Source organism: Oncorhynchus mykiss, chromosome 12 (genome assembly GCF_057628025.1).
Source record: "Oncorhynchus mykiss isolate SJ-2025 chromosome 12, ASM5762802v1, whole genome shotgun sequence".
NCBI lineage: Eukaryota > Metazoa > Chordata > Actinopteri > Salmoniformes > Salmonidae > Oncorhynchus > Oncorhynchus mykiss.
The window spans coordinates 64,175,588-64,752,303 of record NC_143033.1 but is presented as its reverse complement, the minus strand read 5'-3'; the positions used below and the strand labels follow the sequence as shown (position 1 = coordinate 64,752,303).

The window sequence follows — 576,716 nt, the reverse complement described above, 5'->3', positions numbered from 1 at the left end:
AAATAACAGATCTTAGGAACATTACAAAGGAAGACTTTACTTGAGAGAGGAGTATCCCATAGCCAGACAGCATTAGCTATAAATTATCGTTCAGTTTGGTCTCCTAAACAAAGTTCTTATCCACTTCTTGGTACCACTTAGACCAAAACATTACCTCATCCAATGGCATATGTCAATTCGAGATACTCCCATCTCAAATACACCCCCACCTGGACAAGATCAGAAAAGACAGTGAGCCTCCTAGGCTTTACACTAAATCAAGATAAGGACAACCTCAGAGGGGACATGTAATAGTTACTGACACATTCCCATAAGAAGACAAGCCTGACCTCTCCCCTCTCTGGGGCACAAGTAACTTTCCCCACATAAGCATACTTAGGAAAATTGATAAAACATATTTATTAATGTTATCTAAAGAATTTGGATTCTGACACAACAGGTGGAAGTTGTGTTGGAGGTTGATGTGGCAGGGGTAGAGGTCATGGTGGGTGTGACGCCTACAGCTCGAGCCAGACTGGTTGCTTGTGGGATATACGGATGGATAATCCTGGGTGCTGCTTCATAAAACTGTTAAAACCAGTCTATGCCTGCCAACTGCCTTTCCTTATTCAATGTGTTTTGGATTCCCATCCTCTCCGCCAGGTCAACTGACCCGTAACCTAATTCCTATTCTGAACCTAGCCTAACCGTAAACCCTATTCATATGCCATTTAGCATATGCTTTTATCCTAACCCCAAACCTTATTCTAATCCTAACCCTGGCTCCTATTCTACTTCCGACCCCTAATCCTGATAACTGGGGGATTATCTGACTATGATAACAGACATATTATGCTAACTAGCTGGCACGCATTTAATTCACCTCAGACTTTCTGCTAGTTAGGTTGCTAGCTAGCTAACTTGGCTAGTCAGTGCCTAAATTACAGCTAGATACAAATGATCAACAATAAAGAGAGATATCTTGCCGCATTGGTGTGGCAGACGGATTCCTGCCCTCAACATACTAACCTAACATATTACCACTTTACTAATAAAATCTAAATGTTTCCCTCTAAACAAATGGATGATTTATCTTAAGGCTTCCTTACATGTATATATCAAAAAACAAAATGTATCTAACTTCATTGGATTATATATACAACTTTTTCTAAATGATAAATAATTAAATACATTTAACTCAAAATTGTTTGATGGCATGACTTCAAAAATTTTGAAATAGAGGGCATTTGTTGTTGTTGTGAGAATTTCAGGGGGGAGGGCACGTCTTACCCCAGGGTGCGTCTCGCCCCCATAGTACCCTATATCCCAGTTGATTTGATGGTAAATTTACAACACTTCTAAGAGATGAATAAGAAATGGGAAAGTTCCAATTCCAAACAAGCTTAAGTCTCTTTCTGTACCTGTTCAAATACTCTGGAAATGCAGTATTGCTTTCTTCCTTCCATGAGATCACTAGCTATTCCATTACTTTTCCAGTGATTTTTTGTTTAAAAAAATGTACATTTAGAAAGTTGGCATAAAAAAATACTCCCGACAATTGAATTACCTGCTATTGATGCGCTTTCATTTCTTGTCTCCTATATCTCGTCACATCAACAACAACAAAAATTGCTAAAACCCAGTGTCAAATATAAATTAAGTGGTTGAAGTGTTTTTATTACCCATTTAGGAAAAATGTTAATTAATACATTTGAGACAGGTGGCAGTGCATACAGGCTATCTGTTTCATATCTCAGGTAGCCCTCGAAAGCCAGCATGGACAGAATGCAATAATTGTCTCATGCCATATTATAATTGCACTCCTCTAGATCTGAAATAATTGAATGTTGAAGCTTGCATCCACCCAGTCAACCATAAAAGCAAGCCAAAGCAATTCAGGCATTCTTGAAAGTCTGGACAATCCTTGTCCTGCAAATATTTTTTTTTTGTTTAGAAAATAAACGATTTTGCAAGCAGTAGGCATTTATAATTAAATGCAGTGGAACTTTATAGTTAGACCTACTGGATGATGTTCTACCTTCAAAATTATTTGGCAATCATCATTTATTAGAAAAAACACAGTTTCCATCATGCAAGAAAGTTTGACCAAATAAAAATCGCCCCATGTCAAATGGATAAAAAATGTGTCAATCTTCAGAAAATGTCTCCTATATCTGCCATTTCTACACTTGTAGCAATTATATTTTTTGCAACATTGCTTTTGTCGAATAAGCCTGGGTCAATGGAAACCTGCCTGCTGATCTGATAAGACAGATATGACTGTGTTTAAACAGGCAGCCCAATTCTGGTATTTTCCCACTCATTGGTCTTTTGCTCAATCAGATCAGATTTTGGGCAAAAGATCAGAATTGGGATGTTTGTGTAAACGCAGCCATAGAAACCACATTCAGTTTTATTGGCACAAGATTAAGGGTGTGTTCCTCTGTCCGGGCTTTGTTGAGGCATGCCAGATCTTACAACAAAATATCAGCTAACCACATATGTTATAGCAATCTGGTTCCTGACACACTCATTGGTTGATGCATGTACTGTCTGAGCAAGGGATCGCAACCTAATGCTGTGTTCAGTAACCAAGTGGTAATTCACCATATATGACTGGGAAAATTCCACTTGAATGGCCCTCCAACTGGTAATTTCTAGTGGGAAACTTGTCTATCATCCTGAGCTCCCACATGCTGACCTCTGATGTCATCTACTACGAAAATTACCTCAATAATTGCATTTTTTCAGTTAAATGCAACAACAAAACATTATTTATAAAAAAGCAATCTATTAATATGGTTTTTGAACACTATAGTTTGTTTACAAGCATGATAGCAGTACTTTTAGTTTATTGTTCATGCAGCTTGGCGTTTCTCAACGAGTTCAAAGCACAGGAATGCATCCAACTAGTTACGACTTCACAACTGGTAAATTCAAATCTCCCACTTGGTTACAAATGCAGCATAAGTATCTGATAATTAATTGCAAGCCTGGAATGAGTTCATACTAATGATTTCCAGATCAGTGATTGATTTCCTGTGTAACAGGTATAAAATGTACTTGATGTATCTCACCAAAAATCCCTCTTATTTATTTTAATGTATTATTCAAATGTTATTTTAAGATGTATTACATTACTTTCAAGAGTGAATTATTTTTATTGTATTTAATTTCTAAATTGTGTTAATGCTGTGATGTCATCAACGGGAGCCATGCTCTTACTCCTCAGTTTGCTCTGAGCGTGATGAGGAGAGGCAAATATACTTGTATGGAGTCCAGACTGCAGCAGTAACTTTTGCCTTGTATTTGTATCCATTCCATGCAGTCATTAAAAGAGAGACAACTGGCTGAATTGTGTCCAAAGCCTTATCTTCCACCTACACCTTACCAGAACCCAACGCAGAAAGGTACCGGTGCAGAACCGGTTACATTGGTGCCGTGGCCCGGATCAACATGGATCATTGTGAATCGCCGTTGATCAACACCAGCTTGGTCACCAGGTGGCCAGTCCTGACTTTGGAAATCTTATCACATAACTAGCCCATCAGATAGGACAGTCTATATCATCTCAAATTAGGAAGGAAGGTGAGAAGAAGGAGGACATGCTCAGAGCTCCAGTGCAGGCCAGACATTCACTGACACACCCTCCCTTAATTTATCCGGTATGAACTTGGTCATGCAGTCTGACGTGAGAGAGCCTCCATGTTTCAGAGGGGATGGGTCTGACAAGTACTCAGTACATGAATGGGAGGAACTCATGGACGTTTCCCTGAGAAAGAGGGGCTTGCTGGTCATAGAACAGTCACAGGAGATCATGCCCAAGCTTATGGGGAGCGCTAGAGACATCATAAAGATAACACTCAGCAGCAATACATCTCTGAAACCTCACGAGAACCCCAAAGTGATAATAGATATACTGAAACAACATTTCAGTGAGTTGACATATTCATCCATGCCTCTTGACGATTTGTATAACACTTTGCCAGTACTAGGAGAAAATGCCATGGAGTACTGGATCCGGATGAACAAGGCAGTAGATGTGGCCGACGAGTGTTTGAGGAGGCAGGGTCGGAGCACCGAGGACTTCAGCCGAGAGGTAATGATGATGTTTGCGAAACACTGCCCAGATCCTTCTCTTTCTGCGGTTTTAAAGTTCAAAAAAGCTGATAGGTGGACAGCAGCTGAGATACAAGAACGTCTAGACGAGTATCAGTCTGAAATGAAAGCCCAAATGTTGACCAGGTCAAAGCACCCTGCTGCTGTGAGACAGGTGGTCACATGTCCAGATGCCTGTACTTGAAGATGAAGTGACATCTTGTCCAGTGTCTCCTAACCAGAGTGAGGTAATTGTCACACCCTCTAATCAAACTGAAGGAAACTGCATGCAAACCTTGATAAGCTTACTTGATCGTGTGCAAACACAGAACACTCAGACAACAGTAAGACCGCAGCACCCACCTAACCAAGGGTACTCTTACAGGAAATATTGCAAGGTGTGTAACGGTTCAAGCCACTCTACACTTGCACACTGTAGAAGGGAGGGTCTGTGTTGGTCATTCTTTGAGTCGGGTCACTGGAAGAAAAACTGTCCGAAGTCTGGGCCTAGATACAGTGCAGAGGACACACGAGCAACCAATGGAGCGGAGCCGTTAAACTAGCGGGCCCGCATTTGGAGGGGGGATATGCGGGTGAAGAGAAACAAACCCTCGAGTGTGATGAAGATTTAGAACGACGATATGTGAACGCATGTAGTACAGCACCAGAAGGGGTTCGGGTCATAGCGCAGAATATACAAAGAGTAGCGCCATTTGATGAACTGTTTTATGCCCCAGTCACTGTAAATGACCAGTTCCAATTGAAAGGGATGCTTGACACTGGCTCCATGGCCTGTACTTTAAGCGAAGCAGCAGAACAAAGAATGCTGGCGGAAAATATTAGTCTAGAGAAGAAGCCACTATCAGAGCCAGTCATTCTCGTTGGTGTAGGGGGGAAAACAAAATGCATGTATGAAGTTGACCTTAATGTGTATGGAATTAGTTGTTTAGTCCCTGTGCTCATAGTCCCAGGTCAGTATGATGATCTCATTCTCGGTACAAACTTGATAAAACACCTTATGCATCAAATGAAGGGTACTGACGAGTACTTGAGACTCATATCAGAATGTTCTTCTGTTACTGTAATTTAATTATGCCAATGTGCTTTCATCAATTGAAAGCCCTTAATCTATTTTATGAGAATTTCTAAGATTTCTTGTTTGCATAAAATAGACGCAGACCAGTCTTTCAATAATAGGTAATAGAATTTATTCTCGGAGCGCGCTCCCACTTAATTACGAGCAGCAGTTTATATACAGATCATGACGTCATTTCATTGCTTTAACAGAATCCCCTCCTCTCGACCGGGACAAAGTGAGGTGAAAAGTTCATTCTAACTTACTAACACACTCCCAGATAACTTTTGACCCCTCAACATCATCGATCACCACTGAACTGACAGTTCTAATTAACAGAAAACTTAGGAATGCACTCACTGTCTTATCTAAAAGAGCTAAGAGCTAAGTTTCTGTAGGGTCAACCATAGGCTAACGACCTTATTTGTTTTCACAGTCCACAACCCATTCGTTTTATTCCTAGTTGGAATGGTGTTCATTAACTTTTATTACTCCTTGTCCGTGTATCACAATCCCACCTTATGAACTCATATAGTTAATCAGATATAATAAAACAGAGTATAAGTTTACTTAGTTACAGTTCCATTTAAAATGATTTGTTCAGTCATTTTAATCATAATTTCCCAACAATCCACCCTCAAAATGACTTAACAACTCATACCATCATTAAACACTACATGGAAATATCAATGATATACTAGAAGAAGACAACCAATACATGCATGTACATAATCAACTTCAATGACTGTTCTAACCTACATCAGAATCTTAATTCTACTGATCAGGATTTTCTGTTAATCTTCATGAAAAAACAGTCTAGACATTGAAACAAGAAAACATCTAAATTTCCTAAACATCAAATATGGTCTCCTCGCGAGTGAAAGGATCCAGATTCTTCTATTACGTCCAAGCCATGTATTTTGTATTCCACTGGTCAGAGTTTAGGATTGGTCCATATATCACCATCTGAAGTGTCATCGATTTCTCCAGAGTCCTGGAAATGATAACTTTCATACACGCAATCAACCACATCCGAACAAAACTAACACAGTCACACAGGTGAAGGTAGCCCATAACACAGTAATCATAACATTTTTCCATCTTCCAAACTCACTGTCAATCCAATTAGTCAGAGAAGTATCCACCCCTGAGTTTATTTCCAACTCGTGAACTAGGGTGTGTAAACCAGACAAGGCCTTGGTCACTGATCCATCCTAACTGTATATCCCCGGAGTCAAATTACCTCCATACACTCCCACCCTCTTCAGCCAGCAAACATCCAAGACTATTCTATTCTGCCAAGTCATTCATTACATCTCCAATATAATTGGTGAAGCGCTGTGGATTTTTAATAGATATAATTGATCCAATCCACATTCTCATTGAGAGTGGACCACCAAAAAATACTTGACTCTAATCCTGCCAGGATCTAATTTATAGCTTTGATGTCATCTGCCACCCTTGGAACCACAATGTTATTAATACAAACCCTATCATCAAAAGACCCAGTCGGAGTACTTCTTTTCTCCCGTTTAGTCAACATCATGTCATGGTGTTGAATGAGTGTGAAGGGCATTCTCAAATGTACCAGTACACATACCTCTGTTCAATTAGTCAGTAATACTCGGCCATCATGTCATTCTCCCACACAACCAACAGATGTGAGCCCTGGGCCTCCTTATCTTACTGAAATCCCCAGATCTCAACCAGCCTGCCTAATCACTCATTGGTCGCATCAGAAGTAACATTATCTGTCCTATTGCAATACTGATTTTGCCCCACATATTTCCCAGGAGTACTATACTGAATCAAACAGTAAACAGTCTCCCGTTGCCTCTGTGAAAGGAGGAAGCTCAGATTTCAGAGGAACATGTGGATATAAATAGTGCAAATCCATACAACTTATTATCTGGCTTTCCTGCTTCCATGAATAGCTTTACCATACAGGCCGTTCCCTTAGGTGAATAATTCAATTTCTGAACTATCCACACCGGCTCTTGGCTCTGGACAACTCCACAGTCAGTATCTGCTTTGTCAGGGACTCTGCTTGTATTCTACTGACTATAGCGCAATCAGCTGCTCATCTCCTTCCATGCTGGGTATGTAGATTTATGTAGCCTTCTCACATGATGTGAGCTATAACATGTTTCCATGAACTACACAGAGACTTGCATAGATGTCTTCCATAATAGCTACTCTTAGTCCTGAACAGCCAAGGAGTCAGAGACACCACTTGGTCTACATAGAACTCCACTGAGACATCCCTCCCTATCCTACTCTCACTTCCTGTTTATCCAGATCAAGTGATCTCTTATGCTTGGTTAATACTAATTTCTCCTTGTTTAACTATGTCAATATTACCCTCTGGCTTTCTCGGGTTCATGGTGTAGTAATAAAGTCTACCAACCATACAGCTTAGGATGGACAGCTCACCTATAAAGCCCCACCCTCTTCCAGAAAACACATCATTAGCAATAGTCAGACACATTTTAACTTCTATGAACAAGAACAGTAAGGTAAGGTAACAGGTAAGGTATTCTTCATTCGAGAGATGGCCCCCAGAATTCTGTTAATTCCAGTTCTCCTCTCGAACTCTGTTATTGTTCGACAGTGTCAATGTGTCCTACCCTCCTGCAGTGTGATATGAATCCGGGTAGTTCTTTCAGCTAGCTGTCACCAGGAGTCCTTGGTATGGACTCCAACAGGCCTCAGGGACTGGATTGAGTGACTTCACCTGTAATTCACCTGTAGTGCATACAATCTTGGACATACAGGTTTGGTTAACAAACAGTTTCTCATTTGTTCTATCTGATTATATCTTTAACTTCTATACCTACTTGTTAGCTATTTATTTTTTTATCAGTTAATTATCCCGTAGGTCACATCCTATCCTAGAACACAATTTACCCATCCCCCCTTTGTTACCTGGCTCTGCCCAGGTAACAAACTTGCCTACTCTAAACAATGACTTAGGTAAGATTAGTAAATTATCCTTATGTCTGACATCATCATGTAGGAGCCCCTTTAATTTTCCACATGTCCAATTCTCCCTTGGGCGTCCATTCATGTCAATCCTGTACCAATTCTCTGTCAAGTTTCTTATCTACTTTAAGAAGTATCTGTGCTACTTATACATTTTCTTAAATATATATATTTACCGATTTAAACCGTAACCCTTTTCTCTCATATCTCTCAAATACCACTAAGCTTCTAACTGTTTGACACCTAAACATCAATTTTCCCAGAAGAACACAACACGCCTAACTAGCATTCACTATGCTACTTCGATTCAGAAACTCAAAAGTGAACTATAAACTAAACCTAATGATAATTCCCCTTTAACTCAAATCATTAATCATAAGTTTTAAACAACGTCAATGTATATGTTTACTTAAATGAACATGCTACCCTTAGATACAATTAACCTGATAACATTATTATCCAATTTATTACTTTTTCCCTCTGCCGCAAATGTCGTACATTTCTCAGTGTAAGAAATCCGTAATTTAATCCCAGATATTTAATAAAAATGTAAACGTATTTTCCCTTGGCTCCTTCAACTCACATATTTTAGATAACTTCCATCCGTCCCGGTATAAAGAATCCTACTTAAACATACCAGAACAAATGCTTAATTAAGTTAAATCAACTCCCAGAATAAACAATCATCAGTAACCAAATAAACAAACCACTTTTATAAGCAAAAAACAAACTATACAAAAACTCACTACTATAATGCTTCAGATGACAAAATTACTCAGAGACTCACGTTTACATCTCAATAAAACAAAACACCATCTGCATGTTTCTCAAGAAAAAACAACTTGCCCCTGTTACAGATGTCTACGTATCAGGGGAAAAGCTCAAATAACCAAATTCAACCTAGCTAGGTTCCCGAAACATATGCAATTATGTTTTACTATAGAGGTTTCTTTTCAACATTAATACCCTAACATTGTTCCACATAATGGAAACAGTGCTCAAATTCACTGGTGTTACATAAACAATCAAACCAGGAATCAATAACCATCAGAATCCATTATCACGATGTTTTACGATTCAGACATTCAATCTCCCTTTCTCATAGCCTAATACAGTCCAAATAAACGCCACAAATCAATGATGCCCACCTAGCGAATCAGCTGCTAGATTTTAGCATCTTTCCTGACGACTTACATACTCCTTTTAAAAATGTATTTGGACATTTTTATCAACTTCTGAAAAGTGACTCAAAACAATAATGCACGCATTTTCCTTTTAAAAGACACAAACAATTTTGTCCGTTACCCCCAGTCACGACATAATTTCCGTGGTGACAAAAGTGCCTTGCGAGTGATGTCATCAACAAGCGCTCAACCTCGACCCTATCCGCAACGACTTTCAATGAATTGTAAATAATTGTTGGCTGTCTGCAGCAACAGTAGTTCGGGTTCGATAAACCAAACCTGATTTATCACATCTGTTGAATCCTGAATTAGAGTTTACAACATCAATCAACATCTCTCATCTCCCAATTCGCTAAATTTCTAAGAACATTTCGATGGGCACAAATCTATCGTAATTGTTTCCCTGTTATTATTCAGAATTCATTGGATTTAAGTTACTGTCTCATCTTTGATTTAGCATTTTAATTACGACTCTATTCCCAATACATTATTCAAACAGATCATTTAGTGAACGGACATCGTCTTGCATCAAAATTAGCTTCGTCCTGATTTTAAGTTGAATGAATTAGTCTTTCAATTTGAACCAAACAAACTATTTAAAACGTTCAGTTTATATCTTATACCAATACTAGTGACTATAACTTTCTCTGCAAAACAATTAGTTTAATTACAACCAAAAACTCAGATATATATTTTTTTTAGTTAATGCCTCGGCTGGGAACCGAACCCTGCAGTTTGTAAGACTGCTACGCTCACCACTATACCACCAACACTATGGAACTGACTGAGATTCTCTGCAAATAGACCCATTTTACAGTTGTCTATATTTCTAGCTCCGGCATCTAGATAACAAAAATAGCCCTAATTTAACAACCCAAAGTTTTCCCTCAGTTAGGATTCTCATTAATCTCGCTCTCTTTGTATCTGACCCTTCTTTTTTTTTACCCGATTGTCGCCTCTGACCTTCCCCTCAGTTAAATTACAATATTGATGGTGACGTTTGCAGGGAGTGTTACACTCCTGGGCGAAATGTCCAATTTCGTTGCAATTAAAACATTTTATATTTTTCTTTTGACTCACCTTATCCACTTTTCTCGACTTTATAACTCTCGTCTCCCGTTAGTTCCGGCACCTCCTTTGAGGAATTTATACCCATCTTTAATCCTTACCGTTACTAGTAGCTATGGTATTTAATCACTTATCTATGCCTTTCTATATTTAATTTTCTATGTGCGTGTATTTCTATGAATCTGCTATTTACCGTTACTTAGTTACTTTAGTTGCTTTTCTGTCTGACTATGTGTGTGTCTCTTTAATGATAATCAGTATGTATTTCTCCTTTCTGGAAACCTCAACTATAGATGACTTTTGATTGGACATTACATTTCACCCGTATACAATTATAAGCTCATTATAAACTATTGTTCCTTGGGACTTTCAACGTTAATATCTCATATCTCACTACTCTACAATAGGCTTCCCTCTCCTCCCCTTAGATATTCATCTATTTCAGTATTGAATGGATTCAGTTATTATGTTCGACTAGAATTGCCCTGCCTTCTCACCAAGCCTAATTTATCCTCACCTGTTTCAATATATCTGCTACTTTTCTTAGTCAGACTACTTCCCATATACAGATAATGTAATTAGTAAAATCAGTCACACTACGAAATGCTAAATAACCACAATTCATTCATAATACTGTGAATATCTAGTTCCACGGACATATTGTTGCATTTTTTCTGATTTATGTAAAATCGTTAAGAATAATATAAAACCAGTCTGCACACCACCAAGGTTTAGTCTTGACTCTTGGTTGACAGTGTTGGGGCGGATGGATAATGTAGTCTTGACTCTTGGTTGACAGTGTTGGGGGGATGGATAATGTATTGATGCTCGAGTGCCAAATCAACACAAATTTGTTTCTATTTGTCTTTGTTACTTCTTTTGGATATTTATTGGTCTTATTTTTTGTATATATATTTTTATATTTATATAGTTTTAAATGTTATGATCATTTATTTGTGTTGTTCCAAATGTCTGAATACAAATTACAGTTAGTGCAGAAAGGTGATGGGGGTGGGGCTGAAGGGGGGGTTCGCCCAGAAAGCCATACAAGCTAGAACCTCCACTGCCTATGATAGAAACGGAAGATCAATTAAGAATGAAAAGTGACTCCAAAACATAAATGCTGCGTACACATTATAAGAATTTAGCAAAACTAACCGCTTTCTCGGCAACCATTCATTGCCAACATGGTTGGTTGTATGCTCTGTTGGTTGTATGCTCTGCTCTGCAAAAACACATTCACGTTTTTAGTACACAATTATGATTATAATTTTTTATTTGACTTTTATTTAATTATAGATTTTATTACACAGTATGACTACACATTAATAGGCAATATACATTTTTTTTTAAAGAAAATGCACTGAAACCAAAATACAATTAGTTTGGTGATCCTCTAAGCTCCGGCTCATTTTGAAGTCCTCTGGTGGGTATGGTCCTTACCCTGGAACAGGTAGCGCCATAGAAAGAAGCTGGCTTGATGTTCTCTTTGGTCGCAATGAAATTTTTTTTTTTAGATAAACAGCTCGTTTTTGAATGGTAACTGTGGTAAGGGTGGAGTTTGGGGCTGGGAGATGAGTACTGGAAAGGTGTGACTTTCACCTGACAATAGGCCATAAGTATACAGCAGATCGCCGGTTTTTCACACTTTCATTATGGTGTAACAACTAACTGTAGCACCATGACCAGGATCTCTATTCATTTAAGTGAGCAGATTAGGGATTTCAGGAGGAACATATTTTTTTCTTCAATTAGTATATTTGAGTTTAACCACAATGTTTGTTGTATTATTTGTTCTGTCTTTTCTGGTGGATTAAACTGAAATTGCAAACAACTTTCTATGGCTTGTTTAAAAAATTGAGCGAGAAAAAGGCAATTCTTGAACATGGGGTGAGACATTGTTACTAATTTGTAAATAAAGTCAGTTTGTTATTAACACTTTTTTTAGAGGGAGAGAAACCGAAAACCTGCCGTCGCCTCATGGGTCTCCTGGTCACAACCGGCCCGGGTTTTGAACCAGCATCTGTAGCAATGCAGTTTGTACTGCGATGCAGTGTCTTAGACTACTGTGCCACTCAGTCACGTATACAACGTGGCTGGTCGGGAGTAGACTACAGTACTACAGTAAGAGTGGAATAATCCATTTCCACACCCTAATTGTAGTCTAAGTTTCTTAGTGTAATAACAGTTTTAGTAAGTAATACTGATGAGTAGTAACAAACAAAATAAGTGTATTTTTCTGGGTCTGCAGGACAGAGGAATAGTAATTCTTACACTATTGTTCTAAATTCAATCACCTTCTTCATCCTCATCATTCAGTTAAATGAAATTACATTTTGAAGTCGTGCACAATTATCCGTTTCTATTTGGTTTATGTCGCCCATTCATTGTCAGTTAGAGACACAGTAGCGCCTTGGGACCCAAAAGCATAATCAGTGCTCTAACTCCCCCCTTGCGCTGGTCTGGAGCAATGAAGTAGTGACGCTGGGTACCATACTAAACCACAAATTATCTCTAAATCACGCAGCATAATCGCAAAACTTTTGGTTGAGCAACCACTGTACCTTCAGATTGTCCTTCCGCCATTCCTGGTACACGTCAAGGGACGCCCATGGCAGTCCTGTTGGAGTCACCATGCATCTACACATTCACATTATACATAATGTATGGAGCCAAGAGTGTGCAAAGCTGTCATCAAGGCAAAGGGTGGCTATTTGAAGAATCACAAATATAAATTATAATTTGATTTGTTTAACACTTCTTTGGTTACTACATGATTCCATATGTATTATTTCATAGTTCTGATGTCTTCACTATTACTCTACAATGTAGAAAATAGTTATAAAAAAACTTGAATGAGTAGGTGTTCTACACTTTTGACCGGTACTGTACATTAAATGTAAATACCTGGGAGGCCTAGAAAATGGCTCCATAAAGGGACGGCTCCGTAAAATAACAACAACAACAAAAAAAAACATCAAATATATGCCCATACATATTTGTTTGTCACATATACACATTGCATATGCTTGGGTGCCACCTTGACATCTCCTTGCCTCAATAAATTAATGCTAGAACATTGGTAGCCAGGATTAGATATTTGTATCTAGTCTCCTAATAATTGCATAACGGTGCAAGTTAGACAGTGTTATCTTTTGTTTGGATGTGAGCATGTCTTCTTTGTTGGTCCTGTCAATGTTGAGTGATCACACATGCCTCAGCACACATAGAATGTTAATTTGCCAGCTTGCAAATGTGTGCTAGAAGTGGGGATGTTTCATAGTATTTCTGACTATCTTAAGGACAACAAAGTCAAGGTATTGGAGTGGCCATCAGAAAGCCCTGACCTCAAAATCCCATAGAACATTTGTGGGCAGAACTGAAAAAGTGTATGCGAGTAAGGAGGCCAAAAAACCTGACTCAGTTACACCAGATCTGTCAGGAGGAATGGGCCAAAATTCACCCAATTTATTATGGGAAGCTTGTGGAAGGCTACCCGAAACGTTTGACCCAAGTTAAACAATTTAAAGACTAATTGAGTGTATGTGTAACAGTATCATTTTTTAGACCGTCCCCTCGCCCATACCCGGGCGCGAACTAGGGACCTTCTGCACACATCAACAGTCACCCTCGAAGCATCGTTACCCATCGCTCAGTTTACATATGTAAACTTCGCTCATCCATCTATTTATATGTACATATTCTTATTCCATCCCTTTACATTTGTGTGTATTAGGTAGTTGTGAAATTGTGAGATTACTTGTTAGATATTACTGCACTGTCAGAACTAGATGCAACCATGTCGCTACACTCGCAATAACATCTGCTAACCATGTGTATGTGACCAATACAATATGGATTTGACTATGACTAGGTATATGTATGTGTTTCGTGGGTAGCTACTAAGTCTTAGTGGCTAGCTATCTAGCCCTATTGACTATGGATTTATCCATTCACTGAATCATATTCCCGGTGGGACAATTGCAATAGAGACGAAACAAGATATACACATGCCACATTTTATTCCGAAATCGGAAATTATTTTCCATCGATTCAAGCAGAAATAATGGCCGCCATTGATTTCAATACATTTTTATAATATTTCTTTGTGTACTTATGTGCAAACGGAGTACGCATTTGTGAAGCGCCCTCCGTGCTCCGTTTCGCATACTTTGATTTGGAATCATAATATGACCCTCCCAGGTAGCCGTCTGTTTCTATGGCAACTTCAACGGCAACTTCAACAGCAACGTTTGTAACCGTGTGAAGCTAGCTAGATAGTTGGCTATGAAAAGCTAACGTAATGTAGTAAACGAATAATGGTTTTTAGAATGTGTTTTAAGAAAGCACACAGGCTAAATGTTAAGAAATGAAATTCTTCATTTAACATACCGGTAGAAGTTATGTATTCATATATTGTGGGATGAGGCTAAGTTGTCTAGCTAACGCGAACGTTAGTAACGCGTCGCTAGCTAGGCACGTCCGTTTACAAACGTGTATAGCCAGCTGTTCGACTTTGATAGCTAGCTAGTTACTAAAATTATACGATGTGTGAAATCGCTTAGGTTACGTTACTAGCTTGGGTTCCTTTCTTTGCAAGCTAGCTAGCTAAAGTTAACAAGATTGTATCCCAGCCAAGGCCAATCCTGACTTAACTAACGCGTTAGCTAACTAAGTTAGCTAGTTAGCTTGGTACTGTTAACGTTGCTTCTTTGCTGTTTTCATCCACCAAACAGACGACAGAAATGGGAGCACCTTAAACGCACCAGGAGCAAGAAGGAGTGGAAATGATGATGGTATGCCCACTCTATGTTTTACAGACTACTCTCGTTTTAGCTAATCACCATATTATGGAACGCCGTTTGGGTTTTTGCTTTGCGTGGTTGAAATACACATCTCACATAACACTATTTGACGCATAAAATAACCCTATTTGACACGTCAAATAAGCTTGTTGACCAATCAGGACCTGAATATGCCTGCACATCACATAATAATCATTTAACACGTTCGTAACATGTTTACGTAGTTATTACACATTGATTACACTCACTAGTATTTCCTATGTTGGACTCCCATGTGGCGCAGTGGTCTAAGGCACTGCATCTCAGTGCAGGAGGCGTTACTACAGTCCCTGATTCGAATCCAGGCTGAATCACACCTGGCCGTGATTGGGAGTCCCATAGGGCGGCACACAATCGGCCCAGCGTTGTCCGGGTTTGGCCAGGGTAGGCCGTCATTGTAAATAAGAATGTGTTAACTGATTTGCCTAGTTAAAATAAAATAAAATGCGGCATGAAGCAGACATACTTCCCCAAGCTCTGAGACAGTGTTGGTCAGAAAAAAAGCTATCTAAGTTAACTGTTGCATGCAAACATGTTGTATCCCTCAAAAACGACACAGTTTCAGTAGCTATAGTTAGATAGGTTTTATCATCTATATTTGGTTTGGTTTGGCCTTACGAGCCACGCTTATAGCGCTTATAGCGTTAGCTTGGGGCAACAGGGCTGGGTAACAGTAGCAGGCTTGCTTGTTTAGTTCGTTATCTAGCTAACGTTATCTAGTTATTTTCATGAACTGAAGGTCGATTTCAATAGGAGAACAACAAGTGTCTGCCTAGCTAATACTTAGTCAGATGGATTCCCAAATCATTGCTAAGAATATTGTAAATGATTGCAGATACTGGTCATTGTTTTCAGGCTGGTTGCATTGGTGCTAGCTAAGTACGAAGCTAAAGCTAGTTAACCCAGAAGTACCAGTCAAAAGTTTGGACACACCTATTGTTTTGCTTTATTTGTACTATTTTCTACATTGTAGAATAATAGTGAAGACTCAAACTATGAAATAGCACATATGGAATCATGTAGTGGCCAAAAAAGTGTTAAGCAAATCCAAATATATTTTAGATTCATCAAAGTAGCCACCCTTTGCCTTGATGACAGCTTTGCACATGCTTGGCATTTCCTCAACCAGCTTCACTTGGAACACATTTCCAACAGTCTTGGAAGGAGTTCCCACATATGCTGAGCACTTGTTGGCTGCTTTTCCTTCACTCTGCGGTCCTTCACAAGCATTTCGCTACACCCGCAGTAACATCTGCTAAACACGTGTATGTGACCAATAAAATTTATTTTGTGTTTTGGGTCAATGTCCTGTTGAAAAACAAATGATAGTTCCACTAAGCACAAACCAGATGGGATGGTGTGTTGCTGCAGAATGCTGTGGTAGCCATGCTGGTTAAGTGTGCCTTGAATTCTAAATAAATCACAGACAGTGTCACCAGCAAAGCACCATCACACCTCCTCCTCCATGCTTCAAGGTGAGAACCACACATGTGGAGATCATCTGTTCACCTACTCTGCGTCTCACAAAGACACAGCAGTTGGAACCAAAAATCTCAAATTTGGACTCATCAGACCATAGGACAGATTTCCACCGGTCTAATGTCCATTGCTCATGTTTCTTGGCCCAAGCAAGTCTCTTCTTACTATTGGTGTCCTTTTGGGACGCTAGCGCCCCACCGTGACAACACCTGGTGAAATTGCAGAGCGAGAAATTCAAAATACCAAAATCATAATATTAAACATTCATGAAAATACAAGTGTCTTACATCGTTTAAAAACTTATTGTTAATCCAGCCGCTTTGTCAGATTTCAAAAAGGCTTTACGGTGAAAGCATACCATGTGATTATCTGAGGATAGCGCCCCGCATACACCAGCATTAAAAACATTGTCCAAACCAGCAGAGGTGTCACAAAAATCAGAAATAGCAATAAAATAAATCACTTACCTTTGAAGATCTTCCTCTGTTTGCAATCCCAAAGGTCCCAGCTACACAACAAATGGTTGTTTTGCTCAATAAAGTTATTCTTTATATCCCAAAAAAGTCAGTTTAGTTGGCGCGTTTGATTCAGTAATCCACCCGTTCCAGTCGTTCAACATGCAGACAAAGCAATCCCAAAAGTAACCGCTAAACTTCGTCCAAACAAGTCAAACAATTTGTGACGGCCCTGGATTTGTCTGAACCGTCTCAGTGCTTCTCCATCCAATAGGGCGCTTCCCCTTTAATTCCCTAATTAAATTGCCAGCATCAGCTGCGCAAAAGTGGGGTTGTGATGGAGACGCGAATGAGGATGTGTTCAACCCTCAGTTCCGAAGCTTCTCTATTCCGTTTGTTTTGTTGTATTTAAAAGTGTGCTTTGTAGCCTAATCGGAAGTTTACCCAGAATAGGATCCACTCATTGCTGCCGTTGGATTACACATCTCCAATGTTCTTCGTGGCCTTTCTCTGCTGGAGATCTGCTGGCGGATTGAATTGTCTGACTACAACCTTTTTGTATACGTTATTTCATTTGTTTTGGTGTGATGTATACCGTGATGATTTATGTGGTTAGTTGTAGTTGAAGACTTATTGAGATTTGATATGCTTTATGGTTGTGTGTTAAAATAGTTGATATTTTGATTGTATGATTGAGACTGGGTTTACGCTACACTTGTATGAACGGACAAATATTGCGTGACTAAGGTCACTTGAGTTCCCTGAACTCCTTTACCGGGCTGGACTCTTTTAGGCCCGAGATACAGAACTTTTCTGGAGGAACCAGAGCTCATTATTTGTTTTTATTATTATGTGTGTTTGATCATATATGTTGGTAATACAACCCACGCAAAATAATACAGTTTTAAGTTTTAAGGGTTTATGAAAAGTGTATGTCCATCCTGACTTTTACATGAGTCCTTTGTATTGGTGTAGATTTGACGGACCAGATGGGACTCATTCCCTCCCAAACCAAAAAAAGATACCAATATTTTCTCAGGTAGGCACAACCTACCTGGCACCCCTATAAACAATAACCTCAAGTCGAAACCATTACAAATGTTTCTAATCAATCCTCAGGTACCCTACTATGTAAATAAACAATACAATTTAAGACGGAATGTAGTATGTTCAATACCAGAGATAAATAACGAAGTGCGTGCCCGAAGACTACAGTCAAAATGAGAGCTACCTTGAAAAACTACAACTACTAATTCATTTTTCAAAAAACAAGCCTGAAACCCTTTCTAAAGACTGTTGACATCTAGTGGGAGCAATAGGAACTGCAATATGGGAGGAATTCCTTTGAATATTCCATAGACAAGCATTTGAATGGCCTGTGACCAAAAAAATAATAATTCCGGATGGATTCTCCTCGTGTTTTTGCCTGCCATATCAGTTCTGTTATACTCACAGACATTATTTTAACCGTTTTGGAAACCTCAGATTGTTTTCTATCCATATGCATATCTTAGCTTCTGGGCCTGAGTAACAGCCAGTTTACTTTGGGCACGTCAGTCATCCGAACTTCCGAATACTTACCCTAGCCTTATTAAGAAAATGCCAAGAGTGTGCAGAGCTGTCATCAAGGCAAAGGGTGGCTACTTTGAAGAATCTAACATTTTATTAACACTTTTTTTAGTTACTACATGATTCCATATGTTTTATATCATAGTTTTGATGTCTTCACTGTTATTCTACGATGAAGAAAATTGAATGAGTAGGTGTGTCCAAACTTTTGACTGGTACTGTATGTCAGAGGTATTTGTGAGTAGCTGTCATATTGCAAACCGAAGTCAACCTATTGGGGAGACAGCCTACCTCCAGTTTACAAACTGTCATCAATGTTGACAAAATGCTTGATTATTTTTCTTTATTTTGACTAGGACACAGATAGAACAATACAAATATCTGGCTAGGATGAATCAGGTGCAACTGCTTGGGTTACGGCAGGCTGGCATGCAGCAGCCGCAGGATCAGGATCACCATACTTTCTCCCCTGCCTCTGTGATGGTTGCATGTAGGGGAGAATGTTGGACTACCGAGCTATCATTTTTTTTTTATCCTGATCTTATTTCAAATGCTCACACAGACGTTTTTCCATTCGGTTGAACAAGATGTGTTGGTTGTTCAACAACAAAAATGAAGTGGGTGCAACCATGGGGCAAAACAGATGAGGTTGGCTTAGATTGTGGACAACATGTAAGCTATATTTCGTCATCAATGTTTATTGAAAACATAAATGTGCACAATGACCATTTGTTGTCTCTTAAATACATTGTTAAAGTGGTTAGCTGGGTAGTGAATTTTTTGCCATATTAGCATTGACAGTAAATCAGTCAAAACACCTCAAAACAAGACACGAGCTGTGTTCGAATACCCATACTAACATACGGTATATTACATGCTTAATGAGTATGTACTATATACTATTAGTTAATTTTAGTATACTTTAAACGAACGGTATCCTTCCAGTTAAGCGTACTAGTGCTTTCTACTGGAAGTTGAATTTGTTGCTATGGAACCCCTTGCTAGTATAACAAATTACTAGCTAGACATCATATGATTTCAGGTGTGTTCGTGAATTCAATCTGGAGTGCTAGAGTGCGTTCTGGGCGTTCGTATGCCAGATTGTCCATTTGTAAATTAATAGCGTTTCGCTCTCGGAGCGTTCAGGAGTAGGCTTGATCCGAGCGTTGCGTTCTGACCTAACAGCAGTCAAGCACCCAACCTAACTGGCTAACATTGGCAAGCTTGCTAGCTACTTCCAGACACATAAGAACACTCTGACCATTTTACTCGCCCTAGATAGCTGGTTAGGCTGTATTTATGTTATCCAGAGCATTGTTGACTGTAACTGTGCTGCTGGCAACAATTGAATCAATTTTTTTGTGTGCCACCGTTTACTGACAACGGTTATTTTCAGCAGGTGTTGGGCGTTCGTAAGTAATCAGTTATTCTGTGCTCTGGAACACTCAGAGGAGAGTGCTCTGAAATCGGAGTAGATAGCCAGAGCGAATTAACAATGGCCATTGAGAACGCACAACGACTATACCTCAGCTAAGCTAAGAATGAAGTGAATAATCAATGCAATAAACATTGGGTAGTTAGATAGCATTTAGTTAATATAACATTACTGGAAAGTCCGATGTATTAGTAGCCAACTAACATTACGTTAAGTAACTAGCTAACATACTGCTGTAATGATATGCTATGGGGTTCGTAAGGATAACGTAGCTAACAAATTGTCAGCCAACATAACGTAACTTATTTGAAAAGTCATTACTTTATTACATTGCTCAACATTTTCTTAACATTTGTCATAATTAATTAAAGCAATGAATTTGTATCCACTCTCGTCGGGACTTTGGCTGCATATTTTCCACCATTTACTTCAAATCTGGAAAAGTAGTGAAGCCACGCCCATTTTTGAAGAATTGCATTATGGACTCTAAAAGCTTGTAAATAGTGTCCACTGCTTGTATTTTCGTATTTTGGTGAATTTAGTACGACATCCAGGAACTTTTGGCATACTAACTATATCCATACTATGACCAATAAGCATACTACATAATCAATTTACGTCACAAATAGTATGGTTAGTGCAATTAATATGAGTATTCTAACACAGCTATGGTATCAATAACAAGCTGAAAGGAGCCACACGATTCCCAACATGGCAGTTTCTTGTCATTCTTCTGCCCTATGGATGTGCGCACATAATTTTTGTGATGTTGTCAGCCAACCCATCTTTTACTAACGCAGCATTGTAAACGCATCGTGTCCGGTGTGTGTGCTTGTTTGCAGATGTAAAATATATATTTTTACATTATTTGCTAGGCATAGCTATCTAGCTAACGTTATAACAAATTAAAGTGTGCATTGTATTTATATTAGTATAATCTTGAACATGCCATCTCCTGCACACAGTAAACTTGTTTCTATTCTTCTTCAGGTGTTGCCTGTGTGGGGCCTCACACTCCCTCTTCCCGCTGTACTGATGATTGTTGTTGGTCTTTACATGATTTTCCTTGCAATGGCATTATGGTTCCGCCAATGCCTCAAGGTACAGCATTTACTTCCCTATCCTATCCCTTCCCTATATGCTGTTGTGCACAGATACCTTGCAAATGTAGCTTAAAAAGAGTGCAGTTCAACAAAGCCAGGAAGATGAACCTTGAATCAAATATTTTTTTTTTAATACTTCAAGTGAGAGGCACCGATGCTGCAGATAGGGTCGGCTGACGTTGCCTTTTTTTAACGTGGGCCTCAAACCCTACTTGACCATAGCAAACTGTCTTCACCATAAGCTCCAGCAGCAAATAGAGATATGGTTTGACTGGTGAGAGGGATGTAAATTCATTCATGGCCTCTTGCCCTACAGGAACAGTGTTCTCCTGAGTGTGGTGACTGCTGTCCAAATATCGCCCCATTCGATTACTGTTTAGCATGTGCAGAGTCGTGCAACTGTCGCATGCCATCACTGCGCTCGTGCCTTGACCAGACCTGCCCCTCTACCTGCCCCTCTCTTCCTAATGTGAGTAAAACCCCTGAGTGTGCGACCGATCAGGGTTTGAACCACTTGTTCTTACCCCATGCTTTGTTTCCCCACAGTGTAACATGTGGGACTGTGCTTGCACCTGCCAACCCCCAGCATGTGAGTCCTTCAACTGCCTCTGCTTCGAGATCAAGTTCAGATAGAGGGAGAAACGGAGGAGTGGTAGGATGAATGATGAATCCTAACTCAAGACGCACAGCATGTTTGCATATTCACACATTGATGTTAATGGACAATTTGTGCAAGAGGAAGGAGTTATCCATTCATCCCTAGAGAAATGGAAAGGGAGTGTTTATGTATCAATATGAAAATACAATCTGAATCCTTCTAACACACAGCCTTAAAGTGAAAGTCTACAACCAGTTTATGGATAGTTGTGCCATATGTGTCCAAGGGAGACCAACGTTATCAGAGTGCTATTACAATATAGGGCATCTACTTTCATTACAGCACAAGTACAATTCTGTGCCTCTGCAGCAATCCAATACACTCATTGTACAAAACATTAAGCTCACCTGCCTAATATCGAGTTGCACCCCCCCCCCCCCCCCCCCCCCCCCATCCTCTCCCCTTTTGCCCTCAGAGAAAACCCTAAATTCGTCAGGGCATGGTCTCTATATGGTGTCAAAATCGTTCCACAGGGATGCTGGCCCCATGTTGACTCCAATGCTTCCCACAGATTGTGTCAAGTTGGCTGGATGTCCTTTGGGTGGTGGACCATTCTTGATGCACACTGGAAACTGTTGAGCGTGAAAAACCCAGCATTGTTAGAGTTCTTGACACAAACTGGTGCGCCTGGCATCTACTACCATACCCCGTTCAAAGGTAGTTCAATCTTTTGTCTTGCCCATTTACCCTCTGAATGGCACACACAATTAACGTCTCAATTGTCTCGAAGCTTAAACATCCTTCTTCAACCTTCCTCCTCCCCTTGATCTACACTGATTTGAAGTGGATTTAACAAGTGACATCAATAAGTGATCATAGCTTTCACCTGGCTTCACCTGGTCAGTGTATGTCATGGAAAGAGCAGGTGTCCTTAATGTTTTGTACACTTGTAGCTGATGTAATACTTCCATGATGGTTTTAACTGTTCCTTAGTTCATAAATCAGTTATTTTTATCACATTTACACTCAAGTTGTTACACATTACATATATATATACTGTAGCTTTGACGCTGTGGACTTGTACTTTTTAAGTTATTGACCAATGTCAATTAAAGATTACTATTTTTAAACGTGTCAATGGCCTGTATATCTCATGTTTGGGGATTTGACAAATGTGTGCTTTAGAAAAGTAAATCCACGGAAAGGAATAAACCTTTTTTTCCTGATGAAATATATTGTGCGGTTCTCAAAATATGCGCAATATTGTGACATTTCCTCAGTACGGTCCTCTCCCAGCCTCAAGCAACATAATACTGTCAGTCCCATCATTGTTTCTCTAATAACAACTGTCACATGAGCCCTGTCACTTGACAATGACCACTGTCCCAATTCAACGGTCAATACATTCCAAAGTACCAACACAGGAAAGAAAATGTGTTGCAGTCAGCTGACTTGCCTGAACCTACACTCTAGATTGTATCTTTTGGCTCAGTTACAGCAGAAAGTTAATTTGAGGCAAGAATTACTACAATAGGTTTACCACCAGTCCCACTTATGTTGCCTGTAAGTCAAGTGACATAGCTTTGGTTTGTGGAGAAAGGCAACCAAATGCCATTGACTGGGTTGTTCCAGGTGACATGAGTGTAGCAGGTGGAGGATAGTACAGGGGAACAGATGTTGAATTCTTCTTTCAGCAGTAGAGCTGGGTTTACCCATCCTCTAAGGTCACCAGGTTTAGGTTTAGTTTGTCGAAGGGTAGAGTGACTGGATTGAGACTTCTTTCTAGGGCATGTTATTGTCATTCCCTTTGCAGAACTTTTCTATGTAGTCTAAGTGATGTGCGTTTGACACACCATCTCTCTTTCTGTTTCTCTCGGACTCTGTATCTATAACCTTTCCCTCCTTTTCAACGCCGCCTCTCATGCATTCTCTTTGTTCTGTGTTTGTGAAGGCCTTCTCTAGTTGCTGTGTGTGTTTCCATCGCCTACTAAGATTAGCTATGCTGGCCAAATGTCAAAGGTCATGAACAGAGAATAAATACTAGCCATGTGGGCCTAGAGGGGCATTGCAGACGTTCTCCAGATCGTCTGCTTTCCCTCTCTCACAAGTCTTCTTATTCTTCCACCTCAGAAAATGTAGGAGGCATTGACCATAGCCCTCTCTGTGTAGTTTGTGTCACTCTGCAGACTATACAGAATGTGAATGGTATTGTAGTCTCGTCCCATGCATACTACTCTTCTATAGCCAATCATGTAGTCTTTTGATGTATAGTTACGCTGACGTTACAGCACATGCAGTGGGACCGGGCTAGAAGCTGTATTGTGTTACTGAGGCTTTGCCATCTTTTGAGCTCATGTATGCCATGTTTAATGCTGCCATGTTTATAAACAACAGTGATTTATATATGTGTTGAAAAGTTGAGAGCCTGCCAACCAAATGACAACATGATCCAACACTATCAAATGTATTTTGGATGGTGCATGCAATCCATGCAAGCTAAGACATGTTGGTTATCCGGATGTTGTTTCCCAATATTTTGCTAAATGACATTTGACATTTTGCATTTAATTGTGACAAAAACATGTACTTTGGTAGCATTAAGGAACTAACTTTGAATTGTTACATGTAATTAAGATATTTCTCCCAAAGGGGTTAAAATCCCATGTTCTATGTAGTATTTGGGGCAACTTCAAGTAATTTGGGACAACTCCATTTAATAGGTATGAGATTAAGTTCCTGCTTTTACTGAGTCAACCTGAAACAGGAAAACTGTTTAGTCAGGCTTATGGTGTCCATATTCCTTAGACCAAGCGGATGTTTGACAAACCACCTGACCTTCCATTGGAACAGTAGTGTACATTTTGGGTTCTACATAGTACATTCTATGAGGAACAGTGATACTTCCAAGGATTCCCATTATGCTACTACTAAATCTGCTATAGTCTGGCCTCTGGTGTTTGACACGGTGTCCGAAGGATGCGAGAAAAGGGGCAGCCTTGTAAACTGGATGCCGTGACCATTGTAGACAGACATGCGGTGAATCCATCTCATCCTGAAGAGGTGAAGGTTAGCAATGAGTAACAGTACTATTCACACAGACTTATCACTGCAGTGCCAACTCCCCACAATTACACACACACACACACACACACACACACACACACAGGATTGATACACACTCCACCTTTCGGCCTCAGTGGAAACAGGAAACACTCTTCACAGCACCTTGATTTCAAAGTTACTTTTTTGTATCAGGTTAGGAGAACTTACACAGCAGGTTGGGAGAATTAACATAGAAGGTTAGGAGACAGGTTAAAATAAGGAAAGGGGTCAGGGTTATCGAAAATGCTCTCCTAACCTGCTACTAAATTAACTTTGTATCGAAATGCCTTGAAAAGAGTGTCCCCCTGTGGAAAGAGCATTGGTCAGTCTGTGGTCCCCTGGGTAGCACAGCGAGCCAGGGTGTATTATGACTGCGCCAGAGGAAGGTCATATCACACAAAGACTGAAATCAATACTACCAAGGCAGAGTTTCTGAAATGTTTAGGAAATGTTGTTACAATGTGTGATGATGGGGCTGAATGTGAACCCTTGCTGTGTTCCAAGTCGTACCAATGGAGGCTAAGGCTGAACATCAACATGGCCAAACTAAACCAGCACATCATGTTTCACACCAGTAACATGGAGGGAGGGATGGGTGACGTGGATGGAGGTATGGGTAAAGGAAGCGAAGGAGAGCAGAATTAGAAACCAAATTTGAAAGAGGGAGACAATGAAGTAATGAATGGTGATGATGATGATGCACATTGAACATGACAATGCTATAGTTTAGCGCTGCCTACAGTGTCTATAATATAATGTATTTTGAATAGCTTTGCTGCCAGTAGTGTTCTGTACATCTTGTATTGTATTGTATTTATAATATATAGTAGGTCTAGTAATTGAATTCATTATTATGACCAAGGTGTATTCTTATTCCATGTAAACTATGATTATGAATAGTCTCGAGCCAAATCTGCAGCAACATAACATCCCTGAGGTTTCAATTGAAAAGGCTTATTCATTCATAGTAGGTCTAGATTGAGGATAGTGCCGCTTCTGTGGTGCAGTCTGGCTTCAATGCGGCACCACCACAAAGTAGTGCCTTTCTGCAGTGGCAGTATATCACAGGCACGTATAGAGAATGCATTATGCACGTGAGATCTGTCACGTACATGATCGCAAATTTTTCCACCCCTTTATTCCTAAAACACGCCTTCTTTCTCTTCCGTCATTCAAAAGAACGGCACTTGGATGCAAGTGAGCCAACCACTGTCACAGAAAAAACGTTTTCTCCAGACAATGGATGGAATGATATGTCAATCTTTCATCGTGAGTTTTGATTGGACAGTCTCCTTCCGTGGCCTGGGGCAAGGCCCTCTTTTTCGTCACTGGCCTTCCCTTCCCTGGTCACCCTGGTCACATTTAACAGTACTAGACATCCTTCTTCATTGCCTGATATTGCTACAGAACGCATCGCTTCCCTCTTAAAACCGTAAAGTTACAGCTTTTGCTCTATTATCTTTTGCGCAGATAAACTGGTAAGTTTTTTTCATCAACCAATCATTTGTTATGTAAAATGATGTCGTTTCCATCAGACATTACTGTATTGATGTATGTATAAGCCTCAAGCTAAATATGTAATATATATGATGTCGTATTTCATGTCTGTAGTTGAAATATGACTTCTTACGTGTGACTCTTCCTATCCGGCAACTCCCAATGTATTACAAGGTCATACGGATGCAATGGCAAGGACAGACGCGGAAGTATTTTAATTGTATTTATTTAACTAGGCAAGTCAGTTAAGAACAAATTCATATTTACAATAACAGTGGGTTAACTGTCTTGTTCAGAGACAGAACGACAAGAGTTTTACCTTGTCGGCTCGGGGATTCGATCTGGCAACCTTTCGGTTATTGGCCCAATGCTCTAACCACTAGGCTACCTGCCTGTAATACTTGCCGGGACCTAGTATGAAATAACGCGCATATTATGTAAACTGTTCATAGCGGGCAAATAAATCCAGAAATATCACACAAGCACTCCCCAAAAGACAATCAGAACATCGTGTACACGCTACATCAACGGATGCCAAAAGCGAATCCCTCACGTACGCACGGTATGTGAAATCTCCACGCACCGGCTATAAGGGAAGATTTGTATGTATAATGCGATTTGACGCTAGCGTCATGTTGTTTTTCACTGTTGAAATTCTCACCAGAATTTGTGAGATGCTTTTGTTTGAGAAATCGGACGGACTCCTCTGATGGCGCACATAGGCAGACCAAGGTTATATTGGGAGTCTCAGCATGATAACTAGCCTGTGCAGCTGCTAGTGGCGTATATCTATCTACTGTATCGTCTGGGCTTGATGTACACAGACGGTAGGTAATATACACTCGTGTCCCCCGGCAACAGGTTCGTAGTGCGTATATTTCGCCCATTTTTGCCGTCTCGCCATTAAATCTACTTAAGGAGGAAATTGAAGTCATTGCAGCTTGCATGGAGAATGTTTAATGTACGAACCCGGTCGCCATTGGAGTGTATTACAGCCGTATGATGCTGCTATGACAGTTGATTGCGTCAGTGGGGATTAACCATCCTTGCTACAAACACTGAATCTATAATCCTTTCAACATAAAGATTCCTGACAATGATTTCTCTCCATGTCTCCCTCATTCATCTCCCTCACCCCTCCCCTCTCTCCCTCACTCCCACCTCCCCTCTCCCTCTCCCTCTTGCTTTTGCTCTCTCTCTCTCTCTCTCTCTCTCTCTCTCTCTCTCTCTCTCTCTCTCTCTCTCTCTCTCAGAGACACGATGCCTCACTCATTCCCATTCCTCTCTACGGAGCAGAAGAAGGAGCTCAGTGATATTGCTCAGAAGATCGTTGCTCCCGGCAAGGGAATCCTTGCTGCCGATGAGTCTACTGGTAGGGGACTGCTGATGAGTCCACACACACGGATCAGATCACCCACTAAACACACTCATTCATGGCATATCACAGATGGTGTACGGTGGCCTATAATGGGGCTATAACTGACACTGCCAGATGGGCAGAGCAAAAGAGCGAGAGAGAGAGAGAGAGACAGAGAGATTGCACTATTACATAACTCAACCTACCCTACATAACAAGGCCTACATGTAAAAACAGTTTATTATCTGAGAGAGAAGGGTATAAGAATGTATTAAACACAATTTGAACGCTTACCATCACATTTCACAATGTCTGCAAGCAAAACCACATCTTCAGCTGTAACCTACCACTGAGAGAGTCTTGCCCAAGTGGCACTGTAGGCTAGGCTACTTACATAACACATAGAAAAATGTGCCAATCCCTGAAAGGGAGAATGACAACATCCAAGTTCACACTGCTGTTACTATGGTGACGGTCTTCCATCCTTCCCGAGAGCCTCGGAAATACAAGGCTTGGCAAACTGTTCTTCATGTTGGCACTAAACCTCCCATTCAAATTACAATACAGATGTCTTGGAGAATTTGGTGCCATCAAGGCCAGTTTTCCAAATGTAGTATTTATTAAGTGGTGATTTTGTGGGATTTGTCTGTACATGGTATTGCACTTCAAACAAGAACCTTCTTGTCACAAGGCCAGCCTGTTAACGGAAGTAGAGATTTGGAATTGCTATAACACTAGTATATACTGCATATCTATGAATGTATTGAAATGGAACTAATAGCATTTTACCAACATGAAATCTTATTTAAAATCTGCTCTTATTCACCCCAGGAAGAATATTCCACTTTTATTTATTTATTCTGACAAGCGAGCACTTAAATATGGTAATTTTGACATTTTCATAAATTCTTACAATGTTTGGGAATTACATATAGTAAGGCTCCCGAGTGGCACAGAGGTCTAAGGCACTGCATCTCAGTGCTAGAGGCGTCACTACAGACCCTGGTTGGATTCCAGGCTGTATCACAACTGGCCATGATTGGGAGTCTCATAGGGCAACTCACAATTGGACCAGCGTCGTCCAGGTTAGAGTTTGGCCGGGGCAGTCCGTCATTGTAAATATGAATTTATTCTTAACTGACTTGCCTAGTTAAATAAAGGTTAAATAAAAATAAAAGGCATTTGTGATAATTCTATAGCAATATAGAGTAGGAAAGCGGCTGTGCATTTGGACAATTAATAGACACTGCAGTAAATAAAACCTCATTTAAAACATCTGTCTTGTTCAGGACCAGGGTCTACATAGACAAGTGTGCCATAGCTAATCATAGCTACTGTAGATCTTTATGCAAACAAGCCATTTGTCACACGGGCCTGCCATCATTCACTTTGAACTGGACTGTGTGTTTACAGGCAGTTGCAACAGCTTGACTTTAGATCATTAGAACGCATTCGGCAAAAGCCACAAAATACACCTGAATGGATTTCTCCACTTTTTTGTTACGTCACAGCCTTATTCTAAAATTGATTAAATTACATTTTTTTCCCTCATCAATCTCCACACATAATGAGAAAGCGAAAACAGGTTTTTGCAAATTTATTACAAATAAAAAAAACTGAAATACCTTATTTACATAAGTAATTCAGAACCTTTGCTATGAGACTCAAAATTGAGTGCATCCTGTTTCCATTGCTCATCCTTGAGATCTTTCTACAACTTGATTGGAGTCCACCTGTGGTAAATTCAATTGATAGGACATGATTTGGAAAGGCACACACCTGTCTATATAAGGTCCCACAATTGACAGTGCATGTCTGAGCAAAAGCCAGGTCAAAGGAATTGTCAGTAGCTCCGAGACAGGATTGTGTCGAGTCACAGATCTGGGGAAGGTTACCAAAAAATGTCTGCAGCAATAAAGGTCCTCGATAACACAGTGGCCTCCATTATTCTTCAATCAAAGAAGTTTGGAACCACCAAGACTCTTCCGAGAGCTGAACACCCGGCCAAACTGAGCAATCGGGGAGGTGGAGATGACCAATAACCCAATGGTCACTCTGACAGATCTCCAGAGTTCCTCTGTCGAGATTGGAGAATCTTCCAGAAGGACAACCATCTCTGCAGCACTCCACCAATCAGGCCTTTATGGTAGAGTGGCCAGACGGAAACCACTCCTCAGTATTAGGCACATGACAGCCCGCTTAGAGTTTGCCAAAATGCACTTGAAGGACTCTCAAACGATGAGAAACAAGATGATCTGGTATGATGAAACCAAGATTGAACTCTTTGGCCAGAATGCCACGTCTGGAGGAAACCAGGCACTGCTCATCGCCTGGCCAATACCATCCCTACGGGGAAGCATTGTGGTGGCAGCATCATGCTGGGGGGATGTTTTCAGCAGCAGGGACTGGGAGAATTTTCAGGATCGAGAGATAGATGAACGGAGAAAAGTACAGAGAAATCCTTGATGAAAACCTTCTCCAGAGCTCTCAGGACCTCAGACTGGGTGAAGGTTCACCTTCCAACAGGACAATGACACTAAGCACACAGCCAAGACAACGCAGGAGTGGCTTCGGGACAAGTCTCTGAATGTCCTTAAGTGGCCCAGCCAGAGCCCAGACTTGAACCTGATCGAACATCTCTGGAGAGACCTGAAAATAGCTGTACAGCGATGCTCCCCATCCAACCTGACAGAGCTTGAGAGGATCTGCAGAGAAGAATGGGAGAAACTCCCCAAATACAGGTGTGCCAAGCTTGTAGCGTCATACCTAAGAAGACTCAAGGCTGTAATCGCTGCCAAATGTGCTTCAACAAAGTACTGAGTAAATGGTCTGAATACTTAAAAAATATATATATTTATACACTACCGTTCTCTCTGTACTTTGCTCCATTCACCTTTCTCTCAATCCTGATTAGTCTCCCAGTCCCTGCCGTTGAAAAACATGCCTACATCATGATGCAGCCACTACCATGCTTCACCATAAGGATGGTGCCAGGTTTCCTCCAGATGTGACGCTTGGCATTCAGGCCAAACAGTTAAATCTTGGTTTTATCAGATCAGAGAATCTTGTTTCTCATAGACTGAAAGTCCTTTAGGTGCATTTTTGCAAACTCTAAGCGGGCTGTCATGTGCCTTTTACTGAGGAGTGACTTCCATCTGGCCACTCTACCATAAAGGCCTGATTGATGGAGTGCTGCAGAGATGGTTGTCCTTCTGGAAGGTTCTCCCATCTCCAAAGAGGAACTCTGGAGCGCTGTCAGAGTGACCATCGGGTTCTTGGTCACCTCCCTGACCAAGACCCCTCTCCCCTGATTGCTCAGTTTGGCTGGGTGTCCAGCTCTAGGAAGAGTCTTGATGGTTCCAAATTTTGTCCATTTAAGACTGATGGAGGCCGCTGTGTTCTTAGGGACCTTCAATGCGGCAGACATTTTTTGGTACCCTTCCCCAGATCTGTGCCTTGACACAATCCTGTCACGGAGCTCTACGGACAATTCCTTCGACCTCATGGCTTGGTTTTTGCTCTGACATTCACTGTCAGCTGTGGGTCCTTTTATATAGACAGATGTGTTCCTTTCCAAGTAATGTCCAATCAATTGAATCACCGCTGGACTTCAATCAAGTTGTAGAAACATCTCAAGAATGATCCATGGAAACAGGATGCACCTGAGCTCAATTTCGAGTCTCATAGCATAGGGTCTAAATACTTATGTAAATAAGGTATTTAAAAAAAAAAAAACTGTTTTCGCTTTGTCATTATGGTGTATTGTGTGTAGATTGATGGGTATTTTTATTTTGTTTAATACATTTTAGAAGAAGGCTGTAACGTAACAACATTTGGACAAAGGAAAGGGGTCTGAAAACTTTCTGAATGCACTGTATATATTTTATATTTATCGTATTCATTTTTAACCTCATTCCAACAGGCAGCGTCGCCAAGCGTTTCCAAAGCATCAACGCTGAGAACACTGAGGAGAACCGCCGTCTTTACCGCCAGCTCCTCTTCACGGCCGACCGCGTAGAGCCATGCATCGGCGGGGTCATCTTCTTCCATGAGACCCTGTACCAGAAGACAGACGACGGCAAGCTGTTCCCCCAGCTCATCAAGGAGAGGGACATGGTGGTGGGCATCAAGGTGGACAAAGGTGTCGTCCCCCTGGCCGGGACCAACGGAGAGACCACCACTCAGGGTGAGCGACAACGGCAGGCCGGGTCTAGGTGACCTTTCACCTCTAGAATTGAGCTCAACTTTGCTACATATGCAGATTGTATTCAGGGGATGGTTTGAAGAGTGAAACTGGAACAAAGTGTCAAGTCATGTTTATTTCATAATGTTACACATATCCACCTCCCCCTCTCTGTCTGTCTGTCTGTATGTCTGTCTGTCTATCTCTCTCCCTCGCTGTCTGTCTGTCTCTCGCTCTCTCTGTATGTCTCTCTGTCTCTCTCCCTCAGGTCTGGATGGTCTGTACGAGCGGTGTGCCCAGTACAAAAAGGACGGAGCTGACTTTGCTAAGTGGCGTTGTGTGCTGAAGATCACTGACACCACCCCCTCAGAGCTGGCCATCAAGGAGAACGCCAACGTCCTGGCGCGCTACGCCAGCATCTGCCAGATGGTGAGACACACAGAAACACGCATTGAACATGTGTGAACATATTGGCACACATATAATGAGTTGGCACACACTTGGCCCCTACAGTTCACGATTACGTTACATCATTACCCACTCTTCATCAATCTCCACAAAACAATATATATTTATTGTAAATGTTTCACATCTGGGCTTCGAAAAAAAATATGACCACTATAATTACTTATCAAGGAGTTGTAGTTATTTTAGCCTGCTCTGTAGAGTTAACCACCAAGTTAATCAAATTAGCTCGGGTGCCAAGTTGCGAACTCCGGTGCCATTGAAAAGTTGTATTGTCTGTTCTGTAGTCATGACGCTGGTTGCCATGCTCCTTTGCCCTTCCCTAGCATGGCATCGTGCCCATCGTGGAGCCTGAGATCCTGCCAGACGGAGACCATGACCTGAAGCGCTGCCAGTATGTCACAGAGAAGGTGTGGGATCGCTCCGACTAACATAAAAATAGTGGCTACCTTCCAATAGCCATTCTAGCTTGCCACTTAAAATGCATGTCAGCTTCATTCTAGTTGGCTGCATTTAGACAGGCAGCATAATTCTGACCAAGTTGATTTTTTGACATTGGATCCTGTTCAGATCTGATCTGATTGGTAAAAAGAGTGAAAAACTAGTGAAAAAAAGATCAGAATTGGTCTGATGTGTAAATGCAACCTTAGTGTGGGTATTGGAATAGAGCGTGCTAAGTCTGGGTAGGATAGGAACACTCATTAGATCAATCAGTCATTCAATCAATTTCAACACCTCTAACTATTTCTGTCGGTCTCATCCCTATTTCTTCTGTCCCCTTGTCTTTCTCTCTCCCGCTCTCTGTCCCCTGTCTTTTTCCGGTCGCTCTCTCTTTCTCTCTCCCCCTCCTCCCCCCAGGTTCTGGCTGCAGTGTATAAGGCTCTCTCTGACCACCATGTGTACCTGGAGGGCACCCTGCTGAAGCCCAACATGGTCACCCCTGGACACTCCTGCTCCCAAAAGTTTAGCAACCAGGAGATAGCCATGGCAACTGTCACCGCCCTGCGCCGCACCGTGCCCCCAGCCGTGCCTGGTGAGAAGGAGAGACATACACAGGAACAGTCGAAACGTTTGGACACACCTACTCGCTTGGACACACCTACCTCAATATTATAAAAAAGTCATATTGCACTTTTGCACATTACATACCTGAATTAATAGGGTCAAATGACGAGACAGAGAAACGTTAGGTTTCAGAACTAGTCATTTTCCAAGAATGAAGAAGAAATCTCGAAGATCTCACTAACGCACTCCATTGACGTTATATACAGCACATACACTACCGGTCAAAGTTTTAGAACACCTACTCATTCAAGGGTTTTTCTTAATTTGGACTATTTTCTACATTGTAGAATAATAGTGAAGACATCAAAACTATGAAATATCACATGGAATGATGTAGTAACATAAAAAAGTGTTAAACAAATCTAGATATATTTTATATTTGAGATTCTTCAAAGTAATCACCCTTTGCCTTGATAACAGCTTTGCACACTTGGTATTCTCTCAACCAGCTTCACCTGGAATGCTTTTCCAACAGTCTTGAAGGAGTTCCCACATATGCTGAGCACTTGTTGGCTGCTTTTCCTTCACTCTGCGGTCCAACACATCCCAAACCATTTCAATTGGGTTGAGGTCGGGTGATTGTGGAGGCCAGGTCATCTGATGCAACACTCCATCACTCTCCTTCTTGGTCAAATAGCCCTTACACAGCCTGGAGGTGTGTTGGATCATTGTCCTGTTGTAAAACAAATAATAGTCCCAGTAAGCACAAACCAGATGGGACGGCGTATCGCTGCAAAATGCTGTGGATGCCATGCTGGTTAAGTGTGCCTTGATTTCTAAATAAATCACTGACAGTGTCACCAGCAAAGCACCATCACATCTCCTCCATGCTTCACGAAGATCACATGCGGAGATCATCCGTTCACCTACTCTGCATCTCACAAAGACACGGCGGTTGGAACCAGAAATCTCAAATGTGGACTCATCAGACCAAAGGACAGATTTCTACCGGTCTAATGTCCATTGCTCGTGTTTCTTGGCCCAAGCAAGTCTTTTTTTCTTATTGGTGTCCTTTAGTATTGTTTTCTTTGCAGCAATTCGACCATGAAGGCCTGATTCACGCAGTCTCCTCTGAACAGTTGATGTTGAGATGTGTCTGTTACTTGAACTTTGATGCTTTGATTGAACTCTAATGGACTTATCCTCTGCAGCAGAGATAACTTTGGATCTTCCTGTGGCGGTCCTCATGAGAGCCAGGTTCATCATAGCGCTCGATGGTTTTTGTGACTGCACCTGAAGAAAGTTTAAAAGTTCTTGACATTTTCCCTATTGACTGACCTTCATGTCTTGAAGTAATGATGGACTGTTGTTTCTCTTTGCTTATTTGAGCTATTCTTGCCATAATATGGACTTGGTCTTTTACCAAATAGGGCTATCTTCTGTATACCTCCCCTACCTTATAACAACACAACTGATTGGCTGAAATGCATTCAGATGGAAAGACATTCCACAAATTAACTTTTAAGAAGGCACACCTGTTAGTTGAAATGTTTTACCTCATGAGAGAATACCAAGAGTGTGCAAAGCTGTCATCAAGGCAACGGGTGGCTACTTTGAAGAATCTCAAATATAAAATATTTTTTTAACACTTTTTTGGTTACTACCTGATTCCATATGTGTTATTTCACAGTTTTGATGTCTTCACTATTATTCTACAATGTAGAAAATAGTAAAAAAAAAAAAAAAATACATATACTATACATATATAAATATGGAGATACACACACACACACACATACACACGTGCATGCATGCACGTGTAGCACATGGCGATGTGTGAAACTTACTCCTCAGTCTTAAGTGTCCACGCTTTTGCCGCTCAAGAGCTAGCTTTTGAGTGGCGCAACCCGCAGAGATGCTTGAGGGAGAAAGGTCATGTGTGTTTGTGAAGCAGAGGTCCCGGTTTCGAGCCAGGTATGTTCCGAATTGGGAGGAAGTGGTACTCACTAAGCAAGCAACATGACATCCTTTACACGCACACACACTCACTCTACTTTCCACACACACACAAACCCTTCTCCCCCACACACATCTCCTCTTATCTTACCCTTCCTCTCCCTGTCTCCCTCCCTCCGTCCTTCCCCAGGCATCACCTTCCTGTCTGGCGGCCAGTCTGAGGAAGAAGCCTCCATCAACCTGAATGCCATGAACCAGTGTCCCCTTCACCGGCCCTGGGCCATCACGTTCTCCTATGGCCGCGCCCTGCAGGCCTCCGCCCTCAAGGCCTGGGGAGGCAAGCCAGAGAACGGCAAGGCCTGCCAGGAGGAGTTCATCAAGAGAGCCCTGGTAGGACCCACACAGAGAGAAGAACATGAGGAAGGGAGATACGAAGGGTGGCATTCAAATAGTAGTATTTGTTTTCTTTCTAACGTTTCATTGAGCCTGCCTACCTTGAGTGTTAGATGGGTGGGCTTTGCACTTTCGGAATTATTCAATTTGTTCCCTTGCACGGGGCAAGTAAAGTATTCCGAGATGAACTTTTAACTATAATAACTTCCCAAAGATATTACTAATTTATCAAGTGACCCTAATGCAGCACAGCTGTCAACATTCTCAGAGTCAGGTTAAGGCATTTATATAGTAAGCGTGATGGTACTTTGTGCATAGTTCAACAGTTCAACAAAAGCAGTGAATACATGGGCATTACATCACAAGGTTCTTAGAATTATTGTGACCCTCTGTGATGACAAACTACAGCAGGGCTATTCAACTAGCTGCCAGTTTATACATTTATAATGTGCTTTTGATACATTTAAAAATAGAAATAAAACATTTTTTTGGGGGGGGGGGGGTTAGAGACGGTGAGAGAAAGACTGGAAAGATTGGAGAGAAGTTTGTGCCAGAAGGGCGTGGGCTGGATTTGGATCCACGTCAACACAGTAAATATGTGGCCCTAACTGCTAGACCATCTCAGTCCACCCCCTGGATAAATTCTGAACATTAAGTTTTAAAAATCTGACAAAAATATATGTTTTGTGCCAAAATGAGCCCTCAATATTCTAGTCAATATTCTCCAGTAGGCGAATCTGTTTTCCTGTAGTCCTGCCCATGAAGTGCTGTCAATTAATATCCTTCAACATACAGCCAATCAGAGCTGCTAACATCAGCCAATCGCAGCTGCAAACATCTGGCGGCGCCACCGCATGAACATCACTTGTTTCATAGTCATCATGATCTACTTTTACATAATGATGTTAGGTGGCTAAGCAAGGGTAATGCTCTCAAGCATGTATGTCAGCTTAGGAAGGAGAGAGTTTCTTTTTTCTGTGATTACCGCCACAAGAAAGCCAACACAAATCAAGCAAAAATGCTTGATAGGGAGTTCGTAGCAGAGGTTTGTTTTTCAGTTCAATCACTTGAATTGACTTAATGTGGTATTATAGGGGAGGGATGAAACCGTTAATGACATGATTGAAAAAAATACTGCTTTTCAAAAGAAATGTGTTATTTTCTCCTGATTTTTAGCCCAAACAAAATGCTAAATTTTCCTACACTCGGCTCGAATTGAGCAGAATGTCGTCTGTCGGGCACCGAAAGCGTGCAGCTCAAATAACTGGTTGTCCCATGGAGCAGCGTACAGATGAACGACAGCGGTAGAGTAGTTAAATGAAACAAGTTTTTCATAATTCATAAAAAGAATGCATCGCGGATTCGTATTTCCTGTAACTCTCTGAAGAAGTAACGCTTGTTTGTGTGCGCCCATGTGTTGTGTAGCCAGTTACAATGCCAAAACAAGTATTTTCTCAAAAACCTTTCCAATTAAATATTGACTCCAAAGTAGGCCTACTTGACAGAATGATATCATGATGGTTTGGAGCCTATAAATGTGTTGGCCATTTGTTTTTTCAAAATCTGCCATCACATGTACACTACTGTATATTGTACAGAAGGCGTGTTGGATAGCCCTGGACTACAGTCTCTAGGATAAGGTCCTAGACAGTCCTAGACACACCGTATAAACCTAATAAAGGAAGGCCATTGGGTGCATACCTAATGTTCCTACAGCAATGAGATTGCAAGAGGAAGTGGGGAGACAGAGGGTCTGTACTAATTGTTGTCTTTTATCTTTCTTCTACTTTCTCTCTCTCTCCGGCTTACATTCTTCTCTCTTTCCCAAACCCTCTCTCACTCTTTCTTTCTCTCTCTCCCTCTCTATCTCTCTCATTTACAGAACAACAGCAAGGCCTGTCAGGGCAAGTATGTTTCCTCTGGAGACAAGGGCGCCGCCGGTGGAGAATCCCTCTATGTGGCCAACCATGCCTATTAAGTATGGACCCACCCCTTTCAATATCAAACCACACCCACATTTCCCCACACTATCCACTCAGCTGTTACCCTTCTTTTCTTTTTTGCAAAACTCTTTCCCTCTTCCATTTTTTTAAAAATTTTTCTTTGGGCTTGTGATGTCACTGTTATGTTATTGTCTAGTGCAGGAAAGTTAAGTGTGTCTCGTCAGTTATTTTAACATTTTAGCACTCAAACGCCCCTCTGTGATCCTTTGCCCCTAGTCACTCCCCGTTCGCTGCTGAGCTTGAGAGCTCCAGCTCTTTGCCCCCACCCCCCCCTCTGCTTACAATATCCTCCCCTGTGACTATCCCTCGTGATTCAGTGTTGTCTTCTTGATGATTCCTAAGTACATGTGCCTTCTTCTCTTGACTGAAAAAAACCCTGGAGGAAGACCTTGTAGAGTATATTATTAATGTATGAGATTCTATACACTGGAAATAGAAAATAAAGAATCATATTCACTAAATGCACTTTTGTGCTATCATGTTTTGGGTTTGGGCAGACTGCCTGCTCTAATGAGACTGCTAGATGGGGGTGTAACTACCATTATCAGTGACAACAGGGTCAGAAAATGCTTGGGGATTCACAGCATGTCATGCTGTAGCTGTAAAAACATGAAAAAGGAAGATACACATTCGTGTAAGGAGTACAGTATTGTAGATGCCAACTGACCGGCAATGAGTAACACATTTGAACAGTCACAATATCAATCTCTGATAGCAGTTAAAACAACAGACTCACACACAGGTTGACTAGCTAATTATTGCAGTATGAATTGTCACAGTCAAGAATCGACGAGTAGATCACTCACAATCAATAGCAATATGCAGCCTTAAAAGGACGTCAATGCATTATTTAAAGGGATAGTTCACCTTAATTACAAAATGACATATTGGTTTCCTTACCCTTTAAGGAAACCAATATGTATGACAGCGATCATGCTTTGGTTTTGTTTACCTGGCCACTGTTTCTACATTTCTGGCACACATTCAATCCAAGTCAATAGTCCCAATATCATTCATCAGTAACTTCTTTGAGCTACACAAGGTAAACAAAAAAAAAGCATGGCTTGCTGTCATACCTTGTCCATAGACTGCGTACTATCCCTTTAAACAAAAGTCACAAGCCAGAGATTTTGGTTAATCTGAGATAAAGAAGAATATAAAAAGAGGGATGGACTACTGTCTCATAAACAGTCAGGATGACCTAGGCCTCAGCAGAAGCCTGGTGTCGGAGTTAATAATCTCCTGGATGAAAACCATGTAGCGGGCCACCTGGGTGTAGACTCCAGGGATGCCTTCTCTACTGCAGCCTTTCCCGAAACCCGTGATTCCTACCTGGACAAACTGACCAGTAGAGAGACATACCAACGGCCCACCAGAGTCCCCCTGACAAGTGGACAAGATAAACCACAAGTAAGACTGTGTTTTCCTTCAAGTGATGCAGTACCTGACAGGTGTCCTTGCCACCCTCCCAGAACCCAGCACACATCTCGAAGGTGAGAACAGGATACGCTTCCAGGCAAGCACACTACTTAATGAGGGGCACTCTCAGCTGCTGCAGGATCTTATCGGCAGACAACGGTCCTGGAGAACATGAGAGAGAGCGCAAGAGAGGGGGACAAACATTGAGTTAAAATATATAGTATGGGATCTAGAGTTCAAGAAATAAAGAAGGGAGAGTGGGAGGAGAATACGAATAGGGGGATGAAGGCAAGCTAAAAGAACCTGGGCACAACATCTACTGGTTATCCAGTAGATTAGTAAGAATGGCTCACCCCTTGCCTTTTCCCTTTCTCCAGATTACAACCTTTCACTTTCAGTTAATTGAAAATGGGACCATTTTCATTTGACGAACAAAATGTTGACAGCGGTGCCATACAGGTTATAAAATAGTATTTTCGATGTGCCGATTCCATGGCACATGGTTTATGAACTGATACCCAAAACAATGCTTGATTCAAACTTGGTGTTTCAATTTAAATGATTAATTCTTGCCACCAACAGAATGTTACAGTGCCTTGAAAAAGTATTCATCCCATAGTATCCATTGTATTTATGTTTTCAATTAACATTTGGCGATGAAATATAGTTAACATTTTGGCAACCCCATCTGTTTTGCTCCATAGTTGCACATGCATCGGTCTTGTTGCTAAACAACCAACCCGTCGTCTACACCAGACCCTAATTGTGACTGTGGGGACACAAAACAATTACCAATAATATACACTAGATGGAGACAAAGTTTGATATATTGTACACAATTGTCCATAATGGTGCAAAAATGATGCAGAAAAATATGTATGTGTGAGAGGGGATGCTGGTTTATTCTGAGGCCCCCAGCAGTTAGATGCTATCTAGGACTCCAATTAATGTTCAACATAGTCGTTCAGCAACCAAGACTCTGGGCTACCGAAAAAACAATTTGTCAATGTCCATGGAGGCTGCAAGTTAGTGATCCCCAGATTTGCATTCTCTCTGATCTGGTCCTCCATGAGGGTGACCAACTGCGAGAAACTAGGTTATCGATATGTCTAATTTTCTTGACTACTAGTGGAGCTAGCTGGTAAATCAAGCTCTCTCTTGCCAACCAAGTCGGAAGAGGAGTGAAAACATCTTCTCTCCCAAGAAAAGCCTTGAATGCTGTTCTTTCAATTAAGTTATGCCTTCCAGTTCTGATATAACTGCTGCTATAGCATAACCAACACCAACCTCCTCAAGAGAAATCATTGTTATTAGGATTTTCGACTTTGCCCCCAGTACAGGCGCCTCTTGTTGTCATCATCAACTAAACCACCCTCACAGATTATCAGAGGACGCTGATTGGTCCAGCCGTACGGTGGAGGGAAGGGAAGAACTCAGAGGCTGTCAATTGTGCATCTGTAAAAGATTCTGAGGGTCTTAGGGGCCAAGCCAAATTTCTTCAGCCTCCTGAGGTTGAAGAGGTGAAGTTGCGCCTTCTTCACCACACTGTGTGGGTGGACCATTTCAGATTGTAAGTGTTGTGTACGCCGAGGAACTTGAAGCTTTCCACCTTCTCCACTGCAGTCCCGTCAATGTGGATAGGGACTTGATCCTTCTGCTGTTTCCTGAAGTCCACGATTGGCTCCTTAGTTTTGTTGATGTTGAAGAAGAGGTTATTTTCCTGACACCACTCCACCAGAGCCCTCACCTCCTCCCTGTAGGCTGTCTCGTCATTGTTGGTAATCAAGCCTTCTACTATTGTGTCGTCTGCAAACTTGATGATTGAGTTGGAACCGTGCGTAGCCACGCAGTCATGGGTGAACAGGGAATACAAGAGGGGGCTGTGCACACACTTAGCCTACTGGTCTGACTTGGTGGCGCACCTGTTTTAGAGAAATGTCATCATTGAACATTGTTAGAGGTTTCATTGTCTGATTACAGTGCATTCGGAAAGTATTCAGACCCCTTGACTTTTCCACATTTTGTTACATTACAGCCTTATTCTTGAATGTATTTTTAAAAATCCTTCTCATCAATCTAGACACAATACCCCATAACGACAAAGCAAAAACAGGTAAATAAAATGTTTTTGCAAATACGGAAATATCACATTTACATAAGTATTCAGACTCGTTACTCAGTACTTTGTTGAAGCACTTTTGGCAGCGATTTCAGCCTTGAGTCTTCTTGAGTATGACGCTACAAGCTTGGGACACCTGTATTTGGGGAGTTTCTCCCATTCTTCTCTGCAGATCCTCTCAGGTTCTGTCAGGTTGGATCGGGAGCGTCGCTGCACAGCTATTTTCAGCTCTCTCCAGAGATGTTTAATCAGATTCAGAACGGGCTCTGGCCACGTAAGTACATTCAGAGACTTGCCCCGAAGCCAATCCTGCATTGTCTTGGCTGTGTGCTTAGGGTCGTTGTCCTGTTGGAAGGTGAACCTTTGCCCCAGACAGTTTGGCTGGGCGGCCAGCTCTAGGAAGAGTCTTGGTGGTTCCAAACGTCTTCCATTTAAGAATAACGAAGGCCACTGTGTTCTTGGGGACCTTCAATGCTGCAGATATTTTTTGGTACCCTTCCCAGATCTGTGCCTCGACACAATCCTGTCTCGGAGCTACAGACAATTCCTTCAACCTCATTTGTTGGTTTTTGCTCTGACCTGCACTGTCAACTGTGGGACCTTATATAGACGGGTGTGTGCCTTTCAAATCATGTCCAATCAATTGAATTTACCACAGGTGCTCCAATCAAGTTGTAGAAAAATCTCAAGGATGATCAATGGAAACAGGATGCACTCAATTTCGAGTTTCATTGCAACGTGTCTGAATACTTATGTGCTGCCATCCTGTTAGAAGGTAACAGATTATTTTATTACAAGGGTTCAATTGGATTTTCATTGTGTGCAATGGTGTTATTTGCCCCCTAGTGGATGTTTCTGGTACTTAGAAAGACAACGCAAACAGGAAGTAGAGAATTTGTTCTGCACGCATAGAAGCAGCTACAAACAACGCTACGGTGCAGGTCTTTCAATGTAGTTATTTCTTGTCACGCTTCAGCCTTGGAAAATATTTGTTTGTAAGTTCAATTCAAGCATTTAGCTAATGATTATAATCTTGTTATTGATAGAGTTGCTTACATGTCAATGTTGGTTGCATTTACTCACAAATTGCAATGCTTTTCATGTATGTCGTTAGCAGTATTACTTTGCTCGTGCGTCATGCAAACTAATTGTAATATATACAATACTGTAGTTTGTTACTGTTCCTAGTGTAATATGCTTTGTTATTCTACATAAATGGTTGTACACTATTAGAGTAATGAAAGGAGCCAATTACCATATGAGTAACAATTAGCTATATGGTTTGGCATCATGCCAGATGCATGGTACCTTAGCACGTGCTTTGTATTTATGCAACTTCAAATGTATAATGTACAGCTACTGTCGGTGTGAATTGAATACTAAAGTATATTCTTTTCTGTATTTTGCAGTTTCACAACATAAACGTTTTCAATATATTCATTCAAGAAAAGTCACGCCTTGGGAGTTTTATTGAAGACTTAGTTGTTAGCTATCTGTCTAGTTTTGCATGGGAACGCAACTCAAAGGGCAGAATAGTGAAAAAACATCATCACAGCGGGCTCAAGCACAAGAATAACTGCACACGGTGGTTATGTTTCTACGTTCATCAGCCAACAAAGCCTCTTATCCTAGGGAAGACCAGCAGTCTACGATGCAACAACCAGAGTCAGGTGTTCAACAGAGAGAGATGGAAGAGCCTCTTCAGCACATTGGGACCAAGTCTCAATCTACAAGATCAAGGTCATCAAAACAGTCAAGCAGATCCTCAACGGTGAGTTTTGCAGCCGTCAAAGCACGCGCCAAGGCGCACGCAGCACGCGCACAAGTCTCTTATGCTGAGAAGGAAGCTTCTGTGATGAAACAAAGGGCAGAAATAGAGGCCAGCTTGTTGAAGCAAAAAGCTGACCTCGAGGCAAGTTTATCTGTTCTCCAAGTTGAGAGAGCAGCTGCTGCTGCGTTGGCTGAAGCTGCAGCCTTTGAAGAAGTTGTAGGATCAGAACGCAGAGAGCTTCGCAAAGAACTAGACACAGGGACACAGCCCTTAAGTCCAGTCCAACGTACATGTGAGTATGTGCAACAACATGCTAGGCCCTACTTTGCTGAACTTCCATTTGAAGTGGAGAAACAAGAGCTTAGTGTTGACCCAGCTACATGCCACAATCTAGAAAGTAGCAAACAACGGAGCATAAGCAGAGACTCTCCGTTCAAAAGGAATGAACAGCAGCATGGTGGAAATGGAAAACAAGCCCACTTCCAGTCACACACACAAAACTTCCCTGAGTCACAAGTGGCACCAGACCTCCTACGCCGTGAAATGGTGAGTTCCGGACTCCTGAAGTTTGATGATCGTCCTGAAAATTATTGGGCATGGAAAGCATCCTTTCTCAATGCGACCAGAGACTTGAATTTATCAGCCAGGGAAGAGTTAGATCTAATTACCAAGTGGCTAGGGGCAGAGTGTCATGTATTGTCATGTTGTGTCTCTGTCCTTTCCTTTCACCCTGTCTCCCTCTGCTGGTCGTATTAGGTTACCTTTTCTCCCCCGCTTTCCCCCAGCTGTTCCTTGTCTCCTCCTGACTACCTCGTCACCCCGTTTCCCACCTGTTCCCTTTTTCCCTCTGATTAGTCCCCTATATCTCTCTCTGTTTTTGTTCCTGTCCTTGTCGGATTCTTGTTTGTTGTGTTTCATGCCTGAGCCAGACTATCGTCATGTTTGCTGTAACCTTGTCCTGTCCTGTCGGAATCTGCCGGTCTATCTGAGCCTACCTATGTTTGGTTATTAAAGAAGCTCTGTTTAAGTTAGTTCGCTTTTGGGTCCTCATTCACTCACCGTAACAGAAGAATCCGACCAAGAATGGACCCAGCGACTTCGGATCCTCTCCACTCAGCCGTCGAGATCCAGGGAGCGATGCTAGGCAGACACGAGCAGGAATTGTCTGCTGCTCGACATGCCGTTGAGACCCTGGCCACCCAAGTCTCCAACCTCACAGAACAGGTTCACCATCTCCGCCTCGATCCACCGGCCACTTCCAGGGCTTTCGAATCTCCGGAGCCCAGAATCAATAACCCGCCGTGTTACTCTGGGGAGCCCACTGAATGCCGCTCGTTCCTCACCCAGTGTGATATTGTGTTTTCTCTCCAGCCCAACACTTACGCCAGGAGCACTGCTCGTGTCGCCTACGTCATATCTCTCCTTACTGGACGGGCTCGTGAGTGGGGCACGGCAATCTGGGAGGCAAGGGCTGAGTGTACTAACCAGTATCAGGACTTTAAGGAGGAGATGATACGGGTTTTTGATCGATCTGTTTTTGGGGAGGAGGCTTCCAGGGCCCTGTCTTCCCTATGTCAAGGCAATCGATCCATAACAGACTACTCTATTGAGTTTCGCACTCTTGCTGCCTCCAGTGGCTGGAACGAGCCGGCTTTGCTCGCTCGTCTTCTGGAGGGTCTCCGCGCAGAGGTAAAGGATGAGATTCTCTCCCGGGAGGTCCCTTCCAACGTGGATTCCTTGATTGAACTCGCTATTCGCATTGAGCGACGGGTTGATCTTCGTCACCGAGCTCGTGGAAAGGAGCTCGCGTTCTCCGTTGCCCCCCTCTCCGCATCACTACCATCTTCCTCTGCCGGCTCGGGAGCTGAGCCTATGCAGCTGGGAGGTATCCGCATCTCGACTAAGGAGAGGGAACGGAGAATCACCAACCGCCTCTGTCTCTATTGCGGTTCTGCTGGTCATTTTGTCACTTCATGTCCAGTAAAAGCCAGAGCTCATCAGTAAGCGGAGGGCTACTGGTGAGCGCTACTACTCCTGTCTCTCCTTCAAGATCCTGCACTACCTTGTCGGTCCATCTACGCTGGACCGGTTCGTCAGCTTCCTGCAGTGCCTTAATAGACTCTGGGGCGGAGGGCTGTTTTATGGACGAGACCTGGGCTCGGGAACATGACATTCCTCTCAGACAGTTAAGGGAGTCCACGGCCTTGTTCGCCCTGGATGGTAGTCCTCTCCCCAGGATTCAGCGTGAGACGCTACCTTTAACCCTCACTGTTTCTGGTAATCATAGCGAAACCATTTCTTTTTTGATTTTTCGTTCACCTTTTACACCTGTTGTTTTGGGCCATCCCTGGCTAGTTTGTCATAATCCTTCCATTAATTGGTCTAGTAATTCTATCCTCTCCTGGAACGTCTCTTGTCATGTGAAATGTTTAATGTCTGCTATCCCTCCTGTTTCCTCTGTCTCTTCTTCACAGGAGGAGCCTGGTGATTTGACAGGGGTGCCGGAGGAATATCACGATCTGCGCACGGTGTTCAGTCGGTCCAGGGCCACCTCTCTTCCTCCACACCGGTCGTATGATTGTAGTATTGATCTCCTTCCGGGAACCACTCCCCCCCGGGGTAGACTATACTCTCTGTCGGCTCCCGAACGTAAGGCTCTCGAGGATTATTTGTCTGTAGCTCTTGACGCCGGTACCATAGTCCCCTCCTCCTCTCCCGCCGGAGCGGGGTTTTTTTTTGTCAAGAAGAAGGACGGGTCTCTGCGCCCCTGCATAGATTATCGAGGGCTGAATGACATAACAGTTAAGAATCGTTATCCGCTTCCTCTTATGTCTTCAGCCTTCGAGATCCTGCAGGGAGCCAGGTTTTTCACTAAGTTGGACCTTCGTAACGCTTACCATCTCGTGCGCATCAGGGAGGGGGACGAGTGGAAGACGGCGTTTAACACTCCGTTAGGGCACTTTGAATACCGGGTTCTTCCTTTCGGCCTCGCTAACGCTCCAGCTGTCTTTCAGGCATTAGTCAATGATGTCCTGAGAGACATGCTGAACATCTTTGTTTTCGTTTACCTTGACGATATCCTGATTTTTTCACCGTCACTCCAGATTCATCTTCAGCACGTTCGACGTGTCCTCCAGCGCCTTTTAGAGAATTGTCTTTTTGTGAAGGCTGAGAAGTGCACTTTTCATGCCTCCTCCGTCACATTTCTCGGTTCTGTTATTTCCGCTGAAGGCATTAAGATGGATCCCGCTAAGGTCCAAGCTGTCATTGATTGGCCCGCCCCTAAGTCACGCGTCGAGCTGCAGCGCTTTCTCGGCTTCGCGAACTTCTATCGTCGTTTCATCCGTAATTTCGGTCAGGTGGCAGCTCCTCTCACAGCCCTTACTTCTGTCAAGACGTGCTTTAAGTGGTCCGTTTCCGCCCAGGGAGCTTTTGATCTCCTCAAGAATCGTTTTACATCCGCTCCTATCCTTGTTACACCTGACGTCTCTAGACAGTTCGTTGTCGAGGTTGACGCGTCAGAGGTGGGCGTGGGAGCCATTCTTTCTCAGCGCTCCCTCTCTGACGACAAGGTCCACCCATGCGCGTATTTTTCTCATCGCCTGTCCCCGTCGGAACGTAACTATGATGTGGGAAACCGCGAACTGCTCGCCATCCGGTTAGCCCTAGGCGAATGGCGACAGTGGTTGGAGGGGGCGACCGTTCCTTTTGTCGTTTGGACTGACCATAGGAACCTTGAGTACATCCGTTCTGCCAAACGACTTAATGCGCGTCAGGCGCGTTGGGCGCTGTTTTTCGCTCGTTTCGAGTTCGTGATTTCTTATCGTCCGGGCTCTAAGAACACCAAGCCTGATGCCTTATCTCGTCTCTTCAGTTCTTCAGTAGCCTCCACTGACCCCGAGGGGATTCTCCCTGAGGGGCGTGTTGTCGGGTTGACTGTCTGGGGAATTGAGAGGCAGGTAAAGCAAGCGCTCACTCACACTCCGTCGCCGCGCGCTTGTCCTAGGAACCTTCTTTTCGTTCCCGTTCCTACTCGTCTGGCCGTTCTTCAGTGGGCTCACTCTGCCAAGTTAGCCGGCCACCCTGGCGTTCGGGGTACGCTTGCTTCCATTCGCCAGCGTTTTTGGTGGCCCACCCGGGAGCATGACACGCGTCGTTTCGTGGCTGCTTGTTCGGTCTGCGCGCAGACTAAGTCCGGTAACTCCCCTCCTGCCGGCCGTCTCAGGCCGCTGCCCATTCCCTCTCGACCGTGGTCTCACATCGCCTTAGATTTTGTCACCGGACTGCCTTCGTCAGCGGGGAAGACTGTTATTCTTACGGTTGTCGATAGGTTCTCTAAGGCGGCTCATTTCATTCCCCTTGCTAAGCTTCCTTCTGCTAAAGAGACGGCACAAATCATCATCGAGAATGTTTTCAGAATTCATGGCCTTCCGTCAGACGTCGTTTCGGACAGAGGTCCGCAATTCACGTCTCAATTTTGGAGGGAGTTTTGCCGTTTGATTGGGGCTTCCGTCAGTCTCTCTTCCGGCTTTCACCCCCAGTCTAACGGTCAAGCAGAACGGGCCAATCAGACTATTGGTCGCATCTTACGCAGTCTTTCTTTTCGCAACCCTGCGTCTTGGTCAGAACAGCTCCCCTGGGCAGAATACGCCCACAACTCGCTTCCTTCGTCTGCGACCGGGCTATCTCCTTTTCAGAGTAGCCTCGGGTACCAGCCTCCGCTGTTCTCATCTCAGTTCGCCGAGTCCAGCGTCCCCTCCGCTCAGGCTTTTGTCCAACGTTGCGAGCGCACCTGGAAGAGGGTCAGGTCTGCACTTTGCCGTTATAGGACGCAGACTGTGAGGGCTGCTAATAAGCGTAGAACTAAGAGTCCTAGATATTGTCGCGGTCAGAGAGTTTGGCTCTCCACTCAGAACCTTCCCCTTAAGACGGCTTCTCGCAAGTTGACCCCGCGGTTCATTGGTCCGTTCCGTATTTCTCGGGTCATTAATCCTGTCGCAGTTCGACTTCTTCTTCCGCGATACCTTCGTCGCGTCCACCCGGTCTTCCATGTCTCCTGTATTAAGCCCGTTCTTCGCGCCCCCGCTCGTCTTCCCCCCCCCCCCCCCATCCTTGTCGAGGGCGCACCCATCTACAGGGTCCGCAGGATTTTGGACATGCGTCCTCGGGGCCGTGGTCACCAGTACCTCGTTGATTGGGAGGGGTACGGTCCTGAGGAGAGGAGTTGGGTTCCCTCTCGGGACGTGCTGGACCGTGCGCTGATCGAGGATTTCCTCCGTTGCCGCCAGGTTTCCTCCTCGAGTGCGCCAGGAGGCGCTCGGTGAGTGGGGGGGTACTGTCATGTATTGTCATGTTGTGTCTCTGTCCTTTCCTTTCACCCTGTCTCCCTCTGCTGGTCGTATTAGGTTACCTTTTCTCCCCCGCTTTCCCCCAGCTGTTCCTTGTCTCCTCCTGACTACCTCGTCACCCCGTTTCCCACCTGTTCCCTTTTTCCCTCTGATTAGTCCCCTATATCTCTCTCTGTTTTTGTTCCTGTCCTTGTCGGATTCTTGTTTGTTGTGTTTCATGCCTGAGCCAGACTATCGTCATGTTTGCTGTAACCTTGTCCTGTCCTGTCGGAATCTGCCGGTCTATCTGAGCCTACCTATGTTTGGTTATTAAAGAAGCTCTGTTTAAGTTAGTTCGCTTTTGGGTCCTCATTCACTCACCGTAACACAGAGTCGTCTGAGCAAGCAAACAGAATTAGATCTGTCCATATTTTCAACGCAACAGCAGGACTTAACATGGTCTGGCAACGACTAGAAGAGTGCTATGGTACACCCGAAGTGATCGAGAATGCACTGTTGAAGAAAATTGAGGATTTTCCAAAACTGGCTAACAAAGACAATCACAAACTAAGAGAACTAGGTGACATTCTTCTCGAACTGGAGTGTGCTAAAGTAGAAGGGTACCTTCCAGGCCTCGCTTATCTGGACACATCTCGGGGGGTAAACCCTATTGTAGAGAAACTTCCATTCAGTTTACAAGAAAAATGGATAGCACAGGGATCCAAATATAAGGAGGACTATCGGGTAGCATTCCCACCATTCTCGTTCTTCTCGAGATTCATCAGGAATCAGGCGAAAATTAGAAATGACCCCAGCTTCACCCTCTACACCTCAACTAACCAGGTGCCCATGAAAAGTGAGAAACCTGCCAGGTACAGCAGCAAGACACCTGTGACTGTATACAAGACAGATGTGTCATCTGAGGCCTCAGACCACCAAACCAAACCCAGTAAGACAAAGGTTGAAAACCCTGACCATCACTGTCCAATACATAACAAGCCTCATCCTCTTAAAAAGTGTTGTGGGTTTAGATACAAAACTCTAGATGAGCGCAAATCATATCTCAAAGACAATGGCATTTGTTTCCGATGTTGTGGGTCAACTCAGCACAGAGCTAAAGACTGTAAGGTTTCAATCAAGTGCTCTGAGTGCGACAGCGACAGGCATCTTGCTGCTCTGCATCCAGGCCCAGCCCCTTCAAATACAGACACCGCTACAGCAGAGACGGAGCATGGCGGGGAGCAAGGTGACGATGCTCTTTTATCTGTCACCTCAAAGTGTACAGAGATCTGTGGTGAGGCAGTCAATCCAAGATCATGTTCAAAAATATGCCTAGTCAAAGCTTATCCGGCTGGGAAAAGAGAGAAAGCTGTCAAAATGTATGTAGTGCTTGATGAACAGAGTAACAAATCTCTGGCCAAGACAGAGTTTTTCAGTCTCTTCAACATCAATGACAACTCTGCTCCATACACAATGAAGACGTGTTCTGGGGTAACAGAGACTTCGGGCAGGAGAGCCGTCAACTTCATGGTGGAGTCTATAGATGGACACATGCAGCTCACTCTCCCTACTCTGATAGAGTGTGATATGATGCCAGACGATAGGATGGAGATTCCCTCCCCCGACATTGCGTATCATCATCCCCATCTGCAACCAGTTATGGACAAAATTCCAGCAGTGGACCCAGACGCTCCCATCCTCCTGCTCTTAGGACGAGACATCTTAAGGGTACACAAGGTACGAGAGCAAATCAATGGGCCCCACGACACTCCTTATGCACAGCGACTCGACCTCGGGTGGGTCATCGTGGGTGAGGTCTGTCTGGGAACGGCTCACCGACCAGCCAATGTTAACGTGTTCAGGACAAACATACTTCAAAATGGTCGCACATCCTATCTGAGCCCTTGCCCTGACATCATCCAGGTAAAAGAGAACTACAACAGCGTAGCTCAGAAACACATCTCTCCCTCTACAGTGCACTCGAGAGATCCAATCACAACTGTGAACACAGACAGCCTGGGATGTTCCGTGTTCGACAAAACACAAGACGATGATAAACCAGCACCATCAGTGGAGGACAAAGCCTTCTTGGACATTATGGACAAACAGGTTTTCCAGGATGATGGAAACAACTGGGTGGCTCCACTACCCTTTCGCCCCACTAGACGTCGCCTCCCTAATAACAGGGAGCAGGCCATGAACCGTCTCACATCACTTCGCAGGACTTTAGACAAAAAACCTGACATGAAGCGTCATTTTATTGACTTCATGCAAAAGATGCTGGATAACGACCAAGCCGAACCTTCACAGCCACTAGAGGGAGACAAAGAACGTTGGTATCTGCCCATATTTGGTGTTTACCATCCACAAAAGCCTGAACAAATAAGAGTAGTATTTGACTCCAGTGCTAAGTGTCAAGGCGTGTCACTTAACGATGTTCTGCTCAGTGGTCCAGACTTAAACAACACACTCTTGGGTGTCCTAATGCGTTTCCGCAAGGATTGCATTGCACTAACAGCAGATGTGCAACAAATGTTTTACTGTTTTGGTGTACGTGAGGATCACAGAGATTACTTAAGGTTTCTCTGGTATGAAGACAACAACCCAGATAGAAACATAACCGAGTACAGGATGAAAGTCCATGTATTTGGGAACAGCCCTTCACCAGCCGTAGCCATCTACTGCATGAGGCGAGCAGCGCTACAGGGTGAGAAGGAACACGGGTCAGAACCCAAGCAATATGTAGTGAGGAACTTCTACGTCGATGATGGTCTGACATCAGTAGCTACTACAGAAGAAGCTATCAACATTCTAAGAAAAACACAAGCAATGTTGGCGGAGTCCAACATGAAACTACACAAGATTGCATCCAATAGCAAAACAGTTATGGAAGCCTTCCCTATGGAGGACCGTGCAAAAGACTTAAAAGATCTGGACCTAGGAGTGGATCCTCTTCCCTTTCAACGGAGTCTGGGACTTTCCTGGAACCTGGAAACAGACAGCTTCTCATTCCAGGTGTCCCACAATGAGAAGCCTTTTACCCGGAGAGGCATCCTGTCCACAGTGAATAGTCTTTATGACCCCCTTGGGTTCGTGGCTCCAATAACAATGCAAGGTAAAGCCTTAATCAGAGAACTCTCTTCTGATCAGAGTGAGTGGGATGCCCCTCTTCCCACAGAAAAAGAAGAGGAATGGAAAATGTGGAAGGAATCTTTGATGGAGTTGGAACATATGAATATTCAGCGGACCTACATCCCAGTCTCCTTGTCTACCACTCAAAGAAGAGAGCTACACATCTTCTCGGATGCCTCTACAGTAGCCATAGGAGCAGTAGCCTACCTGAGAGTTATTGACTCGGAAGGTCAATGCCATGTTGGATTTGTCATGGGGAAATCAAAATTGGCCCCTCGTCCGGCCCACACTATCCCACGCCTAGAACTGTGTGCGGCTTTGCTAGCTGTTGAGATGTATGAACTGATCAAAGACGAAATGGACATTGATGTACATGCAGCCAAGTTCTACACAGACAGTAAGATAGTTCTCGGTTACATCCACAATGTCACCAAAAGATTCTACGTTTATGTTGCCAATAGGGTAACTCGCATCAGGAAGTCTACCCATCCAGATCAGTGGTGCTATGTAAACACTGACAGCAATCCAGCAGACCATGCAACCAGGCCCATACTTGCTGCGCTCTTAAAACACACTAGTTGGTTCTCAGGTCCACCGTTCCTGACCCAAACAAACTCGAGTAAGACTGAGAACATCAATTTTGACCTTGTAGAGCCTCACAAAGATGCAGAGATTCGACCAGACGTCACTGTCTTTGCCTCTAAAGTTTCTGGAGCTCAACTCGGCTCTCATCGCTTTGAGAGGTTCTCAAGCTGGAAAGCTCTCAATCGAGCCACAGCACGACTCATTCATGTTGCCAGATCCTTCCATGAAGGTGCAGACAACAACAGCTGCAGAGGCTGGCATGACTGTAATAAACCATGCAGTACAAGTGAGTTGTTACAAGCCAAAACAGCAATCATTCACTGTGTGCAACATGAAGCCTTCAGAGAGGAATTCAAATGCATTGAAAAAGGAAAAGAGTTCCCAAAGCAAAGTACACTCAAAAAGCTGAACCCAGTGATTGATGAGGATGGGTTGCTGAGGGTGGGAGGCCGCTTATCCTCCGCCGAAATGTTACAAGACGAAAAACATCCTCTCATCATCCCACGGACACATCATGTTGCCACTCTGCTGGTAAGACATTATCACGAGCAAGTGGCTCACCAAGGCCGTCATTTTTCAGATGGAGCTATTCGAGCAGCAGGCTTCTGGATTATTGGGAGCAAACGTCTGGTCTCTGGTATCATTCACAAGTGTGTCACCTGCCGCAAGGTTAGAGGGAGGTTAGTTGACCAAAAAATGGCTGACTTGCCTGCAGACAGACTCACATCTGAACCACCATTCACCAGCGTTGGACTTGATGTGTTTGGACCATGGAATGTCATAACTCGTCGCACTAGAGGTGGTAGTGCAGACTCCAAGCGCTGGGCGGTGCTCTTTACATGTATGTCTACTAGAGCAGTCCATATCGAGCTTATCGAATCCATGTCCACATCCAGCTTCATCAACGCGCTGAGGCGTTTTTTCTCTATCCGTGGTCCAGCAAAAGTGCTACGCTCTGATCGAGGTACAAACTTTATAGGTGCCTGCAGGGAACTGGGTATCGACACAAATGACTCAGAACTGACTAAATACCTCTCAGATAAGGGATGTACTTGGATATTTAATCCTCCACACTCGTCTCATATGGGTGGTTCTTGGGAGAGACTCATTGGGGTTGCCAGACGTATTCTTGATGCTATGCTGTTTCAGACGGGCTCCATTCGTCTCACACATGAGGTCTTGAGCACTCTTATGTCTGAAGTTATGGCAATAATCAATGCGAGACCCTTAGTGTCAGTATCAACTGACCCTGACATGCCTACCATTCTCACACCCTCAATGTTACTTAAACAAAAGACCAGCGCTACCTCAGCCCCTTCTGGATACTTCAGCATGAACGACCTTCATGGAAAACAGTGGAAGCAAGTCCAGTGTCTCGCTGACACCTTTTGGAAAAGGTGGAGACAGGAGTACCTGACAACGCTGCAGAGACGCAGAAAATGGACAGCAGAAAAGCCAAATGTAAAAGTGGGAGATGTTGTCTTATTGAAAGACAGTCAGGCACACAGAAATGACTGGCCAGTCGGGCTTGTGGTAAAAACCTTTCCCAGTACTGACAAAAAGGTTAGGAAAGTAGAACTAAAAATTGTCAAGCAAGGAGCTGCTAAGGTGTTTCTGAGACCAATCTCAGAGATTGTTGTTCTTCTTTCTGAAGCATCCTAGAGAAAAGATAAAAATAGAAAGGGCATTATTTGTTTCTTGATATGTTTTATTTCATAGTGGCACAATTTCATTATACCAGGCGGGGAGTGTGCTGCCATCCTGTTAGAAGGTGTCATGTATTGTCATGTTGTGTCTCTGTCCTTTCCTTTCACCCTGTCTCCCTCTGCTGGTCGTATTAGGTTACCTTTTCTCCCCCGCTTTCCCCCAGCTGTTCCTTGTCTCCTCCTGACTACCTCGTCACCCCGTTTCCCACCTGTTCCCTTTTTCCCTCTGATTAGTCCCCTATATCTCTCTCTGTTTTTGTTCCTGTCCTTGTCGGATTCTTGTTTGTTGTGTTTCATGCCTGAGCCAGACTATCGTCATGTTTGCTGTAACCTTGTCCTGTCCTGTCGGAATCTGCCGGTCTATCTGAGCCTACCTATGTTTGGTTATTAACCTTTCTGATCTCCCCATCCCGGATCCGGGTTCGTGAATACAGACTCAAGCTCATTACCATAACGCAACGTTAACTATTCATGAAAATCGCAAATGAAATGAAATAAATATGCTAGCTCTCAAGCTTAGCCTTTTGTTAACAACACTGTCATCTCAGATTTTCAAAATATGCTTCTCAACCATTGCAAAACAAGCATTTGTGTAACAGTATTGATGGCTAACGTAGCATTTAGCATTAGCATTCAGCTGGCAACATTTACACAAAAAAACAGAAAAGCATTCAAAAAAATCATTTACCTTTGAAGAACTTCAGATGTTTTCAATGAGGAGACTCTCAGATAGCAAATGTTCAGTTTTTCCTGAAAGATTATTTGTTTAGGACAAATCGCTCCGTTTTCTGCGTCACGTTTAGCTATGAAAAAACCCCTGTATCCAGGATTGTGTAAATCTATCAGCAAGCTCATTAGCATAACACAACGTTAACTATTTATGAAAATCGCAAATGAAATGAAATAAATATGCCATCTCTCAAGCTTAGCCTTTTGTAAACAACACTGTCATCTCAGATTTTCAAAATATGCTTCTCAACCATAGGAAAACAATCATTTGTGTAAAAGTAGCTAGCTAGAGTTAGCATTTCGCGTTAGCATTTAGCGTTAGCATTAGCGTTAGCATCCAGCACGCAACATTAACAAAAACATAAAAGCCTTCAAATAAAATCATTTACCTTTGAAGAACTTCTGATGTTTTCAATGAGGATACTCTCAGTTAGATAGCAGATGCTCAGTTTTTCCAAAAAGATTCCTTGTGTATTAGAAATAGCTCCGTTTTATACATCACATTTGGCTACCAAAAAAAATCCATAAATTCAGTCCTCAAAACGCAAACTTTTTTCCAAATTAACTCCATAATATCGACTGAAAACATGGCAAACGTTGTTTAGAATCAATCCTCAAGGTGTTTTTCACATATCTCTTCATTGATACATCGTTCTTGGAAAAATGCTTTCTCTCCTGAATCCCAGGAGAAAATGCCCGCACCTGAAGATTACGCACAAATTTAGACAAAGGACACCGGGCGGACCTCTGGAAAATGTAGTCTCTTATGGCCAATCTTCCAATGATATGCCTACAAATACGTCACAATGCTGCTAAGACCTTGGGCGAACGACAGAAAGTGTAGGCTCATTCGTTGCGCAATCACAGCCATATAAGGAGAGAATGGAAAACAGAGCTTCAGAAATTCTGCTAATTCCTGGGTGATGCATCATCTTGGTTTCGCCTGTAGAATGAGTTCTGGGGCACTTACAGACAAAATCTTTGCAGATTCTGAAACTTCAGAGTGTTTTCTTTCCAAAACTGTCAAGAATATGCATAGTCGAGCATCTTTTCGTGACAAAATATCGCGCTTAAAACGGGAACGTTTTTTATCCAAAAATGAAATAGCGCCCCTAGAGCTCTAAGAGGTTAAAGAAGCTCTGTTTAAGTTAGTTCGCTTTTGGGTCCTCATTCACTCACCGTAACAGAAGAATCCGACCAAGAATGGACCCAGCGACTTCGGATCCTCTCCACTCAGCCGTCGAGATCCAGGGAGCGATGCTAGGCAGACACGAGCAGGAATTGTCTGCTGCTCGACATGCCGTTGAGACCCTGGCCACCCAAGTCTCCAACCTCACAGAACAGGTTCACCATCTCCGCCTCGATCCACCGGCCACTTCCAGGGCTTTCGAATCTCCGGAGCCCAGAATCAATAACCCGCCGTGTTACTCTGGGGAGCCCACTGAATGCCGCTCGTTCCTCACCCAGTGTGATATTGTGTTTTCTCTCCAGCCCAACACTTACGCCAGGAGCACTGCTCGTGTCGCCTACGTCATATCTCTCCTTACTGGACGGGCTCGTGAGTGGGGCACGGCAATCTGGGAGGCAAGGGCTGAGTGTACTAACCAGTATCAGGACTTTAAGGAGGAGATGATACGGGTTTTTGATCGATCTGTTTTTGGGGAGGAGGCTTCCAGGGCCCTGTCTTCCCTATGTCAAGGCAATCGATCCATAACAGACTACTCTATTGAGTTTCGCACTCTTGCTGCCTCCAGTGGCTGGAACGAGCCGGCTTTGCTCGCTCGTCTTCTGGAGGGTCTCCGCGCAGAGGTAAAGGATGAGATTCTCTCCCGGGAGGTCCCTTCCAGCGTGGATTCCTTGATTGAACTCGCTATTCGCATTGAGCGACGGGTTGATCTTCGTCACCGAGCTCGTGGAAAGGAGCTCGCGTTCTCCGTTGCCCCCCTCTCCGCATCACTACCATCTTCCTCTGCCGGCTCGGGAGCTGAGCCTATGCAGCTGGGAGGTATCCGCATCTCGACTAAGGAGAGGGAACGGAGAATCACCAACCGCCTCTGTCTCTATTGCGGTTCTGCTGGTCATTTTGTCACTTCATGTCCAGTAAAAGCCAGAGCTCATCAGTAAGCGGAGGGCTACTGGTGAGCGCTACTACTCCTGTCTCTCCTTCAAGATCCTGCACTACCTTGTCGGTCCATCTACGCTGGACCGGTTCGTCAGCGTCCTGCAGTGCCTTAATAGACTCTGGGGCGGAGGGCTGTTTTATGGACGAGACCTGGGCTCGGGAACATGACATTCCTCTCAGACAGTTAAGGGAGTCCACGGCCTTGTTCGCCCTGGATGGTAGTCCTCTCCCCAGGATTCAGCGTGAGACGCTACCTTTAACCCTCACTGTTTCTGGTAATCATAGCGAAACCATTTCTTTTTTGATTTTTCGTTCACCTTTTACACCTGTTGTTTTGGGCCATCCCTGGCTAGTTTGTCATAATCCTTCCATTAATTGGTCTAGTAATTCTATCCTCTCCTGGAACGTCTCTTGTCATGTGAAATGTTTAATGTCTGCTATCCCTCCTGTTTCCTCTGTCTCTTCTTCACAGGAGGAGCCTGGTGATTTGACAGGGGTGCCGGAGGAATATCACGATCTGCGCACGGTGTTCAGTCGGTCCAGGGCCACCTCTCTTCCTCCACACCGGTCGTATGATTGTAGTATTGATCTCCTTCCGGGAACCACTCCCCCCCGGGGTAGACTATACTCTCTGTCGGCTCCCGAACGTAAGGCTCTCGAGGATTATTTGTCTGTAGCTCTTGACGCCGGTACCATAGTCCCCTCCTCCTCTCCCGCCGGAGCGGGGTTTTTTTTTGTCAAGAAGAAGGACGGGTCTCTGCGCCCCTGCATAGATTATCGAGGGCTGAATGACATAACAGTTAAGAATCGTTATCCGCTTCCTCTTATGTCTTCAGCCTTCGAGATCCTGCAGGGAGCCAGGTTTTTCACTAAGTTGGACCTTCGTAACGCTTACCATCTCGTGCGCATCAGGGAGGGGGACGAGTGGAAGACGGCGTTTAACACTCCGTTAGGGCACTTTGAATACCGGGTTCTTCCTTTCGGCCTCGCTAACGCTCCAGCTGTCTTTCAGGCATTAGTCAATGATGTCCTGAGAGACATGCTGAACATCTTTGTTTTCGTTTACCTTGACGATATCCTGATTTTTTCACCGTCACTCCAGATTCATCTTCAGGACGTTCGACGTGTCCTCCAGCGCCTTTTAGAGAATTGTCTTTTTGTGAAGGCTGAGAAGTGCACTTTTCATGCCTCCTCCGTCACATTTCTCGGTTCTGTTATTTCCGCTGAAGGCATTAAGATGGATCCCGCTAAGGTCCAAGCTGTCATTGATTGGCCCGCCCCTAAGTCACGCGTCGAGCTGCAGCGCTTTCTCGGCTTCGCGAACTTCTATCGTCGTTTCATCCGTAATTTCGGTCAGGTGGCAGCTCCTCTCACAGCCCTTACTTCTGTCAAGACGTGCTTTAAGTGGTCCGTTTCCGCCCAGGGAGCTTTTGATCTCCTCAAGAATCGTTTTACATCCGCTCCTATCCTTGTTACACCTGACGTCTCTAGACAGTTCGTTGTCGAGGTTGACGCGTCAGAGGTGGGCGTGGGAGCCATTCTTTCTCAGCGCTCCCTCTCTGACGACAAAGTCCACCCATGCGCGTATTTTTCTCATCGCCTGTCCCCGTCGGAACGTAACTATGATGTGGGAAACCGCGAACTGCTCGCCATCCGGTTAGCCCTAGGCGAATGGCGACAGTGGTTGGAGGGGGCGACCGTTCCTTTTGTCGTTTGGACTGACCATAGGAACCTTGAGTACATCCGTTCTGCCAAACGACTTAATGCGCGTCAGGCGCGTTGGGCGCTGTTTTTCGCTCGTTTCGAGTTCGTGATTTCTTATCGTCCGGGCTCTAAGAACACCAAGCCTGATGCTTTATCTCGTCTCTTCAGTTCTTCAGTAGCCTCCACTGACCCCGAGGGGATTCTCCCTGAGGGGCGTGTTGTCGGGTTGACTGTCTGGGGAATTGAGAGGCAGGTAAAGCAAGCGCTCACTCACACTCCGTCGCCGCGCGCTTGTCCTAGGAACCTTCTTTTCGTTCCCGTTCCTACTCGTCTGGCCGTTCTTCAGTGGGCTCACTCTGCCAAGTTAGCCGGCCACCCTGGCGTTCGGGGTACGCTTGCTTCCATTCGCCAGCGTTTTTGGTGGCCCACCCGGGAGCATGACACGCGTCGTTTCGTGGCTGCTTGTTCGGTCTGCGCGCAGACTAAGTCCGGTAACTCCCCTCCTGCCGGCCGTCTCAGGCCGCTGCCCATTCCCTCTCGACCGTGGTCTCACATCGCCTTAGATTTTGTCACCGGACTGCCTTCGTCAGCGGGGAAGACTGTTATTCTTACGGTTGTCGATAGGTTCTCTAAGGCGGCTCATTTCATTCCCCTTGCTAAGCTTCCTTCTGCTAAAGAGACGGCACAAATCATCATCGAGAATGTTTTCAGAATTCATGGCCTTCCGTCAGACGTCGTTTCGGACAGAGGTCCGCAATTCACGTCTCAATTTTGGAGGGAGTTTTTCCGTTTGATTGGGGCTTCCGTCAGTCTCTCTTCCGGCTTTCACCCCCAGTCTAACGGTCAAGCAGAACGGGCCAATCAGACTATTGGTCGCATCTTACGCAGTCTTTCTTTTCGCAACCCTGCGTCTTGGTCAGAACAGCTCCCCTGGGCAGAATACGCCCACAACTCGCTTCCTTCGTCTGCGACCGGGCTATCTCCTTTTCAGAGTAGCCTCGGGTACCAGCCTCCGCTGTTCTCATCTCAGTTCGCCGAGTCCAGCGTCCCCTCCGCTCAGGCTTTTGTCCAACGTTGCGAGCGCACCTGGAAGAGGGTCAGGTCTGCACTTTGCCGTTATAGGACGCAGACTGTGAGGGCTGCTAATAAGCGTAGAACTAAGAGTCCTAGATATTGTCGCGGTCAGAGAGTTTGGCTCTCCACTCAGAACCTTCCCCTTAAGACGGCTTCTCGCAAGTTGACCCCGCGGTTCATTGGTCCGTTCCGTATTTCTCGGGTCATTAATCCTGTCGCAGTTCGACTTCTTCTTCCGCGATACCTTCGTCGCGTCCACCCGGTCTTCCATGTCTCCTGTATTAAGCCCGTTCTTCGCGCCCCCGCTCGTCTTCCCCCCCCCCCCCCCATCCTTGTCGAGGGCGCACCCATCTACAGGGTCCGCAGGATTTTGGACATGCGTCCTCGGGGCCGTGGTCACCAGTACCTCGTTGATTGGGAGGGGTACGGTCCTGAGGAGAGGAGTTGGGTTCCCTCTCGGGACGTGCTGGACCGTGCGCTGATCGAGGATTTCCTCCGTTGCCGCCAGGTTTCCTCCTCGAGTGCGCCAGGAGGCGCTCGGTGAGTGGGGGGGTACTGTCATGTATTGTCATGTTGTGTCTCTGTCCTTTCCTTTCACCCTGTCTCCCTCTGCTGGTCGTATTAGGTTACCTTTTCTCCCCCGCTTTCCCCCAGCTGTTCCTTGTCTCCTCCTGACTACCTCGTCACCCCGTTTCCCACCTGTTCCCTTTTTCCCTCTGATTAGTCCCCTATATCTCTCTCTGTTTTTGTTCCTGTCCTTGTCGGATTCTTGTTTGTTGTGTTTCATGCCTGAGCCAGACTATCGTCATGTTTGCTGTAACCTTGTCCTGTCCTGTCGGAATCTGCCGGTCTATCTGAGCCTACCTATGTTTGGTTATTAAAGAAGCTCTGTTTAAGTTAGTTCGCTTTTGGGTCCTCATTCACTCACCGTAACAGAAGGTAACAGATTATTTTATTACAAGGGTTCAATTGGATTTTCATTGTGTGCAATGGTGTTATTTGCCCCCTAGTGGATGTTTCTGGTACTTAGAAAGACAACGCAAACAGGAAGTAGAGAATTTGTTCTGCACGCATAGAAGCAGCTACAAACAACGCTACGGTGCAGGTCTTTCAATGTAGTTATTTCTTGTCACGCTTCAGCCTTGGAAAATATTTGTTTGTAAGTTCAATTCAAGCATTTAGCTAATGATTATAATCTTGTTATTGATAGAGTTGCTTACATGTCAATGTTGGTTGCATTTACTCACAAATTGCAATGCTTTTCATGTATGTCGTTAGCAGTATTACTTTGCTCGTGCGTCATGCAAACTAATTGTAATATATACAATACTGTAGTTTGTTACTGTTCCTAGTGTAATATGCTTTGTTATTCTACATAAATGGTTGTACACTATTAGAGTAATGAAAGGAGCCAATTACCATATGAGTAACAATTAGCTATATGGTTTGGCATCATGCCAGATGCATGGTACCTTAGCACGTGCTTTGTATTTATGCAACTTCAAATGTATAATGTACAGCTACTGTCGGTGTGAATTGAATACTAAAGTATATTCTTTTCTGTATTTTGCAGTTTCACAACATAAACGTTTTCAATATATTCATTCAAGAAAAGTCACGCCTTGGGAGTTTTATTGAAGACTTAGTTGTTAGCTATCTGTCTAGTTTTGCATGGGAACGCAACTCAAAGGGCAGAATAACTTATGTAAATAAGGTATTTCTGTTTTTTATTTTTAACATATTTGCAAACATTTCTACAAACCTGTTTTCGCTTTGTTGTTATATGTGGATACAGATGAGGAAAAACATAGATTTAATCAATTTTAGATTAAGGCTGTAACTAAACACCATTCAGGTGCGTTTTATGGCTTATGCTGAATGCGCTCTTATGATCTAAAGCCACGCTGTTGCAACTGCCTGTAAACACACAGTCCAGTTCAAAGTGAATGATGACAGGCCTGTGTGTCAAATGGCTTATTTGCATAAAGGCCTACCATAGATGTGATTGGCTATGGCACACTTGTCTGTGTAGACCCTGGTCCTGGACAAGACAGATGATTTTATTAGGATTTATTTACTGCAGTGTCTATTAATTGTCCAAATGCACAGCCACTTTCCTACTCTATATTGATATATAATTTTCACAAATGCCTTACAAAATGTGAAAATTACCATATCTAAGTGCTCGCTTGTCAGGGAAAAAAAGTGAAATATTCTTCCTGGGGTGAATAAGAGCAGATTTTAAATGTAAAGATTTCATGTTGCTAAAATGCTATTAGTTCAATTTTAATACATTCATAAATATACAGTATATACTAGTGTTATGACAATTCCAAATCTCTACTTTGGTTAGCGGGCTGGCCTTGGGACAAGAAGGTTCTGGTTTGAAGTGCAATGCCATGCACAGACAAACCCCACAAAATCACCATTTAAATAATACATTTGGAAAACTGGCCTTGATGGCACCAAATTCTCCAAGACACTTCCCCTGTTCTGTGCCTTGACACAATCCTGTCTCGAGCTCTACTGGCAATTCCTTCGACCGCATGGCTTGATCAATGGAAACAGTGTGAACCTGAGATCAATTTAAAGTCTAATAGCAAAGGCGCTGTATTAAAGTAAATTAAGTATTTTTGTATATATTTTTTAATGAAATTCGCAAAATAAATTCTAAAAAGCTGTTTTCGCTTTGTTATGGGATATTGTGTGATTTTGTTGTTGATTTTACCCATTTTAGAATAAGGCTGTAACGTACTGCAACAAAATGTTTTAGAAGTCAAGGGGTCTGAATACTTTCCGAATGCACTGTATATGTCCCCTTTATTTATCATACCGATCTGAATTGGGAAAAGACTGTAAGAACGGCCTTTGTTCGGAATTCTGTCACTGTACATTTCAAAAGTGCTAAACAAATAGTTACAGTGGCTTGCGAAAGTATTCACCCCCCTTGGCATTTTTCCTATTTTGTTGCCTTACAACCTGGAATTAAAATAGATTTTGGGGGAGTTTGTATCATTTGATTTACACAACACGCCTACCACTTTGAAGATGCAAAATGTTTTTTATTGTAAAAAGAAATAAGACGAAAAAAAACAGACAACTTGAGCGTGCGTAACTATTCACCCCCCCCCCTGCAAGTCTCTTGGGGTATGTCTCTATAAGCTTGGCACATCTAGCCACTGGGATTTTTTGCCCATTCTTCAAGGCGTAACTGCTCCAGCTCCTTCAAGTTGGATGGGTTCCGCTGGTGTACAGCAATCTTTAAGTCATACCACAGATTCTCAATTCAATTGTGGTCTGGGCTTTGACATAGGCCATTCCAAGACATTTAAATGTTTCCCCTTAAACCACTCGAGTGTTGCTTTAGCAGTATGCTTAGAGTCGTTGTCCTGCTGGAAGGTGAACCTCCTTCCCATTCTCAAATCTCTGGAAGACTGAAACAGGTTTCCCATAAGAATTTCCCTGTATTTAGTGCCATCCATCATTCCTTCAATTCTGACCAGTTTCCCAGTCCCTGCCGATGAAAAACATATTAGTGTTAGTGTTCTCTGGGGGATGAGAGGTGTTGGGTTTGAGCCCAGACAAATTGTTTTCCTTGATGGCCAAAAAGCTACATTTTAGTCTCATTTGACCAGAGTACCTTCTTCCATATGTTTGGGGAGTCTCCCACATGCCTTTTGGCGAACACAAAATGTGTTTGCTTATTTTTTTCTTTTAGCAATGGCTTTTTTTCTGGACACAGTAAAGCCCAGCTCTCTGGATTGTACGGCTTAAAGTGGTCCTATGGACAGATACTCCAATCACCGCTGTGGAGCTCTGCAGCTCCTTCAGGGTTATCTTTGGTCTCTTTGTCGCCTCTCTGATTAATGCCCTCCTTGCCTGGTCCTTGAGTTTTGGTGGGCGGCCCTCTCTTGGCAGGTTTGTTATGCTGCTATATTCTTAAAGAATTTTAATAATGGATTTAACGGTACTCCGTGGGATTTTCAAAGTTTCAGATATTTTTTTGTAACCCAACCCTGATCTGTACTTCTCCACAATTTTGTCCCTGACCTGTTTGGAGAGCTCCTTGGTCTTCGTGGTGCCGCTTTCTTAGTGGTGTTGCAGATTCTGGGTCCTTTCGGAACAGGTGTATATATATGCTGAGATAATGTGACAAATCATGTGACACTTAAATAAAGTCAACCTGTGTGCAATCTAACTAATTATGAGACATCTAAAGGTAATTGTTTGAACCAGATTTAATTTAGGGGCATCATAACAAAGGGGGTGAATACACATGCATGCACCACTTTTCCGTTTTCTTTTGTTGTTGAATTTTTTCACTTCACCAATTTGGACTATTCTGTAATGCAACAAAATAGGTCAAATGCCAAGGGGGATGAATAGTTTTCTAAGGCACTGTATATTGACTACGTTCGTCCTGGCTCGCTCATTAATGTCTTAATTTAAATTACGCATGGTCTCTTATCCGCCCTTATGCCATACTTTGTACATCTCAATAGAAACCACATTTGTTTAAGCAAGTCAACCATATCAGTTATGTTTTTTAAAAGGCTGTAGATGAGGCTGAATGAGCTGTTTCCTGCCAGACAAGGGTTGGCTGATAGCCAGGTGTAACAGTGGTAATGTCACGTTTCAGGTATGACCCAGATACAGACAGTGTCAAAGAATACAGGGGTCAATAATCTAGAGAGGGTGCAAAGGGGCCAGAACGGCAGGCAGTCTCAGGGTCAGGGCAGGCAGAACGGTCAAAACCGGGAAGGACTAGAAAACAGGAGCAAGAATCAGGCAGGAGCAGGGGAACAAACGCTGGTAGGTTTCACGAACAAAACGAACTGGCAACAGACAAACAGAGAACACAGGTACAAATACACAGGGGATAATGGGGAAGATGGGCAACACCTGGAGGGGGTGGAGACAAGCACAATGACAGGTGAAACAGATCAGGGTGTGACATGTAAGGTGTTGGGTCTCTACTGTTAAAATAAAAGGTAAAACAATGAATACATTTACATCTCACCTTAATAAAACCACAATGAGAGCAATTAATGAACTACAAACATCTTTGGATAATCAGGAACAAGAACAAAAAAACTGATGACAAAAAGAAGAGGATAGATGTAGACAAGTTAGAACTTCATTCTTTGCTCAGACACAAGGCAGAATTCTTAATTCGTCAAACCAGCTGAACCTAGTTATCTTTTCACATTGAGACCCAGAAACAGTGACAAATGCTTAATATTAGCTATTTAAGCACATGAAAGATTGTCAACACAAAGCATTATATTTGGAGCAAATCCAACAACAAATAACTGAGTACCACTCTTCAAATTTTCAAGCATAGTGTGTTACGGTGCGTGAATGAGGACCCAAAAGCGAATTAACTTAAACAGAGCTTCTTTAATTACCAAACATAAGTAGGCTCAGACGGACCGGCAGATTCCGACAGGACAAGACAAGGTTACAGCAAACATGACGACAGTCTGGTTCAGGCATGAAACACAACAAACAAGAATCCGACAAGGACAGGAGCAGAAACAGAGAGAGATATAGGGACCTAATCAGAGGGAAAAAGGGAACAGGTGGGAAAAGGGGTGACGAGGTGGTTAGGAGGAGACAAGGCACAGCTGGGGGAAAGAGGGGGAGAAAAGGTAACCTAACAACGACCAGCAGAGGGAGACAGGGTGAAGGGAAAGGACAGAGACAAGACACAACATGACAGTACATGACAGTACCCCCCCACTCACCGAGCGCCTCCTGGCGCACTCGAGGAGGAAACCTGGCGGCAACGGAGGAAATCCTCGATCAGCGCACGGTCCAGCACGTCCCGGGAGGGAACCCAACTCCTCTCCTCAGGACCGTACCCCTCCCAATCTACGAGGTACTGGTGACCACGGCCCCGAGGACGCATGTCCAAAATTCTACGGACCCTGTAGATGGGTGCGCCCTCGACAAGGATGGGGGGGGGGGGGGGGAAGACGAGCGGGGGCGCGAAGGACGGGCTTGATGCAGGAGACATGGAAGACCGGGTGGACGCGACGAAGGTATCGCGGAAGAAGAAGTCGAACTGCGACAGGATTAATGACCCGAGAAATACGGAACGGACCAATGAACCGCGGGGTCAACTTGCGAGAAGCCGTCTTAAGGGGAAGGTTCTGAGTGGAGAGCCAAACTCTCTGACCGCGACAATATCTAGGACTCTTAGTTCTACGCTTATTAGCAGCCCTCACAGTCTGCGTCCTATAACGGCAAAGTGCAGACCTGACCCTCTTCCAGGTGCGCTCGCAACGTTGGACAAAAGCCTGAGCGGAGGGGACGCTGGACTCGGCGAACTGAGATGAGAACAGCGGAGGCTGGTACCCGAGGCTACTCTGAAAAGGAGATAGCCCGGTCGCAGACGAAGGAAGCGAGTTGTGGGCGTATTCTGCCCAGGGGAGCTGTTCTGACCAAGACGCAGGGTTGCGAAAAGAAAGACTGCGTAAGATGCGACCAATAGTCTGATTGGCCCGTTCTGCTTGACCGTTAGACTGGGGGTGAAAGCCGGAAGAGAGACTGACGGAAGCCCCAATCAAACGGCAAAACTCCCTCCAAAATTGAGACGTGAATTGCGGACCTCTGTCCGAAACGACGTCTGACGGAAGGCCATGAATTCTGAAAACATTCTCGATGATGATTTGTGCCGTCTCTTTAGCAGAAGGAAGCTTAGCAAGGGGAATGAAATGAGCCGCCTTAGAGAACCTATCGACAACCGTAAGAATAACAGTCTTCCCCGCTGACGAAGGCAGTCCGGTGACAAAATCTAAGGCGATGTGATACCACGGTCGAGAGGGAATAGGAAGCGGCCTGAGACGGCCGGCAGGAGGAGAGTTACCGGACTTAGTCTGCGCGCAGACCGAACAAGCAGCCACGAAACGACGCGTGTCATGCTCCCGGGTGGGCCACCAAAAACGCTGGCGAATGGAAGCAAGCGTACCCCGAACGCCAGGGTGGCCGGCTAACTTGGCAGAGTGAGCCCACTGAAGAACGGCCAGACGAGTAGGAACGGGAACGAAAAGAAGGTTCCTAGGACAAGCGCGCGGCGACGGAGTGTGAGTGAGCGCTTGCTTTACCTGCCTCTCAATTCCCCAGACAGTCAACCCGACAACACGCCCCTCAGGGAGAATCCCCTCGGGGTCAGTGGAGGCTACTGAAGAACTGAAGAGACGAGACAAAGCATCAGGCTTGGTGTTCTTAGAGCCCGGACGATAAGAAATCACGAACTCGAAACGAGCGAAAAACAGCGCCCAACGCGCCTGACGCGCATTAAGTCGTTTGGCAGAACGGATGTACTCAAGGTTCCTATGGTCAGTCCAAACGACAAAAGGAACGGTCGCCCCCTCCAACCACTGTCGCCATTCGCCTAGGGCTAACCGGATGGCGAGCAGTTCGCGGTTACCCACATCATAGTTACGTTCCGACGGCGACAGGCGATGAGAAAAATACGCGCATGGGTGGACCTTGTCGTCAGAGAGGGAGCGCTGAGAAAGAATGGCTCCCACGCCCACCTCTGACGCGTCAACCTCGACAACGAACTGTCTAGAGACGTCAGGTGTAACAAGGATAGGAGCGGATGTAAAACGATTCTTGAGGAGATCAAAAGCTCCCTGGGCGGAAACGGACCACTTAAAGCACGTCTTGACAGAAGTAAGGGCTGTGAGAGGAGCTGCCACCTGACCGAAATTACGGATGAAACGACGATAGAAGTTCGCGAAGCCGAGAAAGCGCTGCAGCTCGACGCGTGACTTAGGGACGGGCCAATCAATGACAGCTTGGACCTTAGCGGGATCCATCTTAATGCCTTCAGCGGAAATAACAGAACCGAGAAATGTGACGGAGGAGGCATGAAAAGTGCACTTCTCAGCCTTCACAAAAAGACAATTCTCTAAAAGGCGCTGGAGGACACGTCGAACGTGCTGAACATGAATCTGGAGTGACGGTGAAAAAATCAGGATATCGTCAAGGTAAACGAAAACAAAGATGTTCAGCATGTCTCTCAGGACATCATTGACTAATGCCTGAAAGACAGCTGGAGCGTTAGCGAGGCCGAAAGGAAGAACCCGGTATTCAAAGTGCCCTAACGGAGTGTTAAACGCCGTCTTCCACTCGTCCCCCTCCCTGATGCGCACGAGATGGTAAGCGTTACGAAGGTCCAACTTAGTGAAAAACCTGGCTCCCTGCAGGATCTCGAAGGCTGAAGACATAAGAGGAAGCGGATAACGATTCTTCACTGTTATGTCATTCAGCCCTCGATAATCTATGCAGGGGCGCAGAGACCCGTCCTTCTTCTTGACAAAAAAAAACCCCGCTCCGGCGGGAGAGGAGGAGGGGACTATGGTACCGGCGTCAAGAGCTACAGACAAATAATCTTCGAGAGCCTTACGTTCGGGAGCCGACAGAGAGTATAGTCTACCCCGGGGGGGGGGGTGGTTCCCGGAAGGAGATCAATACTACAATCATACGACCGGTGTGGAGGAAGAGAGGTGGCCCTGGACCGACTGAACACCGTGCGCAGATCGTGATATTCCTCCGGCACCCCTGTCAAATCACCAGGCTCCTCCTGTGAAGAAGAGACAGAGGAAACAGGAGGGATAGCAGACATTAAACATTTCACATGACAAGAGACGTTCCAGGAGAGGATAGAATTACTAGACCAATTAATGGAAGGATTATGACAAACTAGCCAGGGATGGCCCAAAACAACAGGTGTAAAAGGTGAACGAAAAATTAAAAAAGAAATGGTTTCACTATGATTACCAGAAACAGTGAGGGTTAAAGGTAGCGTCTCACGCTGAATCCTGGGGAGAGGACTACCATCCAGGGCGAACAAGGCCGTGGGCTCCTTTAACTGTCTGAGAGGAATGTCATGTTCCCGAGCCCAGGTCTCGTCCATAAAACAGCCCTCCGCCCCAGAGTCTATTAAGGCACTGCAGGAAGCTGACGAACCGGTCCAGCGTAGATGGACCGACAAGGTAGTGCAGGATCTTGAAGGAGAGACAGGAGTAGTAGCGCTCACCAGTAGCCCTCCGCTTACTGATGAGCTCTGGCCTTTTACTGGACATGAAGTGACAAAATGACCAGCGGAACCGCAATAGAGACAGAGGCGGTTGGTGATTCTCCGTTCCCTCTCCTTAGTCGAGATGCGGATACCTCCCAGCTGCATGGGCTCAGCACCCGAGCCGGCAGAGGAAGATGGTAGTGATGCGGAGAGGGGGGCAACGGAGAACGCGAGCTCCTTTCCACGAGCTCGGTGACGAAGATCAACCCGTCGCTCAATGCGAATAGCGAGTTCAATCAAGGAATCCACGCTGGAAGGAACCTCCCGGGAGAGAATCTCATCCTTTACCTCTGCGCGGAGACCCTCCAGAAAACGAGCGAGCAAAGCCGGCTCGTTCCAGCCACTGGAGGCAGCAAGAGTGCGAAACTCAATAGAGTAGTCTGTTATGGATCGATTACCTTGACATAGGGAAGACAGGGCCCTGGAAGCCTCCTCCCCAAAAACAGATCGATCAAAAACCCGTATCATCTCCTCCTTAAAGTCCTGATACTGGTTAGTACACTCAGCCCTTGCCTCCCAGATTGCCGTGCCCCACTCACGAGCCCGTCCAATAAGGAGAGATATGACGTAGGCGACACGAGCAGTGCTCCTGGAGAAAGTGTAGGGCTGGAGAGAAAACACAATATCACACTGGGTGAGGAACGAGCGGCATTCAGTGGGCTCCCCAGAGTAACACGGCGGGTTATTGATTCTGGGCTCCGGAGATTCGAAAGCCCTGGAAGTGGCCGGTGGATCGAGGCGGAGATGGTGAACCTGTTCTGTGAGGTTGGAGACTTGGGTGGCCAGGGTCTCAACGGCATGTCGAGCAGCAGACAATTCCTGATCGTGTCTGCCTAGCATCGCTCCCTGGATCCCGACGGCTGAGTGGAGAGGATCCGAAGTCGCTGGGTCCATTCTTGGTCGGATTCTTCTGTTACGGTGCGTGAATGAGGACCCAAAAGCGAATTAACTTAAACAGAGCTTCTTTAATTACCAAACATAAGTAGGCTCAGACGGACCGGCAGATTCCGACAGGACAAGACAAGGTTACAGCAAACATGACGACAGTCTGGTTCAGGCATGAAACACAACAAACAAGAATCCGACAAGGACAGGAGCAGAAACAGAGAGAGATATAGGGACCTAATCAGAGGGAAAAAGGGAACAGGTGGGAAAAGGGGTGACGAGGTGGTTAGGAGGAGACAAGGCACAGCTGGGGGAAAGAGGGGGAGAAAAGGTAACCTAACAACGACCAGCAGAGGGAGACAGGGTGAAGGGAAAGGACAGAGACAAGACACAACATGACAGTACATGACATAGTGGTGGCTACATCCCTGTCATCGGCAAGGATGTTTATGATGAAAATAAACCGAATAGCGCTAGGCACAGGCAAAATCTTAGAGTGAAACCTGGTTCAGTCTGCTTTACAGACACTGGGAGATATTCAACTTTTAGCAGGGCAATAACCTAAAACACAAGGCCAAATATACACTGGAGTTGCTTACCAAGACGACATTGAATGTTCCAGAGCACCCTACTTAGTTTTCACTTAAATTGGCTTGAAATTCTATGGCAAGACTTAAATGGCTTTGTAGCAATGATCAACAACCAACTTGACAGAGCATGAAGACGGACATGCAATCCTGGTGTTAAAAGCATTTAAAGACTGACCCAGAAAGACTCTCAGCTGTAATCGCTGCCAAAGGTGATTTAAACATGTATTGACTCAGGAGGTTGAATACTTACGTAATCAATCAATCCATCTATCTATACATTTTGAAGACCTTTTTTATACAAATGTTAGAATTGGAAATATCATTTTACATAAGGTGTTCTGTGTGGGTCCATTATTGTAATGAACTTGAAAAACCAAATCATACAGTGAAATGGGCATTAAACACAGCCACAAGACTCCTTGTCTACATTTAAATCTACACCAAGAAGTCACTTGTAGTAAAAGGATTGTCTTGTTGAATTTGCCAATGAACAAAAGCACAGCATAATCCCGACGCCGAAGCTTTCGGTAGACCCTTGGTGTGCCCTGCGAGTGTGGAGACAGAACAGACAAGGCACAGACCAATTGAAGAGAAATAGGCAGAAAACCAGATTTGTGACTCTCGAGTTTTCCTTCTGGAGCAAAGTAAGAAGCATGTGATACATAAGAACCCATTCCAGTACTGCATCTCAATAGTTCAACATGTCCTTCTCTCCTTCCCATCATGTGTACTGATCTTTAAGAACTCAACAAGAAAATTGGAAACAACAGCTTTCATCTATCCAGTGCCATAAAATATGTGCATATGAAGGAAAAGACACAACCAGAAGACACTTAGCTACTATTAGGACTCAATCCTGGAATGTGCTCCAAAAGTCTCAGATAGCTCCCTTCAATAACACCTACAAGTCCAGGAGGACTTGAATGTGTACAATTTAACAGGTTTTATCTTGTCCTTTCAAATGGTCAATATGGAAATCAAACAACTAAACAAGACTTATTGGATTGGTACTCACACCAAAATCTCAAAAGTCCTTCCTCCAGTCTTCTCCCCACCCTCTCAAAACATGAAGGAGGGAGCACGTAATGCCGCGGAGCTGAGCAGACGTTGGCAAACCGAGCTCTTCAAAGTGATTCTATTTTTACCTAAATAACAACGTTGAAACAATATTCTAACATCGGCTGATAAATTCTCAAGTACTTACCTTCCCAAAGAGCCATGGACCTCCGACCGAGAGGCAAGAAGGATGACCAAAACGTTGTTGATTCCCAAGATAACGATAACGCTACAGCTAGCAAGATTAGCATTAGCCCTCATAACTCAGACGACAGTTCCAGACTGTTGCTCTCAGCAGCCTCTTGCGAGCCTGCCGACAACTGGCTACTCTCCTCCGGGAAATTCAGGATGGTAACAGAGGTCTTTCTATGAAAATTTATAAGAAATCGTCTGAACTCCATTCTTCCAGTGACGACCTGAAATCCTCCATGAATGATCTCCTTTTGAGAACGACTGAGGCAGAGTTGCGCATTAGCACAGTTGAAGATACCATCGCTAGACATGACCAGGTCTTGATACAACTGCAAAAGGACAATGCATACCTCAAAAACAAGGTAGATCAGATGGAGAACCAGAGTAGACGTAGTAATATCCGTGTGGTGGGATTGAAAGAGGACAGCGAGGGCTGTGACCCGGTCCGTTTCTTCACTCAATGGATCCCGGAGGTCCTAGGCATAATCCACTTCACCAAGCCGCTGGAAATCGAACGTGCCCACAGAACATCAGCGCCGAAAACCCCGACCAGATGAGCCCCCACGAGCCGTCCTGATCAGGTTCCTCCGTTTCCAAGACAGAGAGAAGATACTGCAACTCGCAAGAGCCAAAGGGGACATCACCATCAATGGAAAGAGGGTCAGCCTTTTCCCAGATATGAGCGCGGATCTCGCCAGACGTCGCAAGCAGTTCAGACCTGCCGCCAAAGCAATGAAGGAGAAGAACATCACCGGCTACCTCATCCACCCTGCGCGGATGAAAGTTCAGTACAAAGGCCGAAGCCATCTCTTCAACACACCGGGAGAAGTGCACACTTTTCTCAAAGAACTGAGCAACGTCTGAGCCAGGACGGTCTCTCTGGGGGATAAAATGCAGTTTGTTTGTTTTCTCTTAACTGAACTGCTGGTATCTCCCGGTCACTATAATTGATTTGTACATTTTCAACTCACCGTATCTTTCCGGGGTGAGTTCTATTACATTTACAGGAGAGTATATTTTGGTTTAGTCCATATCCACTGGGCGAAGCAATAAGTGGGCTTAGGCCCACTGCTTTCCCCCTCATTTATGTTAATCTTTCGAAAAGAGACTCAAGCAGCCCTTACCGTGGGCAGTAAATATTCAGCCGTAAATATCTATTCACAACGTTTATTTTCAACATAGAGAGCTCGCAGGTTTTAGTTTACGCCAAGGTTTAGCTAGTAAGAGCAAGATGGAAAGCGAGCAGCAACGTATCTCTACAAGTGTATTCATGTTTGATTGTTGGGATTGTTGTTTTAGTCTGACAATCGGGGTGGGTGGGATTTTTTATTTTTTTTTCCTTTTTTCTATGTTTATTGTTTCCTTCCTAAAGAGACACACAGGTCACTTTTGTGCTCAAACCAAAGTTGAAACATTTCCTAATTATCTGCATATGATAGATTTCTATTCAATTACATATTTGAAACCCAACCTATGCTTAATCCACTAAAATATGTCACATTCAACGTAAAAGGTCTTAACAGCCCGATTAAAAGGAAAATAGTCTATACATACCTTAAGAAATTAAAGGCTGCCATTGTGTTTTTACAAGCCAGTGAACACAAGAAATTGAAGAGGGAATGGGTAGGACAAGTTTTTGCATCCTCTTTTAACTCCAAAGCAAGAGGAAGTGCAATTTTGATAAGTAGACACATCCCCTTCTGCGTCAACAACACCATCTCTGATCCCTCTGGCAGATTTGTTTTGGTGCAGGGGCATATGTTTTCAGAGTCTTGGACCCTATTGAATATTTATGCTCCTAACTTCGATGACCATATGTTTATTCAGAATGTCTTCCTTCAGGTCGCTCAAGCACCACCAGGATGGCTACTGGTTGGAGGAGATTTACATTTTTCTTAGATACAATTCTTGATAGGTCTTCTGATAAACCCTCACTTCTTACCAAAGCCGGCAAGCTCACCATGTCATTCATGAAAGATCTCAATTTACTAGACATCTGGAGACAGATGCACCCACAGGATAGGGACTACTCTTTTTATTCACACCCACACAAGACACACACACGCATAGATAACTTTTTACATTCGACACAACTGTTTCATAGAGTGTTAGATGTCGAGTATCTCCACAGATTGCTTAGTGACCATTGTCCTCTGGTATTATCAATCTCCATTCCTACCAAGGTAAATGGAGCATATAGATGGAGACTAAATTCTACACTCCTAAAGCAACCTGAATTTTGTGCATTCATCAAAGAGCAGATCAATATTTTTACTTTGACAAACAAACCCTCTGTTCCTGACAGCTTCATTCTTTGGGACACATTGAAGGCCTATCTGAGGGGACAGATTATTTCCTATACTAAAGGGCTGAAGAGAAAACACGGTGCGGAACTGAGTGCCCTTGAATTTGAAATCTCAGAGCTAGAGAAAACCTACCAAAGAGGCCCGACTAAAGATCTATACAGGCTTTTGGTAAATAGAAAACTTAAATATAATATTCTGAACACATATCAAGCTGAGAGGGCCATCACTAAATCAAAACAGCGTTATTACGAGCTTGGAGAGAAAGCTCACAAAGTATTGGTATGGCAACTGAAAGCAGAGGAAAGTAAGATGACAATTAATGCCATAGAAACTCTTACTAATGAGATATCTTTCGACCCTACTGAAATTAATAATACTTTTAAGAAATACTATGAAGATCTCTACACTTCAATCAAGCGACAATCTATCAGAGATCGACTCCTTTCTCTCCTCTCTCAACCTCCCATGCCTGTCAGGGGAAGACAGCGAGCGCCTGAGTGAACACTTCTCAGTTCCTGAATTGTTGGAGGCCATTAAATCCTTACCTTCTAATAGATCTCCTGGGGAGGATGGCTTCCCTCCAGAGCTCTATAAAGAATTTAGGGAGCTGTTGGTCCCCTACCTTATGGAGGTACTTAAAAAAGCCAGAGAAGACAACTGCTTTCCAGAGTCCTTCTCTCAAACAGTGATTATTGTAATCCACAAGAAAGGAAAAAACCCGCTAAAGTGCGCCTCCTATAGACCAATCTCTCTCCTTAACACAGATTGTAAACTGGTCACCAAGATGCTATCTAAGAGACTGGAGTCATGTCTTCCCCTGTTGGTCAACCCAGATCAGACTGGCTTCATAATTAATAGATTGTCCTCCAATAATCTCAGAAGGTTCTTTGATATAATTCACCTTGCTAACAAAAACAAAATACCTAGTGTCGCAGTCTCCCTCGACGCTGAAAAGGCCTTTGATAGGGTTGAATGGCCATACCTCTTTCGCGTCTTGGAAAAGTTCGGTTTAGGTACCGTGTTTGTAAATTTGATAAAATCACTCTACAAATCTCCTAAAGCCAGGATTGCTACCAATGGGATTACTTCCTCCTCTTTCCCTCTTTATAGGGGGAACAGACAAGGTTGCCCAATTAGCCCCCACCTCTTTGCCCTCGCCATCGAACCGTTGGCTGGGGCTATTAGAACGTGCCCTGACATACATGGCTTTGAGGTGGGCCCTCATACCCATAAATTATCACTCTTTGTGGATGACCTTATCTTATTTCTAACAAACCCAGAACACTCCCTCTCTCACTTGCAGATCCTACTACAGTGTTATAGTTATTTCTCTGGATATAAGGTCAATTTTGATAAAAGCGAAATCTTACCGTTGTCTGTCTTTGACCATCATACCATACAAGTTTCCTTTTAGATGGATGCCTATGGGCATAATGGTGGATGGTAATCTGAACAACCTCTATGAACTCAATCTGGCCAGTTTGTTGCAAAAGGTGGAGGTTGACCTTTGTAAATGGATGGACTTACCGCTCACTCTACTGGGTAGAATCAATGTAATTAAAATGAATGTCCTGCCCAGATTTCTACATCTTTTTCAATCTCTCCCTATCCCTGTTCCCGCAGCATTTGTTTTCCTCTCTCGACATGCTGACCAGACGGTTTATCTGGCACGGCAAAACCCCTAGGGTCATTGTGTTTACTTGATAGCTACCTATGTTTTAGATGTGGCTCAGATGAAGGAACATTCCTCCATTCCACTTGGCAGTGTTCAAAACTACATGGTTTCTGGCAGGGGGTTTGCGATACCATATCCTCAATTCACGGGTTTGCATTGCCTTTAGACCCGGAGGTCTGTCTACTGGGTAACTTTACTAACACCAATCTTAGGCAAAGCCATACTATAAAGCTAACAGAAATATTGCTAGCGATTGCCAAGAAATGAATTGCCTTGAAATGGAAATTGGATTCCTCTCTGCCAGTTGCAAATCGGAAGTTAATAGTTGTATCCCTTTGGAGAAAATCAGTTACTTCTTGAGGAATAAGTTAAAGACATTTTACAGAATTTGGCAACCTTTTATTGACTATATGGAGAATCTCCCCCCACATCTCATTGATTGAATCTATGTATAATCCTCACATAATTTTTCACACGTAATGTATAATATGTAGCCGATCCAATGTCTCGTTATTATTTTTTTCTTATTGTATGTTTGTATATATAATTAGATTGTTTTATTTTTATTTTACGCTCGTCTGTTACTGTCACTTTGTCCTATCGTTGTCTAATATCTTTTCACTTTTGCTTTGAATGTTCTTAATTGGAAAATGCAAAAATAAAATATAAAAAAAAACAAACATGAAGGAGCACATTGTAGAAGAATAACTTTTGAGAGTTTTGTGACAAAAAGGTGGTTTTAGAAGGGTCAAGGGGCACACCCAGGGTGAGTCCTCATCTTCCTCCTCAATCGGTTGTAAAACTGAGACGACATCCACACCAAGCCCCACTTGAGGTTGGTCAACATTAACTTGAGCGCCTTGGTCCACTGCTCCTCTGCTCCTACTCCTCTTGATGGAGTAGGAGTCGCCGCTGCCTCCCGTTGTAAGGATTTAGGATTAATGCATTGTAAACCCGCTACCATATTACTTAAGATTGAATTGTTTGAACAACAGCTGCTTTGTCTTTATCTGTGTGTGTGTGTGTGTGTGTGTGTGTGTGTGTGTGTGTGTGTGTGTGTGTGTGTGTGTGTGTGTGTGTGTGTGTGACAAGAACTGAGTAACATGGTGTGACTTGCATGTTGCAAAGCGGTGTACTGTTTGCTACATTTGCCTTGCCTGTCTGTGTGTGTGACAATATTGAGCACATGATGTGACTTGCTGCATGTTACAAAGTTGTGGTTAATCAGGTACAGGAAGGGGTGGTCATCACGAGGTTTAACTGAGATGGAAAAATACTGAACAACACAATAGCAGGAACTGAGCAACTGTTACAACTAGGGTGTGAAACCAGAACAGTGAGAATCTATACATTGACAGAGGGTGGACTCCAAGAAGCGCCAAGAGGCTAGGACTAGTCTGAGCGCCTGCGATAGGCTGAGCAAGTCTAAACCACGCTTAGCCTCTACTGCGATAGGCCAACAGACGGGTTGGAACTATGTCTATCACAGTATAAGAACAGCTGTTTACGTACATCCTGTCAGTTCTCTGCTTGCCCTGCGTGGTGTTACAGTGAACCCGTATATACGAAAATTGCATTTACCATTTATTGCTTGAATTTAATTAAAGATAATTAACAACATATTCTGACTTTTATACTTCCTGATACCGGATTCGAAAGACGCGACCTCTAACACCATGTCCTCAATCTTACCCTTCTGGACATCCATCCTGACCCATAACAGAAAAAGGTGAGCTAAAACTAAAACCCCCAGGGGGTATGAAAGAAACTGGTGCAACATCTACAGCTGCTAACACCCACATTTGATTAAAATCTAAGGCCAGTACAAAATAATCTGCAGATTTCTCATGCTAGTGAGTAGTTGGAGGCAAATGATCATGCAGAGACAAAGGAGTAAGCTGTCAAAAGCTGACCAACTCCAGTTATTTGTGTAAGTACAATAGAGTACCACAGTATGAGTCATAATAGCCATAAAACATAGCGGTCAAATAAGGAAATGGTTCCAACCGTATTTCCACCATTCATTTCTTCCCATAGGGAATTTTAGAAACACTTAAAATAAGGATTATTTTAATTATGATGTCACAACTGATCAATAAATTCCAAATGTTCTGTTTGAACATTCTGGTGTCTGGTTGCTGAAAATAGAACACCAGTATCTAAGACAATCTAGCAGATTCCTCCTGAGATATAGTTAACACAGTAGATCACCATAAAATATAGAAAGTGCTACTAGACGAAAACTTAGTTGCAGAACTAGGTTAGAAGAATGCCACTGTCAATCTCCTTGATGATGAGGAGATTCTTGCGGCCGCTACAGGAAGATAATGCTTTAACAGGGAACCTTGGAGCTGCCAGTAGCAACTCCGTTCAGCCTGCCCTGCCATCTCAACCCAAGGCCACTGAGAAGCTTCCAGCGCTCAAACAAAACAGTTTAAACACCTCCAGAATCCCAGTACTGGGGTTGACTGAAGAAAGAAAGGGTGCTCTGCAGCAACTTGCCAGTTTGAAGGCTGTGGAAAAGAAACCACATTCTCCCTCCAGAATCCCAGTACTGCAGAAAAAGAGGTCCATCTGCAATGGGAGGAGTCAAGGACTGCATGTAGCTCCAACATCTCAGCAGTCAGGGAAGGCTACTGTTCCTCCCATCCAGATTCCACTGCAACCCATCCGTACCAAGAGGGATCAAACCTGCGTGGTGAAAGACATCTACCCCCATAGTGCCAAGCCATTGAAGGCAGTCCATGGAGCCAATATGGTCACCAAGATGCCACTGCCTCCCATTAGAGCCAGAGTCACTGTGCCAAACAATGATGCCAAGAAGAAGCCATTCCAGCCAGTCAGACCAGAGGGCAGCCCTCGTCCTGCTGCTTCAAAGTACAGAAGGCAGGTTGTGTAGAAACACGTTCAGTTCAATCCTCAGACCCTAACTGTACAGGATCTACCGCCATGCCACGATGAGATGGTATGGGACGTCTTTAACTCAGAGGCTGAGCAGGTGATGGCATATATGAAGGCCAAGCTGATCAGTGTCACCCAAGAATTGAAACTGATTAAGAGTGGGGCCAAGTTGGATGCTCAGGCTTTAGAGGAGAAAAACGCAAAAGAGCGGTTGAGAAAAAAGGTGGAGAAGTTCATCCAGGAGATTTGCCTAATGAAGGTGGATTCTGACCTATGGGAGATGATAAGAGATAACGAAGAAGAGGAAGAAAGGAGTAAAGAGTTGAGGAGAAATGAAGAACAAAGCAGTGTGGCAAGTAAGCCAAACAGCCATGAGATATACTGTGATCAAGCCAAAGGAAGTCAAGAAGGGTTTGAACATGGAAGAGAAAAAGGAGGACAGACAGGTAAAGTAGCTTGACATTCCAAAGCCATGCTAACTGCTGATCTAGTATAGTGTTGGTGATCACGTGCATTTGTATCAGATGAGGCTGATGGGACGAGTTATAGGAGGATAGGATTGTTGTAATGGCTGGAATTAAATGAATTGTTCAAAACAAACGTGGTTTCCATGTGATTGATGTGTGTGATACCGTTCCTTTAATTCTATTCCAGCCATTACAATGAGCTCCTCCCACCAGCCTCATCTGGTTTGTACATATTGTATATCTTGTCTCTGTTGCCCAGCTGCCCATTATTTGGCCCATCTGATAACATCCATTCATTCAGGTGGTGTTGAAACGTTAATTTGGGATGAGTGCAGCCAACTCCAAGCTGAAGCAGTGTGAGCACTGCGGCCGGTGCTTTGATCCTAGTCGCCTGGAGAAACACAGTGAGATCTGTGCCAGGCTCTCCTCCAAGAGCTCTAGACGCGGGGTCTATGACTCCACCAAGCACCGGCTCAAAGGCACTGTACTGGCTGGCTACGTGAAGTGATCAGTGGTGTGATGCACCAAGGGACCTGAGAGTCGGTCACTCTTTTGTATTTTGTATTGAACAGACAGACATACAGCGACTGGTAAACCACCTGCTGCCCAAATTAGGACTTTTACCTTGGAATCTGTGAGGGTTCCAATAAGAGGCAGTACTACTAGGAGGCAGTATTGTATCCAGAAACGTCTAAACCAACAGTGTTCAGCAGTTCCTCAAATCTCCAGAAACACCTGTATAAAACACATCAATAAAATCAAATCCAAATACTCATCTAAATCATTCTGTCAGATGTGTTACTAGTGCAGGAAAGTAGAATAAATGAAATATTAAAAAACAAGGGTACGTATTTGTCAAATCTGAATATGAAAAGGAGTGATTTTTGAATTGGAATAATGAAGAAAGATAAACTAATTCATTTAGTTGTTTAACTTACCAAATTTACACAAATAACTGAAGATGGTCAGCTTTTGACAGCTTAATCCTTGGTCTCTCGGCATAATCCATAGATGATTACATTTATAAAACATGTGTGTTCATGCACTGTGCCTTGTAGTTAGTTACCTCACTTGTTGGCAACAACCATCACATCTCTTCATCCATGCTTCACGGTGGGAACCACACATGCAGAGATCATCAGTTCTGTCATGTACTGTCATGTTGTGTCTTGTCTCTGTCCTTTCCCTTCACCCTGTCTCCCTCTGCTGGTCGTTGTTAGGTTACCTTTTCTCCCCCTCTTTCCCCCAGCTGTGCCTTGTCTCCTCCTAACCACCTCGTCACCCCTTTTCCCACCTGTTCCCTTTTTCCCTCTGATTAGGTCCCTATATCTCTCTCTGTTTCTGCTCCTGTCCTTGTCGGATTCTTGTTTGTTGTGTTTCATGCCTGAACCAGACTGTCGTCATGTTTGCTGTAACCTTGTCTTGTCCTGTCGGAATCTGCCGGTCCGTCTGAGCCTACCTATGTTTGGTAATTAAAGAAGCTCTGTTTAAGTTAATTCGCTTTTGGGTCCTCATTCACGCACCGTAACAGAAGAATCCGACCAAGAATGGACCCAGCGACTTCGGATCCTCTCCACTCAGCCGTCGGGATCCAGGGAGCGATGCTAGGCAGACACGAGCAGGAATTGTCTGCTGCTCGACATGCCGTTGAGACCCTGGCCACCCAAGTCTCCAACCTCACAGAACAGGTTCACCATCTCCGCCTCGATCCACCGGCCACTTCCAGGGCTTTCGAATCTCCGGAGCCCAGAATCAATAACCCGCCGTGTTACTCTGGGGAGCCCACTGAATGCCGCTCGTTCCTCACCCAGTGTGATATTGTGTTTTCTCTCCAGCCCTACACTTTCTCCAGGAGCACTGCTCGTGTCGCCTACGTCATATCTCTCCTTATTGGACGGGCTCGTGAGTGGGGCACGGCAATCTGGGAGGCAAGGGCTGAGTGTACTAACCAGTATCAGGACTTTAAGGAGGAGATGATACGGGTTTTTGATCGATCTGTTTTTGGGGAGGAGGCTTCCAGGGCCCTGTCTTCCCTATGTCAAGGTAATCGATCCATAACAGACTACTCTATTGAGTTTCGCACTCTTGCTGCCTCCAGTGGCTGGAACGAGCCGGCTTTGCTCGCTCGTTTTCTGGAGGGTCTCCGCGCAGAGGTAAAGGATGAGATTCTCTCCCGGGAGGTTCCTTCCAGCGTGGATTCCTTGATTGAACTCGCTATTCGCATTGAGCGACGGGTTGATCTTCGTCACCGAGCTCGTGGAAAGGAGCTCGCGTTCTCCGTTGCCCCCCTCTCCGCATCACTACCATCTTCCTCTGCCGGCTCGGGTGCCGAGCCCATGCAGCTGGGAGGTATCCGCATCTCGACTAAGGAGAGGGAACGGAGAATCACCAACCGCCTCTGTCTCTATTACGGTTCCGCTGGTCATTTTGTCACTTCATGTCCAGTAAAAGGCCAGAGCTCATCAGTAAGCGGAGGGCTACTGGTGAGCGCTACTACTCCTGTCTCTCCTTCAAGATCCTGCACTACCTTGTCGGTCCATCTACGCTGGACCGGTTCGTCAGCTTCCTGCAGTGCCTTAATAGACTCTGGGGCGGAGGGCTGTTTTATGGACGAGACCTGGGCTCGGGAACATGACATTCCTCTCAGACAGTTAAAGGAGCCCACGGCCTTGTTCGCCCTGGATGGTAGTCCTCTCCCCAGGATTCAGCGTGAGACGCTACCTTTAACCCTCACTGTCTCTGGTAATCATAGTGAAACCATTTCTTTTTTAATTTTTCGTTCACCTTTTACACCTGTTGTTTTGGGCCATCCCTGGCTAGTTTGTCATAATCCTTCCATTAATTGGTCTAGTAATTCTATCCTCTCCTGGAACGTCTCTTGTCATGTGAAATGTTTAATGTCTGCTATCCCTCCTGTTTCCTCTGTCTCTTCTTCACAGGAGGAGCCTGGTGATTTGACAGGGGTGCCGGAGGAATATCACGATCTGCGCACGGTGTTCAGTCGGTCCAGGGCCACCTTTCTTCCTCCACACCGGTCGTATGATTGTAGTATTGATCTCCTTCCGGGAACCACCCCCCCCCGGGGTAGACTATACTCTCTGTCGGCTCCCGAACGTAAGGCTCTCGAAGATTATTTGTCTGTAGCTCTTGACGCCGGTACCATAGTCCCCTCCTCCTCTCCCGCCGGAGCGGGGTTTTTTTTTGTCAAGAAGAAGGACGGGTCTCTGCGCCCCTGCATAGATTATCGAGGGCTGAATGACATAACAGTGAAGAATCGTTATCCGCTTCCTCTTATGTCTTCAGCCTTCGAGATCCTGCAGGGAGCCAGGTTTTTCACTAAGTTGGACCTTCGTAACGCTTACCATCTCGTGCGCATCAGGGAGGGGGACGAGTGGAAGACGGCGTTTAACACTCCGTTAGGGCACTTTGAATACCGGGTTCTTCCTTTCGGCCTCGCTAACGCTCCAGCTGTCTTTCAGGCATTAGTCAATGATGTCCTGAGAGACATGCTGAACATCTTTGTTTTCGTTTACCTTGACGATATCCTGATTTTTTCACCGTCACTCCAGATTCATGTTCAGCACGTTCGACGTGTCCTCCAGCGCCTTTTAGAGAATTGTCTTTTTGTGAAGGCTGAGAAGTGCACTTTTCATGCCTCCTCCGTCACATTTCTCGGTTCTGTTATTTCCGCTGAAGGCATTAAGATGGATCCCGCTAAGGTCCAAGCTGTCATTGATTGGCCCGTCCCTAAGTCACGCGTCGAGCTGCAGCGCTTTCTCGGCTTCGCGAACTTCTATCGTCGTTTCATCCGTAATTTCGGTCAGGTGGCAGCTCCTCTCACAGCCCTTACTTCTGTCAAGACGTGCTTTAAGTGGTCCGTTTCCGCCCAGGGAGCTTTTGATCTCCTCAAGAATCGTTTTACATCCGCTCCTATCCTTGTTACACCTGACGTCTCTAGACAGTTCGTTGTCGAGGTTGACGCGTCAGAGGTGGGCGTGGGAGCCATTCTTTCTCAGCGCTCCCTCTCTGACGACAAGGTCCACCCATGCGCGTATTTTTCTCATCGCCTGTCGCCGTCGGAACGTAACTATGATGTGGGTAACCGCGAACTGCTCGCCATCCGGTTAGCCCTAGGCGAATGGCGACAGTGGTTGGAGGGGGCGACCGTTCCTTTTGTCGTTTGGACTGACCATAGGAACCTTGAGTACATCCGTTCTGCCAAACGACTTAATGCGCGTCAGGTGCGTTGGGCGCTGTTTTTCGCTCGTTTCGAGTTCGTGATTTCTTATCGTCCGGGCTCTAAGAACACCAAGCCTGATGCTTTGTCTCGTCTCTTCAGTTCTTCAGTAGCCTCCACTGACCCCGAGGGGATTCTCCCTGAGGGGCGTGTTGTCGGGTTGACTGTCTGGGGAATTGAGAGGCAGGTAAAGCAAGCGCTCACTCACACTCCGTCGCCGCGCGCTTGTCCTAGGAACCTTCTTTTCGTTCCCGTTCCTACTCGTCTGGCCGTTCTTCAGTGGGCTCACTCTGCCAAGTTAGCCGGCCACCCTGGCGTTCGGGGTACGCTTGCTTCCATTCGCCAGCGTTTTTGGTGGCCCACCCGGGAGCATGACACGCGTCGTTTCGTGGCTGCTTGTTCGGTCTGCGCGCAGACTAAGTCCGGTAACTCTCCTCCTGCCGGCCGTCTCAGGCCGCTTCCTATTCCCTCTCGACCGTGGTCTCACATCGCCTTAGATTTTGTCACCGGACTGCCTTCGTCAGCGGGGAAGACTGTTATTCTTACGGTTGTCGATAGGTTCTCTAAGGCGGCTCATTTCATTCCCCTTGCTAAGCTTCCTTCTGCTAAAGAGACGGCACAAATCATCATCGAGAATGTCTTTCAGAATTCATGGCCTTCCGTCAGACGTCGTTTCGGACAGAGGTCCGCAATTCACGTCTCAATTTTGGAGGGAGTTTTGCCGTTTGATTGGGGCTTCCGTCAGTCTCTCTTCCGGCTTTCACCCCCAGTCTAACGGTCAAGCAGAACGGGCCAATCAGACTATTGGTCGCATCTTACGCAGTCTTTCTTTTCGCAACCCTGCGTCTTGGTCAGAACAGCTCCCCTGGGCAGAATACGCCCACAACTCGCTTCCTTCGTCTGCGACCGGGCTATCTCCTTTTCAGAGTAGCCTCGGGTACCAGCCTCCGCTGTTCTCATCTCAGTTCGCCGAGTCCAGCGTCCCCTCCGCTCAGGCTTTTGTCCAACGTTGCGAGCGCACCTGGAAGAGGGTCAGGTCTGCACTTTGCCGTTATAGGACGCAGACTGTGAGGGCTGCTAATAAGCGTAGAACTAAGAGTCCTAGATATTGTCGCGGTCAGAGAGTTTGGCTCTCCACTCAGAACCTTCCCCTTAAGACGGCTTCTCGCAAGTTGACCCCGCGGTTCATTGGTCCGTTCCGTATTTCTCGGGTCATTAATCCTGTCGCAGTTCGACTTCTTCTTCCGCGATACCTTCGTCGCGTCCACCCGGTCTTCCATGTCTCCTGCATCAAGCCCGTCCTTCGCGCCCCCGCTCGTCTTCCCCCCCCCCCCCCCCCCCATCCTTGTCGAGGGCGCACCCATCTACAGGGTCCGTAGAATTTTGGACATGCGTCCTCGGGGCCGTGGTCACCAGTACCTCGTAGATTGGGAGGGGTACGGTCCTGAGGAGAGGAGTTGGGTTCCCTCTCGGGACGTGCTGGACCGTGCGCTGATCGAGGATTTCCTCCGTTGCCGCCAGGTTTCCTCCTCGAGTGCGCCAGGAGGCGCTCGGTGAGTGGGGGGGTACTGTCATGTACTGTCATGTTGTGTCTTGTCTCTGTCCTTTCCCTTCACCCTGTCTCCCTCTGCTGGTCGTTGTTAGGTTACCTTTTCTCCCCCTCTTTCCCCCAGCTGTGCCTTGTCTCCTCCTAACCACCTCGTCACCCCTTTTCCCACCTGTTCCCTTTTTCCCTCTGATTAGGTCCCTATATCTCTCTCTGTTTCTGCTCCTGTCCTTGTCGGATTCTTGTTTGTTGTGTTTCATGCCTGAACCAGACTGTCGTCATGTTTGCTGTAACCTTGTCTTGTCCTGTCGGAATCTGCCGGTCCGTCTGAGCCTACCTATGTTTGGTAATTAAAGAAGCTCTGTTTAAGTTAATTCGCTTTTGGGTCCTCATTCACGCACCGTAACAAGTTCACCTACTCTGCGTCTCACAAAGACACAGCGGTTGGAACCAAATATCAAATTTGGACTCATCAGACCCAAGGACAGATTTCCACCGGTCTAATGTCCATTGCTCGTGTTTCTTGGCATAAGCATGTCTCTTCTTCTTATTGGTGTCCTTTAGTAGTGGTTTCTTTGCAGCAATTCTACCATTAAGGCCTGATTCACACATTCTCCTCTGAACAGTTGCTTTTAAGACGTATCTGTTACTTGAACTCTGTGAAGACATTTTTTGGGCCTGCAATCTGAGGTGCAGATTAACTCTAATGAACTTATCCTGTGCAGCAGAAGTAAGTCTTCTTTTCCTGTGAGGATCCTCATGAGAGCCAGTTTCATCATAGCACTTGATGGTTTTTGCGACTGCACTTGAAGAAACTTTGAATGTTCCGTAATGACTGACTTTCTTGTCTAAAAGTAATGATGGACTGCCGTTTCTCTATCCTTCTTTGAACTGTTCTCGCCATAAAATGTTTTAACCTTAATTTAGCAAGGCAAGTCAGTTAAGGACAAATTGTTATTTACAATGACAGCCTACTGGGGAACAGTGAGTTAACTGCCTTATTCAGCAGCAGAAAAATAAATGTTTATCTTGTCAGCTCAGGGATTCGATCCAGCAATCTTTCGATTACTAGCCCAACGCTCTAACCTCTATAAGGCTATCTTCTGTATACCACCCCTACCTTGTCACAACACAACTTATTGGCTCAAACACATTAAGAAGGAACGAAATACCAAAATGAACTATTAACAAGGCACACCTGTTAACTAATCCTTTGGAAATCAATGCGGCTTGGTTCTTTTTACTCTATATTATATACATCTGATTTTACTTTGGATAATTATGCCTCAGCTGAATTTTTTCAGAACCTAGATCTCCCTTACGTTTCCAATGAAGAATCACATAATATGTTTACACAATATAATTCGGACTTCTGTTGAATGTTTTCATAATGTTAACTGGTCACTGGTCCTGGTCACCTTTGTCGTTGTTGTGCTCTGAGGTTAAATTGTATGCTAAAGTTCTTTCAGCCCATTAAGAATCCTACATGACTACACTAGTGCATCACGACCAGACAGGGTTTATTAACCCTTGTGTGGTGTTCATGTTTTTGTTATTCACCCAATGTTCGCTGGTCTGATGGACCCATGACATTATTGGGTTTTTTAAACAATACAGCCATAACAATTTACGTAAAAATACTCAAAACTTAGATGTTGACTTATATCAATTACAAGCAATGTAGACAGCATACATGGTTAATAATTGCCATTTACCTCTGCTATATCACGTTCATCAATAAAAGGGCTATTCGGTTTTTTTTAAATAAAATGTGTTTTTGTAGATTTTTTTTATTATAATGAAGATATAGGTGGAATAAATCATGTTTATCTTTAACAAATCACAATCGCTGCAGAAGTTGGGGTCCTTGTGATATGTTGCCTCGTCTGGATTTGAGGTCTTACCAATACCTTGCATAGCTCCTCGAGAAAGAGCAGTCTACTCTGGAGAATCCCTCTATTCCAATCTTGAGGGTTTAGACAGTATATACTGCCTGAAGGGGCAGCGGCCCATAAATTGTATAAGCTGCTCATCAACAGTAACATTGGGCCCAGGGTTGTAAAACAGGGGAAGGAGGTCAAGCCACTTGTCCCACACAGACCTGATTGCAGCAACTTGTCTCTTTGCTGCAGAGCTGGTCTGGTGTCTCGGTTATCAAAGCGGATGATCCTGGAAAGAATGGGGAAGTTTTCCAGAGACATTGTTGCACAGAAAAGTTATCTGACAGTTTCTGCATCACACAGGGATTCTGTGGATTCCCCATTGGATCTGAAAACCCCAGTAAGGATAAGAACCTCAAAGTATGCATGTAAATGAGTTTCGACCATCTCCTTCCATCTCCGGGGCCTCCAGAACGGTCCCCAATCCGGGGTCTCCAACGACGGTCCCTTGTCCGGGGTCTCCAGTGACGGTCCCCAGTCCGGGGTCTCCAGCTATGATCCACGGCCCAGTTCCTCTGGCAACGATTCATGGTCCGGAGTCTCCGGCAATGATACACCCCTATAGGTTCAGGTTTGCGGCCGGGAGTCCGCACCTTTGGGGGGAGGGTACTGTTGTTACGGTGAGTGAATGAGGACCCAAAAGCGAACTAACTTAAACAGAGCTTCTTTAATAACCAAACATAGGTAGGCTCAGATAGACCGGCAGATTCCGACAGGACAGGACAAGGTTACAGCAAACATGACGATAGTCTGGCTCAGGCATGAAACACAACAAACAAGAATCCGACAAGGACAGGAACAAAAACAGAGAGAGATATAGGGGACTAATCAGAGGGAAAAAGGGAACAGGTGGGAAACGGGGTGACGAGGTAGTCAGGAGGAGACAAGGAACAGCTGGGGGAAAGCGGGGGAGAAAAGGTAACCTAATACGACCAGCAGAGGGAGACAGGGTGAAAGGAAAGGACAGAAAGACACAACATGACAATACATGACAGTACCCCCCCACTCACCGAGCGCCTCCTGGCGCACTCGAGGAGGAAACCTGGCGGCAACGGAGGAAATCCTCGATCAGCGCACGGTCCAGCACGTCCCGGGAGGGAACCCAACTCCTCTCCTCAGGACCGTACCCCTCCCAATCAACGAGGTACTGGTGACCACGGCCCCGAGGACGCATGTCCAAAATCCTGCGGACCCTGTAGATGGGTGCGCCCTCGACAAGGATGGGGGGGGGGGGGGGAAGACGAGCGGGGGCGCGAAGAACGGGCTTAATACAGGAGACATGGAAGACCGGGTGGACGCGACGAAGGTATCGCGGAAGAAGAAGTCGAACTGCGACAGGATTAATGACCCGAGAAATACGGAACGGACCAATGAACCGCGGGGTCAACTTGCGAGAAGCCGTCTTAAGGGGAAGGTTCTGAGTGGAGAGCCAAACTCTCTGACCGCGACAATATCTAGGACTCTTAGTTCTACGCTTATTAGCAGCCCTCACAGTCTGCGTCCTATAACGGCAAAGTGCAGACCTGACCCTCTTCCAGGTGCGCTCGCAACGTTGGACAAAAGCCTGAGCGGAGGGGACGCTGGACTCGGCGAACTGAGATGAGAACAGCGGAGGCTGGTACCCGAGGCTACTCTGAAAAGGAGATAGCCCGGTCGCAGACGAAGGAAGCGAGTTGTGGGCGTATTCTGCCCAGGGGAGCTGCTCTGACCAAGACGCAGGGTTGCGAAAAGAAAGACTGCGTAAGATGCGACCAATAGTCTGATTGGCCCGTTCTGCTTGACCGTTAGACTGGGGGTGAAAGCCGGAAGAGAGACTGACGGAAGCCCCAATCAAACGGCAAAACTCCCTCCAAAATTGAGACGTGAATTGCGGACCTCTGTCCGAAACGACGTCTGACGGAAGGCCATGAATTCTGAAAACATTCTCGATGATGATTTGTGCCGTCTCTTTAGCAGAAGGAAGCTTAGCAAGGGGAATGAAATGAGCCGCCTTAGAGAACCTATCGACAACCGTAAGAATAACAGTCTTCCCCGCTGACGAAGGCAGTCCGGTGACAAAATCTAAGGCGATGTGAGACCACGGTCGAGAGGGAATGGGAAGCGGCCTGAGACGGCCGGCAGGAGGGGAGTTACCGGACTTAGTCTGCGCGCAGACCGAACAAGCAGCCACGAAACGACGCGTGTCATGCTCCCGGGTGGGCCACCAAAAACGCTGGCGAATGGAAGCAAGCGTACCCCGAACGCCAGGGTGGCCGGCTAACTTGGCAGAGTGAGCCCACTGAAGAACGGCCAGACGAGTAGGAACGGGAACGAAAAGAAGGTTCCTAGGACAAGCGCGCGGCGACGGAGTGTGAGTGAGCGCTTGCTTTACCTGCCTCTCAATTCCCCAGACAGTCAACCCGACAACACGCCCCTCAGGGAGAATCCCCTCGGGGTCAGTGGAGGCTACTGAAGAACTGAAGAGACGAGATAAAGCATCAGGCTTGGTGTTCTTAGAGCCCGGACGATAAGAAATCACGAACTCGAAACGAGCGAAAAACAGCGCCCAACGCGCCTGACGCGCATTAAGTCGTTTGGCAGAACGGATGTACTCAAGGTTCCTATGGTCAGTCCAAACGACAAAAGGAACGGTCGCCCCCTCCAACCACTGTCGCCATTCGCCTAGGGCTAACCGGATGGCGAGCAGTTCGCGGTTTCCCACATCATAGTTACGTTCCGACGGGGACAGGCGATGAGAAAAATACGCGCATGGGTGGACCTTGTCGTCAGAGAGGGAGCGCTGAGAAAGAATGGCTCCCACGCCCACCTCTGACGCGTCAACCTCGACAACGAACTGTCTAGAGACGTCAGGTGTAACAAGGATAGGAGCGGATGTAAAACGATTCTTGAGGAGATCAAAAGCTCCCTGGGCGGAAACGGACCACTTAAAGCACGTCTTGACAGAAGTAAGGGCTGTGAGAGGAGCTGCCACCTGACCGAAATTACGGATGAAACGACGATAGAAGTTCGCGAAGCCGAGAAAGCGCTGCAGCTCGACGCGTGACTTAGGGGCGGGCCAATCAATGACAGCTTGGACCTTAGCGGGATCCATCTTAATGCCTTCAGCGGAAATAACAGAACCGAGAAATGTGACGGAGGAGGCATGAAAAGTGCACTTCTCAGCCTTCACAAAAAGACAATTCTCTAAAAGGCGCTGGAGGACACGTCGAACGTGCTGAAGATGAATCTGGAGTGACGGTGAAAAAATCAGGATATCGTCAAGGTAAACGAAAACAAAGATGTTCAGCATGTCTCTCAGGACATCATTGACTAATGCCTGAAAGACAGCTGGAGCGTTAGCGAGGCCGAAAGGAAGAACCCGGTATTCAAAGTGCCCTAACGGAGTGTTAAACGCCGTCTTCCACTCGTCCCCCTCCCTGATGCGCACGAGATGGTAAGCGTTACGAAGGTCCAACTTAGTGAAAAACCTGGCTCCCTGCAGGATCTCGAAGGCTGAAGACATAAGAGGAAGCGGATAACGATTCTTAACTGTTATGTCATTCAGCCCTCGATAATCTATGCAGGGGCGCAGAGACCCGTCCTTCTTCTTGACAAAAAAAAACCCCGCTCCGGCGGGAGAGGAGGAGGGGACTATGGTACCGGCGTCAAGAGCTACAGACAAATAATCCTCGAGAGCCTTACGTTCGGGAGCCGACAGAGAGTATAGTCTACCCCGGGGGGGAGTGGTTCCCGGAAGGAGATCAATACTACAATCATACGACCGGTGTGGAGGAAGAGAGGTGGCCCTGGACCGACTGAACACCGTGCGCAGATCGTGATATTCCTCCGGCACCCCTGTCAAATCACCAGGCTCCTCCTGTGAAGAAGAGACAGAGGAAACAGGAGGGATAGCAGACATTAAACATTTCACATGACAAGAGACGTTCCAGGAGAGGATAGAATTACTAGACCAATTAATGGAAGGATTATGACAAACTAGCCAGGGATGGCCCAAAACAACAGGTGTAAAAGGTGAACGAAAAATCAAAAAAGAAATGGTTTCGCTATGATTACCAGAAACAGTGAGGGTTAAAGGTAGCGTCTCACGCTGAATCCTGGGGAGAGGACTACCATCCAGGGCGAACAAGGCCGTGGACTCCCTTAACTGTCTGAGAGGAATGTCATGTTCCCGAGCCCAGGTCTCGTCCATAAAACAGCCCTCCGCCCCAGAGTCTATTAAGGCACTGCAGGAAGCTGACGAACCGGTCCAGCGTAGATGGACCGACAAGGTAGTGCAGGATCTTGAAGGAGAGACAGGAGTAGTAGCGCTCACCAGTAGCCCTCCGCTTACTGATGAGCTCTGGCTTTTACTGGACATGAAGTGACAAAATGACCAGCAGAACCGCAATAGAGACAGAGGCGGTTGGTGATTCTCCGTTCCCTCTCCTTAGTCGAGATGCGGATACCTCCCAGCTGCATAGGCTCAGCTCCCGAGCCGGCAGAGGAAGATGGTAGTGATGCGGAGAGGGGGGCAACGGAGAACGCGAGCTCCTTTCCACGAGCTCGGTGACGAAGATCAACCCGTCGCTCAATGCGAATAGCGAGTTCAATCAAGGAATCCACGCTGGAAGGAACCTCCCGGGAGAGAATCTCATCCTTTACCTCTGCGCGGAGACCCTCCAGAAGACGAGCGAGCAAAGCCGGCTCGTTCCAGCCACTGGAGGCAGCAAGAGTGCGAAACTCAATAGAGTAGTCTGTTATGGATCGATTGCCTTGACATAGGGAAGACAGGGCCCTGGAAGCCTCCTCCCCAAAAACAGATCGATCAAAAACCCGTATCATCTCCTCCTTAAAGTCCTGATACTGGTTAGTACACTCAGCCCTTGCCTCCCAGATTGCCGTGCCCCACTCACGAGCCCGTCCAGTAAGGAGAGATATGACGTAGGCGACACGAGCAGTGCTCCTGGCGTAAGTGTTGGGCTGGAGAGAAAACACAATATCACACTGGGTGAGGAACGAGCGGCATTCAGTGGGCTCCCCAGAGTAACACGGCGGGTTATTGATTCTGGGCTCCGGAGATTCGAAAGCCCTGGACGTGGCCGGTGGATCGAGGCGGAGATGGTGAACCTGTTCTGTGAGGTTGGAGACTTGGGTGGCCAGGGTCTCAACGGCATGTCGAGCAGCAGACAATTCCTGCTCGTGTCTGCCTAGCATCGCTCCCTGGATCTCGACGGCTGAGTGGAGAGGATCCGAAGTCGCTGGGTCCATTCTTGGTCGGATTCTTCTGTTACGGTGAGTGAATGAGGACCCAAAAGCGAACTAACTTAAACAGAGCTTCTTTAATAACCAAACATAGGTAGGCTCAGATAGACCGGCAGATTCCGACAGGACAGGACAAGGTTACAGCAAACATGACGATAGTCTGGCTCAGGCATGAAACACAACAAACAAGAATCCGACAAGGACAGGAACAAAAACAGAGAGAGATATAGGGGACTAATCAGAGGGAAAAAGGGAACAGGTGGGAAACGGGGTGACGAGGTAGTCAGGAGGAGACAAGGAACAGCTGGGGGAAAGCGGGGGAGAAAAGGTAACCTAATACGACCAGCAGAGGGAGACAGGGTGAAAGGAAAGGACAGAAAGACACAACATGACAATACATGACAACTGTCACGCCCTGACCGTAGAGAGATGTTTTTCTCTATTTGGTTAGGTCAGGGTGTGATTTGGGGTGGGCATTTTATGTTGTCTATTTCTTTGTTTATGGCCGAGTGTGGTGCCCAATCAGAGGCAGCTGTCTATCGTTGTCTCTGATTGGGAATCATACTTCATGTCACTTTCTGACCTTAGTTCTTTTGTTATGTCTTTGTTTAGTATGGTCAGGGTGTGAGTTGGGTGGGTTGTCTATGTTCCTTTTTCTATGATTTGGGATTTCTGTGTTTGGCCTGGTATGGTTCTCAATCAGAGGCAGCTGTCAATCGTTGTCCCTGATTGAGAACCATACTTAGGTAGCCTGGTTTCACTTTTGAGTTGTGGGTGATTATTTCCTGTGTCTGTACCATATGGGACTGTTTCGATTTTCGTTTGTTCATTCACGTTGTTATTTTGTATTTTTGTAGTGTTCAGTTTTATATATTAAAATGGACACTTACCACACTGCACATAGGTCCGACCTCTCTTACTCCTCGTCAGAAGAAGAGGACAATCGTTACAGAATCACCCACCACCAAAGGACCAAGCAGCGTGGTAACAGGCAGCAGCAGCGATCTCAGGACCCCTGGACATGGGAGGAGATTCTGGACGGCAAGGGACCCTGGGCACAGGCTGGAGAGTATCGCCGCCCCAAGGCAGAGCTGGAGGCAGCGAAAGCCGAGAGGCGGTGGTATGAGGAGGCAGCACGGCAGCGCGGTTGGAAGCCCGAGAGGCAGCCCCAAAAATGATTTGGGGGTGGCACACAGGGAGTGTGGCTAAGTCAGGTAGGAGACCTGAGCCAACTCCCCATGCTTACCGTGGAGAGAGGGGGACCGGGCAGGCACCGTGTTATGCCGTGAGGCGCACGGTGTCCCCGGTGCGCAGGCATAGCCCGGTGCGGTACATAGCAGCGCCTCGTATCGGCCGGGCTAGAGTGGGCATCAAGCCAGGTGCCATGAAGCCGGCTCAGCGCATCTGGTCTCCAGTGCATCTCCTCGGGCCGGGGCACATGGCACCATCCCTAGGCATGGTGTCCCCGGTTCGCCAGCACAGCCCAACCTTACCTGGCTGAATGCTCCCCGTAGCCAGGCCAGTGCGGAGAGGTGGAATAGCCCACACTGGCCTGGCTACGGTGAGCATTCAGCCAGGTAGGGTTGGGCAGGCTCGTTGCTCGAGACCTCCAATGTGCCTTCACGGTCTGATCTATCCGGTGCCACCTCCACGCACCAGCCCTCCGGTGGTAGCCCCCCGCAACAGGCTGTCTCTCCGTCTCCTCCCAACAGGTGCTCCCGTCTGTCCTGAGCTGCCAGAGTCTCCCGTCTGTCCTGAGCTGCCAGAGTCTCCCGTCTGTCCTGAGCTGCCAGAGTCTCCCGTCTGTCCTGAGCTGCCAGAGTCTCCCGTCTGTCCTGAGCTGCCAGAGTCTCCCGTCTGTCCTGAGCTGCCAGAGTCTCCCGTCTGTCCTGAGCTGCCAGAGTCTCCCGTCTGTCCTGAGCTGCCAGAGTCCCTCGTCTGTCCTGAGCTGCCAGAGTCCCCCGTCTGTCCTGAGCTGCCAGAGTCCCCCGTCTGTCCTGAGCTGCCAGAGTCCCCCGTCTGTCCTGAGCTGCCAGAGTCCCCCGTCTGTCCTGAGCTGCCAGAGTCCCCCGTCTGTCCTGAGCTGCCAGAGTCCCCCGTCTGTCCTGAGCTGCCAGAGTCCCCCGTCTGTCCTGAGCTGCCAGAGTCCCCCGTCTGTCCTGAGCTGCCAGAGTCCCCCGTCTGTCCTGAGCTGCCAGAGTCCCCCGTCTGTCCTGAGCTCCCAGAGTCCCCCGTCTGTCCTGAGCTCCCAGAGTCCCCCGTCTGTCCTGAGCTGCCAGAGTCGCCCGTCTGTCCTGAGCTGCCAGAGACGCCCGTCTGTCCTGAGCTGCCAGAGTCGCCCATCTGTCCTGTCCTGAGCTGCCAGAGTCGCCCATCTGTCCTGTCCTGAGCTGCCAGAGCCGCCCGTCTGTCCTGAGCTGCCAGAGTCGCCCGTCTGTCCTGAGCTGCCAGAGTCGCCCGTCTGTCCTGAGCTGCCAGAGTCGCCCGTCTGTCCTGAGCTGCCAGAGTCGCCCGTCTGTCCTGAGCTGCCAGAGTCGCCCGTCTGTCCTGAGCTGCCAGAGTCGCCCGTCTGTCCTGAGCTGCCAGAGTCGCCCGTCTGTCCTGAGCTGCCAGAGTCGCCCGTCTGTCCTGAGCTGCCAGAGTCGCCCGTCTGTCCTGAGCTGCCAGAGTCGCCCGTCTGTCCTGAGCTGCCAGAGTCGCCCGTCTGTCCTGAGCTGCCAGAGTCGCCCGTCTGTCCTGAGCTGCCAGAGTCGCCCGTCTGTCCTGAGCTGCCAGAGTCCCCCGTCTGTCCTGAGCTGCCAGAGTCGCCCGTCTGTCTTGAGCTGCCAGAGACGCCCGTCTGTCCTGAGCTGAGCTGCCAGAGTCGCCCGTCTGTCCTGTCCTGAGCTGCCAGAGCCGCCCGTCTGTCCTGAGCTGCCAGAGCCACCCGTCTGTCCTGAGCTGCCAGAGCCGCCAGTCAGCCAGGAGCTGCCAGAATTGCCCTTCACTCTGGAGCTGCCGGAGCCTCCCGCCTGTCCGGCGCTGCCGGAGCCTCCCGCCTGTCCGGCGCTGCCGGAATCTCCCGTCCGTCCGGCGCTGCCGGAATCTCCCGTCCATTCGGGACCCGGACTCCACAGTCCAAGGTCGGCGGCAAGGTTCGCCGCTCTGAAGAGGCCACGGAGGTGGTTGAAGAGGCGGAGAAGGACTATGGTGCAGTGGGGTCCACGTCATGCGCCAGAGCCGCCACCGCGGACAGACACCCACCCAGACCCTCGCCTATAGGTTTAGGTTTTGCGGCCGGAGTCCGCACCTTTGGGTGGGGGGGGGGGGGGGGGTACTGTGACGTTCTGACCTTAGTTCTGTTATTATATCTTTGTTTTAGTATGTTCAGGACGTGAGTTGGGTGGGTTGTCTATGTTCATTTTTCTATAATTTGGGATTTCTGTGTTCGGCCTAGTATGGTTCTCAATCAGAGGCAGCAGTCAATCGTTGTCCCTGATTGAGAATCATACTTAGGTAGCCTGGTTTCACTTTTGAGTTGTGGGTGTTTATTTTCCGTGTCAGTGTTTGTGCCACACGGGACTGTTTCGTTTGTGTCGTTTAGTCACGATTATTGTTTTTGTATTTCAGTGTTCATTTTTTATTAAACATTATGGACACTTACCACGCTGCGCATTGGTCCTCCGATCCTTATCGCTACTCCAATGCAGTTAAAGCAGAGTCAGTATAGTTAATGAACCTCTGTTGATTATAGTAAATATAATGAATCCACTCTAAATTCTTGTTAGGTGTTATCCACAAGAATATAGATTCAAATCCTGATCTAATCTCATCTCTGGCCATAAACTCATTAGGTACTCCTCCAGGTTGTCCAATTGCATCAAGGTATACTTTAGGATCTGATTCATAAGCCCTTCTAACTCTAGTTTTAACATAGTCATCCTGTTGTGATTTAATAATGGTAACCTGTTGAATTGCTCTGACTAAAGCACAAAGACCAGTCCAACCTTCCGGTAAAACATTCAAGACTCTGTTTTTCCCACACATGCAAATCTATCAGCAATACGTCTGTCCTGATTTTTCAACATAGTGAGAGATGTGAGTTGTGAGCTGTGAGTTATGTGCCCACACAAACCTTTCCTATTCTCTTACAAACCTTTCTCATCAAATTTACGAACTCCTGCAGATTCTAACACCCAAATAGTAGCACACTTGACAGTAGTGTTTCCTACATCAATTCCATCATGTGCAAAACTGATAGAGACATACCCCAAGCGACTTACAGCTGTAATCGCAGCAAAAGGTGGCGCTACAAAGTATTAACTTAAGGGGGCTGAATAATTTTGCACGCCCACTTTTTCAGTTTTTGATTTGTTAAAAAAGTTTGAAATATCCAATAAATGTCGTTCCACTTCATGATTGTGTCCCACTTGTTGTTGATTCTTCACAAAAAAATACAGTTTTATATCTTCATGTTTGAAGCCTGAAATGTGGCAAACGGTCGCAAAGTTCAAGGGGGCCGAATACTTTCGCAAGGCACTGTATACCAGTCATTCTTCACTATTTCTTCCAACGAATTGTCCTTGAGTGTTTCTGATTCTAAGACGTTAGTTACAGATACAGTGTTCTTGTCTCAAGGTAGATTGTTAGTTTGTCAGAAAGTTCCAAATGTCAGTAAAGAACCCCCCTGAATCTGATGCTTCAGGTTTCTTTGTAGTTGCAGTGGACTGCTTGGTAAGAGCAGTAGATGGTAACCTAGTGGTAACAGCTGTGGTGTTCAAGGCAGCTGTTACTTTTGTTGTCTTTCCTGTTGTCACATCCTTTCCTGGCCTGGTGCCAGAGTGGGGCCAATTCGGATGATAGTTACACTATTCCCTTCAGTCATTTCTTCTATATATTCTTCACCTTCCTCTTGGTCATGTTTGTCCATGGTGATCGGCCAAGTGTCTTCTCCTTTAGTTATTGTCAAGTTGCATCCTTTCGAGTCCCAAACGACTGTAGAGGGCTTCCGTCAGGGAGATCTGCCACAATAGGTACAGTGAGGCAAAAAAGTATTTAGTCAGCCACCAATTGTGCAAGTTCTCCCACTTAAAAAGATGAGAGAGGCCTGTAATTTTTTTCATAGGTACACTTCAACTATGACAGACAAAATTAGAAAAAAAAATCCAGAAAATCACATTGTAGGATTTTTCATTAATTTTAATGAATGGTGGAAAATACATATTTGGTCAATAACAAAAGTTTATCTCAATACTTTGTTATATACCCTTTGTTGACAATGACAGAGGTCAAACGTGTAAGTCTTCACAAGGTTTTCACACACTGTTGCTGGTATTATCTTTATTTATTCACTTATATTCTATCCTACTGTAACTTCTTGTTTTTTATTCCTATTTGATCTTATCTTTTCTCTGCACTACTTCCTATTTTACTGAATTTACTCAAAACCCACTCTCTCTTCTAGTTTCTGTAACCTTACATGTCTGTCCTCTCCTTAGGCTAGATTCCTTAAAGGTTCTGCTGCTACAGAGTACTTAATTACCCACTGTTTCCTCCTACCGTCCTTCACGGTGCTATAGTATCTCTAGTAGGTACTATAAACTATGCCACGGTACTGTTCTTTATGTATTCGTTATTACTATTTATTTTAACCATATAGTATAGCTTATGCTCATCTGTATGCTTTATCTTTTCACTTCATACAATGTCATGTACTATATAAGCCTTGTTTAATACTTTAACACGTTCTGTGTATGACAAAATAGTCACTTAACACACTATTATGTCAATGTCCTATCTTTACACAGTTCCTTTTATCCAACATCTATTGATTTTATTCCCTCTTCCCAGTGAGAGCTAGACGCACTCCTCTCAACTTAATTCAATTAACTGTCACAGAGAGGCTGCGTAATCCTTCTCTGGACCAACGACACTTAGTCCTCACAAATGCACATACAAAATGATGTTTAACAACCCCCAAAGCTTAAGCATGCAGTTTACTGAATTCAAAAGCTCTAAGCATTACTAGGTTTTTAAGAAATGTAAGGAGAGACCTACATGACACCGTTCCCGCTGAGACAGAATCCCTGAAGCAATTTACACAAACATTCAACTATGTAAGAACAAGCTTATCTGATATAGCTGGGTGGCCACACATTTGTGAGATTGCCCAGAAAAACCGTCGCCAGCCAAAAACGCCACTGTCCTATGGTCCCTTCAACTCCTGGCAAGCTCGCCAAAATATGGTGTGGAATATTGCCTCATAATATAACATTTTTACTTAGAACTTGTGAATTCAAAATGGACTTTCTTACAAAGTAGCAAAGCCGTGCTGATCCGCGGAACAACCAACCTCTCTGAGCACAGAGCTTTGCCTTTATAGCTTTTCATCCTTACATACAACATATGGTACATCACATATGTAAATGAAATCACTCCCCTCGTCCTCTCGCCACCATTATCTTTGAGTCCAAGTTCTTTGCTTGTTCACGCCCAATAATGCCCACATCTGCTTCGGGTTAGATTATAATGGTGGCGGGACCCCTTATGTCATACAAAATAATAATACATGTATTGCACACTTATGTTTCAGAGGTTGGTCATTTTGCTACCATCCTCTCTCCACGTACTCCTGACATTAGTATGTCCAGGTGTAACAAATGTAATTTTGTCCTTGGCGAATGTACTCATGTACATTAGCTTAATGTAATCTTTAGCATGTTATCCTACGGTAAATGCACTAGGTGTCACCATTTCTCCATCTGGCCAATGAAATTATTGTCCTTACTACTTCCTGTTAATTTAATTATTGTTATTATGTTTCCTCAGCATGGCAGCTGCACCTAGTTACATTCCATTAACTCCCACACAGCCTGGATTCAAACCAGGGACTGTAATGACTCCTCTTGCATTGAGATGCAGTGCCTTAGACCGCTGCGTCCATGTGTGTGTTAACTATTTAACTGTACTAGAATGCTTAAAAGGCCGCAACAAATCTTTATATCGCTTACCAGTGTAGTTTGGTATCGCCAGAAATGTCATATCGGTGCATCACTAGTTTCCACCACGATCCCATTAAACTTTGCTGCATGTAGCATGGCCAGACACAGACCTTTGGGGATGCAGGTTCTCAAAATGAAAAATGCAGCCAGAAAATTCACAACTCAAAATTCATCATTTGCAAACTGTTTCTGTATCAAATTGTTATTTGTTTTGTTGCAATGACCTATTTATCTAATGCAACAACACACTCATGCCAGTGACTCCTAGTAGGGTAATAACTAGAGACGTCCCACTGGGCACAGACGTCAATTCAACGTCTATTCCACATTAGTTCAAAATAATTTCATTCAAATTACGTGTAAACAATGTTATTTGAACCACTGTGTGCCCAGTGGGATAAAGAGTGACATTGGGGAAAGAGGCTATCAGCTGATCATAGCGAATTATGATGTAAATCTGCTAGTTAGCTAGCTAGTTAGCTATGCTGTCAAACCAAACAATGTTTTACTTGATTTGAGTTTGCATCTGCCGCTTACTAACAAACAAGTGAATTGCCCCCTTCTCTGTCCATAACAGTACAAGACATACATGACAGGTCCAACTCAAAGGTAGCCTACCAGTATTCAAACTCACCACCGGATAGCCAATTACTGTACATCGCACTACATGCAGAAGTCAGGCAAGTGCACTCTTGAGGTGGGAGTGTGGGGGAGGAGATATTTTTCAAGATTCACAAATATTAAATGCGATAGTTTGTGCAATTTGTTACATTTAAAATCTATATTTTTAAAGAGACTATAAAGTAATTAATCAACTAAAAAAAATTCACGAGCTGATAGGAGGGCAAAAGGGCCCTTACTCATAGTATGGGCAAAAGGCTTGAGCACTGGTGGAGCCCTATCTGTGCACATGCCTGGCATGTAGAGATCATGGATGTCAGACAAGGATGTCCCCTGTCTCTCCTGCTGTATACTTTGATATCGAAATCCCTGGCCCAGATGATAAGAGAGGACCTTAGCTCTGGTCGCTGCTTCACAACGCTCAACCTAGATTCTAGAACCAGTCACTTTCTATTTTGTGACACTCACACAAAAAAAACTGAAACGGAAGGGTTGATGCTTGCAGTTTACTAAGGAGCTACTATTGAAAAGGACATAGCCAGTAAGTCATTGAACATTTTTTTTTTTACAACAGACCTGGGTTCAAATACATGTTTATTAAAGTATTTATATTTTAAAGATGCTTTTTCTGTATATTTTCTTATATTTTTCTATACATTATATTTTAAACTATTTTCAATTACTTATTTCCAAATCATTTCCAAATACCCCTGTTTTCAAACAGACCTGGTTTCAAATGCATAGAGTACTTAAATATTTCAAATACAGATTCAACATCTTGTATTTTCAAGGAAGAGTTGACTAAATACTTCGAAATATATTGGAAAATAATTTAAAGGTCTGGTAAAGAATAAAACCACAAAGTAATTCACAATCAATACCAATATCTTGTCATTTTAAATCACTTCCAGCTGCATCTCAAGTAAGGACTTTGGCTCAATAGGGAACTGAAGAGAAAGGGAAGACAGAGCGAGAGGGGGATATGGACTGTAAACAGACAGTGTTTCATGGTGACCTAGGCCTCAGCAGAAGCCTGTCTGTCTGAGGTTATAGTCTCGCTGATGAAGTCCATGTAGCGTTTCACACGGGTGTAGACTTCAGGGAAGCCTTCCGAAGCACAGCCATTGATATTCCCAAAACTCACGATTCCCACCTGGACAATCTCACCAGATGAGCGACAAACCAACGGCCCACCAGAGTCCCCCTGTAGAACAAAGAAAAACAACACAAACATACATTTACAACATTCAAGTAAGTGTGTGTGTGTACGTGAGAGAGAACGATAGAGAGAAAGAGGGTGTGTGTGTGTGTCAGTGATGTGGGTCAGCTGTTTGTTCACCTGCACCCACCCACAATTGCTAATAACCCATCCACAACCAGCTGATTATGTGATAAAGCAAAAAATCTAAGACCCTTACCCAAAAATATAGAGAATGCTCTGTACAGTTCCTTTTTTTCCCTCTTGAACATTTGTTGAATAATTAACAATATTTCATGACCCTAAACCCGCCCGCCTCACGGGGACTGGCGCATCACTAGTGTGTGTGCCCACGTGTGTGTGTGTGTGTGTGTGTGTGTGTGTGTGTGTGTGTGTGTGTGTGTGTGAGAGAGGGAGGGTCTGTGTTTGTATAAAACATGTATATGTACCAATCAGGAGACCAGGAAAGAAGACTCACCTGACAGGAGCCTTTCCCTTTTATGGAGCCAGCACACAGCATGTTGACAGTGAGGCCCGGAAACTTTTTCTTACAGGTGCTCTGTTTCACGATGGGCAACTTCAGCTCCTGGAGGGTCATATTACCAGACAATTCCACTGGAGGGAGGGAAAAAGAAGAAGAGTAAAATGTAGGATAGAAACTGGTGGGGGAGGAAGTGAACGGGCAGGGAGAATTTAAGGGAGAAATACTCACTAACTACAAACAGAAGCTGGATGAAAACAAAATACATTGTGTAAAGTGCACAAAATACAGTATATCTTATTATAATCTGGCATTCTGATTTAATTTTGAAATCTTTCTTTAACAATGTGCAAATGTTTCAATTGCTTATTATAACTTTATTATAACTTGTTTTTATATTTTTTTGTTGTTGTATTGATTGTGTTTTTTGGGGGTCCTCAGGGCACCATTGTAAATGAGAAACGGGTCTCAATTGTGTTCCTCTGAGTAAATAAAAGTTTATAAATCACACTGCCAGATTATAATTAAGCAATAAAGCACGAAGGGGTGTGATATATGGCCAATATACCCCGGCCATGCACAACGTGGAGTGCTGGGATACAGCCATTAGCTGTGGTATATTAGCCATATACCTCAAACCCCAGAGGTGCCTTATTGCTATTATAAACTGGTTACCAACATAATTAGAAAGGTAAAACATTTTGGGGGGTCATGACCAATCAGCATTTCAGCCAGTCAGCATTCAATGCTGGAACCATCAGCTTTATAATGAGGTTTGTGGTAAATCATTTTACACTACTAAAATGTCGCCCACAGAATTGAATGCTGACATTCAATCAAAACCAAACCAACCAAAGATATGCTTTAGAACCTGGCACTGTGAGTGTTTGTATATCGGTGTTGCTGTGTGTTTGCTCACCATTGTTCCCGACATCGCCCCAGCCAGCGATGAAGCACTTCGACCTTGGGCCAAAGGCATCACTCGGTTTGGGCAGGTACATGGGCTTCACCAGGGAGGAAAAGGACACCTTTTTACTCATCTTCACCAAAGCGATGTCGTGCAGCAGGGCCAAACGCTGTTTCTGGTACTGTGGGTGACTGACGATGCGTGAGATGGATCGATAAAACACTGATGGCTCATTCAGGCTGTGTGTCCCCAGACGAATGGAGGAACGGTCTGGAATAGGGTTGTCATTCCTAATACACATGCAGACAGGTAAAACAGCCTGGTCTCATAGACTAGGTGTAACATAGTACATTTAAATCCAGGACACTGAAATTAGAATATGTTACATTTGATATGGTTACATAAGATATGTTACTTAAGGCAAAAAACGAAAGTAGGATGGTTGTAATGTGAATGTCTATTAACCCAAAGGTTGCGTGTTTGAATCTTATCACGGACAACTTTAGCATTTTATCTTATTAGCAACTTTGCAACTAGTTACTACTTTTTTAGCTACCTTGCAACTAAACATTTAGAAAATTCATAACATATTGTAGGACTTGCAATTCGTAACATATATGAATTGTCATTTGTAACATATCATACGAAATGGATGATGGACATCCACAAATGAATAGATACCATACATAGTAACATCATACTAATCGGCATGGTTCAGATTTACTCGGTTTACTCTGTTATGTCTACCCCTGAGTCCAGGTTGGATAGAAACATTACACAGACATTGATATATTTCATACAGATCTTTCGGTTCTATTCCAGCAAGCAAATTTGGCCTTTGAAATTATAATGATGTCATTCTAGTTGGTAAACTGGTTTTCTGCTTGCAGACACGTTAAGAAAATTACATCCATGGAAAAAAAGTCATTTTGGTTGCAGACACGATAATGAGTTCAACATGCAAACCTCCTTCACACACAAACACACTTACGGGTCAACACAGTGTGCAGCGGTGAGCACCCATTCCTCAGTAAGGAGGGATCCGCCACAGCTAAAGGAGCCTGTATTATCCGTGATTAAAAGGTAGACTATCCACGGCCAGCTGCCCTTTTGAGCATCCTTTCCCCCCACGATAGAGCTCCGAGCCTGGGGCACAAACGACTCTAGAGAGGGAGGTGTTGGAGGGTGGAAAGAATGCCAGACTGTGACACTGTTTCCTGTACAAACACTCTGCATTTGATTACTTTGCTCCTGTCAGAACTCTGAAATTAGTGCCACCGCACCAGAACATCTGAGCAGTTGAAATAATAACAGTAACAATAAGTGATCCTCCCCACCCCTGTCTCGGTAAAAAGTGGAGGGATTGGGCTGGAGGATTGTAACCACTTTCAAATTCACAGACAGAGCTCTGGATGCAAGGACTGACCATCCATGATATCACAATTACAGTTTTAACCATGTTTTGAGGCTATATAATGTTTGTTTATGTTTACTTTGCAAAACATTGGAGTAAAATAAGCTTTGGGTTCTGATGGGTTACAAACTCAAGAATCCGCTTAATTTATAAGTCCTAATTGGATGTAGCAACTGCAGATTTCCCCTTTAAGAGGATTTAGTGGTGATATTCGTAGCTCTGAAGAGCTGCACAAAAGTGCAATACATTTTAAGGCAATGTTCCCGCGTTAGCAGAAGCTGCATTCATGCCACGGTAAATGCTACATATGTCGTCTCAGTTGGAAATTACATTTAAATCTGAGCTATAAATATGGTTTGAATAGAGCCCTTAGTGGTCACTAATGCCAAAACAGAGAGATATGCTTGAAGTTCTTTGTTCTAGTGGATGGCAAAACAATTATGTACATGCCCAAATATGTAGGCTAATGATGCTCAAATTAAAACACCAGTAAAATAAATGTCGTCACTATCTGATGAATGTAATAGTTACTGTGGACCAAGCAAGCTAAAAACGAGTTGATGCTCTTTTAATTAATACATTTCTGTTGACCTCACCTGCAGCATCTTGGACCAGCAAAATTACAGACAGTAGGCCCCAAAAACCCATAGCTTTTCCTGTCAGTATCCAACCAACCAGACGGCTGTTTGATGGATAGACACTGACTGACTGAAGTCCAGCTTTATAGACGTCCATGCTTAGATTACATCAATGTTACACATGTGCAATCTGATTAACAGTTCCAATGATAGCAGGCTGCTCATCTGGGTTGCTGATAAAATCATGTTTTCTTTTATTTTCAGAATGCAAATTCTCAAAAAGAGAGATGAGGTGATATTTCTATCTCAAGCTATTCAATTAAAGAAACAGTGTCCACTGACATTTCTAGTTTTCAACCAGAGTTTGTGTTTACTATAGAGAGGAACCAGGCAAGGCTGAAATTACCTTTAAATGGCTCAGCGCTCCATGGACTGAATCCCGGCCTAAGAACAATTAACCTGCATTATTATATGTACATTTTCAGTCAAAAGTTTGGACACACCTACTCATTCCAGGGTTTTTCTTTATTTTTACTATTTACTACAATAGTGAAGACATCAAAACTGTGATATAACACATATGGAATCATGTAGTAACAAAAAAAAGTGTTAAACAAATCCAAATATATTTTATTGTTGTAGATTCTTCAAAGTAGCCACCCTTTACATTGATGACAGCTTTGCAAACTCTTGGCATTCTCTCAACCAGCTTCATGAGGTTGTCACCTGGAATGCATATCCATTAACAGGTGTGCCTTGTTAAAAGTTAATTTGTGGAATTTCTTTCCTTCTTAATGCATTTGAGCCAATCAGTTGTGTTGTGACAAGGTAGGGGTGGTATACAGAAGATAGCCCTATTTGGTAAAAGACCAAGTCCATGGCAAGAACAGCTCAAATAAGCAAAGGGAAACGACAGTCCATCATTACTTGAAGACATGAAGGTCAGTCAGTCTGGACAATTTCAAGAACTTTGAAAGTTTCTTCAAGTGCTATGATGAAACTGGCTCTCATGAAGACCGCCACAGGAAAGGAAGACCCAGAGTTACCTCTACGGCAGAGGATAAGTTCATTAGAGTTACCAGCCGCAGAATTTGCAGCCCAAATAAATGCTTCACAGAGTCAAGTAACAGACACCTGTCAACATCAGCTGTTCAGAGGACACTGTGAATCAGGGCTTCATGGTCAAATGTAACCTTTATTTTAACTAGGCAAGTCAGTTGAGAACAAATTCTTATTTACAATGATGGCCCACACTAGCCATACCCGGACGACACTGGGCCAATTGTGCGCATCCCAATGGGACTCCCAATCACGGCTAGTTGTGACACAGCCTGGATTCGAACCTGGGTGTCTGTAGTGACACCTCTTGGACTGAGATGCAGTGCCTTAGACCGCTGCACCACTTGGGAGCCTTATTTGCTGAAAAGAAACCACTACTAAACGAAGCCAATAAGAAGAAGAGACTTGCTTGGGCCAAGAATGGACATTAGACCAGTGCAAATCTGTCCTTTGGTCTGATGAGTCCAAATTTGACATTTTTGGTTCCAACCCGCCGTGTCTTTGTGAGACGCAGAGTAGGTGAATGGATGATCTCCGCATGTGTAGTTCCCACCGTGAAGCATGGAGGAGGAGGTGTTATGGTGTGGGGGTGCTTTGCTGGTGACACTGTCTGTGATGTATTTAGAGTTCAAGGCACACTTAACCAGCATGGCTACCACAACAGTCTGCAGCTATACGCCATCCCATCTGGTTGAAAAACAAATGATAGGACAATGAACCAACACACCTCTAGGCTGTGTAAGGGCTATTTGACCAAGAAGGGGAGAGATGGAGTGCTGTATCAGATGACCTGGCCTCCACAATCACCTGACCTCAACCAAATTGAGATCGTTTGGGATGAGTTGGACCGCAGAGTGGAGGAAAAGCAACCAACAAGTGCTCAGCATATGTGGGAAATCCTTCAATACAGTTGGAAAAGCCTTCCAGGTGAAGCTGGCTGAGAGAATGCAAAGAGTGTGCAAAGGTGTCGTCAAGGCAAAGGGTGGCTACTTTGAAGAATCTCAAATATTGTCAGGCTTCGAAGAGTGATGGGTGTGGAGTCAGGCGCAGAGAGCAGAGGATTCAGAAAAAACATTTATTCCGGAACAATCACAGCAAACAAAAGAGGGTAACGTCGAACACAGGCGTAAAACACACCAAAATGTACAACACCGGTACATACGCTGTACAGAGGAAAATCAATGACAGGACACTCCTGAACCAAAAACAGCAAACAAGCCCGCACGAACACAGGCGGGCTAACTGAACTTAAATAACCCCAACCCAAAACCCCAAACAAGGAACAGGTGAAACCAATTAGACCAAACAAAACGAAAAGGGGACAAGGGATTTGATTTGTATAACACGTTTTAGGTTACTACATTATTCCATGTGTTATATCATAGTTTTGATGTCTTCACTATTATCCTACAATGTAGAAAATAGTACAAATAAAGAAAAACCTTTGAATGAGTAGGTGTGTCCGAACTTTTGACTGGTACTGTAAGTCAAAATAATGATGTATTATCTTTTGATAAATAGAAGCAGCAGAACTACAGACAGTAGTCACCAACAACCCATAGCTCTTCCAGTTACCATCCAATCAAATGACAGACACAATGACTTGTGTGCAGCTTACAATTTGCACACACACACACACTATTCTTTTCCCTTCCATTTTGTATGTTAATGGTTGCTTTAGGTGGAGGCCAGGGGGTAATAATCGCTAGATGGGCAAATTAGAAAGGACCAAATCAAAATGTGACTACCGTCAGACTTCACTCAATTCAATACTGTACATTTGAACTGCATTTCCTAAAGCAATTCTCACATGTATTTAACAATGTAATTTATTTAATTTAGTCCTAGAAAGTGGGCTGTTGTTGTGTTTTGTGTCGATTTTGATTGATGAAGGAATGTAACTTTGAGCCGGATGGAGGAAGTTGACATGGTGGAATCAGAAGTGTTATTTGAAGCTGAAAGCACGTCGACTACAGTTAGTGAGAAAGATGAGTGAACAGTGAAGTCCAAGAATGAAACAAAAAGTGCTAAAATTGAAGTTCCTTTGGGAAACCCTTTTGAAGTCACGAGGTAAAGAAGGCGCTGGGAGAAGTGGATGCAGTCAAAGTAACCAGGAGCGGTTTGATGTTAATATAGCAAAAGGAGCGCGCATTATGGCTCACAAAATTATCAACGCATGAATTGAACAGCTGTGATTTTCGGAGCAAAATATATTTCTGGAATCCCGTTGGACATTGAAAATCAATATCTTAGGCAAACAAATTCCAGGGGTAGTTAATGCACATCGCTTTACCTGTGTGGAGAATGAGAAGAAGTAGCTCTTTTATTGATGTTTGATGTAGAGTATCTACCAACCTATGTAAAGTTGGATATACAGTGCATTCGGAAAGTATTCAGACCGCTATAGTGACAAAGAAAAAACAGGTTTTTAGAAATCTTTGCTTAAAAATAAATAGAAATGGAAATCTCATTTAGAATAGTATTCAGACCCTATACTCAGCACTTTGTTGAAGCACCTTTGGCAGCGATTACAGCCTTGAGTCTTCTTGGGTATGACGCTACAAGCTTGGCACACCTGTATTTGGGGAGTTTCTCCCGTTCTTCTCTGCAGATCCTCTCAAGCTCTGTCAGGTTGGAAGAGGAGCATTGCAGCACAGCTATTTTCAGGTTTCCCAAGAGATGTTCAATCAATCGGGTTCAAGTTAGGGCTCTGGCTGGGCCAATCAAGGACATTCAAAGACTTGACCCAAAGCCACTGCTTTGTCTTGGCTGTGTGCTTAGGGTCGTTGTCCTATTGCAGGTTTTCATCAAGGAACTCTCTGTACTTTGCCCCGTTCATATTCCCCTTGATCCAGACTAGTCTCCCAGTTCCTTCCACTGAAAAACATCTACACAGGATGATGCTGCTACCACCATGCTTCACCGTAGGGATGGTGCCAGGTTTCCTCCAGATGTGACGGTTGGCATTCAGGCTAAAGAGTTCAATCTTGGTTTCATCAGACCAGAGAATCGTATTTATGATAGTCTGAGGGTCGTTTAGATGCCTTTTGGCAAACTCCAAGCGGACTGTCATGTGTATTTTACTAAGGAGTGTTTTCCGTCTGTGGCTACTCTACCATAAAGGCCTAATTGGTGGAGTGCTGCAGAAATGGTTGTCCTTCCTGTCTTGGTGGTTCCAAACTTCTTCCATTTAAGAATGATTAAGGCCACTGTGTTCTTGGGGACCTTCAATGCTGCAGAACTGTTTTGGGTACCCTTCCCCAGACCTGTGCCTCGACAAAATCCTGCCTCAGAGCTCTATGGACAATTCCTTCGACCTCATAGCTTGGTTTTTGCTCTGATATTGAGATAAGATGGTTCCGAGAGGGCTGCCTCGCTTCTAGTTCTTAGGAAACTTTGCAGTATTTTGTGAATTTATGTATTATTTCTTACATTGTTAGCCAAGAAAATGTTATGTGTTATTATATACAGCTGGGAAGAATTTTGGGATATAAAAGCAGCGGTAACTCACCAGCACTACCAGTATTACGATTAGGAATACGATTTTCCCGAAGCTGATCCTTTGTTCCCACCACCCAGGGCAATTGAACTGATTCCAGGGGCTGACCAAAACAACGCCGGTGAAAAAGAGGGACTCGAATAGGTCTTCTAGTCTGACTTAGGAGGCACGCACACCACCCACTGCTTCCGAGTATATTAATCGCTAATGTTCAGTCCCTGGATAACAAAGTTGAGAAGATCAGGGCAGGGTTTCTTTCCAGAGAGACATCAGGGATTGTAACATACTCTGTTTCACGGAAACATGGCTCTCTCTGGAAATACTGTCGGAGTCGGTCCAGCCATCTGGATACACAGTTCATCCCGCCGACAGGTATGATTGTAATAACATATAGGACCTCAAGTTCTTTTGTTCACCCAACCTAGAATACCTCACAATCAAATGCCGACCATATTATCTCCCAATAGAATTCTCTTTGGTTATTGTCACAGCAACGTATATCCCCCCTCAAGCCGATACCACAACGGCCCTCACGGAACTTCACTGGACTTTATGCAAACTGGAAACCATATATCCTGAGGCTGCATTTACTGTAGTTGGGGATATTAACAAAGCAAATTTGAGGAAAAGGCCACCTAAATTCTTTCAGCATATCGACTGTAGTACTAACGCTGGAAAAACTCAACCATTGTTATTCCAACTTCTGGGATTCATACAATGCCCTCCCCCACCCTCCTTTTGTCAAATCTGACCACCACTCCATTTTACTCCTCCCTTCCTATTTGCAGAAACTCAAACAGGAAGTACCCGTGCTAAGGACAATTCAACACTGGTCTGACCAATCGGAATCCACGCTTCAAGATTGTTTTGATCACTCGGACTGGGATATGTTCCGGGTAGCTTCAGAGAATAATATTGAAGTGTACACTGAGACGGTTGGGAGATGTAGGAGATGTTGTACCCAGTGTGACCATTAAAACCTACCCTAACTAAAAACCGTGGATAGATGGCAGCATTCACGCAAAACTGAAAGCGCGAACCACCGCATTTAACCATGACAAGGTGACTGGGAATATGGCAGAATACAAACAGACTAATAATTTCCTCTGCAAGGCAATCAAACTAGCAAAACATCAGTATAAAGACAAAGTGGAGTTGCAATTCAATGGCTCAGACACAAGCCGTATGTGGCAGGGTCTACAGACAATCACGGACCACAATAAAAATCAGCCACGTCGCAGACACCAACGTCTTGCTTTTCGACAAGCTAAACACGTTATTTGCCCGCTTTGAGGATATCACAGTGCCACCTACGCGGCCAGCTACCAAGGACTGTGTGCTCTCCTGCTCCGTGGCCGACATGAGTAAGACGTTTAAACGTGTTAACTCTCACTAGGCTGCCGCCCCGTGTCGGCATCCCTAGCCGCGTCCTCAGAGCAAGCGCAGACCAGCTGGCTGCTGTGTTAAGAACGTATTCAATCTCTCCCTATCCCAGTCTGCTGTCCCCACATGGTTCAAGATGGCCACTACTGTTCGTGTACCCAAGAATGCAAAGGTAACTAAACTAAATGACTATCATAGCACTCACTTCTGTCATCATGAAGTGCTTTGAGAGACTAGTCAAGGATCATATCACCTCTACTTTACCTGTCATCCTAGACCCACTTCAATTTGCTTACCACCCCAATAGGTCCACAGACGATGCAATCGCCATCACACTGCACACTGCTCTATCCCATCTGGACAAGAGGAATACCTATGTAAGAATGCTGTTCATTGACTATAGCTCAGCATTCAACACCATAGTACCCTCCAAGCTCATCATTAACCTCTCTGGGAAATGTGGGACGGTAGCGTCCCACCCTGCCAACAGCCAGTGAAAGTGCAGGGCGCCTAATTCAAGACAACAAAAATCTCATAATTAAAATTCCTCAAGCATACAAGTATTTTACACCATTTTAAAGATAAAATTCTCATTAATCCAGCCACAAAAAGGCTTTACAGTGAAACCCCAACAAACGATTATGTTAGGTAAGCACCTAGTCACAGAAAAACACAGCCATTTTTCCAGCCAAAGAGAGGAGTAAACAAAAGCAGAAATATAGATAAAATTAACCACAAACGTTTGATGATCTTCATCAGATGACACTCATAGGACTCCATGTTACACAATACATGTATGTTTTGTTCGATAAAGTGCATATTTATATCCCAAAATGTAATTTTACATTGGCGTGTTATGTTCAGTAGTTCCAAAACATGCTGTGATTTTGCAGAGAGCCACATCAATTTACAGAAATACTCATAATAAACATTGATTAAAGATACAACTATTATACATGGAACTTTAGATAAACTTCTCCTTAGTGCAACTGCTGTGTCAGATTTCAAAAAAACTTTACAAAGCACACCATGCAATAATCTGAGTACAGCGCTCAGAGCCCAAACAAGCCATTAAGATATCCGCCATGTTGTGGAGTCAACATTAGTCAGAAATATCATTATAAATATTTACTTACCTTTGATGATCTTCATCAGAATGCTCTCCCAGGAATCCCAGTTCCACAATTTTTTTTGATTTGTTCGATAAAGTTCATAATTTATGTCCAAATACCTCCTTTTGTTAGCGCGTTCAGTTCACAAATGAATCCTACAGACGAAGAACCATATATGTGACAATTTTTCCATTTTAAGATAATCAGTTATTTTTATATTATTAATTGCGTGTACCACATTAGGTGTTTTATGGTTGACAAATAATTTACCATACCCATATCTTCCAACAACAATTTATATTTTTTTGTCATTTCAAAAAATACTTTTTTTATTGCCGTTTTAATTTTAAGAATGTGGAAGAACAGTATATCTCCAGTGATGATTTCAGTTTGTGGAAGAACAGTATATGTGACATTTTGCATGACTCTTGTAAGATGTCCTTTTTTAACACCTGATATGATGTTTTAAGTACTTTCAAGTACAGATGCCCTTCATGTAAATAACTTAAATGCAATATGTAGTTAATTCATTTGTATGGAGGTTCATTTAAAGGTGGTCTATCAACTTTAGCACTGATGACTTTTCTTAAAAGTTGAGTCATGAAATCTTAGTCTCATTTAAAATGAAGCCCTCAATGTGAACATACCATGGAACTACAAAACACTCCCAATCTATACACAGAATGAGTTTGTATTGCACCATTGTGTAACACAGCACTTTTAGAGTTAACGTTAATGTACGTATCATTACTGTCAAAGTTAAACTATGCAAGTGTTCAATATAGCTATTATAATAATAGGCGTTTTGTCTTATTTCTAACCTGTTCTAAGCCGGAGAGAATCAACGCTTGTTGTTTTTCGTATGGGACAGTGTAGAAACTGTTGAACAGATGCAGCTTGCGCTCATCAGTCACTTTCCACACTCCTTTCTGCACGTCGTGGAACACGCTATTCCCTGCAGGACACAGTGTAACTAGCTAGCTACTGTAGCCATGTCGAATCACCCAGTGGATGGAGAAAAAGTAGCTAGCTATGTTTCTTCTATAATCTAGCAATAGCATTTGTAACGATAATGTATGAGTTATTAGCCAACGAACTTTAGCTAATATGTTTTCTCTATAGTTACAAATTAGACAACTCACAACATACATGTTAGTTACTGTACTCTATAGCTAGCTAGCTTGATTGTTTGATATACGGTTCTTCCACATACCTCATTTGGACAGATTTACCCAGTTTTTTCTTGACCCTTACTATTTGTATAGGGTTTTCACGCATCCCGTAAGATCTTCCTTTGCCTGTCTTTCCATTATTTTAGTTTTGTTTTACGTTTTTTTCCCACATTTCTGCGATTTTCATCAGCAACAGAAAGGTTGTGCGCTTGTCCGTCCATTCTGAGTGGTGCACATAAACGGTTATTCCACGAGAGCCTATCTTTAAATTTAAGATGATTGTTAATTAGCGCGTGGAAAGCTTGTGAAACCGGTTCACTATAGAAAAAGGGTGTCCAATAATGATTGTTCATGTATATCTCATTTTTTTTTGTAAATGTCACATATATGGATCTTCGTCTGTAGGATTCAAATCCAAACTCACGAAATGCGGGCAGGTCCAGCCGAAAGGTCGGACGAAAAGTCTAAAAAGTTATATTACACGTCGTAGAAACATGTCAAACGAAGTATAGAATCAATCTTTTGTAACGGCTGTCTTGGGAAGAAGGTGAGGGCCAATCCGCAGCGTGGTACGTGTTCATCTTTTTAATAAAGTAAACTGAACACTGAATAACAAAGAAACAACCGGAACAGTTCTGTCTGGTGTGTCTGTGCCTCGACCTGGGTTGGGCAAAACTAAACATGGCGGTGTTCGCCTTAGCAATCTCACTAGGATAAAGACCACCTCCATTCCTGTCATTATTGAAAGAGATCATGATACCTCACATCTCAAAATAGGGCTACTTAATGTTAGATCCCTTACTTCAAAGGCAATTATAGTCAATGAACTAATCACTGATCATAATCTTGATGTGATTGGCCTGACTGAAACATGGCTTAAGCCTGATGAATTTACTGTGTTAAATGAGGCCTCACCTCCTGGCTACACTAGTGACCATATCCCCCGTGCATCCCGCAAAGGCGGAGGTGTTGCTAACATTTACGATAGCAAATTTAAATTTACAAAAAAAAAAATGACGTTTTCGTCTTTTGAGCTTCTAGTCATGAAATCTATGCAGCCTACTCAATCACTTTTTATAGCTACTGTTTACAGGCCTCCTGGGCCATATACAGCGTTCCTCACTGAGTTCCCTGAATTCCTATCGGACCTTGTAGTCATAGCGGATAATATTCTAATCTTTGGTGACTTTAATATTCACATGGAAAAGTCCACAGACCCACTCCAAAAGGCTTTCGGAGCCATCATCGACTCAGTGGGTTTTGTCCAACATGTCTCTGGACCCACTCACTGTCACAGTCATACGCTGGACCTAGTTTTGTCCCATGGAATAAATGTTGTGGATCTTAATGTTTTTCCTCATAATCCTGGACTATCGGACCACCATTTTATTACGTTTGCAATTGCAACAAATAATCTGCTCAGACCCCAACCAAGGATCATCAAAAGTCGTGCTAAAAATTCACAGACAACACAAAGATTCCTTGATGTCCTTCCAGATTCCCTCTGTCTACCCAAGGACGCCAGAGGACAAAAATCAGTTAACCACTTAACTGAGGAACTCAACTTAACCTTGCGCAATACCCTAGATGCAGTTGCACCCCTAAAAACTAAAAACATTTCTCATAAGAAACTAGCTCCCTGGTACACAGAAAATACCCGAGCTCTGAAGCAAGCTTCCAGAAAATTGGAACGGAAATGGCGCCACACCAAACTGGAAGTCTTCCGACTAGCTTGGAAAGACAGTACTGTGCAGTACCGAAGAGCCCTTACTGCTGCTCGATCATCCTATTTTTCTAACTTAATTGAGGAAAATAAGAACAATCCGAAATTCCTTTTTGATACTGTCGCAAAGCTAACTAAAAAGCAGCATTCCCCAAGAGAGGATGACTTTCACTTTAGCAGTGATAAATTCATGAACTTCTTTGAGGAAAAGATTATGATTATTAGAAAGCAAATTACGGACTCCTCCTTAAATCTGCGTATTCCTTCAAAGCTCAGTTGTCCTGAGTCTGCACAACTCTGCCAGGACCTAGGATCAAGAGAGACGCTCAAGTGTTTTAGTACTATATCTCTTGACACAATGATGAAAATAATCATGGCCTCTAAACCTTCAAGCTGCATACTGGACCCTATTCCAACTAAACTACTGAAAGAGCTGCTTCCTGTGCTTGGCCCTCCTATGTTGAACATAATAAACGGCTCTCTATCCACCGGATGTGTACCAAACTCACTAAAAGTGGCAGTAATAAAGCCTCTCTTGAAAAAGCCAAACCTTGACCCAGAAAATATAAAAAACTATCGGCCTATATCGAATCTTCCATTCCTCTCAAAAATTTTAGAAAAGGCTGTTGCGCAACAACTCACTGCCTTCCTGAAGACAAACAATGTATACGAAATGCTTCAGTCTGGTTTTAGACCCCATCATAGCACTGAGACGGCACTTGTGAAGGTGGTAAATGACATTTTAATGGCATCGGACCGAGGCTCTGCATCTGTCCTCGTGCTCCCAGACCTTAGTGCTGCTTTTGATACCATCGATCACCACATTCTTTTGGAGAGATTGGAAACCCAAATTGGTCTACACGGACAAGTTCTGGCCTGGTTTAGATCTTATCTGTCGGAAAGATATCAGTTTGTCTCTGTGAATGGTTTGTCCTCTGACAAATCAACTGTAAATTTCGGTGTTCCTCAAGGTTCCGTTTTAGGACCACTATTGTTTTCACTATATATTTTACCTCTTGGGGATGTCATTCGAAAACATAATGTTAACTTTCACTGCTATGCGGATGACACACAGCTGTACATTTCAATTAAACATGGTGAAGCCCCAAAATTGCCCTTGCTAGAAGAATGTGTTTCAGATATAAGGAAGTGGATGGCTGCAAACTTTCTACTTTTAAACTCGGACAAAACAGAGATGCTTGTTCTAGGTCCCAAGAAACAAAGAGATCTTCTGTTGAATCTGACAATTAATCTTAATGGTTGTACAGTCGTCTCAAATAAAACTGTGAAGGACCTCGGCGTTACTCTGGACCCTGATCTCTCTTTTGAAGAACATATCAAGACCATTTCAAGGACAGTAACATTGCAAAAATCAGAAACTTTCTGTCCAAAAATGATGCAGAAAAATTAATCCATGCTTTTGTCACTTCCAGGTTAGACTACTGCAATGCTCTACTTTCCGGCTACCCGGATAAAGCACTAAATAAACTTCAGTTAGTGCTAAATACGGCTGCTAGAATCCTGACTAGAACCAAAAAATTTGATCATATTACTCCAATGCTAGCCTCTCTACACTGGCTTCCTGTCAAAGCAAGGGCTGATTTCAAGGTTTTACTGCTAACCTACAAAGCATTACATGGGCTTGCTCCTACCTATCTCTCTGATTTGGTCCTGCCGTACATACCTACACGTACGCTACGGTCACAAGACGCAGGCCTCCTAATTGCCCCTAGAATTTTTAAGCAAACAGCTGGAGGCAGGGCTTTCTCCTATAGAGCTCCATTTTTATGGAACGGTCTGCCTACCCATGTCAGAGACGCAAACTCGGTCTCAACCTTTAAGTCTCTACTGAAGACTCATCTCTTCAGTGGGTCATATGATTGAGTGTAGTCTGGCCCAGGAGTGGGAGGGTGAACGGAAAGGCTCTGGAGCAACGAACCGCCCTTGCTGTCTCTGCCTGGCCGGTTCCCCTCTTTCCACTGGGATTCTCTGCCTCTAACCCTATTCAGGGGCTGAGTCACTGGCTTTACTGGGGCTCTCTCATGCCGTCCCTGGAGGGGGTGCGTCACCTGAGTGGGCTGAGTCACTGATGTGGTCATCCTGTCTGGGTTGGCGCCCCCCCCCCCCCCCCTTGGGTTGTGCCGTGGCGGAGGTCTTTGTGGGCTATACTCAGCCTTGTCTCAGGATGGTAAGTTGGTGGTTGAAGATATCCCTCTAGTGTTGTGGGGGCTGTGCTTTGGCAAAGTGGGTGGGGTTATATCCTTCCTGTTTGGCCCTGTCCGGGGGTGTCCTCGGATGGGGCCACAGTGTCTCCTGACCCCTCCTGTCTCAGCCTCCAGTATTTATGCTGCAGTAGTTTATGTGTCGGGGGGCTAGGGTCAGTTTGTTATATCTGGAGTACTTCTCCTGTCCTATTCGGTGTCCTGTGTGAATCTAAGTGTGCGTTCTCTAATTCTCTCCTTCTCTCTTTCTCTCTCTCGGAGGACCTGAGCCCTAGGACCATGCCCCAGGACTACCTGACATGATGACTCCTTGCTGTCCCCAGTCCACCTGGCTGTGCTGCTGCTCCAGTTTCAACTGTTCTGCCTTATTATTATTCGACCATGCTGGTCATTTATGAACATTTGAACATCTTGGCCATGTTCTGTTATAATCTCCACCCGGCACAGCCAGAAGAGGACTGGCCACCCCACATAGCCTGGTTCCTCTCTAGGTTTCTTCCTAGGTTTTGGCCTTTCTAGGGAGTTTTTCCTAGCCACCGTGCTTCTACACCTGCATTGCTTGCTGTTTGGGGTTTTAGGCTGGGTTTATGTACAGCACTTTGAGATATCAGCTGATGTACGAAGGGCTATATAAAAAATAAAACATTTTTGATTTGATTTGATTTGGTGTAGACACACAAAGACTGAAAACAACCACCCACAAAACACAATCGAAAACAGGCTACCTAAGTATGGTTCTCAATCAGGGACAACGATTGAAAGCTGCCTGTGATTGAGAACCATACCAGGCCAAACACAGAAATAGGAAGTCATAGAAAAACTAACATAGACAACCCACCCAACTCACGCCCTGACCATACTAAAACAAAGGAACTAAGGTCAGAACGTGACATCTTTAGGATGCTTTTATCATAAAGCTTCAATAATGTTCCAACTGGAAAATTCCTTTGACTGTAGAAAAGCAATGGAACGCGAGGTAACTCTCACATGAACGCACGTCACAAGCCCATGGCACTCTGCCAGACACCTGGCTCATTCCCCTCTCTTTCAGCCCCCCTTCACAGTAAAAGCATCAAACAAGGTTCTAAAGACTGTTAGCATCTAGTGGAAGCATTAGGAAGTGCAAAATGACCCCACAGACACCACAAGGTTGCGTGCTCAGCACCCTCCTGTACTCCCTGTTGTTAAAGGAATTGTATTCCTATATGTTAACCAATTCAATTAAAACACTCTGTCCGTTTCTAAGAATGTGTAAGATACTTATTTGCATAAAATGGACAGAGATCAGTCTCAAAATCAATTAATAGCGTTTATTCTCGAGAGTACTGAACGTAATCACAAAGTACATCAGTTTTATATATCCCACATTACATCATGTCTTACGAAAATGTCTATCCTCTTCCTGGACCATGACAAAGCTGTTTTTCAAATCCGTTCCAACACATACCTTCTGCTACCATATGTTACACAATCTACTGCACACCCAATGGTTTCTCCCCACCCTGGTTGGGGACCAGACATATTTCCTGTTGTTAGTTTCACTGTGGTCACGAGTTGTCTGTTGACCCTTCCTCTTTGCCTATGTACCAACATATTCCTTAACAGACAACATATAACTCTGTGAGTTATAACTCTATGCCTAATGTATACATTATTTAGTCAATATTGACAAAATTCCTTCAACACCTGTTCACCCATGACTGCGTGGCCATGCATGCCTCCAAATCAATCATCAAGTTTGCAGACGACACAACAGCAGTAGGCTTGATTACCAACAACGACGAGATAGCCTACAGGAAGGAGGTGAGTGCTCTGGGAGTGTGGTGTCAGGAAAATAACCTCTCACTCAACATCAACAAAACAAAGGAAATTATCGTGGACTTCAAAAAACAGCAATGGAAGCACCCCCCTATCCACATCGATGGGACAGTAGTGGAGAAGTTGGAAAGTTTTAAGTTCCTCTGTGTATATATCACTGAGAAACTGAAATGGTCCACCCACACCGACAGTGTAGTGAAGAAAGCGCAACAGCGCCTCTTCAACCTCAGGAGGCTGAAGAAATTTGGCTTGTAGGCTAAAACCCTCACAAACATTTACAGATGCACAATTGAGAGCATCCTGTTGGGCTGTTTCACTGGCTGGTACGGCAACTGCTCCGCCCTCAACCGTAAGGCTCTCTAGAGGGTAGTGAGGTCTGCACAACGCATCACCGGGGGCAAACTACCTGCCCTCCAGGACACCTACACCACCCGATGTCACAGGAAGGCCATAAAGATCATCAAGGACATCAACCACCCGAGCCACTGCCTGTTCACCCCGCTATCATCCAGAAGGCGAGGTCAGTACAGGTGCATCAAAGCTGGGACCGAGAGACTGAAAAACAGCTTCTATCTCAAGGCCATGAGACTGTTAAACAGCCACCACTAACATTGAGTGGCTGCTGCCAACACACTGACACTGACTCAACTCCAGCCACTTTAATAATGGGAATTGATGGGAAATGATGTAAATATATCACTAGCCACTTTAAACAATGCTACCTTATATAATGTTACTTACCCTACATTATTCATCTCATATGCATACGTATATACTGTACTCTATCATCGACTGTATCCTTATGTAATACATGTATCACTAGCCACTTTAACTATGCCACTTTGTTTACATACTCATCTCATATGTATATACTGTACTCGATACCATCTACTGTATCTTGCCTATGCTGCTCTGTACCATCACTCATTCATATATCCTTGTGTACATATTCTTATCCCCTTACACTGTGTACAAGACAGTAGTTTTGGAATTGTTAGTTAGATTACTTGTTGGTTATTACTGCATTGTCGGAACTAGAAGCACAAGCATTTCGCTGCACTCGCATTAACATCTGCTATCCATGTGTATGTGACAAATAAAATTTGATTTGATTTGAACATTACACAAACACACCCCTTTTCTGCTAAGAGCCAGTTGAAAGCTTGTCTATTCTGCCATGTCATCTTACTGGTAGCCTGTACCTCTTCTCCCAATGCAGTTAAAGCAGAGTCAGTATAGTTAATGAACCTCTGTTGATTATACTAAATATAATGAATCCACTCTAAATTCTTGTTAGGTGTTATCCACAAGAATATAGATTCAAATCCTGATCTAATCTCATCTCTGGCCATAAACTCATTAGGTACTCCTCTAGGTTGTCCAATTGCATCAAGGATAGGATCTGATTCATAAGCCCTTCTAACTCTAGTTTTAACATAGTCATCCTGTTGTGATTTAATAATGGTAGCCTGTTGAATTGCTCTGACTAAAGCACAAAGACCAGTCCAACCTTCAGGTAAAACATTCAAGACTCTGTTTTTCCCACACATCCAAAAACTATCAGCGATACCTCTGTGTCCTGATTTTTCAACATAGTGAGAGATGGTGCAACCTGAGTTATGTGCCCACACAAACCTTTCCTATTCTCAAACAAACCTTTCTCATCAAATGTGCGAACTCCTGCAGATTCTAACACCCAAATAGTGGCACACTTGACAGTAGTGTTTCCTACATCAATTCCATCAGTACCATAGCTATAGAAACATTCATATTTTCCTTTAACAATAGTACTTTTGTCCAGTTGAGATCCAGACAAAATGAGAAACAAAATCCAGAAAATCACATTGTAGGATTGTTAATGAATTTATTTGCAAATTATGGTGGAAAATAAGTATTTGGTCACCTACAAACAAGCAAGATTTCTGGCTCTCACAGACCTGTAACTTATTCTTTAAGAGGCTCCTCTGTCCTCTACTCGTTACCTGTATTAATGGCAACTGTTTGAACTTGTTATTAGTATAAAAGACACCTGTCCACAACCTCAAACAGTCACACTCCAAACTCCACTATGGCCAAGACCAAAGAGCTGTCAAAGGTCACCAGAAACAAAATTGTAGACCTGCACCAGGCTGGGAAGACTGAATCTGCAATAAGTAAGCAGCTTGGTTTGAAGAAATCAACTCTGGGAAAAATTATTAGGAAATGGAAGACATACAAGACCACTGATAATCTCCCTCGATCTGGGGCAAGATCTCACCCCGTGGGGTCAAAATGATCACAAGAACGGTGAGCAAAACCCCAGAACCACACGGGGGGACCTAGTGAATGACCTGCAGAGAGCTGGGACCAAAGTAACAAAGCCTACCATCAGTAACACACTACGCCGCCAGGGACTCAAATCCTGCAGTGCCAGACGTGTCCCCCTGCTTAAGCCAGTACATGTCCAGGCCCGTCTGAAGTTTGCTGGAGAGCATTTGGATGATCCAGAAGAAGATTGGGAGAATGTCATATGGTCAGATGAAATCAAAATATAACTTTTTGGTAAAAACTCAACTCGTCGTGTTTGGAGGACAAAGAACACTATACCTACTGTGAAGCATGGGGGTGGAAACATCATGCTTTGGGGCTGTTTTTCTGCAAAGGGACCAGGACGACTGATCCGTGTAAAGGAAAGAATGAATGGGGCCATGTATCGTGAGATTTTGAGTGAAAACCTTCTTCCATCAGAAAGGGCATTGAAGATGAAACGTGGCTGGGTCTTTCAGCATGACAATGATCCCAAACACACCGCCCGGGCAACGAAGGAGTGGCTTCGTAAGAAGCATTTCAAGGTCCTGTAGTGGCCTAGCCAGTCTCCAAATCTGTTGAAAGTTTGTGTTGCCCAGCAGCAGCACCAAAACATCACTGCTCTAGAGGAGATCTGCATGAAGGAATGGGCCAAAATGCCAGCAACAGTGTGTGAAAACCTTGTGAAGACTGGTGGAAAACGTTTGACCTCTGTCATTGCCAACAAAGGGTATATAACTTCTTGATCCTACCCATCCCGCATGCGGGAGCGTAATCATAGCCTCAAACTAATTAGCATAACGCAGCTGACATAAATCTTCCGAGAACATTTTCCTATTCATGAAAATCACAAATGAAATATATTGAGACACACCTTAGCCTTTTGTTAATCACACTGTCATCTCAGATTTTTAAATTTGCTTTACAGCCAACGCTAGACAAGCATTTGTGTAAGTTTATCATGGCATAATGCTATGGCTAGGCTCTGCTAGCATCAGGCAACATTTTCATGAAAATAAGAAAAGCAATCAAATTAAATAATTTACCTTTGAAGAACTTCAGATGTTTTCACTCAGGAGACTCCCAGTTAGATAGCAAATGTTCCTTTTTTTGAAAAATGTTATTTTTGTAGGCAAAATAGCTCCATTTGTTCTTCACGTTTTGCTGAGAAATCGACCGGAATTTTTTTTCCAAATTAGTTCCATAATATCGATAGAAACATGGCAAACGTTGTTTAGAATCAATCCTCAAGGTGTTTTTCACATATATATTCGATAATATATCCGTCGGGACAATTGGTTTCTCATAAGAAGCGATTGGAAAGATGGCTACTTGTGTACTTTACACAAGATTTTCTGCCGGGGGCCATCAAGTGACCACTTGCTAAATGTGGTCCCTTACGGCTATTCTTCAACATAAATGCGTAAAAGACTTCACAATGCTATAGACACCTCTGGGAATATGTAGAAAATGTAAGCTCATTCGTAGCTCATTCACAGCCATATAAGGAGTCATTGGCATGAGGCGGTTTTAAAAAATGCGGCACTTCCTGATTGGATTTTTATCTGGGTTTCGCAGGTAACATCAGTTCTGTTGCACTCACAGACAATATCTTTGCAGTTTTGCATAATCGAGCATCTTGTCGTGACAAAATATCCCGTTTAAAACGGAAAGGTTTTTTATCCAAAAATGAAAATACTGCCCCCTAGTTATAAAAGGATAACAAAGTATTGAGATAAACTTTTGTTATTGACCAAATACTTATTTCCCACCATAATTTGTAAATAAATTCATAAAAACCCTACAATGTGATTTTCTGAAAAAAAATCTCATTTTGTCTGTCATAGTTGAAGTGTACCTATGATGAAAATTACAGGCCTCTCTCATCTTTTTAAGTGGGAGAACTTGCACAATTGGTGGCTGACTAAATACTTTTTTGTCCCCCCCCCCAACTCTGGACTCTCTGGCCCTTCAGGAGAGAATATCCGTTGTTTGCGGCATTGTCTCGCTTTCGTCCTCCTCTTGGTGCATTAGGCGGTGCATCAGTCGTATCCTGGCTTCCACCTGGTCTGCTGACTCCTCCCCAGCGTCTCAATTTCCTCCGCTGTTCCTGGTCTTTCCGGGCTCCCGCCTGGTGAATCAGCATCCTCTGTGTCCTCATCCCTAGGTGGTTGTCTACGACGAGACTCTGAGTCTGTTCCAACATATGCTAAGGAGTCCACTTTGTTTTCGTTTGGCACACACATGCATTCCTCTCTTCCCCCCCCCCCCCCCCCCCCTCCAACCTAGTTGGAGATATGTTTTTTTTTTTAATTACTCCTTGTTCATGCTACATCAACTCTAATCCCTAATGGTTAAGTTTCTTGGTAGAATTATTTAATCATTTATCTTAAACCTTGATAAAATATCTTAACAGGTTTTTATCACTCTTCAGCATTTTTCTTGCTGTATTCATGCTTTTCAACAGACCAACTCCTTCTTCCTTGAACATTCTTAGTAATTCATTATCTCTCTCTCGCTTATATTTCCTTTTCTGTTTCTTGTCATTTGGTTTGTGATTCTTTATCAGAGTCTCCATTTCCTCACACACAGGGACATCCAATGTCCCTGCCGCTGGCCATTTAGTGTTCAATTTCTTTGTGCGTTTTTCCCATTTTATAGAAGTCTTTATTATTTCTTCTTTGCTTAGGGGTGTCTAGCCTCTAAGATCTCTACTGGTGTTCTGTTCATTGTATCAGTTGACTTATTTTATTATCTTAACTTTATTCAGTGTTATATTCTATTTAATACCTTTCTATTTTTATTTCAGCTGTTTATAATGTTTGTACTTTATTTATTCACTTATTATATTATATCCTACTGTTACTTATTGTTTTTTATTCCTATTTGATATTTTCTCTGCACTACTTCCTATTTTACTGATTTTTCTCAAAACCCACTCTCTCTTCTAGTTTCTGTAACCTTACACGTCTGTCCTCTCCTTAGGCTAGATTCCCTAAAGGTTCTGCTGCAACAGAGTACTTAATTACCCACTGTTTCCTCCTATCGTCCTTCACGGAGCTATAGTATCTCTAGTAGGTACTATAAACTATGCCACGGTACTGTTCTTTATGTGTTCGTTATTACTATTTATTTTAACCATATAGTATAGCTTATGCTCATCTGTATGTTTTATCTTTCCACTTCATACAATGTCATGTACTATATATGCCTTGTTTAATACTTTATTTAACACATTCTATGTATGACAAAATAGTCACTTAACACACTATTATGTCAATGTCCTATCTTTACACAGTTCCTTTTATCCAACATCTATTGATTTTATTCCCTCTTCCCAGTGAGAGCTAGACGCACTCCTCTCAACTTAATTCAATTAACTGTCACAGAGAGGCTGCGTAATCCTTTCTCTGGACCAACGACACTTAGTCCTCACAAATGCACATACAAAATGATGTTTAACAACCCCCAAAGCTTAAGCATGCAGTTTACTGAATTCAAAAGCTCTAAGCATTACTAGGTTTTTTAGAAATGTAAGGAGAGACCTACATGACACCGTTCCCGCTGAGACAGAATCCCTGAAGCAATTTACACAAACATTCAACTATGTAAGAACAAGCTTATCTGATATAGCTGGGTGGCCACACATTTGTGAGATTGCCCAGAAAAACCGTTGCCAGCCAAAAACGCCACTGTCCTATGGTCCCTTCAACTCCTGGCACAATATGGTGTGGAATATTGCCTCAGAATATAACACTCTTACTTAGAACTCAAAATTGACTTTCTTACAAAGTAGCAAAGCTGTGCTGATCCGTGGAACAACCAACCTCTCTGAGCACAGAGCTTTGCCTTTATAGCTTTTCATCCTTACATCCTTACATCCTGGTACATCCCATATGTAAATGAAATCCCTCCCCTCGTCCTCTCGCCACCATTATCTTTGAGTCCAAGTTCTTTGCTTGTTCACGCCCAATAATGCCCACATCTGCTTCGGGTTAGATTATAATGGTGGCGGGACCCCTTATGTCATACAAAATAATAATACATGTATTGCACACTTATGTTTCAGATGTTGGTCATTTTGCTACCATCCTCTCTCCACGTACTCCTGACATTAGTATGTCCAGGTGTAACAAATGCACTCATGTACATTAGCTTAATGTAATCTTTGGCATGTTATCCTACGGTAAATGCACTAGGTGTCACCATTTCTCCATCTGGCCAATGTAATTATTGTCCTTACTACTTCCTGTTAATTTAATTATTGTTAATATGTTTCCTCAGCATGGCAGCTGCACCTAGTTACATTCCATTAACTCCCACACAGCCTGGATTCAAACCAGGGACTGTAATGACTCCTCTTGCATTGAGATGCAGTGCCTTAGACCGCTGCGTCCATGTGTATGTTAACTATTTAACTGTACTAGAATGCTTAAAAGTCCGCAACAAATCTTTATATCGCTTACCAGTGTAGTTTGGTATCGGCCAGAAATGTCATATCGGTGCATCACTAGTTTCCACCACGATCCCATTAAACTTTGCTGCATGTAGCATGGCCAGACACAGACCTTTGGGGATGCAGGTTCTCAAAATGAAAAATGCAGCCAGAAAATTCACAACTCAAAATTCATAATTTACAAACTGTTTCTGTATCAAATTGTTTTTTGTTTTGTTGCAATGACCTATTTATCTAATGCAACAACACACTCATGCCAGTGACTCCTAGTAGGGTAATAACTAGAGACGTCCCACTGGGCACAGACGTCAATTCAACGTCTATTCCACATTAGTTCAAAATAATTTCATTCAAATGACGTGTAAACAATGTTATTTGAACCACTGTGTGCCCAGTGGGATAAAGAGTGACATTGGGAAAAGAGGCTATCAGCTGATCATTATGATGTAAATCTGCTAGTTAGCTAGCTAGTTAGCTATGCTGTCAAACCAAACAATGTTTTACTTGATTTGAGTTTGCATCTGCCGCTTACTAACAAACAAGTGAATTGCCCCCTTCTCTGTCCATAACAGTACAAGACATACATGACAGGGCCAACTCAAAGGTAGCCTACCAATATTCAAACTCACCACCGGATAGCCAATTACTGTACATCGCACTACATGCAGAAGTCAGGCAAGTGCACACTTGAGGTGGGAGTGTGGGGGAGGAGATATTTTTCAAGATTCACAAATATTAAATGCGATAGTTTGTGCAATTCGTTACATATCAAGTCTATATTTTTAAAGACACTATAAAGTAATTAATCAACTAAAAAAAAATTACGAGCTGATAGAAGGGCAAAAGGGCCCTTACTCATAGTATGGGCAAAAGGCTTGAGCACTGGTGGAGCCCTATCTGTGCACATGCCTGGCATGTAGAGATCATGGATGTCAGACAAGGATGTCCCCTGTCTCTCCTGCTGTATACTTTGATATCGAAATCCCTGGCCCAGATGATAAGAGAGGACCTTAGCTCTGGTCGCTGCTTCATACCGCTCAACCTAGATTCTAGAACAAGTCACTTTCTATTTTGTGACACTCTCACACAAAAAAAACTGAAACGGAAGGGTTGATGCTTGCAGTTTACTAAGGAGCTACTATTGAAAAGGACATAGCCAGTAAGTCATTGAACATTTTTTTTTTTTACAACAGACCTGGGTTCAAATACATGTTTATTAAAGTATTTATATTTTAAATATGTATTTTCTGTATATTTTCTAATCATTTTCTATACATTATATTTTAAACTATTTTCAATTACTTGTTTCCAAATCATTTACAAATACCCCTGTGTTCAAACAGACCTGGTTTCAAATGCATAGAGTACTTAAATATTTCAAATAAATATTTCAAATACAGATTCAACATCTTGTATTTTCAAGGAAGAGTTGACTAAATACTTTGAAATATATTGGAAAATAATTTAAAGGTCTGGTAAAGAATAAAACCACAAAGTAATTCACAATCAATACCAATATCTTGTCATTTTAAATCACTTCCAGCTGCATCTCAAGTAAGGACTTTGGCTCAATAGGGAACTGAAGAGAAAGGGAAGACAGAGCGAGAGGGGGATATGGACTGTAAAACAGACAGTGTTTCATGGTGACCTAGGCCTCAGCAGAAGCCTGTCTGTCTGAGGTTATAGTCTCGCTGATGAAGTCCATGTAGCGTTTCACACGGGTGTAGACTCCAGGGAAGCCTTTCAAAGCACAGCCATTGATATCCCCAAAACTCACGATTCCCACCTGGACCAACACACCAGATGAGGGACAAACCAACGGCCCACCAGAGTCCCCCTGTAGAACCAAGAAAACAACACAAACATACATTTACAACATTCAAATAAGTGTGCGTGTGTATGTGAGAGAGAACGATAGAGAGAGAGAAAGAGCGTGTGTGTGTGTGTCAGTGATGTGGGTCAGCTGTTTGTTCACCTGCACCTACCCACAATTGCTTATAACCCATCCACAACCAGCTGATAATGTGATAAAGTGAAAAATCTAAGAACCTTACCCAAAAATATAGAGAATGCTCTGTACAGTTCCTTTTTTTCCCTCTTGAACATTTGTTGAATAATTAACAATATTTCATGACCCTAAACCCGCCCGCCTCACGGGGACTGGCGCATCACTAGTGTGTGTGCCCACGTGTGTGTGTGTGTGTGTGTGAGAGAGAGAGGGTGTCACGTTCTGACCATCGTTCGTGTGTTTTCCTTGTTTTAGTGTTGGTCAGGACGTGAGCTGGGTGGGCATTCTATGTTGTGTGTCTGGTTTGTCTATTTCTATGTTTGGCCTGATATGGTTCTCAATCAGAGGCTGGTGTTAGTCATTGTCTCTGATTGGGAACCATATTTAGGTAGCCTGTTTTGTGTTGGGTTTTGTGGGTGATTGTTCCTGTCTTTGTGTTACCAGATAGGCTCAGTCACTTTGGTTTTTTCTTTTTTCCTTGTTTTGGAAGAGAAGAGAACGAGCGCCACTCTCCTTGCGGAGATGGTGCAAAATACACGGTCGGTCCCTGGGATTTGGCTGGCCAACACGATTCGGTTTGCTTGGAAGGAAAAGGAGTTGGAGCCTTTAGGACGGGAAACTTTTGGAAGGATAATATTGATGGGGATTCTAAAGCTGACGGTGAAGGACGTGTTTTGTTTCCAAGGCAACTCGTTGGATGGAGCATACGACGTGGCACTATATACAGAGGAGAAACACGATGATATCCTGAGAAGGGCAAGAGCAGTGGGAGGTGAGAGGCCGATGAGCCACTATGAAATAACAAGCCTGGCGAGGAACAACTTTAGGGTTGTAACTGTCAACATATACAACCCATACGTTAAGGACGAAGAGGTGAGGGCCTTTCTGGGGAGATACATGGATAACGTCTCCTCAGCAAGGCACCTCAAAGACTCCCTTGGGTTTTGGAATGGGAGGAGAGGCTTCCAGGCCCTCCTCAGGGAGGACCCAAAGGGACATGGTGGCTACCTCCATCCTCCTGCTATGTTCTCCCTGGGGGCTGACAGGGGGACATTGTTTTATGCACGTCAGCCTCCATTTCGCAGGCGCTGTATGGCCTATGGCCACATTTTCGCCTCGTGCAGCGCAAGAAAATGCAGATTTTGTGGATCTGGGGAGCACGAGGCGAAGGATTGTGACGAGCCTAAGGCGTGCCACGGGTGTGGCTCGTTAGCACACCTGTGGCGGGGGTGTCCGGCTCGTCAGAGGTCATACGCGTCTGTGGCTGGGGGGGAGCAGGAGCGGGGGATGGGGGAAGAAGAGGAGGGGAAGGAAGAATGCCTCATGACCAGAGTACAGGTCCAGAGGGGAGGGTCGCAAGGAAGGAGGAGGAGCAAGAAGTGGCGGATGGAAGAGAGAAGGAAACGGAAGACACGGGAGTAGGAGAACCAGGAAAAGCGGCGAAGGCAAGCGAGTGGAGGAGCATGAGAGAGAAGAAAGCGAGGGAGGAGTGGTGGAGAAGGAGATGGTGGAAGAGCAAGTGGAGTGGGGGGAAAGTGCCCTGGTGGAAGAGATGAGGGGTATGGTGGAGGAACTGGCGGGGGGGGGGGGGGGGTGGTATCTCTCCACTGCCGCCATCACCAAAGAAGAGAATGAAGAGGAGGGTGCATTTGGCCGACAGTGAGAGGGAGGGGATGGTCAAGAGAGTGATGGGGGTGGGAGAAACCTCTGGGTTGCTGCTGGTTTCCCCAGGCCCTCAACTTTTGTTGTGTGGGGACACACCTAACAAGTCTCAGGACTGGGTGCAGGAGGAGGTGGGGAGTTTTTTGTTTGGGGACTCAGCCTCCCCTATTTTTTTCCAAAACAGCTGCAGCGCTGGGGAGGGGGAGGAGTGTGGGGGTAGACCCAGGGTGCAGGGCACCCCGGAGCCAAACACTATTCCTGCATCCTGGGTTGGTGAGATGGAGGAAGAGGGGGGGACGTCGGGAGTACGGATGGTGTTATCACCGGTAGATATGAAGCAGGGGAGCATCGGGTGAGTCTCCTGGTTTTTTTTTTTCTGTCTGAGTTTAGTATTTGAGTGTATTACATGTTTCTATTTTATTCTTTCATGGGGTCTAATTTTACTTTTGTTAGTTTAAATGTAAGGGGTTTAAGGGATTATGTTAAGAGGAGGGCGGTTTTTAGTTATTTGGAGGATGTGGGGTTTGATTTTTGTTTTTTACAGGAGGTTCACCTGAGGGATGGAGGGGATGTTAGTAGGTTTAAGAAGGAGTGGGACAAAGGGGAGTCGGTTTGGGGTATTGGGGGGGTGCACTCATCGGGGGTAGGGATTTTGTGTGGGCACAGGGAGGTAAAAGTGGAGGGTTCTTTTGTGGTGATGCAGGTTAGGGTTATAGGGGTGGATGTCACGACAAGGGATTGTAAATTTAGATTAGTGGTGGGTATGGGCCACAGGTGGTGGCAGACAGGAGGGAGATGGTGGACTGTCTGGCGCCCCTGTGTGTCACAAATAGGAAATTAGTGATAGGGGGGGGATTTTAATACAGATTTAGGAATAGGGGGGGATAGCAGTGCAGGCGCCATCACCGGGCTAATGGCTTGCCATGGTCTGGTTGATGGTGGCCTGCACACTACTCCGAAAATGGCCGGTCCTACATGGCGCAACTCCAGGGGGGTTGCGCGGAGGCTCGACTATATTTTTGTACCCAGGTCTTTGGGTAAGTTGTCTGGGCGGCTGTTGCCTGTTTTCTTTTCGGATCACGACGGGGTGCTTCTGCAGGTGGGGTCGCCAGTCTGCCTCTTTGGTAGGGAGTACTGGAAGTTAGATTGGGATGTGCTGGAGGAGCAGGCTTTTGTTGACGGGTTTTTTGGTTTCTTTTGGAGGCTTGAAGGCCTCCGGTCCATGTGCGAGGGGGTGTTAGAGTGGTGGGAATTAGTTAAGGTGAGGATTAGGGCTTTTATAATAGGGTATTGCAAGAGGAAAAAAAGGGAGGAGAGGAGGGAGGTGGATCGTATCCAAAGGTTAATTGAACTCGAGTACGAGGCAGGCAACCTCTGCGGGTCGTTTGACTGGGAGAGATCCGCAACCCTAAAGGCGCAGCTCAGGGAGTTGCAAGAGCAGAAGGCTCGAGCTTTCCTGGAGCGTGCGCATAGTGGCTTTCTAGAACACAATGAGACTTGTTCTGCTATGTTCTTTAAGTCGGTTAGGGCCAGACAGAGTAGGAAGGTAATGCATGGCGTTAGGGAAGAAAATGGTAGTATAGTTAGAGAACCAGAGGATATGGTCAGGGTGACAACTGATCATTTCCAATGTTTATTTAAGGAAAGGGAAATAGATGTAGAGCAGGGAAATGTGTTTTTAGAACACTTGTCCAGGCGGTTGCCGGAGGACATTAGAGAAGTGATGGAGGCCCAGATTTCACTAGAAGAGGTTGAGAGCGCTCTTAGGAGGATGGGAAAAGGGAAGGTGCCTGGGATGGATGGGCTGCCGGCTGAGTTTTATCTCAAGTTTTGGGGTATACTTGGACCAGTGGTCCTCGAAGTCTTGAAGGCCATCCTTGAGACGGGGGTCCCGGGGGGATCAATGGCTGTTGGTGTGCTGTCACTTTTATATAAGAATAGGGAAGTAACAGACCTTGGCAACTGGTGGCCGTTGACCATGCTGTGTGTAGATTACAAGCTACTTGCAAAGGTTTTAGCAGACCGGTTGCGCACAGCCCTTCCCTACGTCGTCCATGAGGATCAGACGTGCGGAGTAGAGGGCCGCTCTATTAGATGGAACCTACAGTTAATCAGGGACTCCATCGCTTGGGTTGAAGATAGAGGACTGCCTTTAATGGTAGCAGCGCTAGATCAGGCGAAAGCCTTTGATCGCGTGAATAGATCATTTTTATTCAGAGTGTTAGGTCGATTAGGATTTGGGGAGAAGTTCATAGGATGGATTCGTACATTATATGTTGGAGCGGGGTGCCGAGTTAGTGTAAATAGTCACTTGGGTGACGTTTTTGACCTCTCGTCTGGGGTCAGGCAGGGGTGCCCACTCTAAGCTCTCCTCTCCTCTTCGTTCTGTACATGGAGCCTCTGGGGGCTGCCATTAGGGCAGACACAGGGGTGGAAGGCTTGTTGATCCCTGGAAGTGGTGGGCTGCGTGTTAAGATGACGCAGTACGCCGACGACACTTCCTTGCTGCTGTGCAAGGACTCGTGCCTGACAAGGTCCCTTGCCATCTTTGGGGATTTCACCCGAGCGTCGGGAGCAGTTCTGAACCATGCAAAGTCTTCCGTCAAGTTTTTCGGAAGATGGCGTGGTAGAACGGATGTGCCCGGGGGGTTATCTCTCTGTGAGGGGGCCCTGAGGATTCTCGGGGTCCATTTTGAGACCTCCAGCTCAGCGACGCTAAACTGGAACATGCGTATCGCAGTGGTACAGAGGAAGCTAGCAATGTGGAAGGCTAGGTATTTGTCTTTTATGGGCAAAGTCCTGGTCCTAAAGGTGGATGTGTTGCCGTCTCATTTGTATTTGGCGTACATCTACCCATTGCCGGCTAGTCTGAGGAGGCCTCTAGTGAGGCTTGTGTTTCAGTTCATGTGGAGTGGCAGGTGCGAGTGGGTCGCCAGGGCACGCATGCTCTGTCCCATCGGGGAGGGAGGTAGGGGGGTACCACATTTCCCCCTCAAGCTGGACGCAATTTTTGTTTCTTTCTTGTTAACGGAGCTTGCTCATCCAGTGATACACCCGTCCGGTTACCTCCTGCGGGTGTTCTTCTCGTATCAGGCGAGAAGCGTAATGGTGTGGTCTAACACGGGTCCTCGGGCGGAACAGCTGCCATGGCACTTTGGTCATGCGGCCAAGTGGCTGCGTGCGCACCCTGAGGTTGAAGTTGCCCGAGTAGGTTTAGATCACAGGCACCTGTACGAGGAGGTCAGAAAGGCAGGGAGTCCGGCGCCTGTAGTGGGCATCTCGGAAGTGGTCTGGGAGGGAGTGCAGGCGCGGGGTCTGGACAACAGGCTCAAGGACCTGAATTGGTTGAGCCTCCATAAGTGCTTGCCGGTACGTTCCATCATGTACCGGTATAGTTTGGTGCAATCCCCCACCTGTCCAAGATCCTCTTGTGGCAGGGAGGAGTCTTTTGGGACTGTGCCTTTGCCGGAGTAGTATGGGCTAGGGGACGGGTGTTGTTAGGTTTGGTAAGGGGGGATTTTGTATTGACGTGGGCCAGGTTAGAGAGAGGTGTAGGGAGAGCGAGAGGGACGGATAGGGACAGGTTTCTGCTCTGGCTTCTCATGAGTCTCTTTAAACGGGGGCTGTGGGAAGCCAGGCAGAACATGGTGAAGACAGGGAGAGATTGGGGGGTGGAAGGGATAGTGAGGAGGGTGGAAGGAGATTTGAAGGGGAGGATGAAGAGGGAGGAGAGGAAGTGGGGGCAGCATGCTGCCCGGGAGAGGTGGAAGGGGGGTTTAGGGCTGGGTGTCATTTAGATTTGTAAGAGGATAGATTAGGGACGGGGAGATAGGGAAAGGTAGTTTGTAGGATGACGGGGAGGGAAGATGCTCCCCTGAGGTTTTGTTTGGGGTTTCTTGTTTAGTTACATTAAAATACCATTATTGAAGTATGAATGAAAATTATGAGTTGTAAAGAATGAATGGTATTGAATGTAATAAATTATTTTTTCAAAAAAAAAAAAAAGATTTTTTTTTTGTAGATTGTTGTACTTTCATCTTTATTAAAGATGTACAAAACTAACCACGCTGCATTTTGGTCCGCCTCTCTTTCCCCAGAAGAAAACCATTGCAGAGGGAGGGTCTGTGTTTGTATAAAACATGTATATGTACCAATCAGGAGACCAGGAAAGAAGACTCACCAGACAGGAGTCTTTCCCTTTTATGGAGCCAGCACACAGCATGTTGACAGTGAGGCCCGGAAACTTTTTCTTACAGGTGCTCTGTTTCACGATGGGCAACTTAAGCTCCTGGAGGGTCCTATTACCAGACAATTCCACTGGAGGGAGGGAAAAGAAGAAACTGGTCTCAATTGGGTTCCTCTGAGTAAATAAAAGTTTATAAATCACACTGCCAGATTATAATTAAGCAATAAAGCACGAAGGGGTGTGATATATGGCCAATATACCCCGGCCATGCACAACGTGGAGTGCTGGGATACAGCCATTAGCTGTGGTATATTAGCCATATACCTCAAACCCCAGAGGTGCCTTATTGCTATTATAAACTGGTTACCAACATAATTAGAAAGGTAAAACATTTTGGGGGGTCATATCCAATCAGCATTTCAGCCAGTCAGCATTCAATGCTGGAACCACCAGCTTTATAATGAGGTTTGTGGTAAATCATTTTACACTACTAAAATGTCGCCCACAGAATTTAATGCTGACATTCAATCAAGACCAAACCAACCAAAGCTATGCTTTAGAACCTGGCACTGTGAGTGTTTGTATATCGGTGTTGCTGTGTGTTTGCTCACCATTGTTCCCGACATCGCCCCAGCCAGCGACGAAGCACTTCGACCCTGGGCCAAAGTTATCACTCGGTTTGGGCAGGGACATGGGCTTCACCAGGGAGGAAAAGGACACCTTTTCTCTCATCTTCACCAAAGCGATGTCATGCAGCAGGTCAAAAGGCTGGTACTGTGGGTGACTGACGATGCGTGAGATGGTTCGATAAAACACTGATGGCTCATTCAGGCTGTGTGTCCCCAGACGAATGAAGGAATTGTCTGGAATAGGGTTGTCATTCCTAATACACATGCAGACAGGTAAAACAGCCTGGTCTCATAGACTAGGTGTAACATAGTACATTTAAATCCAGGACACTGAAATTAGAATATGTTACATTTGATATGGTTACATAAGATATGTTACTTAAGGCAAAAAACGAAAGTAGGATGGTTGTAATGTGAATTAACCCAAAGGTGTGTTTGAATCTTATCACGGATCTTATCACAGACAACGGTAGCATTTTATTTTATTAGCAACTTTGCAACTAGTTACTACTTTTTTAGCTACCTTGCTACTAAACATTTAGAAAATTCATAACATATTGTAAGACTTGCAATTCGTAACATATTGTACGAATTGCAATTCCTAACATGTCATATGAATTGTCATTTGTAACATATCATACAAAATGGATGATGGACATCCACAAATGAATAGATACCATACGAAACGTAACATCATACTAATCGGCATGGTTCAGATTTACGTTTACTCTGTTATGTCTACCCCTGAGTCCAGGTTGGATTGAAACATTACACAGACATTGATATATTTCATACAAATCTTTCGGTTCTATTCCAGCAAGCAAATTTGGCCTTTGAAATTATAATGATGTCATTCTAGTTGGTAAACTGGTTTTCTGCTTGTAGACACGTTAAGAAAATTACAACCATGGAAAAAACGTCATTTTGGCTGCAGACACGATAATGAGTTCAACATGCAAACCTCCTTCACACACAAACACACTTACGGGTCAACACAGTGTGCAGCGGTGAGCACCCATTCCTCAGTAAGGAGGGATCCGCCACAGCTAAAGAAGCCTGTATCATCAGTGATTAAAAGGTAGACTATCCACGGCCAGCTGCCCTTTTGAGCATCCTTTCCCCCCACGATAGAGCTCCGAGCCTGGGGCACAAACGATTCTAGAGAGGGAGGAGATGGAGGGTGGAAAGAATGCCAGACTGTGACACAGTTTCATGTACAAACACTCTGCATTTGATACTTTGCTCCTGTCAGACCTCTGAAATTAGTGCCACCGCACTAGAACATCTGAGCAGTTGAAATAATAACAAAGTGATCCTCCCCACCCCTGTCTCGGTAAAAAGTGGAGGGATTGGGCTGGAGGATTGTAACCACTTTCAAATTCACAGACAGAGCTCTGGATGCAAGGACTGACCATCTATGATATCACAATTACAGTTTTAAACATGATTTGAGGCTATATAATGTTTGTTTACATTTACTTTGCAAAACATTGGAGTAAAATAAGCTTTGGGTTCTGATGGGTCCCAAACTCACCTCATGAGGCATTTATTAAGTGATATTCTTCAAGAATCAGCTTAATTTATACGTCCTAATTGGATGTAGCAACTGCAGATTTCCCCTTTAAGAGGATTTAGTGGTGATATTCGTAGCTCTGAAGAGCTGCACAAAAGTGCAATACATTTTAAGGCAATGTTCCCGCGTTAGCAGAAGCTGCATTCATGCCACGGTAAATGCCGTCTCAGTTGGAAATTACATTTAAATCTGAGCTATAAATATGGTTTGAATAGAGCCCTTAGTGGTCACTAATGCCAAAACAGAGAGATATGCTTGAGGTTCTTTGTTCTAGTGGATGGCAAAACAATTATGTACATGACCAAATATGTAGGCTAATGATGCTCAAATTAAAACACCAGTAAAAAAAATGCTGTCACTATCTGATGAATGTAATAGTTACTGTGGACCAAGCAAGCTAAAAACGAGTTGATGCTCTTTTAATTAATAAATTTCTGTTGACCTCACCTGCAGCATCTTGGACCAGCAAAATTACAGACAGTAGGCCCCAAAAACCCATAGCTTTTCCTGTCAGTATCCAACCAACCAGACGGCTGTTTGATGGATAGACACTGACTGACTGAAGTCCAGCTTTATAGACGTCCATGCTTAGATTACATCAATGTTACACATGTGCAATCTGATTAACAGTTCCAATGATAGCAGGCTGCTCATCTGGGTTGCTGATAAAATCATGTTCTATTTTATTTTCAGAATGCAAATTCTCAAAAAGAGAGATGAGGTGATATTTCTATCTCAAGCTATTCAATTAAAGAAATAGTGTCCACTGACATTTCTAGTTTTCAACCAGAGTTTGTGTTTACTATAGAGAGGAACCAGGCAAGGCCTGGTTACCTTTAAATGGCTCAGCGCTCCATGGACTGAATCCCGGCCTAAGAACAATTAACCTGCATGATTACAATATGTACATTATCAGTCAAAAGTTTGGACACACCTACTCATTACAGGGTTTTTCTTTATTTTGACTATTTACTATAATAGTGAAGACATCAAAACTGTGATATAACACATATGGAATCAAGTAGTAACAAAACAAAGTGTTAAACAAATCCAAATATATTTTTTTGTTGTAGATTCTTCAAAGTAGCCACCCTTTACATTGATGACAGCTTTGCAAACTCGTGGCATTCTCTCAACCAGCTTCATGAGGTTGTCACCTGGAATGCATATCCATTAACAGGTGTGCCTTGTTAAAAGTTAATTTGTGGAATTTCTTTCCTTCTTAATGCATTTGAGCCAATCAGTTGTGTTGTGACAAGGTAGGGGTGGTATACAGAAGATAGCCCTATTTGGTAAAAGACCAAGTCCATGGCAAGAACAGCTCAAATAAGCAAAGGGAAACGACAGTCCATCATTACTTGAAGACATGAAGGTCAGTCAGTCTGGACAATTTCAAGAACTTTGAAAGTTTCTTCAAGTGCTATGATGAAGCTGGCTCTCATGAGGACCGCCACAGGAAAGGAAGACCCAGAGTTACCTCTATGGCAGAGGATAAGTTCATTAGAGTTACCAGCCGCAGAATTTGCAGCCCAAATAAATGCTTCACAGAGTCAAGTAACATACACATCTCAACATCAGCTGTTCAGAGGACACTGTGAATCAGGGCTTCATGGTCAAATGTAACCTTTATTTTAACTAGGCAAGTCAGTTGAGAACAAATTCTTATTTACAATGACGGCCCACACTAGCAATACCCGGACGACACTGGGCCAATTGTGCGCCTCCCTATGGGACTCCCAATCACGGCTAGTTGTGACACAGCCTGGATTCGAACCTGGGTGTCTGTAGTGACACCTCTTGGACTGAGATGCAGTGCCTTCGACCGCTGCACCACTTGGGAGCCTTATTTGCTGAAAAGAAACCACTACTAAACAAAGCCAATAAGAAGAAGAGACTTGCTTGGGCCAAGAAACACAAGCAATGGACATTAGACCAGTGGAAATCTGTCCTTTGGTCTGATGAGTCCAAATTTGAGATTTTTGGTTCCAACCGCCGTGTCTTTGTGAGACGCAGAGTAGGTGAATGGATGATCTCCGCATGTGTAGTTCCCACCGTGAAGCATGGAGGAGGAGGTGTTATGGTGTGGGGGTGCTTTGCTGGTGACACTGTGATGTATTTAGAGTTCAAGGCACACTTAACCAGCATGGCTACCACAACAGTCTGCAGCTATACGCCCTCCCATCTGGTTGAAAAACAAATGATAGGACAATGAACCAACACACCTCCAGGTTGTGTAAGGGCTATTTGACCAAGAAGGGGAGAGATGGAGTGCTGTATCAGATGACCTGGCCTCCACAATCACCTGACCTCAACCAAATTGAGATCATTTGGGATTAGTTGGACCGCAGAGTGAAGGAAAAGCAACCAACAAGTGCTCAGCATATGTGGGAAATCCTTCAATGCAGTTGGAAAAACCTTCCAGGTGAAGCTGGTTGAGAAAATGCCAAGAGTGTGCAAAGCTGTCGTCAAGGCAAAGGGTGGCTACTTTGAAGAATCTCAAATATTGTCAGGCTTCGAAGAGTGATGGGTGTGGAGTCAGGCGCAGAGAGCAGAGGATTCGGGAAAAACATTTATTCCGGAACAATCACAGCGAACAAAAGAGGGTAACGCCGAACACAGGCGTAAAACACACTAAAATGTACAACACCGGTACATACGCTGTACAGCAGAAAATCAATGACAGGACACTCCTGAACCAAAAACAGCAAACAAGCCCGCACGAACACAGGCGGGCTAACTGAACTTAAATAACCCCAACCCAAAACCCCAAACAAGGAACATGTGAAACCAATTAGACCAAACAAAACGAAAAGGGGACAAGGGATCGGTAGCAGCTAGGAGACCGGTGACGACGACCGCCCGAGTGCCACCCGAACGGGAAGGGGAGCCACCTTCGGTGAAAGTCCTGACAAATAGAACATATATTTTGATTTGTATAGCACGTTTTAGGTTACTACATTATTCCATGTGTTATATCATAGTTTTGATGTCTTCACTATTATCCTACAATGTAGAAAATAGTACAAATAAAGAAAAACCTTTGAATGAGTAGGTGTGTCCGAACTTTTGACTGGTACTGTAAGTCAAAATAATGATTTATTATCTTTTGATAAATAATGTTCTGACCTCACCTGCAGCATCACGGACCAGCAGAATTACAGACAGTAGTCACCAACAACCCATAGCCCTTCCAGTTACCATCCAACCAAATTAGAAAGGACCAAATCCAAATGTGACTACCGTCAGACTTCACTCAATTCAATACTGTACATTTTAACTGCATTTCCTAAAGCAATTCTCACATGTATTTAACAATGTAATTTAGTCCTAGAAAGTGGGCTTGTTGTGTTGTCGATTTTGATTGATGAAGGAATGTAACTTTGAGCCGGATGGAGGAAGTTGACATGGTGGAATCAGAAGTGTTATTTGAAGCTGAAAGTAGGTCGACTACAGTTAGTGAGAAAGATGAGTGAACAGTGAAGTCCAAGAATGAAACAAAAAGTGCTAAAATTGAAGTTCCTTTGGGAAACCCTTTTGAAGTCACTAGGTAAAGAAGGCGCTGGGAGAAGTGGATGCAGTCAAAGTAACCAGGAGCGGTTTGGTGTTAATATAGCAAAAGGAGCGTGCATTATGGCTCACAAAATTATCAACGCATGAATTGAACAGCTGTGATTTTCGGAGCAAAATATATTTCTGGAATCCCGTTGGACATTGAAAATCAATATCTTAGGCAAAAAATTCCAGGGGTAGTTAATGCACATCGCTTGACCTGTGTGGAGAATGAGAAAAAGTAGCTCTATTATTAATGTTTGATGTAGAGTATCTACCAACCTATGTAAAGTTGGATAAACAGTGCATTCGGAAAGTATTCAGACCACTAATAGTGACAAAGAAAAAACAGGTTTAGAAATCTTTGCTAAAAAATAAATAATAGAAATGGAAATCTCATTTAGAATAGTATTCAGACCCTACCCACTTTGTTGAAGCACCTTTGGCAGCGATTACAGCCTTGAGTCTTCTTGGGTATGACGCTACAAGCTTGGCACACCTGTATTTGGGGAGTTTCTCCCGTTCTTCTCTGCAGATCCTCTCAAGCTCTGTCAGGTTGGAAGAGGAGCATCGCAGCACAGCTATTTTCAGGTCTCCCAAGAGATGTTCAATCGGGTTCAAGTTAGGGCTCTGGCTGGGCCAATCAAGGACATTCAAAGACTTGACCCAAAGCCACTGCTTTGTCTTGGCTGTGTGCTTAGGGTCGTTGTCATATTGCAGTACAGAACTCTCTGTACTTTGCCCCGTTCATATTCCCCTTGATCCAGACTAGTCTCCCAGTTCCTTCCACTGAAAAAACATCTCCTCAGGATGCTACCACCACCATGCTTCACCATAGGGATGGTGCCAGGTTTCCTCCAGACGTGACGGTTGGCATTCAGGCCAAAGAGTTCAATCTTGGTTTCATCAGACTGCACACTGCTCTATCCCATCTGGACAAGAGGAATACCTATGTAAGAATGCTGTTCATTGACTATAGCTCAGCATTCAACACCATAGTACCCTCCAAGCTCATCATTAACCTCTCTGGGAAATGTGGGATGGTAGCGTCCCACCCCGCCAACAGCCAGTGAAAGTGCAGGGCGCCAAATTCAAGACAACAAAATTCCTCAAGCATACAAGTATTTTACACCATTTTAAAGATACAATTCTCATTAATCCAGCCACAGTGTCTGATTTCAAAAAGGATTTACAGTGAAACCCCAACAAACGATTATGTTAGGTAAGCACCTAGTCACAGAAAAACACAGCCATTTTTCCAGCCAAAGAGAAGAGTCAACAAAAGCAGAAATATAGATAAAATTAATCACAAACCTTTGATGATCTTCATCAGATGACACTCATAGGACTCCATGTTACACAATACATGTATGTTTTGTTCGATAAAGTGCATATTTATATCCAACAATCTCATTTTACATCGGCGTGTTATGTTCAGTAGTTCCAAAACATGCAGTGATTTTGCAGAGAGCCACATCAATTTATAGCAATACTCATAATAAACATTGATTAAAGATACAACTATTATACATGGAACTTTAGATAAACTTCTCCTTAGTGCAACCGCTGTGTCAGATTTCAAAAGAACTTTACGGAAAAAGCACACCATGCAATAATATGAGTACAGCGCTCAGAGCCCAAACAAGCCATTTAGATATCCGCCATGTTGTGGAGTCAACATTAGTCAGAAATATCATTATAAATATTCACTTACCTTTGATGATCTTCATCAGAATGCTCTCCCAGGAATCCCAGTTCCACAATTTTTTTTGATTTGTTTGATAGAGTTCATCATTTATGTCCAAATACCTCCTTTTGTTAGCGCGTTCAGTTCACAAATCCAAACTCACGAAACGCGGGCAGGTGCAGCCGAAAGGTCGGACGAAAAGTCCAAAAAGTTATATTACACGTCGTAGAAACATGTCAAATGAAGTATACAATCAATCTTTTGTAGTGGCTGTCTTGGGAAGAAGGCGAGGACCAATGCGCAGCGTGGTACGTGTTCATCTTTTTAATAAAGTAAACTGAACACTGAATAACAAAACAACAAAGAAACATCGGAACAGTTCTGTCTGGTGTACACACACAAAGACTGAAAACAACCACCTACAAAACACAATCGAAAACAGGCTACCTAAATATGGTTCTCAATCAGGGACAGCTGCCTGTGATTGAGAACCATACCAGGCCAAACACAGAAATAGAAAATCATAGAAAAACTAACACAGACAACCCACCCAACTCACGCCCTGACCATACTAAAACAAAGACAAAACAAAGGAATTAAGGTCAGAACGTGACATCTTTAGGATGCTTTTATCATAAATCTTCAATAATGTTCCAACTGGAAAATTCCTTTGTCTGTAGAAAAGCAATGGAACGCTCTCACATGAACGCACGTCACAAGCCCATGGCACTCTGCCAGACACCTGGCTCATTCCCCTCTCTTTCAGCCCCCCTTCACAGTAAAAGCCTCAAGCAAGGTTCTAAAGACTGTTGACATCTAGTGGAAGCCTTAGGAAGTGTAAAAGGACCCCACAGACACCACAAGGTTGCGTGCTCAGCACCCTCCTGTACTCCCTGTTGTTAAAGGAATTTTATTCCTATATGTTAATCAATTCAATTAAAACACTCTAAAAACTTTAAAACACGTTTCTAAGAATGTGTAAGATACTTATTTGCATAAAATGGACAGAGACCAGTCTCAAAATCAATTAATAGCGTTTATTCTCAAGAGTACTGAACATAATCACAAAGTACCGTTTTATATATCCCACATTGCGTCATGTCTTACGAAAATGTCTCTCCTCCTCCTGGACCATGACAAAGCTGTTTTTCAATTCCGTTCCAACACATACATTGCTTATCTTCTGCTACCATATGTTACACAATCTACTGCACACCCAACGGTTTCTCCCCACCCTGGTTGGGGACCAGACATATTTCCTGTTGTTAGTTTCACTGTGGTCACGAGTTGTCTGTTGACCCTTCCTCTTTGCCTATGTACCAACATATTCCTTAACAGACAACATATAACTCTGTGAGTTATAACTCTATGCCTAATATATACATTATTTAGTCAATATTGACAAAATTCCTTCAACACCTGTTCACCCATGACTGCGTGGGCATGCATGCCTCCAACTCAATCATCAAGTTTGCAGATGACACAACAGCAGTAGGCTTGATTACCAACAACGACGAGATAGCCTACAGGAAGGAAGTGAGTTTCTGGGAGTGTGGTGTCAGGAAAATAACCTCTCATTCAACATCAACAAAACAAAGGAAATGATCGTGGACTTCAAAAAACAGCAATGGAAGCACCCCCCTATCCACATCGATGGGACAGTAGTGGAGAAGGTGGAACATTTTAAGTTCCTCTGTGTATATATCACTGAGAAACTGAAATGGTCCACCCACACTGACAGTGTAGTGAAGAAAGCGCAACAGCGCCTCTTCAACCTCAGGAGGCTGAAGAAATTTGGCTTGTAAGCTAAAACCCTAACAAACATTTACAGATGCACAATTGAGAGCATCCTGTTGGGCTGTTTCACTGGCTGGTATGGCAACTGCACTGCCCACAACCGCAAAGCTCTCCATAGGGTGGTGCGGTCTGCACAACGCATCACCAGGGGGAAACTACCTGCCCTCCAGGACACCTACAGCACCCGATGTCACAGGAAGGGAAAACATATCAAGGACAACAACCATCAGAGCCACTGCCTGTTCACCCCGATATCATCCAGAAGGCGAGGTCAGTACAGGTGCATCAAAGCTGGGACCGAGAGACTGAAAAAAAAACGTATATCTCAAGGCCTTCAGACTGTTAGCCATCACTAGCACAGAGAGGCTGCTGCCTACATACGCAGACTTGATATCATTGGCCACTTTAATAATGTTTACATGTCTTGTATTACTCATCTCGTATGTATATACTGTATTCTATACTATCTACTGTATCTTAGTCTATGGCGCTCTGACGTTACTCATCCATATATTTATTGTTAATTCCATTCCTTTACTTAGATTTGTGTGAATTTGGTATTTGTTGGGAAATTGTTAGCTATTACTTGTTAGATATTGTTGCACTGTCAGAACTAGAAGCACAAGCATTTTGCTACACCCGCATTAACATCTGCTAAACACGTGTATGTGACCAATAAAATGTTATTTTATTTTATTTGATATGCACTGTCAACTGTGGAACCTTATATAAACAGCTGTGTGCCTTTCCAAATCATGTCCATTCAATTGAATTTACCACAGGTAAATCAAACCAATCAAGTTGAAGAGACCGCTTAAGGATGATCATTGGAAACAGGATGCACCTGAGCTCAATTTCAATTCTCATAGGGAAAGGTGTCACGTTCTGACCTTTATTTCCGTTGTTTTTGTATTTATTTAGTATGGTCAGGGCGTGAGTTGGGTGGGCAGTCTATGTTTGTTTTTCTATGTTTTGGGGCATTTCTATGTTTTCGGCCTAGTATGGTTCTCAATCAGAGGCAGGTGTCATTAGTTGTCTCTGATTGAGAATCATACTTAGGTAGCCTGGGTTGCACTGTTTGTTTGTGGGTGATTGTCTATGTTAGTGGCTTGTGTCAGCACAGGTCTCATTTTGTAGCTTCACGGTCGTATTTGGTTTATTGTTTTCGTTACTTTTTTGCATAGTGTTCAGTCTTTCTTTATTAAAGATTCACCATGGACACTTACCACGCCGCATATTGGTCCTCTGATCCTTCTCGCCTCTCCTCTTCAGACGAAGAGGAGGACGATCGTGACAGAATCACCCACCAACCAAGGACCAAGCGGCGTGGTAGAAAACAGCGACGACAGCAGCAGCAGCAGCGGCAGCAACAACAACAGCGGCCGGCTTCACAGGACTACACAACTTGGGAGGAGATAGACAGATGGGCCATCGACCCAGGGAGAGTGCCGGAGCCCGCCTGGGATTCGATGGAGCAGTGCAAGGAAGGTTACAGGAGAATGAGGTTGGCGAAGGCAGCACGGCAGTGCGACAGGTACGAGAGACAGCCCCAAATTTTTTTGGGGGGGGGGCACACGAGGGGTGGAGCTAAGCCAGGTAGCAGACCTGCGCTCACCCCTCGTGCTTATTATAAGCAGCGCGATACTGGGCAGGCACCGTGTTATGCGGTTAAGCGCACGGTGTCGCCAGTACGTGTCCATAGCCCGGTGCGCTATAGGACAGCCCCCCGAGAGTGTCATGCGAGTGCGGGCATCGAGCCAGGGCGTATGGTGCCTGCTCAGCGGGTCTGGTCGCCGGTACGCAGTTTTGGTCCAGGGTATCCTGCGCCGGCTCTGCGTGCTGTGTCTCCGGGGCGCTGGGAGGGTGCAGTGCGTCCTCTGCCTGCGCTCCGCTCGTGCCGGGCGAATGTGGGAATGGAGCCGAAGGGAGAGGTGCGTGTAGTAAGCACTAGATCTCCCGTGCTTACCCACAGCCCGGTTCAACCTGTGCCTGCACTCCGGACGGTCCGGGCTAGAGTGGTTATCCAGCCTGGGGAGGTGGTGCCAAGGTTGCGCACCAGAGCTCCAGTGCTCCCCCACAGCCCGGTCCTTCAGGTGCCTCCTCTTAACCCCAAGCCTCCTGAAGGTCTTCCCAGCCTGGTGGTTCCTGTGGCAGCCCCACGCACCAGGCTGTCTCTCTGTCTCCTCCCTGCAGGTGGTCCTGTCTGTCCGGCGCCGCTGCCGGAGTCTCCCGCCTGTCCGGCGCCGCTGCCGGAGTCTCCCGCCTGTCCGGCGCCGCTGCCGGAGTCTCCCGCCTGTCCGGCGCCGCTGCCGGAGTCTCCCGCCTGTCCGGCGCCTCTGCCGGAGTCTCCCGCCTGTCCGGCGCCTCTGCCGGAGTCTCCCGCCTGTCCGGCGCCTCTGCCGGAGTCTCCCGCCTGTCCGGCGCCTCTGCCGGAGTCTCCCGCCTGTCCGGCGCCTCTGCCGGAGTCTCCCGCCTGTCCGGCGCCTCTGCCGGAGTCTCCCGCCTATCCGGCGCCTCTGCCGGAGCCTCCCGCCTGTCCGGCGCCTCTGCCGGAGCCTCCCGCCTGTCCGGCGCCTCTGCCGGAGCCTCCCGCCTGTCCGGCGCCTCTGCCGGAGCCTCCCGCCTGTCCGGCGCCTCTGCCGGAGCCTCCCGCCTGTCCGGCGCCTCTGCCGGAGCCTCCCGCCTGTCCGGCGCCTCTGCCGGAGCCTCCCGCCTGTCCGGCGCCTCTGCCGGAGCCTCCCGCCTGTCCGGCGCCTCTGCCGGAGCCTCCCGTCTGTCCGGCGCCGCTGCCGGAGCCTCCCGCCTGTCCGGCGCCGCTGCCGGAGCCCCTCTGCCCAGAGCAGCTGTCTCTCTGTCCCGAGCAGCTGTCTCTCTGTCCCGAGCAGCTGTCTCTCTGTCCCGAGCAGCTGTCTCTCTGTCCCGAGCAGCTGTCTCTGTCCCGAGCAGCTGTCTCTCTGTCCCGAGCAGCTGTCCCTCTGTCCCGAGCAGCTGTCCCTCTGTCCCGAGCTGCCCCTCTGTCCAGTGGGGTCATTGAGAGGGGTGGTCATGCTGAGAAAGCCACGGAGGCGGACAATAAGGCGGACTAAGACAATGATGAGGTGGGGTCCGCGTCCCGCGCCAGAGCCGCCACCGCGGACAGACGCCCACCCAGACCCTCCCCTATAGGTCAAGGTTTTGCGGCCGGAGTCCGCACCTTTGGGGGGGGGTACTGTCACGTTCTGACCTTTATTTCCGTTGTTTTTGTATTTATTTAGTATGGTCAGGGCGTGAGTTGGGTGGGCAGTCTATGTTTGTTTTTCTATGTTTTGGGGCATTTCTATGTTTTCGGCCTAGTATGGTTCTCAATCAGAGGCAGGTGTCATTAGTTGTCTCTGATTGAGAATCATACTTAGGTAGCCTGGGTTGCACTGTTTGTTTGTGGGTGATTGTCTATGTTAGTGGCTTGTGTCAGCACAGGTCTCATTTTGTAGCTTCACGGTCGTATTTGGTTTATTGTTTTCGTTACTTTTTTGCATAGTGTTCAGTCTTTCTTTATTAAAGATTCACCATGGACACTTACCACGCCGCATATTGGTCCTCTGATCCTTCTCGCCTCTCCTCTTCAGACGAAGAGGAGGACGATCGTGACAAAAGATCTGAATTCTTATGTAAATAAGGTATTTCTGTTTTTTATTTGTATTTTTTTATACATGTTAGAATAAGGCTGCAATGTAATAAAATGTGGAAAAAGTCAAGGAGTCTGAATACTGTTCTGAATGCACTGTAAAAGATACTTTGTGAGAGTGTTTGTGCAAAACCCGATGCAATGCAAGAAGTGTAAAACGTTTGGCCACGTGTCAAGTGTTTGCAGACATTATAGAATGTTGCAACTGTGGTGGGGATTATATTCCTGAATTCCCTCAGTGCCCTGTTATGGTGAAAGAGGTTGAGGTGTCAAGGATCAGGGCTGTACAGCAAATCTCGTATGTGGAGATTTTGAAAAGAGTTGATGGGGCAAGAGGCCACAGTGTTGGAGAAGATGTGGCGTTGGATGCACCTCAATCAGTTGCAAATGTTATACGTCAATCAACTGATCTAGATACACTTATTGTGAAGAAGGTGGATTTTGTAGCATTTACAGTTGAAGTCAGAAATTTACATACACATAGGTTGGATTCATTAAAACTCGTTTTTCAACCACTCCACAAATTTCTTGTTAACAAACTATAGTTTTGGCAAGTCGGTTAGGAAATCTACTTTGTGCATGACACAAGTCATTTTTCCAACAATTGTTTACAGACAGATTATTTCACTTATCGGTCACTATCACAATTCCAGGTGGTCAGACGTTTACATACACTAAGTTGACTGTGCCTTTAAACAGCTTGGAACATTCCAGATAATGATGTCATGGATTTAGATGCTTCTGATAGGCTAATTGACATCATTCGAGTCAATTGTAGGTGTATCTGTGGATGTATTTCAAGGCCTACCTTCAAATGCAGTGCCTCTTTTCTTGATATCACGGGAAAATCAAGAGAAATCAGCCAAGACCTCCGAAAAATAATTGTAGACCTCTACCAGTCTGGTTCATCCTTGGGACTAATTTCCAAATGCCTGAAGGTACCACGTTCATCTGTACAAACAATGGTACGCAAGTATAAACACCATGGGACCATGCAGCCATCATACCGCTCAGGAAGGAGACTCATTCTGTCTCCTAGAAATGAACGTACTTTGTTGCGAAAAGTGCAAATCATTCCCAGAACAACAGCAAAGCACCTTGTGGAGATGCTGGAGGAAACGGGTACAAAAGTATCTACTTCCATAGTTAAACGAGTCCTATATCGACATAAACCTGAAAGGCCGCTCAGCAAGGAAGAAACCACTGCTCCAAAACCGCCATAAAAAAGCCAGACTACGGTTTGCAACTGCACATGGGGATCGTACTTTTTGGAGAAATGTCCTCTGGTCTGATGAAACAAAAATAGTATTGTTTGGCCATGATGACCATCGTTATGTTTGGAGGAAAAAGGAGGTAGGCTTGTAAGCCGTAGAACACCTTCCAAACAGTGAAGCACGGGGGTGGCAGCATCATGTTGTGGGGGTGCTTTGCTGCAGGAGGGACTGGTGCACTTCACAAAATAGATGGCATCATGTGGTAGGAAAATGATGTGGATACATTGAAGCAACATCTCAAGACATCAGTCAGGAAGTTAAAGCTTCGTCACAAATGGGTCTTCCAAATGGACGATGATCCCAAGCATACTTCCAAAGCAAAATGGCTTAAGGACAACAAAGTTGAGGTATTGGAGTGGCCATCACAAAGCCCTGACCTCAATCCTGTAGAAGATTTGTGGGCAGAACTGAAAAAGCGTGTGTGAGCAAGGAGGCCTACAAACCTGACTCAGATACACCAGCTCTGTCAGGAGGAATGGGCCAAAATTCACCCAACTGTGAAGGTTGTGGAAGTTTACCTGAAATGTTTGACCCAAGTTAAACAATTTAAAGGCAATGCTACCAAATACTAATTGCGTGTATGTAAACTTCTGACGAACTGGGAATGTGATGAATGAAATAAAAGCTGAAATAAATAATTCTCTCTACTATTTCACATTCTTAAAATAAAGTTGTCATGTCACGGTGTTCAGTCGGTCCAGGGCCACCTCTCTTCCTCCACACCGGTCGTATGATTGTAGTATTGATCTCCTTCCGGGAACCACTCCCCCCCGGGGTAGACTATACTCTCTGTCGGCTCCCGAACGTAAGGCTCTCGAAGATTATTTGTCTGTAGCTCTTGACGCCGGTACCATAGTCCCCTCCTCCTCTCCCGCCGGAGCGGGGTTTTTTTTTGTCAAGAAGAAGGACGGGTCTCTGCGCCCCTGCATAGATTATCGAGGGCTGAATGACATAACAGTGAAGAATCGTTATCCGCTTCCTCTTATGTCTTCAGCCTTCGAGATCCTGCAGGGAGCCAGGTTTTTCACTAAGTTGGACCTTCGTAACGCTTACCATCTCGTGCGCATCAGGGAGGGGGACGAGTGGAAGACGGCGTTTAACACTCCGTTAGGGCACTTTGAATACCGGGTTCTTCCTTTCGGCCTCGCTAACGCTCCAGCTGTCTTTCAGGCATTAGTCAATGATGTCCTGAGAGACATGCTGAACATCTTTGTTTTCGTTTACCTTGACGATATCCTGATTTTTTCACCGTCACTCCAGATTCATGTTCAGCACGTTCGACGTGTCCTCCAGCGCCTTTTAGAGAATTGTCTTTTTGTGAAGGCTGAGAAGTGCACTTTTCATGCCTCCTCCGTCACATTTCTCGGTTCTGTTATTTCCGCTGAAGGCATTAAGATGGATCCCGCTAAGGTCCAAGCTGTCATTGATTGGCCCGTCCCTAAGTCACGCGTCGAGCTGCAGCGCTTTCTCGGCTTCGCGAACTTCTATCGTCGTTTCATCCGTAATTTCGGTCAGGTGGCAGCTCCTCTCACAGCCCTTACTTCTGTCAAGACGTGCTTTAAGTGGTCCAGCCTCCACTGGCGTGTTGTCGGGTTGACTGTCTGGGGAATTGAGAGGCAGGTAAAGCAAGCGCTCACTCACACTCCGTCGCCGCGCGCTTGTCCTAGGAACCTTCTTTTCGTTCCCGTTCCTACTCGTCTGGCCGTTCTTCAGTGGGCTCACTCTGCCAAGTTAGCCGGCCACCCTGGCGTTCGGGGTACGCTTGCTTCCATTCGCCAGCGTTTTTGGTGGCATGACACGCGTCGTTTCGTGGCTGCTTGTTCGGTCTGCGTGCAGACTAAGTCCGGTAACTCCCCTCCTGCCGGCCGTCTCAGGCCGCTTCCCATTCCCTCTCGACCGTGGTCTCACATCGCCTTAGATTTTGTCACCGGACTGCCTTCGTCAGCAGGGAAGACTGTTATTCTTACGGTTGTCGATAGGTTCTCTAAGGCGGCTCATTTCATTCCCCTTGCTAAGCTTCCTTCTGCTAAAGAGACGGCACAAATCATCATCGAGAATGTTTTCAGAATTCATGGCCTTCCGTCAGACGTCGTTTCGGACAGAGGTCCGCAATTCACGTCTCAATTTTGGAGGGAGTTTTGCCGTTTGATTGGGGCTTCCGTCAGTCTCTCTTCCGGCTTTCACCCCCAGTCTAACGGTCAAGCAGAACGGGCCAATCAGACTATTGGTCGCATCTTACGCAGTCTTTCTTTTCGCAACCCTGCGTCTTGGTCAGAACAGCTCCCCTGGGCAGAATACGCCCACAACTCGCTTCCTTCGTCTGCGACCGGGCTATCTCCTTTTCAGAGTAGCCTCGGGTACCAGCCTCCGCTGTTCTCATCTCAGTTCGCCGAGTCCAGCGTCCCCTCCGCTCAGGCTTTTGTCCAACGTTGCGAGCGCACCTGGAAGAGGGTCAGGTCTGCACTTTGCCGTTATAGGACGCAGACTGTGAGGGCTGCTAATAAGCGTAGAACTAAGAGTCCTAGATATTGTCGCGGTCAGAGAGTTTGGCTCTCCACTCAGAACCTTCCCCTTAAGACGGCTTCTCGCAAGTTGACCCCGCGGTTCATTGGTCCGTTCCGTATTTCTCGGGTCATTAATCCTGTCGCAGTTCGACTTCTTCTTCCGCGATACCTTCGTCGCGTCCACCCGGTCTTCCATGTCTCCTGTATCAAGCCCGTTCTTCGCGCCCCCGCTCGTCTTCCCCCCCCCCCCCCCATCCTTGTCGAGGGCGCACCCATCTACAGGGTCCGTAGGATTTTGGACATGCGTCCTCGGGGCCGTGGTCACCAGTACCTCGTAGATTGGGAGGGGTACGGTCCTGAGGAGAGGAGTTGGGTTCCCTCTCGGGACGTGCTGGACCGTGCGCTGATCGAGGATTTCCTCCATTGCCGCCAGGTTTCCTCCTCGAGTGCGCCAGGAGGCGCTCGGTGAGTGGGGGGGTACTGTCATGTATTGTCATGTTGTGTCTTGTTTCTGTCCTTTCCTTTCACCCTGTCTCCCTCTGCTGGTCGTACTAGGTTACCGTTTCTGTCCCTCTTTCCCCCAGCTGTTCCTTGTCTTCTCTGACTACCTCATTCACCCCTTTTCCCACCTGTTCCCTTTTTCCCTCTGATTAGGTCCCTATATCTCTCTCTGTTTCTGCTCCTGTCTTTGTCGGATTCTTGTTTGTGTGTCTCATGCCTGAACCAGACTATCATCGTGTTTGCTGCAACCTTGTCCTGTCCTGTCGGAATCTACCTGTCCATCTGAGCCCACGTGTGTTCATCATTAAAGAAACTCTGTTTGTTAATTCGCTTTTGGGTCCTCATTCACGCACCTGACAAAAGTGGTGGTCCTAACTGACCTAAGACAGTTTTTCACAATTCCTGACATTTAATCCTAGTAAAAATTCCCTGAGTTAAATTGTATTTGGCTGAGGTGTATGTGAACTACAGTCAGTTATTAATTATATTGCACAAGTGTCCAAGAAGCTGGACATCATTACATCTGCAGCTGAGAAGTTTTTTGTAAAAAATAAATGTAACCTTGGCCTAGAGAGATACGCATGGTTATCAAAACGTCATGTCAGGGTAAGTCTACACAAAATATAGCCCTTATTTTAAGTGTTTTAAAATTCCCTATGGAAAAATGAATTGTCGAAAAACGATTGGAACCATTTCCTTGTTTGACCTCTAGGTTTTATGAGTATTATGACTCATACTGTGGTACTCCACTTGTAATATGTGGAACCAGCAGTGCGCTGTAGTATTTTCAAGGGGGGGATATTTCGCTGCTACACGCGATGTTTGTTGTTTTCCTTGAATCAGTCCGAAGTTGCAATGTCGTAAACACCTATGAACTGTTGGTGTTTACATACAGGAGAGGGAATGCAAAACAACGACGCTGGACAGAGTGCAATCAGGTGTATCAAAAAGGCAGTTTATTGAGTCAAATATATCTTGTCCTGCCGTTTATCGTGCACGGACCTAAGCAATATGACTCTGTGAGGAGTCAGAAAAATTAGGCTCCTTCGCCAGAGTTTACAACAGAATGTATACACAGAATAATGTAGGTGGAGTCTCGTCGTGTTGGTCTTCTGACTGGTCCTGAAGAGTTGGAGGCGGGCCTGCTCTAGCCAGAGTAGGAGCCCCATTGGTGCACAGCAAAGTCCTTTGCTCACGTCACCCGACCAGTAGGGGAGGGGTGGAGTGTGAGTGTGCGTTGCTCATGAGATGTATGTGTGTCAAGGAAGCGTGGATTTAGGGACTGGTAATGTCTGCTTTAGGCTCAGGTGTTTCCTGTTTATGCAGGAGTGCATGTAGGGTTCAATGTCAGTGAGATAGTTTGGCACTCTAAGCTCGTTAGTGTTGCAGGCTGTTCTTTGTAGTTACAGGGGAGTATATTTGCGTGATGGCAGCTGTGTGTCCTTCGGATAATCATGTTATTGCACGTAGGCTCTAAACTTGACTGAGGACACTGGGCCCAGAGTTATCTGAGGGCATCCGGTTTAACCAGAGCTTTGGTCTGCTAGTAATGCTTGATATTAGATTATTTATATAACAGAACCAAAATTTAAGCGATAAGAAAAACGTTTTATACTAGTCAGTTATAACATACAACAGCTATAACATTTTTCTGTCTGCCCGAAGTTCTGTAAAACATGCTGTCAAATCTGTGATGTATGGAAATTTGCGGAACACCACAAGATAACTTTGAGGAAGTAGCGCTAGCTACTAGATTGCTAGCTAATCGGACAGCTGTGTAAGAATAACGTTAGATAGCTGTTTATGTAGCTGCTGTTTAATAATCGATTTAATTCGTTTTTAATCATGGACCAAGCAGTCAGCGTCAATGCAGACCCAGATATGCCATCTGACAGTGAAGGTAAATCGTGTGTCACACTTATGATTTGTTTCACCGATCAGACAGATCACACTGCTGTGTGGATGGCTAGCTAGTAGGCTATTTCACTATTTATATTTAATTTGGTTATTTTATTAACACCATGTCTCTCTACTGTCTGTAGGTCGTAGCTCGCGCTGGAGAAATTGGACTGGTTTTTGGTGAGTTTAGTTTTGGGATTATGTTCTACTGTGGTGAATGTGATGTGAAATCAGAAACGAGCCTAGCTACCAGTGTTTCATTTCTTTAAATGTAACGTTATTTGAATCAAACCTATTTAGCTAGCTACAGTAAACACGGTTACAAGCACACAATCTTGCGATTACTGTGGATCGTCAGGTTAATACAATAGTTTGTTTAAAATGTGTTTACATGCTTCGGACACGTGAAATCAGGCTGCTGATGGGACTTTTGATAACTGAAGAAAGTCGCCAATCAAGAAACATTCTACCACAGTGACCATGTTGTTTTTGCGTAGACTATTTGATTCGGATTTTGGACACACTGTATGAAGTTTGTATGTAAAAACAATTTATAAGATGCATATATATGTTTTTCCTAACTCACTTCACTCGCGCAAATGCACCAGTGTATCGCCGATTAAACTGTTAATATGTGCTAATAATTCGAAAGATTGCTCATAAAACCAAGTGTTTTAATCGGCGTATGTTTACGTCGATTATGACCTTACGTCGATATAGATAAACAGAGTAAGGTGTTTACATGACGACTTCCATACTCACCGGCCTTACGCCATAATCAGTTGAATATTGAATAATTGGTGCGCATGTTAAGTACTCGATGGAATAGGGCAGGCAAGCTGCAGGGCCTTCAGAAAGTATTCACACCCCTTGACTTTTTCCCCATTTTGTTCTTACAGCCTGAATTTAAAAGGGATTCATTTGAGATTTGTTGTCACTGGCGTACACACAACACCCCATAATTGTATTTTATTTAACCTTTATTTAACTAGGCAAGTCAGTTAATTAAGAACAAATTCTTATTTACAATGCCGGCCAAACCCTTCCCTAATCCGGACGACACTGGGCCAATTGTGCGCCGCCCTATGGGACTCCCGATCACGGCCGGTTGTGGTACAGCCTGGGATCGAACCAGGGTCGGTCGTGACACCTCTGCGCCACTCATGAGCACCTCCAAAAAATATATATATATTTTTTTTACCAATGTAATTAAAAATGAAAAGCTGAATTGTATTGAGTCAATACGTATTCAACCTCTTTGGTATGGCAAGCCTAAATCATTTCAGGAGTAAAAATTTGCTTAACAAGTCGCATAATAAGTTGCATGGACTCATTGTGTGCAATAGTGTTTAACATTTTTTATGACTACCTCATCTCTGTACCTGACACATACAGATAATTGTAAGATCCCTCAGTTGAGCAGTGAATTTCAAACACAGATTCAACTACGAAGACCAGGGAGGTTTTCCAATGCCTTTCAAGGAAGGGCACCTATTCTTAGATGGGTAAAAAAAAAGGCATCCATTCAATATGTTGAAGTTATTAATTACACTTTGGATGGTGGATCAATACATCCAGTCATTACAACGATACAGGCATCCTTCCTAACTCATTTGCCGGAGAGGAAGGAACCCGCTCAGGGGTTTCACCATGAGGCCAATGGTAACTTAAAAGCAGTTAGTTTAATGGCTGTGATTGGAGACAATTGAGGATGGATGAACAACATTGTAGTTACTCCACAATACTAACCTAATTGACAGAGTAAAAATAAGGAAGCCTGTAAAGAATACAAATGTTCCAAATCATGCATTCTGTTTGCAACAAGGCACTAAAGTAATACTGCAAAAAATGTGGCAAAGCAATTCACTTTTTGTTAATAAAACAAAGTGTTATGTTTGGGGCAAATCCAATACATATTTTTCAAGCATATATTGTTGACAAAAAGGACAATTAAATGTTATGGGTATGCTTGTAATCATTAAGGACTGGGCAGTTTTTCAGGAAAATCTATGGCAAGACCTGAAAATGGTTGTCTAACAACGATCAACAACCAATATGACAGAGCTTGAAGAATTTTGGAAAACAAAATGGGCAAATGTTGCACAATCCAGATTTGGAAAGCTCTTAGACTTAACCGGAAATAAAAAAAAGTATTTTGACACTCCTTCAAATGAGTGGATTTGGCTATTTCAGCCACAGCCGTTGCTGACAGATTTATCAAATAGAACACACATGCAATCTCCATAGACAAACATTTGCAGTATAATGGTTTTACTGAAGAGCTCAGTGACTTTCAACATGGCACCGTCATAGGATTCCACCTTTCCAACAAGTCAGTTTGTCAAATTTCTGTCTTGCTAGAGCTGCCCCGGTCAACTGTAAGTGCTGTTATTGTGAATTGGAAACATCTAGGAGCAATAACGGTTAAGCTGCGAAGTGGTTGGCCACAAGCTCACAGAACGGAACCGCCAAGTGCGAGTTCCAACCTGCCTCTGGAAGCTACATCAGCACAATAACCGTTCGTCGGGAGCTTCATGAAATAGGTTTCCATGGCCAGCCTAAGATCACCTTGCGCAATGCCAAGCGTCAGCTGGAGTGGTGTAAAGCTCACCGCCATTGGACTCTGGAGTGATGAATCACACTTGACCATCTGGCAGTCCGACGGACAACTCTGGGTTTGGCGGATGCCTAGAGAACGCTACCTGCCCCATTGCATAGTGCAAACTGTAAAGTTTGGTGGAGGAGGAATAATGATTTTAGGGCTATTTTTAAAGGTTCGGACTAGGCCCCTTAGTTCCAATGGAGGGAAATCTTATCACAGCATACGTTCTACGCTTCCAACTTTGTGACAACAGTTTCAGCATGACAATGCCGCCATGTGCAAAGTGAGGTCCCATAGGGAAATGGTTTGTCGATCGGTGCGGAAGATCTTGTCTGGCCTGCACAGTCTTGACTCCAACCCCATCGAATACCTTTGGGATGAATTGGAACGCCGACTGCGAGCCAGGCCTATTCACCCAACATCAGTGCCCGACCTCACTAATGCTCTTGTGGATGAATGGATTCAAGTGCCCGCAGCTCCATATTAATGCCCATGATTTTGGAATGAGATGGACGACGAGCAGGTGTCCATATACTTTTGGTTAAGTCGTTTATATCAGTGTCCCCCCCGCTTTGACATGACAGAATACTTTGTGTTTATTGTTGACAAAAAGGACAATTAAATACATTTTAATCCCACTTTGTAACACAACAAAATGTGGAAAAAGTCCAGGGTGTGAATACTTTCTGAAGGCACTATATGTTGTAAAGACTGACTAAACCCCTCCTTGTAGATTCTGTCTGGCCCCAGCTATAAATATGTATGTAGCCACAGCAGCCATTATGGAATTCTAAAATGGCTGCTGTGGCTTCTGCTAGCTAGCATGAGGACAAAAACGGCAGTTTACTTAAAAACTAACAGCCGTTCCTTCTACTTGGTGAAGCAGTTGGGACAATTCGTAGTACAACGCAATTGTCATACCTAGATTGAGGTACGTTTTCCAAGCCATATCTTGCACTGGCTTCGTGGTGTCTTAATCTACATAGGAAGGCTGGCTACATCTTATCCTCAGTTTGCCCTACAACATCATTGCGTAGCCTCAGTGAACTTGCTATCATTCATTGGCCCACTGATACTTATCTCTGCATGCCCCCCCCCCTTGCACTGAATGTTCTGAAATGCAGGTAATAGAAATTAATGATTTGAAATTCAACATTGTGTCTCCCACCTTTCCTCCTGACCCTTGTCTTCAGGTTGCTGGGGTTGTGCAATAACTTTGCGTACGTGGTGATGCTGAGTGCAGCCCATGACATTTTAAAACAACAAGGGTCTCACAACTCCACATCGCCTGTAAGAATGGGTTGTAGAATGCTGTATCACCATAGCATTTGTATCTGTTGTTAGTATCAAAGTACTATATTGGCAATATTCTTTCATTCTCTCTCCATGTCCTTCTTCTTCAGACCCCATCCACAGTTGCCTTGGACGTTGAAGGTGGAAAAATAAGTCGTTACGACTGCAGCCCTGTTTCTACCGCGGTAAATAGAGATGCACTGCAGCTGTGAAAGTGTGTGTGATCAAATGTTATTTTATTCAGCAGATGTTATTGCGGGTGTAGCGAAATTCTCGTGTTCCTAGCTCCAATAGTGCAGAAATATTTTACGATTCACAACAATACACACAAATCTAAAGTAAAATAATGGAGTTAAGAAATATATAAATATTAGGACGAGCAATGTCGGAGTGGCATTGACTAAAATCCAGTGTATATACATATGAAATGAGTAAAGCAGTATGTAAACATGTATTAAAGTGACCAGCCTGATTCTGCCTGGTTAACATGTGTGTGACCTCTCTGTCCACCTCTCCAAAGCTGTTTTGCTGGCTGATATTCTTCCCACTCTCATGATCAAGTTTTCTGCTCCATTCTTCATCCACAGTCTCCCTTATGGGTAAGAGAAGGACAGATGGTGCTTTCCCAGTTGTCTTTGAATACTTTTTCTTACAGTAAAGGAACATTGTAATAAGATGTTGTCAATGGCCGTATCTTAGCTTTTGCTAATCATAACATAATACAGAAACAATATTATCCTACATTACCAGTTTGTTTGAGTTTGCGAAGGTTTGCCAATTTGAGTGCACATGTCAATTTGGAGGTTGTGTTTTTGTCCACAGTTTCCGAGTGTTGGTATGCGTTGCAACAGCGATTGCAAGCTTCCTTGTGGTGTCCTTATCTTCTACCATGTGGATAAGCGTTTTGGGTAATGTGTGTGTGTGTGTGTGTGTGTGTGTAGGCCTATGTTTGTGAATGGGGATGGAAACATTTGAGATATGATCATTGATCACTATTTTAATTCCTAGAACATTGCAGCTCTGACATTTCCCCTGAAACCAGACACTATCTCGCTGATATGGTAACCATGGGGACGCATCTATCAGCCAGTCAGCAGTTATGTTAATAGCTGATTTAGCTGATTAATTAATCATTTTTATTTAACATTTATTTAACTTGGCAAGTCAGTTAAGAACAAATTCTTATTTACAATGACAGCCTAAATCAAATACAATTTTATTGGTCACATACACATGGTTAGCAGATGTTAATGCGAGTGTAGAGAAATGCTTGTGCTTCTAGTTCTGACCATGCAGTAGAATCTAACAAGTAATCTAACAATTTCACAACAACTACACACAAGTGTAAAGTAATTAATAAGAATATGTACATATAAATATATGGATGAGCGATGGCCGAACAGCATAGGCAAGATGCAGTAGATGGTATAGAGTACAGTATATACATATGAGCTGAGTAATTCAGGGTATGAACACATTGTTTAAAGTGACTAGTGATACATTTATTACATCTAATTTTTGTATTATTTAAGTGGCTATAGATTTGAGTCAGTAGCCACTCATTGTTAGTGATGGCTGTTTAACATTCTGATGGCCTTGTGATAGAAGCTGTTTTTCAGTCTCTCGGTCCCCGCTTTGATGCACCTGTACTGACCTCGCCTTCTGGATGATAGCGGGGTGAACAGGCAGTGGCTCGGGTGGTTGTTGTCCTTGATGATCTTGTTCGCCTTCCTGTGACATCGGGTGGTGTAGGTGTCTTGGAGGGCAGGTAGTTTGCTCCCGGTGATGCGTTGTGCAGACCTCACTACCCTCTGGAGAGCCTTGCGGTTGTGGGCGGAGCAGTTGCCGTACCAGGCAGTGATACAGTCCGACAGGATGCTCTCGATTGTGAGTCTGTAAAAGTTTGAGTGTTTTTGGTGACCAAGCCAAATTTCTTCAGCCTCCTGAGATTGAAGAGGCGCTGTTGCGCCTTCTTCACTACGCTGTCTGTGTGGGAGTACCATTTCAGTTTGTCCATGATGTGTTCCCCCTGTAACTTAAAACTTTCCACTTTCTCCGCTACTGTCCCGTCAATGTTGGTAGGGGGGTGATCCCTCTGCTGTTTCCTGAAGTCCACGATCATCTCCTTTGTTTTGTTGAGTGTGAGGTTATTTTCCTGACACCACACTCCGAGGGCCCTCACCTCCTCCCCGTAGGCAGTTGTGTCATGGTTGGTAATCAAGACTACCACTATAGTGTCGTCTGCAAACTTGATGATTGAGTTAGAGAGGTGCATGGCCACGCAATCATGGGTGAACAGGGAGTATAGGAGAGGGCTGAAAACGCACCCTTGTTGGGCCCCAGTGTTGAGGATCAGCGGGGTGGAGATGTTGTTTCCTACCCTCACCACCTAGGAGCGGCCCGTCAAAGTCCAGGACCCAGTTGCACAGGGCGGGGTCGAGACCCAGGGTCTCGAGCTTAATGATGAGTTTGGAGGGTACTATGGTGTTAAATGCTGAGCTGTAGTCGATGAACAGCATTCTTACATAGGTATTCCTCTTGTCCAAATGGGTTTGGGCAGTGTGATTACGATTGCGTCGTCTGTGGACCTATTGGGGCGGTAAGCAAATTGGAGTGGGTCGAGGGTGTCAGGTAGGGTGGAGGTGATATGATTCTTGACCAGTCTCTCAAAACACCTCATGATGACAGAAGTGAGTGCTACGGGGCGATAGTCTTTTAGCTCAGTTACCTTAGCTTTCTTGGGAACAGGAACAATGGTGGTCCTCTTGAAGCATGTGGGAACAGCATACTGGGATAGGGAGATATTGAATATGTCCGTAAACCCACCAGCCAGCTGGTCTGCGCATGCTCTGAGGACGTGCCTAGGGATGCCGTCTTGGCCGGCAGCCTTGTGAGTGTTAACACGTTTAAATGTTTTACTCACATTGGCTGCGGTGAAAGAGAGTCCGCAGGTTTTTTGTAGTGGGCCGTGTCAGTGGCACTGTATTGTCCTCAAAGCGAGCAAATAAGTTGTTTAGTTTGTCTGGGAGCAAGACATTGGGGTCTGTGACGGGGCTGGTTTTCTTTTTGTAGTCCGTGATTGACTGTAGACCCTGCCACATTCCTCTCGTGTCTGAGCCGTTGAATTGCGACTCTACTTTGCCTCTACTGACGCTTAGCTTGTTTGATTGCCTTGCGGAGGGAATAGCTACACTGTTTGTATTCGGTCATGTTTCCAGTCACCTTGCCCTGATTAAAAGCAGTGGTTCCTGGGAACAGTGGGTTAACTGCCTTGTTCAGTGGCAGAACGACACATTTTTTCCTTGTCAGCTCAGGGTTTCAATCCAGCAACCTTTCAGTCATGTGTATATTAACCTCTCTGCGCACGGAAACCACTAGCAGGCTGAAATTCCACAACATACGGTGATCGCTACAGAAATAGTCATATTAAACATTCATGAAAATACAAGTGTCTCACATGTATTGAAAGCCTAGAAACTTGCTAATCCAACTGCGTTGTCAGATTTAAAAAATGATTTACTGCGAAATAATACGATGCAATTATCTGAGCATAGAGCCCCATAATTTTTTTTTTTTTTACCTTTGACGATCTTTGTCTGTTTGCAATTCCAATGCTCATTGTTACACAATGAATGATCTTTTGTTTGATAAAATCCGTTTTTATAGCCTAACACGAAACATTTTGTGAACCACTTGTGTCGTGAATTCCGTCTCATTCCATTTTCGACGACACATTCCAGGTAAATATCCCACACAGAACGTGACTTTTCCAGTCATGTTTGGTTTCACTGCAATCAACTGGTTTGTTTGTAACACAATCAAACGTGATGGGACATTTTTTGCGGGACGTATTGACTGAAAGAAACCGATTTGAAGACAAGTCATGACATCATTGTGCACCAATGATTTGCCTGCTGTTTCGTTGATTGACTGTCTTTTAACCCAATGACCACTGATCGTCTTGAAATCTAGCTGGGTAGATAGCCAATGAGCTGAGCTAAACAGCAATACGCCATGTTTATGTGTTTGCAAGACCAACCCAAGTAGTATGCTCCAGCTTAACGAGAGTCATTCTGTATTGAAGTTTCATAGCGGAAGGAGCTAAGCATATTACGCACTGCATTGTTTGGTAAACGCGCAGATTCAGCTGTTTATATATCAATCATTATGGCGACTAAGTCAGGGAAAGCTAAATCTAAGTCTAGATATACAGATGTACACACAATTTTAGAATAAATTGATTGGGAAAGTGAGACAGAGATTGTTGTAGGACGCTTCATTTAGCGATTGTGGAGGAACATTTTTTGAACGGGAGAGGGCATCGTTTTGGACTGGTAAGTTCTTATCATGCTAATGCCCTTGTTTGAAATTAATAATATAAAATAGTATTTGTGATTGTTTTAAAATTTTAGAAGCAATATATAAACATGTAATGTCATGAAATGTGAGATGCGTGTGTCTGCCGCCCCACCCCAACCCACATGAAATAGCCTATTTGAGGCTGTTGAGGAGAGGGCAGGACCACATCAATGGCAAAAGTGAAATGGAGACAGTAGATACAGCTGGTCTGTTGTAATATAATAAATACAGTAGATCTAGATGGTCTGTCATAATATAATAGAGACAGTAGATATAGCTGAAATGTCATAATATAAAAGAGATATTAGATCAGCAGGTAATAATAATATAATAATATATTCAACCTTCAACCTTCTATATATATCTGTTTATTATACCTGTTGATACAGGGCTCATACAGGGGGGCAAAATAGTATTTAGTCAGCCACCAATTGTGCAAGTTCTCCCACTTAAAAAGATGAGAGGCCTGTAATTTTCCTCATAGGTACACTTCAACTATGACAGATGAAATGAGAAAAAAAAATCCAGAAAATCACATTGTAGGATTTTAAATGAGTTATTTTGCAAATTATGTTGGAAAATAAGTATTTTTTGCCTTTCTAGGGAGTTTTTCCTAGCCACTGTGCTTCTACACCTGCATTGCTTGCTGTTTGGGGTTTTAGGCTAGGGCTATATAAATAGATTTGATTTGATAGAGGACTGAGGGTCTTCCAAATATTGAAAGTGTGTAAATAGTTACCCATGTTATTTTGTAAATGGATATATATATATTTTTAAATATTTTTTAATCAATGCGCTATAGGACAGCCCCCCGAGAGTGTCATGCGAGTGCGGGCATCGAGCCAGGGCGTATGGTGCCTGCTCAGCGGGTCTGGTCGCCGGTACGCAGTTTTGGTCCAGGGTATCCTGCGCCGGCTCTGCGTGCTGTGTCTCCGGGGCGCTGGCAGGGTGCAGTGCGTCCTCTGCCTGCGCTCCGCTCGTGCCGGGCGAATGTGGGAATGGAGCCGAAGGGAGAGGTGCGTGTAGTAAGCACTAGATCTCCCGTGCTTACCCACAGCCCGGTTCAACCTGTGCCTGCACTCCGGACGGTCCGGGCTAGAGTGGTTATCCAGCCTGGGGAGGTGGTGCCAAGGTTGCGCACCAGAGCTCCAGTGCTCCCCCACAGCCCGGTCCTTCAGGTGCCTCCTCTTAACCCCAAGCCTCCTGAAGGTCTTCCCAGCCTGGTGGTTCCTGTGGCAGCCCCACGCACCAGGCTGTCTCTCTGTCTCCTCCCTGCAGGTGGTCCTGTCTGTCCGGCGCCGCTGCCGGAGTCTCCCGCCTGTCCGGCGCCGCTGCCGGAGTCTCCCGCCTGTCCGGCGCCGCTGCCGGAGTCTCCCGCCTGTCCGGCGCCTCTGCCGGAGTCTCCCGCCTGTCCGGCGCCTCTGCCGGAGTCTCCCGCCTGTCCGGCGCCTCTGCCGGAGTCTCCCGCCTGTCCGGCGCCTCTGCCGGAGTCTCCCGCCTGTCCGGCGCCTCTGCCGGAGTCTCCCGCCTGTCCGGCGCCTCTGCCGGAGCCTCCCGCCTGTCCGGCGCCTCTGCCGGAGCCTCCCGCCTGTCCGGCGCCTCTGCCGGAGCCTCCCGCCTGTCCGGCGCCTCTGCCGGAGCCTCCCGCCTGTCCGGCGCCTCTGCCGGAGTCTCCCGCCTGTCCGGCGCCTCTGCCGGAGCCTCCCGCCTGTCCGGCGCCTCTGCCGGAGCCTCCCGCCTGTCCGGCGCCTCTGCCGGAGCCTCCCGCCTGTCCTGCGCCTCTGCCGGAGCCTCCCGCCTGTCCGGCGCCTCCCGCCTGTCCGGCGCCTCCCGTCTGTCCGGCGCCGCTGCCGGAGCCTCCCGCCTGTCCGGCGCCGCTGCCGGAGCCCCTCTGCCCAGAGCAGCTGTCTCTCTGTCCCGAGCAGCTGTCTCTCTGTCCCGAGCAGCTGTCTCTGTCCCGAGCAGCTGTCTCTCTGTCCCGAGCAGCTGTCCCTCTGTCCCGAGCAGCTGTCCCTCTGTCCCGAGCTGCCCCTCTGTCCAGTGGGGTCATTGAGAGGGGTGGTCATGCTGAGAAAGCCACGGAGGCGGACAATAAGGCGGACTAAGACAATGATGAGGTGGGGTCCGCGTCCCGCGCCAGAGCCGCCACCGCGGACAGACGCCCACCCAGACCCTCCCCTATAGGTCAAGGTTTTGCGTCCGGAGTCCGCACCTTTGGGGGGGGGTACTGTCACGTTCTGACCTTTATTTCCGTTGTTTTTGTATTTATTTAGTATGGTCAGGGCGTGAGTTGGGTGGGCAGTCTATGTTTGTTTTTCTATGTTTTGGGGCATTTCTATGTTTTCGGCCTAGTATGGTTCTCAATCAGAGGCAGGTGTCATTAGTTGTCTCTGATTGAGAATCATACTTAGGTAGCCTGGGTTGCACTGTTTGTTTGTGGGTGATTGTCTATGTTAGTGGCTTGTGTCAGCACAGGTCTCATTTTGTAGCTTCACGGTCGTATTTGGTTTATTGTTTTCGTTACTTTTTTGCATAGTGTTCAGTCTTTCTTTATTAAAGATTCACCATGGACACTTACCACGCCGCATATTGGTCCTCTGATCCTTCTCGCCTCTCCTCTTCAGACGAAGAGGAGGACGATCGTGACAAAAGGTCTGAATTCTTATGTAAATAAGGTATTTCTGTTTTTTATTTGTATTTTTTTATACATGTTAGAATAAGGCTGCAATGTAATAAAATGTGGAAAAAGTCAAGGAGTCTGAATACTGTTCTGAATGCACTGTAAAAGATACTTTGTGAGAGTGTTTGTGCAAAACCCGATGCAATGCAAGAAGTGTAAAACGTTTGGCCACGTGTCAAGTGTTTGCAGACATTATAGAATGTTGCAACTGTGGTGGGGATTATATTCCTGAATTCCCTCAGTGCCCTGTTATGGTGAAAGAGGTTGAGGTGTCAAGGATCAGGGCTGTACAGCAAATCTCGTATGTGGAGATTTTGAAAAGAGTTGATGGGGCAAGAGGCCACAGTGTTGGAGAAGATGTGGCGTTGGATGCACCTCAATCAGTTGCAAATGTTATACGTCAATCAACTGATCTAGATACACTTATTGTGAAGAAGGTGGATTTTGTAGCATTTACAGTTGAAGTCAGAAATTTACATACACATAGGTTGGATTCATTAAAACTCGTTTTTCAACTTTCTTGTTAACAAACTATAGTTTTGGCAAGTCGGTTAGGAAATCTACTTTGTGCATGACACAAGTAATTTTTCCAACAATTGTTTTCAGACAGATTATTTCACTTATCGGTCACTATCACAATTCCAGTGGGTCAGAAGTTTACCTACACTAAGTTGATTGTGCCTTTAAACAGCTTGGAACATTCCAGATAATGATGTCATGGATTTAGATGCTTCTGATAGGCTAATTGACATCATTCGAGTCAATTGTAGGTGTATCTGTGGATGTATTTCAAGGCCTACCTTCAAATGCAGTGCCTCTTTTCTTGATATCACGGGAAAATCAAGAGAAATCAGCCAAGACCTCCGAAAAATAATTGTAGACCTCTACCAGTCTGGTTCATCCTTGGGACTAATTTCCAAATGCCTGAAGGTACCACGTTCATCTGTACAAACAATGGTACGCAAGTATAAACACCATGGGACCATGCAGCCATCATACCGCTCAGGAAGGAGACTCATTCTGTCTCCTAGAAATGAACGTACTTTGTTGCGAAAAGTGCAAATCATTCCCAGAACAACAGCAAAGCACCTTGTGGAGATGCTGGAGGAAACGGGTACAAAAGTATCTACTTCCATAGTTAAACGAGTCCTATATCGACATAAACCTGAAAGGCCGCTCAGCAAGGAAGAAACCACTGCTCCAAAACCGCCATAAAAAAGCCAGACTACGGTTTGCAACTGCACATGGGGATCGTACTTTTTGGAGAAATGTCCTCTGGTCTGATGAAACAAAAATAGTATTGTTTGGCCATGATGACCATCGTTATGTTTGGAGGAAAAAGGAGGTAGGCTTGTAAGCCGTAGAACACCTTCCAAACAGTGAAGCACGGGGGTGGCAGCATCATGTTGTGGGGGTGCTTTGCTGCAGGAGGGACTGGTGCACTTCACAAAATAGATGGCATCATGTGGTAGGAAAATGATGTGGATACATTGAAGCAACATCTCAAGACATCAGTCAGGAAGTTAAAGCTTCGTCACAAATGGGTCTTCCAAATGGACGATGATCCCAAGCATACTTCCAAAGCAAAATGGCTTAAGGACAACAAAGTTGAGGTATTGGAGTGGCCATCACAAAGCCCTGACCTCAATCCTGTAGAAGATTTGTGGGCAGAACTGAAAAAGCGTGTGTGAGCAAGGAGGCCTACAAACCTGACTCAGATACACCAGCTCTGTCAGGAGGAATGGGCCAAAATTCACCCAACTGTGAAGGTTGTGGAAGTTTACCTGAAATGTTTGACCCAAGTTAAACAATTTAAAGGCAATGCTACCAAATACTAATTGCGTGTATGTAAACTTCTGACGAACTGGGAATGTGATGAATGAAATAAAAGCTGAAATAAATAATTCTCTCTACTATTTCACATTCTTAAAATAAAGTTGTCATGTCACGGTGTTCAGTCGGTCCAGGGCCACCTCTCTTCCTCCACACCGGTCGTATGATTGTAGTATTGATCTCCTTCCGGGAACCACTCCCCCCCGGGGTAGACTATACTCTCTGTCGGCTCCCGAACGTAAGGCTCTCGAAGATTATTTGTCTGTAGCTCTTGACGCCGGTACCATAGTCCCCTCCTCCTCTCCCGCCGGAGCGGGGTTTTTTTTTGTCAAGAAGAAGGACGGGTCTCTGCGCCCCTGCATAGATTATCGAGGGCTGAATGACATAACAGTGAAGAATCGTTATCCGCTTCCTCTTATGTCTTCAGCCTTCGAGATCCTGCAGGGAGCCAGGTTTTTCACTAAGTTGGACCTTCGTAACGCTTACCATCTCGTGCGCATCAGGGAGGGGGACGAGTGGAAGACGGCGTTTAACACTCCGTTAGGGCACTTTGAATACCGGGTTCTTCCTTTCGGCCTCGCTAACGCTCCAGCTGTCTTTCAGGCATTAGTCAATGATGTCCTGAGAGACATGCTGAACATCTTTGTTTTCGTTTACCTTGACGATATCCTGATTTTTTCACCGTCACTCCAGATTCATGTTCAGCACGTTCGACGTGTCCTCCAGCGCCTTTTAGAGAATTGTCTTTTTGTGAAGGCTGAGAAGTGCACTTTTCATGCCTCCTCCGTCACATTTCTCGGTTCTGTTATTTCCGCTGAAGGCATTAAGATGGATCCCGCTAAGGTCCAAGCTGTCATTGATTGGCCCGTCCCTAAGTCACGCGTCGAGCTGCAGCGCTTTCTCGGCTTCGCAAACTTCTATCGTCGTTTCATCCGTAATTTCGGTCAGGTGGCAGCTCCTCTCACAGCCCTTACTTCTGTCAAGACGTGCTTTAAGTGGTCCGTTTCCGCCCAGGGAGCTTTTGATCTCCTCAAGAATCGTTTTACATCCGCTCCTATCCTTGTTACACCTGACGTCTCTAGACAGTTCGTTGTCGAGGTTGACGCGTCAGAGGTGGGCGTGGGAGCCATTCTTTCTCAGCGCTCCCTCTCTGACGACAAGGTCCACCCATGCGCGTATTTTTCTCATCGCCTGTCGCCGTCGGAACGTAACTATGATGTGGGAAACCGCGAACTGCTCGCCATCCGGTTAGCCCTAGGCGAATGGCGACAGTGGTTGGAGGGGGCGACCGTTCCTTTTGTCGTTTGGACTGACCATAGGAACCTTGAGTACATCCGTTCTGCCAAACGACTTAATGCGCGTCAGGCGCGTTGGGCGCTGTTTTTCGCTCGTTTCGAGTTCGTGATTTCTTATCGTCCGGGCTCTAAGAACACCAAGCCTGATGCTTTATCTCGTCTCTTCAGTTCTTCAGTAGCCTCCACTGGCGTGTTGTCGGGTTGACTGTCTGGGGAATTGAGAGGCAGGTAAAGCAAGCGCTCACTCACACTCCGTCGCCGCGCGCTTGTCCTAGGAACCTTCTTTTCATTCCCGTTCCTACTCGTCTGGCCGTTCTTCAGTGGGCTCACTCTGCCAAGTTAGCCGGCCACCCTGGCGTTCGGGGTACGCTTGCTTCCATTCGCCAGCGTTTTTGGTGGCCCACCCGGGAGCATGACACGCGTCGTTTCGTGGCTGCTTGTTCGGTCTGCGTGCAGACTAAGTCCGGTAACTCCCCTCCTGCCGGCCGTCTCAGGCCGCTTCCCATTCCCTCTCGACCGTGGTCTCACATCGCCTTAGATTTTGTCACCGGACTGCCTTCGTCAGCAGGGAAGACTGTTATTCTTACGGTTGTCGATAGGTTCTCTAAGGCGGCTCATTTCATTCCCCTTGCTAAGCTTCCTTCTGCTAAAGAGACGGCACAAATCATCATCGAGAATGTTTTCAGAATTCATGGCCTTCCGTCAGACGTCGTTTCGGACAGAGGTCCGCAATTCACGTCTCAATTTTGGAGGGAGTTTTGCCGTTTGATTGGGGCTTCCGTCAGTCTCTCTTCCGGCTTTCACCCCCAGTCTAACGGTCAAGCAGAACGGGCCAATCAGACTATTGGTTGCATCTTACGCAGTCTTTCTTTTCGCAACCCTGCGTCTTGGTCAGAACAGCTCCCCTGGGCAGAATACGCCCACAACTCGCTTCCTTCGTCTGCGACCGGGCTATCTCCTTTTCAGAGTAGCCTCGGGTACCAGCCTCCGCTGTTCTCATCTCAGTTCGCCGAGTCCAGCGTCCCCTCCGCTCAGGCTTTTGTCCAACGTTGCGAGCGCACCTGGAAGAGGGTCAGGTCTGCACTTTGCCGTTATAGGACGCAGACTGTGAGGGCTGCTAATAAGCGTAGAACTAAGAGTCCTAGATATTGTCGCGGTCAGAGAGTTTGGCTCTCCACTCAGAACCTTCCCCTTAAGACGGCTTCTCGCAAGTTGACCCCGCGGTTCATTGGTCCGTTCCGTATTTCTCGGGTCATTAATCCTGTCGCAGTTCGACTTCTTCTTCCGCGATACCTTCGTCGCGTCCACCCGGTCTTCCATGTCTCCTGTATCAAGCCCGTTCTTCGCGCCCCCGCTCGTCTTCCCCCCCCCCCCCCATCCTTGTCGAGGGCGCACCCATCTACAGGGTCCGTAGGATTTTGGACATGCGTCCTCGGGGCCGTGGTCACCAGTACCTCGTAGATTGGGAGGGGTACGGTCCTGAGGAGAGGAGTTGGGTTCCCTCTCGGGACGTGCTGGACCGTGCGCTGATCGAGGATTTCCTCCATTGCCGCCAGGTTTCCTCCTCGAGTGCGCCAGGAGGCGCTCGGTGAGTGGGGGGGTACTGTCATGTATTGTCATGTTGTGTCTTGTTTCTGTCCTTTCCTTTCACCCTGTCTCCCTCTGCTGGTCGTACTAGGTTACCGTTTCTGTCCCTCTTTCCCCCAGCTGTTCCTTGTCTTCTCTGACTACCTCATTCACCCCTTTTCCCACCTGTTCCCTTTTTCCCTCTGATTAGGTCCCTATATCTCTCTCTGTTTCTGCTCCTGTCTTTGTCGGATTCTTGTTTGTGTGTCTCATGCCTGAACCAGACTATCATCGTGTTTGCTGCAACCTTGTCCTGTCCTGTCGGAATCTACCTGTCCATCTGAGCCCACGTGTGTTCATCATTAAAGAAACTCTGTTTGTTAATTCGCTTTTGGGTCCTCATTCACGCACCTGACAAAAGTGGTGGTCCTAACTGACCTAAGACAGTTTTTCACAATTCCTGACATTTAATCCTAGTAAAAATTCCCTGAGTTAAATTGTATTTGGCTGAGGTGTATGTGAACTACAGTCAGTTATTAATTATATTGCACAAGTGTCCAAGAAGCTGGACATCATTACATCTGCAGCTGAGAAGTTTTTTGTAAAAAATAAATGTAACCTTGGCCTAGAGAGATACGCATGGTTATCAAAACGTCATGTCAGGGTAAGTCTACACAAAATATAGCCCTTATTTTAAGTGTTTTAAAATTCCCTATGGAAAAATGAATTGTCGAAAAACGATTGGAACCATTTCCTTGTTTGACCTCTAGGTTTTATGAGTATTATGACTCATACTGTGGTACTCCACTTGTAATATGTGGAACCAGCAGTGCGCTGTAGTATTTTCAAGGGGGGGATATTTCGCTGCTACACGCGATGTTTGTTGTTTTCCTTGAATCAGTCCGAAGTTGCAATGTCGTAAACACCTATGAACTGTTGGTGTTTACATACAGGAGAGGGAATGCAAAACAACGACGCTGGACAGAGTGCAATCAGGTGTATCAAAAAGGCAGTTTATTGAGTCAAATATATCTTGTCCTGCCGTTTATCGTGCACGGACCTAAGCAATATGACTCTGTGAGGAGTCAGAAAAATTAGGCTCCTTCGCCAGAGTTTACAACAGAATGTATACACAGAATAATGTAGGTGGAGTCTCGTCGTGTTGGTCTTCTGACTGGTCCTGAAGAGTTGGAGGCGGGCCTGCTCTAGCCAGAGTAGGAGCCCCATTGGTGCACAGCAAAGTCCTTTGCTCACGTCACCCGACCAGTAGGGGAGGGGTGGAGTGTGAGTGTGCGTTGCTCATGAGATGTATGTGTGTCAAGGAAGCGTGGATTTAGGGACTGGTAATGTCTGCTTTAGGCTCAGGTGTTTCCTGTTTATGCAGGAGTGCATGTAGGGTTCAATGTCAGTGAGATAGTTTGGCACTCTAAGCTCGTTAGTGTTGCAGGCTGTTCTTTGTAGTTACAGGGGAGTATATTTGCGTGATGGCAGCTGTGTGTCCTTCGGATAATCATGTTATTGCACGTAGGCTCTAAACTTGACTGAGGACACTGGGCCCAGAGTTATCTGAGGGCATCCGGTTTAACCAGAGCTTTGGTCTGCTAGTAATGCTTGATATTAGATTATTTATATAACAGAACCAAAATTTAAGCGATAAGAAAAACGTTTTATACTAGTCAGTTATAACATACAACAGCTATAACATTTTTCTGTCTGCCCGAAGTTCTGTAAAACATGCTGTCAAATCTGTGATGTATGGAAATTTGCGGAACACCACAAGATAACTTTGAGGAAGTAGCGCTAGCTACTAGATTGCTAGCTAATCGGACAGCTGTGTAAGAATAACTTTAGATAGCTGTTTATGTAGCTGCTGTTTATGCCATCTGACAGTGAAGGTAAATCGTGTGTCACACTTATGATTTGTTTCACCGATCAGACAGATCACACTGCTGTGTGGATGGCTAGCTAGTAGGCTATTTCACTATTTATATTTAATTTGGTTATTTTATTAACACCATGTCTCTCTACTGTCTGTAGGTCGTAGCTCGCGCTGGAGAAATTGGACTGGTTTTTGGTGAGTTTAGTTTTGGGATTATGTTCTACTGTGGTGAATGTGATGTGAAATCAGAAACGAGCCTAGCTACCAGTGTTTCATTTCTTTAAATGTAACGTTATTTGAATCAAACCTATTTAGCTAGCTACAGTAAACACGGTTACAAGCACACAATCTTGCGATTACTGTGGATCGTCAGGTTAATACAATAGTTTGTTTAAAATGTGTTTACATGCTTCGGACACGTGAAATCAGGCTGCTGATGGGACTTTTGATAACTGAAGAAAGTCGCCAATCAAGAAACATTCTACCACAGTGACCATGTTGTTTTTGCGTAGACTATTTGATTCGGATTTTGGACACACTGTATGAAGTTTGTATGTAAAAACAATTTATAAGATGCATATATATGTTTTTCCTAACTCACTTCACTCGCGCAAATGCACCAGTGTATCGCCGATTAAACTGTTAATATGTGCTAATAATTCGAAAGATTGCTCATAAAACCAAGTGTTTTAATCGGCGTATGTTTACGTCGATTATGACCTTACGTCGATATAGATAAACAGAGTAAGGTGTTTACATGACGACTTCCATACTCACCGGCCTTACGCCATAATCAGTTGAATATTGAATAATTGGTGCGCATGTTAAGTACTCGATGGAATAGGGCAGGCAAGCTGCAGGGCCTTCAGAAAGTATTCACACCCCTTGACTTTTTCCCCATTTTGTTCTTACAGCCTGAATTTAAAAGGGATTCATTTGAGATTTGTTGTCACTGGCGTACACACAACACCCCATAATTGTATTTTATTTAACCTTTATTTAACTAGGCAAGTCAGTTAATTAAGAACAAATTCTTATTTACAATGCCGGCCAAACCCTTCCCTAATCCGGACGACACTGGGCCAATTGTGCGCCGCCCTATGGGACTCCCGATCACGGCCGGTTGTGGTACAGCCTGGGATCGAACCAGGGTCGGTCGTGACACCTCTGCGCCACTCATGAGCACCTCCAAAAAATATATATATATTTTTTTTACCAATGTAATTAAAAATGAAAAGCTGAATTGTATTGAGTCAATACGTATTCAACCTCTTTGGTATGGCAAGCCTAAATCATTTCAGGAGTAAAAATTTGCTTAACAAGTCGCATAATAAGTTGCATGGACTCATTGTGTGCAATAGTGTTTAACATTTTTTATGACTACCTCATCTCTGTACCTGACACATACAGATAATTGTAAGATCCCTCAGTTGAGCAGTGAATTTCAAACACAGATTCAACTACGAAGACCAGGGAGGTTTTCCAATGCCTTTCAAGGAAGGGCACCTATTCTTAGATGGGTAAAAAAAAAGGCATCCATTCAATATGTTGAAGTTATTAATTACACTTTGGATGGTGGATCAATACATCCAGTCATTACAACGATACAGGCATCCTTCCTAACTCATTTGCCGGAGAGGAAGGAACCCGCTCAGGGGTTTCACCATGAGGCCAATGGTAACTTAAAAGCAGTTAGTTTAATGGCTGTGATTGGAGACAATTGAGGATGGATGAACAACATTGTAGTTACTCCACAATACTAACCTAATTGACAGAGTAAAAATAAGGAAGCCTGTAAAGAATACAAATGTTCCAAATCATGCATCCTGTTTGCAACAAGGCACTAAAGTAATACTGCAAAAAATGTGGCAAAGCAATTCACTTTTTGTTAATAAAACAAAGTGTTATGTTTGGGGCAAATCCAATACATATTTTTCAAGCATATATTGTTGACAAAAAGGACAATTAAATGTTATGGGTATGCTTGTAATCATTAAGGACTGGGCAGTTTTTCAGGAAAATCTATGGCAAGACCTGAAAATGGTTGTCTAACAACGATCAACAACCAATATGACAGAGCTTGAAGAATTTTGGAAAACAAAATGGGCAAATGTTGCACAATCCAGATTTGGAAAGCTCTTAGACTTAACCGGAAATAAAAAAAAGTATTTTGACACTCCTTCAAATGAGTGGATTTGGCTATTTCAGCCACAGCCGTTGCTGACAGATTTATCAAATAGAACACACATGCAATCTCCATAGACAAACATTTGCAGTATAATGGTTTTACTGAAGAGCTCAGTGACTTTCAACATGGCACCGTCATAGGATTCCACCTTTCCAACAAGTCAGTTTGTCAAATTTCTGTCTTGCTAGAGCTGCCCCGGTCAACTGTAAGTGCTGTTATTGTGAATTGGAAACATCTAGGAGCAATAACGGTTAAGCTGCGAAGTGGTTGGCCACAAGCTCACAGAACGGAACCGCCAAGTGCGAGTTCCAACCTGCCTCTGGAAGCTACATCAGCACAATAACCGTTCGTCGGGAGCTTCATGAAATAGGTTTCCATGGCCAGCCTAAGATCACCTTGCGCAATGCCAAGCGTCAGCTGGAGTGGTGTAAAGCTCACCGCCATTGGACTCTGGAGTGATGAATCACACTTGACCATCTGGCAGTCCGACGGACAACTCTGGGTTTGGCGGATGCCTAGAGAACGCTACCTGCCCCATTGCATAGTGCAAACTGTAAAGTTTGGTGGAGGAGGAATAATGATTTTAGGGCTATTTTTAAAGGTTCGGACTAGGCCCCTTAGTTCCAATGGAGGGAAATCTTATCACAGCATACGTTCTACGCTTCCAACTTTGTGACAACAGTTTCAGCATGACAATGCCGCCATGTGCAAAGTGAGGTCCCATAGGGAAATGGTTTGTCGATCGGTGCGGAAGATCTTGTCTGGCCTGCACAGTCTTGACTCCAACCCCATCGAATACCTTTGGGATGAATTGGAACGCCGACTGCGAGCCAGGCCTATTCACCCAACATCAGTGCCCGACCTCACTAATGCTCTTGTGGATGAATGGATTCAAGTGCCCGCAGCTCCATATTAATGCCCATGATTTTGGAATGAGATGGACGACGAGCAGGTGTCCATATACTTTTGGTTAAGTCGTTTATATCAGTGTCCCCCCCGCTTTGACATGACAGAATACTTTGTGTATATTGTTGACAAAAAGGACAATTAAATACATTTTAATCCCACTTTGTAACACAACAAAATGTGGAAAAAGTCCAGGGTGTGAATACTTTCTGAAGGCACTATATGTTGTAAAGACTGACTAAACCCCTCCTTGTAGATTCTGTCTGGCCCCAGCTATAAATATGTATGTAGCCACAGCAGCCATTATGGAATTCTAAAATGGCTGCTGTGGCTTCTGCTAGCTAGCATGAGGACAAAAACGGCAGTTTACTTAAAAACTAACAGCCGTTCCTTCTACTTGGTGAAGCAGTTGGGACAATTCGTAGTACAACGCAATTGTCATACCTAGATTGAGGTACGTTTTCCAAGCCATATCTTGCACTGGCTTCGTGGTGTCTTAATCTACATAGGAAGGCTGGCTACATCTTATCCTCAGTTTGCCCTACAACATCATTGCGTAGCCTCAGTGAACTTGCTATCATTCATTGGCCCACTGATACTTATCTCTGCATGCCCCCCCCCCTTGCACTGAATGTTCTGAAATGCAGGTAATAGAAATTAATGATTTGAAATTCAACATTGTGTCTCCCACCTTTCCTCCTGACCCTTGTCTTCAGGTTGCTGGGGTTGTGCAATAACTTTGCGTACGTGGTGATGCTGAGTGCAGCCCATGACATTTTAAAACAACAAGGGTCTCACAACTCCACATCGCCTGTAAGAATGGGTTGTAGAATGCTGTATCACCATAGCATTTGTATCTGTTGTTAGTATCAAAGTACTATATTGGCAATATTCTTTCATTCTCTCTCCATGTCCTTCTTCTTCAGACCCCATCCACAGTTGCCTTGGACGTTGAAGGTGGAAAAATAAGTCGTTACGACTGCAGCCCTGTTTCTACCGCGGTAAATAGAGATGCACTGCAGCTGTGAAAGTGTGTGTGATCAAATGTTATTTTATTCAGCAGATGTTATTGCGGGTGTAGCGAAATTCTCGTGTTCCTAGCTCCAATAGTGCAGAAATATTTTACGATTCACAACAATACACACAAATCTAAAGTAAAATAATGGAGTTAAGAAATATATAAATATTAGGACGAGCAATGTCGGAGTGGCATTGACTAAAATCCAGTGTATATACATATGAAATGAGTAAAGCAGTATGTAAACATGTATTAAAGTGACCAGCCTGATTCTGCCTGGTTAACATGTGTGTGACCTCTCTGTCCACCTCTCCAAAGCTGTTTTGCTGGCTGATATTCTTCCCACTCTCATGATCAAGTTTTCTGCTCCATTCTTCATCCACAGTCTCCCTTATGGGTAAGAGAAGGACAGATGGTGCTTTCCCAGTTGTCTTTGAATACTTTTTCTTACAGTAAAGGAACATTGTAATAAGATGTTGTCAATGGCCGTATCTTAGCTTTTGCTAATCATAACATAATACAGAAACAATATTATCCTACATTACCAGTTTGTTTGAGTTTGCGAAGGTTTGCCAATTTGAGTGCACATGTCAATTTGGAGGTTGTGTTTTTGTCCACAGTTTCCGAGTGTTGGTATGCGTTGCAACAGCGATTGCAAGCTTCCTTGTGGTGTCCTTATCTTCTACCATGTGGATAAGCGTTTTGGGTAATGTGTGTGTGTGTGTGTGTGTGTGTGTAGGCCTATGTTTGTGAATGGGGATGGAAACATTTGAGATATGATCATTGATCACTATTTTAATTCCTAGAACATTGCAGCTCTGACATTTCCCCTGAAACCAGACACTATCTCGCTGATATGGTAACCATGGGGACGCATCTATCAGCCAGTCAGCAGTTATGTTAATAGCTGATTTAGCTGATTAATTAATCATTTTTATTTAACATTTATTTAACTTGGCAAGTCAGTTAAGAACAAATTCTTATTTACAATGACAGCCTAAATCAAATACAATTTTATTGGTCACATACACATGGTTAGCAGATGTTAATGCGAGTGTAGAGAAATGCTTGTGCTTCTAGTTCTGACCATGCAGTAGAATCTAACAAGTAATCTAACAATTTCACAACAACTACACACAAGTGTAAAGTAATTAATAAGAATATGTACATATAAATATATGGATGAGCGATGGCCGAACAGCATAGGCAAGATGCAGTAGATGGTATAGAGTACAGTATATACATATGAGCTGAGTAATTCAGGGTATGAACACATTGTTTAAAGTGACTAGTGATACATTTATTACATCTAATTTTTGTATTATTTAAGTGGCTATAGATTTGAGTCAGTAGCCACTCATTGTTAGTGATGGCTGTTTAACATTCTGATGGCCTTGTGATAGAAGCTGTTTTTCAGTCTCTCGGTCCCCGCTTTGATGCACCTGTACTGACCTCGCCTTCTGGATGATAGCGGGGTGAACAGGCAGTGGCTCGGGTGGTTGTTGTCCTTGATGATCTTGTTCGCCTTCCTGTGACATCGGGTGGTGTAGGTGTCTTGGAGGGCAGGTAGTTTGCTCCCGGTGATGCGTTGTGCAGACCTCACTACCCTCTGGAGAGCCTTGCGGTTGTGGGCGGAGCAGTTGCCGTACCAGGCAGTGATACAGTCCGACAGGATGCTCTCGATTGTGAGTCTGTAAAAGTTTGAGTGTTTTTGGTGACCAAGCCAAATTTCTTCAGCCTCCTGAGATTGAAGAGGCGCTGTTGCGCCTTCTTCACTACGCTGTCTGTGTGGGAGTACCATTTCAGTTTGTCCATGATGTGTTCCCCCTGTAACTTAAAACTTTCCACTTTCTCCGCTACTGTCCCGTCAATGTTGGTAGGGGGGTGATCCCTCTGCTGTTTCCTGAAGTCCACGATCATCTCCTTTGTTTTGTTGAGTGTGAGGTTATTTTCCTGACACCACACTCCGAGGGCCCTCACCTCCTCCCCGTAGGCAGTTGTGTCATGGTTGGTAATCAAGACTACCACTATAGTGTCGTCTGCAAACTTGATGATTGAGTTAGAGAGGTGCATGGCCACGCAATCATGGGTGAACAGGGAGTATAGGAGAGGGCTGAAAACGCACCCTTGTTGGGCCCCAGTGTTGAGGATCAGCGGGGTGGAGATGTTGTTTCCTACCCTCACCACCTAGGAGCGGCCCGTCAAAGTCCAGGACCCAGTTGCACAGGGCGGGGTCGAGACCCAGGGTCTCGAGCTTAATGATGAGTTTGGAGGGTACTATGGTGTTAAATGCTGAGCTGTAGTCGATGAACAGCATTCTTACATAGGTATTCCTCTTGTCCAAATGGATTTGGGCAGTGTGATTACGATTGCGTCGTCTGTGGACCTATTGGGGCGGTAAGCAAATTGGAGTGGGTCGAGGGTGTCAGGTAGGGTGGAGGTGATATGATTCTTGACCAGTCTCTCAAAACACCTCATGATGACAGAAGTGAGTGCTACGGGGCGATAGTCTTTTAGCTCAGTTACCTTAGCTTTCTTGGGAACAGGAACAATGGTGGTCCTCTTGAAGCATGTGGGAACAGCATACTGGGATAGGGAGATATTGAATATGTCCGTAAACCCACCAGCCAGCTGGTCTGCGCATGCTCTGAGGACGTGCCTAGGGATGCCGTCTTGGCCGGCAGCCTTGTGAGTGTTAACACGTTTAAATGTTTTACTCACATTGGCTGCGGTGAAAGAGAGTCCGCAGGTTTTTTGTAGTGGGCCGTGTCAGTGGCACTGTATTGTCCTCAAAGCGAGCAAATAAGTTGTTTAGTTTGTCTGGGAGCAAGACATTGGGGTCTGTGACGGGGCTGGTTTTCTTTTTGTAGTCCGTGATTGACTGTAGACCCTGCCACATTCCTCTCGTGTCTGAGCCGTTGAATTGCGACTCTACTTTGCCTCTACTGACGCTTAGCTTGTTTGATTGCCTTGCGGAGGGAATAGCTACACTGTTTGTATTCGGTCATGTTTCCAGTCACCTTGCCCTGATTAAAAGCAGTGGTTCCTGGGAACAGTGGGTTAACTGCCTTGTTCAGTGGCAGAACGACACATTTTTTCCTTGTCAGCTCAGGGTTTCAATCCAGCAACCTTTCAGTCATGTGTATATTAACCTCTCTGCGCACGGAAACCACTAGCAGGCTGAAATTCCACAACATACGGTGATCGCTACAGAAATAGTCATATTAAACATTCATGAAAATACAAGTGTCTCACATGTATTGAAAGCCTAGAAACTTGCTAATCCAACTGCGTTGTCAGATTTAAAAAATGATTTACTGCGAAATAATACGATGCAATTATCTGAGCATAGAGCCCCATAATTTTTTTTTTTTTTACCTTTGACGATCTTTGTCTGTTTGCAATTCCAATGCTCATTGTTACACAATGAATGATCTTTTGTTTGATAAAATCCGTTTTTATAGCCTAACACGAAACATTTTGTGAACCACTTGTGTCGTGAATTCCGTCTCATTCCATTTTCGACGACACATTCCAGGTAAATATCCCACACAGAACGTGACTTTTCCAGTCATGTTTGGTTTCACTGCAATCAACTGGTTTGTTTGTAACACAATCAAACGTGATGGGACATTTTTTGCGGGACGTATTGACTGAAAGAAACCGATTTGAAGACAAGTCATGACATCATTGTGCACCAATGATTTGCCTGCTGTTTCGTTGATTGACTGTCTTTTAACCCAATGACCACTGATCGTCTTGAAATCTAGCTGGGTAGATAGCCAATGAGCTGAGCTAAACAGCAATACGCCATGTTTATGTGTTTGCAAGACCAACCCAAGTAGTATGCTCCAGCTTAACGAGAGTCATTCTGTATTGAAGTTTCATAGCGGAAGGAGCTAAGCATATTACGCACTGCATTGTTTGGTAAACGCGCAGATTCAGCTGTTTATATATCAATCATTATGGCGACTAAGTCAGGGAAAGCTAAATCTAAGTCTAGATATACAGATGTACACACAATTTTAGAATAAATTGATTGGGAAAGTGAGACAGAGATTGTTGTAGGACGCTTCATTTAGCGATTGTGGAGGAACATTTTTTGAACGGGAGAGGGCATCGTTTATCATGCTTTTATAATGTTTATCATTATCATGCTAATGCCCTTGTTTGAAATTAATAATATAAAATAGTATTTGTGATTGTTTTAAAATTTTAGAAGCAATATATAAACATGTAATGTCATGAAATGTGAGATGCGTGTGTCTGCCGCCCCACCCCAACCCACATGAAATAGCCTATTTGAGGCTGTTGAGGAGAGGGCAGGACCACATCAATGGCAAAAGTGAAATGGAGACAGTAGATACAGCTGGTCTGTTGTAATATAATAAATACAGTAGATCTAGATGGTCTGTCATAATATAATAGAGACAGTAGATATAGCTGAAATGTCATAATATAAAAGAGATATTAGATCAGCAGGTAATAATAATATAATATATTCAACCTTCAACCTTCTATATATATCTGTTTATTATACCTGTTGATACAGGGCTCATACAGGGGGGCAAAATAGTATTTAGTCAGCCACCAATTGTGCAAGTTCTCCCACTTAAAAAGATGAGAGGCCTGTAATTTTCCTCATAGGTACACTTCAACTATGACAGATGAAATGAGAAAAAAAAATCCAGAAAATCACATTGTAGGATTTTAAATGAGTTATTTTGCAAATTATGTTGGAAAATAAGTATTTTTTGCCTTTCTAGGGAGTTTTTCCTAGCCACTGTGCTTCTACACCTGCATTGCTTGCTGTTTGGGGTTTTAGGCTAGGGCTATATAAATAGATTTGATTTGATAGAGGACTGAGGGTCTTCCAAATATTGAAAGTTAAATATTTTTTAATCAATAAAAAAATTAATCCATATTTTGTTGTCATTTTTTTTCTCCATTTTTTTGGGGGGGGGGGTGTGTTAGAATACCATTTTGGTATTTTGTATATAGTTATTAATTTCAAAATGTATACCTTCACCAATTTGGCCACTTGGGTACATTTGGGCTACTTGTGTGGGACACCTGGGTAACTTCATGATAAATGTCATGTAGCACACTCATTTGGAAGTTATCATTCTGAAACTTTGCACAAGTACTGTTGCCCTCTTATATTTTTCACTGAAATTGTCCCCATCATCCTATGTGGGGAGAAATGTAAATGTTAATTCATAGACAGTTGTGAGTCCATGAGATCAAAATGATACATTGTCGTCAGAATGTATCCATACACCTTAGCTGTGTTCGAAAACCCGTACTAACATACTGTATACTACATACTTAATGAGTATATACCATTTACTATTAGTTCATTTTATTTTACTGTAAACAAACAGTATCGTAGCTTGTTAGCGTAACAAATTACTAGCTAAACATTTTGCGATTTCAGGTGTGTTCGTAAATTCAATCTGCAGTGCCAGAGTGCGCACTGGGCGTTTGTAAATCCAGAGCATTGTCAGATTGCAAATTCAGAGCGTTTCGCTCTCAGAGCGTTCAGAGCACACGCTGGACGCTCTGGCCGAGGAGTTGGGTTGATCCAAGTGTTCAACTGCAGTCAAGAACCCAAGCTAACTGGCTAATATTGGCTAGCTACTTCCAGACACAAATGAGAGAACACCTCACTCTGACCATTTTATTCGCCATAGCAGAGCTGGTTATCCAGAGTGTTGGTGACTGTAACTGTGCTGCTGGCAACAATTTATTATGTTTTTTTTTGCCAATGTTTACTGAGAGTGAGAGTGCTCTGAAATCGTAGTAGTTAGCCAAAATTAAAAATGTTCATGGAATCGCACAACGACTATACCACTTAGCTAAGAATGATGTGAATAATCAAGTCTATAAACGTTGGTTAGTTAGTTAATATACTGCCTGACAAGTTCGATGTATTAGTATCCAACAAACGTTAGGTAACTAGCTAACATACCGGTACATACTGCTGTAATGCTATGCGTAACTTATTTGTCAAGTCATTACTTTATTACATTGCTCAACATTTTCTTAACATTTGTCATTAATTAGTTCAATGAATTTGTATTGGCTCTCGTCGGTCTTCGGCTTCATATTTTCCGCCATTTGCTTCAAATTTGAAAATGTTGTGAAGCCACACCCATTTTCTGAAGAATTGCATTTTGGGCCCTAAAAGTACAGAAATAGTGTCCTCTGTGTGTATACTTCGTATTTTGGAGAATTTAGTCCAACATCCGGGAACCTTTTGGCTTACAAACTATATCCATACTATGACCAATAAGCATACTATATATAGTCAATTCACATCACAAATAGTGCGGTCAGTATGAGTATTCGAACACAGCTCTGGACTTTTTCCACATTTTGTTGTGGATTCACATCTTTCCATTTTGAATAAAAAATGGATTAAATATAATATTTTCTCACCCATCTAATGACAAAGTGAAAACATGTTTTAAGAATTTATTGAAAATGAAATGCAGAAATGTATTTTACATAAATAATTCACACCCCTGAGTCAATACTTTTACATTTATTTGTGGGGGTAGATCAGCTTTAATATTGCAGATTGTGGCTTGCATCAATATAATTGTCAGCATAATTTCCAATCCCCATATATATATATATATATATATATATATATATATATATATATATATATATATATATATATATATATATATGTATATATAAATATTTATACATACACAGTACCAGTGAAAAGTTTAGACACACCTACTCATTCAAGGGTTTTTATTTTTCTTATTTTCTACATTTTATAATAATAGTGAAGAGATCAAAACTATGAAATAACACATGAAATCAAGTAGTAACTTAAAACGTGTTATACAAATCAAAATATTTCATATTTGAGATTCTTCAAAGTAGCCACCCTTTGCCTTGATGACAGCTTTGCACACTCTTGGCATTCTCTCAACCAGCTTCACCTGGAATGCTTTTCCAACAGTCTTGAAGCATTTCCCATATATGCTGAGCACTTGTTGGTTGCTTGCAGTCCAACTCATCCCAACCCATGTCAATTGGGTTGAGGTCGGGTGATTGTGGAGGCCAGGTCACCTGATGCAGCACTCCATCACTCTCCTTGGTCAAATAGCCCTTACATAGACTGGAGATGTGTTTTGGGTCATTGTCCTGTTGAAAAACAAATGATAGTCACATTAAGTGGAAACCAGATGGGATAGTGTATCGCTGCTAAATGCTGTGGTAGCCATGCTGGTTAGTTGTGCCTTGAATTCGAAATTAATCACAGACAGTGTCAATAGCAAAGGACCCCACACCCTCATACCTCCTCCGTGCTTCACGGTGGGAACCACACATGCGGAGTTCATCCGTTCACCTACTTTGCGTCTGAAAAAAGACACGGCGGTTGGAACAAAAAATCTCACATTTGGACTCATCAGACCAAAGGACAGATTTCCACCAGTCTAATGTTGATTGCTCGTGTTTCTTGCCCCAAGCAAGTCTCTTCTTATTGGTGACTTTTAGTAGTAGTTTCTCTGCAGCAATTTGACCATGAAGGCCTGATTCAGAGGTAGCTCTGTCTTCCTTTTCCTGTGACGGTCCTCATGAGGGCCAGTTTCATCATAGCGCTTGATAGTTTTTGCGACTGCACTTGAAAAAACGTTCAAAGTTCTTGATATTTTCCACGTTGACTGACCTTCGTGTCTTAAAGTAATGGACTGTCATTTCTCTTTGCTTATTTCAGCGGTTCTTGCCATAATATGGACGTGGTCTTTTACCAAATAGGGCTATCTTCTGTATACCACCCCTACCTTGTCACAACACAACTGATTGGCTCAAACGCATTAAGAAGGAAATAAATTCCACAAATGAACTTTTAACAAGTCACACCTGCTAATGGAAATGTATTCCAGGTGACTATCTCATGAAGCTGGTTGAGAGAATGCCAAGTGTGTGCAAAACTGTCAAGGCAAAGGGTGGGTACTTAAAAAAATTTAAAGATTAGATTTTTTTTTAAACACTTGTGGTTACTAAGTGATTCCATATGTGTGTTATTTCATAGTGTTGATGTCTTCACTATTATTCTACAATGTAGAAAATAGTTCAAATAAAAACCCTGGAATGAGTAGGTGTGTCAACTTTTGACTGGTAGTGTGTGTGTGTGTGTGTGGTGCCTTCGGTAAGTATTCAGACCCCTTGACTTTTTCCACATTTTGTTACGTTACAGACTTATTCTAAAATGTATTAAATACATTTTTTTTTAAATCCTCAGCAATCTACAGACAACACCCCATAATGACAAAGCGAAAACAGGTTTTTAGACATTTTAGCACATTTATTTCAACTTAAAAACGGATACCTTATCTACATAAGTATTCAGACCCTTTGCTATGAGACAAGAAATTGAGTTCAAGTGCATCCTGTTTCTGTTGATCATCTTTGATATATTTCTAGGATTTGATTGGAGTCCACCTGTGGTAAATTCAATTGATTGGACATGATTTGGAAAGGCGCACACACCTCTCTATATAAGGTTCCACAGTTGACAGTGTATGTCAGAGCAAAAACCCAGCCTTGAGGTTAAAGGAATTGTTCGTAGAGCGCAGAAACAGTATTGTGTCAAGGAAAAGATCTGGGGAATTGTACCATAAAATGTCTGCAGCATTGAAGGTCCCCAAGAACAGTGTCTTCCATCATTCAAAAATGGACGAAGTTTAGAACCACCAAGAATCTTCCTAGCGCTGTCCGCCCGGCCAAACTGAGTAATCTGGAGAGAAGGGCCTTGGTCAGGGAGGTGACCAAGAACCCGATGGTCACTCAGACAGAGAGCTAGAGTTCGTCTGTGGAGATGGGAGAACCTTCCAGAAGGACAACCATCTCTGCAGCACTCCCAATCTGGTGTTAATGGTGGAGTGGCCAGACGGATGCCACTCCTTTAGTAAAAGGCACATGGCTACCCGCTTGGAGTTTTCCAAAAAGCATCTAAAGACTATGAGAAACAAGATTCTCGGGTCTGATGAAACCAAAATTGAACCCTCTGGCCTGAATGCCAAGCATCACGTCTGGATGAAACCTTGCAACATCCCTACGTTGAAGCGTGATAGTGGCAGAATCATGCTGTGGGGATGTTGTTCAGCGGCAGGAGTTGGGAGTCTTGTCAGGATTGAGGGTAAGATTAACTGAAAAGAAATACAGAGAGATCCTTGATGAAAACCTGTTCCAGAGCTCTCAGGACCTCAGACTGGGGTGAAGGTTCACCTTCCAACAGGAGAACAACCCTAAGCACAGGAGTGGCCTCAGGACAAGTTTCTGAATGTCTTTGATTGACCCAGCCAGAGCCCGGACTTAAACCTGAGGGGATCTGCAGAGAAAAATGGGTGAAACTCCCCAGATACAGGTGTTCCAAGCTTTTAGCAGTTCGTTTTATTTTTTATAATATATTACACTTGATCTTCCTTGAATAAGTTCCTCTATTTGTTTTTGTTTTCCACATATTCTGTGCCTCTATGGTACATTTTTTATTGCTATCTATCTGTACTGTTGTCCTGCTAAATCCTTTGTTAATATGAACTCTTGACCTGAATTGCTATTTTTTTAAAGATGAGTGTTGAATTGCATGTCCTCTAAAGGAACATTTTAAAAGTGTCCCATACAATAAGGGGATCTGCAGTACCTATGTTATGTTGGAAAAAGTCAGTTCTTTCTTGGTTAAAAACAAGTTGTCATCCAATTTCAAATATCCTTTTCTCAAGACATGTTGCTTTGCATTCAGTCCAAAGAGTACATTCTTTGTCTCATCAGACCACAGAATCCTTTACTTTATGATCTGAGTCTTTCATGTCTTTTTGCAAACTCCAGGTGTGCTGTCGTGCCTTTTTCTAAGTAGTGGCTTCTGTCTGGCCACTCTCTTATAAAGCCCAGATTGGTGAAGTGCTCTAGAGACCGTTGTCCTTCTGGCAGGTTCTCCTATTTATGACAAGGAACTCTGTAGTTCTGTCAGAGTGGTCATTTGGGTTCTTGGTCACCTCCCTGACCAAGGTCCTTCTTGCCTGGTTGCTCAGTTTGGTCAGACGGCCACCTCTAGGCAGAGTGGGTGGTTCCATATTTTTTCAATTTCGCAATGATGGAGACCACTGTGCTCTTGGAAACTTTCAACACTCTAGAAATAGTTGTATACCCTTCCCCAGATGTATGCCTCATCACGAATCTCGACGATCTATGGACAGTTCCTTGGACTTCATGGTATAGTTCCTGCTCTGACATGAGCTGTCAACTGTGGGACCTTTTTATATCGTTTTTTTATTTTGTAAATCATGTCCAAACAACTGAGTTGGCCACTGGTGGACTCCAATCAAGTTGTTGTGACATATCAAGGATGTTCAAGTGAAATTGGATGCACCAGAGCTCAATTTGGAGTGTCATAGCAAAGGGGTGTGAATACTTATGTAAATTAGATGCATCTGTATTTCATTTTCAATATATTTGCAAAAATGTCAAAACATATTTTCACTTTAGCATTATGAGGTAGATGGGTGAGAAACATTTTGAATGCAGGCTGTAACACAAATGTGGTATAAGTCGAGGGGTTTGAATACTTTCTGAAGGCGCTGTAGTTTTAACCATGTTTTGAATCTTAACCTTATTTGTTTACAATGATATTGTTTACCAATAATGGAGTAAAACAGACTTACATTTGGGGTTTTGATGGGTTAGGACAGTTGAACTAAGCTCATGAAGCATTTATAAGTATTCTTCAAGAATCCATGGCTATATACTGTATATAGTTTAAAAATAATGTACCAATCCCAGATAGACCCTTTCAACTCACAAGAAAGGCAGAACTTACAGTGACTTCAGAAAGTATTCACACCCCTTTTCCATTTTGTTGTATTACAGCCTGAATTTAAAATGTATTGAATTGAGAATTTGTCACTGGCCTACAAACAATACCCTAAAATGTCAAAGTGGAATTATGTTCATTACAAATTAGAAGCTGAAATGTCATGTGTCATGAGTCAATAACTATTCAACCCATTTGTTATGGCAAGTTCAGGAGTAAACATTTGCTTAACAAGTTACATGGGCTCACTCTGTGTGCAATAATAGTGTTAACATTATTTTTTAATGACTACCTCGTCTCTGTACCCCACACATACAGATAATTGTAAGATCCCTCAGTCAAGCAGTGAATTACAACCACAAAGACCAGGGAGGTTTTCCAATGCCTCGCAAAGAAGGGGACCTATTGGTAGATAGGTACAAAAAGAAGCAGACATTGAATATCCCTTTGAGCATGGTGATGTTATTCATTACACTTTGGATGGTGTATCAATACACCCAGTCACTACTAAAAACATGTTTTCAGTTTGTCATTATGGGGTATTACTTATTTTATTTAATCCATTTTGAATTCAGGCTGTAACAACAGAATGTGGAATAATTCAAGGGAAATTAATACTTTCATAAGGCACTGTATTACAATTGTTTCACCCTTACTCGATATACTGTGAGACGGTATTTTAACCATTCATTTTTGAAACCCTATTATTATGTGTATCGTATTAGAGTACATATTTGCATCCATATTAAAGTACTGTGTATCTTTTAGGTGTGATCTTTGCCAGTGTGAGCGCTGGACTGGGAGAGCTCTCCTTCCTCTCTCTCACTGTCTTCTTTAGCAGGTAGACTATCTCCCTGATTTACTAACAGTTCTGTAAGTTGTTTACTTTGCAGCTCTTTTTTTTACATAAAAGGTATTCTCACTCAAAACCCTCTCAATAGTTTTTTTCCGACACTCTCACCCCGTGTCTCTTTCTATCCGCCTTCTTAGAGATGTGTTGGGGGGCTGGGGCTCGGGCACCGGTGGAGCAGGTGTGGCCGGGGCTCTGCTGTACTCTGGTCTCACGCAGGCTGGCCTCTCACCCAGGAACACGCTGCTCATCATGCTGGTCGTCCCTGTAGCCATGGTGACCAGGTCAGTCCCAGAGGTGAAAGTAAGGTAGTTGGGTACGGCGTACTGGCAAAATAAATAGTGGGGGTACGCTGTACCAGAAACATGAGCCTATCACAATAATTCAAGCAAATGTAAATGAAACTTTAGGCTTTTATGCCATTATTTATCATTACCGTACGTCAGAGGCATGAAACATTTGCTCAAAACTGCGATGTGGTTCCACGAGAACACTAACATTTTGCCAAGGCAGAGATGAGTGGCTGAGACGCGCGAGGACAGCAGTGGGTGCATCAATTCTCAAATCGCCAAATGTCATTATTTTTTTGCCGTTTTGTGTAACCGATGTCTCTTTCCATTCACCAGTTTGGAGGCTGGAAATATGTTGTGAGTGGATGAGCGTGTGTCGGTAGTCTAGTAAAGGAGCCCTTTTAAGTGATAGTTTGACAAGCGCATGCACACACAGGAGGTCCCATACCGGGAAGAAATGAGTTCTATACTGAACAAAAATATAAACGCAACATGTAAAGTGTTGGTCCTATGTTTCATGGGCTGAAAGTAATAGATCCCAGACATTTTCCATACGCACAAAAAGCGTATTTCTCTAAAAGGTTGTGCACAATTTGGAAGTATGTCCAACCAGCCTCACAACCGCCGACAATGTGTAACCATGCCAGCCATTGCCCAGGACCTCCACATCCGGCTTTTTCACCTGCGGGATCTTCTGAGACTAGCCATCCGGGCAGCTGATGAAACTGAGGAGTATTTATGTCTGTAATAAAGCCATTGTGTGGGGAGAAACACATTCTGATTGGGTGGGCCTTGCTTCCATGTGGGTGGCCCTCCCAAGCCCACCTATGGCTTCACCCCTGCCCAGTCATGTGAAATCCATAGATTAGGGCCTTATGAATTTATTTCAATTGACTGATTTCCTTATATGAACAATAACTCAGTAAAATCGTTGAAATTGCATGTTGCGTTTATATTTTTGTTCGGTATGCTTTCATCCCTGGTCAGTCCCATGTGATAAGTTAATGTGTTGTTAGGTGAGTGGGAAAGGATCAATCCTTTTCTGTCAGTTTATCTGAACCGTTCACCCCCTTTTTGTCTCTTCCTTTTCCCCCACTTTCCCCTCAGCTATTTTTTTCCTGCTAGTCTTCCCCTCTTCCTTCCCACAGTGGAAGTGCAGGGAGGTGGAGTCTGTGAGGGGCAGAGACTCACAGAGCAGGCAGCCCCTATTGGATGACACTGATGAAGAGGAGGAGCGGGAGAAAGGTGCTGAAGGTGTGTTTATCATGTCAGCATGTGGTAAGGTAAAGAATTTTGAGGAAAGTGATTTGTGGTAATATGGATGTTTAACACAATATATTTTAAGTAATGAAATATTACATTTTAATTGTAAAATATTTTGTAGGACATTGATTAACCAAACAGCCCATCTTCACTTCCTTCCTTCTGAATATAACAGAAGACAAGGTCACTGGACCACTGACATGTATTGAGAAACTACACATCATTAAAGTGAGTTTGAAGTCACTTTAGAAAAGTGGACTTGGTCTGTACCATTTTCAGATTAAAAAGTTATATTCTCTCAAAGTTGGCCCAGACCAGGGTAAGCCAGGCCAAAATCTCATAAATATCATTTTTTCCCAGTCGATACAAACTCAATTCCCCAATGCGATAGACACAGAACAGTTTTACTTAAATTTCATTTTCACATGTGCTAAATAATCAGTTTAACCCTGGCCTAGTAAGTTTTACTCAGTCTTGATTTGCTCCAGTACTATATGTGTTATTGCCAATCTGCTAATATCAATTCTACCGCCTCCCCTCAGGGTCTGTTGAGGTTTGTGGTTCCGTGAGGAGTTGTCTACTTCGCGGAGTACTTCATCAACCAGGGCCTGGTGAGTAGGCCTCTGTCGCCCCTTGGCAGTTTATAGTGTCACTGCAATTAGTTGATATTCTCACCATCACTTCTATTCTCATTGTATAGTATGGATGACCCCCAAACTTCTTGTTACAGTTGAACTCATTTCCTAATTTTTCAAATTTCTTTACAGTTGGAACTCCTATATTTCCCAAACTTCTATCTCTCCCATGCAGAGCAGTATCGCTGCTAAGTACCATTCAGAATATATACAGTTGAAGTTGGAAGTTTACATGCGCTTAGGTTGGAGTCATTAAAACTCATTTTTCAACCACTCCACAAATTTCTTGTTAACAAACTATAGTTTTGGCAAGTCGGTTAGGACATCTACTTTGTGCATGACACAAGTAATTTTTCCAACAATTGTTTACAGACAGATTATTTCACTTAGTCACTGTATCACAATTCCAGTGGGTCAGAAGTTTACATACACTAAGTTGACTGTGCCTTTTAAACAGCTTGGAAAATTCCAGAAAATGTCATGGCTTTAGAAGCTTCTGATAGGATAATTGACATAATTTGAGTCAATTGGAGGTGTACATGTGGATGTATTTCAAGGCCTACCTTCAAACTCAGTGCCTCTTTGCTTGACATCATGGGAAAATCAAAAGAAATCAGCCAAGACCTCAGAAAAGAATTGTAGACTTCCACAAGTCTGGTTCATCCTTGGAAGCAATTTCCAAACGCCTGAAGGTAACACGTTCGTCCGAACAAGTAATAGTACGCAAGTATAAACACCATGGGACCACACAGCCGTCATACCGCTCAGGAAGGAGACGCGTTCTGTCTCCTAGAGATGAACGTACTTTGGTGCGAAAAGTGCAAATCAATCCCAGAACAACAGCAAAGGACCTTGCTAAGATGCTGGAGGAAACGGGTACAAAAGTATCTATATCCACAGTAAAACGAGTCCTATATCGACATAACCTGAAAGGCCACTCAGCAAGGAATAAAAAAGCCAGACTACGGTTTGCAACTGCACATGGGGACGAAGATTGTACTTTTTGGGGAAATGTCCTCTGGTCTGATGAAACAAAAATATAACTGTTTAGCCATAATGACCATCGATATGTTTGGAGGAGAAAGGGGGAGGCTTGCAAGCAAAAGAACACCATCCCAACCGTGAAGCACGGGGGTGGCAGCATCATGTTGTGGGGGTGCTTTGCTGCTGGAGGGACTGGTGCACTTCACAAAATAATTTTCCTCCCTCATGATGATATCTATCTGGATATATCGAAGCAACATTTCAAGACATCAGTCAGGAAGTTAAAGCTTGGATGGAAATGGATCTTCCAAATGGACAATGACCCCAAGCATACTTCCAAAGTTGTGGCAAAATGGCTTAACCTTTCTGATCTCCCCATCCCGGATCCGGGTTCGTGAATACAGACTCAAGCTCATTACCATAACGCAACGTTAACTATTCATGAAAATCGCAAATCAAATGAAATAAATATGCTAGCTCTCAAGCTTAGCCTTTTGTTAACAACACTGTCATCTCAGATTTTCAAAATATGCTTCTCAACCATTGCAAAACAATCATTTGTGTAACAGTATTGATGGCTAACGTAGCATTTAGCATTAGCATTCAGCTGGCAACATTTACACAAAAAAACAGAAAAGCATTCAAAAAAATCATTTACCTTTGAAGAACTTCAGATGTTTTCATTGAGGAGACTCTCAGATAGCAAATGTTCAGTTTTTCCTGAAAGATTATTTGTTTAGGACAAATCGCTCCGTTTTCTGCGTCACGTTTAGCTATGAAAAAACCCCTGTATCCAGGATTGTGTAAATCTATCAGCAAGCTCATTAGCATAACACAACGTTAACTATTTATGAAATGAAATAAATATGCCATCTCTCAAGCTTAGCCTTTTGTAAACAACACTGTCATCTCAGATTTTCAAAATATGCTTCTCAACCATAGGAAAACAATCATTTGTGTAAAAGTAGCTAGCTAGAGTTAGCATTTCGCGTTAGCATTTCGCGTTAGCATTAGCGTTAGCATCCAGCACGCAACATTAACAAAAACATAAAAGCCTTCAAATAAAATCATTTACCTTTTGAAGAACTTCTGATGTTTTCAATGAGGATACTCTCAGTTAGATAGCAGATGCTCAGTTTTTCCAAAAAGATTCCTTGTGTATTAGAAATAGCTCCGTTTTATACATCACATTTGGCTACCAAAAAAAATCCATAAATTCAGTCCTCAAAACGCAAACTTTTTTCCAAATTAACTCCATAATATCGACTGAAAACATGGCAGACGTTGTTTAGAATCAATCCTCAAGGTGTTTTTCACATATCTCTTCATTGATACATCGTTCTTGGAAACATGCTTTCTCTCCTGAATCCCAGGAGAAAATGCCTGCACCTGAAGATTACGCACAAATTTAGACAAAGGACACCGGGCGGACCTCTGGAAAATGTAGTCTCTTATGGCCAATCTTCCAATGATATGCCTACAAATACGTCACAATGCTGCTAAGACCTTGGGCGAACGACAGAAAGTGTAGGCTCATTCGTTGCGCAATCACAGCCATATAAGGAGAGAATGGAAAACAGAGCTTCAGAAATTCTGCTAATTCCTGGGTGATGCATCATCTTGGTTTCGCCTGTAGAATGAGTTTTGGGGCACTTACAGACAAAATCTTTGCAGATTCTGAAACTTCAGAGTGTTTTCTTTCCAAAACTGTCAAGAATATGCATAGTCGAGCATCTTTTCGTGACAAAATATCGCGCTTAAAACGGGAACGTTTTTTATCCAAAAATGAAATAGCGCCCCTAGAGCTCTAAGAGGTTAACCAAATACATTTTAACCCAGTTTCACAATTCCTGACATTTAATCCTTGTAAAAAATCCCTGTCTTAGGTCAGTTAGGATCACCACTTTATTTTAAGAATGTGAAATGTCAGAATAATAGTAGAGAATGATTTATTTCAGCTTTTATTTCTTTCATCTCATTCCCAGTGGGTCAGAAGTTTACATACACTCAATTAGTATTTGTCATTATTGCCTTTAAATTGTTTAACTTGGGTCAAATGTTTTGGGTAGCCTTTCACAAGCTTCTCACAATAAATTGGGTGAATTTTGGCCCATTCCTCCTGACAGAGCTGGTGTAACTGAGTCAGGTTTGTAGGGCTCCTTGCTCACACACGCTTTTTCAGTTCTGCCCACACATTTTGTTTAGGATTGAGGCCAGGGCTTTGTGATGGCCACTCCAATACCTCGACTTTGTTGTCCTTAACATTTTTGGGATAGGGGGCAGCATTTTCACTTTTGGATGAATAGCGTGCCCAGAGTGAACTGCCTCCTACTCTGTCCCAGATGTTAATATATGCATATTATGATTAGTATTGGATAGAAAACACTTTGAAGTTTCTAAAACTGTTTGAGTATAACATAACTCCTATCGCAGGCAAAACCCTGAGAAAAATCCAACCAGGAAGTGGGAAATCTGAGGTTTGTAGTTTTAACTCATTGCCATTCCAATATAGTGTCTGTGGGGTCATTTTGCACTTCTTAAGGCTTCCACTAGATGTCAACAGTCTTTAGAACCTTGTTTGAGGCTTCTACTGTGAAGTGGGGCTGAATGAGCGAGGTGTGTGGCAGAGTGCCATGGGCTTGTGACTTCGCGTTCATGTGAGAGGTACCTCGCGTTCCATTGCTTTTCTACGTTAATAAAGATTTATGTTAAACATCCTAAAGATTGATTCTATACTTCGTTTGTCATGTTTCATACGACCTGTAACCTTTCAAGTTTTTGTCTGGACGTGGTGCTCGTGCCTCATGAAGATGGATTACTGGGCTGAACATGCTAACAACAAGTGGCTATTTGGACATAAATAATGGACTTCATGGAACAAATCAGTCATTTCTTGTCGAACTGGGATTCATGGGAGTGCCTTCTGATGAAGATCATCAAAGGTAAGTGAATATTTATAATGTTATTTCTAACTTCTGATGACTCCAACATGGCGGATATTTCTTTGGCTGGATTGGGCTCTGAGCACCGTACTCAGATTATGCTTTTTCCATGAAGTAAAAAAAAATATCTGACACAGCGGTTGCATTAAGGTGTATGCAAACTTCTGACTTCAACTGTATAATTAATTTAAAAGTCAAAATGGATGTAGCAACTAAGGATTCTAGCTTTATTTTTATGCAATGTATCATATTTAATAACAAAGTAGGCCTACAGAACAATAAACCACACATTTGATTCAAAATCTTTTTTTTTTAAATCAATTGTAGAATCTCAGGTCATTTTTTGAACATTGATCATACAAGCCCACCACATGTAAACACTGTTAGTAGAGCTAAGTTAGAGCATTCACAATTTTATAACAGTAACTCAACAATAGCAGCAAAGAAAAAGTTAGTGGTTACATTTAAAACAAATATTAGCAGGATACTAGACATTGGAATGTAGTGAAAAGATAAATATATTAAAACATACAATCCTGATATTTATCAAAGGCACATTGACAAATGTCCTTGGTGATGGCAGAAATATTAAAGTTACAGTTGGCTAGTGACCACACACCCAGCAAGGTTGCTAAGGTGCAGGAAGATGCCTGAACAGACCTCTAATTTAAGCATAACAATAATTATCAGCAATTTCCATCCACCCCAGCTGCAGAGAGTCTCTTCTTCAGACCTCCAAGGAAATATCAAGCACTTCAAAACATGATACTACCTCTTTTGCACTTCCCACCAGTCTTTCTCCCTCTACTATCTCTCATAGTGAGCAGAAGTATCTGTGGACTGGGAAAGCTATGAGGCCGGAGATGGCGATGCCCAGACTGTCTCCTACACTGGCGGCCACCATGGCAAACTCCCTCTGTCTGTCTCCAGTCTGCAGGGAGAGAGGGGAAAGGTAAGGGGTGTGGCACGCAAACACACACAAACATGTCCGATGGCTGACCCTCCAGCTAATGTTATATATTGACATAAACACAACCTTATATGCAGGCTGACAAACAAACAAACACACACACACACACACACACACACACACACACACACCCATGTGACTGACCTCCTTGCTGATGAAGTAGAATGTGTTGACGTATGCAGATCTCCCCAGCAACCCCTCGTAGAGGACTATCACAAACACCAGCCATGCACTGGGCAGGAACTGGTAGTACACTGACAATAACAGCAACACCGCGTTCACACACTGAGGGAGACAGAGCAACACCGCGTTCACACACTGAGGGACCAGGGCCCGTATTCACAAAGCATCTTAGAGTAGGAGTGCTGATCTAGGACGATAAAATGACATGGACAGGGGGGACCCGATCCTAGATCAACACGCCTACACTGAGACGCTTTATGAACAAGGGTACAAAAGGTAGTGGTGGGGATGGTGGGGGAGATAGAGGGGAGGAAGAAGAAAATATAAAGCCAGGTGGAGAGAGAGAAAGATCAGAGAAAGTTATAGCTCCACCACTAGGTCTGTTACGCTGACCGTATTACCACCACACCTGCAATCACGAGTCATGACCGCAGTCAAATTCCACATGACAGTTGAGTCACGGTAACTATGCTTCTCCAAAACTGCACTCTGATGTTGCCGATGGTCATTAGTAGCCTACCAAACTTGCTAACAGCCAGTCGCTAATGACCTGGTACTCAGCGCTCTATTGTCCCTCTATTTCAATGCAAATGCATTCCAAACATCTAATCAAACACTTAATTTTTTATTTCACCTTTATTTAACCAGGTAGGCAAGTTGAGAACAAGTTCTCATTTACAATTGCGACCTGGCCAAGATAAAGCAGTTCGACACATACAACGACAAAGTTACACATGGAGTAAAACAAACATACAGTCAATAATACAGTATAAACAAGTCTATATACGATGTGAGCAAATGAGGTGAGATAAGGGAGGTAAAGGCAAAAAAAGGCCATGGTGGCAAAGTAAATACAATATAGCAAGTAAAACACTGGAATGGTAGATTTGCAGTGGAAGAATGTGCAAAGTAGAAATAAAAATAATGGAGTGCAAAGGAGCTAAATAAATTAATTAATTAATTAAATACAGTTGGGAAAGAGGTAGTTGTTTGGGCTAAATTATAGGTGGGCTAAGTACAGGTGCAGTAGTCTGTGAGCTGCTCTGACAGTGAGATGAGACTGACTAATATCTCAGTAGCTTTAAATGGCATATCTGTCCAAATGAATATATTTCCATGGCTGAGTTCAATGCTTCCCCTTCTGGCTATTTGGATAAAATCATAATGCAGTTTCTAAATATATATGGCAGGATAAGCGAGCCCGGATCAAATGAAAAAAACTAAGAGGGAAAGACGTAGGAGGACTATCCGTACCGAACTTTAAATTGTATTTCCAGGCACTAGCATTTCGTTCCATCCTAAATTGGTTTAGACATGAATCTTCTGCCCCGTTGCGGAGTATAGAGTGAAATATGGTGTCTCCTATTGCCCTGGAAGAGGTGGTCTTCACTGATATAACCCTTAAACAAATGTAAACTACGCTTTGGTCCTTTATTGATCACACAATTTCTATATGGTGTCAAATTGAAAATCGATATAACTGGGATTCAAAATGACATGCCTATACTCCAATATTTTACAATAATGCCTTGTGATCTGGAGGGTGGCCTTTTGCATCCCTCCCAATGGTCCAAATGTGAAATCCATACCCTTGCTGATGTCATGGATAGTAATGGTTCGTGAACATTCCAAGAATTGAAAGACAGACCAGGCAAATCTTTTTTCTATATTTACAATTTAGTTCAGCTTTGCTGGCCTATGGAGTCCCCTGGGAAACCCAACTACCGAACCATCCAATGCTGGGATTTATAAATACATTATCTGGGCTCCTGAAAAGGACTGATCTCTATAATATAGAAAACTTTTGGAAAGCTCATTCTGAGCAGAACATTGAAAAACATGACTTTGGCATCCCGTAATCTGAACCATCAATTTATACATTGTCTGTTCACACACTGTATTTAACACCGAGGAATCGTTTTACGATTAAATTGACCCCAACTCCTAAAATCAGGTAAGCACACTCCGCCATATGTGGGTGTACCCTGCAGTTAAATGCTTCTTGGCAAAGATACAAAATTAATTCAGAAGTGCATGAATGTAAATTCAATGCTTTTCATCTGTTACTTAATAACGATGATAGCTCCTTGAATCTCTCAATCAGAGATGATTAATGCTGACAGGCAACACTGCCGCAAAATATTATGTTGGATCTTACACGGCAATCACCTCTCTCTCCCAATTTGCCAGTGGATACAGTTACTTTTAGAAGTTAGAACATAATTTGTATTTATTATGGATCCCCATTAGCTGCTGCCTTGGCATTGGAAAACCTTTGTGGTTAAATCTGTTTGAAATTCACTGCTTGACTGAGGGATCTTACAATTGTCTGTATGTGTGGGGTACAGAGATGAGGTAGTCGTTAAACACTTATTGTACACAGAGTGAGTCCATGCAACTTGTGTGACTTGTTCAGCAAATGTTTACTTCTGAACTTATCTATGCTTACAAATGGGTTGAATACTTAACTCAAGACATTTCAGCTTTTGATTTTTAATTAATTTGTAAAAATTTCTAAACATAATTCAATTTTTACATTATGGGGTATTGTGTGTAGGCCAGTGACAATCTCAATTTAATCCATTTTAAATTCAGGCTGTAACACAATAAAAACGTAGAAAAATCTAAGGGGTGTGAATACTTTTTCAAGGCATAGTACCAAATAAAAATGGCCTGAAAGGCCAGCATCCCGGAGTCGCCTTTTCACTGTTGATGTTGAGACTGGTGTTTTGCGGGTACTATTTAATGAAGCTGCCAGTTCAGGACTTGTGAGGCTTCTTTCTCAAACTAGACACTAAATGTACTTGTCCTCTTGATCAGTTGGGCACCGGGGCCTCCCACTCTTTCTATTCTGGTTAGAGCCAGTTGCCACATGTCTCAAATTTTTAGGGAGAATGCAATTGGCATGATGACTGCAGGAATGTTCACCAGAGCGGTTGTCAAATAATTAAAATGTTAATTTCCGTACCATAAGCCACCGCCATTGTTTTAGAGAATTTGGCAATACGTCCAACCGACCTCACAACCGCAGTCCATGTGTATGGCGTCGTGTGGGCGAGCGGTTTACTGATATCAACGTTGTGAACAGAGTGCCCCATGGTGGGGTTATGGTATGGGGAGGCATAAGCTACGGACAACAAACACAAGTGCATTTTATCGATGGCAATTTGAATGCAGAGATACCGTGACGAGATCCTGAGGCCCATTGTCGTGCACGGCTCCATGCCGCAAGGATCTGTACACAATTACTGTAAGCTGAAAATATCCCAGTTCTTCCGTGGCCTGCATAGTCAGACATGTTACCTGTTGAGCATGTTTGGGATGCTCTGGATCGACGTGTACAATAGCGTGTTCCAGTCCCCGCCAATATCAAACAACTTTGCACTGCCATTGAAGAGGAGTTGGACATCATTCCACAGGCCACAATCAACAGCCTGATTGACTCTATGCAAAGTAGATGTGTCACGCTGCATGAGGCAAATGGTGGTCACACCAGATACTGACTGGTTTTCTGATCCAGCCTCTTTTTTTTAAAGGTATCTGTGACCAACAGATGCATATCTGTATTCTCAGTCATGTGAACTCATTTCAATTGACTGATTTCCTTACATGAACTGTAACTCAGTAAAATCTTTGAAATTGTTGCATTTTGTGTTTATTTTCGTTCAGTATATTATTTAGTATGTAAAGACAACATTAAATTGAGAATAGTCTAATGGGTGAGAATATTATCACTTGTGAATGATGCCCAGTGTGTGCAGTCTAAAGAAAAACAGCGCATGCATTATTTTAAAACTTTTTCAGCTCATAAGCCTATACGTTTTGATAAGGTTTGTATCACAGTTTGTATCATGGCCAAATTACTCAAAGCGTAGCCTATAAGCCTAGGACCCCTGGAACAGGGTTGGAGAGCCCATAGCCAACAGAACTTGGTGAACCGTGTTCTTATAAGCCCAGTCATTGCGCCATGGCGTGTGAACAGAGTTTTGTCTGGCCACCATTTAAAAGAGGATCCCAGCTTTCTTGTGATGCTATTTTTATTGCTCAATTCTTAAAATAATCCTCTTTATGACCCGTGTAGCCTACCTGGCATATAAAAAATGTAATCGCACGTAACGTTCTTTCTATTTGAGTGCAGGCTACGGATTTTTTTTGTGTGGGCCATTCTAAAAATTTAAAAAATGCACATATGTAAACACCAGATTACATTGAGAATAGTCAGATGGGTGAGAATATTATCAAGTACTTGTCAAATTGTGAATGACAGACTGATGAAGTGTGTGCAACCTGAGCAAGAAACAGCAGAGCGCATGCCTTTCATCCAACTCTTTTCAAATCATCATTAGTCGCACAACTAAAGTTGCATACATAACTACATATTCAGCATATAGAAGGACCTGTTTCAAATGATCACTTTGTTAACCACAACACAGAATAGCCATTTGTGGGCACACCCTCTGAAGTCAATATCCTTTCTATTATATTCTTCTTCCTATCAAATAATGCCACGGAATTCTAAGAAAATCCTGTAAAAATAATTAGTGTAGCCCACAGCCATATGGCAGAGCCAGATCAGGGCCTAACATGAGGACAACTCAAAATATGCTGTTCTGTTCTTCGGTATAGGTTACATTTTCTTCATATAATGGTTCTTTAGATCTACTTAAAATAATACATTTATTGTGATGGTGTAGGCTATATTAAATGGATTTATTATACTTTTTAAAATGCAGATGTTCCGAAGATCTGCATCAGAGTTGCTTGTAGGCTATGCGTGGAAGCCCAAAGATGCTAAACGTTTTGATATTTAAAAGGGTATTACCGTGAGACAGGCAGTTATTTGCATAACAGTTACCGGCTGATAAAATGTCATGACCGACAATTTCATCACCGCTTGCTGGTGACACTGATTTATTTAGAATTCAAGGCACACGTAACCAGCATGGCTACCACAGCATTCTGCAGCGATACGCCATTCCATCTGGTTTGGGACTGTCATTTTTCAAGGGCTATTTGACCAAGAAGGAGAGTGATGGAGTGCTGCATCAGATGATCTGGCCTCCACAATCACCCGACCTCAACCCAATTGAGATGGTTTGGGATGAGTTGGACCTCAGAGTGAAGGAAAATCAGCCAACAAGTGCTTAGTATATGTGGGAACTACTTCAAGACTGTTGGAAAATCATTCCAGGTGAAGCTAGTTCAGAGAATGCTAAGAGTGTGCAAAGCTGTCATCAAGGTGGCTACTTAGAAGATTATCAAATATAAAACATATATTTGTATAACACTTTTGTTTACTACATGATTCCATGTGTTATTTCATAGTTTTGAACTCTTCACTATAATTCTACAATGTAGAAAATAGTAAAAAGAAAAGAAAAACCCTGGAATGAGTAGGTGTCCAAACTTCTGACAGGTACTGTATCTCATCTATTGTTCACTCACCTGAAGCAGAGAGAGAGCCCAGATTCTCCTGAACTTCACACAGCAGAGAGGATCGCAAGACCAACACCCCCACCTGGTACAGTGTCTGGTACCTGAACACACACACACACACACACACACACACACACACACACACACACACACAAAGAATGTGAGTTAATAGCTTTACACCACTTAATCAGAGAAGTTTACATTCACCTTAGCCAAATACATTTTAACTCAGATTTTCATAATTCCTGACATTTAATCATAGTAAAAATTCCCTGTTTTAGGTCAGTTAGGATCACCACTTTATTTTAAGAATGTGAAATGTCAGAATAATAGTACAGTGATTTATTTAAACTTGTATTTCTTTCATCACATTCCCAGTGAGTCAGAAGTTTATATACACTCAATTAGTATTTGGTAGCATTGCCTTTAAATTGTTTAACTTGGGTCAAACGTTTTGGGTAGCCTTCCACAAGCTTCCCACAATAAGTTGGGTGAATTGTGGCCCATTCCTCCTGACAGAGCTGGTGTAACTGAGTCAGGTTTGTAGGTCTCCTTGCTCGCACACGGTTCTTCAGTTCTGCCCACAAATTTTCTATAGGGTTTTGAGGTCAGGGATTTGTGATGGCCACTCCAATACCTCGACTTTGTTGTCCTTAACATTTTTGGGATAGGGGGCAGCATTTTTGGATGAATAGCGTGCCCAGAGTGAACTGCCTCCTACTCTGTCCCAGATGTTAATATATGCATATTATTATTAGTATTGGATAGAAAACACTCTGAAGTTTCTAAAACTGTTTGAGTGATGTCTGAGTATAACAGTACTCCTATGGCAGGCAAAAATCTGAGAAAAATCCAACCAGGAAGTGGGAAATCTGAGGTTTGTAGTTTTTCCAATATACAGTGTCTGTGGAGTCATTTTGCACTTCTTAAGGCTTCCACTAGATGTCAACAGTCTTTAGAACCTTGTTTGAGGCTTCTACTGTGAAGGGGGGCTGAATGAGCGAGGTGTGTGGCAGAGTGCCATGGGCTTGTGACTTCGCGTTCATGTGAGAGTTACCTCGCGTTCCATTGCTTTTCTACAGACAAAGGAATTCTCCAGTTGGAACATTAATAAAGATTTATGTTAAAAACATCCTAAAGATTGATTCTATACTTCGTTTGACATGTTTCATACGACCTGTAACGTAACCTTTAGAGTTTTTGTCTGGACGTGGTGCTCGTGCCTCATGAAGATGGATTACTGGGCTGAACATGCTAACAACAATTGGCTATTTGGACATAAATAATGGACTTCATGGAACAAATCAGTCATTGATTGTCGAACTGGAATTCCTGGGAGTGCCTTCTGATGAAGATCAAAGGTAAGTGAATATTTATAATGTTATTTCTAACTTCTGTTGACTCCAACATGGCGGATATTTCTTTGGCTGGATTGGGCTCTGAGCGCCGTACTCAGATTATGCTTTTTCCATAAACATTTTTGAAATCTGACACAGCGGTTGCATTAAGGATAAGTCTATCTTTAATTCTGTGAGTAACACGTATCTTTTATCAATGTTTATTGAGTATTTCTGCAAAATCACCGGATGTTTTGGAATCAAAACATTACTTCACGTAACGCGCCAATGTAAACTGAGATTTTTGGATATAAATATGCACATTATCGAACAAAACATACATGTATTGTGTAACATGATGTCCTATGATGTAGATCAAAGGTTAGTGATTCATTTTATCTATATTTCTGCTTTTTGTGACTCCTATCTTTGGCTGGAAAAATTGCTGTTTTTTTTTACTTGGCTATGCCCTAACAATCATATGTTGTGCTTTCGCTGTAAAGCCTTTTTGAAATCGGACACGATGGGTAGATTAACAAGAAGCTTCTTTCATTTGCTGTAATGGACTTGTTAATGTGTGAAAGTTACATATTTCCCTCAAAAATATAGAATTTTGCCCGCTGCCTTTTCAGCGCTAGCGGAACGCCTGCCCTAGAAAGGTTAAGCCATTTTGCCATAACTTTGGAAGTATGCTTGGGGTCATTGTCCATTTGGAAGATCCACTTGCATCCAAGCTTTAACTTCCTGAATGAAGTCTTCAAATGTTGCTTCGATATATCCAGATAATTTTCCTCCCTCATGATGACATCTATTTTGTGAAGTGCACCAGTCCCTCCAGCAGCAAAGCACCCCCACAACATGATGCTGCCACCCCCGTGCTTCACGGTTGGGATGGTGTTCTTTTGCTTGCAAGCCTCCCCCTTTCTCCTCCAAACATATCGATGGTCATTATGGCCAAACAGTTATATTTTTGTTTCATCAGACCATAGGACATTTCCCCAAAAAGTACAATCTTCGTCCCCATGTGCAGTTGCAAACCGTAGTCTGGCTTTTTTATTCCTTGCTGAGTGGCCTTTCAGGTTATGTCGATATAGGACTCGTTTTACTGTGGATATAGATACTTTTGTACCCGTTTCCTCCAGCATCTTAACAAGGTCCTTTGCTGTTGTTCTGATATTGATTTGCACTTTTCGCACCAAAGTACGTTCATCTCTAGGAGACAGAACGCGTCTCCTTCCTGAGCGGTATGACGGCTGTGTGGTCCCATGGTGTTTATACTTGCGTACTATTACTTGTTCGGACGAACATGTTACCTTCAGGCATTTGGAAATTGCTTCCAAGGATGAACCAGACTTGTGGAAGTCTACAATTCTTTTCTGAGGTCTTGGCTGATTTCTTTTGATTTTCCCATGATGTCAAGCAAAGAGGCACTGAGTTTGAAGGTAGGCCTTGAAATACATCCACATGTACACCTCCAATTTTCTAAGCTGTTTAAAGGCACAGTCAACTTAGTGTATGTAAACTTCTGACCCACTGGAATTGTGATACAGTGACTAAGTGAAATAATCTGTCTGTAAACAATTGTTGGAAAAATTACTTGTGTCATGCACAAAGTAGATGTCCTAACCGACTTGCCAAAACTATAGTTTGTTAACAAGAAATTTGTGGAGTGGTTGAAAAATGAGTTTTAATGACTCCAACCTAAGCGCATGTAAACTTCCAACTTCAACTGTATATATTCTGAATGGTACTGACCAGCGATACTGCTCTGCATGGGAGAGATAGAAGTTTGGGAAATATAGGAGTTCCAACTGTAAAGAAAGTTGAAAAATTAGGAAATTAGTTCTACTGTAACAAGAAGTTTGGGGGTCATCCATACTATACAATGAGAATGGAAGTGATGTGAGAATATCAACTAATTGCAGTGACACTATAAACTGCCAAGGGGCGACAGAGGCCTACTCACCAGGCCCTGGTTGATGAAGTACTCCGAAGTAGACAACTCCTAACGGAACCACAAACCTCAGCAGACCCTGAGGAGGCGGTAGAATTGATATTAGCAGATTGGCAATAACACATATAGTACTGGAGCACATCAAGACTGAGTAAAACTTACTAGGCCAGGGTTAAACTGATTATTTAGCACATGTGAAAATGAAATTAAAGTAAAACTGTTCTGTGTCTATCACATTGGGGAATTGAGTTTGTATCGACTGGGAAAAAATGATATTTATGAGATTTTGGCCTGGCTTACCCTGGTCTGGGCCAACTTTGAGAGAATATAACTTTTTAATCTGAAAATGGTACAGACCAAGTCCACTTTTCTAAAGTGACTTCAAACTCACTTTAATGATGTGTAGTTTCTCAATACATGTCAGTGGTCCAGTGACCTTGTCTTCTGTTATATTCAGAAGGAAGTAAGTGAAGATGGGCTGTTTGGTTAATCAATGTCCTACAAAATATTTTACAATTAAAATGTAATATTTCATTACTTAAAATATATTGTGTTAAACATCCATATTACCACACATCACTTTCCTCAAAATTCTTTACCTTACCACATGCTGACATGATAAACACACCTTCAGCACCTTTCTCCCGCTCCTCCTCTTCATCAGTGTCATCCAATAGGGGCTGCCTGCTCTGTGAGTCTCTGCCCCACAGACTCCCTTCCCACAGTGGAAGTGCAGGGAGGTTATGGGGGGAAGTCTAGTGGGGGAAAAGGAAGAGACAAAAAGGGGGTGAGGGTTTCAGATAAACTGACAGAAAAGGAGTGATCCTTTCCCACTCACCTAACAACAACACATTAACTTATCACTTCAACATTGTTTATGGGACCGACCAGGGGTGAAAGTGAACAGAACACAAATATAAACGCAACATGCAATTTCAGCGATTTGGCAATTTGAGAATTGATGCATCCACTGCTGTCCTCTCGCATCTCAGCCACTCATCTCGGCCTTGGCAAAATGTTAGTGTTCTCGTGGAACCACGTCGCAGTTTTGAGCGTAGGTTATACCACCATTCGCACATTTTTCATGCCTCTGACGTACGGTAATGATAAATAATGGCATAAAATCCTAAAGTTTAATTTACATTTGCTTGAATTATTGTGATAGGCTCATGTTTCTGGTACAGCGTACCCCCACTATTTATTTTGCCAGTACGCCGTACCCAACTACCTTACATTCACCCCTGGACTGACCTGATCACCATGGCTACAGGGACGACCAGCATGATGAGCAGTGTGTTCCTGGGTGAGAGGCCAGCCTGCGTGAGACCAGAGTACAGCAGAGCCCCGGCCACACCTGCTCCACCGGTGCCCGAGCCCCAGCCCCCCAACACATCTCTAAGAAGGCGGACAGAAAGAGACACGGGGTGAGAGTGTCGGAAAAAAACTATTGAGAGGGGTTTGAGTGAGAATACCTTTTATGTAAAAAAAAGAGCTGCAAAGTAAACAACTTACAGAACTGTTAGTAAATCAGGGAGATAGTCTACCTGCTAAAGAAGACAGTGAGAGAGAGGAAGGAGAGCTCTCCCAGTCCAGCGCTCACACTGGCAAAGATCACACCTAAAAGATACACAGTACTTTAATATGGATGCAAATATGTACTCTAATACGATACACATAATAATAGGGTTTCAAAAATGAATGGTTAAAATACCGTCTCACAGTATATCGAGTAAGGGTGAAACAATTGTAATACAGTGCCTTATGAAAGTATTAATTTCCCTTGAATTATTCCACATTCTGTTGTTACAGCCTGAATTCAAAATGGATTAAATAAAATAAGTAATACCCCATAATGACAAACTGAAAACATGTTTTTAGTAGTGACTGGGTGTATTGATACACCATCCAAAGTGTAATGAATAACATCACCATGCTCAAAGGGATATTCATATTTTGTTAATTTATTGAAAATGAAATACAGTGTTACGGTGCGTGAATGAGGACCCAAAAGCGAATTAACGTAAACAGAGCTTCTTTAATGACAAAACATAGGTAGGCTCAGATGGACCGGCAGATTCCGACAGGACAGGACAAGGTTGCAGCAAACATGACGATAGTCTGGTTCAGGCATGAATAACACAAACAAGAATCCGACAAAGACAGAAACAAAAACAGAGAGAGATATAGAGGACTAATCAGAGGGAAAAAGGGAACAGGTGGGAAAAGGGGTGACGAGGTAGTTAGGAGGAGACAAGGAACAGCTGGGGGAAAGAGGGGGAGAAAAGGTAACCTAATAACGACCAGCAGAGGGAGACAGGGTGAAGGGAAAGGACAGAAACAAGACACAACATGACAATACATGACAGTACCCCCCCACTCACCGAGCGCCTCCTGGCGCACTCGAGGAGGAAACCTGCGGCAACGGAGGAAATCATCGATCAGCGCACGGTCCAGCACGTCCCGAGAGGGAACCCAACTCCTCTCCTCAGGACCGTACCCCTCCCAATCTACTAGGTACTGATGACCACGGCCCCGAGGACGCATGTCCAAAATCCTACGGACCCTGTAGATGGGTGCGCCCTCGACAAGGATGGGGGGGGGGGGGGGGGAGACGAGCGGGGGCGCGAAGAACGGGCTTGACACAGGAGACATGGAAGACCGGGTGGACGCGACGAAGATATCGCGGAAGAAGAAGTCGAACAGCGACAGGATTAATGATCTGGGAAATACGGAACGGACCAATGAACCGCGGGGTCAACTTGCGAGAAGCGGTCTTAAGGGGAAGGTTCTGAGTGGAGAGCCAAACTCTCTGACCGCGACAATATCTAGGACTCTTAGTTCTACGCTTATTAGCAGCCCTCACAGTCTGCGCCCTATAACGGCAAAGTGCAGACCTGACCCTCTTCCAGGTGCGCTCGCAACGTTGGACAAAAGCCTGAGCGGAGGGGACGCTGGACTCGGCGAACTGAGATGAGAACAGCGGAGGCTGGTACCCGAGGCTACTCTGAAAAGGAGATAGCCCGGTCGCAGACGAAGGAAGCGAGTTGTGGGCGTATTCTGCCCAGGGGAGCTGTTCTGACCAAGACGCAGGGTTGCGAAAAGAAAGACTGCGTAAGATGCGACCAATAGTCTGATTGGCCCGTTCTGCTTGACCGTTAGACTGGGGGTGAAAGCCGGAAGAGAGACTGACGGAAGCCCCAATCAAACGGCAAAACTCCCTCCAAAATTGAGACGTGAATTGCGGACCTCTGTCGGAAACGACGTCTGACGGAAGGCCATGAATTCTGAAAACATTCTCGATGATGATTTGTGCCGTCTCTTTAGCAGAAGGAAGCTTAGCAAGGGGAATAAAATGAGCCGCCTTAGAGAACCTGTCGACAACCGTAAGAATAACAGTCTTCCCCGCTGACGAAGGCAGTCCGGTGACAAAATCTAAGGCGATGTGAGACCACGGTCGAGAGGGAATGGGAAGCGGCCTGAGACGGCCGGCAGGAGGGGAGTTACCGGACTTAGTCTGCGCGCAGACCGAACAAGCAGCCACGAAGCGACGCGTGTCATGCTCCCGGGTGGGCCACCAAAAACGCTGGCGAATGGAAGCAAGCGTACCCCGAACGCCAGGGTGGCCGGCTAACTTGGCAGAGTGAGCCCACTGAAGAACGGCCAGACGAGTAGGAACGGGAACGAAAAGAAGGTTCCTGGGACAAGCGCGCGGCGACGGAGTTTGAGTGAGTGCTTGCTTTACCTGCCTCTCAATTCCCCAGACAGTCAACCCGACAACACGCCCCTCAGGGAGAATCCCCTCGGGGTCAGTGGAGGCTACTGAAGAACTGAAGAGACGAGATAAAGCATCAGGCTTGGTGTTCTTAGAGCCCGGACGATAAGAAATCACGAACTCGAAACGAGCGAAAAACAGCGCCCAGCGCGCCTGACGCGCATTAAGTCGTTTGGCAGAACGGATGTACTCAAGGTTCCTATGGTCAGTCCAAACGACAAAAGGAACGGTCGCCCCCTCCAACCACTGTCGCCATTCGCCTAGGGCTAAGCGGATGGCGAGCAGTTCGCGGTTTCCCACATCATAGTTACGTTCCGACGGCGACAGGCGATGAGAAAAATACGCGCAAGGGTGGACCTTGTCGTCAGAGAGGGAGCGCTGAGAAAGAATGGCTCCCACGCCCACCTCTGACGCGTCAACCTCGACCACGAACTGTCTAGAGACGTCAGGTGTAACAAGGATAGGAGCGGATGTAAAACGATTCTTGAGGAGATCAAAAGCTCCCTGGGCGGAAACGGACCACTTAAAGCACGTCTTGACAGAAGTAAGGGCTGTGAGAGGAGCTGCCACCTGACCGAAATTACGGATGAAACGACGATAGAAGTTCGCGAAGCCGAGAAAGCGCTGCAGCTTGACGCGTGACTTAGGGACGGGCCAATCAATGACAGCCTGGACCTTAGCGGGATCCATCTTAATGCCTTCAGCGGAAATAACAGAACCGAGAAATGTGACGGAGGAGGCATGAAAAGTGCACTTCTCAGCCTTCACAAAAAGACAATTCTCTAAAAGGCGCTGGAGGACACGTCGAACGTGCTGAACATGAATCTGGAGTGACGGTGAAAAAATCAGGATATCGTCAAGGTAAACGAAAACAAAGATGTTCAGCATGTCTCTCAGGACATCATTGACTAATGCCTGAAAGACAGCTGGAGCGTTAGCGAGGCCGAAAGGAAGAACCCGGTATTCAAAGTGCCCTAACGGAGTGTTAAACGCCGTCTTCCACTCGTCCCCCTCCCTGATGCGCACGAGATGGTAAGCGTTACGAAGGTCCAACTTAGTGAAAAACCTGGCTCCCTGCAGGATCTCGAAGGCTGAAGACATAAGTGGAAGCGGATAACGATTCTTCACTGTTATGTCATTCAGCCCTCGATAATCTATGCAGGGGCGCAGGGACCCGTCCTTCTTCTTAACAAAAAAAAACCCCGCTCCGGCGGGAGAGGAGGAGGGGACTATGGTACCGGCGGCAAGAGCTACAGACAAATCATCTTCGAGAGCCTTACGTTCGGGAGCCGACAGAGAGTATAGTCTACCCCGGGGGGGAGTGGTTCCCGGAAGGAGATCAATACTACAATCATACGACCGGTGTGGAGGAAGAGAGGTGGCCCTGGACCGACTGAACACCGTGCGCAGATCGTGATATTCCTCCGGCACCCCTGTCAAATCACCAGGCTCCTCCTGTGAAGAAGAGACAGAGGAAACAGGAGGGATAGCAGACATTAAACATTTCACATGACAAGAGACGTTCCAGGAGAGGATAGAATTACTAGACCAATTAATAGAAGGATTATGACAAACTAGCCAGGGATGGCCCAAAACAACAGGTGTAAAAGGTGAACGAAAAATTAAAAAAGAAATGGTTTCGCTATGATTACCAGAGACAGTGAGGGTTAAAGGTAGCGTCTCACGCTGAATCCTGGGGAGAGGACTACCATCCAAGGCGAACAAGGCCGTGGGCTCCCTTAACTGTCTGAGAGGAATGTCATGTTCCCGAGCCCAGGTCTCGTCCATAAAACAGCCCTCCGCCCCAGAGTCTATTAAGGCACTGCAGGAAGCTGACGAACCGGTCCAGCGTAGATGGACCGACAAGGTAGTGCAGGATCTTGAAGGAGAGACAGGAGTAGTAGCGCTCACCAGTAGCCCTCCGCTTACTGATGAGCTCTGGCTTTTACTGGACATGAAGTGACAAAATGACCAGCGGAACCGCAATAGAGACAGAGGCGGTTGGTGATTCTCCGTTCCCTCTCTTTAGTCGAGATGCGGATACCTCCCAGCTGCATAGGCTCAGCACCCGAGCCGGCAGAGGAAGATGGTAGTGATGCGGAGAGGGGGGCAACGGAGAACGCGAGCTCCTTTCCACGAGCTCGGTGACGAAGATCAACCCGTCGCTCAATGCGAATAGCGAGTTCAATCAAGGAATCCACGCTGGAAGGAACCTCCCGGGAGAGAATCTCATCCTTTACCTCTGCGCGGAGACCCTCCAGAAAACGAGCGAGCAAAGCCGGCTCGTTCCAGCCACTGGAGGCAGCAAGAGTGCGAAACTCAATAGAGTAGTCTGTTATGGATCGATTACCTTGACATAGGGAAGACAGGGCCCTGGAAGCCTCCTCCCCAAAAACAGATCGATCAAAAACCCGTATCATCTCCTCCTTAAAGTCCTGATACTGGTTAGTACACTCAGCCCTTGCCTCCCAGATTGCCGTGCCCCACTCACGAGCCCGTCCAGTAAGGAGAGATATGACGTAGGCGATACGAGCAGTGCTCCTGGAGTAAGTGTTGGGCTGGAGAGAAAACACAATATCACACTGGGTGAGGAACGAGCGGCATTCAGTGGGCTCCCCAGAGTAACACTGCGGGTTATTGATTCTGGGCTCCGGAGATTCGAAAGCCCTGGAAGTGGCCGGTGGATCGAGGCGGAGATGGTGAACCTGTTCTGTGAGGTTGGAGACTTGGGTGGCCAGGGTCTCAACGGCATGTCGAGCAGCAGACAATTCCTGCTCGTGTCTGCCTAGCATCGCTCCCTGGATCTCGACGGCTGAGTGGAGAGGATCCGAAGTCGCTGGGTCCATTCTTGGTCGGATTCTTCTGTTACGGTGCGTGAATGAGGACCCAAAAGCGAATTAACGTAAACAGAGCTTCTTTAATGACAAAACATAGGTAGGCTCAGATGGACCGGCAGATTCCGACAGGACAGGACAAGGTTGCAGCAAACATGACGATAGTCTGGTTCAGGCATGAATAACACAAACAAGAATCCGACAAAGACAGAAACAAAAACAGAGAGAGATATAGAGGACTAATCAGAGGGAAAAAGGGAACAGGTGGGAAAAGGGGTGACGAGGTAGTTAGGAGGAGACAAGGAACAGCTGGGGGAAAGAGGGGGAAAAAAGGTAACCTAATAACGACCAGCAGAGGGAGACAGGGTGAAGGGAAAGGACAGAAACAAGACACAACATGACAATACATGACATACAGAAATCTCATTTCCTTTTCCTCTAGGATTTTGTCTGTGCTTAGTTCCATCCCGTTTATTTTTTATCCTAAAGTACTCCCCAGTCCTTAACGATTACATGTCTACCCATTACATGATGCAGCCAACACTATTCTCAAAAATATAGAATGAGGTACTCAGAACTGTGTTGTATTGGATTTGTCCAAAACACAATACATTGTATTAAGGACAAAAAAGTAATTGCATTGTCATTTTGTTTGTTGCAGTATTACTTTAGTGCCTTGTTGTAAACAGGATGCATGTTTTGTAATATTTGTATTCTGTACAGGCTTCCTTCTTTTCACTCTGTCAATTAGGTTAGTATTGTGGAGTAACTACAATGTTGTTGATCCATCCTCGGTTTTCCACTATGTCAGCCATTAAACGCTTTAACTGTTTAAAAAAAGTCACAATTGGCCTAATGGTGAAATCCCTGAGCTGTTTCCTTCTTCTCTGGCAACGGAGATAGACATTCTTCCTATGTTTGTAGTGACTGGATGTATTGGTACACCATCCAAAGTGTAATGAATAACATCACCATGCTCAAAGGGATATTCAATGTCTGCTTCTTTTTTTTACCATCTACCAATAGGTCCCCTTCTTTGCGAGGCATTGGAAAACCTCCCTGGTCTTTGTGGTTGTAATTCACTGCTTGACTGAGGGATCTTACAATTATCTGTATGTGTGGGGTACAGAGATGAGGTAGTCATTAAAAAAATCATGTTAAACACTATTATTGCACACAGTGAGCCCATGTAACTTGTGACTTGTTAAGCAAATGTTTACTTCTGAACTTGCCATAACAAATGGGTTGAATACTTATTGACTCATGACATTTCGGCTTCTAATTTGTAATGAACATAATTCCACTTTGACATTATAGGGTATTGTTTGTAGGCCAGTGACAAATTCTCAATTCAATACATTTTAAATTCAGGCTGTAATGCAACAACATGGAAAAGGGGTGTGAATACTTTCTGAAGTCACTGTAAGTTCTGCCTTTCTTGTGAGTTGAAAGGGTCTATCTGGGATTGGTACATTATTTTTAAACTATATACAGTATATAGCCATGGATTCTTGAAGAATACTTATAAATGCTTCATGAGCTTAGTTCAACTGTCCTAACCCATCAAAACCCCAAATGTAAGTCTGTTTTACTCCATTGTTGGTAAACAATATCATTGTAAATAAATAAGGTTAAGATTCAAAACATGGTTAAAACTATAGCGCCTTCAGAAAGTATTCAAACCCCTCGTCTTATAGCACATTTTTGTTGTGTTACAGCCTGCATTCAAAATGTTTCTCACCCATCTACCTCATAATGCCAAAGTGAAAATATGTTTTGAAATTTTTGCAAATATATTGAAAATGAAATACAGATACATCTAATTTACATAAGTATTCACACCCCTTTGCTATGACACTCCAAATTGAGCTCTGGTGCATCCAATTTCACTTGAACATCCTTGATATGTCACAACAACTTGATTGGAGTCCACCAGTGGCCAACTCAGTTGTTTGGACATGATTTACAAAATAAAAAAACTATATAAAAAGGTCCCACAGTTGACAGCTCATGTCAGAGCAGGAACTATACCATGAAGTCCAAGGAACTGTCCATAGATCGTCGAGATTCGTGATGAGGCATACATCTGGGGAAGGGTATACAACTATTTCTAGAGTGTTGAAAGTTTCCAAGAGCACAGTGGTCTCCATCATTGCGAAATTGGAAAAATATGGAACCACCCACTCTGCCTAGAGGTGGCTGTCTGACCAAACTGAGCAACCAGGCAAGAAGGACCTTGGTCAGGGAGGTGACCAAGAACCCAAATGACCACTCTGACAGAACTACAGAGTTCCTTGTCATAAATAGGAGAACCTGCCAGAAGGACAACGGTCTCTAGAGCACTTCACCAATCTGGGCTTTATAAGAGAGTGGCCAGACAGAAGCCACTACTTAGAAAAAAGCACGACAGCACACCTGGAGTTTGCAAAAAGACATGAAAGACTCAGATCATAAAGTAAAGGATTCTGTGGTCTGATGAGACAAAGAATGTACTCTTTGGCCTGAATGCAAAGCACCATGTCTTGAGAAAAGGATATTTGAAATTGGATGACAACTTGTTCTTAACCAAGAAAGAATCATTTATAACTGACTTTTTCCAACATAACATAGGTTATGCAGATCCCCTTATTGTATGGGACGCTTTTAAAATGTTCCTTTAGAGGACATGCAATTCAACACTCATCTTTAAAAAAAATATCAATTTAGGTCAGGAGTTCATATTAACAAAGGAAATAGCAGGACTAACAGTACAGATAGATAGCAATAAAAACTGTACCATAGAGGCACAGAATATGTGGAAAATAAAAACAAATAGAGGAACTTATTCAAGGAAGATCAAGTGTAATATATTATAAAAAAATAAAGCGAACTGCTAAAAGCTTGGAACACCTGTATTTGGGGAGTTTCACCCATTTTTCTCTGCAGATCCCCTCAGGTTTAAGTCCGGGCTCTGGCTGGGCCAATCAAAGACATTCAGAAACTTGTCCTGAGGCCACTCCTGTGTTGTCTTAGCTGTGTGCTTAGGGTTGTTCTCCTGTTGGAAGGTGAACCTTCGCCCCAGTCTGAGGTCCTGAGAGCTCTGGAACAGGTTTTCATCAAGGATCGCTCTGTACTTTATTCCGTTAATCTTACCCTCAAACCTGACAAGACTCCCAACCCCTGCTGCTGAAAAACATCCCCACAGCATGATTCCTGCCACTATCACGCTTCAACGTAGGGATGGTGCCAGGTTTCATCTAGGTCACCTCCTTGACCAAGGCCCTTCTGTCCCGATTACTCAGTTTGGCTGGGCCGACAGCGCTAGGAAGATTCTTGGTGGATCTAAACTTCGTCCATTTTTTAATGATGGAAGACACTGTGTTCTTGGGGACCTTCAATGCTGCAGACATTTTATGGTACCCTTCCCCAGATCTTTTCCTTGACACAATACTGTTTCAGCGCTCTACGAACAATTCCTTTAACCTCAAGGCTTGGTTTTTGCTCTGACATACACTGTCAACTGTGGGACCTTATATAGAGTGTTGTGTGCGCCTTTCCAAATCATGTCCAAACAATTGTATTTACCACAGGTGGACTCCAATCAAATTCTAGAAATATATCAACGATGATCAACAGAAACAGGATGCACCTGAGCTCAATTTCTTGTCTCATAGCAAAGGGTCTGAATACTTATGTAGATAAGTTATCCGTTTTTAAGTTGAAATAAATGTGCTAAAATGTCTAAAAACCTGTTTTCGCTTTGTCAATATGGGGTGTTGTCTGTAGATTGCTGAGGATTTTAAAAAATGTATTTAATCAATTTTAGAATAAGGCTGTAACGTAACAAAATGTGGAAAAAGTCAAGGGGTCTGAATACCTACCGAAAACACACACACACACAGACACACACACACACACACACACTACCAGTCAAAAGTTGACACACCTACTCATTCCAGGGTTTTTATTTGAACTATTTTCTACATTGTAGAATAATAGTGAAGACATCAACACTATGAAATAACACACACATGGAATCACTTAGTAACCACAAGTGTTTAAAAAAAATTGAATCTTTAAAAATCTTTAAGTACCCACCCTTTGCCTTGACAGTTTTGCACACACTTGGCATTCTCTCAACCAGCTTCATGAGATAGTCACCTGGAATAAATTTCCATTAGCAGGTGTGCCTTGTTAAAAGTTCATTTGTGGAATTTATTTCCTTCTTAATGCGTTTGAGCCAATCAGTTGTGTTGTGACAAGGTAGGGGTGGTATACAGAAGATAGCCCTATTTGGTAAAAGACCACGTTCATATTATGGCAAGAACCGCTGAAATAAGCAAAGAGAAATGACAGTCCATTACTTTAAGACATGAAGGTCAGTCAACGTGGAAAATTTCAAGAACTTTGAAAGTTTCTTCAAGTGCCGCCACAGGAAAAGGAAGAAAGAGTTACCTCTGAATCAGGCCTTCATGGTCAAATTGCTGCAGAGAAACTACTACTAAAAGTCACCAATAAGAAGAGACTTGCTTGGGGCAAGAAACATGAGCAATCAACATTAGACTGGTGGAAATCTGTCCTTTGGTCTGATGAGTCCAAATGTGACATTTTTTGTTCCAACCGCCGTGTCTTTTTTCAGATGCAAAGTAGGTGAACGGATGAACTCCGCATGTGTGGTTCCCACCGTGAAGCACGGAGGAGGAGGTATGAGGGTGTGGGGTCCTTTGCTATTGACACTGTCTGTAATTAATTTCGAATTCAAGGCAGAACTAACCAGCATGGCTACCACAGCATTTAGCAGCGATACGCCATCCCATCTGGTTTGCACTTAATGGGACTATCATTTGTTTTTCAACAGGACAATGACCCAAAACACACCTCCAGTCTATGTAAGGGCTATTTGACCAAGGAGAGTGATGGAGTGCTGCATCAGATGACCTGGCCTCCACAATCACCCGACCTCAACCCAATTGACATGGGTTGGGATGAGTTGGACTGCAAGCAACCAACAAGTGCTCAGCATATATGGGAAATGCTTCAAGACTGTTGGAAAAGCATTCCAGGTGAAGCTGGTTGAGAGAATGCCAAGAGTGTGCAAAGCTGTCATCAAGGCAAAGGGTGGCTACTTTGAAGAATCTCAAATATAAAATATTTTGATTTGTATAACACGTTTTAAGTTACTACTTGATTTCATGTGTTATTTCATAGTTTTGATCTCTTCACTATTATTCTACAATGTAGAAAATAGGAAAAATAAAAACCCTTGAATGAGTAGGTGTGTCAAAACTTTTCACTGGTACTGTGTATGTATAAATGGGCTAGTTACAGTGGGGCAAAAAAGTATTTAGTCAGCCACCAATTGTGCAAGTTCTCCCACTTAAAAAGATGAGAGAGGCCTGTAATTTTCATCATAGGTACACTTCAACTATGACAGACAAAATGAGAAGAAAAAAATACAGAAAATCACATTGTAGGATTTTTAATACATTTATTTGCAAATTATGGTGGAAAATAAGTATTTGGTCACCTACAAACAAGCAAGATTTCTGGCTCTCACAGACCTGTAACTTCTTCTTTAAGAGGCTCCTCTGTCCTCCACTCGTTAACTGTATTAATGGCATCTGTTTGAACTTGTTATCAGTATAAAAGACACCTGTCCACAACCTCAAACAGTCACACTCCAAACTCCACTATGACCAAGACCAAAGAGCTGTCAAAGGACACCAGAAACAAAATTGTAGACCTGCACCAGGCGCTGCAGGATTTGAGTCCCTGGCGTCGTAGTGTGTTACTGATGGTAGGCTTTGTTACTTTGGTCCCAGCTCTCTGCAGGTCATTCACTAGGTCCCCCCGTGTGGTTCTGGGATTTTTGCTCACCGTTCTTGTGATCATTTTGACCCCACGGGGTGAGATCTTGCGTGGAGCCCCAGATCGAGGGAGATTATCAGTGGTCTTGTATGTCTTCCATTTCCTAATAATTGCTCCCACAGTTGATTTCTTCAAACCAAGCTGCTTACCTATTGCAGATGCAGTCTTCCCAGCCTGATGCAGGTCTACAATTTTGTTTCTGGTGTCCTTTGACAGCTCTTTGGTCTTGGCCATAGTGGAGTTTAGCGTGTGACTGTTTGAGGTTGTGGACAGGTTTAGATTTAGCTTTCCCTGACTTAGTCGCCATAATGATTGATATATATACAGCTAAATCTGCGCGTTTACCAAACAATGCAGTGCGTAATATGTGGTCTTGCAACACATAAACATGGCATATTGCTGTTTAGCTCAGCTCATTGGCTATCTACCCAGCTAGATTTCAAGACGATCAGTGGTCATTGGGTTAAAATACAGTCAATCAACGAAACAGCAGGCAAATCATTGGTGCACAATGATGTAATGACTTGTTGTCTTCAAATCAGTTTCTTTCAGTCAATACGTCCCGTGAAATGGCCCATCACGTTTGATTGTGTTACAAACAAACCAGTTGATTGCAGTGAAACCAAACATGACTGTAAAAGTCACGTTTTGTGTGGGTTATTTACCTGGAATGTGTCGTCGAAAATGGAATGAGACGGAATTCACGACACGGTTCACAAAATTTTATCAAACAAAAGATCATTCATTGTGTAACAATGAGCATTGGAATTGCAAACAGACGAAGATCGTCAAAGGTAAACAATTTATTTTAATGCAGTTTGTGATTATGTTACGCCTGTGCTGGTTAAAATGTTTTTTTTTTTATGGGGCTCTATGCTCAGATAATCGCATCGTATTCTTTCACAGTAAATCCTTTTTTAAATCTGACAACGCAGTTTGGATTAGCAAGATTCTAGGCTTTCGATACATGTGAGACACTTGTATTTTCATGAATGTTTAATATGACTATTTATCTACCGATCACCCTATGTTGTGGAATTTCAGCCTAGAGAGGTTAATATACACATGACTGAAAGGTTGCTGGATTGAAACCCTGAGCTGACAAGGAAAAACATGTGTCGTTCTGAACCACAAGGCAGTTAACCCACTGTTCCCAGGAACCACTGCTTTTAATCAGGGCAAGGTGACTGGAAACAGTGTAGCTATTCCCTCCGCAAGGCAATCAAACAAGCTAAGCGTCAGTAGAGACAAAGTAGAGTCGCAATTCAACGGCTCAGACACGAGAGGAATGTGGCAGGGTCTACAGTCAATCACGGACTACAAAAAGAAAACCAGCCCCGTCACATACCCCAATGTCTTGCTCCCAGACAAACTAAACAACTTCTTTGCTTGCTTTGAGGACAATACAGTGCCACCGACAGTGCCAATACAGTGCCACGCTACCAAAACCTGTGGACTCTCCTTCACCGCAGCCAATGTGAGTAAAACATTTAAACGTGTTAACACTCGCAAGGCTGCCGGCCAAGACGGCATCCCTAGGCACGTCCTCAAAGCATGCGCAGATCAGCTGGCTGGTGTGTTTACGGACATATTCAATCTCTCCCTATCCCAGTATGCTGTTCCCACATGCTTCAAGAGGGCCACCATTGTTCCTGTTCCCAAGAAAGCTAAGGTAACTGAGCTAAAAGACTATCGCCCCGTAGCACTCACTTCTGTCATCATTGAGAGACTGGTCAAGGATCATATCACCTCCACCCTACCTGACGCCATAGACCCACGCCAATTTGCTTACCGCCCCAATAGGTCCACAGACGACGCAATCGTAATCACACTGCCCAAACCCATTTGGACAAGAGGAATACCTATGTAAGAATGCTGTTCATCGACTACAGCTCAGCATTTCACACCATAGTACCCTCCAAACTCATCATTAAGCTCGAGACCCTGGGTCTCGACTCCGCCCTGTGCAACTGGATCCTGGACTTTGACGTGCCGCTCCTAGGTGTTGAGGGTAGGAAACAACATCTCCACCCCGCTGATCCTCAACACTGGGGCCCAACAAGGGTGCGTTTTCAGCCCTCTCCTGTACTCCCTGTTCACCCATGACTGCATGGCCATGCACGCCTCCAACTTAATCATCAAGTTTGCAGACGACACTACAGTGGTAGTCTTGATTACCAACCATGACACGACTGCCTACAGGGAGGAGGTGAGGGCCCTTGGAGTGTGGTGTCAGGAAAATAACCTCACACTCAACAAAACAAAGGAGATGATCGTGGACTTCAGGAAACAGCAGAGGGATCACCCCCCTACCAACATTGACGGGACAGTAGCGGAGAAAGTGGAAAGTTTTAAGTTACAGGGGGGAACACATCATGGACAAACTGAAATGGTACACCCACACAGACAGTGTAGTGAAGAAGGCGCAACAGCGCCTCTTCAATCTCAGGAGGCTGAAGAAATTTGGCCTGGTCACCAAAAACACTCAAACTTTTACAGACGCACAATCGAGAGCATCCTGTCGGCCTGTATCACTGCCTGGTACGGCAACTGCTCCGCCCACAACCGCAAGGCTCTCCAGAGGGTAGTGAGGTCTGCACAACGCATCACCGGGAGCAAACTACCTGCCCTCCAAGACACCTACACCACCCGATGTCACAGGAAGGCGAACAAGATCATCAAGGACAACAACCACCCGAGCCACTGCCTGTTCACCCCGCTATCATCCAGAAGGCGAGGTCAGTACAGGTGCATCAAAGCGGGGACCGAGAGACTGAAAAACAGCTTCTATCACAAGGCCATCAGAATGTTAAACAGCCATCACTAACAATGAGTGGCTACTGACTTAAATCTCTAGCCACTTAAATAATACAAAAAATTAGATGTAATAAATGTATCACTAGTCACTTTAAACAATGTTTTCATACCCTGAATTACTCAGCTCATATGTATATACTGTACTCTATACCATCTACTGCATCTTGCCTATGCTGTTCAGCCATCGCTCATCCATATATTTATATGTACATATTCTTATTAATTACTTTACACTTGTGTGTATAAGGTAGTTGTTGTGAAATTGTTAGATTACTTGTTAGATTCTACTGCATGGTCAGAACTAGAAGCACAAGCATTTCTCTACACTCGCATTAACATCTGCTAACCGTGTGTATGTGACCACAAAATTGTATTTGATTTAGGCTGTCATTGTAAATAAGAATTTGTTCTTAACTGACTTGCCTAGTTAAATAGACGTTAAATAAAAATGATTAATTAATCAGCTAAATCAGCTATTAACAGAACTGCTGACTGGCTGATAGATGCGTCCCCATGGTTACCATATCAGCGAGATAGTGTCTGGTTTCAGGGGAAATGTCAGAGCTGCAATGTTCTAGGAATTAAAATAGTGATCAATGATCATATCTCAAACGTTTCCATCCCCATTCACAAACATAGGCCTAAACACACACACATTACCCAAAACGCTTATCCACATGGTAGAAGAGAAGGACACCACAAGGAAGCTTGCAATCGCTGTTGCAACGCATACCAACACTCGGAAACTGTGGACAAAAACACAACCTCCAAATTGACATGTGCACTCAAATTGGCAAACATTTGCAAACTCAAACAAACTGGTAATGCAGGATAATATTGTTTCTGTATTATGTTATGATTAGCAAAAGCTAAGATACGGCCATTGACAACATTCTTACATTTACTGTAAGAAAAAGTATTCAAAGACAACTGGGAAAGCACCATCTGTCCTTCTCTTACCCATAAGGGAGATTGTGGACGAAGAATGGAAAAGAAAACTTGATCATGAGAGTGGGAAGAATATCAGCCAACAAAACAGCCTTGGAGAGGGGGACAGAGAAGTCACACACATGTTAACCAGGCAGGATCAGGCTGGTCACATACATTTTTACATACTGCTTTACTCATTTCATATGTATATACACTGGATTATAGTCAATGCCACTCCGACATTGCTCGTCCTAATATTTACAGTGCCTTGCGAAAGTATTTGGCCCCCTTGAACTTCGCGACCTTTTGCCACATTTCAGGCTTCAAACATAAAGATATAAAACTGTATTTTTTTTGTGAAGAATCAACAACAAGTGGGACACAATCATGAAGTGGAGACTATCACATCTATCTGAGACTATCACAGTGCAGGTGCATTTATACGGAGACTTGATTACACACAGGTGGATTGTATTTATCATCATTAGTAATTTAGGTCAACATTGGATCATTCAGAGATCCTCACTGAACTTCTGGAGAGAGTTTGCTGCACTGAAAGTAAAGGGGCTGAATAATTTTGCACGCCCAATTTTTCAGTTTTTGATTTGTTAAAAAAGTTTGAAATATCCAATAAATGTCGTTCCACTTCATGATTGTGTCCCACTTGTTGTTGATTCTTCACAAAAAAATACAGTTTTATATCTTTATGTTTGAAGCCTGAAATGTGGCAAAAGGTCGCAAAGTTCAAGGGGGCCGAATACTTTCGCAAGGCACTGTATATATTTCTTAACTCCATTATTTTCCTTTAGATTTGTGTGTATTGTTGTAAATCGTAAAATATTTCTGCACTATTGGAGCTAGGAACACGAGAATTTCGCTACACCCGCAATAACATCTGCTGAATAAAATAACATTTGATCACACACACTTTCACAGCTGCAGTGCATCTCTATTTACCGCGGTAGAAACAGGGCTGCAGTCGTAACGACTTCTTTTTCCACCTTCAACGTCCAATGCAACTGTGGATGGGTTCTGAAGAAGGAGGACAAGGAGAGAGAATGAAAGAATATTGCCAATATAGTACTTTGATACTAACAACAGATACAAATGCTATGGTGATACAGCATTCTACAACCCATTCTTACTGGCGATGTGGAGTTGTGAGACCCTTGTTGTTTTAAGATGTCATGGGCTGCACTCAGCATCACCACGTACGCAAAGTTATTGCACAACCCCAGCAACCTGAAGACAAGGGTCAGGAGGAAAGGTGGGAGACACAATGTTGAATTTCAAATCATTCATTTCTATTGCCTGCATTTCAGAACATTCAGTGCAGGGGGGGGGTGGGGCATGCAGAGATGATGATAAGTATCAGTGGGCCAATAAATGATCGCAAGTTCACTGAGGCTACGCAATGGTGTTGTAAGGCAAACTGAGGATAAGATGTAGCCAGCCTTCCTATGTAGATTAAGACACCGTGAAGCCATTGCAAGACATGGCTTGGAAAACGTACCTCAATCTAGGTATGACAATTGCGTTGTACTTCGAATTGTCCCAACTGCTACACCGAGTAGAAGGAACAACTGCTAGTTTTTGTCCTCATGCTAGCTAGCAGAAGCCACAGCAGCCATTTTAGAATTCCATAATGGCTGCTGTGGCTACATACATACTTATTGCTGGGGCCAGACAGAATCTACAAGGATTAGTTTAGTCAGTCTTTACAACATATAGTGCCTTCAGAAAGTATTCACACCCCTGGACTTTTTCCACATTTTGTTGTGTTACAAAGTGGGATTAAAATGTATTTAATTGTCCTTTTTGTCAACAATATAGACAAAGTATTATGTAATGTCAAAGTGGGGGACACACAGACTAATGTGGCGGCAGGGTAGCCTAGTGGTTAGCGCATTGGACTAGTAACCGGAAGGTTGCAAGTTCAAGCCCCATAGCTGACAAGGTACAAATCTGTCGTACTGCCCCTGAACAGGCAGTTAACCCACTGTTCCTAGGCCGTCATTGAAATTAAGAATTTGTTCTTAACTGACTTGCCTGGTTAAATTTTTTTTTTTTTTAAACACTCATATAAACTACCCTACCAAAAGTATATGGACACCTGCTCGTCGAACATCTCATTCCAAAATCATGGGCATTAATATGGAGCTGCGGGGACTTGCTTCCATTCATCTGTGACGACCCTCCCACTCTGTCTGCCGTATTCTCTCTTTGCGCTCGTTTTCCTTATTAGGATGCCGGTGGGCGGATTTGGGAGGTTCATCAGCTACATGGGAAACACCTGGGCCCGGTGTGTCCCAGGATAAATACACCACTTCCCCATTCATGAAGGAGACTCTCTCCATGCAGACACCTTTCTAGATTTTGTTGTGTTTCTTGGTGGCCTTTTGGTTGTTTGCTTTAGCACCTTTCAACACCCTGCATTATCACATTCATGCATGTAAAACACTCACTTACACTACTGATTACACACACCATTGTATATTGTACCTAGTTACTTATTTAATAAATATATGTTTTGTCACTCCTTATCTCCACGTTGTCTCCCTTTTGTTACGGGCTTTGAGCCGGTTCGTGACACAGTCACAAGAGCATTAGTGAGGTCGGGTACTGATGTTGGGTGAATAGGCCTGGCTCGCAGTCGGCGTTCCAATTCATCCCAAAGGTATTCGATGGGGTTGAAGTCAAGACTGTGCAGGCCAGACAAGATCTTCCGCACCGATCGACAAACCATTTCCCTATGGGACCTCACTTTGCACATGGGGGCATTGTCATGCTGAAACTGTTATCACAAAGTTGGAAGCGTAGAACGTATGCTGTGATAAGATTTCCCTCCATTGGAACTAAGGGGCCTAGACCGAACCTTTAAAAATAGCCATAAAACCATTATTCCTCCTCCACCAAACTTTACAGTTTGCACTATGCAATGGGGCAGGTAGCGTTCTCTAGGCATCCGCCAAACCCAGAGTTGTCCGTCGGACTGCCAGATGGTCAAGTGTGATTCATCACTCCAGAGTCCAATGGCGGTGAGCTTTACACCACTCCAGCTGACGCTTGGCATTGCGCAAGGTGATCTTAGGCTGGCCATGGAAACCTATTTCATGAAGCTCCCGACGAACTGATGTAGCTTCCAGAGGCAGGTTGGAACTCGCACTTGGCGGTTCCGTTCTGTGAGCTTGTGGCCTACCACTTCGCAGCTTAGCCGTTGTTGCTCCTAGATGTTTGCAATTCACAATAACAGCACTTACAGTTGACCGGGGCAGCTCTAGCAAGACAGAAATTTGACAAACTGACTTGTTGGAAAGGTGGAATCCTATGACGGTGCCATGTTGAAAGTCACTGAGCTCTTCAGTAAAACCATTATACTGCAAATCTTTGTCTATGGAGATTGCATAGTAGTGTGTTTTATTTTATACATCTGTCAGCAACGGGTGTGGCTGAAATAGCCAAATCCACTAATTTGAAGGAGTGTCAAAATACTTTTTTTTATTTCCGGTTAAGTCTAAGAGCTTTCCAAATCTGGATTGTGCAACATTTGCCCATTTTGTTTTCCAAAATTCTTCAAGCTCTGTCAAATTGGTTGTTGATCATTGTTAGACATCCATTTTCAGGTCTTGCCATAGATTTTCCTGAAACTGCCCAGTCCTTAATGATTACAAGCATACCCATAACATGATGCAGCCACTATGCTTGAAAAATATGTATTGGATTTGCCCCAAACATAACACTTTGTTTTATCAACAAAAAGTGAATTGCTTTGCCACATTTTTTGCAGTATTACTTTAGTGCCTTGTTGCAAACAGAATGCATGATTTGGAACATTTGTATTCTTTACAGGCTTCCTTATTTTTACTCTGTCAATTAGGTTAGTTGTGGATTAACTACAATGTTGTTGATCCATCCTCAGTTGTCTCCAATCACAGCCATTAAACTAACTGCTTTTAAGTTACCATTGGCCTCATGGTGAAACCCCTGAGCGGGTTCCTTCCTCTCCGGCAAATGAGTTAGGAAGGATGCCTGTATCGTTGTAATGACTGGATGTATTGATCCACCATCCAAAGTGTAATTAATAACTTCAACATATTGAATGGATGCTTTTTTTTTACCCATCTAAGAATAGGTGCCCTTCCTTGAAAGGCATTGGAAAACCTCCCTGGTCTTCGTAGTTGAATCTGTGTTTGAAATTCACTGCTCAACTGAGGGATCTTACAATTATCTGTATGTGTCAGGTACAGAGATGAGGTAGTCATAAAAAATGTTAAACACTATTGCACACAATGAGTCCATGCAACTTATTATGCGACTTGTTAAGCAAATTTTTACTCCTGAAATGATTTAGGCTTGCCATAACAAAGAGGTTGAATACGTATTGACTCAACACAATTCAGCTTTTCATTTTTAATTACATTTGTTCAATTTTTTTTTGAAAACATAGCACTTTGGAGGTGCTCATGAGTGGCGCAGAGGTGTCACGACCGACCCTGGTTCGATCCCAGGCTGTACCACAACCGGCCGTGATCGGGAGTCCCATAGGGCGGCGCACAATTGGCCCAGCGTCGTCCGGGTTAGGGGAGGGTTTGGCCGGCATTGTAAATAAGAATTTGTTCTTAACTGACTTGCCTAGTTAAATAAAGGTTAAATACAATTATGGGGTGTTGTGTGTAGGCCAGTGACAACAAATCCCAAATGAATCCCTTTTAAATTCAGTCTGTAAGAACAAAATGGGGAAAAAGCCAAGGGGTGTGAATACTTTCTGAAGGCCCTGCAGCTTGCCTGCCCTATTCCATCGAGTACTTAACATGCGCACCAATTATTCAATATTCAACTGATTATGGCGTAAGGCCGGCGAGTATGGAAGTCGTCATGTAAACACCTTACTCTGTTTATCTATATCGGCGTAAGGTCATAATCGACGTAAACATACGCTGATTAAAACACTTGGTTTTATGAGCAATCTTTCGAATTATTAGCACATATTAACAGTTTAATCGGCGATACACTGGTGCATTTGCGCGAGTGAAGTGAGTTAGGAAAAACATATATATGCATCTTATAAATAGTTTTTACATACAAACTTCATACAGTGTGTCCGAAATCCGAATCAAATAGTCTAAGCAAAAACAACATGGTCACTGTGGTAGAATGTTTCTTGATTGGCGACTTTCTGCATTTATCAAAAGTCCCATCAGCAGCCTGATTTCACGTGTCGAAGCATGTAAACACATTTTAAACAAACTATTGTATTAACCTGACTATCCACAGTAATCGCAAGATTGTGAGCATGTAACCGTGTTCACTGTAGCTAGCTAAATAGGTTTGATTCAAATAACGTTACATTTAAAGAAATGAAACACTGGTAGCTAGGTTCGTTTCTGATTTCACATCACATTCACCACAGTAGAACATAATCCCAAAACTAAATTTACCAAAAACCAGTCCAATTTCTCCAGCGCGAGCTACGACCTACAGACAGTAGAGAGACATGGTGTTAACAAAATAACCAAATTAAATATAAATAGTGAAATAGCCTACTAGCTAGCCATCCACACAGCAGTGTGATCTGTCTGATCGGTGAGACAAATCATAAGTGTGACACACGATTTACCTTCACTGTCAGATGGCATATCTGGGTCTGCATTGACACTGACTGCTTGGTCAATGATTAAAAACAAATTAAATCGATTATTAAACAGCAGCTACATAAACAGCTATCTAACGTTATTCTTACACAGCTGTCCGTTTAGCTAGCAATCTAGCTAGCTACTTCCTCAATGTTATCTTGTGGTGTTCCGCAAATTTCCATACGTCACAGATTTGACAGCATGTTTTACAGAACTTCGGGCAGACATGAAAATGTTATAGCTAACTGACTAGTATAAAACATTTTTCTTATCGCTTTAATTTTGGTTCATAGGTGTTTGCGACATTGCAACTTCGGACCGATTCAAGCAAACAACAAACATCGCGTGTAGCAGCAAAATATCCCCCCCTTGAATTTTTTAAATTTTTTAAAATAATTTATTACCTTCAATACCATTCATTCTTTACAACTCATAATTTTCATACATACTCCAATAATGGTATTTTAATTTAACTAAACAAAACAAAGCAAAAACCCCAAACAAAACATCAGGGGAGCATCTTCCCTCCCCGTCATCCTACAAACTACCTTTCCCTATCTCCCCGTCCCTAATCTATCCCCTTACAAATCTAAATGACACCCAGCCCTAAATCCCCCTTCCACCTCTCCCGAGCAGCATGCTGCCCCCACTTCCTCTCCTCCCTCTTCATCCTCCCCCTCAAATCTCCTTCCACTCTCCTCACTATCCCTTCCACCCCCCAATCTCTCCCTGTCTTCACCATGTTCTGCCTGGCTTCCCACAGAAGCCAGAGCAGAAACCTGTCCCTATCCGTCCCTCTCGCTCTCCCTACACCTCTCTCTAACCTGGCCCACGTCAATACAAAATCCCCCCTTACCAAACGTAACAACACCCGTGCCCTAGCCCATACTACTCCGGCAAAGGCACAGTCCCAAAAGACATGGCGCACAGTCTCCTCCCTGCCACAAGAGGATCTTGGACAGGTGGGGGATTGCACCAAACTATGCTGGTACATGATGGAACGTACCAACCAATTCAGGTCCTTGAGCCTGTTGTCCAGACTACTGCCGAGATGCCCACTACAGGCGCCGGACTCCCTGCCTGTCTGACCTCCTCGTACAGGTGCCTGTGATCTAAACCTACTCGGGCAACTTCAACCTCAGGGTGCGCACGCAGCCACTTGGCCGCATGACCAAAGTGCCATGGCAGCTGTTCCGCCCGAGGACCCGTGTTAGACCACACCATTACGCTTCTCGCCTGATACGAGAAGAACACACGCAGGAGGTAACCGGATGGGTGTATCACTGGATGAGCAAGCTCCGTTAACAAGAAAGAAACAAAAATTGCGTCCAGCTTGAGGGGGAGATGTGGTACCCCCCTACCTCCCTCCCCGATGGGACAGAACATGCGTGCCCTGGCGACCCACTCGTACCTGCCACTCCACATGAACTGAAACACAAGCCTCACTAGAGGCCTCCTTAGACAAGCCGGCAATGGGTAGATGTACGCCAAATACAAAAGAGACGGCAACACATTCACCTTTAGGACCAGGACTTTGCCTATAAAAGACAAATACCTAGCCTTCCACATTGCTAGCTTCCTCTGTACCACTGCGATACGCATGTTCCAGTTTAGCGTCGCTGAGCCGGAGGTTTCAAAATGGACCCCGAGAATCCTCAGGGCCCCCTCACAGAGAGATAACCCCCCTGGGCACATCCGTTCTACCACGCCATCTTCCGAAAAACTTGACGGAAGACTTTGCGTGGTTCAGAACCGCTCCCGACGCTTGGGTGAAATCCCCAAAGATGGCAAGGGACCTTGTCAGGCACGAGTCCTTGCACAGCAGCAAGGAAGTGTCGTCGGCGTACTGCGTCATCTTAACACGCAGCCCACCACTTCCAGGGATCAACAAGCCTTCCACCCCTGTGTCTGCCCTAATGGCAGCCCCCAGAGTTTCCATGTACAGAACGAAGAGGAGAGCCGAGAGTGGGCACCCCTGCCTGACCCCAGACGAGAGGTCAAAAACGTCATCCAAGTGACTATTTACACTAACTCGGCACCCCGCTCCGACATATAATGTACGGATCCATCCTATGAACTTCTCCCCAAATCCTAATCGACTTAACACTCTGAATAAAAAGGATCTATTCACGCAATCAAAGGCTTTCTGATCTAGCGCTGCTACCATTAAAGGCAGTCCTCTATCTTCAACCCAAGCGATGGAGTCCCTGATTAACTGTAGGTTCCATCTAATAGAGCGGCCCTCTACCCCGCATGTCTGATCCTCATGGACGACGTAGGGAAGGGCTGTGCGCAACCGGTCTGCTAAAGTAGTTTGCAAGTAGCTGGTAATCTACACACAGCATGGTCAATGGCCGCCAGTTACCAAGTTCTGTTACTTCCCCCTTCTTATATAAAAGTGACAGCACACCAACAGCCATTGATCCCCCCGGGACCCCCGTCTCAAGGATGGCCTTCAAGACTTCGAGGACCACTGGTCCAAGTATACCCCAAAACTTTAGAAAAAACTCAGCCGGCAGCCCATTAATTCCAGGCACCTTCCCTTTTCCCATCCTCCAAAGAGCGCTCTCAACCTCTTCTAGTGAGATCTGGGCCTCCATCACTTCTCTAATGTCCTCCGGCAACCGCCTGGACAAGTGTTCTAAAAACACATTTCCCTGCTCTACATCTATTTCCCTTTCCTTAAATAAACCTTGGAAATGATCAGTTGTCACCCTGACCATTTCCTCTGGTTTTCTAACTATACTACCATTTTCTTCCCTAACGCCATGCATTACCTTCCTACTCTGTCTGGCCCTAACCGACTTAAAGAACATAGCAGAACAAGTCTCATTGTGTTCTAGAAAGCCACTATGCGCACGCTCCAGGAAAGCTCGAGCCTTTCGCTCCTGCAACTCCCTGAGCTGCGCCTTTAGGGTTGCGGATCTCTGCCAGTCAAACGACCCACCGAGGTTGCCTGCCTCGGACTCGAGTTCAATTAACCTTTGGATACGATCCACCTCCCTCCTCTCCTCCCTTTTTTTCCTCTTGCAATACCCTATTATAAAAGCCCTAATCCTCACCTTAACAAATTCCCACCACTCTAACACCCCCTCGCACATGGACCTGAGGCCTTCAAGCCTCCAAAAGAAACCAAAAAAAACGTCAACAAAAGCCTGCTCCTCCAGCACATTTTCGGAGTAGTGTGCAGGCCACCATCAACTAGATCATGGCAAGCCATTAACCCAGTGATGGCACCTGCACTGCTATCCCCCCTATTCCTAAATCTGTATTAAAATCTCCCCCTATCACTAATTTCCTATTTGTGACACACAGGGGCGCCAGACAGTCCACTATCTCCCTCCTGCCTGCCACCACCTGTGGCCCATACACCACCACTAATCTAAATTTACAATCCCTTATCGTGACATCCACCCCCATAACCCTCCCCTGCATCACCACAAAAGAACCCTCCACTTTTACCTCCCTGTGCCCACACAAAATCCCTACCCCCGATGAGTGCACCCCCCCAACACCCCAAACCGACTCCCCCTTGTCCCACTCCCTCTTAAACCTACTAACATCCCCTCCATCCCTCAGGTGAACCTCCTGTAAAAAACACAAATCAAACCCCACACCCTCCAAATAACTAAATACCTTAAACCCCTTACATTTAAACTAACAAAAGTAAAATTAGACCCCATGAAAGAATAAAATAAAAACATGTAATACACTCAAATACTAAACCCAAACAGAAAAAAAAACAAAAACAGGAGACTCACCCGATGCTCCCCTGCTCCATATCTGCCTGTGATAACACCATCCGTACTCCCAACGTCCCCCCCTCTTCCTCCATCTCACCAACCCAGGATGCAGGAATAGTGTTTGGCTCCAGGGTGCCCTGCACCCTGGGTCTACCCCCACACTCCTCCCCCTCCCCAGCGCTGCAGCTGGTTTGGAAAAAAATAGGGGAGTCCCCAAACAAAAAACTCCCCACCTCCTCCTGCACCCAGTCCTGAGTCTTGTTAGGTTTGTCCCCACCCAACAGAAGTTGAGGGCCTGGGGAAACCAGCAGCAACCCAGAGGTTTCTCCCACCCCCATCACTCTCTTGGCCATCCCCTCCCTCTCACTGTCGGCCAATCGCACCCTCCTCTTCATTCTCTTCTTTGGTGATGGCGGCAGTGGAGAGATACCACCCTCCCCCCCACCAGCTCCTCCACCATACCCCTCATCTCTTCCACCAGGGCACTTTCCCCCCACTCCACTTGCTCTTCCACCGTCTCCTTCTCCACCACCCCTCCCTCGCTTTCTTCTCTCTCATGCTCCTCCACTTGCTTGCCTTCTTCCGCCGCTTTCTTCCGCCGCTTTCACACCCGTGGCACGCCTTAGGCTCGTCACAATCTTTCGCCTCGTGCTCCCCAGATCCACAAAATCTGCATTTTCTTGCGCTGCACGAGGCGAAGATGTGGCCATAGGCCATACAGCGCCTGCAAAATGGAGACTGACGTGCATAAAACAACGTCCCCCTGTCAGCCCCCAGGGAGAACATAGCAGGAGGATGGAGGTAGCCACCATGTCCCTTTGGGTCCTCCCTGAGGAGGGCCTGGAAGCCTCTCCTCCCATTCCAAAACCCAAGGGAGTTTTTGAGGTGCCTTGCTGAGGAGACGTTATCCATGTATCTCCCCAGAAAGGCCCTCACCTCTTCGTCCTTAACGTATGGGTTGTAAATGTTGACAGTTACAACCCTAAAGTTGTTCCTCGCCAGGCTTGTTATTTCATAGTGGCTCATCGGCCTCTCACCTCCCACTGCTCTTGCCCTTCTCAGGATATCATCGTGTTTCTCCTCTGTATGCAAAACACGTCCTTCACCGTCAGCTTTAGAATCGCCATTAAAATTGTCTTTACAAAAGTTTCCCGTCCTAAAGGCTCAACCTCTTTTCCTTCCAAGCAAACCGAATCGTGTTAGCCAGCCCAATCCCAGGGACCGACCGTGTTGATGGATTTTGCACCATCTCCACAAGGGGAATGGCGCACCCGGCTCACATTCTCTTCCAAAACAAGGAAAAAAGAAAATCCAAAGTGACCGAGAAACTGAAGCTAAATATATAGTGCAGACACAGGCAACTAACACATAGACAATAACCCACCAACAAACATCGTGTGTAGCAGCGAAATATCCCCCCCTTGAAAATACTACAGCGCACTGCTGGTTCCACATATTGCAAGTGGAGTACCACAGTATGATTCATAATACTCATAAAACCTAGAGGTCAAACAAGGAAATGGTTCCAATCGTTTTTCCACAATTAATTTTTCCATAGGGAATTTTAAAACACTTAAAATAAGGGCTACATTTTGTATAGACTTACCCTGACATGACGTTTTGATAACCATGCATATCTCTCTAGGCCAAGGTTACTTTTTTTGACAAAAAACTTCTCAGCTGCAGATGTAATGATGTCCAGCTTCTTGGACACTTGTGCAATATAATTAATAACTGTGGCTATACAGTTGAAGACAGAAGTTCACATACACCTTAGCCAAATACATTTAAACTCAGAGAATTTTTACTAGGATTAAATGTCAGGAATTGTGAAAAACTGTCTTAGGTCAGTTAGGACCACCACTGTATTTTAAGAATGTGAAATGTCAGAATAATAGTAGAGAGAATGATGTATTTCAGCTTTTATTTAGTTCATCACATTCCCAGTTCGTCAGAGGTTTACATACACTCAATTAGTATTTGGTAGCATTGCCTTTAAATTGTTTAACTTGGGTCAAACGTTTCGGGTAGCCTTCCACAACCTTCACAGTTGGGTGAATTTTGGCCCATTCCTCCTGACAGAGCTGGTGTATCTGAGTCAGGTTTGTAGGCCTCCTTGCTCGCACACGCTTTTTCATTTCTGCTCACAAATCTTCTATAGGATTGAGGTCAGGGCTTTGTGATGGCCACTCCAATACCTCAACTTTGTTGTCCTTAAGCCATTTTGCTTTCGAAGTATGCTTGGGGTCATCGTCCATTTGGAAGACCCATTTGCGACCAAGCTTTAACTTCCTGACTGATGTCTTGAGATGTTGCTTCAATATATCCACATCATTTTCCTACCGCATGATGCCATCTATTTTGTGAAGTGCACCAGTCCCTCCTGCAACATAGCACCCCCACAACATGATGCTGCCACCCCCGTGCTTCACGGTTTGGAAGATTTGGATGGTGTTCTACGGCTTACAAGCCTACCTCCTTTTTCCTCCAAACATAACGATGGTCATTATGGCCAAACAATACTATTTTTGTTTCATCAGACCAGAGGACATTTCTCCTAAAAGTACGATCCCCATGTGCAGTTGCAAACCGTAGTCTGGCTTTTTTATGGCGGTTTTGGAGCAGTGGTTTCTTCCTTGCTGAGCGGCCTTTAAGGTTATGTCGATATAGGACTCGTTTAACTATGGATGTAGATACTTTTGAACCCGTTTCCTCCAGCATCTCCACAAGGTACTTTGCTGTTGTTCTGGGAATGATTTGCACTTTTCACAACAAAGTACTTTCATCTCTAGGAGACAGAACGAGTCTCCTTCCTGAGCGGTATGACGGCTGCATGGTCCCATGGTGTTTATACTTGTGTACCATTGTTTGTACAGATGAACGTGGTACCTTCAGGCATTTGGAAATTGGTCGCAAGGATGAACCAGACTGGTAGAGGTCTACAATAATTTTTCTGAGGTCTTGGCTGATTTCTCTTGATTTTCCAGTGATGTCAAGAAAAGAGGCACTGCGTTTGAAGGTAGGCCTTGAAATACATCCACAGATACACCTACAATTGACTCGAATGATGTCAATTAGCCTATCAGAAGCATCTAAATCCATGACATCATTATCTGGAATGTTCCAAGCTGTTTAAAGGCACAATCAACTTAGTGTAGGTAAACTTCTGACCCACTGGAATTGTGATAGTGACCGATAAGTGAAATAATCTGTCTGAAAACAATTGTTGGAAAAATTACTTGTGTCATGCACAAAGTAGATTTCCTAACCGACTTGCCAAAACTATAGTTTGTTAACAAGAAATTTGTGGAGTGGTTGAAAAACGAGTTTTAACCAGTTGCATCTCTAGGGGCGCTATTTCATTTTTGGATAAAAAACGTTCCCGTTTTAAGCGCGATATTTTGTCACGAAAAGATGCTCGACTATGCATTTCTCTGAAACACTCTGAAGTTTCAGAATCTGCAAAGATTTTGTCTGTAAGTGCCCCAGAACTCATTCTACAGGCGAAACCAAGATGATACATCAAACAGGAAATTAGCAGAATTTCTGAAGCTCTGTTTTCTAATGTCTCCTTATATGGCTGTGAATGCGACAGGAATAAGCTTAGACCTTCTGCCGTTTCCCCAAGATTTCGGCAGCATTGTGACGTATTTGTAGGCATATCATTGGAAGATTGGCCATAAGAGACTACATTTTCCAGGGGTCCGCCCGGTGTCCTTTGTCTAAATTTGTGCGTAATCTTCAGGTGCGGGCATTTTCTCCTGGGATTCAGGAGAGAAAGCACACTTCCATGAACGATATATCATCGAAGAGATATGTGAAAAACACCTTGAGGATTGATTCTAAACAACGTTTGCCATGTTTTCAGTCGATATTATGGAGTTAATTTGGAAAAAAGTTCGCGTTTTGAGGACTGAATTTTCGGGTTTTTTTGGTAGCCAAATGTGATGTACAAAACGGAGCTATTTCTAATACACAAAGAATATTTTTGGAAAAACTGAGCATCTGCTATCTAACTGAGTCTCCTCATTGAAAACATCTGAAGTTCTTCAAAGGTAAATTATTGTATTTGAAGGCTTTTATGTTTTTGTTGAAATGTTGCGTGCTGGATGCTAACGCTAAATGCTAACGCTAAATGCTAACGCTAAATGCTAACGCTAAATGCTAACGCTAAATGCTAACGCTAGCTAGCTACTTTTACACAAATGATTGTTTTCCTATGGTTGAGAAGCATATTTTGAAAATCTGAGATGACAGTGTTGTTTACAAAAGGCTAAGCTTGAGAGATGGCATATTTATTTCATTTCATTTGCGATTTTCATGAATAGTTAACGTTGTGTTATGCTAATGAGCTTGCTGATAGATTTACACAATCCTAGATACAGGGGTTTTTTCATAGCTAAACGTGACGCAGAAAACGGAGCGATTTGTCCTAAACAAATAATCTTTCAGGAAAAACTGAACATTTGCTATCTGAGAGTCTCCTCATTGAAAACATCTGAAGTTCTTCAAAGGTAAATGATTTCATTTGAATGCTTTTCTGTTTTTTTGTGTAAATGTTGCCAGCTGAATGCTAATGCTAAATGCTACGCTAAATGCTACGTTAGCCATCAATACTGTTACACAAATGCTTGTTTTGCAATGGTTGAGAAGCATATTTTGAAAATCTGAGATGACAGTGTTGTTAACAAAAGGCTAAGCTTGAGAGCTAGCATATTTATTTCATTTCATTTGCGATTTTCATGAATAGTTAACGTTGCGTTATGGTAATGAGCTTGAGTCTGTATTCACGATCCCGGATCCGGGATGGGGAGATCAGAAAGGTTAATGAATCCAACCTATGTGTATGTACATTTCTGACTTCAACTGTAAATGCTACAAAATCCACCTTCTTCACAATAAGTGTATCTAGATCAGTTGATTGACGTATACCATTTGCAACTGATTGAGGTGCATCCAACGCCACATCTTCTCCAACACTGTGGCCTCTTGCCCCTTGACACCTCAACCTCTTTCACCATAACAGGGCACTGAGGGAATTCAGGAATATAATCCCCACCACAGTTGCAACATTCAATAATGTCTGCATACACTTGACACGTGGCCAAACGTTTTACACTTCTTGCATTGCATCGGGTTTTGCACAAACACTCTCACAAAGTATCTTTTACAGTGCATTCGGAAAAGTATTCAGACTCCTTGACTTTTTCCACATTTTATTACATTGCAGCCTTAATCTAACATGTATAAAAAAATATTCCCTCATCAATCTACACACAATACCCCATAATGACAAAGTGAAAACATGTTTTTAGAAATTGTAGCAAATTTATTACAAATAAAAAACAGAAATACCTTATTTACATAAGAATTCAGACCTTTCCCTATGAGAATTGAAATTGAGCTCAGGTGCATCCTGTTTCCAATGATCATCCTTAAGCGGTCTCTTCAACTTGATTGGAGTCCACCTGTGGTAAATTCAATTGAATGGACATGATTTGGAAAGGCACACACCTGTTTATATAAGTTTCCACAGTTGACAGTGCATATCAAATCAAATGTTATTGGTCACATACACGTGTTTAGCAGATGTTAATGCAGGTGTAGCAAAATGCTTGTGCTTCTAGTTCTGACAGTGCAACAATATCTAACAAATAATAGCTAACAATTTCCCAACAAATACCAAATTCACACAAATCTAAGTAAAGGAATGGAATTAACAATATATAAATATATGGATGAGTAATGTCAGAGCGGCATAGACTAAGATACAGTAGATAGTATAGAATACAGTATATACATACGAGATGAGTAATACAAGACATGTAAACATTATTAAAGTGGCCAATGATATCAAGTCTGTGTATGTAGGCAGCAGCCTCTCTGTGCTAGTGATGGCTAACAGTCTGAATGCCTTGAGATATATGTTTTTTTTCAGTCTCTCGGTCCCAGCTTTGATGCACCTGTACTGACCTCGCCTTCTGGATGATATTGGGGTGAACAGGCAGTGGCTCTGGTGGTTATTGTCCTTGATTATCTTTTTTCCCTTCCTGTGACATCGGGTGCTGTAGGTGTCCTGGAGGGCAGGTAGTTTGTCCCCGGTGATGCGTTGTGCAGACCGCACCACCCTATGGAGAGCTTTGCGGTTGTGGGCAGTGCAGTTGCCGTACCAGCCAGTGAAACAGCCCAACAGGATGCTCTCAATTGTGCATCTGTAAATGTTTGTAAGGGTTTTAGCCTACAAGCCAAATTTCTTCAGCCTCCTGAGGTTGAAGAGGCGCTATTGCGCTTTCTTCACTACACTGTCCGTGTGGGTGGACCATTTCAGTTTCTCAGTGATATATACACAGAGGAACTTAAAACTTTCCACCTTCTCCACTACTGTCCCATCGATGTGGATAGGGGGGTGCTTCCATTACAATTTTCTGAAGTCCACGATTATTTCCTTTGTTTTGTTGATGTTGAGTGAGAGGTTATTTTCCTGACACCACACTCCCAGAACACTCACCTCCTTCCTGTAGGCTATCTCGTCGTTGTTGGTTATCAAGCCTACTGCTGTTGTGTCGTCTGCAAACTTGATGATTGAGTTGGATGCATGCATGGCCACGCAGTCATGGGTGAACAGGGGTTGAAGGAATTTTGTCAATATTGGTCAGACCAGTGTTGAATAGTCCTTAGCACGGGTACTTCCTGTTTGAGTTTCTGCATATAGGAAGGGAGGAGTGAAATGGAGTGGTGGTCAGATTTGACGAAAGGAGGGTGGGGGAGGGCAATGTATGAATCCCGGAAGTTGGAATAACAATGGTTGAGTTTTTCCAGCGTGAGTACTACAGTCGATATGCTGATAGAATTTAGGTGTCCTTTTCCTCAAATTTGCTTTGTTATTATCCCCAACTACAGTAAATGCATCCTCAGGATATATGGTTTCCAGTTTGCATAAAGTCCAGTGAAGTTCCTTGAGGACAGTTGTGGTATCAGCTTGAGGGGGGATATACGCTGCTGTGACAATAACCAAAGATAATTTTATTGGGAGATAATATGGTCGGCATTTGATTGTGAGGTATTCTAGGTTGGGTGAACAAAAGGACTTGAGGTCCTATATGTTATTACAATCATACCTGTCGGCGGGATGAACTTTGTATCCAGATGGCTGGACCGACTCCGACAGTATTTCCCGAGAGAGCCATGTTTCCGTGAAACAGAGTATGTTACAATCCCTGATGTCGCTCTGGAAAGAAACCCTGCCCTGATCTTCTCAACTTTGTTATCCAGGGACTGAACATTAGCGATTAATATACTCGGAAGCAGTGGGTGGTGTGCGCGCCTCCTAAGTCAGACTAGAAGACCTATTCGAGTCCCTCTTTTTCACCGGCGTTGTTTTGGTCAGTCCCTGGAATCAGTTCAATTGCCCTGGGTGGTGGGAACAAAGGATCAGCTTCGGGAAAGTCGTATTCCTGATCGTAATACTGGTAGTGCTGGTGAGTTACCGCTGCTTTTATATCCCAAAATTCTTCCCAGCTGTATAATAACACATAACATTTTCTTGGCTAACAATGTAAGAAATAATACATAAATTTACAAAATACTGCAAAGTTTCCTAAGAACTAGAAGCGAGGCAGCCCTCTCGGAACCATCTTATCTCAATATCAGAGCAAAAACCAAGCCATGAAGTCAAAGGAATTGTCCGTAGAGCTCCGAGGAAGGATTTTGTCGAGGCACAGGTCTGGGGAAGGGTACCCAAAACAGTTCTGCAGCATTGAAGGTCCCCAAGAACACAGTGGCCTTTATCGTTCTTAAATGGAAGAAGTTTAGAACCACCAAGGCAGGAAGGACAACCATTTCTGCAGCACTCCACCAATTAGGCCTTTATGGTAGAGTAGCTACAGACGGAAGCCACTCCTCAGTAAAATACACATGACAGTCCGCTTGGAGTTTGCCAAAGGGCACCTAAACGACTCTCAGACTATCATAAATACGATCTGGTCTGATGAAACCAAGATTGAACTCTTTGGCCTGAATGCCAACCGTCACGTCTGGAGGAAACCTGGCACCATCCCTACGGTGAAGCATGGTGGTGGCAGCATCATCCTGTGGAGATGTTTTTTCAGTGGAAGGAACTGGGAGACTAGTCTGGATCAAGTGGAATATGAACGGGGCAAAGTACGGAGAGTTCCTTGATGAAAACCTGCAATAGGACAACGACCCTAAGCACACAGCCAAGACAAAGCAGTGGCTTTGGGTCAAGTCTTTGAATGTCCTTGATTGGCCCAGCCAGAGCCCTAACTTGAACCCGATTGAACATCTCTTGGGAGACCTGAAAATAGCTGTGCTGCTCCTCTTCCAACCTGACAGAGCTTGAGAGGATCTGCAGAGAAGAACGGGAGAAACTCCCCAAATACAGGTGTGCCAACCTTGTAGCGTCATACCCAAGAAGACTCAAGGCTGTAATCGCTGCCAAAGGTGCTTCAACAAAGTGCTGAGTATATGGTCTGAATACTATTCTAAATGAGATTTCCATTTCTATTATTTATTTTTTAGCAAAGATTTCTAAAAACCTGTTTTTTCTTTGTCACTATAGTGGTCTGAATACTTTCCGAATGCACTGTATATCCAACTTTACATAGGTTGGTAGATACTCTACATCAAACATCAATAATAGAGCTAATTTTTCTCATTCTCCACACAGGTCAAGCGATGTGCATTAACTACCCCTGGAATTTTTTGCCTAAGATATTGATTTTCAATGTCCAACGGGATTCCAGAAATATATTTTGCTCCGAAAATCACAGCTGTTCAATTCATGCGTTGCTAATTTTGTGAGCCATAATGCACGCTCCTTTTGCTATATTAACACCAAACCGCTCCTGGTTACTGCATCCACTTCTCCCAGCGCCTTCTTTACCTAGTGACTTCAAAAGGGTTTCCCAAAGGAACTTCAATTGTTGTGGCACTTTTTGTTTCATTCTTGGACTTCACTGTTCACTCATCTTTCTCACTAACTGTAGTCGACGTGCTTTCAGCTTCAAATAACACTTCTGATTCCACCATGTCAACTTCCTCCATCCGGCTCAAAGTTACATTCCTTCATCAATCAAAATCGACAAAAAACACAACAACAGCCCAATTTCTAGGACTAAATTAAATAAATTACATTGTTAAATACATGTGAGAATTGCTTTAGGAAATGCAGTTCAAATGTACAGTATTGAATTGAGTGAAGTCTGACGGTAGTCACATTTGGATTTGGTCCTTTCTAATTTGCCCATCTAGCGATTATTACCCCCTGGCCTCCACATAAAGCAACCATTAACATACAAAATGGAGGTGAAAAGAATAGTGTGTGTGTGTGCAAATTGTAAGCTACACACAAGTCATTGTGTCTGTCATTTGGTTGGATGGTAACTGGAAGGGCTATGGGTTGTTGGTGACTACTGTCTGTAGTTCTGCTCGTCCGTGATGCTGCAGGTGAGGTCAGAACATTATTTATCAAAAGATAATAAATCAATAAATAACTAATTCAAAGGTTTTTCTTTATTTGTACTATTTTCTACATTGTAGGATAATAGTGAAGACATCAAAACTATGATATAACACATGGAATAATGTAGTAACCTAAAACGTGTTATACAAATCAAAATACATGTTCTATTTGTCACGACTATCACCGAAGGTGGCTCCCCTTCCCGTTCGGGTGGCATTGGGCGGTCGTCGTCACCGGTCTCCTAGCTGCTACCGATCCCTTGTCCCCTTTTCGTTTTGTTTGGTCTAATTGGTTTCACCTGTTCCTTGTTTGGGGTTTTGGGTTGGGGTTATTTAAGTTCAGTTAGCCCGCCTGTGTTCGTGCGGGCTTGTTTGCTGTTTTTGGTTCAGGAGTGTCCTGTCATTGATTTTCCGCTGTACAGCATATGTACCGGTGTTGTACATTTTGGAGTGTTTTACGCCTGTGTTCGGCGTTACCCTCTTTTGTTCGCTGTGATTGTTCCGGAATAAATGTTTTTTTCCGAATCCTCTGCTCTCTGCGCCTGACTCCACATCCATCACTCTTCAAAGCCTGACAATATTTGAGATTCCACCCTTTGCCTTGACGACAGCTTTGCACACTCTTGGCATTCTCTCAACCAGCTTCACCTGGAAGGCTTTTCCAACTGTATTGAAGGATTTCCCACATATGCTGAGCACTTGTTGGTTGCTTTTCCTTCACTCTGCGGTCCAACTCATCCCAAACGATCTCAATTTGGTTGAGGTCAGGTGATTGTGGAGGCCAGGTCATCTGATACAGCACTCCATCTCTCCCCTTCTTGGTCAAATAGCCCTTACACAGCCTAGAGGTGTGTTCGTTCATTGTCCTATCATTTGTTTTTCGACCAGATGGGATGGCGTATAGCTGCAGACTGTTGTGGTAGCCATGCTGGTTAAGTGTGCCTTGAACTCTAAATACATCACAGACAGTGTCACCAGCAAAGCACCCCCACACCATAACACCTCCTCCTCCATGCTTCACGGAGGGAACTACACATGCAGAGATCATCCATTCACCTACTCTGCGTCTCACAAAGACACGGCGGTTGGAATCAAAAATCTCAAATTTGGACTCATCAGACCAAAGGACAGATTTCCACTGGTCTAATGTCCATTGCTCGTGTTTCTTGGCCCAAGCAAGTCTCTTCTTCTTATTGGCTTCGTTTAGTAGTGGTTTCTTTTCAGCAAATAAGGCTCCCAAGTGGTGCAGCGGTCTAAGGCACTGCATCTCAGTCCAAGAGGTGTCACTACAGACACCCAGGTTCGAATCCAGGCTGTGTCACAACTAGCCGTGATTGGGAGTCCCATAGGGCGGCGCACAATTGGCTTAGTGTCGTCCGGGTATGGCTAGTGTGGGCCGTCATTGTAAATAAGAATTTGTTCTCAATTGACTTGCCTAGTTAAAATAAAGGTTACATTTGACCATGAAGCCCTGATTCACAGTGTCCTCTGAACATCTGATGTTGACATGTGTCTGTTACTTGACTCTGTGAAGCATTTATTTATTTGGGCTGCAAATTATTTGGGCTGCAAATTCTGCGGCTGGCAAACTCTAATGAACTTATCCTCTGCCGTAGAGGTAACTCTGGGCCTTCCTTTCCTGTGGCGGTCCTCATGAGAGCCAGTTTCATCATAGCACTTGAAGAAACTTTCAAAGTTCTTGAAATTTTCCAGACTGACTGACCTTCATGTCTTCAAGTAATGATGGACTGTCGTTTCCCTTTGCTTATTTGAGCTGTTCTTGCTATCTTCTGTATACCACCCCTACCTTGTCACAACACAACTGATTGGCTCAAATGCATTAAGAAGGAAAGAAATCACACAAATTAACTTTTAACAAGGCACACCTGTTAATGGATATGTATTCCAGGTGACAAACTCGTGAAGCTGGTTGAGAGAATGCCAAGATTTTGCAAAGCTGTCATCAATGCAAACGGTGGCTACTTTGAAGAATCTACAACAATAAAATATATTTGGATTTGTTTAACACTTTTTTGGTTACTACATGATTCCATATGTGTTATATCACAGTTTTCATGTCTTCACTATTATAGTAAATAGTAAAAATAAAGAAAAACCCTGGAATGAGTAGGTGTGTCCAATCTTTTGACTGATAATGTACATATAATAATGCGGGTTAATTGTTCTTAGGCCGGGATTCAGTCCATGGAGCGCTGAGCCATTTAAAGGTAATTTTAGCCTTGCATGGTTCCTCCATATAGTAAACACAAACTCTGGTTGAAAACTAGAAATGTCAGTGGACACTGTTTCTTTAATTGAATAGCTTGAGATAGAAATATCACCTCATCTCTCTTTTTGAGAATTTGCATTCTGAAAATAAAAGAAAACATGATTTTATCAGCAACCCAGATGAGCAGCCTGCTATCATTGGAACTGTTAATCAGATTGCACATGTGTAACATTGATGTAATCTAAGCATGGACGTCTATAAAGCTGGACATCAGTCAGTCAGTGTCTATCCATCAAACAGCCGTCTGGTTGGTTGGATACTGACAGGAAAAGCTATGGGTTTTTGGGGACTACTGTCTGTAATTTTGCTGGTCCAAGATGCTGCAGGTGAGGTCAACAGAAATGTATTAATTAAAAGAGCATCAACTCGTTTTTAGCTTGCTTGGTCCACAGTAACTATTACATTCATCAGATAGTGACAGCATTTTTTTTACTGGTGTTTTAATTTGAGCATCATTAGCCTACATATTTGGGCATGTACATAATTGTTTTGCCATCCACTAGAACAAAGAACTTCAAGCATATCTCTCTGTTTTGGCATTAGTGACCACTAAGGGCTTGATTCAAACCATATGCATAGCTCAGATTTAAATGTAATTTCCAACTGAGACGACATATGTAGCATTTACCGTGGCATGAATGCAGCTTCTGCTAACGCGGGAACATTGCCTTAAAATGTATTGCACTTTTGTGCAGCTCTTCAGCGCTACGAATATCACCACTACATATAAATACATATCACCACTAAATCCTCTTAAAGGGGAAATCTGCAGTTGCTACATCCAATTAGGACTTATAAATTAAGCGGATTCTTGAGTTTGTAACCCATCAGAACCCAAAGCTTATTTTACTCCAATGTTTTGCAAAGTAAATGTAAACAAACATTATATAGCCTCAAAACATGTTTAAAACTGTAATTGTGATATCATGTATGGTCAGTCCTTGCATCCAGAGCTCTGTCTGTGAATTTGAAAGTGGTTACAATCCTCCTGCCCAATCCCTCCACTTTTTACCGAGACAGGGGTGGGGAGGATCACTTTGTTATTACTTCAACTGCTCAGATGTTCTGGTGCGGTGGCACTAATTTCAGAGTTCTGACAGGAGCAAAGTAATCAAATGCAGAGTGTTTGTACATGAAACAGTGTCACAGTCTGGCATTCTTTCCACCCTCCAACACCTCCCTCTCTAGAGTCGTTTGTGCCCCAGGCTCGGAGCTCTATCGCGGGGGGAAAGGATGCTCAAAAGGGCAGCTGGCCGTGGATAGTCTACCTTTCAATCACGGATGATACAGGCTCCTTTAGCTGTGGCGGATCCCTCCTTACTGAGGAATGGGTGCTCACCGCTGCACACTGTGTTGACCCGTAAGTGTGTTTGTGTGTGAAGGAGGTTTGCATGTTGAACTCATTATCGTGTCTGCAACCAAAATGACGTTTTTTCCATGGTTGTAATTTTCTTAACGTGTCTGCAAGCAGAAAACCAGTTTACCAACTAGAATGACATCATTATAATTTCAAAGGCCAAATTTGCTTGCTGGAATAGAACCGAAAGATCTGTATGAAATATATCAATGTCTGTGTAATGTTTCTATCCAACCTGGACTCAGGGGTAGACATAACAGAGTAAACGTAAATCTGAACCATGCCGATTAGTATGATGTTACGTTTCGTATGGTATCTATTCATTTGTGGATGTCCATCATCCATTTTGTATGATATGTTACAAATGACAATTCATATGATATGTTAGGAATTGCAATTCGTACAATATGTTACGAATTGCAAGTCCTACAATATGTTATGAATTTTCTAAATGTTTAGTAGCAAGGTAGCTAAAAAAGTAGTAACTAGTTGCAAAGTTGCTAATAAGATAAAATGCTAAAGTTGTCCGTGATAAGATTAAAACACGCAACCTTTGGGTTAATAGACATTCACATTACAACCATCCTACTTTCGTTTTTTGCCTTAAGTAACCTATCTTATGTAACCATATCAAATGTAACATATTCTAATTTCAGTGTCCTGGATTTAAATGTACTATGTTACACCTAGTCTATGAGACCAGGCTGTTTTACCTGTCTGCATGTGTATTAGGAATGACAACCCTATTCCAGACCGTTTCTCCATTAGTCTGGGGACACACAACCTGAATGAGCCATCAGTGTTTTATCGATCCATCTCACGCATCGTCAGTCACCCACAGTACCAGCGTTTTGACCTGCTGCACGACATCGCTTTGGTGAAGATGAGAGAAAAGGTGTCCTTTTCCCCCCTGGTGAAAAACATATCCCTGCCCAAACCGAGTGATAACTTTGGCTCAGGGTCGAAGTGCTTCGTCGCTGGCTGGTGCAATGTCGGGAACAATGGTGAGCAAACACACAGCAACACCGATATACAAACACTCACAGTGCCAGGTTCTAAAGCATAGCTTTGGTTGGTTTGGTCTTGACTGAATGACAGCATTCAATTCTGGGGGCGACATTTTAGTAGTGTAAAATGATTTACCACAAACCTCATTATAAAGCTGGTGGTTCCAGCATTGAATGCTGACTGGTTGAAATGCTGATTGGATATGACCCTCCAAAATGTTTTACCTTTCTAATTATGTTGGTAACCAGTAGCAATAGCAATAAGGCACCTCTGGGGTTTGAGGTATATGGCTAATATACCACATCTAATGGCTGTATCCCAGCACTCCACGTTGTGCATGGCCGGGGTATATTGGCCATATTTCACACTCCCTCGTGCTTTATTGCTTAATTATAATCTGGCAGTGTGATTTATAACCTTTTATTTACTCAGGGGAACACAATTGAGACCAGTTTCTCATTTACCATGGTGCCCTGAGGACCCCCAAAAAACACAATCAATACAACAACAAAAAAGATAAAAACAAGTTATAATAAAGTTATAATAAGCAATTGAAACATTTGCACATTGTTAAAGAAAGATTTCAAAATTAAATCAGAATGCCAGATTATAATAAGATATACTGTATTTTGTGCACTTTACACAATGTATTTTGTTTTCATCCAGCTTCTGTTTGTAGTTAGTGAGTATTTCTCCCATAAATTCTCCCTCTCCCTGCCCGTTCACTTCCTCCCCACCAGTTTCTATCCTACATTTTACTCTTCTTCTTTTTCCCTCCCTCCAGGGAAATTGTCTGGTAATTGGACCCTCCAGGAGCTGAAGGTAACCATCGAGAAACGGAGAACCTGTAAGAAATTTTTTTCGCCCTTCACTGACAACATGCTGTGTGTTAGCTCCATGGAAGGAAGGAAAGGCTCCTGTCAGGTGAGTCTTCTTTCCTGGTCTCCTGATTGGTACGTATACATGTTTTATACAAACACGGACCCTCCCTCTCACACACTAGTGATGCGCCAGTCCCCGTGGGGCGGGTGGGTTTAGGTCATGAAATATTGTTAATTGTTCAATAAATGTTCAAGAGGGGAAAAAAAGAAACTGTACAGAGCATTTTCTATATTTTTGGGTAAGACTCAGGTAAGGGTCTTAGATTTTCGCTTTATCACATAATCAGCTGGTTGTGGATGGGTGCAGGTGAACAAACAGCTGACCCACACACACTCTCTTTCTCTCTATCGTTCTCTCTCACGTACACACACACTTACTTGAATGTTGTAAATGTATGTTTGTGTTGTTTTTCTTTGTTCTACAGGGGTACTCTGGTGGGCCGTTGGTTTGTCCCTCATGTGGTGAGATTGTCCAGGTGGGAATCGTGAGTTTTGGGGATATCAATGGCTGTGCTTTGAAAGGCTTCCCTGAAGTCTACACCCGTGTGGAACGCTACATGGACTTCATCAGCGAGACTATAACCTCAGACAGACAGGCTTCTGCTGAGGCCTAGGTCACCATGAAACACTGTCTGTTTACAGTCCATATCCCCCTCTCGCTCTGTCTTCCCTTTCTCTTCAGTTCCCTATTGAGCCAAAGTCCTTACTTGAGATGCAGCTGGAAGTGATTTAAAATGACAAGATATTGGTATTGATTGTGAATTACTTTGTGGTTTTATTCTTTACCAGACCTTTAAATTATTTTCCAATATATTTCGAAGTATTTAGTCAACTCTTCCTTGAAAATACAAGATGTTGAATCTGTATTTGAAATATTTAAGTACTCTATGCATTTGAAACCAGGTCTGTTTGAAAACAGGGGTATTTGGAAATGATTTGGAAACAAGTATTTGAAAATAGTTTAAAATATAATGTATAGAAAATGATTAGAAAATATACAGAAAATACATCTTTAAAATATAAATACTTTAATAAACATGTATTTGAACCCAGGTCTGTTGTAAAAAAAAAAAATGTTCAATGACTTACTGGCTATGTCCTTTTCAATAGTAGCTCCTTAGTAAACTGCAAGCATCAACCCTTCCGTTTCAGTTTTTTTTGTGTGAGAGTGTCACAAAATAAAAAGTGACTGGTTCTAGAATCTAGGTTGAGCGGTGTGAAGCAGCGACCAGAGCTAAGGTCCTCTCTTATCATCTGGGCCAGGGATTTCGATATCAAAGTATACAGCAGGAGAGACAGGGGACATCCTTGTCTGACATCCATGATCTCTACATGCCAGGCATGTGCACAGATAGGGCTCCACCAGTGCTCAAGCCTTTTGCCCATACTATGAGTAAGGGCCCTTTTGCCCTTCTATCAGCTCGTAATTTTTTGTTTGTTGATTAATTACTTTATAGTGTCTTTAAAAATATAGATTTGATATGTAACGAATTGCACAAACTATCGCATTTAATATTTGTGAATCTTGAAAAATATCTCCTCCCCCACACTCCCACCTCAAGTGTGCACTTGCCTGACTTCTGCATGTAGTGCGATGTACAGTAATTGGCTACCCGGTGGTGAGTTTGAATACTGGTAGGCTACTTTTGAGTTGGCCCTGTCATGTATGTCTTGTACTGTTATGGACAGAGAAGGGGGCAATTCACTTGTTTGTTAGTAAGCGGCAGATGCAAACTCAAATCAAGTAAAACATTGTTTGGTTTGACAGCATAGCTAACTAGCTAGCTAACTAGCAGATTTACATCATAATGATCAGCTGATAGCCTCTTTTCCCAATGTCACTCTTTATCCCACTGGGCACACAGTGGTTCAAATAACATTGTTTACACGTCATTTGAATGAAATTATTTTGAACTAATGTGGAATAGACGTTGAATTGACGTCTGTGCCCAGTGGGACGTCTCTAGTTATTACCCTACTAGGAGTCACTGGCATGAGTGTGTTGTTGCATTAGATAAATAGGTCATTGCAACAAAACAAAAAACAATTTGATACAGAAACAGTTTGTAAATTATGAATTTTGAGTTGTGAATTTTCTGGCTGCATTTTTCATTTTGAGAACCTGCATCCCCAAAGGTCTGTGTCTGGCCATGCTACATGCAGCAAAGTTTAATGGGATCGTGGTGGAAACTAGTGATGCACCGATATGACATTTCTGGCCGATACCAAACTACACTGGTAAGCGATATAAAGATTTGTTGCGGCCTTTTAAGCATTCTAGTACAGTTAAATAGTTAACATACACATGGACGCAGCGGTCTAAGGCACTGCATCTCAATGCAAGAGGAGTCATTACAGTCCCTGGTTTGAATCCAGGCTGTGTGGGAGTTAATGGAATGTAACTAGGTGCAGCTGCCATGCTGAGGAAACATATTAACAATAATTAAATTAACAGGAAGTAGTAAGGACAATAATTACATTGGCCAGATGGAGAAATGGTGACACCTAGTGCATTTACCGTAGGTTAACATGCCAAAGATTACATTAAGCTAATGTACATGAGTGCATTTGTTACACCTGGACATACTAATGTCAGGAGTACGTGGAGAGAGGATGGTAGCAAAATGACCAACATCTGAAACATAAGTGTGCAATACATGTATTATTATTTTGTATGACATAAGGGGTCCCGCCACCATTATAATCTAACCCGAAGCAGATGTGGGCATTATTGGGCGTGAACAAGCAAAGAACTTGGACTCAAAGATAATGGTGGCGAGAGGACGAGGGGAGTGATTTCATTTACATATGGGATGTACCAGGATGTAAGGATGTAAGGATGAAAAGCTATAAAGGCAAAGCTCTGTGCTCAGAGAGGTTGGTTGTTCCACGGATCAGCACAGCTTTGCTACTTTGTAAGAAAGTCAATTTTGAGTTCTAAGTAAGAGTGTTATATTCTGAGGCAATATTCCACACCATATTGTGCCAGGAGTTGAAGGGACCATAGGACAGTGGCATTTTTGGCTGGCGACGGTTTTTCTGGGCAATCTCACAAATGTGTGGCCACCCAGCTATATCAGATAAGCTTGTTCTTACATAGTTGAATGTTTGTGTAAATTGCTTCAGGGATTCTGTCTCAGCGGGAACGGTGTCATGTAGGTCTCTCCTTACATTTCTTAAAAACCTAGTAATGCTTAAAGCTTTTGAATTCAGTAAACTGCATGCTTAAGCTTTGGGGGTTGTTAAACATCATTTTGTATGTGCATTTGTGAGGACTAAGTGTCGTTGGTCCAGAGAAGGATTACACAGCCTCTCTGTGACAGTTAATTGAATTAAGTTGAGAGGAGTGCGTCTAGCTCTCACTGGGAAGAGGGAATAAAATCAATAGATGTTGGATAAAAGGAACTGTGTAAAGATAGGACATTGACATAATAGTGTGTTAAGTGACTATTTTGTCTTACATAGAACGTGTTAAAGTATTAAACAAGGCTTATATAGTACATGACATTGTATGAAGTGGAAAGATAAAGCATACGGATGAGCATAAGCTATACTATATGGTTAAAATAAATAGTAATAACGAATACATAAAGAACAGTACCGTGGCATAGTTTATAGTACCTACTAGAGATACTATAGCACCGTGAAGGACGGTAGGAGGAAACAGTGGGTAATTAAGTACTCTGTAGCAGCAGAACCTTTAGGGAATCTAGCCTAAGGAGAGGACAGACGTGTAAGGTTACAGAAACTAGAAGAGAGAGTGGGTTTTGAGTAAATTCAGTAAAATAGGAAGTAGTGCAGAGAAAAGATCAAATAGGAATAAAAAAACAATAAGTAACAGTAGGATAGAATAAAATAAGTGAATAAATAAAGATAAGAAAGTACAAACATTATAAACAGCTGAAATAAAAATAGAAAGGTATTAAATAGGATATAACACTGAATAAAGTTAAGATAATAAAATAAGTCAACTGATGAAGACAGCAAGAAAAATGCTGAAGAGTGATGAAAAACATGCAAAGGAAAGACAGAGTGGGTGACTGTTAAGATATTTTATCAAGGTTTAAGATAAATGATTAAATAATTCTACCAAGAAACTTAACCATTAGGGATTAGAGTTGATGTAGCATGAACAAGGAGTAATTTAAAAAAATAAACATAGCTCCAACTAGGTTGGAGGGGGGAAGAGAGGAATGCATGTGTGTGCCTAACGAAAACAAAGAGGATCCTTAACCTATGTTGGAACCGACCCAGCTATAACTCTGGAGAGATAAGATAGGACAGGGAGAGCCCCTGAGCTTTGTTACAATTGAATTGGTTAATGAACATATTATAATTAAATTCCTCTAACAGTGACTAACCATCCACCTTATTCCAATGGACAGTATCCAATGATAACTGGACGTATGGAAATAACGGGGCTGTCACACCCGGTGCATCATGTGCACCCGCTCACTCAACAGACAATGGCAAGAAAAGGACTGTGAAACACACAAGAACGAAAGAAGCGGTTTCAATTGCTATGGGGGCCTGAGAAAAGCCCTGACAGCAATGGAAACAGAAATGGAAGAAGGGGAGCCATCAGAGCCATATACAAGGAAAAACAAAAGACAAAAGGAAAGAAAGCTTTAGGAAAGGCCTAGAACTACTAGCAGGACAACAAGCAGAATAGTCTCAGTGAATCAGAAGGGGAAGAGGAAGATAATAACAGATACTTTAGGGATAAACTAGAAAGAGAAAGTCAATTATTGAACCATGAGATAGAAAAGTTGGAATGGGTAAACTCAAAGCTAGAAGAAAGCCAGAGAAGACAAGAAAAGCTAGAAGAAAGCCAGCGAAGACCAGAAAGACAAGATGAGGCTTTGGCCCGCAACATGCATGAAAACATGAGGAACGAGCCTGTAGGAAAGCAGACAAGGGCTCGTAGAGAAGGGTCAAGGAAAAAATCTGGCTATTATGTGGGCCAGTGCCCAATCCTGATAAAAAGAGATCAAGGACACTATGAACCGTGGGCTGCACAGGACCTGGAGGGGTTGGTTGCCCGCTTGCCAGATCCCCGTGAGGGTGCTGGAAAGTGAATCAGAACCTTTGAAGAATACACAATGGGGAAATTGCTGGCAGTTGGTGATATAAGGGCATTGTTAGCAAGGGTAACGATCGTGCCCAAAATGGGAGAGTTTATGCAGGACGGTGGCATTAATGGCACAGAAGGGGAAGTGATGATGGATGGACTGATGCTCAACAGATATTGACCTACTGTCTGGCGTGCATTAAGGACAGCATACCCAACGAAAGTTGACCCCAAGGCTCTGAGAGGTGAAGCTATTGGGGCCACAGAAAACCCAGCCACATACCTACATGGACAATTGAAAAGATGGAGGATGGAAACAGAACAAGATCCAGAGGGAAACAAACTAATAACAACTATGTTCCGGAATTCAGTGATGGAAGCCATGCCCCAGCCAGTGAGGAGCCGTCTGGAGGATGTGGTGGGACTTACTTTAAAACCTTACAAGGAATTCTGTGACTATATGATTCATACTGTGATGATTGGTGATCCTAGGGAGATAGAGGTTAGTGCAGGCCAACAGGTATTGTTAGGTGAGGGAATAGGACAGATCAGTGAACTCAGAGTTGAAATGGAGAAAATCATACCGTCCGAGGTGTCGTAACAACATGATACAGATGTTGGGTTGGTAAAGTCAGCAAGTCCTGTTAACATCAAAGTAAAACCTGATGCTAAACCTCCTTGGAAAGCTCAATATCATATGAAGCCTGAAGCTGAAGAAGGGATAAGTTCAACAATTAAAGGTTTGCTCAGGGCAGGTGAATTGATAGAGATGCCCAGCCTTTGCAATACACCTTTACAACCTGTTCTTAAAGCCGATGGTAAAATGGAGACTGGTACATGATTTTTAGAGCTGTCAATGACATTGCACAGGATTGCCTTGCAGAAGTCCCAAATCCTCACACACAGCTGACTAATGTTCCCCCTGATGCCAAGTACTTTACAGTGATTGAATTGTGTGGAGCGTTTTTTACTGTACCCCGGGCGGAATAATGTAGGCGTTTGTTTGCATTTAGATATAGAGGAAGACAACTCTGTCTTACACCAAACTTCCCCAGGGATTTCGTCACAGCCCTCATTTATTCAATCAAATACTGGCAGCTGATTTGGAAGAACTAATGCTTGATGGCACTCTGATCCAATATGTGGATGACCTGTTAATCTGTGCCTCAACAGTGGAACAGTGCCACGCTGATTCATTAAAGGTACTGCAGCGATTAGCAGAAGGAGGACATAAAGTCTCTAAGACAAAACTTCAGTACTGTCAACCTCAGGTTGAGTACTTAGGAAGAACAATAGCTCATGGGACTAAAGCGATAGCTCCAGGACAGCTAGAGGGTATTAGCAAAGCACCGTTGCCACAAACGGTAGCTCAAATGATGACCTTATTAGGAATGACAAGATTTAGCTCAGACTGGATATAAGAGTATGTAGTCAAGACAGCTCCTTTACGAGAAATAATGAAGGAAGCAGGACAGCTCAATCTGAGGGCACAACTAGATTGGAACACTGATGCTCTGATTGCATTTGAAACACTTAAAAAATAAATGCAAACAGTACCAGCTTTAGCAGCCCCAGACTACGCTAAACCATTTTTGTTATACGTAGCAAATAGGTGTGATAATTATGCAGCAGCTGTCCTTATGCAGGAAACATGTAGTGGTAGGAAGAAACAACCTATCGCTTACTATAGTTCTAAACTGGATCCAGTAGCTCAGGGTTACCCACCATGTTATAAAGGGTTGGCCGCATAACATTTTGCTTACGACAAGGCGTCAACCATAACCATGGGATATCCTGTGATTATAAGCACCCATCATAAAATAGTGGAGCTGATAGAACAGGGTAAATTTGTGTTAACTAATGCTAGAACTTGACTGGACTATATGACTTTACGTACTTATCCTGACGTCTTCATTAAAATATATAACACTGTCAATCCAGCTGAAAGACTTCCATTTCATTTTGAAGGTGAAGCTCATGATTGTGTTGAAGAAGCCTTGACATTTTCCAAATTGCGTCCAGATCTTGAATCCATTCCATTGATAAATAGAGAGGGATGTAACATAGAGAACTACTTTGTAGATGGTTATTGTTGCAAGGACTACACAGGTAATCATGCAGGGTTTGCAGTAGCTAAACAACAGGGAAGGCTTTCACTGAGGAAATATTAAAACATTGTCCTCAACCTTGTTCAGCCCAGCTGGCTGAACTACAAGCACTGACTGCAGCATGTGTGCTAGGGAAGGGAAAGACAGTCAACATCTATACTGATTCAGCTTACGGACATGGTGTATGTCATTTGTTTGGCGCAGTTTGGAAACAGAGAGGATTTAAAAAGAGTGATGGTACATCCAGCATCACGTGCAAATTGTCAAATTAATGACAGCTTTAATGTATCCTCGGAAGTTAGCAATCATCAAATGTCAAGCACACAAAAAAGGTAACGACTTTGTTGTTAGGGGTAATAATGCAGGTGATGAAGCTACCAAAAAGGCCTCTAGATGTGGTGTCCCAATTCTAACCGCACCTTTGATGGATATTGTTGGCGTTGTGGCAATTCCAACTCCTGCTGAGCTAGTCCAAATTCAGTCTTGTGCTGGAATTTATGAACAAAATACTTGGCTGCAGAGTGGAGCCTCTGTGGACAGACATGGAGTATGGAGAACACATGACAGTGCCATACTTGCTACCACTACCTTATTGACTTCACTTATAAATGATGCACATGATCTAGATCATTGTGCAAGGGGGAGGTAATAAGAAAAATCACCTTATTTACAGGCAACCTAGATGAAATCTTGTCAAAATGTTAAATATGTGGGGAAAACAACATACATAAATGTATAACTACGCCCATAGGTCACACACCAGTTCCAGAAGGTCCATTTCGACACATTGTGATGGACTACGTAGACATGATAAAACCTATACGTGGTAAAAGTTACATGTTAGTCATCATAGACAGATTTAGCAGATGGATAGAAGCAATACCATCAGCTGATCAGGGATCACGTACAGTGCTAAAATTCCTGACAAAAGAAGTAATACCGAGGTTTGGTATTACGTCCAAAATAAGTTCAGACAATGGCTCAGCGTTTATACAAAAAGTTGTAAAAACAATAATACAGCAGTTGAGCATGAAACAGAGATTGGGATGTGTTTATCATCCCCAATCGCGAGGTTTAGTTGAGAGAGCCAACGGTACCATAAATGGTAAAATAATAATGAGTTGTCGCATGGAAAATAACAGAAGCACGTATTTATCACTGCATTAAATGCTTACGGGTCAACCCATGCCTATACCAATGTTAGGAGGATTCTATAAAGGTCCCTCCTTAGATATATTGCATAATGAGTTAAAAGCACATGTATAGCAACTAACTAAGATACACAAAGCTATATTTTCACAGGAGAAAAAAGAAGGTGCCTGAGCCAGGACCGGAGGGGCCTTGCCCGGTGATACCAGGGGATCTGGTCTACATCTGAGTGTTCCGGAGGAAGTGGAATCAGCCGAGGAGAGAAAGACCCTACTAGGTGGCCAATGAAACGCCAACTGCCATCCAGATGAAAGAAAGCAAAACGTGGTACCATCTAAACCACTGCACCAGAGTCCCGTCGGAGACAACCGCCTAGGGATGAGGATACAGAGGATGCTGATGCACCAAGCGGGAGCCCGGGAGGAGTCAAGAAGTCAGCAGATCAGGTAGAAGCCAGGATACAACTGATGCACCGCCTAATGCACCAAGAGGAGGACGAAAGAGAGACAATGCTGCAAACAACGGATATTCTCTCCTGAAGGGCCAGAGAGTCATGCCTGCTACTCCTAATGACATACCTATTGTGGCAGATCTCCCTGATGGAAACCTTCTACAGTGGGACCCCGGAATATCACCTACAGAATGGGAGCGACTCTTCCCTGAAATTGATGCCTTTCCAGATGGAAGCCCAGTCTGGTCAGAGGAGGGAACTACACAGGAAGGAGAAGTCCCACAGGAAAGAGGAGAGGGAGAAACCTCACAGGGAGGAGGAGAGGGAGAAGTTCCACAGGCTGAGGGGGAGAAGGATTTCCCCACAATTGACTTTTCAGCCCTTGGTTGGTCCCCTTAACAGACAATTGAAGTTAGAACAACAGAAGAACAATGACATTGACATGACAAGAGCAACAGTGAACATTGGTAAAGGAACAGCAAGCTCACGTACAATCAAGCAGTATGTTGAAAGCAGAAAGAGAAGAGAGGAACCTACTGAACAACCCGAGGACAATGATAAGGTTAGCATTTCTGTTCCACCTCAAATCATAACAGAAGCAGAAATTCAGAGGTCCCTCTCAATCAGGAGAATCAGACCTCCACCAGAAATAGCACTCTGTGGATGGACACCTCATCAGACATTGGGAGAGAGTCGTTTGGGGCACAAAAGGATGCAACTTGACAATATCTAAAGGAGAAGACACTTGGCTGATCACCATGGACAAACATGACCAAGAGGAAGGTGAAGAATATATAGTAGAAATAGTGAGTACTAAATGGACTCAAGGGAATAGAGTAACTATCATCTGAATTGACCCCACACTGGCACCAGGCCAGGAAAGGACCGTGACAACAGGAAAGACAACAAAAGTAACAGCTGCCTTGAACACCACAGCTGTTACCACTAGGTTACCTACCATCTAATGCTCTTATCAGGCAGTCAGTCCACTGCAACTACAAAGAAACCTGAAGCATCAGATTCAGGAGGGTTCTTTACTGACATTTGGAACTTTCTGACAAACTCTAACAATCTACCTCGAGACAAGAACACTGTATCTGTAACTAACGTCTTAGAATCAGAAACACTCAAGGACAATTTGTTGGAAGAAAGAGTGAAGAATGACTGGTATAAATGGGCTAGTTACAGTGGGACAAAAAAGTATTTAGTCAGCCACCAATTGTGCAAGTTCTCCCACTTAAAAAGATAAGAGAGGCCTGTAATTTTCATCATAGGTACACTTCAACTATGACAGACAAAATGAGGAAAAAAAATCCAGACAATCACATTGTAGGATTATTAATGAATTTATTTGCAAATTATGGTGGAAAATAAGTATTTGGTCAATAACAAAAGTTATCTCAATACTTTGTTATATACCCTTTCTTGGCAATGACAGAGTCATACGTTTTCTGTAAGTCTTCACAAGGTTTTCACACACTGTTGCTGGTATTTTGGCCCATTCCTTCATGCAGATCTCCTCTAGAGCAGTGATGTTTTGGGGCTGTTGCTGGGCAACACGGACTTTCAACTCCCTCCAAAAATGTTCTATGGGGTTGAGATCTGGAGACTGGCTAGGCCACTCTATGACCTTGAAATGCTTCTTACGAAGCCACTCCTTCATTGCCCGGGCGGTGTGTTTGGGATCATTGTCATGCTGAAAGACCCAGCCACGTTTCATCTTCAATGCCCTTGCTGATGGAAGGAGGTTTTCACTCAAAATCTCACGATACATGGCCCCATTCATTCTTTCCATTACACGGATCAGTCGTCCTGGTCCCTTTGCAGAAAAACAGCCCCAAAGCATGATGTTTCCACCCCCATGCTTCACAGTAGGTATGGTGTTCTTTGGATGCAACTCAGCATTCTTTGTCCTCCAAACACGACGAGTTGAGTTTTTACCAAAAAGTTATATTTTGATTTCATCTGACCATATGACATTCTCCCAATCTTCTTCTGGATCATCCAAATGCTCTCCAGCAAACTTCAGACGGGCCTGGAAATGTACTGGCTTAAGCAGGGGGACACGTCTGGCACTGCAGGATTTGAGTCCCTGGCGGCGTAGTGTGTTACTGAGGCTTTGTTACTTTGGTCCCAGCTCTCTGCAGGTCATTCACTAGGTCCCCCCGTGTGGTTCTGGGATTTTTGCTCACCGTTCTTGTAATCATTTTGACCCCACGGGGTGAGATCTTGCGTGGAGCCCCAGATCGAGGGAGATTATCAGTGGTCTTGTATGTCTTCCATTTCCTAATAATTTTTCCCAGAGTTGATTTCTTCAAACCAAGCTGCTTACCTATTGCAGATTTAGTCTTCCCAGCCTGGTGCAGGTCTACAATTTTGTTTCTGGTGTCCTTTGACAGCTCTTTGGTCTTGGCCATAGTGGAGTTTGGAGTGTGACTGTTTGAGGTTGTGGACATGTGTCTTTTATACTAATAACAAGTTCAAACAGTTGCCATTAATACAGGTAACGAGTAGAGGACAGAGGAACCTCTTAAAGAATAAGTTACAGGTCTGTGAGAGCCAGAAATCTTGCTTGTTTGTAGGTGACCAAATACTTATTTTCCACCATAATTTGCAAATAAATTCATTAACAATCCTACAATGTGATTTTCTGGATTTTGTTTCTCATTTTGTCTGGATCTCAACTGGACAAAAGTACTATTGTTAAAGGAAAATATGAATGTTTCTATAGCTATGGTACTGATGGAATTGATGTAGGAAACACTACTGTCAAGTGTGCCACTATTTGGGTGTTAGAATCTGCAGGAGTTCGCACATTTGATGAGAAAGGTTTGTTTGAGAATAGGAAAGGTTTGTGTGGGCACATAACTCAGGTTGCACCATCTCTCACTATGTTGAAAAATCAGGACACAGAGGTATCGCTGATAGTTTTTGGATGTGTGGGAAAAACAGAGTCTTGAATGTTTTACCTGAAGGTTGGACTGGTCTTTGTGCTTTAGTCAGAGCAATTCAACAGGTTACCATTATTAAATCACAACAGGATGACTATGTTAAAACTAAAGTTAGAAGGGCTTATGAATCAGATCCTAGAGTATACCTTGATGCAATTGGACAACCTAGAGGAGTACCTAATGAGTTTATGGCCAGAGATGAGATTAGATCAGGATTTGAATCTATATTCTTGTGGATAACACCTAACAAGAATTTAGAGTGGATTCATTATATTTACTATAATCAACAGAGGTTCATTAACTATACTGACTCTGCTTTAACTGCATTGGGAGAAGAGGTACAGGCTACCAGTAAGATGACATGGCAGAATAGACAAGCTTTCAACTGGCTCTTAGCAGAAAAGGGGTGTGTTTGTGTAATGTTCAAATCAAATCAAATTTTATTTGTCACATACACATGGTTAGCAGATGTTAATGCGAGTGTAGCGAAATGCTTGTGCTTCTAGTTCCGACAATGCAGTAATAACCAACAAGTAATCTAACTAACAATTCCAAAACTACTGTCTTGTACACAGTGTAAGGGGATAAGAATATGTACACAAGGATATATGAATGAGTGATGGTACAGAGCAGCATAGGCAAGATACAGTAGATGGTATCGAGTACAGTATATACATATGAGATGAGTATGTAAACAAAGTGGCATAGTTAAAGTGGCTAGTGATACATGTATTACATAAGGATACAGTCGATGATAGAGTACAGTATATACGTATGCATATGAGATGAATAATGTAGGGTAAGTAACATTATATAAGGTAGCATTGTTTAAAGTGGCTAGTGATATATTTACATCATTTCCCATCAATTCCCATTATTAAAGTGGCTGGAGTTGAGTCAGTGTCAGTGTGTTGGCAGCAGCCACTCAATGTTAGTGGTGGCTGTTTAACAGTCTGATGGCCTTGAGATAGAAGCTGTTTTTCAGTCTCTCGGTCCCAGCTTTGATGCACCTGTACTGACCTCGCCTTCTGGATGATAGCGGGGTGAACAGGCAGTGGCTCGGGTGGTTGATGTCCTTGATGATCTTTATGGCCTTCCTGTGACATCGGGTGGTGTAGGTGTCCTGGAGGGCAGGTAGTTTGCCCCCGGTGATGCGTTGTGCAGACCCCACTACCCTCTAGAGAGCCTTACGGTTGAGGGCGGAGCAGTTGCCGTACCAGGCGGTGATACAGCCCGCCAGGATGCTCTCGATTGTGCATCTGTAGAAGTTTGTGAGTGCTTTTGGTGACAAGCCGAATTTCTTCAGCCTCCTGAGGTTGAAGAGGCGCTGCTGCGCCTTCTTCACAATGCTGTCTGTGTGAGTGGACCAATTCAGTTTGTCTGTGATGTGTATGCCGAGGAACTTAAAACTTGCTACCGTCTCCACTACTGTTCCATCGATGTGGATAGGGGGGTGTTCCCTCTGCTGTTTCCTGAAGTCCACAATCATCTCCTTAGTTTTGTTGACGTTGAGTGTGAGGTTATTTTCCTGACACCACACTCCGAGGGCCCTCACCTCCTCCCTGTAGGCCGTCTCGTCGTTGTTGGTAATCAAGCCTACCACTGTTGTGTCGTCCGCAAACTTGATGATTGAGTTGGAGGCGTGCGTGGCCACGCAGTCGTGGGTGAACAGGGAGTACAGGAGAGGGCTCAGAACGCACCCTTGTGGGGCCCCAGTGTTGAGGATCAGCGGGGAGGAGATGTTGTTGCCTACCCTCACCACCTGGGGGCGGCCCGTCAGGAAGTCCAGTACCCAGTTGCACAGGGCGGGATCGAGACCCAGGGTCTCGAGCTTGATGACGAGCTTGGAGGGTATTATGGTGTTGAATGCCGAGCTGTAGTCAATGAACAGCATTCTCACATAGGTATTCCTCTTGTCCAGATGGGTTAGGGCAGTGTGCAGTGTGGTTGAGATTGCATCGTCTGTGGACCTATTTGGGCGGTAAGCAAATTGGAGTGGGTCTAGGGTGTCAGGTAGGGTGGAGGTGATATGGTCCTTGACTAGTCTCTCAAAGCACTTCATGATGACGGAAGTGAGTGCTACGGGGGCGGTAGTCGTTTAGCTCAGTTACCTTAGCTTTCTTGGGAACAGGAACAATGGTGGCCCTCTTGAAGCATGTGGGAACAGCAGACTGGTATAGGGATTGATTGAATATGTCCGTAAACACACCGGCCAGCTGGTCTGCGCATGCTCTGAGGGCGCGGCTGGGGATGCCGTCTGGGCCTGCAGCCTTGCGAGGGTTAACACGTTTAAATGTCTTACTCACCTCGGCTGCAGTGAAGGAGAGACCGCATGTTTTCGTTGCAGGCCGTGTCAGTGGCACTGTATTGTCCTCAAAGCGGGCAAAAAAGTTATTTAGTCTGCCTGGGAGCAGGACATCCTGGTCCGTGACTGGGCTGGATTTCTTCCTGTAGTCCGTGATTGACTGTAGACCCTGCCACATGCCTCTTGTGTCTGAGCCGTTGAATTGAGATTCTATTTTGTCTCTGTACTGACGCTTAGCTTGTTTGATAGCCTTGCGGAGGGAATAGCTGCACTGTTTGTATTCGGTCATGTTACCAGACACCTTGCCCTGATTAAAAGCAGTGGTTCGCGCTTTCAGTTTCACGCGAATGCTGCCATCAATCCACGGTTTCTGGTTAGGGAATGTTTTAATTAATCGTTGCTATGGGAACGACATCTTCAACGCACGTTCTAATGAACTCGCACACCGAATCAGCGTATTTGTCAATGTTGTTGCCTGACGCAATACGAAACATGTCCCAGTCCACGTGATGGAAGCAGTCTTGGAGTGTGGAGTCAGCTTGGTCGGACCAGCGTTGGACAGACCTCAGCGTGGGAGCCTCTTGTTTTAGTTTCTGTCTGTAGGCAGGGATCAACAAAATGGAGTCGTGGTCAGCTTTTCCGAAAGGGGGGCGGGGCAGGGCTTTATATGCGTCGCGGAAGTTAGAGTAACAATGATCCAAGGTCTTTCCACCCCTGGTTGCGCAATCGATATGCTGATCAAATTTAGGGAGTCTTGTTTTCAGATTAGCCTTGTTAAAATCCCCAGCTACAATGAATGCAGCCTCCGGATAAATTGTTTCCAGTTTGCAAAGAGTCAAATAAAGTTCATTCAGAGCCATCGATGTGTCTGCTTGGGTGGGGATATATACGGCTGTGATTATAATCGAAGAGAATTCTCTTGGTAGATAATGCGGTCTACATTTGATTGTGAGGAATTCTAAATCAGGTGAACAGAAGGATTTGAGTTCCTGTATGTTTCTTTCATCACACCATGTCACGTTAGCCATAAGGCATACGCCCCCGCCCCTCTTCTTACCAGAAAGATGTTTGTTTCTGTCTGCGCGATGCGTGGAGAAACCCGTTGTCTGCACCGCCTCGGATAGCGTCTCTCCAGTGAGCCACGTTTCCGTGAAGCAAAGAACGTTACAGTCTCTGATGTCCCTCTGGAATGCTACCCTTGCTCGGATTTCATCAACCTTGTTGTCAAGAGACTGGACATTGGCAAGAAGAATGCTAGGGAGTGGTGCACGGTGTGCCCGTCTGCGGAGTCTGACCAGAAGACCGCCTCGTTTCCCTCTTTTTCGGAGTCGTTTTTTTGGGTCGCTGCATGGGATCCACTCCGTTGTCCTGTTTGTAAGGCAGAACACAGGATCCGCGTCGCGAAAAACATATTCTTGGTCGTACTGATGGTGAGTTGACGCTAATCTTATATTCAGTAGTTCTTCTCGACTGTATGTAATGAAACCTAAGATGACCTGGGGTACTAATGTAAGAAATAACACGTAAAAAAACAAAAAACTGCATAGTTTCCTAGGAACGCGAAGCGAGGCGGCCATCTCTGTCGGCGCCAGCAGGAATGAATGTTTGGAGATGAATGTTGCACTTTCGTTCCCAATACACTGCACCTAATGGATCTTTCTCTATTGCTATGGCCAAACTTAAAGGATTAAGAGCAGACGTTAAGGCTAATGCTGGGTTTGATACTCATGCTTGGGATTGGTTGGACCTAGCTTTGGGAAAGTGGGGTGCTATGTTTTCTAGAATGGCTATTATGCTGGGTGGGGTTCTATTGGCGCTGGGTATTGTGTTTTGTTGTGTTTTACCCTTGGTGAAATCTCTTGTGGTTCATACAACAGTTAAGCAGATGTCGTTACGTAGAGCTAAACCAAGGGATTTGAGTGGTTTGAGGGGTTATGTGTTACGGTGAGTGAATGAGGACCCAAAAGCGAACTAACTTAAACAGAGCTTCTTTAATAACCAAACTGTGGTAGGCTCAGATAGACCGGCAGATTCCGACAGGACAGGACAAGGTTACAGCAAACATGACGATAGTCTGGCTCAGGCATGAAACACAACAAACAAGAATCCGACAAGGACAGGAACAAAAACAGAGAGAGATATAGGGACCTAATCAGAGGGAAAAAGGGAACAGGTGGGAAACGGGGTGAATGGGTAGTTAGGAGGAGACAAGGAACAGCTGGGGGAAAGCGGGGGAGAAAAGGTAACCTAATAACGACCAGCAGAGGGAGACAGGGTGAAGGGAAAGGACAGAGACAAGACACAACATGACAGTACATGACAGTACCCCCCCACTCACCGAGCGCCTCCTGGCGCACTCGAGGAGGAAACCTGGCGGCAACGGAGGAAATCCTCGATCAGCGCACGGTCCAGCACGTCCCGAGAGGGAACCCAACTCCTCTCCTCAGGACCGTACCCCTCCCAATCTACGAGGTACTGGTGACCACGGCCCCGAATGGGTCCGTGGTCCAAAATTCTACGGACCCTGTAGATGGGTGCGCCCTCGACAAGGATGGGGGGGGGGGGGGGGAAGACGAGCGGGGGCGCGAAGGACGGGCTTGATGCAGGAGACATGGAAGACCGGGTGGACGCGATGAAGGTATCGCGGAAGAAGAAGTCGAACTGCGACAGGATTAATGACCCGAGAAATACGGAACGGACCAATGAACCGCGGGGTCAACTTGCGAGAAGCCGTCTTAAGGGGAAGGTTCTGAGTGGAGAGCCAAACTCTCTGACCGCGACAATATCTAGGACTCTTAGTTCTACGCTTATTAGCAGCCCTCACAGTCTGCGTCCTATAACGGCAAAGTGCAGACCTGACCCTCTTCCAGGTGCGCTCGCAACGTTGGACAAAAGCCTGAGCGGAGGGGACGCTGGACTCGGCGAACTGAGATGAGAACAGCGGAGGCTGGTACCCGAGGCTACTCTGAAAAGGAGATAGCCCGGTCGCAGACGAAGGAAGCGAGTTGTGGGCGTATTCTGCCCAGGGGAGCTGTTCTGACCAAGACGCAGGGTTACGAAAAGAAAGACTGCGTAAGATGCGACCAATAGTCTGATTGGCCCGTTCTGCTTGACCGTTAGACTGGGGGTGAAAGCCGGAAGAGAGACTGACGGAAGCCCCAATCAAACGGCAAAACTCCCTCCAAAATTGAGACGTGAATTGCGGACCTCTGTCCGAAACGACGTCCGACGGAAGGCCATGAATTCTGAAAACATTCTCGATGATGATTTGTGCCGTCTCTTTAGCAGAAGGAAGCTTAGCAAGGGGAATGAAATGAGCCGCCTTAGAGAACCTATCGACAACCGTAAGAATAACAGTCTTCCCCGCTGACGAAGGCAGTCCGGTGACAAAATCTAAGGCGATGTGAGACCACGGTCGAGAGGGAATAGGAAGCGGCCTGAGACGGCCGGCAGGAGGAGAGTTACCGGACTTAGTCTGCGCGCAGACCGAACAAGCAGCCACGAAACGACGCGTGTCATGCTCCCGGGTGGGCCACCAAAAACGCTGGCGAATGGAAGCAAGCGTACCCCGAACGCCAGGGTGGCCGGCTAACTTGGCAGAGTGAGCCCACTGAAGAACGGCCAGACGAGTAGGAACGGGAACGAAAAGAAGGTTCCTAGGACAAGCGCGCGGCGACGGAGTGTGAGTGAGCGCTTGTTTTACCTGCCTCTCAATTCCCCAGACAGTCAACCCGACAACACGCCCCTCAGGGAGAATCCCCTCGGGGTCAGTGGAGGCTACTGAAGAACTGAAGAGACGAGACAAAGCATCAGGCTTGGTGTTCTTAGAGCCCGGACGATAAGAAATCACGAACTCGAAACGAGCGAAAAACAGCGCCCAACGCGCCTGACGCGCATTAAGTCGTTTGGCAGAACGGATGTACTCAAGGTTCCTATGGTCAGTCCAAATGACAAAAGGAACGGTCGCCCCCTCCAACCACTGTCGCCATTCGCCTAGGGCTAACCGGATGGCGAGCAGTTCGCGGTTACCCACATCATAGTTACGTTCCGACGGCGACAGGCGATGAGAAAAATACGCGCATGGGTGGACCTTGTCGTCAGAGAGGGAGCGCTGAGAAAGAATGGCTCCCACGCCCACCTCTGACGCGTCAACCTCGACAACGAACTGTCTAGAGACGTCAGGTGTAACAAGGATAGGAGCGGATGTAAAACGATTCTTGAGGAGATCAAAAGCTCCCTGGGCGGAAACGGACCACTTAAAGCACGTCTTGACAGAAGTAAGGGCTGTGAGAGGAGCTGCCACCTGACCGAAATTACGGATGAAACGACGATAGAAGTTCGCGAAGCCGAGAAAGCGCTGCAGCTCGACGCGTGACTTAGGGACGGGCCAATCAATGACAGCTTGGACCTTAGCGGGATCCATCTTAATGCCTTCAGCGGAAATAACAGAACCGAGAAATGTGACGGAGGAGGCATGAAAAGTGCACTTCTCAGCCTTCACAAAAAGACAATTCTCTAAAAGGCGCTGGAGGACACGTCGAACGTGCTGAACATGAATCTGGAGTGACCGTGAAAAAATCAGGATATCGTCAAGGTAAACGAAAACAAAGATGTTCAGCATGTCTCTCAGGACATCATTGACTAATGCCTGAAAGACAGCTGGAGCGTTAGCGAGGCCGAAAGGAAGAACCCGGTATTCAAAGTGCCCTAACGGAGTGTTAAACGCCGTCTTCCACTCGTCCCCCTCCCTGATGCGCACGAGATGGTAAGCGTTACGAAGGTCCAACTTAGTGAAAAACCTGGCTCCCTGCAGGATCTCGAAGGCTGAAGACATAAGAGGAAGCGGATAACGATTCTTCACTGTTATGTCATTCAGCCCTCGATAATCTATGCAGGGGCGCAGAGACCCGTCCTTCTTCTTGACAAAAAAAAACCCCGCTCCGGCGGGAGAGGAGGAGGGGACTATGGTACCGGCGTCAAGAGCTACAGACAAATAATCTTCGAGAGCCTTACGTTCGGGAGCCGACAGAGAGTATAGTCTACCCCGGGGGGGGGGGGGGTGGTTCCCGGAAGGAGATCAATACTACAATCATACGACCGGTGTGGAGGAAGAGAGGTGGCCCTGGACCGACTGAACACCGTGCGCAGATCGTGATATTCCTCCGGCACCCCTGTCAAATCACCAGGCTCCTCCTGTGAAGAAGAGACAGAGGAAACAGGAGGGATAGCAGACATTAAACATTTCACATGACAAGAGACGTTCCAGGAGAGGATAGAATTACTAGACCAATTAATGGAAGGATTATGACAAACTAGCCAGGGATGGCCCAAAACAACAGGTGTAAAAGGTGAACGAAAAATTAAAAAAGAAATGGTTTCACTATGATTACCAGAAACAGTGAGGGTTAAAGGTAGCGTCTCACGCTGAATCCTGGGGAGAGGACTACCATCCAGGGCGAACAAGGCCGTGGGCTCCTTTAACTGTCTGAGAGGAATGTCATGTTCCCGAGCCCAGGTCTCGTCCATAAAACAGCCCTCCGCCCCAGAGTCTATTAAGGCACTGCAGGAAGCTGACGAACCGGTCCAGCGTAGATGGACCGACAAGGTAGTGCAGGATCTTGAAGGAGAGACAGGAGTAGTAGCGCTCACCAGTAGCCCTCCGCTTACTGACGAGCTCTGGCCTTTTACTGGACATGAAGTGACAAAATGACCAGCGGAACCGCAATAGAGACAGAGGCGGTTGGTGATTCTCCGTTCCCTCTCCTTAGTCGAGATGCGGATACCTCCCAGCTGCATGGGCTCAGCACCCGAGCCGGCAGAGGAAGATGGTAGTGATGCGGAGAGGGGGGCGACGGAGAGCGCGAGCTCCTTTCCACGAGCTCGGTGACGAAGATCAACCCGTCGCTCAATGCGAATAGCGAGTTCAATCAAGGAATCCACGCTGGAAGGAACCTCCCGGGAGAGAATCTCATCCTTTACCTCTGCGCGGAGACCCTCCAGAAGACGAGCGAGCAAGGCCGGCTCGTTCCAGCCACTGGAGACAGCAAGAGTGCGAAACTCAATAGAGTAGTCTGTTATGGATCGATTGCCTTGACATAGGGAAGACAGGGCCCTGGAAGCCTCCTCCCCAAAAACAGATCGATCAAAAACCCGTATCATCTCCTCCTTAAAGTCCTGATACTGGTTAGTACACTCAGCCCTTGCCTCCCAGATTGCCGTGCCCCACTCACGAGCCCGTCCAATAAGGAGAGATATGACGTAGGCGACACGAGCAGTGCTCCTGGAGTAAGTGTTGGGCTGGAGAGAAAACACAATATCACACTGGGTGAGGAACGAGCGGCATTCAGTGGGCTCCCCAGAGTAACACGGCGGGTTATTGATTCTGGGCTCCGGAGATTCGAAAGCCCTGGAAGTGGCCGGTGGATCGAGGCGGAGATGGTGAACCTGTTCTGTGAGGTTGGAGACTTGGGTGGCCAGGGTCTCAACGGCATGTCGAGCAGCAGACACTTCCTGCTCGTGTCTGCCTAGCATCGCTCCCTGGATCCCGACGGCTGAGTGGAGAGGATCCGAAGTCGCTGGGTCCATTCTTGGTCGGATTCTTCTGTTACGGTGAGTGAATGAGGACCCAAAAGCGAACTAACTTAAACAGAGCTTCTTTAATAACCAAACTGTGGTAGGCTCAGATAGACCGGCAGATTCCGACAGGACAGGACAAGGTTACAGCAAACATGACGATAGTCTGGCTCAGGCATGAAACACAACAAACAAGAATCCGACAAGGACAGGAACAAAAACAGAGAGAGATATAGGGACCTAATCAGAGGGAAAAAGGGAACAGGTGGGAAACGGGGTGAATGGGTAGTTAGGAGGAGACAAGGAACAGCTGGGGGAAAGCGGGGGAGAAAAGGTAACCTAATAACGACCAGCAGAGGGAGACAGGGTGAAGGGAAAGGACAGAGACAAGACACAACATGACAGTACATGACATTATGTGCCTGATAGCTGGTTTGATAAGTATGGTATAATGCATCGCCTGTTGTAATTAACCCCGTGCCTGAGAAACCTGGACATTATATTAATGGGTTTGGAGAGCCTTGCAATACTTTTGGAGGACCTCTTGATTGCCCTTTTGGTAATCCTAATTGTCTCCATGGGGTGACTCCGGGAGGTGGTTATGCTTGCCATGACTTTCGTAAGGATGGTTTTCCTGTTTACGCTAAAATACCAAATTCTAATGACTATGTACTTGTGCATGTCCACAGAAAATGTCATATGCGTGGTCGTTGCAAGTGGTGCTCCAAGGATAATAATGAAGGACATCTCCATCATACTGATCCTTTGTTCTGTGCCATGTGTTAAAGATGGGATTGTCCTATCTGTCAGGATGAGGAATGTGCTAAAATGGTATATTTTCTAGTATATCTTTGTGTATCCTTATATTCTGTATTGTATTGTGTTTGTTTGATTTATATATATACACACACATATCTTTTGTTTTCAATTACATTTTAATTAAAGCTAGTTTTGCCTTCTAAAATAAGGATCACTTACAACATGTTAGGTAACACAGGGTATTCCAGTTATGAGTGTCTACGGACCATGTCCTTAATACTTTAACAGGTTTTGTTGTGAATTACATAACTTTTGATCGATAGGTGTCTGCGAGGGAGGATTGTGTTAAAGTGTTTAATTTTAGAATGATGTCATATTACTTTTATTTTGTAACTCTAAATGTATTTTATTGATTTTCTTTTACTGAGTATCCTATTCATTGTTTTATTCTCTTTATATTCTACATAACTGTGTAATGGATCTCGTCCTCCTCTTCCGAGGAGTAGCGAGAAGGATCGGAGGATCAATGCGCAGCGTGGTAAGTGTCCATAATGTTTAATCAAAAATGAACACTGAAATACAAAAACAATAAACGTGACTAAATGACACAAACAAAACAGTCCCGTGTAGCACAAACACTGACACGGAAAATAAACACCCACAACTCAAATGTGAAACTAGGCTACCTAAGTATGATTCTCAATCAGGGACAACGATTGCCAGCTGCCTCTGATTGAGAACCATACTAGGCCGAGCGCAGAAATCCCAAATTATAGAAAAACGAACATAGACAACCCACCCAAAGGTGCGGAATCCGGACGCAAAACCTAAACCTATAGGGAGGGTCTGGGCGGGTGTCTGTCTGCGGTGGCGGCTCTGGCGCGGGACGTGGACCCCACTCCACCATAGTCCTTCTCCGCCTCTTCAACTACCTCCGTGGCCTCTTTAGAGCGGCCTCGGACTGGGGACCCAAGCCATGGCTCCCGAATGGAGGGGAGATTCCGGCGGTGCAGGACAGGTGGGAGGTGCCGGACAGGCGGGATTCTCCGGAGAGACGGAAGACTCCGGCAGCGCCGGACAGCGGGACACTCCGGCAGCTCCTGAGTGAAGGGCATTTCTGGCAGCTCCTGGCTGACTGCCGGCTCTGGCAGCTCCTGGCTGAGTGGCGACTCTGGCAGCTCAGGACAGACGGGCGACTCTGGCAGCTAAAGACAGACGGGCGACTCTGGCAGCTCAGGACAGACGGGCGACTCTGGCAGCTCAGGACAGACGGGCGACTCTGGCAGCTCAGGACAGACGGGCGACTCTGGCAGCTCAGGACAGACGGGCGACTCTGGCAGCTCAGGACAGACGGGCGACTCTGGCAGCTCAGGACAGACGGGCGACTCTGGCAGCTCAGGACAGATGGGCGACTCTGGCAGCTCATGACAGACGGGCGACTCTGGCAGCGCCGGACAGACGGGCGACTCTGGCAGCGCCGGACAGACGGGCGACTCTGGCAGCGCCGGACAGACGGGCGACTCTGGCAGCGCCGGACAGACGGGCGACTCTGGCAGCTCAGGACAGACGGGAGACTCTGGCAGCTCAGGACAGACGGGCGACTCTGGCAGCTCAGGACAGACGGGCGACTCTGGCAGCTCAGAACAGACGGGCGACTCTGGCAGCTCCGGACAGCGGGACAATCCGGCAGCTCCAGAGTGAAGGGCAATTCTGGCAGCTCCTGGTTGACTGGCGGCTCTGGCAGCTCCTGGCTGACTGGCGGCTCTGGCGACTCTGGCAGCTCAGGACAGACGGGCGACTCTGGCAGCTCAGAACAGACGGGCGACTCTGGCAGCGCCGGACAGACGGGCGACTCTGGCAGCGCCGGACAGACGGGCGACTCTGGCAGCGCCGGACAGACGGGCGACTCTGGCAGCGCCGGACAGACGGGCGACTCTGGCAGCTCAGGACAGACGGGAGACTCTGGCAGCTCAGGACAGACGGGCGACTCTGGCAGCTCAGGACAGACGGGCGACTCTGGCAGCTCAGAACAGACGGGCGACTCTGGCAGCTCCGGACAGCGGGACAATCCGGCAGCTCCAGAGTGAAGGGCAATTCTGGCAGCTCCTGGTTGACTGGCGGCTCTGGCAGCTCCTGGCTGACTGGCGGCTCTGGCGACTCTGGCAGCTCAGGACAGACGGGCGACTCTGGCAGCTCAGGACAGACGGGCGACTCTGGCAGCTCAGGACAGACAGGCGACTCTGGCAGCTCAGGACAGACGGGCGACTCTGGCAGCTCAGGACAGACGGGCGACTCTGGCAGCTCAGGACAGACGGGGGACTCTGGCAGCTCAGGACAGACGGGCGACTCTGGCAGCTCAGGACAGACGGGCGACTCTGGCAGCTCAGGACAGATGGGAGACTCTGGCAGCTCAGGACAGACGGGAGACTCTGGCAGCTCAGGACAGACGGAGACTCTGGCAGCTCAGGAGAGACGGGCGACTCTGGCAGCTCAGGACAGATGGGAGCACCTGTAGGGAGGAGACGGTGAGACAGCTTGTTGCAGGAGGCTGCCACCGGAGGGCTGGTGCGTGGAGGTGGCACCGGATAAACCAGACCGTGAAGGCGCACTGGAGGTCTCGAGCACCGAGCCTGCCCAACCCTACCTGGCTGAATGCTCCCCATAGCCAGGCCAGTGCAGCGAGGTGGGCTGTGCTGGCGAACTGGGGACACCATGCCTAGGGATGGTGCCATGTGCCCCGGCCCGAGGAGATGCACTGCAGACCAGATGCGCTCAGCCGGCTTCATGGCACCTGGCTCGATGCCCACTCTAGCCCGGCCGATACGAGGCGCTGCTATGTACCGCACCGGGGACACCGTGCGCCTCACGGCATAACACGGTGCCATCCCGTTCCCCCTCTCCACGGTAAGCACGGGGAGTTGGCTCAGGTCTCCTACCTGACTTAGCCACACTCCCCGTGTGCCTCCCCACCAATCAATTTTTTGGGCTGCCTCTCGGGCTTCCAACCACGCTGCCGTGCTGCCTCCTCATACCACCGCTTCTCGGCTTTCGCTGCCTCCAGCTCTGCCTTGGGGCGGCGATACTCACCAGCCTGTGCCCAGCGTCCCTTGCCGTCCAGAATCTCCTCCCATGTCCAGGGGTCCTGAGATCGCTGCTGCTGCCCGTTACCACGCTGCTTGGTCCTTTGGTGGTGGGTGATTCTGTAACGATTGTCCTCTTCTTCTGACGAGGAGTAAGAGAGGTTGGACTAATGTGCAGCGTGGTAAGTGTCCATTTTAATATATAAAACTGAACACTACAAAAATACAAAATAACAACGTGAATGAACAAACGAAAATCGAAACAGTCCCATATGGTACAAACACAGACACACGAAATAATCACCCACAACTCAAAAGTGAAACCAGGCTACCTAAGTATGGTTCTCAATCAGGGACAACGCTTGACAGCTGCCTCTGATTGAGAATCATACCAGGCCAAACACAGAAATCCCAAATCATAGAAAAAGGAACATAGACAACCCACCCAACTCACACCCTGACCATACTAAACAAAGACATAGCAAAAGAACTAAGGTCAGAAAGTGACATGAAGTATGATTCCCAATCAGAGACAACGATAGACAGCTGCCTCTGATTGTGCACCACACTCGGCCATAAACAAAGAAATAGACAACATAAAATGCCCACCCCAAATCACACCCTGACCTAACCAAATAGAGAAAAGCATCTCTCTACGGTCACGGCGTGACAGTACCCTCCCCCCAAAGGTGCGGACTCCCGGCCGCAAACCTGAACCTATAGGGGAGGGTCCGGGTGGGCAACTACCCTTGGTGGCGGCTCCGGTTCGGGACGTAGCCCCCGCTCCCTACACTGATCCCTCCGCTTCTGTGGAACCGGACCGTGTATCATCGACGGAAACTACGGACCATGAATCGTTGCCAGAGGAACCGGGCCGTGGATCATAGCTGGAGACCCCGGACTGGGGACCGTCACTGGAGACCCTGGACAAGGGACCGTCATTGGAGACCCCGGACTGGGGACAGTTCTGGAGGCCCCGAAGATGGAAGGAGATGGACGAAACTCATTTACATGCATACTTTGAGGTTCTTATCCTTACTGGTGTTTTCAGATCCAATGGGGAATCCACAGAATCCCTGTGGGATGCAGAAACTGTCAGAGAACTTTTCTGTGCAACAATGTCTCTGGAAAACTTCCCCATTCTTTCCAGGATCATCTGCTTCGATAACCGAGACACCAGACCAGCTCTGCAGCAAAGAGACAAGCTTGCTGCAATCAGGTCAGTGTGGGACAAGTGGCTTGACCTCCTTCCCCTGTTTTACAACCCTGGGCCCAATGTTACTGTTGATGAGCAATTTATACAATTTATGGGCCGCTGCCCCTTCAGGCAGTACATACTGTCTAAACCCTCAAAATATGGATGCTGCTGCTTCATCAAATGCGTGGAACTTGCATGTTTATACGTGGAAGCCAGGAGGAGGAGCCCCTGAGAAGAACTAAGGGATGCGGGTTGTCCTGGACGTGGTCACAACATCCCATGTGCTAACTTTTTTACTTCGCACAAGCTGGGACAGGAGCTGCTCAAGAGGAAGCTGACGATGGTAGGAACAGTACAAGAAAAAAGCCAGAGCTCCCACCCCAGCTGATGAATACACAGAACAGGCCTATCAACTCCTCTAAGTTTGATCACGGCTGACACATCCCTAGTGTCCTACATACCAAAGAAATGCAAAAATGTGCTACTCATGAGTACACTGCATAGGGATGGGAGAATCTGTGGCCAGGAACATCAGAAAATAGAAATTATAATGGGTTACAATTCCACAAAAGGGGGGGGGGTGGATAATTTAGACACGCCTGTGACTGGCTACAAAAGAGGAACCCTACGCTGGCTACTGATATTCTTCAATATTTTGGACATCTCAGCGTACAACACATATGTCATCTGGATGGCGTTGAACACAGATTGGAATAGAGGGATTCTCCAGAGTAGACAGCTCTTTCTCGAGGAGCTATGCAAGGTATTGGTAAGACCTCAAAATCAGACGAGGCAACATATCACAAGGACCCCAACTTCTGCAGCGATTGTGATTTGTTAAAGATAAACATGATTTATTCCACCTATATCTTCATTATAATAAAAAAAAATCACAAAAAAAAACGAAGAGCGCTTTTATTGATGAACGTGATATAGCAGAGGAACATGGCAAATATTAACCATGTCTACATTGCTTGTAATTGATATAAGTCAACATCTAAGTATTAAGTATTTTTACGTAAATTGTTATTGCTGTATTGTTTAAAAAAAACAATAATGTTGTGGGTCCATCAGACCAGCGAACATTGGGTGAATAACAAAAACATGAACACCACACAAGTGTTAATAAACCCTGTCTGGTCGTGATGCACTAGTGTAGTCATGGGCTGAGAGAACTTTAGCATACAATTTAACCAGGGATCAACATCAGGGGAAATTTCATAGTGACAACTAAAAATACAACTTCGTAACATTAAACATTCTTGAAAATGCAAGTGTCTTACATCCTTCAAAAGATTAGAATATTGGTAATCAAACTACGTTTTCCAATTTAAAATAGCTATTACAGAGAACAATTACCATGCTTTTGTTTGAGAAGAGCAATCAACAACAGAAACATTTTCCGCCATGACAGTTTTTACACATTCACATCTGAAGGTAAAATTATGACTTACATTTTGATATCTTGCTCTTATTTCTCTTCCTGAGGGTTCCAGTGATCAAATGAAGTGCCGTTTTCTTTGATAAAATCAATTTTTAAAGCCTAAATCGAAACATTTTGTAAACCGTTTGTGCCGTGAATTCCATCTCTATCAATTTTTTACAGAGCATTCGACGTGATTACACACTGTAAACAATTGTTTATCTAGTCATGGTTGGTTTCAGTGCATTCCTCTGGATGTTTGCAACACAGCCAAACATCATTGTTTTTTTTGCGGGGAGTATTGACCGAAGTGAACTAATTTGGAGACAAAGAGCAATGACTACCTTACGGACCAATAATTTTAGCGAAGCTTCATTGATTGACTATATTTCTGCCCAATGACCACTGATCTTCTTGAAATCTAGCTGGGTAGATAGCCAATGAGCTGAGGTAAACGGCAGTATGTAATGGTTTGGGTTGGACCACAATTCCTTGTTTGTAATCGCAAGCGCATGGAACTCCATTCTCGCCTTGACGATCAAAGGAGTTGCTGTAAGGCTTTTTACGCGCAGCTGTATTTCGGAAAGTTGTAGTTTCAACGATTTCATTGAAGATATCATGGCGAATAAATCAGGAAAAGCGAAGTCAAAGTCTAAAGTGAAAGTGAAAAAGTGAAAGTGAGACAGATTTTTTGTTTGAGGAATCTTGGAGTGTTATGATTCAAACGAACTGAGGAGCTGTTTCTGCAAGGACAGGACGTACTTCTGGACGGGTAAGTGCTAATGCTAATATATATATATATATATATATATATATATATATATATATATATATATATATATATATATATATATATATATATATATATATATATATATATATAAATCAAACAAACACAATACAATACAGAATATAAGGATACACAAAGATATACTAGAAAACATACAATTTTAGCACATTCCTCATCCTGACAGATAGGACAATCCCCTCTTTGAAACATGGCACAGAACAAAGGATCAGTATGATGGAGATGTCCTTCACTATTATCCTTGGAGACCACTTGCAACGACCACGCATATGACATTTTTTGTGGACATGCACAAGTACATAGTCATTAGAATTTGGTATTTTAGCGTAAACAGGAAAACCATCCTTACGAAAGTCATGGCAAGCATAACCACCTCCCGGAGTCACCCCATGGAGACAATTAGGATTACCAAAAGGGCAATCAAGAGGTCCTCCAAAAGTATTGCAAGGCTCTCCAAACCCATTAGTATAATGTCCAGGTTTCTCAGGCACGGGGTTAATTACAACAGGCGATGCATTATACCATACTTATCAAACCAGCTAAGAGGCTCCTCTGTCCTCTACTCGTTACCTGTATTAATGGCAACTGTTTGAACTTGTTATTAGTATAAAAGACACCTGTCCACAACCTCAAACAGTCACACTCCAAACTCCACTATGGCCAAGACCAAAGAGCTGTCAAAGGACACCAGAAACAAAATTGTAGACCTGCACCAGGCTGGGAAGACTGAATCTGCAATAAGTAAGCAGCTTGGTTTGAAGAAATCAACTCTGGGAAAAATTATTAGGAAATGGAAGACATACAAGACCACTGATAATCTCCCTCGATCTGGGGCTCCACGCAAGATCTCACCCCGTGGGGTCAAAATGATCACAAGAACGGTGAGCAAAACCCCAGAACCACACGGGGGGACCTAGTGAATGACCTGCAGAGAGCTGGGACCAAAGTAACAAAGCCTACCATCAGTAACACACTACGCCGCCAGGGACTCAAATCCTGCAGTGCCAGACGTGTCCCCCTGCTTAAGCCAGTACATGTCCAGGCCCGTCTGAAGTTTGCTAGAGAGCATTTGGATGATCCAGAAGAAGATTGGGAGAATGTCATATGGTCAGATGAAATCAAAATATAACTTTTTGGTAAAAACTCAACTCGTCGTGTTTGGAGGACAAAGAACACCATACCTACTGTGAAGCATGGGGGTGGAAACATCATGCTTTGGGGCTGTTTTTCTGCAAAGGGACCAGGACGACTGATCCGTGTAAAGGAAAGAATGAATGGGGCCATGTATCGTGAGATTTTGAGTGAAAACCTTCTTCCATCAGCAAGGGCATTGAAGATGAAACGTGGCTGGGTCTTTCAGCATGACAATGATCCCAAACACACCGCCCGGGCAACGAAGGAGTGGCTTCGTAAGAAGCATTTCAAGGTCCTGTAGTGGCCTAGCCAGTCTCCAAATCTGTTGAAAGTTTGTGTTGCCCAGCAGCAGCACCAAAACATCACTGCTCTAGAGGAGATCTGCATGAAGGAATGGGCCAAAATGCCAGCAACAGTGTGTGAAAACCTTGTGAAGACTGGTGGAAAACGTTTGACCTCTGTCATTGCCAACAAACGGTATATAACTTCTTGATCCTACCCATCCCGCATGCGGGAGCGTAATCATAGCCTCAAACTAATTAGCATAACGCAGCGGACATAAATCTTCCGAGAACATTTTCCTATTCATGAAAATCACAAATGAAATATATTGAGACACACCTTAGCCTTTTGTTAATCACACTGTCATCTCAGATTTTTAAATTTGCTTTACAGCCAACGCTAGACAAGCATTTGTGTAAGTTTATCATGGCATAATGCTATGGCTAGGCTCTGCTAGCATCAGGCAACATTTTCATGAAAATAAGAAAAGCAATCAAATTAAATAATTTACCTTTGAAGAACTTCAGATGTTTTCACTCAGGAGACTCCCAGTTAGATAGCAAATGTTCCTTTTTTTGAAAAATGTTATTTTTGTAGGCAAAATAGCTCCATTTGTTCTTCACGTTTTGCTGAGAAATCGACCGGAATTTTTTTTCCAAATTAGTTCCATAATATCGATAGAAACATGGCAAACGTTGTTTAGAATCAATCCTCAAGGTGTTTTTCCACATATATATTCGATAATATATCCGTCGGGACAATTGGTTTCTCATAAGAAGCGATTGGAAAGATGGCTACTTGTGTACTTTACACAAGATTTTCTGCCGGAGCCATCAAGTGACCACTTGCTAAATGTGGTCCCTTACGGCTATTCTTCAACATAAATGCGTAAAAGACTTCACAATGCTATAGACACCTCTGGGAATACGTAGAAAATGTAAGCTCATTCGTAGCTCATTCACAGCCATATAAGGAGTCATTGGCATGAGGCGGTTTCAAAAAATGCGGCACTTCCTGATTGGATTTTTATCTGGGTTTCGCAGGTAACATCAGTTCTGTTGCACTCACAGACAATATCTTTGCAGTTTTGGAAACATCAGAGTGTTTTCTATCCAAAGCTGTCAATTATATGCATAATCGAGCATCTTGTCGTGACAAAATATCCTGTTTAAAACGGAAAGGTTTTTTATCCAAAAATGAAAATACTGCCCCCTAGTTATAAAAGGATAACAAAGTATTGAGATAAACTTTTGTTATTGACCAAATACTTATTTCCCACCATAATTTGTAAATAAATTCATAAAAACCCTACAATGTGATTTTCTGAAAAAAAATCTCATTTTGTCTGTCATAGTTGAAGTGTACCTATGATGAAAATTACAGGCCTCTCTCATCTTTTTAAGTGGGAGAACTTGCACAATTGGTGGCTGACTAAATACTTTTTTGCCCCCCCCCCAACTCTGGACTCTCTGGCCCTTCAGGAGAGAATATCCATTGTTTGCGGCATTGTCTCGCTTTCGTCCTCCTCTTGGTGCATTAGGCGGTGCATCAGTCGTATCCTGGCTTCCACCTGGTCTGCTGACTCCTCCCCAGCGTCTCAATTTCCTCCGCTGTTCCTGGTCTTTCCGGGCTCCCGCCTGGTGAATCAGCATCTTCTGTGTCCTCATCCCTAGGTGGTTGTCTACGACGAGACTCTGAGTCTGTTCCAACATATGCTAAGGAGTCCACTTTGTTTTCGTTTGGCACACACATGCATTCCTCTCCCCCCCCCCCCCCCCCCCCCTCCAACCTAGTTGGAGATATGTTTTTTTTTTAAATTACTCCTTGTTCATGCTACATCAACTCTAATCCCTAATGGTTAAGTTTCTTGGTAGAATTATTTAATCATTTGTCTTAAACCTTGATAAAATATCTTAACAGTCACCCACTCTGTCTTTCCTTTGCATGTTTTCATCACTCTTCAGCATTTTTCTTGCTGTCTTCATGCTTTTCAACAGACCAACTCCTTCTTCCTTGAACATTCTTAGTAATTCATTATCTCTCTCTCGCTTATATTTCCTTTTCTGTTTCTTGTCATTTGGTTTGTGATTCTTTATCAGAGTCTCCATTTCCTCACACACAGAGACATCCAATGTCCCTGCCGCTGGCCATTTAGTGTTCAATTTCTTTGTGCGTTTTTCCCATTTTATAGAAGTCTTTATTATTTCTTCTTTGCTTAGGGGTGTCTAGCCTCTAAGATCTCTACTGGTGTTCTGTTCATTGTATCAGTTGACTTATTTTATTATCTTAACTTTATTCAGTGTTATATTCTATTTAATACCTTTCTATTTTTATTTCAGCTGTTTATAATGTTTGTACTTTATTTATTCACTTATTATATTATATCCTACTGTTACTTATTGTTTTTTATTCCTATTTGATCTTTTCTCTGCACTACTTCCTATTTTACTGATTTTTCTCAAAACCCACTCTCTCTTCTAGTTTCTGTAACCTTACACGTCTGTCCTCTCCTTAGGCTAGATTCCCTAAAGGTTCTGCTGCAACAGAGTACTTAATTACCCACTGTTTCCTCCTATCGTCCTTCACGGAGCTATAGTATCTCTAGTAGGTACTATAAACTATGCCACGGTACTGTTCTTTATGTGTTCGTTATTACTATTTATTTTAACCATATAGTATAGCTTATGCTCATCTGTATGTTTTATCTTTCCACTTCATACAATGTCATGTACTATATATGCCTTGTTTAATACTTTATTTAACACATTCTATGTATGACAAAATAGTCACTTAACACACTATTATGTCAATGTCCTATCTTTACACAGTTCCTTTTATCCAACATCTATTGATTTTATTCCCTCTTCCCAGTGAGAGCTAGACGCACTCCTCTCAACTTAATTCAATTAACTGTCACAGAGAGGCTGCGTAATCCTTTCTCTGGACCAACGACACTTAGTCCTCACAAATGCACATACAAAATGATGTTTAACAACCCCCAAAGCTTAAGCATGCAGTTTACTGAATTCAAAAGCTCTAAGCATTACTAGGTTTTTAAGAAATGTAAGGAGAGACCTACATGACACCGTTCCCGCTGAGAAGAATCCCTGAAGCAATTTACACAAACATTCAACTATGTAAGAACAAGCTTATCTGATATAGCTGGGTGGCCACACATTTGTGAGATTGCCCAGAAAAACCGTCGCCAGCCAAAAACGCCACTGTCCTATGGTCCCTTCAACTCCTGGCACAATATGGTGTGGAATATTGCCTCAGAATATAACACTCTTACTTAGAACTCAAAATGGACTTTCTTACAAAGTAGCAAAGCTGTGCTGATCCGTGGAACAACCAACCTCTCTGAGCACAGAGCTTTGCCTTTATAGCTTTTCATCCTTACATCCTTACATCCTGGTACATCCCATATGTAAATGAAATCACTCCCCTCCTCCTCTCGCCACCATTATCTTTGAGTCCAAGTTCTTTGCTTGTTCACGCCCAATAATGCCCACATCTGCTTCGGGTTAGATTATAATGGTGGCGGGACCCCTTATGTCATACAAAATAATAATACATGTATTGCACACTTATGTTTCAGATGTTGGTCATTTTGCTACCATCCTCTCTCCACGTACTCCTGACATTAGTATGTCCAGGTGTAACAAATGCACTCATGTACATTAGCTTAATGTAATCTTTGGCATGTTATCCTACGGTAAATGCACTAGGTGTCACCATTTCTCCATCTGGCCAATGTAATTATTGTCCTTACTACTTCCTGTCAAGTTAATTATTGTTAATATGTTTCCTCAGCATGGCAGCTGCACCTAGTTACATTCCATTAACTCCCACACAGCCTGGATTCAAACCAGGGACTGTAATGACTCCTCTTGCATTGAGATGCAGTGCCTTAGACCGCTGCGTCCATGTGTATGTTAACTATTTAACTGTACTAGAATGCTTAAAAGGCCGCAACAAATCTTTATATCGCTTACCAGTGTAGTTTGGTATCGGCCAGAAATGTCATATCGGTGCATCACTAGTTTCCACCACGATCCCATTAAACTTTGCTGCATGTAGCATGGCCAGACACAGACCTTTGGGGATGCAGGTTCTCAAAATGAAAAATGCAGCCAGAAAATTCACAACTCAAAATTCATCATTTACAAACTGTTTCTGTATCAAATTGTTTTTTGTTTTGTTGCAATGACCTATTTATCTAATGCAACAACACACTCATGCCAGTGACTCCTAGTAGGGTAATAACTAGAGACGTCCCACTGGGCACAGACGTCAATTCAACGTCTATTCCACATTAGTTCAAAATAATTTCATTCAAATGACGTGTAAACAATGTTATTTGAACCACTGTGTGCCCAGTGGGATAAAGAGTGACATTGGGAAAAGAGGCTATCAGCTGATCATTATGATGTAAATCTGCTAGTTAGCTAGCTAGTTAGCTATGCTGTCAAACCAAACAATGTTTTACTTGATTTGAGTTTGCATCTGCCGCTTACTAACAAACAAGTGAATTGCCCCCTTCTCTGTCCATAACAGTACAAGACATACATGACAGGGCCAACTCAAAAGTAGCCTACCAGTATTCAAACTCACCACCGGATAGCCAATTACTGTACATCGCACTACATGCAGAAGTCAGGCAAGTGCACACTTGAGGTGGGAGTGTGGGGGAGGAGATATTTTTCAAGATTCACAAATAAGATTCACAAATGCGATAGTTTGTGCAATTCGTTACATATCAAATCTATATTTTTAAAGACACTATAAAGTAATGAATCAACTAAAAAAAAATTACGAGCTGATAGAAGGGCAAAAGGGCCCTTACTCATAGTATGGGCAAAAGGCTTGAGCACTGGTGGAGCCCTATCTGTGCACATGCCTGGCATGTAGAGATCATGGATGTCAGACAAGGATGTCCCCTGTCTCTCCTGCTGTATACTTTGATATCGAAATCCCTGGCCCAGATGATAAGAGAGGACCTTAGCTCTGGTCGCTGCTTCATACCGCTCAACCTAGATTCTAGAACAAGTCACTTTCTATTTTGTGACACTCTCACACAAAAAAAACTGAAACGGAAGGGTTGATGCTTGCAGTTTACTAAGGAGCTACTATTGAAAAGGACATAGCCAGTAAGTCATTGAACTTTTTTTTTTTTTACAACAGACCTGGGTTCAAATACATGTTTATTAAAGTATTTATATTTTAAAGATGTATTTTCTGTATATTTTCTAATCATTTTCTATACATTATATTTTAAACTATTTTCAATTACTTGTTTCCAAACATTTACAAATACCCCTGTGTTCAAACAGACCTGGTTTCAAATGCATAGAGTACTTAAATATTTCAAATAAATATTTCAAATACAGATTCAACATCTTGTATTTTCAAGGAAGAGTTGACTAAATACTTTGAAATATATTGGAAAATAATTTAAAGGTCTGGTAAAGAATAAAACCACAAAGTAATTCACAATCAATACCAATATCTTGTCATTTTAAATCACTTCCATCTGCATCTCAAGTAAGGACTTTGGCTCAATAGGGAACTGAAGAGAAAGGGAAGACAGAGCGAGAGGGGGATATGGACTGTAAAACAGACAGTGTTTCATGGTGACCTAGGCCTCAGCAGAAGCCTGTCTGTCTGAGGTTATAGTCTCGCTGATGAAGTCCATGTAGCGTTTCACACGGGTGTAGACTCCAGGGAAGCCTTTCAAAGCACAGCCATTGATATCCCCAAAACTCACGATTCCCACCTGGACCAACACACCAGATGAGCGACAAACCAACGGCCCACCAGAGTCCCCCTGTAGAACCAAGAAAACAACACAAACATACATTTACAACATTCAAGTAAGTGTGCGTGTGTATGTGAGAGAGAACGATAGAGAGAGAGAAAGAGCGTGTGTGTGTGTGTCAGTGATGTGGGTCAGCTGTTTGTTCACCTGCACCTACCCACAATTGCTTATAACCCATCCACAACCAGCTGATAATGTGATAAAGTGAAAAATCTAAGAACCTTACCCAAAAATATAGAGAATGCTCTGTACAGTTCCTTTTTTTCCCTCTTGAACATTTGTTGAATAATTAACAATATTTCATGACCCTAAACCCGCCCGCCTCACGGGGACTGGCGCATCCCTAGTGTGTGTGCCCACGTGTGTGTGTGTGTGTGTGAGAGAGAGAGAGGGTGTCACGTTCTGACCATCGTTCGTGTGTTTTCCTTGTTTTAGTGTTGGTCAGGACGTGAGCTGGGTGGGCATTCTATGTTGTGTGTCTGGTTTGTCTATTTCTATGTTTGGCCTGATATGGTTCTCAATCAGAGGCAGGTGTTAGTCATTGTCTCTGATTGGGAACCATATTTAGGTAGCCTGTTTTGTGTTGGGTTTTGTGGGTGATTGTTCCTGTCTTTGTGTTTGTGGCACCAGATAGGCTCAGTCACTTTGGTTTTTTCTTTTTTCCTTGTTTTGGAAGAGAAGAGAACGAGCGCCACTCTCCTTGCGGAGATGGTGCAAAATACACGGTCGGTCCCTGGGATTTGGCTGGCCAACACGATTCGGTTTGCTTGGAAGGAAAAGGAGTTGGAGCCTTTAGGACGGGAAACTTTTGGAAGGATAATATTGATGGGGATTCTAAAGCTGACGGTGAAGGACGTGTTTTGTTTCCAAGGCAACTCGTTGGATGGAGCATACGACGTGGCACTATATACAGAGGAGAAACACGATGATATCCTGAGAAGGGCAAGAGCAGTGGGAGGTGAGAGGCCGATGAGCCACTATGAAATAACAAGCCTGGCGAGGAACAACTTTAGGGTTGTAACTGTCAACATATACAACCCATACGTTAAGGACGAAGAGGTGAGGGCCTTTCTGGGGAGATACATGGATAACGTCTCCTCAGCAAGGCACCTCAAAGACTCCCTTGGGTTTTGGAATGGGAGGAGAGGCTTCCAGGCCCTCCTCAGGGAGGACCCAAAGGGACATGGTGGCTACCTCCATCCTCCTGCTATGTTCTCCCTGGGGGCTGACAGGGGGACATTGTTTTATGCACGTCAGCCTCCATTTCGCAGGCGCTGTATGGCCTATGGCCACATCTTCGCCTCGTGCAGCCCAAGAAAATGCAGATTTTGTGGATCTGGGGAGCACGAGGCGAAGGATTGTGACGAGCCTAAGGCGTGCCACGGGTGTGGCTCGTTAGCACACCTGTGGCGGGGGTGTCCGGCTCGTCAGAGGTCATACGCGTCTGTGGCTGGGGGGAGCAGGAGCGGGGGATGGGGGAAGAAGAGGAGGGGAAGGAAGAATGCCTCATGACCAGAGTACAGGTCCAGAGGGGAGGGTCGCAAGGAAGGAGGAGGAGCAAGAAGTGGCGGATGGAAGAGAGAAGGAAACGGAAGACACGGGAGTAGGAGAACCAGGAAAAGCGGCGAAGGCAAGCGAGTGGAGGAGCATGAGAGAGAAGAAAGCGAGGGAGGAGTGGTGGAGAAGGAGATGGTGGAAGAGCAAGTGGAGTGGGGGGAAAGTGCCCTGGTGGAAGAGATGAGGGGTATGGTGGAGGAACTGGCGGGGGGGGGGGGGGGGGGGGGGGGGTGGTATCTCTCCACTGCCGCCATCACCAAAGAAGAGAATGAAGAGGAGGGTGCATTTGGCCGACAGTGAGAGGGAGGGGATGGTCAAGAGAGTGATGGGGGTGGGAGAAACCTCTGGGTTGCTGCTGGTTTCCCCAGGCCCTCAACTTTTGTTGTGTGGGGACACACCTAACAAGTCTCAGGACTGGGTGCAGGAGGAGGTGGGGAGTTTTTTGTTTGGGGACTCAGCCTCCCCTATTTTTTTCCAAAACAGCTGCAGCGCTGGGGAGGGGGAGGAGTGTGGGGGTAGACCCAGGGTGCAGGGCACCCCGGAGCCAAACACTATTCCTGCATCCTGGGTTGGTGAGATGGAGGAAGAGGGGGGGACGTCGGGAGTACGGATGGTGTTATCACCGGTAGATATGAAGCAGGGGAGCATCGGGTGAGTCTCCTGTTTTTGTTTTTTTTCTGTCTGGGTTTAGTATTTGAGTGTATTACATGTTTCTATTTTATTCTTTCATGGGGTCTAATTTTACTTTTGTTAGTTTAAATGTAAGGGGTTTAAGGGATTATGTTAATAGGAGGGCGGTTTTTAGTTATTTGGAGGGTGTGGGGTTTGATTTTTGTTTTTTACAGGAGGTTCACCTGAGGGATGGAGGGGATGTTAGTAGGTTTAAGAAGGAGTGGGACAAAGGGGAGTCGGTTTGGGGTATTGGGGGGGTGCACTCATCGGGGGTAGGGATTTTGTGTGGGCACAGGGAGGTAAAAGTGGAGGGTTCTTTTGTGGTGATGCAGGTTAGGGTTATAGGGGTGGATGTCACAACAAGGGATTGTAAATTTAGATTAGTGGTGGGTATGGGCCACAGGTGGTGGCAGACAGGAGGGAGATGGTGGACTGTCTGGCGCCCCTGTGTGTCACAAATAGGAAATTAGTGATAGGGGGGGATTTTAATACAGATTTAGGAATAGGGGGGGATAGCAGTGCAGGCGCCATCACCGGGCTAATGGCTTGCCATGGTCTGGTTGATGGTGGCCTGCACACTACTCCGAAAATGGCCGGTCCTACATGGCGCAACTCCAGGGGGGTTGCGCGGAGGCTCGACTATATTTTTGTACCCAGGTCTTTGGGTAAGTTGTCTGGGCGGCTGTTGCCTGTTTTCTTTTCGGATCACGACGGGGTGCTTCTGCAGGTGGGGTCGCCAGTCTGCCTCTTTGGTAGGGAGTACTGGAAGTTAGATTGGGATGTGCTGGAGGAGCAGGCTTTTGTTGACGGGTTTTTTGGTTTCTTTTGGAGGCTTGAAGGCCTCCGGTCCATGTGCGAGGGGGTGTTAGAGTGGTGGGAATTAGTTAAGGTGAGGATTAGGGCTTTTATAATAGGGTATTGCAAGAGGGAAAAAAGGGAGGAGAGGAGGGAGGTGGATCGTATCCAAAGGTTAATTGAACTCGAGTACGAGGCAGGCAACCTCTGCGGGTCGTTTGACTGGGAGAGATCCGCAACCCTAAAGGCGCAGCTCAGGGAGTTGCAAGAGCAGAAGGCTCGAGCTTTCCTGGAGCGTGCGCATAGTGGCTTTCTAGAACACAATGAGACTTGTTCTGCTATGTTCTTTAAGTCGGTTAGGGCCAGACAGAGTAGGAAGGTAATGCATGGCGTTAGGGAAGAAAATGGTAGTATAGTTAGAGAACCAGAGGATATGGTCAGGGTGACAACTGATCATTTCCAATGTTTATTTAAGGAAAGGGAAATAGATGTAGAGCAGGGAAATGTGTTTTTAGAACACTTGTCCAGGCGGTTGCCGGAGGACATTAGAGAAGTGATGGAGGCCCAGATTTCACTAGAAGAGGTTGAGAGCGCTCTTAGGAGGATGGGAAAAGGGAAGGTGCCTGGGATGGATGGGCTGCCGGCTGAGTTTTATCTCAAGTTTTGGGGTATACTTGGACCAGTGGTCCTCGAAGTCTTGAAGGCCATCCTTGAGACGGGGGTCCCGGGGGGATCAATGGCTGTTGGTGTGCTGTCACTTTTATATAAGAATAGGGAAGTAACAGACCTTGGCAACTGGCGGCCGTTGACCATGCTGTGTGTAGATTACAAGCTACTTGCAAAGGTTTTAGCAGACCGGTTGCGCACAGCCCTTCCCTACGTCGTCCATGAGGATCAGACGTGCGGAGTAGAGGGCCGCTCTATTAGATGGAACCTACAGTTAATCATGGACTCCATCGCTTGGGTTGAAGATAGAGGACTGCCTTTAATGGTAGCAGCGCTAGATCAGGCGAAAGCCTTTGATCGCGTGAATAGATCCTTTTTATTCAGAGTGTTAGGTCGATTAGGATTTGGGGAGAAGTTCATAGGATGGATTCGTACATTATATGTTGGAGCGGGGTGCTGAGTTAGTGTAAATAGTCACTTGGGTGACGTTTTTGACCTCTCGTCTGGGGTCAGGCAGGGGTGCCCACTCTCGGCTCTCCTCTTCGTTCTGTACATGGAGCCTCTGGGGGCTGCCATTAGGGCAGACACAGGGGTGGAAGGCTTGTTGATCCCTGGAAGTGGTGGGCTGCGTGTTAAGATGACGCAGTACGCCGACGACACTTCCTTGCTGCTGTGCAAGGACTCGTGCCTGACAAGGTCCCTTGCCATCTTTGGGGATTTCACCCGAGCGTCGGGAGCAGTTCTGAACCATGCAAAGTCTTCCGTCAAGTTTTTCGGAAGATGGCGTGGTAGAACGGATGTGCCCGGGGGGTTATCTCTCTGTGAGGGGGCCCTGAGGATTCTCGGGGTCCATTTTGAGACCTCCAGCTCAGCGACGCTAAACTGGAACATGCGTATCGCAGTGGTACAGAGGAAGCTAGCAATGTGGAAGGCTAGGTATTTGTCTTTTATGGGCAAAGTCCTGGTCCTAAAGGTGGATGTGTTGCCGTCTCATTTGTATTTGGCGTACATCTACCCATTGCCGGCTAGTCTGAGGAGGCCTCTAGTGAGGCTTGTGTTTCAGTTCATGTGGAGTGGCAGGTGCGAGTGGGTCGCCAGGGCACGCATGCTCTGTCCCATCGGGGAGGGAGGTAGGGGGGTACCACATTTCCCCCTCAAGCTGGACGCAATTTTTGTTTCTTTCTTGTTAACGGAGCTTGCTCATCCAGTGATACACCCGTCCGGTTACCTCCTGCGGGTGTTCTTCTCGTATCAGGCGAGAAGCGTAATGGTGTGGTCTAACACGGGTCCTCGGGCGGAACAGCTGCCATGGCACTTTGGTCATGCGGCCAAGTGGCTGCGTGCGCACCCTGAGGTTGAAGTTGCCCGAGTAGGTTTAGATCACAGGCACCTGTACGAGGAGGTCAGAAAGGCAGGGAGTCTGGCGCCTGTAGTGGGCATCTCGGAAGTGGTCTGGGAGGGAGTGCAGGTGCGGGGTCTGGACAACAGGCTCAAGGACCTGAATTGGTTGAGCCTCCATAAGTGCTTGCCGGTACGTTCCATCATGTACCGGTATAGTTTGGTGCAATCCCCCACCTGTCCAAGATCCTCTTGTGGCAGGGAGGAGTCTTTTGGGACTGTGCCTTTGCCGGAGTAGTATGGGCTAGGGCACGGGTGTTGTTAGGTTTGGTAAGGGGGGATTTTGTATTGACGTGGGCCAGGTTAGAGAGAGGTGTAGGGAGAGCGAGAGGGACGGATAGGGACAGGTTTCTGCTCTGGCTTCTCATGAGTCTCTTTAAACGGGGGCTGTGGGAAGCCAGGCAGAACATGGTGAAGACAGGGAGAGATTGGGGGGTGGAAGGGATAGTGAGGAGGGTGGAAGGAGATTTGAAGGGGAGGATGAAGAGGGAGGAGAGGAAGTGGGGGCAGCATGCTGCCCGGGAGAGGTGGAAGGGGGGGTTTAGGGCTGGGTGTCATTTAGATTTGTAAGAGGATAGATTAGGGACGGGGAGATAGGGAAAGGTAGTTTGTAGGATGACGGGGAGGGAAGATGCTCCCCTGAGGTTTTGTTTGGGGTTTCTTGTTTAGTTACATTAAAATACCATTATTGAAGTATGAATGAAAATTATGAGTTGTAAAGAATGAATGGTATTGAATGTAATAAATTATTTTTTCAAAAAAAAAAAAAGATAGGACTGTTTTGGTTTTTCCACGTTTCTTGTTTTGTAGATTGTTGTACTTTCATCTTTATTAAAGATGTACAAAACTAACCACGCTGCATTTTGGTTTGCCTCTCTTTCCCCAGAAGAAAACCATTGCAGAGGGAGGGTCTGTGTTTGTATAAAACATGTATATGTACCAATCAGGAGACCAGGAAAGAAGACTCACCAGACAGGAGTCTTTCCTTTTTATGGAGCCAGCACACAGCATGTTGTCAGTGAGGTCCGGAAACTTTTTCTTACAGGTGCTTCGTTTCACGATGGGCAACTTCAGCTCCTGGAGGGTCCTATTACCAGACAATTTCACTGGAGGGAGGGAAAAGAAGAAACTGGTCTCAATTGGGTTCCTCTGAGTAAATAAAAGTTTATAAATCACACTGCCAGATTATAATTAAGCAATAAAGCACGAAGGGGTGTGATATATGGCCAATATACCCCGGCCATGCACAACGTGGAGTGCTGGGATACAGCCATTACCTGTGGTATATTAGCCATATACCTCAAACCCCAGAGGTGCCTTATTGCTATTATAAACTGGTTACCAACATAATTAGAAAGGTAAAACATTTTGGGGGGTCATATCCAATCAGCATTTCAGCCAGTCAGCATTCAATGCTGGAACCACCAGCTTTATAATGAGGTTTGTGGTAAATCATTTTACACTACTAAAATGTCGCCCACAGAATTTAATGCTGACATTCAATCAAGACCAAACCAACCAAAGCTATGCTTTAGAACCTGGCACTGTGAGTGTTTGTATATCGGTGTTGCTGTGTGTTTGCTCACCATTGTTCCCGACATCGCCCCAGCCAGCGACGAAGCACTTCGACCCTGGGCCAAAGTTATCACTCGGTTTGGGCAGGGACATGGGCTTCACCAGGGAGGAAAAGGACACCTTTTCTCTCATCTTCACCAAAGCAATGTCGTGCAGCAGGTCAAAAGGCTGGTACTGTGGGTGACTGACGATGCGTGAGATGGTTCGATAAAACACTGATGGCTCATTCAGGCTGTGTGTCCCCAGACGAATGAAGGAATTGTCTGGAATAGGGTTGTCATTCCTAATACACATGCAGACAGGTAAAACAGCCTGGTCTCATAGACTAGGTGTAACATAGTACATTTAAATCCAGGACACTGAAATTAGAATATGTTACATTTGATATGGTTACATAAGATATGTTACTTAAGGCAAAAAACGAAAGTAGGATGGTTGTAATGTGAATTAACCCAAAGGTGTGTTTGAATCTTATCACGGATCTTATCACAGACAACGGTAGCATTTTATTTTATTAGCAACTTTGCAACTAGTTACTACTTTTTTAGCTACCTTGCTACTAAACATTTAGAAAATTCATAACATATTGTAGGACTTGCAATTCGTAACATATTGTACGAATTGCAATTCCTAACATATCATATGAATTGTCATTTGTAACATATCATACAAAATGGATGATGGACATCCACAAATGAATAGATACCATACGAAACGTAACATCATACTAATCGGCATGGTTCAGATTTACGTTTACTCTGTTATGTCTACCCCTGAGTCCAGGTTGGATTGAAACATTACACAGACATTGATATATTTCATACAAATCTTTCGGTTCTATTCCAGCAAGCAAATTTGGCCTTTGAAATTATAATGATGTCATTCTAGTTGGTAAACTGGTTTTCTGCTTGTAGACACGTTAAGAAAATTACAACCATGGAAAAAACGTCATTTTGGCTGCAGACACGATAATGAGTTCAACATGCAAACCTCCTTCACACACAAACACACTTACGGGTCAACACAGTGTGCAGCGGTGAGCACCCATTCCTCAGTAAGGAGGGATCCGCCACAGCTAAAGATGCCTGTATCATCAGTGATTAAAAGGTAGACTATCCACGGCCAGCTGCCCTTTTGAGCATCCTTTCCCCCCGCGATAGAGCTCCGAGCCTGGGGCACAAACGATTCTAGAGAGGGAGGAGATGGAGGGTGGAAAGAATGCCAGACTGTGACACTGTTTCATGTACAAACACTCTGCATTTGATACTTTGCTCCTGTCAGAACTCTGAAATTAGTGCCACCGCACTAGAACATCTGAGCAGTTGAAATAATAACAAAGTGATCCTCCCCACCCCTGTCTCGGTAAAAAGTGGAGGGATTGGGCTGGAGGATTGTAACCACTTTCAAATTCACAGACAGAGCTCTGGATGCAAGGACTGACCATCTATGATATCACAATTACGGTTTTAAACATGATTTGAGGCTATATAATGTTTGTTTACATTTACTTTGCAAAACATTGGAGTAAAATAAGCTTTGGGTTCTGATGGGTCCCAAACTCACCTCATGAGGCATTTATTAAGTGATATTCTTCAAGAATCAGCTTAAGTTATACGTCCTAATTGGATGTAGCAACTGCAGATTTCCCCTTTAAAAGGATATAGTGGTGATAAGTATTTATATGTAGTGGTGATATTCGAAGCGCTGAAGAGCTGCACAAAAGTGCAATACATTTTAAGGCAATATTCCCGCGTTAGCAGAAGCTGCATTCATGCCACGGTAAATGCTACACATGTCGTCTCAGTTGGAAATTACATTTAAATCTGAGCTATAAATATGGTTTGAATCGAGCCCTTAGTGGTCACTAATGCCAAAACAGAGAGATATGCTTGAAGTTCTTTGTTCTAGTGGATGGCAAAACAATTATGTACATGCCCAAATATGTAGGCTAATGATGCTCAAATTAAAACACCAGTAAAAAAAATGTCGTCACTATCTGATGAATGTAATAGTTACTGTGGACCAAGCAAGCTAAAAACGAGTTGATGCTCTTTTAATTAATACATTTCTGTTGACCTCACCTGCAGCATCTTGGACCAGCAAAATTACAGACAGTAGTCCCCAAAAACCCATAGCTTTTCCTGTCAGTATCCAACCAACCAGACGGCTGTTTGATGGATAGACACTGACTGACTGAAGTCCAGCTTTATAGACGTCCATGCTTAGATTACATCAATGTTACACATGTGCAATCTGATTAACAGTTCCAATGATAGCAGGCTGCTCATCTGGGTTACTGATAAAATCATGTTCTATTTTATTTTCAGAATGCAAATTCTCAAAAAGAGAGATGAGGTGATATTTCTATCTCAAGCTATTCAATTAAAGAAATAGTGTCCACTGACATTTCTAGTTTTCAACCAGAGTTTGTGTTTACTATAGAGAGGAACCAGGCAAGGCCTGGTTACCTTTAAATGGCTCAGCGCTCCATGGACTGAATCCCGGCCTAAGAACAATTAACCTGCATGATTACAATATGTACATTATCAGTCAAAAGTTTGGACACACCTACTCATTACAGGGATTTTCTTTATTTTTACTCTTTACTATAATAGTGAAGACATCAAAACTTTGATATAACACATATGGAATCAAGTAGTAACAAAACAAAGTGTTAAACAAATCCAAATATATTTTCTTGTTGTAGATTCTTCAAAGTAGCCACCCTTTACATTGATGACAGCTTTGCAAACTCGTGGCATTCTCTCAACCAGCTTCATGAGGTTGTCACCTGGAATGCATATCCATTAACAGGTGTGCCTTGTTAAAAGTTAATTTGTGGAATTTCTTTCCTTCTTAATGCATTTGAGCCAATCAGTTGTGTTGTGACAAGGTAGGGGTGGTATACATAAGATAGCCCTATTTGGTAAAAGACCAAGACCATGGCAAGAACAGCTCAAATAAGCAAAGGGAAACGACAGTCCATCATTACTTGAAGACATGAAGGTCAGTCAGTCTGGTCAATTTCAAGAACTTTGAAAGTTTCTTCAAGTGCTATGATGAAACTGGCTCTCATGAGGACCGCCACAGGAAAGGAAGACCCAGAGTTACCTCTACGGCAGAGGATAAGTTCATTCGAGTTACCAGCCGCAGAATTTGCAGCCCAAATAAATGCTTCACAGAGTCAAGTAACATACACATCAGCTGTTCAGAGGACACTGTGAATCAGGGCTTCATGGTCAAATGTAACCTTTATTTTAACTAGGCAAGTCAGTTGAGAACAAATTCTTATTTACAATGACGGCCCACACTAGCAATACCCGGACGACACTGGGCCAATTGTGCGCATCCCTATGGGACTCCCAATCACGGCTAGTTGTGACACAGCCTGGATTCGAACCTGGGTGTCTGTAGTGACACCTCTTGGACTGAGATGCAGTGCCTTAGACCGCTGCACCACTTGGGAGCCTTATTTGCTGAAAAGAAACCACTACTAAACGAAGCCAATAAGAAGAAGAGACTTGCTTGGGCCAAGAAACACAAGCAATGGACATTAGACCAGTGGAAATCTGTCCTTTGGTCTGATGAGTCCAAATTTGAGATTTTTGGTTCCAACCGCCGTGTCTTTGTGAGACGCAGAGTAGGTGAATGGATGATCTCCGCATGTGTAGTTCCCACCGTGAAGCATGGAGGAGGAGGTGTTATGGTGTGGGGGTGCTTTGCTGGTGACACTGTCTGTGATGTATTTAGAGTTCAAGGCACACTTAACCAGCATGGCTACCACAACAGTCTGCAGCTATACGCCCTCCCATCTGGTTGAAAAACAAATGATAGGACAATGAACCAACACACCTCCAGGTTGTGTAAGGGCTATTTGACCAAGAAGGGGAGAGATGGAGTGCTGTATCAGATGACCTGGCGTCCACAATCACCTGACCTCAACCAAATTGAGATCATTTGGGATTAGTTGGACCGCAGAGTGAAGGAAAAGCAACCAACAAGTGCTCAGTATATGCAGCAAAGCCTTCCAGGTGAAGCTGGTTGAGAAAATGCCAAGAGTGTGCAAAGCTGTCGTCAAGGCAAAGGGTGGCTACTTTGAAGAATCTCAAATATTGTCAGGGTTCGAAGAGTGATGGGTGTGGAGTCAGGCGCAGAGAGCAGAGGATTCGGGAAAAACATTTATTCCGGAACAATCACAGCGAACAAAAGAGGGTAACACCGAACACAGGCGTAAAACACACCAAAATGTACAACACCGGTACATATGCTGTACAGCGGAAAATCAATGACAGGACACTCCTGAACCAAAAACAGCAAACAAGCCCGCACGAACACAGGCGGGCTAACTGAACTTAAATAACCCCAACCCAAAACCCCAAACAAGGAACATGTGAAACCAATTAGTCCAAACAAAACGAAAAAGGGACAAGGGATCGGTAGCAGCTAGGAGACCGGTGACGACGACCGCCCGAGTGCCACCCGAACGGGAAGGGGAGCCACCTTCGGTGAAAGTCGTGACAAATAGAACATATATTTTGATTTGTATAACACGTTTTAGGTTACTACATTATTCCATGTGTTATATCATAGTTTTGATGTCTTCACTATTATCCTACAATGTAGAAAATAGTACAAATAAAGAAAAACCTTTGAATTAGTTATTTATTGATTTATTATCTTTTGATAAATAATGTTCTGACCTCACCTGCAGCATCACGGACAAGCAGAACTACAGACAGTAGTCACCAACAACCCATAGCCCTTCCAGTTACCATCCAACCAAATGACAGACACAATGACTTGTAGCTTACTTGTAGCTTACAATTTGCACACACACACACACACACACACACACACACACTATTCTTTTCACCTCCATTTTGTATGTTAATGGTTGCTTTAGGTGGAGGCCAGGGGGTAATAGTCGCTAGATAGGGCAAATTAGAAAGGACCAAATCCAAATGTGACTACCGTCAGACTTCACTCAATTCAATACTGTACATTTGAACTGCATTTCCTAAAGCAATTCTCACATGTATTTAACAATGTAATTTAGTCCTAGAAAGTGGGCTGTTGTGTTGTCGATTTTGATTGATGAAGGAATGTAACTTTGAGCCGGATGGAGGAAGTTGACATGGTGGAATCAGAAGTGTTATTTGAAGCGGAAAGCACGTCGACTACAGTCAGTGAGAAAGATGAGTGAACAGTGAAGTCCAAGAATGAAACACAAAGTGCTAAAATTGAAGTTCCTTTGGGAAACCCTTTTGAAGTCACTAGGTATATTATTAATGTTTGATGTAGAGTATCTACCAACCTATGTAAAGTTGGATATACAGTGCATTCGGAAAGTATTCAGACCACTAATAGTGACAAAGAAAAAACAGGTTTAGAAATCTTTGCTAAAAAATAAATAATAGAAATGGAAATCTCATTTAGAATAGTATTCAGACCATATACTCAGCACTTTGTTGAAGCACCTTTGGCAGCGATTACAGCCTTGAGTCTTCTTGGGTATGACGCTACAAGCTTGGCACACCTGTATTTGGGGAGTTTCTCCCGTTCTTCTCTGCAGATCCTCTCAAGCTCTGTCAGGTTGGAAGAGGAGCATCGCAGCACAGCTATTTTCAGGTCTCCCAAGAGATGTTCAATCGGGTTCAAGTTAGGGCTCTGGCTGGGCCAATCAAGGACATTCAAAGACTTGACCCAAAGCCACTGCTTTGTCTTGGCTGTGTGCTTAGGGTCGTTGTCATATTGCAGGTTTTCATCAAGGAACTCTCTGTACTTTGCCCCGTTCATATTCCCCTTGATCCAGACTAGTCTCCCAGTTCCTTCCACTGAAAAAACATCTCCACAGGATGCTACCACCACCATGCTTCACCATAGGGATGGTGCCAGGTTTCCTCCAGACGTGACGGTTGGCATTCAGGCCAAAGAGTTCAATCTTGGTTTCATCAGACTGCACACTGCTCTATCCCATCTGGACAAGAGGAATACCTATGTAAGAATGCTGTTCATTGACTATAGCTCAGCATTCAACACCATAGTACCCTCCAAGCTCATCATTAACCTCTCTGGGAAATGTGGGATGGTAGCGTCCCACCCCGCCAACAGCCAGTGAAAGTGCAGGGCGCCAAATTCAAGACAACAAAATTCCTCAAGCATACAAGTATTTTACACCATTTTAAAGATACAATTCTCATTAATCCAGCCACAGTGTCTGATTTCAAAAAGGATTTACAGTGAAACCCCAACAAACGATTATGTTAGGTAAGCACCTAGTCACAGAAAAACACAGCCATTTTTCCAGCCAAAGAGAAGAGTCAACAAAAGCAGAAATATAGATAAAATTAATCACAAACCTTTGGATGATCTTCATCAGATGACACTCATAGGACTCCATGTTACACAATACATGTATGTTTTGTTCGATAAAGTGCATATTTATATCCAACAATCTCATTTTACATCGGCGTGTTATGTTCAGTAGTTCCAAAACATGCAGTGATTTTGCAGAGAGCCACATCAATTTATAGCAATACTCATAATAAACATTGATTAAAGATACAACTATTATACATGGAACTTTAGATAAACTTCTCCTTAGTGCAACCGCTGTGTCAGATTTCAAAAGAACTTTACGGAAAAAGCACACCATGCAATAATCTGAGTACAGCGCTCAGAGCCCAAACAAGCCATTTAGATATCCGCCATGTTGTGGAGTCAACATTATTCAGAAATATCATTATAAATATTCACTTACCTTTGATGATCTTCATCAGAATGCTCTCCCAAGAATCCCAGTTCCACAATTGTTTTTGATTTGTTTGATAAAGTTCATCATTTATGTCCAAATACCTCCTTTTGTTAGCGCGTTCAGTTCACAAATCCAAACTCACGAAATGCGGGCAGGTCCAGCCGAAAGGTCGGACGAAAAGTCCAAAAAGTTATATTACACGTCGTAGAAACACGTCAAATGAAGTATACAATCAATCTTTTGTAGCGGCTGTCTTGGGAAGAAGGCGAGGACCAATGCGCAGCGTGGTACGTGTTCATCTTTTTAATAAAGTAAACTGAACACTGAATAACAAAACAACATAGAAACATCGGAACAGTTCTGTCTGGTGTACACACACAAAGACTGAAAACAACCACCTACAAAACACAATCGAAAACAGGCTACCTAAATATGGTTCTCAATCAGGGACAACGATTGACAGCTGCCTGTGATTGAGAACCATACCAGGCCAAACACAGAAATAGAAAATCATAGAAAAACTGACACAGACAACCCACCCAACTCACGCCCTGACCATACTAAAACAAAGACAAAACAAAGGAATTAAGGTCAGAACGTGACATCTTTAGGATGATTTTATCATAAATCTTCAATAAGATTCCAACTGGAAAATTCCTTTGTCTGTAGAAAAGCAATGGAACGCAAGGTAACTCTCACATGAACGCACGTCACAAGCCCATGGCACTCTGCCAGACACCTGGCTCATTCCCCTCTCTTTCAGCCCCCCTTCACAGTAAAAGCCTCAAGCAAGGTTCTAAAGACTGTTGACATCTAGTGGAAGCCTTAGGAAGTGCAAAATGACCCCACAGACACCACAAGGTTGCGTGCTCAGCACCCTCCTGTACTCCCTGTTGTTAAAGGAATTTTATTCCTATATGTTAATCAATTCAATTAAAACACTCTGTCCGTTTCTAAGAATGTGTAAGATACTTATTTGCATAAAATGGACATAGACCAGTCTCAAAATCAATTAATAGCGTTTATTCTCAAGAGTACTGAACATAATCACAAAGTACATCAGTTTTATATATCCCACATTGCGTCATGTCTTACGAAAATGTCTCTCCTCCTCCTGGACCATGACAAAGCTGTTTTTCAATTCCGTTCCAACACATACATTGCTTATCTTCTGCTACCATATGTTACACAATCTACTGCACACCCAACGGTTTCTCCCCACCCTGGTTGGGGACCAGACATATTTCCTGTTGTTAGTTTTCACTGTGGTCACGAGTTGTCTGTTGACCCTTCCTCTTTGCCTATGTACCAACATATTCCTTAATAGACAACATATAACTCTGTGAGTTATAACTCTATGCCTAATGTATACATTATTTAGTCAATATTGACAAAATTCCTTCAACACCTGTTCACCCATGACTGCGTGGCCATGCATGCCTCCAACTCAATCATCAAGTTTGCAGACAACACAACAGCAGTAGGCTTGATTACCAACAACGACGAGATAGCCTACAGGAAGGAGGTGAGTGTTCTGGGAGTGTGGTGTCAGGAAAATAACCTCTCACTCAACATCAACAAAACAAAGTAAATTATCGTGGACATCAACAAAAAAAAAGCAATGGAAGCACCCCCCTATCCACATCGATGGGACAGTAGTGGAGAAGGTGGAAAGTTTTAAGTTCCTCTGTGTATATATCACTGAGAAACTGAAATGGTCCACCCACACCGACAGTGTAGTGAAGAAAGCGCAACAGCGCCTCTTCAACCTCAGGAGGCTGAAGAAATTTGGCTTGTAGGCTAAAACCCTCACAAACATTTACAGATGCACAATTGAGAGCATCCTGTTGGGCTGTTTCACTGGCTGGTACGGCAACTGCACTGCCCACAACCGCAAAGCTCTCCATAGGGTGGTGCGGTCTGCACAACGCATCACCGGGGGCAAACTACCTGCCCTCCAGGACACCTACAGCACCCGATGTCACAGGAAGGGAAAACATATCAAGGACAACAACCATCAGAGCCACTGCCTGTTCACCCCAATATCATCCAGAAGGCGAGGTCAGTACAGGTGCATCAAAGCTGGGACCGAGAGACTGAAAAAAAAAAACGTATATCTCAAGGCCTTCAGACTGTTAGCCATCACTAGCACAGAGAGGCTGCTGCCTACATACGCAGACTTGATATCATTGGCCACTTTAATAATGTTTACATGTCTTGTATTACTCATCTCGTATGTATATACTGTATTCTATACTATCTACTGTATCTTAGTCTATGCCGCTCTGACATTACTCATCCATATATTTATTGTTAATTCCATTCCTTTACTTAGATTTGTGTGAATTTGGTATTTGTTGGGAAATTGTTAGATATTACTTGTTAGATATTGTTGCACTGTAACGGTTTTCCTGTTGTGAAGGAGAAGCGGACCAAAATGCGGCGTGGTGGTTACTCATGTTTAATGAAAAAACGATAAACACGAACACTACAAAACAATAAACGTGGAAAACCAAAAAACAGTCCTATCTGGTGCAAACACAGAGACAGGAACAATCACCCACAAACACACAGTTAAACCCAGGCTACCTAAGTATGATTCTCAATCAGAGACAACTAATGACACCTGCCTCTGATTGAGAACCATACTAGGCCGAAACATAGAAATACCCAAATCATAGAAAAACAAACAGACTGCCCACCCAACTCACGCCCTGACCATACTAAATAAATACAAAACAAAGGAAATAAAGGTCAGAACGTAACAGTACCCCCCCCCCCCCCCACCCCCCAAAGGTGCGGACTCCGGCCGCAAAACCTTGACCTATAGGGGAGGGTCTGGGTGGGCATCTGTCCGCGGTGGCGGCTCTGACGCGGGACGCGGACCCCACTTCACTATTGTCTTAGTCCGCCTCATTGTCCGCCTCCATGGCTCTCTAACCCTGGCAACCCCTCTCAATGACCCCACTGGACAGAGGGGCAGCTCGGGACAGAGGTGCAGCTGCTCGGGACAGAGGTGCAGCTGCTCGGGACAGAGGGGCTCTGGCGCCTCTGGGCTGAGGGGCTCTGGCGCCTCTGGGCTGAGGGGCTCTGGCGCCTCTGGGCTGAGGGGCTCCTGGCTGACTGGCTGACTGGCGGCCCCTGGCTGACTGGCGGCACTGGCGGCCCCTGGCTGACTGGCGGCACTGGCGGCCCCTGGCTGACTGGCGGCCCCTGGCTGACTGGCGGCACTGGCGGCCCCTGGCTGACTGGCGGTCCCTGGCTGACTGGCGGCACTGGCGGCCCCTGGCTGACTGGCGGCACTGGCGGCTCCTGGCAGACTGGCGGCACTGGCGGCTCCTGGCAGACGGGCGGCTCAGGCGGCGCTGGGCAGACGGGCGGCTCAGGCGGCGCTGGGCAGACGGGTTGCTCAGGCGGCGCTGGGCAGACGGGTGGCTCAGGCGGCGCTGGGCAGACGGGTGGCTCAGGCGGCGCTGGGCAGACGGGTGGCTCAGGCGGCGCTGGGCAGACGGGTGGCTCAGGCGGCGCTGGGCAGACGGGTGGCTCAGGCGGCGCTGGGCAGACGGGTGGCTCAGGCGGCGCTGGGCAGACGGGTGGCTCAGGCGGCGCTGGGCAGACGGGCGGCTCAGGCGGCGCTGGGCAGACGGGCGGCTCAGGCGGCGCTGGGCAGACGGGCGGCTCAGGCGGCGCTGGGCAGACGGGCGGCTCAGGCGGCGCTGGGCAGACGGGCGGCTCAGGCGGCGCTGGGCAGACGGGAGGCTCAGGCGGCGCTGGGCAGACGGGAGGCTCAGGCGGCGCTGGGCAGACGGGCGGCTCAGGCGGCGCTGGGCAGACGGGTGGCTCAGGCGGCGCTGGGCAGACGGGCGGCTCAGGCGGCGCTGGGCAGACGGGCGGCTCAGGCGGCGCTGGGCAGACGGGCGGCTCAGGCGGCGCTGGGCAGACGGGAGGCTCAGGCGGCGCTGGGCAGACGGGAGGCTCAGATGGCGCTGCGCAGACAGGAAGCTCAGATGACGCTGGGCAGACGGGAAGCTCCGGCGACGCTGGAGAGGAAGGCTCTGGCAGCGCTGGACTAAGGAGCTCTGGCGCCTCTGGAATGAGGGGCTCTTGCGCCTCTGGACTGAGGGGCGGGAGCTCTGGCAGCGCCGAACAGGCGGGAGGCACTGTAGGCCTGATGCGTGGTGCTGGCACTGGTGGTACTGGGCCGAGGACACGCACAGGAAGCCTGGTGCGGGGAGCTGCCACCGGAGGGCTGGTGTGTGGAGGTGGCACTGGATGGACCAGACATTGAAGGCATACTGGAGATCTTGAGAGCAGGGCTGGCACCAACCGCCCTGGCTGGATCTCCACCCTAGCCCGGCAGATGTGGGGAGCTGGGATGTAGCGCACCGGGCTAAGCACGCGTACTGGGGACACCGTGCGAACCACTGCATAACACGGTGCCTGACCAGCACCACGCCCGCCACGGTTAGCACTGCTAGGAGCACTGTAGTGCTGAGATGGCACAGGACGTGCAAGGCTAGGGAGATGCACAGGAGGCCTGGTGCGTGAGGCTGGCACAGTCTTCACCAGACCCCTCGCACGCACCTCAGGATGAGTATGGAGAGCTGACCCCGGTGCCATTAAATCCCTGACACGCTCCGTCGGGCTAATGTCGTGCCTCGTGCACCTAACCAGCAACTCCCTCATGTCTCTCTCCTCCAATTTCCCCATTAACTCCTTCAGTCTCTGCTTCGCTCACCTCCAGCACCAGCTCTGGTTCTGAGCTCCTCCTTGGCTCCTCACGATAAATGGGGGGAGTTAGCTCAGGTCTGACTCCTGACTCTGCCACACTCCCCCTGTGCCCCCCCCCCCCCCCCCCAATACATTTTTGGGGCTGACTCTCGGGCTTCCGTCCGCGCCGCCGTGCTTGCTTCGCCAACGTCATTCTCCTGTAACCTTCCGCGCACTGTTCCATCGAATCCCAGGCGGGCTCCGGCACTCTCCCTGGGTCGACCGCCCACCTGTCTATCTCCTCCCAAGTTGTGTAGTTCAGATTCTGCTCCCATGTCCCGAAATCCTGACCTCGCTGTTGCTGTTCCTACTGCTGCTGCCTCTGTTCCTTCTCCTGCTGCTGCTGTTGCTGTTGCCCGTTACCACGCCGCTTGGTCCTGTTGTGGTGGGTGATTCTGTAACGGTTTTCCTGTTGTGAAGGAGAAGCGGAACAAAATGCGGCGTGGTGGTTACTCATGTTTAATGAAAAAACGATAAACACGAACACTACAAAACAATAAACGTGGAAAACCAAAAAACAGTCCTATCTGGTGCAAACACAGAGACAGGAACAATCACCCACAAACACACAGTTAAACCCAGGCTACCTAAGTATGATTCTCAATCAGAGACAACTAATGACACCTGCCTCTGATTGAGAACCATACTAGGCCGAAACATAGAAATACCCAAATCATAGAAAAACAAACAGACTACCCACCCAACTCACGCCCTGACCATACTAAATAAATATAAAACAAAGGAAATAAAGGTCAGAACGTGACATGCACTGTCAGAACTAGAAGTACAAGCATTTTGCTACACCCGCATTAACATCTGCTAAACACGTGTATGTGACCAATAAAATGTTATTTTATTTTATTTGATATGCACTGTCAACTGTGAAACTTATATAAACAGCTGTGTGCCTTTCCAAATCATGTCCATTCAATTGAATTTACCACAGGTGGACTCCAATCAAGTTGAAGAGACCGCTTAAGGATGATCATTGGAAACAGGATGGAGGGAAAGGTCTGAATTCTTATGTAAATAAGGTATTTCTGTTTTTTATTTGTAATAAATTTGCTAAAATTTCTAAAAACATGTTTTCACTTTGTCATTATGGGGTATTGTGTGTAGATTGATGAGGGAATATGTTTTTATACATGTTAGAATAAGGCTGCAATGTAATAAAATGTAGAAAAAGTCAAGGAGTCTGAATACTGTTCTGAATGCACTGTAAAATATACTTTGTGAGAGTGTTTGTGCAAAACCCGATGCAATGCAAGAAGTGTAAAACATTTGGCCACGTGTCAAGTGTATGCAGACATTATTGAATGTTGCAATTGTGGTGGGGATTATATTCCTGAATTCCCTCAGTGCCCTGTTATGGTGAAAGAGGTTGAGGTGTCAAGGATCAGGGCTGTACAGCAAATCTCCTATGTGGAGGTTTTGAAAAGAGTTGATGGGGCAAGAGGCCACAGTGTTGGAGAAGATGTGGCGTTGGATGCACCTCAATCAGTTGCAAATGTTATACGTCAATCAACTGATCTAGATACACTTATTGTGAAGAAGGTGGATTTTGTAGCATTTACAGTTGAAGTCAGAAATGTACATACACATAGGTTGGATTCATTAAAACTCGTTTTTCAACCACTCCACAAATTTCTTGTTAACAAACTATAGTTTTGGCAAGTCGGTTAGGAAATCTACTTTGTGCATGACACAAGTAATTTTTCCAACAATTGTTTACAGACAGATTATTTCACTTATCGGTCACTATCACAATTCCAGGTGGTCAGAAGTTTACATACACTAAGTTGACTGTGACTTTAAACAGCTAGGAAAATACAAGATAATGATGTCATGGATTTATGCTTCTGATAGGCTAATTGACAACATTCGAGTCAATTGTAGGTGTATCTGTGGATGTATTTCAAGGCCTACCTTCAAATGCAGTGCCTCTTTTCTTGACATCACGGGAAAATCAAGAGAAATCAGCCAAGACCTCAGAAAAATTATTGTAGACCTCTACCAGTCTGGTTGATCCTTGGGACCAATTTCCAAATGCCTGAAGGTACCACGTTCATATGTACAAACAATGGTACGCAAGTATAAACACCATGGGACCATGCAGCCTTCATACCGCTCAGGAAGGAGACTCATTCTGTCTCCTAGAAATGAACGTACTTTGTTGCGAAAAGTGCAAATCATTCCCAGAACAACAGCAAAGCACCTTGTGGAGATGCTGGAGGAAACGGGTTCAAAAGTATCTACATCCACAGTAAAACGAGTCCTATATCGACATAACCTGAAAGGCCACTCAGCAAGGAAGAAACCACTGCTCCAAAACCGCCATAAAAAAGCCAGACTACGGTTTGCAACTGCTCATGGGGACGAAGATTGTACTTTTTTGGGAAATGTCCTCTGGTCTGATGAAACAAAAATATAACTGTTTGGCCATAATGACCATCGATATGTTTGGAGGAGAAAGGGGGAGGATTCCAACTGTGAAGCACGGGGGTGGCAGCATCATGTTGTGGGGGTGCTTTGCTTCTGGAGGGACTGGTGCACTTCACAAAAAAATGTTCCTCCGTCATGATGACATCTATATAGATATTTCGAAGCAACATTTCAAGACATCATTCAGGAAGTTAAAGCTTGGATGCAAATGGATCTTCCAAATGGACAATGACCCCAAGCATACTTCCAAAGTTTTGGCAAAATGGCTTAACCTTTCTAGGGCAGGCTAGCAGAACCCCCTCGACAACATTCTGCTGAAAAGGCAGTGTGCAAAATTCAAAAATATTTTTGGGAAATATGTAACTTTTACACATTAACAAGTCCAATACAACAAATGAAAGAAGCTTCTTGTTAATCTACCCATCGTGTCTGATTTCAAAAAGGCTTTACAGCGAAAGCACAACATATGATTGTTAGTGCATAGCCAAGTCAAAAAAAAAAACACAGCCATTTTTCCAGCCAAAGATAGGAGTCACAAAAAGCAGAAATATAGATAAAATTAATCACTAACCTTTGATCTTCATCATAGGACATCATGTTACACAATACATGTATGTTTTGTTCAATAATGTGCATATTTATATCCAAAAATCTCAGTTTACATTGGCGCGTTACGTGAAGTAATGTTTTGATTCCAAAACATCCGGTGATTTTGCAGAAGTACTCAATAAACATTGATAAAAGATAGTGTTACTCACAGAATTAAAGATAGACATATCCATAATGCAACCGCTGTGTCAGATTTTTTTTTTTACTTTATGGAAAAAGCATCATCTGAGTACGGCGCTCAGTGCCCAATCCAGCCAAAGAAATATCCGCCATGGAGTCAACAGAAGTTAGAAATAACATTATAAATATTCACTTACCTTTGATGATCTTCATCAGAAGGCACTCCCAGGAATCCCAGTTCAACAATAAATGACTGATTTGTTCCATGAAGTCCATTATTTATGTCCAAATAGAGACTTGTTGTTAGCATATTCAACCCAGTAATCCATCTTCATGAGGCACGAGCACTACGTCCAGACAAAAACTCGAAAGGTTACGTTACAGGTCGTATGAAACATGTCAAACGAAGTATAGAATCAATCTTTAGGATGTTTTTAACATAAAAATGTATTAATGTTCCAACTGGAGAATTCCTTTGTCTGTAGAAAAGCAATGGAACGCGAGGTAACTCTCACATGATCGCAAAGTCACAAGCCCATGGCACTCTGCCACACACCTGGCTCATTCCCCTCTCATTCAGACCCCCTTCACAGTAGAAGCCTCAAACAAGGTTCTAAAGACTGTTGATATCTAGTGGAAGCCTTAGGAAGTGCAAAATGACCCCACAGACACTGTATATTGGAAAAACTACAAACCTCAGATTTCCCACTTCCTGGTTGGATTTTTCCCAGGTTTTTGCCTGCCATAGGAGTTCTGTTATACTCAAACAGTTTTAGAAACTTCAGAGTGTTCTCTATCCAATACTAATAATAATATGCATATGCATATATTAACATCTGGGACAGAGTAGGAGGCAGTTCACTCTGGGCACGCTATTCATCCAAAAGTGAAAATGCCCCCTATCCCAAAAATGTTAAGGACAACAAAGTCGAGGTATTGGAGTGGCCATCACAAATCCCTGACCTCAACCCTATAGAAAATGTGTGGGCAGAACTGAAGAACCGTGTGCGAGCAAGGAGACCTACAAACCTGACTCAGTTACACCAGCTCTGTCAGGAGGAATGGGCCAAAATTCACCCAACTTATTGTGGGAAGCTTATGGAAGGCTACCCAAAACATTTGACCCAAGTTAAACAATTTAAAGGCAATGCTACCAAATACTAATTGAGTGTATATAAACTTCTGACTCACTGGGAATGTGATGAAAGAAATAAAAGTTGAAATAAATCACTGTACTATTATTCTGACATTTCACATTCTTAAAATAAAGTGGTGATCCTAACTGACCTAAAACAGGGAATTTTTACTAGGATTAAATGTCAGGAATTATGAAAATCTGAGTTAAAATGTATTTGGCTAAGGTGAATGTAAACTTCTCTGATTAAGTGGTGTAAAGCTATTAACATTATTCGTGTGTGTGTGTGTGTGTGTGTGTGTGTGTGTGTTTTCAGGTACCAGACACTGTACCAGGTGGGGGTGTTGATCTCGCGATCCTCGCTCTGCTGTGTGAAGTTCAGGAGAATCTGGGCTCTCTCTCTGCTTCAGGTGAGTGAACAATAGATGAGATACAGTACCTGTAAGAAGTTTGGACACCTACTCATTCCAGGGTTTTTCTTTTCTTTTTACTATTTTCTACATTGTAGAATTATAGTGAAGAGATCAAAACTATGAAATAACACATGGAATCATGTAGTAAACAAAAATGTTACACAAATATAGATTTTATATTTGAGAATCTTCTAAGTAGCCACCTTGATGACAGCTTTGCACACTCTTAGCATTCTCTGAACTAGCTTCACCTGGAATGATTTTCCAACCGTCTTGAAGTAGTTCCCACATATACTGAGCACTTGTTTGCTGATTTTCCTTCACTCTGAGGTCCAACTCATCCCAAACCATCTCAATTGGGTTGAGGTCGGGTGATTGTGGAGGCCAGATCATCTGATGCAGCACTCCATCACTCTCCTTCTTGGTCAAATAGCCCTTGAAAAATGACAGTCCCAAACCAGATGGAATGGCGTATCGCTGCAGAATGCCGTTTTAGCCATGCTGGTTAAGTGTGCCTTGAATTCTAAATAAATCAGTGTCGCCAGCAAGCGGTGATGAAATTGTCGGTCATGACATTTTATCAGCCGGTAACTGTTATGCAAATAACTGCCTGTCTCACTGTAATATTCCTTTTAAATAACAAAACATTTAGCATCTTTGGGCTTCCACGCATAGCCTACAAGCAACTCTGATGCAGATCTTTGGAACATCTGCATTTTAAAAAGTCTAATAAATCCATTTAATATAGCCTACACCATCACAATAAATTAATTATTTTAAGTAGATCTAAAGAACCATTATATGAAGAAAATGTAACCTATACCGAAGAACAGAACAGCATATTTTGAGTTGTCCTCATGTTAGGCCCTGATCTGGCTCTGCCATATGGCTGTGGGCTACACTAATTATTTTTACAGGATTTTCTTAGAATTCCGTGGCATTATTTGATAGGAAGAAGAATATAATAGAAAGGATATTGACTTCAGAGGGTGTGCCCACAAATGGCTATTCTGTGTTGTGGTTAACAAAGTGATCATTTGAAACAGGTCCTTCTATATGCTGAATATGTAGTTATGTATGCAACTTTAGTTGTGCGACTAATGATGATTTGAAAAGAGTTCAGGTTGCACACACTTCATCAGTCTCTCATTCACAATTTGACAAGTACTTGATAGTTGAGAATATTATCTGACTATTCTCAATGTAATCTGGTGTTTACATATTTGTGCATTTTTATTTTTAGAATGGCCCACACAAAAAAAATCTGTAGCCTGCACTCAAATAGAAAGAACGTTACGTGCGATTGAATTTTTTGTATATGCCAGGTAGGCTACACTGGTCATAAAGAGGATTAATGTGCTTAATTTTAAGAATTGAGCAATAAATATAGCATCACAAGAAAGCTGGGATCCTCTTTTAAATGGTGGCCAGTCAAAACTCTGTTCACACGCCATGGCGCAATGACTGGGCTTATAAGAACACGGTTCACCAAGTTCTGTTGGCTATGGGCTCTCCAACCCTGTTCCAGGGGTCCTAGGCTTATAGGCTACGCTTTGAGTAATTTGGCCATGATACAAACTGTGATACAAACCTTATCAAAACGTATAGGCTTATGAGCTGAAAAAGTTTTAAAATAATGCATGCGCTGTTTTTCTTTAGACTGCACACACTGGGCATCATTCACAAGTGATAATATTCTCACCCATTAGACTATATTCAATTTAATGTTGTCTTTACATACTAAATAATATACTGAACAAAAATAAACACAAAATGCAACAATTTCAAAGATTTACAGTTCAGTTCATGTAAGGAAATCAGTCAATTGAAATGAGTTCACATGACTGAGAATACAGATATGCATCTGTTGGTCACAGATACCTTTAAAAAAATGAGGCTGGATCAGAAAACCAGTCAGTATCTGGTGTGACCACCATTTGCCTCATGCAGCGTGACACATCTACTTTGCATAGAGGCAATCAGGCTGTTGATTGTGGCCTGTGGAATGATGTCCAACTCCTCTTCAATGGCAGTGCAAAGTTGTTTGATATTGGCGGGGACTGGAACACGCTGTCGTACACGTCGATCCAGAGCATCCCAAACATGCTCAACGGGTAACATGTCTGACTATACAGGCCACGGAAGAACTTGGAACTATGTAGGCCACGGAAGAACTGGGATGTTTTCAGCTTACAGTAATTGTGTACAGATCCTTGCGGCATGGAGCCGTGCACGACAATGGGCCTCGGGATCTCGTCACGGTATCTCTGTTCATTCAAATTGCCATCGATAAAATGCAATTGTATTTGTTGTCCGTAGCTTATGCCTCCCCATACCATAACCCCACCATGGGGCACTCTGTTCACAACGTTGATATCAGTAAACCGCTCGCCCACACGACGCCATACACATGGACTGCGGTTGTGAGGTCGGTTGGACGTATTGCCAAATTCTCTAAAACAATGGCGGTGGCTTATGGTACAGAAATTAACATTTAAATTATTTGACAACCGCTCTGGTGAACATTCCTGCAGTCATCTTGCCAATTACATTCTCCCTAAAAATTTGAGACATGTGGCAACTGGCTCTAACCAGAATAGAAAGAGTGGGAGGCCCCGGTGCCCAACTGATCAAGAGGACAAGTACATTTAGTGTCTAGTTTGAGAAACAGATGCCTCACAAGTCCTCAACTGGCAGCTTCATTAAATAGTACCCGCAAAACACCAGTCTCAACGTCAACAGTGAAAAGGCGACTCCGGGATGCTGGCCTTCTAGGCCATTTTTATTTGGTACTATGCCTTAAATCGAAGGGGTTTGAATACATTTTTCTACATTTTTATTGTGTTACAGCCTGAATTTAAAATGGATTCAATTGAGATTGTCACTGGCCTACACACAATACCCCATAATGTAAAAATTGAATTATGTTTAGAAATTTTTACAAATTAATTAAAAGCTGAAATGTCTTGAGTTAAGTATTCAACCCATTTGGAAGCATAGATAAGTTCAGAAGTAAACATTTGCTGAACAAGTCACACAAGTTGTATGGACTCACTCTGTGTACAATAAGTGTTTAACGACTACCTCATCTCTGTACCCCACACATACAGACAATTGTAAGATCCCTCAGTCAAGCAGTGAATTTCAAACAGATTTAACCACAAAGGTTTTCCAATGCCAAGGCAGCAGCTAATGGGGATCCATAATAAATACAAATTATGTTCTAACTTCTAAAAGTAACTGTATCCACTGGCAAATTGGGAGAGAGTGAGGTGATTGCCGTGTAAGATCCAACATAATATTTTGCGGCAGTGTTGACTGTCAGCATTAATCAACTCTGAGAGATTCAAGGAGCTATCATCGTTAAGTAACATAGATGCAAAGCATTGAATTTACATTCATGCACTTCTAAATTAAATTTGTATCTTTGCCAAGAAGCATTTAACTGCAGGGTACACCCACATATGGCGGAGTGTGCTTACCTGATTTTAGGAGTTGGGGTCAATTTAATCGTAAAACGATTCCTCTGTGTTAAATACAGTGTGTGAACAGACAATTTATAAATTGATGGTTCAGATTACGGGATGCCAAAGTCATGTTTTTCAATGTTCTGTTCCAGTTAAAGGGTTGTTCCGAATTCAATTTGATCTGTGGACCATTTTTGTATGACTAGCTCAGAATGAGCTTTCCAAAAGTTTATATTATAGAGATCAGTCCTTTTCAGGAGCCCAGATCATTTATTTATAAATCCCAGCATTGGATGGTTCGGTAGTTGGGTTTCCCAGGGGACTCCATAGGCCAGCGAAGCTGAACTAAATTGTAAATATAGAAAAAAGATTTGCCTGGTATGTATCTGTCTTTCAATTCTTGGAATGTTCACGAACCATTACTATCCATGACATCAGCAAGGGTATGGATTTCACATTTGGACCATTGGGAGGGATGCAAAAGGCCACCCTCCAGATCACAAGGCATTATTGTGAAATATTGGAGTATAGGCATGTCATTTTGAATCCCAGTTATATCGATTTTCAATTTGACACCATATAGAAATTGTGTGATCAATAAAGGACCAAAGCGTAGTTTACATTTGTTTAAGGGTTATATCAGTGAAGACCACCTCTTCCAGGGCAATAGGAGACACCATATTTCACTCTATACTCCGCAACGGGGCAGAAGATTCATGTCTAAACCAATTTAGGATGGAACGAAATGCTAGTGCCTGGAAATACAATTTAAAGTTCGGTACGGATAGTCCTCCTACGTCTTTCCCTCTTAGTTTTTTTCATTTGATCCGGGCTCGCTTATCCTGCCATATATATTTAGAAACTGCATTATGATTTTATCCAAATAGCCAGAAGGGGAAGCATTGAACTCAGCCATGGAAATATATTCATTTGGACAGATATGCCATTTAAAGCTACTGAGATATTAGTCAGTCTAATCTCACTGTCAGAGCAGCTCACAGATTACTGCACCTGTACTTAGCCCAAACAACTACCTCTTTCCCTACTGTATTTAATTAATTTATTTATTTATTTTGCTCCTTTGCACTCCATAATTTTTATTTCTACTTTGCACATTCTTCCACTGCAAATCTACCATTCCAGTGTTTTACTTGCTATATTGTATTTACTTTGCCACCATGGCCTTTTTTTGCCTTTACCTCCCTTATCTCACCTCATTTGCTCACATCGTATATTGTTTATACTGTATTATTGAATGTATGTTTGTTTTACTCCATGTGTAACTTTGTGTCGTTGTATGTGTCGAACTGCTTTGCTTTATCTTGGCCAGGTCGCAGTTGTAAATGAGAACTTGTTCTCAACTTGCCTACCTGGTTAAATAAAGGTGAAATAAAAACATTTAGTGTTTGATTAGATTTTTGGAATGCATTTGCATTGAAATAGAGGGACAATAGAGCGCTGAGTACCAGGTCATTAGCGACTGGCTGTTAGCAAGTTTGGTAGGCTACTAATGACCATCGGCAACATCAGAGTGCAGTTTTGGAGAAGCATAGTTACCGTGACTCAACTGTCATGTGGAATTTGACTGCGGTCATGACTCGTGATTGCAGGTGTGGTGGTAATACGGTCAGCGTAACAGACCTAGTGGTGGAGCTATAACTTTCTCTGATCTTTCTCTCTCTCCACCTGGCTTTATATTTTCTTCTTCCTCCCCTCTATCTCCCCCACCATCCCCACCACTACCTTTTGTACCCTTATTCATAAAGCGTCTCAGTGTAGGCGTGTTGATCTAGGATCGGGTCCCCCCTGTCCATGTCATTTTATCGTCCTAGATCAGTACTCCTACTCTAAGATGCTTTGTGAATACGGGCCCTGGTCCCTCAGTGTGTGAACGCGGTGTTGCTCTGTCTCCCTCAGTGTGTGAATGCGGTGTTGCTGTTATTGTCGGTGTACTACCAGTTCCTGCCCAGTGCATGGCTGGTGTTTGTGATAGTCCTCTACGAGGGGTTTCTGGGAGGAGCTGCATACGTCAACACATTCTACTTCATCAGCAAGGAGGTCAGTCACCAGTGTGTGTGTGTGTGTGTGTGTGTGTTTGTTTGTTTGTCAGCCTGCATATAAGGTTGTGTTTATGTCAATATATAACATTAGCTTGAGGGTCAGCCATCGGACATGTTTGTGTGTGTTTGCGTGCCACTCCCCTTACCTTTCCCCTCTCTCCCTGCAGACTGGAGACAGACAGAGGGAGTTTGCCATGGTGGCAGCCAGTGTAGGAGACAGTCTGGGCATCGCCATCTCCGGCCTCATAGCTTTCCCAGTCCACAGATAATTCTGCTCACTATGAGAGATAGTAGAGGGAGAAAGACTGGTGGGAAGTGCAAAAGAGGTAGTATCATGTTTTGAAGTGCTTGATATTTCCTTGGAGGTCTGAAGAAGAGACTCTCTGCAGCTGGGGTGGATGGAAATTGCTGATAATTATTGTTATGCTTAAATTAGAGGTCTGTTCAGACATCTTCCTGCACCTTAGCAACCTTGCTGGGTGTGTGGTAGATTCCTCCATTTACTTAGAAATCACATTGTTACGACTGGTACAAGTTTCATATCACTTCGAAAGATAACGGTCACTAGCCAACTGTAACTTTAATATTTCTGACATCACCAAGGACATTTGTCAATGTGCCTTTGATAATTATCAGGATTGTATGTTTTAATATATTTATATTTTCACTACATTCCAATGTCTAGTATCCTGCTAATATTTGTTTTAAATGTAACCACTAACTTTTTCTTTGCTGCTATTGTTGAGTTACTGTTATAAAATTGTGAATGCTCTAACTTAGCTCTACAGTGTTTACATGTGGTGGGCTTGTATGATCAATGTTCAACTTTTGAAAAATGACCTGAGATTCTACAAGTGATTTAAAAAAAAAAAGAAAAGATTTTGAATCAAATGTGTGGTTTATTGTTCTGTAGGCCTACTTTGTTTTTAAATAAGATACATTGCATAAAAATAAAGCTAGAATCCTTAGTTGCTACATCCATTTTGACTTTTAAATTAATTATACAGTTGAAGTCAGAAGTTTGCATACACCTTAACCAAATACATTTTAACCCAGTTTCACAATTCCTGACATTTAATCCTTGTAAAAATTCCCTGTCTTAGGTCAGTTAGGATCACCACTTTATTTTAAGAATGTGAAATGTCAGATTAATAGTAGAGAATGATTTATTTCAGGTTTTATTTCTTTCATCTCAATCCCAGTGGGTCAGAAGTTTACATACACTCAATTAGTATTTGGCAGTATTGCCTTTAAATTGTTTAACTTGGGTCAAATGTTTTGGGTAGCCTTCCACAAGCTTCCCACAATAAGTTGGGTGAATTTTGGCCCATTCCTCCTGACAGAGCTGGTGTAACTGAGTCAGGTTTGTAGGGCTCCTTGCTCACACACGCCTTTTCATTTCTGCCCACACATTTTGTTTAGGATTGAGGTCAGGGCTTTGTGATGGCCACTCCAATACCTCGACTTTGTTGTCCTTAACATTTTTGGGATAGGGGGCAGGATTTTCACTTTTGGATGAATGTGAACTGCCTCCTACTCTGTCCCAGGTGTTAATATATGCATATTATGATTAGTATTGGATAGAAAACACTCTGAAGTTTCTTAAACTGTTTGAGTATAACAGAACTCCTATCGCAGGCAAAACCCTGAGAAAAATCCAACCAGGAAGTGGGAAATCTGAGGTTTGTAGTTTTAACTCATTGCCATTCCAATATAGTGTCTGTGGGGTCATTTTGCACTTCTTAAGGCTTCCACTAGATGTCAACAGTCTTTAGAACCTTGTTTGAGGCTTCTACTGTGAAGGGGGGCTGAATGAGCGAGGTGTGTGGCAGAGTGCCATGGGCTTGTGACTTTGCGTTCATGTGAGAGGTACCTCGCGTTCCATTGCTTTTCTACAGACAAAGGAATTCTCCGGTTGGAACATTAAGCCATTTTGCCACATCTTTGGAAGTATGCTTGGGGACATTGTCCATTTGGAAGATCCATTTCCATCCAAGCTTTAACTTCCTGACTGATGTCTTGAAATGTTGCTTCGATATATCCAGATAGATATCATCATGAGGGAGGAAAATTATTTTGTGAAGTGCACCAGTCCCTCCAGCAGCAAAGCACCCCCACAACATGATGCTGCCACCCCCGTGCTTCACGGTTGGGATGGTGTTCTTTTGCTTGCAAGCCTCCCCCTTTCTCCTCCAAACATATCGATGGTCATTATGGCTAAACAGTTATATTTTTGTTTCATCAGACCAGAGGACATTTCCCCAAAAAGTACAATCTTCGTCCCCATGTTCAGTTGCAAACCGTAGTCTGGCTTTTTTATTCCTTGCTGAGTGGCCTTTCAGGTTATGTCGATATAGGACTCGTTTTACTGTGGATATAGATACTTTTGTACCCGTTTCCTCCAGCATCTTAGCAAGGTCCTTTGCTGTTGTTCTGGGATTGATTTGCACTTTTCGCACCAAAGTACGTTCATCTCTAGGAGACAGAACGCGTCTCCTTCCTGAGCGGTATGACGGCTGTGTGGTCCCATGGTGTTCATACTTGCGTACTATTACTTGTTCGGACGAACGTGTTACCTTCAGGTGTTTGGAAATTGCTTCCAAGAATGAACCAGACTTGTGGAAGTCTACAATTCTTTTCTGAGGTCTTGGCTGATTTCTTTTGATTTTCCCATGATGTCAAGCAAAGAGGCACTGAGTTTAAAGGTAGGCCTTGAAATACATCCACATGTACACCTCCAATTGACTCAAATGATGTCAATTATCCTAACAGAAGCTTCTAAAGCCATTACATTTTCTGGAATTTTCCAAGCTGTTTAAAAGGCACAGTCAACTGTATGTAAACTTCTGACCCACTGGAATTGTGATACAGTGACTAAGTGAAATAATCTGTCTGTAAACAATTGTTGGAAAAATTACTTGTGTCATGCACAAAGTAGATGTCCTAACCGACTTGCCAAAACTATAGTTTGTTAACAAGAAATTTGTGGAGTGGTTGAAAAATGAGTTTTAATGACTCCAACCTAAGCGCATGTAAACTTCCAACTTCAACTGTATATATTCTGAATGGTACTTACCAGCGATACTGCTCTGCATGGAAGAGATAGAAGTTTGGGAAATATAGGAGTTCCAACTGTAAAGAAAGTTGAAAAATTAGGAAATGAGTTCAACTGTAACAAGAAGTTTGGGGGTCATCCATACTATACAATGAGAATAGAAGTGATGGTGAGAATATCAACTAATTGCAGTGACACTATAAACTGCCAAGGGGCGACAGAGGCCTACTCACCAGGCCCTGGTTGATGAAGTACTCCGTGAAGTAGACAACTCCTCACGGAACCACAAACCTCAACAGACCCTGAGGGGAGGAGGTAGAATTGATATTAGCAGATTGGCAATAACACATATAGTACTGGAGCACATCAAGACTGAGTAAAACTTACTAGGCCAGGGTTAAACTCATTATTTAGCACATGTGAAAATGAAATTAAAGTAAAACTGTTCTGTGTCTATCGCATTGGGGAATTGAGTTTGTATCGACTGGGAAAAAATTATATTTATGAGATTTTGGCCTGTCTTACCCTGGTCTTGTTACGGTGAGTGAATGAGGACCCAAAAGCGAATTAACTTAAACAGAGCTTCTTTAATAACCAAACATAGGTAGGCTCAGATAGACCGGCAGATTCCGACAGGACAGGACAAGGTTACAGCAAACATGACGATAGTCTGGTTCAGGCATGAAACACAACAAACAAGAATCCGACAAAGACAGGAGCAGAAACAGAGAGAGATATAGGGACCTAATCAGAGGGAAAAAGGGAACAGGTGGGAAAAGGGGTGGATGAGGTAGTCAGAGGAGACAAGGAACAGCTGGGGGAAAGCGGGGGAGAAAAGGTAACCTAATACGACCAGCAGAGGGAGACAGGGTGAAAGGAAAGGACAGAAAGACACAACATGACAATACATGACAGTACCCCCCCACTCACCGAGCGCCTCCTGGCGCACTCGAGGAGGAAACCTGGCGGCAACGGAGGAAATCCTCGATCAGCGCACGGTCCAGCACGTCCCGAGAGGGAACCCAACTCCTCTCCTCAGGACCGTACCCCTCCCAATCTACGAGGTACTGGTGACCACGGCCCCGAGGACGCATGTCCAAAATCCTGCGGACCCTGTAGATGGGTGCGCCCTCGACAAGGATGGGGGGGGGGGGGAAGACGAGCGGGGGCGCGAAGAACGGGCTTGATACAGGAGACATGGAAGTCCGGGTGGACGCGACGAAGGTATCGCGGAAGAAGAAGTCGAACTGCGACAGGATTAATGACGGAACGGACCAATGAACCGCGGGGTCAACTTGCGAGAAGCCGTCTTAAGGGGAAGGTTCTGAGTGGAGAGCCAAACTCTCTGACCGCGACAATATCTAGGACTCTTAGTTCTACGCTTATTAGCAGCCCTCACAGTCTGCGTCCTATAACGGCAAAGTGCAGACCTGACCCTCTTCCAGGTGCGCTCGCAACGTTGGACAAAAGCCTGAGCGGAGGGGACGCTGGACTCGGCGAACTGAGATGAGAACAGCGGAGGCTGGTACCCGAGGCTACTCTGAAAAGGAGATAGCCCGGTCGCAGACGAAGGAAGCGAGTTGTGGGCGTATTCTGCCCAGGGGAGCTGTTCTGACCAAGACGCAGGGTTGCGAAAAGAAAGACTGCGTAAGATGCGACCAATAGTCTGATTGGCCCGTTCTGCTTGACCGTTAGACTGGGGGTGAAAGCCGGAAGAGAGACTGACGGAAGCCCCAATCAAACGGCAAAACTCCCTCCAAAATTGAGACGTGAATTGCGGACCTCTGTCCGAAACGACGTCTGACGGAAGGCCATGAATTCTGAAAACATTCTCGATGATGATTTGTGCCGTCTCTTTAGCAGAAGGAAGCTTAGCAAGGGGAATGAAATGAGCCGCCTTAGAGAACCTATCGACAACCGTAAGAATAACAGTCTTCCCCGCTGACGAAGGCAGTCCGGTGACAAAATCTAAGGCGATGTGAGACCACGGTCGAGAGGGAATGGGAAGCGGCCTGAGACGGCCGGCAGGAGGAGAGTTACCGGACTTAGTCTGCGCGCAGACCGAACAAGCAGCCACGAAACGACGCGTGTCATGCTCCCGGGTGGGCCACCAAAAACGCTGGCGAATGGAAGCAAGCGTACCCCGAACGCCAGGGTGGCCGGCTAACTTGGCAGAGTGAGCCCACTGAAGAACGGCCAGACGAGTAGGAACGGGAACGAAAAGAAGGTTCCTAGGACAAGCGCGCGGCGACGGAGTGTGAGTGAGCGCTTGCTTTACCTGCCTCTCAATTCCCCAGACAGTCAACCCGACAACACGCCCCTCAGGGAGAATCCCCTCGGGGTCAGTGGAGGCTACTGAAGAACTGAAGAGACGAGATAAAGCATCAGGCTTGGTGTTCTTAGAGCCCGGACGATAAGAAATCACGAACTCGAAACGAGCGAAAAACAGCGCCCAACGCGCCTGACGCGCATTAAGTCGTTTGGCAGAACGGATGTACTCAAGGTTCCTATGGTCAGTCCAAACGACAAAAGGAACGGTCGCCCCCTCCAACCACTGTCGCCATTCGCCTAGGGCTAACCGGATGGCGAGCAGTTCGCGGTTTCCCACATCATAGTTACGTTCCGACGGCGACAGGCGATGAGAAAAATACGCGCATGGGTGGACCTTGTCGTCAGAGAGGGAGCGCTGAGAAAGAATGGCTCCCACGCCCACCTCTGACGCGTCAACCTCGACAACGAACTGTCTAGAGACGTCAGGTGTAACAAGGATAGGAGCGGATGTAAAACGATTCTTGAGGAGATCAAAAGCTCCCTGGGCGGAAACGGACCACTTAAAGCACGTCTTGACAGAAGTAAGGGCTGTGAGAGGAGCTGCCACCTGACCGAAATTACGGATGAAACGACGATAGAAGTTCGCGAAGCCGAGAAAGCGCTGCAGCTCGATGCGTGACTTAGGGGCGGGCCAATCAATGACAGCTTGGACCTTAGCGGGATCCATCTTAATGCCTTCAGCGGAAATAACAGAACCGAGAAATGTGACGGAGGAGGCATGAAAAGTGCACTTCTCAGCCTTCACAAAAAGACAATTCTCTAAAAGGCGCTGGAGGACACGTCGAACGTGCTGAACATGAATCTGGAGTGACGGTGAAAAAATCAGGATATCGTCAAGGTAAACGAAAACAAAGATGTTCAGCATGTCTCTCAGGACATCATTGACTAATGCCTGAAAGACAGCTGGAGCGTTAGCGAGGCCGAAAGGAAGAACCCGGTATTCAAAGTGCCCTAACGGAGTGTTAAACGCCGTCTTCCACTCATCCCCCTCCCTGATGCGCACGAGATGGTAAGCGTTACGAAGGTCCAACTTAGTGAAAAACCTGGCTCCCTGCAGGATCTCGAAGGCTGAAGACATAAGAGGAAGCGGATAACGATTCTTCACTGTTATGTCATTCAGCCCTCGATAATCTATGCAGGGGCGCAGAGACCCGTCCTTCTTCTTGACAAAAAAAAACCCCGCTCCGGCGGGAGAGGAGGAGGGGACTATGGTACCGGCGTCAAGAGCTACAGACAAATAATCCTCGAGAGCCTTACGTTCGGGAGCCGACAGAGAGTATAGTCTACCCCGGGGGGGAGTGGTTCCCGGAAGGAGATCAATACTACAATCATACGACCGGTGTGGAGGAAGAGAGGTGGCCCTGGACCGACTGAACACCGTGCGCAGATCGTGATATTCCTCCGGCACCCCTGTCAAATCACCAGGCTCCTCCTGTGAAGAAGAGACAGAGGAAACAGGAGGGATAGCAGACATTAAACATTTCACATGACAAGAGACGTTCCAGGAGAGGATAGAATTACTAGACCAATTAATGGAAGGATTATGACAAACTAGCCAGGGATGGCCCAAAACAACAGGTGTAAAAGGTGAACGAAAAATTAAAAAAGAAATGGTTTCGCTATGATTACCAGAAACAGTGAGGGTTAAAGGTAGCGTCTCACGCTGAATCCTGGGGAGAGGACTACCATCCAGGGCGAACAAGGCCGTGGACTCCCTTAACTGTCTGAGAGGAATGTCATGTTCCCGAGCCCAGGTCTCGTCCATAAAACAGCCCTCCGCCCCAGAGTCTATTAAGGCACTGCAGGAAGCTGACGAACCGGTCCAGCGTAGATGGACCGACAAGGTAGTGCAGGATCTTGAAGGAGAGACAGGAGTAGTAGCGCTCACCAGTAGCCCTCCGCTTACTGATGAGCTCTGGCTTTTACTGGACATGAAGTGACAAAATGACCAGCAGAACCGCAATAGAGACAGAGGCGGATGGTGATTCTCCGTTCCCTCTCCTTAGTCGAGATGCGGATACCTCCCAGCTGCATAGGCTCAGCTCCCGAGCCGGCAGAGGAAGATGGTAGTGATGCGGAGAGGGGGGCAACGGAGAGCGCGAGCTCCTTTCCACGAGCTCGGTGACGCAGATCAACCCGTCGCTCAATGCGAATAGCGAGTTCAATCAAGGAATCCACGCTGGAAGGAACCTCCCGGGAGAGAATCTCATCCTTTACCTCTGCGCGGAGACCCTCCAGAAGACGAGCGAGCAAGGCCGGCTCGTTCCAGCCACTGGAGGCAGCAAGAGTGCGAAACTCAATAGAGTAGTCTGTTATGGATCGATTGCCTTGACATAGGGAAGACAGGGCCCTGGAAGCCTCCTCCCCAAAAACAGATCGATCAAAAACCCGTATCATCTCCTCCTTAAAGTCCTGATACTGGTTAGTACACTCAGCCCTTGCCTCCCAGATTGCCGTGCCCCACTCACGGGCCCGTCCAGTAAGGAGAGATATGACGTAGGCGACACGAGCAGTGCTCCTGGCGTAAGTGTTGGGCTGGAGAGAAAACACAATATCACACTGGGTGAGGAACGAGCGGCATTCAGTGGGCTCCCCAGAGTAACACGGCGGGTTATTGATTCTGGGCTCCGGAGATTCGAAATCCCTGGAAGTGGCCGGTGGATCGAGGCGGAGATGGTGAACCTGTTCTGTGAGGTTGGAGACTTGGGTGGCCAGGGTCTCAACGGCATGTCGAGCAGCAGACAATTCCTGCTCGTGTCTGCCTAGCATCGCTCCCTGGATCCCGACGGCTGAGTGGAGAGGATCCGAAGTCGCTGGGTCCATTCTTGGTCGGATTCTTCTGTTACGGTGAGTGAATGAGGACCCAAAAGCGAATTAACTTAAACAGAGCTTCTTTAATAACCAAACATAGGTAGGCTCAGATAGACCGGCAGATTCCGACAGGACAGGACAAGGTTACAGCAAACATGACGATAGTCTGGTTCAGGCATGAAACACAACAAACAAGAATCCGACAAAGACAGGAGCAGAAACAGAGAGAGATATAGGGACCTAATCAGAGGGAAAAAGGGAACAGGTGGGAAAAGGGGTGGATGAGGTAGTCAGAGGAGACAAGGAACAGCTGGGGGAAAGCGGGGGAGAAAAGGTAACCTAATACGACCAGCAGAGGGAGACAGGGTGAAAGGAAAGGACAGAAAGACACAACATGACAATACATGACAGGTCTGGGCCAACTTTGAGAGAATATAACTTTTTAATCTGAAAATGGTACAGACCAAGTCCACTTTTCTAAAGTGACTTCAAACTCACTTTAATGATGTGTAGTTTCTCAATACATGTCAGTGGTCCAGTGACCTTGTCTTCTGTTATATTCAGAAGGAAGGATGGGTGAGGATGGGCTGTTTTTTAAAATGTTTAATTTATTTTAACTTTATTTAACTAGGCAAGTCAGTTAAGAACAAATTCTTATTTTCAATGACGGCCTAGGAACAGTGGGTTAACTGCCTGTTTGGTTAATCATGTCCTACAAAATATTTTACAATTAAAATGTAATATTTCATTACTTAAAAATATATTGTGTTAAACATCCATATTACCACACATCACTTTCCTCAAAATTCTTTACCTTACTACATGCTGACATGATAAACACACCTTCAGCACCTTTCTCCCGCTCCTCCTCTTCATCAGTGTCATCCAATAGGGGCTGCCTGCTCTGTGAGTCTCTGCCCCTCACAGACTCCACCTCCCTGCACTTCCACTGTGGGAAGGATGAGGGGAAGACTAGCAGCAAAAAATAGCTGAGAGGAAAGTGGGGGAAAAGGAAGAGACAAAAAGGGGGTGAACGGTTCAGATAAACTGACAGAAAAGGAGAGTGATCCTTTCCCACTCACCTAACAACACATTAACTTATCACATCAACATTGTTTATGGGACCGACCAGGGATGAAAGCATACCGAACAAAAATATAAACGCAACATGCAATTTCAACGATTTTACTGAGTTATTGTTCATATAAGGAAATCAGTCAATTGAAATAAATTCATAAGGCCCTAATCTATGGATTTCACATGACTGGGCAGGGGTGAAGCCATAGGTGGGCTTGGGAGGGCCACCCACATGGAAGCAAGGCCCACCCAATCATAATGTGTTTTTCCCCACAAAATGGCTTTATTACAGACATAAATACTCCTCAGTTTCATCAGCTGCCCGGGTGGCTAGTCTCAGAAGATCCCGCAGGTGAAAAAGCCGGATGTGGAGGTCCTGGGCAATGGCTGGCATGGTTACACATTGTCGGCGGTTGTGAGGCTGGTTGGACGTACTGGCAAATTGTGCACAACCTTTTAGAGAAATAAGCTTTTTGTGCGTATGGAAAATGTCTGGGATCTTTTATTTTCAGCCCATGAAACATAGGACCAACACTTTACATGTTGGGTTTATATTTTTGTTCAGTATAGAACTCATTTCTTCCCGGTATGGGACCTCCTGTGTGTGCATGCGCTTGTCAAACTATCACTTAAAAGGGTTCCTTTACTAGACTACCGACACACGCTCATCCACTCACAACATATTTCCAGCCTCCAAACTGGTGAATGGAAAGAGACATTGGTTACACAAAACGCCCAAAAAATGTAATGACATTTGGCGATTTGAGAATTGATGCACCCACTGCTGTCCTCGCGCGTCTCAGCCACTCATCTCTGCCTTGGCAAAATGTTAGTGTTCTCGTGGAACCACATCGCAGTTTTGAGCAAATGTTTCATGCCTCTGACGTATGGTAATGATAAATAATGGCATAAAAGCCTAAAGTTTCATTTACATTTGCTTGAATTATTGTGATAGGCTCATGTTTCTGGTACAGCGTACCCCCACTATTTATTTTGCCAGTACACCGTACCCAACTACCTTACTTTCACCCCTGGGACTGACCTGATCACCATGGCTACAGGGACGACCAGCATGATGAGCAGCGTGTTCCTGGGCGAGAGGCCAGCCTGCGTGAGCGGCCACACCTGCTCCACCGGTGCCCGAGCCCCAGCCCCCCAACACATCTCTAAGAAGGCGGACAGAAAGAGACACGGGGTGAGAGTGTCGGAAAAAAACTATTGAGAGGGGTTTGAGTGAGAATACCTTTTATGTAAAAAAAAGAGCTGCAAAGTAAACAACTTACAGAACTGTTAGTAAATCAGGGAGATAGTCTACCTGCTAAAGAAGACAGTGAGAGAGAGGAAGGAGAGCTCTCCCAGTCCAGCGCTCACACTGGCAAAGATCACACCTAAAAGATACACAGTACTTTAATATGGATGCAAATATGTACTCTAATACGATACACATAATAATAGGGTTTCAAAAATGAATGGTTAAAATACCGTCTCACAGTATATCGAGTAAGGGTGAAACAATTGTAATACCAGTGCCTTATGAAAGTATTAATTTCCCTTGAATTATTCCACATTCTGTTGTTACAGCCTGAATTCAAAATGGATTAAATAAAATAAGTAATACCCCATAATGACAAACTGAAAACATGTTTTTAGTAGTGACTGGGTGTATTGATACACCATCCAAAGTTCCAAAGAAGGCTTCCTTCTTTTCACTCTGTCAATTAGGTTAGTATTGTGGAATAACTACAATGTTGTTGATCCATTCTCGGTTTTCCACTATGTCAGCCATTAAACGCTTTAACTGTTTAAAAAAAAGTCACAATTGGCCTAATGGTAAAATCCCTGAGCTGTTTCCTTCTTCTCTGGCAACTGAGATAGACATTCTTCCTATGTTTGTAGTGACTGGGTGTATTGATACACTATCCAAAGTGTAATGAATAACATCACCATGCTCAAAGGGATATTCAATGTCTGCTTCTTTTTGTACCTATCTACCAATAGGTCCCCTTCTTTGCGAGGCATTGGAAAACCTCCCTGGTCTTTGTGGTTGTAATTCACTGCTTGACTGAGGGATCTTACAATTATCTGTATGTGTGGGGTACAGAGATGAGGTAGTCATTAAAAAATAATGTTAAACACTATTATTGCACACAGAGTGAGCCCATGTAACTTGTTAAGCAAATGTTTACTCCTGAACTTGCCATAACAAATGGGTTGAATACTTATTGACTCATGACACGTGACATTTCAGCTTCTAATTTGTAATGAACATAATTCCACTTTGACATTATAGGGTATTGTTTGTAGGCCAGTGACAAATTCTCAATTCAATACATTTTAAATTCAGGCTGTAATACAACAAAATGGAAAAGGGGTGTGAATACTTTCTGAAGTCACTGTAAGTTCTGCCTTTCTTGTGAGTTGAAAGGGTCTATCTGGGATTGGTACATTATTTTTAAACTATATACAGTATATAGCCATGGATTCTTGAAGAATACTTATAAATGCTTCATGAGCTTAGTTCAACTGTCCTAACCCATCAAAACCCCAAATGTAAGTCTGTTTTACTCCAGTGTTGGTAAACAATATCATTGTAAACAAATAAGGTTAAGATTCAAAACATGGTTAAAACTACAGCGCCTTCAGAAAGTATTCAAACCCCTCGACTTATACCACATTTGTGTTGTGTTACAGCCTGAATTCAAAACGTTTCTCACCCGTCTACCTCATAATGCCAAAGTGAAAATATGTTTTGACATTTTTGAAAATATATTGAAAATGAAATACAGATACATCTAATTTACATAAGTATTTGCTATGACACTCCAAATTGAGCTCTGGTGCATCCAATTTCACTTGAACATCCTTGATATGTCACAACAACTTGATTGGAGTCCACCTGTGGCCAACTCAGTTGTTTGGACATGATTTACAAAATAAAAAAACTATATAAAAAGGTCCCACAGTTGACAGCTCATGTCAGAGCAGGAACTATACCATGAAGTCCAAGGAACTGTCCATAGATCGTCGAGATTCGTGATGAGGCATACATCTGGGGAAGGGTATACAACTATTTCTAGAGTGTTGAAAGTTTCCAAGAGCACAGTGGTCTCCATCATTGCGAAATTGAAAAAATATGGAACCACCCACTCTGCCTAGAGGTGGCTGTCTGACCAAACTGAGCAACCAGGCAAGAAGGACCTTGGTCAGGGAGGTGACCAATAACCCAATGACCACTCTGACAGAACTACAGAGTTCCTTGTCATAAATAGGAGAACCTGCCAGAAGGACAACGGTCTCTAGAGCACTTCACCAATCTGGGCTTTATAAGAGAGTGGCCAGACAGAAGCCACTACTTAGAAAAAGGCACGACAGCACACCTGGAGTTTGCAAAAAGACATGAAAGACTCAGATCATAAAGTAAAGGATTCTGTGGTCTGATGAGACAAAGAATGTACTCTTTGGCCTGAATGCAAAGCACCATGTCTTGAGAAAAGGATATTTGAAATTGGATGACAACTTGTTTTTAACCAAGAAAGAATAATTTATAACTGACTTTTTCCAACATAACATAGGTTATGCAGATCCCCTTATTGTATGGGACACTTTTAAAATGTTCCTTTAGAGGACATGCAATTCAACACTCATCTTTAAAAAAAATAGCAATTTAGGTCAAGAGTTCATATTAACAAAGGAAATAGCAGGACTAACAGTACAGATAGATAGCAATAACAATTTTACCATAGAGGCACAGAATATGTGGAAAACAAAAACAAATAGGAACTTATTCAAGGAAGATCAAGTGTAATATATTATAAAAAATAAAACAAACTGCTAAAAGCTTGGAACACCTGTATTTGGGGAGTTTCACCCATTTTTCTCTACAGATCCCCTCAGGTTTAAGTCTGGGCTCTGGCTTGGTCAAAGACATCCAGAAACTTGTCCTGAGGCCACTCCTGTGTTGTCTTAGCTGTGTGCTTAGGGTTGTTCTCCTGTTGGAAGGTGAACCATCAAGGATCTCTCTGTATTTTTTTTCAGTTAATCTTACCCTCAATCCTGACATGACTCCCAACTCCTGCCGCTGAACAACATCCCCACAGCATGATTCTGCCACTATCACGCTTCAACGTAGGGATGGTGCCAGGTTTCATCCAGACGTGATGCTTGGCATTCAGGCCAAAGGGTTAAATTTTGGTTTCATCAGACCCGAGAATCTTGTTTCTCATAGTCTTTAGATGCTTTTTGGAAAACTCCAAGCGGGTAGCCATGTGCCTTTTACTAAAGGAGTGGCATCCGTCTGGCCACTCCACCATTAACACCTGATTGGGAGTGCTGCAGAGATGGTTGTCCTTCTGGAATGTTCTCCCATCTCCACAGACGAACTCTAGCTCTCTGTCTGAGTGACCATCGGGTTCTTGGTCACCTCCCTGACCAAGGCCCTTCTCTCCAGATTACTCAGTTTGGCCGGGCGGACAGCGCTAGGAAGATTCTTGGTGGTTCTAAACTTCGTCCATTTTTGAATGATGGAAGACACTGTGTTCTTGGGGACCTTCAATGCTGCAGACATTTTATGGTACCCTTCCCCAGATCTTTTCCTTGACACAATACTGTTTCTGCGCTCTACGAACAATTCCTTTAACCTCAAGGCTTGGTTTTTGCTCTGACATACACTGTCAACTGTGGAACCTTATATAGAGAGGTGTGTGCGCCTTTCCAAATCATGTCCAATCAATTGAATTTACCACAGGTGGACTCCAATCAAATCCTAGAAATATATCAAAGATGATCAACAGAAACAGGATGCACCTGAACTCAATTTCTTGTCTCATAGCAAAGGGTCTGAATACTTATGTAGATAAGGTATCCGTTTTTAAGTTGAAATAAATGTGCTAAAATGTCTAAAAACCTGTTTTCGCTTTGTCATTATGGGGTGTTGTCTGTAGATTGCTGAGGATTTTAAAAAAAATGTATTTAATACATTTTAGAATAAGGCTGTAACGTAACAAAATGTGGAAAAAGTCAAGGGGTCTGAATACTTACCGGAGGCACCACACACACACACACACACACACACACACACACACACACACACACACACACACAGTACCAGTCAAAAGTTGACACACCTACTCATTCCAGGGTTTTTATTTGAACTATTTTCTACATTGTAGAATAATAGTGAAGACATCAACACTATGAAATAACACACATATGGAATCACTTAGTAACCACAAGTGTTTAAAAAAAATTGAATCTTTAAAAATCTTTAAGTACCCACCCTTTGCCTTGACAGTTTTGCACACACTTGGCATTCTCTCAACCGGCTTCATGAGATAGTCACCTGGAATACATTTCCATTAGCAGGTGTGAATTGTTAAAAGTTCATTTGTGGAATGTATTTCCTTCTTAATGCATTTGAGCCAATCAGTTGTGTTGTGACAAGGTAGGGGTGGTATACAGAAGATAGCCCGATTTGGTAAAAGACCACGTCCATATTATGGCAAGAACCGCTGAAATAAGCAAAGAGAAATTAGTCCATTACTTTAAGACATGAAGGTCAGTCAACGTGGAAAATATCAAGAACTTTGAAAGTTTCTTCAAGTGCAGTCGCAAAAACTATCAAGCGCTATGATGAAACTGGCCCTCATGAGGACCGCCACAGGAAAAGGAAGACAGAGCTACCTCTGAATCAGGCCTTCATGGTCAAATTGCTGAAGAGAAACTACTACTAAAAGTCACCAATAAGAAGAGACTTGCTTGGGGCAAGAAACACGAGCAATCAACATTAGACTGGTGGAAATATGTCCTTTGGTCTGATGAGTCCAAATGTGAGATTTTTTGTTCCAACCGCCGTGTCTTTTTTCAGACGCAAAGTAGGTGAACGGATGAACTCCGCATGTGTGGTTCCCACCGTGAAGCACGGAGGAGGTATGAGGGTGTGGGGTCCTTTGCTATTGACACTGTCTGTGATTAATTTCGAATTCAAGGCACAACTAACCAGCATGGCTACCACAGCATTTAGCAGCGATACACCATCCCATCTGGTTTGCACTTAATGGGACTATCATTTGTTTTTCAACAGGACAATGACCCAAAACACATCTCCAGTCTATGTAAGGGCTATTTGACCAAGGAGAGTGATGGAGTGCTGCATCAGGTGACCTGGCCTCCACAATCACCCGAACTCAACCCAATTGACATGGGTTGGGATGAGTTGGACTGCAAGCAATCAACAACATCACTAAGGTTCCCGGATGTCGGAATAAATTCTCCAAAATACGAAGTATACACACAGAGGACACTATTTCTGTACTTTTAGGGCCCAAAATGCAATTCTTCAGAAAATAGGTGTGGCTTCACAACATTTTCAGATTTGAAGCAAATGGCGGAAAATATGAAGCCGAAGACCGACGAGAGCCAATACAAATTCATTGAACTAATTAATGACAAATGTTAAGAAAATGTTGAGCAATGTAATAAAGTAATGACTTGACAAATAAGTTACGCATAGCATTACAGCAGTATGTACCGGTACTGTTAGCTAGTTACCTAACGTTTGTTGGATACTAATACATCGAACTTGTCAGGCAGTATATTAACTAACTAACCAACGTTTATAGACTTGATTATTCACATCATTCTTAGCTAAGTGGTATAGTCGTTGTGCGATTCCATGAACATTTTTAATTTTGGCTAACTACTACGATTTCAGAGCACTCTCACTCTCAGTAAACATTGGCAAAAAAACCATAATAAATTGTTGCCAGCAGCACAGTTACAGTCACCAACACTCTGGATAACCAGCTCTGCTATGGCGAATAAAATGGTCAGAGTGAGGTGTTCTCTCATTTGTGTCTGGAAGTAGCTAGCCAATATTAGCCAGTTAGCTTGGGTTCTTGACTGCAGTTGAACACTTGGATCAACCCAACTCCTCGGCCAGAGCGTCCAGCGTGCGCTCTGAACGCTCTGAGAGCGAAACGCTCTGAATTTGCAATCTGACAATGCTCTGGATTTACAAACGCCCAGTGCGCACTCTGGCACTGCAGATTGAATTTACGAACACACCTGAAATCGCAAAATGTTTAGCTAGTAATTTGTTACGCTAACAAGCTACGATACTGTTTGTTTATAGTAAAATAAAAGGAACTAATAGTAAATGGTATATACTCATTAAGTATGTAGTATACAGTATGTTAGTATGGGTTTTCGAACACAGCTAAGGTGTATGGATACATTCTGACGACAATGTATCATTTTGATCTCATGGACTCACAACTGTCTATGAATTAACATTTACATTTCTCCCCACATAGGATGATGGGGACAATTTCAGTGAAAAATATAAGAGGGCAACAGTACTTGTGCAAAGTTTCAGAATGATAACTTCCAAATGAGTGTGCTACATGACATTTATCATGAAGTTACCCAGGTGTCCCACACAAGTAGCCCAAATGTACCCAAGTGGCCAAATTGGTGAAGGTATACATTTTGAAACAAATAACTGTATACAAAATACCAAAATGGTATTCTAACACACCCCCCCCCAAAAAAAAATGGAGAAAAAAAATGACAAAAACAAATTATGGATGAATTTTTTTATTGATTAAAAAATATAAAAAAATATATATATATACATTTACAAAATAACATGGGTAACTATTTACACACTTTCAATATTTGGAAGACCCTCAGTCCTCTATCATACAAATCTATTTATATAGCCCTAGCCTAAAACCCCAAACAGCAAGCAATGAAGGTGTAGAAGCACGGTGGCTAGGAAAAACTCCCTAGAAAGGCGAAAAAATACTTATTTTCCAACATAATTTGCAAATTAACTCATTTAAAATCCTATAATGTGATTTTCTGGATTTTTTTTCTTCTCATTTCATCTGTCATAGTTGAAGTGTACCTATGATGAAAATTACAGGCCTCTCATCTTTTTAAGTGGGAGAACTTGCACAATTGGTGGCTGACTAAATACTTTTTTGCCCCACTGTATGAGCCCTGTATCAACAGGTATAATAAACAGATATATATAGAAGGTTGCAGGTTGAATATATTATTATATTATTATTACCTGCTAGATCTAATATCTCTTTTATATTATGACATTTCAGCTAGATCTACTGTCTCTATTATATTATGACAGACCAGCTAGATCTACTGTATTTATTATATTACAACAGACCAGCTGTATCTACTGTCTCCATTTCACTTTTGCCATTGATGTGGTCCTGCCCTCTCCTCAACAGCCTCAAATAGGCTATTTCATGTGGGTTGGGGTGGGGCGGCAGACACACGCATCTCACATTTCATGACATTACATGTTTATATATTGCTTCTAAAATTTAAAAACAATCACAAATAATATTTGATATTATTAATTTCAAACAAGGGCATTAGCATGATAAGAACTTACCAGTCCAAAACGATGCCCTCTCCCGTTCAAAAAATATTCCTCCACAATCGCTAAATGAAGCGTCCTACAACAATCTCTGTCTCACTTTCCCAATTTATTCTAAAATTGTGTGTACATCTGTATATCTAGACTTATATTTAGCTTTCCCTGACTTAGTCGCCATAATGATTGATATATAAACAGCTGAATCTGCGCGTTTACCAAACAATGCAGTGCGTAATATGCTTAGCTCCTTCCGCTATGAAACTTCAATACAGAATGACTCTCTCTTAAGCTGGAGCATACTACATGGGTTGGTCTTGCAACACATAAACATGGCGTATTGCTGTTTAGCTCAGCTCATTGGCTATCTACCCAACTAGATTTCAAGACTATCAGTGGTCATTGGGTTAAAAGACAGTCAATCAACGAAACAGCAGGCAAATCATTGGTGCACAATGATGTCATGACTTGTTGTCTTCAAATCGGTTTCTTTCAGTCAATACGTCCCGCAAAAAATGGCCCATCACGTTTGATTGTGTTACAAACAAACCAGTTGATTGCAGTGAAACCAAACATGACTGGAAAAGTCACGTTCTGTGTGGGATATTTACCTGGAATGTGTCGTCGAAAATGGAATGAGACAGAATTCACGACACAAGTGGTTCACAAAATGTTTTGTGTTAGGCTATAAAAACAGATTTTATCAAACAAAAGATCATTCATTGTGTAACGATGAGCATTGGAATTGTAAACAGACAAAGATCGTCAAAGGTAAACAATCTATTTTAATGCAGTTTGTGATTATGTTACGCCTGTGCTGGTTACATTTTTTTATTTTTTATGGGGCTCTATGCTCAGATAATTGCATCGTATTCTTTCGCAGTAAATCATTTTTTAAATCTGACAACGCAGTTGGATTAGCAAGTTTCTAGGCTTTCAATACATGTGAGACACTTGTATTTTAATGAATGATTAATATGACTGTTTCTGTAGCGATCACCGTATGTTGTGGAATTTCAGCCCGCTAGCGGTTTCAGTGCGCAGAGAGCTTAATATACACATGACTGAAAGGTTGCTGGATTGAAACCCTGAGCTGACAAGGAAAAAATGTGTCGTTCTGCCACTGAACAAGGCAGTTAACCCACTGTTCCCAGGAACCACTGCTTTTAATCAGGGCAAGGTGACTGGAAACATGACCGACAAACAGTGTAGCTATTCCCTCCGCAAGGCAATCAAACAAGCTAAGCGTCAGTAGAGACAAAGTAGAGTCGCAATTCAATGGCTCAGACACGAGAGGAATGTGGCAGGGTCTACAGTCAATCACGGACTACAAAAAGAAAACCAGCCCCGTCACAGACCACAATGTCTTGCTCCCAGACAAACTAAACAACTTCTTTGCTCGCTTTGAGGACAATACCGTGCCACCGACACGGCCCGCTACCAAAAACCTGCGGACTCTCTTTCACCGCAGCCGATGTGAGTAAAACATTTAAACGTGTTAACACTCACAAGGCTGCCGGCCAAGACGGCATCCCTAGGCACGTCCTCAGAGCATGCGCAGACCAGCTGGCTGGTGTGTTTACGGACATATTCAATCTCTCCCTATCCCAGTATGCTGTTCCCACATGCTTCAAGAGGACCACCATTGTTCCTGTTCCCAAGAAAGCTAAGGTAACTGAGCTAAAAGACTATCTCCCCGTAGCACTCACTTCTGTCATCATGAGGTGTTTTGAGAGACTGGTCAAGAATCATATCACCTCCACCCTACCTGACACCCTCGATCCACTCCAATTTGCTTACCGCCCCAATAGGTCCACAGACGACGCAATCGTAATCACACTGCCCAAACCCATTTGGACAAGAGGAATACCTATGTAAGAATGCTGTTCATCGACTACAGCTCAGCATTTAACACCATAGTACCCTCCACACTCGTCATTAAGCTCGAGACCCTTGGTCTCGACCCCACCCTGTGCAACTGGGTCCTGGACTTTGACGGGCCGCTCCTAGGTGGTGAGGGTAGAAAACAACATCTCCACCCCACTGATCCTCAACACTGGGGCCAAACAAGGGTGCGTTTTCAGCCCTTTCCTATACTCCCTGTTCACCCATGATTGCGTGGCCATGCACGCCTCCAACTCAATCATCAAGTTTGCAGACAACACTATAGTGGTAGTCTTGATTACCAACCATGACACGACTGCCTACGGGGAGGAGGTGAGGGCCCTCGGAGTGTGGTGTCAGGAAAATAACCTCACACTCAACAAAACAAAGGAGATGATCGTGGACTTCAGAAAACAGCAGAGGGATCACCCCCCTACCAACATTGACGGGACAGTAGCGGAGAAAGTGGAAAGTTTTAAGTTACAGGGGGAACACATCATGGACAAACTGAAATGGTACTCCCACACAGACAGCGTAGTGAAGAAGGAGCAACAGCGCCTCTTCAATCTCAGGAGGCTGAAGAAATTTGGCTTGGTCACCAAAAACACTCAAACTTTTTGAGAGCATCCTGTCGGACTGTATCACTGCCTGGTACGGCAACTGCTCCGCCCACAACCGCAAGGCTCTCCAGAGGGTAGTGAGGTCTGCACAACGCATCACCGGGAGCAAACTACCTGCCCTCCAAGACACCTACAGCACCCGATGTCACAGGAAGGCGAACAAGATCATCAAGGACAACAACCACCCGAGCCACTGCGTGTTCACCCCGCTATCATCCAGAAGGCGAGGTCAGTACAGGTGCATCAAAGCGGAGACCGAGAGACTGAAAAACAGCTTCTATCACAAGGCCATCAGAATGTTAAACAGCCATCACTAACAATGAGTGGCTACTGACTCAAATCTATAGCCACTTAAATAATACAAAAATTAGATGTAATAAATGTATCACTAGTCACTTTAAACAATGTTTTCATACCCTGAATTACTCAGCTCATATGTATATACTGTACTCTATACCATCTACTGCATCTTGCCTATGCTGTTCGGCCATCGCTCATCCATATCAGCCAACAAAACAGCCTTTGAGAGGGGGACAGAGAAGTCACACACATGTTAACCAGGCAGGATCAGGCTGGTCACTTTAATACATGTTTACATACTGCTTTACTCATTTCATATGTATATACACTGGATTTTAGTCAATGCCACTCTGACATTGCTCGTCCTAATATTTATATATTTCTTAACTCCATTCTTTTCCTTTAGATTTGTGTGTATTGTTGTGAATCGTAAAATATTTCTGCACTATTGGAGCTAGGAACACGAGAATTTCGCTACACCCGCAATAACATCTGCTGAATAAAATAACATTTGATCACACACACTTTCACAGCTGCAGTGCATCTCTATTTACCGCGGTAGAAACAGGGCTGCAGTCGTAACGACTTCTTTTTCCACCTTCAACGTCCAAGGCAACTGTGGATGGGGTCTGAAGAAGGAGGAGAAGGAGAGAGAATGAAAGAATATTGCCAATATAGTACTTTGATACTAACAACAGATACAAATGCTATGGTGATACAGCATTCTACAACCCATTCTTACAGGCGATGTGGAGTTGTGAGACCCTTGTTGTTTTAAGATGTCATGGGCTGCACTCAGCATCACCACGTACGCAAAGTTATTGCACAACCCCAGCAACCTGAAGACAAGGGTCAGGAGGAAAGGTGGGAGACACAATGTTGAATTTCAAATCATTAATTTCTATTGCCTGCATTTCAGAACATTCAGTGCAGGGGGGGGGGGGGGGGCATGCAGAGATGATGATAAGTATCAGTGGGCCAATGAATGATAGCAAGTTCACTGAGGCTACGCAATGATGTTGTAGGGCAAACTGAGGATAAGATGTAGCCAGCCTTCCTATGTAGATTAAGACACCGCAAAGCCAGTGCAAGATATGGCTTGGAAAACGTACCTCAATCTAGGTATGACAATTGCGTTGTACTTCGAATTGTCCCAACTGCTACACCGAGTAGAAGGAATGACTGCCCGTTTTTGTCCTCATGCTAGCTAGCAGAAGCCACAGCAGCCATTTTAGAATTCCATAATGGCTGCTGTGGCTACATACATACTTATTGCTGGAGCCAGACAGAATCTACAAGGATTGGTTTAGTCAGTCTTTACAACATATAGTGCCTTCATAAAGTATTCACACCCCTGGACTTTTTCCACATTTTGTTGTGTTACAAAGTGGGATTAAAATGTATTTAATTGTCCTTTTTGTCAACAATATACACAAAGTATTCTGTAATGTCATAGTGGGAGGGACACTAATATAAACTACTTAACCAAAAGTATATGGACACCTGCTCATCGAACATCTCATTCCAAAATCATGGGCATTAATATGGAGCTGCAGGCACTTGAATCCATTCATCTGTGACGACCCTCCCACTCTGTCTGCCGTACACCACTTCCCCATTCATGAAGGAGACTCTCTCCATGCAGACACCTTTCTAGATTTTGTTGTGTTTCTTGGTGGCCTTTTGGTTGTTTGCTTTGGCATCTTTCAACACCCTGCATTATCACATTCATGCATGCAAAACACTCACTTACACTACTGATTACACACACCATTGTATATTGTACTTAGTTACTTATTTAATAACTATGTTTTGTTATTCCTTATCTCCATATCTCCCTTTAGTTACGGGCTTTGAGCCCGTTCGTCCGGGATATTTGAAGGTATTGGTTTGGTAGACCGTAGAGGTACGTGTTTGTTTTGCATATTTTGTTTGAGTTTGATAGGCCCAGTCTTGGTTGCCTTTGTTTGGTTTGTGTGCTGCTTTGGAGAGAGTATAATGGTTAGTTTCCAGGCCCTGCCCAGCCTGGAAACTCTTGTTCTACTTTCTGTTGGGACATAGGTCTGAGGAGGTGAGTAAATCGGCTGTGTACCTCGGTGGGAGATTTGGGTAGGGTAGTGGAACTTGCTACCGGAGCTATAGCCTTTTTCTCCTGATAGACTTAGCGACGTGTTTAATTTTTGGACATGTTGGGCATGGTTAAATGTTTGTTGTTTTTGTGTGGTGTCTGTGGACTGAGCAGTTGTCTCGGGGGCACATCTGTGGCTTGGTGGAATTTGCCAGCATGCTGGGGAGTTTTATTTCCTTGTCACCAGACTACAGTGTGTAAATACCCACCGCAAATCCACATGAAGTCTAGGGTTGAGTTATTGTAGGTTTTGGGGAAGCTCCATATCTCATCTCTCTTCTGTGACGCTCAGGGTGATTGTCATTTCTCTGATTGTGGTCTGATGTGCTCAGCAGAGGGGATGAGCAAGATTATTTACTTATGACTATGGTGTCTCATGGAGACAAGTTAATTCGCTTTCCATCAGAGGAACTGTTAGAATTATGTACTAAAGAACAGCTGTTGAAGATCGCTGAACACTACAAGTTTGAATGATTGAAATTAGTGAATCTGTTACGTTGGAAGTGACTATGAATCGTTGGACATGACTATGAATCATTGGGAGTTGTTGTAAAAATTAAGAAGGACCCTGATGTTCTTTTCGTTGGAGTTTGTAGCTGTTGTGTTCTTTTGTGCCATGTTCCTGAATGTTTACGTGACAGAACATGACAACCCCAAACAATGGTCAATCTTTCCTGTCTGCCTCCTGGCCTTGTTCTTTCCTCTTAAATTGCTTCCTATGCGCAAAGGTTGCTGAGGTCTGGGGAGGAGGAGGTTGGCTGGTGGAGGTGTGAACACGTAACCCATCAATTTGGGACGCAGAGGCTGGTATGTTGTTCCGGGGTCCTTGTTGGTCCCCGGTTTTATGGGGGGGGAATGTGACGACCCTCCCACTCTGTCTGCCGTATTCTCTCTTTGCTCTTGTTTCCTTATTAGGATGCCGGTGGACGGCGTTGGGAGGGTCGTCAGCTACATGGGACACACCTGGGCCGGTGTGTCCCAGGATAAATACACCACTTCCCCATTCATGGAAGAGACTCTCTCCATGCAGACACCTTTCTAGATGTTTGCTTTGGCACCTTTCAACACCCTGCATTATCACATTCATGCAAAACACTCACTTACACTACTGATTACACACACCATTGTATATTGTACTTAGTTACTTATTTAATAAATATATGTTTTGTTACTCCTTATCTCCACGTTGTCTCCCTTTAGTTACGGGCTTTGAGCCGGTTCGTGACAGTCACAAGAGCATTAGTGAGGTCGGGTACTGATGTTGGGTGAATAGGCCTGGCTCGCAGTCGGCGTTCCAATTCATCCCAAAGGTATTCGATGGGGTTGAAGTCAAGACTGTGCAGGCCAGACAAGATCTTCCGCACCGATCGACAAACCATTTCCCTATGGGACCTCACTTTGCACACGGGGGCATTGTCATGTTGAAACTGTTGTCACAAAGTTGGAAGCGTATGCTGTGATAAGATTTCCCTCCATTGGAACTATAAGGGGCCTAGACCGAACCATGAAAAATAACCCCAAACCATTATTCCTCCTCCACCAAACTTTACAGTTTGCAATGGGGCAGGTAGCGTTCTCTAGGCATCCGCCAAACCCAGAGTTGTCCGTCGGACTGCCAGATAGTCAAGTGTGATTCATCACTCCAGAGTCCAATGGCGGTGAGCTTTACACCACTCCAGCTGACGCTTGGCATTGCGCAAGGTAATCTTAGGCTGGCCATGGAAACCTATTTCATGAAGCTCCTGACGAACGGTTATTGTGCTGATGTAGCTTCCAGAGGCAGGTTGGAACTTGGTAGTGAGTGTTGCCACAGAGGACATTTTTATGAGCTACGCGCTTCAGCACTTGGCGGTTCCGTTCTGTGAGCTTGTGGCCTACCACTTCGCAGCTTAGCCGTTGTTGCTCCTAGATGTTTCCAATTCACAATAACAACACTTACAGTTGACCGGGGCAGCTCTAGCAAGACATACATTTGACAAACTGACTTGTTGGAAAGGTGGAATCCTATGACGGTGCCATGTTGAAAGCCACTGAGCTCTTCAGTAAAACCATTATACTGCAAATGTTTGTCTATGTAGATTGCATAGTGTGTTCTATTTCATCTGTCAGCAACAGGTGTGGCTGAAAAAGCCAAATCCACTCATTTTGAAGGAGTGTCAAAATACTTTTTTTATTTCCGGGTAAGTCTAAAGCTTTCCAAATCTGGATTATGCAACATTTGCCCATTTTGTTTTCCAAAATTCTTCAAGCTCTGTCAAATTGGTTGCTGATCATTGTTAGAACCATTTTCAGGGCTTGTCATAGATTTTCCTGAAAAACTGCCCAGTCTTTAATGATTACAAGCGTACCTATAACATGATGCAGCCACCACTATGCTTGAAAAATATGTATTGGATTTGCCCCAAACAGCTTAACAAAAAGTGAATTGCTTTGCCCCATTTTTTTGCAGTATTACTTTAGTGCCTTGTTGCAAACAGAATGCATGATTTGGAACATTTGTATTCTTTACAGGCTTCCTTATTTTTACTCTGTCAATTAGGTTAGTATTGTGGAGTAACTACAATGTTGATCCATCCTCAGTTTAATGGCTGTGATTGGAGACAACTAACTGCTTTTAAGTTACCATTTGCCTCATGGTGAAACCCCTGAGCGGGTTCCTTCCTCTCCGGCAAATGAGTTAGGAAGGATGCCTGTATCGTTGTAATGACTGGATGTATTGATCCACCATCCAAAGTGTAATTAATAACTTCAACATATTGAATGGATGCTTTTTTTTAACCCATCTAAGAATAGGTGCCCTTCCTTGAAAGGCATTGGAAAACCTCCCTGGTCTTCGTAGTTGAATCTGTTTGAAATTCACTGCTCAACTGAGGGATCTTACAATTATCTGTATGTGTCAGGTACAGAGAAAAAAAAATGTTAAACACTATTGCGCACAGTGAGTCCATGCAACTTATTATGCGACTTGTTAAGCAAATTGTTACTCCTGAAATTATTTAGGCTTGCCATAAGAGCTTGAATACGTATTGCCTCAATACAATTCAGCTTTTCATTTTGAATTACATTTGTTTAAAAAAAAAAAAAAACATAGCACTTGAGGTGCTCATGAGTGGCGCAGAGGTGTCACGACCGACCCTGGTTCGATCCCAGGCTGTACCACAACCGGCCGTGATCGGGAGTCCCATAGGGCGGTGCACAATTAGCCCAGCGTCGTCCGGGTTAGGGGAGGGTTTGTAATTAAAAATTTGTTCTTAACTGACTTGCCTAGTTAAATACAATTATGGGGTGTTGTGTGTAGGCCAGTGACAACAAATCTCAAATGAATCCCTTTTAAATTCAGGCTGTAAGAACAAAATGGGGAAAAAGCCAAGGGGTGTGAATACTTTCTGAAGGCCCTGCAGCTTGCCTGCCCTATTCCATCGAGTACTTAACATGCGCACCAATTATTCAATATTCAACTGATTATGGCGTAAGGCCGGCGAGTATGGAAGTCGTCATGTAAACACCTTACTCTGTTTATCTATATCGACGTAAGGTCATAATCGACGTAAACATACGCCGATTAATTAAAACACTTGGTTTTATGAGCAATTTTTCGAATTATTAGCACATATTAACAGTTTAATCGGCGATACACTGGTGCATTTGTGCGAGTGAAGTGAGTTAGGAAAAACATATATATGCATCTTATAAATTGTTTTTACATACAAACTTCATACAGTGTGTCCGAAATCCGAATCAAATAGTCTACGCAAAAACAACATGGTCACTGTGGTAGAATGTTTCTTGATTGGCGACTTTCTGCATTTATCAAAAGTCCCATCAGCAGCCTGATTTCACGTGTCGAACATGTAAACACATTTTAAACAAACTATTGTATTAACCTGACTATCCACAGTAATCGCAAGATTGTGTGCATGTAACCGTGTTCACTGTAGCTAGCTAAATAGGTTTGAAATTAAACACTGGTAGCTAGGCTCGTTTCTGATTTCACATCACATTCACCACAGTAGAACATAATCCCAAAACTAAACTCACCAGTGCGAGCTACGACCTACAGACAGTAAAGAGACATGGTGTTAATAAAATAACCAAATTAAATATAAATAGTGAAATAGCCTACTAGCTAGCCATCCACACAGCAGTGTGATCTGTCTGATCGGTGAAACAAATCATAAGTGTGACACACGATTTACCTTCACTGTCAGATGGCATATCTGGGTCTGCATTGATGCTGACTGCTTGGTCCATGATTAAAAACAAATTAAATCGGTTATTAAACAGCAGCTACATAAACAGCTATCTAACGTTATTATTACACAGCTGTCCGATTAGCTAGCAATCTAGCTACTTCCTCAATGTTATCTTGTGGTGTTCCGCAAATTTCCATACGTCACAGATTTGACATTTTTTACAGAACTTCGGGCAGACAGAACATTTTTATAACTGACTAGTATAAAACGTTTTTCTTATCGCTTTAATTTTAGTTCATAGGTGTTTACGACATTGCAACTTCGGACCGATTCAAGGAAAACAACAAACATCGCGTGTAGCAGCGAAATATCCCCCCCTTGAAAATACTACAGCGCACTGCAAGTGGAGTACCACAGTATGAGTCATAATACTCATAAAACCTAGAGGTCAAACAAGGAAATGGTTCCAATCGTTTTTCCACAATTCATTTTTCCATAGGGAATTTTAAAACACTTAAAATAAGGGCTATATTTTGTGTAGACTTACCTGACATGACATGACATGACGTTTTGATAACCATGCTTATCTCTCTAGGCCAAGGTTACTTTTTTTTTTTACAAAAAACTTCTCAGCTGCAGATGTAATGATGTCCAGCTTCTTGGACACTTGTGCAATATAATTTATAACTGTGGCTATACAGTTGAAGACAGAAGTTCACATACACCTTAGCCAAATACATTTAAACTCAGGGAAATTTTACTAGGATTAAATGTCAGGAATTGTGAAAAACTGTCTTAGGTCAGTTAGGACCACCACTTTATTTTAAGAATGTGAAATGTCAGAATAATAGTAGAGAGAGATTTATTTCAGCTTTTATTTCGTTCATCACATTACATCACATTACATACACTCAATTAGTATTTGGTAGCATTGCCTTTAAATTGTTTAACTGGGGTCAAACGTTTCGGGTAGCCTTCCACAACCTTCACAGTTGGGTGAATTTTGGCCCATTCCTCCTGACAGAGCTGGTGTATCTGAGTCAGGTTTGTAGGCCTCCTTGTAGGCCTCCAATTCTGCCCACAAATCTTCTATAGTTTGGGGTCAGGGCTTTGTGATGGCCACTCCAATACCTCGACTTTGTTGTCCTTAAGCCATTTTGCTTTGGAAGTATGCTTGGGGTCATCGTCCATTTGGAAGACCCATTTGCGACCAAGCTTTAACTTCCTGACTGATGTCTTGAGATGTTGCTTCAATATATCCACATCATTTTCCTACCGCATGATGCCATCTATTTTGTGAAGTGCACCAGTCCCTCCTGCAGCAAAGCACCCCCACAACATGATGCTGCCACCCCCGTGCTTCACGGTTTGGAAGGTTTGGATGGTGTTCTACGGCTTACAAGCCTACCTCCTTTTTCCTCCAAACATAACGATGGTCATTATGGCCAAACATTACTATTTTTGTTTCATCAGACCAGAGGACATTTCTCCTAAAAGTACGATCCCCATGTGCAGTTGCAAACCGTATTCTGGCTTTTTTATGGCGGTTTTGGAGCAGTGGTTTCTTCCTTGCTGAGCGGCCTTTCAGGTTATGTCGATATAGGACTCGTTTAACTATGGATGTAGATACTTTTGAACCCGTTTCCTCCAGCATCTCCACAAGGTGCTTTGCTGTTGTTCTGGGAATGATTTGCACTTTTCGCAACAAAGTACTTTCATCTCTAGGAGACAGAATGAGTCTCCTTCCTGAGCGGTATGACGGCTGCATGGTCCCATGGTGTTTATACTTGCGTACCATTGTTTGTACAGATGAATGTGTTACCTTCAGGCATTTGGAAATTGGTCCCAAGGATGAACCAGACTGGTAGAGGTCTACAATAATTTTCTTAGGTCTTGGCTGATTTCTCTTGATTTTCCAGTGATGTCAAGAAAAGAGGCACTGCGTTTGAAGGTAGGCCTTGAAATACATCCACAGATACACCTACAATTGACTCGAATGATGTCAATTAGCCTATCAGAAACATCTAAATCCATGACATTATCTGGAATGTTCCAAGCTGTTTAAAGGCACAGTCAACTTAGTGTATGTAAACTTCTGACCACCTGGAATTGTGAATGTGACCGATAAGTGAAATAATCTGTCTGTAAACAATTGTTGAAAAAATTACTTGTGTCATGCACAAAGTAGATTTCCTAACCGACTTGCCAAAACTATAGTTTGTTAACAAGAAATTTGTGGAGTGGTTGAAAAACGAGTTTTAATGAATCCAACCTATGTGTATGTACATTTCTGACTTCAACTGTAAATGCTACAAAATCCACCTTCTTCACAAGAAGTGTATCAGTTGATTGACGTATAACATTTGCAACTGATTGAGGTGCATCCAACGCCACATCTTCTCCAACACTGTGGCCTCTTGCCCTGTCAACTCTTTTCACAACCTCCACATAGGAGATTTGCTGTACAGCCCTGATCCTTGACACCTCAACCTCTTTCACCATAACAGGGCACTGAGGGAATTCAGGAATATAATCCCCACCACAGTTGCAACATTCTATAATGTCTGCAAACACTTGACACATGGCCAAATGTTTTACACTTCTTGCATTGCATCGGGTTTTGCACAAACACTCTCACAAAGTATCTTTTACAGTGCATTCGGAAAAGTATTCAGACTCCTTGACTTTTTCCATATTTTATTACATTGCAGCCTTAATCTAACATGTATAAAAAAATATTCCCTCATCAATCTACACACAATACCCCATAACGACAAAGTGAAAACATGTTTTTAGAAATTTTAGCAAATTTATTACAAATAAAAAACAGAAATACCTTATTTACATAAGAATTCAGACCTTTCCCTATGAGAATTGAAATTGAGCTCAGGTGCATTCTGTTTCCAATGATCATTCTTAAGCGGTCTCTTCAACTTGATTGGAGTCCACCTGTGGTAAATTCAATTGAATGGATATGATTTGGAAAGGCACACACCTGGTTATATAAGTTTCCACAGTTGACAGTGCATATCAAATTTTATTGGTCACAAACACGTGTTTAGCAGATGTTAATGCAGGTGTAGCAAAATGCTTGTGCTTCTAGTTCTGACAGTGCAACAATATCTAACAATTTCCCAACAAATACCTAATTCACACAAATCTAAGTAAAGGAATGGAATTAACAATATATAAATATATGGATGAGTAATGTCAGAGCGGCATAGACTGAGATACAGTAGATAGTATAGAATACAGTATATACATACGAGATGAGTAATACAAGACATGTAAACATTATTAAAGTGGCCAATGATATCAAGTCTGCGTATATAGGCATAGTCTGAATGCCTTGAGATATACGTTTTTTTTCAGTCTCTCGGTCCCAGCTTTGATGCACCTGTACTGACCTCGCCTTCTGGATGATATTGGGGTGAACATGCAGTGGCTCTGGTGGTTGTTGTCCTTGATTATCTTTTTTCCCTTCCTGTGACATCGGGTGCTGTAGGTGTCCTGGAGGGCAGGTAGTTTGTCCCCGGTGATGCGTTGTGCAGACCGCACCACCCTATGGAGAGCTTTGCGGTTGTGGGCAGTGCAGTTGCCGTACCAGCCAGTGAAACAGCCCAACAGGATGCTCTCAATTGTGCATCTGTAAATGTTTGTGAGGGTTTTAGCCTACAAGCCAAATTTCTTCAGCCTCCTGAGGTTGAAGAGGCGCTGTTGCGCTTTCTTCACTACACTGTTCGTGTGGGTGGACCATTTCAGTTTCTCAGTGATATATACACAGAGGAACTTAAACTTTCCACCTTCTCCAATACTGTCCCATCGATGTGGATAGGGGGGTGCTTCCATTGTTATTTTCTGAAGTCCACGATCATTTCCTTTGTTTTGTTGATGTTGAGTGAGAGGTTATTTTCCTGACACCACACTCCCAGAACACTCACCTCCTTCCTGTAGGCTATCTCGTCGTTGTTGGAAATCAAGCCTACTGCTGTTGTGTCGTCTGCAAACTTGATGATTGAGTTGGAGGCATGCATGGCCACGCAGTCATGGGTGAACAGGTGTTGAAGGAATTTTGTCAATTTTGACTAAATAATGTATACATTAGGCATAGAGTTATAACTCACAGAGTTATATGTTGTCTGTTAAGGAATATGTTGGTACATAGGCAAAGAGGAAGGGTCAACAGACAACTCGTGACCACAGTGAAACTAACAACAGGAAATATGTCTGGTCCCCAACCAGGGTGGGGAGAAACCGTTGGGTGTGCAGTAGATTGTGTAACATATGGTAGCAGAAGATAAGCAATGTATGTGTTGGAATGGAATTGAAAAACAGCTTTGTCATGGTCCAGGAGGAGGAGAGACATTTTCGTAAGACATGACGCAATGTGGGATATATAAACTGATGTACTTTGTGATTATGTTCAGTACTCTCAAGAATAAACGCTATTAATTGATTTTGAGACTGGTCTCTGTCCATTTTATGCAAATAAGTATCTTACAAAATCTTAGAAACGGACAGAGTGTTTTAATTGAATTGGTTAACATACAGGAATAAAATTCCTTTAACAACAGGGAGTACAGGAGGGTGCTGAGCACGCACCCTTGTGGTGTCTGTGGGGTCATTTTGCACTTCCTAAGGCTTCCACTAGATGTCAACAGTCTTTAGAACCTTGCTTGAGGCTTTTACTGTGAAGGGGGGCTGAAAGAGAGGGGAATGAGCCAGGTGTCTGGCAGAGTGCCATGGACTTGTGACGTGCGTTCATGTGAGAGTTACCTCACGTTCCATTGCTTTTCTACAGACAAAGGAATTCTACAGTTGGAACATTTATTGAAGATTTATGATAAAAGCATCCTAAAGATGTCACGTTCTGACCTTAGTTCCTTTGTTTTGTGTTTGTTTTAGTATGGTCAGGGCGTGAGTTGGGTGGGTTGTCTATGTTCGTTTTTCTATGATTTTCTATTTCTGTGTTTGGCCTGGTATGGTTCTCAATCACAGGCAGCTGTCAATCGTTGTCCCTGATTGAGAACCATATTTAGGTAGCCTGTTTTCGATTGTGTTTTGTGGGTGGTTGTTTTCAGTCTTTGTGTGTCTACACCAGACAGAACTGTTCCGGTTGTTTCTTTGTTATTCAGTGTTCAGTTTACTTTATTAAAAAGGTGAACACGTACCACTCTGCGCATTGGTCCTCGCCTTCTTCCCGAGACAGCCATTACAAAAGATTGATTCTATACTTCATTTGACATGTTTCTACGATGTGTAATATAACTTTTTGTACTTTTCGTCCGACCTTTCGGCTGGACCTGCCCGCGTTTCGTGAGTTTGGATTTGTGAACTGAACGTGCTAACAAAAGGAAGTATTTGGACATAAATTATGAACTTTATCGAACAAATCAAAAACAATTGTGGAACTGGGATTCCTGGGAGAGCATTCTGATGAAGATCATCAAAGGTAAGTGAATATTTATAATGATATTTCTGACTAATGTTGACTCCACAACATGGCGGATATCTTAACCTGTTGCGACGAGCAATCCCGTATCCGGGATCCTATTTATAGCCTCAAGCTCATTACCATAACGCAACGTTAACTATTCATGAAAATCGCAAATGAAATGAAATAAATATATTAGCTCTCAAGCTTAGCCTTTTGTTAACAACACTGTCATCTCAGATTTTCAAAATATGCTTTTGAACCATAGCTAAACAAGCATTTGTGTAAGAGTATTGATAGCCTAGCATAGCATTAAGCCTAGCATTCAGCATGCAACATTTTCACAAAAACAAGAAAAGCATTCAAATAAAATCATTTACTTTTGAAGAACTTCAGATGTTTTCAATGAGGAGACTCTCAGTTAGATAGCAAATGTTCAGTTTTTCCAAAAAGATTATTTGTGTAGGACAAATCGCTCCGTTTTGTTCATCACGTTTGGGTAAGAAAAAAAATGAAAATTAAGTCATAACAACGCAAACTTTTTTCCAAATTAACTCCATAATATCGACAGAAACATGGCAAACATTGTTTAGAATCAATCCTCAAGGTGTGTTTCACATATCTATCGATGAGAAATCATTCGTAGCAGTTGACTTTCTCCTCTGAAGAAAATGGAACGCGCATGGACCTGGAGATTACGCAATAATTTCGACGGAGGACACCGGGCGGACACCTGGTAAATGTAGTCTCTTATGGTCAATCTTCCAATGATATGCCTACAAATACGTCACAATGCTGCAGACACCTTGGGGAAACGACAGAAAGTGCAGGCACATTCCTGGCGCATTCACAGCCATATAAGGAGACATTGGAACACAGGGCATTCAAAATCTGGACCATTTCCTGTATGAAATTTCATCTTGGTTTCGCCTGTAGCATTAGTTCTGGGGCACTCACAGATCATATCTTTGCAGTTTTGGAAACGTCAGAGTTGTTTATTTCCAAAGCTGTCAATTACATGCATAGTCGAGCATCTTTTCGTGACAAAATATCTTGTTTAAAACGGGACATTTTTTTATCCAAAAATGAAAAGAGCGCCCCCTATCTCGAAGAAGTTTTAATGGCTCGTTTGGGCTCTGAGCGCTGTACTCAGATTATTGCATGGTGTGCTTTTTCCGTAAAGTTTTCTGAAATCTGACACAGCGGTTGCACTAAGGAGAAGTTTATCTAAAGTTCCATGTATAATAGTTGTATCTTTAATCAATGTTTATTATGAGTATTTCTGTAAATTGATGTGGCTCTCTGCAAAATCACTGCATGTTTTGGAACTACTGAACATAACACGCCGATGTAAAATTAGATTGTTGGATATAAATATGCACTTTATCGAACAAAACATACATGTATTGTGTAACATGGAGTCCTATGAGTGTCATCTGATGAAGATCATCAAAGGTTTGTGATTCATTTTATCTATATTTCTGCTTTTGTTGACTTCTCTTTGGCTGGAAAAATGGCTGTGTTTTTCTGTGACTAGGTGCTTACCTAACATAATCATTTGTTGGGGTTTCACTGTAAAGCCTTTTTGAAATCAGACACTGTGACTGGATTAATGAGAATTTTATCTTTAAAATGGTGTAAAATACTTGTATGCTTGAGGAATTTTAATTATGAGATTTTTGTTGTCTTGAATTTGGCGCCCTGCACTTTCACTGGCTGTTGGCGGGGTGGGACGCTACCGTCCCACATTTCCTAGAGAGGTTAATGATGAGCTTGGAGGGTACTATGGTGTTGAATGCTGAGCTATAGTCAATGAACAGCATTCTTACATAGGTATTCCTCTTGTCCAGATGGGATAGAGCAGTGTGCAGTGTGATGGCGATTGCATCGTCTGTGGACCTATTGGGGTGGTAAGCAAATTGAAGTGGGTCTAGGGTGACAGGTAAAGTAGAGGTGATATGATCCTTGACTAGTCTCTCAAAGCACTTCATGATGACAGAAGTGAGTGCTACGGGGCGATAGTCATTTAGTTTAGTTACCTTTGCATTCTTGGGTACACGAACAGTAGTGGCGATCTTGAAGCATGTGGGGACAGCAGACTGGGATAGGGAGAGATTGAATACGTTCTTAACACAGCAGCCAGCTGGTCTGCGCTTGCTCTGAGGACGAGGCTAGGGATGCCGACACGGGGCGGCAGCCTAGTGAGAGTTAACACGTTTAAACATCTTACTCATGTCGGCCACGGAGCAGGAGAGCACACAGTCCTTGGTAGCTGGCCGCGTCGGTAGCACTGTGATATCCTCAAAGCAGGCAAATAACGTGTTTAGCTTGTCCGAAAGCAAGACGTCAACAGACAACTCGTGACCACAGTGAAACTAACAACAGGAAATATGTCTGGTCCCCAACCAGGGTGGGGAGAAACCGTTGGGTGTGCAGTAGATTGTGTAACATATGGTAGCAGAACATAAGCAATGTATGTGTTGGAACGGAATTAAAAAAGAACTTCAAGCATATCTCTCTGTTTTGGCATTAGTGATCACTAAGGGCTCGATTCAAACCATATTTCTAGCTCAGATTTAAATGTAAATGTAATTTCCAACTGAGACAACATATGTAGCATTTACCGTGGCATGAATGCCGCTTCGGCTAACGCGGGAACATTGCCTTAAAATGTATTGCACTTTTGTGCAACTCTTCAGTGCTACGAATATCACCACTACATATAAATACATATCACCACTATATCCTCTTAAAGGGGAAATCTGCAGTTGCTACATCCAATTAGGACTTATAAATTAAGCTGATTCTTGAAGAATATCACTTAATAAATGCCTCATGAGGTGAGTTTGTAACCCATCAGAACCCAACGCTTATTTTACTCCAATGTTTTGCAAAGTAAATGTAAACAAACATTATATAGCCTCAAAACATGGTTAAAACTGTAATTGTGATTATCGTGTATGGTCAGTCCTTGCATCCAGAGCTCTGCCTGTGAATTTGAAAGTGGTTACAATCCTCCAGCCCAATCCCTCCACTTTTTACCGAGACAGGGGTGGGGAGGATCACTTCTTGTTGTTATTGTTATTATATCACTTGTTATTATTTCAACTGCTCAGATGTTCTGGTGCGGTGGCACTAATTTCAGAGTTCTGACAGGAGCCATGTATCAAATGCAGAGTGTTTGTACATGAAACAGTGTCACAGTCTGGCATTCTTTCCACCCTCCATCACCTCCCTCTCTAGAGTCGTTTGTGCCCCAGGCTCGGAGCTCTATCGTGGGGGGAAAGGATGCTCAAAAGGGCAGCTGGCCGTGGATAGTCAACCTTTTAATCACGGATGATACAGGCTCCTTTAGATGTGGCGGATCCCCTCCTTACTGAGGAATGGGTGCTCACCGCTGCAAACTGTGTTGACCCGTAAGTGTGTTTGTGTGTGAAGGAGGTTTGCATGTTGAACTCATTATCGTGTCTGCAACCAAAATGACGTTTTTTCCATGGTTGTAATTTTCTTAACGTGTCTACAAGCAGAAAACCAGTTTACCAACTAGAATGACATCATTATAATTTCAAAGGCCAAATTTGCTTGCTGGAATAGAACCGAAAGATCTGTATGTGTTTGTATGAAATATATCAATGTCTGTGTAATGTTTCTATCCAACCTGGACTCAGGGGTAGACATAACAGAGTACGTTTCGTATGGTATCTATTCATTTGTGGATGTGCATGTGGATGTGCATCATCCATTTCGAATGATATGTTACAAATGACAATTCATATGATATGTTAGGAATTGCAAGTCCTACAATATGTTATGAATTTTCTAAATGTTTAGTAGCAAGGTAGCTAAGAAAGTAGTAACTAGTTGCAAAGTTGCTAATAAGATAAAATGCTAAAGTTGTCCGTGATAACATTCAAACACGCAACCTTTGGGTTGCTAGACATTCACGTTATACCCATCCACCCCGACTAACCATCTTACTTTCGTTTTTGCCTTAAGTAACCTATCTTATGTAACCATATCAAATGTAACATATTCTAATTTCAGTGTCCTGGATTTAAATGTACTATGTTACACCTAGTCTGAGACCAGGCTGTTTTATCTGTCTGCATGTGTATTAGTATTAGGAATGAAAACCCTATTCCAGAAAGTTCCTTCATTCGTCTGGGGACACACAGCCTGAATGAGCCAGCAGTGTTTTATCGATCCATCTCACTTATCGTCAGTCACCCACAGTACCAGAAACAGCATTTGGCCCTGCTGCACAACATCGCTTTGGTGAAGATGAGTAAAAAGGTGTCCTTTTCCTCCCTGGTGAAGCCCATGTCCCTGCCCAAACCGAATGATAACTTTGTCTCAAATTGCTTCATCGCTGGCTGGGGCGACGTCGGGAACAATGGTGAGCAAACACACAGCAACACCGATATACAAACACTCACAGTGCCAGGTTCTAAAGCATATCTTTGGTTGGTTTGGTTTTGATTGAATGTCAGCATTCAATTCTGTGGGGGACATTTTAGTAGTGTAAAATTATTTACCACAAACCTCATTATAAAGCTGGTGGTTCCAGCATTGAATGCTGACTGGCTGAAATGCTGATTGGATATGACCCCCCCCCAAAATGTTTTACCTTTCTAATTATGTTGGTAACCAGTTTATAATAGCAATAAGGCACCTCTGGGGTTTGAGGTATATGGCTAATATACCACATCTAATGGCTGTATCCCAGCACTCCACGTTGTGCATGGCCGGGGTATATTGGCCATATATCACACCCCCTCGTACTTTATTGCTTAATATAATCTGGCAGTGTGATTTATAAACTTTTATTTACTCACAGGAACTCAATTGAGACCAGTTTCTTATTTACAATGGTGCCCTGAGGACCCCCCAAAAACACAATCAATACAACAACAAAAAAATATAAAAACAAGTTATAATTAAGTTATAATAAGCAATTGAAACATTTGCACATTGTTAAAGAAAGATTTCAAAATTAAATCAGAATGCCAGATTATAATAAGATATACTGTATTTTGTGCACTTTACACAATGTATTTTGTTTTCATCCAGCTTCTGTTTGTAGTTAGTGAGTATTTCTCCCATAAATTCTCCCTCTCCCTGCCCGTTCACTTCCTCCCCCACCAGTTTCTATCCTACATTTTACTCTTCTTCTTTTTCCCTCCCTCCAGTGGAATTGTCTGGTAATAGGACCCTCCAGGAGCTGAAGGTAACCATCTTTAAATGGAGAATCTGTAAGAAAAAGTTTCCGGGCCTCACTGACAACATTCTGTATGCTGGCTCCATGGAAAGAGGGAAAGGCTCCTGTCAGGTGAGACTTCTTTCCTGGTCTCCTAATTGGTACGTATACATGTTTTATAAAAACACGGACCATCCCTCTCACACACTAGTGATGTGCCAGTCCCCGTGGGGCGGGCGGGTTTAGGGTCATTAAATATTGTTAATTGTTCAATAAATGTTCAAGAGGGGAAAAAAAGGAACTGTACAGAGCATTTTCTATATTTTTGGGTAAGAGTCAGGTAAGGGTCTTAGATTTTCGCTTTATCACATAATCAGCTGGTTGTGGATGGGTTATTAGCAATTGTGGGTGGGTGCAGGTGAACAAACAGCTGACCCACATACACTCTCTTTCTCTCTATCGTTCTCTCTCACGTACACACATACTTACTTGAATGTTGTAAATGTATGTTTGTGTTGTTTTTCTTTGTTCTACAGGGGTACTCTGGTGGGCCGTTGGTTTGTCGCTCATCTGGTGAGATTGTCCAGGTGGGAATCGTGAGTTTTGGGAATACCAATGGCTGTGCTTTGAAAGGCTTCTCTGGAGTCTACACCCGTGTGAAATGCTACATGGACTTCATCTACAAGACTATAACCTCAGACAGACAGGCTTCTGCTTAGGCCTAGGTCACCATGAAACACTGTCTGTTTACAGTCCATATCCGCCTCTCGCTCTGTCTTCCCTTTCTCTTCAGTTCTCTTTTGAGCCAAAGTCCTTACTTGAGATGCAGCTGGAAGTGATTTAAAATTACAAGATATTGGTATTGATTGTGAATTACTTTGTGGTTTTATTCTTTAAATTATTTTCAAATATATTTCGAAGTATTTAGTCAACTCTTCCTTGAAAATACAAGATGTTGAATCTGTATTTGAAATATTTATTTGAAATATTTAAGTACTCTATGCATTTGAAACCAGGTCTGTTTGAACACAGGGGTATTTGTAAATGTTTGGAAACAAGTAATTGAAAATAGTTTAAAATATAATGTATAGAAAATTATTAGAAAATATACAGAAAATACATATTTAAAATATAAATACTTTAATAAACATGTATTTGAACCCAGGTCTGTTGTAAAAAAAAAAAAAATGTTCAATGACTTACTGGCTATGTCCTTTTCAATAGTAGCTCCTTAGTAAACTGCAAGCATCAACCCTTCCGTTTCAGTTTTTTTTTGTGTGTGTGAGAGTGTCACAAAGTAGAAAGTGACTGGTTCTAGAATCTAGGTTGAGCGGTGTGAAGCAGCGACCAGAGCTAAGGTCCTCTCTTATCATCTGGGCCAGGGATTCCGATATCAAAGTATACAGCAGGAGAGACAGGGGACATTCTTGTCTGACATCCATGATCTCTACATGCCAGACATGTGCACAGATAGAGCTCCACCAGTGCTCAAGCCTTTTGCCCATACTATGAGTAAGGGCCCTTTTGCCCTCCTATCAGCTCGTTAATTTTTTTGTTGTTGATTAATTACTTTATAGTCTCTTTAAAATATAGATTTTAAATGTAACGAATTGCACAAACTATCGCATTTAATATTTGTGAATCTTGAAAAATATCTCCTCCCCCACACTCCCACCTCAAGTGCGCACTTGCCTGACATCTGCATGTAGTGCGATGTACAGCGATGTACAGTAAGTGGTGAGTTTGAATACTGGTAGGTGTCGTGGAAATTTCCTCTATTTACCAAATCATGGGAGCAAACTACAACACAAGTCAGAGTTAGTTATCAAAGTCCATCTTTTAATTATATGAGCTCTATCACAATCCTGTGACTCTCAGACAATTCAGTGTGTCTAACAATGAATTCTCTGAGAGCCCCTTCTGCATTGCAACTGCCATCCTTTAAAAGCAAAGAATACACATAGTCAGACAGCATAGACATAATAAATCGTTCAGCTTTGTCTCCTTACTCAAACCCCAGAACCATAAACCAATCCTCCATATCAACAGGCATATATCAAATTGTCATTTAGATACAACCAACTCTAAATACAACCAATCCTGGACAAGCTCACAGAGACACACTGACTGGCACACAGACATTGTGGAGCCAAGAGATACACGCTTGATGATACTTTGACCTCTCCCCTCTCTGCGGACCATGCAACTTAGTCTTGACATAGAACAGATACTGCAACCCTGCCACAGTATTATACAAAAATAACATTCTTGATGAGAAGTAATTTACAAACATATGATGAATATGAAACATCTTACATATGTTACCAACAAATTCTGATTATTCCACGTCATAGGTTACTTTTGAGTTGGACCTGTCATGTATGTCTTGTACTGTTATGGACAGAGATGGGGGCAATTCACTTGTTTGTTAGTAAGCGGCAGATGCAAACTCAAATCAAGTAAAAAATAGTTTGGTTTGACAGCATAGCTAACTAGCTAGCTAACTAGCAGATTTACATCATAATGATCAGCTGATAGCCTCTTTTCCCAATGTCACTCTTTATCCCACTGGGCACACAGTGGTTCAAATAACATTGTTTACACGTAATTTGAATTAAATTATTTTGAACTAATGTGGAATAGACGTTGAATTGACGTCTGTGCCCAGTGGGACGTCTCTAGTTATTACCCTACTAGGAGTCACTGGCATGAGTGTGTTGTTGCATTAAATAAATAGGTCATTGCAACAAAACAAAAACAATTTGATACAGAAACAGTTTGTAAATTATGAATTTTGAGTTGTGAATTTTCTGGCTGCATTTTTCATTTTGAGAACCTGCATCCCCAAAGGTCTGTGTCTGGCCATGCTACATGCAGCAAAGTTTAATGGGATCGTGGTGGAAACTAGTGATGCACCGATATGACATTTCTGGCCGATACCAAACTACACCGGTAAGCGATATAAAGATTTGTTGCGGCCTTTTAAGCATTCTAGTAGAGTTAAATAGTTAACACACACATGGACGCAGCGGTCTAAGGCACTGCATCTCAATGCAAGAGGAGTCATTACAGTCCCTGGTTTGAATCCAGGCTGTGTGGGAGTTAATGGAATGTAACTAGGTGCAGCTACCATGCTGAGGAAACATAATAACAATAATTAAATTAACAGGAAGTAGTAAGGACAATAATTACATTGGCCAGATGGAGAAATGGTGATACCTAGTGCATTTACCGTAGGATAACATGCCAAAAATTACATTAAGCTAATGTACATGAGTACATTCGCCAAGGACAAAATTACATTTGTTACACCTGGACATACTAATGTCAAGAGTACGTGGAGAGAGGATGGTAGCAAAATGACCAACATGTGAAACATAAGTGTGCAATACATTTATTATTTTTTTCTACGACATAAGGGGTCCCGCCACCATTATAATCTAACCCGAAGCAGATGTGGGCATTATTGGGCGTGAACAAGCAAAGATAATGGTGGCGAGAGGACGAGGGGAGTGATTTCATTTACATATGGGATGTACCATATGTTGTATGTAAGGATGAAAAGCTATGAAGGCAAAGCTCTGTGCTCAGAGAGGTTGGTTGTTCCGCGGATCAGCACGGCTTTGCTACTTTGTAAGAAAGTCCATTTTGAATTCACAAGTTCTTTTTTTTATTTTTTTATTTTACCCCTTTTTCTCCCCAATTTCGTAGTATCCAATTGTTGTAGTAGCTACTATCTTGTCTCATCGCTACAACTCCCGTACGGGCTCGGGAGAGACGAAGGTTGAAAGTCATGCGTCCTCCGATACACAACCAACCAAGCCGCTGCTTCTTTAACACAGCGCACATCCAACCCGGAAGCCAGCCGGAGGATGCGCCGGAGGAAACACCGTGCACCTGGCCACCTTGGTTAGCGTACATTGCGCCCAGCCCGCCACAGGAGTCGCTGGTGCCCCTACCGACCAAGCCCTCCCTAACCCGGGCGACGCTAGGCCAATTGTGCGTCGCCCCACGGACCTCCCAGTCGCGGCCGGTTACGACAGAGCCTGGGCGCGAACCCAGGGACTCTGATGGCACAGTTGGCGCTGCAGTACAGCGCCCTTAACCACTGCGCCACCCGGGAGGCCGAATTCACAAGTTCTAAGTAAGAATGTTATATTCTGAGGCAATATTCCACACCATATTTTGGCGAGCTTGCCAGGAGTTGAAGGGACCATAGGACAGTGGCGTTTTTGGCTGGCGACGGTTTTTCTGGGCAATCTCACAAATGTGTGGCCACCCAGCTATATCAGATAAGCTTGTTCTTACATAGTTGAATGTTTGTGTAAATTGCTTCAGGGATTCTGTCTCAGCGGGAACGGTGTCATGTAGGTCTCTCCTTACATTTCTTAAAAACCTAGTAATGCTTAGAGCTTTTGAATTCAGTAAACTGCATGCTTAAGCTTTGGGGGTTGTTAAACATCATTTTGTATGTGCATTTGTGAGGACTAAGTGTCGTTGGTCCAGAGAAAGGATTACGCAGACCACTGCAAATCTACCAAGACCTGGCCGTCCCTCTAAACTTTCAGCTCATACAAGGAGAAGACTGATCAGAGATGCAGCCAAGAGGCCCATGATCACTCTGGATGAACTGCAGAGATCTACAGCTGAGATGGGAGACTCTGTCCATAGGACAACAATCAGTCGTATATTGCACAAATCTGGCCTTTATGGAAGAGTGGCAAGAAGAAAGCCATTTCTTAAAGATATCCATAAAAAGGGTTGTTTAAAGATTGCCACAAGCCACCTGGGAGACACACCAAACATGTGGAAGAAGGTGCTCTGGTCAGATGAAACCAAAATGTAACTTTTTGGCAACAATGCAAAACGTTATGTTTGGCGTAAAAGCAACACAGCTGAACACACCATCCCCACTGTCAAACATGGTGGTGGCAGCATCATGGTTTGGGCCTGCTTTTCTTCAGCAGGGACAGGGAAGATGGTTAAAATTGATGGGAAGATGGATGGAGCCAAATACAGGACCATTCTGGAAGAAAACCTGATGGAGTCTGCAAAAGACCTGAGACTGGGACGGAGATTTGTCTTCCAACAAGACAATGATCCAAAACATAAAGCAAAATCTACAATGGAATGGTTCAAAAATAAAGATATCCAGGTGTTAGAATGGCCAAGTCAAAGTCCAGACCTGAATCCAATCGAGAATCTGTGGAAAGAACTGAAAACTGCTGTTCACAAATGCTCTCCATCCAACCTCACTGAGCTCGAGCTGTTTTGCAAGGAGGAATGGGAAAAAATGTCAGTCTCTCGATGTGCAAAACTGATAGAGACATACCCCAAGCGACTTACAGCTGTAATCGCAGCAAAAGGTTGCGCTACAAAGTATTAACTTAAGGGGGCTGAATAATTTTGCACGCCTAATTTTTCAGTTTTTGATTTGTTCAAAAAGTTTGAAATATCCAATAAATGTCGTTAAACTTCATGATTGTGTCCCACTTGTTGTTGATTCTTCACAAAAAAATACAGTTTTATATCTTTATGTTTGAAGCCTGAAATGTGGCAAAAGGTCGCAAAGTTCAAGGGGGCCGAATACTTTTTATAAATCAAATCAAACAAACACAATACAATACAGAATATAAGGATACACAAAGATATAGAAAACATAGAAAACACTAGAAAACATACCATTTTAGCACATTCCTCATCCTGACAGATAGGACAATCCCCTCTTTGACACATGGCACAGAACAAAGGATCAGTATGATGGAGATGCCCTTCACTATTATCCTTGGAGCACCACTTGCAACGACCACGCATATGACATTTTTTGTGGACATGCACAAGTACATAGTCATTAGAATTTGGTATTTTAGCGTAAACAGGAAAACCATCCTTACGAAAGTCATGGCATACCTTAAGGGAACATTTTGACATTTCGTGTATGGTTAGTGAGAAAGTCCATATTGCAAATGTACGGTCCCTTACTAGACGTCCGAAAACGTTTGTAAAATTCGCGGTCGGCGTCGGGCCGTGCGGTAGGGCCGGACCTACCAGGAAGTCATCGAATGAACTTTGTCGGACATTCGGTTTCCGTTTTATAAAATAAACAAGTTTTGGACCATTTTTCCGCTATCCCGGAAATTCCCACAAGAGGGCATAAGGAATCATATGGCAATTTGGCAAAACATCACGAATCACGACGGGGCCTTATCTCGAAAACGGAAAATATTTCGAAGCCGAAACTTGGTGAGCGTAGGTTTGGCATAATGGGCAGTTGGCCCCGAACAAGATGGCGTCTAGGCCTCAACGGTTTTTGAGTTATGGCCATTTTTCTGGGATTAAAGGTCCAAAATGGAAATAGAGAAATTATTTTTCCACTTCAGGTCAAAGTCAAAGAGCCTCCGGTGTCAATAAAAAAATAACCAGCCATTTATCTATCGTCATTTAAGAGAAACGGAACAATGACAAATTGGTGATGTTCACAAATAGGCGTTTTTTTTCTCAACGGTTACAGATCCAGTTGCAGGGTGTTCATACGAATCTTTTTAAAGTGTGCTGCGGAGCTCTGCGAGATTTCTGTGATTTTCTATGATTTTCTGAAATAACACACACATACTAAACCCTCCGTAAATAACTCAGTTCTTAACCTCTTTGATCTCTAGGGGCGCCATTTCATTTTTGGATAAAAAACGTTCCCGTTTTAAGCGCGATATTTTGTCACGAAAAGATGCTCGACTATGCATATTCTTGACAGTTTTTGAAAGAAAACACTCTGAAGTTTCAGAATCTGCAAAGATATTGTCTGTAAGTGCCCCAGAACTCATTCTACAGGCGAAACCAAGATGATGCGTCAACCAGGAAATGAGCAGAATCTCTGAAGCTCTGTTTTCCATTGTCTCCTTATATGGCTGTGATTGCGCAAGGAATGAGCCTACACTTTCTGTCGTTCCCCCAAGGTGTTAGCAGCATTGTGACGTATTTGTAGGCATATCATTGGAAGATTGACCATAAGAGACTACATTTTCCAAGTGTCCGCCTGGTGTCCTGCGTGGAATTCGGTGCGCAAACGCCAGCTGCTTGTACTTTTCCATTTGATTGAGGGGAGAAACCATGCTTCCACGAACGATATATATTTGAAGGGATATGTGAAAAACACCTTGAGGATTGATTCTAAACAACGTTTGCCATGTTTTCAGTCGATATTATGGAGTTAATTTGGAAAAAAGTTCGCGTTTTGAGGACTGAATTTTCGTTTTTTTTTTGGTAGCCAAATGTGATGTAGAAAACGGAGCTATTTCGAATTCACAAAGAATCTTTTTTGGAAAAACGGAGCATCTGCTATCTAACTGAGAGTCTCCTCATTGAAAACATCCGAAGTTCTTCAAAGGTAAATTATTTTATTCGAAGGCTTTTATGTTTTTGTTGAAATCTTGCGTGCTGGATGCTAACGCTAATGCTAACGCTAAATGCTACGCTAGCTAGCCACTTTTACACAAATGATTGTTTTCCTATGGTTGAGAAGCATATTTTGAAAATCTGAGATGACCGTGTTGTTTACAAAAGGCTAAGCTTGAGAGATGGCATATTTATTTCATTTCATTTGCGATTTTCATGAATAGTTAACGTTGCGTTATGGCAATGAGCTTAGGTCTGTAAATAGAATCCCGGATCCGGGTTTGGTAGACGCAACAGGTTAACGTAAAGACTTAAAACTCAGGATTATGTAAAGGCATACCCCAATCAGGATATGAGATTATTTATAGCTTCCTGTGCCAACCAGAAGTGCCTTAAATGGTGTCATAGTGGCTGTTTCCAAGGGTTAAAAAGGTCAGATCTTTTCAAAACTTCATATGTGTGATTAGGCAACCCCCATAAACTGTAAGTCAGTCATTTCTCCCAACAGATGTCAAAGAAAAGCTCTCACACACACACACACAGCAAGGATGGAGTGACAAAGTGCGGTGCTTAAAGACACAGAAAGCAGGCAATGGCATTACCATAATCCCTAGGCCGTGCCGAGTTCAACGAGATATCCCGCTTGACCGTAGCTCGCTCGGTCTAGGCGCAGCGACCATTAGAATAGTAGGCCCAAAATGAAGCCTGCCCCACAATGTCATTTGCTTTTGGGTGACAGTGAAAGAACTGTTAGGGTGAGAAGAAAAATTCCACCACAGGAATGTTCCTACGGTCCTCCCGATCTGTGCAAGCCTAACCTTGACCGTGTGGCATTAACCCTTAACAGTAAAACAGGGTTTTTTGATCTCACAGATTACAGTGACATCTCTCCCCATAGGAATACATTGCCTGCACCCCTAAATTCAACCTGAAGCCTATATGGGTTATGAATGCCGTATGAACCTGTCTTCGGTACCAGTCCATCAGGCCACTATGAGGTCTACCTGTGTTGATTCTAAGCTTCCTGGACCAACCGGAAGTGATTAAAAACAACCTAAAAGTGTATATCCATACCCTGCCTGCAGTTTGACAGACATAGTGCATTCAACCCTGTGTAAATCAGTCAATTCTTAACGTAAAGACTTAAAACTCAGGATTCTGTAAAAGCATACCACAATGAGGATATGTGGTGACTTATAGCTTCCTGTGCCAACCGGAAGTGCCATAATTGGTGTCTCAGGGGCTGTTTCGAAGGGTTAAAAAAGTCAGATCTGTCCAAAACTTCATATATGTGATTAGGCAACCCCCATGAACTGTAAATCAGTCATTTTTCCCCAAAAAATTCAAAGGAAAAAAAAATCACACTAAAACACAACTTGGAAGGAGGGACGTATTGGGGTGCGTAGAGACAGACAGTGGCTGCAATAGTTAGCTTTGTTCGAGCTAAAAAAGAACCGTCAGACCTAGAGTTCCGAAACTTTACAATCCTGTTCTAGACCTCATGTCGATAGTGCGTGGTGAGTTAGGTGGTTCTAGAAGGTTCTCGGACCGAGAAACAGCCTCATACATTTGCAATACCTTCAATTAATTTTTGCATCACGAAAATGACGACATTTAGAAATATCCCAGAGTCGCAAGACTAGGTGCATTGCGAACGTCTTGGCCCATATAGACAGACCCCAACGTTTCTGTCCGATAGCTCGTTCAAGGACCCCGTAGCAAGTCATGGAAAATAGTGGATTTTCATCACCAATTAGGGTTTTTCTCGGACACCAAATGACCTATCGAGCCGAAACTTGGGATTCGGGGTCGCCTCAGCTAGGCCAACACATAACATAAGAAATGGACCCGCAGCTCGAACGTAACTACGTGTTTTATGTTTTTTTTATGGTTTGAACCGAAGGCGTTGTGAATTTTGGGCCAGCTCTGAAGTATGTAATAGTTGGCTACTAAACGAGTTGGAAAAAGTGGGTTTGGTGTCAGTTTGTATCAGTTTGTTGTCAGAATGATATCTAATTGACTGATGGACTCTTGTCCACTTGACTCTTGTCCATTTGCAATATGTTTAAACAGTGAGGTACCATCACCAAAAGCGACATTCTGAAATCTACCCTAACGAGCGATTGAGATGAACCAGAATCACTGCAAAGCCATCCCGAGTTCATCGGGCCAGTCAATTTCACATTTCTGCAGGATTTTTATAGCATGACAAATTTGTGATGGTACCTGCCCATTAAAACATTTTGCAAATGCACAGTGACTTTGAAAAAGTAAGTAAACATAAACAAATGGACATCACAATTTTTTTATTTTTCGGTTACCAGTTGCACAACAATGCATGTGCATTTGCAATATGATTCTATAGTGAAAAAACATCACCAAAGTGACATTCTGAAATCAACCCTAACGAGCAATTGAGATGACCCAGAATCACTGCCCAGCCATCCCGAGTCCACCGGGCCAGTCAATTTCACATTCCTGCAGGATTTTTATAGCATGACAAATTCGTGATGGTACCTGCCCATTAAAACATATTGCAAATGCACGTGCATTTGCAATATGATTCAATGGTGAAAAAAACATCACCAAATGGACATGATGAAATCAACACAACGAGTGATGGAAATGAACAACTATCACTGCCCGGCCATCCCGAGTTCATCAGTTCAGTAAATTTTGGCCCCAAAAAAATTGACTTTTGACTTTGACTTTTGACTTCCTATGAAATCATATTGCAAATGGACAAATCATATTCCTTATGCACAAGTAAAAAAAAAAATTATGATAATACAAGTTGACAAAGGTATAGTTTGAGCAAAGTATAGTTTGAATTTTGAGCATGACAAATTCGTGATGGTACCTGCCCATTAAAACATATTGCAAATGCACAGTGACTTTGAAAAAGTAAGAAAACATAAACAAATGGACATAATGAAATCACAATTTTTTTATTTTTGGGTTACCAGTTGCACAACAATGCACGTGCATTTGCAATATGATTCTATAGTGAAAAAACATCACCAAAGTGACATTCTGAAATCAACCCTAACGAGCGATTGAGATGAACCAGAATCACTGCAAAGCCATCCCGAGTTCATTGGGCCAGTCAATTTCACATTCCTGCAGGATTTTTATAGCATGACAAATTCGTGATGGTAAATGCCCATTGAAACATATTGCAAATGCACGTGCATTTGCAATATGATTCTATAGTGAAAAAACATCACCAAATGGACATGATGAAATCAACACAACGAGTGATGGAAATGAACAACTATCACTGCCCGGCCATCCCGAGTTCATCAGTTCAGTCAATTTTGGCCCCAAAAAAATTGACTTTTGACTTTGACTTTTGACTTCCTATGAAATCATATTGCAAATGGACAAATCATATTCCTTATGCACAAGTAAAAAAAAAAAAATTATGATAATAACATTTTACAAAAGTATATTCATACACTTCTTACACATGATTAATTGTCTTAAAATCGAAACAAATTCGAAAAACGGTCCAGAAAGCACTTTTTTAAGGGTGTGTGAAGTTTTTTATAAAATTTTGACATTTTTGACTTTTGACTTTTGACTTCCTATGAAATCATATTCCAAATGGAGAAAACATATGCCTTATGCACAAGTAAAACAAAAAAAAATATGATAATAAAGTATGACTAAAGTATGTTGATAAAGTTCTTATACATGTGTAATTGACACAAAAATCGTAAGAATTTTGAAAAACGGTCCAGAAAGCACTTTTTTAAGGATGTGTGAAGTTTTTTACCAAATTTTGACATTTTTGACTTTTGACTTTTGACTTCCTATGAAATCATATTCCAAATGGAGAAAACATATGCCTTATGCACAAGTAAAACAAAAAAAATATGATAATAAAGTATGACTAAAGTATGTTGATAAAGTTCTTATACATGTGTAATTGACACAAAAATCGTAAGAATTTTGAAAAACGGTCCAGAAAGCACTTTTTTAAGGATGTGTGAAGTTTTTTACCAAATTTTGACATTTTTGACTTTTGACTTCCTATGAAATCATATGGCAAATGGACAAAACATATGCCTTATGCGCATGTAATTAAAAAAAAAAAAAATTATGATAACAAAATTGGACAAAAGTATATTCATACAGTTCTTACACATGTGTAATTGACAAAAAAAATCTAAAGAATTTCAAAAAACGGTCCAGAAAGCACTTTTTTTAAGATATGTGATAAGTTTTTGACAAAAAAATCCATTTTTAAAAATGTTGCTTTTGGATGTTGACTTGGGTTGCATTTCCAATATGAAAAACCCCGGTGGAGCGCCCTGTTGGATTTTTGAAGTGTTACAACTGGCAATTGCCATATGGCATTTGCAATATACTTTGCATGAATCAACGCCACATTGGGTGGTATTGGACATCGTGTACATGGTTTGTCCAATGCCAATATGTTGCCATTCATTTTTGTCCATTTCAGGGGGGTATTCCCTTACAAGCATAACCACCTCCCGGAGTCACCCCATGGAGACGATTAGGATTACCAAAAGGGCAATCAAGAGGTCCTCCAAAAGTATTGCAAGGCTCTCCAAACCCATTAGTATAATGTCCAGGTTTCTCAGGCACGGGGTTAATTACAACAGGCGATGAATTATACCATACTTATCAAACCAGCTATCAGGCACATAACCCCTCAAACCACTCAAATCCCTTGGTTTAGCTCTACGTAACAACATCTGCCTAACTGTTGTATGAACCACAAGAGATTTCACCAACGGTAAAACACAACAAAACACAATACCCAGCGCCAATAGACCCCCACCCAGCATAATAGCCATTCTAGAAAACATAGCACCCCACTTTCCCAAAGCTAGGTCCAACCAATCCCAAGCATGAGTATCAAACCCAGCATTAGCCTTAACGTCTGCTCTTAATCCTTTAAGTTTGGCCATAGCAATAGAGAAAGATCCATTAGGTGCAGTGTATTGGGAACGAAAGTGCAACATTCATCTCCAAACATTACACAAACACACCCCTTTTCTGCTAAGAGCCAGTTGAAAGCTTGTCTATTCTGCCATGTCATCTTACTGGTAGCCTGTACCTCTTCTCCCAATGCAGTTAAAGCAGAGTCAGTATAGTTAATGAACCTCTGTTGATTATAGTAAATATAATGAATCCACTCTACATTCTTGTTAGGCGTTATCCACAAGAACATAGATTCAAATCCTGATTTAATCTCATCTCTGGCCATAAACTCATTAGGTACTCCTCTAGGTTGTCCAATTGCATCAAGGTATACTTTAGGATCTGATTCATAAGCCCTTCTAACTCTAGTTTTAACATAGTCATCCTGTTGTGATTTAATAATGGTAACCTGTTGAATTGCTCTGACTAAAGCACAAAGACCAGTCCAACCTTCAGGTAAAACATTCAAGACTCTGTTTTTCCCACACATCCAAAAACTATCAGCGATACCTCTGTGTCCTGATTTTTCAACATAGTGAGAGATGGTGCAACCTGAGTTATGTGCCCACACAAACCTTTCCTATTCTCAAACAAACCTTTCTCATCAAATGTGCGAACTCCTGCAGATTCTAACACCCAAATAGTGGCACACTTGACAGTAGTGTTTCCTACATCAATTCCATCAGTACCATAGCTATAGAAACATTCATATTTTCCTTTAACAATAGTACTTTTGTCCAGTTGAGATCCAGACAAAATGAGAAACAAAATCCAGAAAATCACATTGTAGGATTGTTAATGAATTTATTTGCAAATTATGGTGGAAAATAAGTATTTGGTCACCTACAAACAAGCAAGAATTCTGGCTCTCACAGACCTGTAACTTATTCTTTAAGAGGCTCCTCTGTCCTCTACTCGTTACCTGTATTAATGGCAACTGTTTGAACTTGTTATTAGTATAAAAGACACCTGTCCACAACCTCAAACAGTCACACTCCAAACTCCACTATGGCCAAGACCAAAGAGCTGTCAAAGGACACCAGAAACAAAATTGTAGAACTGCACCAGGCTGGGAAGACTGAATCTGCAATAGGTAAGCAGCTTGGTTTGAAGAAATCAACTCTGGGAAAAATTATTAGGAAATGGAAGACATACAAGACCACTGATAATCTCCCTCGATCTGGGGCTCCACGCAAGATCTCACCCCGTGGGGTCAAAATGATCACAAGAACGGTGAGCAAAAATCCCAGAACCACACGGTGAATGACCTGCAGAGAGCTGGGACCAAAGTAACAAAGCCTACCATCAGTAACACACTACGCCGCCAGGGACTCAAATCCTGCAGTGCCAGACGTGTCCCCCTGCTTAAGCCAGTACATGTCCAGGCCCGTCTGAAGTTTGCTAGAGAGCATTTGGATGATCCAGAAGAAGATTGGGAGAATGTCATATGGTCAGATGAAATCAAAATATAACTTTTTGGTAAAAACTCAACTTGTCGTGTTTGGAGGACAAAGAATGCTGAGTTGCATCCAAAGAACACCATACCTACTGTGAAGCATGGGGGTGGAAACATCATGCTTTGGGGCTGTTTTTCTGCAAAGGGACCAGGACGACTGATCCGTGTAAAGGAAAGAATGAATGGGGCCATGTATCGTGAGATTTTGAGTGAAAACATTCTTCCATCAGCAAGGGCATTGAAGATGAAACGTGGCTGGGTCTTTCAGCATGACAATGATCCCAAACACACCGCCCGGGCAACGAAGGAGTGGCTTCGTAAGAAGCATTTCAAGGTCCTGTAGTGGCCTAGCCAGTCTCCAAATCTGTTGAAAGTTTGTGTTGCCCAGCATCAGCCCCAAAACATCACTGCTCTAGAGGAGATCTGCATGGAGGAATGGGCCAAAATGCCAGCAACAGTGTGTGAAAACCTTGTGAAGACTGGTGGAAAACGTTTGACCTCTGTCATTGCCAACAAAGGGTATATAACTTCTTGATACTACCCATCCCGCATGCGGGAGCGTAATCATAGCCTCAAACTAATTAGCATAACGCAGCGGACATAAATCTTCCGAGAACATTTTCCTATTCATGAAAATCACAAATGAAATATATTGAGACACAGCTTAGCCTTTTGTTAATCACACTGTCATCTCAGATTTTTAAATTTGCTTTACAGCCAACGCTAGACAAGCATTTGTGTAAGTTTATCATGGCATAATGCTATGGCTAGGCTCTGCTAGCATCAGGCAACATTTTCACGAAAATAAGAAAAGCAATCAAATTAAATAATTTACCTTTGAAGAACTTCAGATGTTTTCACTCAGGAGACTCCCAGTTAGATAGCAAATGTTCCTTTTTTCCAAAAATATTATTTTTGTAGGCAAAATAGCTCCATTTGTTCTTCACGTTTTGCTGAGAAATCGACCGGAAAATGCAGTCACTACAACGCCAAACTTTTTTTCCAAATTAGTTCCATAATATCGATAGAAACATGGCAAACGTTGTTTAGAATCAATCCTCAAGGTGTTTTTCCACATATATATTCGATAATATATCCGTCGGGACAATTGGTTTCTCATAAGAAGCGATTGGAAAGATGGCTACTTGTGTACTTTACACAAGATTTTCTGCCGGAGCCATCATGTGACCACTTGCTAAATGTGGTCCCTTACGGCTATTCTTCAACATAAATGCGTAAAAAGACGTCACAATGCTGTAGACACCTTGGGGAATACATAGAAAATGTAAGCTCATTCGTAGCTCATTCACATTATAAGGAGTCATTGGCATGAGGTGGTTTCAAAAAATGCGGCACTTCCTGATTGGATTTTTATCTGGGTTTCGCCTGTAACATCAGTTCTGTTGCACTCACAGACAATATCTTTGCAGTTTTGGAAACGTCAGAGTGTTTTCTATCCAAAGCTGTCAATTATATGCATAATCGAGCATTCTGTCGTGACAAAATATCCCGTTTAAAACGGAAAGGTTTTTTATCCAAAAATGAAAATACTGCCCCCTAGTTATAAAAGGATAACAAAGTATTGAGATAAGCTTTTGTTATTGACCAAATACTTATTTCCCACCATAATTTGTAAATAAATTCATAAAAACCCTACAACGTGATTTTCTGAAAAAAAATCTAATTTTGTCTGTCATAGTTGAAGTGTACCTATGATGAAAATTACAGGCCTCTCTCATCTTTTTAAGTGGGAGAACTTGCACAATTGGTGGCTGACTAAATACGTTTTTTGCCCCCCCCCCCCCCGGACTCTCTGGCCCTTCAGGAGAGAATATCCGTTGTTTGCAGCATTGTCTCGCTTTCGTCCTCCTCTTGGTGCATCCTGGCTTCCACCTGGTCTGCTGACTCCTCCCCAGCGTCTCAATTTCCTCCGCTGCTCCTGGTCTTTCCGGGCTCCCGCCTGGTGAATCAGCATCCTCTGTGTCCTCATCCCTAGGTGGTTGTCTACGACGGGACTCTGAGTCGGTTCCAACATATGTTAAGGAGTCCACTTTGTTTTCGTTTGGCACACACATGCATTCCTCTCTTCCCCCCCCTCCAACCTAGTTGGAGATATGTTTTTTTTTAAATTACTCCTTGTTCATTCTACATCAACTCTAATCCCTAATGGTTAAGTTTCTTGGTATAATTATTTAATCATTTATCTTAAACCTTGATAAAATATCTTAACAGTCACCAACTCTGTCTTTCCTTTGCATGTTTTTATTAATCTTCAGCATTTTTCTTGCTGTCTTCATGCTTTTCAACAGACCAACTCCTTCTTCCTTGAACATTCTTAGTAATTCATTTTCTCTCTATCGCTTATATTTCCTTTTCTGTTTCTTGTCATTTGGTTTGTGATTCTTTATCAGAGTCTCCATTTCCTCACACACAGAGACATCCAATGTCCCTGCCGCTGGCCATTTAGTGTTCAATTTCTTTATGCGTTTTTCCCATTTTATAGAAGTCTTTATTATTTCTTCTTTGCTTAGGGGTGTCTAGCCTCTAAGATCTCTACTGGTGTTCTGTTCATTGTATCAGTTGACTTATTTTATTGTCTTAACTTTATTCAGTGTTATATTCTATTTAATACCTTTCTATTTTTATTTCAGCTGTTTATAATGTTTATACTTTATCTTTATTTATTCACTTATTATATTCTATCCTACTGTTACTTATTGTTTTTTATTCCTATTTAATCTTTTCTCTGCACTACTTCCTATTTTACTGAATTTACTCAAAACCCACTCTCTCTTCTAGTTTCTGTAACCTTACATGTCTGTCCTCTCCTTAGGCTATATTCCCTAAAGGTTCTGCTGCTACAGAGTACTTAATTACCCACTGTTTCCTCCTTACCGTCCTTCACGGTGCTATAGTATCTCTAGTAGGTACTATAAACTATGCCACGGTACTGTTCTTTATGTGTTCGTTATTACTATTTATTTTAACCATATAGTATAGCTTATGCTCATCTGTATGTTTTATCTTTCCACTTCATACAATGTCATGTACTATATATGCCTTGTTTAATACTTTATTTAACACATTCTATGTATGACAAAATAGTCACTTAACACACTATTATGTCAATGTCCTATCTTTACACAGTTCCTTTTATCCAACATCTATTGATTTTATTCCCTCTTCCCAGTGAGAGCTAGACGCACTCCTCTCAACTTAATTCAATTAACTGTCACAGAGAGGCTGCGTAATCCTTTCTCTGGACCAACGACACTTAGTCCTCACAAATGCACATACAAAATGATGTTTAACAACCCCCAAAGCTTAAGCATGCAGTTTACTGAATTCAAAAGCTCTAAGCATTACTAGGTTTTTAAGAAATGTAAGGAGAGACCTACATGACACCGTTCCCGCTGAGACAGAATCCCTGAAGCAATTTACACAAACATTCAACTATGTAAGAACAAGCTTATCTGATATAGCTGGGTGGCCACACATTTGTGAGATTGCCCAGAAAAACCGTCGCCAGCCAAAAACGCCACTGTCCTATGGTCCCTTCAACTCCTGGCAAGCTCGCCAAAATATGGTGTGGAATATTGCCTCAGAATATAACACTCTTACATAGAACTCAAAATTGACTTTCTTACGAAGTAGCAAAGCCGTGCTGATCCGCGGAACAACCAACCTCTCTGAGCACAGAGCTTTGCCTTTATAGCTTTTCATCCTTACATACAACATATGGTACATCCCATATGTAAATGAAATCACTCCCCTCGTCCTCTCGCCACCATTATCTTTGAGTCCAAGTTCTTTGCTTGTTCACGCCCAATAATGCCCACAACTGCTTCGGGTTAGATTATAATGGTGGCGGGACCCCTTATGTCATACAAAAAAATACATGTATTGCACACTTATGTTTCAGATGTTGGTCATTTTGCTACCATCCTCTCTCCACGTACTCCTGACATTAGTATGTCCAGGTGTAACAAATTACATTTCGTCCTTGGCGAATGTACTCATGTACATTAGCTTAATGTAATCTTTGGCATGTTATCCTACGGCAAATGCACTAGGTGTCACCATTTCTCCATCTGGCCAATGTAATTATTGTCCTTACTACTTCCTGTTAATTTAATTATTGTTATTATGTTTCCTCAGCATGGCAGCTGCACCTAGTTACATTCCATTAACTCCCACACAGCCTGGATTCAAACCAGGGACTGTAATGACTCCCCTTGCATTGAGATTCAGTGCCTTAGATCGCTGCGTCCATGTGTGTGTTAACTATTTAACTGTACTAGAATGCTTAAAAGGCCGCAACAAATCTTTATATCGCTTACCGGTGTAGTTCGGTATCGGCCAGAAATGTCATATCGGTGCATCACTAGTTTCCACCACGATCCCATTAAACTTCGCTGCATGTAGCATGGCCAGACACAGACCTTTGGGGATGCAGGTTCTCAAAATGAAAAATGCAGCCAGAAAATTCACAACTCAAAATTCATCATTTACAAACTGTTTCTGTATCAAATTGTTTTTTGTTTTGTTGCAATGACCTATTTATTTATTGCAACAACACACTCATGCCAGTGACTCCTAGTAGGGTAATAACTAGAGACGTCCCACTGGGCACAGACGTCAATTCAACGTCTATTCCACATTAGTTCAAAATAATTTCATTCAAATTACGTGTAAACAATGTTATTTGAACCACTGTGTGCCCAGTGGGATAAAGAGTGACATTGGGAAAAGAGGCTATCAGCTGATCATAGCGAATTATGATGTAAATCTGCTAGTTAGCTAGCTAGTTAGCTATGCTGTCAAACCAAACAATTTTTTACTTGATTTGAGTTTGCATCTGCCGCTTACTAACAAACAAGTGAATATCCCCCATCTCTGTCCATAACAGTACAATACATACATGACAGGTCCAACTCAAAGGTAGCCTACCAGTATTCAAACTCACCACCGGTAGCCAATTACTGTACATCGCACTACATGCAGAAGTCAGGCAAGTGCACACTTGAGGTGGGAGTGTGGGGGAGGAGATATTTTTCAAGATTCACAAATATTAAATGCGATAGTTTGTGCAATTCGTTACATATCAAATCTATATTTTTAAAGACACTATAAAGTAATTAATCAACTAAAAAAAATGTACGAGCTGATAGAAGGGCAAAAGGGCCATTACTCATAGTATGGGCAAAAGGCTTGAGCACTGGTGGAGCCCTATCTGTGCACATGCCTGGCATGTAGAGATCATGGATGTCAGACAAGGATGTCCCCTGTCTCTCCTGCTGTATACTTTGATATCGAAATCCCTGGCCCAGATGATAAGAGAGGACCTTAGCTCTGGTCGCTGCTTCACACCGCTCAACCTAGATTCTAGAACCAGTCACTTTCTATTTTGTGACACTCTCACACAAAAAAAACTGAAACGGAAGGGTTGATGCTTGCAGTTTACTAAGGAGCTACTATTGAAAAGGACATAGCCAGTAAGTCATTGAACATTTTTTTTTTTTACAACAGACCTGGGTTCAAATACATGTTTATTAAAGTATTTATATTTTAAAGATGTATTTTCTGTATATTTTCTAATCATTTTCTATACATTATATTTTAAACTATTTTCAATTACTTGTTTCCAAATCATGTACAAATACCCCTGTGTTCAAACAGACCTGGTTTCAAATGCATAGAGTACTTAAATATTTCAAATAAATATTCAACATCTTGTATTTTCAAGGAAGAGTTGACTAAATACTTCGAAATATATTGGAAAATAATTTAAAGGTCTGGTAAAGAATAAAACCACAAAGTAATTCACAATCAATACCAATATCTTGTCATTTTAAATCACTTCCAGCTGCATCTCAAGTAAGGACTTTGGCTCAATAGGGAACTGAAGAGAAAGGGAAGACAGAGCGAGAGGGGGATATGGACTGTAAACAGACAGTGTTTCATGGTGACCTAGGCCTCAGCAGAAGCCTGTCTGTCTGAGGTTATAGTCTCGCTGATGAAGTCCATGTAGCGTTTCACACGGGTGTAGACTTCAGGGAAGCCTTCCAAAGCACAGCCATTCTTATTCCCAAAACTCACGATTCCCACCTGGACAATCTCACCAGATGAGCGACAAACCAACGGCCCACCAGAGTCCCCCTGTAGAACAAAGAAAAACAACACAAACATACATTTACAACATTCAAGTAAGTATGTGTGTACGTGAGAGAGAACGATAGAGAGAAAGAGGGTGTGTGTGTGTGTCAGTGATGTGGGTCAGCTGTTTGTTCACCTGCACCCACCCACAATTGCTAATAACCCATCCACAACCAGCTGATTATGTGATAAAGCAAAAAATCTAAGACCCTTACCCAAAAATATAGAGAATGCTCTGTACAGTTCCTTTTTTTCACTCTTGAACATTTGTTGAATAATTAACAATATTTCATGACCCTAAACCCGCCCGCCTCACGGGGACTGGCGCATCACGTGTGTGTGTGTGTGTGTGTGTGTGTGTGTGTGTGTGTGTGTGTGTGTGTGTGTGTGTGTGTGTGTGTGTGTGTGTGTGTGTGTGTGTGTGTGTGTGTGTGTGTGTGTGTGTGTGTGTGTGTGAGAGAGAGAGAGAGAGAGAGAGAGAGAGAGAGAGAGAGAGAGGGTCTGTGTTTGTATAAAACATGTATATGTACCAATCAGGAGACCAGGAAAGAAGACTCACCAGACAGGAGCCTTTCCCTTTTATGGAGCCAGCACACAGCATGTTGTCAGTGAGGCCCGGAAACTTTTTCTTACAGGTGCTCTGTTTCACGATGGGCAACTTCAGCTCCTGGAGGGTCATATTACCAGACAATTCCACTGGAGGGAGGGAAAAAGAAGAAGAGTAAAATGTAGGATACAAACTGGTGGGGGAGGAAGTGAACGGGCAGGGAGAATTTAAGGGAGAAATACTCACTAACTACAAACAGAAGCTGGATGAAAACAAAATACATTGTGTAAAGTGCACAAAATACAGTATATCTTATTATAATCTGGCATTCTGATTTAATTTGGAAATCTTTCTTTAACAATGTGCAAATGTTTCAATTGCTTATTATAACTTTATTATAACTTGTTTTTATCTTTTTTGTTGTTGTATTGATTGTGTTTTTTGGGGGTCCTCAGGGCACCATTGTAAATGAGAAACTGGTCTCAATTGAGTTCCTGTGAGTAAATAAAAGTTTATAAATCACACTGCCAGATTATAATTAAGCAATAAAGCACGAAGGGGTGTGATATATGGCCAATATACCCCGGGCATGCACAACGTGGAGTGCTGGGATACAGCCATTAGCTGTGGTATATTAGCCATATACCTCAAACCCCAGAGGTGCCTTATTGCTATTATAAACTGGTTACCAACATAATTAGAAAGGTAAAACATTTTGGGGGGTCATAACCAATCAGCATTTCAGCCAGTCAGCATTCAATGCTGGAACCATCAGCTTTATAATGAGGTTTGTGGTAAATCATTTTACACTACTAAAATGTCGCCCACAGAATTGAATGCTGACATTCAATCAAAACCAAACCAACCAAAGATATGCTTTAGAACCTGGCACTGTGAGTGTTTGTATATCGGTGTTGCTGTGTGTTTGCTCACCATTGTTCCCGACATCGCCCCAGCCAGCGATGAAGCACTTCGACCTTGGGCCAAAGGCATCACTCGGTTTGGGCAGGTACATGGGCTTCACCAGGGAGGAAAAGGACACCTTTTTACTCATCTTCACCAAAGCGATGTCGTGCAGCAGGGCCAAATGCTGTTTCTGGTACTGTGGGTGACTGACGATGCGTGAGATGGATCGATAAAACACTGATGGCTCATTCAGGCTGTGTGTCCCCAGACGAATGGAGGAACGGTCTGGAATAGGGTTGTCATTCCTAATACACATGCAGACAGGTAAAACAGCCTGGTCTCATAGACTAGGTGTAACATAGTACATTTAAATCCAGGACACTGAAATTAGAATATGTTACATTTGATATGGTTACATAAGATAGGTTACTTAAGGCAAAAAACGAAAGTAGGATGGTTGTAATGTGAATGTCTATTAACCCAAAGGTTGCGTGTTTGAATCTTATCACGGACAACTTTAGCATTTTATCTTATTAGCAACTTTGCAACTAGTTACTACTTTTTTAGCTACCTTGCAACTAAACATTTAGAAAATTCATAACATATTGTAGGACTTGCAATTCGTAACATATCATATGAATTGTCATTTGTAACATATCATACGAAATGGATGATGGACATCCACAAATGAATAGATACCATACATAGTAACATCATACTAATCGGCATGGTTCAGATTTACGTTTACTCTGTTATGTCTACCCCTGAGTCCAGGTTGGATAGAAACATTACACAGACATTGATATATTTCATACAGATCTTTCGGTTCTATTCCAGCAAGCAAATTTGGCCTTTGAAATTATAATGATGTCATTCTAGTTGGTAAACTGGTTTTCTGCTTGCAGACACGTTAAGAAAATTACATCCATGGAAAAAACGTCATTTTGGTTGCAGACACGATAATGAGTTCAACATGCAAACCTCCTTCACACACAAACACACTTACGGGTCAACACAGTGTGCAGCGGTGAGCACCCATTCCTCAGTAAGGAGGGATCCGCCACAGCTAAAGGAGCCTGTATTATCCGTGATTAAAAGGTAGACTATCCACGGCCAGCGGCCCTTTTGAGCATCCTTTCCCCCCACAATAGAGCTCCGAGCCTGGGGCACAAACGACTCTAGAGAGGGAGGTGTTGGAGGGTGGAAAGAATGCCAGACTGTGACACTGTTTCCTGTACAAACACTCTGCATTTGATTACTTTGCTCCTGTCAGAACTCTGAAATTAGTGCCACCGCACCAGAACATCTGAGCAGTTGAAATAATAACAGTAACAATAAGTGATCCTCCCCACCCCTGTCTCGGTAAAAAGTGGAGGGATTGGGCTGGAGGATTGTAACCACTTTCAAATTCACAGACAGAGCTCTGGATGCAAGGACTGACCATCCATGATATCACAATTACAGTTTTAACCATGTTTTGAGGCTATATAATGTTTGTTTATGTTTACTTTGCAAAACATTGGAGTAAAATAAGCTTTGGGTTCTGATGGGTTACAAACTCAAGAATCTGCTTAATTTATAAGTCCTAATTGGATGTAGCAACTGCAGATTTCCCCTTTAAGAGGATTTAGTGGTGATATGTATTTATATGTAGTGGTGATATTCGTAGCTCTGAAGAGCTGCACAAAAGTGCAATACATTTTAAGGCAATGTTCCCGCGTTAGCAGAAGCTGCATTCATGCCACGGTAAATGCTACATATGTCGTCTCAGTTGGAAATTACATTTTAATCTGAGCTATAAATATGGTTTGAATAGAGCCCTTAGTGGTCACTAATGCCAAAACAGAGAGATATGCTTGAAGTTCTTTGTTCTAGTGGATGGAAAAACAATTATGTACATGCCCAAATATGTAGGCTAATGATGCTCAAATTAAAACACCAGTAAAAAAAATGCTGTCACTATCTGATGAATGTAATAGTTACTGTGGACCTAGCAAGTTAAACACGATTTTATGCTCTTTTAATTAATACATTTCTGTTGACCTCACCTGCAGCATCTTGGACCAGCAAAATTACAGACAGTAGTCCCCAAAAACCCATAGCTTTTCCTGTCAGTATCCAACCAACCAGACGGCTGTTTGATGGATAGACACTGACTGACTGATGTCCAGATTTATAGACGTCCATGCTTAGATTACATCAATGTTACACATGTGCAATCTGATTAACAGTTCCAATGATAGCAGGCTGCTCATCTGGGTTGCTGATAAAATCATGTTTTCTTTTATTTTCAGAATGCAAATTCTCAAAAAGAGAGATGAGGTGATATTTCTATCTCAAGCTATTCAATTAAAGAAACAGTGTCCACTGACATTTCTAGTTTTCAACCAGAGTTTGTGTTTACTACATAGAGGAACCAGGCAAGGCTGAAATTACCTTTAAATGGCTCAGCGCTCCATGGACTGAATCCCGGCCTAAGAACAATTAACCTGCATTATTATATGTACATTTTCAGTCAAAAGTTTGGACACACCTACTCATTCCAGGGTTTTTCTTTATTTTTACTATTTACTACAATAGTGAAGACATCAAAACTGTGATATAACACATATGGAATCATGTAGTAACAAAAAAAAGTGTTAAACAAATCCAAATATATTTTATTGTTGTAGATTCTTCAAAGTAGCCACCCTTTACATTGATGACAGCTTTGCAAACTCTTTGCATTCTCTCAACCAGCTTCATGAGGTTGTCACCTGGAATGCATATTCATTAACAGGTGTGCCTTGTTAAAAGTTAATTTGTGGAATTTCTTTCCTTCTTAATGCATTTGAGCCAATCAGTTGTGTTGTGACAAGGTAGGGGTGGTATACAGAAGATAGCCCTATTTGGTAAAAGACCAAGTCCATGGCAAGAACAGCTCAAATAAGCAAAGGGAAACGACAGTCCATCATTACTTGAAGACATGAAGGTCAGTCAGTCTGGTCAATTTCAAGAACTTTGAAAGTTTCTTCAAGTGCTATGATGAAACTGGCTCTCATGAGGACCGCCACAGGAAAGGAAGACCCAGAGTTACCTCTACGGCAGAGGATAAGTTCATTCGAGTTACCAGCCGCAGAATTTGCAGCCCAAATAAATGCTTCACAGAGTCAAGTAACATACACATCAGCTGTTCAGAGGACACTGTGAATCAGGGCTTCATGGTCAAATGTAACCTTTATTTTAACTAGGCAAGTCAGTTGAGAACAAATTCTTATTTACAATGACGGCCCACACTAGCAATACCCGGACGACACTGGGCCAATTGTGCGCATCCCTATGGGACTCCCAATCACGGCTAGTTGTGACACAGCCTGGATTCGAACCTGGGTGTCTGTAGTGACACCTCTTGGACTGAGATGCAGTGCCTTAGACCGCTGCACCACTTGGGAGCCTTATTTGCTGAAAAGAAACCACTACTAAACGAAGCCAATAAGAAGAAGAGACTTGCTTGGGCCAAGAATGGACATTAGACCAGTGCAAATCTGTCCTTTGGTCTGATGAGTCCAAATTTGACATTTTTGGTTCCAACCGCCGTGTCTTTGTGAGACGCAGAGTAGGTGAATGGATGATCTCCGCATGTGTAGTTCCCACCGTGAAGCATGGAGGAGGAGGTGTTATGGTGTGGGGGTGCTTTGCTGGTGACACTGTCTGTGATGTATTTAGAGTTCAAGGCACACTTAACCAGCATGGCTACCACAACAGTCTGCAGCTATACGCCATCCCATCTGGTTGAAAAACAAATGATAGGACAATGAACCAACACACCTCTAGGCTGTGTAAGGGCTATTTGACCAAGAAGGGGAGAGATGGAGTGCTGTATCAGATGACCTGGCCTCCACAATCACCTGACCTCAACCAAATTGAGATCGTTTGGGATGAGTTGGACCGCAGAGTGGAGGAAAAGCAACCAACAAGTGCTCAGCATATGTGGGAAATCCTTCAATACAGTTGGAAAAGCCTTCCAGGTGAAGCTGGCTGAGAGAATGCAAAGAGTGTGCAAAGCTGTCGTCAAGGCAAAGGGTGGCTACTTTGAAGAATCTCAAATATTGTCAGGCTTCGAAGAGTGATGTGTGTGGAGTCAGGCGCAGAGAGCAGAGGATTCGGGAAAAACATTTATTCCGGAACAATCACAGCAAACAAAAGAGGGTAACGCCGAACACAGGCGTAAAACACACCAAAATGTACAACACCGGTACATACGCTGTACAGAGGAAAATCAATGACAGGACACTCCTGAACCAAAAACAGCAAACAAGCCCGCACGAACACAGGCGGGCTAACTGAACTTAAATAACCCCAACCCAAAACCCCAAACAAGGAACATGTGAAACCAATTAGACCAAACAAAACGAAAAGGGGACAAGGGATTTGATTTGTATAACACGTTTTAGGTTACTACATTATTCCATGTGTTATATCATAGTTTTGATGTCTTCACTATTATCCTACAATGTAGAAAATAGTACAAATAAAGAAAAACCTTTGAATGAGTAGGTGTGTCCGAACTTTTGACTGGTACTGTAAGTCAAAATAATGATGTATTATCTTTTGATAAATAGAAGCAGCAGAACTACAGACAGTAGTCATCAACAACCCATAGCTCTTCCAGTTACCATCCAACCAAATGACAGACACAATGACTTGTGTGCAGCTTACAATTTGCACACACACACACACTATTCTTTTCCCTTCCATTTTGTATGTTAATGGTTGCTTTAGGTGGAGGCCAGGGGGTAATAATCGCTAGATGGGCAAATTAGAAAGGACCAAATCAAAATGTGACTACCGTCAGACTTCACTCAATTCAATACTGTACATTTGAACTGCATTTCCTAAAGCAATTCTCACATGTATTTAACAATGTAATTTATTTAATTTAGTCCTAGAAAGTGGGCTGTTGTTGTGTTTTGTGTCGATTTTGATTGATGAAGGAATGTAACTTTGAGCCGGATGGAGGAAGTTGACATGGTGGAATCAGAAGTGTTATTTGAAGCTGAAAGCACGTCGACTACAGTTAGTGAGAAAGATGAGTGAACAGTGAAGTCCAAGAATGAAACAAAAAGTGCTAAAATTGAAGTTCCTTTGGGAAACCCTTTTGAAGTCACGAGGTAAAGAAGGCGCTGGGAGAAGTGGATGCAGTCAAAGTAACCAGGAGCGGTTTGATGTTAATATAGCAAAAGGAGCGCGCATTATGGCTCACAAAATTATCAACGCATGAATTGACCAGCTGTGATTTTCGGAGCAAAAGATATTTCTGGAATCCCGTTGGACATTGAAAATCAATATCTTAGGCAAACAAATTCAGGGGTAGTTAATGCACATCGCTTTACCTGTGTGGAGAATGAGAAGAAGTAGCTCTTTTATTGATGTTTGATGTAGAGTATCTACCAACCTATGTAAAGTTGGATATACAGTGCATTCGGAAAGTATTCAGACCACTATAGTGACAAAGAAAAAACAGGTTTTTAGAAATCTTTGCTTAAAAATAAATAGAAATGGAAATCTCATTTAGAATAGTATTCAGACCCTATACTCAGCACTTTGTTGAAGCACCTTTGGCAGCGATTACAGCCTTGAGTCTTCTTGGGTATGACGCTACAAGCTTGGCACACCTGTATTTGGGGAGTTTCTCCCGTTCTTCTCTGCAGATCCTCTCAAGCTCTGTCAGGTTGGAAGAGGAGCATTGCAGCACAGCTATTTTCAGGTTTCCCAAGAGATGTTCAATCAATCGGGTTCAAGTTAGGGCTCTGGCTGGGCCAATCAAGGACATTCAAAGACTTGACCCAAAGCCACTGCTTTGTCTTGGCTGTGTGCTTAGGGTCGTTGTCCTATTGCAGGTTTTCATCAAGGAACTCTCTGTACTTTGCCCCGTTCATATTCCCCTTGATCCAGACTAGTCTCCCAGTTCCTTCCACTGAAAAACATCTACACAGAATGATGCTGCTACCACCATGCTTCACCGTAGGGATGGTGCCAGGTTTCCTCCAGATGTGATGGTTGGCATTCAGGCTAAAGAGTTCAATCTTGGTTTCATCAGACCAGAGAATCGTATTTATGATAGTCTGAGGGTCGTTTAGATGCCTTTTGGCAAACTCCAAGCGGACTGTCATGTGTATTTTACTAAGGAGTGTTTTTCGTCTGTGGCTACTCTACCATAAAGGCCTAATTGGTGGAGTGCTTCAGAAATGGTTGTCCTTCCTGTCTTGGTGGTTCCAAACTTCTTCCATTTAAGAATGATAAAGGCCACTGTGTTCTTGGGGACCTTCAATGCTGCAGAACTGTTTTGGGTACCCTTCCCCAGACCTGTGCCTCGACAAAATCCTGCCTCAGAGCTCTACGGACAATTCCTTCGACCTCATAGCTTGGTTTTTGCTCTGATATTGAGATAAGATGGTTCCGAGAGGGCTGCCTCGCTTCTAGTTCTTAGGAAACTTTGCAGTATTTTGTGAATTTATGTATTATTTCTTACATTGTTAGCCAAGAAAATGTTATGTGTTATTATATACAGCTGGGAAGAATTTTGGGATATAAAAGCAGCGGTAACTCACCAGCACTACCAGTATTACGATTAGGAATACGATTTTCCCGAAGCTGATCCTTTGTTCCCACCACCCAGGGCAATTGAACTGATTCCAGGGGCTGACCAAAACAACGCCGGTGAAAAAGAGGGACTCGAATAGGTCTTCTAGTCTGACTTAGGAGGCACGCACACCACCCACTGCTTCCGAGTATATTAATCGCTAATGTTCAGTCCCTGGATAACAAAGTTGAGAAGATCAGGGCAGGGTTTCTTTCCAGAGAGACATCAGGGATTGTAACATACTCTGTTTCACGGAAACATGGCTCTCTCTGGAAATACTGTCGGAGTCGGTCCAGCCATCTGGATACACAGTTCATCCCGCCGACAGGTATGATTGTAATAACATATAGGACCTCAAGTTCTTTTGTTCACCCAACCTAGAATACCTCACAATCAAATGCCGACCATATTATCTCCCAATAGAATTCTCTTTGGTTATTGTCACAGCAACGTATATCCCCCTCAAGCCGATACCACAACGGCCCTCAAGGAACTTCACTGGACTTTATGCAAACTGGAAACCATATATCCTGAGGCTGCATTTACTGTAGTTGGGGATATTAACAAAGCAAATTTGAGGAAAAGGCCACCTAAATTCTTTCAGCATATCGACTGTAGTACTAACGCTGGAAAAACTCAACCATTGTTATTCCAACTTCTGGGATTCATACAATGCCCTCCCCCACCCTCCTTTTGTCAAATCTGACCACCACTCCATTTTACTCCTCCCTTCCTATTTGCAGAAACTCAAACAGGAAGTACCCGTGCTAAGGACAATTCAACACTGGTCTGACCAATCGGAATCCACGCTTCAAGATTGTTTTGATCACTCGGACTGGGATATGTTCCGGGTAGCTTCAGAGAATAATATTGAAGTGTACACTGAGACGGTTGGGAGATGTAGGAGATGTTGTACCCAGTGTGACCATTAAAACCTACCCTAACTAAAAACCGTGGATAGATGGCAGCATTCACGCAAAACTGAAAGCGCGAACCACCGCATTTAACCATGACAAGGTGACTGGGAATATGGCAGAATACAAACAGACTAATAATTTCCTCTGCAAGGCAATCAAACTAGCAAAACATCAGTATAAAGACAAAGTGGAGTTGCAATTCAATGGCTCAGACACAAGCCGTATGTGGCAGGGTCTACAGACAATCACGGACCACAATAAAAATCAGCCACGTCGCAGACACCAACGTCTTGCTTTTCGACAAGCTAAACACGTTATTTGCCCGCTTTGAGGATATCACAGTGCCACCTACGCGGCCAGCTACCAAGGACTGTGGGCTCTCCTGCTCCGTGGCCGACATGAGTAAGACGTTTAAACGTGTTAACTCTGCCGCCCCGTGTCGGCATCCCTAGCCGCGTCCTCAGAGCAAGCGCAGACCAGCTGGCTGCTGTGTTAAGAACGTATTCAATCTCTCCCTATCCCAGTCTGCTGTCCCCACATGGTTCAAGATGGCCACTACTGTTCGTGTACCCAAGAATGCAAAGGTAACTAAACTAAATGACTATCATAGCACTCACTTCTGTCATCATGAAGTGCTTTGAGAGACTAGTCAAGGATCATATCACCTCTACTTTACCTGTCACCCTAGACCCACTTCAATTTGCTTACCACCCCAATAGGTCCACAGACGATGCAATCGCCATCACACTGCACACTGCTCTATCCCATCTGGACAAGAGGAATACCTATGTAAGAATGCTGTTCATTGACTATAGCTCAGCATTCAACACCATAGTACCCTCCAAGCTCATCATTAACCTCTCTGGGAAATGTGGGACGGTAGCGTCCCACCCCGCCAACAGCCAGTGAAAGTGCAGGGCGCCTAATTCAAGACAACAAAAATCTCAGAATTAAAATTCCTCAAGCATACAAGTATTTTACACCATTTTAAAGATAAAATTCTCATTAATCCAGCCACAAAAAGGCTTTACAGTGAAACCCCAACAAACGATTATGTTAGGTAAGCACCTAGTCACAGAAAAACACAGCCATTTTTCCAGCCAAAGAGAGGAGTAAACAAAAGCAGAAATATAGATAACATTAACCACAAACGTTTGATGATCTTCATCAGATGACACTCATAGGACTCCATGTTACACAATACATGTATGTTTTGTTCGATAAAGTGCATATTTATATCCCAAAATGTAATTTTACATTGGCGTGTTATGTTCAGTAGTTCCAAAACATGCTGTGATTTTGCAGAGAGCCACATCAATTTACAGAAATACTCATAATAAACATTGATTAAAGATACAACTATTATACATGGAACTTTAGATAAACTTCTCCTTAGTGCAACTGCTGTGTCAGATTTCAAAAAAACTTTACAAAGCACACCATGCAATAATCTGAGTACAGCGCTCAGAGCCCAAACAAGCCATTAAGATATCCGCCATGTTGTGGAGTCAACATTAGTCAGAAATATAATTATAAATATTTACTTACCTTTGATGATCTTCATCAGAATGCTCTCCCAGGAATCCCAGTTCCACAATTTTTTTTGATTTGTTCGATAAAGTTCATAATTTATGTCCAAATACCTCCTTTTGTTAGCGCGTTCAGTTCACAAATGAATCCTACAGACGAAGAACCATATATGTGACAATTTTTCCATTTTAAGATAATCAGTTATTTTTATATTATTAATTGTGTGTACCACATTAGGTGTTTTATGGTTGACAAATAATTTACCATACCCATATCTTCCAACAACAATTTATATTTTTTTGTCATTTCAAAAAATACTTTTTTTATTGCCGTTTTAATTTTAAGAATGTGGAAGAACAGTATATCTCCAGTGATGATTTCAGTTTGTGGAAGAACAGTATATCTCCAGTGATGATTTCAGTTTGTGGAAGAACAGTATATCTCCAGTGATGATTTCAGTTTGTGGAAGAACAGTATATGTGACATTTTGCATGACTCTTGTAAGATGTCCTTTTTTAACACCTGATATGATGTTTTAAGTACTTTCAAGTACAGATGCCCTTCATGTAAATAACTTAAATGCAATATGTAGTTAATTCATTTGTATGGAGGTTCATTTAAAGGTGGTCTATCAACTTTAGCACTGATGACTTTTCTTAAAAGTTGAGTCATGAAATCTTAGTCTCATTTAAAATGAAGCCCTCAATGTGAACATACCATGGAACTACAAAACACTCCCAATCTATACACAGAATGAGTTTGTATTGCACCATTGTGTAACACAGCACTTTTAGAGTTAACGTTAATGTACGTATCATTACTGTCAAAGTTAAACTATGCAAGTGTTCAATATAGCTATTATAATAATAGGCGTTTTGTCTTATTTCTAACCTGTTCTAAGCCGGAGAGAATCAACGCTTGTTGTTTTTCGTATGGGACAGTGTAGAAACTGTTGAACAGATGCAGCTTGCGCTCATCAGTCACTTTCCACACTCCTTTCTGCACGTCGTGGAACACGCTATTCCCTGCAGGACACAGTGTAACTAGCTAGCTACTGTAGCCATGTCGAATCACCCGGTGGATGGAGAAAAAGTAGCTAGCTATGTTTCTTCTATAATCTAGCAATAGCATTTGTAACGATAATGTATGAGTTATTAGCCAACGAACTTTAGCTAATATGTTTTCTCTATAGTTACAAATTAGACAACTCACAACATACATGTTAGTTACTGTACTCTATAGCTAGCTAGCTTGATTGTTTGATATACGGTTCTTCCACATACCTCATTTGGACAGATTTACCCAGTTTTTTCTTGACCCTTACTATTTGTATAGGGTTTTCACGCATCCCGTAAGATCTTCCTTTGCCTGTCTTTCCATTCTTTTAGTTTTGTTTTACGTTTTTTTCCCACATTTCTGCGATTTTCATCAGCAACAGAAAGGTTGTGCGCTTGTCCGTCCATTCTGAGTGGTGCACATAAACGGTTATTCCACGAGAGCCTATCTTTAAATTTAAGATGATTGTTAATTAGCGCGTGGAAAGCTTGTGAAACCGGTTCACTATAGAAAAAGGGTGTCCAATAATGATTGTTCATGTATATCTCTTTTTTTTGTAAATGTCACATCTATGGATCTTCGTCTGTAGGATTCAAATCCAAACTCACGAAATGCGGGCAGGTCCAGCCGAAAGGTCGGACGAAAAGTCTAAAAAGTTATATTACACGTCGTAGAAACATGTCAAACGAAGTATAGAATCAATCTTTTGTAACGGCTGTCTTGGGAAGAAGGTGAGGGCCAATCCGCAGCGTGGTACGTGTTCATCTTTTTAATAAAGTAAACTGAACACTGAATAACAAAGAAACAACCGGAACAGTTCTGTCTGGTGTAGACACACAAAGACTGAAAACAACCACCCACAAAACACAATCGAAAACAGGCTACCTAAGTATGGTTCTCAATCAGGGACAACGATTGAAAGCTGCCTGTGATTGAGAACCATACCAGGCCAAACACAGAAATAGGAAGTCATAGAAAAACTAACATAGACAACCCACCCAACTCACGCCCTGACCATACTAAAACAAAGGAACTAAGGTCAGAATGTGACATCTTTAGGATGCTTTTATCATAAAGCTTCAATAATGTTCCAACTGGAAAATTCCTTTGACTGTAGAAAAGCAATGGAACGCGAGGTAACTCTCACATGAACGCACGTCACAAGCCCATGGCACTCTGCCAGACACCTGGCTCATCCCCCTCTCTTTCAGCCCCCCTTCACAGTAAAAGCATCAAACAAGGTTCTAAAGACTGTTAGCATCTAGTGGAAGCCTTAGGAAGTGCCCCCACAGACACCACAAGGTTGCGTGCTTAGCACCCTCCTGTACTCCCTGTTGTTAAAGGAATTGTATTCCTATATGTTAACCAATTCAATTAAAACACTCTGTCCGTTTCTAAGAATGTGTAAGATACTTATTTGCATAAAATGGACAGAGATCAGTCTCAAAATCAATTAATAGCGTTTATTCTCGAGAGTACTGAACATAATCACAAAGTACATCAGTTTTATATATCCCACATTACATCATGTCTTACGAAAATGTCTATCCTCCTCCTGGACCATGACAAAGCTGTTTTTCAATTCCGTTCCAACACATACCTTCTGCTACCATATGTTACACAATCTACTGCACACCCAACGGTTTCTCCCCACCCTGGTTGGGGACCAGACATATTTCCTGTTGTTAGTTTCACTGTGGTCACAAGTTGTCTGTTGACCCTTCCTCTTTGCCTATGTACCAACATATTCCTTAACAGACAACATATAACTCTGTGAGTTATAACTCTATGCCCAATGTATACATTATTTAGTCAATATTGACAAAATTCCTTCAACACCTGTTCACCCATGACTGCGTGGCCATGCATGCCTCCAAATCAATCATCAAGTTTGCAGACGACACAACAGCAGTAGGCTTGATTACCAACAACGACGAGATAGCCTACAGGAAGGAGGTGAGTGCTCTGGGAGTGTGGTGTCAGGAAAATAACCTCTCAGTCAACATCAACAAAACAAAGGAAATTATCGTGGACTTCAAAAAACAGCAATGGAAGCACCCCCCTATCCACATCGATGGGACAGTAGTGGAGAAGGTGGAAAGTTTTAAGTTCCTCTGTGTATATATCACTGAGAAACTGAAATGGTCCACCCACACCGACAGTGTAGTGAAGAAAGCGCAACAGCGCCTCTTCAACCTCAGGAGGCTGAAGAAATTTGGCTTGTAGGCTAAAACCCTCACAAACATTTACAGATGCACAATTGAGAGCATCCTGTTGGGCTGTTTCACTGGCTGGTACGGCAACTGCACTGCCCACAACCGCAAAGCTCTCCATAGGGTGGTGCGGTCTGCACAACGCATCACCAGGGGGAAACTACCTGCCCTCCAGGACACCTACAGCACCCGATGTCACAGGAAGGGAAAAAAGATAATCAAGGACAACAACCATCAGAGCCACTGCCTGTTCACCCCAATATCATCCAGAAGGCGAGGTCAGTACAGGTGCATCAAAGCTGGGACCGAGAGACTGAAAAAAAAAACATATATCTCAAGGCCTTCAGACTGTTAGCCATCACTAGCACAGAGAGGCTGCTGCCTACATACGCAGACTTGATATCATTGGCCACTTTAATAATGTTTACATGTCTTGTATTACTCATCTCATATGTATATACTGTATTCTATACTATCTACTGTATCTTAGTCTATGCCGCTCTGACATTACTCATCCATATATTTATATATTGTTAATTCCATTCCTTTACTTAGATTTGTGTGAATTTGGTATTTGTTGGGAAATTGTTAGATATTACTTGTTAGATATTGTTGCACTGTAACGGTTTTCCTGTTGTGAAGGAGAAGCGGACCAAAATGCGGCGTGGTGGTTACTCATGTTTAATGAAAAAACGATAAACACGAACACTACAAAACAATAAACGTGGAAAACCAAAAACAGTCCTATCTGGTGCAAACACAGAGACAGGAACAATCACCCACAAACACACAGTTAAACCCAGGCTACCTAAGTATGATTCTCAATCAGAGACAACTAATGACACCTGCCTCTGATTGAGAACCATACTAGGCCAAAACATAGAAATACACAAATCATAGAAAAACAAACATAGACTTCCCACCCAACTCACGCCCTGACCATACTAAATAAATACAAAACAAAGGAAATAAAGGTCAGAACGTGACATGCACTGTCAGAACTAGAAGCACAAGCATTTTGCTACACCCGCATTAACATCTGCTAAACATGTGTATGTGACCAATAAAATTTGATTTAATTTTATTTGATATGCACTGTCAACTGTGGAACCTTATATAAACAGCTGTGTGCCTTTCCAAATCATGTCCATTCAATTGAATTTACCACAGGTGGACTCCAATCAAGTTGAAGAGACCGCTTAAGGATGATCATTGGAAACAGGATGCACCTGAGCTCAATTTCAATTATCATAGGGAAAGGTCTGAATTCTTATGTAAATAAGGTATTTCTGTTTTTTATTTGTAATAAATTTGCTAAAATTTCTAAAAACATGTTTTCACTTTGTCATTATGAGGTATTGTGTGTAGATTGATGAGGGAATATTTTTTTATACATGTTAGAATAAGGCTGCAATGTAATAAAATGTAGAAAAAGTCAAGGAGTCTGAATACTGTTCCGAATGCACTGTATAATATACTTTGTGAGAGTGTTTGTGCAAAACCCGATGCAATGCAAGAAGTGTAAAACGTTTGGCCATGTGTCAAGTGTTTGCAGACGTTATTGAATGTTGCAACTGTGGTGGGGATTATATTCCTGAATTCCTTCAGTGCCCTGTTATGGTGAAAGAGGTTGAGGTGTCAAGGGGCAAGAGGCCACAGTGTTGGAGAAGATGTGGCGTTGGATGCACCTCAATCAGTTGCAAATGTTATACGTCAATCAACTGATCTAGATACACTTATTGTGAAGAAGGTGGATTTTGTAGCATTTACAGTTGAAGTCAGAAATGTACATACACATAGGTTGGATTCATTAAAACTCGTTTTTCAACCACTCCACAAATTTCTTGTTAACATGTTTTGGCAAGTCGGTTAGGAAATCTACTTTGTGCATGACACAAGTAATTTTTCCAACAATTGTTTACAGACAGATTATTTCACTTATCGGTCACTATCACAATTCCAGCGGGTCAGAAGTTTACATACACTAAGTTGACTGTGACTTTAAACAGCTTGGAAAATACAAGATAATGATGTCATGGATTTAGATGCTTCTGATAGGATAATTGACATCAATCGAGTCAATTGTAGGTGTATCTGTGGATGTATTTCAAGGCCTACCTTCAAATGCAGTGCCTCTTTTCTTGACATCATGGGAAAATCAAGAGAAATCAGCCAAGATCTCAGAAAAATTATTGTAGACCTCTACCAGTCTGGTTCATCCTTGGGACCAATTTCCAAATGCCTGAAGGTACCACGTTCATCTGTACAAACAATGGTACGCAAGTATAAACACCATGGGACCATGCAGCCGTCATACCGCTCAGGAAGGAGACTCATTCTGTCTCCTAGAAATGAACGTACTTTGTTGCGAAAAGTGCAAATCATTCCCAGAACAACAGCAAAGCACCTTGTGGAGATGCTGGAGGAAACGGGTCAAAAGTATCTACGTCCATAGTTAAACGAGTCCTATATCGACATAACCTGAAAGGCCGCTCAGCAAGGAAGAAACCACTGCTCCAAAACCGCCATAAAAAAGCCAGACTACGGTTTGCGACTGCACATGGGGATCGTACTTTTTGGAGAAATGTCCTCTGGTCTGATGAAACAAAAATAGTATTGTTTGGCCATAATGACCATCGTTATGTTTGGAGGAAAAATGAGGTAGGCTTGTAAGCCGTAGAACACCTTCCAAACCGTGAAGCACGGGGGTGGCAGCATCATGTTGTGGGGGTGCTTTGCTGCAGGAGGGACTGGTGCACTTCACAAAATAGATGGCATCATGCGGTAGGAAAATTATCTGGATATATTGAAGCAACATCTCAAGACATCAGTCAGGAAGTTAAAGCTTGGTCACAAATGGGTCTTCCAAATGGACGATGACCCCAAGCACACTTCCAAAGCAAAATGGCTTAAGGACAACAAAGTCTAGGTATTGGAGTGGCCATCACAAAGCCCAGACCTCAATCCTATAGAAGATTTGTGGGCAGAACTGATAAAGCGTGTGTGAGCAAGGAGGCCTACAAACCTGACTCAGATACACCAACTCTGTCAGGAGGAATGGGCCAAAATTCACCCAACTGTGAAGGTTGTGGAAGGCTACCCGAAATGTTTGACCGAAGTTAAACAATTTAAAGGCAATGCTACCAAATACTAATTGCGTGTATGTAAACTTCTGACAAACTGGGAATGTGATGAACTAAATAAAAGCTGAAATTAATAATTCTCTCTACTATTTCACATTCTTAAAATAAAGTGGTGGTCCTAACTGACCTAAGACAGTTTTTCGCAATTCCTGACATTTAATCCTAGTAAAAATTCCCTGAGTTAAATTGTATTTGGCTGAGGTGTATGTGAACTACAGTCAGTTATTAATTATATTGCACAAGTGTCCAAGAAGCTGGACATCATTACATCTGCAGCTGAGAAGTTTTTTGTAAAAAAATAAGTAACCTTGGCCTAGAGAGATACTCATGGTTATCAAAACGTCATGTCAGGGTAAGTCTATACAAAATATAGCCCTTATTTTAAGTGTTTTAAAATTCCCTATGGAAAAATGAATTGTGGAAAAACGATTGGAACCATTTCCTTGTTTGACCTCTAGGTTTTATGAGTATTATTACTCATACATACTGTGGTACTCCACTTGCAATATGTGGAACCAGCAGTGCGCTGTAGTATTTTCAAGGGGGGGATATTTCGCTGCTACACGCGATGTTTGTTGTTTTCCTTGAATCAGTCCGAAGTTGCAATGTCGTAAACACCTATGAACCAAAATTTAAGCGATAAGAAAAACGTTTTATACTAGTCAATTATAACATATAACAGCTATAACATTTTTCTGTCTGCCCGAAGTTCTGTAAAACATGCTGTCAAATCTGTGACGTATGGAAATTTGCGGAACACCACAAGATAACATTGAGGAAGTAGCTAGCTAGATTGCTAGCTAATCGGACAGCTGTGTAAGAATAACGTTAGATAGCTGTTTATGTAGCTGCTGTTTAATAATCGATTTAATTCGTTTTTAATCATGGACCAAGCAGTCAGCGTCAATGCAGACCCAGATATGCCATCTGACAGTGAAGGTAAATCGTGTGTCACACTTATGATTTGTTTCACCGATCAGACAGATAACACTGCTGTGTGGATGGCTAGCTAGTAGGCTATTTCACTATTTATATTTTATTTTGTTATTTTATTAACACCACGTCTCTCTACTGTCTGCAGGTCGTAGCTCGCGCTGGAGAAATTGGACTGGTTTTTGGTGAGTTTAGTTTTGGGATGTTCTACTGTGGTGAATGTGATGTGAAATCAGAAACGACCCTAGCTACCAGTGTTTCATTTCTTTAAATGTAACGTTATTTGAATCAAACCTATTTAGCTAGCTACAGTGAACACGGTTACATGCACACAATCTTGCGATTACTGTGGATAGTCAGGTTAGTACAATAGTTTGTTTAAATTGTGTTTACATGCTTCGACACGTGAAATCAGGCTGCTGATGGGACTTTTGATAAATGCAGAAAGTCGCCAATCAAGAAACATTCTACCACAGTGACCATGTTGTTTTTGCGTAGACTATTTGATTCGGATTTCGGACACACTGTATGAAGTTTGTATGTAAAAACAATTTATAAGATGCATATATATGTTTTTCCTAACTCACTTCACTCGCGCAAATGCACCAGTGTATCGCCGATTAAACTGTTAATATGTGCTAATAATTCGAAAGATTGCTCATAAAACCAAGTGTTTTAATCGGCGTATGTTTACGTCGATTATGACCTTACGTCGATATAGATAAACAGAGTAAGGTGTTTACATGACGACTTCCATACTCGCCGGCCTTACGCCATAATCAGTTGAATATTGAATAATTGGTGCGCATGTTAAGTACTCGATGGAATAGGGCAGGCAAGCTGCAGGGCCTTCAGAAAGTATTCACACCCCTTGACTTTTTCCCCATTTTGTTCTTACAGCCTGAATTTAAAAGGGATTCATTTGAGATTTGTTGTCACTGGCGTACACACAACACCCCATAATTGTATTTTATTTAACCTTTATTTAACTAGGCAAGTCAGTTAATTAAGAACAAATTCTTATTTACAATGCCGGCCAAACCCTCCCCTAATCCGGACGACACTGGGCCAATTGTGCGCCGCCCTATGGGACTCCCGATCACGGCCGGTTGTGGTACAGCCTGGGATCGAACCAGGGTCGGTCGTGACACCTCTGCGCCACTCATGAGCACCTCCAAAGTGCTATGTTTTCCAACATTTTTTTAAACAAATGTAATTAAAAATGAAAAGCTGAATTGTATTGAGTCAATGCGTACGTATTCAACCTATTTGTTATGGCAAGCCTAAATAATTTCAGTAGTAAACATTTGCTTAACAAGTCGCATAGTTGCATGGACTCACTGTGTGCAATAATAGTGTTTAACTTTTTTTTTTTTATGACTACCTCATCTCTGTACCTGACACATACAGATAATTGTAATATCCCTCAGTTGAGCCTGTGAATTTCAAACACAGATTCAACTACGAAGACCAGGGAGGTTTTCCAATGCCTTTCAAGGAAGGGCACCTATTCTTGGATGGGTAAAAAAAAAAAAAAAGCATCCATTCAATATGTTGAAGTTATTAATTACACTTTGGATGGTGGATCAATACATCCAGTCATTACAACGATACAGGCATCCTTCCTAACTCATTTGCCGGAGAGGAAGGAACCCGCTCAGGGGTTTCACCATGAGGCCAATGGTAACTTAAAAGCAGTTAGTTTAATGGCTGTGATTGGAGACAACTGAGGATGGATCAACAACATTGTAGTTACTCCACAATACTAACCTAATTGACAGAGTAAAAATAAGGAAGCCTGTAAAGAATACAAATGTTCCAAATCATGCATTCTGTTTGCAACAAGGCACTAAAGTAATACTGCAAAAAATGTGGCAAAGCAAATCACTTTTTGTTAATAAAACAAAGTTATGTTTGGGGCAAATCCAATACATATTTTTCAAGCATAGTGGTGGCTGCATCATGTTATGGGTACGCTTGTAATCATTAAGGACTGGGCAGTTTTTCAGGAAAATCTATGGCAAGACCTGAAAATGGTTGTCTAACAATGATCAACAACCAATTTGACAGAGCTTAAAGAATTTTGGAAAACAAAATGGGCAAATGTTGCACAATCCAGATTTGAAAACTCTTAGAGACTTACCCGGGAAATAAAAAAGTATTTTGACACTCCTTCAAATTAGTGGATTTGGCTATTTCAGCCACACCCGTGGGTGACAGATGTATAAAATAGAGCACACAACCAACCATGCAATCTCCATAGACAAACATTTGCAGTATAATGGCTTTACTGAAGAGCTCAGTGACTTTCAACATGGCACCGTCATAGGATTCCACCTTTCCAACAAGTCAGTTTGTCAAATTTCTGTCTTGCTAGAGCTACCCCGGTCAACTGTAAGTGCTGTTATTGTGAATTGGAAACATCTAGGAGCAACAACGGCTAAGCTGCGAAGTGGTAGGCCACACAAGCTCACAGAATGGAACCGCCAAGTGCTGAGGCGCATAGCTCCTCGGTGGCAACACTCACTACCGAGTTCCAACCTGCCTCTGGAAGCAACATCAGCACAATAACCGTTCGTCGGGAGCTTCATGAAATAGGTTTCCATGGACGAGCTGCCTCACACCAGCCTAAGATCACCTTGCGCAATGCCAAGCATCAGCTGGAGTGGTGTAAAGCTCACCGCCATTGGACTCTGGAGTGATGAATCACACTTGACCACCTGGCAGTCCGACGGACAACTCTGGGTTTGGCGGATGCCTAGAGAACGCTACCTGCCCCATTGCATAGTGCAAACTGTAAAGTTTGGTGGAGGAGGAATAATGGTTTGGGGCTATTTTTCATGGTTTGGGTTAGGCCCCTTAGTTCCAGTGGAGGGAAATCTTAACATCTCAGCATGCATTCTATGCTTCCAACTTTGTGACAACAGTTTCAGCATGACAATGCCTCCGTGCGCAAAGTGAGGTCCCATAGGGAAATGGTTTGTCGATCGGTGCGGAAGATCTTGTCTGGCCTGCACAGTCTTGACTCCAACCCCATCGAATACCTTTGGGATGAATTGCTGCGACTGCGAGCCAGGCCTATTCACCCAACATCAGTGCCCGACCTCACTAATGCTCTTGTGGATGAATGGATTCAAGTGCCCGCAGCTCCATATTAATGCCCATGATTTTGGAATGAGATGTTCGACGAGCAGGTGTCCATATACTTTTGGTTAAGTAGTTTATATCAGTGTCCCCCCCGCTTTGACATGACAGAATACTTTGTGTATATTGTTGACAAAAAGGACAATTAAATACATTTTAATCTTTAAACTTTGTAACACAACAAAATGTGGAAAAAGTCCAGGGGTGTGAATACTTTCTGAAGGCACTATATGTTGTAAAGACTGACTAAACCCCTCCTTGTAGATTCTGTCTGGCCCCAGCAATAAGTATGTATGTAGCCACAGCAGCCATTATGGAATTCTAAAGTGGCTTCTGCTAGCTAGCATGAGGACAAAAACTAGCAGTCGTTCCTTCTACTCGGTGTAGCAGTTGGGACAATTCGAAGTACAACGCAATTGTCATACCTAGATTGAGGTACGTTTTCCAAGCCATATCTTGCACTGGCTTCGGGGTGTCTTAATCTACATAGGAAGGCTGGCTACATCTTATCCTCAGTTTGCCCTACAACATCATTGCGTAGCCTCAGTGAACTTGCTATCATTCATTGGCCCACTGATACTTATCATCATCTCTGCATGCCCCCTCCCCTGCACTGAATGTTCTGAAATGCAGGCAATAGAAATTAATGATTTGAAATTCAACATTGTGTCTCCCACCTTTCCTCCTGACCCTTGTCTTCAGGTTGCTGGGGTTGTGCAATAACTTTGCGTACGTGGTGATGCTGAGTGCAGCCCATGACATCTTAAAACAACAAGGGTCTCACAACTCCACATCGCCTGTAAGAATGGGTTGTAGAATGCTGTATCACCATAGCATTTGTATCTGTTGTTAGTATCAAAGTACTATATTGGCAATATTCTTTCATTCTCTCTCCATGTCCTTCTTCTTCAGACCCCATCCACAGTTGCCTTGGACGTTGAAGGTGGAAAAATAAGTCGTTACGACTGCAGCCCTGTTTCTACCGCGGTAAATAGAGATGCACTGCAGCTGTGAAAGTGTGTGTGATCAAATGTTATTTTATTCAGCAGATGTTATTGCGGGTGTAGCGAAATTCTTGTGTTCCTAGCTCCAATAGTGCAGAAATATTTTACGATTCACAACAATACACACAAATCTAAAGTAAAAGAATGGAGTTAGAAATATATAAATATTAGGACGAGCAATGTCGGAGTGGCATTGACTAAAATACAGTGTATATACATATGAAATGAGTAAAGCAGTATGTAAACATTTATTAAAGTGACCAGCCTGATCCTGCCTGGTTAACATGTGTGTGACCTCTCTGTCCACCTCTCCAAGGCTGTTTTGTTGGCTGATATTCTTCCCACTCTCATGATCAAGTTTTCTGCTCCATTCTTCGTCCACAATCTCCCTTATGGGTAAGAGAAGGACAGATGGTGCTTTCCCAGTTGTCTTTGAATACTTTTTCTTACAGTAAAGGAACATTGTAATAAGATGTTGTCAATGGCTGTATCTTAGCTTTTGCTAATCATAACATAATACAGAAACAATATTATCCTACATTACCAGTTTGTTTGAGTTTGCGAAGGTTTGCCAATTTGAGTGCACATGTCAATTTGGAGGTTGTGTTTTTGTCCACAGTTTCCGAGTGTTGGTATGCGTTGCAACAGCGATTGCAAGCTTCCTTGTGGTGTCCTTATCTTCTACCATGTGGATAAGCGTTTTGGGTAATGTGTGTGTGTGTGTGTAGGCCTATGTTTGTGAATGGGGATGGAAACATTTGAGATATGATCATTGATCACTATTTTAATTCCTAGAACATTGCAGCTCTGACATTTCCCCTGAAACCAGACACTATCTCGCTGATATGGTAACCATGGGGACACATCTATCAGCCAGTCAGCAGTTCTGTTAATAGCTGATTTAGGTGATTAATTAAGCATTTTTATTTAACTAGGCAAGTCAGTTAAGAACAAATTCTTATTTACAATGACAGCCTAAATCAAATACAATTTTATTGGTCACATACACATGGTTAGCAGATGTTCATGCGAGTGTAGAGAAATGCTTGTGCTTCTAGTTCTGACCATGCAGTAGAATCTAACAAGTAATCTAACAATTTCACAACAACTACCTTATACATACAAGTGTAAAGTAATTCATAAGAATATGTACATATAAATAAATGGATGAGCGATGGCCGAACAGCATAGGCAAGATGCAGTAGATGGTATAGAGTACAGTATATACATATGAGCTGAGTAATTCAGGGTATGAAAACATTGTTTAAAATGACTAGTGATACATTTATTACATCCAATTTTTTGTCTTATTTAAGTGGCTAGAGATTTAAGTCAGTAGCCACTCATTGTTAGTGATGGCTGTTTAACATTCTGATGGCCTTGTGATGGAAGCTGTTTTTCAGTCTTTCGGTCCCCGCTTTGATGCACCTGTACTGACCTCGCCTTCTGATGATAGCGGGGTGAACAGGCAGTGGCTCGGGTGGTTGTTGTCCTTGATGATCTTGTTCGTCTTCCTGTGACATCGGGTGGTGTAGGTGTCTTGGAGGGCAGATAGTTTGCTCCCGGTGATGCGTTGTGCAGACCTCACTACCCGCTTTTGCGCCTTCTTCACTACGCTGTCTGTGTGGGTGTACCATTTCAGTTTGTCCATGATGTGTTCCCCCCTGTAACTTAAAACGTTCCACTTTCTCCGCTACTGTCCCGTCAATGTTTGTAGGGGGGTGATCCCTCTGCTGTTTCCTGAAGTCCACGATCATCTCCTTTGTTTTGTTGAGTGTGAGGTTATTTTCCTGACACCACACTCCGAGGGCCCTCACCTCCTCCCCGTAGGCAGTCGTGTCATGGTTGGTAAACAAGAATACCACTGTAGTGTCGTCTGCAAACTTGATGATTAAGTTTGAGGCGTGCATGGCCACGCAGTCATGGGTGAACAGGGAGTACAGGAGAGGGCTGAAAACGCACCCTTGTTGGGCCCCAGTGTTGAGGATCAGCGGGGTGGAGATGTTGTTTCCTACCCTTACCACCTAGGAGTGGCCAGTCAAAGTCCAGGACCCAGTTGCACAGGGCGGAGTCGAGTCCCAGGGTCTCGAGCTTAACGACAAGTTTGGAGGGTACTATGGTGTTAAATGCTGAGCTGTAGTCGATGAACAGCATTCTTACATAGGTATTCCTCTTGTCCAAATGGGTTTGGGCAGTGTGATTACGATTGCGTCGTCTGTGGACCTATTGGGGCGGTAAGCAAATTGGAGTGGGTCTAGGATGTCAGGTAGGGTGGAGGTGATATGATCCTTGACCAGTCTCTCAAAGCACCTCATGATGACAGAAGTGAGTGCTACGGGGCGATAGTCTTTTAGCTCAGTTACCTTAGCTTTCTTGGGAACAGGAACAATGGTGGCCCTCTTGAAGCATGTGGGAACAGCATACTGGGATAGGGAGAGATTGAATATGTCCGTAAACACACCAGCCAACTGGTCTGCGCATGCTCTGAGGACTTGCCTAGGGATGCCGTCTTGGCCGGCAGCCTTGCGAGTGTTAACACGTTTAAATGTTTTACTTACATTGGCTGAGGTGAAGGAGAGTCCACAGATTTTGGTAGCGGGCCGTGTCGGTGGCACTGTATTGTTCTCAAAGCGAGCAAAGAAGTTGTTTAGTTTGTCTGGGAACAAGACATTGGGGTCGGTGACGGGGCTGGTTTTCTTTTTGTAGTCCGTGATTGACTGTAGACCCTGCCACATTCCTCTAGTGTCTGAGCCGTTGAATTGCGACTCTACTTTGTCTCTACTGACGCTTAGCTTGTTTGATTGCCTTGCGGAGGGAATAGCTACACTGTTTGTATTCGGTCATGTTTCCAGTCACCTTGCCCTGATTTAAAAGCAGTGGTTCCTGGGAACAGTGGGTTAACTGCCTTGTTCAGTGGCAGAACGACAATTTTTCCTTGTCAGCTCAGGGTTTCAATCCAGCAACCTTTCAGTCATGTGTATATTAACCTCTCTGCGCACGGAACCCGCTAGCGGGCTGAAATTCCACAACATACGTTGATCGTTACATAAATAGTCATATTAAACATTCATGAAAATACAAGTGTCTCACATGTATCGAAAGCCTAGAATCTTGATAATCCAACTGCGTTGTCAGATTTAAAAAAGGATTTACTGCGAAAGAATACGATGCAATTATCTGAGCATAGAGCCCCATAAAAACATTTTTTAAAACCAGCACAGGCGTAACATAATCACAAACTGCATTAAAATAAATAGTTTACCTTTGACGATCTTCGTCTGTTTGCAATTCCAATGCTCATTGTTACACAATGAATTATCTTTTGTTTGATAACATTTTGTGAACCGTGTCGTGAATTCCGTCTCATTCCATTTTCGACAACAAATTCCAGGTAAATAACCCACAAAGAACGTGACTTTTCCAGTCATGTTTGGTTTCACTGCAATCAACTGGTTTGTTTGTAACACAATCAAACGTGATGGGCCATTTCGCGGGACGTATTGACTGAAAGAAACTGATTTGAAGACAACAAGTCATGACATCATTGTGCACCAATGATTTGCCTGCTGTTTCGTTGATTGACTGTCTTTTAACCCAATGACCACTGATCGTCTTGAAATCTAGCTGGGTAGATAGCCAATGAGCTGAGCTAAACAGCAATATGCCATGTTTATGTGTTGCAAGACCAACCCATGTAGTAAGCTCCAGCTTAACGAGAGTCTTTCGCTATTGAAGTTTCATACCGGAAGGAGCTACGCATATTACGCACTGCATTGTTTGGTAAACGCGCAGATTCAGCTGTTTATATATCAATCATTATGGCGACTAAGTCAGGGAAAGCTAAATCTAAGTCTAGATATACAGATGTACACACAATTTTAGAATAAATTGATTGGGAAAGTGAGACAGAGATTGTTGTAGGATGCTTCATTTAGCGATTGTGGAGGGATATTTTTTGAACGGGAGAGGACATCGTTTTGGACTGGTAAGTTCTTATCATGCTAATACCCTTGTTTGAAATTAATAATATAAAATATTATTTGTGATATGAAATTGAAATTTTAGAAGCAATATATAAACATGTAATGTCATGAAATGTGAGATGCGTGTGTCTGCCGCCCCACCCCAACCCACATGAAATAGCCTATTTGAGGCTGTTGAGGAGAGGGCAGGACCACATCAATGGCAAAAGTGAAATGGAGACGGTAGATACAACTGGTCTGTTGTAATATAATGAAGACAGTAGATCTAGCTGGTCTGTCATAATATAATAGAGACAGTAGATCTAGCTGAAATGTCATAATATAAAAGAGAGAGTAGATCTAGCAGGTAATAATAATATATTCAACCTTCTATATATATCTGTTTATTATACCTGTTGATACAGGGCTCATACAGTGGGGCAAAAAAGTATTTAGTCAGCCACCAATTGTGCAAGTTCTACCACTTAAAAAGATGAGAGGCCTGTAATTTTCATCATAGGTACACTTCAACTATGACAGACGAAATGAGGGAAAAAAAATCCAGAAAATCACATTGTAGGATTTTTAATTAATTTATTTGCAAATTATGTTGGAAAATAAGTATTTGGTCAATAACAATAACAAGTTTATCTCAATACTTTGATATATACCCTTTGTTGGCAATGACAGGTGTGTCAACTTTTGACTGATTGTGTGTGTGTGTGTGTAGTGCCTTTGGTAAGTATTCAGACCCCTTGACTTTTTCCACATTTTGTTACGTTACAGCCTTATTCTAAAATGTATTAAATAAAAAAAATTAAATCCTTAGCAATCTACAGACAACACCCCATAATGACAAAGCGAAAAGAGGTTTTTACATTTTAGCACATTTATTTCAACTTAAAAACGGATACCTTATCTACATAAGTATTCAGACCCTTTGCTATTAGACAAGAAATTGAGTTCAGGTGCATCCTGTTTCTGTTGATCATCTTTGATATATTTCTAGGATTAGATTGGAGTCCACCTGTGGTAAATACAATTGATTGGACATGATTTGGAAAGGTGCACACACCTCTCGATATAAGGTTCCACAGTTGACAGTGTATGTCAGAGCAAAAACCCAGCCTTGAGGTTAAAGGAATTGTTCGTAGAGCGCTGAAACAGTATTGTGTCAACACAAAGATCTGGGGAAGGGTACCATAAAATGTCTGCAGCATTGAAGGTCCCCAAGAACATAGTGTCTTCCATCATTCAAAAATGGACGAAGTTTAGAACCACCAAGAATCTTCCTAGCGCTGTCGGCCCGGCCAAACTGAGTAATCTGGAGAGAAGGGCCTTGGTCAGGGAGGTGACCAAGAACCCGATGGTCACTCAGACAGAGAGCTAGAGTTCGTCTGTGGAGATGGGAGAACCTTCCAGAAGGACAACCATCTCTGCAGCACTCCCAATCAGGTGTTAATGGTGGAGTGGCCAGACGGATGCCACTCCTTTAGTAAAAGGCACATGGCTACCCGCTTGGAGTTTTTCAAAAAAGCATCTAAAGACTCTCACACCATGAGAAACAAGATTCTCGGGTCTGATGAAACCAAAATTGAACCATTTGGCCTGAATGCCAAGCATCACGTCTGGATGAAACCTGGCACCATCCCTACGTTGAAGCGTGATAGTGACAGAATCATGCTGTGGGGATGTTTTTCAGCGGCAGGGGTTGGGAGTCTTGTCAGGATTGAGGGTAAGATTAACTGAAAAAAAATACAGAGAGATCCTTGATGAAAACCTGTTCCAGAGCTCTCAGGACCTCAGACTGGGGAGAAGGTTCACCTTCCAACAGGAGAACAACCCTAAGCACACAGCTAAGACAACACAGGAGTGGCCTCAGGACAAGTTTCTGAATGTCTTTGATTGGCCCAGCCAGAGCCCAGACTTAAACCTGAGGGGACCTGCAGAGAAAAATGGGTGAAACTCCCCAGATACAGGTGTTCCAAGCTTTTAGCAGTTCGCTTTATTTTTTTATAATATATTACACTTGATTTTTCTTGAATAAGTTCCTATTTGTTTTTGTTTTCCACATATTCTGTGCCTCTATGGTACAATTTTTATTGCTATCTATCTGTACTGTTAGTCCTGCTATTTCCTTTGTTAATATGAACTCTTGACCTAAATTGCTATTTTTTTAAAGATGAGTGTTGAATTGCATGTCCTCTAAAGGAACATTTTAAAAGTGTCCCATACAATAAGGGGATCTGCATAACCTATGTTATGTTGGAAAAAGTCAGTTATAAATTATTCTTTCTTGGTTAAAAACAAGTTGTCATCCAATTTCAAATATCCTTTTCTCAAGACATGGTGCTTTGCATTCAGGTCAAAGAGTACATTCTTTGTCTCATCAGACCACAGAATCCTTTCTTTTATGATCTGAGTCTTTCATGTCTTTTTGCAAACTCCAGGTGTGCAGGTGCTTCTACACCTGCATTGCTTGCTGTTTGGGGTTTTAGGCTGGGTTTCTGTACAGCACTTTGAGATATCAGCTGATGTACGAAGGGCTATATAAATAAATTTGATTTGATTTGCTGTCGTGCCTTTTTCTAAGTTGTGGCTTCTGTCTGGCCACTCTCTTATAAACGCCCAGATTGGTGAAGTGCTCTAGAGACCGAATGTCCTTCTGGCAGGTTCTCCTATTTATGACAAGGAACTCTGTAGTTCTGTCAGAGTGGTCATTGGGTTCTTGGTCACCTCCCTGACCAAGGTCCTTCTTGCCTGGTTGCTCAGTTTGGTCAGACGGCCACCTCTAGGCAGAGTGGGTGGTTCCATATTTTTTCAGTTTCGCAATGATGGAGACCACTGTGCTCTTGGAAACTTTCAACACTCTAGAAATAGTTGTATACCCTTCCCCAGATGTATGCCTCATCACAAATCTCGACGATCTATGAACAGTTCCTTGGACTTCATGGTATAGTTTCTGCTCTGACATGAGCTTGTCAACTGTGGGACCTTTTTATATAGTTTTTTTATTTTGTAAATCATGTCCAAACAACTGAGTTGGCCACAGGTGGACTCCAATCAAGTTGTTGTGACATATCAAGGATGTTCAAGTGAAATTGGATGCACCAGAGCTCAATTTGGAGTGTCATAGCAAAGGGGTGTGAATACTTATGTAAATTAGATGTATCTGTATTTCATTTTCAATATATTTGCAAAAATGTCAAAACATATTTTCACTTTGGCATTATGAGGTAGATGGGTGAGAAACATTTTGAATTCCGGCTGTAACATAACAAAAATGTGGTATAAGTCGAGGGGTTTGAATACTTTCTGAAGGCGCTGTAGTTTTAACCATGTTTTGAATCTTAACCTTATTTATTTACAATGATATATTTTACCAACAATGGAGTAAAACAGACTTACATTTGGGGTTTTGATGGGTTAGGACAGTTGAACTAAGCTCATGAAGCATTTATAAGTATTCTTCAAGAATCCATGGCTATATACTGTATATAGTTTAAAAATAATGTACCAATCCCAGATAGACCCTTTCAACTCACAAGAAAGGCAGAACTTACAGTGACTTCAGAAAGTATTCACACCCCTTTTCCATTTTGTTGTATTACAGCCTGAATTTAAAATGTATTGAATTGAGAATTTGTCACTGGCCTACAAACAATACCCTAAAATGTCAAAGTGGAATTATGTTCATTACAAATTAGAAGCTGAAATGTCATGAGTCAATAAGTATTCAACCCATTTGTTATGGCAAGTTCAGGAGGAAACATTTGCTTAACAAGTTACATGGGCTCACTCTATGTGCAATAATAGTGTTTAACATGATTTTTTAATGACTACCTCGTCTCTGTACCCCACACATACAGATAATTGTAAGATCCCTCAGTCAAGCAGTGAATTACAACCACAAAGACCAGGGAGATTTTCCAATGCCTCGCAAAGAAGGGGACCTATTGGTAGATAGGTAAAAAAAGAAGCAGACATTGAATATCCCTTTGAGCATGGTGATGTTATTCATTACACTTTGGATGGTGTATCAATACACCCAGTCACTACAAACATAGGAAGAATGTCTATCTCAGTTGCCAGAGAAGAAGGAAACAGCTCAGGGATTTTACCATTAGGCCAATTGTGACTTTTTTTTAAACAGTTAAAGCGTTTAATGGCTGACATAGTGGAAAACCGAGAATGGATCAACAACATTGTAGTTATTCCACAATACTAACCTAATTGACAGAGTGAAAAGAAGGAAGCCTTCTTTGGAACTTTGGATGGTGTATCAATACACCCAGTCACTACTAAAAACATGTTTTCAGTTTGTCATTATGGGGTATTACTTATTTTATTTAATCCATTTTGAATTCAGGCTGTAACAACAAAATGTGGAATATTCAAGGGAAATTAATACTTTCATAAGGCACTGTATTACAATTGTTTCACCCTTACTCGATATACTGTGAGACGGTATTTTAACCATTTTTGAAACCCTATTATTATGTGTATCGTATTAGAGTACATATTTGCATCCATATTAAAGTACTGTGTATCTTTTAGGTGTGATCTTTGCCAGTGTGAGCGCTGGACTGGGAGAGCTCTCCTTCCTCTCTCTCACTGTCTTCTTTAGCAGGTAGACTATCTCCCTGATTTACTAACAGTTCTGTAAGTTGTTTACTTTGCAGCTCTTTTTTTTTACATAAAAGGTATTCTCACTCAAACCCCTCTCAATAGTTTTTTTCCGACACTCTCACCCCGTGTCTCTTTCTATCCGCCTTCTTAGAGATGTGTTGGGGGGCTGGGGCTCGGGCACCGGTGGAGCAGGTGTGGCCGGGGCTCTGCTGTACTCTGGTCTCACGCAGGCTGGCCTCTCACCCAGGAACACGCTGCTCATCATGCTGGTCGTCCCTGTAGCCATGGTGATCAGGTCAGTCCCAGGGGTGAATGTAAGGTAGTTCGGTACGGCGTACTGGCAAAATAAATAGTGGGGGTACGCTGTACCAGAAACATGAGCCTATCACAATAATTCAAGCAAATGTAAATGAAACTTTAGGCTTTTATGCCATTATTTATCATTACCGTACGTCAGAGGCATGAAACATTTGCGAATGGTGGTATAACCTACGCTCAAAACTGCAATGTGGTTCAACGAGAACACTAACATTTTGCCAAGGCAGAGATGAGTGGCTGAGACGCGCGAGGACAGCAGTGGGTGCATCAATTCTCCAAATGTCATTACATTTTTTGAGCGTTTTGTGTAACCGATGTCTCTTTCCATTCACCAGTTTGGAGGCTGGAAATATGTTGTGAGTGGATGAGCGTGTGTCGGTAGTCTAGTAAAGGAGCCCTTTTAAGTGATAGTTTGACAAGCGCATGCACACACAGGAGGTCCCATACCGGGAAGAAATGAGTTCTATACTGAACAAAAATATAAACGCAACATGTAAAGTGTTGGTCCTATGTTTCATGAGCTGAAATAAAAGATCCCAGACATTTTCCATACGCACAAAAAGCTTATTTCTCTAAAAGGTTGTGCACAATTTGCCAGTACGTCCAACCAGCCTCACAACCGCCGACAATGTGTAACCATGCCAGCCATTGCCCAGGACCTCCACATCCGGCTTTTTCACCTGCGGGATCTTCTGATTCTGAGACTAGCCACCCGGGCAGCTGATGAATCTGAGGAGTATTTATGTCTGTAATAAAGCCATTTTGTGGGGAAAAACACGTTCTGATTGGGTGGGCCTTGCTTCCATGTGGGTGGCCCTCCCAGGCCCACCTATGGCTTCACCCCTGCCCAGTCAGGTGAAATCCATAGATTAGGGCCTTATGAATTTATTTCAATTGACTGATTTCCTTATATGGACAATAACTCAGTAAAATTGTTGAAATTGCATGTTGCGTTTATATTTTTGTTCGGTATGCTTTCACCCCTGATCGGTCCCATAAACAATGTGGATGTGATAAGTTAATGTGTTGTTAGGTGAGTGGGAAAGGATTACTCTCCTTTTCTGTCAGTTTATCTGAACCCTTCACCCCCTTTTTGACTCTTCCTTTTCCCCCACTTTCCCCTCAGCTATTTTTTCCTGCTAGTCTTCCCCCCATCCTTCCCACAGTGGAAGTGCAGGGAGGTGGAGTCTGTGAGGGGCAGAGACTCACAGAGCAGGCAGCCCCTATTGGATGACACTGATGAAGAGGAGGAGCGGGAGAAAGGTGCTGAAGGTGTGTTTACCTTACCACATGCTGACATGATAAAGAATTTTGAGGAAAGTGATGTGTGGTAATATGGATGTTTAACACAATATATTTTTAAGTAATGAAATATTACATTTTAATTGTAAAATATTTTGTAGGACATTGATTAACCAAACAGCCCATCTTCACTTCCTTCCTTCTGAATATAATAGAAGACAAGGTCACTGGACCACTGACATGTATTGAGAAACTACACATCACTAAAGTGAGTTTGAAGTCACTTTAGAAAAGTGGACTTGGTCTGTACCATTTTCAGATTAAAAAGTTATATACGCTCTCAAAGTTGGCCCAGACCAGGGTAAGCCAGGCCAAAATCTCATAAATATCATTTTTTCCCAGTCAATATAAACTCAATTCCCCAATGTGATAGACACAGAACAGTTTTACTTTAATTTCATTTTCACATGTGCTAAATAATCAGTTTAACCCTGGCCTAGTAAGTTTTACTCAGTCTTGATGTGCTCCATATGTTATTGCCAATCTGCTAATATCAATTCTACCGCCTCCCCTCAGGGTCTGCTGAGGTTTGTGGTTCCGTTAGGAGTTGTCTACTTCGCGGAGTACTTCATCAACCAGGGCCTGGTGAGTAAGGCCTCTGTCGCCCCTTGGCAGTTTATAGTGTCACTGCAATTAGTTGATATTCTCACCATCACTTCCATTCTCATTGTATAGTATGGATGACCCCCAACTTCTTGTTACAGTTTGAACTCATTTCCTAATTTTTCTACTTTCTTTACAGTTGGAACTCCTATATTTCCCAAACTTCTATCTCTCCCATGCAGAGCAGTATCGCTGGTCAGTACCATTCAGAATATATACAGTTGAAGTTGGAAGTTTACATGCGCTTAGGTTGGAGTCATTAAAACTCATTTTTCAACCACTCCACAAATTTCTTGTTACAAACTATAGTTTTGGCAAGTCGGTTAGGACATCTACTTTGTGCATGACACAAGTAATTTTTCCAACAATTGTTTACATACAGATTATTTCACTTAGTCACTGTATCACATTTCCAGTGGGTCAGAAGTTTACATACACTAAGTTGACTGTGCCTTTAAACAGCTCGGAAAATTCCAGAAAATGTCATCATTTGAGTCAGTTGGAGGTGTACATGTGGATGTATTTCAAGGCCTACCTTCAAACTCAGTGCCTCTTTGCTTGACATCATGGGAAAATCAAAAGAAATCAGCCAAGACCTCAGAAGAAATTGTCCACAAGTCTACAAGTCTGGTTCATCCTTGGAAGCAATTTCCAAACGCCTGAAGGGAACACGTTCATCTGTACAAGCAATAGTACGCAAGTATGAACACCATGGGACCACACAGCCGTCATACCGCTCAGGAAGGAGACGCGTTCTGTCTCCTAGAGATGAACGTACTTTGGTGCGAAAAGTGCAAATCAATCCCAGAACAACAGCAAAGGACCTTGTTAAGATGCTGGAGGAAACGGGTACAAAATAATCTATATCCACAGTAAAACGAGTCCTATATCGACATAACCTGAAAGGCCGCTCAGCAAGGAATAAAAAAGCCAGACTACGGTTTGCAACTGCTCATGGGGACGAAGATTGTACTTTTTGGAGAAATGTCCTCTGGTCTGATGAAACAAAAATATAACTGTTTGGCCATAATGACCATCGATACGTTTGGAGGAGAAAGGGGGAGGCTTGCAAGCAAAAGAACACCATCCCAACCGTGAAGCACGGGGGTGGCAGCATCATGTTGTGGGGGTGCTTTGCTTCTGGAGGGACTGGTGCACTTCACAAAAAAATGTTCCTCTGTCATGATGACATCTATATGGATATTTCGAAGCAACATTTCAAGACATCATTCAGGAAGTTAAAGCTTGGATGCAAATGGATCTTCCAAATGGACAATGACCCCAAGCATACTTCCAAAGTTTTGGCAAAATGGCTTAACCTTTCTAGGGCAGGCTAGCGGAACCCCCTCGACAACATTCTGCTGAAAAGGCAGTGTGCAAAATTCAAAAATATTTTTTTGAAAAATGTAACTTTCACACATTAACAAGTCCAATACAACAAATCAAAGAAGCTTCTTGTTAATCTACCCATCGTGTCTGATTTCAAAAAGGCTTTACAGCGAAAGCACAACATATGATTGTTAGTGCATAGCCAAGTAAAAAAAAACACAGCCATTTTTCCAGCCAAAGATAGGAGTCACAAAAAGCAGAAATATAGATAAAATTAATCACTAACCTTTGATCTTCATCATAGGACATCATGTTACACAATACATATATGTTTTGTTCAATAATGTGCATATTTATATCCAAAAATCTCAGTTTACATTGGCGCGTTACGTGAAGTAATGTTTTGATTCCAAAACATCCGGTGATTTTGCAGAAGTACTCAATAAACATTGATAAAAGATAGTGTTACTCACAGAATTAAAGATAGACATATCCTTAATGCAACCGCTGTGTCAGATTTTTTTTAAACTTTATGGAAAAAGCATAATCTGAGTACGGCGCTCAGTGCCCAATCCAGCCAAAGAAATATCCGCCATGTTGGAGTCAACAGAAGTTAGAAATAACATTATAAATATTCACTTACCTTTGATGATCTTCATCAGAAGGCACTCCCAGGAATCCCAGTTCAACAATAAATGACTGATTTGTTCCATGAAGTACATTATTTATGTCCAAATAGAGACTTGTTGTTAGCATATTCAACCCAGTAATCCATCTTCATGAGGCACGAGCACTACGTCCAGACAAAAACTCGAAAGGTTACGTTACAGGTCGTATGAAACATGTCAAACGAAGTATAGAATCAATCTTTAGGATGTTTTTAACATAAATCTTTATTAATGTTCCAACTGGAGAATTCCTTTGTCTGTAGAAAAGCAATGGAACGCGAGGTAACTCTCACATGAACGCGAAGTCACAAGCCCATGGCACTCTGCCACACACCTGGCTCATTCCCCTCTCATTCAGCCCCCCTTCACAGTAGAAGCCTCAAACAAGGTTCTAAAGACTGTTGATATCTAGTGGAAGCCTTAGGAAGTGCAAAATGACCCCACAGACACTGTATATTGGAAAAACTACAAACCTCAGATTTCCCACTTCCTGGTTGGATTTTTCCCAGGTTTTTGCCTGCCATAGGAGTTCTACTCAAACAGTTTTAGAAACTTCAGAGTGTTTTCTATCCAATACTAATAATAATATGCATATATTAACATCTGGGACAGAGTAGGAGGCAGTTCACTCTGGGCACGCTATTCATCCAAAAGTGAAAATGCCCCCTATCCCAAAAATGTTAAGGACAACAAAGTCGAGGTATTGGAGTGGCCATCACAAATCCCTGACCTCAACCCTATAGAAAATGTGTGGGCAGAACTGAAGAACCGTGTGCGAGCAAGGAGACCTACAAACCTGACTCAGTTACACCAGCTCTGTCAGGAGGACAGATTCACCCAACTTATTGTGGGAAGCTTATGGAAGGCTACCCAAAACATTTGACCCAAGTTAAACAATTTAAAGGCAATACTGCCAAATACTAATTGAGTATATATAAACTTCTGACTCACTGGGAATGTGATGAAAGAAATAAAAGTTGAAATAAATCACTGTACTATTATTCTGACATTTCACATTCTTAAAATAAAGTGGTGATCCTAACTGACCTAAAACAGGGAATTTTTACTAGGATTAAATGTCAGGAATGATGAAAATCTGAGTTAAAATGTATTTGGCTAAGGTGAATGTAAACTTCTCTGATTAAGTGGTGTAAAGCTATTAACTCACATTCTTTGTGTGTGTGTGTGTGTGTGTGTGTGTGTTTGTGTTCAGGTACCAGACACTGTACCAGGTGGGGGTGTTGGTCTCGCGATCCTCTCTCTGCTGTGTGAAGTTCAGGAGAATCTGGGCTCTCTCTCTGCTTCAGGTGAGTGAACAATAGATGATATACAGTACCTGTCAGAAGTTTGGACACCTACTCATTCCAGGGTTTTTCTTTTCTTTTTACTATTTAGAATTATAGTGAAGAGATCAAAACTATAAAATAACACATGGAATCATGTAGTAAACAAAAGTGTTACACAAATATAGATTTATATTTGAGAATCTTCTAAGTAGCCACCTTGATGACAGCTTTGCACACTCGTAGCATTCTCTGAACTAGCTTCACCTGGAATGATTTTCCAACAGTCTTGAAGTAGTTCCCACATATACTGAGCACTTGTTGGCTGCTTTTCCTTCACTCTGAGGTCCAACTCATCCCAAACCATCTCAATTGGGTTGAGGTCGGGTGATTGTGGAGGCCAGATCATCTGATGCAGCACTCCATCACTCTCCTTCTTGGTCAAATAGCCCTTGAAAAATGACAGTCCCAAACCAGATGGAATGGCGTATCGCTGCAGAATGCCGTTTTAGCCATGCTGGTTAAGTGTGCCTTGAATTCTAAATAAATCAGTGTCACCAGCAAGCGGTGATGAAATTGTCGGTCATTACATTTTATCAGCCGGTAACTGTTATGCAAATAACTGCCTGTCTCACTGTAATATTCCTTTTAAATAACAAAACATTTAGCATCTTTGGGCTTCCACGCATAGCCTACAAGCAACTCTGATGCAGATCTTTGGAACATCTGCATTTTAAAAAGTCTAATAAATCCATTTAATATAGCCTACACCATCACAATAAATTAATTATTTTAAGTAGATCTAAAGAACCATTATATGAAGAAAATGTAACCTATACCGAAGAACAGAACAGCATATTTTGAGTTGTCCTCATGTTAGGCCCTGATCTGGCTCTGCCATATGGCTGTGGGCTACACTAATTATTTTTACAGGATTTTCTTAGAATTCCGTGGCATTATTTGATAGGAAGAAGAATATAATAGAAAGGATATTGACTTCAGAGGGTGTGCCCACAAATGGCTATTCTGTGTTGTGGTTAACAAAGTGATCATTTGAAACAGGTCCTTCTATATGCTGAATATGTAGTTATGTATGCAACTTTAGTTGTGCGACTAATGATGATTTGAAAAGAGTTGGATGAAAGGCATGCGCTCTGCTGTTTCTTGCTCAGGTTGCACACACTTCATCAGTCTCTCATCCACAATTTGACAAGTACTTGATAATATTCTCAACTATCTGACTATTCTCAATGTAATCTGGTGTTTACATATTTGTGCATTTTTTTTATTTTTAGAATGGCCCACACAAAAAAAAATCAGTAGCCTGCACTCAAATAGAAAGAACGTTACGTGCGATTTAATTTTTTGTATATGCCAGGTAGGCTACACTGGTCATAAAGAGGATTAATGTGCTTAATTTTAAGAATTGAGCAATAAATATAGCATCACAAGAAAGCTGGGATCCTCTTTTAAATGGTGGCCAGTCAAAACTCTGTTCACACGCCATAGCGCAATGACTGGGCTTATAAGAACACGGTTCACCAAGTTCTGTTGGCTATGGGCTCTCCAACCCTGTTCCAGGGGTCCTAGGCTTATAGGCTACGCTTTGAGTAATTTGGCCATGATACAAACTGTGATACAAACCTTATCAAAACGTATAGGCTTATGAGCTGAAAAAGTTTTAAAATAATGCATGTGCTGTTTTTCTTTAGACTGCACACACTGGGCATCATTCACAAGTGATAATATTCTCACCCATTAGACTATTCTCAATTTAATGTTGTCTTTACATACTAAATAATATACTGAACAAAAATAAACACAAAATGAAACAATTTCTAAGATTTACAGTTCAGTTCATGTAAGGAAATCCGTCAATTGATATGAGTTCACATGACTGAGAATACAGATACCTTTAAAAAAAAGAGGCTGGATCAGAAAGCCAGTCAGTATCTGGTGTGACCACCATTTGCCTCATGCAGCGCGACACATCTACTTTGCATAGAGTCAATCAGGCTGTTGATTGTGGCCTGTGGAATGATGTCCAACTCCTCGTCAATGGCAGTGCAAAGTTGTTTGATATTGGCGGGGACTGGAACACGCTGTCGTACACGTCAATCCAGAGCATCCCAAACATGCTCTACGGGTAACATGTCTGACTATGCAGGCCACGGAAGAACTGGGATATTTTCAGCTTACAGTAATTGTGTACAGATCCTTGCGGCATGGAGCCGTGCACGACAATGGGCCTCAGGATCTCGTCACGGTATCTCTGTGCATTCAAATTGCCATCGATAAAATGCAATTGTATTTGTTGTCCGTAGCTTATGCCTCCCCATACCATAACCCCACCATGGGGCACTCTGTTCACAACGTTGATATCAGTAAACCGCTCGCCCACACGATGCCATACACATGGACTGCGGTTGTGAGGTCGGTTGGACGTATTGCCAAATTCTCTAAAACAATGGAGGTGGCTTATGGTACAGAAATTAACATTTAAATTATTTGACAACCGCTCTGGTGAACATTCCTGCAGTCATCATGCCAATTACATTCTCCCTAAAAATTTGAGACATGTGGCAACTGGCTCTAACCAGAATAGAAAGAGTGGGAGGCCCCGGTGCCCAACTGATCAAGAGGACAAGTACATTTAGTGTCTAGTTTGAGAAAGAAGCCTCACAAGTCCTGAACTGGCAGCTTCATTAAATAGTACCCGCAAAACACCAGTCTCAACGTCAACAGTGAAAAGGCGACTCCGGGATGCTGGCCTTCTAGGCCATTTTTATTTGGTACTATGCCTTAAATGTATTCACACCCTTTCGATTTTTCTACATTTTTATTGTGTTACAGCCTGAATTTAAAATGGATTCAATTGAGATTGTCACTGGCCTTCACACAATACCCCATAATGTAAAAATTGAATTATGTTTAGAAATTTTTACAAATTAATTAAAAGCTGAAATGTCTTGAGTTAAGTATTCAACCCATTTGGAAGCATAGATAAGTTCAGAAGTAAACATTTGCTGAACAAGTCACACAAGTTGTATGGACTCACTCTGTGTACAATAAGTGTTTAACGACTACCTCATCTCTGTACCCCACACATACAGACAATTGTAAGATCCCTCAGTCAAGCAGTGAATTTCAAACAGATTTAACCACAAAGGTTTTCCAATGCCAAGGCAGCAGCTAATGGGGATCCATAATAAATACAAATTATGTTCTAACTTCTAAAAGTAACTGTATCCACTGGCAAATTGGGAGAGAGTGAGGTGATTGCCGTGTAAGATCCAACATAATATTTTGCGGCAGTGTTGCCTGTCAGCATTAATCATCTCTGATTGAGAGATTCAAGGAGCTATCATCGTTAAGTAACAGATGCAAAGCATTGAATTTACATTCATGCACTTCTAAATTAAATTTCTATCTTTGCCAAGAAGCATTTAACTGCAGGGTACACCCACATATGGAGGAGTGTGCTTACCTGATTTTAGGAGTTGGGGTCAATTTAATCGTAAAACGATTCCTCAGTGTTAAATACAGTGTGTGAACAGACAATGTATAAATTGATGGTTCAGATTACGGGATGCCAAAGTCATGTTTTTCAATGTTCTGTTCCAGTTAAAGGGTTGTTCCGAATTCAATTTGATCTATGGACCATTTTTTTTATGACTAGCTCAGAATGAGCTTTCCAAAAGTTTTCTATATTATAGAGATCAGTCCTTTTCAGGAGCCCAGATCATTTATTTATAAATCCCAGCATTGGATGGTTCGGTAGTTGGGTTTCCCAGGGGACTCCATAGGCCAGCAAAGCTGAACTAAATTGTAAATATAGAAAAAAGATTTGCTTGGTATGTACAGTGCCTTGCGAAAGTATTCGGCCCCCTTGAACTTTGCGACCTTTTGCCACATTTCAGGCTTCAAACATGAAGATATAAAACTGTATTTTTTTGTGAAGAATCAACAACAAGTGGGACACAATCATGAAGTGGAACGACATTTATTGGATATTTCAAACTTTTTTAACAAATCAAAAACTGAAAAATTGGGCGTGCAAAATTATTCAGCCCCTTTACTTTCAGTGCAGCAAACTCTCTCCAGAAGTTCAGTGAGGATCTTTGAATGATCCAATGTTGACCTAAATGACTGATGATAAATACAATCCACCTGTGTGTAATCAAGTCTCCGTATAAATGCACCTGCACTGTGATAGTCTCAGAGGTCCGTTAAAAGCGCAGAGAGCATCAGGAAGAACAAGGAACACACCAGGCAGGTCCGAGATACTGTTGTGAAGAAGTTTAAAGCCGGATTTGGATACAAAAATATTTCCCAAGCTTTAAACATCCCAAGGAGCACTGTGCAAGCGATAATATTGAAATGGAAGGAGTATCAGACCACTGCAAATCTACCAAGACTTGGCCGTCCCTCTAAACTTTCAGCTCATACAAGGAGAAGACTGATCAGAGATGCAGCCAAGAGGCCCATGATCACTCTGGATGAACTGCAGAGATCTACAGCTGAGGTGGGAGACTCTGTCCATAGGACAACAATCAGTCGTATATTGCACAAATCTGGCCTTTATGGAAGAGTGGCAAGAAGAAAGCCATTTCTTAAAGATATCCATAAAAGGTGTCATTTAAAGTTTGCCACAAGCCACCTGGGAGACACACCAAACATGTGGAAGAAGGTGCTCTGGTCAGATGAAACCAAAATTGAACTTTTTGGCAACAATGCAAAACGTTATGTTTGGCGTAAAAGCAACACAGCTCATCACCCTGAACACACCATGCCCACTGTCAAACATGGTGGTGGCAGCATCATGGTTTGGGCCTGCTTTTCTTCAGCAGGGACAGGGAAGTTGGTTAAAATTGATGGGAAGATGGATGGAGCCAAATACAGGACCATTCTGGAAGAAAACCTGATGGAGTCTGCAAAAGACCTGAGACTGGGACGGAGATTTGTCTTCCAACAAGACAATGATCCAAAACATAAAGCAAAATCTACAATGGAATGGTTCAAAAATAAACATATCCAGGTGTTAGAATGGCCAAGTCAAAGTCCAGACCTGAATCCAATCGAGAATCTGTGGAAAGAACTGAAAACTGCTGTTCACAAATGCTCTCCATCCAACCTCACTGAGCTCGAGCTGTTTTGCAAGGAGGAATGGGAAAAAATGTCAGTCTCTCGATGTGCAAAACTGATAGAGACATACCCCAAGCGACTTACAGCTGTAATCGCAGCAAAAGGTGACGCTACAAAGTATTAACTTAAGGGGGCTGAATAATTTTGCACGCCCAATTTTTCAGTTTTTGATTTGTTAAAAAAGTTTGAAATATCCAATAAATGTCGTTCCACTTCATGATTGTGTCCCACTTGTTGTTGATTCTTCACAAAAAATACAGTTTTATATCTTTATGTTTGAAGCCTGAAATGTGGCAAAAGGTCGCAAAGTTCAAGGGGGCCGAATACTTTCGCAAGGCACTGTATCTGTCTTTCAATTCTTGGAATGTTCACGAACCATTACTATCCATGACATCAGCAAGGGTATGGATTTCACATTTGGACCATTGGGAGGGATGCAAAAGGCCACCCTCCAGATCACAAGGCATTATTGTGAAATATTGGAGTATAGGCATGTCATTTTGAATCCCAGTTATATCGATTTTCAATTTGACACCATATAGAAATTGTGTGATCAATAAAGGACCAAAGCGTAGTTTACATTTGTTTAAGGGTTATATCAGTGAAGACCACCTCTTCCAGGGCAATAGGAGACACCATATTTCACTCTATACTCCGCAACGGGGCAGAAGATTCATGTCTAAACCAATTTAGGATGGAACGAAATGCTAGTGCCTGGAAATACAATTTAAAGTTCGGTACGGATAGTCCTCCTACGTCTTTCCCTCTTAGTTTTTTTCATTTGATCCGGGCTCGCTTATCCTGCCATATATATTTAGAAACTGCATTATGATTTTATCCAAATAGCCAGAAGGGGAAGCATTGAACTCAGCCATGGAAATATATTCATTTGGACAGATATGCCATTTAAAGCTACTGAGATATTAGTCAGTCTCATCTCACTGTCAGAGCAGCTCACAGACTACTGCACCTGTACTTAGCCCACCTATAATTTAGCCCAAACAACTACCTCTTTCCCAACTGTATTTAATTAATTAATTAATTTATTTAGCTCCTTTGCACTCCATTATTTTTATTTCTACTTTGCACATTCTTCCACTGCAAATCTACCATTCCAGTGTTTTACTTGCTATATTGTATTTACTTTGCCACCATGGCCTTTTTTTGCCTTTACCTCCCTTATCTCACCTCATTTGCTCACATCGTATATTGTTTATACTGTATTATTGAATGTATGTTTGTTTTACTCCATGTGTAACTTTGTGTCGTTGTATGTGTCGAACTGCTTTGCTTTATCTTGGCCAGGTCGCAGTTGTAAATGAGAACTTGTTCTCAACTTGCCTACCTGGTTAAATAAAGGTGAAATAAAAACATTTAGTGTTTGATTAGATTTTTGGAATGCATTTGCATTGAAATAGAGGGACAATAGAGCGCTGAGTACCAGGTCATTAGCGACTGGCTGTTAGCAAGTTTGGTAGGCTACTAATGACCATCGGCAACATCAGAGTGCAGTTTTGGAGAAGCATAGTTACCGTGACTCAACTGTCATGTGGAATTTGACTGCGGTCATGACTCGTGATTGCAGGTGTGGTGGTAATACGGTCAGCGTAACAGACCTAGTGGTGGAGCTATAACTTTCTCTGATCTTTCTCTCTCTCCACCTGGCTTTATATTTTCTTCTTCCTCCCCTCTATCTCCCCCACCATCCCCACCACTACCTTTTGTACCCTTATTCATAAAGCGTCTCAGTGTAGGCGTGTTGATCTAGGATCGGGTCCCCCCTGTCCATGTCATTTTATCGTCCTAGATCAGCACTCCTACTCTAAGATGCTTTGTGAATACGGGCCCTGGTCCCTCAGTGTGTGAACGCGGTGTTGCTCTGTCTCCCTCAGTGTGTGAACGCGGTGTTGCTGTTATTGTCGGTGTACTACCAGTTCCTGCCCAGTGCATGGCTGGTGTTTGTGATAGTCCTCTACGAGGGGTTGCTGGGAGGAGCTGCATACGTCAACACATTCTACTTCATCAGCAAGGAGGTCAGTCACCAGTGTGTGTGTGTGTTTGTTTGTCAGCCTGCATATAAGGTTGTGTTTATGTCAATATGTAACATTAGCTGGAGGGTCAGCCATCGGACATGTTTTTGTGTGTTTGCGTGCCACACCCCTTACCTTTCCCCTCTCTCCCTGCAGACTGGAGACAGACAGAGGGAGTTTGCCATGGTGGCAGCCAGTGTAGGAGACAGTCTGGGCATCGCCGTCTCCGGCCTCATAGCTTTCCCAGTCCACAGATACTTCTGCTCACTATGAGAGATAGTAGAGGGAGAAAGACTGGTGGGAAGTGCAAAAGAGGTAGTATCATGTTTTGAAGTGCTTGGTATTTCCTTGGAGGTCTGAAGAAGAGACTCTCTACAGCTGGGGTGGATGGAAATTGCTGATAATTATTGTTATGCTTAAATTAGAGGTCTGTTCAGACATCTTCCTGCACCTTAGCAACCTTGCTGGGTGTGTGGTAGATTCCTCCATTTACTTAGAAATCACATTGTTACGACTGGTACAAGTTTCATATCACTAGCCAACTAACTTCAATATTTCTGCCATCACCAAGGACATTTGTCAATGTGCCTTTGATAATTATCAGGATTGTATGTTTTAATATATTTATCTTTTCACTACATTCCAATGTCTAGTATCCTGCTAATATTTTTTTTAAATGTAACCACTAACTTTTTCTTTGCTGCTATTGTTGAGTTACTGTTATAAAATTGTGAATGCTCTAACTTAGCTCTGCTTACAGTGTTTACATGTGGTGGGCTTGTATGATCAATGTTCAACTTTTGAAAAATGACCTGAGATTCTACAAGTGATTAAAAAAAAAATAAGATTTTGAATCAAATGTGTGGTTTATTGTTCTGTAGGCCTATTTTGTTTTTAAATAAGATAAATTCCATAATTAAAGCTAGAATCCTTAGTTGCTACATCCATTTTGACTTTTAAATTAATTATACAATTGAAGTCAGAAGTTTGCATACACCTTAACCAAATACATTTTAACTCAATTTTTCACAATTCCTGACATTTATTTCCTTGTAAAAAATGCCTTGTCTTAGGTCAGTTAGGTTCACCACTTCATTTTAAGAATGTGAAATGTCAGAATAATAGTAGAGAATTATTTATTTAAGCTTTTATTTCTTTCATCACATTCCCAGTGGGTCAGAAGTTTACATACACTCAATTAGTATTTGGCAGTATTGCCTTTAAATTGTTTAACTTGGGTCAAATGTTTTGGGTAGCCTTCCACAAGCTTCCCACAATAAGTTGGGTCAAATGTTTTGGGTAGCCTTCCACAAGCTTCCCACAATAAGTTGGGTGAATTTTGGCCCATTCCTCCTGACAGAGCTGGTGTAACTGAGTCAGGTTTGTAAGAGCTCCTTGCTCGCACACGCTTTTTCAGTTCTGCCCACACATTTTCTATAGGATTGAGGTCAGGGCTTTGTGATGGCCACTCCAATACCTCGACTTTGTTGTCCTTAAGCCATTTTGCTTTGGAAGTATGCTTGGGGTCATTGTCCATTTGGAAGACCCATTTGTGACCAAGCTTTAACTTCCTGACTGATGTCTTGAGATGTTGCTTCAATATATCCAGATCATTTTCCTCCCTCATGATGCCATCTATTTTGTGAAGTGCACCAGTCCCTCCTGCAGCAAAGCACCCCCACAACATGATGCTGCCACCCTGTGCTTCACGGTTGGGATGGTGTTCTTCTGCTTGCAAACCTCCCCCTTTTTCCTCCAAACATAACGATGGTCATTATGGCCAAACAGTTCTATTTTTGTTTCATCAGACCAGAGGACATTTCTCCAAAACGTACAATCTTCGTCCCCATGTATAGTTTCAACAAGTCTGGATTTTTTATGGCGGTTTTGGAGCAGTGGCTTCTCCCTTGCTGAGCGGCCTTTCAGGTTATGTCGATAAGGGACTTGTTTTACTGTGGATATAGATACCTTTGTACCTGTTTCCTCCAGCATCTTCACAAGATCCTTTGCTTTTTCTTTTGATTCTCCCATGATGTCAAGAAAAGAGGCACTGAGTTTGAAGGTAGGCCTTGAAATACATCCACAGGTACACCTCCAATTGACTCAAATGTTGTCAATTATCCTATCAGAAGCTTCTAAGGCCATGACATTTTCTAGAATTTTCCAAGCTGTTTAAAGGCACAGTCAATTTACCCACTGGAATTGTGATACAGTGAAATAATCTGTAAACAATTGTTGGAAAAATGTCTTGTGTCATGCACAAAGTAGATGTCCTAACCGACTTGCCAAAACTATAGTTTAACAAGAATTTTGTGGGGTGGTTGAAAAATGGGATTTAATGACTCCAACCTGTGTGTAAACTTCCGACTTCAACTGTTTATACCCCTTGATTATTGAATAATATAACTTATAAATGCCACATGAGCTAAGTTCAACTGTCGTACCAATTCAGAACCCAAACTATAGGCTTGTTTACTCCCGATGTTTAAAAACAATGTAAATGTAAACAACCATTTCATAGCCTCAAAACATGGTTAAAACGATCATTTTGATATCGTGGATAGTTGGGTGTCTAAATCTGAGCGTGGTTACATTTCTCCAGGCCACTTTGTTATTGTTTCAATTAAGTAATCTAACTTTAAACAGACACAATGTGGATCGACGTCCACTTCGGTTTGCAAATTACATTCAGAGGTACTAAAGTAATCTCAGCCAGGGTTTCCCCTCCCATTTCATGACTAAGAAATGTGCTTCCCCGACATCGGAAGTTGACTGGTTCCCAAACTGTGGGTCGAACCAGCCCAACTGGGTCGTGGGATGACCAAAGATTTACAGTGCATTTGGAAAGTATTCAGACCCCTTGACTTTTTCCACATTTTCTTACGTTACAGCCTAATTCTAAAATGTATGAAATAGTTTTTTTACCTCAACCCATACACACAATACCTCAATTTAATACATACAAAAAAAAAATATATATATATATATATATATACATTAGTTAAGTATTCAGACCCTTTTCTGAGTACCTTGTTGAAGCACCTTTGGCAGCGATTACAGCCTCGAGTCTTCTTGGGTATGACTCTACAAGCTTGGCACACCTGTATTTGGGGAGTTTCTCCCATTCTCTGCAGATCCTCTCAAGCTCCGTCAGGTTGGATGGGGAGCGCTGCACAGCCATTTTCAGGTCTCTCCAGAGATGTTTGATTGGATTCAAATCCGGGCCATGGCTGGGCCAGTCAAGAACATTCAGAGACTTGTCCTGAAGCCACTCTTGCGTTGTCTTGGCTGTGTGCTTAGAGTCATTGTCCTGTTGGAAGGTCAACCTTCGCCCCGGTCTGAGATTCTGAATGCTCTGGAGAAGGTTTTCATTAAGGATCTCTCTGTACTTTGCTCCGTTCATCTTTCCCTCGACCCTGACTAGTTTCCCTGTCCCTGCCGCTGAAAAACTATCCCCCACAGCATGATGCTGCCACCATGCTTCACCGAAGGGATGGTGCCAGGTTTCCTCCAGACGTGACGCTTGGCATTCAGGCCAAAGAGTTTAGTCTTGGTTTCATCAGACCAGAGATTCTTGTTTCTCATGGTCTGAAAGTCCTTTAGGTGCCTTTTGGCAAACGTTAAGCCGGCTGTCATATGCCTTTTACTGAGGAGTGGCTTCTGTGTGGCCACTCTACCATAAAGGCCTGATTGGTGGGGTGCTGCAGAGATACAGTGCCTTGCGAAAGTATTCGCCCCCCTTGAACTTTGCAAACTTTTGCCACATTTCAGGCTTCAAACATAAAGATATAAAACTGTATTTTCCCACAACAAGTGGGACACAATCATGAAGTGGAATGACATTTATTGGATATTTCAAACTTTTTTAACAAATCAAAAACTGAAAAATAGGGCGTGCAAAATTATTCAGCCCCTTTACTTTCTGTGCAGCAAACTCTCTCCAGAAGTTCAGTGAGGATCTCTGAATGATCCAATGTTGACCTAAATGACTAATGATGATAAATACAATCCACCTGTGTGTAATCAAGTCTCTGTATAAATGCACCTGCACTGTGATAGTCTCAGAGGTCCGTTAAAAGCGCAGAGAGCATCATGAAGAACAAGGAACGCACCAGGCAGGTCCGAGATACTGTTGTGAAGAAGTTTAAAGCCGGATTTGGATACAAAAAGATTTCCCAAGCTTTAAACATCCCAAGGAGCACTGTGCAAGCGATAATATTGAAATGGAAGGAGTATCAGACCACTGCAAATCTACCAAGACCTGGCCGTCCCTCTAAACTTTCAGCTCATACAAGGAGAAGACTGATCAGAGATGCAGCCAAGAGGCCCATGATCACTCTGGATGAACTGCAGAGATCTACAGCTGAGGTGGGAGACTCTGTCCATAGGACAACAATCAGTTGTATATTGCACAAATCTGGCCTTTATGGAAAAGTGGCAAGAAGAAAGCCATTTCTTAAAGATATCTATAAAAAGTGTTGTTTAAAGTTTGCCACAAGCCACCTGGGAGACACACCAAACATGTGGAAGAAGGTGCCCTGGTCAGATGAAACCAAAATTGAACTTTTTGGCAACAATGCAAAACGTTATGTTTGGCGTAAAAGCAACACACCATCCCCACTGTCAAACATGGTGGTGGCAGCATCATGGTTTGGGCCTGCTTTTCTTCAGCAGGGACAGGGAAGATGGTTAAAATTGATGGGAAGATGGATGGAGCCAAATACAGGACCATTCTGGAAGAAAACCTGATGGAGTCTGCAAAAGACCTGAGACTGGGATGGAGATTTGTCTTCCAACAAGACAATGATCCAAAACATAAAGCAAAATCTACAATGGAATGGTTCAAAAATAAACATATCCAGGTGTTAGAATGGCCAAGTCAAAGTTCAGACCTGAATCCAATCGAGAATCTGTGGAAAGAACTGAAAACTGCTGTTCACAAATGCTCTCCATCCAACCTCACTGAGTTCGAGCTGTTTTGCAAGGAGGAATGGGAAAATATTTCAGTCTCTCGATGTGCAAAACTGATAGAGACATACCCCAAGCGACTTACAGCTGTAATAGCAGCAAAAGGTGGCGCTACAAAGTATTAACTTAAGGGGGCTGAATAATTTTGCACGCCCAATCTTTCAGTTTTTGATTTGTTAAAAAAGTTTGAAATATCCAATAAATGTCGTTCCACTTCATGATTGTGTCCCACTTGTTGTTGATTCTTCACAAAAAAATACAGTTTTATATCTTTATGTTTGAAGCCTTAAATGTGGCAAAAGGTCGCAAAGTTCAAGGGGGCCGAATACTTTCGCAAGACACTGTAGTTGTCCTTCAGGAAGGTTTTCCCATCTCCACAGAAGAACTCTGGAGCTCTGTCAGAGTGACCATTGGGTTCTTGGTCACCTCCCTGACCAAGGCCCTTCTCCCTTGCTTGCACAGTTTGGCCGGGCAGACAGTCTTGGTGGGTCCAAACATCCATTTAAGAATGAATGAGGCCACTGTGTTCTTGAAGACCTTCAATGTGTCAGACATTTATTGGTACCCTTCCCCAGATCTGTGCCTCAACACGATCCTATCTGAGCTCTACGGACAATTCCGTTGACCTCATGGCTTCGTTTTTCCTCTGACATGCACTGTCAACTGTGGGACCTTATATAGACAGGTGTGAGCCTTTCCAAATCATGTCCAAATTTACCACAGGTGGACTCCAATCAAGTTGTAGAAACACCTCAAGGAGGACAAATGGAAACCGGATGCACCTGAGAGAAAATGTTGAATCTCTTAGAAAAGGGTCTGAATACTTGTAAATAAGGTATTTTCGTTTTTTGTTGTTAATGCATTGATATAATTTCACTTTGTCATTATGGTGTATTGTGTGTAGATAAGGATTTATTTTTATTTGATACATTTTAGAATAAGGCTATAAAGTAACAACATTTGGAAAAAGGGAAGGGTCTGAATACTTTCCGAATGCACTATATATATATATATATATATATATACACACACACACACACCATCCATACATACATACATACATACACACTAGATGGCGAACAGGGGGCTCTGCCACTGCGCCTCCATGTTGGCACTCCCCCACAATGTAAAAAAATATTTTGGAAGCTATAGAAATGTATGTCTACATTTGTTTGTTCCACTTTTATTATATTACAGACATCTTAATGCATTCTTTTAAATAATACACTGAACAAAAATATAAACGTGACATGTAAAAGTGTTTCATGAGCTGAAATAAAAGATTCCAGAAATGTTCCATATGCACAAAAAGCTTATTTCTCTCAAATTACTGTTAGTGAGCATTTCTCATTTGCCAAGATAATCCATCCACCTGACAGGTGTGGCATATCAAGAAGCTGATTCAACAGCACGATCATTACACAGGTGCACCTTGTGCTGGGAACAATAAAATGCCACTAAAATGTGCAGTTTTGTCACACAACACAATGCCACAGAGCTGTTGCCAGAAAATATGTTAATTTCTCTACCATAAGCTGCCTCCAATATCATTTTAGAGAATTTGGCAGTACGTCCAACCGGCTTCACAACCGCATACCACTTGAATGGCGTTGTGTGGGGGCGAGTGGTTTGCTGATGTCAACGTTGTGAAGAAAGTGCTCCGTGGTGGTGGGGTTGTGGTATGAGCAGGTATAAGCTACGGATAACAAACACAATAACATTTTATCGAGATGGGATTCTGAGGCCCATTGTCATGCACGGCCCCAAGGATCTGTACACAATTCCTGGAAGCTGAAAATGTCCCAGTTCTTCCATGGCCTGCATACTCACATACTCACCCATTGAGCATGTTTGTGATGCTCTGGATCGACGTGTATGACAGCGTCTTCCAGTTCCTGCCAATATCCAGCAACTTTGCACATCCATTGAAGAGGAGTCGGACAACATTCCACAGGCCACAATCAGCAGCCAGATCAACTCTATGCGAAGGAGATGTGTCACGCTGCATGAGGACAATGGTGGTCACACCAGATACTGACTGGATTTTTTTATGGTATCTGTGACCAACAGATGCATATCTGTCTGTATTCCCAGTCGTTAAATCCATAGATTAGGGTCTAATTTATTTATTTCAGTGGACTGATTTCCTTGCATGAACTGTAACTCAGTAAAATATTTTAAATTGTTGCATGTTAAATTTATATTTTATTATGTGTGCTAAACAAAAAAACTAAATATATATAAATTTTCCTTAAAGTTTATATATATTTTGAAGTACTAATGTTAGTGTCTGCACTACAACAACAAAAAATGCTTAAATACATGTAACATTGTCCTCACAACATTCAATTTAAATTCCGTAGAATTCCATCAATTCCTTCTGGGGAGTGCCAATGGCTTCAAAGCCTCTCATTGGCCAATACATAGAAAATGCAATCGGGGGTCCATATACATCAATGGGGGTGAAATTGTTTGTGGATAGCAAATAAATATTGTTATTATTTGACATTTTCAGATGGGAAAAACTATTTCAGTGGCAACTTAAACGACTAAAACCAAATAGAAAGTATGTAGAAATTTTGCTTAAAAACTGAAAAATTCCCCTCCCGTTTCATGACTGCGAAATGCGCGTTCCCGACAGCGGAAGTTGCAGACAGAGCCCGTCCGGCTGTGGTTTGGTGAACCGGTGAAAAAAGATAACCGTGGTGGAGCGGAAAAATTGCTTTTACGTGGAATAAAACAGCTATATGTATGTATCTCGAGTTCTTCTTCCCCAATATTCAAAGGTATTTATGTTAGTTTTGGATTACGCCGTTTCGACTAGAACACATTGGTAACAGCTAGCTAGCAAGCTAAATTAGCTAGCTAAGCAACGTTAGCATTTCGTAAGTACCTGATAAACAGGCCAAGATTGTTAGCTAATCCTAACAACGCAGTTCTCTTTTCTACCACAAACGATCTGAGTATTACATATGAATACAAATATAGCCATAATACCAACCTTAATGAAAAGACCAACCAACTAGCAGACTGAGGTAACGTTACCAATTAACTAACGTTATTATGTTAATGTTTAACTCACTTCATGCTAACTAACTCGCAAACTTCGCTAGTAACGCTAACTATTACGCTAGTTGGTTTATTGGGGTTTACACTATTTGAAGCCCTCACATTGAACAGGACAGACATATAACAATGTCTACATGTTACCATGCTATAAAAAATGTATTTTCTTACTCTTCCATAGATCCCTCTATCTGCCGCTCTCTCTTTGTGACTATAACTGCCTGAACAGCGAGTGTGTGTGTGTTCCGGACCAGGGTGACTGTGTGTGAAGAATACACTCTGTGTTTGCGAGGCCCTGTAGGTGACTCCTCCAGACCCCAGAGTGAGGATTGTGTGTGAGCCTCTCGCTCCATATGTGTGTGACAATGGGGGACATCAGTGATCTGGACAGACAGATAGAACAACTTAGGCGTTGTGAACTTATCAAGGAAAATGAAGTCAAAGCACTGTGTGCCAAGGCCAGGTAATTAAACACAAAGACCATATTACTATAACATTTATGATACTATCTAAATCTTCATCACTATCTTCATCGTTTGTGTTACAGGGAGATTCTGGTAGAGGAGAGTAACGTACAGAGGGTGGATTCTCCCGTTACTGTGAGTATTTTCAGAATAGAAGACACCTTGGTTACTTCGTAGATCTGCCTAGACTGCCATTATTTGCACTTCCCAATCTGAGCCCTCGTGTTATGTGTAATGTTGGATGGCTGAATACATTAAGGGAGAATGGAAACACTAGGCTTTAGAACCCCAGTTAACTGTAAAGTCTAGTTCATACTTGGTCTACATGTTTGTAGGCAATTAGAATGCGACCAGTGTCACTGGTCAAAACAACATTTGATTTATACTCAGGTGGAATGTCTGTAGACCGTCACTTTCCTTGTCGCACAGACGTGAAAAAAGTTTACTTCTCTGCGACTCGCAGTGTCCGTTGATGTGGTTACCGTACTGTCACAGCAACCAGACCAAATCCTCCTTTGATGATGATGCTGTTCTAAAAATTCTCAGAATGACCAACTTTTATTTTGTCACACTATGGCACTAAGCTATTTTCTGTAAGCTCGCAATTACCTTGTAAATAATTAGGTTGGTTTACTTTCCTGTAATAATGGATCACAAGTAACTAAAGTTTAGACGTTGTCAGCTATACTCTGGTCATTATTTGAACTGGCTAGACAACGAACCAAAACATTGTTTAGAAAATAGCTTTTTAGTTGCCTGGCTTGCTAGGTTGACATTTACTGAATTCATTTTTTTAAACGGATGGGTTTTATTGGTGATAAAATAAAGTATGCTATTTGGAGCACTGGGGTGCTGATGTCATGCAGAGACTGTTTTGTTTATACTTTTTCATAAGTGTAACGTTTGATGTCGGACGACGATAGAATGTTCATGATGTCGCTAAGACAATTGTCTGCAGACATGTCGATAGACAGACTGTAAACCTGACTTAATTGTAAATCGCCATATTGGCATTGTTGCATCATCGGTTGGAGAGTTTTGAAATTCCTGAATTTACTGAGATCTTGCATACCTAAATGAGCTATACTTTGCTGTTGTCAAACCATTATGAAAACATGATACATATTTTGAAAGCTGAGAAAGAGCCCTTTCAAATGATATGACGTAAATCAAATGGTAATCAGTCAAGAAAAAACACCTGTGAAAATGTGCCATACACTTTTTTTTCTCCAAACAACTGCAATTTACACTTCCTAATGAAGATAGAGAAACACTTAGAATATATTGAGTCTTCCTTGTCTTGTAAAGATTGACTGATATCAGAATAGTAATACCTTTTAACTGTGAATGAGTTACAGCTGTTTTAAAGACCCGTGGTATTTTTGTAGAATTTTATGGAATGTTCTGCAATCAGACACTTTCTTATTTGGATAGCATAGTAAATGCATATATGCACCAAAACATATTACAACTGTCATTTAGTCTTACATTTGATAAGGAAAGACTTTATATTACTTAAGGGAATACATGATCTCATTCCACCCTGAAAACAAAGTGCAAGTTACATCATGCTATACTAACCATAACATTATATACAACTTTCATCTTTGGGATATTGTCATCAAAATTTTACTGGAATTACAAAATATAAGAATGAAGCATATAATAACAATTTGCTTTTACAACTTAAATTTCTTCTTACAAACGTTCTACTAGGCATATAGCCTAACACACGAAGAGTCAAAAAGGGAACAAATGAAAAGCATGCAAGAAAGGGCAAATGACAAGTGACAATCTAAGCTATTGGGTGAAGACTAGGAGTCACTTCACTAGTACCTATGTATATCTATGTATCTGTCCTGTGAGTGTGTGATTGTCCCTCAGCACTGTTTGCAGCATGTTGTCCAGTCTCTTCAGCCCCTGCCTCTCCTTGTTACTGTGGGTTCAACTATTGACTGCCTGGTGCACAGGTGACATGTCTATAGTGTCGTCCTCAACACAAAGGTCTGAGAGCTGACAGTGCACCACAGTGTCATATAGAGAGTGAGTGTTTAGAAAAAAAAAACATAGGCCTAATGGTACATAACAATAAGAATTGACAGTTACCTTCCAGTCAAAAAGCTTGGCAGAGGCAGCAGTATTACGTGGTGGCTCAAACTTCCTCCTGCTCGTCCATTTTCAATCTCGTCCTCATCTTCCCCAAGTAATGATGACCCTTCAGCACATAAAACATGGAACAATGAATGGAAGGGAGTTGTACAAGTTATCAAACGGCTTGCAAGTTGACAGTTACATTTTATTGTCCAAAGGTTTTGAGCAAACATGTAACATTTTATATAACATAATACACAAATTCCCATCAAAATCATTCAGTTTAAGCTATATAAGATCCGTCTCAATTCACCGCATCTGCCTGTCGGCCTTCACATCTACGGTGGAAAGTGGCAGCGCTACAGCGCTGTTTGTCAGAACAGGAGACATCCCATCTCTTCTCATGAAAACGTCTATAGCGTCCAAACGGGTTTGAAAAATGGAAAGTTAAGACTCTCAGGAGCACAGTGATGTTCACTGTTTTGCTCTACGACCACCAGAAGCCACACGGACTCGTCTGAAGTCAGTACCGCCGATATACCTACTTCTATCTGTAGCGTCTGTTTGGGCTACAAACTAGTATGAACCCACTATGGAAAGGGGAGAATTGTTTTTCTGTAAGCTCGATATGCAGTTTCTGTAGATATATCAGATCAAGCCTGAACTGTGCGATGTAGTAGGGAGTTGTAGTTTCCAGGCCAATATTCTATATAGTTAAGCACAGAACTTGGTAATTAACTACAATGCCCATAATCCATTGCACGCCCACTTAAACTTGTCCGGTCTGTGCGGCGCAAGACCCTGAGACTGAGAGAAGAGAGAACACAGGATGGAGAGAGATAGAAAGCAGTTGCTTCGCGAGCCTGAAAATACATGATCTAAGGCAGGGGTGTCAAACTCAAATACCCAGTGGGCCAAAATGTAGAACCTGAACAAAGTCACGGGCCAACATTGAACAAATTAACCTTTTAATATGGACCCAAACAAGTTTTGCTTTAACATTGAATATGGAACAAGCATCGCTTATTACCATACAATATATAATTTAATAGTGGAGACATGCAAAATCGAATTTCAAATGAAAAAACACATCAATGGCATTCATTTATTAAATAAATAAAATTTAAATGAAAATTGTATGCCTCTTTTCTATTTGCAGCCTTCTGATTTAAATACCAAAATAAACTTTTTCCACTGGCTAATAATTTTACAAATAAAATGATAATAAATCGATCAACCATTCAAGCCCATGCCTTGTAGCAAGAAAAAGTGCATAAAGAAAACGTTAATTATTGCACACTGGTTTAATCTGATGTGCCCAAGCCAGATACCTGGCATCTCTTCTTGGATGTTAGTTCATCAATGTCTGGGCTCAAGCTCTGAGCTGAAGAAATCCTCAGTATCGAGCGAAGATGTTCATCAGTCAGACGTCTCCTGTGAGTTGGTTTGGTCATCTTCATCGAGGAGAAAAGTTGCTCGCATAGATAAGTGCTGCCGAACATGGAGAGCATCTGAGCAGCTTGGGTGCGGAGCTGAGGCATTGTGTCAGGGATGAACCGTGGAAACTGTGCGGCGCCCACAGCATCATACTTTGACTTCAGCGTGTCGTTGCACTGGAGTTCAATCAGCTCCATTTGGATGTTGGTTGGTGCATTTTCCACATCAACTGCGAAGGGATTACTAAGCAGTTCAAACTTGCATTTCTGGGCATCGAAGTCGGCAAATCGCCGGCTAAACTCAGCGGCGAGAACACTGAGTTTTTCAGCAAACTGTGCGCATGGGAACACGGCGGTAGAGATCTGCGCTTTTATGGATTGGCAGCAGGGAAAATGGCAAGGGTTTCCTTGCAGCATCTGATTCTCCCACAGGCACAGTTTAGTTTTGAAGGCCCTCACTGCAGCGTACATGTCTGTGATGATGCGCCCCCGCCCCTGAAGCTGCAGGTTCAGCGCATCGAGATGGCTCGAGATGTCACAGAGAAAGGCCAGCAGACACAGGAACTTTTGCTCCCGGAGCTCTGCTGTATCCTTCCCTTTGGTTTCCAGGAATTGACATATTTCCTCACGCAGCTCGAAACATCTGTTCAGTACTTTTCCTCTGCTTAGCCATCTCACCTCTGTGTGATACGGCACGTCTGCGTATTCCGAACCACACTCCTCCAGAAAAGATTTAAACTGGCGGTGATTTAGACCTTTGGCTCTTATAAAGTTAACTACCTGTGTTACTGTGGTCATAACATGTTCCATCTTTAGGGCTTTGGCACACAGTGCTTCCTGATGTATGATGCAGTGGTAAACAGTTAGCTCACCTGCACAGTTCTCTTCCCGCATCTTCTCCCGAACCATGCCCACCAGTCCACTCTTTTTACCGCACATTGCTGGCGCACCATCTGTCGTTAATCCAACGAGTTTATCCCACGGCAGCTTTATTTCAGTTACACATTTGGAAACCTCAAAGATTTCCTTTCCTGTGGTTGTGCCATGCATTGATTTGAATCCTAATAGCTCCTCCGTAACACACCGATTTGAGTCCACTCCACGGATGAAGACTGACAGCTGAGCAGTATCAGATGCGTCGCAGCTCTCATCCACAGCGAGGGAGAACGCAACAAAATCCTTTCCCTTTTCCATCAGCTGGTCATACAGATTGGTGGCAAGATCACATGTGCGATCAGCTACTGTGTTCCTGCTCAGGCTCACGTTTGAAAATGCTTGTTTTTTCTCTGGGCATACAAGGTCACAAACCTTCATCATGCACTTTTTCATGAACTCTCCCTCATTAAAGGGCCGGGCTGATTTTGCGATCTCTGCTGCCACTATATAACTAGCCTTTACAGCAGCCTCGCTTTGTGATGTGGCTTTTTTAAACATATTCTGTTGTGAAACCAAACTTCTTTTCATCTCCTCTACTTTCTGGCTCCTTTGAGTCATGTCCAGGTCCTTGTATTTGTCATGGTGTTTCGTTTCATAGTGTCGTCTAATGTTGTACTCCTTACTTACAGCCACATTGACTCCACAAACAAGACAAACAGGTTTGTCTTTTACATATGTAAACAGATATTCTGCCTCCCACTTGTCCATAAAGCTCCTGTTTTCTGCCTTTCTTTTCGCCATTTTTGGGAAGGGTTAGCTCGTTGACAGTTGTAGCGTCTATGTTGCTATGACTACTGTCACAGAGGAGAGAGCGTTTCTGGGTCCTGTCCTGATTGGCGCGCGAAAACAGCAGAGCATTATGGGATTCGTATTATTAGTGGTGAATGCGCTGTATAATACCGGCGGGCCAGCTCTAGTAGTAATTTGGTATTGTCTCGCGGGCCAAATATAATTACCCCGCGGGCCAAATTTGGCCCACGGGCCAGAGTTTGACACCCATGATCTAAGGGATTGATAGTTGGTATTCAGCATTCATAAAAGTAGGCTATGTCTTTATTTACTTTGAAAAACTACTAAAATAGTGATTTTTGTCAGACCGCATAGGCAGCAGCTCTATATGAAATGATGACTTGGAATGAAATAATAAACTCATCAAATATTTTTATTAATGTAGATAAATGGTTAGTAAGCAGTAATGGGCAGTCATTACCGTCATGCGATTTTTATTAATTATTTTATTCTGTGTTACAGCATTCAACCCACATAATGCATTTAATGTAAAAAATAATAATAATAAAAAAAACATTTTAAAGTGATTTATTTAACTAAACTGACCTAAAAAAGAGCTAATCGCTCAGCACTGGCCAACAAAAAAGGGGTTGAAAATGTCCAAAGAACACAAATATTTCCTGAGCATATCTCCTATATATGACAGACACTTCAAAACCTTAGTCAAAAAATAAATCATAAGGAATGTCTGTTTTGCCATTTATGAATGTGTTATTCAATGCGTTTTAATGGGCTATAGTAGTGAAAGCCAAATTCAGTATTTTCTGATGCCTACAGGGGCCCTAAAATAAAATATCTAAATGATCCATGGTATGACCATCTTTAAACAAATCCATATGTTGGCTTAGTAGAACCTCCCTCAAAAGGTTTAGACTTCGCGATAACAAAGTTGGTGAGCTTAGAGCAAGGGGGCCTGTAACATACTTTGTTTCACAGAAACATGGCTCTCTCGGGATACTCTGTCAGAGCCGGTAAAGCCAGCAGGATTCTCAGTACATCACACAGACTGGAATAAATTTCTCTCTGGGACAGAAGGGTGTTTTTCATGATTAATGACTGGTGTAATTCTGGAAACATACAGGAACTCAAGTCCTTTTGTTCACCCGACCTAAAATACCTCTCAATTAAATGCAGACCATATTATCTCCCAAGAGAATTCTCCTTCGTCATCGCCACGGCCGTTTACATCCCACCTCAAGCCGTTACTTCGACGGCCCTCAAGGAACTTCACTGGACTTTATGCAAGCTGGAAACCACATATCCTGAGCCTGCATTTATTGTAGCTGGGGATTTTAACAAAGCAAATCTGTGAACTCGGCTGTCGAAGTTCTGTCGACATATCAACTGTACTACTCACGCTGCTAAGACTCTCGACCATTGCTATTCAAATTTCCGGAATGCTTACAGGGCCCTCCCCTGTCCGCCTTTTGGCAAATCTGACCACAACTCCATCTTTCTCCGTCCTATAGGCAGAAACTCAAACAGGAAGGACACATGCTTCGCACTATTCAGGAATCCACGCTTCAGGATTGTTTTGGTCACGTGGACTGGAATATGTTCCGGGCAGCTTGCGAAAATAATCAAGACCCATACACGAATACTGTGACTGAGTTTAGGAGGAAGTGTATAGGAGATGTGGTACCCGGTGTGACTATTAAAACCTACCCTAACCAGAGACCGTGGATAGATGGTAGCATTCGCGGGATGGAAATATGGAAGAAGTGTAGTGTAGTTATTCACTCCGCAAGGAAATCAAACAGGCAACACGTAAGTATTGAGACAAAGTTAAGTCTCAATTCAACGGCTCAAACGATACGTTTATTGACATAGCTCAGCATTCAACACCATAGTACCCTCCAAGCTCATCATTAAGCTCGAGGCCCTGGGTCTGAACCCTGCCCTGTGCAACTGGATCCTGGACTTCCTGACAGGCCGCCTCCAGGTGGTGAAGGTAGGAAACATCACCTCTACTCCGCTGATCCTCAACTCTGCGGCCCCACAAGGGTGCATGCTCAGCCCCCTCCTGTACTCCCTGTTCACCCATGACTGCATGGCCAAGCATGCCTCCAACTCAATTTGCAGACCACACAACAGTAGTAGGCTTGATTACCAATGATGATGAAACAGCCTAAGGTGAGGGCTCTGGGAGTGTGGTGCCTGAAAAACAACCTCTCACTCAACGTCAACAAAACAAAGGAGATGATCGTGGACTTCAGAGGGTGCACCCTCTGCTATCTACATCGACGGGACCGCAGTGAAGAACGTGGAAATCTTCAAGTTCCTTGGCGAACACATCACTGACAAACTGAAATGGACCACCTACACAGAGAGTGTAGTGAAGAAGGTGAAACGGAGCCTCTTCAACCTCAGGAGGCTAAATAAATGTGGCTTGTCAACTAAAACCCTCAAACTTTTACAGATGCACAATTGAAATCATCCTGTCCGGCTGTATCACAGCCTGGTATGGCAACTGCACCGCCCACAACCGCATGGCTCTCCAAGGGGTGTTGCGGTCTTCCTGATGCATTACCGGGGCAAGCTACCCGCTCTCCAGGACACCTACAGCACCCGATGTCACAGTATTGCCAAAAAGATCATCAAGGACAATAACCACCCAAGCCACTGCCTGTTCACCCCACTACCATCCAGAAGGGGAGGTCAGTGCAGTTGCGTTAAAGCTGAGACCGAGAGACTGAAAAACAGCTTATCTCAAGGCCATCAGACTGTTAAACAGCCATCACTAGCACATTAGAGGCTGCTGCCTATAGGCATAGACTATAAATCACTGGCCACTTTAAGGAATGGCACACTAGTCACTTTTAATAAGGTTTACATATCTGGCATTACTCATATATGTATATATTGTTTTCTATACCATTCTATGGTATCTCATTCACTTAATGTTTACATATCTTGTATTACTCATCTCATATGTATATGCTGTATTCTACACTATTCTACTGTATCTTAGTCGATTCCGCTCTGACCTTGCTCGTTTATATATATATATACACACACACACACACACACACATACATACATACATACATACATATATATACACACACACACACACACACACATATACACATACACACATACATACATACATACATACATACATACATACATACATACATACAGTGCCTTGCGAAAGTATCCGGCCCCCTTGAACTTTGCGACCTTTTGCCACATTTCAGGCTTCAAACATAAAGATATAAAACTGTATTTTTTTGTGAAGAATCAACAACAAGTGGGACACAATCATGAAGTGGAATGACATTTATTGGATATTTCAAACTTTTTTAACAAATCAAAAACTGAAAAATTGGGCGTGCAAAATTATTCAGCCCCTTTACTTTCAGTGCAGCAAACTCTCTCCAGAAGTTCAGTGAGGATCTCTGAATGATCCAATGTTGACCTAAATGACTAATGATGATAAATACAATCCACCTGTGTGTCTCCGTATAAATGCACCTGCACTGTGATAGTCTCAGAGGTCCGTTAAAAGCGCAGAGAGCATCATGAAGAACAAGGAACACACCAGGCAGGTCCGAGATACTGTTGTGAAGTTTAAAGCCGGGTTTGGATACAAAAATATTTCCCAAGCTTTAAACATCCCAAGGAGCACTGTGCAAGTGATAATATTGAAAGGGAAGGAGTATCAGACCACTGCAAATCTACCAAGACCTGGCCGTCCCTCTAAACTTTCAGCTCATACAAGGAGAAGACTGATCAGAGATGCAGCCAAGAGGCCCATGATCACTCTGGATGAACTGCAGAGATCTACAGCTTAGGTGGGAGACTCTGTCCATAGGACAACAATCAGTCGTATATTGCACAAATCTGGCCTTTATGGAAGAGTGGCAAGAAGAAAGCCATTTCTTAAAGATATCCATAAAAAGTGTAGTTTAAAGTTTGCCACAAGCCACCTGGGAGACACACCAAACATGTGGAAGAAGGTGCTCTGTTCAGATGAAACCAAAATTGAACTTTTTGGCAACAATGCAAAACGTTATGTTTGGCGTAAAAGCAACACAGCTCATCACCCTGAACACACCATACCCACTGTCAAACATGGTGGTGGCAGCATCATGGTTTGGGCCTGCTTTTCTTCAGCAGGGACAGGGAAGATGGTTAAAATTAATGGGAAGATGGATGGAGCCAAATACAGGACCATTCTGGAAGAAAACCTGATGGAGTCTGCAAAAGACCTGAGACTGGGACGGAGATTTGTCTTCCAACAAGACAATGATCCAAAACATAAAGCAAAATCTACAATGGAATGGTTCAAAAATAAACATATCCAGGTGTTAGAATGGCCAAGTCAAAGTCCAGACCTGAATCCAATCGAGAATCTGTGGAAAGAACTGAAAACTGCTGTTCACAAATGCTCTCCATCCAACCTCACTGAGCTCGAGCTGTTTTGCAAGGAGGAATGGGAAAAAATGTCAGTCTCTCGATGTGTAAAACTGATAGAGACATACCCCAAGCGACTTACAGCTGTAATCGCAGCAAAAGGTGACGCTACAAAGTATTAACTTAAGGGGGCTGAATAATTTTGCACGCCCAATTTTTCAGTTTTTGATTTGTTAAAAAAGTTTGAAATATCCAATAAATGTCGTTCCACTTCATGATTGTGTCCCACTTGTTGTTGATTCTTCACAAAAAAATACAGTTTTATATCTTTATGTTTGAAGCCTGAAATGTGGCAAAAGGTCGCAAAGTTCAAGGGGGCCGAATACTTTCGCAAGGCACTGTATATACTGCTCAAAAAAATAAAGGGAACACTTAAACAACACAATGTAACTCAAGTCAATCACACTTCTGTGAAATCAAACTGTCCACTTAGGAAGCAACACTGATTGACAATAAATTTCACATGCTGTTGTGCAAATGGAATAGACAACAGGTGGAAATTATAGGCAATTAGCAAGACACCCCCAATAAAGGAGTGGTTCTGCAGGTGGGGACCACAGACCACTTCTCAGTTCCTATGCTTCCTGGCTGATGTTTTGGTCACTTTTGAATGCTGGCGGTGCTTTCACTCTAGTGGTAGCATGAGACGGAGTCTACAACCCACACAAGTGGCTCAGGTAGTGCAGCTCATCCAGGATGGCACAATGCGAGCTGTGGCAAGAAGGTTTGTTGTGTCTGTCAGCATAGTGGCCAGAGCATGGAGGCGCTACCAGGAGACAGGCCAGTACATCAGGAGACGTGGAGGAGGCCGTAGGAGGGCAACAACCCAGCAGCAGGACCGCTACCTCCGCCTTTGCAAGGAGGAGCACTGCCAGAGCCCTGCAAAATGACCTCCAGCAGGCCACAAATGTGCATGTGTCTGCTCAAACGGTCAGAAACAGACTCCATGAAGGTGGTATGAGGGCCCGACGTCCACAGGTGGGGGTTGTGCTTACCGTCCAACACCGTGCAGGACGTTTGGCATTTGCCAGAGAACACCAAGATTGGCAAATTCGCCACTGGCGCCCTATGCGCTTCACAGGTGAAATCAGGTTCAGTACATTACTTCTCGTGCTTGTCGTTTGCATTTTTCCTCACCCAAGTAGCCCTCGTGTATTTTCTGTAGTGTTTCTTTCTATAGTGTCAATCTTGTTGCCTTTGAACACTGTCATCCACAACGGTGAGCTCTGCCCTGCACATCCAGTAATCCTGTATTCTCCTTGGACAGTTGTTTTCCTGTGCGGGCTATCCTATCAGTGTTGTTTCTTTCAACTCTATCATTGTTTGGTCAGCTGCAGCTTCTCTTTTGATCTGCTCCATTCTCTCAGAAGACACAGGGAGTAATGCTACAATCATGTCGACGTAGGCCTGAAATTTGTGTGTTTCTGTGTTTCAAAGCTCTCTTTCTTGTCGACTGCTTGAGAAAGAGTGTCGGCGGCGAACAAACTTTCCCGGGGTATAGATCGTCTTCACATTATACTTTTGCTGTCTGGTCAACATTCTTTGGATTCTCATTGGACAATCATTCAGTGGCTTAGACTGATTGACACCAATGGTTTGTGGTCGTGTCTACTTTGAAGTCTCCCAAGCCAAACTGACGCATCTGCAGAAATCCTTGTGCTTTTCTCTGAATCGTAGAACTTGATCACGGGCTCTTCTGTGATTGTCTTTGTTTTTCAAGCAGTTTTCCTGTTCATGGGACCATTCCCATTCATTTTTCTGTTCCAGAAAACATCTGAGTGGAGCGGACTTTGCTAACAGTTGCGGAATGAACTTTGCAATGTAGGTGATCATGCCCATGAAGCGTCTCACGTCGTCCTTTTTCTTCGGGCGCTCCATGTTGTTGATGGCTAATGCTTTCCTCAGGTCTGGTTTGACTCCATCCTTTGAAAGTACGTCTCCCACGAAGGTAAGTGTTTTCACACCAAACTCAGATTTGTCCTTGTTTAGTTTTAGGTTGACTTTCCGTGTCAGGTCCAGCACTTGTCTCACTCTCACGTCGTGTTCTTCTTTTGTGGACCCCCAGACGATGATGTCATCCATCATGGTCTCCACTCCTGGAATGTGTTCGAAGATTATGTGGATTGTCTTGTGGTAGACCTCTGACGCTGAGAGAATCCCATATGGTAGATGAAGAAATCTGTACCTGCCCTCAGGTGTGTTGAATGTGCATAGCCTTGAGCTTGCATCGTCAAGCTTCATTTGCCAGAATCCTGATGAGGCATCCAGCTTACTGAACCACTTTGCTCCACTGCAAACTGCGACATTCTCTTCTCTTGTTGGCAACTTGAAATGCTCTCTCTTTCTTTGTTGAGATCTCTTGGGTCTAGACATCCTGAGATCGCTGTTCTTTTTCACCACCACAACCAGTGAGCTTACCCAGTCTGTAGGTTCATCCATTTTTGTGATGGACACATGGAAAAGATGGATGTCGAGTTCCTCCTTGAGCTTTTTCCTCAGTGCAAAATGGAACTTTTCTGCATGCATGCACAACCGGAGTAATTTTGTCATAAGTACGTATTTTGTGTTCTCCTGGTAAACATCCAAGACCCTCAAACACGTCCTCATACTCGGCCAGTAACGATTCTTGGTCATTTTCAGTCTGTAATGTCAATACATACACTCTTTTCAACAAATTGAGCTTTTCACATGCATTGATTCCTAGAATAGGCTGTACACTTTTCCACGATCAGCAGCTGTGCTTTGAACTGTTTTCCTTTGTGCTGTAAAGTTCCTATGCAGCTTTCTTTGACTGGTACGTTCTCCCCAGTATAACCAGTAACCTTAATTTTCACCAGATGTATTTTGCTCTTCACCTTCAGTGTTTTATAGTCATCCAGTAACAATAGGTTTACCTGTGCTCCAGTATCAAGCTTGAATGGTATTATAGTTTCACACAGTGAATGGCACAATCCATTCAGCTTTTACTGCGTTGCCTATTTCCACAGACTCAACAAAGATTTCTTCAATCTCCTTGACTGTGTGAACCATTTTCTTTGTAGCCTCAGCTTTGCAGCATTTTGTAAAATGATTATTTTTCCCACTGTTGTTACATGATTTGCCATATGCAGGGCAATTTTTTTGCTTGTGGATAAATCCACATTTTCCACATGTAGTGTTTTGATTTCCCTCTTTTGCTTGTTTTTTGTTTTGTAAGGTGTTGTGTGTGTGTGGTGCTCCTCTATTTTTATTGCATGCACTGATGTCTCATCCCTGTGCAGCTCTTTAGCTTGTGCTCTGGTGGTTTCGGCTGCTGGACACAAATTCACTGCTTTATAAGTATGCCACAGACAGGAAAGTCTTTCACTAGTGAGTCTTTCAGTTTTTCAAATTCACACGTTTTGCTCAGTGTGTTCAGCTCAGCCAAATACGGGTCAAAACTGACACCCTGTTTCTGATCATGAGAGAAACTTGTATCTCTCAAACGTGACGTTCTGGCATGGTACAAAGTACTCCTCAAATTTAGCACAGTCAATGTCAAGTTTGCCTCGTCTTGCTGAAAGCTATTGTAAATGTCCAATTCATTCTCTCCAATAACATGCAGAAAAATGGAAGCCTTCCATTTGTCATCTCCCCCTGCTCCACTGGTTGCTAGGTAGAAATTGAATCTCTGCTTGAAATGTTTCCAACTGTCAGCTAGATTTCCTGTTAACTGTGTAGAAGGACTAGGCCTATCCATGACGGAGAACAGGAACAGTGTCAATTTCTCTTACTTCAGTATGTTGCTCATCAACTTGCTCGTCAACAGATTCCAATGCAGCCTCGCTCTCGCTACTGTCACTCTTGCTGCTGTGGCTCGTTGTCCTCGCTCTTGCAAGCTAGCATCTTCGACTACTCACGTCACTTCACTTGTGGTAGAATGTTCAATTTTCATCACAGAAATTTGTGGTGTACTGCTTTCTTTTCTCTTTGTCTCGTCATAGCGACTACCGATTTGACACCATGTTATGTTTGTTCCTTGTATAATGACAAACCGGGGCGTAGGTTTAACTACTTTTAATGAACATGTACTTAAGCTAAACTCCTTGTTTAGCCATGCAACTCATTATTCAACCCCCCCCCCCCCCCCCCTTAGTCTAAATGTTATTAACACATAACGGGTAGTATCATATGAAACGGCACTATGGTGTTCTAAAATGTTGGTATCCATAAGTATCATGATGTTTTGGTACCGTGGTACCAGTATACCATGCATCACTTCTTCATATTTAACTTAATCATTAGCCAGTTCGTGTTAGCTAGGTCTAGCTCATACCTAATGACAAATGCTCTTCAAAGTGTCAGTAGGAGTATTTTAGTTTGTAGTTATCAATGAAAATATTTACATAAAGACAAGTTGAGCTCAATCAAGAAGGCTGGCTAGCTAGTTATTAACTACTTTGCCTCATTTTGGCTGATTTGTCTACTCCGCTTGTTGTCAATTTCATTTCACCGACTTATCAACTGAAAAAATACTCTAAAGTGTACATGTCATTACATCAAAATTAATTGTATACAGTTTCATTCCTTAATATTGTTGTCCTGATCGCAATCCAGTAGAGGCGAGGAAATTCCCAGTGGCAGCATTCACTTGCAGTCTCTGTGCCAAAACTCACAATCTGCTCACTCCTACCAATGCAATGACACATCGGCGCTACCATGGCAATTCAAGATAGCGCTACCCTTACCTCTAATAAACGTTGTTAAAGGTCAAAATACAAAAAATATAGATTTTTCTATGTTACAAGCACATGTTTAGTATTAGTGGATTAAATACATTTTTGCTCAGCTTTACTTCCTGAATTGTTTCCCTTTAATTCCCTACAATTCTCCTTTTCTATCACAGGTGTGTGGGGATATCCATGGACAGTTTTATGACCTGAAGGAGTTGTTTAGAGTAAGTTGTCTCCTTTTGTCTGCATTTCATCTGTATGATTTCTGAGTGTTGCTCTGTGCGGTGTGTGTGTGTACAGTTCCAAACTCAACATATGCACAATTTTTCTTCATAATGCCATAAACTCGATGTAATTTACATACATGTTATATTCTACTGTGCCCTTTTTGCTGTGTCATTATTTAACACTTCAATTACGTGTGTGCAAGGTTGGGGGTGATGTTCCGGAGACAAACTATCTCTTCATGGGTGACTTTGTGGACCGAGGCTTCTACAGTGTGGAGACGTTCCTGCTGCTGCTAGCACTCAAGGTACTCGAGAGAAGCCAGATCAAAGCTATTCAATTATTTTTATTCTTCTGACTCTCTTTTACCGCCTCTGTAGTAGTGTTTCTAATGCTATGCAAGGTGGGCGTTAATTCAATTTAAACTTATGTAAATTCAGGAAATGCAATGATTGGACATTTTTGTGTACTTCTTCATTATACTGTGCGATGTGTGCCCTTTGTCTAGCCCTACTACTAACCTAAGCTCTCTATAGGTCAAAGTTGGACCTACCACCCCTCTCATTTGCTTTTTAGCCAGTAGGGTCCCTCTGAAGGACCCATTCTAACACGTAACTTACCCCCTCCTCCTCCCACAGGTGCGGTATCCAGACAGGATCACTCTGATCCGAGGGAACCATGAGTCACGGCAGATCACACAGGTCTACGGCTTCTATGACGAGTGCCTCCGCAAGTACGGCTCGGTCACTGTTTGGAGATACTGCACCGAGATCTTTGATTACCTGTCCCTCTCTGCCATCATCGACGGCAAGGTGCGCTCCCCGGCCCCTTCAGTCATATTTCTCTGCTTCTCTCTGATTGTTATTTGTGCCATCTTACCAACTCCTATGGTCATGCCAAGTAGGGACGTGACAATGAACATAGGAGTTGACAATTCAGAACAAATAGATCTGGGACCAGGCTAGATTGTTATGGTTAGATGGCTAGTCTCACTAAATAGCTAGCTCTCACTGAAACAGCATGACTCGCTACAATCTCCCCTCTTTATATATTTCCTGCTAGCTCTAGTTTTCCTCTGTAATTGTTAACTCTGTAATTAATGCAAGTAACGATCGCAATTGCACCCATCGATTCAAACATGTTTTGCTGCTGTATGAGGAAGAATGTTTTTAAAGAAACCTGTTTCTGGAGTTGGATTGTGTAAGGCCTTAACTAGACTGAACAACAATTTAAACACAACATGCAACAATTTTAAATATTTTACGGAGTTACAGTTCATATAAGAAAGTCAGTCAATTGAAATAAATAAATTAAGCCCTAATCTATGGATTTCACATGATTGGGAATACAGATATGCATCTGCTCACAGAAACCCTGGAAAACATCAAATTGCCTCATGCAGTGCAACACCTCCTTCGCATAGAGTTGATCAGGCTGTTGATTGTGGCCTGTGAAATGTTGTCTGACTCTTCTTCAATGGCTATGTGAAGTTGCTGGATATTGCCAGGAACTGGAACACGCTGTCATACACGTTGATCCAGAGCATCTCACAGATGCTCAATGGGTGCCATCTCTGAGTGTGCAGACTATGGAAGAACTGGAATATTTTCAGCTTCCAGGAATTGTGTACAGGTCCTTGCGACATGGGGCCGTGCAATTTCAGGTGATGACTGCGGATGAATGGCACAACAATGGGCCTCTGTGCATTCAAATTGCCTTTGATTAAACAAAATGCTATTGTGTTCGTTGTCCATAGCTTATGCCTGCCTATACCATAACCCTACCGCCACCATGGGGCACTCTGTTCAAAATGTTGATGTCGGCAAACTGCTCGCCACACGACGCCATACATGGGGTCGGCGGTTGTGAGGGCTGTTAGATGTATTGCCAAATTCTCTAGATGTTGATGGCTTATGAGAGAGAAATTAACATTCAATTCTCTGGCAACTGCTCTGGTGGACATTCCTGCAGTCAGCATGTCAATTGCACAGTCCCTCAACTTGACAGCTGTGGGATTGTGTTGTGTGACACAACTGCACATTTTAGGGTGGCCTTTTATCGTCCCCACCACAAGGTGCACCTGTCTAATGATCATGCGGTTTAATCGGCTTCTTAATCCGTCCTCCTGACAGGTGTGGCGCATCATCTTGGCAAAGGAGAAATGCTCACTAAAGTTGTGCACAAAACTTGAGAGAAATAAGCCTTTTGTGCGTATGAAAAATGTCATGGGTCTTTTATTTCAGCTCATGAAACATGGGATCAACCCTTTACATGTTGTTTATTTTCTCTTTGTGTAGATATTCTGTGTGCACGGCGGCCTTTCTCCATCTATTCAAACACTGGACCAAATCAGAACTATCGACAGGAAGCAGGAAGTGCCTCACGACGGCCCCATGTGTGACCTGCTGTGGTCTGACCCAGAAGGTAAGATACTGGTACTGTCCAGAAACAACCCCCTAAATAAACTTCTGCCCCAAAAACGTGTAGCTGTAAGCAAGATGGTGAAGATTCCTTCAAGTCATCCTGTCACACATTGTAGCATCTATGCCCCAACGAAAAGGAATGAGATGACTCCAGTAGCAACCAGAATGTCTCTCTGCTCCTCTCTCTCCCAGACACCACAGGGTGGGGTGTGAGCCCTAGGGGGGCGGGCTACCTGTTTGGCAGTGACGTGGTGGCCCAGTTCAACGCAGCCAACGACATCCACATGATCTGCAGGGCCCACCAGCTGGTCATGGAGGGATACAAGTGGCACTTCAATGAGACCGTGCTCACTGTGTGGTCTGCACCCAACTACTGCTACAGGTCTGTGTCCTGTCTCCATCTTTTTCTTGCTCGCTTGTCTCGTTTTCTTCTCCCGTTTATGGACAAACTCTGCTGTGTATGCATGTGCTTTGTTAGCTTATAACAATGTTTAGGTCGCAACTCTCTCTCTCTCTCTGTGACAAACAGATGTGGTAATGTGGCGGCCATCTTGGAGCTGGATGAGCACCTGCAGAGGGAGTTCATCATATTTGAAGCCGCTCCGCAGGAAACCAGGGGCATTCCCTCCAAAAAGCCAGTGGCAGACTACTTCCTGTGACCTCTCACCCTGGAGGGAATATGGCGCCTTTGGTCGCGTTCCCCTGCTTAGACGTTGCGTGCATCAACCAATGGTTACGTGCCACGTCATCGACTGTCGTCGATTGCTATAACTTGATGCGTTGTTTGCTATAACTTGATGTGGTTAGCTGATACTTAAAATACCTATCCAGGGGTTGTAAGATCTGGCATGCGTCAGCAATGCCTGGGCAGAGGAACGCGCCCTTTATGTTAGGATGGATTCTGGTGTCTTGAATCTCTTCAGTTCCGTTTCAAACTGACCCCTAGACCAGGGGTAGACAACCCTGTTCCTGGAGTGCCGCAGGTACTGTACAATTGTCTCAAAGAGCCACACTGAGCTACTAAGCTTATTGTTCAGTGATTGCCTAAATTCAACACACTTGGTTTTCCAGGTCAGTTTAATCAAAAACAGGAAGTGTCTGCCGCACTCCAGGACCAGGGTTGCAAACCCCACTCTAGACACTTCTTGATTCTCCACTGGAGAAATGAAAGCGCTGTGTCGGTGTGAGCAATATGGCAGAAACTCTACCTAGCCCTCTATCTACCGTATCAGAGGATGAGGTAGAGCTATTACCATACTGCTGATACTGTCCAGACCTTGGTCGGAAGATCATTAAGTATTTAGTTGTGGCCGCTTTGGGTCCGTTTGAAACTGTGCCCATGACTTGTTATTTCAGCTCTATAAAATGGTCATCACGGAGTTCTCCTTTTTCTTCCTCCCCTCCTATTAACTTCTCTTATCCCCTCTTGCCGCCATTGAGTTGTTTGGTATTTGTCATTCCCCCTAATCTTGTAGTATTTTTACATTTGAAAATGGGAACATTGTCCTACAGATGTCGGGATACTTGAAAGGAGATGAGAATATTTTAATCTGCAGATATAGGAAATTAACCCCATTTCTGGGTTGAATTTTCCATATGCATAATTTCTTAAACATTTTTCTTTTCTTAGATTTTTGTATAACTGTTGTGTAAAGGATGAACTGCAAAAATGATTTTTGCTCCAGTTTGCTATTTCAGTTTACTGTTTGCTTGTGTTTTGTCTCCAACTCAGTTTTCAAAAACATTGTTCTCAATGCTACTCAGCATGCACCTACACTCAAACAAAAATAAAGTAACTGGTTAAATGGGATCACTACACACAACTGTTTATTTTTTTTCTCTCTACCCTGTTGATGCCTATTGATCCACAAATCTCTGTAGGGTTCACTGTTGACTTTTGATATTGTGAAAATAAAATCTTTTTGTATCAATCTCCTTTATCTGCTGGAGGTTTCAAGTTCTGTTTATTTAGCCAGTTGATGCATGGATTGAAGAAAAAAAACTGTTTTTGACCTACTTCAATTATGTATCCAGACATGATATACTGTTGGGTGTTGTTCCCAACAAATCCTAATAGCAATATTACAGAATGCATGAAATGAGTAAGTGTGGTGATTGTAGATAACATTTTAGTAATTTAGCAGGCACACTTGTCCAGCGTGACTGCTATATATTTCCACATATATGTTTATATATTTAAATATGTGGAAATTCAGAGAAACATTCAGAGAGAGCTAATGAGCAGATGGGCTCCTGCATTTTCAGCATGTTTTTACAGAAAGATGGATTAAGAGCTAGATAGTTTTGCTTTTCTGCAAGGACATATACAGGATTCTACCCTCCACAACATAACCTTCAATCCAAATCAAAACTCCAAACCTGCAACCTAATTTTGGACAGAATTGCCTGGAAGGATTCCTACTACCAAAGATTATTTCCTAGGTATATACAACGAATGCGCTGGCAAACTAACTACCAACAAAATAAACACAAGAAACCTGAAAACACCATCTAACCTGGAACTGAGTAATGTTTAGTCTGAAGTTACATTTAAAGCCAAGAAGAAAAATAAATATGAATTATATATTTTACTTTATAAGGACTGAATGCGAAGTTAAGGCTACCAAGCTTGCTAGGACAGATCAGATCAATTAGCACAAGTGAGAGGTGTCAAAGCCCTTGAGCCCAACAATGGCAGGAGAGTTTCACAGCCTCCCCCACCCAAATGCAGAGGCCTTTGAAGCCCCCCCATCTGTGCAGAGGTCCTTACAATACAGTATCCCCTGGATGTATCTCTATTTTGAACTGATATGCTGCAAGGACACTTCAATTGTTAATTACATCAAACTATTTTGTTGCTTTGATCACATCAGAAAATATCCTCCCCGCAATCTCCAAAATACAACAGCCGCAGGACAACTTTGTTTGGAAGTCGTAAAGGACGATTCGCCAACACTAAAGAGATATAGCTAGCTAACGTCCTCCTTTTCCACGTGGAAAAAAAACAGTGGACAAAGACTTGCTAGCTGGGAATTTCTACAAGGAACCCGAAAAATCTTCTCCCAAGTGGGTGTGACACCTACTCCCGTTGCCTGCTACACTGCTGCTTGGATTCCACCTGGCGATCTGTTCACCGTCTGCCCTAGCCTGTCTGGGTACCTGTGCCCTCCCCCTGTCTGGTACAGGTACCCCCGCCACACTCCCCTCTTTCTCCCAAGCTTTCACTCGCCTCCAGCACATGCACTGTTGGGGCGAGTGACTCTTTGCTAGCCCCAAGTTATATATTTTATCTTGTGCTTTAAGCTATTTGCCTCATGACTCCTGTGTGCTTGATTGACTATGAACTTCCTTGTTTACCCAACCGTGGGACAGACTACGTTTGTTTCCACACTCGGGACGCCGACTTTGTACTCATGTTACCTGATGAAATTGCTGTACAATATGATCTTGTTGCCATCTAATCCACATTCAAATGTCATAAATCAACACTACAGAGCTCTCCCTGTCCTCTGCCGTGCCCTGATTGTATTACTGCTGATGATATCTGGAAATGTGCATGTACACCCTGGTGCATCTACTGTTGCTAGCCCTAATTCTCACTTGTGCTCTGGCAATCTTTACCAAGGAACACCTTCAGTGCTTGCTTGTCTCCACAAATTCTTTCTCCAAATAATTTGATTTGCTGTTTTTAAGCATTCAACTTTCAAATATCTCTTGACTGTTTCTGGGTATTATCGTCCTCCATCAGCACCGGCCTGTCCTCTAATTGCCCTAAGCGCTCTCCTGGACCCTTACACTAAGTCTGAATGTGTCCTGTTAGGTGACCTAACCTGGGACATGCTTAAACCACCTGATCAAGTCCTAAAGCAATGGGGCTCCCTAAATCTTTCTTAGATTATTACCAATCCCACAAGGTATGACTCCAAACACCCAGGAAAGGCTAATCTCGTTGATGTTATCCTCACAAAGAATCCTGATAGGTATCAGTCTGGTGTTTTCTGTAATGTCCTTAGTGATCACAATTTTTACAGCCTGTTTTCGTAATGGCTGCTCAGTGAAACGACCTCTCCTGATTTGTCATGAATGCCTGCTAAAAAACTTTAATGAGCAAGCCTTCCTTCATGACCTGGTCTCTGTAAATTGATGTAGAAACAGCTTTATCCCCTCTGTCGAAGACACCTGGACCTCCTTTTTTTATATTTTCAGTTGTACTGTTCATGTCCATTACATGAAATCCAAATAAAAATTGATTCAAATTACAGATTGTAATGCAACAAAATAGGGAAAATGCCAAGGGAGATGAATACTTTTGCAAGGCACTGTACTCCACCTCAAGAATACCATTTGGCGAAAGGCTCGGCACACGCATAGTTAGGCTGACTGGCTCTCGTTCAGGCAAATGAGAAATAAGTGCACTCAGGCTATCCGGAAGACCAAAATGAGTTACTTTAAGGAGCAGTTCTCTCTCTGTTGGTCTAACCCCAAGAAGTTATGGAACACGGTTAAAGACCTGGAGAATAAACCCTCCTCTTTCCAGCTGCCCATGTCCCTTAATGTCGATAATGTGGTTGTTACTGACAAGGAGCACATGGCTGAGCTCTTTAATCACCATTTCATTAAGTCAGGCATCATATTTGACTCAGCCATGCCTTCTTGTCCGTCCAGCATTTCCTCATCTTCCACCCCTTCTAATGTGACTATCCTTGATGCTGCTCCTCTTTTTCCCCTGCCCCGCTACAAAGTTTCTCCATGCAGGCAGTCACTGAGTCCGAGGTGCTAAAGGAGCTCCTTAAACTTGACCCCAAAAAACCACCTGGGTCAGATGGTTTATACCCTTTCTTTTTTAAGGTTGCTGCCCCTATCATCACCAAGCCTATCTCTGACCTTTTTAACATCTCTCTCCTCTCTGGGGAGGTTCCCATTGCTTGGAAAGCAGCCACGGTGCATCCTTTATTTAAAGGGGAGATCAAGTTGAGCCTAACTGTTATAGGCCAAATTCTATTTTCCCTGTTTATCAACAGTGTTGGAAAAACTTGTCAATGATCAGCTGACTGGCTTTCTTGATGTCTATAGTATTCTCCCCTCCGGATTTTGTGTTAAACGCTCTGCAACAAAGCTTTCTCTGCCCTTAACCTTGTTCTGAACACCACCAAAACAAAGGTCATGTGGTTTGGTAAGAAGAATGCCCCTTTCCCCACTGGTGTGATTACTACCTCTGAGGGTTTACAACTTGAGGTAGACACCTCATACAAGTACTTGGGAGTTTGACTAGACAGTACACTGTCCTTCTGTCAGCACATGTCAAAGCTGCAGGCTAAGGTTAAATCTAGACTTGGTTTCCTCTATCTTAATTGCTTCTTTGCCCAATAATGTTTGTACCATGTTTTGTGCTGCTACCATGTTATGCTGCTGCCATGTTGTGTTGCTTCCATGTTGTTGTCATGTGTTGCTGCCATGCTGTTGTTGTCTTAGGTCTCTCTTTATGTGGTGTCTCTTGTGATATGTGTTTTGTCCTATATTTTTAATCCCAGCCCCTGTCCCCGCAGGAGGCCTTTTGCCTTTTCGTAAGCCGTCATTGTAAATAAGGATCTGTTCGTGACTGACTTGCAGAGTTAAATACATCCCAAATACATTTTGACAGCATGCTATGGTAGTTAGTCAAATATAATCCAACATATTTTTCATAAATACTGTGCATTGGGAAAGTATCCAGACTACGTTTTCTAAAATGGATTACATTTTTGAGAAATGTTTGCAAAATAAAATAGAAATACTTAATTTACATAAGTGTTCAGACCCTTTGCTATGAGAATCTAAATTTACGTCAGGTGCATCCTGTTACAATTGATCATCGTTGAGATGTTTCTACAACTTGATTGGAGTCCACCTGTGGTAAATTAAATTAATTGGACATGATTTGGAAAGGCACACACAGTGGATGTCAGAGCAAAAACCAAGCCATGAGTTCGAAGGAATTGTCCGTAGAGCTCCGAGACAGGATTGTGTCTAGGTACAGATCTGGGGAAGGGTACCAAAAAATGTATGCGGCAATGAAGGTCCCCAAGAACACAGTGGCCTCCTTCATTCTTAAATTGAGGACTCTTCCTAGAGTCAACCAAACTGAGCAATCGGGGGAGAAGTGCCTTGGTCAGGGAGGTGACCAAGAACTCGATGGTCACTCAGACAGAGCTCCAGAGTTCCTCTGTGGAGATGGGAGAACCTTCCAGAAGGACAACCATGTTGTCCAACCAGCACTCCACCAATCAGGCCATTATGGTAGAGGGGCCAGATGGAAGCCACTCCTCAGTAAAATGCAAGCTCGCTTGGAGTTTGCCAAAAAGGCACCTAAAGGACTCTCAGACCATGAGAAACAAGATTCTCTTGTCTGATGAAACCAAGATTGAACTCTTTGTCTGAATGCCAAGTCTCACGTCTGAAGGAAACCTGGCACCATCTCTATGGTGAAGCATGGTGGTGGTAGCATCATGCTGTGGGGAGGTTTTTCAGTGGCAGGGACTGGGAGACTAGTCAGGATCGAGGGAAAGACGAACGGAGCAATGTACAGAGAGCCTTGGCGAAAACTTTCTCCAGTGCGCTCAGGACCTCAGACTGGGGTGAAGGTTCACCTTCCAACAGGACAACGACCCTAAGCACACAGCCAAGACAATGTAGGAGTGGCTTTGCGACACCTCTGAATGTCCTTGAATGGCCCAGCCAGAACCCGGACTTGAACCCAATCGAACATCTCTGGAAAGACCTGAAAATAACTGTGCAGTGACGCTCCCCTTCCAACCTGACAGAGCTTGAGCGGATCTACAGAGAATGGGAGAAACTCCCCAAATAAAGGTGTGCCAAGCTTGTAGAATCATACTCAAGAAGACTCAATGCTGTCATCGCTGCCAAAGGTGCTTCAACAAAGTACTAAGTAAAGGGTCTGAATACTTATGTAAATGTGACATTTTTATTTTATTTTATTAGCAACAAAAAAACATTATGGGGTATTGTGTGTAGATTGATGAGAGAGAAAAAAACATTTAATCTATTTTAGAATAAGGCTCTAACCTAACAAAATATGGAAAAAGTGAAGGGGTCTGAATCCCTTCCGACATTACATTAAAATGTGTTGAAAGTGTTTCTTTTTAAGGAAATAGTATTTCACAGTTCACTAGCTTCATGCTAACTGAATTTAGCTTCGCCAATCTCTAGCTAGCTTTAGGCTATTAAGTTTCAGCTATTGTTAGCTCACATGTTGACGGTTTAGAATGTAATGGTTCTAGCATTGTTTATCTCATGCCGTCAGTCATTTGTAGCTTCATGGGAATTGACACTGCTGAGTTCTATATAATGTTACCCGCAACACTATTGCTAATCATTTGTTTTTGTTAGTGATGATTCATTTGCTTTTGGATCATGAAATATGTTTGTGAAACCATATGGGAACATTTACACACTTTGCATTCAGTATTTTCACAACACATCTTGTGTTTGGGACTTATTGTTCATATGTTTATGCCCCAAAAAATCTCAGCCTTTTTAATTTACATTTCTTGATTCTTATTTTTTAATACAATCTAAGAGGTGAACCTGCAAGAAGGCATTTAATTGTACACCATGTGTATCCTGTGCATATGACAAATACATGTTGATTTGAATTACATAATTTTTCTCGATATCTATCTTTACCAACATCTCTGTGTTCTTGTTCGCAAATGTAGCAAAACATTCAATCAACTGAACGTGCCCCTAAGCTAAGTTCAGAACAACTAAATAATAATTGAACCAATCATGGCATTACACAGGATAGGATAGAATAGTATAATTTAATATCCCATACGGAAATTGTCTTTGCAACAAAGGACAGGCATACTTGGTGTACAGATAACATACATCATATCAGGTGACATACAGTACATCACAAGACCTAATGACCAGATGGACATACTTAAATACACTGTAAATGTCTTATAGTCCTCTGAGCACTGAAATCATCACAACTCCTGAACCTTGCTTGCTGTCTGTCTTTTTATCTATTTAATTTTCACCAAATCATTGTAGTTGACAGAGAAAAAAAAACATTGAAAACAGTGAATACTAACATACAGAAACAGAAAATAACAACAAAACAGAAACAGACACTATGATTAGCCAATAAGATGCTTGTATTGTTACAGTTCTGCTCCGGTCACAGTCTCTGCCTGTAGGGTGAGGCATCTTGGGTAAGTGGGTGGGAGTTGGTCCACCAACCTTACATTTCATCCAATCCACTGCTGTGGATTTTGGAGTGATACTTCCCTGGTCCAACCCCCCTCTCTTTAGCACCCAGTAGGAGGTGTCCTTGAAGAAATAAGCATCTCCTGAGGGAAGAGAGTGATTGTGGTATGGTTTGTGTACTTCAAGGAGAGATGTGGTCAACTAAACATATTGGGAGATTCTCAATTGGTATTGCTCGATTCCTCGCTTCATCTCCTCGCCTCCTTTTGAAAAAGGTCAAAGGTAATCTAGGAGCGGAGGCGAGAAGAGGATACGTTGAAAGAAATGCGCTTGTATGAAGTTAGACTCTCCTCCACTCGTGCGTCATCAGGCAAATTACATTTACAGGGGAGGAATCCAAAAATAAAATGGTTATATAACTACTGTATAGTTTTTAAATGTGTGCATGCTTTTCTCCTTTGAGAGGGTGTGGTAGATTTGTTTTTAAACACTTCTGCGCTAGCTGCAAGGAAGAAACTCTTGTGCATCCTCTGCCGAAGTAGGTAATCGAGGAAGAGAGCATACTCCTCCATTTGCTTACAAACAAATTGACACTCTCCTCCATGACTCATCGGTTTTGGGGTCACAGAGGAGAGGAGGATGGAGGGGTCAAGGAGAGGACAGACTTTTCAACAAATGAGAATCTCCCAATATCACACTCTCAGTAAAGTTGCATATAATATATTTATATTCTATTCGTGTGGGATTTGTCGTAAGGATGGTATACAGAAGACAGCCCTATTTGGTAAAAGACAAAGTCCATATTATGGAAAGAACAGCTCAAATAAGCAAAGAGAAACGACAGTCCATCATTACTTTAAGACATGAAGATCATTCAGGAAAATGTCAAGAACTTTGAAACTTTCTTCAAGTGCAGTCGCAAAAACCATCAAGCACTATGATGAACCTGCCTCTCATGAGGACTGCCACAGGAAGACCCAGAGTTACCTCTGCTGCAGAGGAGAAGTTCTTTAGAGTTAACTGGGCCTCAAATTGCAGTCCAAATAAATGCTTCACAGAGTTCAAGTAACAGACAAATCTCAACATCAATTGTTCAGAGGAGACTGTGTGAATCAGGCCTTCATGGTCGAATTGCTGCAAAGAAACCACTACTAAAGGACATCAATAAGAAGAAGAGACTTGTTTGGGCCAAGAAACACGAGCAATGTTCATTACACAGGTGGAAATCTGTCCTTTGGTCTGATGAGTCCAAATTTGAGATGTATGGTCCCAAACACCATGTCATTGTGAGACGCAGAGTAAGTGAACGGATAATCTCTGCATGTGTGGTTTCTACCTTGAAGCATGAAGGAGGAGGTGTGATGGGGTGCTTTGCTTGTGACACTGTCTGATTTATTTAGAATTCAAGGCACACTTAACCAGCATGGCCACCACAGCATTCTGCAGTGATACACCAACCCATATGGTTTGCACTTAGTGGGACTATCATTTGTTTTTCAACAGGACAATGACAATGACCCAAAACACAAGGGCTATTTGACCAAGAAGGAGAGGGATGGTGCTGCATCCTGGCCTCCACAATCACCAGACCTCAACTGAATTGAGATGGTTTGGTATGAGTTGGAATGCAGAGTGAAGGAAAAGCAGCCAACAAGTGCTCAGCATATGTGGGAACTCCTTCAAGACTGTTGGAAAAGCATTCCTCATAAAGCTGGTTGACAAATTGCCAAGAGTGTGCAAAGCTGTCATCAAGGCAAACATTTATTTAGATTTGTTTAACACTTTTTTGGTTACTACATGATTCCATGTGTTATTTCATAGTGTTGATATCTTCACTATTATTCTACAATGTAGAAAATATTTAAAAAATAAAGAAAAACCCTTGAATGAGTAGGTGTGTCCAAATATTTGACTGGTACTAAAAGTGCCCCAGAACTACCCTTTACTAAGCCTTAAGGACCCACAAAGCTTCCCTCGGAGTACTGTAGTGTCATCCTGTATTGGTCAGTTGGTAGAGCATGGTGCATTTTGCTATGGGGCGTAGAGAAGATTTTGCAATTTCATAACTCATTTCATGCAATTCTACTCATTTTGCCAAGGGGCGGGGAAAAGAATTTGCAGTTTTACAGCTAATTTCCTGCAATTCTACACATTTTGCCATAGGTCGGTAATTCGACCATGCTTACTACAATTTTAGATAGCTGGCCACTAGACTAATTTACCAATCTAAAAAATGTTAGCTGACATGGGCTACTGTAATTGAGTGACTGTCAGTGACTGACATAATAGAATATTATGCAACATTTTGAAATATTCCATGTTCCAGCTCTCAACAGTAAGTTGCGACCCCAATTGAGTTCCTAAAACAAATGGATCCGCAGGCCTACAAAAGTGGGGGTAGCCAGTTGCCCATTTCTGGGTAAAATGGTTGGATTGGATAAAGGCCAATCTGATCCTGGATCTGTGATTAGGTGCAAACACTAACTTAGCGTATTTCTTACCGTCTCCCCAGCTGATGATGTCATCTGGGTCAGAGGGCACCCCTGTCCAGAGGGAGGCCATTTTGGGGTAGCCCCCCTCCAGTTTCCTGTCCTGCCCCCCTTCGTCAAATCTCCAGAACTCCCCTCCGCTGAACACGTACGTTTTCCCATTGTGTGCCCACACAAACACCGCCTCCACCCTCTCCAGTGGCCGACCCTCCATGGTATGCATGCCCCATTCCTCTAGGGAGCGTGGGTACCCAGGCAAAGAGGCCCTGTCTTTGAACATCCAGTACTGGGCTCCTGCATAAGACAACCAGAGAGAGATTAATCACATTGAAATATATAATTTATCAGACATAAACAGATAGAAGACGCTCATTTGGGCATTCATATACTACTCACACAAGCACATAACAGTAAGCAATATACAATTGAGAATACTATATATTTACGGTATCATATCATATCATATTATGCAGTATTATATATTTTTGAATATATTCTCACCAATGAAGAAGATGATGTGTCCGTCACTCCTTTCATAGACTGTGTCGATCCGGTCCAGCCTTAGGGGGAGCCCAACCCAGAAGTTGTGGATCAATGCTGGGTTGAAAGACACCAGAGAACCCCACTGCTGAGCACGCCAGAAAAAAGCACCTGAGAGAGGGAGAGAGAGAGACAAAGGGAGAAGCACAGGTTGGGGGGAGAGAGTGTGTTTTGGGTGTACAGTATACAGTAAGTGTATGCACTATGCATATGTATTTGTGTACAATGTATGGGTTACAGTTGACTTTAGATGTGACAATGGAAAATATGCACGATAGACAGTATGTTAGACAGTATGTTCCACAAATCTAACAACGTAAATGTATTGTATTTTCTCTAAACAGTCTTCATGCAAAAAAAAATATACACTTATATTTTCGCAATGTGATTTACATTTATCAAAAACTCAGATACCAACAATACGTTGGGCTTTGACGTCAAGAAAGGAAAAGCCTGCTGGTGGCTTCGGTGATGGAGGCGAATTGGGTAAGTAGGTACAAAATTGCCCAAAGAGTTTGGTCATGTTATGTTGGTAGTAGATGATTTTTTTTAAACAGTCCATGCAAAACGAACTGGCCCACTCAGATCTAGCATGGTGCTTGGGGATGGAATAGGCTAGCTAGCTAGCAAGCAAGCTACAACAACTCCATCAACATTGCACGTTTTGCAAAAATAAATGGTCAAATACCAATTGGATTAATGTCATCTTTTGTTTCAAGGTATGTCTTTATTTTTGCTGAACTGTGATCTTTATTGGCTGATATATGTTGCAGAATATCATGGTAGCCAATGTTGGGTCAGCCATTATAAACTCAGCAAAAAAAGAAACGTCCTCTCACTGTCAAATGTGTTTATTTTCAGCAAACTTAAAATATGTGTAAATATTTGTATGAACATAACAAGATTCATACAACTGAGACATAAACTGAACAAGTTCCACAGACATGTGACTAACAGAAATGGAATAATGTGTCCCTGAACAAAGGGGGGGTCAAAATCCAAAGTAACAGTCAGTATCTGGTGTAGTCACCAGCTGCATTAAGTACTGCAGTACATCTCATCCTCATGGACTGCACCAGATTTGCCAGTTCTTGCTGTAATATGTTGCCCCACTCTTCCACCAAGGCACCTGCAAGTTCCCAGACATTTCTGGGGGGAATGGCCCTATCCTTCACCCTCTGATCCAACAGGTCCCAGACGTGCTCAATGGGATTGAGATCCGGGCTCTTCGCTGGCCATGGCAGAACACTGACATTCCTGTCTTGCAGGAAGTCACACACAGAACGAGCTGGTGGCATTGTCATGCTGGAGGGTCATGTCAGGATTAGCCTGCAGGAAGGGTACCAAATGAGGGAGGAGGAAGTCTTCCCTGTAATGCACAGCATTGAGATTGCCTGCAATGACAACAAGCTCAGTCCGATGATGCTGTGACACACCGCCCCAGACCATGACGAACCCTCTCCCTCCAAATCGATCCCGCTCCAGAGTAGAGGCCTCGGTATAACGCTCATTCCTACGACGATAAACGCGAAACCGACCATCACCCCTGGTGAGACAAAACCGCAACTCGTCAGTGAAGAGCACTTTTTGCCAGTCCTGTCTGGTCCAGCGACGGTGGGTTTGTGCCCATAGGCAATGTTGTTGCAGCTGATATCTGGTGAGGACCTGCCTTTCAACAGGCCTACAAGCCCTCAGTCCAGCCTCTCTCAGCCTATTGCGGACAGTCTGAGCACTGATGGAGGGATTGTGCATTCCTGGTGTAACTCTGGCAGTTGTTGTTGCCATCCTGTACCTGTCCCACAGGTATGATGTTCGGATGTACCGATCCTGTGCAGGTGTTGTTACACGTGGTCTGTCACTGCCACTGTCAGCTGTCCGTCCTGTCTCACTGTAGCGCAGTCTTAGGAGTCTCACAGTATTTTATTGCCCTGGCAGTCCTCATGCCTCCTTGCAGCATGCCCAAGGCACGTCCACGCAGATGAGCAGGGAACCTGGGCATCTTTCTTTTGGTATTTTTCAGAGTCAGTAGAAAGGCCTCTTTAGTGTCCTAAGTTTTCATAACTGTGACCTTAATTGCCTACCGTCTGTAAGCTGTTAGTGTCTTAACAACTGTTCCACAGGTGCATGTTCATTAATTGTTTATGGTTCATTGAACAAGCATGAGAAACAGCGTTTAAAACCCTTTACAATGAAGATCTGTGAAGTTATTTTTACGAATTATCTTTGAAAGACAGGGTCCTGAAAAAGGGATGTTTATTTTATTGCTGAGTCTACCTGGATTTACTGTTACTGCTGCTAGTAACATTAGCACTCCGTTTAGTATGTGGTTAGCTATAGCTACCATCGGCAAAGAACAGTTTTAGCCAGTTTGGTTATCGACGTTCAATGTCTACTATGATGATAAAGGTTTATTTTGATTTTGTATGAGAAACGCTGATGTGCTGAACTTCTAATAAGTGATGTGTTTCAAGGCTGCTAGTGGTTAGCTAGTGGTTAGCTAGTGGTTAGCTAGTGGTTAGCTAGTAGGGGTAAGCCAGCAGGGGTGTAAAAGGGGTTATGCTAAAAGCTTGCGCACTGTACAAGTGCCACGGTGTACTCTCTGTTTAGGGACAAATAGCATTCTAGTTTGCTCAGTTTTTTGTTAATTATTTCCAATGAATCAAGCAATTATCTTTTTGTTTTCTTATGATTTGGTTGGGTCTAATTGTGTTGCTGTCCCGTGGCTCTGTGGAGTCTGTTTGTGTTTGTAAACAGAGCCCCAAGACCAGCTTGCTTAGGGGACTCTTCTCCAGGGTCATCTCTCTGTAGGTGATGGCTTTTTTATGGAAGGTTTGGGAATCGCTTCCTTTTAGGTGATTGTAGAATTTAACGTCTGTTTTCTGCATTTTGATAATTAGCGGGTATCGGCCTAATTCTGCTCTGCATGCATTATTTGGTGTTTTACGTTGTACACAGAGGATATTTTTGCATAATTCTGCATGCAGAGTCTCAATTTGGTGTTTGTCCCATTTTGTGAATTCTTGGATGATGAGCGGACCCCAGACCTCACAACCATATAAGGCAATGGGTTCTATAGAAGGCCCTTTTTGCCTTGTCTCTCAGCTTGTTCACTGCTTTGTGAATGTTACCTGTGGCGCTGATGTTTAATCCGAGGTATGTATAGTTTTTTGTGTGCTCTACGGCAACGGTGTCTAGATGGAATTTGTATTTGTGGTCGTGGCAACTGGACCTTTTCTGGAACACCATTATTTTTGTCTTACTGATATTAACTGTCAGGGCCCAGGTCTGACAGAATCTCTGCAGAAGATCTAGGTGCTGCCTTTGTTTTGGTTTGTTTCTTTGTCAGTTAGGGTGCCGTCTAGCGTACAGTAATTTGGCAAAAAAGCCAATTTGACATTTGCTCAGTACATTGTTTTCACTGAGGAAATGTACGAGTCTGCTGTTAATGATAATGCATTTTTCCCAAGGTTGCATATCCCACGGTAGTGATTGGGGTAACATTTGTCTCCACTTTTGTGGATTGGGGTGATCAGTCCTTGGTTCCAAATATTGGGGAAGATGCCAGAGCCAATGATGATGTTAAAGAGTTTAAGTATAGCCAATTGGAATTTGTGGTCTGTATATTTTATCATTTCATTGAGGATACCATATTTTGTCCTGTAGTTCATTCAATGTAATTGGAGAATCCAGTGGGTTCTGGTAGTCTTTAATAGGTGATTTTAAGATTTGTATTCGATCATGTATATGTTTTTGCTGTTTGTTCTACGACCAAAAAGAAAGGAGAAGTTATCAGTTTTGGATAGATAACTCTTCGTATTGTTGTTTGTTTAGGGTTTTCCAATTTTCCCACACTTGGTTAGACTATGGATTTTTCAATTACATTGAGCTGCTTTCTGACATGCTGTTTCTTCTTTTTCCGTAGTGTATTTCTGTATTGTTTTAGTGATTCACCATAGTGAAGGCGTAGGCTCAGGATTTCTGCATCTCTATGTTTAGGTTGGATAGGTTTCTCAATTTCTTTCTTAGGTTTTTGCATTCTTCATCAAACCATTTGTCATTGTTGTTCATTTTCTTCGTTTTTCTGTTTGACATTTTTAGATTTGATTGGGAAGCTGAGAGGTCAAATATACTTTACACCTTCACTCTTACAGTGGGACGTTTTGTCCAGGAAGTTGTTTTGTTGTTTTTTGGTAGGTTTCCACACTACTTTCCTTCCATCTATAGCATTTCTTAATATTATTTAGTTCCTTTGGCTTTGATGCCTCATGATTGAGTATTGCTCTGTTCAAGTAAACTGTGATTTTGCTGTGATCTGATATGGTTATCAGTGAACGCAGTGACTGTGAACGCTCTGAGAGACTAGGTTGAGGTCAGTGATAAAGTAGTCTACAGTACTACTGCCAAGAGATGAGCTATCAGTGTACAGTGCCTTGCGAAAGTATTCGGCCCCCTTGAACTTTGCGACATTTTGCCACATTTCAGGCTTCAAACATAAAGATATAAAACTGTATTTTTTTGTGAAGAATCAACAACAAGTGGGACACAATCATGAAGTGGAACGACATTTATTGGATATTTCAAACTTTTTTAACAAATCAAAAACTGAAAAATTGGGCGTGCAAAATTATTCAGCCCCCTTATGTTAATACTTTGTAGCGCCACCTTTTGCTGCGATTACAGCTGTAAGTCGCTTGGGGTATGTCTCTATCAGTTTTGCACATCGAGAGACTGAAATTTTTTCCCATTCCTCCTTGCAAAACAGCTCGAGCTCAGCGAGGTTGGATGGAGAGCATTTGTGAACAGCAGTTTTCAGTTCTTTCCACAGATTCTCGATTGGATTCAGGTCTGGACTTTGACTTGGCCATTCTAACACCTGGATATGTTTATTTTTGAACCATTCCATTGTAGATTTTGCTTTATGTTTTCGATCATTGTCTTGTTGGAAGACAAATCTCCGTCCCAGTCTCAGGTCTTTTGCAGACTCCATCACGTTTTCTTCCAGAATGGTCCTGTATTTGGCTCCATCCATCTTCCCATCAATTTTAACCATCTTCCCTGTCCCTGCTGAAGAAAAGCAGGCCCAAACCATGATGCTGCCACCACCATGTTTGACAGTGGGGATGGTGTTTTCAGCTGTGTTGCTTTTACGCCAAACATAACGTTTTGCATTGTTGCCAAAAAGTTCCATTTTGGTTTCATCTGACCAGAGCACCTTCTTCCACATGTTTGGTGTGTCTCCCAGGTGGCTTGTGGCAAACTTTAAACAACACTTTTTATGGATATCTTTAAGAAATGGCTTTCTTCTTGCCACTCTTCCATAAAGGCCAGATTTGTGCAATATACGACTGATTGTTGTCCTATGGACAGAGTCTCCCACCTCAGCTGTAGATCTCTGCAGTTCATCCAGAGTGATCATGGGCCTCTTGGCTGCATCTCTGATCAGTCTTCTCCTTGTATGAGCTGAAAGTTTAGAGGGATGGCCAGGTCTTGGTAGATTTGCAGTGGTCTGATACTCCTTCCATTTAAATTTTATCGCTTGCACAGTGCTCCTTGGGATGTTTAAAGCTTGGGAAATCTTTTTGTATCCAAATCCGGTTTTAAACTTCTTCACAACAGTATCTCGGACCTGCCTGGTGTGTTCCTTGTTCTTCATGATGCTCTCTGCGCTTTTGACGGACCTCTGAGACTATTACAGTGCAGGTGCATTGATACGGAGACTTGATTACACACAGGTGGATTGTATTTATCATCATTAGTCATTTAGGTCAACATTGGATCATTCTGAGATCCTCACTGAACTTCTGGAGAGAGTTTGCTGCACTGAAAGTAAAGGGGCTGAATAATTTTGCACGCCCAATTTTTCAGTTTTTGATTTGTTAAAAAAGTTTGAAATATCCAATAAATGTTGTTCCACTTCATGATTGTGTCCCACTTGTTGTTGATTCTTCACAAAAAAATACAGTTTTATAACTTTATGTTTGAAGCCTGAAATGTGGCAAAATGTCGCAAAGTTCAAGGGGGCCGAATACTTTCGCAAGGCACTGTACCTACCATAGGAGTCCCCTCGAAGCCTACCATTGACTATGTGCATACACAGCGTGTGACAGAGCTGCAGGATTTGTGACCCGTTTTTGTTGGTTATGTTGTCGTAATTGTGCCTAGGGGGGCATATGGAGGAGGAAATGCTGTCTCTTCCAGATAGGTGTTTGTGTGTGCTGCGGGTGTCAGGTGTCTTTCCAGTTCTGGAATTTAGGACACCAGACTAGTGCATGTCCCTGGGCTTGGAAATGATTGACTTCCCCCTCCAATATAGAGAAGCTGTCCTCATTAAAGTATGTGGATTCTAGTGGGAGGATATAGGTAGTACACAAGAGGACATTTTCCTGTGTTTTTTCTCCCTCTGCTGTGTGTGCATCTTGCTAGCTATCACTCAAATGATTTCTCTCTCATTTTACTAGCTGTCACTCAAATGGCGAGGGACTGAAGGTCACAGACTGAAACTCAAATTGCTAGGGGGCTGGACCACGTGGGAGAACATTTAGAGAAAATGGCGCCACACAGACACTGACAGTCCCAAGCCCATACATTTTTCTATAGTTAACATGAAAAATGGTTGTTCTTCTTACCCTTGAAGAAGAAGACTTCTCCTCTGATGTTGGCAATGGCATCATATTTCCCCTCACAGCGATCTGGCAGAGCAGGGTCTGGGCTGTGTTTGTAAGGGGCGGTAGAGAGAGGGTACTGTATCTTTATGATATTTTCATGATATTGTCATATAGTATCTTAACCATAACAAGTTGTAGTATTTGCAGTATTTGTCCAGTTATACACTCACTGTGGTGTTAGTCTTGGGGATGGAGGACTGGGCAGGAAAGGTAGGTTGGGAGTGGTTGGGGCCGGAGTGGGATGCGTGGCAGACCTTCTTCTCTTTCCTATGAAATACCATTTCAGTATTTTTGAGCATTTGTGTTCCTGTGTCTCTGCATATGGGTCTTTCTAATATTTCCCTTTATTGAGGACCCAAACAAAGACTTCAAATGTGTGTGTGCACTGTGTGTGATTGTGTGTACCGTATATAGCCTGTATTCCCAGCCTGTCATCTGTAGGTAGTGTGTAGCTCTGGATGTCCCCCACAGTCCCCTGGTAGTATGGCCTCATGATGGAGGGATTGGAAGAGGTATGTGAGAGGCCCAGGGCGTGGCCAAACTCATGCACTGCTACCGTGAAGAGATCAGTGGTGCCAATGTCATCTGAGAGAGAGATGGATAGGAGAGAAAAAGAGACAATAGATCTCAAATCAAATTGTATTTGTCACATGCTTCGTAAACAACAGGTGTAGACTGTGAAATATTTACTTATGTGCCCTTCCCAACAATGCAAAGAGAAAATAATAACACAAGGAATAAAAATATAAATTGTAACAATAACTTAGCTATATTACAAGGGGTACCAGTACCGAGATGATACATATACTGTAGGTATAGGCTATTTGGTGATAGCGGGAGAATGACAGAAATGGAGGAAGGGAAAAAAAGCGAGACAGAGGTTGGGGAAGCTAAAGATGAAGAGAGAAATGGAGGGAGGGGAGAGAAAGGGAGAGAGAGCGTAAGAGATGTTGGCAGGAAATGAGGTAGATGGATAGATAGGGAAAGATAAAGCAATTAAAATCTCATTATGTTGTTCACAGAAGTGCACACCGTTTATGTGTGTTACGCCCTATAAGCCTCTCCCTCACCTCCATACCCGTAACTCCAGCTCTCCCCATTGTCAAAGTGGGTGTCCCCCGCCATGTCCGCCGTCCCGGGGAAGAACGCGTGAGCCAGGGTGCCCCCTCTGCCATCGAAGGGGTACCCGTCCTCGTGGTAGGAGCTGGGAAAGGACACCCTGAAGTCCCCCTCTTGGTTGGGGTGGTCCCGGGAGGGGCGAAGAAGTTGGAAGTTGAGGGGGGTGGGGTTGCTCCACACACGGAGGGCATAGGTGAGGATGAGATCCACCAGTTCGGGGTGGAGGGAGGGGGACAGGGAGGGGGAGGGGTAGCTGAGCACACTGGAGTGGGGGAGGATGATGGAGGGCATGAGAGGAGATTTGGGTTGCGAAGAGAGGGTATATTACTGGAAACTTTCTAAGTTTACCTGTAAACTACCATAATTATCTTTCAAGGGTTTTATGTAATCTATCACAAGACATCTAGTGGCTCATTAGGGCACTTCAGAATATGAACCATCAACTTAGTGAATATTATTGGTGTGTAATATGAGGGATTCAAATCAAATCAAATTGTGTTAGTCACATGCGCCGAATACAACAGGTGTAGACTTTACAGTCAAATGCTCACTTTCGAGTCCCTAACCAACAATGCAGTTGAAAAAAAACATGAGTAAGAACAATAAATAAAAGTAACAAGTAATTAAAGAGCAGCAGTAAAATAACAATAGCAATACTATACACAGGGGGTACCGGTATAGATTCAATGTGCGGGGGAACCGGTTAGTTGAGGTAATATGTACATGTAGGTAGAGTTATTAAAGTGACTTTGCATAGATGAAAATAACAGAGAGTAGCAGCGGTGTAAGAGGGGAGGGGGGGGGGGGGGGGTAGTGCCTTGCGGTCGGAGGCCGAGCAGTTGCTATACCAGGTGTTGTTGTGCCCTCGACTGTCTTGGTGTGCTTGGGCCATGTTAGTTTGTTGGTGATGTGGACACCAAGGAACTTGAAGCTCTCAACCTGCTCCACTACAGCTCTGTTGATGAGAATGGGGGTGTGCTCGGCCCATTTTGTCTGTAGTCCACAATCATCTCCTTTGTCTTGATCATGTTGAGGGAAAGGTTGTTGTTCTGGCAACACACAGCCAGGTCTCTGATCTCTCGTCTTTGTCAGTGATCCGGCCAACCACTGTTGTGTCATCGGCAACCATAATGATGTGTTGGAGTTGTGCCTGGCCGTGCAGTCATGAGTGAACAGGGAGTACAGGAGGGGACTGAAAATTCACCCGAGGGGCCCCTGTGTTGTTACCTACCCTTACCACCTGGGGGGCGGTCCCTCAGGAAGTCCAGGATCCAGTTGCAGAGGGAGGTGTTTAGTCCCAGGGTCCTTTTTTTCATCCAGGTGGGAAAGGGCAGTGTGGAGTGCAATAGAGATGGCATCATCTGTGGATCTGTTGGGGTGGTATGCAAATTGGAGTGGGTGTAGGTTTCTAGGATAATGATGTTGATGTGATCCATGACCAGCCTTTCAAAGCACTTCATGGCTACAAACGTGAGTGCTACGGGTCAGTAGTCATTTAGGCAGGTTACCTTAGTGTTCTTGGGCACAGGGACTATGGTGGTCTGCTTAAAACATGTTGGTATTACAGACTAGGACAGAGAGAGATTGAAAATGTCATTGAAGACACTCGCCAGTTGGTCAGCTCATGCTTGCAGTACACGTCCTGGTAATCCATCTGGACCTGCGGCCTTGTGAATGTTGACCTTTTTAAAGGTCTTACATTGACTCTGGAGAGCGTGATCACACAGTCTTCTGGAACAGCTTGTGCTCTCATGCATGTTTCAGTGTTATTTGCCTAGAAGCAAGCATATAAGTAGTTTAGCTCGTCTGGTTGGCTCGTGTCACCGGGTAGCTCTCGGCTGTGCTTCCCTTTCTAGTCTGTAATGGGTTGCAGGCCCTGTCACATCCAATGAGCGTCGGAGCAGGTGTACTACGATTCGATCTTAGTCCTGTATTGACGCTTTGCCTGTTTGATGGGTCATCGGAAGGCATAGTGGGATTTCTTATAAGCTTCCGGGTTAGAGTCCCGCTCCTTGAAAGCAGTAGCTCTAGCCTTTATCTCAGTGCGGATGTTGCCTGTAATCCATGGCTTCTGGTTGGGGTATGTATGTATGGTCATTGTGGGGATGATGTCATCGATGCACTTATTGATGAAGCCAGTGACTGATGTGGTGCACTCCTCAATGCCATCGGAGGAATCCCGGAACATTTTCCAGTATGTGCTTGCAAAACAGTCCTGTAGCTTAACATCTGCTTCATCTGACCACATTTTTATTGATCGAGTCACTGGTGCTTCCTTCTTAAAATGTTTGCTTGTAAGCAGGTATCAGGTGGATAGAATTATGGTCAGATTTACCAAATGGTCTCCGTGTGTGGAGTAAAGGTGGTCCAAAGTTTTTTCCCTCTAGTTGCACATTTAACATGCTGATAGAAATTTGGTATTACTGATTTAAGTTTCCCTGCATTAAGTCCCCTGCTACTAGGAGCGCCGCCTCTGGTTGAGCATTTTTCTGTTTGCTTATGGCGGAGTACAGCTCATTCAGTGCCAGCATCAGTCTGTGGTGGTATGTAGACAGCTACGAAAAATACAGATGAAAACTCTAGGTAGATAGTGTGGTCTACAGCTTATCATGAGATACTCTACCTCAGGCGAGCAAAACCTCAAGACCTCCTTAGATATCGTGCACCAGCTGTTATTTACAAAAATACATAGTCCGATGCCCCTTGTCCAACCAGACGACGTTGTTCTGTCCTGCCGATACGGCGTATAACCAGCCAACTGTATGTCGATAATGTTGTCATTCAGCCATGACTCCGTGAAGCATAAGATATTACAGTTTTGAATGTCCCGGTAGTTTAATCTTCCGCATAGGTCATCGATTTTATTTTCCAAAGACTGCACGTTTGCTAGCAGAATGGAAGGAAGTAGGGGTTTCGCCTACGAATTCTCAGAAGGCAGCCCGCCCTCTGGCCCCTTTTTCTCTGCCTTCTCTTCACGCAAATGATGGGGAACTGGGCCTGTTCCTGGGGAAACAGTATGTCATTCACGTCGGGCTCATCGGACGCGTTAAAGGAAAATAAGTCATAATCATAGTACTGATGTCCAGAAGATCTTTTCGGGTCATAAGAGATGGTAGCGGCAACATTATGTACAAAATAAGTTTTAAAATAAGTTACAAACAATGCAAAGAAACAAACAAAAAAACGATTGGTTAGGAATATGTAAAACATCAGCCTTGTTCTCCGGCAATCATCTTGATTCTGAATGAAATAATCATTTTTTAAATCATTTTTTCACACTTTTATTTATTTTACTATGTCAGTATGTATTTTGTCAATGTTTTGGCATCAAGCTGACGGCAGCTGTGAAAGACATTAACAGTTGGAGGAGTTGCAGAGTTAATTGAAAATAATGCCATTGTTGATTAGATGCTTTTTTCATTAGGATATTTGGTCTATCTACTACAGTGCCTTGCGAAAGTATTCGGCCCCCTTGAACTTTGCGACCTTTTGACACATTTCAGGCTTCAAACATAAAGATATAAAACTGTATTTTTTTTGTGAAGAATCAACCATAAGTGGGACACAATCATGAAGTGGAACGACATTTATTGGATATTTCAAACTTTTTTAACAAATCAAAAACTGAAAAATTGGGCGTGCAAAATTATTCAGCCCCTTTACTTTCAGTGCAGCAAACTCTCTCCAGAAGTTCAGTGAGGATCTCTGAATGATCCAATGTTGATCTAAATGACTAATGATGATAAATACAATCCACCTGTGTGTAATCAAGTCTCCGTATAAATGCACCTGCACTGTGATAGTCTCAGAGGTCCGTTAAAAGCGCAGAGAGCATCATGAAGAACAAGGAACATACCAGGCAGGTCCGAGATACTGTTGTGAAGAAGTTTAAAGCCGGATTTGGATACAAAAAGATTTCCCAAGCTTTAAACATCCCAAGGAGCACTGTGCAAACGATAATATTGAAATGGAAGGAGTATCAGACCACTGCAAATCTACCAAGACCTGGCTGTCCCTCTAAACTTTCAGCTCATACAAGGAGAAGACTGATCAGAGATGCAGCCAAGAGGCCCATGATCACTCTGGATGAACTGCAGAGATCTACAGCTGAGGTGGGAGACTCTGTCCATAGGACAACAATCAGTCGTATATTGCACAAATCTGGCCTTTATGGAAGAGTGGCAAGAAGAAAGCCATTTCTTAAAGATATCCATAAAAATTGTTGTTTAAAGTTTGCCACAAGCCACCTGGGAGACACACCAAACATGTGGAAGAAGGTGCTCTGGTCAGATGAAACCAAAATTGAACATTTTGGCAACAATGCAAAACGTTATGTTTGGCGTAAAAGCAACACAGCTGAACACCCTGAACACACCATCCCCACTGTCAAACATGGTGGTGGCAGCATCATGGTTTGGGCCTGCTTTTCTTCAGCAGGGACAGGGAAGATGGTTAAAAATGATGGGAAGATGGATGGAGCCAAATACAGGACCATTCTGGAAGAAAACCTGATGGAGTCTGCAAAAGACCTGAGACTGGGACGGAGATTTGTCTTCCAACAAGACAATGATCCAAAACATAAAGCAAAATCTACAATGGAATGGTTCAAAAATAAACATATCCAGGTGTTAGAATGGCCAAATCAAAGTCCAGACCTGAATCCAATCGAGAATCTGTGGAAAGAACTGAAAACTGCTGTTCACAAATGCTCTCCATCCAACCTCACTGAGCTCGAGCTGTTTTGCAAGGAGGAATGGGAAAAAATGTCAGTCTCTCGATGTGCAAAACTGATAGAGACATACCCCAAGCGACTTACAGCTGTAATCGCAGCAAAAGGTGGCGCTACAAAGTATTAACTTAAGGGGGCTGAATAATTTTGCACGCCCAATTTTTCAGTTTTTGATTTGTTAAAAAAGTTTGAAATATCCAATAAATGTCGTTCCACTTCATGATTGTGTCCCACTTGTTGTTGATTCTTCACAAAAAAATACAGTTTTATATCTTTATGTTTGAAGCCTGAAATGTGGCAAAAGGTTGCAAAGTTCAAGGGGGCCGAATACTTTCGCAAGGCACTGTATACATATGGAAACAGTATTGAAACAGATACAACATAAATTATACTATATATAAATTTTAAAAAATTGTTATACAAATATAAATGACCAAAGTTATGATAGATTGCCATAGACTTTCTGTTAATTACCAAAATGACTGAAGATTCCGGTAACTTTGGTAAACTACCTGTGGTATATTAACGAGGCAAGATGCAGCCATGCTGTTTAGCATCAAGTTTAATAACAGAATTAATTGACATGTGCATTCTCATAATGCACTTTGACCTTGACTATGGTACGTACGGTGACCTGCGTGTACCAATATTACTATTAACCCTATAATGTAATACCATAATTGAACCATGTAGTTGTTATAGGCTAATTAATACACTACATCATCTACTCATTTTAGTCTGAGAAACAGTAACAAATGATCCCTATTAAATGGGCGGCAGGTAGCCTAGTGGTTAGAGTGTTGGACTAGTAACCGAAAGGTTGCAAGATCGAATACCAGAACTGTTGAACACAAAATCTGTTGTTCTGCCCCTGAACAAGGCAGTTAACCCACTGTTCCTAGGCCATTGTTGAAAATAAGAATTTGTTCTTAACTGACTTGCCTAATGAAATAAAAGTTTTTTGAAATGCTTGTACTGTAAACAACTAAAATAGTATGTATCTTTTAAACATTTCAATGAACAGTTTGACATCATGCGTTTATTTTTCTTACAACCTTTGTCCATACATCTTTTCACATCATAACAATTCTTTCTCTTTTTTTCAGCCTCATCAGTGTGAATGCGTGTGTGTAAAAGTCTTTAAGCGCTGTAATGCTGGGGTGGTCTGATGACCCTGTGAGAGCAACGCAGGCTTTGTGTGTCTGCGTTCAAATGTCCTTAACTGACACTGTACAGGTGAGACGAGTCAGTCAAAGAGTCGGTTACCACCAGAGATGGTGTTTCAGGAGCAACTCATGCTCTCAACTGATCCCTGTGTCATATGTGGACGGTCAGTGTCTCTGCCTATCACTTTGTAAGATACTGGACCTGTCTGTTGTGTGACAAACTCAGGTATCCATCTCTGTCCTCCTCACGTTGTATTTCGCAGGTACACGGCATCATCCAATCCAAATTACCTTTCCACTGTACGTTGGTCATGGTTAGAGCATTGGGCCAGTAACTGAAAGGTTGCTGGTTTGACTTACTCAAGCCGACAAGGTTAAAAATCTGTCACATCGACAGTTAAGGGCACATCGCCCTTGAGTATGACACTTAACCCTAATTTGCTCCCAGGGGGTGGTATTACTATGGCTGACCCTGTAAAACATCACATTTCACTGCACCTATCCGATGTATGTGACAATATTTTCATTTGGTTTTACTTGTACTGCTTGTACTGTGTGAAGCACAGCATTGCGAACATGTCTGCTCAAGAAGAGGTCAGCAGGCGTTTGTCCTGTTGTGTAGTCCGTTGTGGTGCGGTACTGCAGTCAGAACAAGGAGATCTTGTCCTTTATGTCCAGAGTGGTACTGGCAGGCTTTATTAAAACAATTTTTGAATGTCTGAACATACCTCTCTGACAGCCCTTTTGAAGCTGGGTGTCCATGCGTGCTGGTGGAGGGCAGGATTCCGTTCTACCTCACAAACGTCTGGAATTCGTTTGACATTAAAGTCTTCGCATTGTCCGTTACGATTTTCTCAGGTAACCCGAATGATGAGAACAACTTCTCAGTCTGGTTATGGTAGCATGTGAAGTGATTTGTGACATTCTGAACACTTCTAACCATTTAGAGTGTGCGTCAACCACTATCATAAACATGGGCTTGCAACATCTGTGTAAACATTTAACACTCACCATGGAACTCCCATGGATGCAACAAAACCTGTCATGGTATTTCACACTCCTTGCAGACCGGGTCCACTTCTCTAATATCGTTCTGGCCACTTGACATAAAGTATTTGCGAGCAAGTTGTTTCGTTTTTACAATGTCCTGGTGTCCTGTGTGTATTGCCCCATAAGAAACACCCTCGTTCCTCCGTGTGTAGAATTTCAAATTTACTTCAACCAGTTCAAGCCAACTCTCCATTATATATTTGTAGACTTTTGAGAGCTCCCTCTCCATGTGTGTTGCCCTGGCTATTTGTGTAGCATTCAGCAGTGCTTCCTCAAAGTACTCTGCTGGCAGTGCGTGAATGTTCCGGCATTACTGGTCTCAGGTAGTAGTCATACGCTGACAAAATGTTGGCCTACCGCTGGATGCAATCGTAGGGAGGCTCTTGTGCTCCCCAAACATGGTAAGTAAGGGTTTGTGATCAGTCAATAAGTTAAATTGTCTCCCCCACCGATACTGATGGAAATTTTAGTGCATAGATTAGTCCCAAGGCTTCCTTTTCAATCTGTAAGCATTTCTTCTCAGCTGGGGCATCTCTATTTGGCATAATGTGCTGGATGATGGCTTCAATACTGTACAATGCGTCACAAGCCAAAGAAAGAGGTACTCACGAGGCACAGATGTCAATTCAATGTCTATTCCATGTTGGCTCAATGTAATTTCATTGAAATGACGTGGAAACAACGTTGATTCAACCAGTGTGTGCCCAGTGGGTAGTTTTGAGTCACAATGGACTAAGACCTGATCACTCGTTAACAGCTCTTTTCATTTGTTGAAGGTATCCTGTTCCGGTTGTTTTCAACGCCAAGTCACTTGGTCTTTCAGCAACCTGTACAGTGGCGCTAGAACTGTGCTCTGCTGTGGCACAAAACGCCAATAGTAGTTAACAAGACCCAGAAAGGCCCTCAGCTCCTACACGTTTGTAGGCGCATGTGCCCCCTTGGATAGCTTTGATTTTCTCTGTGGACGGGTGAATTCCTCTGTTATCCAACACATGACCTAGATACTTGATCCGTGTTTTCTCAAATTCACATTTGGACTTTTTCACTTGGAGTCCGTTCTCCTGAGGACGTTGCAGGACCTTTTGTAGGTTCCTCGGGTGCTCCTTTTCATTCCATCCAATCAAGATCCTTCATCAGATTTTCCATAATCCTCTGAAAGATAGAAGGGGCGGAGCTTACCCCGAAAGGTAACCTATTGTGCATTCAGAAAGTATTCAGAACCCTTAACTTTTTCCACATTTTGTTACTTTACAGCCTTATTCTACAATGGATAAAATAAAAACTTTTCCTCATCAATCTACACACAATAGCCCGTAATGACAAAGACAAAAACAGGTTAAGAAATGTTGGCAAATTTATAAAAATTCAACAAAAAAACGAAATACCTTATTTACATATGTTTTCAGACCCTTTGCTATGAGACTTGAAATTGAGCTCAGATGCATCCTGTTTCCATTGATCATCCTTCACCTGTGGTAAATTAAATTGATTGGACATGATTTGGAAAGGAAAACACCTGTCTATATAAGGTCGCAAATTGACAGAGGGTGTCAGAACAAAAACCAAGCCATGAGGTCGAAATAATTGTCCATAGAGCTCTGAGACAGGATTGTGATCTGGGGAAGGGTACCAACATTTTTTTGCAGCATTGAAAGTCCCCAAGAACACATTGGCCTCCATCATTCTTAAATGGAATATGTTTGGAACCACCAAGACCCTTCCTAGAGCTGGCCGCCCGGCCAAACTGAGCAATCGGGGGAGAAGGGCCTTGGTCGGGGAGGTGACCAAGAACCCGATGGTCACTCTGACAGAGCTCCAGCATTCCTCTGTGGAGATGGGAGAACCTTCCAGAAGAACAACCATCTCTGCAGCACTCCACCAATCAAGCCTTTATGGTAGAGTGGCCAGACGGAAGTTAAGTATCTATGTACGAGCTCATCTGGTGCAACTAGGGCTGTTGCAGTGACCGTATTACCGCCACACCGGCGGTCACGAGTCATGAAGGCAGTCAAATTCCATGTGACTGTTTAGTCACGGTAATTAGGCTTCTCCAAGCTCTGATGCTGCTGATGGTGATTAGTAGCTGATCAAACTTGCTAACTGCTTGGTACTCAGCAATCTATTGTCCCTCTAATCACTCTGACATCAATGCAAATGTATTCAAAAATCTAATCAAACACTTAATGAGAGCCCATGAGCTCACGTTGTGCAATATTTCTATAGGCTATGCAACTGCGCAAAAAAACAGAGTGATAGCCCCTACTAAAAAAAGGAGGATCCATTCAGCTTTCTATAGACTAGGCCTACTATATATTTTTCTCAACTTTCCTAATATTAAGCACATTGTTTATCTTGTCATGACTGTCCTGTTCAGATCCAAATAGGTCAGATCAGGTTTGCAATGAATGACTGCAACCACATGTCCTCTCACCCGCAGAAGGGGGAGGAGGAAACTGATGGGGGTTAACTCACTCCCTGTTGTAAATCAAGGTAGAAGATTCAGGTCTCACTCTCCAAATTCATTAAAGGAATGTGCCAATTTTTCAACAGACTTTTCCCGCCAAAACTCTAATACGTTCCAAAGCGAATGCTGGAACAATATTTCGAACATAGAACGTTGGGAATGGTCAGAGGTGATCTAAAGAACACTAATGTCATTTTGGTTGTTATTTTGTGATGTCATAAAAAATTCCATTTGCTTTTTACGTGCATATTTTTCCCGACGACCCTGTTGAGACAGGTGCATGATAACGGTCCATTCTAAATCAAAACCAATTTCACACATATATTATTTAGTATATGTAAAGATTAAACCAAGAATAGTCTGTTGGGTGACAATATTAGCCTATCATGTGTGATGTCACACCCTGATCTGTTTCACCTGTCTTTGCAGGACCTTTTGCAGTTGGGCTTGTCTCCACCCTAATCTGTTTCATCTGTCTTTGTGCTTGTTTCCTCTCCACCTTGATCCGTTTCACCTGCCTTTGTGCTCGTCTCCACCCCCTCCAGTTGTTGCCCATCTTCCCCATTATCCTCAGTGTATTTATACCTGTGTTCTCTGTTTGTCTGTTGCCAGTTTGTCTTGTTTTGTCAAGCCTACCAGCGTGTTTCTCTGTTTTTTAGCCCTCCTGGTTCCGACCTGTTCTGCCTGCCCTGACACTGAGCCCGCCTGCCTGACCCTTCAGCCTGCCATGACCTTGAGCCTGCCTGCCACCATGTACCTTTTGGACTCTGACCTGGTTAATTAACTTCTGCCTGTCCTCGACCTGCCTGCCCCTTGTATTCTAATAAATATCAGAGACTCTGACCATCTGCCTCCTGTGTCTGCATCTGGGTGCATCTGTGTTGTTATATGAATTATATATTATCACTTGAATGATGCCCAGCATAAGAGACTGCTTTTTTCCCCTAAACTTTTTAGATTCATATTCGCACACCTCATGTAGCCTAGCCCATAGGCCTATATGTGGCCAAATAACTTCTTAAAATGAACCACATTAATCCGCTTTACAAGGGGTTTAAAGCCTAACTGACTTACATAAGCAGGGCATGAGTTTCAAGTTAGGGAAAGATCATTTTAACCATAAAAATGCAACTTTATAATGAAAGCATTACGTGCATAATCTCATTTGAGGTCACTTTTGATAATGGGGTTTTCTCGCTAATGGAACATTCACGCTTAGCCTACTGCCATGTGTGCATTGCTGCGCTTATAATGTGAAGAAATAGCCTAATAGTTTATCAATATTTTAAGCTAAACGTTCTGATCTATTGCGTCAGCCACAAAAAAAATGCTAGTGGCTATATTAATTTGGGATCTATTGAACCCCACAACTGTCCCAGGCTATTGTTTGGAATATTTATTTATCGCACAATAGGGTCAACTTTTGTACTATGGGGGACAGTAGGCTAGTGCTTTTGCTGTACGTTAGACCTACTCATCTTGTTGGCTGACGATAAGTAAATGATAGACAGTTCTTCCAGTATCTTCAATATGCACCTCGGAATTGGATAAGAACGTGCACAGTTGTGTCCCCGGTGTGTCTGTCTTCACTTGTAGCCTGTGAGAAAGACCTGATCACATCTCGGAGAGCCATTTGAGTGAGAGGCACTTCGGATTGCGCAGCACTCAGGGAGAAGGGCACAATGCATCACTCCAGGCCGCAAAAAGAATGTATTTTTTATAGGGTGCATTACGACAACAAAGGCGATGCCGCCGTGAAGTGTTTGTCAAATTGTGAATGAGAGACTATTGGAGTGTTTACAGCCTGCGCAAAAAAAAACAAAGCAGGGCTCATGCCTTTCAAGCAACTTTTTTCAAGTCTTAAAAATCAAAACAAAGCCCAATGTTTGTAGAACAACTAAAGTTACATTAATAACTCTAAATTAAGCATATTAGGAGTTCCTATGTCACGTCTGCTCCCATTCTTCCCTCCCCCTGGTGCTTGAGGGCACCAGGTTGTCCTGCATCACGCACTCCTGCCATCCATCATGCACACCTGCCTTCCCTCGTCATGTGCATCAGCGTTATAGGACTCACCTGGACTCACTTATCACCTGTTAATTTCCTCCCTCTGTTCCCCGCTGCTGCACTGTATTGTTTTTTTCTTTAGTATTAGTTTGCTGACTCTGTTCCTGTCTCGTTCCATCTCCATTTTACTCCCCGTACCTGCTTTGTCTCTCCAGCGTCATCTCAAGTGACAGAATGCAGTAGCCTACATACGAAGCAAGAGTACTGGCGTTCCGGTTGGTATGGTGGCATCGGTGGCATCTGGGTCACCACCGATGGAACCGGGGGTGCTTAGCCAGCTCGTCGGGCTTCCATGCCCTAGCTGGCTCGAGAGTTCCTTGCCCTGGTTGGGTCGGATGGCGCCCATCCCACGTTGGGCCTCAGCCGGATCGTCACTTCTTGTTCGCCCGGCCGGTCCAGTTTTTTGGTGATGTCGGGGTGGATTCCGCTGTCGGGCTTCCACGCCCTGGCTGGCTCAAGAGGTTTCCTTGCCTCAGTTGGCTCGGCGGCTTCCCATCCCATGTCACTCTCCACCGGATCATCTCACTCTCTCTGCAGCGGGATCGACAGGCGTCTTGCCTCAGCCGGATCGTCAGGCTCCCATGCCTCAGCCGGCTCGCCAGGCTCTCACACTCCTGCCGGTTCGTCGGGCTGCCACGCCCCAAACGGCTTGCCCAGCGCCCATGTCTCCGCCGGTTCGCCCAGGTGGGACACCGGGTGGCACCCAAAGAGGGGGAGGGGGGGTACTGTCATGTCTGCTCCCGCTCTTCCCTCCACCTGGAGCTTGAGGGTGCCAGGTTGCCCTGCATCACGCACACCTGCCTTCCCTCGTCACGTGCATCAGCGTTATTGGACTCACCTGGACTCACTCATCACCTGTTAATTTCCTCCCCTATATTTGTCAGTTCCCCAGCTCTGTTACCTGCTGCTGCATTGTATTGTTTTTGGTCTTTCTTATTAGTTTGCTGACGCTGTTCCTGTCTCATTCCATGTCCGTCTTTATTAAATGTTTTACTCCTCGTACCTGCTTCGTCTCTCCAGCATCATCTCACGTGACAACCTATTTCTTTGTTAACCGCTCAACACAGAATAGCCGTATGTGCGCACTCTCTCAAATCATTTGGAGAAAATATTTGTTCATTTGTTTTCTTCATACTATAAAATAATGCCACATGAATTCTAAGCAAATCTTGTTTTCTAAATTAACTAGTGTAGCCCACAGCTGTTTGGCATAACCACATCAGGACAACTCAAAGTATGCTATTCTTTTCTTGTGAAATAATGGAATTTATTATGAAGGTGTATGCTATATTACATGAATTAATTAGACTTTTAAAATTTAGATGTTCCAAAGGTCTGCATCAGTGGCTTGTAGGCTATGTGTGGAAGCCAGGAGATGCTGAATGTGTTAATGTTAATTAACGGTCAATTTAGGGTGAGACCGCCAGTTATTTGCTTGACAATCACCGGCTAACGAAATTTCGTGACCGGCACAGCCCTAGGTACAACCCCTCTCGAGATGGTATCATCTGTCTCAAGGCATAACACCCCATTCTTCACATGTAATGTCCCACACAGTTGTTTGAAGGTCCTGAACTTTGGCTCCGATTGCAACTCCACAGGGAGCTCTGCTCTACCCTATTTTTCAATTTGTTTAACCGGGAGACCACTGGGTCTCTATCCTGTGCATCCAAAAGGAAAGCTGCTTTTGTGGGGACTGCCTGGCTTGTTTGAGTTCCAACTACAGGCTCAATAGTGACATCCTGAGGATTGTTTACGATGCCTCTCAGATTGGCAGTGGCCTCCTGTGAGTCAGCTGTGTCTACACTCTCTGTCTGTGTGTGTTGTGTGACACACCATCTGCATTACTGTGCAGTCTCTCAGGCCTGTGGACAATATCATTGTCAAACTGATCCAGTTTCGCCAACCATCTAGCCAACTGTCCCTCAGGTTGTTTGAAGTTACTCAGCCACCTCAGTGAGCTGTGATCAGTTCTCATTATACATTTCCTCCCCAGCAAAAACTGTCTGAAATGTTTAAGAAACACTACCACAGCAAGAAGCTCCTTTTTGGTAGGTGAATACTTCCTCTCCTGTTTTGACAGTGACCGACTGGCATATGCTACTACTCTGTCTCTACCCTCGTGTTTTTGGAGAGGACTGCCCCTATGCCTGTGTCACATGCGTCAGTATCCATTATGAAATCTAGATTTGGGCCAGGGGAAGCAAGTATGGGGGATGTGGTAAACTTGGAATTTAATTTGTTAAAGGCAACTTCATACGCTGCGTTACACTCAAACATTTTCCCCTTATCTGTCAAACTGTACAAAGGCTCCGCCATAGCTGCAAAATCTGGTATGAACCTCCTGTAGTATGACGCCAGGCGTAAAAAGCTTCTGTCTCCGTTTTCATGGGGTCAGTCGACACTATCAGCCGAGATGATGTGTCCCAGGTAGCTCACCTGTGACCTGAACAAATGGCACTTAGATGGCTTCATCTTAAGTCCTGCATGATCCAAACCTTGTCTAAACACTTCACATGCTCTTGGAATGTACGACCAAACACTATGATGTCATCTAAGTACACCAAACATGTTGACCACTGTAAATCAGCCAAAACCAGGTCCATGAGACCCTGAAAGCTGCTTGGAGCATTTGTCAACCCAAACCCCATTATCTGGAACTCGAAAAGTCCTCTCATTGTCATAAAAGCAGTTTTGCAATGCTCGACTTGCCAGTAACCACTGGCAAAGTCTAAAGTGGAAAACCACTGAGCACCGGAAAGCAAGTCCAAGGTCTCATCGATCATAGGAAATAGATAAGCATCTTTTAGTGTTCTCATTTAACCTTCTGTAATCCGCACAGAACCTGATTGAGCCGTCCTTCTTTCTTACTAACACCACTGGTGCTGCCTATGGACTGCTGGATGGGTAAACTATTCCCCTTTCTAACATATCCTGCAAATGCTCGTCAAACTCTGCTTGCAGATGAACAAGCACCCGCCTCAATGCTCGTTTGATAGGCCTGGTGTCCCCTGTGTCAATCCTATGCTGGACTAGTTTAGCGCAGCCCAAGTCAAAATCACCAGTGCTAAACATTCCCACATACCTCCCCACCATTTCCTTTACAGCTCTCAGCTGCATCGCAGTTAGCTGGCTGCAATCTATATAAGATAACTAACGAGACTGCCCCAGGAGAGCTCCTGATCGACATGTGTACTTGGTGCATTGAGTTGGTTGGAACATCTCCAGCGCTCTGATAATAAATAATTATTAATTTAAGTGTAGAATTTCCATGACACTACCAACAGGTTACTTGTATCAGTGACTAACGCAGGTCTCAAGAAGACCCTCAGTTTTGTCATTTTTTTACTGTACCCTCAACTTTACCAGTTATAAACATTTCACTTCTGGATGGGATAATCGTGCCATTCATCAACACCACTTAACACACTCCCCCTGCCACTCCCCTGAAAATCAAGGGAATCTGCTTCCCCAAAACACGTGTTTTCTTTTTCACGTCAAGTACAGCCCCATATTTTACCAGAAAGTCTGTCGCTATCAGTACACACTGGTCTGCGTTGCTAGCAACGACAAAATCCCAGGTCAGATTCAATGTTCATGACTGTGGACCAGGTCTCCAAGACTGAGAGAAACTGTCCATTTGCTACTTTAAAAAACTTCTCTAGGATAGGGGCATCATTTGGAATTTTGGATGAAAAGCATGCCCAATTTCAACTGCCTGCTACTTATCCACAGAAGATAAGATATGCATATTATTAGTAGATTTGGATAGAAAACACTCTAGTTTCTAAACTGTTTGAATCATGTCTGTGAGTAGAACAGAACTTATGTAGCAGGCGAAACCCTCGAGGACAAACCATTCAGATTTTCTTTTTGAGGTCACCCTCTTTTCAATGAATTTTCATTGGGATTCCAGATTTCTAAGGGACTTGCTTGCAGTTCCTACCGCTTCCACTGGATGTCACCCGTCTTTAGAAATTGGTTGAGGTGATTCCTTTGTGTAATGAAGAAGTACAGCCATCTTGAACAAGTGTCACATCATGTGTACTATTTGATAGAGGCGCAAGACCAGAAAGCATGCTTGAGTTTGTTGTCTTCCTGTATTGAACACAGATCATCCCGTCTTCAATTTTATCGATGATTTACTTTAAAAAATACCTAAAGTTGTATTACAAAAGTAGTTTGAAATGTTTTGGCAAAGTTTACAGGTAACTTTTGAGATTTGCGCAAGTTGGAACCTGTGTTTTTCTGGATCAAACGCGCCAAATAACATTGTGGACATTGTGGATATATATGGACGGAATTAATCGAACAAAAGGACCATTTGTGATGTTTATGGGACATATTGGAGTGCCAACAGAAGAAGCTCGTCAAAGGTAAGGCATGATTTATATTTTTATTTCTGCAGTTTGTGTCGCGCCTGCAGGGTTGAAATGTTCTCTCTTTTGTTTACTATGGTGCTATGCTCAGATAATAGCATCGTTTGCTTTTGCCGAAAATCTGACATTTTGGCTGGATTCACAACACATGTAGCTTTAATTTGGTTATCTTACATGTGTGATTTCATGAAAATGTTATTTTTATATGAATTTATTTGAATTTGGCGCTCTGCATTTTCTCTGGCTTTTGACGTTAGCGCCCCGCATATCCCAGAGAGGTTTAACCATGCTTTGGTATGGTTGCAATGTACCACTTATCTCCAGTAGCATTTCTATGTCTATCTATGTTCCATGGAAACCTGGACCCAGAGACCACCACGACCTCATACCACGACCTCATACTCTGAGTCGGCAAATTTGCACTCCAGGTAAACCCCACTCTCCACCACACTTGATGTAATTCTCGCTGTGGACTGGTCAGCTGTGCATGTAGTTGAAGCCGATGCTGTGCTGACATGGAAAAGGAAAGGACAGTTTTTTCATGTGCAATGACATTTCCAGCAGGCCCTGCTATTGGTCGACGTAGGTCATCCTCTGTCGCTCCCGGGGAAGCTAGATCTCCCTCTCCCTGGTCCGGTCTGTATCCTCCCGTGGCGTTTGCCGTTGCTACTGTAGAAGACCCTGGAAACACTCTGCTGCTTTGGTATGTCCGCCTCTGATGTGGCTGCCAAATACTGCACCTTAGTCCGCAACTGTGCAATGCTCTCACACAATGACTCAAACATCTCTTTTGGAACTCTGACATTCTCTCCAACTTGAGGCAGAGTTACCTTCCTTGTCCCACACATGTTCACTTTTTTATTGTGCAGTGTCTTCACTTTCCAGCATTTCTAGCTGCTTTATCTGATCAAGCTCTGTAGCCATGCTAATGGCCTCTTCCAACGTTTCTGGTACTGCCTTGCGCAGGTGCATACGCAGATCACTGCCCCCAATGTGTGTAATAAAACGGTCTCGTGCCAGCGAATTACGTGTGCTCGTGTTATAATCTGGATAAGCCTGCTTAAATCATGCCCAAAGTCATGAATGCACTCAACGACTTTACCTTTTCTGTCCTGAAAAAATGCATGATTCCAGTCAGCATGTGCCAGTGGCTCAAAATGCCTCTGCAAAGCCACTTTCACACTGTTCTAATCATTCTTGGTATCCTGAGGTAAAGTACTACAAAATCTCATTTCCCCTCAGCAACAGCATGAGAAAGTTCAAACGATCTACCGCTCACCATCCATTCACTTGCGCTGCTAACTCAAATTGTTCAATCCAAACAGTCCATTCATCTTCTTCCGCTCTAAAGATTCTGACATGAATACTGGCTGGTCAATCCGACTGTCCATGGCATCTGGCTGATCCACCACCGGCTGTCGTTCGGCCAGTGGTTGTTGATTGCTGTTCCCAGGTTGTTCAACTTTTCCCTCCATTTTCCAATGCAGCTAACCAGCTAAATTAGCCAAGCTCGTAAGTTGTTAGCTAGTTGACGTGCAGATCCCACCATTGCCACCAATTTGTAACGAGCCTGTAAAGCTAACGAAAATCACACGTAGTTTGACTAGCGTAAACAGTCCTAGGACACTGATTTCCCATAAATAACCAAGTTGTAATTTATTTGGATGAACACAGACAGTGCACCCCAGCACTGACCCGCTGCACAATCGCCTCACCAAAGACTCCTCACATACAGCAACTAATTTGCATAACATTGTGTGATAGCCTGAGAGACTTTTGAATGTGTAAAACATTACACTATGAAAGAGCAAGTTGATAAAGATTTTGGATTCCCAGTAGATTACAACGGCATTGGACAAATAGTTGCTTCTAGCTCTGTCAAGTTGGTTGTTGATCATAGCTAGACAGCCATTTTCAAGTCTTGCTGTAGACTTTCAAGTCAATTAAAGTCAAAGCTGTAACTAGGCCACTCAGGAACATTTAATATCGTCTTGGTAAGCATGTTATTGTCCTGCTGAAAGGTGAATGTCTCCCAGTGTCTATTGGAAAGCAGACTGAACCAGGTTTTCCTCTAGGATTTGGCCTGTGTTTAGTTATATTTCATTTATTTTTATCCTATAAAAACTCCCTATTCCTTGCCGATAATAAGCATACCCATGACATGATGCAGCCACCACCATTCTTGAAAATATGAAGAGGGGTACTTAGTGATGTGTTGTGTTGGATTGGATTTGCCTCAAACATAACACTTTTTATTCAGGACATAAAGTACATTTATTTAGTGCCTTATAGCAAACAGGATGCATGTTTTGGAATATTTTTATTCTGTACAGGCTTCCTTCTTTTCACTCTGTAATTTAAGTTAGTATTGTGGAGTAACTACAATATTTTTGATATATCATCAGTCGTCTCCTATCACAGCCATTAAATTCTGTAACTGGTTTAAAGTCACCATTGGCCGCACGGTTTCCTTCCTCTTCGGCACCTGAGTTAGGAAGGACGACTGTATCTTTGTAGTAACTGGGTGTATTGATCCACCATCCAAAGTGTAATTAATAACTTCACCATGCTCAAAGGGATATTCAATGTCTGATTTTTATTTTATTTTTACCCACCTACCAATTTGGGCCCTTCTTTGCGAAGCATTGGAAAACCTCCCTAGTCTTTGTAGTTGAATCTGTGTTAGAAATTCACTGCTCGACTGAGGAACCTTACAGGATTTTATGCGTGGGGTACAGAGATGAGGTATTCATTCAAAAAACATGTTAAACACTATTATTGTAAACAGAGTGAGTTCATGCAACTTATTATGTGACTTTTTAAGCATATTTTTACTCCTGAACTTCTTAAGGCTTGCCATAAGAAAGGAGTTGAATATTTATTGACTTTTAGCTTCAAATTTTGTATTCATTTGTAAAAAGTTCTAAAAACGTAATTCAACTTTTACATTATGGGGTATTTTGTGTAGACCAGTGACACAATCTCAATTTAATCAATTTTAACCCACAAAATACTTTGAAGGCACTGTAAATGCATGAACTATTTTTTTAAATAAATCTATTCGTGGTTTATAAACTCTGTTTACAAACTTGAAAGCTGTACTTTTAGTTTATGGTTGACACAGCTTGTTGGCCATTAGCCAATCTGTGTTTCTCAACTAGTTAAAATCACATGGGTTTGGTGAACTGATACACCGCTAACTGGTATTTACAAATTCACTACTGGTAAATTTCCACCTCGCACATGGTTAAAAACACAGCATCAGAGTGAAAGCGTTACTTTTTTTGTACCTTATTTAACTAGGCAAATCAGTTAAGAACACATTCTTATTTACAATGACGGCCTACACTGGCCAAACTCGGACGACGCTGGGCCAATTGGGCGCCGCCCTATGGGATTCCCAATCCCAGCCGGTTGTGATACAGACTGGAATCGAACCAGGGTGTCTGTAGTGACGCCTATAGCACTGAGATGCAGTGCCTTAGACCGCTGTGACACTCGAGGGCCCTACATTGCCCAATATAACAATACGGTCAGAGCAGACAATGCAAGGAACATTGTGAATGCTGAACATTGTTTTCCCACTGTACCAAAACCGAACTGTGAACGTAAAACCACAATACCTACTGATACGTGGGTTTGGTGAACTGATACACCGCTATTAGGAACTTTAAAAAAATAATATATGTTTCAATATGAACATCTCCACATAGCCTAGCTTCCCTATAGGTTTACATTAAAATGAAATGAAAATGCAAAAGTACAGTTCTAAAAATTTAATACGTCTTAGTTTGTATCGATGGATGTTCGTCTTATCTCAATCGCCCACTGGAGTTTATAGTTTACTAATTACCCACTTTTTTTTACCACTACATCACTGATATTAATACAAAATCTTAATAGTCCAATATTTCATGTGAATGTGATAATGCAATGACTGTGTGCTCCATTGATGTCTGTTTGTGCGGAGCTTGATTAGTAATGCCTAGGAATAGAAACGTGAACGCTCTGTAATTTGAGAAAATAACTATGTGAAGGGTTGATGATTTTATACAATTCATCATTACAACTGACTGAACAGTTGCTGATTCTGTGTGTCATTGTGAATAATGAATCATATTTCCCCCCTTTTAGGGGTATAACATTACAATTGTATAGCTAATAGGCTATGTGTTCGTAGATTCCTCTCTTTCCGGACCTCACTAAAACTCAAACCCTGGTAAATGGCTCTGCCTGCATATACAGTACAATTCATAAGACAAAATCAATGAAAATACGATACAATATAAAACAAAATAAAATACAGCACTACACAAATATTCTAGAAAAACGTACATTCTTCAGTAAGAAGGTCCCCAAGCAATATTAAATTACCGAGCTGTACCAGAACATCCAATTCTAATGTATTTTGTAGTTGGTTCCAGCAATGAGGTGTATTAAAACTAAAAGCGGATTATCCTAGTTCGGTGAGGACCTGAGGTTTGGTATCTCATGATTTTATACTTTAACAAGTTAGGTAAATCGGAAGCTTAGTAGTAGAGCTTTGGAAACAAAAAGGGAGTAAAGAAGTGATCTACGGGATTTTAAAAATGAGGACCAGCCAACCTTTTGATACAGGATACAGTGATGAGGATTAAATCAGTCACCTGTGATAAAATGAAGGGCACTATGGTAGATGGTTTATGAGTAATGGCTGCTGCATTCTGGTAAATGGTGTCACAATAGTCAAGAACTGGCAGGAAAATTGAATGTACTGTACAATTGGCTTCTTGCTGTTTAGGGACATGCAAGACCCATTTCCAAAAAAAAAGAAGCCCACTTTAAATCTTAGCTTTTTAACTAGCACGTCTCTGTTTTTTAAAATGTTAAATCGAGTGGAGATTATTATGGCCTAGTATGTGCCATGTAAACAGCTGGTAACTGAGTTGTTTCGAAATCTGGTAACTAAGTTCATTCAGAATCTGGTAACTTGTGTTCTAGACATTGTCCACAAACATGGTGTATAATTGAGCAATAAAACCAGAGGAGGTGTAGTATATTGCCAATATACCACGGCTAAGGGCTGTTAATATGCACGGCGCAACAAAGAGTGCCTGGATGCAGCCATTAGCCTTGGTATATTGGCAATATACCACAAACCCCCGAGATGCCTTGTTGCTATTATAAACCGGTTACCAACGTAATTAGAACAGTAAACAGTAATTTATTGTCATACCTGTGGTATACGGTCTGATATACCACGGCATTCAGAGCTCAAACCAACCAGTTTATAACTAGTATTTTTCAGCGACATCATACCTCCAGGTGATATCATTCTTTTTCCAGCTCAGCCCGGTCAAAGCATATCTCTTTTTCCTCTTCCTCCTTCTCTTCCTCAGGTCTTCCGTTCCGACAATGTCAGGCAGGGAACAGCGAGGGGTCTTCATCAAAGAAAGAGTAGCATGGTCTGAGGGAGGAGAGGGAGGGGGGCCAGAGAGAGGGGGAGAGATAGAGGACATTCATATTTTTATAATTATATTATATTCTTTCATCAGTGTGTACAATAACAGTTAGGGTGGAGAAACAAAGATGAAGTTATCCAGGCTCACTCTATATATATATATATATATATATATATATATAATTACACACACACACTACTGGTCAAAAGTTTTAGAACATCTACTCATTCAAGGGTTTTTCTTTATTTTTACTATTTTCTACATTGTAGAATAATAGTGGACATCAACTATGAAAGAACACATATGGAATCATGTAGTAACCAAAGAAGTGTCGAGATGAGATTCTTCAAATAACCACCCTTTGCCTTGATGACAGCTTTGCACACTCTAGACATTCTCTCAACCAGCTTCTCCTGGAATGCTTTTCCAACAGTCTTGAAGGAGGTCACACATATTCTGAGCACTTGTTGGCTACTTTTCCTTCACTGTGCAGTCCGATATATATATTTGAATAAAACATTTTTTAAAACTATTTTGTTTAATAACATTTAGGTATTTTGTCCATTTAGCAATAAAACATGTTTTTTTTCCAATTAAACATAGACTCAGCGTTGCAAAAGTATGCTAAAGAGTTTACCCAGTGTTCCTGTCTCCTCTAGCCCAGCAAACCTCTGCATCTGGCGGAGAGCTTTCTGGATGCCCTCCCTGGTCTGGAGCCTCTCTGTGCGGGGGTCCGGAGGGGGCAGGTACCCATACCGACTCAGCCAGTCCTCCACAGAGAGAGAGACACACATACATGCACAGAGTGATTCCTAATTCCTTGATATATTACAGAATAAGTAGTGATTAAGTGTGTTTGCATATGTGGAAGAAATACAAATGTTTGTGGAAAAAGACAGCTCAAGAATGATACCATACACGCACTTTGTACACACACACACACTGTGAAACTATCTCCAGTATGCATATACACTGGCCTCAGTTCCAAGGAATATTGTAAACATGCACCACTATATGCAATTTATTGTTAAACATTAGCCTGCCCACATTTGAGTCCAATGAGCTTTTCTTTTGTTTAAAACACATAACTGAAACATAACATTTATGGGCAACACCACAGTCAAATAATTCAATGCAAATGGCAGTATGGATCTAGTGTAAATCATTAGTAGAGTCCCAATACTAGCATTGAACGTAGTATGCCAATCTGGCTATTTGAACAATGCCTATTGTATGAAAACGTATTTAATATCTAATGTGTACACCTCACATGTCATATGAATCTGAGGGAATGTCATAAATGCGAATAATGAAGGTTATTAAATTGGTTGTCATTACCGGACTGGAAGAAGCGTGTAGGGTTTCCTACTTACCACTCCACGAGAGTACTGGTCAGCCGTTGGGGCACACAGCCCGATGGAGATTGTTAGAAGGAGCCCTGCTCCGCTCACCAAGAGCAGACGATGATAACACATAACTAACCTGAAAATGCGTTTGCTCACCACGACCTCTCGTAAAGATGGGCTACACAGGATGTCCGTTTCATTCCACAGAGTGTGTGACCACTTGAGCAGTCAAATGCTTGACTCATAACCGTTGGCTTCTCGGTGGACACTCAACCTGAAACCTTTGCAGCTCTCTGGATAACTCTGATGAATCAAATAAATAAATAGATATAAACAACCTTTTTCCTGAGTAAACAGAGAAAGCACAAGATGGGGAGAACAGTTCCTCAGAATAGTTGAAGATGCTTCTTTAGCAGAGCTCTGTCTCGGTCTGTTTTTCTCTTGCAACATCCCCTGAGACTAGGCTGGGCCTGCGCATGGATGGACATACTGTATAGATCAATAGGATGCACTTATGGTCAGCAGCCCCACCCCACCCTTTTTCTCTGGGTTCATTTTCTCATCCACTCCATTCTGGTAAACACACACACACATACACTTTTTTGTTTCCTCTCACTCTGCAGAGCACTTGTTTAGAAGGTGGACATGTAAACAGCTTGTCCTGTATATTGCTCTATATACCCCATCCTGAAAAGGAGCTGTCCCACACTGCATCGAACCCATACTCCGCCTCTGATCCGGGGATGATAAGTTCAAGAGTACAAACGTCTTCATAGAGTATGTCCAAATTGATGCCAAACGATGATGTCATCGGCGTACAGAGGCGACGGCAAACCGGCAAGAGAACTGACCCTGTGTCATACACATACCCACATGAGTTCAGCAGAACCCACAACACAGACGGTAACAGTATTCACCACATATTTTTCATTCAAAGCAGAGAGATGTGTATCTTTTTGTGTCACCACTGTAAAGGGCCAGACGAGATGAAGGAGAGAGGAGGGATGGAATGTAAGAAATAATCAATAGAGGGTCTGAGAGAGGATATGAATGGGGGCGAAGTATGGAAAGTGTGGGGGGGGGGGGGGGGGTGAGGTCCTGAAACAGTGGGTTCCACTCCTTCCTGTTTGCTGGGGCTGATGTTTGACACCCCCCGGGGAGAATTCCAACCTGTTGAGTATTGTGTTTATAAAAATAGATTAGATAGAGGATGTTTATGAGGAAGATTAAAACAGAGGAAGACAGCTGGGGATTTACCGAAAGAAAGAACGCAATACATACACTACATGACCAAAAGTATGTGGACACCTGCTTGTCAAACATCTTATTTGAAAATCATGGGTTATTATGGAGTTGGCCCCCCCTTTCCTGCAATTACAGCCTCCACTCTTCTGCGAAGGCTTTCCACTAGATGTTGGAACATTGCTGCAGGGACTTGCTTCCATTCAACCACAAGCGCATTAGTGAGGTCAGGCACTGATTTGGGTGATTAGGACTGGCTCACAGTTGGCATTCCAATTCATCCCAAAGGTGTTTGATGGGGTTGAAGTCAGGGCTCTCTGCAGGCCAGTCAAGTTCTTCCACACTGACCTCAACAAACCATTTCTGTGTAGACTTTGCCTTGTGCACGGGGGCATTGTCATGCTGAAACAGGAAATGGCATTCCCCAAACTGTTGCCATAAAGTTGGAAGTACAGAATTGTCTAGAATGTCATTGTACGCTGTAGCGTTAAGATTTCCCTTCACTGGAACTAAGGGGCCTAGCTCGACCCATGAAAACAGCCCAAAACCATTATTCATCCACCAAACTTTACAGTTGCAACTATGCATTTGGGCAGATTGCTCAAATAAACAGCAAATTTGGTTGAAAAAAAAAAACAGATAAAGCAACACCTTATGGCAAAAAGCCTCTCCCCTATTTGACTTAAATAGTTTCTGTGTATGCATTGATATGTAGGCTGTGTGTGCCTTTAAAAAAAAAGTATATAGTTCTGTCCTTGAGCTTTTCTTGTCTATTAATGTTTTGTATTATGTCATTCTGTATTATGTTTTATGTGAACCCCAGGAAGAGTTGGGATCCTAATAAAATACCAAACCCAGATTTGTCTGTCGGACTGCCAGATGGTAAAGCGTGATTCATCACGCCAGAGAACGTGTTTCCATTGCTCCATAGTCCAATGGCAGTGAGTTTACACCACTTCACCGAAGCTTGGCATTGCGCATGGTGATATTAGGCTTGTGTGCGGCAAATCGGCCATGGAAACCCATTTCATGAAGCTCCACATGAACAGTTGTTGTGCTGATATTGCTTCCAGAGGCAGTTTGGAACTCGGTAGTGAGTGTTGCACCCGAGAACAGATTATATTTACGCGCTACCCACTTCAGCACTCGGTGGTCCCATTCCGTGAGCTTGTGTGGCCTATCACTTTGTGGCTGAGCCGTTGTTGCTCCTAGACATTTCCACTTCACAATAACAGCACTTACACTTGACAGGGGCAGCTCTAGCAGGGCAGAAATTTGGCAACAGCACACCAGACAACCAAATAAAAAATCTAAGTTAATTAGGCCAGTCTGCATGTGTGTTTGTATTTAATATCTTATTCTAGAACACAAATGGAACATTTTAATTGGAACAAGAATCAACCACCTTTATGCATATAATTTGATTTCCATGTACTGTACCTTACTGAACTCTCGAGCAGGTGACTTGATGGTTTGGTGTGCTATGTTTAGGGATAAAAAAAATGACCTCCTATGCCACTGACTCTAGAACACAGCAGTGTGTGTGTGTGTGTGTGTGTGTGTGTGTGTGTGTGTGTGTGTGTGTGTGTGTGTGTGTGTGTGTGTGTGTGTGTGTGTGTGTGTGTGTGTGTGTGTGTGTTAGGGATGTGTCACGGTCGTCCTTCTCTTCATCTGAAGAGGAGAAGTGAGAAGGATCGGAGGAATGGGGCGTGGTATGGGGCGTAGTATGTGTTCATGATGAATATTTAATAAAAGAAAGCACTGAACACTGAATACAAACTATACAAAAACAATAAACAAATAACGACTGTGAAGCTACAGTGCCTTGCGAAATTATTCGGCCCCCTTGAACTTTGCGACCTTTTGCCACATTTCAGGCTTCAAACATAAAGATATAAAACTGTATTTTTTTGTGAAGAATCAACAACAAGTGGGACACAATCATGAAGTGGAACGACATTTATTGGATATTTCAAACTTTTTTAACAAATCAAAAACTGAAAAATTGGGCGTGCAAAATTATTCAGCCCCCTTAAGTTAATACTTTGTAGCGCCACCTTTTGCTGCGATTACAGCTGTAAGTCGCTTGGGGTATGTCTCTATCAGTTTTGCACATCGAGAGACTGAAATGTTTTCCCATTCCTCCTTGCAAAACAGCTCGAGCTCAGTGAGGTTGGATGGAGAGCATTTGTGAACAGCAGTTTTCAGTTCTTTCCACAGATTCTCGATAGGATAGGATAGGAAGAGATTGTTTAAACTTGAATGTAGCAAGAACCATTGAATAACCAAAAATACTGTACATTACATTATTTAAGTAATGAAAAACTATTTCAGTAATACTTCCAAGAATTGGAAATTGTTTTCATTGTTCAAATTCCCGACTTTCCCTTCACTACCATCCTATCTTCTCTATCGTTCCAATTCATTTTTTCGCAAAAATAAGGAACACTTCACATATTAATTGGTGGTTGCACACCAGTCATAATTTTCCTGCATATGTAGCCGATGTGAAATTGCTAGCTAGTTAGCGGTGGTGCGCGCTAGTGGCGTTTCAATCGGTGACGTCACTTGCTCTGAGACCTTGAAGTAGTGGTTCCCCTTGCTCTGCAAGGGTCGCGGCTTTTGTGGAGGGCGGCAGATTTAGGGTCATAAAATATTGTGTTGATGAAATGTGGGTGGCGGGAGGATTTGAATAAAGAGAGAACAATACCTTAAATATATCTTCAGGCTACAGGTTTTTCTTTCATTATTTTAGGCTCTCTCGCATTAGTGCGGTAAGCCTAAATGGCCTACCCAATCGCCAAATGCTTTTTGGGAATGGTTAGAAAAAGTTAATCTAGAAGAAAAAGAAACGCACACCTATTATGGCGAGGTGCTGGCTAGCAGAGTAGAACACTTGAAAATAAAAGGGAGCAGGGAGCTCGGATGCAAAAATTGAATTACCAACGTTTCGACAACCAAGCTGTTTCCATTTAAAAAAACTTTATTTAACTAGGCAAGTCAGTTAAGAACAAATTCTTATTTTCAATGACGGCCTAGGAGCAGAACGAGAGATTTGTACCTTGTCAGCTTGGGGATTTGAACTTGCAACCTTCCAGGTTACTAATCCAACACTCTAACCACTAGGCTACCCTGCCGCCCCCATCATCAGGGTATAATCACAAACACTGCGGTATGACTCGTTGATATAGTGCCAAAAGACACAGGTGTCTGTATTCATGGCCAAGAGTGGCCTAATATCATTGGTTAATTATCAAATATTAAAATGGCATACAAAGAACAGCATTCAAACAAGAAATGGATAGCATACGATCATAAATTCATTTTCGACTACACAAGCTTACAAACAATTACAATGGCAAAGTCACAATAATCACAAGAATGGCTTCAGATCCAAGTCTACGTATAGTCACAACGCATCTACATATAGTCACTCTTAGTGATTATGTGCGTCAAGTCATTATTCCACGGGGACCCAGGTGGCAAAAATAACCATCATTGGGACAGCGCACAGATGATTTCTGTGAGCGCTGGTATGCCATCCTGAACAAATGCTCTATTGATTTAATGACATTAAATTGTTGACCAGTTGAAGAAGGATTTTATTGAAATGGATAACACAATTAAAGACAAACGCACAGCTCTACAAATAGTTGTTAATGATGATGGCATATTCAATGAACTGATGAAAACTAACCAAGTTGTCTACAGAAGTAAAGGAACTTAAAATCAAGAAATTCAACCAAGACAAAAAAGGCCGAGGATAAAGTATACTTCTGGAGAAACCCTGACAAGGGAGGTCCTGCTCCTCCTCTCCATGGCAGACGCAGGAGGGATGCCGCTTACTTCGATCCACCCCCGTCTGATCAACGCTCTACAAACCATCGGCGTCCAGCCATCCAACCATCCAAGTGGTCGTTTTTTATTCAACGAGAGACTGGACCAAACGAAGGGCGGAGGTGGCTGCAGGCACGCGCATCAACGAGATGCCGCACCCGACGGGACTGAGTGTCTTTAATTTATCAAGCAAGATATTGAGCCCTGCCCATGTCTCTTTGCTTAATAAAGGGTTATCTTTTTTTGCCTTACAACCCAGTGCAACGATTTTGATGTTAAGGTAGACATGTTTAAGTTTTTTGGAAACATCCGTTTAAGGGAATACTTCAGCTCCCCTAATTCTGACACTTCCATTGAACCAGTAGGTTGCTCTCCTTGCACATACTCCGACTCCTTTTAGAAGCAAGAGTTATTTTATTCATCCAGCCAATCACTCTATCAAGACATATTGCAGACTTGTGGAAAAAGATGTTGGACATCTCTTTAAGAATAAACAGGGGCCTAAATCTTTCCATAATTTACCTAAGTATGAAAAACAAGCTTTGCTTGATATATAATCCGATATGTCAGTCCTTATTCATCCTGCTGATAAGGGTGGGTCGGTTGTGCTCATGGATAGGACAGTTTATGTAAATGAGTGTCATAGACAGCTGGTTGACAACATCTTTTACAAGAAACTCAGAAGTTACCCTACTTCACAATTTCAGAATACTATCTTTACTGTCCTAGATGGGTATTTAAGTTCTGATCAGATAACCAAAAAAGAACATGACTTTTTGGCTATACAACACCCTAAAATTGCCACTTTCTACACTTTGCCGAAATTACACAACAATGTTACAAAACCTCCAGGGCGCCCCCTATTGTAGCGGGCATTGATGCAGTAACGGCCCCTCTATCTACTTTTGTTTACTTTTTTATTCGACCACTCGCAGAACAGCTTCCCTCCGTTGTAAAGGACACCAGCAGTATCATCTCTATCATTGAATCTCTTGATCCTCTCCCTGAGAATACCTTGTTAGTTACTTTTGATGTTGAGTCGTTATACACAAATATTCCACACGAGGGCGCTAATAAAGCTATGGAACATTTTCTTCTGCAACGTGACACTAATGAACTACCTTCCAGTGCATGCATTATAACATTGGCTGAAATAGTACTCATACATGTGTAACGGATGTGAAACGGCTAGCTTAGTTAGCGGTGCGCGCTAAATAGCGTTTCAATCGGTGACGTCACTTGCTCTGAGACCTTGAAGTATCAAATCAAATCAAATGTATTTATATAGCCCTTCGTACATCAGCTGATATCTCAAAGTGCTGTACAGAAAACCAGCCTAAAACCCCAAACAGCAAGCAATGCAGGTGTAGAAGCACGGTGGCCAGGAAAAACTCCCTAGAAAGGCCAAAACCTAGGAAGAAACCTAGAGAGGAACCAGGCTATGTGGGGTGGCCAGTCCTCTTCTGGCTGTGCCGGGTGGAGATTATAACAGAACATGGCCAAGATGTTCAAATGTTCATAAATGACCAGCATGGTCGAATAATAATAAGGCAGAACAGTTGAAACTGGAGCAGCAGCACAGTCAGGTGGACTGGGGACAGCAAGGAGTCATCATGTCAGGTATTCCTGGGGCATGGTCCTAGGGCTCAGGTCCTCCGAGAGAGAGAAAGAAAGAGAGAATTAGAGAGAGCATATGTGGGATGGCCAGTCCTCTTCTGGCTGTGCCGGGTGGAGATTATAACAGAACATGGCCAAGATGTTCAAATGTTCATAAATGACCAGCATGGTCGAATAATAATAAGGCAGAACAGTTGAAACTGGAGCAGCAGCACGGCCAGGTGGACTGGGGACAGCAAGGAGTCATCATGTCAGATAGTCCTGGGGCATGGTCCTAGGGCTCAGGTCCTCCGAGAGAGAAAGAGAGAAGGAGAGAATTAGAGAACGCACACTTAGATTCACACAGGACACCGAATAGGACAGGAGAAGTACTCCAGATATAACAAACTGACCCTAGCCCCCTGACACATAAACTACTGCAGCATAAATACTGGAGGCTGAGACAGGAGGGGTCAGGAGACACTGTGGCCCCATCCGAGGACACCCCCGGACAGGGCCAAACAGGAAGGATATAACCCCACCCACTTTGCCAAAGCACAGCCCCCACACCACTAGAGGGATATCTTCAACCACCAACTTACCATCCTGAGACAAGGCTGAGTATAGCCCACAGGATGACCACATCAGTGAATCAACCCACTCAGGTGACGCACCCCCTCCAGGGACGGCATGAGAGAGACCCAGTAAGCCAGTGACTCAGCCCCTGTAATAGGGTTAGAGGCAGAGAATCCCAGTGGAAAGAGGGGAACCGGCCAGGCAGAGACAGCAAGGGCGGTTCGTTTCGCCTTTCCGTTCACCCTCCCACTCCTGGGCCAGACTACACTCAATCATATGACCCACTGAAGAGATGAGTCTTCAGTAGAGACTTGAAGGTTGAGACCGAGTTTGCGTCTCTGACATGGGTAGGCAGACCGTTCCATAAAAATGGAGCTCTATAGGAGAAAGCCCTGCCTCCAGCTGTTTGCTTAGAAATTCTAGGGACAATTAGGAGGCCTGCGTCTTGTGACCGTAGCGTACGTGTAGGTATGTACGGCAGGACCAAATCAGAGAGATAGGTAGGAGCCAGCCCATGTAATGCTTTGTAGGTTAGCAGTAAAACCTTGAAATCAGCCCTTGCTTTGACAGGAAGCCAGTGTAGAGAGGCTAGCACTGGAGTAATATGATCAAATTTTTTGGTTCTAGTCAGGATTCTAGCAGCCGTATTTAGCACTAACTGAAGTTTATTTAGTGCTTTATCCGGGTAGCCGGAAAGTAGAGCATTGCAGTAGTCTAACCTAGAAGTGACAAAAGCATGGATACATTTTTCTGCATCATTTTTGGACAGAAAGTTTCTGATTTTTGCAATGTTACGTAGATGGAAAAAAGCTGTCATTGAAATGGTCTTGATATGTTCTTCAAAAGAGAGATCAGGGTCCAGAGTAACGCCGAGGTCCTTCACAGTTTTATATGAGACGACTGACTGTACAACCATTAAGATTAATTGTCAGATTCAACAGAAGATCTCTTTGTTTTTTGGGACCTAGAACAAGCATCTCTGTTTTGTCCGAGTTTAAAAGTAGAAAGTTTGCAGCCATCCACTTCCTTATGTCTGAAACACATTCTTCTAGCAAGGGCAATTTTGGGGCTTCACCATGTTTCATTGAAATGTACAGCTGTGTGTCATCCGCATAGCAGTGAAAGTTAACATTATGTTTTCGAATAACATCCCCAAGAGGTAAAATATATAGTGAAAACAATAGTGGTCCTAAAACGGAACCTTGAGGAACACCGAAATGTACAGTTGATTTGTCAGAGGACAAACCATTCACAGAGACAAACTGATATCTTTCCGACAGATAAGATCTAAACCAGGCCGGAACTTGTCCGTGTAGACCAATTTGGGTTTCCAATCTCTCCAAAAGAATGTGGTGATCGATGGTATCAAAAGCAGCACTAAGGTCTAGGAGCACGAGGACAGATGCAGAGCCTCGGTCCGATGCCATTAAAATGTAATTTACCACCTTCACAAGTGCCGTCTCAGTGCTATGATGTGGTCTAAAACCAGACTGAATCATTTTGAATACATTGTTTGTCTTCAGGAAGGCAGTGAGTTGTTGCGCAACAGCCTTTTCTAAAATTTTTGAGAGGAATGGAAGATTCGATATAGGCCGATAGTTTTTTTATATTTTCTGGGTCAAGGTTTGGCTTTTTCAAGAGAGGCTTTATTACTGCCACTTTTAGTGAGTTTGGTACACATCCGGTGGATAGAGAGCCGTTTATTATGTTCAACATAGGAGGGCCAAGCACAGGAAGCAGCTCTTTCAGTAGTTTAGTTGGAATAGGGTCCAGTATGCAGCTTGAAGGTTTAGAGGCCATGATTATTTTCATCATTGTGTCAAGAGATATAGTACTAAAACACTTGAGCGTCTCTCTTGATCCTAGGTCCTGGCAGAGTTGTGCAGACTCAGGACAACTGAGCTTTGAAGGAATACGCAGATTTAAGGAGGAGTCCGTAATTTGCTTTCTAATAATCATAATATTTTCCTCAAAGAAGTTCATGAATTTATCACTGCTAAAGTGAAAGTCATCCTCTCTTGGGGAATGCTGCTTTTTAGTTAGCTTTGCGACAGTATCAAAAAGGAATTTCGGATTGTTCTTATTTTCCTCAATTAAGTTAGAAAAATAGGATGATCGAGCAGCAGTAAGGGCTCTTCGGTACTGCACAGTACTGTCTTTCCAAGCTAGTCGGAAGACTTCCAGTTTGGTGTGGCGCCATTTCCGTTCCAATTTTCTGGAAGCTTGCTTCAGAGCTCGGGTATTTTCTGTGTACCAGGGAGCTAGTTTCTTATGAGAAATGTTTTTAGTTTTTAGGGGTGCAACTGCATCTAGGGTATTGCGCAAGGTTAAATTGAGTTCCTCAGTTAGGTGGTTAACTGATTTTTGTCCTCTGGCGTCCTTGGGTAGACAGAGGGAATCTGGAAGGACATCAAGGAATCTTTGTGTTGTCTGTGAATTTATAGCACGACTTTTGATGATCCTTGGTTGGGGTCTGAGCAGATTATTTGTTGCAATTGCAAACGTAATAAAATGGTGGTCCGATAGTCCAGGATTATGAGGAAAAACATTAAGATTCACAACATTTATTCCATGGGACAAAACTAGGTCCAGCGTATGACTGTGACAGTGAGTGGGTCCAGAGACGTTGGACAAAACCCACTGAGTCGATGATGGCTCCGAAAGCCTTTTGGAGTGGGTATGTGGACTTTTCCATGTGAATATTAAAGTCACCAAAGATTAGAATATTATCCGCTATGACTACAAAGTCCGATAGGAATTCAGGGAACTCAGTGAGGAACGCTGTATATGGCCCAGGAGGCCTGTAAACAGTAGCTATAAAAAGTGATTGAGTAGGCTGCATAGATTTCATGACTAGAAGCTCAAAAGACAAAAACTTATTTTTTTTTTTTTGTAAATTGAAATTTGCTATCGTAAATGTTAGCAACACCTCCGCCTTTGCGGGATGCACGGGGGATATGGTCACTAGTGTAGCCAGGAGGTGAGGCCTCATTTAACACAGTAAATTCATCAGGCTTAAGCCATGTTTCAGTCAGGCCAATCACATCAAGATTATGATCAGTGATTAGTTCATTGACTATAATTGCCTTTTAAGTAAGGGATCTAACATTAAGTAGCCCTATTTTGAGATGTGAGGTATCATGATCTCTTTCAATAATGACAGGAATGGAGGTGGTCTTTATCCTAGTGAGATTGCTAAGGCGAACACCGCCATGTTTAGTTTTGCCCAACCTAGGTCGAGGCACAGACACGGTCTCAATGGTGATAGCTGAGCTGACTACACTGACTGTGCTGGTGGCAGACTCCACTATGCTGGCAGGCTGGCTAACAGCCTGCTGCCTGGCCTGCACCCTATTTCATTGTGGAGCTAGAGGAGTTAGAGCCCTGTCTATGTTGGTAGATAAAATGAGAGCACCCCTCCAGCTAGGATGGAGTCCGTCACTCCTCAGCAGGTCAGGCTTGGTCCTGTTTGTGGGTGAGTCCCAGAAAGAGGACCAATTATCTACAAATTCTATCTTTTGGGAGGGGCAGAAAACAGTTTTCAACCAGCGATTGAGTTGTGAGACTCTGCTGTAGAGCTCATCACTCCCCCTAACTGGGAGGGGGCCAGAGACAATTACTCGATGCCGACACATCTTTCTAGCTGATTTACACGCAGAAGCTATGTTGCGCTTGGTGATCTCTGACTGTTTCATCCTAACATCGTTGGTGCCGACGTGGATAACAATATCTCTATACTCTCTACACTCGCCAGTTTTAGCTTTAGCCAGCACCATCTTCAGATTAGCCTTAAAGTCGGTAGCCCTGCCCCCCGGTAAACAGTGTATGATCGCTGGATGATTCGTTTTAAGTCTAATACTGCGGGTAATGGAGTCGCCAATGACTAGAGTTTTCAATTTGTCAGAGCTAATGGTGGGAAGCTTCGGCGTCTCAGACCCCGTAACGGGAGGAGTAGAGACCAGAGAAGACTCGGCCTCTGATTCCGACCCACTGCTTAGTGGGGAAAATCGGTTGAGAGTTTCTGTCGGCTGAATGAGCGACACCGGTTGAGCGTTCCTACAGCATTTCCTTCCAGAAGCCGTGAGAAAGTTGTCCGGCTGCGGGGACTGTGCCAGGGGATTTATACTACTATCTGTACTTAGCAGTTCCCCTTGCTATGCAAGGGCCGCGGCTTTTGTGGAGCGATGGGTAACGATACTTTGTGGGTGACTGTTGTTGATCAATCAATCAATCAAATTTATTTTATATAGCCCTTCGTACATCAGCTGATATCTCAAAGTGCTGTACAGAAACCCAGCCTAAAACCCCAAACAGCAAGCAATGCAGGTGAAGAAGCACGGTGGCTAGGAAAAACTCCCTAGAAAGGCCAAAACCTAGGAAGAAACCTAGAGAGGAACCAGGCTATGTGGGGTGGCCAGTCCTCTTCTGGCTGTGCCGGGTGGAGATTATAACAAAACATGGTCAAGATGTTCAAATGTTCATAAATGACCAGCATGGTCGAATAATAATAAGGCAGAACAGTTGAAACTGGAGCAGCAGCACAGTCAGGTGGACTGGGGACAGCAAGGAGTCATCATGTCAGGTATTCCTGGGGCATGGTCCTAGGGCTCAGGTCCTCCGAGAGAGAGAAAGAAAGAGAGAATTAGAGAGAGCATATGTGGGATGGCCAGTCCTCTTCTGGCTGTGCCGGGTGGAGATTATAACAGAACATGGCCAAGATGTTCAAATGTTCATAAATGATCAGCATGGTCGAATAATAATAAGGCAGAACAGTTGAAACTGGAGCAGCAGCACAGCCAGGTGGACTGGGGACAGCAAGGAGTCATCATGTCAGGTAGTCCTGGGGCATGGTCCTGTTGATGTGTGCAGAGGGTCCCTGGTTCGCGCCCGGGTATGGGCGAGGGGACGGTCTAAAGTTATACTGTTACATTGATGCTGTTGACCCGGATCACTGGTTGCTGCGGAAAAGGAGGAAGGTCAAAAGGGGGGTGAGTGTAACGGATGTGAAACGGCTAGCTTAGTTAGCGGTGCGCGCTAAATAGCGTTTCAATCGGTGACGTCACTTGTTCTTGCGCCCGGGTATGGGCAAGGGGACGGTTTAAACTTATACTGTTACAGTGGTGCCGTGACCTTTCTTCTGGATCGGATCATCCTTCGCTGGATTTCCATCTCAGAACTTCGCCGTGGTTGCTGTTGAAGAATCAGATAAGACGTTGCTGGTGCAGTTTATGGCGATATCGCATTTTGCCACAAGAGGGCGCCACTAGAACGTTTTATCGAAATGTATGATTTCTCTGGCTGAGGCTCTTCACAGATAAACTATAACTTTGGTGTTACTTGTTTATTTGCAATTCTAATGTAAATCTGATATAAGTAGGGTGAGTTTTACTAGTGTACTAGATATAGGTTAGAGTTTGACGTGAGGTTTAAAAATATATATATATATATATATATATATATATATATACATGTTTTGCTGTTTACATTTTTATTAGGGTGTTGTTTTCCCATTGTTAAAATGGAAGGTGTTGGGAGAGGTAGGGGTTTCCTGTCATTTAATCTGTCACTATCTGTTGGTAGGGGTTCAACCAAAATTCCAGTTACTTCTACACCTATACCCAAACTGGAGGGTTTTGATGATAGTTTACCCAGTGAACAAGCACCAAACCAGCGTGCGTGAGTGCAGAGTTGGATGGTGAGACGTGCATTGCATGACGTGCAATTTTGTGTCGTTCTTATCAGAATAAAGCTACATGACTGGTGCTACATGTAGGAGTTCCGTGTCGATGACTGATTGTACACAACGCAAGAAGAGTACTGTTACACATGACTATTTCATGTTTCTAAATGTTTTCGTAATTCAGACGAAGGGTACTGCTATGGGATCCCCCATGGCTCCTAACTATGCTAATTTGTAAGTGGGTTACATGGAGAAACAGTCTTTTCAATCCTCTGAAAAATGTTTTCTTGCCTAACATCATCATTTGGAAACGATATATTGATTATATTTTTGTTCTATGGAGGGGTGATGCAAAACAGCTCCAGGCATTCCATGCTTTTCTTATCTCCTGTTCTGAGCATCTGAGATTTACTATGCAATCTGATACACGTCAAATCAGTTTTCTTGATCTTCTGATCTTGTGTGAAGATAATGTTCTATTCACTGATCTTTACAGGAAGCAAAACGCAGCATCATATGACGCAAAATGCATCATACTGGATAATTTCTGTATTTTGAAAGTTACATATCTTGACAACTTGATTGCTGATAAGCAACACACAAAAATGGGACTACGTCAACAATGGACTAATGAAACAAATACCAAAAGATTTGAGGTGGAATTTTCCTTTGATATTAACTTTTGCAGAGTTAAGCATTTCTTGCAGTAAAAGGATACACCAAATGTAGACAACATTTTTACTCAGGAACAGGAATGGAGAAATATGATTTCATTCTTTCAGTTTTCATCTTGAGAGAATGCGAATGTGCGAGAATGCGAATGTAGATACCATCTGTAGAGGTGTTATCTTTATCAGCATGATAGAAGCGGATAGTTTTTCAACCAAATAAAATATGTATCCAAGCAGTTTTCTATTTCCTTTACAACCGGTAATTTTGACATTTTGCACTGAAAAAATATTTCCCGTTTTTGTTTCTTTTTTTTTTCTTCTTTTTTTCCCTGGTAAATAAACGTCTTTGCTCTGCAAAAATAAGCATAGAAACTTTACCGATTTCAACTAGATTGAAGCATTCATTCGATCCATTTATGACATTATTCTGGTGTGCAAGGGATTATTTACTCTTCTGGCGCAACATATGACAGAAGAGAAGCTGCATGTATCTAATTACAGACAAGTTGACTACCAAAATCTCAGAAATTATAAACAGAAACAAATCATTCCACCATCTTTGACTAGCCTACAGTGCATTTTCTATATTAGTGGGGTAGGGGCTGTTGCGGAACTCAGAAGGTTACTTTATCACAAATAGGCTAGTCGTGTTGCGGATGGGTTATTAGCAATTGCGGGCGGGTGTTGAAAAAACCCCAGCTAACTCGCGCATCACTAATGTCGTGCCTCTACAGCCACCTACTGGTATTCACAGAACATTACAGTTGCTTCCCTCATTTTGGACATCAAGAAACACTGTTCCACAGGTTGGTGTGCAGTGTTTGTAAATTCCTGTAAATAATAAACTCAGGGAGTTATTTTTCCAATTATTAAAAAGGGCTCCACTTTCTAAATATCAGATTTTGAAGCAGCACAGGGTGATATTGTAGATGTTGTCTTCTGGAGAACACAGGCATTCTGACAAATGGTACAATTACATCAAAACAATGAAATCACACATCAACCAATGTGTCAAGTTAAGCTGGTGAATGTGTGTGTGTGTGAAATCAAATCGTATTTGTAAACAACAAGTGTAGACTAACAATGCTTACTTACAGTACGTGTGTGTATTGCAGCACAGTACAGACTTACGAAAATCACATGATTTCATAAGTGAAATTCCCATGTTTTGCACATGTAACTTTTTATTTCCCATAAAAATGCACATGTGAAACCATGTGGTTTTGGAACAGCTGATAATATTTAATGTGGATTTTCACATGTATTCACATTTTTACATGAGGCACTGCCAACAAAAAGTTGTTAGGATGTCTCCAGAACATCAGAAAATAGCCGCAGTGTTCTCCACTCAAATATTTGACACTGTGTATGTTTATTTATACAGTAAATACTATTCAACATGTTATTACCTGAGATTTGAACTCACAACCTCTTGGTTCACGGCATGCCAATCTTCCTGATGCACCACCCTGTCTGTGTCACTTTTTTAATATCACCTGTATTCCTACACTAAACTTAAAAGTACATCTCAGCTTTTGTATAATACACTCAATATATATATACTTTTTTAATTTATATTTATCATAGTGATTCAGGAGTAACATTTAAACAGAAAACCCTCAAATTGCTGAGAAAATACTGATTCATTTATAACTAAAATAGCAGATGCATTATAGGTAATAAATGTGTAGGGGATATTGTGGAAATTCTACACAGGGACACTCTAAGTCAATCTTAAATTAACAATTTCTAACACAGGGACACAGTCAATTTTAAATGAACATTTTTTTGATCAGCACGCTGGGGAGGTTCCAACCAATTCAATGCACCAAGTACACATGTTGATCAGAAGCTCTACCCGGGGAAGTCCCGTTAGTTCTCTTCTATACAGACAAGTTATATTTGCATGATTTAACCTATTTATCATTCATAATAAATGTTTGCTTCCTTCATGTGACAGACAAATACCTCGAGAGGCTTCTTCTCTCTAAGCTGAGGCCCTGTGATATCCCTTTCTCAAAGCAAGGTTCTTGGCGTAACCGCCAAATTGCAGATACTGATAGTGAGGATTCGTTCAATAAGTCACTTGCATGAACACATACATTGGTTATTAGAAAAGCACAAACTTAAAAAGTTCCATGTCAGGGTCTTCTGAGAAGGCTACAGACTTTGTGGCGCAGCATGAAGATCAGCGTAATGCAAAACGTGAGTTCAAATTCCTGGTTCGTTTGTACTGAGAAGTCAGTACTAAGTGATCAGGTGAAATGTAATCATACTGACTAAAGATTAGTAAAACACGTTTTTACACATTTTAGGTGAACAGCACACACCGCTTATCTTAAAAACCCCATACAATTTAATGAATTCACTTACAAAAAGCCATATGTGAAATAGCTATTTTCACATGTTGAGCTGAAATGTTCACTTCAAAACAAATGAGACACATGAGGTCAGTTGTTCACATGTTTTCACATACCTTCAGAAAGTATTCACAACCCTAGACTTTTTCCACATTTTGTTGTGTTACAGTGGGATATATACATTTAATTGTCTTTTTTTTGTTAATGATCTACACAAAATACTCTGTACTGTCAAAGAGAGATTTTTTTTAAAATCAAACACTAACATATATTGATTAGATAAGTATTTAACCAACTGAGTCAGTCAATACATGTTAGAATCACCTTTGGCAACAATTACAGCTGTGAGTCTTTCTGGGTAAGTCTCTAAGAGCTTTTCACACATTGATTGTGCAACATTTACCCATTATTCTTTTCAAAATTCTTCACGCTCTTTCAAAATGGTTGTTGATCATTTCCATGTCTTGCCATAGATTTTCAAGCAAATTTAAGTCAAAACTGTAACTAGGCCACTCAGGAACATTCACTGTCTTCTTGGTAAGCAACTCCAGCCTTGTGTTTTAGGTTATTGTCCTAATGAAAGGTGAATTAATCTCCCAGTATCTGGTGCAGAGCAGACTGAACCAGGTTATCCTCTAGGATTTTGCATGTCCTTAGGGAAGTGTACGTTATTTATAATAAGGGTTACCTGGAAAAAATCAGATCTCTGAAATGAGAACGGTTGGCACTCCCTTCAAGCAAAATATATTTTAACTAAACCCTCCCTGAACACTTGAAAAAAACAAGTGACCCTCCCCTATACCCCAAATAATTAAAACATACAGCGCATTCAGGAATTCGGACCCCCTCACTTTTTGTTACGTTACAACCTTAGTCTAAACCTTAGTCTAAACCTTAGTCTAAACCTTAGTCTAAACCTTAGTCTAAACCTTAGCCTAAACCTTAGTCTAACATTTTTTATTTTATTTAACCAGTTAGGCCAGTGGAGAACAAGTTCTCATATACAACTGCGACCTGGCCAAGATAAAGCAAAGCAGTGCGACAAAAACAACAACACAGAGTAACACATAAACAAACATGCAGTCAATAACACAAAAGAAAAGAAAAATAGAAAAAAATAGACAAATATATGTAGTGTGTGCAAATGTAGAAGAGTAGGGAGGTAGGCAATAAATAGGGTAGTACAGTCGTGGCCAAAAGTTTTGAGAATGAAACAAATATAAATTTTCACAAAGTTTACTGCTTCAGTGTCTATAGATATTTTTGTCAGATGTTACTATGGAATACTGAAGTATAATTACAAGCATTTCATATGTGTCACAGGTTTTTATTGACAATTACATGAAGTTGATGCAAAGAGTCAATATTTGCAGTGTTGACCCTTCTTTTCAAGACCTCTGCAATCCGCCCTGGCATGCTGTCAATTAACTTCTGGGCCACATCCTGACTGATGGTAGCCCATTATTGCATAATCAATGCTTGGAGTTTGTCAGAATTTGTGCTATTTGCTGCTATGAGTGCGGTGAGCCGGGGCACCTCGCGTGGAGATGTCCTGGCTGGGAGGAGGCCATGCCATCCGCATCCACCAGCTCTGGGGTAACCCGGATGGCGAGTTACGTCACCTCCTGTTGGGCGCACACCGAGACGGCCCCTCCGATGGTTCCTGTACGAATCGATGGCATCGACACCAGCGCTCTGCTGGACTCTGGCAGCATGGTGACCCTGGCCCACCCACAGTGGCTCACACGGGGCCCGAGTCGGACCCAGAGGAGGGAGACGACCCCGCTCCGGCAAGCAAGCCACCGTGCGAGGAAGACCTCAGGCTCCCCTTTATGGAGGTGGAGGCCCTAGACGGACCTCCCGACACTGGAATCCTCACGGGTCAGTTCGGGACGGCCTAGTTAGAAGACCCCAATCTCCAGAACGCTAGGGGCCAGGTGATTGCAGTGGATGGCGTACTGTTACCTGGGGTAAGTGATTGGCGCTACCCCCACTACGCAATCAAGCATAATTGATTGTATCAGGTAGCAAAGCATAATGGGGATGCAAAATACTTGTTCCTCATACCCAGCCAGTATGTCAGGACTGTGTTGCAGCTTGGCCACACCCACCTGCTTGCGGCACACCTGGGGATGGAGAAAACCAGGGAGCAGATCGAGAACTGGTTCCACTGGCTGGCCCGGAGTCAAGCGCACCGTGTAGGACTACTGCCGTAGTTGCCCGGAGTGCTAGATCACAGCTCTGGGGTTCTCCGAGGTGCCGGGGCACATGGATCTTGTGGAACACCATATCCGCACCCTTCCAGGAGAAAAAGTACGTAAACGGCCATACCGGATACCATAAGCCCGGAGGGTGGTGGTCCAGCGGGAAGTGGCGACAATGTTAGAAATGGGGGTACTGGAGGAGTCACACAGTGAGTGGTCTATCAACATAGTGCTGGTTCCAAAACCGGACGGAACCGTCCGCTTCTGTAATGACTTCCGGGGCCTGAACAAGGTCAGTAAGTTCGATGCCTACCCCATGCCCCAGGTGGACGAACTGATCGACCGCTTGGGGATGGCGAGAGACGTCAGCACCTTGGACCTGACGAAGGGGTACTGGCAGGTGCCACTGGCAGCGGCCTCCTGGGAGAAGACTGCCTTCTCCACCCCAGGGAGGGGGGGGGGGGGCTATACCACTACCGGGTTCTGCCTTTCGGGCTCCACGGGGAGCCTTTCAGTGACTCATGGACCGCGTCCTGCGGCCGCACAGTGAGTACGCCGCTGCTTATCTGGATGACATAATTGTGCACAGTGACAGTTGGGAGTCACATGTTTGCAGGTTACAGGCCGTGGTGGATGCGCTAAAGGATGCAGGTCTGACCGCGAACCCCCACAAGTGCAAGCTGGGCTACGCCGAGGTGGAGTACCTGGGCTATCAGATCGGGAGGGGTAATGTGAAACCCCAAGAAAAAAAAAATCGCTGCCATTAGGGGATGTCCGGTCCCCCGAACCAAGAGTCAGGTGAAGGCCTTCCTGGGGTTAGCAGTGTATTACAGTAGATTTGTACCTAACTTTGCCGCAATACCTTCTCCCCTCACAGACTTAACAAAGGCACGACTACCCCAGACAGGGCGATGGACAGAGGACACAGAGGCGGCGTTCCTGGCCCTGAAGGATGTGCTATGTTCGCACCCGGTACTCGTCACCCCGAACTTCTCAAAAAACCTCCTGGTCCAGACAGACACGTCTGACACAGGGGTAGGGGCCGTTTTGTCCCAAGAGCAGGAAGGCGAGGAGCAGCCCATCCAACCAGCCGTGGAGGCCAAATAAAAGGAGCATGGTGGCACACCGCGAGAGAGACCGGGGAGAGACCGACACCAAGCCACAGTAGAGAAGAAAGACGGAGCCAAACCGAAGTGATTTTCTTTGTTATGTTTATTTTCTGTGTTAGTAAAGTTGTTTTTGCGGACTAAACCGTCTGTGTCGATCTCTGCACACTAAACCCAACACCCCACGGTTTACCACAAATGTAATTTACACATCCTGTACACGTATGTTCATAAATTCATCATCTATGGAAAATCATTTTACAGATGACCATGATTGTGTTTAAAAAATTCCCCTAATCTGCACTGGATACTTTTTTTGTCAAGCAGGCATGATGAATAATCAGTATGTTGAAATCACTTTGCATTATGAGTAAAGTGTTAGACATCACTGTTGACCTCAATGGCAAAAAATGATAATTACAGACTTGAATGCTGTCTGTCACTTTTCTCTCCAAACGTTCACTTGTCACTTTGAATCTGTAACATGTGAGATGAATTGAGTCAACAGGAAGCGGGGTGTAACTCGTGTTTTTATTCCAAACTGCCGTCTAAGGGGACTGAGCAATGGAGGATGGAGGAGGGGCCATGTCATACCACATCATCATACCACAACTTGCACCTTATAGCTCTGTTGCCACGGTAATCAAAACAGACCTCGTGTCAACTTCGAGTGAGAGGCTTGTGGTTAGAGCAGGGTGCGATGATGAGTGGCGCCGCAGAAGAGGAAATCACAGATAAAGGGGAAGAGGCAGTGAGATGAGAAAGCTGGACAATTAGGTATGTGTACTTTTCTGTGTATTTGCATAGATATTTTATTATCCATGTTGAGCAGAGTTATTGTTCTCTAATTGTATGAAATCGCTAGAAATCGCTAGACTTTTTCATCGAGAACTGACAACTTACTGGGTATGAGACTGAATGGCCATGGGAAGCAATGGGAGAGTTTAGTGTGCTACAGTACTACAAGCAAAACAAAGTAATCTGATTAGCTGGATGCCTCTGTCTCTCTCCCGTTTTCACGCTCTCACGCTCTCTCTCTCTTTATTTCTCATTTTCTTTCTCTCTACCTCTCTCTCCCACTATTTAAATATTTCTCTGTCCCCCTCTTTCTCGCACACAGACATGATGAGAGGGGCTCTGATTTCCCTTGCCCTGTGCCTTCCTCACCTCTTCGCCACTCTTGTCCTCCATTCCACCATTGCGGCTTCACCGAGCGCCACAGAAACCACAACAACAGTTCTAGACCTTAGTATCAGCACTCCAACATCAGACCCCCTGATGCTTCCACTCTCCACAACTGAAAACCACCCTGGTAGGACTAGTGGCACGTCTAAAACACCATTGAAGAAAAGCACTAGCTTAGCAGCTGTCAACAACTCAGGCCGAACGACTCATGGAAGAGGCATTCTCGGAACAGGAACTGCCACCACAGCCGTACAGAAGAGCAACAGGCACACAACTGCAGGAGACTTGAGGAAGGAAACAGAGAGCCACAATCACCATGAGACTCTTCCCTTCAGCAGACACACAGCCTCACCCACAACTGACCACCCCAGCATCACCACTCTCCCCAGGGAGGAAGGGACTGAGTATCATGACAGCAGCAACATTGAAATAGCGAGAGAACTGAACACACCAAATTCCATAGAGACTTGGGCTGCTGACACCAGTAATGACTCCAGGCTAGCGAAGCCACACTTAGACAGATCACAAGCAGCAGACCAGCACACTGCTACACAAGGACTAGAGACTGCTTCAGGAGATTACCACACAACACAGAGAGACTTCTTCACATTCACCCCAACTAGTAGAGCGACAGGTTTGAACAGAGGTAAACAAAGTAAGGCCAACAGCGTCGCAACAACAACGACGGTTTCACCTACGTACACAGTCACACGTCCTGGTTTGTATGAGCACATGACCGTGACTTACAGGGCTACCGGCTACAAAACACAACCTGACGACACAAGCCAGTTTAAGGACTACACCACAGCCACAGTTTCAATCCCCCATGCTGACAATAGCACAGCTCCATATATCAATGCAAACACATTTACAGATAATAACACAGACAACTACACAGACACACTTTCATACAGTAATACCACAACCTCTAATAATCGTAACACAACAGTACATTTGAATAAGAAAACTCATACTCATTCCCTTGGACACAACCACACAATCTCAGGCTATGACAACAGGCTGAACTACACAACTGAAAACAATGTGCATCATCGTCCTGAGTGCGGAGAGGCAGACGAAAGGTCCCCATCATTGCCTCCTGGCTCTTCTAGACTGGTCTGTTTCATTGTTCTGTGGGCTCTGGGATTGACTGCTTCGGTCTTCCTTGGTCTCACCGTCTTCCTATCGGTGCGTTTGTCAGTCCAGAGAGAGAGGGAGAGGAGAGTGAGGAGAGGAGGAGAGAAGGTGTCAGGGGTGGATCTGGAGAACCTGTGGGTTGACCAGATATCATCGGCGGAGGAGAGGGTGGAATTCTGGTACGCCAACGGCTCCACCGTGGGACCCGGCCATAAACAGAGGGAGAGAGGGAGGGAGAGGGTGAAGGAGAGGGGGAGGAGGGAGCAGGTGAGGCAGAAAGGGGTAGAGTGTGACAACCTGTGGGCTCAACCCAAAGTGACACTGGAGGACATCACTGATTTCTGGTATGCAAATGGAAGCGCGATACCAGAAGAAACTACAGACCAAACATTGTTGGAGACCTGCGTATGATTCAGTTTTTTGTACTACAGTGCTACAATTTACCTGGAATTACTTTGGAGAGAAATGTTCATGCTTAGTTCACCAATTCCATGGCAGATTTGAAAACTATAATCCTGACAGAGTTTAAACATTTCCAATATGAATTGATAATCTGTATGTTTATTGGCTGTAACAAAAGTATAAGATCTACATAAGTCTACTGAAAGACAGATTAAGCCTGGGTCTGATCAGAGAGAGAGGAATAGAGAGAGAGATTAGAACAACATGTCTAACTGGAAATAACACTTGATAAGAGAGTTCCCATTTTAAGACAATTCAGACCTTGTTAGTGACACATCATCGTCATGTGTCAAACAGCAACGAGGAGAAAGGTGCCATTTCTACAAACACACCGAGACAAATACCGTTGACTCCTAATACTGTACATGCACTGTTATCAGGAGCTAGTCAAATAAAAAGGATTGGTGAACTGCACTGGGCATAAACAATTTAGCTTAATTTATCTGACTGACACGTTTTCATGCGTACTGTATTCCAGATAATAGTATAGTTAAGGTCTTATTATAGATAAGCTGTTTAAATACAATTTGATTTGATTTGAAAGGTGTATGTCACATTCACGTGTTTAGCAGATGTTATTGCAGGTGTAGCGAAATGCTTGTGTTTCTAGTTCCAATAGTGCAGTAATATCTAACAAGTAATATCCACAATCTAAAGTAAAGGAATGGAATTAAGAATATATAAATATTTGGACGAGCAATGTCAGAGCGGCATAGACTAAGATACAGTAGAATATGATAGAATATAGTATTTACATATGAGATGAGTAATACAAAATATGTAAACATTATTAAAGTGACCAGTGCGGGGGGTGGAGGGATGCTCCCGTGCTCCCTCTGCTGTTTCCTGAAGTCTGCAATCAGCTCATTGGTTCTGCTGACGTTACGTGAGAGGTTATTTTCCTGGCACCACACTCCCAGGGCCTTCACTTCTTCCCTGTAGGTTGTCTCGTAATTGTTGGTAATCAGGCCTACTACTGATCTGCAAACTTGATGATTGAGTTGGAGGAGTGCGTGGCCACTCAGGGCCTCGAGCTTAATGATGAGCTTGGAGGGTACTATGGTGTTGAATGCTGAGCTATGTCAATGAACAGCATTCTCACATAGGTACTGTATTCCTCTTGTCCAGATGGGATAGGGCAGTGTGCAGTGTGATGGTGATTGTACAGTCTGTGGACCTATTGGGGCGGTAAGCAAATTGAAGTGGGTCTAGGGTGTCAGGTAAGGTAGAGGTGATATGATCCTTGACTAGTCTCTCAAATCACTTCATGATAACAGAAGTGGGGGCGATAGTCATTTAGTTCAGTTACCTTTGCTTTCTTGGGTAGACGAACAATAGTGGACATCTTGAAGTATGTGGGGACAACTGACTGGGATAGGGAGAGATTGACTGTCCGTAAACCCTCCAGCCAGCTGGTCTGCGTATGGTCTGATGACACGGCTAGGGATGCCGTCTGGGCCGGCAGCCTTGTGAGGGTTAACACACTTAAATGTCTTACTCACGTCGGCCACGGAGAAGGAGAGTCCACAGTCCTTGGTAGCGGGCCACGTCGGTGGCACTGTGTTATCCTCAAAGCGGGCGAAGAAGGTGTTTAGCTTGTCTGGAAGCAAGACGTCCGCGACATGGCTAGTTTCCCCTTTGTAGTTCGTGATTGAAGCGTGAAGCCGTTGACTCCACTTTGTCTCTATACTGATGTTTTGCCTGTATGATTGCCTTACGGAAGGAACTGAATGCCTTCAACTGGAATATGTGTATTCCACATTTAACACAACCCCTCTGAATCAGAGAGGTGCGGGGGCTGCCTAAATCGACATCCACGTCTTCGGCGCCGGTGAAGGAATAACTACACTGTTTGTATTCAGCCATATTCCCAATCACCTTGCATGGTTATACGCGATGGTTCGCGCTTTCAGTTTTGGGGTAATGCGGTTTCTGGTTATGGTAGGTTTTAATAGTCACAGTGGGTACAACATCTCCTATACACTTCCTGATAATCCCAGTCCCCGTATCAGTGTATTTATTAGTCTATGTTGTTCTCGGAGGCTACCTGGAACATATCCCAGATTCTGATTGGTCAGACCAGCGTTGAATAGTCCTTAGCACGGGTACTTCCTCTTTGAATTTCTGCCTATAGGAAGGGAGGAGCAAAATGGAATCATGATCAGATTTGCCAAAGGGAGTACAGGGGAGGGCCTTGTAGGCATCCCAGAAGTTGGAGGTCGAGTACTACAGGCAATGTTTTGATAGAACTTCGGTAACGTAAAATCCCCAGCTACAATAAATGTGGGCTTAGCATATGTGGTTTCCAGTTTGCATAAAGTCCAGTGAAGTTCTTTGAGGGCCGTCATGGTGTCGGCTTGAGGGGGAATATACAGGGCTGTGACTATAACCAAAGAGAATTCTGTTGGAAGGTAATACGGTTGGCATTTTATTGTGAGGTATTCTAAGTTGGGTAAAAAAAAGGGACTTGAGTTCCTGTATGTTATCACAATCACACCATGAGTAATTAATCATGAAACATACAACCCCGCCCTTCTTCTTCCCGGAGAGATATTTATTCTTGTCTGCGCAATGAACTGAGAACCCAACTAACTGAACGGACTCCGAGAGAGCCATGAGTATGTTACAATCCCTAATGTCTCTCTGGAAGGAAATCCTTGCCCTGAGCTCGTCAACTTTATAATCCAGAGACTGAATATTAGCGAGTAATATACTCAGAATCGGTGGGTGCGCCTCCTGAGTCGAACTAAAAGTCAGCTCCGAGTATCTCTTTTCCGCCGGCAGAGTTTTGGAACAGCCGCTTAGATCAGAGGAGGATCCGATTCGGGAAAGTCTTATTCCTGATCATATTGCTGATATTGCTGGGGAGTTATCACCACTCTGATGTCCAAAAGTTCATCCCAGCTGTATGTAATAACACAAAACATTTATTGGGCTAATCATTTAAGAAATAACACAAAAAATATATATATATTATAGTTTCCTAAGAAATTGAAGCACGACAGCCCTATCCGTCTATCCACCGCTTACGATTATCCCTGCATAAACAGAATATTCCTAAATTTACCCATGATACTATGCGGAACTGAGCCTGTACAAATCATGTAAAACAACAGTGAACGGAATAAGATGTTTACATGCCACATTATCCAGTCTACGATCAGCATATCCCAGGCATCTTAACTGGGATTCTCATAACGGGGATACAAGTTGATTCGGGTTGTTGTAAACAGGAATACTTGAGTATCCCAAATAATAACGGAATATTGGTGTGCATGTGAACATGGTGACTGGAATCGACTATAAGCCTACCTCAAAATTGATAATGGATCGGGCCATTTGATCAATAATGTATAGCTGTAAATACAGTAGAAAATCTACCCCTCTAGAATGTAATACCGGACCAGCTGAAGTTTGACATATAATGTCCCAAGATGTGAAAATAACATGGACTGACATAATAAAATGGCATTTTCATCATACTCTCTCTACTTTGAATTCTCACGTTTTGACAACTTACGCCCTTTGACTGCCAGCTCCCCAATACACACACACGCACACACACACACGCACACACAAACACAAACCCATGCACACCGTCAAGCACACACACATCCAAGTAGGCCTGTGTGTAGGCGTGCAAACATACCCTGGCTCAAACATTTCAACACACACACACAGATTCTTCGTAGGACCAACTTCTCCTTTTTCCTCAAGAAAATAAGCACATGACACAGTAAACCAAATGAAGCTGCTCTTAAGTTACTTGGCATCTCCCCACCTATCCACCTCTCTCTCTTTAGTAGTTAACAAAACTGTTTTACGGAGAATGTGATACTCTGACGGGAAGAGATAGAGAGAACCAACTAGAGAGAATAAGGGAGGGGTGAGAGAAAGGAGGGAGTGAACAGAAGGGAGGGACGGAGGAAGAGAGCGAGAGAAAGGTGCTTCATACAAGTACTAGTGCAGGGGACGTCATCCACACAGTACACGAGTTAAAGCCTGATGCCTTTATGGTGGATTGATCATTTCAAACCCAACCGTTCTCTCCAAGCAACATGTGGGTAAGTAAGATTGAAAGTCTCGTGGCACACATTGATATATGTCTGATCTAAACAGACACTGATCTGGATAATAATCGACAGAATATGACTTTGTGACTCTGTGAGGAGGCAAGAAAAAGGAGGGAAAGAGATGTTTCAAAAACGCAATCGGAGGAACTTTCATAGGCTTGTGTTACATTTACTGACATGCTGTTGTACTAATGTATCTCTTCATAATTCCTTTAAAATACATTTTTCAATTTCTTTAAATATGTTTTTTTTATTTATTTTATTTATTTATTTTATCATAGTTTTTTATTTATTTATCATTTTTAAGACAGGCCTACTTGCTTTTAGTCACTAATTTACAAACCAAATTAAAATGGATGGTGACATCACGGACAAGAATAAACAACAAGAAGTGGTGTTGGTAACTTCCTTAATTTTGTAGGCGTGTACTGAGCAAGCATTCTAAATCTACAGCGGTCCAGACAGTGGATGCTGTGAGGAGGTAAATGTATTTATACAGTACATGTAGGAATGTACACATAAAATAACCTCTCCATTCCTTCTTCCATTTCTTCCTTTACCCTTCAATCTATCCTTTTCTCTATAGGTCTCGTGACTTTTTTGGTTCACCGTTGCTGCAATCTCTCACGCTGCACCTGAAATAGACAGCTGAAAAGTAAAGTGAAGTGCAGGGGGAGGAGAAAACGGAAGAGCGAGAGAGGAAGAGAAGGGTTGTGTCTTTCCGGCCTATTTGCACACAAGTACACCCTAGTTAACCACAAGCCCAGCAACCAGGAGAGACAGCAAGAGAACAAAAGTTTGACTACGTAAATGCACTTCAAATGCTTAACACTCAGTCAAACCTTAGATTATTAACAAGAGCAAGGCCTGAAAGAAAGGGAAAATTCGAGAGCAGTGAAGATCAAAGCCTGACACAACCCTAGTCAAACCAAGAACCTCAGTAGCTGATGACGGATACTGCTTTTCTTTTCTAGAATGTGAATTTTTCTCCTCTAGACTTGTAAAACAAACCTGTAATACCTTTGAAGCCACAAGGCTGTCACTGACGCACCTCAGAGAGAGGAAGACAAACATAATCTGAGAGAGGTCAGCAAAACCCTTTAGTGACTGTTGACCTCCGTGACCCCTCTCAGTTCTTGCCCAGTATGGAGTGGGTACGACTGATGCTCGGGGCTATGCTCCTCTCCCTCCCTCTGCCCAGTCTCCCTGCCCAAGATAATGTCCCCATCACCGTACCTGAATATGGCATGGCAGCACCTACTACTGAGGACGGCACGATGGCAGCCTCTTCACCCGAGGCCACCACCAAGACAACGACTGCTCCTGTGGTCGTCACTACAGCACAGCCTGTCACTGAAATCACCCCGGTAACTTCTGTTCCAGTACTTATCATAGATAACATCACTATAGTACTAACAGACCCTGAGATCACAACCGTTCAGGAGCCCACCTCTGATGCACCAACTACTACTTCAGAGGCTGAGACGATGACACCATCCCCTGTGATCACTGAAGGGCCTGTAGATACGACCACTCCACCTGGCCCTAAATCCACCCTCTCCCAAGACGTCCTGACTACCACCTCTTATCTCCCAACCACATCCCAGGACCACCTGACTTCTGTTATCCCAGTCGGGCCCCTCCACACCACCCCTCATCTGACGAAGGACTCCTTTACTACACCTGAACCTATCCACACTGCCTCAGAGAGTACTGCCAGCCACACAGAGGGACTTACCCAAGCACCCGCCTCCCCATCGGTCAACAGCGCTCCCAGACATTTCACAACCCCCGCTATGACCTCCACCTACACAGATCATGACTCTATGGTGGGCAGGGTCAAGCGAAGTCCGCTCAGCTTGTTCTGGATCATCATCGCCATTCTCCTGGTCTGTGTTATATTCCCGGGCATGGTCTACTGCATATATCTGGGCGTCAGACGAAAGAGGCAGTGCCGCACCGAGTACTTTGGGTCCGGCGTCCGGAACGGGAAGAGTTCCAAGTGGAAGAAAGGAGCAGAGGAAGATGCCTGGGCGGGGCCAGTGAAGCTAGGGGGCGGGGACAGGGAGGAGGGTGAGGGCGTGGAGGAGGGAGGGAGCCCAGAGGACAACAAGAGAGAGGGGGCTGGAACAGATGTTGTGCTGAGCACATTCATAGCCAACGAGACCGAGGGAGAGAGGGGTGGGCCCGATGGGGCAGTTGGAGTGGCTGGGAGCAAGGAGGCGGAGAAATGGGAGGAGAAGGAGCCTCTGTTGTACATTGATGAGGGAGTGGAGGAGGTGCTGGAGAAAATGGCTCCTCCTTCACTTTCAAAATCTGACTCTGAGAAAAAGACAGGAGGGGGCAACAGAGAGGGGGAAAGTGAAAAGGAGATAGAGAGGGGAGAAGGGAATGGAAAGAAAGAAAATGAGAGTGAAAGAGGTGAGCAGAATGGAGGAGCGGCATTCTGTCTAACGACTGCAGTTTAAAAATAGAACAGTTTTCCATGAAAAAAAAGTTTTTCTAGATGATAATTGTAAAGGTTTCTAATATTTTTTGTACTACTGAAAAGGCCTTTAACATTGTATTGATCTGTGATTGTGTGCTCTATCAACAAAACGAATGGTTGTGTGTATAGCCATATGTTTTACCAGTTGTATTTTGTATGGTGTTATTTCTTAACCGTTTTCAGTTTAATAAAGTTTTAGAATGTGGAGAGAATGTGCTAGAATGAAGTTGTTGAACTTGACAGAATCTGAATACTTTTTGCTTAATCATTTGCTGTCCGCAAATGCACTTTATTTCTGGAACTGCTGGACTCAATAGCACTCAATTCATAGGGAGGAATCTTGACTTCCACTGAAGTTGAATATTCACTTAATCATGCATTGATGTCAATGGGAGACTAAGTGAACATTTGACTTCAGTAGAAGTTAGGATTTGTCTCATAGTTAGGCTTTGATTTTATGTGTTGCCGATTATGGCCACTAGGTGGTGTCTTTCCCTATCTTTATGATCAGAGAACAGTTCAATTATGTAACCTGCAGTAAAGAGCTGGTGTGGTGGTGACGCACAGGCCTTCCGTTCTATTGGTCTGTTTTTGCACAGTTGCATCTGTTGCAAACATCTAGCAGAAAAACAACAGGTACCTCAAGCAGAGATCAAACACAGTTTTTCAGGCAAACAACTAAATCAAGGAAAACGCTCTGCTGTGATCACACATGAAACCTAGATATAACAACAACCACTTTTACTAAGATTGATCACTGTAAAGGCAATGTCCTTGGTAGGACATGTTACGTAAGTAAGCCAAAATGTTCTATTTTATCCTGGTCAAAACTCCACTACACCCCTCAACCTCCCTCAACCATTTGTTCAGGAAGGGGAGGAAGTGTGTGTGTGTGTTGGGGGGAGGGGGGTGCATACAACAGAATCAGAGGAAAAGGAAGAGAGAAAAAAATCTGCTACTATGGCAAATGAATGCCTTAAATGTCTCTCTGCTGAATAGGATAATCTGACAGAGAATGTTTGTTTGGAGAGGGAGAATGAGTGTGAGAGGAAGGGAGGGCGAGAGAGAGATGTTGTGAGTAAGGGGATGGGGGTGAGGAGGAAGATGCGATGGAGGAGGGATGGCAAAAATAATGAAGGGAGGGGGGAGCAAGAGAGAGAAAGAGAGAGAAGAGAGAGCGGCAACAACACAGTCACATCTGGAAGTTATTGAGAAGAGAAAGAGAGAGAACTGCATTGTAATAGAAAAGAGGGAGAAAGGATAGGGATGTAGGGATGTAGGGATAGATGTAGGGATAGACTTATTAGATGTATCAACTGAGTTAAAGATTTAAGGGAGGACAGTTTATCTAAAGGTTGACAAGAATTCTACAGTGGACAGAGAGAAAGGAATTGAGGAAAAGAAAGAGCGAGCGCCAGAAACTGGAATTCTATCCTAAGAACAATCCATACCGAGAGGGGAGGACGACAAAGAGGGGAAACTCAAATGTAGCTTTTTAATCTGGAGGACCGTTTAAAACAGAACAAAGGGGACTGAATCCAAACATATGTCATTGAGTTGAAATAAAATCAACTCAACAAAGAAGAAGAGCCAAGAGAACAAAAGAGGATTCCCTAGCCTGGAATTTTTCTACTTATTTGTTTGTATATCAAGCCTGTGGAGCCAACCGTCAGACAGGTACAGTAGGCTTAATTAAAACGCACACACACACACACACACACACACACACACACGTTAAAGGTCTCTGCCATGGCAGGTATGCCTTGACTGTGTATGCATGAATCCTAGTATATTGATTTATGACAATTTGGTTGTCTAAGGCTGTGAATCATTTATATTTCATATAATTTACAGCAGAACTTAAGCCAAAGTAGTTGTCTTCTTCTTCTGTAAGTCTGCCTCCATTTATGTCCATTCTAAGTGGTGAACAAGTAAAAACGCATAAAATACTTTGGCATTGTTCACACTACCAACATCAATGTCATTTTTGCTTGACCAAGAATTTTCTTCCCCATTTTCAAAGACCGCCGCCACTTATTGTACATCTATAAACAAACGAAGCACTCCTCTATTTCATTCTGTTCTAAGTATTTTTTTAAAGTCTATTCTACCACACTATTCTGCACTCTAGCATCAGCATGCCTTTAGAATGAGCTTCACTTCCAGTCGTATTATGAGTCATGTTTATCCTGTCTGTGGCTGGTCATGGTAACCTTCCACGACCGCCCTACATGAGTTCAATTAGCAAGCACGCACACAATTAGCAGTACAGCAGGAGAAGGGAGGTTCCTTCCTGTGCTCTGACAAACTGACTTCCTGTGTGTGGAACACACACACACACAACTAACCACAGACACACCATATAAATACCTTAACAACAAAACTAACCACAATACACAAAACCATCTGCCGCCACAATCACACCTCGAATGTGCTGTATGCCCAAGGTATACTTGAGTAGAGTTAAGTAGATTTCTCAAGTCTTGTCGTGAACTTGTTATAACCCAATTAGCTTGAACTTGATATTAGTATATAGAATACTTTGTTCTCTCTCTGTCAGGATGTCAGCCTCTCGGAGGTGCCTGTGCTGCGTGAAATACCTCATGTTCGTCTTCAACCTCATCTTCTGGGTCAGTACCTTCACATCTCTGTCCTTTGGTATGCCTCAGTTTTTAAAAGGCACAATCTGTTTGATTTTCTGCTGTCCAATAGTCATTTAAATAAATGACATACAGTACGCTATACCCATTGTTTTAATCTTGAAGAATATAGATTACCAAACAAAGCGGGAGGGTCCAGACTGTTTGATATCACAGATGGAGCGTTTAAGCTCCGATTCCAGTTCTGATCTGTTTCTGGTCTTTGTCTAGTCCTGTTTGTGTGGTTCTTCTAGCTCTCTTCTTGTCCTGTTCTGGCTCAGTTCTGATCTGTTTCTGGTCTTTGTCTAGTCCTGTTTGTGTGGTTCTTCTAGCTCTCTTCTTGTCCTGTTCTGGCTCAGTTCTGATCTGTTTCTGGTCTTTGTCTAGTCCTGTTTGTGTGGTTCTATTACGGTGTTCTTCTAGCTCTCTTCTTGTCCTGTTCTGGCTCAGTTCTGATCTGTTTCTGGTCTTTGTCTAGTCCTGTTTGTGTGGTTCTATTACGGTGTTCTTCTAGCTCTCTTCTTGTCCTGTTCTGGCTCAGTTCTGATCTGTTTCTGGTCTTTGTCTAGTCCTGTTTGTGTGGTTCTATTACGGTGTTCTTCTAGCTCTCTTCTTGTCCTGTTCTGGCTCAGTTCTGATCTGTTTCTGGTCTTTGTCTAGTCCTGTTTGTGTGGTTCTATTACGGTGTTCTTCTAGCTCTCTTCTTGTCCTGTTCTGGCTCAGTTCTGATCTGTTTCTGGTCTTTGTCTAGTCCTGTTTGTGTGGTTCTATTACGGTGTTCTTCTAGCTCTCTTCTTGTCCTGTTCTGGCTCAGTTCTGATCTGTTTCTGGTCTTTGTCTAGTCCTGTTTGTGTGGTTCTATTACGGTGTTCTTCTAGCTCTCTTCTTGTCCTGTTCTGGCTCAGTTCTGATCTGTTCTGGCCTGTTCCATTCTACATACTTACATACCATAAGAGATTGTAAATTCTGGTCTTAAACCAGTCTGATTCCAATCTGGCCTTGTTCTAGTTTTGTTGTGGTCCTGTTTCTATTATGTTCAAGTTTGGTCTATTTATTTGTCTCCCAAATCAATATATTTGTGATCCCAGATTAATGTGAACATGACCTTAGGCTGGGGAACAAGTTCACCATGCACCACGTGTAATGTACAGTATTGGCTAGCAACACTAGGATGTGAATACAAACTCTGAACTAGATATCATAAAGTGTGGGCTATGGAGTTTGTTTTTTTTTTTTAAGAGAAAAATGGTCATGATAAAGCCTCTGGTTGGCGGCACCAAGACATAAAATGACACTCCAATAACTCTGGAAATATGTTAGTTGGTAGGAACATATGGAAACACGCTCAACAGTAAGACTCCTGCCAGATCTCTACTTATGTAGGTCAAGCAGACAGCATTGATGATTTTGCTCTGTTTTAGCTATTAAAATGCTCAACTTATAACACAAGGTAGCCTTGTCCCATCTGTAAGTGCTTTTACACATGTAAACACATACAGATCTGGGATCAGTCACAAAAGGCAGGGTGAGTCCCAATGCAAAAACTTGCTTTCTTTCCCATGTCCTATCTTCTAACTATAGAGGCAACTACTTCTGACAGTTCACCTAGGAATAAACTACCACTTTACGTTTTGAGATTCACCGTAAGTCACCTTTTGTGTCTCCTGTCTCCTCTGTAGCTGGGAGGGTGTGGCCTGTTTGGAGTGGGAGTGTGGCTATCATTCACCCAGTCCGAGTTCTCCTCCCTCCCGCTGTCTTTTCCCTCACTCTCCGCAGCAAACCTACTTCTGGTCGCTGGAGGCGTCACCATGGTGACAGGCTTCCTGGGTTGCCTTGGTGCCCTGAAGGAGCAGCGCTGCCTGCTGATGACGGTGAGTCCCCATGACATCACAAAACATGGGTCCACCTCAACCATGTTAAATACCTTTACAAGTCAATTTACCACAACACACAAAACCACACACACTCACAGGTCCAAAGGATTAAATATCTAACCCATCTCTCTCTTTCTCTCTCTCCTTCCCTCCCCACAGTTCTTTGTAATCCTTTTGCTCCTGGTCTTGACAGAGGTGACTCTAACCCTGGTCCTCCATATCTTTCACAAAGAGGTGAGTCCAGTCTACCATCCATCTACAATCCTCCTGGCCACTCATAAGGATCCAGTTTCACCCACTAATGTTGAACAACCCCAAATGAGGGTCCTTAGTAAAGTTTTACCACTATATTACCACTAAATTAACAACCAGTGTTTAAAATAAAAATGATATACTGATACAGAAGACAGAGGTGGTACAGACTACATTATAGAAGCCTTCTGTAAATCTACATTATCCCCTATATCTGTCTCATATTCTGCAAGTATATCAAAGCCCACACTTCATCTTCATCTCTCTCTCTCTCTCTCTCTCTCACAGCTGGACACGAAAGCGCAGAATGAGTTAAAGGAGGGGATGAAGGGTTACTTGACAGACGAAGGACTGAAGAAGTCATGGGACAATGTGCAGAAAATGGTAGAGGAGGATGGGGGGTTAGGGGAAACCCACCAATCTCTAGTCTGTTACCTTATATGGTGCTTGTGTCTGTTCAGTGTGGATTTAGTGATAAATCACTTAAAACTGACTGACGATGATAGTAAGGACTTTCTGATCATACAAAACATTAACAACACCTGCTCGTTCCATGACATAGACTGACCATGGGAATCAAAGGGGAGGAGACAGATTAAAGGAAGATTTTTAAGCCTTTGTATGTGTGCCATTCAGAGGAGGAATGAGGCAAGAAAATATTTAAGTGCCTTTGAACGGGGTATGGTAGTAGTTGCCAGGCGCACCGGTTTGTATCAAGAACTGCAATGCTGCTGGGGTTTTCCACACTCAAAAGTTTCCCATATGTATCAAGATTGGTCTTCCAGCCAATTTGACACAACTGTGGGAAGTTTTGGAGTCAACATGGGCCAGCATCCCGGTGAAATGCTTTCAAGACCTGGGGGGGGGGGGGGGGGGGGGGGGGGTGCAACTCAAAATTAGGAAGGTGTTCAATTGATTTGGGGATGTAGGAGGTGGAACTGCATTTACAGCTGTCAAATCCACAAGCAGCCTATGCGGTAGGCTATTGCGTATACTGCCATGGGATGCACTGAGTCGCTTTAGAATGATATAAATCCTTATTTCGTTAAATGATTTTCAATTTGTGTCATTATTTCTCATTTTGTGCCCTGCATGCCTGTTCTGTAATCCGGCCCTGTCCCCTCTCCCATTTCAGGAAAAAGCTGAATGATGGGCTGGAGAAAGTAACCACTCTCAAATTCATAGAGCCATGGATGCCAGAAGGGTATCCTACAAAGCAAGTTAGATCTACTCAGAGTTTTCTAAAGCTAAACAGCTTCAGTTAGCTTCACATTCCAGCTCAGGCTTCATCCATATTACCGCAGTGGATATTGCTTGGCCGGCTGTAGCTAACTCTAGCAAGCTTGTAACTGCGCGTGCATGTCGCACATGGCTAGCCGAACACCAGACTTTTCATTAAGACAATGCTGAAATGTCAATCCATGGGCGAGTCAGTGCCACATTTTCAATTGTGCCGAAACCAAAACGAAAGAAAAGTTATCTTGCAAATTCAGCAGTGTGAAATAGGCTTTTAGAAATGCAGTTATTGTATTACTTATCGTTAATGCAGTCGTTGGTGTGCTTATCAACTCCATTTCCCCCCCACTCCTATCAATAGTTATTAAGTCATACAAAAGTGTTACATTGCGTGAAGTCGCATTCTGTCATTACATTGCGTTCTGTCATTACTAAATGTGCAATTTGATATTTTAACCAAAACATTTTACACACAAAAACTTTTGATTAATAAAATATTTAACCAGTCGACTTCCTCAAATGAAAGGGGACGATGCAATCTTTGCCATAGGGAGGGATCTGGTCCTCAACTTGCGGCTCAGTCATTTAATTCAGGGTAAATGGAGTTAGCCGTGAGTTCTGAAGAATTCGTTGCCATAGACATTTGCCTGGCTAAAAGATGAGCCACGTTCGTATGACCGGTAATAGCTAGTTGAACTCAACGTTGACCTAAGCTGCCCCCTAACTCCTTCAACCTGCTTCGTAGTATAACCCTCGGAACTGACCATCCATGGTTTTACTTTGTTTATAAACATTGGAGTAAAACAAGCTTATATTTTGGGTGGTTCAAAACAGATTGTGGTAAGACAGTTGCACTAAGCTCATGAAGGCCTTTATAAGTTATATTCTTCAAGAATCAATGGCTACATATCATTGATATATATATATATCTCAATATATATATATATATATATATATATATATATCCAAATATGGATGTAGCAATTGCAGATTGACCCTTTAAAGGGCCCTTACTTAACCAGAGTCAGCATGCTATTTGTAGCTGTTCCAGTAGACTTCCAGCCATTGCGCAAACATTAGTTAGCATTGGCTCACGAAGATACCTTCCTTCATACTGGACAGAGACATAAAAATAGCATCCATGAGTTCATCTGACTCTGCGTAAGTAGAAAAAGGGCCAACATCTGGCACTATCTCTTTAAATCTCCTTGATTGGCTAGAAATGTACATCCATGTGCATCAGTGAGTCTGAAGGGCTGTGCAGTTGCTGATCCCGGGACACATTTTTAGAGGCACATTTTCAGACAAACTAACTAAGGATCTGACAGAGTCAGAGACCAACAGAGATAATAACAAATATGCAATATTTGTTTCTTAGTTCAAGTGCTGCGGCGTCACCAACAAAACAGATTGGTACCTCGTGGTCAATGGAACGCTCCCCTTTTCCTGCTGCTCCGGTGGGATGGACCAATGTGTTGAAGAATGGATCGAGGTCAGACCACTTCTTAAATGTAGGGGGGGGGGGGGGGTCAGGGGAGTCAAGATTCAACAGGCTGCGCACAAGACATTTCCCAGCTGGCTACATGTCTTGCTAACAGAGTCCAGATCTGCATGTGTGCTCACACTTACAAGAGTGTAAAGAATGACATGACTGTGACAATACAATACAATTTATTTTCTCAACTGCATTCTTTCAACACCCAATTCTCATCAACATATTGCTCTGCTTCTCTCCAACATCTGTCCTCCACTCTTCTCCCCCCCCCCCCCCCCCCTCCCTACCCAACCCCCATCTCCCTCTCTGTCCCCCACCCTCCCCTACTTCTCCTTTGCCCTTTTCTCTTTCCCATTTCCCTCTCCTCCTTCTCTCTTCCTGCATTTTCCTCTTCCCTCGCTCAGCCATGTTATCAGAAGGCCAGACAGTGGCTCCTGGACAACATCCCCTCTGTCCTGGTGTTTGGAGTCTGCATTGGTATTGTCCAGGTAATTACAACATATTAATAAATCAATCAATTAATCACAATCAATAAGCCAGGGTTGTAATTCCACCAAGCAGGATCATTGTTAGTCAACTAAATTTGATAAACAGCCAGATAAAACTTCACTTGCATGTTTATAAAGAAAACTTGAATCTTGCAGTAGTGGAAAACATACTCAAGTGTCATACTTGAGTAAAAGTAAAGATACCTTAACAGAAAATAACTCACGTAAAAGTTACCCAGTAAAATACTACTTGAGTAAAAGTGTCTGGTTTTAATTCTACTTAAGTGCAGTGGGAGAAAAGGTACTAAATTGTCACACTTGAGTAAAAGTACAAAGTAAAAGTAAATGCTATACATTCAATTCCTTATTAAGCAAACTAGACAGCACTATTCTCGTATTATTTTTAATTACGGACAGAAAGAGGCACACTCCAACATAATTTACACAGTAGTTGTGTTTTGGGAGTCCGCCAAATCAGAGACAGTAGGGATGACAAAGCCTTATATTCATAGGTGCCATAATTCTGTCCTGCATGAGCATTCTAAATGTAACACGTATTTTTATGTCAGGGAAAATGTATGAGTAAAAACATGCATTTAGGAATGTGGTGGAGTGAAAGTAAAAGTTGTCAAAAATGTATAGTAAAGTACAGATATCCCAAAAAACTACAAAAGTATTTTTTTACTTAAAAGTACTTTACACCACTGGAATCTGGGTTATTGAGAATGAGTGTTGTAACATATCTAAAATTGATTAACTAAGAAATATGAGCTACAAATATTAAATAAAAAATTGAATAATTTATGAAACTTATCTGGCAAACAATTCACTTAATCCAGTTTTGTGAAATATAGGTCACCATTTGTATAACTCAAATACATTCTCTTGTCGTTTCAGATCCTGGCCCTGATTTTCTCCCTGCTGATGTACTGCCAGATCCTCCGTGCTGAGAAGTACCTGGACTGATCTGGGACTGGTCCGTGAAGGACAAGAGGCTGAATGAGAGACTCCCTAGCTGGCACAGAGTTCATGTAACGTTCCCTTAAGGTTTTCCTTCGGTTATTTGAAAAATAACTTCCCCACAACGATGTGGGAACTAAAAAGTGTTAGCTGGGTCCTGAATGTGAGATAACAGCTGCTTGGAATGGTTTTTCAGAACATTAAATCCAGATCATCCGTGTGTTCAATTCTGTTAAGTTTGAAGTAAATGTATTTTAAATGAGCACACACATTTGAAGGGTTGTTTTCATCTGGATTGATTGTTCTTAGAACACTGCATTAAAAACCATGGGGCACATTCCAGGTCATCTTCATTGCAGTCATGTTGCTCAGATCAACGCCTGGAGAAGTGTAATGAAATTGTCTTTTAGAGATCTGATCTGCACAACACGACAGCAATACAGCCATGTAGTTATCCTGTATAAGGAATAAGATTATTAGTAACTATTGGGGACTACATGCTGCTTGTTACTTTTACTATTAGGCGATACAAATTATATTGTTTAGTTGTGGAAATGTAAAGTGCTTGCTCTGATGCCCATGGACAAGCAGTGGGATTTGCCCCAAAGAAACAGTTACAGTATTCTGTTCAACTGCAGCATCTTTTAACCAGAAGTCGAAACTATATGTTTAAAAGTGAGCCTTATCAAAAGCAAATAAAAATGTAAATCCATTGTAATTTGTATATGCTTGTGAAGTGGTATTTGTTTTGTTAACTTGCACATTTTGTAAAATACACTTAACCAAATGGATGAATCTCTGATTATGAATGTGGTAATAGTTTAAACAACTTGTTTTCCATATGAGGTGTTGTCGGTATGAATTCACTTCTCTTATATAGTTCTGAGATGAGCCTATGCTTTCAAATACTTATTTCTGTCCAATAGACAACTGAAGAGGTCAGGGTTTGTCATTCTAATGAAATAAATATCTCATATCCTTATAAATGGACTATCAAAGTACACTATTTAATTATGATCTCCAGTCGTAACACCAAGTAATGAAACCCAAACCAAAGACCACACTGTACACATTGGTTTTTGTAAAACACGTTTATAGAAAAACATTGATAAAAATAAAAAAAATTGTACAAGTACACATGATTCTCAGACAAATACAAGTGACATAATTCACGTGTCGTAGAGTTATAAAAAGCTAACTCCTTCTCCGTCTCTCACCACAGGAGAAACTGAGGTCAGGAAGGGTCTTGAGTTGTACCCGACTTGATAGGAAACAACTCCAGGCCTTAGTCATAGGTTAAAAATAAGTAGTGAGGATTTCCGAGCTGCCTTGATGGTGTAGGGTTGTCAGTCGCACTCCAAAATCTCTTCCAACTGGACAATACTTTCCTGCATATGGAAAATGGGAGATTAGAAATTGAGGGAAAATCAGCACCAGATGCCTGCTGTGGTCAGTGATGACTTCTGCCTCCTGGTGGTTGTGTTTGGAAACAACCTTTCAACTTTAGAACAGAGGGCGCCAATGTCCACATAAACAATGTTAAAAGATGGGTTAGCTTACAATGTCACAAACGTTGCGCACGCTTCAAAATGGGGCAGAAGTCCATGTGTTGTTGTGATTCTGGATGGCCAGAAGGCTAGCAACATTGACAAGATGCCGCCAGGTGGGGAATCGTACGTGGCTCGTTTCAGCTAGTTTTAGCTTGTTCTTGATACCATGTCTTGCTTTGAGGTGTTTTAAGTGATGTCCCTTCTATGCTAAATATGGCCAGAATTTACTAGCTAGCTAACCAACAACACAAAAATAGTGCTCATCGTGCAACTTTATATATGTTTTCAATAAACATTGGAGATATGTTGTCAACAAACTAAGTGAACCCCGTCTGATTTGCCCCATAGATTCGCATGTGTCGGTTTTGTTGCTCAACAACCAACCAGTCTATACAACCAAACAAGTTACTCTTATCAAATACATGCATATATTCATATATTTAGCTGTTTAGGAGAAATGGAAAACAAACGCTAAGCTAAATCTGCATTAAAATTTAAGGCTAACTTGCATTTTGCAAAAATATTTTAGAGAGTTCTGATAGGGACAGGGCAATTGGAGCAAACACTCACCCATCCTCCATGGCTCTTCACCCAGGGGGCAAAGTTCTCCATATAGCGTTCTGCGTAGCCCTGCATGCGCTGCATCCCTGTTGCTGTGACGACACGCCGCGACACCTCCATGGTGACGGCCACTCGTCTCAGCGTGGGGCTGCTGGCAGGAGGCGGCAGAGGTGAGGGCGTGGCCTGTTCCTGGCTGGCGAAGGTGTCCAGGAGCTTGGCGAAGGACGGGTATGAGAGACGGTTCAGCGTGGAGCGCAGGAAGGGGTCCGACTGGATCTGGGGGGGGCACACACAAGACAAGGGTAGGTAGTTAGTTAAGGTGTACGTAGTAGCAATGTAGGTTGTTCGTAATGGTGTAGGCAGGTAGTAAAGGTGTACATAGGTAGTAAAGGTGTACGTAGGTTGTTAGAAACTGTGTAGGTAGTTAGAAACTGCAGTGTCAGGTGATCTAGATCTAGTCCTACACCAGAAGTCTTACCTTGTAGTTGATGGCATCCCCTTCCATAGACAGTACCTGGACCAGCTGGCGCACCATTTCTTCTTTGTCAGGTTCTGAGGACAGGAGAGATGGATAAAAATAAAGAATAGCCATACAGCAGCATAGCATGTGTGTTTCCACTCACCAGGGGGAGGTTTGACCGGGGTGGTAGCAGGGCTGGGTCGTGGGCTGGGCCTTTGGGGTCTCTTCATACTGTGGGACCGCTGAGCAATCCTGTCCAGAGTCTCAGCCACCTCCTCATAGAACTCAGGAGGGTGTGCTACAGAGAGGGATGGGAGGAGAGAATAGTAGGAGTGTAATAGAATGGGCCTCCAGCTCTGGTCCTGGAGAGCTACTGGATGTTGCAGGCTTTAATTCCAGCTTTTGTTCCAACACTCCTGTTTGAAATAATCAACTAAAACATGCATGGTCTTCAGTCTTGACATTCAACTTAGAATCAGGTGTGTTGGTGTTAATTTCGTCAACAATAACTATGACGAAAAATAGTCGTCAACAGCCTATTGCCCCAGACAAAAACTAAATTACTATAACGAGACGCGCGTGCAAAAAAAAACTATTACCAATTGCTTTTCATTTTAGTTGACGAAAATATAACAAGACGAGAAAGTCCACGTGAGACTAAGAGACATTCACTTTGACATAAAGCTCATTTTCATCTGTTTTGTCCAAGCATAAGCATGCATAGCTGTGTAGAATACATAATGCAATCCTCTCATTGATCGATAACATGTTTCTGTTGCGCGAGCTGATTGAGTTGATCTGGCTCTCCCACACACAGCTCCCAGCAGTGGTGGAAAAAGTACCAAATTGTCATCCTGGAGTAAAAGTATAGATGCCTTAATAGAAAGTTACTCAAGTAAAAGTGGAAGTCACCCAGTAAAATACTACTTGAGTAAAAGTCTAAAAGTATTTGGTTCTAAATATACTTAAGTATCAAAAGTATAAATAATTTCAAATTAAGCAAAGCAGACGGCACCATTTTCTTGTTTTTAAAATGTACGGATAGCCAGGGGCATACTCCAGCACTCAGACATAGTTTACAAAAGATGCATGTGTGTTTATTAAGTCCACCAGATGATAGGCAGTAGGGATGGACAGGGATGTTCTCTTGATAAGTACATGAATTGGACAATTTTCCTGTCCTGTTAAGCATTCAAAATGTAACAAGTACTTTAGCGTGTCATGGAAAATGTAGGGTGTAAAAAGTATGTTATTTTCTTTAGGAATGTAGTGAAGTAAAAGTGGCCCAAAATATCAATAGTAAAGTAAAGTACAGATACCCCCAAAAACTACTTAGGTAGTACTTTAAAGTATTTTACACCACTGGTTCCCAGTCACTTCAATCACTCGTCTGCCTTTCTTTTGAGCTGATGCACAGCCAGGAGACTTCAATTGTAACAAACTAACCATTTTGCTCAGATCACATCCAGTTCTATTTTGCCATAAGCGTTATTTTCATCTATGGCAATAGCGAGTTGCGGTTACTTTTTAAGATTGGAAAAACACATGATTTTTGCTGAATATTATGAGTACAGTAATAATTCTGGCATTGTTGTAAAGCTCATATTCTCCCCTTTTCAAGGAAGTCACTTATTTACCCCCCTCCGACGGTTATGATGGGGAGAAAATCAGAGCTAAATTATTTAACCTGTAGGCTTTATATCCTATAGCAGCCTATGGTTAATTACATGTAAGGCTGGCATTGGTTACAATGTTGCCAGCTAAGGTATACGAGGTGATTGATAGTAGACCTAGTTGGACAAGGCTATCTGAATGTGCACATGATGCACATAAGAGGTAAATATTATTTAAGGTCCCACAGTTGACAAAGCATGTCAGAGCAAAAACCAAGCTATGAGGTTGAAGGAATTGTCCGTAGAGCTCCGAGACTTGATTGTGTGGAGGCATAGTTCTGGGGAAGGGTACCAAAACATTTCTGCAGCATTGAAAGTCCCCAAGAACACAGTGGCCTCCATCATTCTTAAATGGAAGAAGTTTGGAACCACCAAGACTCTTCCTAGAGCAGGCCGCCCGTCCAAACTGAGCAATACGGGGAGAAGAGCCTTAGTCGGGGAGGTGACCAAGAACACGATGGTCACAGAGAGCTCTCTGAGATGGGAGAACCATCTCTGCAGCACTCCACCTATCAGGCCTTTATGGTAGAGTAGCCAGACAGAAGCTACTCCTCAGTTTAAGGCACATGACAGCCCGCTTTGAGTTTGCCAAAAGACACCTAAAGGACTCTCAGACCATGATAAACAAGTTTCCCTGGTCTGATGAAACCAAGATTGAACTCTTTGGCCTGAATGCAAAGCGTCACATCTGGAGGAAACCTGGAACCATCCCTACGGTGAAACATGGTGGTGGCAGCATCATGCTGTGGGGATGTTTTTCAGTGGCAGGGATTGGGAGACCAGTCAGGATCGAGGGAAAGATGAACGGAGTAAAGTACAAAGAGATCCTTGATGAAAACTTGCTCAGGACCTCAGACTAGGGCGAAGGTTCACCTTCCAACAGGACAACAAACCTAAGCACACAGCCAAGACAACACAGTAGTGGCTTCAGGACAAGATTCTGAATGTCCTTGTCCTCCTGAATGTCCTTAAGTATAGCTGCAAATAGCAAGGGGTTCAAGTTGTGGGCCCACTGTGCCCCTTGGATGAGCTACCGCTGTACTAATTTTCAAGCTTGTCCAATATTAAAACTCAACATCGAACAGATCATGCAATGTGCTTTGATGTATTTTGGATTATTTTTAATTATGTACTTTAAAACGTCTACTTCACCAGAAACGCTAGACCGATTGGTACCAAATTTGGTATATAGCATCTATGTACTCATTTCTTCAACCAGGACTCCAGCTCAAACAATATGGCCACTATGAGCCAATGGTGTTCGCTGCTGAACCCCTAATAAATATGATAGTTTGAGGCAAACATTCATTGCTGCCGACTGTTCTGTTCCAAAATACGTACTGGGAGAGATGACTGACTGTTCTGTTCCAAAATACTTACTGGGAGAGATGACTGGCGCCACGGGTACTGGCCCTACGCCGATGGTCAGTGTGGATGGCCTCTGAAGACGCGTCTCATCCTTGTCTTTATCCTTTTCTGACTTCTTTTTCATGCTGAAGAAAGAGGAGATCTGGTTCTTCAACTTCTTTGCCTTTTTCTGCTGTTTCGGATCGTTCCCTTCTTCATCTGACATGGAGGAGGGGAACCTAACATCTTCCTGAGGTAATAGTAACAATGATGGATGTCATATACTGTATTAGATCAAATAATCACAGCTTTGTACATCATAACCACATTCCACAACTTATTACATTCCATAGTTTCAGAGCAGCAGTTTTGCTCTATGACCGATGTGGTCTTGTATAGAATTTAAAACAGCAGCTAAAATCAGTCACAGGTCTTCTGTCTGACCGAAAACCACAACAAAACTCTTAAAATGGGGGAGTGGGATACCAGCTAATTACAGTACCAGTCAAAAGTTTGGACATCTACTCATTCAAAGGTTTCTAGGGTTCTACATTGTAGAATAATAGTGAAGACATCAAAACTAAGAAATAACACATGGAATCATGCAGTAACCAAAAATAGTGTTAAACAAATCAAAATATTTATTTAGACTCTTCAAAGGTGACACCCTTTGCCTCAATGACAGCTTTGCACACTCTTGGCATTCTCTCAACCAGCTTCACCTGGAATGCTTTTCCAATAGTCTTGAGGGAGTTCCCACATATGCTGAGCACTTGTTGGCTGCTTTTCCTTCACTCTGCGGTCCAACTCATCCCAAACCATCTCAATTGGGTTGAGGTCGGGTAATTGTGGAGGCTAGGTCATCTGATGCAGCACTCCATCATGGATGGCGTATCGCTGAAGAATGCTGTGGTAGCCATGCTGGTTAAGTGTGCCTTGAAATCTAAATAAATCACTGACAGTGTCACCCCACACCATCATACCTCCTTCTCCATGCTTCACGGTGGGAACCACACACGCAGAGATCATCTGTTCGCCTACTCTGCGTCTCACAAAGAGACAGCGGATGGAACCAAAAATCGCAAAATCAGACCTACGGACAGATTTCCACTGGTCTGATGTCCATTGGCCCAATCAATTCTCTTATTCTAAGTGTAGTCGTTTCTTTGCAGCAATTCAACCATGAATACCTGATTCACTCAGTCTCTTCTGAACAGTTGATGTTGAGATGTGTCTGTTACTTGAACTCTGTGAAGCATTTATTTTTCGATGCAATTTCTGAGGCTGGTAACTCTAATGTACTTATCAGCAGCAGAGGTAACTCTGGGTTTTCCTTTCCCGTGGCGGTCCACATGAGAGCCAGTTTCACATAGCGCTTGATGGTTTTTGTGACTGCACTTGAAGTATAATGTTTTTGAAATTTTCCGTATTGACTGACCTTCATGTCTTAAAGTAATGATGGACTGTCGTTTCTCTTTGCTTATTTGAGCTGTTCTTGCCATAATATGGATTTGGTCTTTTACCAAATAAGGGCTATCTTCTGTATCACACCCCTACCTTGTCACAACACCACTGATTGGCTCAAACGTATTAAGGAAAGAAATTCCACAAATTAACTTTTAACAAGGCACACCTGTTAATTTAAATGCATTCCAGGTGACTACCTCATGAAACTGGTTGAGAGAATGCCAAGAGTGTGCAAAGCTGTCATCAAGGCAAAGGGTGGCTACTTTGAAGAATCTCAAATATAAAATATATTTTGATTTGTCTAACACTTTTTTGGTTACTGCATGATTTCATGTGTGTTATTTCATAGTTTTGATGTAATTCACTAGTATTCTACAATGTAGAAAATAGTAAAAATAATGAAAAACCCTTGAATGAGTAGGTGTGTCTAAACCTTTGACTGGTACTGTATGTGACATGTAATTTCTTAGTACATTTTAAATAATGCGTTGTGATTAACAACGTGGATCCATCTCACCTCGAGTTGGTCTCTGAAGAAGCCTGGCAGGCCTGGGTTGGTTCGATTTGGTCTTCCGTCCTTCTCCAAAGAGCCACCATTTTGTGTCTGGTCTGCACCGCTGTCTTTAGCTGAGCGACGGAGGGGCAGGGTGGAGGGCCGTGGCTGCAGTCGTCTCTTAATGAGGTCCTTCAAGCCGTGTTTCTTCTCCTCCACTGAGCTGATTGCTTCATCCAGAGAGTCCCAGCCATTGTCCGGCCGCTTCCTAGACTCCTTTGCACTGGAAAGAAGAGACAGGGGAGATGGATAAAGAGGTAGGATGATTGGATTGATTGCAAAAATTAAATATAATTGAAAAATAAAAGGTTAAAGAATATTGGGTGGCATTTTTAAAACATACAACTGGGATGGGGGTGAATGGCAGGGATGTGAGGTGATGGGGATGACAGGTAATAGCCTAGATGGGGGGGGGGGGGGGGGGGCTACGTGAGAGAGTTGTTACCTGTACTTGTTGTGGTCTTTGTAGCTTCCCCCCACCGTCCCAAGCCGCTCGGTCGAAGGATTAGAGAGTGCGCTGCGGAGGAAAGCTTTCAGCACCAGACGAGTGTCTGCCTTGATCTCAACCAGAGAGATGGACGAGACAGAGGGGTTGGGAGATATAGGGTTGAGCGCATCAGTTGACATCACTGAGGGGTTGGGAGAGGTAGGGTTGAGCGCATCAGCTGACATCACTGAGGGGTTGGGAGAGGTAGAGTTGAGCGCATCAGCAGACATCACTGAGGGGTTGGGAGAGGTAGGGTTGAGCGCATCAGCTGACATCACTGAGAGAGAGAAATGTTATTGGCTGACACCTGACCTTTTTTGTGTCTTAGTATGCAGTATAGAAACTCCTACAAGTGCATGTTTAAAGTCAACTCCAAAGGCAGCCCCAACCTAAAGACACCAACGCTTTCATTAGTCAAGGGATTTGATTTGAACTTCCATCACTTTTATTGACCGACAGGCAGACTGACTGTATGTAGCCTAGATGCTTCCACAGATGGGTTAGCTGACAATGTCACAAAAATGATGTGCATGTTTCATTGGGGCCGAAGTCAGTGAGTTGTGATTCAGGATAGCCAAAACTACAAGAAACTGCTTTGTGGGGAATCGTAAGTGACCAATTTCAGCTAGTTTCATCTTGTTCTTGATACCATGTCTTGTTTTGAATGATTTCATGACAATGTTAATATGGCAAAACATTTGCTAGCTAACTAACCAACATCTGTAACAATGTATTTGAGACAAAAAGTGCTCATAGTGCAAATGTATTTATGTTTTCAATAAACGTTGGAGAAGAAATATAGTTTACAGTCTGTTTTTCCCCATAGTTGCAGAAAGTGTCGGTTGTGTTGCTAATGGAACAGTCTGATGCCATGGCACTCATAGGGAAGTGAAAGCAATGCCGTACACAAACACACGGCTGGAGAATCCAGTCTATCCACATTTCAATCATTCTACACACAAGAGTTCGAACACCAGTGTCGGTAACATTTACACATACATACACGTTTTAGTCATTAAATCTATGCAACCTGCTCAATCAGAGAAGTCAGAGTTCCTGAATTCCTAATCAGACCGTGTAGTCGTGGCAGATAATATTCACATTTTTGGTGACTAATATTCACATGGAAAAGTCCACAGACCAACTCCAAAAGGCTGTTGGAGCCATCGGCTCAGTGGGTTTTGTCCAACATGTCTCCAGACCTACTCATTGCCACAGTCATACCCTGGATCTAGTTTTGTCCCGTGGATAAATATTGTGGATCTAAAATGTTGTTCCTCAAAATCCTGGACTAAATCGGACCACCATTTAATTACGTTTGCAATCGCAACAAATAAACTCCTCAGACCCCAACCAAGGACCATCAATAGACATGCTATAAATTCTCAGACAACACAAAGATTGCTAGATGACCTTCCAGACTCCCTCTACCTACCCAAGGACTTGAGTAAAAACAAAAAGTTTTTTAATTGGTTAACCACCTAACTGTGAATCTAAATTTAACCTTTAATACCAGAGCCCTGAAGCAAGCTTCCAGAAAATAGGAACGGAAATGGCGCTCCGTCAAACTGGAAGTCTTCCGACTAGCTTGGAAAGAGTACCATGCAATATCGAAGAGCCCTCACTGCTGCTCGATCATCCTATTTTTTCAACTTAATTAAGGAGAATCCAAAATGTATTTTTGATACGGTCGCAAAGCTAACTAAAGAGCAGCATTCCCCAAGAGAAGATGGCTATCACGTCATCAGTGATGAATTCATGAATTTCAATGAAAAGATCATGATCATTAGAAAGCAAATTACAGACTACTCTTTGAATTGATATTTTTCCATAACTCAGTTGTCCTGAGTGCACAGAACTGCCAGGACCTAGAATAAATGGAGACACTTAATCCTGTATGTCTTGACACATTCATGGCAATAATCATGGCCTCTGAACCTTCCAGCTGCATACTGGACACTATTCCAACTAAACTACTGAAAGAGCTACTTCCTGTGCTTGGCCCTCCTATGTTGAACATGATAAATGGCTCCCTACCCACAGTATGTGTATCACACCACTAAAAGTGCTAGTAAAAAAGCATGTCTAGAAAAAGCCAAACCTTGACTCAGAAAATGTTTTTGTTTTTTTAAGTAAAATATATAAAATTGTTATTATATATATTTTATTTTTAAAATCGGCCTTTTTTTAAAAAGCTGTTGCCCAGCAACTCACTGCCATCCTGAAGGCAAATTATGTATACGAAAACGCTTCATTCTGGTTTTACAGCCCATCATAGCACGGAGACTGCACTCGTGAAGGTGGTAAATTACTTTTAATGGCGCCAGACCAAGGCTCTGCATCTGTCCTCGTGCTCCTAGACCTTAGCGCTGCTTTTGACACCATCAATCACCACATTATTTTGGAGAGATTGGAAACCGTAATTGGTCTAAACAAGTTCTTGCCTGGTTTAGATCTTATCTGTCGGAAAGATATCTGTTTGTCTCTGTGTATGGTTTATCCTCTGAAAAATCAATTATAGGTTTCAGTGTTCCTCAAGGTTCAATTTTAGGACCACTATTGTTTACACTATATATTCTACTTCTTGGTGATGTCATTCAGAAACACAATGTCAACTTTCACTGCTATGTGGACGACACACAGTTGTAAATTTCGATGAAACATGGTGAAGCCCCAACATTGCCCTCCCTGGAAGCCTGTGTTTCAGACATAAGGAAGTGGATGGAAGCACATGTTTTACTTTTAAACTCTGATAAAACAAAGATGATAGTTCTAGGTCCCAATAAATAAAGTGAATTGCTGTTGGATCTGACAATTAATATTGATGTTTGTACAGTTGTCTCAAATAAAACTGAAGGACCTCTGCGTTACTCTAGACCCCGAGTTCTCTTTTGATGAACATAAAGAATATATCAAGGACACCTTTTTTCCATCTCGTAATATTGGAGAGAAAAAAGGGGGAAAAAAAGAGTGTCTAAAAATTATGCAGAAAAGCTCATCCATGATTTTGTCACTTCTAGATTAGACTACTGTAATGCTATACTCTCCGGCTACATGGGAAAGGGCACTAAAACAAACTTCAGTTAGTGCTAAACACTGCTGGTCAAGTAGGTGGTTTTAGCCAGCTGGATTTAGGACCACGCAGACACCACAGAGCTTGCGGACAGGCTGTGTGAAGGCAAAGCTTCTGACCAGCACGGTGCTGCTGTCTCTGTGTGTTGCAGTTTTTCTCAGAGTTGTAAAAGCAGAGCAGAAACAGGCTACTCTTTATTTGACTGATGTAAGTTGGCAAGGCAACTGCTGTTTGACTTAACAGAAAAAAAGGTATTTATTCTCAGTGCTGATCTAAAAGTGTAACTGACATGTACTGTTAGCTAATGTTTCATCCCTTCTCGACTGAAGGTCTGTCTGAAGAGAATGAACTAGCTAGTAGCTACCACAGCCAGTTCAGCTCTGTGGTGTCTGTGTGGTCCAGTATCTAACAGCTGTTGTGTGTATGGAAATGTTTTGATGGCTTTTTGTCCCGTTTCAACAGAAGTAAATTAACTTGAATAGTTTGCGCCAGTTGAAGTACCATTAGAGCTAGCCAAAAGTTGGCTAAAATGAATCACACTAGACCTGAAATCAGACAATGAAACCTGCGGGCAAATGATTGAAAACCGATATACTAACATTTGACAGCGCAATATGAGCAATATTTTATTTGAGTCAGTAAACCAATGTAACATTATTGATCTGTCAGTTTCCCTAGGTAATTCCCTACTTTTCACACTGACACGGTATAAACAGCTCTACAGACTACACTGTCATGGTGCACAGTCATTGCACAACATAATGATGATGAATGGATTAGAGGTCGACCGATTACGATTTTTCAACGCCGATACCGATTATTGGAGGACCATTAAAGCCGATACCAATTAAAATCGGCTGATTATTTTTGTTTTGTTGTAATAATGACAATTACAACAATACTGAATGAACAATTGTTTTAACTTAAGATAATACATCAATAAAATCAATTTAGCCAAGTAAATAATGAAACATGTTCAATTTGGTTTAAATAATGCAAAAACAAAGTGTTGGAGAAGAAAGTAAAAGTGCAATATGTGCTATGTAAGAAAGCTAACGTTTCAGTTCCTTGCTCAGAACATATGAAAGCTGGTGGTTCCTTTTAACAGGAGTCTTCAATAAGTTTTAAGTTGTAGTTATTATAGGACTACTTCCCACTATACCATTTGTATTTCATTAACCTTTGACTATTGGATGTTCTTATAGTATTGCCAGTGTAACAGTATAGCTTCCGTCCCTCTAGTTAGCACGCGCTAACTAGCTAGCCATTTCACTTCGGTTACACCAGCCTCATCTCGGGAGTTGATAGGCTTGAAGTCATAAACAGCACAATGCTTGACGCACAACGAAGAGCTGCTGGCAAAACGCACGAAAGTGCTGTTTGAATGAATGTTTACGCGCCTGCTTCTGCCTACCACCGCTCAGTCAGATACTTATGCAATGCAGGACATGCTAGATAATATCTAGTAATATCAACAACCATGTGTAGTTAACTAGTGATTGTGATTGATTGTTTTTTATAAAGATAAGTTTAATGCTGGCTAGCAACTTACCTTGGCTTACTGCATTCGCGTAACAGGCAGTCTCCTTGTGGAGTGCAACGAGAGAGGCAGGTCGTTATTGCGTTGGACTAGTTATAAGGTTGCAAGATTGGATCCCTCGAGCTGACAAGGTGAAAATCTGTCGTTCTGCCCCTGAACGAGGCAGTTAACCCACCGTTCCTAGGCCATCATTGAATATAAGAATGTGTTCTGAACCGAATTGCCTAGTTAAATAAAAGGTATTTAAAAACACAGATTGTTATGAAAACTTGAAAAATCGGCCCTAATTAAAAATCGGCCATTCCGATCAATCGATCAACCTCGAGAATGGACACAGATTAGAAGTCGACCGATTATGATTTTTCAAGCCGATACCGATTATTGGAGGACCAAAAAAAAGCCCATACCAATTAAAATCGGCAGATTTTTTTAAATGTATTCGTAATAATGACAATTACAACAATACTGAATGAACACTTATTTTAACTTAATATAATACTTCAATAAAAATCTATTTAGCCTCCAATAAATAATGAAACATGTTCAATTTGGTTTAAATAATGCAAAAACAAAGTGTTGGAGGAGAAAGTAAAAGTGCAATATGTGCCATGTAAAAAAGCTAACGTTTAAGTTCCTTGCTCAGAACATGAGAACATATGAAAGCTGGTGGTTCCTTTTAACATGGGACTTCAATATTCCAAGGTAAGAGGTTTTAGGTTGTAGTTAATATAGTATTTATAGGACTATTTCCCTCTATACCATTTGTATTCCATATACCTTTGACTATTGGATGTTCTTATAGGCACTTTAGTATTGCCAGTGTAACAGTATAGCTTCCACCCCTCTCCTCGCCGCTACCTGGGCTCGAACGAGGAACAACATCGACAACAGCCACCCTCGAAGCAGAGCAAGGGGAACAACCACTCCAACTCCAAGCGAGTGACGTTTGAAGCGCTATTAGCGTGTACCCCGCTAACCATTCAACATCGGTTACACCAGCCTAATCTCGGGAGTTGATAAGCTTGAAGTCATAAACAGCGCAATGCTTGAAGCACAGTGAAGAGCTGCTGGCAAAACGCACTAAAGTTCTGTTTGAATGAATGCTTACGAGCCTGCTGCTGCCTACCATTGCTCAGTCAGACTGCTCTATCAAATCAGACTTAATTATAACACACAGAAATACGAGCCTTAGGTCATTAATATGGTTGAATCCAGAAACTATCATTTCGAAAACAAAACGTTTATCATTATCGCATATACCCTGACTGTGCGCAATGAACGCAAGAGAAGTGACACAATTTCACCTGGTTAATATTGCCTGCTAACCTGGATTTCTTTTAGCTAAATATGCAGGTTTAAAAATATATACTTCTGTGTATTGATTTTAAGAAAGGCATTGATGTTTATGGTTAGGTAAGCGTTGGAGCAACGACAGTCTTTATTCCGCGAATGCGCACCGCATCGATTATATGCAACCCAGGACACGCTAGATAAACTAGCCCAAATTAAACTGCCTTCTACTCGGGCCCAGAATATATGATATGCATATAATTAGTAGATTTGGATAGAAAACACTCTAAAGTTTACAAAACTGTTAAAATAATGTCTGAGTATAACAGAACTGATTTGGCTGGCGAAAACCTGAGAAAAATCCATACAGGAAGTAAGATTTTTTTGTGGTAGTTTTCTAGTCAATGCCATTACAGTATCCATTGACTTAGGACTCAAATTGCAGTTCCTATGCACTCCACGAGATGTCAACAGTCTTTAGAAATTGTTTCAGGCTTATATTCTGATAAATGAGGGAGTAAGAGCAGTCTGAATGAGTGGACCCTAACCCGTGTCACAGAGCTTTTTCATGCGCGCAACCAGAGATAGTGCCTTTCTTGTTTACCTTTTATATTGACAACGTTATTTTCCAGTTGAAATATTATAGATCATTTAGGCTAAAAACAACCTGAGGCTTGAATATAAACATTGTTTGACATGTTTCTATGAACTTAACGGATACAATTTGAATTTGTCTGCCTGTTGTGACTGCGTTTGAGCCTGTGGATTACTGAAAACGTGCGAACAAAACGGAGGTTTTCGGACAAAGAGAGACTATCGAACAAAAGGAACATTTATTGAATATCATCTGAGTGCAAACATATGAAGATCAAAGGGATTAATTTTCTCTCTATTTCTGAATTGTGTAAGTCTTCTACTTGGCTGGTTACAGTTTATAATGATTTGTCTGCTGGGCTATGTTCTCAAATAATTGTAAAGGTTTGCTTTCGCCGTAAAGCATTTTTTAAACCTGTTATGGCTGCGATCCCTGTACAGGGATCAACATCAGGGGAAATTTCAGAGTGACAACTAAAAATACAACGTCGTAACATTAAACATTCTTGAAAATGCAAGTGTCTTACACCCTTCAAAAAATTGGAATCTTGATAATCAAACTACATTTTTCAATTTAAAATAGCTATTACAGACAACAATTACCATGCTTTTGTTTGAGAAGAGCAATCAACAACAGAAACATTTTCCGCCATGACAGTTTTTACACATTCACATCTGAAGGTACAATTATGACTTACATTCTGAGATCTTGCTCTTATTTCTCTTCCTGAGGGTCCGAGTGATAAAATCCATTTTTATAGCTTAAAATGAAACATTTTGTAACCTGTTTGTGCCGTGAATTCCATCTCCATCAATTTTTTACAGAGCATTTGACGTAATTACACACGGTAAAACATTGTTTATCTAGTCATGGTTGGTTTCAGTGCATTCCTCCGGATGTTTGCAACACAGCCAAACGTCTTTGTTTTTTTTGCGGGGAGTATTGACCGAAGTGAACTGATTTGAAGACAACGAGCAATGACTACCTGGCGCACCAATCATTTTAGCGAAGCTTCATTGATGGACTGTATTTCTGCCCAATGACCACTGATCTTCTTGAAAACTAGCTGGGTAGATAGCCAAGCTGAGGTAAACGCCAGTATGTAATGGTTTTGGGTTGGAGCACTATTCCTTGTTTGATATTGCATTCGTAACGAACTCCATTCTCGCCTTGACGATCAGAGGAGTTGCTGTGAGGCTTGTTACGCGCAGCTTTATTTCGGGAAGTTGTATTTTCAACGATTTCATTGAAGATATCATGGTGAATAAATCAGGAAAAGCGAAGTCAAAGTCTAAAGTGAAAGTGAAAAAAGTGAGACAGATTTTTTGTTTGAGGAATCTGAGTGTTATGATTCAAACAGGAACTAAGTTTCTGCAAGGACAGGACGTACTTCTGGACGGGTAAGTGCTAATGCCGTTTTATGAAGAAAAAAGAATAATAATAAATATATATATATATATATATATATATATATATATATATATATATATATATATATATATATACATATACAGTGGGGCAAAAAAGTATTTAGTCAGCCACCAATTGTGCAAGTTCTCCCACTTAAAAAGATGACAGAGGCCTGTATTTTTCATCATAGGTACACTTCAACTATGACAGACAAAATGAGAAAAAAAATCCAGAAAGTCACATTGTAGGAATTTTAATGAATTTATTTGCAAATTATGGTGGAAAATAAGTATTTGGTCACCTACAAACAAGCAATATTTCTGGCTCTCACAGACCTTTAAGAGGCTCCTCTGTCCTCCACTCGTTACCTGTATTAATGGCACCTGTTTGAACTTGTTATCAGTATAAAAGGCACCTGTCCACAACCTCAAACAGTCACACTCCAAACTCCACTATGGCCAAGACCAAAGAGCTGTCAAAGGACACCAGAAACAAAATTGTAGACCTGCACCAGGCTGGGAAGACTGAATCTGCAATAGGTAAGCAGCTTGGTTTGAAGAAATCAACTGAAATCAGCAATTATAAGGAAATGGAAGACATACAAGACCACTGATAATCTCCCTCGATCTGGGGCTCCGCGCAAGATCTCACCCCGTGGGGTCAAAATTATCACAAGAACGGTGAGCAAAAATCCCAGAACCACATGGGGGGGACTTAGTGAATGACCTGCAGAGAGCTGGGACCAAAGTAACAAAGCCTACCATCAGTAACACACTACGCCGCCAGGGACTCAAATCCTGCAGTGCCAGACGTGTCCCCCTGCTTAAGCAAGTACATGTCCAGGCCCGTCTGAAGTTTGCTAGAGAGCATTTGGATGATCCAGAAGAAGATTGGGAGAATGTCATATGGTCAGATGAAACCAAAATATAACTTTTTGGTAAAAAACTCAACTCGTCGTGTTTGGAGGACAAAGAATGCTGAGTTGCATCCAAAGAACACCATACCTACTGTGAAGCATGGGGGTGGAAATATCATGCTTTGGTGCTGTTTTTCTGCAAAGGGACCTGGACGACTGATCCGTGTAAAGGAAAGAATGAATGGGGCCATGTATCGTGAGATTTTGAGTGAAAACCTCCTTCCATCAGCAAGGGCATTGAAGATGAAACGTGGCTAGGTCTTTCAGCATGACAATGATCCCAAACACACCGCCCGGGCAACGAAGGAGTGGCTTCGTAAGAAGCATTTCAAGGTCATGGAGTGGCCTAGCCAGTCTCCAGATCTCAACCACATAGAAAATCTTTGGAGGGAGTTGAAAGTCCGTGGTGCCCAGCAACAGCCCCAAAACATCACTGCTCTAGAGGAGATCTGCATGGAGGAATGGGCCAAAATACCAGCATCAGTGTGTGAAAACCTTGTGAAGACTTACAGAAAACGCTTGACCTCTGTCATTGCCAACAAAGAGTATATAACAAAGTATTGAGATAAACTTTTGTTATTGACCAAATACTTATTTTCCACCATAATTTGTAAATAAATTCATTAAAAATCCTACAATGTGATTCTCCTCATTTTGTCTGTCATAGTTGAAGTGTACCTATGATGAAAATTACAGGCCTCTCTCATCTTTTTAAGTGGGAGAACTTGCACAATTGGTGACTGACTAAATACTTTTTTGCCCCACTGTATATACACTGCTCAAAAAACAAAGGGAACACTAAAATAACACATCCTAGATCTGAATGAATGAAATATTCTTATTAAATACTTTATTCTTTACATAGTTGAATGTGCTGACAATAAAAATCAAAGCAAAAATATCAATGGAAATCAAATTTATCAACTCATGGAGGTCTGGATTTGGAGTCACACTCAAAATTAAAGTGAAAAACCACACTACAGGCTGATCCAACTTTGATGTAATGCCCTTAAAACAAGTCAAAATGAGGCTCAGTAGTGTGTGTGGCCTCCACGTGCCTGTATGACCTCCCTACAATGCCTGGGCATGCTCCTGGTGAGGTGGCGGATGGTCTCCTGAGGGATCTCCTCCCAGACCTGGACTAAAGCATCCGCCAACTCCTGGACAGTCTGTGGTGGATGGAGCGAGACATGATGTCCCAGATGTGCTCAATTGGATTCAGGTCTGGGGAACGGGCGGGCCAGTCCATAGCATCAATGCCTTCCTCTTGCAGGAACTGCTGACACACTCCAGCCACATGAGGTCTAGTATTGTCTTGCATTAGGAGGAACCCAGGGCCAACCGCACCAGCATATGGTCTCACAAGGGGTCTGAGGATCTCATCTCGGTACCTAATGACAGTCAGGCTACCTCTGGCGAGCACATGGAGGGCTGTGCGGCCCCCCAAAGAAATGCCACCCCACACCATGACTGACCCACCGCCAAACCGGTCATGCTGGAGGATGTTGCAGGCAGCAGAACGTTCTCCACGGCGTCTCCAGACTCTGTCACGTCTATCACATATGCTCAGTGTGAACCTGCTTTCATCTGTGAAGAGCACAGGGCGCCAGTGGCAAATTTGCCAATCTTAGTGTTCTCTGGCAAATGAAAAACGTCCTGCACGGTGTTGGGCTGTAAGCACAACCCCCACCTGTGGACGTCGGGCCCTCATGGAGTCTGTTTCTGACCGTTTGAGCAGGTACATGCACATTTGTGGCCTGCTGGAGGTCATTTTGCAGGGCTCTGGCAGTGCTCCTCCTGCTCCTCCTTGCACAAAGGCGGAGGTAGCGGTCCTGCTGCCGAGTTGTTGCCCTCCTACGGCCTTCTCCACGTCTCCTGATGTACTGGCCTGTCTCCTGGTAGCACCTCCATGCTTTGGACACTACGCTGACAGACACAGCAAACCTTCTTGCCACAGCTCGCATTGATGTGCCATCCTGGATGAACTGCGCTACCTGAGCCACTTGTGTGGGATGTAGACTCCGTCTCATGCTACCACTAGAGTGAAGGCACTGCCAGCATTCAAAAGTGACCAAAACATCAGCCAGGAAGCATAGGAACTGAGAAGTGGTCTGTGGTCCCCACCTGCAGAACCACTCCTTTATTGGGGGTGTCTTGCTAATTGCCTATAATTTGCACCTGTTGTCTTACCATTTGCACAACAGCATGTGCAATTTATTGTCAATCAGTGTTGCTTCCTAAGTGGACAGTTTGATTTCACAGAAGTGTGATTGACTTGGAGTTACATTGTGTTGTTTAAGTGTTCCCTTTATTTTTTGGAGCAGTATATATATATATTCCATGTCAGATTATATTTTCAATGTTTTTACTCAAATGGAATGGAGTAGAACAGCAAACACACATGGCCACTGCGCATGCTACTCCTCTTCATTTCCATATGAAATAGCCATTGGGTGCTGGGGGTGAGTACAGGCCCACAACAATGGCCGAAGTTGAATGGAACAGCACTTCACCTTAGTGACTGTTCCCTCTGCTCTATACAATACATATCTGTTTATTTTATGTGATGATAAAAGGCTCATACAATACAAATAATTTTTTTATGTTTTCTTTCACGGTGATAGCGACTCCGACTGGGAGCCCCCGGTGCCAAGCTGCCCGCTCTACCTCTGCCCCCAGATGATAATACAACAATAAAAAACAGAAAACGTATGCTCTTTCTTTCTCTTTTCTTCCAGCATAACTGTGTTATATTCTCCTACATTCAATTAACATTTCCACAAACTTCAGAATGTTTCCATTCAAATGATACCAAGAATATGCATATCCTTGCCTCTAGGGCTGAGCTACAGGCAGTTAGATTAGGGTATGTCTTCAGGAGGAAATTGAGAACAAAGGAATGCAACCATAAAGAGGTTAAAGCACATGAAAGTTCACATGTTCCAGAAAGCATTTCTACCCCAATTTTTTTTTTTTTTTTTAAGTTTATGTTCAAATGCCTCTCCTGTGAAGTAGTGACCCGCGACATACGCCTAGTTTCCTGAAACGAGTCAAATGTACAAAAGTATTTAGACCATTTACTCAGTACTTTGTTGAAGCACATTGGGCAGCGATTACAGCCTTTTAGTCTTCTTGGGTATGACGCTACAAGCTTGGCACACCTGTATTTGGGGAGTTTCGCAGATTCTTCTCTGCAGATCCTCTCAAGCTGTCAGGTTGGATGGGGAGCATAGCTGCACAGCTATTTTCAGGTCTCTTCAGAGATGTTCAAATCGGGTTCAAGTCCGGGCTCTGGCTGGGCCACTCAAGGATATTCAGAGACTTGTGTGCTTAAGGTCATAACATTCGCCCCATTCTGAGGTCCTGGGCCCTCTGGAGTAGGTTTCAACAAGGATCTCTGTACTTTGCTCTGTTCATCTTTCCCTCGATCCTGATTAGTCTCCCAGTCCCTGAAAAACATCCCCACAGCATGATGCTGCCACCACCATGCTTCACTGTAAGGATGGTGCCAGGTTTCCTCCAGATGTGACACTTGGCATTCAGGCCAAAGAGTTCAATCTTGGTTTCATCAGACCAGAGAAACTTGTTTCTCATGGTCTGAGAGTCCTTTAGGTGCCTTTTGGCAAACTCCAAGCAGGCTGTCATGTGCCTTTTACTGGGGAGTGGCCACTCTACCATAAAGGCCTGATGGCGTGCTGCAGAGATGGTTCTTCTTCTGGAAGATTTTCCCATCTCCACAGAGGAAATCTGCCAGAGTGACCATCATGTTCTTGGTCACCTCCCTGACTAAGGCCCTTCTCCCCCGATTCCTCAGCTTGGCCGGGCGGCGGGCTCTAGGAAGAGTCTGGGTGGTTCCAAACTTCTTCCATATAAAAATGATGGAGGCCACTGTGTTCTTGGGAACCTTCAATGCTGCAGAAATATGTTGGCACGGTTCCCCAGATCTTTGCTTCGACACAATCCTGCCTCGACGCTATGGACAAGTCCTTCAACCTCATGGCTTGGTTTTTGCTCTGACATGCACTGTCAACTGTGGGACCTTAAATAGACAGGTGTGTGCCTTCCCAAATCATGTCCAATCAACGGAATTTACCACAGGTGGACTCCAATCAAGTTGTAGAAACAATGGAAAAAGGATGTACCTGAGCTCAATTTCGAGTCTCATAGAAAAGGCTCTGAATACTTATGTAAATAAGGTATTTCTGTTTTTTATTCTGAAAGCCTGTTTTCGCTTTGTCATTATTGCGTGTAAATTGATAAGAAATGTGTAATTTAATCCATTTTTGAACAGGGCTGTAACGTAACAAAATGTGGAAAAGGGGAAGGGGTCTGAATACTTTCCGAATGCACTGTATTTGCATATGTTATGATCTTGAGCTGGCTGGCTGAATTCTGGCAAAGAGTATGTTATTTTAGCTCAGCATGTCTAAAGATTCTCTATTTTTCCTGCTTTTGTTTGCTTGGAAATGTTGATACTGGAGACTTATCAGAAGAAACTGTTTAAGCTAGCATTTATAGCGGCAAAAAAAAATGCATGGCAGAAATGTCACATGTATTACTAGATTTGATTTATTACAAGATTAAGGGTATACTGTGCAACTTTCATAAGGTCTAGTAGGTTCCTTATATGGACTAGCCTACTGTATGACAAAGGGGTCTGTATTGAAAATTTGTTTTATTCATTTGAGCAGTCAAATATATATTTTATTTTTTCATGGCACACAAGACACCTGTTTTATTTGCGCCTGTCTCAGTGGATTAATCCATTGAGGAGGCTGCAGAGATGCCACGGTCCAAGAATATGAGGATTGTGGCTCAGAGGCAAGTCTCTCCAGAATGCGCTCTCTCACGCAATTTTGTGGGTATTCATTGTTTCATAGCAAACAGTGCACACAATGAAGTTATGTCAATCAATTACCCATTACATGCTGTACATCACCAATAGTAGCTTACATTTACAGTGAATTCCCATTATTTCTAATCTGCAATGTGTGTTTTGTTATGGTGATTTCTGTTAATGCATTAAATATATTATTAGTAGTAATTTACTGTTCGTTTTCATTATCGGAGTGGACATGTTTTTGTTTATTTCATTACATTTACGAGCTGTCAAATTATTGTCTTTTGTTTGAAACTCTCCTGTCAATGTTGAGTAAGGACGCGCATCTGATTATGCATATAGACGTAGGACATGGCCTGCATGTAAATGTAGCCCTATACATGTGCCCATTTGGGGATGTCTGATAGTATTTCTGATTGTCTTAACTCACCACCACAAATGAGCTGTGGAGCTTCTCAAAGTAATGTCTCTTCACCTCAAACAGCAAGTAAACAAAGTCTGTTTTTAGAATCAACTTAGAAAGACAATAGTTCCTCAAAGTATTTGAACAACATTTCCAGCTCTCTCCCTTTCGATAACCACTCGGCATGAAAGGGAAAAAATGTAATGCTCTGATCCAGTGGCAACGTCATAAAAATACCTGATTACTTCTTATCCTTTGCACATATAGTATACAGGTGTGTCTGTCCTGAACTCACTGGCATGGGAAACTGAGGGCCCAGAATATTTTATACAATGTTTCAAGTTCGCTAGCACGAATTTTGGGGCGACCCAGTTGATACAACGTTTCAAGATAATTGCTGACAGGCCATGCGTAGCCAATGTGATTTATAGGATATTTATTTTTATCAGGATATTTTCTACCTGCAGGCTGCAATGTTTTTGTATGTTGGCTTTATGTAGGTTATTATTACATATTTGGCGATGTAGATTAACCACAGCCAATGATTTTGAGATACAAAGACTATTATAAATTGAATAAAACTGTTCCACAAATTGTGCATATGACAATCATAACTGGCACGCAGATTGGTATAAACGGCAAGATAAATTGGCACTTCAAATGGAAAAGGTTTCCGACCACTGATATAGCCTATTACCGACAACTTCAGGAGCGAAGGCCGGCAGCAGCGGGTGAAGGACGGTGGGGAATAGTTTTTTTTTCCCTTTCTGGCTCCCTCGAGTCATGTGTGGGTCTTCATTATTTAATCATACAAGTTCAGTATGTACAGTTGATTTTGTTAAAACACACAGGGTGTGTCTATAAATGGAAAAATACACGTTTTAAAATGAAAGACCACTACTCTTGGTGGACCAATTTTTTTGTTTTGTTTTCGGGACAGCCTTAGTAGAAACGCAGGAAATGAGCTTTAGATACACAAACAAATTCTGAGGGAGGACCCCATGCCCCCCACTTCTAAAACCAAAGTTGCGCCCCTGCTAATGGCTGTAGTAAATAAGGATATTACTTCGTCCAAGAACTTCGTGCCAGCATCTTATCAGACTGTCGAAACTGACACCACGCCCTCTCCTTTCTTTAGTCATGGCATGCTAGTATCAGTTCAGGTGGTATCTGTAGCATGAATGTTCACAAGGCTACACTTGACTTACTTCAGCTTTTCAAAAATGGAAATGTGCTACTCTACATTGGTCATCGGCACACCACTAATACCCACTGATGTTTGAATGCCTGAACACCGGACCGAAAGTCGATTTTCCCTCAAAATATGTGGCCACTTAAATATTAACACGTTACCTGTGGTGGTTCGGTCCTCACTGCTCCACGCGACGCCGAATCGGATTCCTCATAAGGAAAACTTTCCAGTGGAGTAATATTAACTTTTCTAAAATATAACTTTTCTAAAATATATATATATAGTGCTAAGCGTTCGTCTCCTCTCCACTTCTTCAACTTCAAGCTAGCAACAGCAGGCTAACGTTACCTAGCTATCGCTGTAAGTTGTATTAATTCGATAGAAGACATTAAGACATATATAGCTAGCTAACGTTACATGTTTTTATTCGCTTCCACTATTGTCAGTCCTCACAGACCGCTCTTCATATTTGTCTACTTCTTATCGAATCTTGCTAGCTACTTTTGTGGGTCAATTTCAAGTCAACCGCTCTTGACCAAATTAAACTCGAAGTTCCAACTTTCCGCATATCCAAACTGATTACGTCAAAGACAGTAACGTATAAAGATAGGCAGAGATTGCTTCTCCAATAGAAATCCCCGAACCCCACTTGAGCCGCGTTCAACTACAAGTCGGAACTAGGAAACTCGGAAAAGTAAAAAATGCTACAACCACAGATAGAACAATGAGACAGATATTTCACCTGACGTATAAATGTGAAGCACCCGCTTGGCGTTTCCACTCACTACCAAATATAGTAGTAATAGGAAGCCCATTGGCCGGCAGTGGGAGAATATATAACTATATGGATTTTTGCCGAGATTCGGCAAATTTTCTCATCAATGAAACATTTGATCTCAATACAGTTTTCTGTCACCAAAACTAGAATACGTGCTGAACAGTTTGGACAACGTTTTGTAAACTTTTACTCAAAATTACAGCTGTTTAGAAGGAGTGCCAAAGCGAATTGTGTTATTGCACACGCTCACTTCAAAGAGGCGTTCCCTACTGGAACGCGCCAATCGGATCTCGCTAGCTCGCACCTCCTTGCCTGTTCTGCTCACTATGACTAATTTGTTCCCGTTATAAACTGTGGTCTATCTTAGTTGTAAAAATCTTTGATAAAACTGGTTGTAAATATACATGTGCAGTGTTCAATTAATCAGCAAGTTGGAAATTAGAGTCCTAGTTCCGACTAGCATTGAACGCGGCATTATAGAAAGTCATTGTGAAGTTGGCTAGCTAATGGTGCTTTCAAGACAACTGTGAACTCGGAAAAAAAACGAATTCAGAAATCTAGAAAAGCTCAGAGTTCCCAAGTGTAACAGTACAAATTTAGACCGTCCCCTCGCCCATACCCGGGCGCGAACTACGGACCTTCTGCACACATCAACAGTCACCCTCGAAGCATCGTTACCCATCGCTCCACAAAAGCCGCGGCCCTTGCAGAGCAAGGGGAACTACTACTTCAAGGTCTCAGAGCAAGTGACGTCACTGATTGAAACGCTATTTAGCGCCCACGCTAACTAAGCTAGCCGTTTCACATCCGTTACACAAGTTGGGATTCCGAGTTGGATAAGCATTCAAAACGAATTTTCTCAGTCGGAGGTTGTTTTTTTCAGAGTTCAAAGTGGTCTTGGATGCACTGAAGATGGAAGTCGGAGATTTCTCAGTTCCGAGTTCCCAGTTGTTGTGAACGCGGCATAAACTCATGCATGGGACAGGACACCCCATCATGGGAAAAATATGATTTGTCCCCCCAATATATCACTATAAACATAACTAATTTAAATAATATTAATAGTACGCAATGAAAGCACTTGTCCTGATTATAGACACTTAAGAACGCGTTAGAACGCGTTTTTGCTTCAAAAGATTGCGACCCCCTGCCCTTTGCTTCACAATGGTTTGATCCACTGCCTCTCACCCCCCATCCCTCAGCAGTAGCACATGATGCAGGTACTGTGCATGTGTGGGAATCTGACTTTGGGTCTGTCGTTGGTGGCTGACATCCAGTAAGTAGATCAAACAAAGGATATGTTAGACAATTCTTTACTTCTAACACTCAACACGAGAAAACACATTTTTTACTTATTGGTGACAGGCCGTATTTTCACGTCCGGATGAAATGCATGCCCAAATTCAACTGCCTGCTACTCATCCCCAGAAGATAAGATATGCATATTATTAGTAGATTTGGATAGAAAACACTCTGAAGTTTATAAAACTGTTAGAATAATGTATGTGAGTATAACAGAACATATTTAGCAGGCGAAACCTCGAGGACAAACCATTCAGATTTTTTTTTTTTTAGGTCACTCTCCTTTCAATGGTTTTCATTGGGAATCTAAGGGGGCTTCTTGCAGTTCCTATCGCTTCCACTGAATGTCAACAGTCTTTAGAAATTGGTTGAGGTTATTCCTTTGTGTAATGAAGAAGTACAGCCATCTTGAATGAGGGTCACTTGAAGTGTACTGTTAGATAGCTAGCTTTCTGCGTGACCAGAACTAGCTTCAGTTTGTTTTCTTCCTGTATTGAACATAGATCATCCCGTCTTCAATTTTATTGATTATTTACGTAAAAAAAATACCTACAGTTGTATTACAAAAGCAGTTTGAAATGTTTTGGCAAAGTTTACAGGTAACTTTTGAGATATTTTGTAGTCACATTGCTCAATTTGGAACCGGTGTTTTTCTGGATCAAACGCGCCAAATAAATGGACATTTTGGATATATATTGACTGAATTACTCAAACAAAAGGACCATGTGTGATGTTTATGTGACATATTGGAATGCCAACAAAAGAAGCTTGTCAAAGGTAAGGCATGAATTATATTTTTATTTCTGCGTTTTGTATCACGCTTGCAGGGTTGAAATATGCTTTCTCTCTTTTGTTTACGAGGTGCTATCCTCAGATAATAGCATCGTTTGCTTTCGCCCGAAAAGCCTTTTTGAAATCTAACATGTTGGCTGGATTCACAACAAGTGTAGCATTAATTTGCTAAATTGCATGTGTGATTTAATGAAAGTTAGATTTTTATAGTAATTTATTTGAATTTGGCGCACTGCATTTCCCCTGGATTTTGGCCAGGTGGGACGGTCCCACTTATCACAGAGAGGTTTAACCATCACGTCCTCATTTTCGCTGCATTAAAATTACAGGTCACTCGTTATGTTAGCTAGTGGGTTAGGTGACGTTTGCTAGCTAGCTACAGTAAGGCCTAAAGTAAGGCCACCAGACTGTTAAACAGCCATCACTGACATAGAGAGGCTGCTGCCAACATACAGACTCAAATCTCTGGCCACTTTAATACGTTGACTTAATAAAGGTATCAACAGTCACCTTAAATAACGCTACTTTGATAATGTTTACATATCCTACCCTACTAATCTCATATGTATATACTGTTCTATACCATCTACTGCATCTTGCCTATGCCGCACTGCCATCACTCATCCATATATGCATATGTACATATTCTTATTCATCCCTTACATTTGTGTGTATAAGGTAGTTGTTGTGAATTTGTTAGATATTACTGCATTGTCGGAACTAGAAGAGAAGTGTGCTCTTCACGGATGAATTCTGGTTTCAACTGTACCTTAATTGCATCTCAAATCCAAGATGGCAGCATGTTAAGTCGTTTGTCTGTGACTAGTACATTTGAACCTACTAATAACCTATTTATATATGGTTGTGTAGTGCAAACTATTTTATTTTTGCTGGTGTAAAGATCACGGGTCCTGCTCAACTCGGCACTTCATTACTTGAAGTTTACCAAAGTAACCCTATCTCTGGCTGGCCTGAGTTCCTCCTTCGTCTGCGGAGTGTCTTGTCCAAGCTGCTCCTTTTTGCTCTTCGCCTGGCTGTCAGTGGCAGCTCAACAATCAATACCCAATCTACTCACACGCGCAAACACTCACATTCAGACTCATACATACACGCTCTCTCTCTCCCCTTACCTTCGTTGGCCTATAATTTTGTATTTTTTTTGTCGGAGAAAATGACAGTTTTCGTGGTATTGCTTTGTGCACTTACTTTACTGAACTCTGGAGAAAACGAACATTGTCGCTGGGTGAGTACATTTGACAATGTGCTCTCCTGTCCATTGGACATTTTGTCTGCAGGAACTCGCTCTTTTTCACTTGTCCAAGTGCCGATGTATTTGTGGCATGATGTGAATAGTACGAATTTGTGTCACTACCAAAGTCTAATGGTTTTAAATTACTTTTGTATTGTCTGGCAACTCACTTGCAGAATTCGCTTGCAGTAGGTCTCTTAAAAAAAAGAAGCCGTGCAAGGTTATTAAACAGAGGTGCCTAGTTATTCTTCTTTTGTTGATATCAGGTAATGTGCAACCTAACCCTGGCCCTGATATGCAATGTCTCCAAACCCCCTCTGATTTTAAATCAAGATCTGGTTTTGGTATTTTTCATTTAAATGTACTGTTGTCAAAAATGGATGGGGTTAGGATTTGGGCTAAATCAACTGATGCTGATGTAATTGTGTTTTCTGAAACCTGGCTCAGCAAGTCTGTTTTTGATAAGGATATTTGTATAAGTGGTTACAATGTTTATCGCACTGATCGGGTTAAGGTGGGGGTGTGGCTATATATGTAAAAATCTAAATTCCATGTAAGTGTGGCAAAGTCTGAAACTATTTGTAAACAGTTTCTTGCTTTGAATATTGAGGTTTCAAAGGGCCTCTCTATAACTATGATTGGCTGTTATAGACCCCCCTCTGCTCTCGGTGATGCATTTTCTTCTTTGACGCACCTTATGTCTAAACTTCTTTACAGTGAAATGATCTTGATTGGTGATCTCAACTGCTGTTGGTTAAAGCCTGTGTCTGATGATTTAAAAATGTTTTGTAATTCTATGAATCTTACCCAGTTGATTAACTTACCCACTCGCCCAAATCTTAAATGCCCAGATAAATCTACTCTGATTGATTTGATATTGACAAATGTTCCACATAAATATTCTGCGGTTGGTGTTTTTTGTAATGATTTAAGTGACCATTGTGCTGTTGTTGCTGTTAGAAATACGAAGGTTCCAAAGACAAACCCACGTTTTATCCGTAAGAGAAATTTGAAGTGTTTTAATGAGCTGGCTTTCTTTCATGATTTGTTTTATTTTGACTGGAGGAAGATTGAGCTTATCCCTGATGTGGAAACTGCCTGAATTCTTTCATGATGGTTTTTCCCAAATAGTAAACAAACATGCCCCATTCTGCAGGTTCAGGGTTAAAGGGCGGGATAATCCATGGTTTTCTTCTGAGCTGTCTTGTATTATTCACGACCTTAATCTAGCCTGGGCTAAAGCAAGGAAATCTGTTCTGATGCTGATTGGCTTATGTTTAGGCAGTTACGAAACAAGTGTTATTTTCTTCTCAGGAAGGCCAAGTCTGAATATTTTATGTCTTACCACTGATAACCTGAATGACCCTAGAAAGTTTTGGAAGGCTATTAAGTCTATTTCTGGTAACAGTAATGTTAATGAATTACCGTCATGTGTTTTGAAGGACTCTGCTATATATGACAACTGAAATGCTGAATTGTGTCAATGAGCACTTTGTATCATCTGGTAGGCTGTTTGATTCAGTGTCCTCTGTCTCTGTACAACCCTGTGTGGATGAACCAGTGAGAGCTGGTCAAACATTTAGCTTTTTGCCATTCTCAGTGCAGGTGGTACATAAAGCCTTGAAATCCTTAGATCAGAGAAAGCCTGCAGGTCCTGATCTTTTGGATCCCTGCTTTTTAAATCTGGCAGCTGATTTCATAGCTGAACCACTTACATCTCTGTTCAATCTAACCCTGGAATGTAATGAAATTCCAAAGATCTGGAAATCAGCATTTGTCCTACCACTTTTAAAAGGGGGAGATCCAACTCTTTTAAATAATTATAGGCCAATCTCAAAGCTGTCACCCCTGGGGAAAATACTTAATAAAAAATAAACTTTTTTTTTATTTTTTTTACTAACTCTATTTTATCAATGTACCAATCGGGCTCAAGAAGAAGCATAGCACAATTACAGCAGCCATGAAGGTTTTAAATTATATCACTGAAGCCATTGACAAAAAACGGCACTGTCTCTCACTTTTTATTGATCTCTCTAAGGCTTTTGATACAGTTGATCATGCTATACTAAGGCAGAGATTATTGAGTGTAGGTCTTTCGGAGCATGCAGTTGCATGGTTTGCTAACTATTTGTCTGATAGAACTCAGTGCACTCAATTTGATGGGCTTATGTCTGTTACATTGTCTGTCTTGAATGGTGTGCCCCAAAGGCTCTGTACTTGGTCCTCTCTTATTCACTATTTATATAAATGATTTAGACAAAATGTCCAAAATACACAACTTCATTTTTATGCTGATGATACTGTTATTTACTGTTGTGCCTCGTCTCTTACAAAAGCTTTCCAGAACATGCAAACTGCTTTTTATACTGTTCAACATACCTTGTCAATTGAAGCTTTTTCTCAATACTGAGAACTAAACTAATGGTGTTTTCTAATGCAAGAAATAGACATCTGAACCTTTCCCCTATTACTACCTGTCAGGCGATTGAGGTTGTAACCTCATATAAATATCTTGGAATTTTAATTGATGACGGCCTCTCTCTTAAATTGCATATTCAACAACTTACAAAAAAATTGAAGCTGAAATTGGGATTTTATTTTAGGAATAAGGCCTGTTTTTCTTTTGAAGCCAGAAGGAGGCTAGTATCAGCTACATTTATGCCTTTACTAGACTATGGGGATATTTTATATATGAATGCTTCCGCACAGTGTTTGAGATCAATTGACACTCTTTACCATGGCACTTTGAGATTTATTTTAAACTGCAAAACCCTTACGCATCACTGCACTTTGTATACCAGGGTTGGCTGGCCTTCTCTAGTCACTCGTAGGCTCAGTCACTGGTATACTTTTATTTACAAAGCCATTTTGGGTTTATTACCATTTTATTTGTGCATTTTTATTGTTCAGAAATGTGGTGGGTACTCTCTTCGTTCGCTGGACTTTATCCTGCTAACTGTTCCAAATGTCCGAACTGAATTTGGTATAAGGGCTTTTATGTACTCTGCGCCATCGTCTTGGAACACTTTTTACAGAATACTTTTTAAACTGGAAGAACCTGTCCCGATTGGTGTTTTTAAATCACTGATGAAGGATTTTGAGGCTGATTCCCTGACCTGTCAATGTTTTTAATTTGCTGTTTTATACTCTTGTGAATTCAATGGTTTTTACTGGATTACTTGTAGTTTTTCATGTTGTCTGTCTGTATTTTTTGTTGTTGTAATGACTTGGTGCTGCCTATCTTGGCCAGGGCGCTCTTGAAAAATAGATTTTAATCTCAATGAGCCCTTCCTGGTTAAATAAAAAAATAAGCACAAGCATTTCGCTACACTCAAATTAACATCTGCTAACCATGTGTATGTGACTGATTTGAACATCAACCCATGTTTGCTGCTGTTTGATATGGAACGCCGTTTGGGTCTTAAAGCACGTGGTCAAAACGCAATCTTTTGAATACTACGTGTGTAAAGTGCAGGCTCTAAATTAACACGCGCACGCATTAAATTAACGTCTTCACTCGCTAAATTAGCGCCTACACGCGTCAAATAAGCACTTGCAAATGTGCTTGCAAGCGGTTCAACATGTGCTAAATAAACGGCTGCAAGCGGTCCTGCACACGTCAACGCCTACAGCTGCTAAATATACACCTACACGTTAACTTAACGCGTTCCTTAATATGCACATTTTACTAGCCAATTTCCCTAGCTCCTCCTTTCCTTTCCCTTCAACCATAATCAGTGTACAGTCAGTTTGATGCAACAATTGAAGATGGCGAAAATAAACTTCCTTATCTGCTGCAAACAGATCCTAAATGACTGCACTCGATAATCCTGGAATTGATGTCATTGAGTCCACGTTAACAAGGTTGATTATTTTTAAATACTATTATTAATCATAAAGTTGATCCGCACACCCTGGCCTTCGCTGCAGTGAATGGTGCAGTCTTGTAACATTTTTACAGCCCTGCTAGCTACATAAAGGTGATTTATTGTCGGAGTACTGACGTGAAACATGTTTTTGTATTTTTAGGCATTTTTGTATTTTCAGATATTTTTAGGCTGGCTAACTATAATTGCAATGCCACCTAGCCTTAGCCGCGCTAGCTCACGATTAGCATGAAAACATTTACAAAACTCCCAGAAAGCTCATTTGACCTAAGACAACCCTGTAAAAACGGTGCTAATATCTACAACATACCAGCTTTCCAACAGCACAGATATGACTTTTGAATACCCTTTGAAATGTTAATATTTCATCTAAGCCTATGATGCAGAAATGAACAACTTCAGAACCAGGAACGTTAACGTTAGTACTATGGCACTGTTTTAACAGGAATCGCAGTCCTATGGTCTCTATTTTCACAAAAATGTCGTCTTGCAGAATGGAAACCATGCAGAGGTGCCTTGACTGGGATAGGGGGAGGCTGATAAATGTTGCTTCAGCAGATCTAATTGATCAAGTATCTCAGTTCATTCAGGAGATTCGTTCCTCTGGCTGGCATGCGTAAGCAGCATTGTAGTGGGTTTGGTTGGGTTTACTGTTTTTTTCACTCTTCCTTCTCCTGCTGCCCATTGTATTTGTTTTTGGTCAACATTTCAATTTATGTCTTGGTTAAAAATCCAATATTATAAAAACATTACTTGGCCACAATTTGTGACAGTTACTGTAATTTCAAAGTGTTTTTGGAATGAGGGGTCGGGTGGTGTGACAATACATTAAGTAGCCTAAACAGTGTATCATTGTTACAGCCAGTTCCGGTTACCGTGCTCCTCGGACTTGGAGAGGAGCTAGAGGGGCACCTTGTTTATGCCATCACTCAAGAGCAACTGAGGTTTCTGATGTCCTGTGCTTTCAGTGCGTCTCAGATGGCAGATATTCTACATTGATCAACACTCAAACATAGTCTAAGGTCAGTTATTCTTGGACGTAATGCTATAAGGGGCGGCAGGGTAGCCTAGTGGTTAGAGCGTTGGACAAGTAACGAGTAAGGTTGCGAGTTCAAACCCCCGAGCTGTCGTTCTGCCCCTGAACAGGCAGTTAACCAACTGTTCCTAGGCCGTCATTGAAAATAATAATTTGTTCTTAATTAACTGACTTGCCTAGTTAAATAAAGGTCAAATAAAAAATATAAACTACAGACTTTAGTTTCTTACCAATCAAACAATTTTAGAATGACTACAATCAAGACAGGACTTTAAAATGACTTTAAATGCATGGTTTCCAGTTTCTTACCAATCAAACAATTTTAGAATGACTACAATCAAGACAGGACTTTAAAATGACTGATGATATTTTACATTACCTCATCCCTGTCCATTGTTACACTTTTTTTCCCAGACACTTCAATCTGTCACATGCACCGTTATATTCTGACATGTCAGACTTGGCTCTGGATGAAAAGATTAAGGACTTGGTGGCTGGGAACGACAAACTTCGACCGGAGGCTGTTCGAGCACAATTAAGGGCATTGGGAATCCGGGTGCAGAGACGCAGAGTGAGGGACAGCATGATTCGTGTTAACCTGAGGGCGGCTGCCCTCAGAGCCATGTCGCAGATGCTACATAGAAGGTCATAACGTGTTGCTGGACAAAACTCGTTATGGCACCTTGATGGAAACCACAAACTGATAAGGTAGGTGTATCTTTGTGATCGACCCAATTATCTATATCACTGGTGAGAAGTTGTACATTGTAACATCTCAAATTGTTCATCAACTTGTTCATCAACAACTAACATTTCAGTTTAGCAAGCAATGGCCCAATATATCAATCATGTGGATAATAATTGTTTTATTGTGTTTCTGCTACTTCTGTGATCGATAGAATATCTGCATCATGAAATTAACAAACATGCTTATATTGAGGACATACTGAGGCAAAAACGGTTGGAACAAAGTATTTGTGCCTAAGCGTGAACAACAGGAGAGTCTGTCCTCTTGACTCATTAACTTAATTCATTAACATTGTTCCACATTTTGGATGTTAATTTAATATCGGGTCTGCTGCTTTGTTATATACTGCAGGAACCTGATGCAGCATCTAAGTGGTAAAGGAGGATTGTGATGTTTGTATATTTCATGTGTTCAGCTTTTGTATCAACCAGTGCTGTGTTTTCTGATTTAAGTGGAGGATAGTTATACATGGTGGCATTGATGGGTACAGCTGCCTTGTTGTGTTTCTTCGTGCTTCCAGCAACAATCGCAGCAGTACTGTAATGCATTGCTTCATGAATGCTGTCTCCAGATATGGCGTTCCCTCCAGAGTTAGGACGGACCATGGAGGAGAAAACACTGTCTGCTTGTTGAATGTAATACATATTGAAAATATTATTTAAAAAATAGAGCTACATGCATCCTTAAAATGTCGTCTTGACCTACACATTGATTACATTCTATAGTGAGTGATGCATGCGGCTACATTTTTTTTCTGTAAATCATTTTCAGAACGCACTCACATTATGTTGGACAGCTTTATTGCTTTCTCTATGTTTTTGAAATGTATAAGCCTTTAAATTACCTTTTACTGACTATTTCTACAAATGAGGCTATACTTGTGGCAGCACCTATTCCTGTGACTACACTTCTTGTGGCCCCTCTCCACCTATACCACTTCCTGTGGCCTCCCTTCCACCATTCCCTGAGGCGTATCGTCCACCACACTCTTCTGTTGATGTTGGTGATGACAATGAGTAAGTCATCCCTGTAAATAATTGTCTTATTACAGATAAATTGTGAGAAGTATCTGAGCTTTGTTATTCTGAATGTCTCTTTTGGTGTTGACCTCCAAACACTGAAGTTAATGAGATGCCAACCAAATTAACATGAGGGACAACGTTTATGATTGTGCAAGGAGAGGCTTTAATAAGAGAGCCCACTTTAATCCGGAGGCAAATATAGACATGGTTTAGGGATGCTGACGGAAAAGGGGCAGCTGATGAGGATGGTCCCCCAAGAGAAATTCTCTGGCTGCTAATGAGTGCCATCCATTCCTCTGCAATATTTGAGGGACCTGATTGACAAAAAGGCCTTTCTTGCAACTCTCAAGGTGAGTTACACCAACAAAGACATTTGTTTATGGCAATATATATGACTTGAGTAAAACATTTCATTTTTCTATGTAATATGTCCCTTATTTACTGTTTGTCTTCTGTGTGACAGCAACATGGGGGTGTAGAGACATTTTTTCAGAGGCTATACAGACACGTGTGTGACCTACAACCTCCTGTGCCAGAACTGAAAAAAATTGCGGAATATGACTTCAGAGAGAAGTTGGAGAAGGTAAGTACTTTAAACTGTGATAAATGTTATGTTACTGTTAATTTGCACGTAAGTTTGAACATTTTGGGGGTTGTAGTTCATGACAACTTTTCCACATGGATTTGGTTTATTTGTGTTGGCAGTCAATTTTTAAGGGCAGTGATAATCAGTTTATTGTTTTGCTCATTTGTCCCAAAACACAGTTCAATAAACAATCTAAGATCCAGTTAGCACAAACTTTTGACGAGGCACAGGAAGTGGTCATGTTGGGTCCAGTGTGATACATTCGTACATTGGAGAGGGATTCTCTGGTGGAGTCAGCCACAAAGTTCTACTTAGAAAGCAGGATACGGGATGCTCTTGAGTAGTGTTTCCATATCTAAGGGATCTCAAGTTTAGTTAAATTCTTCAGGGTAAATTCATAGACTTGTTTTTACTTTATAGATTCAAAGAGGGTCTGGAGTGTTTGTCTCATGCCTTACATGAATAGACACTCAAGCCTCTTCAGAGGTTTTCATCTACGCTGAGAAACCTCTTTTGGCCAAAGACATAGCTTCTCTTTTCAAAACAGAGCGCTCCCCACCTGGTACCAATCAAAGAGCAATAAAGAGTAATATGTTTCTGGAGGGACTGACTTCTGGAGGTGGAAGGTTAGATGCAAAACCATGATCATTGAAGTAACACGGCCCACATCAGTAAAACATCACCTAATCACTCAACTGTGGGACAGCATTATTCTTCCATTATTAAACCCAAACTACTTTCACTTAAGAGTATTGTGTTCTCCAACAAGTGTTACTTATGGACTTAATGTCCCCCACTTTCCTTTTTTTCAGGGGGAACACATACCCTTTAACCATGGAGAAGGTTTTCATTTTCACTTCTGGAGCTTCAGCATTCCTAGGCTGGGATTGCCAGTGGAGCCACAGCTACAGTTCTCTGCAACCGCACGGCAAGCTGTACCGGAGCGCCAAGTCTAGGTCCAAGAGGCTTCTAAACAGATTATACCCCCAAGCCATAAGACTACTGAACATCTAATCAAATGGCTACCCAGACTAATTTGCTGATACTCTATCTATGCATAGTCACTTCAATATCTCTACTGTCGCGCCCTGACCATAAAGAGACATTGTTTCTCTATGGTGAAGTAGGTCAGGGTGTGACTGGGGGTGATCTAGTTTATTTATTTCTGTGGTGTTCTAGTTTATTTTCTATGGTGGTGATTTGTATGATTCCCAATTAGAGGCAGCTGGTAATCGTTGTCTCTAAGTAGTTGTTTTTCCCACCTGTGTTTGTGGGATATTATTTTGTGCATTTGCACCACTTAGTCACGTTTCTTTATTGTTTTGCTTAAGTTTCACTTAGAAATAAAGATGTGGAACTCAACCTCCTTGGTCCGTCTCTACACACTATCGTGACATCTACCTACGTGTGTGTGTGTATATAATATATATATATATATATATATAAAACTTGACTTACCAGTGCCCCCGCACATTCTCTGTACCGGTATCCCCTGTATATAGGCTCGCTATTGTTATTTTTACTGATGCTCTTTAATTATTTACTTTTCTTGACACGGTATTGTTGGTTAAGGGCTTGTAAGTAAGCATTTCACTAAGGTCTCGACACCTGTTGTATTTGGCGCATGTGACATACATTTTGATTTGATTTAAGGGGAATTGTCCAAAACATTTATTGCATGACCACCTAGTGAATTCAGAATACTGCAGCCAATGTTAATTGATGTGTCCCAAAATAATTGATATGAATGTTTCCGACAGGATTTTCCCATCAGCAAAAAAAAAAAAGTTGTAGTGAAAGTTTTCAAAAACATTACAACCATAATCAATCGGACACAGGAATACAAATGTATGATTTATTAGTGGGTAAACTGAGAATTATTCAAAGTAGTTAAGTCATGTATGTCAAGGGACTTACAAATCTTTCAGTAAATATGGACATTTCATTTGCATGTTATGGCAATTAGACACTGTAGTTAGTACACAGGTCGTGGTGCAGCAAGTTTGAGGGTAGTGGAGAAGCACAAGTGGGACTTTCACGCCCTGACCATAGAGCTTTTTTATTCTCTATTTTGGTTAGGTCGGGGTGTGACTAGGGTGGGTAATAAAGGTTGTTTATTTCTGTTGGCCTGGTATGGTTCCCAATCAGAGGCAGCTGTTTATCGTTGTCTCTGATTGGGGATCATACACTGCTCAAAAAAATAAAGGGAACACTTAAACAACACAATGTAACTCCAAGTCAATCACACTGTCCACTTAAGAAGCAACACTGATGTGCAAATGGACAACAGGTGGAAATTATAGGCAATTAGCAAGACACCCCCAATAAAGGAGTGGTTCTGCAGGTGGTACCACAGACCACTTCTCAGTTCCTATGCTTCCTGGCTAATGTTTTGGTCACTTTTGAATGCTGGCGGTGCTTTCACTCTAGTGGGAGCATGAGACGGGAGTCTACAACCCACACAAGTGGCTCAGGTAGTGCAGCTCATCCAGGATGGCACATCAATGTGAGCTGTGGCAAGAAGGTTTGCTGTGTCAGTGTAGTGTCCAGAGAATGGAGGCGCTATCAGGAGACGTGGAGAAGGCCGAAGGAGGGCAACAACCCAGCAGCAGGACCGCTACCTCCGCCTTTGTGCAAGGAGGAGCACTGCCAGAGCCCTGCAAAATGACCTCCAGCAGGCCACAAATGTGCATGTGTCTGCTCAAACGGTCAGAAACAGACTCCATGAGGGTGGTATGAGGGCCCGACGTCCACAGGTGGGGGTTGTGCTTACAGCCCAACACCGTGCAGGACGTTTGGCATTTGCCAGAGAACACCAAGATTGGCAAATTCGCCACTGGCGCCCTGTGCACTTCACAGATGAAAAAAGGTTCACACTGAGCACGTGACAGAGTCTGGAGACGCTGTGGAGAACGTTCTGCTGCCTGCAACATCCTCCAGCATGACTGGTTTGGCGGTGGGTCAGTCATGGTGTGTGGTGGCATTTCTTTGGGGGGCCGCACAGCCCTCCATGTGCTCGCCAGAGGTAGCCTGACTGCCATTAGGTACCGAGATGAGATCCTCAGACCCCTTGTGAGACCATATGCTGCTGCGGTTGGCCCTGGGTTCCTCCTAATGCAAGACAATGCTAGACCTCATGTGGCTGGAGTGTGTCAGCAGTTCCTGCAAGAGGAAGGCATTGATGCTATGGACTGGCCCGCCCGTTCCCCAGACCTGAATCCAATTGAGCACATCTGGGACATCATGTCGGATGCTTTAGTCCAGGTCTGGGAGGAGACCTCATCAGGAGCATGCTCAGGCATTGTAGGGAGGTCATACAGGCACGTGGAGGCCACACACACTGAGCCTCATTTTGACTTGTTTTAAGGACATTACAAAGTTGGATCAGCCTATAGTGTGGTTTTCCACTTTAATGTTGAGTGTGACTCCAAATCCAGACCTCCATGGGTTGATCAATTTGATTTCCATTGATAATGTGTGATTTTGTTGTCAGCACATTCAACTATGTAAAGAAAAGTATTTAATAATAATATTTCATTCATTCAGATCCAGGATGTGTTATTTTAGTGTTCCCTTTATTTTTTTTAGCAGTGTATTTAGGCAGTCATCCCACTGTTTTGTGGGATCTTGTTTATGTGTAGTTGCCTGTGAGCACTTCATTTACTTCGCATTTCGTTCGTTCTTTGTTTTTTGTGCATTTCATTCAATAAACATGTGGAACCCATATCACGCTGCGCTTTGGTCCAAATGTTATTACGACGATCGTGACACTTTGAGTGAAGTAACTGAGGGCAGAAAAGGATATCAGGGTGCCCAGGAACTTGAAGCTGCTGATCATCTTCATGTACAGTAGATAGGAGAATGGTCAAGTATCACCATCTACTTTGTTTTGCTTATGCTGAGACTTGTCCTATCACCACTGTCATTTGTTGGGACAATAGGCGAACTGGAGTTGTACATAGTGTAGCACAATCTATTGTTCCAGTTTTTTTTATCGTTATCGACTGGGCTGCAGTGGAGACGGTAAGAAGCGGCTCTCCTTCCTATGGTGGCTGAAGACATTTTGCCTGACGTCAGATTGGAAAAAATGGAAACAGAACCATAAGAGCAGATTACTTTCTTTACTGGCACAGTTTTAAAATGTGTAATTGTAGTCACTTTCAATTGATTCATTGACTCCAAGAACCATTGATTGTTGTTCATAACATTAACACAACTGACAAACGTTGCTTGACTGTAAATTAGGATACATGTTTTAATAACATTGTATATTTGATTGGGCTTAATGTTGTATACCTTGTCTTGTGCATGCATGCCAATTGATACTTGATGAATCAGGTCTTCTCTGGTGCTTTATCAGCCCCCCCCCCCCCCCCCCCCTTGCCCACTCCAATATCCTCTTCATGGTTCCCTTCTGCAAGAGACAATTGTGAAAATAAAGCAGTACTGGGTATATGCCTGAAGTTATTTTACCCTAATAAGCTTCGATGGAATATATTTGAAAAGGGAACGTGCACATTAAAGTCTACTTTGTTCGAAAGCTGACATGTAACGTTCGATGTTAAAAAAAAAAAGGTTTAAGGTTGTCACTAGCCAAATTTGCTTTGTGTGAGCTTTTCTGTCTTCATGCTAATCGCAAGCTAGCGCAGCTAACGCTAGCATTTAAATGAAAGCCAGTCAGGCTGAAGATGTTGCCTACCTTAAGTTGTTTTGCTTAAATACAAGGCGTTGGGCTAAAAACGTAACTCAAAAACAAGCAAAATAAAGACAATAGTCCAAAAATCGAGAACTACCAGGATTTTGAACATGTCCGTTGACTAGTCTATGTATGCCTGGCCCTGCATGCAAGCAACAATCTTGCTAGTATGTAAATTAATTTACCTTGATAGTATTAACACAGTCCAATGTGTTTCCGTGGCTGTTGTAGTTTACATGTTTTTTTTCAGCAGGGCTTTTAATAAAACACATGACGGTGCCATTCACTGCTGCTAGTAGTATGACCGTTCGAAGCTACGGTTAGCTAAATTAGCTAGCAAAATATGACTTAGCTGATGCTAAGTACTGCTGATCCTGGTGCTAGATTAATGTTAGCTGAATTGTATTGCCAGTGATGAGAAACAGATCCTTCCACTGTAAACTAGCTGATAAACTTTACGATTCAGTAACAACAAATTTCAAAGACAAAACCGTTACCTTGTAAAGGTTCAAACTCTGCTTGCAGTGGAAAAGGAAGTTCCTTCAAACTGAAATCTGGTTGAAATGAGGAGCTAGGGAAATTAGCATATTAAAGGAACTCGTTAAGTTAGCGTGTGCAGGTGTATATTTAGCAGCTGTTGGCGTTAACTTGAAGTGTGCAGGACCGCTTGCAGACGTTTATTTTGCACATGTTGAAAAGCCTGCAAGCATATTTGGACGAGCTTATTTGACGTGTGGGTAACGCCTGCGCCTGTTTACTTTATACACGTAGCATTAAAAAGATCGCGTTTTGACCACGTGCCTTAAGACCCAAACGGCGTTCCATAGTTTCAATTCGAGTCAATGAGAGAAGCTAGCAATACAATGTTGCATTCCTTAACTGGCAGGGTGTTTGTGTACACCGGTTGAAAGGCACTTGAAGCACGTAGCTAACATGAGGTTAATCCAGTCAATTGCACCATAGCGATTACGTTTTAGGTTGGCATGGTTCACACACACAATAGCTGAATTTGCAGAGCTAGCGAGCAAACATTAGTTAGCAAGCTAGCTAGTACCTATTTCATTTATGTGACGTCGTCAAAAATGGAATCTTTGCTATCGTCAGTGTATTCCAAGATCATGCTGTATTGCTTTTAAGTCCCTATGATACACTGAATTCCAAACTGAACAGAACTACACTCTCTTCTACCATTGTCTAAAATATCTTTAATGGTCACGTTGCAAAAGCTAAATTGTCTCTAGGGGACTTTGAAGCACCTTGTGCGCCGATCTTGGAGGTAACTGACGATAGCAAAGATTATAACAAACACCTCAGAAACGGAATTGGTGCTCGCTAGCTCTACAAATTAATCTATTGTGGGAAGCCAGGCAATATAAATTGAAAACATAAACTTTATTACAATTAAAAGGTTGCAGCTTACGTTGTGTAAATGGTGAACTCAGCTGTCAACCCTTGCCACTGCAATCCGTTTCACATTTGCTAGCTGACTAGCTTGCAGATCGAAGCCCATTGTGGAATGATACTAGATGATAGGAACCCATATCCTACTGTAAATAACCTGCACACTGTATGTGTGTGTGTGTCGCCAGCCAGGTAGAAAAATGGAAGAAGAGGACGGTCATCAGAGCATTTTTCAGTACACCAAAACGCAAATTAAGAACCATTAGTAGTAGCCTAATATCGCAAAGACTAGTTGATAAAATGTTAATAAGAAGAAGTGAAATGCTAATGGAATGTTGCATAATGATGTCATTTGGCAGATCAGACAACAGATGGCACACAGACAGCAGAGCTGGGGACAGATAGGCAGGGACAGACTGGCAGAGACAGGGAGTCTCAGGTAAGTTTGTTGAGTCTTTGTTTGGCAACATTATGTAAGGTTCTCTTTTTTTGGACTTGTAAAATAGGGACATAATTGGAAAATACCATGGATACCCCTACTCTCAACTTAAACTGGTGACTGAACCAATATTTGTTTAGGGTAATGGTATTGCTGTTGTGATTACCCTTGTAATCACAATACCCTTGTGATAGTTTTGGGTACCGGTAGTTAGGAGTATGGCAAACACCTTATTTATTTTCTAGGACACCTGGTGTTGTTGGTGTCCAGGAGGACAGGCAGTGTGCACCTAATGATGCATTTGGTTGAGCATACTGCCCTCTGTAAAACCTTGCGGTCAGTGGTGGTGGAGTTGCCGTACCAGGCTGTGATGCAGCCCAACAGTATGCTTTCGATGGTGCTCCTGTAGAACACCAAGGTCCCTCGGGGACAGACCAAATTTCTTCAGCCTCCTGAGGTTGTGTCACTGTCATGCCGCCTTCACCTCGGATCTGTGTGACTTGACCATTTCAGCTCTTCGGAGATGTGTATGCTGAGAAACTTGACGTTTTTGACCGTCTCCACGGCGGTTCTGTTGATGAAGATGGGGGCGTGCCCAGCTTGGTTCCTCCTGGAGTCCACAATTTATCTCCTTTATTTTGCGGATGTTGAGAGTGAGGCTGTTTACCTGGCACCACGCCGTCAGAGTGCCTTCCTCCTCTCTGTAGACCCTCTCATCGTTGTTGGTAATTAGGCCTACTGCTGTCATGACTATAGCGAACTTGGCCACGCAGTTGTGGATATACAGTAATTACAGAAGGGGACTGAGGATGCACCCTTGTGAGGCCGCTGTGTTGAGGAGGTAATATTGCCTACCTTCACCAACTGGGGACCACACACCAGAAAGTCCAGGACCCAGTTGCATAGGGAGCTGGTGATACTCAGACTGCAGTGTAGGCCTATGGGTTTTCACTACCACCGGACCTTCAGAGATACTTGATCTTTCTACCCTTTTGACAGCCTCCACATAGGAGAGAATCTCCTGCCTTGATTTTGGCAACCTCTCACCCTTATAGGGCTCTCCAAGGATTGCACTTCGTGCTCTTCACCACAGTTACAATATTTTGCTCCATGGCTATTCTCTTCTACTAAAAATGCAAAATCTCCTTCATTGTGATTTTTTCCACATTTCAGCTTCTCTCGTCTGCAGATACTTCTTACATGTCCAAATATTTTACAGCAATAACATTGTAAAGTCGGTTTACAAAAGCTCTGACAGAATAGTACACATATCGTAGCTGCACTAGAGTAGGGCAAGACTCAAAAAAACACTAGAACAGACAACACTTCTCCTTCCTGCTATTAACCATACGATTCATCCTACGCGCATCAACCACTCCTGGAATGTTCATTAATAGAGTAATGTCAGCATTATCCGAGACTCCAGACATTTCTCAATTGAGAGGTGCCCTGCGCCATAGCGCAAATCATGATACATAATATCCATCAGCTCAATTGATATCCAACATATATTTTTTCTGATCCGCAGAAACCAGAACAAGCCTACTTCTTGTGATCTTCACTGATTCTACTTTACCCAATGCTTTCTCCATAATTTTGGATGTTTTGAACGGGTTCCACAAGTCGGCATGTCACAGTTTAGTGTGAACCCCTTATAACTCCATCCAACACAGGATTTAATGTTCTCAGGCACACAACCCCAAAACAGAAGACCAGGACAGGAAAGTTTTATTTTCAATTCATAGGTTAATATGGATTGTACCCCACCTCCCACAGCAGATTGTACGATTTCCAGGACTGTGTCGACACAATAGACCCTCCCCTTTACCTCCTCAGGTAAATATCGGGCATGTAAAAGTGATACACTGCATTATTCTGATATGGCACTGCAACAATATGGTGAAAGGCACTACAAATCTCACTCCACTGCACACGGAATTATTCTGATGTGGCACCGCAACAAGATAGTTATTCTAAGGGAAGACACTGAAAACAATATGGTGAAAGGCACTACAATCTTACTCTGGTGCTGCACACAATATGGAACCCTCCCCTGGCCCTGCTCTACTCTGCCAACCCCTCTAAAGGACAAAATATGGAGGGAGAAAGACAGACAAGAAAACATACAGGGTGGAGATAGGTTCTGGATTTCTCGGGCCCGATGAGAACCATATCCCCACAACAATAAAATAGTAAAGATCTCCATCTAGCGATGTCCTGGAATGCTCCCAGGCTGACACTGCTCGGCGACTTCTCCGATGGCCCCGCCTCCGGTGCTGAACGAGAGGGAGACAGACGGCAGAGAAACCTGCCAACGATAGTGGTTTTCAGTGGCGTGGCGAAACAGCCCAGAGAGAGAAAGTAGTGTAAGAGGATCGCAGGAAGAAACACGTCCCTTACTTAGCAGAGCTAAATCTCCTAGATTTGCGTTTTACCAATGCCTCTCTCGGTCCTCTGCTCTCGGATCACCAATCAGCTCCAGTCTCAGTTCGTGGTCAGCACAGCCTCCCACTTCCTCACTCGAATTAGCTGGTAAGACTTCTTGTCCCACAGACACTGGTCCAGTGCAAACACCCAATCTTTACCTCCTTTTTCTCCCCTATTTCATGATATCCAATTGGGATCCAAATATGATCTCATCTCATCGCTGCAACTCCCCAACGGGCTCGGGAGAGGCGAAGGTCGAGTCACAGCCTCTTAACACCCGCCTTCTTAACCCGGAAGCCAGCTACACAAATGTGCCGGAGAAAACACTGTTCAACTGACGACCAAATTCAGCCTGCAGGTGCCCGGCCCGCCACAAGGAGTCACTAGTAAGGAGGCAAGGAGTCACCACCCCAGCCAAACCCTCTCCTAACCTGGATGACGCTGGGCTAATTGTGTGCCGCCCTATGGGACTCCCGGTCACGGCCAGTTGTGACACAGCCTGAGATTGAACCCAAATCTGTAGCGATGTAGTGCCTTAGACCGCTGCGCCACTCGGGAGGCGCACGAAATGGACACTTGCATTGGGACTCGATTCCCATGGAGAGACATTCTCTGATCAACTCCCAGCACCGAACAACACAAAAGACAGCGCTTTTAAAGGAAATGATAGCCCATCCCCAGCTACCTGTCTGATTAGCTAACTCGCTGCAGGCGCATATGATCAATCAATCAATCAAATGTATTTATAAGCCCTTTTTACATCAGCCGATGTCACAAAGTGCTATACAGAAACGCAGCCTAAAACCCCAAACAGCAAGCAATGAAGCACGGTGGCTAGGATAAACTCCCTAGAAAGGCAGGAACCTAGGAAGAAACCTAGAGGAACCAGGCTCTGAGGGGTGGCCAGTCCTCTTCTGGCTGTTCCGGGGTTGAGATTATAGCAGTACGTGGCCAAGATGTTCAAACGCTCATAGATGACCAACAGGGTCAAATAATAATAAGTGGATGTAGAGGGTGCAACAGGTCAGCACCTCAGGAGTAAATGTCAGTTGGCTTTTCATAGCCGATCAATCAGAGTTAGAGACAGCAGGTGCGGGACATGGCAGCACGTCCGGTGAACAGGTCAGGGTTCCATAGACGCAGGCAGAACAGTTGAAACTGGAGCAGCAGCATGACCAAGTGGACTGGGGACAGCAAGTCATCAGGCCAGGTAGTCCTGAGGCATGGTCCCAGGGCTCAGGTCCTCCGGGAGGGGAGGGAGAGGGAGAGAGACAGAATTAGATGGAGCATACTTAAATTCCCACAGGACACCGGATAAGACAGGAGAAATACTCCAGACATAAGACTGACCCTAGCGCCCCGACACAAACTATTGCAGCATAAATACTGGCGGCTGAGACAGGAAGGGTCAGGAGACACTGTGGCCCCGTCTGACTACAGGGCCAACCAAGCAGGATATAACCCCACCCACTTTGCCAAAACACAACCCCCACACCACTAAAGGGATATCTACAAATCACCAACTTACTACCCTGAGACAAGGCTGAGTATAACCCACAAAGATCCCCCCCCACGGCACGAACCTGGACAGGAAGATCACGTCAGTGACTCAACCCACTCAAGTGACGCACCCCTCCTAGGGGCGGGATGGAAGAGCACCAGTAAGCCAGTGACTCAGAACCCGTAATAGGGTTAGAGGCAGAGAATCCCGGTGGAGAGAGGGGAACCGGCCAGGCAGAGACAGCAAGGGCGGTTCGTTGCTCCAGTGCCTTTCCGTTCACCTTCACACCCCTGGGCCAGACTACACTCAGTCATATGACCAACTGAAGAGATGACTCTACAATAAAGACTTAAAGGTCGAGACAGAGTTGGTGTCTCTCACATAGATAGGCAGACAGTATATGATGATGATAACATGATAACACCAGCCCCACCACCCACTTATCTACCAATCCATCTCGTGACGGGTATATCATTTTTTTTCCACAAAAAAATTGCTCCTACAAGATACAATGGTGTATTATCAGAACTACACATTATTTCCCAATTATTTCCCAATTTTGCTACTTTTCCATTCTTCTGGACCAACGTCCATTCATTCTTATTTCCACCGCCATGAGGTTCAAGCATCATTACCGCTTCTACCAAACGTAACATCTGCGCATGTCCGCTCTCTTCTTTTTCTTCTTCTTTAAAGTTTTATGGCAGACTACACCTATTGGTGTATTGCCACCACCTATTGTACGGGGTCTTCTTTGACATTACTGCGGTTCGCAAACAAAAGATATAAGTGCATTCCGCCACCTGCTGTTTTGGCTGTATATCAGCCCAAATAATGAACAAAATAAAACTAAACTAAATTAACTAAACAAAACTCAATGTACTCCTTTATTCAGATTCAACTGCCAACACCAATCACTACCTGCTCTGGGGCCTGAGAAGGAAGAGCATCTTCGGACAGTATTATTTGCAATGTTTCGGCAGATGCTATTATGTCCAGTTTCTTTGACTTTTTGTTAGTTTGTGCAGTATAATTAACCGCATGTGCAATAAACACCATAAAATCCACCTTCTTCACAATCAGCATATCAGCTGTTGAACAACATTCTGAATCTCCACAGTCTGCGGAGCATCCATCACCATCTCTTCAGCTCCCTTTGCTCAACAGCGGCTTGGACATAAAACAACGGCTTGGACATAAAAGATGTCTGCTCTCAGAAAAATAAAAAAAAAGAGTGGAAGCTCTTTTCATGTCACTTCGATACAGCTACACCAGCGGTTCCCAAACAAGGGGTCGCGACACTGCGTGGGGTCGCCTGATATAAAAATGGGGTTGCAGGAGAATTTCCAAAATCATTGTGATGTGTTTAAGCTTAAAAATCTAAATGATAATTATTCAAATCTAAAAGATACAATTCAACCAGAGAGAGCCCTTAGATCGTGGGAGAAGGCCGCATTTACCGTTGCACTTCAGTCATTCCCACGGTGAATGACTAGGCCCGCTACGCTATGAAACCACACACTATTGCAGAGACTCTGATATTACCGGCTGCAATTGATGTGGTGAAAACAATGTGTGGGGAGGCAGAGGCACAGAAACTCACATCAATACCTTTGTCAGAGAAAACTGTTGAACAAATCATTTATGCTATTACTAGCAATCAAGAGGAAACTCTGATGGAAGGACTCAAACTCCCCAGTTTATGCCCATGCATTGACTTTTGTTTACTGTACATGTCGGGGGATGTTATTCATGAGGACATATTGTTCTGTCTCACAATTCCCGAGTATGAAACGGCACAGTTGATGTGTGCTGCGTGGCTATATTGACGAAAACCATATTCCACGGGATGGAAATGTGGGCTTTGGCATAGATGGGGCTTCATCTATCAGGGAACAGGGGCAGGCCTCTCTGCGCTCTACTTATGAATGTGTCTCCTTCTGCCATATGGAGGCATTGTATAATACACAGCTGGTGGCAAAAGAGCTGCGCACAGAACTTCAGGGAGATATACTGCAGCAGGCAACTTCGATTGTTAGCTACATCAAACCACATCAACTGCACGCACGCCTGTTTGAAAAACAATTTCACAATGAGGCTTGGAGGTTATCGAGGGTGAGTGTTGGAAAGATTTTTCGCATTGAGAGAGGAACTGTTGCCTTTCACAATGGATGCAAAAAAAAACTGGTTGACTTTCTGGGTAATGAAAATAAAATCTTTCCTATGTAAATGACATACGGTACTTGCAAGCATGCAGCGGAAATACAAAAACCAAGCGACCGATTCAGAGGAAATAATTCTTATTGGAGTCTTTCAAAAGCTAACCATGCCCCTTTCCCTCGGCTGTGCATGTTTCTAACAGAAAACAGCATTATAAGTGTCCCACACGAGTGATCACTCACTGCTCACCTCCATTTGGCTCAGTTGACATGCGGGTAAGTGAAGTCATTCAACTGATTGAGCTGTCATGTGACCGAATGATTTCACGGGTCACTGTGGAGGAGTTTGTGTTCCTGTCTCAAAGGGAATACCCTGCCGTCTCCCTCTGAGCAATAATGCCGCATACAAAAGAACTGGGAACTCGGAAATCTCTGACTTCAGTGTGTTCAAGACAACTGGAATCTCGGGGAAAAAACAATCTCCGACTGGGAAAAATCATTTTGAACGGTCATTCCAACTCGGGAACTCTGGCCTCTTTCTAGAGCTCTGACTTTCTGACCTGATGTTCACTGGCGTCATGATTTGACCTCAAATTTTTCAGAGTTCCCAGTTGTCTTGATATCACCGTCAGTGCTCTGGGGCCCTAAGAATTTTTCTATATCAAAATGGGGTCATGGCCCATAAGAGTTTGGGAACCCCTAAGCTACACACTTTTTTCACAGCACTTCAATAGAGCTAAGGCCAAAAGTGATTTTCGCTAAACCTAACCCTACTCCTTTTCCTAACCTTAATCTAATTCTCCAAACCTGCTATGTTAATTATCCTAATATGATGCATAAATTCTCCTAATCTGCTAGGAAAAGGTCACTTCTAGTCATAGCTGTATCTAAGTGGCGTGAAAAGAGTGTTTCTCAGCTCTTTACATTGCATTCAAAGATCAATCCACATTTTAAAACTTTTTATTGGATTTAGTTCAATCTTAGGATATAAAGTATGAAAAAGTCATTAAAAAAACATCTACAAACTGCACAGATTTTCATTATGTATCATACTATTTATTAGTAACCTGTACAGGCTGTGTACTGCATCAATAAATACATGACTTGTATCTAACAACAATGGCATGGAATCATTGTGAGGTCAGATGAATATTTAACAAATTCTAAAGGTTACCACAAAAAGCAATTTATTGCGTCTCCCGAGTGGCACAGCGGTCTAATGCACAAAAAGACCCCTCAACACCCAAACACACACGCACAACTTGTTGCAGAATCCTCAGCACGGCCCCCCCCAAACCATGCCCAGCGTCAGCTTAAAATCAGACACTGGTACAAGGATTGGGAGAGACTGTACTGAGAGAGTGAGAGGGAGAGAGAAAGAAAAGCACGAAAAAGAGAGGAAAGGCGAGAGAATGGTTGAACACAGACAATGTACAGAGAGAGAGGAGGAAAGGAGAGAGGATAGTTGAAGGGACGAGAGAGAGAGAGAGAGAGAGAGAGAATAAAAAAAGTGTACTGCATGACAGACATGATTGAAGGAAGAGTGAAAACACTGCTGATAAGACCATGCTCCATCTGAAATTATAGAAACACATCTGACCACCTGCGGATTATATGAGTTACAAACAAAAGCACATAAACAAGGTACATTCAAAAGAATACTGAGCAGAACATAAAAATAAATGCCACAGCATTGATACATTAGAATTAACAAACACATTATGGAGGTCTCTCTCCTGCCAGCCCATCTCTTTTTCACTAACTCTCTCTCTCCCTCTCTTTCTGTTTTCTAAAGTCTCTGCATGGACAGTTTCCTGACTTGCTTCTTGTAGCGCTCTTCTTACCGCTTACGCCTTCAAAGCCATTTCCTTGCCGTCATGTTGAACACATTAAGTAGTCCTCTCTCTCTTTCGCTCCTTTAATTTATTCTGGTGCTCATCTTCCTGCCTGCCCAATGCCCTGTCTCGTACCCTTCTCCCTCTCTACGTCTCCCGCTCCCTCTATCTATCCCCCTGTCCTTCCCTCCCTATCTCCCCCCAAATCACTGTTCATCTGAGAACCAATGGGGAGCCAGCCAGCAGGGTGAGGCACTTCCTCTGTGACAGGAAGCTGGGGGGGATAATGAGAGAGTGAGAGCGAGAGAGATAATGAGTGAGAGGAGGAAGGAGGGGGTGAAAAGAGAGATAGATGTCAATGTTGAAAATTCACCCATGAAATACAACTCTTGGTGGATTGTGTTTGTTACCATCATACAGTAAAAGGGTAGATGATGTATGCTTCTTTGATTACTTTGACTGAACTCGCTCTAAAACCTGGTAAGCAGCAGTGCTCTTTTACACCAAGGAAACTCTTCCTGTCCACTGGAAATGTCACAAGAGAGTGAATACATACACATACTGTGACCCTTGTGAAGTCCAAGAGTGTATGTTCAAAGTTGAAAGTGGTTTGAAGTGAGGTCAAGTTTAGCTGGAGAGAGAGAGAGAGAGGTGTTGAGTGGGCAAGACCAAGAAGAAGGGAGTAGAAAGCGGGATGGGAAAGATGAAGTGATAGAGGGAGGGCCATGTTCAAAGACAGACAGTAGATAAGTGCTCTCTTATAGAAGTTGAGTTGATGGGTTGGGTGGGTTAGGAGGTAGAGTCAGTCCATAGGGGATAGTGGTGATGTGATTGTTTGAGCAGGGGTTAAGAGTGTCTTGCGTGCAACATCCTCTCGGAATCTCCACACCTCGTTAACTCTGCTCCTAATTACACTCATTTAAACATTGCCACGGAAACACATAAATAATTGTGTTAGCATATAGGACCTTATATGGGCAGGCTGTAACTGAGTGTTTGTGTTGATTGTGATTATCAAGATTACAAGAACTGTATACGGCATACGTGTGTGTGTGTGTGTGTGTGTGTGTGTGTGTGTGTGTGTGTGTGTGCGTGCGTGTGTGCGCATTTGCAAGTTTGTACGAGTGCGTTTCATGTCCCCGTGAGAATTGGTTTGTCAGTCAGTCAGGGCATTATTTACAGTGGGTGTGGTGATGTGAGTAACAAAAACAGGAAATCCACAGTCACATAGGCAGGAAATGCTCCTGCTCAGTGACAGAGTGAGAAATAAACAAAAGCTCTGAAGGCCATATAATAGACAAGCGCCACCAGACGATTCTGAGGGGTGGTTCACTTACATAGATCAATATGTTACTGACGATTTGGTAAATATTCTCACATTTAAATTAGCCAAAGTCTTTTTGTGTTCAGAAAGAAAGCCACCTCAGGATTCCCCCCTTTCCAGACATTATTTCCCTGTTTGTACAGTATATGTGGTGTAAATTCACTTATTTCAAAATATAAGCAATGCACATTCCAACTCTTACATGAATCAAGCTAGGCCTCTTATTAATGATAAATGACGGTTAAATAACAGGCATTGTTTAGTTTCACATTTAGAATTTTATTCTTAGTTCAAACAGTTTCACAAAAAGGGAGTACACTAAAATGATTAGCAGTTTAAAGACACACACATACACAAAATGCAGCTACACACATACAAACACTCACTCATGTCTGCACGTACACACACGCACGCACGCACGCACGCACACACACAGTGCTAAATGTACAGATGAGGGAAGGGATTTTAAAAGGGGTAAGATTGCAAAAGTCAGATTGACAGAAAGGAATGGAGAGAGGACAAAAATATGGCATCACAGTAACGTCCTTATTCACTAGTATTTGTTTTTGATTGTCTTATACTCTCCTAGGTCATTGGTTGCATTAATCCCTGCTCGACTGTCATTGGTTAAATGAAATCCATGCTTGACTATGATTGGTGATTTCATTTCAACGCTTGATTGTCTTGTTTGATCTGAACAAACATCAAAAGGAATGAGTGAGTGAGTGAAGGAGTGAGTGAATCTGCTGGGATCCAGTTTCAGTTCATCATTTGATTGCCTGGTGCGCTGAGATCAAGCTTAATTGTAATTAATAGTCCAGTAGCAATACTTGATTGTCAGTGGCTGCTTCAGGCCCATACTAGATTGTCATTGGTGGTTCCAAGGCCATCCATGATTGTTATTGGCTGTGGTAGGTCATTGATACTTTTTTTGGTCGTTTTGTCATTATTAGAACGACTGATTGTAATCGCTTTGGATTGTAACGGATTGGGTGTTTGGGTATCTTAGTCTGTCACAGAGAATAGGTGGATCTTCAGATACTGGCAGGTCTGGTGGTGGTCTAGTGTCATGCCGTAACTGTGTTATTCTCACTGGAGTCTGGTCCAGTACTGACCTAAGTCCTGCTCACTACCCGACACACCAGGAGAGAGATATCCTGGGAGAGAGACAAAGACAGACAGAGAGAGAGACAAAGAGAGAAAGACAAAGCGAAGAAGGATGAGTTAGCAAAGTGGTACCTAAACTAAATACTAGATCTTCACAGACACACATGCACACATGCTGCAGAGACTCACCTGTGTTGGAGCTGGCAGAGTGAGGGGGAGGTAGGTGAGGAGAGGGGTAAGAGAGGGAGTCAAACTTCCGGGGCAGGGGGGGAGGAGAGGGGGAGGGAGGGAGCATGCAGGGGTAAGAGGGAGTGGACTGGGGGGGCAACGACTGGAGAGAGAGAGAGAGAGAGAGAGCAAAGAGAAGAGGAGAGAGGGACAGTAACAGGACAGGCAGGAAGAGAAAAGAGAGAAGATTGTTAACCAGTGATAAGATTGATGAGACAGAACAAAGATTCAGTAAAAGTTTTGGTTCAAAATGAAGGACTAATAGTCAATGGACGCCACGGAGTTCATAGCACAATAAAAAATAAACATTTGTTGAATTTACCTGCATATTGGAGAAGACTGAGAGAGAGCCGTAGCTTGAGAGAGAGTTGTCACTGCGACTGTGCATCGAGGCTTCATCAAGAAACACAGAAATATGTTTTAAAATAATATTATATACAAAAATACACACACACACACTTGTACACCTACAAACATATTGGGAAAAAAATGGTTTCTTACCTGAGCTGTTACCATGGTGAGAGTGATAGACACCTGTGTTGAAGGAGGTGCTGAGGGGGGCATGTGCCTGAGAACAGGAAGTCCCGCCCCCTGACCGCTTCTGATTGCGTAACTTCTCCTCCCTCCTCCATTTAGCTCGCCGATTGGAAAACCACACCTGTCAATCAATCAACCAACCTGTAACCATTCAGGTGTGTTTGTGTTGGAATATAACAAATATGTGAAAACTGGTGGTCCCAGAGGACTGGTTTGAGAACAGCTCAGGTACTACTTTGGTAGCAGCCATACTCTAATCTGACCACTAAGGGGAGTAAAGGATAAGAATAAAGAGAAGAGGTTTAAACAGACAGACAGAGTGAACGGTTGGTTACCTGAATGCGAGCCTCTGGAAGGTCGATTTTAGCTGCCAATCTCTCTCTGGCAAAGACATCTGGGTAATGTGTCCGTTCAAACTCTGTGATGTGGAGAAAAATTTGTCAAGAAGCCCACAATGGTTCACATTAACACACACACACATGCCCATGGCATTAAACTAAGCTTTTCCTTAATGTTTATTACTGTAATTTAATTTAATCTCCACAGGCCTCAACTGAAGCCTGGGGCTGGGGTTAGACCTTTCTCCAGCGCATCAATTTGCTCCTGGGTGAAACTGGTGCGATTCCTCTGGAGCTTTCTCTTCAGCTGGAGGTGATGCTGGGCGTCCTCTACCTCATCCCTCTCTCTTTGCACTCCTTCTCCTCCTCCCACCATCCGCACGCTCACATCATCCACCACACAGCCATCTAATGGAAAGGGGGAGAGAGATTGTTCTAGAACAGAAGGATAATTGAAGCTCTTTTCTTGGTGAAATGTGTGTGTTTGTGTGTCCACCAGTTACTGTCTGCCTGAGTGTAACAAGCGTTTATGCATCCTCCATATCTCCACATGTACGTATGCATTTCACTGTTTTGTGTTTGTGCACTCTGTCACTGAGTGTGTGTGTGTGTGTGTGTGTGTGTGTGTGTGTGTGTGTGTGTGTGTGTGTGTGTGTGTGTGTGTGTGTGTGTGTGTGTGTGTGTGTTTTGTAGCTGTTGGCACACTGTTTCTGCTCAGTCATGTGGAAGATTCTCCAGCTCACCCTAAGCTGACTCCACGAGTCACACACACACACACACACACACACACACACACACACACACACACACACACACACACACCACCTCTGTTTCCTATCTGTACCGTGCTGTGTTGGTTGATGGTACCAGTTGTTTGGCCCAGTCCAGCTGGAGGTGTTCTGTAGATTCAGCATGCTGAGTTTCTCACACATAACACTTCCCCTTCACCTCTGACCTCTTACTTCTCTCCTCCAATAAGAACACAGATCAGAACTACTGGAAGACAGAGGGGGGAGGAAGAGGAGAGAAAGGTAAAGGAAATAAGTGATCGGGTTTGGAGAGACAGACAGACAGACAGACAGACAGACAGACAGACAGACAGACAGACAGACACAAGCTTGTGCATTAGCCTACCACGGCGACACACGGGAGTTCATTACAAACACACTCAGTAATTAGGAGCTACATCCCCTCCACTCTGACACTGACTATACACACACGCATGGGAGGAGAGAGTAACACTGTCAGCTACCATTAACCACACAGGCAGAACACAACCCCAGATACAAACTACACTAATGATACACAGTCACAATGTAGAAGTAACATTACACACATTATTATACACAAACAGACAGAAGGGGAGCGGAAATACGTATGCACAACACTAAAGCTGTACTAGTGATACAGGGGAGCAGAATTACACACAACACTAGCTACACCTGTAATACACGGAGAAGGGGGGAGCACACTCACAACACCACATTACTCTAACCTTAAAGCTAACTTCACATTAATATGGTGCACTGAAAGGGGGGGACAAAAGTACATACAAAAATACACACTGACTACGTATGACAGTGATACTGGCATACAGAGAAATGGGGCAGAAATACTCACAACACTGTAACTACACTCGAATGACACATGATGATAGAGAAATAGAGCAACTAAACAGTCAATGGACTTCGGAATAACACGCAACAATAGGCCCTAATACAGCAAGGATGGAAGAGACTAACAACTCACAACACTGGACACACATTATCTTGTTTGTGGGGCAAGATATGCTCTAACACTATACACCTCACTCCACAGTTTACAGTTGATTCATGGATCCGTTAATCAGTGATCATGATTGAGACTGGAATAGCATAAATAAATCCTGCCTTGTCCTTTTATTCAAAATCTGTGAGTATGCTGTGCACTGACTCCCAACTATGACTACAACCAGGTATCGTAACCAGCATAGAGTCATACCGGTTATAAGCATAAGACACCGGACAGGCAGATTTCATAAATCGTTATTAGCAGACCTTTAGCTGGAAAACATACCAAGTAAAAGTGGGGAAAGGTTATACATTACAGAAGAAGTGGAGAAACCCTGAGGCATCAGTGAGTGAGAGCTAGTTCTCTGGCCATATATTCATGGACCTTGCTAGCGGGGTGTATCTCTACCTGTTTGCCTCACAGTGCCTTTCTGTATCTCTACCTCGAGTCAAAGGTCAAGTTGTCTTGATTCTGTGCGGTTCCGTGTGGATCCACCCTCTCTTTAGTCCAGTTGGTACTTTTGCTATACCTCTCACTGTCTGCCATAAATAGTTCCTATTTGTTTCGTTCAAATTTGCCTTGTTCTCTTATTTGGTCTCTGTCTGTGTCTGTCTCTCTTTCCCCCAACATTGATGTTGGTTGACAAGTTTAGTGAAAGGACACTCACCTCCTCAAGAGAGAGGATGCCAATGGTTTTCCAAACTTGATGTTTCTCTAGTCTTTCCACTGCTTCCAAGGTTTCGCTCTTCCTCCTCTTCCTCTCTTTCGTTATACCCTCATCCCTCTCCTCTGACCTCGCTTTTGTTGACTGTGTGTGCAAAGAGAAAGAGAGAGCAGGGAGGCGAGCCAGAGTAGAGATGGAGAGAGTTAGACAGAGCGAAAGAGAGGAGGCGAGGGAGGGGGGAGTGGGCCAGGGAGAGAGAAACAAGTCTGCAGGCACTCTGGTCCTCGGAGCGATGGATAGAGAGGGAGAGAGAAGGAGGAGGGAGGGAGGAAGAGAAGGATGACACACAGACTCAGTGTCAGTGTCAGGTCTGGACTTAATGCCAGGAAAAGGGGTGATGGAGAGAGAGCGCGAGAGAGAGAGAGACGAGGGGAAGATGGAGGGAGGGCTGGTAAAGGTATGGAGAGAATGAAAGAAACGTGAAGGGAGGGTGAAGGATGAAGGGAGGATGACGATCACCTATATCAATTTCAAAACAAGGCCTATTGACACTTTATTTGAAGGGCGGCTTCCAAACATTAATCCATAGTGTACCCATTTTATGTAAAAGCCATATTACTCATGATCTATGAGGTTACATGTCCTTGTACTGAATGTTGTTAGACATGCACCGGTATGTACTTGTTAATAAATATATAACAAATGATATATAAACGGTCTATGAATAACAACCTATTTAATACAGGCGTATAAAGCCATTCATAAGAACACCGTAGGTAAAGCTTTAAAACTGAAATGTGTTTGGCCTTATAGTGTTCCAACGGGTTTGGACTGTAGAGAGAAACTCTGACCTTTCGGATACAGAGGACAGGGGGAGAGAGACCACTGGCCCAGTTCTGGCTGGAGAAACTGCATACATTTACATTTGCAAATATGAAACAAAGGGTTGCATTCTAGGAACACACAGTTATAGCCATAGTACAAACACTTTGAGGTATACACTTCCATACACAGTACTTGTTTTTTTACACACACACACACACACACACACACACACCAGTGACACCCTCACACACCAGTGACACCGTCACGCACCAACTTGGTCAGTCGCTATCCTTACAGACTACGACGTGAGGCCCCTCCCCACATACACACACTCTACACAGTACAAGCTGCCAAATACGCGTGCTACGGAATGTTTGGCTTGGTTTCTCTCTGACTGCACTTTGTCACTCGTGACACCACATTTGCATATTTCATTGGATTAGCCCAGAGAACTAGAGAGTCCTTGACACTACAAAAATGAGAAGAGAGAATGCATCTACAGTTTGAGCAAACTAATGTTGAGTCCTGTGGGGTAATATATCTGTAATATAATATAGTGGCAATTTATTGAGGAGAACTCTATTACTCAAATCCCAGTTATCTATCTTTAGTCTTATTTGGTGTCTGCTGATGTTTTGGGCTCCTGAGTGGCACAGCAGTCTAAGGCACTGCATCTCAGTGCTAGAGGCATCACTACAGACCCTGGTTCGATTCCAGGCTGTATCACAACCGTCCGTGATTGGGAGTCCCATAGGGCGGCATACAATTGGTCCAGCGTCGTCCGGGTTAGGTTTTGGCCGTCATTTGTAAATAAGAATTTGTTCTTAAGTTCTTAACTGACTTGCTTAGTTAAATAAAGGTTAATTGAATACAATTAGAGAGCTCACTATGTTTTACAGTCATAATACAACACCTTTGCCTGATATTCTAAAAACTACACTACAAACAGATACTTTTTGGGAGGTAGACTGGATTGGATGATTTTCGTAACACACAACGTTAATGTCAATTGCATTTTAATTCAGGAAGTGCCTAAATTTACTTTCAATGAGGATGAGTTTTCACGTCTTGAATTAAAATGTTCTAATCACCCGAATTGATTGAATTGAAATACAACTGACTCAAACCTTAACAGAAGTGCACCACTACTTCAAGAACACAGAGAGAGAATGGAACGAGGAAGCTCATGTTATTATTATAAAGACTAGAGAATAAACAAGAAGACTTAAGTATGACTATAAGATCAGAAGAAGAAGAAGAAAGGGGGACAGGGAGGGCATGAGGAAGAGAGAGCGAGAGACAGGGAGAGAGAGATGGGAGGAGGGGGGAGGTGGAGGAGAAGGAGGGTGCCAACATGTTTTATTTCCGGTTGACAAAACTCTGCGCTCTCTCTCTCTCTCGCTCCCTCCCTTCTTTCCTTCCCTCCCTCCCGTCTAAACTTCCTCTCTCTCTGTCATTCTCTCTCTGTCGCTGGCTACAGAGAATCATCTGAGGTAAGAGATAGATGACATAAAAAAGAAGGGATTTTTTTCCCCAGAAACAATGAAGCAAGAATATAAGATATCTCTATAAATGTGTTTTAGATGTTTCTATGCATCCTGTCTTTGTATGAGTGGGTTTATGGGCATACATGTACACTGTATCTTGTGTGTCTGCCTGTATGCACAAGTGTGTGCAGGGCAGGCTCCAGGCATAAACTGCATAAGCAATCACTTAGGGCCCCAAGCCAATAGGGGGCCCCCAACTCCCCTAAATATATATATAAAAAAGTTTGTGGTCACTTAGAAATGTCCTTGTTTTCGAAAGTAGCGTATATTTTTTCTCCATTTAAAATAACAACAAATTGATAAGAAATACAGTGTATACATTGTTAATGTTGTAAATGACTACTGTAGTTGGAAATGGCAGATTTTTTATGGAATATCTACATAGGCGGACAGAGGCCCATTATCAGCAACCATCACTCCTGTGTTCCAATGGCATGTTGTGTTAGCTAATCCAAGTTTGTACTTTTAAAAGGCTAATTGATCATTAGAAAACCCTTTTGCAATTATGGTAGCACAACTGAAAACTATTGTTCTGATTAAAGAAGCAATAAAACTGCCCTTCTTTAGACGAGTTGAGTATCTGGAGAATTAGCATTTGTGGGTTCAATTACAGGCTCAAAATGGCATGAAACAAATGACTTTCTTCTGAAACTCGTTAGTCTATTCTTGTTCTGAGAAAGGAAGGCCATTCCATGTGAGAAATTGCCAAGAAACTGAAGATCTCATACAACACTGTGTGCAGCGCAAACTGGCTTTAACCAGAATAGAAAGAGGAGTGGGAGGAGTGGGATGCACAACTGAGCAAGAGGACAAGTACATTAGAGTGTCTACGTAGTTTGAGAAACAGACGCCTCACAAGTCCTCAACTGGCAGCTTCATTAAATAGTACCCACAAAACACCAGTCTCAAAGTCAACAGTGAAGAGGTGACTCCGGGATGCTGGCCGCCTCCAACATCGTTTTATAGAATTTGGCCGTACTCACAACCGACCTCGCAACCGCAAACGACGTGTAACCACGCCAGCCTAGGACCTCCACATCCGGCTTCTTCACCAGCGGGATCAATTGACCGATTTACTTATATGAACTGTAACTCAGTAAAATCTTAGAAATTGTTGCATGTTATGTTTATATTTTTGTTCAGTATATACACTACATGACCCAATGTATGTGGACACCTGCCCGTTGAACATTTAATTTCAAAATCATGGGCATTAATATGGAGTTGGTCCCTCCTTTGCTGCTATAACAGCCAATGTTACTCTGGGAAGACTTTCCACTAGATGTTGTAGCATTCCTCAAGGACTTGATTCCATTCAGCCACAAGAGCATTGGTGAGGTTGGGCACTGATGTTGGGCGATTAGGCCTGCCTCACAGTCATTCCAATTCTTCCAAAAGATGTTTGATGGGGTTGAGGTCAGGGCTCTGCAGGCCAGTCAAGTTCTTCCATATCGATCTCGACAAACCATTTCTGTATGGACCTTGCTTTGTGCACAGGGAATTGTCATGCAGAAACAGGAAAGGGCCTTCCTCAAACTATTGCAACAAAGCTGGAAGCACAATCTGTCTACCACTTCGCAGCTGAGTTTTTGTTGCGCCTAGACGTTTCCACAATAACAACACTTACAGTTAACTGGGGCAGCTCTAGCAGGGCAGAAATTTGACGAACTGACTTGTTGGTTAGGTGTCATCCTAAGAGGGTGTCATGTTGAAAGTCACTGAGCTCTTCAGTAAGGCCATTCTACTGCCAATGTTTGTCTATGGAGATTGCATGGCGGTGTGCTCGATTTTATACACCTGTCAGCAACAGGTGTGGCTGAAATTGCCAAATCCACTAATTTGAATGGGTGTCCACATAACTGGCAAGACAAAAGTATCTAAACTTGTAGGAATCATGGCCAAATACCGACTAGTCACACAGGGCACTTGCCCAGGGGCCCTGACCTCCAGGGGGCCACCGTTGATTTTGTTAATCACTTTTGCCCGTGAGTTGGGGGGGCCCAAAAGGCTAGAGCCGGCCCTGAGTGTGTGTACTGTATATGTGTATGCGTGTGTGTTTGTGTGTTACTTGAATATGCGTGCAGCTTTAGGGCACATTTTTTCAGTCTCTTGTTAGTTCATCCCTGTCACCCTCTCTCGCTCTCTCTCCCTCTCTCTCTTTTTCACTGCTGGGGGGAGGGGGATGGAGGTCACCATAGCAACCATGCCGGGACAAATTAATATCAAGTCCTTAAAACAAAACACACGAGCTTACGTGTGCGTGCGGTTGTGTGTCTGTGTGTGTGTGTCCTTTTCCCTTTCGTGACTCTATTAACTCTGTGAATTTCCATAAAAGGGGAGGGGCTACATTGATTATGAAATATTCATTTCTATATCCATCTCTCTCACTTTATGTCAATTTCCCCCACTCAATTCACTCTTCCCCTCCTCTTCCTTGCTTTTGTCTTTCCTTCTTTCCTCTCTCTCTCTTCCTCCTCTCTCCATCTCTTTGCTGTTGTGTGCCCCCAGGCACTGTGGCACGTCCTCCCTCCATCCCTCCCTCTCCCCTCCTCTCTCACTGCCCCTGTCACCTTCAATTGCTCCATGGAACTAGACACACTGCCTTAGGCGAGGGAAGAGAGGAGCGAGAGAGGAGACCAAAAGAGAAAGAGAGGGAGAGAGAGAGACAGAAAGGGAAAGACAGAAGAGAGAATGAAACCGAGCGGAGGAAAAAGAGGCAGACAGGGTATGTGTGAGATAGGGAGATAGCAAGAGAAAGGAGAAAGAAACCGAGAGAACTAGTTTGAATTAGAGGGAAAGAGAGAGAGAGAGGACATAATAAAAAGGTATGGTTAGAGGAGGGGATGAGAAAGTCTCAACTGTGTCGTTCAGCAACATCCTGTGTAAAACTATCCAATAACAGCAACACCTGCTGTCAACCATTGTCCTGACTGAGGAGTCCAACACTGAGAACTAATGGATTCCTGTTAACTAAGATAGCGAATCGGTTCCATTCCCAGAATGTTGTGAGAAGGTCTTTCTATTTCTATGGGTTTATGAGAAAATCTCAAGGAAGGACAAATGAAGTAAATTACACAATTGCGCAAATAATACAATGAAGTAGGCCTAAATAACACAATTAAGTAGGATCAATTCGGAATAAGTGCGACACTTTTTGTATTTCCGTCTGCTATAACCTCTTTTGACATCTATCCAAAATATTAGCTCAACACGATACATTTCTGAAATCCTCAAGAAGTTTCCTAATCACAGAAAAAACTGTGTTGATATCATATTGACAGGAGGGATGACACACCCATTTGTGTACAGTGAGTCAAAAGCATATTTTCATTTGGTAGACTGGGACAGCAGACTAAAATAACTAGGACACCATTATTATAGTCCCAATTGTACCCCAATGACAATTCAATTCAATTGTGTGTGATTAGGAAACATCTGAGGATTTCAGAAATGTATCATGTATTGGGCTAATATGTTAGATAGATCTCTGAAGAGGTTACAGGAGGCGTAAATGCAAAAAGAGTCCCACTTTTACTGAATTCACTCAGTAATAATCCAATCGAATCAAAATCTTATTTTATTAGTCACATGCGCTGAATACAACAGGTATTCACACATTACAGTGAAATACTTACTTACGAGCCCCTAACCAACAATGCAGTTTTTAAAAAATGAATAAGAAAGTAAAAAGTAACACGTTATTAAAGAGCAGCAGTAAAATAACAATAGCGAGACTATACACGGCGGTACCGGTACAGAGTCAATGTACGGGGGCACCGGTTAGTTGATGTAATATGTACATGTAGGTAGAGTTATTAAAGTGACTATGCATAGACGAAAACAACAGAGTAGCAGCGGTGTGGGGGGGGGGGGGAGCAATGCAAATAGTCTGGGTGGCCATTTGATTAGATGTTCAGGAGTCTTATGGCTTGGGGGTAGAAGCTGTTAAGAAGCCTCTATGACCTAGACTTGGTGCTCCGGTATTGCTTGCTGTGCGGTAGCAGAGAGAACAGTCTATGACTAGGGTGGCTGGAGTCTTTGACAATTTTTAGGGCCTTCCTCTGACACCGCCTGGTATAGAGGTCCTGGCGGTGTCAGAGGAATAGTTTAATCTTCCGCATAGGTCGTCAATTTTATTTTCCAAAGATTGCATGTTTGCTAGCAGAATGAAAGGAAGGATTTATTCGATTGCCTACCAATTCTAAGGCCCCTTTTTCTGTGCCGTCTCTTCGTACAAATGACGGGATCTGGGCCTGTTCCCGGGAGAGCAGTATATCATTAATGTCGGGCTTTTCGGACTCATTAAAGGAAAAAAAGGATTCTGCCAGTCCGTGGTGAGTAATCGCACTTCTGATGCCCAGAAGTTATTTTCGGTCATAAGAGACCGTATTAGCAACATTATGTACAAAATAAGTTACAAACAACGCAAAGAAACAAACTAAAAAACATGATTGGTTAGGAATAATTAAAATATCAGCCTTGTTCTCCGGCGCCATCTTAACATTACTAATAACAGTACAACAAGAAAATATTTACAGGGCATAGTACTACAAGTACCAGAGCCCTGCCTAACCTACAGGGGGTCCTAAATGTAGACTGGGGTTGCGGTCCAAAGACTTCAAAAACACACCCTCATCCACTTACCCTCGCCTTATGCCCTTGGGGGAATCCCCAACGCCATCTTGGAGGGTGGTCCAAATGATTAGCCAAGCAAGGGAAGTTTGCAACGTAAGCCCCTCAGCCCTAGTTTTTAGAAACTCCCCATAATTCAATTTGCGACGATTGCGCATTCGCTAAGAAAAGTCAGCGAAAACTTAAAAACAACATCAATGGAGAAGTCAAGATACAAGTGTAAGTAAAAAGGAATGCAAATAAGTGTGAAATTTTGCTGCTACGTAAAGAAAAATATGTTTTTGTTTGGTTATCTTTTGGAAATTGTAGAAATAAAACATTTTCCTTCTTCAGAAGTTCCAGCTAGGCAGGCTAATGGTAGTTAGCTAATTCATTTGCTAGCTATCATACAATTGGTATATATTATTAATTATATATTTAATATAGACATGCACTCATAATTGACTGTAGCCATATAAAACACCCACAAACTACCAGTGGCTGAAAACACAATCATCTCGGGATGAACGAGTGACGAATTTCCGGCCAATGGTAGTCCATTTAACAATAATTCCTTCCTTCCTCCCTTGCCCTGCAAGTGTATACTCGTCAGACGTGATGAAATGTCATCAGAAGTGTCCACTTAATTTGAGGGCAGAGGGGATAAGGTGTCGTTAAGTGTTTGGACAGTAGCCTGGATCTCTTTCATCCATTGGAAAAGCCTGTAAAACTGTCCCACTGTATTTTGATGCACCAGTACATAGTACGCACATTTACGTCACAATTTGGCACAATGAATTATTTATGACTGTTTTATAGCCTTAACATCAAAATAGAAAAAAAGCTATTCACCTTTAATAACCAAATGAAGTAGGCCTGAATAACACAATTAAGTAAATAACAACAATTCCAATGACAATATGGAGAAATTGGCTACATAAAATGAATGAATTAATGAATAATAGCCAATTCTAATCATATCAAACTCCGTTCGCATGACCAAACATTGAAAATAAATGATGCTAAACCTAAACAAAATACTTCCTTCTCATATAATAAAGTAGGAATGAATTAATTATTTTATCGAGGCATTAAAAGTTAAACTGATGTAACTGCCCTGAAAATTATACTGAGTGGAAATAGGCTAAGGTGGCTCTGGCGGGAGGTATGTGGTAGGAAGGAAGTCGGGAAACGAAAAAAGGGGGATTTTGAAGAAAAAAAGATCTGCTGTGGTTTCTAGATTGTTCGTTTCAAAAGGTATCCCACTCTGCCCCCAAGCGTTAGGTTTCCAGAACAACATAAGCATACGTTATTTATTTATGTGAAAATAATTTCCCCCCAATGCTGAATAAATTCCTTTATAATAAATATCACGTTTGTCTGTCGTTCCCGATATTAGTATGTATATCATTTTCGGACTTTACAGTGGTAAAGGCTACAGTGGTGTGGTTTTCCATCCTCCCTGGTTTCATATGAGTGGGCAAGATGCATGTCAATTGCATTGGGTTTTACCAAACAATGCTGCCTGCCATTCCTTGCCGTATGTTTATACACCTCAGGTGTCCCTTTACATTGCTGATGAAAACTTTCGTAAAAATCTCTTCATGCGCGCTCCGGTATGGAGGTTTGCGCGTTCGCATGTCAACGTGGCGCTTCAAAGCCAATCGAAATCAGTCTCGGGCTCCGTTAATCCCATTTCCTCGTTTCTATTGGTTTATTTTCTTGTCAGCGTGTCTGCGAATGGTCGACTGAGAAAGCGTGGCACCGCCTCCTTTATTGTAGAATTTAAAGAGGCAGGGAAAGTGCCAACGCGTATCTTTACAAGCCCAGAAAAAACCGTGATTGAGACGTGTTGCTAAAAATTGGTACGTGTTTTATTATTATTATTAATAATGCATGGACGTATATGCTCCAGTAAAGAAATTGAGTGATTTTGGTTGTTTAAAATTCTTTAAAAAAAACAACAAAAAACGTTGTGTACAGTTTATGCCAAGTTAAAATGTTCTTGAAGTAGCCTAAACTCATTGTCTTAAAATATGTAGGCTACCTAACTGCATCCCTTTTTGCTTGAAAACATTTTTTAAAATGAATTCACAGGCATTATTGATGTAATTTATTGTTGTATTCATTATTCAGAAGTGTTAAGACAACAGACTGACTGATTAATCCTAATTCATGTCAGGACTCAAGACAGTAGCCTATAAATAGGGCACAAAAGTGGAACACACTTTTTTATGACCATATGTATCACTGTTTGCATTAAATAAACAGTTATTGTCTAACCCAATAATGTATTATTTTGAGTGAGGCCCATGTGTCTGGCAAGTATCATCTCTGTCTATTTGTAGGATAAGTTCTGTTAGTCTGCTGTAGTGTCTCTCTCTTTCTCCTTTTTTCTTTCTCAGGACAGAAGATGCTGCTGCAGTCACTACCTTCCCTCATTCTCATCCTCGGGGTGGTGGTAGCTGTGCCCGCTAAAGAGAAGCGTGTCCATCGCCATAGTGACCTGAGTGACCACGCCCATGACGACTCCACTGGTTTCCATTATGACCACGAAGCCTTCCTGGGTAAAGAGGAAGCCAAGACCTTCGACCAGCTGACCCCTGAGGAAAGCAAAGACAAACTTGGGTACATTATGTTACAGAACTCCCATGCAGGTTGTGTCCCAAATGGCGAATATGCACTACTTTTGACCAGGGCCCATATTTCCTATGTTATGTATTACTATAGACCAGGGTCCATATTCCCTATGTACAGCAGTACCTTTGACCTGGGCCAATAGGGCTCTGGTCAAAAAGAGGGAACTATGTATGAAATAGGGTTCCATTTGGGATGTAGCCACACTCACTGCAAAGTTGGGCTCCCGAGTGGTGCAGCGGTCTAAGGCACTGCATTTCAGTGCAAAAGACATCACTGCAGTCCCTGGTTCGAATCCAGGCTGCATCACATCTAGCCGTGATTGAGAGTCCCATAGGGCAGTGGCCCAGGCTGTCCGGGTTTGGCCGGGCTAGGCCGTCATTGTAAAAATAATTTGTTCTTAACTGGCTTGCCTAGTTAAATAATAAAAAGTATAAATATGCAATATCCTTATTTGGGTATTATTTTAATGAGCTCTGCCCCAAACAAGATCAAATTTGGTTGTAAAATGTTACGTTCCCCAGCAAGAATCAAACATTTTGACCAAACAAAAGGGGATTTAACAAAGACTCACTGACAACAACCAAAACTAAACAGTTGGGGTTTTAGGAGGGGTTCTGAATGACACTCATGGGGGTTCCCACTGAAAATTGCATAGCAATAAAAACTGGGACCTAAAAGACACCCACCATGAGCACCCACTGAATTTGCAAAGTAAGAGGCAAACAAATGAAAAACCCACACCAAACTTAAAGACCGTAGGCAAACCAAAAAGTTTAGCAAAATGAAAACAGGGAAGATCAGACAAAGGAATGTTTTTCTAGAAATCAAATAGGGAGCGCCAACTAAAAGTGTTGACCCTACACATCTCTCAAGACAACTGGAGCACTGGGCCAGCTGCTCTTAAATATCACTTGGGCCAGTACAGGTGAAACACCTTCTGACTAACAAGGTGACACCAATCGGTGCACCCTACGTGCTAAAAGTCCAAACTCAAAACATAAATGGAAAAACGAAAACCTGTAACAAATGTATATACAGTATGCCTTATCAGAAATATACTCTTAGCATTCATTTGACATCCAATTTGATATGCTCCTATGAACTTCACGTTGGTGCTCATGGGTCCTTTTACATGGAAATTATCTTATACAGAAACCCAGCATAAAACCCCAAGGAGCAAGCAATGCAGATGTAGAAGCACAGTGGCTAGGAAAAACTCCCTGGAAAGACTGGAACCAAGAAAGACACCTAGAAAGGAACCAGGCTCTTGAATGGTGGCCAAGTTCGCTTCTGTAGGTAGTAGGCTTAGTTGGCTTGTTCTGTCCCTTTGGCAGGAAGATTGTAGATCGCATCGACACAGACAAGGATGGTTTCGTGAGCCATGGTGAACTGCACCAGTGGATCAAACACAGGCAGAGGAGGTACATCGAGGAGAATGTGCTGAAACACTGGAAGGAGTACGACCAGAACAAGGATGGGAAGATCGGCTGGGAGGAATACAAGAACACCACCTACGGCTACTACCTGGGTACGACAAGGGAGGGGGTGTGTGTGGGAGCATGGGTAGCCTAAATTTGAGGT

At 43.2% G+C, this 576,716-nt stretch overlaps 20 protein-coding genes, 2 long non-coding RNA genes and 1 pseudogene across 64 annotated transcripts in view; 14 read left to right on the top strand and 9 right to left on the bottom strand.

Annotated features, from left to right (window-relative positions):
• The first annotated feature begins 14,584 nt into the window (after positions 1 to 14,584).
• LOC118937691 (uncharacterized) lies at positions 14,585 to 23,003 on the top strand. Of its 6 annotated transcripts, none has more exons than XM_036937973.2 (5): positions 14,585 to 14,637; positions 15,123 to 15,182; positions 21,159 to 21,269; positions 21,588 to 21,740; positions 21,818 to 23,003. In XM_036937973.2, exons 2-5 carry the CDS (start codon positions 15,174 to 15,176, stop codon positions 21,902 to 21,904), a joined length of 360 nt encoding a protein of 119 aa, XP_036793868.1. In that variant the 5' UTR covers positions 14,585 to 14,637; positions 15,123 to 15,173; the 3' UTR covers positions 21,905 to 23,003. The 6 variants fall into 6 exon arrangements, with proteins under 6 accessions (XP_036793868.1, XP_090049125.1, XP_036793867.1 ...); XM_090192999.1 differs by having other exon boundaries at positions 14,588 to 14,686; XM_090193001.1 differs by having other exon boundaries at positions 14,606 to 14,686; positions 21,594 to 21,740.
• A 3,351-nt stretch (positions 23,004 to 26,354) lies between these two features.
• LOC110539093 (fructose-bisphosphate aldolase A) lies at positions 26,355 to 38,291 on the top strand. The gene is made up of 8 exons (XM_021626067.3): positions 26,355 to 26,449; positions 27,722 to 27,840; positions 31,748 to 32,011; positions 32,277 to 32,437; positions 32,800 to 32,883; positions 33,332 to 33,506; positions 35,625 to 35,824; positions 37,710 to 38,291. Exons 2-8 carry the CDS (start codon positions 27,729 to 27,731, stop codon positions 37,803 to 37,805), a joined length of 1,092 nt encoding a protein of 363 aa, XP_021481742.3. The 5' UTR covers positions 26,355 to 26,449; positions 27,722 to 27,728; the 3' UTR covers positions 37,806 to 38,291.
• Positions 38,292 to 48,792: 10,501 nt separating this feature from the next.
• On the top strand, positions 48,793 to 61,132 carry LOC110492871 (uncharacterized). The gene is made up of 2 exons (XM_090192974.1): positions 48,793 to 53,954; positions 60,458 to 61,132. Exon 1 carries the CDS (start codon positions 48,923 to 48,925, stop codon positions 53,843 to 53,845), a length of 4,923 nt encoding a protein of 1,640 aa, XP_090049100.1. The 5' UTR covers positions 48,793 to 48,922; the 3' UTR covers positions 53,846 to 53,954; positions 60,458 to 61,132.
• A 38,609-nt stretch (positions 61,133 to 99,741) lies between these two features.
• Positions 99,742 to 104,049, bottom strand: LOC110539100 (tryptase-2). The gene is made up of 5 exons (XM_090192988.1): positions 103,846 to 104,049; positions 102,827 to 102,998; positions 101,848 to 102,125; positions 100,926 to 101,062; positions 99,742 to 100,453 (listed from the first exon to the last, which is right to left on the bottom strand). Exons 1-5 carry the CDS (start codon positions 103,982 to 103,984, stop codon positions 100,265 to 100,267), a joined length of 915 nt encoding a protein of 304 aa, XP_090049114.1. The 5' UTR covers positions 103,985 to 104,049; the 3' UTR covers positions 99,742 to 100,264.
• A 21,618-nt stretch (positions 104,050 to 125,667) lies between these two features.
• On the bottom strand, positions 125,668 to 135,171 carry LOC110539102 (tryptase-2). The gene is made up of 5 exons (XM_090192989.1): positions 135,063 to 135,171; positions 134,029 to 134,200; positions 133,025 to 133,296; positions 132,408 to 132,544; positions 125,668 to 126,394 (listed from the first exon to the last, which is right to left on the bottom strand). The coding sequence occupies exons 1-5, from the start codon at positions 135,112 to 135,114 to the stop codon at positions 126,206 to 126,208; spliced, it is 822 nt and encodes a 273-aa protein (XP_090049115.1). The 5' UTR covers positions 135,115 to 135,171; the 3' UTR covers positions 125,668 to 126,205.
• A 15,999-nt stretch (positions 135,172 to 151,170) lies between these two features.
• LOC118937821 (battenin-like) lies at positions 151,171 to 305,816 on the top strand. 4 transcript variants are annotated; one of them, XM_036937976.2, is made up of 5 exons: positions 151,171 to 151,491; positions 151,634 to 151,670; positions 155,286 to 155,382; positions 155,496 to 155,570; positions 155,906 to 156,050. In XM_036937976.2, exons 1-5 carry the CDS (start codon positions 151,437 to 151,439, stop codon positions 155,939 to 155,941), a joined length of 300 nt encoding a protein of 99 aa, XP_036793871.2. In that variant the 5' UTR covers positions 151,171 to 151,436; the 3' UTR covers positions 155,942 to 156,050. The 4 variants fall into 4 exon arrangements, 3 of the variants coding, with proteins under 3 accessions (XP_036793871.2, XP_090049096.1, XP_090049095.1); XM_090192970.1 differs by lacking the exons at positions 151,634 to 151,670; positions 155,286 to 155,382; positions 155,496 to 155,570; positions 155,906 to 156,050 and adding exons at positions 169,156 to 169,192; positions 299,302 to 299,395; positions 304,783 to 304,923; positions 305,093 to 305,816 and having other exon boundaries at positions 151,347 to 151,491; XM_090192969.1 differs by lacking the exons at positions 151,634 to 151,670; positions 155,286 to 155,382; positions 155,496 to 155,570; positions 155,906 to 156,050 and adding exons at positions 169,156 to 169,192; positions 299,302 to 299,395; positions 304,750 to 304,923; positions 305,093 to 305,816 and having other exon boundaries at positions 151,347 to 151,491.
• On the top strand, positions 173,005 to 186,578 carry LOC149979244 (battenin-like). 2 transcript variants are annotated; one of them, XR_016485180.1, is made up of 5 exons: positions 173,005 to 173,092; positions 184,715 to 184,787; positions 184,937 to 185,080; positions 186,194 to 186,340; positions 186,525 to 186,578. XR_016485180.1 is itself a non-coding variant. In XM_090192972.1 (5 exons), exons 1-4 carry the CDS (start codon positions 173,797 to 173,799, stop codon positions 186,300 to 186,302), a joined length of 345 nt encoding a protein of 114 aa, XP_090049098.1. In that variant the 5' UTR covers positions 173,653 to 173,796; the 3' UTR covers positions 186,303 to 186,340; positions 186,525 to 186,578. The 2 variants fall into 2 exon arrangements, 1 of the variants encoding a protein (XP_090049098.1); XM_090192972.1 differs by lacking the exon at positions 173,005 to 173,092 and adding an exon at positions 173,653 to 173,815.
• On the bottom strand, positions 191,577 to 222,764 carry LOC110538925 (battenin-like; annotated as a pseudogene). The gene is made up of 14 exons (XR_016484816.1): positions 222,608 to 222,764; positions 222,429 to 222,465; positions 218,136 to 218,232; positions 217,948 to 218,022; positions 217,021 to 217,100; positions 216,721 to 216,806; positions 202,335 to 202,407; positions 202,042 to 202,185; positions 201,390 to 201,545; positions 200,803 to 200,921; positions 200,592 to 200,751; positions 197,509 to 197,600; positions 192,025 to 192,165; positions 191,577 to 191,841 (listed from the first exon to the last, which is right to left on the bottom strand). The product of XR_016484816.1 is annotated as a battenin-like (transcript).
• Positions 230,858 to 406,448, top strand: cln3 (CLN3 lysosomal/endosomal transmembrane protein, battenin). 24 transcript variants are annotated; one of them, XM_021626061.3, is made up of 15 exons: positions 379,724 to 380,183; positions 380,326 to 380,362; positions 384,024 to 384,120; positions 384,234 to 384,308; positions 384,642 to 384,721; positions 384,945 to 385,030; positions 392,845 to 392,917; positions 393,068 to 393,211; positions 394,361 to 394,506; positions 394,692 to 394,744; positions 395,053 to 395,121; positions 395,279 to 395,334; positions 398,350 to 398,443; positions 405,457 to 405,597; positions 405,751 to 406,448. In XM_021626061.3, the coding sequence occupies exons 1-15, from the start codon at positions 380,129 to 380,131 to the stop codon at positions 405,865 to 405,867; spliced, it is 1,323 nt and encodes a 440-aa protein (XP_021481736.1). In that variant the 5' UTR covers positions 379,724 to 380,128; the 3' UTR covers positions 405,868 to 406,448. The 24 variants fall into 24 exon arrangements, 22 of the variants coding, with proteins under 22 accessions (XP_090049069.1, XP_021481736.1, XP_090049066.1 ...); XR_016485176.1 differs by having other exon boundaries at positions 379,738 to 380,183; positions 394,638 to 394,744; XR_016485177.1 differs by having other exon boundaries at positions 379,738 to 380,183; positions 394,638 to 394,744; positions 405,424 to 405,597.
• LOC110539101 (tryptase-2) lies at positions 238,331 to 242,520 on the top strand. Of its 3 annotated transcripts, none has more exons than XM_021626075.3 (5): positions 238,331 to 238,462; positions 239,325 to 239,496; positions 240,226 to 240,497; positions 241,286 to 241,425; positions 241,808 to 242,520. In XM_021626075.3, exons 1-5 carry the CDS (start codon positions 238,411 to 238,413, stop codon positions 241,994 to 241,996), a joined length of 825 nt encoding a protein of 274 aa, XP_021481750.3. In that variant the 5' UTR covers positions 238,331 to 238,410; the 3' UTR covers positions 241,997 to 242,520. The 3 variants fall into 3 exon arrangements, with proteins under 3 accessions (XP_021481750.3, XP_090049093.1, XP_090049092.1); XM_090192967.1 differs by having other exon boundaries at positions 238,340 to 238,462; positions 240,325 to 240,497; XM_090192966.1 differs by having other exon boundaries at positions 238,340 to 238,462; positions 240,262 to 240,497.
• On the bottom strand, positions 275,776 to 285,429 carry LOC110539103 (tryptase-2). Its single transcript, XM_021626079.3, has 5 exons — positions 285,237 to 285,429; positions 284,171 to 284,342; positions 283,167 to 283,438; positions 282,550 to 282,686; positions 275,776 to 276,501 (listed from the first exon to the last, which is right to left on the bottom strand). The coding sequence occupies exons 1-5, from the start codon at positions 285,373 to 285,375 to the stop codon at positions 276,313 to 276,315; spliced, it is 909 nt and encodes a 302-aa protein (XP_021481754.3). The 5' UTR covers positions 285,376 to 285,429; the 3' UTR covers positions 275,776 to 276,312.
• Positions 340,382 to 343,605, top strand: LOC110539109 (trypsin II-P29). Its single transcript, XM_036939518.2, has 4 exons — positions 340,382 to 340,572; positions 341,275 to 341,552; positions 342,346 to 342,485; positions 342,890 to 343,605. Exons 1-4 carry the CDS (start codon positions 340,493 to 340,495, stop codon positions 343,070 to 343,072), a joined length of 681 nt encoding a protein of 226 aa, XP_036795413.2. The 5' UTR covers positions 340,382 to 340,492; the 3' UTR covers positions 343,073 to 343,605.
• On the bottom strand, positions 361,601 to 365,904 carry LOC149979243 (tryptase-2-like). Its single transcript, XM_090192973.1, has 5 exons — positions 365,812 to 365,904; positions 364,770 to 364,941; positions 363,791 to 364,068; positions 362,870 to 363,006; positions 361,601 to 362,313 (listed from the first exon to the last, which is right to left on the bottom strand). The coding sequence occupies exons 1-5, from the start codon at positions 365,861 to 365,863 to the stop codon at positions 362,125 to 362,127; spliced, it is 828 nt and encodes a 275-aa protein (XP_090049099.1). The 5' UTR covers positions 365,864 to 365,904; the 3' UTR covers positions 361,601 to 362,124.
• Positions 406,449 to 413,278: 6,830 nt separating the features above from the next.
• Positions 413,279 to 414,925, top strand: pp4c (Serine/threonine-protein phosphatase 4 catalytic subunit). Its single transcript, NM_001165130.1, is given in 4 exon segments — positions 413,279 to 413,348; positions 413,810 to 414,091; positions 414,176 to 414,227; positions 414,522 to 414,925. Coding segments are annotated over 3 exon segments (168 nt in total). The 5' UTR covers positions 413,279 to 413,348; positions 413,810 to 413,981; the 3' UTR covers positions 414,528 to 414,925.
• A 23,978-nt stretch (positions 414,926 to 438,903) lies between these two features.
• mmp25a (matrix metallopeptidase 25a) lies at positions 438,904 to 473,756 on the bottom strand. The gene is made up of 10 exons (XM_021626048.3): positions 472,796 to 473,756; positions 472,060 to 472,192; positions 471,280 to 471,427; positions 450,078 to 450,388; positions 449,413 to 449,592; positions 449,178 to 449,274; positions 448,969 to 449,051; positions 442,304 to 442,453; positions 441,815 to 442,096; positions 438,904 to 439,456 (listed from the first exon to the last, which is right to left on the bottom strand). The coding sequence occupies exons 1-10, from the start codon at positions 472,895 to 472,897 to the stop codon at positions 439,194 to 439,196; spliced, it is 1,749 nt and encodes a 582-aa protein (XP_021481723.1). The 5' UTR covers positions 472,898 to 473,756; the 3' UTR covers positions 438,904 to 439,193.
• An 18,817-nt stretch (positions 473,757 to 492,573) lies between these two features.
• si:ch73-248e21.5 (uncharacterized) lies at positions 492,574 to 495,249 on the top strand. Its single transcript, XM_021626057.3, has 2 exons — positions 492,574 to 492,817; positions 493,161 to 495,249. The coding sequence occupies exon 2, from the start codon at positions 493,163 to 493,165 to the stop codon at positions 494,771 to 494,773; it is 1,611 nt and encodes a 536-aa protein (XP_021481732.2). The 5' UTR covers positions 492,574 to 492,817; positions 493,161 to 493,162; the 3' UTR covers positions 494,774 to 495,249.
• Positions 495,250 to 498,493: 3,244 nt separating this feature from the next.
• Positions 498,494 to 501,592, top strand: si:ch73-248e21.7 (uncharacterized). The gene is made up of 2 exons (XM_021626063.3): positions 498,494 to 498,888; positions 499,484 to 501,592. Exon 2 carries the CDS (start codon positions 500,043 to 500,045, stop codon positions 501,363 to 501,365), a length of 1,323 nt encoding a protein of 440 aa, XP_021481738.1. The 5' UTR covers positions 498,494 to 498,888; positions 499,484 to 500,042; the 3' UTR covers positions 501,366 to 501,592.
• A 1,271-nt stretch (positions 501,593 to 502,863) lies between these two features.
• tspan4b (tetraspanin 4b) lies at positions 502,864 to 511,053 on the top strand. The gene is made up of 8 exons (XM_021626080.3): positions 502,864 to 503,062; positions 503,946 to 504,015; positions 505,704 to 505,895; positions 506,058 to 506,132; positions 506,439 to 506,534; positions 508,765 to 508,878; positions 509,286 to 509,369; positions 510,267 to 511,053. Exons 2-8 carry the CDS (start codon positions 503,947 to 503,949, stop codon positions 510,333 to 510,335), a joined length of 699 nt encoding a protein of 232 aa, XP_021481755.1. The 5' UTR covers positions 502,864 to 503,062; position 503,946; the 3' UTR covers positions 510,336 to 511,053.
• Positions 511,054 to 511,405: 352 nt separating this feature from the next.
• Positions 511,406 to 534,475, bottom strand: bcl2l12 (BCL2 like 12). 3 transcript variants are annotated; one of them, XM_090192962.1, is made up of 8 exons: positions 533,848 to 534,475; positions 518,386 to 518,704; positions 517,905 to 518,163; positions 515,915 to 516,170; positions 513,064 to 513,198; positions 512,919 to 512,992; positions 512,450 to 512,716; positions 511,406 to 511,717 (listed from the first exon to the last, which is right to left on the bottom strand). In XM_090192962.1, the coding sequence occupies exons 2-8, from the start codon at positions 518,700 to 518,702 to the stop codon at positions 511,676 to 511,678; spliced, it is 1,350 nt and encodes a 449-aa protein (XP_090049088.1). In that variant the 5' UTR covers positions 518,703 to 518,704; positions 533,848 to 534,475; the 3' UTR covers positions 511,406 to 511,675. The 3 variants fall into 3 exon arrangements, with proteins under 3 accessions (XP_090049088.1, XP_090049089.1, XP_090049090.1); XM_090192963.1 differs by having other exon boundaries at positions 515,954 to 516,170; XM_090192964.1 differs by having other exon boundaries at positions 515,954 to 516,170; positions 518,386 to 518,659; positions 533,848 to 534,459.
• Positions 534,476 to 535,652: 1,177 nt separating this feature from the next.
• Positions 535,653 to 546,448, top strand: LOC110539112 (uncharacterized). Its single transcript, XR_016485181.1, has 7 exons — positions 535,653 to 535,740; positions 542,556 to 542,716; positions 543,145 to 543,438; positions 544,350 to 544,494; positions 544,703 to 544,850; positions 544,964 to 545,083; positions 545,899 to 546,448. It is a non-coding gene; the product is annotated as an uncharacterized LOC110539112 (long non-coding RNA).
• Positions 546,449 to 546,927: 479 nt separating this feature from the next.
• On the bottom strand, positions 546,928 to 550,613 carry LOC118937692 (uncharacterized). Of its 2 annotated transcripts, none has more exons than XR_005035059.2 (3): positions 550,280 to 550,613; positions 549,383 to 549,500; positions 546,928 to 549,153 (listed from the first exon to the last, which is right to left on the bottom strand). It is a non-coding gene; the product is annotated as an uncharacterized LOC118937692 (long non-coding RNA). The 2 variants fall into 2 exon arrangements; XR_005035060.2 differs by having other exon boundaries at positions 549,968 to 550,557.
• Positions 550,614 to 561,126: 10,513 nt separating this feature from the next.
• Positions 561,127 to 565,884, bottom strand: LOC110538924 (paired box protein Pax-6). Of its 4 annotated transcripts, none has more exons than XM_036937967.2 (8): positions 565,516 to 565,884; positions 563,923 to 564,071; positions 563,319 to 563,486; positions 563,076 to 563,158; positions 562,705 to 562,861; positions 562,526 to 562,596; positions 562,165 to 562,306; positions 561,127 to 562,025 (listed from the first exon to the last, which is right to left on the bottom strand). In XM_036937967.2, exons 2-8 carry the CDS (start codon positions 564,008 to 564,010, stop codon positions 561,958 to 561,960), a joined length of 777 nt encoding a protein of 258 aa, XP_036793862.1. In that variant the 5' UTR covers positions 564,011 to 564,071; positions 565,516 to 565,884; the 3' UTR covers positions 561,127 to 561,957. The 4 variants fall into 4 exon arrangements, with proteins under 4 accessions (XP_036793862.1, XP_036793861.1, XP_090049094.1 ...); XM_036937966.2 differs by having other exon boundaries at positions 563,923 to 564,074; positions 565,516 to 565,860; XM_090192968.1 differs by having other exon boundaries at positions 563,946 to 564,071; positions 565,516 to 565,657.
• Positions 565,885 to 574,123: 8,239 nt separating this feature from the next.
• Positions 574,124 to 576,716, top strand: part of rcn3 (reticulocalbin 3, EF-hand calcium binding domain) — a 6,147-nt gene continuing 3,554 nt past the window's right edge. Inside the window, exons 1-3 of one of the 2 annotated variants that reach the window (XM_021626071.3) lie at positions 574,124 to 574,360; positions 574,901 to 575,123; positions 576,470 to 576,663. In XM_021626071.3, the coding sequence (XP_021481746.1) occupies positions 574,909 to 575,123; positions 576,470 to 576,663 (409 nt within the window). In that variant the 5' untranslated portion in view covers positions 574,124 to 574,360; positions 574,901 to 574,908. The remainder of the gene's footprint in view (positions 574,361 to 574,900; positions 575,124 to 576,469; positions 576,664 to 576,716) is intronic. The other variant, XM_021626070.3, reaches the window with a different exon arrangement.

Bases quoted from the DNA above. Each gene is read 5' to 3' on its own strand.
- LOC110539093 (XM_021626067.3), top strand. From the start codon at position 27,729: ATGCCTCACTCATTCCCATTCCTCTCTACGGAGCAGAAGAAGGAGCTC. The intron at 27,841-31,747 runs GTAGGGGACTGC...TCATTCCAACAG, and splicing joins TGCTGCCGATGAGTCTACTG to GCAGCGTCGCCAAGCGTTTC. The intron at 32,884-33,331 runs GTGTGGGATCGC...TCCTCCCCCCAG, and splicing joins GCCAGTATGTCACAGAGAAG to GTTCTGGCTGCAGTGTATAA.
- LOC110538924 (XM_036937967.2), bottom strand. From the start codon at position 564,010: ATGTGTGAGAAACTCAGCATGCTGAATCTACAGAACACCTCCAGCTGG. The intron at 563,487-563,922 runs GTACAGATAGGA...CCTTTCCATTAG, and splicing joins CCATCAACCAACACAGCACG to ATGGCTGTGTGGTGGATGAT. The intron at 562,026-562,164 runs GTGAGTCTCTGC...TCTCTCTCCCAG, and splicing joins CTCTGCCAGCTCCAACACAG to GATATCTCTCTCCTGGTGTG.
- LOC110539102 (XM_090192989.1), bottom strand. From the start codon at position 135,114: ATGGGTTTTTGGGGCCTACTGTCTGTAATTTTGCTGGTCCAAGATGCT. The intron at 134,201-135,062 runs GTGAGGTCAACA...CTCCCTCTCTAG, and splicing joins GCTGGTCCAAGATGCTGCAG to AATCGTTTGTGCCCCAGGCT. The intron at 132,545-133,024 runs GTGAGCAAACAC...CCCTCCCTCCAG, and splicing joins GGGCGATGTCGGGAACAATG to TGGAATTGTCTGGTAATAGG.
- LOC110539101 (XM_021626075.3), top strand. From the start codon at position 238,411: ATGGGTTTTTGGGGACTACTGTCTGTAATTTTGCTGGTCCAAGATGCT. The intron at 239,497-240,225 runs GTAAGTGTGTTT...CATGTGTATTAG, and splicing joins GCTGCACACTGTGTTGACCC to GAATGACAACCCTATTCCAG. The intron at 240,498-241,285 runs GTGAGCAAACAC...CCCTCCCTCCAG, and splicing joins GTGCAATGTCGGGAACAATG to GGAAATTGTCTGGTAATTGG.
- LOC118937821 (XM_090192969.1), top strand. From the start codon at position 151,437: ATGGACCAAGCAGTCAGCGTCAATGCAGACCCAGATATGCCATCTGAC. The intron at 299,396-304,749 runs GTGAGTGAACAA...CTGGTCCCTCAG, and splicing joins GGGCTCTCTCTCTGCTTCAG to TGTGTGAACGCGGTGTTGCT. The intron at 304,924-305,092 runs GTCAGTCACCAG...CTCTCCCTGCAG, and splicing joins TCTACTTCATCAGCAAGGAG to ACTGGAGACAGACAGAGGGA.
- LOC110539100 (XM_090192988.1), bottom strand. From the start codon at position 103,984: ATGGACGTCTATAAAGCTGGACTTCAGTCAGTCAGTGTCTATCCATCA. The intron at 102,999-103,845 runs GTGAGGTCAACA...CTCCCTCTCTAG, and splicing joins GCTGGTCCAAGATGCTGCAG to AGTCGTTTGTGCCCCAGGCT. The intron at 102,126-102,826 runs GTAAGTGTGTTT...CATGTGTATTAG, and splicing joins GCTGCACACTGTGTTGACCC to GAATGACAACCCTATTCCAG.
- si:ch73-248e21.7 (XM_021626063.3), top strand. From the start codon at position 500,043: ATGGAGTGGGTACGACTGATGCTCGGGGCTATGCTCCTCTCCCTCCCT.
- LOC149979244 (XM_090192972.1), top strand. The intron at 184,788-184,936 runs GTAGACTATCTC...CCGCCTTCTTAG, and splicing joins CTCACTGTCTTCTTTAGCAG to AGATGTGTTGGGGGGCTGGG. The intron at 185,081-186,193 runs GTCAGTCCCAGA...CTTTCCCCTCAG, and splicing joins CCTGTAGCCATGGTGACCAG to CTATTTTTTTCCTGCTAGTC.
- cln3 (XM_090192939.1), top strand. From the start codon at position 380,129: ATGGACCAAGCAGTCAGCGTCAATGCAGACCCAGATATGCCATCTGAC. The intron at 380,363-384,023 runs GTGAGTTTAGTT...CCTTGTCTTCAG, and splicing joins AGAAATTGGACTGGTTTTTG to GTTGCTGGGGTTGTGCAATA. The intron at 394,507-395,052 runs GTGTGTTTACCT...GCCTCCCCTCAG, and splicing joins GCGGGAGAAAGGTGCTGAAG to GGTCTGCTGAGGTTTGTGGT.
- LOC110539103 (XM_021626079.3), bottom strand. From the start codon at position 285,375: ATGGACGTCTATAAAGCTGGACTTCAGTCAGTCAGTGTCTATCCATCA. The intron at 284,343-285,236 runs GTGAGGTCAACA...CTCCCTCTCTAG, and splicing joins GCTGGTCCAAGATGCTGCAG to AATCGTTTGTGCCCCAGGCT. The intron at 276,502-282,549 runs GTGAGTCTTCTT...TTGGTTCTACAG, and splicing joins AAAGGAAAGACTCCTGTCTG to GGGGACTCTGGTGGGCCGTT.
- mmp25a (XM_021626048.3), bottom strand. From the start codon at position 472,897: ATGTGTTATCATCGTCTGCTCTTGGTGAGCGGAGCAGGGCTCCTTCTA. The intron at 449,275-449,412 runs GTACACACAATC...GGTATTTCATAG, and splicing joins GGGAATACAGGCTATATACG to GAAAGAGAAGAAGGTCTGCC. The intron at 439,457-441,814 runs GTAAGAAATACG...CTCTTCCCTCAG, and splicing joins CATCATCAGCTGGGGAGACG to GAGATGCTTATTTCTTCAAG.
- si:ch73-248e21.5 (XM_021626057.3), top strand. From the start codon at position 493,163: ATGATGAGAGGGGCTCTGATTTCCCTTGCCCTGTGCCTTCCTCACCTC.
- LOC110492871 (XM_090192974.1), top strand. From the start codon at position 48,923: ATGGTCTGGCAACGACTAGAAGAGTGCTATGGTACACCCGAAGTGATC.
- LOC149979243 (XM_090192973.1), bottom strand. From the start codon at position 365,863: ATGGGTTTTTGGGGACTACTGTCTGTAATTTTGCTGGTCCAAGATGCT. The intron at 364,942-365,811 runs GTGAGGTCAACA...CTCCCTCTCTAG, and splicing joins GCTGGTCCAAGATGCTGCAG to AGTCGTTTGTGCCCCAGGCT. The intron at 362,314-362,869 runs GTGAGTCTTCTT...TTTGTTCTACAG, and splicing joins AAGGGAAAGGCTCCTGTCTG to GGGGACTCTGGTGGGCCGTT.
- LOC118937691 (XM_036937973.2), top strand. The intron at 21,270-21,587 runs GTACAGCATTTA...CTTGCCCTACAG, and splicing joins GGTTCCGCCAATGCCTCAAG to GAACAGTGTTCTCCTGAGTG. The intron at 21,741-21,817 runs GTGAGTAAAACC...GTTTCCCCACAG, and splicing joins CCTGCCCCTCTCTTCCTAAT to TGTAACATGTGGGACTGTGC.
- bcl2l12 (XM_090192962.1), bottom strand. From the start codon at position 518,702: ATGTCAGCTGATGCGCTCAACCCTACCTCTCCCAACCCCTCAGTGATG. The intron at 518,164-518,385 runs GTAACAACTCTC...TCTTCTTTCCAG, and splicing joins AAAGACCACAACAAGTACAG to TGCAAAGGAGTCTAGGAAGC. The intron at 512,993-513,063 runs GTGAGTGGAAAC...TCCTGTCCTCAG, and splicing joins CCCGGTCAAACCTCCCCCTG to AACCTGACAAAGAAGAAATG.
- tspan4b (XM_021626080.3), top strand. From the start codon at position 503,947: ATGTCAGCCTCTCGGAGGTGCCTGTGCTGCGTGAAATACCTCATGTTC. The intron at 505,896-506,057 runs GTGAGTCCCCAT...CCCTCCCCACAG, and splicing joins AGCGCTGCCTGCTGATGACG to TTCTTTGTAATCCTTTTGCT. The intron at 506,133-506,438 runs GTGAGTCCAGTC...TCTCTCTCACAG, and splicing joins TCCATATCTTTCACAAAGAG to CTGGACACGAAAGCGCAGAA.
- LOC110539109 (XM_036939518.2), top strand. From the start codon at position 340,493: ATGATACAGGCTCCTTTAGATGTGGCGGATCCCCTCCTTACTGAGGAA. The intron at 341,553-342,345 runs GTGAGCAAACAC...CCCTCCCTCCAG, and splicing joins GGGCGACGTCGGGAACAATG to TGGAATTGTCTGGTAATAGG. The intron at 342,486-342,889 runs GTGAGACTTCTT...TTTGTTCTACAG, and splicing joins GAGGGAAAGGCTCCTGTCAG to GGGTACTCTGGTGGGCCGTT.